The 576,716-nt window shown below is 39.6% G+C and overlaps 6 protein-coding genes, 2 long non-coding RNA genes, 2 other non-coding genes and 2 pseudogenes across 19 annotated transcripts in view; 8 read left to right on the top strand and 4 right to left on the bottom strand.

The window, feature by feature from the left end:
* Positions 1-1,963: 1,963 nt before the first annotated feature.
* NDUFB4 (NADH:ubiquinone oxidoreductase subunit B4) lies at positions 1,964-9,736 on the bottom strand. The gene is made up of 3 exons (XM_025913846.2): positions 9,415-9,736; positions 4,393-4,539; positions 1,964-2,085 (listed from the first exon to the last, which is right to left on the bottom strand). The coding sequence occupies exons 1-3, from the start codon at positions 9,592-9,594 to the stop codon at positions 2,023-2,025; spliced, it is 390 nt and encodes a 129-aa protein (XP_025769631.1). The 5' UTR covers positions 9,595-9,736; the 3' UTR covers positions 1,964-2,022.
* LOC147577427 (uncharacterized) lies at positions 9,582-83,146 on the top strand. Of its 3 annotated transcripts, none has more exons than XR_015240283.1 (5): positions 9,582-9,696; positions 11,123-11,223; positions 80,632-80,710; positions 81,214-81,250; positions 81,781-83,146. It is a non-coding gene; the product is annotated as an uncharacterized LOC147577427 (long non-coding RNA). The 3 variants fall into 3 exon arrangements; XR_015240282.1 differs by lacking the exon at positions 9,582-9,696 and adding an exon at positions 9,740-9,975; XR_015240284.1 differs by lacking the exon at positions 9,582-9,696 and adding an exon at positions 9,990-10,664.
* On the top strand, positions 40,036-40,724 carry LOC112849874 (small ribosomal subunit protein uS2B pseudogene; annotated as a pseudogene).
* Positions 83,147-116,382: 33,236 nt separating the features above from the next.
* On the top strand, positions 116,383-170,795 carry FSTL1 (follistatin like 1). Of its 2 annotated transcripts, XM_086675326.1 has the most exons (11): positions 116,384-116,535; positions 116,693-116,749; positions 151,066-151,170; positions 153,411-153,540; positions 154,385-154,417; positions 155,739-155,869; positions 160,502-160,620; positions 161,977-162,089; positions 162,427-162,537; positions 164,903-164,979; positions 168,113-170,795. In XM_086675326.1, the coding sequence occupies exons 1-11, from the start codon at positions 116,533-116,535 to the stop codon at positions 168,155-168,157; spliced, it is 924 nt and encodes a 307-aa protein (XP_086531452.1). In that variant the 5' UTR covers positions 116,384-116,532; the 3' UTR covers positions 168,158-170,795. The 2 variants fall into 2 exon arrangements, with proteins under 2 accessions (XP_086531451.1, XP_086531452.1); XM_086675325.1 differs by lacking the exon at positions 168,113-170,795 and having other exon boundaries at positions 116,383-116,535; positions 164,903-165,830.
* A 2,769-nt stretch (positions 170,796-173,564) lies between these two features.
* LOC147577428 (uncharacterized) lies at positions 173,565-179,686 on the top strand. Of its 2 annotated transcripts, none has more exons than XR_015240286.1 (2): positions 173,565-175,815; positions 176,319-179,686. It is a non-coding gene; the product is annotated as an uncharacterized LOC147577428 (long non-coding RNA). The 2 variants fall into 2 exon arrangements; XR_015240285.1 differs by having other exon boundaries at positions 177,382-179,686.
* Positions 179,687-192,126: 12,440 nt separating this feature from the next.
* Positions 192,127-198,186, bottom strand: LOC147577429 (V-set domain-containing T-cell activation inhibitor 1-like; annotated as a pseudogene).
* A 10,568-nt stretch (positions 198,187-208,754) lies between these two features.
* Positions 208,755-257,291, top strand: LRRC58 (leucine rich repeat containing 58). 2 transcript variants are annotated; one of them, XM_086675332.1, is made up of 4 exons: positions 208,755-209,393; positions 224,189-224,317; positions 224,968-225,245; positions 256,693-257,291. In XM_086675332.1, exons 1-4 carry the CDS (start codon positions 208,894-208,896, stop codon positions 256,749-256,751), a joined length of 966 nt encoding a protein of 321 aa, XP_086531458.1. In that variant the 5' UTR covers positions 208,755-208,893; the 3' UTR covers positions 256,752-257,291. The 2 variants fall into 2 exon arrangements, with proteins under 2 accessions (XP_086531458.1, XP_025769757.1); XM_025913972.2 differs by lacking the exon at positions 256,693-257,291 and adding an exon at positions 228,226-228,646 and having other exon boundaries at positions 208,764-209,393.
* On the bottom strand, positions 215,287-215,484 carry LOC112850640 (U2 spliceosomal RNA). Its single transcript, XR_003222730.1, has one exon. It is a non-coding gene; the product is annotated as a U2 spliceosomal RNA (small nuclear RNA).
* A 9,472-nt stretch (positions 257,292-266,763) lies between the features above and the next one.
* Positions 266,764-388,567, top strand: GPR156 (G protein-coupled receptor 156). Of its 3 annotated transcripts, XM_086675328.1 has the most exons (10): positions 266,765-267,014; positions 316,490-316,966; positions 317,247-317,383; positions 363,788-363,923; positions 364,173-364,283; positions 369,310-369,435; positions 370,408-370,503; positions 374,518-374,754; positions 380,998-381,156; positions 385,518-388,567. In XM_086675328.1, the coding sequence occupies exons 2-10, from the start codon at positions 316,874-316,876 to the stop codon at positions 386,850-386,852; spliced, it is 2,430 nt and encodes an 809-aa protein (XP_086531454.1). In that variant the 5' UTR covers positions 266,765-267,014; positions 316,490-316,873; the 3' UTR covers positions 386,853-388,567. The 3 variants fall into 3 exon arrangements, with proteins under 3 accessions (XP_086531455.1, XP_086531454.1, XP_086531456.1); XM_086675329.1 differs by lacking the exon at positions 374,518-374,754 and having other exon boundaries at positions 266,764-267,014; XM_086675330.1 differs by lacking the exons at positions 369,310-369,435; positions 370,408-370,503; positions 374,518-374,754.
* A 41,606-nt stretch (positions 388,568-430,173) lies between these two features.
* On the bottom strand, positions 430,174-451,872 carry LOC147577430 (uncharacterized). Its single transcript, XM_086675335.1, has 2 exons — positions 450,936-451,872; positions 430,174-430,895 (listed from the first exon to the last, which is right to left on the bottom strand). The coding sequence occupies exon 1, from the start codon at positions 451,870-451,872 to the stop codon at positions 451,138-451,140; it is 735 nt and encodes a 244-aa protein (XP_086531461.1). The 3' UTR covers positions 430,174-430,895; positions 450,936-451,137.
* GSK3B (glycogen synthase kinase 3 beta) overlaps positions 451,270-576,716 on the top strand; it is a 196,819-nt gene continuing 71,372 nt past the window's right edge. Inside the window, exons 1-6 of one of the 3 annotated variants that reach the window (XM_086675334.1) lie at positions 451,270-452,358; positions 517,927-518,120; positions 542,152-542,235; positions 560,580-560,690; positions 570,062-570,192; positions 573,573-573,679. In XM_086675334.1, the coding sequence (XP_086531460.1) occupies positions 452,271-452,358; positions 517,927-518,120; positions 542,152-542,235; positions 560,580-560,690; positions 570,062-570,192; positions 573,573-573,679 (715 nt within the window). In that variant the 5' untranslated portion in view covers positions 451,270-452,270. The remainder of the gene's footprint in view (positions 452,359-517,926; positions 518,121-542,151; positions 542,236-560,579; positions 560,691-570,061; positions 570,193-573,572; positions 573,680-576,716) is intronic. The other 2 variants (XM_025914130.2, XM_025914131.2) reach the window with 2 other exon arrangements.
* On the top strand, positions 496,702-496,808 carry LOC112850659 (U6 spliceosomal RNA). The gene has a single exon (XR_003222736.1). It is a non-coding gene; the product is annotated as a U6 spliceosomal RNA (small nuclear RNA).

Genomic DNA, 576,716 nt, shown 5'->3' on the forward strand with positions numbered 1-576,716 from the left:
TAATCAGAAACTGACTATCTCCTGGTAATTTGGGGCTTCTTGTGCCTGGGAAACAGTGGACAAAAGGAAAAAAAAAGGTTTCCATATTGGCAGCACTAAATGACTTTCATTACAAGGAGCTAGGGTAGCTGCTACACAATGGGGGCCTAAAGGGATACATCTGGAATGCAGATTTACTAGTGCTTCTTGATGCTTCCATGTCCAGGGATAAATGTAAATAGGCAATTGCTTCAACAAAGACCTGATGATACAGGAGTAACTAAGGTTCTGGCCTTGGCAGATAAAGGACCCAGTGACTCCTTCAAGCAAGCAATCTAGACGGTCTAAAGTGATAGCCAAGGAGGGAAAACCTAGAAAGTTTGGTGGAGAGAAATGTCGATTGTCAGTTATGGCTTCAGACATTTCCACAGTGCAGGACTGAAACTTGTTCCACTAACCCTCCTATGCTGAGATTGGACCTAGCCACCACCCTGAATGACATGTTACAGATTAAAGTGCACCCAGATCCAAGCAGTGCATGGAGTAGATAAGGAAATCGTCTACTTCTTGTGCCTACCTCATTTCCTCTTGGCCAGTCTTTTTACTCCAATTGCTGCTGCAGCTCCTAGCTCCTGCAGGTGTGCAACTGTCAACAAGACACCTCAGCTGTGCAGCACATCACTTGCTTCCTGCCCTAGGTTTTCTTCCCCCTCCTGTGAGAAGCCTGTAAGCACCCTCAGCCATTCTGAGGCACACCCATACCTGGAAGTGAAAGGGAATTAACTGCGTGAGACAACTCTCAACCAACTCGGGGACCAGCTCATGGATACTCATTTTTCCCTTGTACACATTCTGTGTACGTTCCACAGGGCTCCTCAAGGTCCCTGGTGGAATTAAGCCTGCTACTCTGAGGCAACAGGCCAATCACACACACCTGATGGGCTGTCCTTCTACCCCTGCTTCACTCTTACCAGTCTCCTACTTGTTCTTTCACATCACTCCCTAATATAACCTGCACATAAGCTTGTCTCTCAGGTTCTGTGTTTCTGAGTACCCCAGACTCATATAAGATTCAGATGAGAAGACTTGTGAATATGCTCTTAAGGTTAAAAACAATATACTAACGTAAATCAGCCCTAAAGAGCAAGCTCTTCCTGTAACACTTTCTTACTCTGCCTTCATAGGTCCAATTGTCACCCTACTGTTTCAAGACTGAACTATAAAGCATGTAGCTTTATTTTATTGAGCAATACTATGTTATCTCATTTCTATCTTCATGACCTTATGAGGAAGTAGGCATTAATATCTCCATGCTAGAGCTGGGGTAACAGGAGGCCTTGTATTCCAACTCAACTGTTCAGCTTGAGCTAGGGTTCTGACCCCAATCTAACCTTCAAAGCCCATGTGCTAAACCATTTTACTTCTTTTCCTCAGCGTGGCCTCTACTCTGTCTTCTTACCCTACAATGGCCCCCAATATAACCATACTCAACACACCTTGCCCTTTAATGCTTCCGTTTTGCCCTGTTAGCCCCTGTGATCTTCAGAGCCTTGATCAAATGCCATCTCCCTAGACAGAATTGTTTCTCCATGAGCTTCTATATCACTTTCCTGAATCCCTGTCATATCTTTTTTTACCACATTGATGTTACTGTTCTGTTGCATTTACCGCTGGGGCTGGAGCCAGACACGAGTTTAGATTATTAAGTAGTACTAGATATAATGAGCTCTCAAATAACAATAATGGAATAAAACAGATGTCAGAGTGTACTCCTTACGCACAGGGCCTAAACTTGTCTTATTGACTGTTGTCTTCTGGGACCAGAGCACAATGCCTGCCTGGCTCATAGTAGACACTCATTTGCTGAATGACTGAATGCATCAACGTGAATTTGTTTATTCATTAAACTGTGAACTCTTACAAAGTAGGGATAATACAATGTACAGCAAAGTTGAATTAAGGTAATAGGAAGAAAGAGAAACTATTTAATGATTAATAGGAGATTTATTTAAACAATAATACATAGAGTCATCATTGCCAGACTTAATATGAAATGCTAAATGTTCGATCCAATTTTCCTTCCTGGATCAGTTTTTCTTTCCTATCCTGCAGAGATAGAAAACAAACAAACAAACAAATAAAACAAAAAACAAACAAAAAAAACTGCATTAGAAACAACACATTCTGACCCCTGTTCATTGAAACACTATTTACAACAGCCAAGATACAGAAACAACCTCAGTGTCCATCAATGGATGAATAAAGACACGGTATATGTATACAATGGAATACTATTCAGCCATAATAAAAAAAAAAGAATGAAATCTTGCAATTTCATAAGTACAAGCATATAGATACAGAGAACACACAGGTAGGTGACAGAGGCAGGAGGTGGGCAGTGGGCAAAATGGGTAAAGGGGATCAAAAGGTACAAACTTCCAATCACAAACTAAATAAGTCATGGGAATATAATGTACAGCATGGTGACTACAGTCAATAATACTATATTGAATATTTGAAAGTTGCTAAGAGAATTATTCTTAAGTCCTCATTATAAGAAAAAAGATTGTTTTTTGTAACTATGTATGGTGACAGATGTTAACTAGACTTACTCTGGTGACCATTTTGCAAAATATATAAACAAACAAAAAAGTACTAGAAAATACAAAAACAAACAAAAAAACAAAGTATTCTGGCAGAACCCACCGTACAACTCTGAAACAACACTTAAATACTCCAAAGCTAATTCCCATCCCCCCCACATTGTATAAGGGAAGAAGTAGCAGTCTGAAGAAATAAAGGGACAATGAAAAAACATTCCTATTGAAAAACATCTTATGTAGGGCACCTGGGTGGCTCAGTTGGTTAAGCATTTGACTTTTGGTTTTTGCTCAGGTCATGATCTTGCAGTTTGTGAGACCAAGCCCTATGTCAGGCTCTGTACTGACAGCGCTGAGCCTGCTTGGGATTCTCTCTCCCTCTCTCTCAGTAAAGTAAAAATAAACATAAAAAAAAAAAAAAATAGAGGGGCGCCTGGGTGGCTCAGTCCATTAAGCGTCCGACTTCAGCTCAGGTCACGATCTCACAGCCCGTGAGTTCGAGCCCTGCGTCGGGCTCTGGGCTGATGGCTCAGAGCCTGGAGCCTGCTTCTGATTCTGTGTCTCCCTCTCTGTCTGCCCCTCCCCCGTTCATGCTCTCTCTCTCTGTCTCAAAAATAAATAAACGTTAAAAAAAGTTAAAAAAAAAAAAAATAGATGGGGCACCCGCGTGGCTCAGTTGGTTAAGTATCTGACTTTGGCTCAGGTCATGATCTCACAGTTTGTGAGTTTGAGCCCCACATTGGGCTCTCTGCTCTCAGCACAGAGCCTGCTTCAGATCCTCTCCCACTTACGTTCACACTCTCTCTCTCAAAAATAAATAAACATAAAAAAAAAAAAAAAGAAAAGAAAAACATCCTGTGCACATGTTGGAATCATTTTATTACCCCACTAAAAATCATATGTCAAAAGCAAAATGCAAACACCTTCTGGGTAAGTGTGGCCTACCTTTCTGTGAAGCAGTTAATTTATCAATCAAAAATATATATATAAGGTCTAACAGGAGAGTGGACTGGCCAGTTTAAGGCAGAGCTAGATGAGTGGGTTCCAGTCTATATGGCAACATGAGGCCTCCCGGGGATCTAGTACTAGCTGTCAAAGATAAGCTTGGCTTTCTCTGTGATCATATGGCCTCTGATGGCAGATTCCCACCACGGGTTGCTTTTGCTTTCCTCTTGTTAGGGTATTAGGAAGTTTTAACATTAATTCACAAAAATGTGACCAACATAACTAGAATTCATACAAATAGGGAACACACTAAATGACTTATGTATTCTGCTAATATTTAACCAAATAAACATCTCTTTTAAAAGCAGATGAACTAAGAAAACTAAATATAAAAATTCACAAAGATAATTTCTAAAGGTAATTCAAAATAGCAAAGTTTAACTTCTATATTAACTTTTTAAAGTTATCTCTGTATTCTCTCACTTAATATTCACAGCACAATTTCCTTACATCATCTAAAACATACCAGGAAAACTCTTTCATGAGCTCTAAGTTCAAGTCTTAGAAATTTAAACTGACCAACTTATTACTTGATATTCTAGAGCAGCCATTAAATTAAATTTGAAAGTCTCAGAGACTATCATGAATTTTAGTAAAGTATATTTCAGTAAGAGTTGAAATGATAAAGCAATAAAACCAAACATGTAATCGAAACTTTCTCTTTTAACTCTTGCTGGAAAGGAATAAAGATAAAAGAGTAGAGGGGTTAAGATGGGAGGAAGGCTGGTGGCAGTGGACAAGAGAAAGAGCTGCAGCCAGTCCGGGGAACTAATCACACAGAAAGTAAATATCAGGCCCCAATACTTACTCTGTTAGTTTTGAAAACATAAAACCAGAAGAAGAGGGGGCCAATTCCAAATAGAGCTCCTAAGAGTGAGGTCTTGGGAGTGGGTCTGAAATTGGGATAGATATTTGCTGATCTTGCATAGGTCCAACGAATCAAGGCAGGATCTTCCTGAAATTCATGAAAACAAAAAGTTACAGGAACTTAAGCAGGACCACACTGAAACAATCTCATCAAAACTTTTGTGGGGGAGAACAGGAGATGCCTTTTGTGCTCCACCACAGCTAAGGGTAAGCCCTGAATATTCCTAAATAGCTTTGGGGAAGACCTTTCATTTCTAGTATTTGTTGAATTAACTCTCTGATGATCTTGTTCAAATCCTTCAGAATTTATTTTTTTTTTAATTTTTTTTTTCAACATTTATTTATTTTTGGGACAGAGAGAGACAGAGCATGAACGGGGGAGGGGCAGAGAGAGAGGGAGACACAGAATCGGAAACAGGCTCCAGGTTCTGAGCCATCAGCCCAGAGCCTGACGCGGGGCTCGAACTCACGGACCGCGAGATTGTGACCTGGCTGAAGTCGGACGCTTAACCGACTGCGCCACCCAGGCGCCCCTAAATCCTTCAGAATTTAAAATATTCTTATATCACCCTTCAGCTTTCTATTTATTTGAGATTTAAGAAATATAATCTTTTATTTTTTTTAATTTATTTTTGAGGGAGAGAGAGAGAAAGAGCTTGAGCCGGGAAGGGACAAAGAGAAGGGAGACACAGAATCAAAGCAGGCTCCAGGTTCCAAGCTGCCAGCACAGAGCCTGACACAGGGCTCGAACTCACAAATGGTGAGATCATGACCTGAGCCGAAGTCAGATGCTTAACCAACTGAGTCACCCAATTGCCCCAAGAAACCTAATCTTTTTAAGCTGTCAGAGAAGCCATTTTTTCTCTTTGATCTTTTTTTTTTTTTTTCTTTTCTGGATTTTTTTTTTAGCTTCATTGTCGTTCTTAAAGTGTGACCAACTGAACCACAGTATTCCCGATGAGGACTGATTTCATATGCTCTGTCATGCTTTGTACTTTGTTTCCAGGACCCTTTCTAATGCTACCCCCCACCCTGCCCTGTCTTTCCAGGCTACATACAAATTGCAGGAAGGTGAAGGCTGAGGTAGGCTAACTCTGAACTTTAATTTCTTTAAGCTGACTTGGCAGATATTTTACAAGCAAAACTATTACATTTAACACTATTAAAATAATTTGTAGTGAGGACAAGGTTGTTAAAAAAAATAATCAGACTGTCTTGGTTTAAAAAAAGTAATTACCCATTTTAATATATTTATACTAGAACAACTATATAAGATAGCAAATCTGCCCCAAACACATAATTAAACTTAATTAGCTAAATCCCCAAATGATTTTATAAAAATTATTTGCTCCAATTAACTAATAGGCAGATTAAAAATAAGCAAATTAAATCAGCTTTAAAACTTTAATACTAAAGGAGAACATTCAAGGTCCTATACAATGCCAAGGAAGTCATGATTGGTAGAATTAAAATAGTTAAACTGGATCTTCCACAGATACATTTTTAAACCAAAATGTCTGCAGAAACAGTAAAGGTGAAGACACAAGATATACATAGGTTTAAGGGGATGTTTGAGGTCCTTACCTGAAAGGATAAATATATCTATTCTTATATCTATCCCTTCTACTATTAATGTATTTGAATGATTCTCCCATGACAGAATTCTCAATTTGCCAGTCGCGTCTCTACATATTTACCTGTCAGATCAGTCTTCCAGAAACAGATATTTTATTTCATAAAAACATCAACAGCCCCATGACCATAATTTATTGAGCCTGGTACTGTTAAGAGAAGTTCCAAAACAATTCCATGGGAGATAGTTTTCCTTCTTTGACACCACTCTATCTCCAAAGAACTATCAGCAGCATCTGACATGGTCAACAATCCTTCACATCATTTCTTTTGGCTTTCAGGACACACACCTGCCTGGTTTTCCTCCAAACCCTGTGGCCATTCCCTCTTGGTCTCTTTTGCTCTCTATGTCCTTATTTCTCTAAACGCTTAATACTGGACCTTAGACCTTACTGGTCTTTTGTTTATTTTTATTTTGGGAGAGATAGAGAGCAAGCAGGGGAGGGGCAGAGAGAGAGGGAGAGACAAAATCCCAAGCAGGCTCCACACTGTCAGTGCAGAGCCCCATTCGGGGGCCAAACTTAAGAACTGTGGGATCATGACCTGAGCCGTGAGATCATGACCTGAGGTGAAGTGAAGAGTCGGACACTTCACTGACTGAGCCACCCAAGCGCCCCTTTGCTCGTCTTTTCCATCTACATTCATTCCCTTGAGCTCCTCCTGTCACATGGTTTTAAATATCCATCTATAGGCTGATGACTCCCAAAATTTTACTTCCCCAGACCTCTACCCCGAACTCCAGACATAATATCCAACTACCTGCTCAACACTGTCATGTTGTCTCACAGGCATGTCAAATGTGATGTATCCCAAACTGATTTCCCAATGTTCCACTCCATCTCCATCCCTGCTCCTCTCACATTCTTCTCTATGTTGGTAAAAAGCAACTTCATTGTTCTGGTAACTTAGGTCAAAAACCTTGGAGTCATTCTTCACCCTTCTCTCTCTTACACCTCACATCCAATCTGCTAGCAAATCTGGTTGGCTTTACTTTCAATACATACTCATAATTCACCACTTCTTACCACCTACACTGCCAAAAAAACCCTGATAGATTACCTCAAAAGCCTCCTAACTAGACTCCTTGCTCTTGTCCTCCATAATGTATTTTTAAGTAAGCAACCAGAGAGAAGTCAAAGTATAAGGGCAGATTACTCACTCAGTAAAAGTCGTCCTTGGTGTGATCTAGTTCCAAGTACCTTTCTGACCTCATCTCTTCCTACTTTGCTTCCACCTTTCTCCACTTTAGTCACAATGATCTCTTCAGTATTTTTGAAACTAACCAGGCACACTCCTGTCTAAGGACCTCAACACCTGTCCCCTCTACCTAAAATGCTACTTTCCCTGAGAGCTGTGTGGCTATCTCCCTCACCTCACTTCCTTCATGTCACCTTCCACGGAAGGCCTTCCCTAGGGATATCTAACATTTCAGCTGCTGTCCCTCCCTACTATATACACACATTCCGAATTCCCTTCCTTGATTTTTCTTATCACTTATCACTAACATGCTAAATGATTTACTTTTTTAAGTTTATGTATTTATTTTGGGAGAGAGAGAGACAAAGAGCAAGCAGGAGAGGGGCAGTCGGAGGGAGAGACAGAATCCCAAGCAGGCTCCACGCTGTCAGCGCAGAACCTGATGCGGAGCTAGAACTCACAAACCATGAGATCATGACGTGAACCCAGGTCAAAAGTCGGACACTTAACTGACTGAGCTACCCAGGTGCCCCTAAATTATTTAGTTTTTAAATCTGTTTATTACTTGTCTGCCCCACTGGAAAGAAAGCTCTATGAGGACAGGAATCTACACTGTCACCTCAGCATCTAACACAGGGCCTAGCCTATTACAGCAATTATTTGTTCATTGAATCAATCATTCTTAAAGATTAGGCAAGGAATTTCCATGTATTGATCACTAAATGATTAAGTGCCAGGCACTCATTTATTTAATTAACAGAACAACCAATGAGGCAGGTATTACTGTCTCTTTTATATGACAAAATTGAAACTGTCCTAGGGCACAGAACTGGAAAAAAAAATCTGGGGTTTAAACTTCAGCTATCTGGCACATCAAACCCACCTGTGTATGTAAATAACAAATGTCTCTCTCCACACCTTCTCAAGTAAACACCTTCTTCTCCAGTTCTAACTAGAATTGGTACAGCCAACTGGTTAAGCAGATGTTTTGGGTTACAAAGATCAAGGTTTAAATTCTGCTCTCTCACTTGCTAAGGGAGTATCACTCTATGACCTACTTGTCCTTCCCATGTTGTCTTCCAATCTGTAAAATCGGGTTAATAATAGGGCCTAATTCTGAATACTTGTGACATTTGAATATTCGGAAAGGGTTTAGATAGTGCCTGCACAATTTAAATTTCCTTCAATTCTCATAACTTCCAAAAAGTCCTACAGAACACCAATGCAACTGTTGGGAAAAGTGGTTTTTTTTGTTTTGTTTTGTTTTGGGGTTTTTTTGTTTTGTTTTTAGTATATTTGACATCATATTTAAACAGCTCTTGGACAGAAAATTATCAAAAAGTGCACTCATTAAATAATAGCTATCAGTCTACTGGTTATATATTAAGTGCCTGGAATGTTATACAAACTATTTCATTTAACCTCACAATGGCTTTATAAAGAGTATACTACCATTCCCACATAAGATTAGAAAATTAACGTTTGGAGAGAGTAGGCAAATTGCCTAAGGTCACATAGTTTGCCAACTTGTGCTGCCTTGGCATATGAATCCAAAGACCACAGCTTCAATAGCTGCAGTTTTGGGGTCTTTAAAAGATATAAATTGAAAAATCACTATATTCCCATCAGGAGAGAGCAGTATTGATATGAATTGTGAACTGAATGGTGGAAAACTGCTTTAAAAAAAAAAAAATAACACACACAACACATTTTCTGAGCACTCATTACATTCATTACAGCCCGGTCACTGTGTTGGCTGGTGATGTGCCTGGTCTCATTTAATCCTCGTCACAGCCTCATAAAGTAGGAAGTGCTGTATTAATCCCATTTTCCAGACAGGAAAACCGAGGCTAAGCAGCAGAGTTGTGTCACTTTAGTGAGCAAGCCAGGATTCAAACCCAGCCCGGTGTGAACTGAGAACCGTCCTGTAGACCACCAAGCTCTCCGCCCAAGGTCAAAGGGCTAGGGGGTTGGCCTGCTCTCTGAGCCTGGAAAAGGGCCAATGTCTAAGATACGGATTGGAACGGTGGCCGCCCCGCTGCGGGGTCTCCCTTGGCCGGTCTGGGCTGCCCGGTCGGAGGGGACAGCCCGGACTCTAGGCCCTTGATTCCCGCCCGGCCGGCCCCCGACTCACGATGAGCCCTCGGCGGCTGGGGTCGTTGTACTGAAGCAGGTACTCCCGTTTAAGTCGGGATCTTATGGCCAACCGCTCGGCTTGCGCCTTCCGGGCTTCTGGAGATACGTCGTATTCGGCTGGGTCGAGGGTGGAGGGTAGAGTGGCCAGGCGCGAAGGCTGGTACTTGGGGAACGACATCTTGGCAGTCCGGGACAGAAGCGCGCCTGCGCGACTCCGAGGCCCTCCCCCACTTTATTCTGACCTTCATCCAGCGGGAGTGCGCTTGCGCGTCAGCTGAAGGTAGGCGAGAGAACGAGACAAAGAACTCAGCTTCTTTCCGCAACCTTCCTCGCGGTCCTGGGGCCCTAATAGCGATCTGCGCATGCACAGTGTGCTCTTTTCGCCCACCCCCGCTTCCTCCTTCTACCTACCCACAATCTGTTGTTCGTTGCCTGCTGTTTCCTAGCAGCCTTTCTCAAAGCAGAGCTTTTTATGAGAAGTTGAACTGTGTGAGACTGGCAGACACGGGGAACGGGACTGGCTCTAGTAGAGTCCTGTTTCACTGTGGGTCCCTCCAAGGTGTGTGACTTTGAACAAGTCACTTAACGTCTGTGAGTTTTCCTCCTGCTCATCCTGTGTAATGACCCCTATGCCGTTTACCTAACAAACCTTTTGTGAGGATTACATAAGATAATGGAGAGGTGCCAAAGTGCTTTGCAAAGCACAATGTCCTCTGCCAAAAAAGAGAATAAGCTTTTCTGTACGTTACCACATTAGATCCGTACAACGTAAGAAAAGGTGTGTTTTTCTTAGGCACGAAACAATGTTGAATAGGAGAATGATGTTAGAAATGTTGCCTGCCTGACTAGTAAGTCGTTAAAAAATGAAATATTGAATAAAGCGCGTGAAGAAACAGTATCTTGATTAAAATACCCCTTACCTAAAATCCTTAGCACTCTTCAGGTGCTAAGAATGAAAAATACCTTCAAGATACGAAAATATGCATAGAGGCATTGTGTCTTAATGTGAAAGATGATTCAGGGAGAAAAAAAAAGTAACCCAAGGGAAACCTCCATCCCTACTGTCTTTCCCCTTTCCCCCACTATCACCAAGGGGAAAACGCAACTTCAAGTTGCACAGCAGGGTCTTTGGGTACCATTCAGGTACTCCTCAGGGGAAAGCATGTAAACAGTATTTCCATAACTCAGACAAGGAAAGGTGGATCAAAAGAGAGCTTCACCTTGGATGAAATGTCTGAAGACATATAGGTATGTTGGGAAATGGTTGCTAGGCAGAGAAGGGACCTAGAAAGTGTTGGCATTTGAAGTGATGAGCAGCACTGCTGTCACATTTATTCAACATTTTAATATTGTTTTAAAACATTTATTAAGCACCCACTGCGTGAAGCATACTGCACACTAGTGAGTCTTAGTCAATCTTCCAGGCTCAGTGGGGGAAATGCAGAAGAAATGAAGGACGTGGTGTTGTCTTTGAGGAGCTGACAATCAGGCCGTACAGAAAGAGAAGACAGAATATGATAATATTTGCAAAGCAGTTTAATGTCCAAATGAATTTAGAGCAAAATGGGCTCATGAGAATGCAGGCTGAGGAAATGTAGAAAAAAGGAATTTGAAACAAATCGCTTACACTCAATTTTAAAGGAATGAGAATAAAAGGAGTTCTGAGGTTTTTTTTTTTCAAAGGTGTTTCAAAATTTTGTTTATAGATTAGACACTGATATGGGAAAAAGGCATGCAAAAGGATAAAAGAAAGAAGAAAGGAGTACAAAGACTACAGATGACAACATTTTAAAAAGACTTCATAAAGGTAAGAGAGAGGGAAAGAGAGAGAAAGAATAAACTTCATCATTTCCCTTTGGATTGGTTAAGGTGTTTGTTTCTACATTTGCTTGGTCATCAAAAAGATCCCTTTAGATGATTGTCAAAAAGATGAAGTCCTAAGTTCTCTTCTGCTCTTGAAGATTCGGAACTGATCTGGCAGGGGAACCCATGTGTCTGTACTTTGTATAGTTTCTTGAGGGGATTCTTACACCGTTTTGCGTTTGGAAAACAGAGATGAGTACAAGAGGTCTTCCTTTCCCTCTTCTTTTTCCAGGAAAGGTCCTCCCAAAGTGAATCTATTTAACGTGAAGACCTGGATTCTATAATGAAAAAAAAGACTTGATTGAGCCTTTATCTTGAAATAATGCAATCAAAAAATTATGAAAATGAATATATCTTATATTTAACATTTAAGGTCACAATTACAACTGTGTGCTAATTCTGATAAATCAAGTGTTAATTTGTGGGCACAGTTATTTTTATTTTATTTTATTTTATTATTTTTTTAAAAAAAATTTTAATGTTTATTTTTGAGAGAGACAGAGACAGAGCATGGACAGAGGAGGGGCAGAGAGAGAGGGAAACACAGAATATAAAGCAGGCTCCAGGCTCTGAGTCGTCAGCACAGAGCCCAATGTGGGGCTCGAACTCACAAGAGCCGTGAGATCCTGACCTAGGCCAAAGTCGGATGCTTAACCCGACTGAGCCACCCAGGCGCCCCCACAGTTATTTTTATATAGCTCATTATCCTTCACTTTGCATTTGATTTTTGCAGAGGCTCATATTTGTAGAAATGTTGGAGGCCTTTACCCAGTTTTCCCAAGGTGCTCTCTTAATTCTTTGAAACTAAATTACTTCCTTTTGAAGCATTGATGTCATCATTATTCTTACTGATTTTCTCTTTTTCCCCTCTGTTATCTAGTACAACGCTCTGAGATCCTCCTTTATTAGTGACTTTGCAGGCTGCTGCAAACATCGCTTTTATGAATTTTGTGAAAGTCCACATCTTTTGCAAGATTTGCAGTAGATTTCTATTATTTTTGAGGATTGGATATTTCCAAGTGGATGGCTAAGACTTTGATAGGAGTGGATGTAGGCACTAGGGTTAGCAGATGGAACAATGCAAGTGGGGAACAATTTCACAAGTAACCACTTCACCAATGAATATTTCATATTTTGAAGACTTTTACTTTTCCTAATAGAATTTATCAGAATTTATTGGGACATGGATTACAAGGACTAAGTATGTGAAACTGTATTTGGCTGGAAGAGGGGGGATGGAGTGGTAAAGTGGAGAAGGAGAGAAATACAAATATGCAGGGATAGTCAAGTATGACTGGGACAGGATTTCAGGGAACAGAAGATGGACAAGTGAATACAGAAACTGTAAGAAGCAGATAAGTTCCAGTTGCAGCAATATGAAGAGCATTCCTTCTCTTAATTGGCTAGGATCATAGGTAAATTTGTGAATAAATTCCCAACTTTGAGTCAGGAATAAACCCAATGCCCGGAGATTTAAGTAATCAGTGATTGTCAGCAGCTGACATTTAGTGAGCATTTTCCTTTATTATTGTTTTCAAAAATCTTGTCCTGACGTTGAATATCAGCAAGTGATGTACTGTCAAACTAGTACAGGGTCCCCTCCTTACATGATCTTCTCCAGAAGGGCCCTAGAAATGTGTTCACATGGCCATTCTGTTTCTGTAAAATTAGACGAAGTAAGATATTTAAATCTCAGTTGCCTAAGACTGCTGTGTCTCTCCTGACTTCTCTTCTATTACATTTTCCCTCCTGGTGGGTGGTATCGCAGTGATCTGAGGCATTTGGGGGATCTGACAAATGAAAATTTGAATTTAGTGGGACATATTTATTTGATTCACATCAATTTCAAGTGGAGTTTAATTATTGCTAGACATCCAAGCGTAGGAATGGCTTCCAGGGATATCATTAACACCCAGTGTGCCGGGGAGGTGCAGGATCAAAGTTTGTGTTGTGATATGAACTTGTCCTGTGAATCCTGGCCCTGGAAATATAGGGGTAGAGGAGGAGAAATAAGGTTTGAAATATACAGAGCCAGAAGCTAATCTGTGGGAAATTCTCCTAGTTATTATTGGCATTTTTCCTTTAAAAAGCACCCCCCTCCAAAATTATATAAGCTTCACATCCCATCAAATCCTGATCTTCCTGTTTATCCATCTTGTTAAGGCTGCAAGGAAGAGATACAAAGTGCTATGTGAATTAATTTAATTGCAAGGAGACCTAAGAATATGGGGTAGAAGGGAAAGTTATCTCTCATTTGGTTATGTAGCCATCCTAGGAATTTATCTTCCAAAATTGAAATGAACAACAGTTCAAAGAGAGAATAAGAACAATACTTTAGAGCTTCAGTGTCCCATCTTAGCTCAAGTAAACCACTTTCTCTTTGTTTAACTAGCATCTACTCTTCCTCCAAAAGAGGATATTATTGAATCAGTTTGACACTATTCAATCTAGATTGCCTCAAAGTACCACATGGGAGGTTGGCTCTCACTGTATCCAACTTATCTGCAGCTCTGTTGATTTGGGCACTGTCGAAGTCAGTCATGAATAAGATTACACTACTGGTTTTACTCAACAGATGCACTTAAGTCACAGAAGTTTATCTTGTTTAGAGAAGACCCACATAGAACTACTTGCTTCAGAAGTGGTGGTATATCCAGCAGACACTTTAAGACTACACAGCCTGTCCATTACAAACATACATTACTTTCTACTTGTTTCTACTATAGCTTTATAGTAAGTCTTGGTATGTCAGGAGGCAAATCTCTCCGTTTTATTATAGTTCGAAATTGTGTTAGCTACTTTTGTTCCTCTTCTTTTCCAGATGAATTTAGTATTAAGATGTTAAATTCCGTGAAAAAAAAAATCCATTGGGATTTTGATTGGAACTGCACTAAATGTATACCTTAATTTGAGGAGAACAGACATTCTTCTCATATTGCATCTTCTCATCTGTAATCTGTTAGTCAGGTCCTTTATTCCCTTCAATCATGTTTTGTAACTTTCTCCGTGAGGAATTGTTGCCTCCTCTAGTAGATTAATTCTGCTACATTATAGATTTCATTGCTATTGTTAATTGTTTCTTTTCCTATTACATTTTCTAAATGACTGTTGCTGGTGTATTATAATATTATTGATTTTTGTATACTGATTTTGGAACCAGTATCCTTGTTGAACTCTTTATCACTTCTGTTGGCTTTTCTATTCCTTCCTTTGGATTGTTCTATGTAGTTGGCCATACCTTGAGAAAAGCAGTCTTGCCTTTTCTCTTACAAGTCTCATACTTGGTTTTCTCTCTCTCTCGCTCTCTCTCTCTCTCTCTCTCTCTCTCTCTCATTGCATTAGCTAGGACCTACAGTACAATGTTTTATGATAGCAGAAACTGAGAGTCTCCTATATTGTTCCCAGCTTTAATAGGAAATCTGTTCACCATTAAATGTTTGCTGTAGGGTTTGGTAGAAGCCCTTTATCAGGTTGAGAAAATTCTGTTATATTCTTTCCCAAACGTTTTTTTAATCATGAATGAGTGATAATTGATCAAATATATTTCTACATTTTTGTTATATAGTCATATGGTTTGTCTGTTAATCTGTTAAAAACACAGAGAAATTTAGTAGGTTTTTTTATTTCAAGTTTTTATTTAAATTCTAGTTAGTTAACATATATAGCAAAATTGGTTTCATGTGTAGGATTTAGTGATTCATCACTGACATATAACACCCAGTGCTCATCACCAGTGCCCTCCTTAATACCCATCACCCATTTAGCCCACGCCCCACCCACCTCCCCTCCATCAACCCTCAGTTTGTTCTCTATAGTTAAGAGTCTTTATGGTTTGCTTTCCTCCCTTTTTTTCCCCTTCCCCTATGTTTATCTGCTTTGTTTCTTTTTTTTTAAGTTTATTTATTTATTTTGAGAGAGAGAAAGCATGAATGAGTGGTGGAGGGGCAAAGAGAGAGGGAGAGAGAGAATCCCAAGCAAGCTCCACATTGTCAGCACAGAGCCAGATAAGAGACTCAGTCTCATGAACCATGAGGTCATGACCTGAGCCAAAATCAAGAGTCAGATGCTTAACCATCTGAGCACTCCTCATCTGTTTTGTTTCTTAAATTCCACATATGAGTGAAATCATATGGTATCTTTCTCTGACTGACATATTTTGTTTAGCATAGTATACTCTAGCTCCATCCACATCATTGCAAAGGGCAAGATTTCATTCTTTTTGATTGCTGAGTGATATATCCACTCATCAGTTGATGGACATTTGGGCTCTTTTCACAATTTGGCTATTGTTGATAGTGTTGCTGTAAACATCAGGGTGTATGTGCCCCTTCAAATCAGCATTTTTGTATCCTTTGGATAAATACCTAGCAGTGCAGTTGCTGGATCTTAGGGTAGTTCCATTTTTAACTTTTTGAGGAACCTCCATACTGTTTTCCAGAGTGGGTGCATCAATTTGCATTCCCACGAACAGTGTAAGAGGGTTCCCCTTTCTCCGCATCCTTGCCAACATCTGTTGTTTCCTGTGTTAATTTTAGCCATTCTGACAGGTGTGAGGTGGTCTTGTCATGGTTTTGATTTGTATTTTCCTGATGATGAGTGATGTTAAGCATCTTTTCATGTGTCTGTTAGCCAGTAGGTTGTTCTGATGTGGAATATTTTGCATTCTGAAATTAACTATTTCATGGCCATGATATGTTTTTTAATGTAGTGATTAAATAATTAAACTGAATTAAATTTATTAGCATGTTATTTAGGATCTTACCATTTATGTTCATTGATGAATTGGCTGTATAATTTTCTTTTTCTTATTTTGTTCTTGTCCAGTTTTGGTAATTTATTTACATGAAAAGAAGTGGATAGATTAATACATTTCCTTTTTTTTTTTTTTTTTTTATTCTCCAAAATGGTTTGTTTAAGACAGGAACTGTATTCCTTGAAGACTTTGTAAATTATCTTTTTTTTTTTTTTTTAATTTTTTTTTTTCAACGTTTATTTATTTTTGGGACAGAGAGAGACAGAGCATGAACGGGGGAGGGGCAGAGAGAGAGGGAGACACAGAATCGGAAACAGGCTCCAGGCTCTGAGCCATCATCCCAGAGCCCGACGCGGGGCTCGAACTCACGGACCGCGAGATCGTGACCTGGCTGAAGTCGGACGCTTAACCGACTGCGCCACCCAGGCGCCCCAGTAAATTATCTTTTTAAAACTGTCAACTGCCTGGGTCTTCCCTTTTTATTTTCAGGAGAGACTTTTGGCTATCAATTCAATTTCTTTAATGATGGGGTTTTTTTCAGGTTTTCCATTTCCTTTGGAATGAAGTTTGGTAATTTAAATTTTCTCAAATGTCTGTTTATTGCTTTTAATGTTTTTTTTTATTTTGAGAGGGGAGAGAGAGAGGGCATGTGTGAGCCAGGGAGGGGCAGAGAGAGGGCGAGAGAAAGAATCCCAAGCAGGCTCCACATTGTCAGCACAGAGGGCTCTGTCTATCCCACGAACCGAACCATGAGTTCATGACCTGAGCTGAAATCAAGAATCAGATGCTTCACTGACTGAGCCACCCAGGTGCCCCTTAAATATTTTGTTTTAAACTTAATTGTTATAGAGTTTCTAATCTCATGATTTTTTCAGTCTCCACTGTTTTTATAATTATGATCCTCATTTTGCCATTAATATTGTTTGTTTTCGTGTCCTCGATAATCCCCATCCCCTATTTCTCCTATCCCTCCACCTGTCTCCCCTCTGGTAACTATCAGTTTGTTCTCTACAGTTAAGAGGGTTTTTCTTGGTTTGCCTTTCTCTCCCTTTTTCCTTTGCTCCTTTTGTTTCTTAAATTCCACATATGAATGAGATCATGTGGTATTTGTCTTTCTCTGACTGACTTATTTTGCTCAGCACTATTTATCCATTTCTTATTTATCTTATTTATCCATTCATCTTATGGATCTTATCCATCTTATTTATCCATTCATCTAAGGAAGGACACTTGGGCTGCGTCCATAGATTGGCTATTGTAGATAATGCTGCTATAAACATAAGGGTGCATGTATCCCTTTGAATTAATGTTTTTAATTTTGGGGGTAAGTACCCAGTAGTGCAATTCCTAGATCTTAGGGTAGTTCTAATCTTAATTTTTTGAGGAACCTCCATACAGTTTTCCACAATGGCTGCACCAATACTGTTTATTTATTGCTTCTTTTTTTTTCTTCATCCATCTTGCTAGAAGTTTGTCTTCTTTGTCTTTACAGAGACCCCATTAAAAAAATTTTTTTTAATGTTTATTTATTTTTGAGAGAGAGAGAGAGACATGCAGACAGACAGAGCACGTGAGCCGGAGAGGCAGAGAGAGAGGGAGACCTAGAATCTGAAGCAGGCTCCAGGCTCTGGATGTCAGCACAGAGCCCGACACGAGGCTTGAACCCATGAACTGTGATATCATGACCTGAGCCAAAATCGGTCACTTAACCGACTAAACTACCAAGGTGCCCCCAGAGAACCCATTTTTTATTTTGTCATTCCTAATCAATTTTTCCTCTTATACTTATTTCTTTTATTTTTCTTGAGATTACTGTAATATTCTATTTCTGGTTTCTTCAGCAGAATGCTTACCTCATTCATTTTTAATATTATGTTTTATAATTTTTATGCATATAATTCTATAAATTTAATTTTAGGTATATAGTCATATGTTTTTTTAGTATTTTCATTTTCATGTAATTCTGAGTATTTCATAATTTCTATTATGCATTTTCCTTAACTGATAAGTTATTTAGAAATACGTTTTTCAGTTTCTGAAGTTTTTTTTGTTTCGTCAATTTTTTTACTGTTAATTTCTTGTTTAATTGTATTATTGTATAATATTAGTCCTTTGAAATTTATTGAGACTTTCTTTGGGCTTCCTATATGGTCAGTTTTTGTTAGATTGTTTTTTTTAACAAACCATTTTTTGAAATTTAACATACATATGGAAATAAAAATGTACAAATCATACATATGCTGTTCAATGAGTTATTACAAAGTGAACAAAGCCTTCTAATCATACATAGTCATTTTTATTATGGTTCCATGTAAGCTTACAAAGAATGAATACTTTGTAAGTCATTGAGTGCAAGGTTAGATCAAGTTTTTTAATTAGGTGGTTTAGGTGTCTTATATCTTTCTTTATTCGCCTATGTCTCCTTGCTCTATTTCCAATATAGATGTGCATATAATTTCCCAGTGCTATTGTGGTTTGTCCATTTCTCCTTGAGCAAGATTAGAATACACAGGGTGAATTGAAGGTGATATGGAAACATTTTAATGCACATGCATCTCTGGATTATTTTTACCAAAAGACAAAGAAACTCATACATAATGGCTCGCTCATTCCATCCATTTAGTGTGCTGTATACAAACCAACCAGGAAAAGAAGATTTCTGCTTAAAATATACAGAACACTTAGAAACACATCTGTCATGTAGACATATCCAAAAGCTCATGAATATTACATTTTGCATTTCTCTCCTTCAGAGACAGTCTTTTCATCCTAGTCTTAGCATATATCTGTTCTTATTACTAAAGTCACTTACATAAGGACATATTTGTACTTGAAAGGAACAATAAGTTGCCTACAGAGTATAAGGTGACATTTTCTTACAGCTTGTCAATTTAACATAAAAGAGGGTTGATCTGCTTAGCTGAGGCTATGTCATGCTTTTTTCTATGGTATAAAATGCTGCCCTATCATCATCTTTTGCTTGGGGAGAGCAATAGCCTCCTAGTTGGCTTTCTTACCTACATCCACCCTTACCATACTCCTATCTCTTTTCCAAACAGCAGCTAGGGTGACCTTTTAAAATACACGTTATCCTAGCACCCCTGTTTAAACTCTTAAATGACTTCAAGACTCGCTAAAGTCTGCCTCCTGCCTCTTCAGCTGTGCTTGGCTGTATGCTCCCCATCACTGTCTGTGCTCCAGCCACACTGGCCTCTCCTCAGTTCCTTCCTTCCCCAGGGCCTTTGCACTTACTCTTCACTCTGCCTCAAATATTACACACCATACTCTGATTCATCCTGCAGAACCCACTCAGTTCTATCACCCCTTGGCTAACCAACAAGGTAAAATTGCTCTACAAGCTTTTGTAGCATTGTAGACCTCTCCTTTACAACACTAATTACAATCCCAATTTTACATTTTTTATTATTTAATTAATCCCTGCCTCACCTCCCATTAGAATGCAGGCTCTTTGAAGACCAGGCCACAGCAGGCTGGACTCACCCTGCATCCCAACACTAGCACAGTGTCTGGCCCATCACAGCAGTGGTAATGGGCTAAATGACCAGTTCCTTTCTTCGTTTCAAAGTGAATATATTAACCAAATATACCTTCACCCCTCTTGCTGCCTCTGTTTTCATCCCTTGCTTACTTCTAGTAATACTCCATACTCACCACTCCTCCCCTCTTCACTCCCCACCCCCACTGTGAATTAAAAATTCAATTCCAAAAGCATTATCAGTAATACAGCTTTTTACTGCAGATTTTGTGTAGTTACAGAGGAGGGAGTACATTACAAAGTAAAATGCCATAACAAAGCCCTTTAACATCTCTGCTTCCCCCCAGCCTTGTCTCTACAGCAGCTGGAGCTGTCTTATCCCTCTTCTTCCCCCTCCCCCCACTGCAGGTGTGCTCTCAGAACCCCTCCAGCCAAACTGCCTCCTCCTCCACCTGCTTCCAAATGTATATTCAGCAAAACAAAGTGCAGCCATCGGCCAAGCCATGACTCTTGGCTCCTTAGTTCATAGGGCCACTTGCATTTATAAAAGTTTGGAAGAAAAAGTGTTGACTTTTTGTTCATCTTTTCCTTTGCTTGCTGATAGTCTTTCCTCCATCAAGGCCATCCATGCCCTGCCTGCTTTCTATGGCTGACTGAAATCTTACATCCATCAAGGTCCAGTTCAAACGCCCCACCTTCTAGAAACCTTTCCATAAGACCCTTAAGTTGAGGTAATTTTTTCTCTTCCCTAAAAATGCACACCACTTCTTTTATTCTTATTGGTATTACAAGCTATGTTAGGATTGTCTTTTTCTCCCTCTCCTTTAAGAGCAAGTTCTGTTTCTTACTCTACAAGGTCTGAAGGGTCTGGCTCAGGACTCTCTGCACTGCAGGCTGCAGTGTTGGTAGAATTACAACAAAACATTCTGTATTTCTTTTCGTAGATTTTGGTAAAAGCCTGTTCAAGAAAGCTACTGATACCCAGTATTTCAATTTCAGAGTCAGCTACAGAAACTACTCCTTCCCCGAAGAAACTCTGTACCTATTGTGGGTGGGAATAGTATAGCTTCTGGCTTAACAAGTTTGGAGAGAAGGTCTCTATCCAGGTAAAAGATAGTGTTGACATCTTTGCCTGGATTGACTCTGGCTCTCTAAAATGCAGCAACAGTCTGGCCCCTGAAAGACAATCAGGGCTTCTGAGAGATTTAGAGTCTAACTCATGTGACTTTTTTAAAATGTCAAGGAGATGGCTAAGTAAAAATGTTGTCATATGAATTTAAGCTCTTGAGGTCTAGAGAGGGACTTACTGCTAGCAGTCTGTGTTCTGTTATCATAATTGTGATCTTCGGCTGAGCAGATCTCTCACTTGGTACCTTGACCAAGCAGAGAAGGTAGAGCCCAGCGATGAGGTTTGTTTCATGTATATGTGACTGACTGAGGACAGCTAAAATGCACCTTACCATCACTTGCTCAGATTTCCTATCAAATTATGTTACCTTCTCAACATGAAACTGTAAATATCTCTAAATTCTTTCATTCCTATAAGCATCTTCCTTACTCTGGAAGTGACATCATCCCATTTTTAAAATGTTGGGGTAGGTTTTGTTTCTTTTATTATGGAAATTTTCAATGTACACAAAGTAGAGGAAATGATACAATAAGCCTCTTAGACTTATCCTGAGCTTTTACATTTGGAAATATTTTGTCAATGTCATTTTATCTATCCCCCCTACATATACATTTCACTTTTCTTTTTGCTGGATTGTTTTAAAGAAACCCCTGACTCTTTCATTTTACCCATAAATACTTTAGGATGTATTTCTAACAATTAAGGAGGGTTTTTTTCCTACATAACCACAATGCTATTATCACACGTAACAAAATTATCAATAATCTCAGGAGCATTTTAAAAATAGGATTCTGGAAAAAGCAAGCCAAAGGAATGAGTAATATAGAATTTCAAGCACTATGGTAAGCAGTTTGGGAAGATGCTTTTAGCAAAGAGGGTACTTTCACTCTTGCAAATGACATCACAGAGCCAGATGCCACTTTCTCCTACATATCCATAATTGGATTTACTTTCTTACCCCCAAATATATTCCCTGGTTCAGTTCAAGGCATCAGCAACCACCCAGGAGCTCAAGCTCCAGAAACAGGGTCCTTGTAGAGTTTCCCCCTGCCCCCACCCCTTTAGCACTCCCTTTAACCAGTTTTGAAGAGCTAAAACTCAGGGTGAATATTGCTCATATCCATCCCCTCCTTTGCATTCCCACTGCCACTCCTTTTGTCTGGGCCCCTGCTATCTATCTCTACATTGAGGTTATTGAAAGATTTTGATTTGTGTTCCTCCCAGAAACAGAGCCTGAGACAAGGATTTGAGTATAAATAATTTATTGGAGAGGTGATCCCAGGAGACCTGGAAGCTGAGCTGGGGAATGAGACAGGGACGTGAAAGAAGCCAATACAGGATGTGTTAACAAGCACTGAAGGACACTGGAGCTCCATCCCACTGGACAAGTCTGGGAGACAGTACAGAATACCCCTCAGCATTATCCCAACCAACAGGCAAGGGAGCTGGGCTCTTATTTATCCATCAGGTCTCCACCTGTCATTGCCTTATGGCTGCTTTCAAGGGCAAGAAGTCCCCAGCACTTCTAGCCTGCACTGTGCATGGCCTAAGCCTACTACCAGCCAGAACACAGAGGGTCATGGGCCTTCAATGTATAACAGTAATGCTAAGGGGACAAGGGCAGGGCACTGAGAGCACTACATTGCCTCCCTTCTCACTCTCTCCTTCACAGAGGCAGGAATAACTTTCTAAAGTGCAAATCTGATTCAGGTACTTCCCTATTCAATAAAAAGGGTATGTGGATAATGCTGCAGACCAGTATTGCTTATTTCCCCTTACGGAGGTGACGGCCTTGAGTGGTGCTGAACCATATGATCCTGAGTGCCTTTGGCATACCTGTTGCAGGTGGCCAAAGTCTGGGTTGGACTTTGAGGAACTACTTGTGAGTTCAATGAATACATAGCTTTATTCATATGTTTATAGTTAAAACCTTGTTTACTTACAGAACAGGTTGGGAGGGGAAGTGACAAATGATTGCCCCTGGTTTGGATTCCACTGGTGCAGACCTTTACCTCTGAATAGTTATATATAACCCTTCCCAGACAGCAGAGTGCCTCTCTCTCCACTGGTGCACCAAAATTATTGTGGCAATACTTTGTTCTTTATGCAGTCACATTATCTGGGAATCTCAATGTGATTTACAAGCTTACATAACTTCCCAAATGAGTCAGCATGCTCATCAAGAAGGCAGCATGGTGCAGTGGAAAGAACATGGCATTTGGTGCCAGATAGAAAGTTCAATACCTGCATCTGTCACTTGCTAACTGTGTGTTAGACAAGTTATCCTACCTCTCCAAGCCTCAGTTTCTTCCGATAACGAATGCGGATGGGAATACCTACCTAAGAGGGTTATTATAAGGATTAAATGAGGTAAAGAACGCTCAGTGTGATACATAAGAGGCCCTGAGTCACAGTTCACCTTCCCCATCCTATATCCTGATTTTACTCATCTGGCAGAGTTCTTGAACCTTACTGACCTGCAGTGAGTAGAAAATGCTGATTTCCTACTAGACAAAGCAAGTAAAGCTTTATCTCCTTTTAGCACTAGTGGATTTTAGATGAAAATCTGAATCAGTTCTTTGTAAAGGAAAAATGCTCTTGCTCCACTCTGGGCAAAGCATCCACATCATGTATGAAATAAATCCGTACCAGAAAGGGCTGGGGTGCTCCAGGAAGGGCTGGGCTGCACAGTCTGGCTCGGCACCCACGGCAGTCAAAGATTGCTGGCGTTTAGAGGTGACTTAGTGAGCACACGGCAAGACATACAGCCGGAAAAATGAAATGTGCAGGAGAGGATTGAAACCCCATCTGCATAGCTGTTGAGCGCGGTGGGGAGCGGTGAGGAATGGCGTTGCAGAATGCCCTTCGAGAGACAAAGCGGCAGCATACAAATGAGGGCACTGCTGTGCCAGCCAGGGCTGAGGATGATTCTGGAACTGTCTTTTCGAAAGTGGTTGGAGCAAATGCCTGCAAGTTAAAATAATAATAATAAATAAAATCCCTGGTCAGCAAATTAACACTGCTGCAAATGTTCCTCCCTGCCGGTCGCAACGCTATTAGGGGAGGATTACCAGACAAGCTGATTTCCAGGATCTTTATAGCCCGCATAATACATAGTTAGCAGTCAGCTGGGGTCAGCAGAGAGAGTGTTTATAATTAAGGGGTGATTGGTGAGTATGTCCATAACAGCAAAGAAACCTCTAAAAAGAAAAATCAGGAGCCAATCTTTGAACTTAGAAACTAGAGAATGTTAGAACATGAAAGATTCCTTCTGATCATTGAGCTGTGCTGATGATTTTTAAATGCTAAAGAAACAGTAGGACCTTTCTTTCAAGTAAAATCGTATGCAGACTCTCCCCCTGGAAGGCAAACAAAAGGAATGCTGCTCCGAGTAGGGGAGGGAGGAGGAGAGGACAGTGTGGTTCTGGAGCCCCAGCCTCTCCCACTCCCAGCCTTCACTTTAGATCTGCCACTGTGGCCCCGAATATAATCTGCAAATCAAGCCCCACCGACCGTGGTGTGAAAACCTCTAGGCTAGTCCACCCCATACATTGTACAAGTGAGTTTTGGCTCAAAGAGGGGAAGCGATTAGTATAAGGTCACCCAGCAGAACTGGGACTAGAGCCCAAACCTCTTGAGTTTAAATTCCTTGCTCTCTCCTAAAAACTACCTCCCCTTATAAAAAAAAAAAAAAAAATGAAAAGTATCTTTAAAGATAAAGTTACCTCATGAAATAGCTTGTTAAAGTAAATGAGAAAGACAGAGGCATCCAAGTGTAAATACTGGCTTTGCAAAGAATCCAGTTCTATCTTCTTGACTGCTGGACCCAAGTGCAGCTTTTATTACATTTATTTTTAGGACTTTCAGCATGGCAGTCACAAAATCCAAGTAGATTTGCTAAACTAATGGCCTCTTATACCAGGGTAAATCTAACCAGTTTGTGCCTTCTAGAAAAAACAACCTAAAACTACAACAGCTTAGTATCTTTAAAAAATTATTTTTAATACACTGGCATAGTAAGAAAGGAATCTAAAATGCATGGTAGATGGAGATGGCCAAACCAAAGCTCTTATACAGCGGAGCACGAGGCATTTCAGATTCCTGACTCTACTTCCTATTGTGAGACCTTGAGCAAGTCACAACCTCTCTAGCCCTCAATCTTTTTTCAAAAATCTACAAAATGATGAAATCATTAGAGTCATTAAAAGTCAATTTTCAACAGAACCCTGACACAGAACTGTCCAGTGTGCTGGTCAGCCAGCACTGTGCGTGTTCACAACAACAGAGGCCTCTGTCTCTGAGTCAGAGGGTCTGGGAGCACAATTACTGTAGTAGAGGAGAGAGAAGCAGCAACATGGAGATGCTGTAGGTTGAAAGGAAAGAAGGAGGAGGGAAGCAGATGCAGAGAAGAGCAAAGGGCTCTCCTTTCATGCATCAGAGGATTGGATTTTGATCAGCAACCATCCTAGACATTTATGTCACACCTATTACCCTGAAGTCCTCTAAATGTTTCCTAATGGACTTGGCTTTGGGGATTCCATTCAAGGCCTTGAGCCATGTGGTCTCATTTTAAACTGGGAATGTTCAATTAAAATAGTAGCTATGTGGTAGCAAATGATAAAATGATACCAAGTTTTTATAAGGGGAAGAAAAGCAACATTTTTTAAAATACAATGTCCCACACGTTTTGTTTGTTATTCAGTTTAATGCTTACTATAACTTTTATTTTTTTTTTAATTTTTTTTTTCAACGTTTATTTATTTTTGGGACAGAGAGAGACAGAGCATGAACGGGGGAGGGGCAGAGAGAGAGGGAGACACAGAATCGGAAACAGGCTCCAGGCTCTGAGCCATCAGCCCAGAGCCTGACGCGGGGCTCGAACTCATGGACCGCGAGATCGTGACCTGGCTGAAGTCGGACGCTTAACCGACTGCGCCACCCGGGCACCCCTATAACTTTTAAATTAGATATCATTTCTCCCCATTTGACAGATCTAGATGCAGAGAGGCTTAGCATCTCCTTTAAGATAACAAGTATTTTATGTAGCTGTTGGGACTGTAAGCCCCCTCAGGAGAGAGACTTTCTTTCTTTCTTTCTTTTTTTAAATTTTTTTTTTAATGTTTATTTATTCTTGAGAGAGAGCATGAACAGGGGAAGGGCAGAGAGAGAGGGAGACACAGAATCAGAAGCAGGCTCCAGGCTCTGAGTTGTTAGCACAGAGCCTGACATAGGGCTGGAACTCACAAGCCATGAGATCATGACCTGAGCCGAAGTCGGACACCCAACCGACTGAGCCACCCAGGCGCCCCAGGAGAGAGACTTTCTTGTTCGTGCTTCTGTCATCAATGCCAAACACAGTGCCTGGTGCATAGGTGATCGGTGCACATCACTAAAGGAAACTGAAGGAAAAGGCCAAGCTTTAAATCCAGATCTGCTCAACTCCCAAATCTACTTCTTACTACCACCAAACTTATACAATTTATTAAAAACAACTGTTATTTGGCCAGTTGTTCTTAACCCCTTCTTTACTATGTAATTGGAAGTGTTATGAGCTCTGGTTTCTATGCCTGTTTGAAGCTCTAGCTACCTAATTGGTTACTGAGTTCCCATCTCTTGGCTGAATCTATAATTAAGCAGGTTTTTTTAAGACATAGTTAGCCATAGTCCCAGGTTCCCTAAAATGTATAACATTCACCCAGAGGACCACACTTGAAGAAAAACACAGAACTGGAAAATATTTTATCATACTCCAGTATCATTGCTCTCCTCAGTCACCTTAAGCAATTACAGAACAAAACGGTGCTGTTTTTTTTTTTTTTTTCTAATCAGTAAACACAAATTTTAAAACGCAACTTTCATAGAGTTTCTTCACAGTACATCTTAGAAATGAAGCAAATCCTGATTCAAGGATGCTAGTACACAAGGATGGTAACACATTGCAGTTTATGTCCAGGAACTGGATGAAGGTAAGAAATTAAAGACTTGTCAAGCATGTTGTATTACAAGGGCACACTCAGGTGTGCCTGGGATCTTGCTCTGATTAATGCTTCAGGACTCAGCAAGGCAGGCCCAGTGATCTGTGGGTGGGTGGTTCTGAGAGAGTGAGCGATCAAAGTCATGTCTTCTTGTCTTTCTCACTTAGGGCCACTTCCTCTCTGGTGTGTTGACCAAGGCTATACCTGGCATGGCTTCATTCATCCCAGGGTACTTCACTAGGCCTTTTCAGTTGTGTGCTCATCTATTTCTTCCTCCCTCCACTTTTCACAAGTATTGACCAAGGGCTCTCATGGGCTTAGCCTCTGCAAGGTGCTGTGGGAGCTACAGAAAGAACAAAGTATGAGCTTCTAGACTCTTGTGGGCATTACTGATTATATACCTGGAACTCAAGTGTGACCACGAGGCCCCCAGCGAGCTGAGCTGGTGACTTAATTATTATCACCTTCCTTCCTCATCAGCTCCTGAGGTCTTAGAAAGTCTGTCCTGTTATCGTAGCCTGAGGAGTGTAATTCTCCCTTATTTCACTCCACACAGGGGTGCACCATGACATCAACACAAATGCAGCCCTCTTGCCTTGAGTGAAATAGCACCCATGTTACCATGCCTGCACAATCAGAAAGGTGACAACCCTTTACAAATCAGTCAACTGGAGAAGATACAGGGTCAGTTCAGCTTTGTGGATAATTCTCCTTGCTTTCTATACCGGGTTTGGTTACCTCTATTTCCTGCCTGCACTGAACTACTATATGTATAATATATAGTATATATATATATATATATATATATATATATATATATATATATATTTGCTTGGTGGTAGGTCTGGGTCTCTCAGAAGTCAAATATTCTCTTTATTTTCTCCTTATTTCCTGCTCTGATTTTCCCTCTAGAACATCTGCCCTGGTCAAAATCTTTTTTTTTTTTTTTTAATGACAGTTTTATAGTGTACAGTTCAGTGCTTTTTAGTGTATTTTCAGAGTTATACATCACCACTATCTAATTTCAGAACATCTTCATCACCCCCAAAAGAAATCCCATAGTCATTAACAGTCACTTCCCGTCTCTCCCCCCGCCCCTTCCCCTTGACAACCACTAATCTATTTTCTATTTCTGTGACTTTGCCTATTCTGGACATTTCATAAAAATGGAATCATACAATATGTGGTCCTCTGTGACTGGCTTCTCTCAATCAGCATGAAGGTTTCAAGGTTAATCCATGTTATAACATGGATTAGTACTTCATCCCTTTTTGACTAAATAATATTCAGTTGTACAGACAGACTGCATTTTATTTATCTGTTTGTCAGCTAGTGGACACTTGGGTTGTTTCCATTTTTTGGCTATGAGGAATAATGCTGTTATGAACTTTCATGTACCGGTTTTTGTGTGGACATATGTTTTCACTTCTCTTGGGTATCTATCTAGAAGTGGAACTGATAGGCTGGCGAAAATCTTAAGGAACCATTTCTAATGGTCTTCATTCCTATCTGTTTCCCAGGGAATACAGTTTCTCTATATTCATTAAACAAAAGGGAACGATCAAAGCAGGAACTTCTTCACCAAATACTGGACACAGTCTTTGCTTTTCCAAATCAGTTACAAAGCCCAAACATCTCCACTCTAAACAACATGCAGCTTTGAGTAACTGTGGCAGGCCCAGCATGGGGACCAGTCACTGCAGTGATTCACATTAAACAGCAGCTTGTAGCACCCAGAGAGGGTACACAGAACCAGCCTCTTCTGACCAGGCTTTAATCTTACAAACAAAGGAACATTTATAGTCATGTCATTCTCTGCTTATAACTGATTCCTTGAAATCTAGTCTCTTGTATCCTGTCCATAATCTTGGACTATGATCTCAGGGTTATGCATGGCCTGGAATAAGCAAGGTACAACCTTGGAATCCTAAATTGCCCTTTCCCCACCAACTGCTCTGCAGGCTTCTGTTTATAACTGAAGTCTGCCCTCTGCTGGTCGTAGCCGGCCCTGACCTGCAACATGGAGCCGCTGAGCAGATTTCTTCCAAAATCATTTCTTCTCCAGGAGCATTTAGGAAATTGCTACCATTTACTCAGCTTATAGCAATACAGAGAAATGGCATCTTCTGCAGGGTATTCCTCTTTTATTTTTTTACTTTTTGATGTTTGTAGATTTTTCCCTTTTATTCAAAAGTAAGTTTCAGTTACTTATGAGCCACTTTCATTTGTGATAAATAACCATTATTTGTATTTATGCAGTGTCTGCCAAGACCCTTCTGTTCCTATTGACTCATGAGTCACTAAAATACTCTTCCATGGTAGAAGTGGGCAAAGGCTACTTGAGATAGAACATAATATGAGTTGTGGGCTATCATCTTGCCTAGTAGTTTTCCAGAGGTGGTTTGTAGACTGCCTTGAGTAAAGAAAGACCCAGGGACTGATTCTCCTCAAGTTTTGTGGGATATCCCACTTGCCCTGTTGGAAAGCTGCAGGGCATCAGACATTTGGGGAATCCATGCAGACATGGCAACCAAGTGGGCACTCTGGCCAGGGAAGCAGATCCAGGAGGGACATGAAAGATAAGTGGGGAAGGAAGTCAGAGCCTAAGGAGACCAGGAGACAATGTAAGCAAAAGGCTGAAGTGGTGACAGGAGGAAAGAAAATAAAGTAGAGGAGGGAAGGTGGTTTTACAAGGGCAGAACAGGGGACTAAAGAAGTGACTGCTTCCCTGAGGACCATTACTGCTTTCTGCAATGCAGTAAAAATCTGTTCAGTTTTTAGGTAACAAAGGAGAAGGAATCCTTTCGATGTTTTTATCCAGAGTCCTTGAGAATAACTCTATGCCTCTGAACTCATGTTTTAGGAACATTTTAACTTTCTTCCCTGAGAGAAATGCAGCACTTTCATGAAAGAAAACTTAATTTTTAGAGACACAGTTTGTGTTTCTAACATCTGAGTAGCTGGGAAGGAGGGGACTCACAATGATTCGTTATGATGAGCATACATTCTAGCCAGAGTTCTGGAAATCTGTCCCCCTTCCCGAAAGTACAGCCATAGTGGGGACTCCACTGCCAAGAGCCCCTACTGGTTCCACTGCTCATCCCAAGGCCACCCCCCATAAGTCTCACTGTCCTTGTCAGTCTCCTTGGAACCACAGAAACCAGGGCTCAGTGTGTAACAGAGATTCCTGTGTCCTGTTCGATCTCTTCCTTTCCATCTTCCTCTTGCCTCCACCTTTACCTCCTTCCCTAGTCCTCTGGATGCAAGTTCTCTCCTCCTACATCGCCCCTCTCTAGGCTTTGTGACTTGGAACTCAATCATTTTAGAAACGACAGGGCTTACTGTGTTCCCATGCTGGATGCTGCCCCTTTAAAATCAACCTTAAGTTGGAGGGAAGAGAGAACCAGGTCTTCTGCCTTTCCTCCCAGAGATAAAAGCTATTCTTAGCAGTCAAATCGGCTTGGCATTTGGGGAGACTTGTATTTTTCTCCTTCCCACCCCAGGGGTTTTGCCATTGCAATTCCTCTTCCTCATAAAGAAAAGATGAAGGGGATAAAGAGAAGGGGAAAAAAGGAAGGACGGGCACCATCGCTGCTGCCCCAGTAGTAGGCTTTTCTCAGGACTTATTGTGGAAGGTTGGTCCGGTTGGAGCACCCTCACCCCAACCCCATAAGACCGGTTTAATTCTAGCAGTCATTTTTCAGGCAAAAAAGACTAAAGGCCAAATGAGCTCCCTTCAGGCCTTTCCACAGCACTTTGTATGTGGCACGTGTTCATTAAATATGTTTGCTCAGCCAGCCTCCTGCCTGTACCCTCATTAGGGTGGGTCTCTCAGGACCGCCTTCACTGGGCATTTAGGGCCCAGCAATCTGTCAGGGCATTTAAAACCCAGCATTAAAGAGCAGGCTTCGGAGAAACCAGGAACTAGGGAAATAAAAATTTTTTTAATTTTAAAAAAGGAAAGGAAAAATATGGATGTGCAAAGCTCAAGAAGCTTACGTAATCCGATTCCGCTTGGACCCAGATGGTGAAATTCTGCAGAGCGGCCAGCAGGGGGAGCTCAGGCAGTGTGTCAGAACGCTGGCGCGGAGGTTGCCTGGAACCAAAACTCCGCACAAACAAAACAATGAACCTTTGTGGTTTCTCTTGGGTTCTTAATCCAGGCCGGCTGAGTCCAGGAAGGCCTGATCATCATTGCAGGGGACTCAGCTAGCATCTCGCAGAACACCGATTTCATAAGTCTGTCTGCCTGCCTCTGTCCCCCAAATTGTTTCCTCTGTGTTCTGTTCGACCTCTAATCCTTTTTCTCAAACTCTCTCAGTAACCCTTTGTACCTCTTTTTATAATTCTTGTTTTCTCTGAATCTGTGTTTCTGTCTGTGCTTCTTTCTTGTTATTTCTCCGTATCATCCTAGGTCTGCTAGTCACATAAATGAAAAATAAATGGAGATGAACCCACCCAAGAGCTGAGCTTTGAAAGATTTTGAGATCTTGCAAAAACTAATACTTTGATTAAAATGTACTCTGTGCCACAAAAGTGGTTAATTCTGCCACTACTTAGCTGTGCAGTCACGTCTTTCATGTCTATTCTCTAGTCTCTGTCCTCCAGGCCTGCTGCCCTTGCCACCCTGCAGTCTCTCCACTGCCATTGGTTACTGCTAAGCTGTTGCCCACCTCCCCCAACTACTGACCTCCAGTAGTTGTCTCCCTCCCTGACCAACAGGACAAGGTTTTCCAGGTCTTTTAGAGAAGATGCCCACACCTGAATAGCTGAACCTCTAGTGACACAGTGTTTCTTACATAAGACCCAGCCCCTCATTTCCAGAACATGAAACTCTTGTGGGATCAGGGGTTGAGGGGCTCCAGGGGAGAAATAGAGGGACTCAGCTTTGCATTCTACATGGAACCTCTTATTATCTAATATTCAGGTGCTGGACTGGATCTGGTCCACTCTGTCGCAGTATCTTCATTCATGGTGACTTTCTCTCAGGGATCTTCCTCATTGTATTTCTTTCCAGATTGACCCTCAGGGACCTTTAGTTTATCACACAATCTGTATATCTGAGTCTGTGGGGTAACAACCAAAAGATTGAATTCTTTTTTCTGGGCTTTTGAGCCCTGGAGATTCAAGAAATGCAACTGAGTGTATGTTTTAAGGTTCCAGAGCATCCTGGGACAGTCAAGCACCCCAAGCATTTGATCGAAGGCAGCTTTGCCTGGAGCCCAGAGAGGCCAAAAGAGGACCCTGAGCATGCACAGCATACAGATAGCTCCTGGGCAGTGATGCTCAGCAGGAGCTATTTCAGTTCCAGCCCTAAGTACTGTGACTATGGCAGTGGCAGTGATGTATCCTCATTTCTACACGCTATAGTCTCTACCTCCAAATCTATTCTGTTCTATGCAGGTTCTCATTATTTTTAAGATCCAGTCATATGTGTCCCTGAGAGGTGGATTCTAATATTAGATCTGGTAGGACATGATACTCCTCAGTACCTTAACTTTCAGTACCTTAACTCTTGTTATCTTAACTTTCTTTAAGCCTCCTGGATTCAAGGATGGTAGTGTGCTACGATCAGATCACAGTTATCTCTGCCCTGCTCAATTCTGGGTAACCATCATCACTTCCTAGTTCCAGAACCTGTTTGGAACCAAGTTTAAGACTAAAGTAGGGAGTAGGGGGACAGACAGGCAATGCAATTTAAAGGTATTTACCACTTTCTTGCCCTTTCTAGGCCCTGGCCATACAGAGAGTCTGAACAAGACATAGGCCCTGTCATCAGGGAGCAAATGCTTCTATTGGAGTGACCCACTGTCTCTCTGATGGGAATAAAAATGAAACTGCTGCAGAAAAACCCAGCACTGCAAAGTGCTAACATCATCAGGCAGGTTGCCTCTGCAGTGCAATCTATAATCTCTGTGACTTCCAGAACCAAAGAATTGCTATATGCGTTTCTAAATTAGGCTTTGCGTTACTTTGGAAATTAACAAAGCATTCCTTCCCACAGACTCTGTTCCCAAATTAAACATTTTGTGCTTGTACAGCTGTTCAAATGTTGGTGAACTGAAGATGAAAAGGTTCTTAGGAAGGGAAGAGAGGTGGGTGCCTAATAAGGGGAGGGGAGCACTGCGGGGGAGTTCTTGGAGGGGGAGCTGGAGGTCAGGTAGCAGAGATTACAGAACAGTTGGAGAAGTTTATAATCCAGTTAGTGAGCACATAAAATGTTTTTTAAATTATTAGGTCTAGATAAATGTAGGTTAAGGGGGCCCACTATGATCAAGTATTTAAAGGCATACTTTTAAGTGGAAAACTTGAGAAGTGGCTATTCCCCTCCTCTAATCAGTAGAAGCCAGAGGAAACAGGAAATAAACAAAAACTGCTAAGATGGCATCTTAAGGTCATTGTGAGGCCCACTTTTCAAGATCTGACAACTGTTAAACACTAAAATGGGTCACAGAGGATGGCTGTCACCATGGCTGTGACTCTCCTCCAGAGGTATTTATGGAAAGAACAGAGCCTTTGTGTTCCACAATGCTGCAGGTAACATCCAGGGTAGAGACAGAGGCATGTCCTGGATGAGCTAGCTCCCCAGGTTCTCTTCTAGACTGGGAAAGAAAAGAACTCTTATGGCATTAGAGGCCTTTAGCAGCAGCTAGAGAGAAATGGACAGACGAAAGGCCCACGGTCCCCACTGGCCCACCTCTCACCAACATGCCAGAGACCCTTCATTAAGCCGCCTCTGTGTCATTTGTTTCATGAACTTGTACCTTGATCTTTGCTTACAGGGGTGTGAGCCATCTTGGCAAATGTTTTTTTAGAAAGCCTTTGCTCACAAAAATTCTGTCCACAATATTTGGATTGGCTACCAGGCCTCTCATTTTCCACACAAGTTGTTCCCAACTTATCTCTGGGTCTCTTCCAGAAAGGCATGAATTATTTGGTGGTGATGTAACTTGAAACCCAGATTCCACTTGGAAACCATTTTCATAGAGGTTGGCTGGATGGTAAGGAATGGAAATGGGGACTGGAGAAGAAGAGAGTGAAGAGGTTTAAAAAAAAATCCAGGTTTAGCCAGATAGTATTTTCCATGCAGCTGAGGGAGCAAGAGGCCCTGCCTTCAGTAGACAAGGCCCCAGGGCTCACAGAGTCAGAGAGCTGTGCTGGGCACTGGCTGTCTGGCTCCCCTGCGGTTCCAGAGCATGGCCCTGGAGAGGCTGTCCTCTGGTCTTGGCTATGACACCTTTTACCTGTATGGTGCTTTATGGTTTCAAAAGCACTTTCACACACTTGTCTTATTTGATCCTCACAATTATGCTATGAGAGAGGTAGGACACAAATTATTACCCCCATTTTAGAGATTAAGAAACTGAGGATCAGGGCAGTCAGACAATGTGCTATCACACAGATAGCAGGTGGAAAGCCAGAACTCCAGCCCAGGTCTTCTAACTTGAGCTCATTTACTCATCCTTGTGAGCAGTCCAGTGTGCCTTTGAAATCAGAGAATTCTGGACCTTCTCTCCAGAAAGATAAACTTGGAATTTTTAGATGCTGAAACTCAACATAGACTCCAGGTAAAATTCCCAAACTTTCAGCCACCCTTATGAATTCTTGTGAATGTATGCATGCCTTGCTTCCCTGACCAGACTGCAAGCTCCTTGGAGGTTCAGGCTGTGTGTTTTCTCTTCCTTCCCATTCGCTCTCATAACTGTCACAGAGCCAAGCACCTAGCCAAAGCTGTTGCATTGCCAGGAAGAGGTAAGGCAAAGTAAAGAAAGCAAACTAAGTAAGTGGGATAGATGTCCATTTCCACATTTGACCACTTGTCCTACAAGAACTGGTATCCTTGTACATGTTCTGTCCAAGACAGTCATCTGCCAGCCACACTATTTCCCAAATCCTAGAATACAGCAGTTTCCCATGGTGGCAGCAGCATATCTTCCTCCTCGACATAGTTTTCCAGGCACAAGATGGGCTCACAAGCATGAAGAGGTAACCACCTCAGTGATCTCACACCCCAGGATCCTGATGTAAGTAAAGAAGACAGACTGGCTGGCTTAGCTGGGGAATAGAGGTGGGTCCATGGGAGGGGCTGTAATGAGCTTAAATTGAGAGGGAGGGGTGGTACTGAAGCAGGAGCAGCAAGAGCATCTGGCAGTGGGAGGGGTAAATGTGCCTGGGGGATGCCTCAGTAAGGCGGAGCCCAAGGCCAGTGACATTCTCTGACCACAGTGTTCACTTGGCACCAAACCTCAGGGCCATCTTGCTTCATCTCCCTAGAACTCATCAGCAACTGTGACTCCAGTTTTCTCACCAGAGCTACAGGGAGGAAACACTCAGTGATAATCCAAAGGCAAGGACAATTGACTAGTTAAACAGAGATGGCCCCAGTTTAAGACCTTTGCCCCATTGTTACCCTGCCACCTCCTCGTTACCCTGTATCGCAAGTCCTTACTTTCCCAGGTTTGGTGGAGAAGGAAAAGGATTCCAAGACTGTTGTAAGCAAGCGGGGCCACTCCCAATAAATGAGACCATCCTGTACCCTAGGGACTGACTCAGTTGAGTTTCACTGGTCAGAAGAATCTGAATTTCAGACAAAGGAGGTCTCTGTTTCTTACCTTGTAGATAACAATGACTCTACTATGAGAACAATTCTAGGGTGATACAATATTACAGAGAACCAGGACCCTAGAGATTATTACATATTCATCCAACAACCTCACTGACACATGCGGGGACTTAAGAAAATGGCAATGACATCAGTGTCCAAGCCAACCAGGAAGTTAGTGAAAGAATCTGCACTAGAACCCAGAAGTCTTGACCCAATACCACACTAGCCCTTCTCCTATGTTACCCACCCTGGCCCTCTTAGATGGCAAAGGTTTCCACCCAGGGGCAACTCTGAGCAACCAAGGAAGGAAGGTCTGAATTTGCAAAACTGCTTTGTGGAAACTACTGCTCTTTAGGAGACCTTCTTATGTTGCAGCCAGCCCTGGGACTGTGTCCTTGCCTCCCTGCATCCTGTAGGGAGAGAGAGAACCGAAATTTTTGTTCTAAACGCCCTTCTGGCCACCAAGCCTGCCCCCTCTGGCCAAACCCAGTACCTGATTTCATCCTAGTGGATCTCCACCCACCAGTCTTGGTGCCTCCTCCTGGAGCAAAGGGGCTGATACCTTGTCAGGTACAAGTTGGAAGTGGAACATGTTGCACAGACATCCCATAAATGCTCTACAAGTGAATAACTAAGGTTCCACATCTCCTACACTGCCTCCAGTTCACACTTCCAAAAGCATCCAGCAAACTTGCGTTCAACCTGTGGATCAGATTAGGTCAAATAAACAGATATTTATGGAGGTATTATTGGAAAGCCAATGTACAGGTGCTGAGCTCTACACAAAGACATGCCCAAGTCCCTGCCTTCAAAGGACTCAAAAGCTAACTGGGGGAGACCAGGTGATATTTCATTTTAAGTTAATATCACAAGGTAGCCATACAAGAAATGCCATGAAGCAACAAGTAACCATTTGCAAAATTACTGGAATAGAAAATCTGTGTGTTGGTACACAGGAAAAAACACTGTGAACTGAATGGTTCAGGGAAGCTTGTAGAAAAGGAAAAACCTCATCAGGGCTTTGAAGGATGGGTAGAATTCAAAGGAGTGGAGAGAAGGTTTGAAAGAGCATTACAGAAATTGGTAACTGAGAAAAGATACAAAAATAGGAAAATGCAAGTGTGTTGAGGGTAGTAAGTAAAGATAATTGCAATAGTAGATGATGCTTATCATGTATCAGACACTGTTCTCAGCTGTTGCATTGTCTCAGCTAACATTAATTCTTCTGATTCTCATGCAGTTCAAATTAGTACTATTATTATCGCATTTTTATAGTCAAAGACACTGAGGCATAGAGAGGCTTAAGTAATTTACCTGAGGACAGTGCTTATAAGTGACTGAGCTGGAATTTGAGCCCAAAGGCTACACATTTGGCCACTGCTTCTCTCATTGTGGCTGGAAGGGTTGATTTCTTGGAAAGGTGTGTTGGTGGCAGATCATAGAGGATCTGGAATACTACGTTACAAACTTGGACTTGACTTTGTGGTCAAAAGGAGAAACAATGAAAAGTTTCTGAGCAGGCTGGCACCTGGGTGGCTCAGCTGGTTAAGTGTCTGACTCTTAATTTTGGCTCAGGTCATGACCTCACAGTTCAATTCATACGATCAAGCCCCACTGTCAACACAGAGCCTGCTCTCTCTCTCTCTCTCTCTCTCTCTCTCTTAAAACAAATAAATAAACATTAAAAAAAAAACCCAAAAGTTTCTGAGCAGGGAAGTGGATCTCAATTTAGGGCATTAAATTGAGACACTGTACACAGGAAGGAAATCCTAAGGACACCTTCACATTTTAAAAAAGCACAGAGAAATATATTAGTACATAGGTACAGATGCCCTTCCTTTTCGTAGAGGGCCTTGTGCAGTTACTTCCATTGGCTTCTCAGATCTTAAGCTAAAAGGGGATAAATCCTTGGTTGGTGGCATGGAGGGAACAACCAAAATGTAGACTGACCTGAAATCTACCCAGGTACGTGATCAAAAGCCAGGGGCTGAGATAGGCTTAGAGGATAGTGTTTACAGGGAGATAGGAGACCTCGGATCAGGAGACAGTGGGGAAGAGTGGAGGGAAGAATATGTCAGACAGCAAGTGAGAGCTCAGCAAAATGAGTTGGAACCTTGGGTGTATAGTTCAGTGATATCTTAAGCATGATTGAATCAAAGTTTCTGGAAGAGGCAAAAATATTGTCAGCTATCTCCTTGATTATTTTGTAATAGCAGATAATCTCTTTAGTCCCTTCCCTCTTTTTACAGGCTAAAATGGAAAATCTTTTCTCATGCACAGAACGCTTTTATTTCTCTCTGTGTCTTTTAAGACTCGATTTTACTAATACATTCTATCCAGCACTATAAAGCCGAGCTTGTTCTCATGACCATCCACTCTAATGAATGTGGGACAGATGAAGTAATAAGAACTTTGAAAGGGTGGTGATGGAAATAAGAGCATCTTTTTGTATTTTCCAGGAACTGTATGCACAAAGAAGCCTGCTCAAGCCAATAGAGTAAAAGCATTGGATAATTTGATTTCTGAGCAGAGATTAGATAATTGTCATGGATGGGACTTTGGGAATGGTCACAGGAGATGAAGCATCATCCTGTTGAGATGGTCTTCAGGGAATATTGGGTGTATGTGAGTGTTATTTGGCTCCTGAGTCACAAAGCATGGGTTGTAGGGCTGGCCTTAGCCCAGGCTCCAGGAAAAATTATGTATTTATCCTTATAAATTGCGGTATTCAGTATAACAATTGCCTTGATTTATGGCCACGCCTTCATGACCCCACTTTTGGAAATGGACTCCAAATCTGAGTTCCAAGCAGCTGTTTTATGTCTACCCACAGGAAGCCAATAAATAAATGATGTGGGGGTGGGTGAAATGGTTTGTGAATGCCCAAATCTGTTCTCTTGAACATACATTTTTGTTTGAAGAAAGAGTTGATTAGTTTGTGTTTAAGTGAGGGCAAAAAACACTCTAATGTAAGAAAATCAAATGTTGTATAGATATCCCCTCTCCAATCACATGTGTGGCATTGATAAACTGTGGCTGTTGGTCTTTCCTTCCTTTGCTATCTTCTCATCTTCTCAGCTGCTATGATTTGAGAAGACTTAAGCCCAGGCCTAAGGCTGAATCATTTCTGGCTGGTGCTGTGCACAAGGGGTTTGGAAATAAGTCACATACCCAGACCCAAGTGCTAGGAACCAAGTGACTACATCCAGGCTCCCATGTTGACCACAAATTCTTCCCTTTAAGCCAGGTCTGGGATAACTACTACCCAGAAGTAACCTGGGTACATGGGTGGCCCTGCAGCCAAAGTTCTATGTTGGCCCTTCCCTGTATGTTGGCCCAAATCCCAGAGGTGAACTATTACCCTGGTTTCCTCTCCTAAGTTCTTACTTCTTTCCTGATTACTTCTTACTTACTTTCTGCTCCTTCTAGAACTAGATTCCATCCATCCTTGTCCCTTCTCCCCACAAGCTGGGGTTTTCTGATGCCAGGTTATGGAATGATTATGCCATGGGACAGGGCACATTTGTCTAATTGGACCCTCATATTGAGTCCTGTTGATTTAATTTAGTGTTTCTCAACAGGAGTGGAACCACCCCTGAGGGATGTATTGGAAACTCAAGGGGGCATTTTTGATTGCCACAATTATTGGGAGGGGCACTAGTGGCATTTAGTGAGAGGGAACCAAGGATGCTATTGTGCAATTGTGTGCAGCACAGGCACCTTAACCAAGAAATGTTGTGTGTCCCGTATAACCTTCAAAAGTCACACTGGACATTTTTGTGCAAAAATCTGTTTATAATTGTCTGGATGTGGAATTCAGTCCCATTTTACTTGGAAATACAAGTTACTTTTGCATAGTTTTAATATACATGGAATTTTCCATACATGCCCTCTAAGCATTTTTAAAGAAAGAGAAGACTGTACTGTGTTTGGTTCAGAACTTTACCAGCAATAGTCATAATTTCAGAAAATTATCTCACTGACAGTGACATCGTTCTTGGTATTTGAGTTGCCAACACACCTGTCTCTGTCTACATTTGTCTCTGCCACATTCACTGTGATCTCAAAGCAATGGACTAGTTTATTCTATCTTCTAGTCATCCCCAAGCATTAATATACTCTAATACATATTAAAATTTTATTACAAAATATTCCTCTTCTAACAGTATTTTTCTTTATTTTTATAGTTAGGATGTTATATTAAAAATATGTATATAGGTGGTTTATTATCTGTGAATTTCTTTTCATAGTAGTAAATGGGACTTAACAAAACATTCATTTAAAATTAGGTCATTGGCTTTCCGTGCTACCCAGGGAGGGGTCTATAATGGCGTTGTTTTATGTTCCCATTGTAACTTAAAGGGAAACTTTCACAGTGTCTGGAGCCCTTGACGTCCAGCAAATGAAGGAGTAGGATGCCCTCAAATTCCTTGCAGCAGGAACCCAGTTAGGTGGTACCAACCTTGTGTTGGTATTCCAAATGGAACAGTACATCTACAAAAGGAAAAGTGATGGTATCTACATCATGAATCTGAAGAGAACCTGGGAGAAGCTTCTCTTGGCAGCTTGAGCCATTGTTGCCATTGAAAACCTGACTCAGGGGTGCCTGGGTGGCTCAGTCGGTTAAGCGTCCGACTTCAGCTCAGTTCATGAACTCACGGTTTGTGAGTTCGAGCCCCATGTTAGTCTCTGTGCTGATAGCTTAGAGCCTGGATCTTGCTTCAGATTCTTTGTCTCCCTCTCTCTGCCCCTCCCCCACTCGCACTCTGTGTCTCAAAAATAAACAAACATTTAAAAAAAAGAAAACCTGGCTCATGTCAGTGTCATATCATCCAGGAATACTGAACAGCAAGCTGTGCTGAAGTTTGCTGCTGGAGCCACTCCTATTGCTGGCTGCTTCACTCCCAGAGCCTTCACTAACCAGATCCAGGCAGCCTTCTGGGAGCTGAGATTTCTCGTGGTTACTAACCCAAGGACTGACCACCAGCCTCTCAGAGAGGTGTCTTATGTTAACCTCCTACCATTGTTCTGTGTAACAGAGACTGTCCTCTGTGCTATGTGGACATTGCCATCCCTTGCAATAACAAGGGAGCTCACTCACTGGGTCTGTAAATTGATGCTGACCTGGGGAGTTCTGTGCATGTGTGACACCATTTCCCATGAACATCCATGGAAGGTCATGCCTGATGTCTACTTATACAGAGATCCTGAAGAGATTGGAAAGGAAAAGCAGGCTGCTGCTAAAAAAGCTGTGACCAAAGAGGAATTTCAGGGTGAATGGACTACTCCAGCTCCTGAGTTTATGTGATTCAACTTGAAGTCACAGACTGGTCTGAGGGCATGCAGGTTTCCTCTGTCCCTATTCAGCAGTTCCCTACTGAAGACTGGAGCACTCAGTCTACCACTGAAGACTGGTCTGCAGCTCCCACTCCTCAGGCCACTGAGTGGGTAAGAATAACCACTGAGTGGTCTTAAGCTGGTCTTCCACAAAGGCAAATAAAATGAAATAAGGTTGATGGAAAAGAAACAGTTTCTTTAAAAAAACAATTAGCTCATTGGCCTCATCAGATTAAGAATCCTTTGGGGCGCCTGGGTGGCTCAGTCGGTTGAGCGTCTGACTTCGGCTCAGGTCATGATCTCGCGGTCCTTGGGTTCAAGCCCCGCGTCAGGCTCTGTGCTGATGGCTCAGAGCCTGGAGCCTGTTTCAGATTCTGTGTCTCCCTCTTTCTCTGATCCTCCCCTGTTCATGCTCTCTCTCTGTCTCAAAAATAAATAAATGTTAAAAAAAAAAAAAAAGAATCCTTGACCTCAGCGGATATTGCGGCACTGTCTGTTGAAAGCAAGAAAAGACTGAAGATGAGGTTAGTGCCTTCCCAGGGGAAGACTGTGGCTGCCTATCAAGGGGTCTCATAGGTAGTATCCCCTTGACCACCTTCCAAATTTTATTGTTTATGCTCATCAGGATCTCAGAAGTTTCCAGAATTCAAGGTCACTTGAATCAGGCAAAACCATAAGTTTACTCAATAGTCAACTTACAAATTTACAGTGGGAGACATTTCTTCCCAGGGACTGAAGGTCTTATGTCCACTGTCCAAGGCAGCCAATCCTAGGAACAAAATGAATATGAATGCTGAACAAAGAGTGCAAAGGGTACTGAAGAGAGATCAGAAGAGACACTCCAATCCCCCAGCAGAGCATACTTCTCCAGCAGCCACGAAGGGCAGGGTCTCTCCTCTGCACAATGCTTGGGTTTTCACTTTCTGTAACCCAAGTTGATTACTTCCCCTTCTGGCCACACCGCCATCCACTTTTCACCCAGTCTTCCTCCAGGCAGTGTACAATTCAATTGATTAAATATCCTCTGCTAAATGACGTTCACATCCTGGACTTGGCTTCCTCTGATTACACCAAATCACCTATCTTGATTGGAGCTTTGTGAGGTCCACGCATTTTACAGTGTCTTGTTTTACTCCCACAGATGACTAATCATATCCCCATTGTCTGTGAATTTTACTAGTTCAACTCAGAAGGTGACCTTATGTCCCTAATCTCCAAATTCATGGAGAGGCAGACTTCCCACTGTTGCATCCATATCCTGGTGTCAGAAATGAGGGCTGAGGCTTTCTCAGACTCTTTTCCTGCTCTACATTAGTCCCTCTAGCTGGGACAGTTTTTCTGATTCTTACCTCAACTTGATAAAGAATAGTCCTGCCTCACTCCAGCTTCCCACTGATCCCTCTGCCCCCAGCCACCCTAGGTGGCAAACTTCTATAATAGATCAAGCTGGAGGCCACCCAAATTATGATAGTAACTGATTATGGGTCAGAATAAATAATACAGTCATCAGGGTATTTGTGGGATTTTTGGATTTGGGTTTATGGTTTGTTGCTTTTGAATATAGAGTGATTTCTACTTACACAAACTGGTCAGATGGAATGATAAGCTGATTAACTGAAGAGTTTAGTTAATTAAGAGATAGTATATATGAAATAGATGAACAATGATTCTCACAGAATTATTAATGAAATATGGTTAATTCAAAATCTAAATGAACTGTAGTTATTTTCTCATTTTTCAGAAGAGTTCAGGGAAGCATTCTTGCCCCTCTGCACCTTTCATGACTGTATTATGGACTGAAGTAATGTTTCCTCCAGCTTTTCATGTCAATCACCCAAACCCTCTCAAGTCCCTATTAGTGTTCTCTGTACTCTTTCACTTTCCACAGTTGAAACTTTAACTATTATATTTGCATCAGTAAGAACCTCACTTACTTACTTATTTATTTATATTAAAGTTAGTTAACATACAGTGTAGTATTATTGGTTTTAGGAGTAGAACCCAGTGATTCATCACTTACTTATAACACCCCATGCTCATTCCAGCAAGTGTCCTCCTTAATGCTCTGCTCCCCCCTCCATCTGCTCCCCCCTCTGGCAACCCTCAGTTTATTCTCTGTATTTAAAAATCTCTTACAGTTTGCCTTCCTCTGTGTTTTTACCTTATTTTTCTTTCCTTTACCCTATGTTGATCTGCAGTGTTTCTTAAATTCCACGTGTGAGTGAAATCATATGATATTTATCTTTCTCTGACTGATCTATGTCTCTTAGCATGATAATACTCTAGTTCCATCCACGTTGTTACAAATAAGATTTCATTTGTTTTGATCACTGAGTAATATTACATTATATATATATATATATATATATATATATATGCACACATACACACACACCATATCTTTATCCATTCATCAGTTGATGGACATTGGGCTCTTTCCATAATTTGGCTAGTGTCAGTAGTGCTGCTATAAACATTGGGGTGCATGTGCCCCTACAAATCAGCATTTTTGTATCCTTTGGAAAAACATCTAGTAGTGCAATTGCTGGGTCATAGGGTAGCTCTATTTTTAACTTTTTGAGGAAACTGTACTGTTTTTCCCCCCAGAGTGGCTATACCAATTTGCATTCCCACCAACAGTGCAAACGTGTTTCCTTTTCTCCACAGCCTCACCAACATCTGGTTTCCCGAGTTGTTTATTTTAGCCCTTCTGACAGATGTGAGGTCATATCTCATTGTGTTTTTGATTTGTATTTCTCTGATGATGAGTGATGTTGAGCCTCTTTTCATGTGTCTGTTAGCCACCTGGATGTCTTCTTTGGAAAAGTGTCTATTCATGTCTTCTGCCCATTTCTTCCCTGGATTTTTTTTTGGGGGGGGGTGTTGAATTTGATAAGTTCTTTATAGAGTTTGAATACTAACCCTTTATCTGATATGTCATTTTCAAATATCTTCTCCCATTCCATCAGTTGCCTTTTAGTTTTGTTGATTGTTTCCTTCACCTTTTTGTCTTGATGAGGTCCCAATAATTCATTTTTGCTTTTATTTCCATTGCCTCTGCAGACATAACTAGTAAGAAGTTGCTGCGGCCAAGGTCAAAGAGATTGCTGCCTGTTTTCTCCTGTAGGATTTTGATGGTTTCTTGTCTCACATTTAGGTCTTTCATCCATTTTGGATTTATTTTTGTGTATGGTGTAAGAGAGTGGTCCAGTTTCATTCTTTTGCACATTGCTGTTCAGTTCTCCCAGCACCATTTGCTAAAGAGACTGTCTTTTTTCCAATGGATACTTTCCCTGCTTTGTCAAAGATTAGTTGGCCATATATTCTGGGGTCCATTTCTGGGTTCTCTGATCTGTTCCATTGATCTATGTGTCTGTTTTTGCACCAGTACTGTCTTGATGATTACAGCTTTGTAATACAGCTTGAAGTCTGGAATTGTGATGCCTCCAGCTTTGATTTTCTTTTTCAACACTACTTTGGCTATTCAGGGTCTTTCCTGGTTCCATATGAATTTTACAATTGTTTGTTCTAGCTCTGTGAAGAATGCTGGTGTTATATTTATAGAGATTGCATTGAATGTATAGATTGCTTTGCATAGTATCAATATTTTAACAATATTTGTTCTTCCAATCCAGGAGCATGGAATATTTTCCCATTTTGGGGGGGTCTTCTTCAATTTCTTTCATAAGCTTTCTATAGTTTTCAGCATAGACATCTTCTACCTCTTTGGTTAGCTTTATTCCTAGGTATCTCGTGGTTTTTGGTGAAATTCTTAATGGGAGCAATTCCTTGATTTCTTTTTCTGCTGCTTCATTATTGGTGTATAGAAATGCAACTGATTTCTGTACATTGATTTTATATCCTGTGACTTTGCTGAATTCACATATCAGTTCTAGAAATTTTTTGGTGGAGTCTTGGGTTTTCCATACAGAGCATTATGTCATCTGCAAAGAGTGAAAGTTTGACTTCTTCTTTGTCAGTTTGTATGCCTTTTATTTCTTTTTGTTGTCTGATTGCTGAGACTAAGACTTCCAGTGCTATGTTGAATAATAGTGGTGAGAGTGGACACCCTTGTTATGTTCCTGACCTTAGGGGGAAAGCTCTCAGATTCTCCCCATTGAGAATGATATTCGCTGTGGGCCTTTCATATATGGCCTTTATGATGTTGAGGTATGTTCTTTCTACCCTTACTTTCTTCAGGGTTTTTATCAAGAAAGATGCTGTATTTTGTCAAATGCTTTTCCTGAATCTATTGACAGGATCGTGTAGTTCTTATCCTTTCTTTTATTAATGCGGTATATTATGTTGATTGATTTGCAAATATTGAACCAGACCTGCAGCCCAAGAATAAATCCCACTTGATCATGATGAGAAATTCTTTTAATGTGCTGTTGAATTCAATTTGCTAGTATCTTGTTGAGAATTTTGCATCCAGTTTCACCAGGGATATTGGCCTCTAGTTCTCCTTTTTAGTGTGATTTTGTCGGGTGTTGGAATCAAGGTAATGCTGGCTTCATAGAATGAGTTTGGAAGCTTTCCTTCCATCTCTATTTTTTGGAACAGTTTGAGAAGAATAGGCATTAATTCTTCTTTAACTGTATGGTAGAATTCCCCTGTGAAGCCATCTGGTCTAGAACTCTTGTTTGTTTGGAGATTTTTGATAACTGATTCAGTTTCTTTGCTGGTTAGAGGCCTGTTCAAATTTTCTGTTTCTTCTGTTTCAGTTTTGGTAGTGCGTGAGTCTCAATAATTTGTCCATTTCTTTCAGATTGTCCAGTTTGTTGGCATGTAATTTTTCATAGTATTCTCTTATAATCATATTTCTTTGGTGTTGGTTGTGATCTCTCCTCTTTCATTCATGATTTTATCTATTTGGGTCCTCTCCCTTTTCTTTTTGATAAGTCTGGCTAGGGGAAGAACCTCACTTTAACCTCTCTATAGCTTCAGCTCATTCTTTCATTAAGTTTGTTGATTTAATATAGAGAAGCCTCCCCCACCAAATCAAGAATTTATGTTAGTGTATTTCTGTAAGGCTTTAATTTAATGTCTTCCATTCTTCTCCATTAGAAGAAGATGACAGTAAATATAGCACAAGCTCATAATTTTCCTAAGAGTTTTTAAATATAGGATGAACATTAAACTGAAATTGAAGTGTAAGAAATATCTGAAATTGTACTGCATTTATTCATTCATTTAATTATTCATTACATGAACATTTAGTAAGCATCCATCATGTGGCAGACACTATATTAGGAAATAGAAATAGCAAGATAGCAAGTCATGGCTCCAATTTTCTCAAGGAGCTCCACAGTTTAAAAAAGGAGAGACACATATGTAAAAATAAAATTTCAACTCAGTGTAATGGGTATTACTATGGAAGTTTGATGAAAGCTCAGTGGTAGCACAAAAAAAACTAAAGGACCAACTCTACCTAAGGAAAACATTTTCCTAAGGAGGAAAGTAGCCTCCACAGAGGAAGATACTTATACTGAGTTTTGAAAGAGAGGTAGACATTTTCCCACTAGACACAGAAAAGAGGGATATTTCAGACAGAAGAGCATGTGCTAAAGTACAGAGGCAAGTAACAATAATGCAGCTTCTGGGGACCGGAAACAGTTTCATGGGTCTGGTGCCTAAGACAAGACCTCATAAAGATGAAGCTGGAAGGGCTAGGTCCTAAATGGTCTTGAATGCCCTAACAGAGGGTTTGGATTCATTTATTTGGTAGTGGGCAGTAATTGATGAGTGCTAAACAGGGAAGTGACACAATCATATCAGTGTTAGGTAAGATCACAATGGATTCTGTGTGGATGGATATGTGGTAAGACCGGAGGTAAGAAGTATAACTGAAATAGGTGGCTGGCCACTGAAGATTTATGATTCAGCGATTCAAGATTCTACAGTATTGAGTGGATTCTGGGAAGCCTTTGCTTCACCAGGGTCGACCTATCCCAGCTCTCTCCAAGTGGAGCCATGTGACCAGTTTTTGCTAAAAGAATGTGAGTTAAAGTGTGTAGGTCATTTTGAGCCAAGGGGGTTAAGTGAATCTATCCTATACAGTTTTCACTTCCACAGAAAACCTGAAGGCCTCATGTTGAAAATGGTTTTATCACAAGATGGAAGGAACCTGAATGCCTGAGTCAGAAAAGGGGTGCCCAGGAGAGTCACCCAGCCAATTACACTTATGTTGAACTTCACATGAGTAAAAAAAAAAGTTGTGTGTATTAAGCCTCAGAGATATAAATATCATTAAAAAAATACCTTTTGGAGGCAAGGGAATTAAAAGCAAAAATTAACTACTGGGACCTTATGAAGATAAAAAGCTTCTGCAGAGCAAAGGAAACAACCAACAAAACTAAAAGGCAACCAACGGAATGGGAAAAGATATTTGCAAATGACATATTGGACAAAGGGCTAGTATCCAAAATCTATAAAGAGCTCACCAAACTCCACACCCAAAAAACAAATAACCCAGTGAAGAAATGGGCAGAAAACATGAATAGACACTTCTCTAAAGAAGACATCCGGATGGCCAACAGGCACATGAAAAGATGCTCAACGTCGCTCCTCATCAGGGAAATACAAATCAAAACCACACTCAGATATCACCTCACGCCAGTCAGAGTGGCCAAAATGAACAAATCAGGAGACTATAGATGCTGGCGAGGATGTGGAGAAATGGGAACCCTCTTGCACTGTTGGTGGGAATGCAAACTGGTGCAGCCACTCTGGAAAACAGTGTGGAGGTTCCTCAGAAAATTAAAAATAGACCTACCCTATGACCCAGCAATAGCACTGCTAGGAATTTACCCAAGGGATACAGGAGTACTGATGCATAGGGGCACTTGTACCCCAATGTTTATAGCAGCACTCTCAACAATAGCCAAATTATGGAAAGAGCCTAAATGTCCAGCAACTGATGAATGGATAAAGAAATTGTGGTTTATATACACAATGGAGTACTACATGGCAATAAGAAAGAACGAACTATGGCCCTTTGTAGCAACGTGGATGGAACTGGAGAGTGTGATGCTAAGTGAAATAAGCCATACAGAGAAAGACAGATACCATATGGTTTCACTGTTATGTGGATCCTGAGAAACTTAACAGAAACCCATGGGGGAGGGGAAGGAAAAAAAAAAAAAGAGGTTAGAGTGGGAGAGAGCCAAAGCATAACAGATTGTTGAGAACTGAGAACAAACTAAGGGTTGATGGGGGGTGGGAGGGAGGAGAGGGTGGGTGATGGGTATTGAGGAGGGCACCTTTTGGGATGAGCACTGGGTGTTATATGGAAAATAATTTGACAATAAATTTCATATATTGAAAAAAAAATGTATATAGAAAAAAAATACCTTTTGGGTTACCCTGAACAATACAGGAAGAGTATTAGGAGATGTTTGTGATACTTGAGGTAAAATAGAGACTTTGCATGTTATATGCTGAAGTATAGGAGCCCTTGAAGAAGATTAAGTGGAAGATGGAAGAAAAAGGATAATAATTTATAGATAATGTTAGGAAAACAGAAGGAGACAGGATCCAGAGCGCAGGAAGCAATAGCTCCTTCAACAGGAGAAGGGAAGGAGCGATATCTATTTAAAACAAGAGGAAAACACTGCTATAGGTAAGCAGTAAGAAACTGCCTACTAGTGACATTTTCTCTGTGTAGTAGGAGGTAAAGACATCTGCTGAGAAAGTGAAAGTATGGCAGTAAGAGTTTTGAGGAGCAAGAGAGCTGTGCAGAGATATTTAACAAGTGAAAGACACCAGCCCACATGGTTGAATGAATTTTCTTCAGCCCAGCTCATCATTCTAGGAGTAGGGGTCAAAAAGGTGGATTTTAGGATTAATCCAAGATTAAAGGATTGCAGAGTAGGTGCAATGCAAAACAAAGGAATGATGGAAATGGCCCAGTAAGTCTGGATGGGTTTCAGTACTGTTACCAAGAACCCAACAATAATTCAGTGGCTCAAACAAGATAGAATCTTCCCATTCTGGGTACACTGGAGTAAACATAGTCCACACAGGATGCAGGGAATAAAAACCTGGATAGATGGGATATAGCAGCTTTTTCAAGGACTCTGAAAATTAAAGAGTAGCTGGTGGTTGGGGGAAAGGACTAGAATTTGAAGTACCATCAAACTGGTGGTGAGTTTATTATCCTTTCCTTCCAATATATCAGGGTGAACTGTAAGCAACACAAAACTTGGAGGTGGGCATCTGCACAGACAGAGCTCCAGGAGAAGCTATCTATTTCTGGCCCCCAAAGCATGGAAGTCTCCTAATTCTCAAATGGGGGAAACCCCTGCCCCTTATCTTTTCTTCATTCTTTCATACCCCACCCTCTAAGAAATCCCATAACAGCAGTGGCAGTGACAGCAACTGTAGTGACAACTGGCCTGCAGGATTCTAAAAGGCTGAGGGAGGGGAACCTTCCTCTCTGATTAGAGGAGCTGTGATTCTCAGAGGGTTAGACAAACCCCCATTACTTTTTATCTTCTCTGTGTTATCATACTGGTTAGCCCTGAACATCATTGTAATTACAAAAAGTGTGCAACATAGTGGATAAATATAACCCAAATTCTTGCTGGATAACTCCAGGTAACCAGAAAGTACTGAAGAAATTACCATAGGGAGGATATTGGAAAAGCCCTATAAAGTTGCTTATGAACTCATTTCCAAGTATACACACATGGATCTAAACCCTAAACAGCATGCCAGAGACTGTAAGAACTAATCTACAGAATTAACCACTGCCAGGGTCCCAAACTATCCACTGGGTGGTGCACATGCAAGACAGATCTGAATAGCACTGAGAAATCTTTGCAATTAGGCATTATATTGAAGCCACAGAAAGCTGGTTGGAACGTGTACCTGAACCCAACTGGATTGGTTGTCTGTTAAAACAAAACAAATACCCAGAATCCCATAATATAATATTCAAAATGTCCAAAACACAATCCAAAAATAATCAACACATAAAGAACTAGGAAAATCTCAACCCTGTGTGGTAAAAGATAATCAATATATGCCAATGCCAAGATGACACACATTATCTGATAATGAAAGCAACTATTATGAAAATAACTCCAAAAAGTAAAGGCAAACACTCCTAAATATAAAAAGCTAAAAAGTCTCAGCAAATAAATTAAAGATATAAAGAAGAAATAAAGGGCAATTTTAGAATTAAAAAACACAAAACTGTAAAACAAAAACTAAATGGGCCCAACATCAGTAGAGAGATGGCAGAGGAAAGTATTAGTGAACTTGAAGACAGATCAGTAGAATTTACCCAAAGTGAATGAGAGAGGAGACAGATTTTTTTTTAAGAATAGAGTTTCACACACCTGTGAAATAATAACAAATGATCTAGCATTGATGTCATCAGAGTCCCACAGGGAAGGATAGAAGTGGAGTGTAGAAAAAGTATTTGAAGAAATGATGGCTAAAAATTCCCAAATTTTGTCAAAGGCATAAATCTACAGACTCAAGGAGTTCAGAAAACCTCAACAGGATAAACCCAAAGAATTCTGTGCCCAGACATATTGTTAGCAAACTTATAAACTAACCACAAAGAAAAACACTTGAGGGTGCCCAGAGGAAAAGGACTTATTATTTAAAGGCAAACAATAATTTGAATAACTATAGAATTCTTACTAGAGACTATGGAGGACAGAAGGAAGTGGAACAACATTCATAAAATGCTAGGAAAAAAACACTGAAACCAGAATTCTATATCCAATAAAACAACCTTTAGGAAGGAAGATGAAATAAAGACATTTTCTCTCTTTTTTTATTTATTTTTACTTTTTTTATATTAAACATAATTTATTATTGAATTGGTTTCCATACAACATCCAGTGCTCATCCTAACAGGTGCCCTTCTCAGTGCCCATCACCCACTTTTACCTCTCTCCCACCACCCCCCCATCAACCCTCAGTTTGTTTCTCAGTATTTGTCTCTTATGGTTTGCCTCCCTCCCTCTCTGTAACTTTTTTTTCCCCTTCCCCTCCCCCATGGTCTTCTGTTAAGTTTCTCAGGATCCACATGGGAGTGAAAACACATGGTATCTGTGTTTCTCTGCCTGACTTATTTCACTTAGTGTAATACCCTCCAGTTCTATCCACATTGCTGCAAATGGCCAGATTTCATTCTTTCTCATTGCCAAGTAGTATTCCATTGTATATATAAACCACATCTTCTTTATCCATTCGTCAGTTGATGGACACTTAGGCTCTTTCCACGATTTGGCTGTTGTTGAAAGTGCTGCTATAAACATTGGGGTACAAGTGCCCCTATGCATCAGTACTCCTGTATCCCTTGGGTAAATTCCTAGCAGTGCGATTACAGGGTCATAGGGTAGATCTATTTTTAATTTTTTGAGGAACGTCCACACTGTTTTCCAGAGCAGCTGCACCAGTTTGCATTCCCACCAACAGTGCAAGAGGGTTCCCTTTTCTCCACATTCTCTTTAGCATCTATAGTCTCCTGATGTGTTCATTTTAGCCACTCTGACTGGTATAAGGTGGTATCTCAGTGTGGTTTTGATTTGTATTTCCCTGATGATGAGTGATGTTGAGCATCTTTTCATGTGTCTGTTGGCCATCTGGATGAAAGACATTCTCAATGAAGGAAAACTAAGAGCAAGCAGACCTACCCAAAAATAATTGCTAAAGAAAATCCTTCAGACTGAAGGAAAATTTACTAGAAGGAAACTTGGGACATCAGAAATGAAGAGAAAGCAAGGAAATAGCAAATATATAAGTAAATATGAGTATTCTCGTCTTGAGTTCTTTAAAATACTTTTCTAAAGCAAAAATTAGAAAATATCTAAAACTGAACAAAAATGAAAATGCAACATATCATAATATGTGGATGCAATTAAAGCATTGCTTAGAGAAATATTTATAGCATTACATGTTTTATTGGCAAAGATGAAAGTTCTCAAATCAATATTCTAAACTCCACCTTGAGAAACTGAAAAATGATGAGTAAAATAAAACTCAAATAAGCAGGATGGAAAAAATATAAGAGCAAAAAAATCAATGAAATTGAAAACAAGACCAACAAAAAAAAATCGGTGAGATCAAAAGCTCAATAAAATTGATCAATCTTTAGCCAGAGAGGAGAGAAATTGCCACTATCAGGAATGAAAGAGAGGATATGACTATAGACCCTGCAGACATTAAAAGAATAAGTTTGGGTGGCTCAGTTGGTTGAGTGTCTAACTTTGGCTCAGATCATGACCCCATGGTTCATGAGTTTTAGCCCCTCATCTGACTCACTGCTATCAGCACAGAGCCCGCTTCAGATCCTCTGTCCCCCTCTTTCTCTGCCCCTCCCCCACTTGCATACTCTCTCAAAAATAAACATTTTAGGGGCGCCTGGGTGGCGCAGTCGGTTAAGCGTCCGACTTCAGCCAGGTCACGATCTCGCGGTCCGTGAGTTCGAGCCCCGCGTCAGGCTCTGGGCTGATGGCTCAGAGCCTGGAGCCTGCTTCTGATTCTGTGTCTCCCTCTCTCTCTGCCCCTCCCCCGTTCATGCTCTGTCTCTCTCTGTCCCAAAAATAAATAAACGTTGAAAAAAAAAAATAAAAAAAATAAACATTTTAAATAAATAAATAAATAAATAAATAAATAAATAAGGGAATACAGTGAAGAACAACTCAACACACAAATTTTCAACGACTTAGGTGAGATGGGCTAACTTCTTTAACCTACATAGTACTATAGCTATTAAAGAGATAAATTCATAGTTTAAAATCTTCCAAAGAAGAAAGCTCCAAGCCCAGGCAGTTTCACTGGCGAATGTGCAAAATGTTTAAAGAAGAATTAATATTATTCTACACAATTTCTTGTGTAGAAAACAGAAGAGGGGTAACACTCCCCAGCTTACTTTATGAGGCTAGCATTATCTTGATATAAAAACCAAACAAAGTACTGGAAAAGAAAACTAGAGGTGAATATACTCCATTATCAGAGACATAAAAATCCCAACAATATATTAGCAAATTGAATCCAGTAATATATAAAAAGAATAATATACCAGAATCAAAGGAATTTATCCTGTTAATGTGATGTTGTTCAATATCTCAAAGTCATTCAATGTCATCTATCATATTAATATAAAAAAAGATGAAAAGGCAAACCACAGACAGAAGATCTTTGCAAAATAAAACATGTATCTGACAAAGGACTTATATTCAGAATATATTTTAAAAACTCTCAAGACTTGACAGAGACAAATTGAACAAAAGATTTGAGCAAATATTTTACCAGAAAAAGTATGTTGATGGCCCACAAGCTCATGAAGAGATGTACCAAATCATTAGCCATTAGGAAAATGCAAATTAACAGTTCACTTAGTATGGTGGCTGAAATTTAAATACTGACAATATTAAGCCTTGGTGAATGTAGAGCAACTGGAGTCCTCATATATCACAAGCAAGAATGTAAAACGTAGAACCACTTTGAAAGTCAGTTTAGCAATTTTTTAAAAAGTTAAGCATATACTTACCATATGGTTCAGCAATTTCCCAGATATCTACCCAAGAAAAATGCAAACACATCCTCACAAAACTGGTATATGAATATTTACAGCATAAGCATTTATAATAGTCATAAATGTAACCATATAAATGTCCAACATCTAGTGAATGGATAATCAAAATACAGCATATCCACACAATGGGCTATTACTCAGTAATTAAGAGGAATGAGCTACTGGTACACATAACAACATGGATGAATCTCAAAAACACCATGCTAAATAGAAGAAATTAGTCACAAAAAGCAACATACTATATGATTCCATGTATATGAAATTGTAGAAAAGGTAAAACTACAACGACCTGAAGCAGACCAGTGGTTCCCTGGGGCAAGCATAGACTGCAAAAGGGCAGAAGGAAACTTTTTGTGGGTAATAGAAGTATTCTAAACTGGATTTGGGACGGGGGGGGGGGTGTATGGATGCACATATATATGCGATTTACCAAAGTTCATCAAGCTATACACCTAAAATGAATGAATATTATATGTAAATCATGCCACAATGCAGATAGACAAATAAAAGTGAAGATTAAGTAAGGAAGTTTTCACACAAATAAAACTTCAGTGCCAGCAGCTGTGAACCAAAAGAAACACTAGAAAGTTCTTCAGGCTGAAAGAAAATGATCTCAGAAGGTAGCATGAAAGGGCACTGGAAAGGGTAAATACATGGTTAAATATAAAAGAATATTGACTGTTTACATCAGAACAATAATAGATGCATATGTAGAAGTAAGATACATGACAAGAATAGCACAAATTGTGGTGGGCACTAAATACAGTTAAACCGTTGCAAAGGTCCTTGCCTCATTTAGGGAGTGGTAAAATCAAGAGTACTCATTTAAGGTAGACTATAACACATCAAGGATGCTTATTGTAGTGTCTGTAACAACTAAGAGAACTATGTAAGATGTATAACAGAATGTGCAGAGAAAGTGAACAGAGAAAAATGGAATAATAAAAAATGTTTTCATAATGCAAGAGAAGGCAGGAAATGAGAAAAAAAGGAACAAAGCACAAGAGAACAAATAGCAAGGTGTTAGACTCAAACTCTACCATTAATTATTAATAATTTTAAATGTCAGTAGTCTATAATCCAATTAAAAGACAGTTTGTCAGACTGCATTTAAAAAACACAAAACCCAGCTATATGCTATTTATTCACCAGAGTCACACATTAAGTAAAAAGAGGATGTTTGAAAATAAAAGGATGAGAAAAGATCTACTACATAAACACTCATTAAAGTAAATCTGACAAAATTAAATATCAGCAAAGTGCACTTGGAGGTAAGAAGTATTACTAGAGACTAAAAGGGATATTTCGTAATTATGGGAAGACATTTTAAAATACTACCCATTTCTATCTTCCTTTCTTGTGTTAAGTGCCATAATTATCTAATAATAGAGTAACTACCTTCTGGTAAGATGATGATTCCAAAATATCTTGTCATTTCAAGCACAAAAATATCATGAAGCCGGTTTTTAAAAAAGTATTGCCCATCCATGCATCACATTAGACTTTTAAGAATGGCACCTTTGAAAATGTTGGGACTGTTACATTTGCTGATCACCAAGGGTTTTATTTGTACCTATAGCATTAACATGTGGTGAAATACTCACTGTATCTGTTCTATTTAATAGTCTATTTCCTCTTTATTCTTCTGAAGTCATGGGTAATAAATTCACTCAAAAAAACAGGAGTTAGTTAGCACTGTCCAAACAGACTAGTTTCATCAGCTTAATGAAAATAGTTTGGAAAAAGATGAGACCTTCAACAGCTGTTATGTGTCTTGATCAGAGTTCAGTCATTACCTATCTTCAAAAAAAACTTTAGGGGCGCCTGGGTGGCGCAGTCGGTTAAGCGTCCAACTTCAGCCAGGTCACGATCTCGCGGTCCGTGAGTTCGAGCCCCGCGTCTGGCTCTGGGCTGATGGCTCAGAGCCTGGAGCCTGTTTCCGATTCTGTGTCTCCCTCTCTCTCTGCCCCTCCCCCGTTCATGCTCTGTCTCTCTCTGTCCCAAAAAATAAATAAACGTTGAAAAAATAAAAATAAAAATAAATAAAAAAAACTTTAACTTCATGTTCAGCTATTTTCTTTTTCCGGGTCCACACCTAGCTTCTAATGTATCCTTAAATAGAAAGCAATGAATGTAAAGCTATAGAACTTTGTATTAATGTCAGGTTCTGTTACTATTTTTCACCAGACTCTGAATGTCATCATTCAGAAACCACATATGGCTCAGTGAGGTGCTTTTGTTCGTAAAACCCTTTGGTTTTTCTCAGTGAGCAGTAGCCAGAGGTAGAGACACTCTCTAAACATTGAACCAGGAGCTATTCAGGTAGGACACTGTGTAGGATAAGCAGAACATGTCCATCATTCAACAACTTCATTTGAATGAGGACCAGCAACAAAACAACAACAAAATGGAGAGGCAGTCATGTCTAAGCTTTGATGTGTTATAAGCTGGTCAAAGCAAAATTAACTGTATGGCACACTGAGATTGGAAGATTTGGGGAGATGTGGCCAAGGTGCAGGGCTCTCAGAGGAGGAGGAGCTAAGATTTCTGAATGATGGAGCAAGAAAGAGCTAGGGAGGGGAGCATAAAAACCTTGGCCTCACTTGCCTCCCTGTTTTTGCCTCTGGCCAATACTCCCTGTGGGTCAAACACAACTGGAAAGCAGAAGGCAAGTTGGGGCAGCCTCTCCAAGTGCAAAGCAAGATGGAGAAAGGTATAGATGGCATCTGGATGGGCATAGGAAGCTATCTAGCACAGGAGGCTGCTGCAAATGTCTAGATAACGACCACCTACTGAACTTGAATCTCCATTCTGCCATAAACTGTGTGCTCTGTGACATTGTGAAAACCATTTAACTGGTCTGAGCCACAGTGTCCTATTCTGTTAAAATGTGGGGGAATATAGCTACCTCTCAGAGTTATTGTGAGGATAAGGTTAATACTTGTAACATTTAGTGCAGTGCCTGGCACAGAGTAAGAGCTAGACAAATGATGTTACCTTCCCTTCTCCATTAAATATATTCTCTGCTTGTCTAGAGATCTTTCTTTTTAATGTTAGCATGCTTTAGAAAAATCCTCTTATTCCTAAAGACCCAGGGGAAGTGTCAGGATCATTCCTATGTCAGATACATTACAGTAATAATTGCCTTGGTCAGGGTACTATTTAAGCAGAAAAACATCTTTTATTCTTGAGAAATGTTGCATACACTACAAGGGACTAATTTGGCCCTTAGCAAATAATTCAATATAAGCTCCCACTTATTTACCAGAAGCAGCAGTTTATTTCCTAGGACTGCTAGACACTGGCATCAGCTGTACCCTATTTGTTTGTGTCAGGTAATGAGATGCTCTGCATGCAGAACACTTTCATTTGGGGAGGCTCAGAAGATTTGCCATAAGCCAATTGTTCATTCCAAGGATTAGAAGAGCATTTTTTATTGTAAATTGCACACCAATTTGCAATGTCATTTCCAAGTTCTGATGGAAAGTCTATAATGTATTCCTATAATCATCTAATGTTTTTATCTATGATCCCTCAAGCTGGAATATTTTCTGCCATTCCATTCACCCAGATTAATTCCAAAACAATGATGTTTGCCCTGCTGGCAAGGCCTCCAGAGGAGTATAGACCATGCCCAGGCTGCAGGCTTCCCCTGTGGGGTGCTCTGATGACAAGGGAAAAAAATGAAGGTATTGAATGCAGTATGGAGAAAGGCTCACAAAATGATACTAATGCTTTTGTGTATATCCACTTTCCACTTTACCCAGCAACCTCACAGCCACTATGTTGATTGATGATTGCCTCCTTGTTTTTTACAAATGAGAAAACTGACACTCCAAGATCTAAGCAGCTTGCTTCCACAAGTTGGGTTGACACAAGAATTAGAATACAGAACTTCCTATTCTAAAGTACTTGTCCGGGGGTGAAAACGTAAGCTTACATCCTAGAGTAACCTGCTGACTGCGTGCTGTCTGTAAAGCAATAAGACAAGACCACCAGAGCTTCACCAGTAAAAAAGAAAGCAGACTTTAGAGTTTATTTATTGGCTTGACAAAAACACACTCATCAGTTAAAAAAAAAAAATCATTGACTAGTTTGCTGAGGGGGAAAAGTCAGAATTTTGTAAGTGCTTTAGAAAAGTGGAAGAGATTCAAGATGTTTATGCTAATTAAGGATTGGAAACTAATACTCTGATAGAATGGAGCCAGTCCAAAGGTCTTATGTGATTGGTTAAAACAAGTGCCATTGCTCAGTTAGTTAAGCGTCCAACTTCAGCTCAGGTCATGATCTCACCATTTGTGAGTTCAAGCCCTGCATTGGGCTCTGTGCTGACAGCTCAGAGCCTGGAGCCTGCTTCGGGTTCTGTGTCTCCCTCTCTCTGTCTCCTCCCCTGTTCATGCTCTGTCTCTCTCTTTCTCTCAAAAATAAATAAACATTAAAAAAAATTTAAAACAAATGCCATTGTTCATTGGTCTGGAGAGCCTTCAGCTGGATCCAGTAAGGGTCTGGAAGGTGGGGGGGGGGGGGTGGTCACTAAAAGTTAATATTCCTTTTTCACCTTCAGCTGGTCACAGTAGTTAAGCACAGCATTCAGTTTTGACATCTCAAACTCCCAAACTCCTCAAACATTCATCAGAATCACACCAATGGCTTGCTGAAACATTGCTGGGCCCAACCCAAGTTTCTGATTCAGTAGGTTTGGCTTAAAGTCTTAGAACCTGTATTTCTAACAAGTTGCCAAATGAAGCTTTGCAGCTGGTCCAGGGTCCATGCTTTGAGAATGACTGTCCTACTAGATACATAATGCCGAAAGGGGGTAGTTTTAATTTTAAACCTCATTGACATCAACCTCCTCTTTAAGATCTAACTACCAGATGACTCTCTCACAGAGGTCTCTCCTGACAATGACTTTCATATTCTACTTATGGAAGACCTGCCTTTTCTTCCGACAGTAGTTCTCAAAGGAGGGAACTATTTTTATGGGGGAGGAGGGAATGAAGAAATTGTTCATGGAATCCAAAGTCAGCACAACTTTTACCACAACTTCACACCCTGTATCTTTTCATTTCCCTTCCTTGGGAAGAATCAGTACTGAATTGTTTGACTCGTCTTTTAAAAAAAAAAAAAAGATAGCATTACATGCATTGAATGTGTCTCATGGCATTTAGAGTTTGCTTTTTGTTACCCCACCTTCCCTGATCAATAATCACATTTTTCTATGCTCATAACTTTATCCTGTCTCATTTTTGGTCAGTGTATAATCTGATTTATTTCTGCTATGACTCAGCCAGATAGTTTTCCAAGCTTACAGTTCTTCTTGTAAAAATCCAATGTTCTCCAGTTATACCTTCTTTGTTCCTTTGTTGGGCATATGTTTCTCAGTGCCCCATGGAAGTTATTTGTGTACTGGTTTGTGTCTTCCAGTGGATTGGTGTCTGTGGAGAGAAGGGACTAATTATAAAGCTTTGTTTTTCTCATATCACCAATCCAGGCCCTGCTCATAATACATGCTCAACAAACATTAGTTTGGATTCATTGGCAGTTTTATTTTTATAAATTTTTTTTTCAACGTTTTTTTATTTATTTTTGTGACAGGGAGAGACAGAGCATGAACGGGGGAGGGGCAGAAAGAGAGAGGGAGACACAGAATCGGAAACAGGCTCCAGGCTCCGAGCCATCAGCCCAGAGCCCGATGCGGGGCTCGAACTCACGGACCGCGAGATCGTGACCTGGCTGAAGTTGGACGCTCAACCGACTGCGCCACCCAGGCACCCCCATTGGCAGTTTTAAATCAGATATGCCTTTACTGATTCTTTTTTATTCACGTAAGTAACATTTATATTTTTGGCATATTTCTGATTCATAGAGACAGATAACAACCACCACCATTAATATACAGAAGAGTTCCATAAACTTTTCACATATGCTTCCCCTTTGTATTCAGAACTCCCCTTTTGTGCCTGGGCTGCTCAGTCGGTTCAGTGTCCAACACTTGATTTCAGCTCAGGTCATGAGCCCAGGGTTGTGAGATCGAGCCCCATGTTGGGGTCCATGCTGAGTATGGAGCCTGCTTGGGATTCTCTCTCTCTCTCTCTCTCTCTCTCTCTCTCTCTCTCCCTCTCTCTCTCTCTCCCTCTGCACATCTCCCCCATTCATGCTCTTGCTTTCTCTCTAAAACAACAAAAACAAACTCCCCTTTCCTTTAGTCCTTGGCAACTACTGGTCAGCTCTTTGTCCCTATAGTTTTGCTCTTTTCTGAATGCCATATAAAGGTGATCATGCAGTATGTAGCCTTTGGATTTGGTTTGGTTTCACTTAGAAAAATGCATATGAAAGTCATCCATTTTGATGCATGTATCAGTAGTTCATTCTTTATTGCTGAGTTGTATTCCATTGTATAACTGCACAACGTTTGTTTATCCATTCACCAGCTGAAAGATACATGGGTTGTTTCCAATCTTTGGCAATTATGAATAAAGCCGTTGTGAATATTTGCATACAGGTTTTTATGTTAACATAAATTTTCATTTCATTTTGATGAATACCTAAGAGGGGATTTCTTCATGTTATGATAAATGTACATATAATTTATATAATATATAATAAAGGAACTGTACCACTTCATAGTATTCTTATCAGCAATATTTAAAAGTTTCAGTTACTCTATATCCTCATTAGCTCTTGGAATTGTTTGTTTTTAGACATTCTAATAGGAATTTAGTGTTATTTTGTTGCAGTACTAATTGGCATTTCCATAATAATTAATGATATTGAGCATCTTTCCATGTGTTTATTGCCATCCATGTATTTTCTTCTATGACAAAGTATGTGTTCAAATCCTTCACCTATTTTTTTTAATTGAGTTGTTTGTTTTCTTTCTGTTGAGTTTTGAGAGTTTTATATATTTTGGATAAAAGCCATTTGTCAGATATGTGATGTGTACATATTTCCCCGCAGTCTGTAACTTATCTTTCATTCTTTTAACAATGTCTGTGCAAAGCAAAGTTTTAAATTTTAATCAAGTCCCATTTTTCAATTTTTTTCTTTAGGGATGATGCTTGTGTCGTTCTAAGAACTCTGCCTAACTCAAGCTCACAAAGATTTCCTCCTATTGTTTCTTCTAAAACCTTTATAGTTTTACATTTTATATTTAGTTCTGTGACCCATTTTGAGTTAATTTTTATATAAGGTTTGGAGTATAATTTGAAGTTCACTTTTTATGCTTGCTGGCATCCAAGTGTTCGTGTACCTTTTGTTGAAAAGACTGTCCCTTCTCCATTGAATTTCATTTGCCCTTGTGTCAAAACTCAGTTGGCCAAATTTTGTGGGTCTATTTCTGGATTCTTTATTCTGTTCTACCAATCTATGTATCTGTCTTTTCATCAATACCACACAGTTGTGATTTCTGTACTTTTTTTTTTTTTACAACTTTATTGGAGATATAATTTATATACCATACAATTTACCCGTTTAAAGTTTGGGGTGGGTTTTTTTTTTGTACTTCTTATTATCTTTTTTTTAAATTGTTGAATTTAAAATTTTAAAATTTAAATCCAAGTTAGTTAACATATAGTGTAGTATTGGTTTCAAGAGTAGAATTTAATGATTCATCACTTACATATAACACCTGGTGCTCACCCTAACATGTGCCCTCATTAATACCCATCACCCATTCATGCCATCCCTCACTCAATACCCCTCTAGCAACCCTCAGTTTGTTCTCTGTATTTAGAAGTCTTTTATGGTTTGCCTCCCTCTCTGTTTTTACCATATTTTTACTCCCCTTCCTTTATGTTCATCTGTTTTGTTTCTTAAATTCCACATGAGTGAAGTCATATATTTATCTTTCTCTGAGTTATTTTGCTTAGCATAATATATTCTAGTTCCGTCCACATTGTTGCAAATGACAAGATTTGGTTCTTTTTGATCTCCAAGTAATATTCCACTGTGTGTGTGTGTGTGTGTGTGTGTGTGTGTGTGTGTGTGTGCGCGCGCATCTTCTTTATCCGTTCATTAGTCGATGGACATTGGAGCTCTTCCCATAATTTGGCTATTGTTGATAGTGCTGCTATAAACATTGGGGTGCATGTGCCCCTTCGAATCAGCATTTTTGTATCCTTCGGAAAAATACCTAATAGTGCAATTGCTGGGTCGTAGGGTAGCTCTATTTTTAATTTTTTGAGGAAATTCCATAATGTTTTCCAGGATTACTGTACCTTTTTTTTTTTTTTTTTCAACATTTATTTATTTTTCGGACAGACAGAGACAGAGCATGAACGGGGGAGGGGCAGAGAGAGAGGGAGACACAGAATCGGAAACAGGCTCCAGGCTCTGAGCCATCAGCCCAGAGCCCGACGCGGGGCTCGAACTCACGGACCGCGAGATCGTGACCTGGCTGAAGTCGGACGCTCAACCGACTGCGCCACCCAGGCGCCCCTACTGTACCTTTTTAGTAAGCTTTGAAGCCTCCAACCTTGTTCTTTTCCTGAATCATTTTGACTTTTCTAATTCCTTTGCCTTTCCAGATAAGTTTTAGAATCAGATTGTGAATGTCCACAAAAAGTTCTACGCTGGGTTGATTCTTAAACTGTTTACTTTGGCTAACCTGTGGTTCTCAAACTTCAGTGTGCTTAAGAATTATAAAAATGCATGTGCTTGGGCTTGATTCTGAATATTCTCATTCAGTTGTTCTGCCAGGGGCCTAGCCATTTGCATTTTTGACACTATCCATAAAATGATCTGATGTGCATGGTCATGGACCATGATTTGGGAAACATGGTCCTGGCTTCCCAGAACGTAGGAAATGTTCCACAGGCTTTGAAGAATCATATAAATATTATATCCATGAACTTGGTGAAAAGACATTGCATTGACTTCACAATTAATGATAACATACATTATACAATATTATGGCCAATCAGTATTGTCTAGCCTGTGCTGAAACACAAACCAGAACCTCAAAGATGTCTAACTGTCCTGCTTAAGGTGATGAAAACAATGATGTGTATTTCCATGTCCTATGAGTAGCTCTTCTGGATATTTATCCCATGGACCAATTCCATGAACATTTTCTTATACTCGGGACACAATTCTTAAACCATTTTCAAACAAGGAGAAACTAGATTGGAGAGATGTACAAGGTAAGTAAGAGAGTTACAAGGAAAAATATTAACCAAATGAATTGAGTCTCTAGAGAAAAATTAGATTAATGATCATAAATATTAACTTTGTTTTACGTTGAAATATGGATTGACCAGCTTGCTCCGGGAATTGGACATTCTTGTTAATTCAATTTTCTGGGTAATATGAGATGGAAGGTTAACTGGAAAAACTTTCCAGTAGAAAAATCTTTCTAAAATGAATTAGTGTACTTTCCATGTTAATTTATTACTAAGCATTCATTGCTTTGCTTGTTTCCTAAGGGTAGGAAGTAACAGTACATAAAAAAACCAAAGTGAATTTGAGGTGCTTCTCACAGGCCCCTAGACTAAGAGGCTCACTAAATGAAGAGTCCTGACAAACAAGTGGAAAGAAATTAATAAATTATTCTAGAATGCCACTGAGGAAATAAGCTCCTTTCCAGGTGTTAATTGCTTTGCCAGGAGGCCATGGCTACATATAATGGGGAGTGGAGAGTAACAATTTAAAGGGAGACCAAAGTTCAGACTGAAAAGAGCCATCTCAGAAGGACTAGAATTAGCAGCCTTCATGAGAAGGACTGACATATGGCATGATGGTTCCCATTGGGAGAAACAAAAGGGTGATCCCTCCCAGCAAAGGACCTTCCTTTGGCTTAAATTTTATCAAGTGACCATCTATTCTTGATTCTTCCTGTAAGATTTCTTGAGGCACCATAGGGAGGCTTGAGGAATCTTTAAATGGGCAGTGTAGTCTAGGAGTTCCTAGGGGGACTTGGAGCCAGGCTGCTTTGATCTACACCTTGACCTCACTGCCTGCTCTCCATATGACCTTGGAAAAGTCACTCCACTTCTCTAGACCTCAGTTTCACCATCTGCAAGATGGAAACAACAGTAAATGGATTAAACTCATTAATCAAAAGGCACAAAGTATCTGGCTGTATAAAAACCAATACCCACTATATGCTGCCAGGAGGAGAGTCATTTCATCTCTAGAGACACACATAAAGTGAAAAGATGTCAGATGACATTCCAAGCAAACAGAAACAAAAAGAAGGTTACATGTAGCCATACTTAGACCAGACAAAATAGTCTTCCAGCCAAAAAGGGCAACAAGAAACAAAGAAGGTCCTTATATAATGATAAAGAGGTCCATACATCAAGAAGACGTAACAGTAGTAAATACATACACTCCCAACACCTGAGCCCTGAAATATGTTAAGCAATTAATAACAGATATTAAGAGAGCAGTAGGCAATAGTACAATAATTGTAGAGGACTTCAGTACTTCACTATCAGCAATAGATAGGTTGTCTAGACAGAAAATCAACAAGAATTGATATGGAATTGAAACATACTTTAGAATAAATGGACTTAATAAACATATACAGGACCTTACACCCAACAGCAGCAGAATACACATTCTTTTCAAGTGCACATGGAGTATTCTCCCAGGTAGGTCATATGATAGGCGATGAAACAAATCTTAGCAAATTTAAGATTGAAATCATACCAACTATCTTTTCTGACCACAATGGTATGAAACTAGAAATCAACAACAAGAGGAATGTGAGAAGATCTACAAATATATTGAAACTAAACAACACTTTTCTAAACAACCACCGGGTCAAAGCAAGAATCAAAAGGGAAATAAAAAATGATCTCAAAACACACAAAAATGAAAACATGACAAATCAAATATTGGGGGATGCCACAAAAGCAGTTCTGAGAGGAAAGTTTAGAGGGATAAACACATACATTAAGACATTAGAGGGACACCTGGATGGCTCAGTTAAGCGTTCAACTCTCGGTTTTGCCTTAGGTCATGATCTCAAGGTTCATGAATTTGAGCCCTGCATTTGGCTCTGCACTGATAGTGTGGAGCCTGCTTGGAATTCTCTCTCTCTCTCCCCTTTCAGCTCTCTCTTTCTCTCTCTCTCTAAACTTAAAAAGAAAAGAAATTAGGAAGATCTCAGATAAACATTTAACTTTGCACCTCGAGGAACTAGAAAAAATAATAATAATGAATTAAGCCCAAAGCTAGCAGAAGGAAGGAAATAATAAGGCTTAGGAGAAGTGATTTAATAGAGACCAGAAAAACAATAGAAAGTTTCAACAAAACTAAGAGCCAGATCTTTGAAAAGATAAATAAAATTGACAAACCTTTAGCTAGACTTAACTAAGAAAAAAAGAGAGAAGACTCAAAATTAGAGATAAAAGAGGTGGGGTGCCTAGGTGACTCCACCAGTTAAACAGTTAAGCATCCAACTTCAGATCATGATCTTGTGGTTTGTGGGCATTGGGCTCTGCGCTGACAGCTCAGAGTCTGGAGCCTGCTTCAGATTCTGCCTCCCCCTCTCTCTCTACCCCTCCCCCACTCACACTCTGTCTCTCTCTAAAAAATAAACAGTAAAAAAAAAAAAAAAAAAAAATGAAAGAGGAGACCTTACAACTGATACCATAGAAATATGTAGAATTGGGGTACCTGGGTGACTTAGTTGGTTAAGCACCCAACTTTAGCTGGTCATGATCTCGCAGTTTGGGGGTTTGAGCCCCACATTGGGCTCTGTGCTGACAGCTCAGAGTCTAGAGTCTGCTTCAGATTCCGTGTCTCCCTCTCTCTCTGCCCCTCCCCTGCTTGCTCTCTCGAAAAAAACAATTAAAAAAATTTTTTAAGAAATATGTAGAATCATAAGAGACTACTATAAGCCAACAAATTACATAACTTAGACAAAATGGATATGGTTCTAGAAACACACAATCTACCAAGACTGAATCAGGAATAGAAAATCTGAACAGATTGACAAGTAAAGAGATTGAATCTGTAAAAAAAAAAAAAAAAAAACCTCCAACACAGAAAACTTGAGGATCAGATGGCTTCACTGGAGAATTCTATCAACATTTAAAGAATTAACGTCAATCTTCCTCAAACTCTTCTAAAATATAGAGGAGAAGGAAACACTTCCAAACTCATTCTGTGAGGCCAGCATTACTCTGAAATCAAAACCAGATAAGGATACCACAAGAAAAAAAGTATACAGACCAATATCCCTGATAAATACAGATGCAGAAATTCTCAGCAAAATATTAGTAAACAAAATTCAAGAACACATTGAAAGGATTACACACTATTATGACCAAGCAGAATTTATCCATGGGATGCAAGGATGATTTAACATAGGCAAATCAATACATGTAATACATCACGCCAATAAAATGAAAGACAAAAATCACATGATTATCTCAATAGATGCAGAAAAAGCATTTGACAAAACACAATATCTTTTCATGATAAAAACCTTAACAGGGGCACCTGAGTGGTTCAGCCAGTTGAGAGTCCAATTCTAAGTTTCAGCTCAGGTCACGGTCTCACAGTAGTGGGATCGAGTCCTGTATCAGGCTCTGCAATGGGCATGGAGCCTGCTTAAGATTCCCATTCTCTCTCCTCCCTCCCTCTCTGCTTCTCCCCTGCTTGTGGTGTCTCTCTTTCAAAAGAAAGGAAGGAAGGAAGGAAGGAAGGAAGGAAGGAAGGAAGGAAGGAAGGAAGGAAGGAAGACTGACTTGAAAAAAAACCCACCTTAACATACAGGTATAGAAGGAACATACCTCAACATAACAAAGGCCATATAAGACAGACACACGGCTAACATTATACTCAATGGAGAGAAATTGAAAACATTTCCCCTAAGATCAGGAACAAGGCACGGGTGTACACTCTCACCACTCCTATTCATTATAGTACTGGAAGTCCTAGTTTAGGCAAGACAAAGAAATAAAAAGCATCCAAGACAGAAAGGAAGAAGTAAAATTGTCATTACTTGCTGATGATATGATCTTGTATGTACAGAATTCCAAAGAATCAGCCAAGAAACTGTTAGAATTAATCAATGACTTCAGTAAAAATGCAGGATACAAAATCAACATGCAGAAATCAATTGCATTCCTTTACACTATTTATGAAACATCAGAAAAAAAATCATCCTATTCAAATAGCATAAAAAAACCCAAAATACTTAGGAATAAACTTAAGCAGGGATATGAAAGATCTGTACAATGAAAACCACAAAACTTTGCTGACAGAAATTGAGGAAGACACAAACAAACGGAAAGACATCCTGTGTTCATGGATCGGTAGAATTAATATTGTTAAAATGACCGTAATACCCAAAGCCATCTACAGATTCAACACAATCCCATTCAAAATAACAAAGGCATTCTTAACAGTAAATAAGTTATAGAGATCTAATGTACAGTATTGTGAATATAGGCAATAACATTGTACTATAATTAGATAATGTGATAAATATCGCTACACTGGCAATCATATTACAATATACAAATATACCAAAGTAAGCGCTGGACACCTTAAACTTATACAATGTTGAATGTCAAATTTATCACTTTTTTTAAAGAAAAAAAGCAACAGCAGGACATCCCACTCCACTAAAAACTGAGGAACACATATTCTCTTCACGTCCTAGGAAGATAGCTTCCTCATAAGACTGAATGCTTTATTTTACAGACAAGAGCTTCCTCCCTCCACCTCAAACTAGACTTTTAGGCCCCCTGATGATACATTACCTTGTAAAACCATGGTCAAGCAGGATGTGTGACCGTGCCATCAGAGGGGGGTGCGAGTTGGCTCCCCACTGCCTTGGGGCCTGCGTTAGCATGCTGGAGCAATGGCGGGGCGGGGGGGGGGGGGGGAGGGATGGCACAGAGGCCTTCGGCTCAGATTCCTGCTTCAAGAAAGAACTCGCCACTGCCTGCAGCTGCTGTACCAAGGCGGTGCTCCTGCCAGGCAGCCCCAGTCAAGGGCTGAGCATGGAGGGGCCAGAGCCTGGCCACTCCCACCACATGCAGGACTCCTGTAACAGATCATTTTTGATGCAGAGCTCCCACTGGGCTGGCCAAGACTGTCAGATCCACACCACAGCCTGATGGTCTTGCTCCTCAATCCTGCTTCCTTCCCTCTTTCCTTTCGCAGATGTCAGATCTGCATCATGGTTGAAAGGCTTGCTCTACCTTGTTCTTCCTCCTTCCCTTTATCTTTCTCAGGCATTGTTCCCCACCTCCCATAAATGTCTTACACTCCTGGCTGTGTCTCAACATCTGCTTCCTGGAGGACCCAGTTGCCATAAGCAATGTAGACAATGGTTCAAGAAAGCAGATGATAAGATGAGGTGCTGTGCCTCTATCCTCACTGTCTCACTGGCAATGAGAACCCCATTCTGGATGGTATTGTGCACCATGTAGGCTGCATTTCTTCCACTAGCCCCCCTCTTCTACATTTTCCCTCAGGAAGAGGGGTCCACTGGAACCATGGAGGGACTGCTCCCTGAATATGTGTAGAGAAGGAGACCCTAATGCCAGAGGGAGGACTATGGCAGCCATGGAGGTACACCACTTGGATCTCTCATCAAGAAACAAGTTACCAGTCAGATGCAAGGAGTGGTTCTCTGACGCCCTCCAGCTGTAGCACCTTTGGGATCTGCCTCAACATTGAAGCCCAGGCCATGCACTTCGCAGGCAGTCCCCAGTCAATGAGCACCCTGAGCAGGTGTGCTAGGGCCCAGCCACTTGTGCCCATTGCAGGACAACCCTAATAAGCAGTCTTTGCTGCAAATCTCCCCCATTGGACTGGCCGAGACTTTGCTAGATCTGCAGCACAATCTGGGGCTCTGCCCAATTCTGCATCTGCGCTACTTTCCTTTCACAGGTGTCAGAGTACTTCACAATCTGAAATCTTTCCCTGCCCCAGCCTGCTTCCTCCCTCTCTATCTTGACTCCTGACTCTGTCCCATCATGCTCCCCAGAGGACCCAAACTGACACACAGGGCTCATTGGCCCCCAAGAACCCCTCCAATGATGTGAGCCCACTGGACCCTTCCTTGACAGGGTGCCTCGTGCTGAATCCTCTCAGTGGAAGACCCTCAGACAGAGGACCCTGCTAGTTAGGGAGGGTGACAGGCAGAGTACCAACTGCACCAGCACTATCTTGGCTCTTCCGGCTGAAAGCTGTGCCTTTGGAGGATTAAGAAAGTGAAAATCAGGGTGCCTGAGTGGCTCAGTTGGTTAAGCAACCGGCTTCAGCTCAGGTCATGATCTCACAGTCCATAGGTTCAAGCCCCGCATTGGGCTCTGCTGACAGCTCAGAGCCTGGAGCCTGCTTCAGATTCGTTGTCTCCCTCTCACTCTCTGCCCCTTCCCCACTCATGCTCTGTCTCTCGAAAATAAATGAACATTAAAAAAAAAAGAAAAGAAAACCTGGCTCATGTCAGTGTCATATCATCCAGGAATACTGGATAACACTTTAAGGCTCCAATATTCATGTTTCAACATACAAGATAATACAATGTAACTGAAACTTTAAAACAAGCAGATAGTCCCAGGTTGGGTTTCTCAGGAAGCAAACTGAGCTGGAGATAAGCTTGCAGGGAGTTTATTAGAGACTGCTCTTGGTGTTAACACCTGCGGATGGGAAGGAAGAAGCAGAACTGAACAGAGGGGGAAGTGGTGCTCTGATGCCGTCTCCATGGAATGCCTCAGCCAAACCTGCTTGAGGAGTTCTGAGGATGTGATCACCCTCCAGAGCTGTCCTGAACTGGAGCAAGAGGGGCTGACCTTTCATCCCCACATTAATCAGTCATTGGATGCAGGCCACCCTGCAAGGGACTTGCCTTGGGAGATGAGGCAGCTGTCTTCAACTAAGGCAGTCCTAGAAGAGACCAACGGGCAAAGACCCGCTTCAGTGACATTCCCAGGAGCTGGAGTAATAATTTGTTAGTTTTTAAATATACGTTTTTATTTTAGAATAGTTTGAGATTTACAGAAAAGTTGCAAAATTAATACAGAATTCCTGTATATCCCACATCCAGGTGCCTCTGTGGTTAACATCTGTATCTCTATCATACATTTGTCACAACTAATGAAGGGATGTATAATACATTATTACTAAACTCCATACCTTATTTGGATTTCATTAGTTTTATTTTTTCTGTTCAAGGATCCTGTCTAAGATATCACATTAAGTTCCAATCATGTGTCCTTAAGGCCCTTCTGGCTGTGACAATTTCTCAGACTTTTCTTGTTTTTGATGAGCCTGACATTTTTGAGAAATTCTTCTCAGGTATACTGTAGAATGTCTCTCAATTTGAGTTCAGTTGACTGGGGAATAATTCCTGTATTCCTGAAGGGAAATGGGTAATACATCATGTGTGGATACACCACACATATAAATAGAATTTCCTAGATGTCCCTGAAACTTGGGGAAATAGAACTGGTTTAAGCAATGAAATGGTATATGGTTTTCAATATAAACAGATCTGATAAAAATGGATATATAGTACCACCATGTGTCAAAACTGCAAAGATATGGAATCCACAAGTACAGCATATGGAGAAGATTAAACACAAGTGAGAGATTTCTGCCATTTGTAGGAGCGTGCTAAGAAAGCCAGGCTAAGAAGAGGAGCTGGGGGATGCTTTCCTAAATCAAATGATAAAAATGTCACACAGGCAAGATGTAATATTGATGTGTTACTTCAAGTACTTAGACATCTGTTCAAAATCTCTGCAACAATCTTAGAATTTAATACATTCTTGACTTGCCTGCCTGATCATTTTATCTTTCAGAAAGTACAAGAAAGAAGGAAGGGAAGTGCTACCCTAGCCTCGATTCTGACCAGAAAAGAAGGCTTTGCTGGTGATGTTTATATGATGAAAATATTTCAACGAACATACGAAATAAAATGTAGTCCTTGCTTTCCTGGAGATGAAAGAAAGGAAGCAAGTCCTCCTAGAATCTGTAGTAGAAAAAAAAGAAGAACCTTTGGCTATAGTAGACATGTAATTGAGGCTTTAGGAAAACAAACTTCCAAAGGCTCATGGAAATATAAACATAACCCCAAGACCAGAGGCAATCAAAAGGAATATATTGGGTTTTTTAAATTGTGATATTCTGAAAAATTAAACTCTCTAGTATAATAATTACCTGCAGAAACTAATATGACCCACCATAGAGTTCTCTGATGAGTCTATATTTTGAAATGACACGTACAAACGATAAAAGAAGACACCAACCAAAGTGAATAAGAAAATTGTACAAACCCTGTAAGAAAGTGACAGAAGGCTGTGAAGAGTGCCAGATGATAAGAGCCACAGAGAAGTCTTTGAAAATACACACAGTTTGAAGCAAGAAGATGAAGAAAAGTATAAGCTAACTGCTTAGAGAAGATCCTGTTAAATGATAACAGACAAAAGGCAGAGTTACTCAATTGCTTCTTTCTTCTCCAACAAGGAACGTGATCTTCAAACTGAGGAGGGTATAACAGATACCACAGAGAATAAATTGGAGTCCTACCTAAATGAGGAGAATCAGAGAGAACCCAGTATACAGGCTTTGCAGACTCAATCAAAGATTATAGGTCTCAGAAACACTGCCTCGTGTCTCAGTGAAACAGAAAATGGGACAGGTGCCAGAAATCTAAGCCAGGCAAAAAACACAGATTTTTCTAAAAACAGAAAAAAAAAATGGATTATGGAATCCTTAGAGTGAGCAAGCTTGTATTACTTTCTGCAATACCCTGGGATGCATATTACATAAACATTGGTGAGCTAACGATTAAAACAGGTTAAATTGACTTCATATTATTTTTTGATAGAGATAAAAGATAAGAGTACCAAGCACAATTTTTTAATGACAATATTTTGCAAAGATGTTCATAGTATTTATTTGAGCAAGATGAAAGGGTGTTGCCCAGTTTGTAAACGGCCTGCCAGACAATTGCATTCAAAAATCTGTTAGTGGATCAATATCCAATCATATAGAAGGCCTCTAAGGCTAATTATATGTCCTTGCTCTGTACATATCCTTGTCTTATTCAACAATTTTTATGAGGTGTATATATAGACAATATAAGACATAGTTGATAAAGTATTATGAAAAGGATAAGAATAAACAACTGAGGGGATGCCTGGGTTGCTCAGTCAGTTAAGAGTCCAGCTTCAGCTCAGGTCATAATCTCATGGTTTGTGAGTTCAAGCCCCATATCAGGCTCTGTGCTGACAGCTCAGAGCCCAGAGCTTGCTTCACATTCTGTGTCTCCCTCCCTCTCTGTCCTCCCCCGCTGACACTCTGTCTCTCTCTCTCTCTCTTAAAAATAAAATAAACATTAAAAAAAAAAGATTGACTGGTCTTAGCTGGTTGACCAATTAGGAACAATGAAATATATCATACAGAAACATACCAGATTTCTCTGAACTTCTCTCCATTGAATGACAGCAATTAAGCATTTAATATTATGTCAATAATTTTCACTGCCATTTCCATTATATTGTAAGCTCTTTAAGAGTAAGCACTGCATAATATTTCTTCATTTCCCATAAAATGTGGAGAAGATCTAGGCATGCAAAAGGCATTAGTAATATTAAACATAATAAAACCATTTTTTGAGATCATAGATAATGTAGTTCCATCATCCATCATTCTGAAGACCCATGATCACATACATAACTCCAAGAGTAGATAAGGAAGGGGCGCAGTTGAACCTATACTAACAGTTGATTTTTTATTTGTTACCTTTATTTGACCTTGTTTCCTTGGAAATTTTTGTAAGCCAAGTGGAGTAGAATTTCAATTGACTCATTATTATATCATATTAGTAAAGGTTTCAGGTGTAGAGGATTCTATGTTACAGGTGGCAGAAATGGCTAAGACATCTGTTAAAATGTGAGAGGAAATTATCCATCAATCAGAAGCAACCGGGGAAAACAGCTATTTCAGCAAGGAAGTCCTTTGTAGAGTTTTATGAGAATTCAGACACACAATTTTTCTCTCTGTAAAAGAAAATCCACTCAGGGTATTAATTTTAGCCTCCTCATAGTTGTGGTACTTTGAAGGAGGCAATATGTCCATTGGAATATGTGGAAAGGCAGGAGCAGTATCTATCATTTTGTATTGTTTCTGTGACTCCTTCATCTTTAACATCTTTGTGTTTGCCTCAGGACTAGCCAAAACACTTTTTAAAAAAGATATATATGACCCAGTCTCCCTCTGGGTCTGAAATGGAAACCCAAATTCATGATTTGGTTGGGGGTACTTTTTATGATGCATGGCCAGGTTATAGCTATACAAAATAAATTTTGAAACCCTAATGACAGATTTTTCCTACTGTCATATTTTTAAAATATTATTTTCATAGAATTCAATTATCTGTGATTTGGGTTTGAGAAGAAAACAAAAGGAAATACATTCTAGCACTTTGGCGAGATGAGAAAATAAGATCCCCAGCATATGTCACATTGGGGATGGAGATATTATTCAGGATCCTGGCAAGGAACTGATAGAACATGCTAATAGGATAATTGAGGAGAGTTTAAGTGAAGCTATTTATAAGATGTGGAAAGGGGAAAGAGAAGCTACAAGGGTTGGATAAGTGCCCCAGGGCTAGCAATAGCAAGAACCTGAAGGGGCAGGAAAAAGGAGTGGTAGTCAGAACCACAGCTGTAAAAGAGGATCACCCCACAGAGACCTTTCAGGAGAGGAACAACCTGCAGTCCAGCCAGGAGGGAATTGGAGGACTAAATACCCAAACCCCGCCCTTCTGCTACCTTTCCATTTCCTGCCAGCCCCTCCCACTGACCAAACCCAACAGGAAGCAGAGGGCAAGGAAGCTGGTTGATGCAGTCCCTGTAGATCAGCCTCCAGATGGCACAGGGCAGGGTGGAGAAGAGTGGAGAGTGATGTCAGAGGAGTAAATAGAGAATATTTAGCGCTGGTCTTGCCCCATATGCATGCCCCATGAGCATTTCTTCTCCTTCATTTGTTTGGAAAGTGTATTTAATTAAATGTAGTACATGTTAGCAAACTTCCTAGCTGCCTGGTACCTGAACATGGTTGCTAAATTTGGAGACATTTCCATATTCAGAGCCAGGGCAGAAAGAAAACTTGCTTCCCAGGTCCCTCGTTTACAGCTAGCTTATTAGCATACAAGCCAGAGTACATCAATTAGACATATGCAAGCACAGCAGATTCCCACTTAAAAGAAGGAAGCTCTGCATAGAATCCATATTGCTGCAGAAAATGGTTAGAGGAGACTGGTTTTCAGGATCAGCAGGGTTACTGTTCAGCTCCCATGGCTGCACAATTCCAGAGGTATCATTCACAGGATGGTATGCTCTGCACACCAATGGCATTGACGCTGGGGACAACTGTAAAGCCCAGTTCCTATAAGCATCTGGTTCACTATACCAACTAGTGTTCAGTTCTTCAGCAGTAGTGATTGTCTCAGCAGGCTGGCTCTACAGTTTGGGGCCCCATTTCTGAAAGCTTATCCCATGGCCTGATTCTTTTTTTTTTTTTAAATGTTTATTTATTTTTGAAGGAGAGAGAGAGACAGAGACAGAGACAGACAGTGAGCTGGGGAGGGGCAGAGAGAGAGGGAGACACAGAATCCAAAGCGGGCTTCAGGCTCTGAGCTGTCAGCACAGAGCCCCATGAGAGGCTCAAACTCACGAGTCGTGAGATCATGACCTGAGCCTAAGTCTGACACTTAACCAATTGAGCCACCCAGGTGCCCCCATGGTCTGATTCTTTAGCCTTTCAACAATTTTATGAGCTACACAAAATCCTTGTAATAAGTTACTTTCTACCTAGAATCATCTTCTGATGCTTGTAACTGTAGACCCTGAAATATTTTCATATCTATTCTTATTTTTTATTCCCATATTGATCTAAAATACTTCATGGGATATACCCATGTGAAGGACAGAATAAGGAGTGTATTGGCTGACTCTTTTCTATTACCAAGAAATGCTGGTACACACATATTTTCATTTGAAAAACACACAGTAGATTGAAATCGAGACCTCTAGAAAGCTAGATGTGGTTTGTTCTGTAAAATGCCTCCACTTTGTAAATAATTAAGCATCGTAGTGGATGTCATTTATCAAGCAGCCTAGTTCTCTCACTTCTGATATATACTGCGGACAACTTTGTTGAAGAAATGCAAATCTAGGAGAACCCAATTATTCAAGTCCCAGCTTTGCTACCAGGTAACCTTGAGCAAGACCTTTAATTTCTCTGTCTCCTTTTCCAGGTCCAGAAATGAGGAGCTAATGATATATGATCTTTGATGTTCCTTTGAGCTGTAAAATCCTATGATTACATATCTTTTTAAGAATCTTAAGAGAATATCCTTAGCTTTTTCTGGATTTTAGGTCTTGGGGGACCACTGAATTTGCAAATTGACTCAGATATACAGTTCTTGATCCAGTAAGAACAGTTTAACCTTGATAAGGAAAATCATGCCTTATTATTTTTATAGCCAGCAAGTTGTTCTAATGCTAAATATAAAATTCTCATTTAATCCTTAACATTACAAACCATGGCCAGTGTATTAATTAAAAGTTACTCATCTGTTAGAGAAAAGTAAAATCATGGCAAGGTAAATGTTTAAAAAGAGCTGCTGGACTTTTTTTAAAATGTTTTACCTTACTTTTGAAAGAAAGGACATGAGCAGAGGAGCAGCAGAGAGAGAGGGAGACAGAGGATCTGAAGCAGGTTCTGAGCTGACAGCAGTGAGCCCGATGAGGGGCTCAAACTCATGAACTGTGAGATCATGACCCAAGCCGAAGTCGGACACTCAACCAACTGAGCCACCCAGGTGCCCCATGGACTTTTAATAAATGGGACACAAAGTTCACATTTTGGCATTGCTGTTCTTCCCCTAACATGTGGCAAATATAAACTATAAAAAAGGAAACAAAAATGACATTACAGAGTTCCGGGGGAAAGAAAGGATTGCTATCTCTGTGGACAAGGAAAAGCAACAGAATTCCAAAGACTGAGTTGGGCTGAAGCCATGGACCTGCTGGTCTCCAGGCCCAGAATTAGGAAGTGGTGACTGCTAGACAGGGAGCCTACTCCACTTGCAACAAGGGACCTAAATTGGGGTGACCAACTGAGAGAGACTGCCTGAGCTGTGTATGAGTTAGGAGAGTCTGTGTACCTGGGGCGATGAAAAGCGATCTAGTCATGAAACCAGGAAAAGAACCAAGCCATGTGTTGGCCCAGTGACTGGACCCAAGTTATCTCTGACATCACTTTGGCCAAGAGCCTTGACCTGCCTTTATAGCAGCTGGTTCTGAAATGGAATTCCAGGGGGCCAAGTAAAGAGACAACTATAAAACCAAATGGATTTAGAGAAATAGAAGAGAGGGGGGGAAAAAAGCAGATTAAAAACAAACAACAGTAAAAATATTCCAATTCAAAATAAGCTTGCAGATCAAAATTCTAAAATCCATGAAATCCTAACCTAAAAACATACAGTCAATAAAGCATTAAATCAGAACATGAATTCTCTGCAGAAAAAAATTAATTTTAATGGATAGCATAACAAATTGTTTAAAACAAGGAAGCTGAAAGAGATAAGAGACTAACAGTTATGAAAAGCCATACGGAACAAAATCAGGCATAAATGAAGCAAGAATAGATAGGTGTGCAAAATAACCAATAGAACTCTTGAAAATGAAAAGGTAGCCCTTGGAATTTTAAAAACGACTTAATAGGTGTAATGAACTTTAGACTCAGTAAAGGAAGCACCGGTGACTGGCAAGATCAAACCTAAGGTGCTCACCCCAAGTTCAACAGAGAGACAGAGAGTTTAAATATACAAAAGAGTGATTACATGCATACAACATGAGACCCCAAAAAAAGAGAATGGGAAGAATGACAGAGAAGCCATGTAAGTTGCTTTGCATAAAGCAATGGCTAAGAATTCCCCAGAGGGAAAGAAAGCCATAGGTCATCAGATTGAAAGTTTGCTCTTGGTGACAAAAGGATAAATAAAAATAAATTCCCACCTTGTAATGAGACTTAGACCATAAAGAATAAAAGGAAATCTTAACGTGCCAGAAAGAAAATACAGATTCTCTCCCTCTCTCTCTTTCTCTCTCCCTCCCTCTCTCCCTCTCTCTATCTCTCTCTCTCTCTCCTACACACACACACACACACACACACACACACAGAATACTACCAGATTTCTCAGAAGCAACATTAAATGCCACAAAATGATGGAAAAAGCAGCTTCAAGGTGAACAAAACTGGATGAACAAAACTCTCAACTTAGACTGATCTATCCAGCTAAACCACCATTTGAGTGATGGAGAAAAATAAACATATTTTTCAAACACACAAAACTAAAACTATAATCCACAGATCCCTGTCCAAAGAACCTCTACTTTACCCACCAAGCCTCCCACCTGACCGTCTAGCAGTTCTTCACCCCGCCCCCTGCCCCGGGGCCACCCACCCACTCTCCTCTCCACCTCTGCGCTGCTTGGTGCCCCGACCTTGCCCACGTTATTAACCCCCTCTCTAGTCACCCTCTGTTCTTCCTCACTTTACTCGTCCGCTCCTCTGACCTAGATCTCCTTATCCCCATGGTAGGGGCACCCGGCCACTGCATCCTCCTGTACCCCACCACTCCACGCCACCCTGCCATGCCTCTGTGGCCTGGAGTTTCTGCTGTCTCCTTCCCTAGAGCATGCAACCAGGGCAACCTACGGCTGGAAGCACAGAGAAATGCTGCTCCATCATCCTTTTTGCACGTTGGAGTGCAACGTGGAGGTAGGAAACATGAAACATGACGCACTGCCACAGGTCCTGGGCAGACAGCTGTGGTGGGAGGAGCACTAAGGACTAAGTATTGCTGAGTTGTGATTTTAGAATGCCCCTCTTTGTGCTGTTTGGGGGGGTGGGGGTGGGGATTGAGTAGTTTTTTTTGACACATGTGTCTCAAATCAAGAGCAGCTAATACAGTAACACTGTAGTTTCCCGACAATCTTGGATAATAGGGCTTAGTAGGATTTCCCATCTAACCAAGAGTCATTCACATTGTGCTGTGAAATTGTGCACAGGGATCCTCCCATACAAGAGTGGTTTAACCTAAGGCCTGATGTTCACCCAGATCGGTCTTATGGATTGAAGCCTCAATCCTGCATCTTCAAACAAGTGGTTTCATCTGTGCTCTGCATGCAGGAGCACTCTGGCTTAGCATATATGTCTTCTTTTGAGTTTCTGGGGTTTGTATGTTGCTTTGAGGGTGGAGTTTATCCATGGAGGTTTTTGCAGTGATAAAAAACCATTTTATTTCAGTGCTGGTGGCCTCTTGACCAATCTAACAGCCTATTCACACCACCTAACAACTTTTAAAGAGGTTTCACACAGAAACAAGATTAAGGCTTTTCTGATGACTTTGACAAGGTCAAATTTAATTTCCCCAGGGCATTGTGTAAATGGAGAGCAGAAAACTTCCAAATATGATAGGAAATGACAGATATTTTTAAACATTGATGAGAAATACAAAAGTAGATGAATCTCTAAAAAGCCACATAATTTGAGAGTTCTAGTTTAAAAATAAGAGATTAAAAGATTCACCATCTCTTGGCAGATTTTGCAAACAAAATATATTTTTGTGGCATTTATTTCTCTTTTCTTTGATTACAAAGGATTTATAGAAAAGGGCAGAGAGAAAAATTCAGCTTTTTTGGCATTGCCCTAGAGACAGCCACGATTAACTTTTGGAGTCTACTATTTTTTTAGCTTACTTTTTTTTTTTCTCTCCATATATAAAAAGTAGCTTAATATATCCATAAAATTTTCTAGGGCGCCTGGGTGGCTCAGTTGGTTGAGCCTCCAACTCTTCTTGATTTCAGCTCAGGTCATGATCTCAGTTGGTGAGTTTGAGCCCTGCATCGGGATTCTCTCTCTGCCCTCCCCTGCTCATACTGTCTCTCTCAAAATAAATAAATAAACTGAAAAAAAATATATTAATCATAAAATTTTCTTCTGAGTTTTAAAATTACAACATAACATTATTTTATGATTGTGTAGTATTCCATGGTGTAACTGTACCATAGTTTGTTTAACCAATCCCCTTTCTGGCTCTTTGGCTGTTTCCAGTTTCTCACTATGATAAATAATGTTGCAATAAACACCCTTCTACAAAAATTGTTTCTGTATATCTTGGATTATCTTTTAAGGTGACTTCTGAAACTTTTCTTCTTCCAGAAGGCTGGAGTAACTGACTAGAGAGAAAGAACTTATAACTGACAGTTTTTTCTAGCTCATACTCTCCCTGGAGTGTTAACCTGCTTCACAGTGGTGTCAAATTCTACAAGGCTTGATGTTCCTGGCTGAGATGGCTGCATCATTCTTAATAAATGGGCTCATGAATAGTAAACTCTTCATTTCCATCTCAAAACCCTAGAATTATTTTGCCATTCTATTCAAACCAATTAAAAAAAATCCTGGACTGACTTGCATGCCAGCTTTTTGATGCAGCTGAAATTAATTCTGATGTGTTTAATATGAGTTTGAGAACTGTTCTCTGAGAACTGTTATTTTTAGAGTTTTAGTAGTTGTTCCTGTGCCTTCCCAATGCCAATTTATTGTTAAGTTTATCAGATCTATAATGTACATTTTAATGAACTCCATGGTTGGGCCAAGTAGAATTCTGCAACACTTAATTGAAATGTTGGAGAAACTTGCTGTATCTTAACACACAGTTCAGTCCTATTTAACATGAGTCAGAAAAAAAAAGACATCTTTGGCTCACAAATCTGCCGCCTTTACATTAGCAGTCTCTCCGAAATCCCAGCAGGCAGAAAATGAAGTCACTTTGGACCAAAGCCCAAGAATACAATGACTTCAGAGCACAAATCTTCACTTAGGAAAGAATAGTCATCCTAACAAGAAGAATTTAAACTCCCCTGGACATTAATAAAACTGTTTATGTTCAAATAGCCAAAAAGGGGCATGGGGAGGAGAGGGGAATCGAGTTTTCTCCTATACGTTTCATTTCATTTCATTTCATTGTTTTTCTTCTGTTAGTGCACAATATCCAAATGCATAATCATGGGATATAATAGTTCTCATAATGTAATCACCACTAAAAAAGGGTGGGGGGATGAAGATTTATCCCAGCTGACCTAATTACTGGTAAAGTAAACCTGATTGATTACAATAAAAATTTTTCCTGAATATAAATAACAATGGTCTAAGTGTCTTAGGTTTCCAAGGTGCAGCAGCTAAAAATTAAGTTTATGGCCTATGGCAAAAGCAAGCAACTTAAGATATGTCAGATTTTCTGGCTGTAAACAAATAAACTGGGGAAAATGAACATAATGAAGTGTAGAGTTTTCAAGTCAGTTCCTAATATTTTTAGCAGTCCTTACCCAGAAAAATTCTAATCAGTTTTTAATAAAACCTGTTTCTAAAGCAGCAGTATGAGAACTTGATGTTCATGGTCTCTTTCACAACCAGGGCTTGCTTTCTTACAAACCTCTATCGTGGAGTTTATAAAAATCGGATAATGCTGCCTGGCTCATGAATAGTTTACATGAGTTCAGACTGAAAGGATGCCAGAGAAAGAAAGAGAAGCCTTCAGAAGGGCTGGGAAGGGGACTCAAAGGAGAAATAGAGGCTGTGTGGGAGAGCTGGGGGGCCTTGGGGCATGACTCCAACCACACCCTCCTCTCTGACACCTGAGCCAGAGCAATGTGTGGGGAGCAGGGAGGGACTGCGGGAATACATGCTCCCTCAAGTTCTCTCTTTATAATCAAACAGAAGAAAACGATGTGATCTCCCATCACCCATGTTTAACTGAAGGTGAATCCAGGTTGGAAAATGAGAGAAAGTGCCTGGGGTCAATGTGCATGGGCCTCGCTAGGACTTTGAGGAGGAAAAGCACAATCAGGACCTAATGAGCCTGGGCCTCCTGCCAAGGCTGGCCAGGCTACAAGAACAGGATTGGGCTTCTCCTCAGGGAATATGAGCATATAAGTCACCAGCTGACAGGGCCCTGTTCCCTGACTCAGCACACAGAATATAGGGACCACCAGGGGAGCGTCCATGGGGTTTATATAGCAACAACAAATAAACAGCACCAGCACTTTAGAGTTTACAAATAACTTTCATCTTCTTTTGTTTTCATTTTTATTCCATGGACTCTTCACATTTCCAACCATGGGTAAACTCTTAAGAGAAATAATGCCTGAAATACTGTTTAATTTCCAAGTTGCAAGGGAAAGATTCAGTAAGGTGTTCTACATATAATCACGTGAGACCTGGGTTCCGAGGAAGTAAGTGGTCAGCACACACTGGGGACTTGCTGCACTGGTGGGCTCACTCAATAGGCTCAGTTTTGTTCTATACCCTTGCGGCTATTCAGAGAGCTAGAATGTTCCACCACGTATAGAGAAGAGCATGTGCAGGCTAGTCCTACTCGAAGTATGGCAAAAACCTGCCAGATGGGACTGGGCAAACCTTGCTGTCTACAAGCCTTCCTTCCTCTCTCAGGTGGACACGTGACATTTCCAGAAGAAAAGAACACTGTTCATCCATTTTCCAATCTAGTAAGGCTGACATTCCCAAATAGGTGAGTCAATAACCAAGACTAAACTCTCTCCCACACTTTAGACTCCCAGTGCATGATTTTTCCCTAGGGAAGAAGTTTCCATGTTGATACAGTCCCCTTCATGAAATTTTACAAGCAGCCTACAACTTTCAATATCTACTCTTGCCTTCAATGTCATAGCTCTGTGTGTTGCTGACACAAATCTATTCCACCTATGCGAGGCATGAACTCCTGGAGAACCATCTCATCCAAAGCAGACAGCTCTTCAATGTTAGTACCTGCACCAAGGTGCTAGCATTTGCTTTGGCCTTGAAAAGCCTGTGACCCTAAATGGGCCCTGGACCATGAATGCAGCACCACCAGCTATGGGCCCAACAATGTGAGCTATTTCAGGCATTAATGCCTTCATGGAGGCATAGAGGGATCCTTAGCTTTAGAGGATGGAGAAGACATTTAATAGAGATACCTCACATCTCTCTCTCTCTCTCTCTCTCTCTCTCTCTCTCTCTCTCTCTCTGCTCTAGCTCAAGTAAACCCACATTTGGCCTCAAAGCCCTGGAGGTAAGTGAGGAAGCTCCTGGGTCTGCCAGAGGTGGGTTGGGAGTCCCCCCAGGCTTCAGGATTAAGCCTGAAAATTAGTCAATTGAATGCTAATTTGAGATTGGGTGATAAGGTAGCAATAACTGCTGGGGACCCTGTAAAGCCTGGCCTGTAATTTCTGTAAAGTGAGTGGCAAGCAGTGCTTCAGAAGCTCCCCCTCAGGTCATCCTACACAGCTGGGCAGAACCTCTCTGAGCTTTCCGCTGCTCTAGGTGCCACCTCTGTCATCAATTAGCAGTGATAAAGAGAAGATCCAAGAAGGTGATTCAGCAAGGGAGAAGAAATAAAAGCAAAGAAAAGCTGGAGGATAAGCAATTTAAGGGAATGTGGGGAAGAACAAGGAGGGATGGTTAAGAAAAGAGCAGTTACTGTAGCTGTACCCCCGCTGTGGTCCTCAGTGCCTGATACACACTATTTGCATCCCATCTTCTGACTAAACCTCTTAAAAATTTTTGCATTAATGGTTTGGTGTTCTTATTTGCATTTCATAGATGGAGACATGAAGGGTGGGGACTGAAGTGTCCTTACCCAACAACACACCATGAAACAGAGATCTCCCCAGCCCTTCATTTTTGTCCTTTGGCCTTTGAAGAGTAAAATACCTGTTGAGTAAGCCGTAACCATTTTATGTTCTTTGAACCCCCTCCCTGAATGGGTTCCAAGATGCAATTTGCCATTGCTGACCTGCACCCTTCTTAATTAGAAACTATCATATCATTGTATTTTCAGAATTGTACTGTAACATCAGAACAATGAAAACAATTACAGAACCTGAGATATGGAAGCAACTTTTGAGATCATTGAGCTCAATCTCCTCATTTTCTAGATTGAAACTGAGTGCAGTCCAGTGAGGTGAAGAGGTTTACTGAAGTCACAGGCTATGCAGAAAAAGCTGGGACTGTGATCTAGATATCTTGATTCCAAGAGTCATAACAGACAAATTTGTTTCTTTTTTTATACAAAATCCAAAGTATTTAGCATTCCCAGAGCATTCCAAATGGGTGAACAATAGCAGAGAACTCAGTGTGATCCAAAGCAAGGATCTTCAAGAGTATTTTTGGCTTTTAATCTGTTAGCCATAAGGAATATTGAATTTAGCAAAGTACATCGAAGTTTTCTAGGCAGCATGTTAAGAACAGCTGAAACCAATTAAATGCTAATCTGTCTGATGCAGAGTGGAAAAAATGTTCCAGAGGTCTCTCCACCCTGAGATGTTCTTGGCAATGAGTTTCTGTGCTGTGGGCCCCCTCCCATCTCTCTTAGTCATATACACTCAGGAAGAGAAGACCCGGCCAACTCCCTTTAAATCTAAGAAGAGAACAGAACCAGCCCAAACTTTCCTCTTGAAATAAAAGTGCATCCTAGGAAGAGAAGGTTGTAGACTCTGGGACAACCTACAGCTCAGTTGTGAGAATACAAGAGACTGAAAAATGCAGTGAAGTCCAGCCACATCAGTCAGTCCTCTGTGGTCACTTCATAGACTGATTAAGCATCTCTGTTTCCTTATCTCCTAACACTACTTTCCCCAGAATCCCACCTTCTTCCATGAGAGATAGGTAGCAAAGCAGATTTTCAAATCCAACAAACTGAATTTGGGCTTTGCAATTATTAGATGTGGTCTTAGGCAAGCTATTTAACTTCTCTAAACCTCAATTTACTTACTTGTTAAAAGGGAGTAATAATACCAACCTTTAAAAATTAAATGAGATGGGGGCACCTGGGTGGCTCAGTCAGTTGAGCATCTGATTTAGGCTCAGGTCATGATCTCATGATTTGTGAATTTGAGCCCCACATTGGGCTGTCTACTATCAGCATGGAGCCCACTTCAGATCCTCTGTCCCTCTCTCTCTGCCCCTCCCTGACTCATGCTCTCTCTTTCTCTCTCTCTTTGTCTCTCAAAATAAATTTTTAAAAATTAAATGAGATAATACTTATAGAGTATCCAATTCATAGTATAATATCAACAAATGCTGGTGTTCCACACCATGCTTCCTAATTTTTTTTCACGTTTATTTATTTTTGAGACAGAAAGAGAGCATGAATGGGGGAGGGTCAGAGAGAGAGGGAGACACAGAATCTGAAACAGGCTCCAGGCTCTGAGCTGTCGGCACAGAGCCTGACACGGGGCTCGAACTCACGGACTGCGAGATCATGACCTGAGCTGAAGTCGGACGCTTAACTGACTGAGCCACCCAGGCGCCCCACCATGCTTCCTAATTAATTGTTCACATACTCTTTTCTTATATTAAAACCATTTTTAGTCACTTTTCTCTTAGTCTAGTTCAAGTGTGTCACAGTGAGTATGTGTTTTATCTGTCTGTCTGACTACCCTGCTGTGTCTGTCCTAGAAGAGAGATGGATAAGAATATGTGTATTAGGAAACTAAAAGGCAAAGTGCCCTGATCTACTGCCTGCATGCAGAATAGGGAACATATTACTCTTGATTCTGCCCAGGACTTTTGGCCAGTATAACTATCAGCTTCTACCCCAAGGACTGAGAGCCTCTAGAAGATACCCACGGTTCACCAATTTGCAGCATCAGTGTATACATATTTTTGAATCTGCTAACTTTCATGTGATTACTTGTATAAAAATATCTATGTGGGTAGATAGACATGTATCTTAAATTATATCTTTATTTTATTTACTTTTTTCTTTAAACTGCCTTTTGATTAAATATATTTATATTATTAATTGATTAAAAATATATTACTAATTTGGTGCTTTTATTCTTTTGTCTTTGTGCGAAGGGTAGTAGAAAGGGAGGAAATGATAAACCCAAGTCAAATCACCAAGTGTTTATTAGCATTTAAAAGATACCTGTGACTTCTGCTTCCAGGAAGATGGAGGAGATATACTTTTCCCTATTGCTCCCAGTAAGCACAACTGAAAACCCTGGACATAAAATATAAAACAAACATAAGAGTACTCTGAAAGATGGAGAGAAGAAAGGACTTTGCGATCCAAGGAACAGCATGGTGGTGAACTCCCTGGGTTTTCTTTTTGTTTCATACAACTCAGAAATGGAGCTGAGGAAGCATGCAATGCTCAGAAATGCCAAACAGTTGCAGACAAAACAAAAACAAAAACAAAAAAACCCTCATCAAAAGCCTGTTCTCTTTAACCAAAGGACCAGGAAATGGGCCTTGTAGCAAAACAGTTTTTAGGCAAAACACCCTCTACCTCAAGGAAGCACCAAAGGAAAAAAACATGCTTCAACCCCTCTCAAACCAGCAAACTCCAAGTGGGGAACTTAGACTTGTACCTTTGGGAGGCTGTAATGAGACACCCAATCTCTCTGCTGGGGTGGTACAACAATGTCAGTGGAGACCATGTGGGGAGTCTGACTTCCATTCCCACCCAGCAGTAATGAGACATCCCTCAATCTCCTTGCTAGGATGCTATCTTAAGAGGCCTAGTGTAGAGTCAGGAATCTCACCATCACACTGCCTTGTGGTAAGCAAGACACCTCCAGCACAGTGATGGTGGAGAACTCATAGAGAATCAGAACTCCCATTTCTGTCCCACAGTAACAAAAGGCTCATTGCCTTGGGTATCATTGGAAACTGAGTGAGGAACCTGGATGTCTACATCCATCTGGCAGTAACAAGATGTCAGTCCCCTTCTCCTACCAGAGCAGTGTCCTAAAAAGCCAGACAAAACAGAAGGTTTGAATAAGATCGAGAGACTCATAACATAATATGAAAATGTCTGGATATCAATAAAAAATCATTCATCATACCAAAAGCCCAGAATATCTCAATCTGAATGAAAAAAAATCAATAAATGTCAACGCTAGGATAACAGAGATGTTAGAATTATCTGAAGAAGATTTTTAGGTAGCCATGACAAAAATGCTTCAATGAGCAATTAGAAATGTTTAAAACAAATGAAAACTAGAAAATCTCCAGCCAACAAGAGGTCTCAGCAAAGAAACAGATTACATAAAGAACCAAATGGAAATTTTAGAACTGAAAATACAAAAACCAAAATAGACATCTCAGTCAATGGCCTCAATAGCATAATGGGAGTGGGGGGGGGTGACATAGGAAAGAAACAATGGCATAAAATATAGAACAATAGAAATTACCCAATCTGAACAACAGAGGGAAAAAAACATTCACTGGAAAAACTGAACAGAACCTTGGACTTGTGGAATCATAAGAAAAGATCTAACATTTGGGTCATCAGAGTCCCAGGAGAGAATAAAAAGGATGGGGCTGAAAAATTGTTCAAAGAAATAGTAATTGGAAACATCCCAAATTTGGCAAGGGACATATACCTCCAGATTCAAGAAGCTTAGCAAATTTCCAACAGGATAAACTCAAAGAAACCCATGCCAAGGCATATCATCATTAACCTTTGGAAAACTTAAGACAAAGAAAGCTCTCAAAAGCAGAGAAAAATGACACCTTACCTATAACAGAAAAATAATTTGTATAGCAGTAGAATTCTCATCAGAAATCATGAAGGCCAAAAGGAAGTGGCACAATGTTTTTCAAGTTCTTTTTTTTTTTTTTTTAACGTTTTATTTATTTTTGAGACAGGGAGAGACACAGCATGAACAGGGGAGGGTCAGAGAGAGGGAGACACATAATCTGAAACAGGCTCCAGGTTCTGAGTGGTCAGCACAGAGCCCGACGCGGGGCTCGAACTCACGGACCGCGAGATCATGACCTGAGCGAAGTCGGCCGCTCAACCGACTGAGCCACCCAGGCGCCCCTTCAAGTTCTTAAAAGAAAAAACTTTCAGGGACCCCTGGGTGGTTCATTTGGTTGAGTGTCCGACTTTGGCTCAGGTCATGATCTCGCGGTTCGTGAGTTCGAGCCCCGCGTCGCGCTCTGTGCTGACAGCTCAGAGCCTGGAACCTGCTTTGGATTCTGTGTCTCCCTCTCTCTCTGCCCCTCCCCCACTCATGCTCTCTCTCTGTCAAAAATAAATAAACGTTAAAAAAAAAAATTAAAAGAAAGAACTTTCAGTTCCAGAGTCCCATACCGAGCAAAAATATCCTTCAGGAATGAAGGGGAAATCAAGATATTCTCCGGTGAAGGAAAACTAAGAAAATTAGTCATCAGAAGACCCACACTAAAAATGTCTAAACAAAGTTCTCTAAACAGAAATGAAACAGTGAAAGAAGAAACGTTGGAACATCAGCAAAGAGGAACACAGTAAGCAAAAATATGGGTAAATACAATAGACTTTTTCTTCTCTTGAGTTTTTGAAATTATGTTTGATAAGTACAGCAAAAGTTATGACACTGATGTCTCAAATATAAAATATTTAAGACAATTATATTATAAATAGGAAAGGGTAAAGAGACATAAAGGGAGTTATGGCTTCCCTAAGATTACTCAAACTGGTAAAATGATGACACCAACAGACTGACAAGTTAGGTGTATATAAGGTAATTGTTACAGCAACTACTAAAAAAGCTATGCAAAGAGATATACTCCAAATCACTACAGAAAAGTCAAAATGGAATTCTAAAAAATGTTCACATAGTCCATAGGAAGGCAAGTTAAAAAAAAAAAAAACAGGGGCGCCTGGGTGGCTTGGTCGGTTGAGCGTCCAACTTCGGCTCAGGTCATGATCTCACAGTCCGTGAGTTCGAGCCCCGCATCGGGCTCTGTGCTGACAGCTCAGAGCCTGGAGCCTGTTTCAGATTCTGTGTCTCCCTCTCTCTCTGCACCTCCCCTGTTCATGCTCTGTCTCTCTCTCTGTCTCAAAAATAAATAAACGTTAAAAAAATTTTTTTTAATTAAAAAAAAAAATAAACAAACCCAGAGAAATGAAAATCAGAGAGAGAAAACAGAAAATAGAAAACAAGAAGTGTTCAGGGTACACAGATGAATATACAAACCAGCACACAAATGCCAGGGCCACTAAGTCACCACTGCCACCTACCTGTTGGCCCAGTCTCACCACTGCCACACTCACAGGTTGGCCCCTGGCTTCGCCCAAGTGCTGTCTACCACTTGTGGGGGGAGGGGAGACATGTCTCACAAACTTTACTTGACTGCACAAATGACCATGGCTTCCTACAACAAGGCTAAAAGCATCCATTCACCTTTTACCTTCATGCCAATGTCCATACAGTACTGAATCACTAAAGGCCACCATCCCTGGGCTACACCCAGGAAACTGGGAATAGCCAGGTGCCCTAAAGCAATTATACTGAGTTGCTGGCCCTCATTGAAGAGTTGGGGAAAGTGATCAGACTCACCTCTGCTGAGGCATCATTCATGCTAGAGGACTCCTTTTGGCCTGGGCATTTCATGAAAATTTCTATCACTCCCTGTCGCAGGGCACTTAACTCAAGCATTTCTAGTCTAAGTGGTCATGGATGATTCCTTTCATAGCCCTCAGAAGCCAGCACTTCCCTCTAGTTTTTCTTGCTGGAGTTTCTCCTGGCCACTCAGTGGAAATACCCAAGATGATCTGACTACACTCCAGCTGTTTTTCTCCCAAGTGGCCTACATCTGGTCCACAGGAATAGGTCACACCTCCTTTGTCCCCCAAACTCTAGGAGTATGGCCCAATCCTAACCAGTCTTTCTAACTTCCACCCTTTCTTAGATAGAGTCAGTTGCCATTCATTGTTCTATGTCCCCTAATTGCAGGGAACACCTTCTATAGCTTTCTGTGTGTTTCCAGCAAAGCTTGTCACAGTAGCTTGGAGGGGAAGGCAGTACGCCTTCTCTTGGGTCTCTGGCACCAGACCCCTCCTAAGAGATCCTTCACAGATCTTCCTCTCCCTCCACCCTCCGACTATTTTAAATATCACTGATCTGACTAAGGGATGCAAAAACCATGGAACCAGTTATCCCCATTTTCCTTTGTAAACTTGCATGGGAGGAGTCCATCTATACTAACTCTGGTAATGTATCTATTGTATATTGCATTGGAGCCTCAGTCAAAATGGTGGTTAAAAGCCACATTCTAACATCCTGCTACATTTATTTGTATGATTAACTTCTATTTAAGGATAGAGATATTAGTTTTTCACTTATGGTAGAGACAGTTAATTTTTTAAATTAATGTATTTAATTATAGAGTGAGTTGATTTTTTCAAAATATTAAGTAATAAAATACAGGTGATACATAGATAAGGCTAAAAACACAGAAATTATATATGAGTAATAATCATTGTAGATTATACATCAAAGGTATTTCATAGAGACTAATTAGGTGAAAGTAAGAAGAATAAATGGGAGGAAGGAGAAACTAGTTTTACCATGAATCCTGAAAATACACACAAACACATCATCATGAAGAAGTGTTACTAGCTGGCATAGGGAGCATTTGGAAATAGAATGCCCTCTGAGAATTTAAGTACGACACAGACTGCAGGGGACAGTTATGTCCTTTGCCATACTACCCAACTTTCAATTTATCCTTCCCAAATGAGCATAAAATAAAAGCAGTATATTCAAAGGGGCTTCCTTCCCTAGACACAGTTGATTGTTCCACAGTAGGAAACAGACTTATTTATTTATTTAGTTTTTGTTTTAAATGTTTATTTATTTTTGAGAGAGGGAGAGATAGAGTGTGAGCAGGGGAGGGGCAGAGAGAAGGGAAGACACAGAATCAGAAGCAGACTCCAAGCTCTGACCTGTCAGCACAGAGACCGAAGCAGGGCTCAAACCCACGAACCGTGAGATCATGGTCTGAACCAAAGTCGGACTCTTCACCGACTGTGCCATCCAGGTGCCCCAGATATTGACTTAAAAAAATTTAACTTCTTTCTTGGGAATTTGAAATTAGGACCAAGCTACTACTCCTCAGTTTGACTGCCCCTTCAGGGATGAATTTACTATTAGTGTGCTGGCAAATTATATTCACATGCACAGTGAGAAATATAATGATCCACAAACTAGATACTTTGGTGTACAGATCAGCCCATTCTGTCACTGGTGGTTAATCTACATAAGCAGCCAAATTATTAGAAAGTTCCTTGAAATCAGAACAAGGGATGGTGGCTGGTGCCTGGACCAGGATAACATGATGTATCCATCTCCTCCAGGGGGCTATACCGACCTGGAGGGTCAGAACCTGTGTTCTTCATCCAATCTGGTGCTTTCACTGGCTCTGCCTTTCTTTACCATTCCACTGCCAGCTATCAGGGTTTTAAATTGGCATTTTGTTTTTTAACAAAATGCGGTAGGCTGAATGATGTTCCCACGAAAGATATCCACATCCGAATCTGTAGAATCTGTGAATGTTACTTTATATGGCAAAAGGGGTCTTTGCAGATGGGATTACATTAAATATCTTGAGATAGAGAATTATTCTGGATTATCTGACAAGGCCTTAAATGCAATCACAGGCTTCTTTACAAGAGGAGGGACATTCAGTGCACAGAGAGAAGACGACAGGCAGAGACTGAAGTGACCATAAGTCAAAGAATGGTAGCAACCGCTGGAGGCTGGAAGAGGCAAGAAACAGATTCTCTCCTAGAGAAGGAAAGATCTCCTCTGTGGAAGGAGCATGGTCTTGGAGTGAGCATGGCCCTGCTGGCACGTTGGTTTCAGCCCAGTGATCCTGATTTTGGACCTCTGACTCCAGGACTGTAAGAAAATACATTTTTGTTGTTTTAAGCCACAAAGACTCTGGTCATTTTTTTTACAGTGGCCACAAGAAACCAATACTTAATTTCAGCTAGAAATTCACCTTTTTCTCTTGCAGGTGACTTTACACACCTGAATCCTGATTCATTATGTGTGTGAGGTAGCACCTGTACATATAATCGATACTGACTTTAGCTACCATAAGGGAAAAGGGAATTTGTCATTAGGGTACAGGAGGGCCTCAAAGAGCCTGAAGGCAGGAAAGCAGCTGGACCTCAAGAATAGGTGGAACCAGACAAACGGCATTTTCTTTGACCATCTCTCATCTCTGCCCCTTTCTGAGTATTTCTCTGCCTCATGGCCTCTCTTGCTGCAGTCAGGCTTTCTCTGTTGCTCAGCTTGCATAGCAGATAATGGCTTCCTCCAACAGCTCTCAGCTGTAAATTGTGTTTCCTCAGCTGTTAAATGAAGAAGTTGGATACCTTCCTCTGCAAACTCCCTCTAGCTCTGAATTTTTTGTTGTTGTTGAAGCATAATTGACATACAATATCCTATTAGTTCCAGGTATATACCATACTGATTCAATATTTTTATACATTACAAAATGATCACCATGATAAGTGTAGTTACCACCTGTCACCATACAAAGTTATTACAATATTATTGACTATATTTTCTGTGCTGTACATTATATCTCCATGACTTATTTTATAACTGAAAATATGCCTCTTAAATTTGATGCAATTCTATTAGGAGTCCCGTGTGGTGGCTGATGAGAGGGATCCTGAGGCATGGAGGGCCAACCATGTAGGTGGGAGGGAACAGAAGTGCTACAGGCAAGGCGGCCGCAGGGTGAGGCTTAGAGTACTGAGTTGGGATTTCTTAAGGGGTCCAGTGAGATCACGGACTTGGCCAAACTGGAGAAGAGATTTTGACAGGTGGCATGGAGGAGGGCTCACCCTGACACTCTACCTTCAAGCTGGCACTATCCACTTATCCCTGATGGCCAACAGAAACTCCAGCTAAGTTGTCACTTACCTCTAATTAGCATCAATTATTTGTGAATTCCTTCCTCTTTTGAAATGAATCATATTGTTTTATTCTACATATGTATTCCCTCAGAGTACTTCCTACCAACACTGGAGCAAAGTTCGGTCTGGCCCTGGAACTACAGTGTCACTAGACATATCTGTGCCCGTGCAGAGCTCAAGAAATCCAACTCCACCACCACCTGCCAAGACCAAAACCCCACTCTGGGCCTGCTAGCTACTTACTGAGCCTGTGGGTTGGAGTCAGCAGGAAGCCCAAGGGGCTTTCTTGTTAAAGCCATACCAGGCTCCAATGTTGGAGATACCCGTTTCTCTAGATCTGGCTTCCAGCTGGCTCCTGCTGCTAACCAAAGAATTTCTTACATGGATTCCTCCAAGCACACCTCCCTCGCCTCCTCTGCTAGCCTCCCACACCCCCAACAGTTGACACTGTCTACACCAGCCAAACTAAATTGCTTCTAGTCTTCATTCTCTCTCTACCCCCTGGGCCTCTGAATTGCCCTAGGCTTGGAATCCTCACTCCCTGCCCATCCCAACAGCCACACCTTTACCTGGATAACTCCCACCTGCTTACATGATACCTCCTCTGGGACCCTTTCCCTGACCCCATCTCATCTACAGTACCCCTTACGTGTACCCAAAGCCCCCCCTTACTTCTCCTTGAGATTATCATCCTGGCTGGCAGTCAGCTATTTACCAACCTGTGGTTCCAAATTGTATCTTTTCTACCTGCATCTACTGCGCCTAGCACACAGAATGGAACATAATAGAAGCTCCATAAATGTTGAATGATACGAGGGTCAAGTGACCCATTTACCCACCTTCATTATGCTACTCTTTTGACAGAGACCACTGGCTCCTTCTATGCTTTTTACTTTCATATTATGATCCCTTTCATGTTGTAATGAATATTTCATTATGAGACATAGTAGAAAATAAGATGCTTAGTACCATAAACAGAGAAGAAGCAGTGTTTTCTTAGACGAGCTTGATTTTCTTTTTCCCAAAGAGATCTAAATGAAGTTTTTCCCAACATGGCAAATGTTCTGGGAGATATAGGAAGGGATATAGGGAGAAAAGCCAGCCCTTCCTGCTCCCAACTAGACCCCGAAGGAAAGCCCTCCAAACATCCTACCAATATTGCTGTGAGATGACATACATCCACCCTCTCTGAATTGCCCTGTGTCTTTATTTCTCACGTTCCTATCGTTTAAGAAACAAAGTGAATTCATTTTGAGACTTCAATGTATGTGCAGCATTCCAATGATTAAACCTATCTTGGGAAACATCACTCACTGGCCTGACTGAGGCTACTGTGTGGTTAGCTCAGCACATATTGCCAAGTATGAAAGGAAAGGGTTGGTGTGTGGAGCCTCAGAAGAAATATCTTATTTGGCACCTGCTCCAAACTACCTCAGAACCACCGCACCTCCAGGCAGACCTACATTCTATCAGAAGTCTCGGCTTGTATCCAAGGGCCCAAGAGTTCAAAGTTGCTGTGTAGCACCTCAGATGGGGATCTCAATCTGGAAGGGGGCATTCTTCTTGCATGAAATGAGGGAAAGAGCCCCAGTTTTACAGGACTGAGATTATGACTTTGTTTTTGTTTTGTCTTTTCTATGTAGCATGGTCATAATTACTGCTTCTGTTGATGTCACATTGCTACTTCCATTATCAAAGTGAGTGTCTGGGCTGAAGAAACAGGATAGAAGCATGGATGAGATCATGAGGCAATGAGGAAGTGCCCCTCATTTGGCTCTACACAGCCAAGTGTTTGGGGACATGCACACAAATAAGTGCTGCCCTCCCAATGCTTTTGTCATCCTGGACCAGGACCAATTTTACCCTCCAGGCAACATCTGAAAAAATCTGGGGACATTTTTGATTGTCACAAGTTGGGAGATGCTACTGGCATCCAGTGAGAAGAGTTTAAGCATGCTGCTAAACATTCTACAATGCATAGCACAGCCTTCCACAATGAAGAATTATCAAGCCCCAAATGTCAATAACGTCCTATTCTAGACACTTCGACTTAGTGCCCTCATTCCTATCCAGGGCATCAACCACCTTCTCTAACTCCAGCTCAGAACAACCTCCTGAGCTTCTGTCTTACATACCTGCTGCTTAGCAGGTATCTTCACCTCAAGGTCTCGTCTCAAAGGCTCCTCAAGCTCAACATGCCAAAAACTCATCCTCATTCTCAATCATTCAGCAAAGATAAATAAGAGCTTACTATGTGGTAGGCACTATACTCACAATGAAAATAAGAGAAGTAAAGAAGATAGAGTTCTCTGCCACCTTAAAAATTCTGGTTTGGTGGAGGGTTTAAACAGTTAAACAGGCAAGTATAATATTGAGTGAAAAGTGGTCACTAGTCCAATAGAAGACTGGGTTTTAGAATTGGTAAGAACGAACACTCAGATAGATTATATGCAAATTTTACTTGGCTGCTGTAGGCTTAACGGCTACAGCTGTCAGGAAAGGATACACTCTATCAACTAGAGATACTTGGTAGGCACAAATTTGGGATCTCCTCTAGGCCCTCCTGACACATGCTCTCTGGTGGTGGCGATGGCCAGCCTGGGGTGGGAGTTGGGAGGTGAGGTCCAATCAGGGTATAGAAAGGCCCTTAGGCACATTACCCTGAACATTTAGCTTAATTACCTACATTGGTTGTAGTTCCTGGTTTCTTTTTTTTTTTTTAACCTCAAGGTTCAATGCATGCTTTCCTACTCTGCCACAGATGCCATCTTTTTGCGCTATCCAGAGGCTATAGAATAATAATTAGACTCTACACAGGGGCCAATAGCATTGCCTTTACATAAATCACACTTAGCCTGAGGACGTAGAGGATCATTTAACCACCATACCAGACGGAAGGATTAAATGTGGCAGTCTAGGAAGTGCTTTAAAAAGGAGGCTCTTTACTTTGAAATGACCAAAAAATAAATAAATAAATAAATAAATAAATAAATAAATAAATAAACAAATAAATAAATATAAAAAAATAAAAGGGAGGCTTTAGGGGCACTTGGGTCACTCAGTTGGTTAAGCATCTGACTTCAGCTTAGGTCATGATCTCACGGTTTGTGGGTTCGAGCCCCACGCCGGGCTCTGTGCTGACAACTCAGAGCCTGGAGCCTGCTTCAGATTCTGTGTCTCCTTCTTTCTCTGCCCCTCTCCCACTCACACTCTGTTTCTCTCTGCCTCTCAAAAATAAATAAAAGTTAAAGAAATTAAAAATAAAAATAAAAGGGAGGCTCTAACTCGAACTTGGAGGTTAGGGGAGGATTCTGGAAGAAGTATCTCTCTAAGACATGCCCTGAAATACCAGGGAAAGTTATACTCATGAAGGCTCTGGTGGTTCATGGGTTCCTGGAGACTTTCCTTTGTTTTATTGATATTGACCTTGAGGCCAGCACAAGTTTATACTTACAAATTATACCTAATTTCTAAGGATGCCATGATTTGGATACCTACCCTCACTCTCAGTCCTGGCCCTCAATATTCCCAGCTTTCTTCTCCTCCGATGCCCTGGCCTGCTGGTGACGTGTCACCTACATAACACCTGCTTGCATCCGCATCCTTAGTCCACCACTTACTGGCTGTGGGACATCAGGTGGTACCATGTTTCTTATTCACATTATTCTCCCCAAGAACATAGCCAAACCAAAGTACCAAAGGACTGTTATTCCCCAAACCAATTAATTTAGACTTCAGTGTATTTATTGGTCTGTTGCTCATCTGTTCTTCTTCTAAGTGTGATGTCACATTGGAATCACATGAAGTCTTGAAAGCTACTTAAGTTCCCAGAGTTTTACTTAATTGGTATGAGATTCATACTGAACAGCAGGATTTTTTTAAGTCTTCCCAGGGATTCTAATGCGCAAAGTTTGAGGATGACAAAGCCCTATCCAAGCCCTCTGGGCCCATGACTCAGAAACAGTGAGCTGATGGTCTGTAGTCCCCCATACACAACACACCCAATGCACTCCACCCTAATCTGCCAGGCATATGCCTTGTCCATCTGTTCCCACTGGCCCTGCCTTGGTCCACATGGTATTGTCCAAAAATTACTCTTAACTTGGAACAATGTTATTAATTTCCTCCCAGTTCAGAGTCTGTTCAGCTTCCTCAGTCACCTTCCCATCCACTCCATTCCACCCAAGTGTGACGTTACAACAAAGGTTCTCCCACAACAAAGGACTGTTTACCTGTTTATCATGTTCCCCTGTGTATTAGTTTATTGCTGCTGTAGCATTGTACCACAAACTTGTTAGCCTAAAACAACACATATTCATTCTCTTAACACTTCTGAAGTTTCAAAATATGAAATGGGTTTCACTGGGCCATCATCAAGGTGTAGGCAAGGTTGCATTCCTTTTAGAGGCTCTAGGAGAGAATCTGTTCCCTCTGACACTCCACCTTCTAGAAGCTGTCTGCATTGTGGACCCTTCTTCCATCTTCAAAGCCAAAAGCATAGCATCTTCTAATCTCTCTCTCTCTCTCTCTCTAGCCCTTCTTTCATCATTGCTTCTCCTATTCCATTGGATCAACCTGGATAATCCAGAATTATTTCCTTATTTCAAGGTCTTTAACTTAACCATATCTGCACAGTCTCTTCTGCCATGTAAAGTAACATATGCACAAGTTTCAGGAACAGGACATGGACATCTTGGGAGGCAGGTATTATTCTACCTATGACAGTTCATTTGAGGGAGCTATCATCCTTGTGATCTGTCAGCTTTAAAATATCTAAAGATACTGAGATCCTTAGAAGATGGGGACCTTGTAACAGGACTGCAGTTTCTAATAAAATGAGGAAGTTGGTTTAGACAAACTTGGTAGGGGATAGTGGTAGCAGTGGTGATTTTGCCCCTCAGGAAAGATTTGACAATGTCCAGAGATACTTTCAGTTGTCACAACTGGTCCAGGGTAAGGGAGTGTGCTACTAGCATCTGGTAGAGGCCAGGGATGCTACTAAACATCTTTTACAACACACAGGATAGCCCCCCCAAAACAAAGAATTAGCTGGTCTAAAATGTCAATAATGCCAAGGTTGAGAAACCCTGAATTAGACCATTCCTACTCAAAATGTGGTTTGTGGACCAGCAGCCCTGAAGTGACATAGAAGTTTTTAGAAATGCAGAATCTCAGGCTCCAGGCTCAGAATCTGCATTTTAACAAGATTCCCAGGTGATTCCTATACATATTAAAGTTTTGAGAGGCCCTGAACGAGAGCAGTGACTTTCAAAAATGGCTACACATTAAAATCACCTGGGATCACCTGTCTTTTAAAGGAAGACACTGATGCTTGAGTCTAGCCACAGACCAGTTAAATCAGTTAAACCTCTTGGAGTTGAGATCCAGGCATGAATATTTGTTAAAAGCACTCCAGATAATTCTAATGTGCAGCTAGTTGATAACCTCTGCATTATGATCCCTAAAGCTTCAGTATTCAGTGTGGTCAGTGGACAAACAGTATCAGTATCACCTAGGAACTTTTTAGAAGTGCAGGGTCTTAGTCCCCACCTCAGACCTCCTGAATCAGAATCTGCATTTTAACAGGATGCCATGTGATTTGTATTCACACTGAAGTTTGAGAAGAACTGCTAAAGTTTTTTCTAGCCTGAACCAGTTTCTCCAGAAAAACAGAACCAGTAGGATGTAAATATATATAGAAAGATTTAGTATAAAGCATTGGTTTCACATGATTATGGAGACTGACAAGTTCCAAGGTCTGCAGGGTGAGTTGGCAAGCTACAGACCCAGGAGAGCCAATGGTATAGTTCTAGTAGGAGTCTGAAACCTGAAAAACAGCAGTTCCAATCTGAAGGTCAGCAGTCTCAAGGCCCAGAAAGAGCTGATGTTTCAGTTTGAGTGCAAAGACAGGAAAAAGTTGTAATCTCAGTTCAAAGATAGTCAGGCAGAAGGAATTCTCTTATTCAGGAAAAGGTCAGCCTTTTGGTTCTATGCAGGCCTTCAACTGATTGGATGAGGCCCACCCAAATTAGGAAGGGCAGTCTATCCTGTCTACTGATGTAAATGTTAATCCCATCCAAAAACACCTTCACAGAAACAACCAGAGTAGTGTTAGACCTGATATTTGGGCACCTTTTGGCCCAGTCATGTTGATACATAAAATTAACTGTCATACCACTCTAAAAATTCCATTTTTTTTTTTTTTTACAAAATGTCATATAATACAAACTCCACTGAGACCTCTCACTGTATCCCTACATGGTAGAAAACTATACATGATCTTGTTTAAACAATGCTCTTCTGTTTCAAAATATTACATTTTGCATGACTATATTTAGCTTTCCTGTTCATAGGTAATCATTACATTTTAAGAAACTCATAGCTTTTTAGCTTCCAGGAACAAGGATTTCTAAACAAAGTAGTGTGTGGAAAAGCACTCTCCCCTGAGACGTGGGGTATGATTTGCAACAAGATACTTGGCCAAGACTTGTTTGGGAAAGTAGGGTCTCTACAGGGACACACCCAGATCGTGTTAAAGGGAGCAGAGAAACAAGTTACGGGGGGCGGGGGGGGGCGCAAAAAGAAACCCTAGTAATAGCACTTGAGTTAGAAAAGTTGCAGAGAGCGGTTAGTGGAGGTGTGACTTTCCAATGCTCAGCACAACCCTTGCTCTATCTTTTCATCCAAACAGGATGAGAATAATAGAGTGAGCAGGGGAAGGTGAAGGAGCAACATGTTTATCTTCTCCTAGGAAAATACAAAAAAACAAAGGAAGAAGAAAAGAAGGAAGGAAAGGAGAAAAATAAAGAAGAAGGAAGAAAGGAGAAGGAAGAAAGAAAGGGAGAGAGAAGAGAATTGAAATTTTTAAAAATATTATCTCACTTAATTTTTGAAGGAGGAATTACTGTATCCATTTCCTAAAGGATAAAAATTGAGGTTTTGAGAGATTAAGCTACTTGCCCAAGGACATAAAGCTAGAAGTGGACTAACCAAAAGTTAAACACACAATTTTCTCTAATTGCTACTCGTTATGCTAAAGGCCACTGTTAGGGGGCTGAACTGTGGCCTCCTGCCACGTCCTGCAATATCTGTGTGGTGAAGTCTTAACCCCCTGTACCTCAGAATGTAACTTTGTTTGGACATAGGATTTTTACAAAGGTAATCAAGTTAAAGCAAGGTCATTAGGGTGAGCTCTAATCCGACATGACTGGTGTCTATAGAAGGGAGAAATTTGAAGACAGACACACACAGAGCGAAGACATAGCGACATAAGATGGCCATTTAGAAACTTCCCTCCCAGCTCTCAGAAGGAACGAACCCTGCCAACCTTGTTTCCAGACTTCTAGCCTCCAGAACTGTGAAACAATACATTTCTGTTGTTTAAGCCACCCAGTTTGGGGTAATTTGTTATAGAAACCCAGAAAATTAATGCAGTAAGTCTATAGTAAGGATTTAATCAAGAAAGCGAAAAACACAGTTGTGTTTTTTTTTTTAATAGAAAGAATTAACCTGAAGAAACTGGCTAAGCAGGTGTTGGGGACTGGAAGATAAAGGGGGAATACTGAGGGAACATAGAATTGCAGGAAGCAGCTACCATCCCTAGGGCTAAGGGGGAAAGGGAAACGTTCGGGGTTGTCAGAGTCTAGAAACTTAAAGGACAGGCCTGCTGACCTGGGGCTGAGACCTGGGGGTTGCCTGTCAGTGTTGGTGTCTCCTGAGCTCACTGGAGGAACACTCACATCTCTAAGCAGAGGAGGCCAGCTGGCTAGGGCTGGTGTCTCCAAGGTTGGCTTGGAATTGTAAGAAAAAATGGGAACTAGAACCAATTATCATTGACAGGGTGAAGAACCTTTCTTAGGTGACACTGACAGGAACAGAAAGCAGAACAGTCACACGAATCTCTTCCAGCCTGCCAGTCTCCCTTTAGCATCCTTCAATGTCACAGTGTCATAGGGAGCCAGCTGGCCAAGAAGAAATGACATCTCCCTTTTTATAAAGTTCTAGATGATCTTCCTTTAAAAGGACCCTGCTTACCACCCCTTCTTTCGTCCCATTACCAGTCACCCTAAAATTTGGCGAAGCTTACCTGCAACATCTAGCATACCAGCACTTTAAAAATGTCCTAAAATACACTTATTATCACACTCTTCTCCCCAAAAACCTTTAGTGACTCACAATTGTCTCTATAACCCTATTTTCTCTCAACCTTCATCTCAGCCCTCACTCGCAATGGTTTCACTCATCCCTATCAAATGCCCTTTCTCACTCTCCACATGCTCTCCATAAGCCCTTTCTCCAGCCCATCCCCCTCAATCTCAGCAGTTGAGATCATTTGTCACCAAGAAAATGAGCTATGAGGCAGTAACCACTCAACCTCTCCCTCCTCTACCTCTAAACTTACTACTACGTCCGTGACTTTCCTCTTTTCCACCTGTCCCAGAGGAAAAGCTTGCAGCACTCCTGCAGTCCCAGGCTAACTCATCACCTGTGTGAGCCTCAAACCCAATTCCTCTTCCTCCCCCAGTCCTTGCTCTCTTATCTATTTTTATCATCTCACCCTCTCTGGGAGCTACTTCCTTCCACCTATAAGTACATCCAAGTCTGCTCCCATGTGAGAGAAGGCTTCCCCCAATCTGGCTCCCTTGCCACAGTCATCCACGTGTGTCTGTCTGGCTTTTCTGTCACTCCTCCGCCCACGCACGCTGGCATCTGCCACTATCACTCACTTAAACGCCCTCCATCAAACTCATCAATGACCAAACAACCAAATTCATCGTGGACTCTTACTTAACCCCTTGGTAGATTTTATGATGTAATTCTTTCCTGGTTAAAAATTAATACCTAGGCATTATAGACATTTTGGAAAATTCCAGAAGAATAAAATAGAGTAAAAAGAAAGTTTTGAGAGGTTCTGAGAAGCTATGAGTCACATGTGAGAGAACCAGGGTTCTTGGAGTGGAGCACTGAAAAAATAGGAATTAAAAACAGTTCAGAGGACACAAAATATTTACACCAAAATCTTGACTCTTGACAGTCTTTGGAGAACAGTTGTGGATAATCCAGCACTCTGAACACCTAATGCTCATCTTTTCAACCACCCAGACATTTGAATGTTAGCACATAGGGCTAAAAATCTATTTTAAAAATGACATGCTTCCCCCTGCTCTTTTCCAGCAGAGAATACCAAGGTCATGATAAGGTCATGATAAAGTGAGCAGAAATAGTAATAGAACTATATTTGTTTGCTTTCTGCCTATTACATGCCAGGCCCATGCTGGGTATTTTATATATGCAGCCTGAATGTAACCTCATGTAATTTTCACAGCTCGTCTGTTTTATAGATAAGCAAACTGAGGCTCAGAAAAGTGACAATTTTAAACTGCAGCCCATCTTCTAGGTGGAAGAGCCTAGATTTACCAGAAGGCTTATGTTTTTTCTGCTATCCCAACCTGCCCGCCCAGAGAGAAGAGCACTGGGATCAAATCTGTGTCTTTCTGTGGACCTTGGAAAATCTGCTGGACTACTCTGTGACTAAATTCTAAAGCCTCAGGTGGGCTTTTTTTTTCAGTATAATGAAGATAACAGAGAAGATGACTTTTGGCATTTGGGTTTCAAAATAGTCTTTGTACTACTTTTCTAGGGCCACCATAACAGAATACCACAGACTGGGTGGCTTAAACCCCAGAAAGTTATGTTCTCATGCTTCTGGAGGCTGGAAATCCAAGGTCAAAGCATTGGCAGGTTGGGTTTCTTCTGAGGCCTCTCTCTTTGGCTCCCCAATGGCTCTCTTCTCACTGTCTGTCCGTGGCCTTCTCTGGATGTGTGCACACCCCTGGGTTTCCCTATGTGTCCTAATCTCCTCTTAAAGGAACATCAGTCAGATTGGACTAGAGCCCACCTTAATAGCCTCATTTTAACTTAATCACCTCTTCAGAGACTCTATCCCCAAATACAACTACATTCTGAGATTAGGGCTCTAACATATGAGTTTGGGGAGGGGGGATGCAATTCAGCTCATAACAGTCTTTGCAAAAAAAAGGAGTTTTGGGATCACAAAGCCTGACTTTTCCTTTTGTAAAGCTAATGACCCCAAAAGGCATAAAATCATGTCACACTATTATTATTAAGTCACATGAGTAAACTATGAATTCCATATTTCATACTTGGATCAGATTCCTCTGAACTCTCGCTGAGTGCTATGACACTTATCATTTACAGTACTGGTTACAGGAAGAAATGAGAAATTTAAGACACTTTATCTTTACACTAAAGTCCCCAGACGGCATTGATGTTTGAAATGTTTGTACCTGATTTTTGTTGTATTCTGACTCCTCTGTTGCTCTCACGCAACTGCAGTCTTTCCTCCTGTTTGCAATATACAACCAGATCCTTCTGTCACGTACTAACTCCAGCCCAGCCTATAAACTGGATAACAGAGGGTTTGAATATGTAAATAAAAGCAAATAGGCTTGCTTTGAGGGCTTGCGGGCTTGCCTATGAATGAACTCTTTGATGTGTGGCTTATGTGAAATCTGTTTTGGTAACTTAGAGGTTTTGCTTGCTGCCTCCTGTCTCCACTGGTGTTTAGATTGTTGAGGCTGCCCCATCCAACCCAAGTTTCGGGGAAGATGACACGTTACCATATAGTAGAATCTCAGCAAGGGGAAGTCTTTTACCTTTCCATAGAGGAAAACCTTGACATTGGCAAAGGAAACTCTGGGATCTACTTAAGTCCTCCAATTCACGAATACTACATTGGCATATAGAATAGGTAACATAACCTGATACGTTCTCCTCTTATCCACTCTCCACACTTTGTTATGTCCTTTAACCAGGCTCCATTTGACCTAGACCTGAAGTTGTCATTGCCTCAGGGTAGGTTTGTTTCAATAAAATGCAAATAACAAAGTCAGTTTTCAGCTTTTGTGTTTCACAACAGGCTTTGCAGGAAAAAAGCATTTTGAGATCCAAAAGCTTGGCCCTTAGATATCAAAAGCTAAAACCCAAAAAAGATTCAGGGCATAAAATCATGCCATATTATAAATTATTAAATTGTAAATTTCGTGTTTCTAAAAGAGCAATATAGAAAGTCTTTCTTTGTTCTGGTTATTTTGTAATTAAAGAAAATAAAATATGCTATTTCTGTGCAGGTACTCTAGTAAGAATAAAAGAATAAGTCTTTTTTATGATCTAGTCCCCCATCCCAGGGTCGCAGGACTCTAATCCTTTACAACCTGTAGCCTTAACCATCACTCTGTATGCAAAAGCATAACCATGCCCTGAATGTTTAAGAAAGCTATTCATTTTCCCCTCCCCCTACAGAGAAGGAAAGCCCATTCTTAATAACAAAGGCTGGAAATAGCCCCAATGCTAAAATTGGATAGTCTCAGACAACCCTTATCACTTTTACTCTAGGAAGATCACTAGGGAGCAATCATTCCAGGGTAAGTATTCTTGTGCCACTTAGCACTATCTCTGAACAGCCCCAAATACTTCAAGTACAACTAAAAGTCACATGCCAGATAAAGAGAGGTTATCCTTTCCTTAAGAAGGTGATGGTGTTGGAATGAAACCATCCTTTCTAATCACAGTCCTGCCTCAGCCAAGGACATGTGAATGGAAATCTCTGAAGTGTTTAGCCAGATGGCAGATGGTGTGTTCTCCCACCCTAACTCTGTGTTCTCAGGGGCAGCCACAAGAACATCCTAGACTAAGCCTTGTCCATGGAGTACACTTCTGATTATCCTCATCCTTGCAGAGTCCCAAAATGTTGACTCAGGATATATTTAATTTGTAGACAACCAGGACGCCTGGGTGATTCAGTCAGTTGGGTGTCCGACTTTGGCTCAGGTCACGATCTCACAGCTCATGAGTTCGAGCCCCACATTGGGCTCTGTGCTGACAGCTCAGAGCCTGGAACCTGCTTTGGATTCTGTGTCTCCCTCTCTCTCTGCCCCTCCCCCCCATCTCTCTCTCTCTCTCGAAAATAAACATTAAAAAATTTTAATCTACAGACAACCTGATAAATATACTATACTCCCACCTCTGAGCCTGATTTGGAAGCTGGGGTTGAATATTGCCTCCCACTGAATCCATGATGATGCTTCAGCCCACCTTTCAAGTCTGGTTTGGGCCTCCCAGAGCTCAGATTTTCAGGGTCTATTCTCAACTTCACAGCCCCTGCTGGCAGTCTTGTCAAGAGGAAACCTTGCTCCAGACCACCCTGGGTTCATCCTGCCTGGCATTGTATGTGCCAAGGACATGAGAGTTATGTCATAAGAGATTATCACTCTCTTTCTTGACATCCATCTCATAGGAGAGGAAATAGTCCCAACATATTGAATCTTTTCCGATAACACCTTGTGACTCAACCATGCCGATAGTTTTTGAAGTGTTTCTTAAGCTTACTTATGTTTTCTATTTTTGAGGGAGTGAGGTGTGTTCCGAAACTTCCTGTTTGCAATGTAAGGTACTACTTCCTGTTATTGACCTAAAATATACTCTTCCAAGTTTCCTTGGATGCCTGTAGTACAACTATTGTCATTTCAGTTGCCAAATCCCTGTATAAAGGAAATATTTACCCTTGTGTTAGCTAGGCTCATCCAGACTGCTAGGAAAAGACACACTCCTATTAGTGAAGGAAATGTGTTCATTGCAAGGATACAATAGAATGTGTACCATCATCCATCTTGACCATAGACCTCCAAGACTGAGGAGCACACCAGGCTTCAGAGAGACCTGGAACAGTCACTCAACATTGTTCTCACTCAGTCTGAACATTAGTCACCCACTTTTCCTTTGTCCATCTAGCATCTATTATTCTAAGAACAGTGGCTTGGATCATTTTGTCACTCTCTACTGTGGAGTTCCTGTTACTGGTCAGACTCTGTGATCTTGGTCTCTATTATGTCTAACTATACCTCTTCCTTTTGACTCAAGGAGAAATCCCTTATTCCATTATTTATGGTCAGGATAGTAGGATAAACACATGGCACATAAGTACCATTTGAAAGAAAGCTGGGGGCATCAAAGACATTTGAGTCTGCATGGTATATCTCCTAATTTTTATTAATACGTTCTGTTTTATAATGTCATGTTTTCCGTAATGCAGAAAATGCTATGGCCACTGGTAAATTGTGGAGATTAAAGAGTTACCATAGCAAGTCTGAGACTTCTATCCTCAGAAATCCTTGACCACAAGGTTGGTCCATGGCTGGCTTCAGAACACTTGGATTTCAGGAGGAACCTCATCATCCCCAGAAATAACGAGAGTGGTTCAAAGAGTTGGGCTATCCTGAACACTTGCTTTCCTTCTAAGAGTCTGGACTTCTAGTATGTACTAAGCAGAGAGTGCCTCCATGACTGCCCCAATAAAAACAGTAGGCACTGAGTCTCTAATGAGCTTTCCTGGTAGAAAACATGCCATACATATTGTCCTAAGGACCAACTGGAGGAATTAAGTGCATTCTGTGTGACTCCACTGGATGACTCCACTGGATGACTCCACAGGGACTCTTAGAAACTTGTACCTGGTTTCCTCTGGTTTCTTCCCCACATGTTCTTTACTTTTTACTGCTGTTGCTTTGTATTCTTTCCCTGTAACAAATCATAGCCATGAACACACGTGTATGTTCAGTCCTATGAGTTCTTCTAGTGAATCATGAAATCTGAGAGTGGTCTAGGGAATCCCCAACACACAGTCAATCAGGTCCAGAGATTGTCATTCATTTTGGAGTAGAACCATTTCCTCACATAAAAAAGCCCATGGCTGGTGCATAAAAAACATAGTCTCTTCTTTGCAGAGATATTGCATCCTTTTTCCCCATACATCCATTACAGCTATTTAAGTCAGTAAGTTGAAAGAGTCAGCTTTCTTTGGACATAGCCATAAGTGACTAAAAATTTAATGAAGGCAGAGAGGAGGCATTGAGGGGGCAGACCCAGCTGGAGGGCGTGTCCAAGTAACATCTCTGGTAGGCTCAATCTGAGTGGTATTCAGCAGGTTAATGGCAGCATTTCTATTTACTATGAAAAACCAGTAAAAGTAAGCATTTTCTGCCACGTTCACACATTCTTAATGAGCCAAATTATTCTACTGAATGACCTTCAGGTGCAGATCACTTCTTTTAAACAGCTGCATTTATTCACTTCCATTTTTAGCTTTTGCTGGTACATTAAAAATAATACCTAAGGGTCTGAAAGAAGCCCAGCCATTGCTTAAAAGTGCTCAATTTACTCCTGGGGAGTAGCCCAGGCCCTGGGAGAATCTCAGTAGTGAGGTTTTATGATAAATGTCAGTGATTATGCTGATAATAGAGTGTTCCACCAAAACTAGGCAGGGGAAGGCAGTTTCTTTTCCAAAGCATTAAAAAAAAATTAAAAAGCATAAACCGCTTTCTACAAAGCCCATGGCTAGTGCATAAGCATCCTGTTCCTTCTCTCAAGAGTGGGAGATGAAGTAGAAGAGAGAAAGAAGAGAGAGGGAGGGAGTTGGAGGAGGAGGAGACTAACATGGAGAAAGAGAGGGACATGAAATGGCCAGAGAATGAGGAATGACTCTCTTCAGTCTTGGGCTCTGGCCATGAAAAACCCTATCCCCAGGGATCTTCTCCAGAGAGCCCCAACCATTCCATAACCTGATGCTGCCAATTAACTTCACGGTGCTTCATAGTGCCAGTGAGGCCACCCTCTTGTCCAGCCTAGACTGGTTGCACTCTGACTGGAACCTATGGGGGAGGGCCCATCATTCTGATCAAACACACTGCTTTCCCATTCTCCACATAAATTCCAAAGGCAGTTGTTTACTTCTATATCTGGATTAGTGGAGGGAATATCCAATGCCCCACATCTCAGGGACAAGTCTGTTTTTCTGCCCACAGCCCTACATGTCCTCATAGTGTCCCAGGCTGGGAAAGACCCCAGGGATCTGGCCTTGCAGTAGGTATTTGTTGTTTTAGTCTTCCTGGTTCCCCTTCTTTGAAAAACTTCCCCCATACTATGTGGTTTGTGAAGTTACCAATCGGAGTGTGCTGCCTGCTATAGGGATGGTATCATGACTCAAATACAGCCAACCCTAGGACCTCCGCCTTGTCAATGTCCTTTGTCCCAGAGGGAGAGGGCACATGACACAAACAGGACCGATCAGAATCCTTCTCTGGGTTGGGTGTATGGACCTCGGGAAAATAAATGCTCTCTTCTTGCCAAGGTTCCCAAGCTGAGAGGATGCAATTTTGGGACTTGCACTAGCCATCTCCTCAGCCATATGGATAGACTAAAACTGCAGAATAAGCTGAGAGTCTAATGAGACAGAGAGAGAGAACTTACAGTATTGAGTCCTGTATTCATTTCCTGGGGCTGCTGTAAAATATTACCACAGCCTCAGTGGCTTACAACAACAGAAATGTATTCTCTCCCAGTTCTGGAGTCCAGAAAACTCAAATTCAGGTGTCAGCAGGGCAGCGCTCCCTCTGCGGACTCAGGGAGAATCTGTTCCTTGCCTCTTCCTGCTTCTGGTGGCTGCCAGCATTCTCTGGTGTTCCTTGGCTTGTAGCTGCACCATTGCAATCTCTGCCTCAGTCTTCATGCTGCCTTCTGAGTGTGTGTCTCCTAATCTCCTATAAGGATGCATGGAATTGCATTTAGGGCCCACCTGGACAATTTAGGATAAGCTCCTCCTTTCAAGATCCTTATAAGGTGTGCCATGTAAAACTCTCTCTCTCTCTCTCTCTCTTTTTTTTTTTTTTTTTTTTTTTTTTTTTTTGCATGTAAGGTAACATTTGCAGGTCCCAGAGATTAGGAAGTGAATATCTTGTTGAGGATGGAGGAGCATTTTTTTTCCTACCATAAATCCTATCCAAGTCCCTGAGACCTTAGTTCCCACACCACTTCCTGTAACCCCATGTATCTTCACCAGCCAAGAAGTTTCCTCTTGGCTTAGGCTCATGTGAATTGAGTTTAGTAATTGCATTAAAGATGTCTTAAATAACCTACACGCCCATGTCTGCAGCAGGCTGGGAATGGAGGAGACAGCCCATTGCTGCCAGGGATTGTTTTCAACTGTGACCAAAAACAAACAAACAACAAAAACACACAAAAACCCAGCTCAAGAGGCTTGAGCCAAAGCAAGCAGACAATAAAGCCAAAAGTTTGGGATTAAGGGTGCCTGGGTAGTTCAGTCAGTTAGTTAAGTGTCCAACTGTTGATTTCAGCTCAGGTTGTGATCTCATGGTTCGTGGGATGGAGCCCATGTCGGGCTCTGCACTGAGAATGCAGAGCCTGCTTGGGATTCTCTCTCTCCCTCTCTCTCTGCCCCTCCCCTGCTCTTCTCTCTCATTCACTCTCTCTCTCAAAAAAAAAAAAAAATATATATATATATATATATATTTTTTTTTTTTTTTTTAAATCTGGGACTAATCAGGTTTGGCTCAATTTGAGGCCCCAATGATATTATTGGGCCCCATCTCTAGGTTCTGCCAATTTCGGGTTGGCAGTATCTCAGGCTCCAGGAGGTGGCCTCCTGCAGCTTCAGACTCACATTGCCTTATGCTTGGGCCAGTGGAAGAGAGTGTTAGTAGAACAAAAATCTTGGAATTGGATCTCATTGGCCCATATGTCAATAAACACATAAATACTTAATAAACACTTTATTTCCCCAAGTTGCTAATGAAAACATCTTGTCACAGGTGTTCTCAATGATTAAACAAAACATCGCATGAATTTGATTAATGTCACAATAAATCTGAATTCCAATAATAACTACTGTACTCAATTCTAGAAGTTTCTTTTGGGACTAAGTATGAGATTTGGCATAACTTCTGTCAGATACCTACTCCTAAACTGTGATCAAGGGAATGAAATGCACTGACTGGTTTATTCTCCATCATTGCTTTACCTCTCAGGTGGAAGGTAAGTGGGAAGGTAAGAGGGGAAGAGAAGTGTTACTCTACAGAGACACTGTATGGGTACCTGACGTGGAGTGAAAACATGCTGGCTGCAAAAGGAATAGATGTGTGCTGAATATCATGACGATTTCACTATATAAAATTTTTGTGTTTAGCCAAATTAATAGGCCTGCCAAGATCATGACAAGTAGACTGATTATCATACATCATGGTTTTGTGAATAAAATATGAAATTTTATAGCATCAATTATGGAGTTTTCAGAAATTAACTTGAAGGAGATTGTGCAGATCTAGCACCTGTAGACAGGGTGGAATAGACACGCATTTAAATTACTCTTTGCTCTGTATATGTCAATAAACACATAAATATTTAATGAATACTTTATTTCCCTAAGTTGCCGATAAAAGCATCTTGTCACAGTTGTTCTCAATAAGTAAACAAAATGTCACAGTGAATTTGATTAGTGTCACAATGAATGTGACTAAAAATAATAAATATTGGACTCAATTTTAGAATTGTTCTTTTGGCCTAAGTGTGAGATTTGGTTTTCTGTAGCAATGTTATGCAAATTTATGGTCATATAACTCCACAATAACAAAAAACATACACAAAATATAAAATAACAAAATGAGTTCAAGATAAAATAATCAACATTGAAAGAACAGTTCATTTTGCTTATTAATGTTCAAAAACCCTTTTGCTCTCACTGGAAAAAAATATTTAGTGAGACTGATGTTTTCATTTCATTTAGAAATATTTGCTTAATATTAAGCAAATTAGAGACAGATCTAATTGAAGGTCTAAGTCAAGTTTATTTTGGTATTTGATTTTATGTCTGTCAGAGGTGGGGCACCTGTGTGGCTCAGTTGGTTGAGCATCTGACTCTTGATTTCAGCTCAGGTCATGATTTCAGGGTCGTGAGATCAAGCCCCACATTAGGCTCTGCTTGGAGCCTGCTTAAGATTCTCTCCACCTCTCTCTGCCCCTCCCCCATGAAATAAATAAATAAATACATAAATAAATAAACAAATAACTGTCAGAGGTGACAAAGTTAACACTCTCTAATAGATTAATTGCGTTTCCTCAAAAGTTGTATGTTGAAGCCGTAACCCCCAATATGGCTGTATTTGGAAATAGGGCCTTTAAGGAAGTAATTAAGGCTAAATGAGGTCAGACATTAGTCCTAATCCCATAGGACTGGTGTCCCTATGAGAAGAGGAAGAGGTACCAGAGAAGGATACACACAGAGAAAAGGCCATGTGACGACACCGTGAGGAGGTAGTCATCTGCAAGCCAAGGAGAGGGATTTCTCTAGAAGCCAACCTTGCCAGCACCTTGATCTTGGACTTCCAGCCTCCAGAGCTGCCTGAAAATAAATTGCTGTTGGTAGCCAAGCAGTCTGTGGTATTTGGTTGTAGCAGTCCTAGCTCACCAATACACTCCAAATATACATAGAAATGTTGTCAAAATTTAATATTAAATGTGTAAGACTTTCTTGTAAGTTTCTGACTTAATGGCAAAAGACATGCCTTTAGGGAAAACAATTATCTTCTCGTTCTAATCAGGAATAGTAGAAATGGTACATGGCGGGGCACTCGGGTGGCTCCGTCCATTGAGCATCTGACTATTGATTTCGGCTCAGGTCATGATCCTGAGGTTGTGGGATCAAGCCCCATTTCAGGCTCCATGATCAGTATGTGGAGTCTGCTTAGGATTCTCTCTCCTTCTCCGCCCCTCTCCCCCACTCATGATCTCTCTCTCTCAAGTTAAAAAAAAAAATAGTCCATAGAAAACAGTATGAGACAAATGCACTCTTTGGTCAGTGTACACCATTGGAATTAGCAAAAAATCCAATAAATAAATCCATATATATGTACAGATCAACAGGAAAAACAAGTATTCCAGCAAATTACTTCATGCAGATTTGCCAAAGAGAGAATAAAAATATAGATGTTTCAAATGTTTCTCATCGTCTCATATTGGCTACATTCTGCTTCAATAATGAAAGAAACCAAGAACTGATTTGTTGTGAGCAACTAAAGAAAGCGCTACTAGAAAAGATACATTCTAAATAATAAATGTCTTCTTGAGTGAAAGTATTTTCTGCAAGAACTGTGTGAGTGAAGGTGCAGAGGAATGGCTTCTTTGAATGCACAGAAGCATTCAGGTAAAGTTTCACTGCTATGCTCACACATGAAATCCTTTGCTGCACCATTCACAACTGAGCTACTGCAACACAGTCCTGGACCAGAGCTGTAAAGCATGCCACAGGAAGATCCTGATGTGGTTAATTTTATAAATTATATTTATATGTTATATGTTTATAACATATAGCAGATTATATGTAATACTTAGAAATGATATGGGAAGTGAAATGATATGGGATATGAAAAAAATATTTTGGACCACACTGAAGCTCACAGACTATCTTGGAACAGACACGGTAAATGTTGAACTTGAAAACAAATCTTTGACATAAAACAGCACTTCCAAATTTGTTGTCTTTTTGTGTGATAAGCAGAATGCTAGCTATTCGATTTTTTTTAATCCATACACAATCTACCACTTCAAGGAAATTTTGTGATGCTAATAATGAGTGAGAATGTAATTGCTTTTGTTTTAAGTGTCTATTTATTTTGAGAGAAAGAGAGAGACAGAGAGAGAGAGAGAGAACAAGCAGGGAAGGGATAGAGAGAAGGAGAAAGAGAATCCCAAGCAGGCTCTGCACTGTCAGCACAGAGCCCCACATGGGTCTCAATCTCATGAACCATGAGATCATGACCTGAGCTGAAATCAAGAGTCTGATGCTGAACTGACTGAGCCACCCAGGACCCCAGTAATTGTTTTTTAAAAATAAACTTGTGCTATGGAGAAAATATTCTGAAATTGGATATTCAGAAATGTTTTATCATTAGGTGAATTTGTTGTCTAAAACAGTAAAGATGCGCATCCATAAAAACTCTCATATATGCACAGTTTAACAACTTCAACAGGGGTGCCTGGGTAGCTCAGTCTGTGAAGTGTCCAACTCAGTTTGCGTTCAGGTCGTGATCTCATGGTTAGTGGGATGAAGATCCGCATCCGGCTCCACCTCTCTCAGGAGCCTCCTTGGAATCCTTTCTCTCCCTCTCTCTGCCCTCCCACCACGCTCATGAGTGCCCACGTTCTCTTTCCCTCAAAATAAATAAATATACATTAAAAAAAGAAATACATAAATTAAAAATTTCAACCAAGATTTCCAGTCTGTTCAAAAATCTTCCCACAAAGAGTTCCAGTGGTTTATTTACTTGTGAAAAATAGAGGGAAATTTTCTAAAGGACTGAATTGAGTATTGCATATCTTCAGATATCACCAGAAACAAAAAGGTACATATTTGTCTTTATATTCTGGATAGTTTCTGAAGTTCTTGTCAATCTTAAGTTTTTTTTAAAAATTTTTTTAATATTTATTTATTTTTGAGAGAAAGAGAGAGACAGAGTGTGAACGCGGGAGGGGCAGAGAGAGAGGGAGACACAGAATCCAAAGCAGGCTCCAGGCTGTCAGCACAGAGCCTGACATGGGGCTCGAACTCATGAACCATGAGACCATGATCTGAGCTGAAGTCAGATGCTTAACTGACTGAGCCACCAGGCATCTCCTAAGTATTTTTAACAGATATCTCAAAGCATACTTAGTATGAAGTTATTACCAGTAATAATGAATGTGAATCCATATTTCAAATAGCCTTATTTTTACTTCTGAGTTTGTTGACTGACTGATTGTCAGATTTGATCAGGTTATTGTTTTTACCTTGTTTATGTGGAAGACAGCTCTTCTCATATGTAGCAAACATGTCAGCTCTGCCCTTTCCTTATTAATAGGAAAAAGCTTTATCCTCAATTTGTGGTTGCAAAGCCAAAATGTTTTTAATCTAGTTTAATTAAAACTGAATAGTATAATATGTAAATCCATTTAAGTGGGCACACTGCAGTGTATTACAATATGTTAAAAGGAACTAGCTGCTGTCAGTCCCTTTGTGTAGGAGAACGCCCACTCTCCTCATGGCACTTGGCAGTGGAGTATAACTCATGACTGTCTGACATATGGATTAAATATGGGTGCCAGAGTCTATCTATTTGTTTGCAAAGTCAATTTCTATTTTTGGATTAGAAATAAGTAAAAATAGAAGTTCTAGTATTCTTTTCTCATGCCCTCTGGGGACCCTACACCCCACTTAGGAGAGTACTGGTTTCATAATGTGGGTTGGTGATTTGTTGCTGCGGTGGACATTATTTGGCTAGTTCCAGCATTCAATTCCTTCTTTTCCTGACATTAGCCTGATTTTCTTTTGGGTCAGTCCTCGTTGGCTTAAGCCTACCAGCCCAGCCCAGCCTCCCAGTCATAGTGATCAGCATGAGGATATCAAGAAACTGAACTACACTTTAAAAAGCATGGATTCTAGGACTTTTGTAGCAGCTCCCAAAAGAGGCTTTCTCCTTCATCCAGATGGTGAGATCCAAGGGTATGACGAGGCCAGCTCTATAGCCAGTTTACCACCCTCAGAGCATAGACAGGAACTCCAAGGAGCCACTCTGTGAAACCCAGGGATGGAATAAGATTGTTTTAAGGTAAAAGAGAGAAATGGCAAGATATTGGATCCTTAATGACCTTATTTAAGCTCCTGGATGAAATCCTTCCTGAAGCTTAACCTACCCCCTGGATCTCTCAGCTATATGGCCAATAAATTCCATGTAGTTGCATAAGTCTTTTATTTAAGTTAGCTTCTCTATTACAGGCAACCAAAAAAATTCCTCACTGATATAATTGTCAACTTCTTCATACAGTTTGTTTTGTTGTTACTATTTTGGTTTTTGTTTGTTTGTTTGTTTATTGTAGAGAGTTACATTAACCATGTATTGTAGCACAGAATTATCATCAGTACCTGCAAGGACCTTCTATTGAATTACTCCCTTAGTAGCACACAATACTTATACGCTTAGGTATGAGGCACAATTATAAGTAATTTAAAACATATTAACACATTTAATCTGTACAATTACCCTATGGAATCAGTACCATTATTATCCCCATTTTACAAATGGGGAAACTGAGATGCAGAGAGAGTACATAACTTGCCCGGGGTTACACAGTAAGTAGTAAAGCCAAGATTTACTACCAATGTACATTTGAACCAAGACAATGTGGCTTCGAAACCCATGCTCTTAATCACAACAATACACCAGAAAGACTGCACTACCCACATGCTAACATTTAGCATTGTTCCACTTTCTAATTTTTGCCTCTGTGATGATTGTAAAGTAACATCTATCACTTAATGTATAACTTAGACGAATTACTTAAACCGTCTTTGTCTCAATTTCCTTACCTGTGAAATGAGGTAATAAAATAATATTGATTTCATAGGATTGTTGTGCAGTTTAAATAATACCAGTGATTTTGAGCATCTTTTTTCTACTTGTTGGCTATTTGAGATTCCTGGTTTGGGAACTGCCTGTTCATAACCTCTGCCCATTTCAAACTGAGTTTCCAATCTTTTCCTTACTGATTTGCACGAGTGTGTATGTATGTGAATGTATATGTATATGTATATGTATATGTATATGTATATGTATATGTATATGTATATGTATTTGTATATGTATTTGTATATGTATTTGTGTATGTATATGAATATGAATATGTAATGTATATGTACATTTCAGTTATGAGTTCCATGTCAGTTTTAGATATTGAATATCTCTAATCTTTCATTTTTTCTATAGTGCTGTTGATTGAACAGGAATTTGTAATTTTGATACAATCAAATCCATCGATTGTGCCCCAAACGTGGAAAGAATAAAGATATGGAAAAAAAAAACTGTTTATGCGCTAAGCATCTTAAAATCTAGCTGGAGAATCAAGAACAATAACCACATGAACAAGTGTTAAACATCATATAACAGTATGCAATAAAATGCCAAGTTGTAAGGCTATATAACCAACTTTTAACCTTGGAAAAATAAACAAATGTTCCTGTGCTTCAGTTTCCTTACTTGGAAAATGGAAGCAATAAAAAATACCTTTCAGTTTGTTGTGATAATTAAATGAGACATGTTGAATGGCTCAGTGGTACCTAGTATACAGTACCAACCGCAGCTCAGATACAAAGCAGATCAATAAAATAATAATGGCTACCATCTGTAGAGGTCTACTACCTGCCAGGCACTTTCTATAACACACCGCATGTGCGTTGCTATCTGTCAGAGAAGGAAACCTCGATTCCTAGATTCCGAGAGCTTAAGTATTTGAGGTCACACAGCTAGTAAGTGGTAGTCACCGCATAGAAAGCCAGGTTTGTTAGACCTCAAACCTCATATGCTCTCCCCTATGCCAAATTATTGTACGAAATGGTGCTAAAGAAACAAAGAAACTTCACTTGGGTCCTGGGGAGAGAGAGACAGACTTTGACTTTGAAAAGACACAAGGAGAAGGAGAGGAAAGGAGATCATGCCAGATTCTGAGGGGATGCAGTGCCTGTGCAAGGATAAAAAGTATTGTGAGTTATTAGAGGGCCAAAACCTTTTATGCTGCAGTTCCCTTCAATCCTAGCACAGAGACCAGGACAGAGGGTGGGGAGACATCTATTCCCTACATCTCCTATTTCCATACCAAGGAAGCAGGAATGAGTTATCTGACTGGTGAGCTTCAAAGAGGAATGATATATGTGTCGCCGTGACCCCTCAAGTTGGGGGAGCTGGCCTGTCCTAGAAATCATGTGTTTTCTGCTTTTCCAGAAACTATAAAACTGCAGTCAATTTTACGAAAGCAGTTTTTCACAAGAGGGGACTCTCTGCATGTCTGGCCCTCCATCAATCATTAAGGGGGTGTGGGGGACAGGTCTGGCTTCCCAAGGTTACACAAGCAAATTGTCCAATTCTGCTTATGACTGCCAGGTACTAAGAGAGCCATTTAACAGATTTTATTTAATTCTGGGGTGAAGGACATGCAGGTCCATTGTCCTGGCAGATCGAAAGGCATGGCCACCATTCTAGTGCCTGCCCGGGACAAAGTTGGTATTTTCCTCCCTTCAGTCTGACTCCAGTGGCTACCTCAATGGATTGTGAACCTGTATGGGGAATATGGGTGTTATCTGAAACCCCCTAAAACCACAACAGTAGGCTCTCAACAAGCCATGGTAGAAGAAAGAATATGAAAAGTTCAGAGGACAATGAGAATACTGGCCTGATTCCAGCAAAGGGATTATAAGAAGCAGTTGAAGTAAGGTTACATAAATAGGTTGGTCCCACTAATGAAAGACCTACGTGGAAGGGAGAGAGCTTGGATGCGATGTGGGTGAAGAGCGCTGAGAGTTTCTGAGGAGGGGAAGAGCCTAAGGAGGACAGAGTTTAAATCAGGTAGTGAAAATATGGCAATGCATTGCAGTGGAGACTAGGGGAGGAGAGCCTGGAGCTGGAAAGCAACCAGAGGTGGTTTCCAGATTTCCCCAGAGAGGGAAGAGGAGGTCTGGCCTAGGGAAGTGGCAATGTGAGTGGCAGTAAAGAGATGCACGTGAGATCTCAAAGGGAAAACTGCCAGATCTCAGGGAAACCGGGGTCTGGGAAGAGGGGAAACGTTTGGATGGCGCTGCTCTGAAACAGATAGATGAGCAGGCCTGGGAGCTGACAGGAAGTGGGGCTCAGCCTTGGGCACGTTAAAGCTGAGGCGTCGAGTGGATTTGCTTCTCAGCACCAGGGACACCAGACACAAGGTAGGAAAGGGGCCGCAGCTAGGAGTTTGGGGAGTCAACACCTTCAAGGAGGCAGTGTACATTTGAAGGCCCTTCGGAAGAAGTTGGTGGAGATGGGAAGTATGAACAGGGAGGGGACTTGGGATGACAGGGCTGGGAACAAGGGCACAGGTGTGGGAGCAAGGGGAGGGGGGCGGAAAAGAGGAGGGGGACACCGCTCCTGGACCAGAGGGGAGGACGGGATGAGGCTGCTGGCAAACGCTGGATTAAGGATCTTTTTAGCAGAGCGGGGCGGCTGCCACCTCTCCCCCAGGAAATCCACCGTTGAACCCAAAGCAGCCTTCCCCAGGCTGACCGTGTTCTGGGCCCTGCGCCCACTTCCTCGCACTCTCTGCCTGCCGCGAGTCCCTGGTCCCCGGGCCCGTAAGGGTCCCTCCGCACCGCTGGCTCTCTCTCCATCAGTCGTGGGGCGGGGGGAGGGGGGCGGCTCCGGCTCCCCAGGCCGCAGGGCGCCTTTTCCTCCAGGTTCCCGCCCTGGAACCGGCCGTGAGCCTTCCGCAGCACCGCCCACCTGGCCACCGCCGCAGCCCGCGCCCACGGCCCGCCAGAGCTGCCGCAAGCCTACAGCCCCTCCCGGGGGTGGGGTTTCGGCCCCCCACCCCTCTCCGCCTTTGTTACAGCTTCCCCCCGGACGCCCCCTCTCTGCCTCTGCCCCCACGTCCTGGGGGCCAGAGGGAGAGGGGTTCGGGTGGCGCCGGGACGCACGCGGGCTCCCCAGAGCGAGGGGCGGGGAGGACGGAGCGGAGCCGGGAGCCGCGAGCCGCGGGGGCAGCTGCTGCAGAAGGGGAGGAGAATGGGGAGGAGCTGGGGGGCAGGCAGTCGGGGAAGGAGGGGTCTTAAGGGGCGGCGAGCGCAGGTCGGATTTCCTCCGAGGCTGCCGATCGGCGGAGCTCCCACCTTCCCTTAGAGCTCGCTGCAGCCGCCCTGCCCCGCGCCCTCCGGAGACCGGGACCAGACCATGGTGAGAGCTGGGCGCGCGGCGCGGGGCGCGGTGGCCCGACCCCTCCGGGCGCCCGAGGGTGGACGGGCGGAGGGGGGCGAGTCTGCGGGACCCGGAGAAGTTTCCGGGGTGGGCGCGGGGCCCGGCGCCTTCAGCCTCGCTCTTTTCTCTTCCGCAGATGTGGACACGCTGGCTCGCGCTCGCGCTGGTGGCGGTCGCCTGGGTCCACGCCGAGGTAGGTGAGCGGCCGAGGAGGTCCGAACTCGGGATCCGGGGCCACTTGGGTGTGCGCGCCTGGCAGGCGGGGAGTGCGTCCTGGGGATGTTCTCCCGGGGTGGGACTGGGAGTTTCCATGCGTGGGGTGAGGGGGGAGCTCCGAGCAGAAATGCTACTTAACGAAACTTAAACCTCCAAATCAGGAAAAGTAGTTTGGGCCGTAAGCGGGAGCCCCACCGCGGCTAATATGGAGGGAGAGTGGGGAGGGGGGAGAGAGGACGAGCTGGGTGGATTGGGACGGAGGCGGCGACAAGAGCAGCAAACGAGTTCAAAAAGGCGCCTTTGAGTTCTTTGCTTCACTTAAAAGGAAATTGAGAATAGTTGGGAGCTTTTTGCTTCCAAGGCTGACTCCTTGGGGAAAGGGGCGGGGGGAATCTCCAGAGATTTTTCTTTTAGGGCGGAGAGCCCCCCCCCTTTTTTTTTTTAATCTTTTTTATAAAGTAAGTTCATGATTACCAGCATTTTTTTTTTCTTTCTTTTTAAAGTCCTCTCGGATTTTGTGTTCATATCAGGGCTATATAACGGCCTTTAAAAGTCTCAATTTTCCTTTAATCCAGCGTTGCGCAAGTGTAAGAGATCCATTGCTCTGCTCTTTGGGGGCTCCGCGTTTCCAGTCAAAGTATTTCAGCACTTTTTTGGTAATGTTTTCCTTTCAACTCCAGTGACCTTCCTGAGACACTACAAACAAACCAACAAACCCTTCACTCACAAGCCCCTCCATTAACTCAAAGGTTTATGGACAGAAAATAAACAATTCCAAATTCCCTGGGCTCTAGTCTCTCAAACAGTGAGGTCAGAAACCAAACATTTGATAATTATGGCAGGAAATGTGGAAGGAATTAAAAAGCATGAGGGAGAAGAAATGGAATGTACATTACAAAAGAAATAGCTCCCTGGTGGGTGGTTATTCTCCCTCTTTGAATTTTTTTCTTCATATTACAGTTTAGCCCCACCCTTAGCATCATAACTTGAGTCTGCCCAGAAAAAAATCCTAAAAGTATGCAAGGTCTTCATGATTAAAAAAAAAATACACATACATTAAACTCTCACTTAATTCACTCTAGGTTGCAGTGGAAACCCAAGCTGTTTTTACTCACAATGAAATGACAAAAAAAAAAAAAAAAAAATAGCTCCTGTTTACTGGATATCTACTTTGTGTTATAATAAAACCCCATTTTAATGATGGGAAAACTGAGTCAGAGGTTACATAATTTATCCAGTGCCCTAAGTTGTTAGATGGTAGGGATAGGGATTTGAACCCAGATAGTCTGGCATCATACCCCAGGTTCTTAACCTCTATCCCACAAAAGGAGTTCACGTTTGGTGTGCCTCTTACACAGCACACATTGGGCTACATGCATCATTTCTTTTAAATCTTCCCCAACCTTAATAAGGTCAGCGTTGTTAACCCTATTTTATAGAGGAGGAAGCAGGTTTAGGAGATTAGGTAACCTACTCAAGGTCACATGGCTAGTTATTTCTGAAGAAGGATCTAAATCCAGTTCCCTCAATGTTTGGGGGCCCATCTTGAACACCAGATCTGCTTCTCCTGCATTTTGTCTTCCAGGGTTTGAATTTGAGGGAGGATCTGTCTTCACTGGCTGATTTAACCCTAGTTAAGGAACACCCTTCCATCCCTGCTGTGGCCCTCAAAAGGCAGCTGCAGCCCAATGATGGATGAAGTGAATCCCTGGTTGGTTTTATGGCCAGGCTTAGAATTGCCAGTTAGTGTGTGAAATCATTCAGTGAACTGGAATGCAGATGTGAGGTATGATGAGGCTCTTGGTTCCCAGACCACAAGACTGAAGGCTGAAGGCTGTGTGGCCCAAGGTCCAGGATCTATTCTAGGCAGCCTGTGCTACACCCCTCCCCCTCAGGAGCATTGCAAGGCAAAGCTTTGCTCTCATAGGAAGCTCCCCCAGCAGCAATTTCCTGCTTGAGGTGGAAGAGCAAAGAGTACTCCCACCAAATTCCCAGCTAAAATCAAGAAGTGCTGAGGCATGAAAACTGAGAGTTGGTGCAGAAAGCAGGCTGTGAACTCAGGGTACCTGAGCAGTGAGGAGTAAGTATGATCCAGTTTGCATTTCTTGGCTCCAGACTCTTAAGGATTATTTTTTATTTTTTTTTTAAATTTTTTTTTTTCAACGTTTATTTATTTTTGGGACAGAGAGAGACAGAGCATGAACGGGGGAGGGGCAGAGAGAGAGGGAGACACAGGATCGGAAACAGGCTCCAGGCTCTGAGCCATCAGCCCAGAGCCCGACGCGGGGCTCGAACTCACGGACCGCGAGATCGTGACCTGGCTGAAGTCGGACGCTTAACCGACTGCGCCACCCAGGCGCCCCAAAGGATTATTTTTTAATCAATCCAATCTCTTGATGTCTGGCCTGAGTAACACATGGCAAGTTTTTAACCTGTGTTTAATAATAATATACCTTTATTAATAAAAAGGTAAAATAAGCCTAGCAATTTATTTATTATTTTAAGCATTTTACTGTGTAATTCTGCTTGCAATAGAATTTTTTTCCTTGTTAGCTATAACAACATATAGCAAACATATAGCAGATTAATGATATTTACAGCCTTTGTTGACATGAATCCACTTTAGTAGACTTTAGGGCTAACATTGTACAAATATTGTTGAATTTTTAAAAAATGACATTTAGAAAATAAACTTAGTTTCTTGGTGCTTTTTGCTTTAATACAAGTATAATTATTCAACTCAACATATATTTTTTTTTAAATGTGATTACCTGACAAATCATGTTGATATTACAAAAAGCCAAGCCTTTGCAGTAGTAGACCTCCAGAACTAGAGGTGTCCCAGATTTGGGAAAAGGTGGTTGTCATCATTATTAATGCCAGTCTATAAATCCTGTTTGGCTAGATTCAAGAAACTATTAACAAATCTCATTAAGGAAAGTGTTATATTTTGAATGTCTTCCATGGTCTCTTACTTGGCACCACTTTTTTTTTTTTTTTATTGCTTCCTCTCATTCTTACTTTCTTCTTGTCTTAATACCCTCATTCCTTTTAGCAGCCTCCCACAAAATTCTGCCCCATCCACATGAGCTCACTTCTGTGCTCCTTTGTATTTCTGTTTGAGGGGATGGTGGGGAGTGTGGCACAAGTCTGTTGAAGACTATACATTAACATCTGTATGGATGAGGAATGGGAGGGATGGGTCGAAGCAGCTTGAGGGAGTGCTTCAACTGACAATTACACAGCTACCCCTTTTTTAGGTTCTGTTGAGAGGGGGCTGTGTGGGCTCATTCATTCTTGCTCACCCATCCCCCTCCCACTGAGAATTCTAGCAGTTCAGAGAGGTGTTGATGGAGACTGGGAAAGTTTGACAATCCAGGCATTAGGGCATGTGCCCTTGACTCTGAATAGGTGGATCTGAGTCTAACATGGCAGGCTGGAGGGAGTCCTGTGGCCCAACTGCCTGCTCCTGAAAGACAGCCTTGGTGAGCACCTAAGCACACTTCCACTCTCCCTTGGTGGTTGTCTCTGCTTGCACTCTGATTGCCAGCATTGCAGGTCTATAAATTCATCATGATAAGTCACATGTACGGGGGACTCATTCACAGATCAGAATGCTCATTTCAGTAAGGAAAAACTTGACCCATGAACTGTGAGTATATCACTTAAGATAATAGTAAAAATAATAACAATTACACAGATGAGTGAGAAGATTATTAGGTCATTGTCCCTCTGATGCCAGATTTCTCATTTACACCCTATTATCAAAATGCAAGTTAATCAACCACCAGGGGTTTTATTGGCTGATGTGGGATCTCCTCTGTATCCTTCAGAATTATCCTAATGGTGGATTTAGGGAGGCCTACAGTCTGGCCCACATCCCCTGACTGCTTCTTGGAGCTGCAGCAGAACTACGATTTTAATATCCATCTTGCACATTAAGCACTAAAATAATATCTTGTTTCCTTATTCACTGGCAAATAAACTACTTGCTGTGATTCTAAAGACCACTATTGGAAATTAGACTGTTAAAACATAGCAGAGACTCTGCTTGAATAGTCAAACAGATGGGCAAGCACCCTGCAAACTGAGGCCCTGGCCACCAAAAATGTCTTTAGAAGGAGGACATATTCATTTCCCATAGAGGTCCCTGGATTGGGTGATGGAAAGCGCGAGTCCCTTCCTAGGCTCAGAGGAGCTAACTGGGGAGGAACTGTGAGGTAGAGATCAGGGGGCATGGGCTGCAGTGGATGTAATGTCCCAGAGAAGAAAATAAAGTCTTCAAAGTCAGTGAGTTAGAATGATGTGTTTCTAGGAGAATAGAGAAAGTAAAGGATGAACTGTAAATACCAGTGGTCGCATATCATGAATTGAAAATGTCAGTATTTGTTTTCCTACTCTTCAAATAACCGGACATGGAGACAGCATTTCTAGCAGCCACAAATAGAATTAACATAATGACACCAGATATTGTAGGGTTGAAAAATACCTTACACTTAGATGGATTCATTTTGTAAAGCCAGGTTTTTAATGTCCTATAGGTTAAATGCATAATTTTCTGTAAGGTGCCATCTTCTGGTGCCTGTAACTTTGGCGTGGGGGGTGGGGTTCTCTAGGGTTGAGTCATCGGCAGCATGGGTCTTCTCTTCACAGGGCCCATCAGGCAGTATCCCCACAGGCCGAGCATGCCCTACACACAGGGCCGAGGCATGCATAAAGTGCAAGACATGGTCTCTGCCCTCATTACAGTCTAATGATGGGCCAGATGCCTTAAACTGTGGCAGTTGTAATATTATTATAACTATATGATGAACAAGTATCTGTACAATGATAATTATTGCTTTTTTATATTAACATAGGGCTTCCCTTGATTTTTAAATATTAACATAGGGCTTCCCTTGATTAGCACAATGCACAAATCTTTAACATAGAGTTTGATGAACTCTTACATCTGGATATACCCATATAGCCAGGACCCAATCAAGGCTGAGGAAATTGGTGCAGAGAGGAGGCTGTGAACTCCTGGTGTGTGGAAGCAGTTACAATGAAAAAAGTGAGGAGTAGATACGATCAGAGTTACATTTTATCACTCAGGGATCATCATTTAATTAGTGCATCATCTTCATGTCTGGCCCAGTAACATTTGGCAAGCTTTTAATTTATGTTTCAACAATAAACCTTTAATAAGTAATGAAAAAGTAAATTAACCGTCTCCATATGATGATTACAATTTGGATATTATTTTAAGCATTTTAGCTTATAGTTAGCAGTGTTTATAGCAGAAAATTGATTTTCTTGTTAACTATAAGGACGTATAGCAAACACAGTTAAATACAGTCTTTTTTGACATTAATCCATTTTAGCAGACTTTGGATCAGCTTTAGGGGAGGTGACTTGACTATTTTGCAGATGGATATTCCAGGGCTCAATATAATCTACACTGAGAAACTAAATCAAGGAAAGAAACTCAAATAGTTCTTTTTGATCACTTTGCCCTGGCCATTATTACTTTCAAAGGGACTACATAAGATGTCTATTACATTATTTATGATGGCTAATACTTAGAATTTACTACATATCCAACAGTAGGGGAAGAGTTAAGAGTTAACAACAATATGTGCCACTAAAATTTATGTTTACAAAAATTTTTAAAGCTCTGGCAAATGATTATGATTTAATTTAAAAAGCAGAATACCCTCCACTCTGTGCCTTATTCTCACAACTGTGTACAGATTTGTAGAGAAGTGTAACAAAATCTTAAAATCCATCTTGAGGATTCTTGTGATCCCTTTCCTTTTTTCAGGAGGAATTTACCATCCTAGTATATGCTCTTTTATTTAAATAAAAATGTTGAGCTATTTTCTGATAAAATATGAAAAGATAATATGCTCATAAAAAGCTTAGAGAATATGGAAAAGATGAGAGCAAACAATAAAATCAACCATAATTCCACCACCTAAAGATAAATCAGCCCTGCATCCCTTCTTTCAGAGAAACTATCAAAATCAATCAACAAATGTATGTGGTGAGCCTACTAAACACTGTAGGCAATAAAAATAAGTATGAGGTAACACTACAAGATAAACGGCATGCAGTAATGGGACAAGCATGGCAAACACATCACCACCACCCCCTCCTTTCCCCATGACAGACATTGCTAATCAATCATAGGATTCTGTCCTTCTGAGTCTGGAGGAGGTTTGAAAATCCTCAGCAATGTTCTGGGTAGCCACTAGCAATTAGTCTGCATGTGAGATAAAAGATATTTGCCACTACTTCTGGAAAAGTCTATCCAATCTGACAAACACTGGTATATCTTTAAACAAAATTAAGGTGATTAAAAGGCAGAGTTCAGGACTATGTGAAACAAAGACAACATGGGGTAATGGGTGGTATGACTAGGGTAGCGAATAGATGAAATCACACACACACACACACACACACACACACACACACACACACAGCACTTTATTCCTGGCCCAAGCTTTTAACTTCTTTAGACAAATTCCAACACCTTAAAGTGAGCCAAACCCTCTAATGTTGGCCATCAACAAGAATATGATAATGAGAATTTTCTTGGCTGTTCTGATGGAGTAAACAGTTGTTCTTGCTAAGGCTCTCTAAGAGCTGCTGCTGTCATAGATAACAGTTCCTGCATTAGCAGCCATCTGGCAGTAACTTGCTTAATAGAAAGCTCTTTGGGTAGTTGGAGTACAAAATATATCCTATAAATCTGCATTTTCTGCTGTGGTTGGAGGATTTCAGTGAAATCTTTCACAGACTTTTTATGTGCTCATTTGGAAGCCATCACCAATAAGCTATTCCCAGGATTAAGTCTGAAATTTATGACCCTTCCAATGTTCCCTGAATAATCCTGGACACTATTTTTGACCAGCTAAACTGTTGCCAAAACAAGTCGTGTGACACATGGCAAAAACCATGACATGTTGCAGGCTCAGATTTATACATATGTGTGTCATGGGATATTGGCTTGAATTGATAGAAGGAAAGTGGCTCTTTGTCTTTACTTTTTATGTCATTCAAGACTTAAAATTTTTGTGTCTGAGGCAAAATTTGTCTTTTCCACACAGTCTTTCATTCTGCCCTTCGGTGATAGTGAGTATAAATTATTGATCTACTGAAGTTCCAGACATTATCCCAATCCCTTTGCACATATGCTGCTATTGAGAATAGTGTGGAACTAAAAGGCAATACCATGGAGGTCCCTGTTCTTAAGGAGTCACTACCACCATAGCTCCTGTGCAGCTCAAAAGGACCTGGCCAACTTTAGGGCCCAGATTTATGGCTTTCACAGAAATTTTCACTCCCTTCCTCACCTCTTGCTGCTGGTTCAGAAAACCCTGAAATGCAGCATAGGGATGGATGCCTTCTCAGAACTTGAGAGGCTCCACTTGAGTCGCTGGTGCCATTTTCAGCCTGTCTACCTTGACCACTCAACCAACCTATCCAGAAGGTGGCAGCTTTTTGTGTGGAAATTGTGTCTGTTCACGGAGTGCCGATGCTTTTCTCTTGTTTCCCATATTCAGGTCACTCAAACCTTCCACTGAGTTCTTTCATTCTCTTCTCTTGTTTGCCATATCTGGGTGTTTCCAAGTTTTATCTTTTACACAGACCCTGTTACAAGCACCTTCTCATTATTAAGAAAGATGTTATAAAATAATGAGAGTCCTTGACTTCAAAGTCTTGCTCCACCCCTTTCTTGATGATGTTACCTTTTTTAAGCCACCTACTGTCTCTGACTTGCAGCTTCAGTTAAGAGCAAGGGCTTTGGGTAATGGGCTGGGTTTGAATTCTGCCCTTGTCTAGCTTTGAGGCTTTGTGCAAGTAACTTAACCTCCCTGAGCTTATTTTCCTCATCTGTAAAATGGGAATAATGGCCATCTCTCTATCTAACCAATGGAAACTGGAAAAGGTTTCCTCTACTCATGAAACATAGTCAACATGAAACACAATCAAGTGCCTCTTAGCAGCCACTAGTAGGCACTGAGAAAGAATGTTTTTGACTCTGTAATGACTTCAACAAGAGAATTCTCAACTTACATACTAACATCTACTAGGCATTGTGTGTATTTGTACAACCTGTGTGTTGGCTCAGGCTGTTACTATGTTTATCCTTGAGAGGAGGTGTAGCATAATGGTTAAGTGCTAAGACCTTGGAGCTAGATTACCCAAATTTAAATCCTAGCACTACCATTACTAGCCCTGTGATCTTGAGAAGCTTACTTAACCTCTTTGGGCCTGTATCCTTATCTATAAAATGGGCATACTACAGGGTATTTACTCCATAGGTTACTTGTGAGAATTGAATGACTTATTACATGTAAAGCAGTTAGAAGAGTGGCTCAGCACCTAAGAATACAGTGTTAGCTATTATTATCATCCTAGTGGCATCTATTTATTGGAAGAGCTCCAAAACCCATGGGGTGTGGGTGTAGGTGTGCACATGCACGTCCATGGCTTACAGAACTCTCCTTGCCTCTTTTACTCTACAGAGATTAAGGATCACCTTTTTAAATGACACCTGGATGGCTCAGTCAGTTGAGTGTCTGACTCTTGATTTCAGCTCAGGTCATGATCTCATTTTCTTGAGATCAAGCCTCATGTAGGATTCCACGCTGAATGTCCAGACTGCTTGGGATTCTTTTTCTCTCTTCCTCTCTGCTCTCTCTCTTTCTCAAAAAAAAAAAAAAAAGACAACTAGGCTATGGATATTTATTTCAGTGGAGGCTTTGACGCCGAGAATTTATACCAGAACTCTTGCTTCTACTGAGCCAATCTTGCTTTCAAACTTCTAGATACTGTCAGTTCTGTGAAGTCAGAACCCTATCATTCCTGCAGAAAGAGAATTAGGTCCTCGTTGAGCCCCTCCCGTTGCACAGGCAGTGGGCTGTGCAAACTAGCATAAGTTCTCCCTAAAGACAGTAAATGAGGGAGAGAACCAAAAAGGGGAAAAGAGGGAGAAAAAGCAAAGAAAAGAGGGTATAAAGTTCTTGGAGGAGCGCCTGAGTGGTTCAGTTGGTTAAGCCTCTGACCAGCTCAGGTCATGATCTCACAGTTCATGGGGTTGAGCCCTGCATTGGGCTCTGTGCTGACAGCTCAGAGCCTGGAGCCTGCTTCAGATTCTGTGTCTTCCTCTCTCTCAAAAATAAATAAACATTTAAATAAATAGCTAGCTAGCTAGCTCTTGGAATTTTTCCACATTCAGTTTTTCTCTCCCCTCTGTCTCTCCTTCTTAGATACGGAGGTGGCCACCGGATATCTTGGGTTTTTTGGGGGGGATGGTCATTTTTGTCTATTCTTGCTGTCGTCCCCATAGCATGCCTGTTACTGGGCCATAAATTCTAAATTTGGGGTTTGGAACATATGATCACGCAAAGGAATAGAACCCTTTGCTTTCACTGTTTGAAAAATAAATACTCTCAAAGACAGGGTAGGGAAGTATTCCTGGAGCAGGCTGGGATTTGTCCCTCTGGGAACCAAGGCAACGCTCTGGGTGTTTGGCACACAAACCTTGAGTCCTCCGCTGGGCACTGCTGTGTCTGGTGGCCAGCGCTGACTGCACCCTCACATGGCCACTGATCCCAGGCCCCAGAGCCAGGTCTTTGTTGCTCCCCGTGCTGCTCCTTGCTCTCCTCTGTGTCTTTGCCTTCTCCCTTCTTGTCTCTCTCAGCTTCCTCCTCCACCATTGAAGCGAGGTCATCCTGGAGTGTTGGCGCCACATTAGGAGCTGCCAATCCCCCCCCACACACACACACACAGACCACCAGTTTCACATCTATGCGGAGAAAAAGCTCCCCAAAGTTTTCACACAGTGTTTTGCTTCACCTATCTAGGATCAAGTAAAATTTCACAAAGTTAACTCAAGGAATGAAAGAACTATCACAAACCTGTTCTCTGTCAGGCACTAAGTTAGTGCTGGTGACTAAGACATAGACCCTGTTCCTAAGGGGCCTGCGGTCCAGTGAGGGAGGGAGACAGGAGCAGAGGCTCAGAGTGATCCAGTGTGGTAAGTGCCAGGACAGGCCTGAGAACCCACGCCAGCCCTGGGGGGTCTGGGAAGGCCTCCAAGAGGCCTCCACAATCTGCGCCCTGAAAAATGAGTAGTAGCCAGACAACAGCAGGAGAAGACAAGAGCCTTCTCGTATTTAATTCTCACAACCCAAGAATTTATTACAATCTTCATTTTAGCAATGAAGAAACCCAAGCTGAGAGGATACAGTTAGTTACTCAAAATCGGCCACCTAGTAAAGAGTAAAGCCAGGATACAAACCCAGACTTCAGCTCTCAAAGCAAAAGCTGTGTGTTCCAGGCCCATTGTGTCTTATTTCTGAAAGTGACTTTGAAAACAACCCCCCCAAAAAATGACCAGGCCTAGTCATTTTGGCCACATAGATAGGCATCTGATCTCAACTTGGTTCAGGTTCAGCTGCTTCTCTGACATTACAGCACTTGGAGCTTTGTGTTCAGTGACTCAGGGGATGTTTTAAGGCAATTTTTTTGTCCTTCGGATGCATTCAGATGTTCCGCATTGAGTAAGACCAGATTGAAAGGCAGCTCTAAAAAAACTCCAGCTGAGTTGCTGTGTATGGTTGTTCAGACTGTCTACTGTACCAGTGCAGCTGGCCAAGGGGACCACTGGGGCTGACTGCATCCTGCACTCAATGAGCCCTGGCATGGAGCTTGTCTGTCCACCCAGACGACGGGCGCCTTCTTTCCAACTGAGACACAGAGTTCCCCAAACCCAACAGTTTCTCTCAGATATGTGATGCTTATTGGACCACGGTGGCCATTTCTCCGTCTGTACTTTTATACATTGATATCATTCAGAGTCTTCTAAAATTTTCATAACAGGCCTCCATCAAAAGCCAGTTCTGTATTTTTGTGGGTTTTCCTCATGGATTTAGCTAATACAAATAGAAATGTAAAAAACCTGTTCTTTTGCACCCACAAATGTGCTACGTTGGGCTGTTGCCCAACTCCATCTAGTTTGGGAACTGTGATTCCCCAGGAATTAGGAAAAGCATTCCTAGCTTCTCCCTGATTGCTGGATTAGCACAGCCTCCCTCAGCCCACAGCTGAATTCCAGCCCTGAGGAAGAAATGTCTTATTAGACTGAGTGAACTCCCAGCCTGGAGCCTGTCAGAGGCGGTGTCATGTGTTTGCATTAGCTGAACAAAAAGCAAGCAGGCTTTCTGGCCTCACTCCCCCTCCTCCCGCACCCCCCTCTGGAGGGGCCGGTTAAAGTCTAGACAGTGTCTGCTTGGCACTATGCCTTTTTAGCACAATCTGCACGGTTCTGCAGCTCTCGCTTGGGTTGCCTTTCCTCACTCACTTCCCCAGTTTTCTTGGTCGGCCTCAAACTGTCTCGGGGAGACTGGCATGAGCCGCACACATAAGAAGCAAGTGAGTGAATTTATGAGACCATCAGGTTTCAGCTGTCTGGAGAGGTTCGCAGTTGAGGAAATACCAGCAGTGCTGGCTGAAGCTGCATCTGAGCTTACAGAGATCCCTGATGTAAGCTGGCTTCAAACAAGCCTCTGCTTCTTGGCCAGACATGGGCTGGAGTGAACAACCCACGACAGACAGTGGCACCCAGGTCTTGAGCCTCTTGCCTTCCGTGGGTAGTATGAACTTGGGCAAGTCACCGGCCGCCTCATCTTGAAAATACGGGGGTTAGAGCAGGTGAGCTCTGGAACCCAGCCCAGAAATCCTATCCATAGGAAAGGAGGCAGACATGTTAGGTTGGATTGTCAAAATACTCTTAATGGAGTTAGGATATTTGATTAGCTCTTGTCTTAATTGATGGTCCCGAGGAGGAGCGGTTTGAAAAGAGAAGCTGGCCCAGAAGTGGGAAAAGAGTGACTAAAAGCAGTTGGCATTTTGTGTGTCTTACTGTCTCCTGTGTATATGGAGTGCAATATAAATAGTACAGCATGTGGCACCCAAGCAGTCTGCATGCCCAGGAATCCCAAATGCTGTTTACTCTATAGAAAGGAACCACTTGATTTTCCACTTCAGAAACCAGCTGCTCAACAACACTGGGCAAGAAATGAAGGATGCTGGGTCTCTTTGGGGTTGAGCAAAGAATTTTTTAAAAAAGGAAGACGACCCAGAATTCTAAAGTGTGCAACTTGAGCTTTTATTGAACTGATTAAAAAAACAAAGACAAAACTTTCTTCTGACCTTTGTAAATATAAGTTAAAATAGAAATTAAATATAAATTAAAAATAACGATGCAGGGGTGCCTGGGTGGCCCAGTTGGTTTAGGCATGTGACTCTTGATTTCTGCTCAGGTCCGGATCTCAAAACCATGGGATCGAGCCCCACGTCAGGCTCTGCCACAGCGAGTGTGGAGCCTGCTTAAGATTCTCTCTCTCTCTCCCTCTGCCCCTCTCCCACTTGTGTGTATTCTCTGCCTCTAAAATTAAAATAATGATGATGTTGATGATGTTGATGATGATGATGATGATGATGATGTAGTATTGAAATGGCTTATAAAAATAACTGTTTGAAAATGCTGTGTGGACCCTAATATTGCTTTCTGGGTCACCAGTGCTACCTGGCCCATGACCAGGATCCTGGGTTTCCTGAACAGGTATTGATGAAGTTGCTGCCCTGGCCCCCATGCCTTTCTCCAAATCAGTTCAGGGCTGTTATAGCTGAGGGCACTGCTCTTTGGCCTTGACCTCAGCAGTTAAATCAAGTGACTTGCAAGGGTGAACTCAGTAAGGAAACAGAGGCCAACACTGATGTTTTAGTTCCACTTAAATGCTTAGTATCTTAACTGCACTCCAATTCCTAAATACCATTAGTGAAGCCCAGTATGCTACATTGTACCCACTGTCAGTCCTCCATGGGGCCGCCCAATGTTGCCTGTGGTTTTCCGCATAAATCTACTTGTACACAAGTGTCAGAATTGAATTAAAATTGTCTGTGCCCCAGAATAGCCTGTATACACAGACACACACATACATTTTGCTACTTAATTGACATTACTTGAGTTAGATTTCACTACTTGGAGAGTATGACTGTCTACCTTTAGCTCAAATACACTTCCCTCACAAAAAACCCCAAATTTCTATTGAAACGAATGAAGAGAAGCATGTATGTTATTAAATTTCCCCTAATGTGACTGTTTCGTTTAATTTAGTTCAGTATTTGATCTGTGTTATACTGTCTTGATTCCTTTCTGAGCCAAGGCATATAGAAAATAGTGATAAGGAGGGCTTATTTTTGTGGTTGTGAAGCTTCTTAATGAGCGTTAACTTTATCAGCGCATGTTATTCATTTATTCATTTGTTCATTCATTCATTTCCTACCTCATTCCAAAACTAAAAAGTATGTTTTTCCTTTCAAATCCCATAGCTAGCATGTCCTGCTGTCTTCTGTTAGTGCTAGGCTAACTATTTTCAGTGCTGGGGAAGGACCCAAGTTTGTGGCATATTTGCAACAGAGAAAAATAAAATAGATAAAGAACGCAAAGACAAAAATTTCTGGTGATTCTCACTAGGATACTTGGCTCATCTAAACTTCAGTAAGAAATTGATGATGTGTAGAGTTTCTGTTAGAGCAGCTAAAAGCTATTAAACTGGGCACAGACTCAGACATACTTGAGTTCCCTTTATGGACAAGGTCCCTATAAGGAGGACCCAGGTGGGGTTTCTGGGGTAGCCCGCCTCAGCTCACAAAAACCTGCTTTGGGATGCAGGCAGGTGTCACAAATGCTTGATATTCTTAGTTTCACTCCTCCAGGGACATCCTTATCCTTGGGTCTTTGTATGCCAAAATTATGATGCTACAATTAATTGGGGTCAGGCTGAGGTCTATGTCAGAAGCAGGAGAATTCAGCTGACTTCTTTTCTCTTAGACTCTTAAGAATCTTTCAGGAGTGAGTCCATTTGTGCTTTGTCCCCCACCCCTCCTCTAGTCTTCTATCCTTGGCATTTTCTATTTTCTTTCCTTTCTTATCCTGTGTGGCCTTGGCCTTGCCAACAGCCACATGCAGAGAAGCAGACTTCCTGGTTTAGCTATTTATTTTTAGGGTAAAGCTTTCCACTCCATGCATTAATTGGTGTCTGCATCATGTTCAACAGAAGAGTAATTTTCTGCATGGCACTAAGGGCTGGCTAATGATCAAAGAAAACTCCAGGACAAGGACACCTACTTCAGGTGTGAGTTCATAGTTCATTAGAGGTTTCTCAATTTCCTTTCTTGGGGGGATGGGACTAGAAGGGAGAATGGGGTTGGGAAGTATTTTGAGTAAAGAGGCCAGACATTGAAGTCTTCTTTGCTGAACATTGGGTATATTCAGTATTCAGTATTCACTGAAGTAGTTCTTCCTTTCTTTCTTTCTTTCTTTCTTTCTTTCTTTCTTTCTTTCTTTCAAGAATGAACAGCAATCCTTCTTTTTTTTTTTAATGTTTATATCTTTTGAGAGAGAAAGAGAAAGCATGAGCAGGGGTGGGGGGCAGAGAGGAGAGAGAACCTAAGCAGGTTCCACCCCGTCAGCACAGAGCCCCATGTGCGGGGCTGCATTTCACAAACCATGAGATCATGACCTGAGCTGAAATCAAGAGTCATATGCTTAACTGAGTCACCCAGGCGCCCCTAGATTTATTTCTTAATAAATTTCCTAAACTACTTGGGGGCCATATTGTTTAAAGGATAATTACTAAGTTAATAGCTTTATATCTGAGAGATACAACTGGACAACAGTCTGTGTTTTTCTTTGTTTTCTGCAAAAGAATATGTATAGGTAACTAGACTTATGGGGATTATTTTGTAATATATAAAAAATATCAAATCACTATGATGTACACCTAAAACTACTAGTATGTGAATTATACTTCAGTAAAAAAAATCAAAGAAAAAAAAACCATGTGCAATACAACCTGGAGGATAATAAGAAACTATAAAAGTTGTTTTTTTGTGTTTGTCACTTGCCCTATTTAGGCTCTCTGTTTGCTTAGACAAAACTAAGAAAACTATGAAGATAATAAATCCTCTAAGAACAACCCATGCTTAAAGATTGTTAAGCCCACTGTATTGGTCATTTTACACCTTAGGTCATTTCTCTCTAATTTTCTTTACATATTTGATCAAATAGAAGGCTCTTCATTTCTTGTTTAAGTTGCAACATTGAATTGCTGGTGGGTTAGAGAGAGAGAGCTGTGATCCTCCACAGTGGCTGTATTTCATTTGGTGATTGGGTTATTTTTCTACGTAATGCTACGATTATTTTGCCCAGTGTAAAATAAATCACATTGTCATTTAAGAGCCGTAATGACTCATGTTCCAGTAGCCTGGAATGTAAAGACCTCCTCATTCCCAGTGATCTATTGTTTCTCCAGGAGAAAATCTTCTCTCTGTTGAGGTTGGTGAAATGAGCCTGTGTGTGTGTGTGTGTGTGTGTGTGTGTGTGTGTGTGTGTGTGTGTGTCTCCAGACAGCTGAGAATAACGAGCTCTAGATTACCAATCCCTAGGTTTAGATGTGACAATAGCCATATTCTGAATATCATGATATTTTCTTTGAAAGGGAGACAGAAAGTAAGGAATTCTAAGCCCAAGAGTGTTCAAAGCATGTGAACTGCCCCCAAATAATTCTTGTTTTAGAAATAAGTGGAATAAGGGGCGCCTGGGTGGCGCAGTCGGTTGAGCGTCTGACTTCAGCCAGGTCACGATCTCGTGGTCCGTGAGTTCGAGCCCCGCGTCAGGCTCTGGGCTGATGGCTCAGAGCCTGGAGCCTGTTTCCGATTCTGTGTCTCCCTCTCTCTCTGCCCCTCCCCCGTTCATGCTCTGTCTCTCTCTGTCCCAAAAATAAATAAATGTTGAAAAAAAAAAAAAAAGAAAGAAGTGGAATAAATAGGAAGAAGGAAACTAGTAATGAGGAAGCCTGAAGGAAGAGGAGAGAGGCAGTGATGAGGGTAAGAAATTCTCACTGTTACTTGTAGTGGGGTAAGTAAATGAATATGAGGCGATAAAGTGGAGAATTTCTGGTCTTTATCTTATGTGCTGCATGAGGAAATACTATGAATGAACACTGCTGATCTATACAATCAGAGAAGATATGTCTGCTTTTGTGAAGTGAACATATGGTCTGTAGGCAAAACTCACAAGAACAAATGATAATGTAAAAGCTATAAATTAAAACGGCACCTGTATATAGAGCATATAGCAAGAGTGATAATGATATAAAGTACCTTATACAAGGTAAGTGCTCAGTAAATAGTAGCTGTTATTCTTGATGTTTTTGCTTGAATTCTAAGGCACAGGCAAACTGCAGGGAGAGACATACAGATTCTAGACCCATGTTTCTCAAACTGTATTGAGTGATGCTAATATATGTGCTAGGTTAAGTGGTTCTTTAGTTGCAGGATTTTTTAGAACCTTACAATGTTCATGTGCATTATTTATTTTCTTTTCTAGGAGGAAAGTATCATAAGCAGTGTTTCCCAGGCATTTTGCCATTGAACACCATTTCCAATATTCCATTAGTATTTCAGTGCTGTGTTCCATGGAACAGTTTGGAAACGTGGGTCAATTCTGAACAGATTTTCATAAGCAGAGTCCATTTACACCTGACTCCAGATCTTAGTGGGTTGTTGAACCCACTTCCTAAACTAATGCAATTTCACTGAGAAGGCATGGGGAAGGCATGGGACCTATCTGGACCCCAGGGCCAGTCCAAGGGAAGATCCTTCTGGGAGTGACTCCATACTGGACGCTGGTATGGCCATGTCCATATCTATCTAAATCTGGCTGGGGTATTTTTTGATTATCAACTCAAAGTACCCAGGAGTCTTCTTCTGGAGTTTTCACTTTTCCTATCCATTCTCAGTCCATCAGCAAGTCCTGCTGGCTCTACTGTCAGAATATATTACCTCTTCTTTGACTGTTATCAGTCTCCATTGCCACCATCCTACTCCAGGCCACCATCATTTTGTGCCCGGACTATTGCAGTAGCCTCTTAGCTGCTCACCCCTTTTTCCTTCACGCCTCACTCCATCTACTTCTTTATATAGCAACCTTTGTGAAACACGTATCTGATCACTGTGTAAAAATCCTCCAGTGTTCTCCATTTCATTAAGAATAAAATACAAAGTTGTTATCAGTGCGTACAAGGTCATACATGCACCATGCTTTGCCTGCTTTTCCCAGCTAATCTCTCACTGCTTTCCCTGCTAGACCCTATGTTGCAGCTACACTGGGCTTTTTCTGTTCCAGGAACATAACAAATTTCACCCTGCTTCACAACCTTTGCACTTTTTTTCCTGCTATCTGAACTGCTCCTTTCATTCTTAGGTCTCAGCTCAAGAGAGTGTTCCCTCACTCAGTCTAAGGGGTGCCCCCTCTCCTAGATGTCTGTCAAACATATCCTATGTTCCAAATAATCATCACAATCTGAAACGACCTTGTTCATTGTGTTTCTTTTCACTCTCCTCTCTCTAGAATATGTACTTCTTCAAGATACAGTCCTTCTCCATCTCATTTACCAATGAATCCCAAGCACCTAGAACTGAACTTAGCAGATACCAGGTGCTCAGTAAATATTTGTTGAATTGATCCACTGGTCAAATGGGTTAATTAATGAATCCAAATATCTCCTACGTAATATAAGGAGATGCATGATATCCTGCCTGTAATTTTTGATCTCCATGTCAGATTCTGTAAGTATTTGTGCAGCTGGGAAGATGGTTGATAGCATCTGCCCATCAACACTTTGCTTAACGTTGGACATGGTAGTAATGCTGGGCTTGCTTAGTCTGACACCTGGATTCTGATTCTCTCAGCTCCAGGTGAAGTTGGAATATAAGCAGAGGCTTACTGAATAGTAAGTATTTTTATTCTTTCCCTCCATGATCAGCAATTCTGATTTAACTGGGCATCGTTCCCAGAGTAAACTAATATCCCAAGGAATATAAAGTAAAGCATTAAATTAAATTCTGTTGCCGGTGGTTCTTTGCCCCAAAGCCTCTGGTCACTTGTTTTCTGACCTCAACATTTGCTGAGACATTTGCTGAGACCTTTATTTTTTGGGATCCTTTCTGCTCTTGCTCTGTCTCCTGTTCATTTGAATGGCAACTGTGCCCTGTTCATTTGAATGGGCAAAACAGTGTCATTGGATTTGCACATTAGATTTCAGAGGATCTTTTATCCTGGGGAAGGCTCCACCAAGGGCATAGTGATCAGCAGTAGGTCGGGTCTTAGGGAGTAGACACTCCTACTTACCTGCACCTTATCCTCTAATCCCTTGCTCTTGACCGTAGACCAGTTTCTTGACTTCCAGAGTATGTTGGCCACTTTTCAGTGCAGTCAGGGTAACCAAAAGCAGTTAAATATGTGGCATTTCTCTTGTGTTTAATCAGTTAAAAATGAAGAACAGAGCTTTGAGAACTAAACTGCTACATAATACTTAGTGTTTTTATTGCAAATGATAATCTGTAGCAACTAAGCTACTAGGTTTTTGTGTAGAGTTTCTAATGTAGTCCTTGGGGGAACACAAATTGAATAGAGAAGGAGGTCTTTGTACATTGTGGGTACGGTTTGAAAGTCTAGCAGGATTTTAATCTTTGCAAAAATAGGGAGCTTTGCTACAGTGGAGTCGAATACCTGGCAGTCTCTCATTGGTGGGCCCCCTGCTTCAGATACAGCCTGATTGGCCAGCACAAGTAGGTTTTACAGCTCCTTCCCCCAAGCTGTGACTTCCCTGCTCCAGGGAAAGAATGCAAGGCAGGAATGTCTCAAGAATAGAATGTGCATATTTTCGTTGACTTTAATCTCAAAGCACTAAAATTGTGTGTGTGTGTGTGTGTGTGTGTGTGTGTGTGTGTGTGTAAGTGTAATATTATTGAAAATTGACAGCAAGAACATGTAGCAGTTGAGCCAAAAAACTAAAAAAAAAAAAAGGTTTTGAGAAACATCCACTACATTGCCAAATTTATCCATGATCTCTTATGCAAAAAAAAAAAAAAAAAGAAGAAGAAAAGAAAAAAGAAGTATTAAGAGAAGTTTCAAAATACAAAGCCGTACAAAGTACAAAAGGAGGTGGCACATACTTTATTTTATAAAAGAGGCTAGAAGGGTCGAGTGACTCATCCATAGGCATTAAAAGCAGAGTCAGTTAAGCTTAAGTAGCCACGATGCCTGCCCGTTTTCAAAGGACTGGCTATTCACTACCTTACTGTCCTGGTCCCAGATGTAGCCCAGCATGCTATCTTACCCAGGTGTGCAGATATCCATTGACTTCAACTATATACACCACTTACAAGACATTCCTCGTTAAAGAGAGTCTTACTCTTCCTACCTAACTCTCCTCAATTCAGCCCTCAGTAATATGTCAGCACTCGGAACTTATTAGAGCCGGGTTGTTCAGTAGGAAAAGCCACCAGCCACAAGTGGATGTTGAGCTCTTGCAGTGTGGCTAGTCCCATTAAGATGTGCTATAAGTATAGGGGCGCCTGGGTGGTGCAGTCAGTTAAGCGTCCGACTTCAGCCAGGTCACGATCTCGCAGTCCGTGAGTTCGAGCCCCACGTCGGGCTCTGGGCTGATGGCTCAGAGCCTGGAGCGTGTTTCTGATTCTGTGTCTCCCTCTCTCTCTGCCCCTCCCCCGTTCATGCTCTGTCTCTCTCTGTCCCAAAAAAATAAATAAACGTTAAAAAAAAAAAAAAAAAAAAGATGTGCTATAAGTATAAAATGCATGCCAGGTATCGAACTGCATATGAAATAAAGCATGTAAAACGTCTCCCTAATTGGTTACACGCTGAAATGGTAATATTTTGGCTATATTGGCTTAAGTAAAACAAATTATTAAAATAATTAAAATTATTTCTTCTGACTTTCTAAAATTTTGCTCGAAATTTGCAAATCTTCTTTGAGACTGGTATTACATTTCTGTTGGACACTGGTGCTTTAGAGACTTGTCACTTAACTGTATATCACATGTAGTTCCACCAATGCCTGGAGTTGTTACTTATTAGATTGTGTTGTTATTAAAATTCCGTGTATTTGCACCCCATCTCCTCATCTAAACTGTCAGCAGCTTAGGGACATGGGCTGTGCTACCATGTGACTTTCTTAAGGACATGTGGCTTTCTTCCTTGAGACCCCAGCATCCAACCTGATGTTTGGTATTTTGTCGTTCAGTTACTTGCTTGGAAATAGGTTTTGTCCAATTCTACTTTGGACAATGCTAAGGAAGTGCAGATTAATTTGTGTTTGCAGTGTTGCTTTTTTTCAAAGGCACTGATTTTATGTAGTTCTTAATTTGTTCCAGAAAGGTTAATATTCTAAACTGGACTCTTAAAATCCAGGGGACCTGCAGTGGATGTCAAAACTTCCCGGCACACGTACCCAGCAGAGAGCAGTGCTGTTCATTGATGATTACAGGTAGTAAGGAGCTCCTTATTGCCTCCCAGAAATCTTGGGGAAGCTCCACATTAAGCTCAGAGATTTGCACCCTACTGTCTAGGACCTGTCTGCATTTAGGTCAGGCAAGTAAGACAAGATAGCCCCAGTGGCTCCCAGCCTTGAGCCAAGGTTGAGAGAAGAGGACCATTACTAGTCACGGTTGTCCTGTAACTGCCAGGAACTTTTATAAAATAGCTGTGATTCCCAAAGTCCCTGAGAAACTACTAGGGGATGCACCCTGGGTGGGCCTTACACTCTAAACATTCCACAGTTTTGTAACTGAGCTGTCACTGAACCACATTCTCATAATTTCTGGGCTGGTTATATTCTGCCTAAAATACAGTCATTTCTGCTGGTTCCCTGGGAGAGTTTAAACCTTCTCTGGGTTTTGTGACCACAGAATCCTGAGCCACTGTTTTTGATTCAGTTGTTAAGGAATGTGTAAGAATGCACACCTGGAAACCTCCCCTCTTCAGGCAGAGATTTATGAGGTCTCTCTGCTGTGGAGTGATCCCAGTCTATTGACTACACTATTGCCATAAATCCATAGAGAATCATCTCTCTTTGGCAATAATGCGTGAAATGAATGTTTTTCTCTTTAGAGAAGCAGTTGGAAGGATTTGTAATGACCAAGATTTTGAAGGAAAGTGGTCCTGTTTGCCCAGGTTCCCCAGCTTTGCAGAGCAGAACCCCACGAACATCCTCATGTGGCAGTTGAATCAAGGGAGATTAAGGTTGCAAGGGGGAAGCACATGCCCAAAGTAGTACTTTCTTTGAGTTTCTCATCTTTCCTAGGTTATGTCCTAGGAAAATCAAGTCCCCAAATCTGTAGCTGGGCTTCTGGGGGCTCATAGACACCAGGTTAGAATTTTCACTCTGGAAATAAAACTAGTAATTTTTCCCCTTAGGTAGCCTGTTAATTAAGGTGGCCAGATGTCACAGTTTATGCCTATTGTCCAAGTATGTCTGTTTTAAAGGTCCCATTTTGATTTCAAAAATATTCCAATTTGGCTGATAAATGTTTGGTTGCCCTACTAAGAGCAGACATTCTTCTGCTCAAGCTCACATACCCCTACTTGTCCTGTGGTACCCACCCAGCATCCGCCTCATGCAGGAACTAGACTCCTTAGTGATATGTAAAGTAAGCTTGCAGCTTACTAAGATCTAGAAAGCTCCTGGGACCAGAGACTGCCCAGAGAACAATATCACCTGCACACATCCTCCCAAGAATTGACTTCTCCTTAATTCCTTCCTTCAGATGCCATCTGAAGGGAGCGCTTCATCTGCATTTGGAGTGGCTCTGGGTGTGTATCTGGGGTGTAGGAAGTGGAGGTGAGGAGGAATTGGATGGGGAGGGTCCTCAAGAGTGTAGGATTGGGCAAGGGGGAGAAACAGACCCTGCCCGTGGATCCTGAGGATGATGAACACCACCTGCCTCTGGCATTTCCTTGGAAGACTGTATTCCTCGGACTCCAGGTTCTCCTGGCCGACAGTTGCCATGGCAACAGTGTCTTAAGAACTTCTAATTACATCTGTCTGCTTCTCCTAGAACCATACCAAGCCACACATATGGTGACTTCATTTAGCATGGAGTTTCTTGCTGGGTTTTAACCCCTTATGCATTCCACAGGCTGGAGAATAATTGCTGGGATGCTGGAAACTTGACAGCTGCTTTGCAGCCACACTGCCCCCAGAGTCCCAGGACTTTGTGTTTTTATTTATTTATTTTTTGTTTGTTTTTAAAAAAAATTTTTTTTAACATTTATTTATTTTTGAGACAGAGAGAGACAGAGCATGAACAGGGGAGGCGCAGAGAGAGAGGGAGACACAGATTCGGAAGCAGGCTCCGGGCTCTGAGCCATCAGCCCAGAGCCCGATGCAGGGCTTGAACTCACCGACCGCAAGATCGTGACCTGAGCTGAAGTCGGACGCTTAACCGACTGAGCCACCCAGGCGCCCCTCTCTGTGTTTTTAAAGTAGACTCCCACTGTTATGCTCTGCTGGGTCTCTGGGTCTCTCTGCTCCATTTTGTTCCCGTCAACCCTAACCTCCCTGCTATCTTCCCTCTTGCCCCCTCCGTCTGTCAAATGGTCTCAGCTCTTGGTTGGACATCACAGTTCTTTTTAAGATGCCCAGCACCCTGGGAACTAAAACAGTTGGGCACAGCAATAGCCTAGCCCTTGCAACTCACATTTCAGTGTATTCCAGCCTGCTGTAAGGTCAGCCTCGTAGATGAGCCAGAAGGGAGTGGTTGGAAACCTCCAGAACATGCTGGCACAAGGGGGAGGGGTAGAATAAGGCAATTTATTCTTTCTCATGTTTAGGGAGACTGACCATGTACCTTCTACCTCCCTTCTACTTCATACGACAATGTAGGAATAGGGTTCCTGAGGAGAGTGAGCATAAAACAGCTGCCTTGCCTCATTTCACAATTAGGCCTATTTTCACAATTTCTCTTGGCCTGTCATCCTTGCTTATTTTTGTCTCTACTTCTCCCTTGTGTAGGTCATCAAGGTGTGAGGCTGCTCTGTGATGACCCCCACCCTACACTCTGAAGTCCCACACAATTTTGCCTTCCCACGAGGTACCCTGCATTGCCACATTGCCTCCTCTTCCATTATTCTCCCCTAAGCACGTTGTCATTCCTTCAGCATATCTGCTGGATTATACATTAATTGTGAACAAAGGAAATGACTGAAAGCCATTTCAGTCCCCCATTGCTCTCCTGTCCACCTCACCATCACGCGCGCGTGCGCGCACACACACACACACACACACACCCCAGTGTCTTTCTGTGGGTCTAAGATAATCTCTCATTAGGGAATTCCAGGCTGAATATTTATTGCCAGGTGAAGAAGGGTGGTGTCTTTAGGCTATTTCCCCAAAAAAACCTGATCCTAAAAGGGGGCAGCCCCAGGAGAGGAATTGGCCCAGGGGGCTTTGTGACCCTGCTGTAGGGCCTTAGGGTTGTGTGTCTCAGTCACCCTTTGATACTTTCAACAAAGGTCGCTTGAGTGGCACAGGGCACTATGCCAGGACCAAGCCTTGTCCTCTAAGGGTTTAGCTGGGAAGCCAAACTCTGCATAATCAATTAAATTTTCTAAAAAGTGATCAAAATGAGTTCAGAGATGGATGGAGCAATTCATACCAGTCAAGAGGGAAAGGTCACCGAGGATGGAGTTGTGGAACTTGAGCTGAGCTTTGAAGGACAGGAAGAATTTGTGTAATTCAGACAATCAATCAGCCTTCCCAGATGGTGACATTATTTTTTTAGCTGGTCTTGTGGGACATTCTCTGCCCATTTGAAGGTTAAAGAAGCATCTGATAATCCCTCATGGTGCTGACATTTTCAAACGGTAATGAGTTTTCATTTCAAAATGTAGGACCTCAGGTGCCCTGTACCCTTCAGTTTGGCCTGCCGCTGCTACCTGCTGTACTCACAGATAACCTCCTAAAGCTTCCTGCAGCCAGAGGACTTTAGAAGTGAGGGTTACTGGAGGTGAGGAGGTCAAGGATCTTGAGCCCACATAAACAATGAAATCACCCAGGAGACAGGAAGAAGACTGAGTCACTGCCAAAGTTAATGTGGCAGTGTTAAATGCGGCCAAGTAGATTTCAGTAGCCATCTGAATCAATGCCAGGTCATGCGGACCACCTTGGGGAATAGTGGGTTAACTGTCAGTTTTAGGGGGAGCCACATGCAGATTGGGATAATGGAAAGGAGCTGCAGATGTGGGGACTGTTCTCCGGCTTGGGGAAGGAACCCACGTTCTCTGCACACTGGATTCCTTCTCTAGTATGTAGTATCGGGAACTACCCAGAGTCTACCTAAATTCAGTAGAGCCCAGGGAAAAAGGAATGGAGAGGAGAACTTGTAGCTCTTAGCCTATATCCATACCTCTTTTGCTTTCTACCAAAGCAGGAATAAATCCTACATTCCACTCAGAAGTTCAAAGAATGTGAATCCTGTTTGGTTCAGTGCTTGGGGAACCTTGGGGAGGTGGAGAGTTGGCTTGGGATGGAGCGTCGGGAATGCTTGGGGATGTGCAGGGATGTTGATCCAGATGTGGTTAGCACTGCAGGGGACACTTCCAAAACCAGTTCTCTCGGAGCTCTCCCATAGCTGCCCTGGAGCTCTCTCCCCTCTTAGTGGAGGGTATTGGGATTTAGGTGTGGGGGTGTTTTTTTTTAACTTTTAATCAACCATTTGCCTTGAACTACATGTGGAAATAATTAGAGCATGGATGCCGAGTAAATGTGAGCCCTGGCAGTCCCAGACATACTTCAGTGACAGGTTCTTGGCAGGAATGAAGAATTGTGAATCTCATGTGAATTTCCTTTAGCCATTCTCTCCCTTTTCTTCTTGCAAGGCAAACACAGATAGAATAAAAATGTCATTTAATGGCATTCAAAGGGAGAAGAGGGTTCCAAGCAGTTAACCAAGAGTGAAATCAGGCCACTCAATTGGGGTCCCATTACTACTCCTCTGATTTCCTCTGTCATGACCCAGGAGAGAATGAAAAGGCATTGCTTACAAAAATTCTTTAATTCCTCCACTCAGACCAACTTTAATTGGTCAACTTTAATTCCTCCACTCAGACCAAACAAAGACCTTGAAACACTCTCAGGAGACTATCCATAACCAGTCTCTAGTTTGGGTGTCTAGGTTAACTTCCTTGAGAGATTAAAGTTTGATACTCAGGAACATCTGAAATGGCAAATTTCTGTGATTTCTAGTTAAGAGAATCTTAACAGTTTAAGGGACATGGGCATCATCTACAATTCTTTCCTTTTATAGATGGGGAAACTGAGGCCCCTTTCTCGGGTGTCTTGCCCTAAGTCACACAGTGTTGGAAGCAGAGACACATGTGTCCAGGGCCTCTCTCCAGGTTCCTGTATCAGTTCTCGTTACATAGGACCTCACTGCCTCTGTCTGGTCTGGCCTCTGGTTCAGGTTTCCACAGAGGTTTAAAGGTTGTGTTGTGTTGTGTTTTTTGCTGTCTCATTCCAACATTTGCCAAATCATTTCTCATACAATGGCATTTCATCACCTGTTTCATCACCATCCGGCTCTCTAGATGTCCTGATTTTGCTTCCAGTTTTCTGAATGTGCTTGCTTTGCTTTCTTGGCTGCTTTGCCCTCAGAGCCCTCGTAACAGTTGTGCAGGCTGCTCACTGCATGGGGAGGTGAAGGGGGCTGAAGTCCAACCTGCACTGATTACTGAGCCCTGTAGCCTGGTCTGGGGTCGCATCTGCCCAGAGGGGAAGGCACCTTCTCTGGCTTGCAGAGAGCCCCCATGTGGGCTGCTAGCAACCTGTTCTTCCTGCTTCTTGGCCACCCTTAGCCCTCCATTTCCACCCTTTCTTCCTGAGGTCATGTGTTCTATTGGCCCTGTTTCTTACTCCTACATGGATCATGACCAGATGTGCTTCTCTAATCCTTTATTTTCAACTGTCAGTGGGATGTTTTACTGTTGCCTTAGACTTAAAGTCCATAACTGACTCATCATCACTGACCCCTTCCCCGCTCAGCCCCTGCCTGGTCTCCATCTCTGGCAGACACACTAGCAAACTTCCAGACCCTCAAAGCCAATGATCTTGGTTCCCTGGTTTCTCACCTTCCTCTCTCCTATCTGGTCTGTGGCCAGACCTCACTGTTCTTTAGGACTTTCTCCTGAATTCCCTCCTTTCTCTGTATCTATGCCACCACCATACACGAGACTTTCATCATCCCCGGCACTTGCTACCTTGTTTCCTTGTGCCCCCAAATTCTTCCTCACCCACTTCTCCCCATGTACCACTGCTGAACTGGTCCTAAGACCCTCCTGCTCAAAAACCTACAGTTTTCCTATCCAGATCCTACCACTTTCTAGGGCTCACTTGAGTCCCCCTCTCATCCATGAAGCTCCATCTCCTAGATCCAACCTCCTTTACTCAGGGCTGTGCTGATCTGCATTTCTGAGTTTCATCGCCCTGATGAGGTTAGAAATGCCTGTGAAGGTAGAGGCCATGTCCTGTCCTCCTTCAGGGTTTATTGCATGGAGCTTGCATCACCCTGGTCACAGGCTGTTATCCTTCTTGTGTTTTCACAGGCATTTATCAAATAGGCTCAGTCGGTTAAGCATCCAACTTTGGCTCAAGTTGTGATCTCACCATTCATGGGTTGGAGCCCCATGTTGTGCTCCGTGCTGACAGCTCAGAGCCTGGAGCCTGCTTCGGATTCTGTGTCTCCCTCTCTCTCTCTCTGCCCCTCCCCTGCTCATACTTCCATCTCTCAAAAATAAATAAACGTTAAACCAAAAAAAAAATAAAGTGGACAAATCTTAAAGGCAGATGGTTGGAGGATGGAAAATGAATACCATGATCAAACTTATCAGACTAATTCAGGGCAAAAAGTGGTTTGGCTTAAAAGGTCTCACCAAGGAATTCTAAAGACACTGAAGTGTTCAATTGTAGAACTAGGGGCCTTACAAAAAGACAGGATATCTTGGGAGCTCCCAGGGATCACTCAGAACTGTAGGCAGATGCTGGGGAGCCTGGTATACGCTGTCCGTCAGAGTGGAGTCCCTGGGTGTGCCTAAGTTGGAGAGACAGCATGGCGCTCCCCTGGGACACTCCAGCGCATCAGTGTGGCCCATGCTCTGAATGCATGAGACCAGAAGTGCCTTCCTGGCATGCTGGAGGCAAAGGCTCCTCACTGCCATCAGGGATGAATCCTCAGATCTGGTAGACCCATGTGAGATTTTTCTCAGTCCTGTGTGAACGGGCTTAACATATTTCTAACTCATGTTTATTAAATGCTGCTATTCTTCTACTATGACTAGACAAGGCCATTACAGCAGACTTAACTCACCCTTATGTAGAAACCATCACCTTGTTTGCCATGCTGGGGCTGGGCTGCCTCAAGAAAGGTCTATGTATAGGAGTGGGTGGCATTCCAGAGATAGTGAATATGCAGCTGGGAAAGTGACAGGGCTCCCCTAGGAAGATGGCAGTCTAGATCCTTCCCTTTGACAAGGCAAACACGTAGAGAGTGTGACAGCATCTGTAAGATAATAAAGACAGTGGTTAAGGTAAACAGCCTTGTCCCATTTGAAATTTGAAAGTAGTAATTTCCAGACACAAAATACATTATCACGTAATGAGAAGAAAATGTCAAGAACATGTTATCCCATAAGCTGTGATAGAAGCTAAACATAGGAATTAATACAAGGGAGAATTAGGTAATTTTTTTTTTAATGTTTATTTTTGAGAGACAGAGAGAGAATGGGGGAGGGGCAGAGAGGGGGGAGACAGAGGATCTGAAGCAGGCTCTGTGTTGACACCAGTGAGCCCCATGTGGGGCTCAAACTCACCAACTGTGAGACCATGACCTGAGCCGAAATCAGACAACTGACTGAGCCACCCAAGTGCCCCAGAATTAGGTAATTCTTAAATGACAGGTCCATAATAGTTTTGTTTTGTTTTGTTTTGTTTTGTTTTTATCTTAAAGCTAATACTCTTGGGGAGATGCATCCCTTATTTTGATGTCATAAAGACCAGCCACTCCTTCCCCCAGACATCCTGACATCCTGGCCACCGACATTGACACTAACTTGAGCAAATCGCCAGTAAAATTTAATGTAAAAAACATTTACTGTGGATTTTCTCAGGCAGGGCACTGTGGTGAGTGTGTCAGAAGCCAAAATGTGCAGACACTTGGAGTTCAATTGAGATAAGTTATACATGTATAAAATATTAAAGAGGGCTCCAGTAGACTAAAAGCCCCAAAGCCTTCTTGTTTATGAAGAACATAATAGGGTTGATGGAGAGTCAGATTTACCGTGAGCTAATCAAGCTTTAGTTTCAGACATTACACACAAGGCCCCTTCCCAAGGCCCTGTGCCCAATTTTACAGTCATAATCGTGTGTTCTTTTTCTCATGGGGGCTGTCTCAAATTGTTTGAGCTTACCAGGCTCCTCAGAACCTGGATCTGGCCGTGTTGCGTTAACCTTGAGGTGAGGGCCTGGTTGTGAGCACAAATACACGAGGCACACCGTTCCTGCAGATGCAGAGGCCTCTGCCATGTGCATCGGAACAGCTGCTAGAAATTGCTACTCCTTTCAGCTCTTTCCTTAGAATATGTGGGATGCAGCAACATGTTCCTTTTCAGAGAAAAAGAATTGGAGAGACTTGAACAGGGTCATGTGGTGCTCCAGCTAGATTTCAAGGTCCTGAAGAGGTTTGGCTTTCTCAAGCTCTCCAGCCTGTACTACTGGGTGCCATTCCAGAACACCGGCTAGGAGCAGCCAACGTCCCACCCCGCGCCCCACCCAGGCCTCCTCCTGCTCTCCCCAGTTCTGTGAATTCCTTTGTCCCAAGCTCCATGGTGCTCCGCGTATCTGAGGGGCCCTGGTGTTCCTGTGAAGTTTCCATGACTAATTCTGGCAAAGCAAGGAGAGCCTTTCTCACGTCAACAAAGCCGCTCTGTCACAAAATAGTGGCAAGTGGAGCCAAAATTCCACCTTGGCATAAGTAGGACTGTTTTTTTTTGTTTTTGTTTTTTTTTTTAAAGAAAGTTGGGAAGGAAGAAAAGGATTGGGGGTACACAGCTGACCCAGTTCACTTTAGTGAAATAATGATATATTAAGCTGACAGTTTTATGGTTTTGCTTACAAGCTTCCTCCCTTGCCAAAGCACAGTGTTCTTCCAGAAAATGATTTTTACTTTAGAAGACTTTTTTTCTTTAAACATTCAAAGTGTAGTTTATGTTCAGCCTTAATGCTAGTCGGCCCGGAGTCTCAGGCACACCATCACCTCTACTGGTGGTTTTGCAAATAACTTGCTTTGCTCTTTGTTTGCAAAGGATCTTTTCAAATTGCAAAACTAATTGATTTTTTTAGACCTTGGATCCATGACAATATCTTTTCTAGCTTTGATTTGTAATGAGGCAAAGTGGTTTGTGGAAAGAGGGCTGGAATTAGGGCCTGGACACCTAAGCCAGGACCCAGCTCTGCAACTGTGAGGTCTTGGACCAGTCACACGTAGCCCTGAGCCTCAGTTTCTTCTTCATCATTGGATGTTAAGTCTGGCAGTGTCTTAAGAGCTAACCCCTGCCTGCCTATCCTAAAGAGTTTTGAGAATCAAAAATGATAGTAAAAATTACAGATGAATGAAACTTGCTGTGCAAGTATCAAGTATCATTATTACCATGCAATGACTGACAGTTGCTCAGGGAGGAAGTTTTTCCCCAGTAAAAGTTAGCAATGTTCCCAGGCCATCTTTTACCAAGGGGAGTTTGCATTATGAACAAAGCATGACTGGCGACGCATAATGAAAATAGCACAGCAGCAGGTCAGGAAGATGAGGCAGAAAGTCAAAGCTAGAAACCCAATGTTTCTCCATTGGAAGCAAGTATACAGTTGACTTTTATCAACATGTCAGTGTTCACACCCTCAGAACATGCCCCCTGACCCCATTCAGTCAATCACGTTTTCATAAGTACACTCAGACCTAAAGATTCATACACTGTGACCTCACACTCCTAGAGCATATCCATATGACAGTGTGGTTGTCTATACATAGATGAAATTCTAATACAGCCTTGGGACCTCATTCTTAAAAGAACTGCATTGTGCTGTGCAGCCTCTACCTATGCTAGCCCTTGTAGCTGTCCCCTCTGCCCATACCTTATTCCCTTGACTGTTCCCTCCCTGCGAGGGAATATCGAGGCTTCTGATTCAGGCTGACCTGTCTTCCAGTCCTGACTCAGTCTCTCCCTCGTCATGTGGCCTCTGTATGTCACTTTTCTGAATCTGTTAGGAGTAAAACTATGGAAACTTGTACTGATGTTGTGAGGACAGAGATGTCTGTGAAGAGCCTCACTCAGTGGTAGGTGCTCTAATTAATATTAGCATTGGACCCTAGGTCCTTGTCACCCCCACTAGTTCACTGTGTTTCACCTGGCGGGTTCCCTTGCCTCCAGCCTCCATCCAGGCTGCCCTGCACTTTAGTTAAAATTTCTGAGTTGGAAGGGACCAGACACAAATTAATATTCCAAAGCACCACCTTCACCATGTCACCTGCTGCCCTGCTTCTTTTCTGCCTTACTCACCACACCCCTGCCCACCAGACAGCCATTGATTGCCCTGTTCCATGAGCGTGTTTACGCCGTGTGCATGTTCTTGCAAGATGTTCTCCACTCAGCAGAGGGGTAAGACCATCTACCATGCTCAGGAACTTTCTGGGAGCCCCAGGGTTGCTCCTGACCTCCCATTCCCCGAGAAAGGGCTTGGATAACTGCTTTCAATGCCACACAGAGGCCACCTCTAGGTAGAAAATTTTCATTGTTTTTTTCTGCATTATAGCACACCTGTGAATGGTAAGAACTGGGGAGGATTGGGAGCTTTGGGTAGGACACTCTTTCCCAAGTCGGCAAAAATTTGGTTTTCTGTACCGCTGCCTGTGCCTGTGGGGTGCTTGCCTCACCCCGCTGTCCCACCTCCTGCTCCACATCTCCTGGGCTGGGAGGGTAGAACTGCAAGGAGCCAAGGCTGCATCTCTGCATTGCGGCTTTGAGTTCTCCAAGACAAAGAGAGAGATTGCCACCTATTGACAGATGTGCCACCTGCAAAGAGGAATGCTTGTGTGACTGGCGCTGCCCCCTTTCTCTTTGGTCTCAAACGGGAAGGAATCTGGGTTTTTTCCATTCACTCAGTCCTTGTGCTCTCAGTAGTATCGTTTCTGGGTAACAGAGGCTGGGTGGGGACCTGACCACCAAGGTGGTATCGGGCGCTCCATGAGGAAATTGAGAATCAGTGACAACGGCAGCTTTCAGCTGTACAGCAGGCAGTTCATCTCCTTTAATGCTCACACACCCCTCACAGGGATTAGTGTTCCCATTTCACACATGAGGAAACTGAGGTTTAAAGAAAGTACGTTGCCCACGGCCATGGCAAATAAGGAGCAGAGGCGGGATGTGGGAGCTCAAATCCAGCTCTCTAGCTACTCTTAAGCACTTTCTCATATTTGCTAATTATGTAAATCACCTTCCTGTCCTAATCTCTTTAAACCTTTAATTTTCTGGATATGAAAGTAAATCAAATATAAAGGAGCTGCTTTCCCTTTGGTTGGGTAGAATCCTAGCACTATCATTTTCTAGTTATTTAACCTCAAAGGCTTAAGTTCCATCATTGGTAAAATGGGGAGAGTTATGATGTCTGACTTGTGGTATTATCATAGGGCTTACATAAGATAACATAGAATCAAAATCACTTAGAATGCCAGGTATTTATAAATGGGAACGTAATCACCTGTTGTCTAGATCCAGGTTGGAATACTGGCTCCTCTCATTTTTAGCATTAGGACCTTTGGGCAAGTTACTTGACCTTCCTGATCTTCAGTTTCCTCATCTATAAAATGAGACTAATAATATACATTTCCTTGCAATGTTGTTCGTACAGTAAGATGAAATTAAGTGTGAAACATTTTGCAAATCTAATAGATTTTACGTTTTAAATAAGAGTGTTTCTTCAAATGATTTTTGAGAACTATTGACTTGGTTTGAATTCAACCTGGAAGTCAAAGCTTTACTCTTTAATACTCACTAAAAACAACAACATAAGATAAAAGGAACTCTCTACATGCCACGGGCTACTGTGCAGGAAGCTCTCTGCTTGCTTTTCAGTTTATGATGCCCTTCCAAATATACTATTTCATCTTCACAAGGCAGGGCTGGTATTTACCCCTATTTTACAGATGAGGAAACTGAGGTTCAAAGAATTAAAGTGGCTATGGACAGACATATAGCTAAGTGGTAAAGGTCTGCTGGTGGAGCTGTATACTGGTGTGTTGTTTGAGTGTAGATGTATGTCTGAGCATGCCTTTTTAGGAATGTATTTGTTGTATCTCTTGGTTCGAGTGTTGTTTCATGAGGGGGAGAGGGCAAGGTAGTCTTATCTGAGATTTTGTTACACTGGTCAGCAGCAGCCTTTTCCTCTTCCTTTTTAGAGCTGCTTTCCCTTCCCAGGCACAGTTATGAGCGCCCTGATCAGAGAATATATGCTTGATTTTTATCTCCACACCCAGTTTAGGAAACAACAGCTATCCAGTCATCCCAGCCTTTGGGGGATTACTTCCTCTTTTTTTTTTCCCCTGCCTGCCAGCTTTATTGAATTTTCCTTAGCAACACCCCCAAAAAAGAATGGGTTTAGCAACAGCATATGAACCAATGAAATGTGAGCATGGCAAGAGTTTCTCGACCAATGGGATCCCTGCATGACAGGCAAGATGGCTCAGGAGAGAAAATAATACCCTGGAGTTTGCAAAGCAGCCTCCAGGTGGCAGCAGACTAGCTGTATTGGGTGCAGTCCTCAGCTTTCAGCATCTACTTTGTTTTTTGTTTTCTTTGACCTATTCTTAGATATGAAACATTTACGGACTACAAGAATTTTAGTATTACAGGCTTTGTGTGTGTGAGTTCTCTGCATGACATGGTAGACATGGTCTGAGGGGTGGGATCTGAGATTCCATCTCTGCCTTTACTGACCCCGCCACAGCTCTTGTCATTTTTGTTGGTTTTGTCACAGCTAGTGCTACCCCAGTGGGTGGGAGCCCGGAGGCCTTTCGTGACTGCCTGCTCAGCAGTCAGACAGAGGCTGGAAGATTCACATTCTCCTTTGTTCAACCACCACTGCTGCTGGCCTGTGTGACAAATGAGGTGGGGCTGCCTTTTAGCCACTAATTAACGTGAGGGAAGGAATGTGTCACTGACAGATTAGTGTCTACATACGCTCTCCTTTTCAGTGGCATAGACTGGGACTGTTCCCTGCCTGTAGGTTCTGCTGAGCAGGAATGACTGACCTTAAGTGGTTTGAGGATAATTCTACTGGCTTTCCAATGGTTTGGCCCTCTTGGTCTTGAAGCCAGAGGCAGACGTGGACAGGGTTTGAACAAGGCCATGCTGAATAATAGCAAAGGCATGTTTCTGATGGTTTAGTTATCCTTTTGCCTTTTGAAATGACATTACCTTTTTTTTTTTTTTTTTTTTTTTTTTTTTTTTTAAATTTTTTTTCAACGTTTATTTATTTTTGGGACAGAGAGAGACAGAGCATGAATGGGGGAGGAGCAGAGAGAGAGGGAGACACAGAATCGGAAACAGGCTCCAGGCTCTGAGCCATCAGCCCAGAGCCTGATGCGGGGCTCGAACTCACGGACCGCGAGATCGTGACCTGGCTGAAGTCGGACGCTTAACCGACTGCGCCACCCAGGCGCCCCTAAATGACATTACCTTTAATATCACTCACTACTCAGTGAGATTTTGGTCCTTCAGATATCCATATTTCTCTCCATGTTTCTATTTCTCCCTGGCTTACTCTTCTCATTCTTTAGGAATTAGTCAAGGCAGCCTATCTTCAGAAAGTCTCATTTGGGTCTTGCCCTCCTTTCCTTCTCTGGCTGCTGGTGTTCCTGTTGCTGCACTTCTCTGTTGCTTGCTAAATGTCTCTTGATTTGTGAGTTTCCTCAGAGAGTCATGGAGCTTCTTGAGGACAGAGTCTGTGCCTGTATAGCTATATACTGTAGTGTTGACGTTTAAGGACTGTTCGATGACCATTTTTAAAAGAAAGGAAACACATAAGAAAGAGTCTCTTGCTCTTTAAGAAACAATCTGAGGGACTCAGAGGTAGCTGGGCCTGAGCTGGAGCAGTGCCAGCAAGTCTGGTGCTGGCTGTTGGGGACAGTTTCTAGCCATTTCAGAACTCTTCAGTAACCATGAGCTGCAACTCCAGACCAAGACCTGAGACTGAAAGATAATCGCCACCAGTGGCTTATGCCATGAAGCCCTCATCTCAGTGACCTGATTTCCGTTATGATTTTGTGTTTTAGGAAGAACTAAGAAGCAAATCCAAGATCTGTGCCAATGTGTTTTGTGGAGCTGGCCGGGAATGTGCAGTCACAGAGAAGGGAGAGCCCACCTGCCTCTGCATTGAGGTAAGTTCTGAGGCCAGGAGCCAGAGGGCAATAGCCAAGGCCAATATAGCTACCTTGCTGGAGCTGCTAGTCAGCAGAGCAGTGCCAACCATGTCATCATCTTTATCAAAGCCTACCTTGGGGCGCCTGGGTGGCTCAGTCGGTTGAGCGTCTGACTTCAGCTCAGGTCACGATCTCGCGATCCGTGGGTTCGAGCCCTGCGTCGGGCTCTGGGCTGATGGCTCAGAGCCTGGAGCCTGCTTCCGATTCTGTGTCTCCCTCTCTCTCTGCCCCTCCCCCGTTCATGCTCTGTCTCTCTCTGTCTCAAAAATAAATAAAACGTTAAAAAAAAATTAAAAAAAAAAAAAAAGCCTACCTTGTCTATATGAAAGACAAGGGATTTTCATCCCAGACATTAAAAACAATCTGTAAATGCAGGGATATTTTTTCTTTTTTAAAAAAATGTTTAGTTTTATAAGATTTTTAAGTTACAAATTTAACAATTGCTTTATAGATGTCAAATAATACAGGTATTTGTATAAACATAAAATTAATAATCTTCCCCATAACCCTCAAATCCAATTAGTCTGAGATGACCAGTGTTAGTGGTTTGGTATAAGTTTCTCCACTTTTTTTTTTCTGTGCTACTATACACATACAGGGTTGCCCCCTATTTTATACAAAAATGGAGTCATAATAAATATTTTGTAATAGAATCATATTCATGTAATAATTTTCCCATAGATGGACATTTAGGTTGTTTCATGGATCATTTACACTGCAAAAAATAACATCCTTGTGAAAATATCCTTATGTACTGCTGCCTTTATTTCTAGAAGATTGATTCCCACTAGGGCTTGCCAAGTCAAAGGATATGCAAGTTTTTAGAAAAATACTAGATGAAATGAAGACTTTACAAGGTTGTGGGTTGTTTTTTTTTTTAATGAAGTTTAAACAGCAGTGTGAGCTTTCGAGGAATACTTCTTTTGTAACCAGGATTCTGACAAGTTCTCCCTCTTCAGCAAACATAAATACCCTGGATATGTGTCCTTCCTTCTCCTTTCTACCATGCCAACACAAGCCTAGGAATATATCTGTCTTTCTGCAAATAAATATACCCGCTTTAGTCCCCAGGTGAAGAATCCTGATTCATTGTCCCCGAAAGGAAGTCTCCCCAGCTCAGACACCTGAAAAACAGTTCCATTGGGAACCCTAGGTGGACCTCACTAGAGGAGTGCCTGGCCACTGTGTGGTAGCACGAGCCTGTACTTAGAGTTAGGAGACCTAGTATCTAGTCTTGCTTTGACCACATGTATTTCTGTGATTTTGAGCAAATTAGTTGCCACTGGATGCTGTGAAGGCAAGGGACCATGTTTGTCCAGCATGTAGGATACTTAGTAAGAACTCAGTAATAAATACTAGTTAAATGATGTTTGTCTTCCCGGGCTTTGGTATTCTCCTCTAAAGTTGGAGAGGTGGGGCTACCTTCCAGCTCCAGTGTTCTGTGTTTCTTCTCACTACATCTACTCTTTCTTGCTTTCGTGCCTTTATTAGGGCTGAGCTGAACTGGCTTCCTCCTTCCCCCCCCTTTCAAAAACCACACAAAAAACTAAAGACACTGAGCTTGCCTGTGACCATGGCCCTTTAAATAGCCAAAGTAAAACTGGGTTGCCAGGTGAACTTTACTCCATTTCCTTGTCCATAATGATTCTCTGTGGTACTTAACAAAGACCCAGGCATCCCCACCCCAGCCTCATAAGAGGCATTGTGAGATCGGGAGAAAAACAAAATGGCTCTGAAATACTATACAAAGCAAGAAAGCAAAGATCTTTCTAGTTAAACCCCAGAAGAACTGAAGAATTCGTGTGTGTGTGTGTGTGTGTGTGTGTGTGTGTGTGTGTTTGCCTGCCTTTCGATTTGCACATTCCCCACTCTCAGCTCTGGCTCTTTTGTGTCATAGAACGTTGGCATTTTAAGGGATCTTAGAGATCCAGAGACATTGAGTGACTTTCTCCAAAGTGACAGAGAATCCAAATTTCTGACTTCCAATAAAATGCCCTCCGTGCTAACTTGATAGGGTCAGGACGGTCTATTTCTTCACTGAATAGAAGAGATGACCCGAAGCCAGGATCAACACGGGGCCATGCAGGGCTACAAAGACCCTAGACCCTAGTAGGGAGGCTCCCCCCAGGATGCATGTGTGGATGCATGTGTGTGCTGGTGCCCCGACTGCACAGACCGCCTCCTCGGGTCTGTTTCAGCAATGCAAACCTCACAAGAGGCCTGTGTGCGGCAGCAATGGCAAGACCTACCTCAACCACTGTGAGTTACATCGAGACGCCTGCCTCACTGGATCCAAAATCCAGGTTGATTATGATGGACACTGCAAAGGTAAGAAGTGCCTCCCAACTCCAGCCAGAGGAGCCAGAGGACAGAGCAGTGTGGCCTGGTTGCCCAGATTCCTCTCCACTTGACCACAGCACCCGATGCCACAGGGACCACCCAGCTACTTGGAGAGGCAGCCTCTTGGCGCTCATGAGCCTACTGGGTTTGCACTGGATAGCCCAGGCCTCTGCCCAGGGTTTCCTGCATTAGCCTCCCAAGGGGGGTTCCAGTACTTTCTGCAGTAGATAGGGGGCCATGTCAATAGTCAATAATAATAAGGAAGTGTTTACATGAATTCTATACCTTTTTAAAAAGTAGGTGAATTTCACTTTTTAAATTTGGGCACCTCTCAGCCCTGCTATATATATTTTCTCTATTTTGCACTCAAACCACTGCCATTCAGATAAGATTGGAGGGGGTCTCAACCTCCTTGCTAATTAGATACCAGTTCCTTACCAAATAGCAGCCCTACTCAGCCCCTCTCAGCCTTGAACTGCCCTGGAGAAACAAGCTGTTTCCTATGTGTGGGTTTCCACTCCATTTCCCTCTCTATAATAATTCCATATGAATTCTCAAAGTCCCAGCAACGCAACCCTACCCCACAAACCTAATAGGAGGAGGTATGAGACTACAGGGCAACTCAGTGGCCTAAAAATGTGAAACAAAGCAGGGAAGAAAAGATCCCCATTCATAGGCCCTGGAAGAAGGAAAGGAGACAGGAACCCAGGACCAAATGATGAAAATGTTGCAAGTGGCCCCTGTAGTGTGGGATGATTTTAAACCTAGCAAAACACAGACATGTTCTTTTGTCTTCATTCTGCATTATGCATTTTCTCCTTTTGTCTTGCAGAGAAGAAATCTGTAAGTCCATCTGCCAGCCCAGGTGAGTGTCTATTTTTCCTACAGTGTGCATTTTAGGGAGGAAATTCTTTTCATGAAGGAATTTTGTGTTTCACATTCCCTGCTGAAGCCCATAAGATCTGTGTGTTAGAACTTGTGAGCCAGAACTGGTCATTCCTCAACACAGCTCAGAAAAGCTGCAAAACTGCATTTTTTTGTGCTTGACATTTGAAGCAGCTGGTTAGGTTGGAATGTTGGCTGTGTTGTCCATTTTTGCTAAGTAGTGATTGCATTAAAAGGACAGGAAAGCCACTGAGTCTTTCTTTCAATGATCTGTAAGACATGCTGATGTCACAGGACTAACAGAATCAGAAGGCACAACTTGTTTGAAAGGGGATCATTGGAAATGCAAGTGGGACTTTTTCTATGATTTTCTATGAATAAAAATTAAAATTTCACTGTTACAGTTACAGAAGATTTAGCATATACTTTTCTTCAGATCTTTGCAATAATCTTGTGAGGTAGACCTTATTGTAATGACCTCATAGGTGAGGAAATTGATGCTCAGAGAGGTTAAGTGAATTTCCTGAATTACACAGCTTAGAAGTGGCAGAGTGGGGAAAATTGCCCAGATTTACATTCCTCTGGCTCAGGGCCCTTTTCACATCCCAACATGTGTTGTCTTCCAGAAATTTCCTTTTGTCAAGGCTTTCGTTTCTCTTTTACCTCATCTACCCAACTCTCAGTCCCACCTGTTATTGCCATGTGTCTTAGAACAGCTGTCCAGAGCAGGGTTTTAGCATGGCCCTTTCTTGACCTTGTGTTCTGTGGTTTAGAACAAAGGATAATGCAGACAGTGTAAAATTTTAAGTGGGAGAAAGATTTGATAGACCCAGTTGGTAAAAGGAAAAAGCTATAGAGAGAGAATTTAAAATCTTGTGGCATAAAAAATTGTCATGTGCTCCTTCATTCACTTATTATTTCAGCTCATCTTTGAGCCAAGAGAGCTATTTATTGATTGATTGATTTTTTCCCCCTCAGCTTCCTTAGTTAATGAAAATAGTCCTTTATTTTTCCGCTCTGCGTTTTTCTCACCTAAGCAACGTAGTTTCTCTGTTTCAATATTCTCAATTCGTATAAATTTTTTAGAAACATAAGCTTGAATCCTTGCTTAGATACTTTCTAATTGTGTACCCTGGGTTGACTCCTGTAAAATGTGTGTGATAATCTCGTGTCCCTGGAGTACTGTAAAAATTCAATGAGATGCCACATGCAGAGCCCCAGGCACTGAACCTCCCATGCAGTGGATGCTGGGTGACATTGGGGTCTCACTGCTCAGCTGACCTCACTCCCTTTTCCTGCAGTTGTTTGCTATCAGTCCAACCGGGATGAGCTCCGGCGTCGCATCATCCAGTGGCTGGAAGCAGAGATCATTCCAGATGGCTGGTTCTCTAAAGGCAGCAACTACAGTGAAATCCTAGACAAGTACTTTAAGGTAATCCAGAATTGGGGTCAAAGACTCTTCAGCTCCAGGGGCACCTGGGTGGCTCAGTCGGTTAAGCATCTGACTCTTGATTTCAGCTCAGGTCATGACCTTGTGGTTTTATGAGTTTGAGCCTCATATTGGCTCTGCTCTGACAGAGTAGAGCCTGCTTGAGATTCTCCCTCTCTCTCTGCCCCTCCCCTGCTCGCAATCTCTGTCTCAAAAATAAATAATAAAATAAATAAATAAATAAATAAATAAATAAATAAAATAAAATAAAATAAAATAAAATAAAATAAAATAAAATAAAATAAAAAGACTCTTCAGCCCCAAAGAGATACTTCCTCTCCCATCACCAGATCACATCTCCCCATTGTTCCATGAAGCTGTGACAGTTGCTTTCTGGCCTGCTTGATCAGTGGGATTCTAGCAGTAGAGCCCTTGGGATCTAATGTACATGTATGTGGCCAGGTTCTATCCCCCTACCCTGTATGTATCCCCCTACCCTTTACCTTATAGAGCTGGCTGTTGATACAGTATACCTTTTGATCTCAACCTATACCTAAGCCACTTCAGCCTCTTTCCCACCTGGTCTGACATTTCTCTAAATCATTAACTTGACTGTCCCTGGCCTGTAGAGTGCTTCATCATCTAGGAAGAGTCAATGGACTGGCATTTCATGGTTCCAGGATTCTTCATTAACCTAGATATTGCTTGTCCCATTATTTAGTTTAAGAGACAGGTTGTTCCAATTGGAGATAGGAGAGATTCTGCTTTGAAAAAGATTGGAAATAGTATTTAGCAATGAGTGGAGCTCCCATGGCATGGATATTTCTCAGAGAGCTTGAGACAGTTGTTGGAAGAATCAGTGAAGGGTGCTCTTGCAGCTGATTGACAAGAACACAGATACACACATACATACATCACACCCAGAGATAAAAATACCACAAGCAGAAGCATGCGCACACACACACACACACACACACACACACACACATCCCACATACAGAGATGCACACCCCAGACAGAGACACAGCTACTCACAGACACACATTCAGATACCCACATTCCCACATAAGCAAAAAGCTCCCTTTACTTACAGACACACATCTCTGGGTGGATGCCCTCAGATGCTCATCTGCAGATGTACATGTTCCCAGGTGCCTCCAGGGCCTGCCATCTCAAGCCCTAACCTGCCTGCATTCAGGAGCAACCCCAGGCACATGAAGGATTTCTTGGCAGCTCTGTGTCAACACCAGCCTAGTCTGTGGATTCCTCTTTCTCACTAACATTAATGGACCCTACAGATAGAGAAATACTGAATGTTTGGTCATTTCAGACTTTGCTTGTGTTCCTGTCTTTAGAGAGCTCTCTCTCCTATGGCAGAAGGTATGTCTCTCTGGGTTCCAAGTGTTTGAAGAAACAAGCTCCCTTGGCTCTTGTTCATGTGGACAAGAAAGCACAGCCCTTCTCAGTCTATCCTCTATGTCAACCCCCCAACATTACAGGGCCCTTGGGGAAGGGTGGTTCCTCATCTACACAGAAAAGCGTTATAGTACTGAGCCAGGAGAGTCACACAGGAGCAGAAAGAAACTTGAAGAAATTGATTTTTCAGAAGCTGAGCGAGCAGCACCTGCCAGGTCATTGTATACAGTGACTCTGCCATGGCCATTAAGGCCCAGGAGGCCACTGGTTCCAAAGGGCCCCTTGGGACCTTGTAATCATTCTTAGTGGCCTCTTGGTGGCACCCTGCCTTAGGCATCAGTGACACCTGCTATTAGTTTGATTCTCAAGTGCTTGGGCCCCACACCCCCCTTGACGCCTGTCCACCTGTCCTGGCAGTAACTTCTCTAACAGGCCCCTATGTGAGACCCCTTGAGAAAGTGGCTTTCCTCTAGGGCATTCTCACTCCCAACCAATAAAGCTTCATCATGACTGACACAACGCTCGCTTCTCCCAGACACTCTGGGAGTGTCTTCTAAGAAAACAGGGATTTTACTATCTATTTTTTGATGATTATCGGAGTCCTGTGTGGTGCAGTCTTCAAAGAGAGACTCCTTCCCTCTAGGCAAACAGCTGTCTCTTGGTGAGAGATCTGATATCTCACAGAAACTGTTTCTGAACCAGTGAACTGCCCTCTAACCCAGGTGGCATTCCTTACATCAAAATTAGTTGAAAAGAAAATCTAATCAGAATTTGGGTAAGATGAAAACCAGACTCTTACTTCACCTAGTAATTCATTAATGATTTCTTAAGTGAAAGTGTAGCACAATGAAGAGGGCAGGCAGGTGGAGAGAGCCTTTCATGGCCATGTCATACACACACCCCCTCTCGGTGGTGGACTCCTGGTGGCCAGAGTCAGAATTGGAGCCAGACTTCTTATCTCCTTGACTCTGGTATCATGTTCCCCATGTCACCACAGATGTTGTGTGTGAGTGAGTGTCTGGCCTAGCTCATCCTCTGAACAGTCTCCAAACTTGCAGTAAGCCCCAAGCATGGGTTTCATATCACACATCTTCCCGCCTTTCTACAACCCTACAGTTACATAGAAGAAAAGGGTGCTACATCACATACAGAGCTGGGAATTGTAGGCATACAGAGGTACTATGCCTTTTGTAAGTGGTTAGCTGAATAGAGGCTGAGTGAATTAGGTTGGTTCATGGTCCAAGATCAAAACCCCCTAAGTATGCCCCCCCCCTCCCCAGGCAGTCCAGGCTGTTTCTGGGGTGGGTACCAGACCTCTTTTCCTATGGATTCCACATACAGCGCTGGCCTGGGGAGGCCTGGCTGGGCCCTTGTGAGATGAGCGTGCACACAGGCTGGCCCTCCCCTCGGCTTCAGGCCTGGATCGTGGCCTGAGTGAACTGTGTGCACTCAGCACTGCCTTTTGGGAGCTGGCTGGGCTATAGCCACCAGGTTCCTGGTGCCCCCAGGCACTGCCTGGAACTGGGTCTGCAGCCATGGCTGCATGGCTCCTCCTCAGACTCTCACTCTCAACAAGCTGTGATGGTGTTGGGGTATGTGAGGGCTGCTCCTGTCTGTCCAGCACTTGCAACGTTTGTATTCAAGAAAGTCCTGTACTGCTAAGAATGACTTCTGCCCAAACTTATTTCATTTCTCTCCATTAATTAATCAAGACTTCACAAGGTGAAGGGCAGTTTCCTCAGGGGGAACATCTGAGACCTGTTCCTAAAAAATTTGTCAAGAATGATAAAAAGGTACTAAGCAAGGGCTGACATAGTTGTTTTGTACATGCCTGTCATTATGTATATCATGGAAAGATTTACAACCTTATAGCAGAGTACATGTGACACATGACAGGCATGGAAGGAGAGTCCCTTCTACCGGGAAGCCTGGACAGACTTTTCTTCAGAATCCCTTATATCATCTGGTGAGCCACCTTCAACGTAACATGGGAATGCTGATAATTTCCCAGGGCAGCAGTCTGAGGCAGCCTATGGAAAGAATTTTTTCTAAAAACATTTTTCCTCCATTGGAACTATCTAGGAGGGCAGCAACATCCAACTTAGAATTTGATGGAAACTTGAAATCGACACCCTCTTCCAGCAGCTAGGGCCTGGGCATTTTGAATAGTCCCAAATGGCTATGGTCTAGGTTTAGCACCTTGCCAAGAGGGGATAATGCCTGAGCTCACTATACCCTCACCTTGTGCTCGTGGGATGTCAGGTAGGTCATGAGGACAGCCTGTGCTTGGTAAGCCGAGGACCCCTACACATGTCTGCGGTGGGGCCCAGAGCAGAGAGGTGGAGGGCTTTGTACCACCTCTGCCTGCAGGTTATCAATTCGGGGCCTTTGCTTGCGACTTCTCACTGCTGTGCTTGGTTAGGGGCACCAGTGTGAATGTGAAGCATGACAGCAAGCCAGGGAAATAAGCAGCAAGAAGTGGTCATGTGACTCCCAGAGTGAGCTCTGAGGGGTGCCTGCATTGTTGTCCCCAAGTAGCTTGTTAGAAATATATATCCAGGGGCACCTGGGTGGCTCAGTCAGTTAAGCATCCGATTCTTGATTTCGTCTCAGGTCATGATCTCATGGTTCATGAGATCAAGCCCCAAGTTGGGCTCTGTGTTGACAGCATAGAGCCTGCTTGGGATTCTCTCCCTGCCTCTCTGCCCCTTCCCTGCTCATGTGTGCATGTGCGCACACTCTCTCCCTGTCTCTCAAAATAAATAAATAAGCTTAAAAAAAAGAAAAAAGAAATAGACATCCTGGGCTCTGCCACAGAATCTGATTCATAATGTTCATCAAGGTTTGAGAACAGGGTATGGTGGCTGGCTTGAACCCAGATGTTAAAGAGGAGAATGTCTGCAAGACGGTGTCAGGGATGAGGCTGCAGGGGGTTCTCCAGCACCGCAGGTGCGTGGGTAACACAGGTCTGTGTTCCCACTGCCCTTCTGAGCAGGGTGTGGGTTTGAAAGGCCCCCAGTGGCCTCTGCCCACACACTTTCAGTCTCTCATCTTGGGGTGCTGGTACCTTCTCTGGGGGCCCCAAGTCTTCAAGCCTTTGTTGCAGTAGGTGTGAGGCCAAGGCAGGGTTGGAATGGGTCAAGAGCCAAAGATGGGTCAAGCTGAGAGGGAGACAGATCTACAAAATGTTCCTGAAAGTGCTCTTTATCCCCTTTCCAGAACGTTGATAATGGTGACTCTCGCTTGGACTCCAGTGAGTTACTGAAATTTGTGGAGCAGAATGAAACTGCCATCAACATCACTACCTATGCCGACCAGGAGAACAACAAGCTGCTTAGGTGAGTGCAGTTGAGGGGTCAGGGAGGGGCCCATGAGGGGAAGGCTGGATAGGATAGGGGAGTTGAACTCCTTCCTACCTGCAGAGGGGCCACCAGTGCCAGTGAGAAGTAAAAAGCAAAACAGGAATTCTGTCCTGGTCTATTTTGTGAACGTTATGAACTAATATATTGAGCACCACTGGTATCTGATCAAATAGTTGTTGTTTTGCCAGAACTTACAAGGAATAGAAGAATGTAATTTTAAAGTAAATTATCAAGGTCACATCAGAGCAAATGTGTTTCTGAGTGTCATGATAATGTTTTAATGGTTAATTTTTGGAAGGAATTATATCACCGTATTATTCAACTATAAGTCTAAAATAGCTTTAGTTCTGACTTTTAAGATAGTTGGTGCTATTTCATATAGAGAACCCTAACTGTCACAAATGTAAGCATGTCCCTGTCCTTTTCTGATATTATTCCAGAGCAAATATTAATAAAAATTAACCCCTAAGAAACTTCTGCTGTGGCTCCAGTACATCAGCAAGAATTAAAAATAGGAATAGCACCTCTTTTGTTCAGAAGAAATATAAAGCATGAAGCCCAGATTCTAGAATGATTCTCCCTTAGTAATATGCCATGGCCTTAGAATATAGTATCTGAAAATCCTTCATATTTTGATAACTTGAAATTAGATAATATTTTATTTTAAAGATCAATGTTTGACCTTCATAACATTCCAGTTAAGGAGGGCTCCCTGTCCTCATTTTACAGATGAGAAAACAGGCTCAGAAAAGTTGAAGAACTAGCTCAAGGCCATTTGGGTAGTCAGTGATTGAACCAAGGCTCACATCCAAGCCAAGGGGAGAGTGAGGGAACTAGGATTCCATTAAACTTTTCTAAACATTTCTCTTTCTAGATAGTGATAGTGATAATGCCTGCTTGAACTCCATAGTCTTTCAGATCCCATATTCCATTCCTATCATCTATTTGTCTCCCCTCTGTTTTGATTTTCCTACTTTGGTTGACTTGACCAGTACCATGGGGAAAGGGAATTGCTCACAGAAGGTGCACAGGTAGTGAAAACATATGCCAATCAAAGTGAACACAACCATTCAGGAAACTTTAGTCTTCTTGGAAGAACATTTGAACAATGTAAATGATCTGACATCAAGTATAACCAAGTAAAGTCTGGATGCTCACAGGAGTCAGGTTGGATGATAGTTGTGGGAAGGCGTGTAGAAAGTTCCTCAGTTAGCAGTTGTCTCCTTGGCCTCCTCTGGAGGCCCCACATGTATGTGATCCCAATGCTTAGGTCCTTTCTGCGGGAGTGAAATCAGGGTCTTACTGACACATTTCTCCTGTTTTTTGTTTCAGAGGACTCTGTGTTGATGCTCTCATTGAACTGTCTGACGAAAATGCTGACTGGAAACTCAGCTTCCAAGAGTTCCTCAAGTGCCTCAACCCGACCTTCAATCCTCCAGAGAGGAGTATGCTTAACCTAAGAAATATGTGGAGTTGAAGGGAATGAGGGCATTTGGCAGGGGACGGGGGGAGGGGCAAGATAGAATTGATGGAACTTTCCAGAGCTTGCTAAGAAAATTCCCTTTCACAATTCCAGACTGGGCCCCAGCCCATCAACTCTGTGCTGAGGTTAGGATCCAACAATCTTTGGATCAGTGGCATCATTTACTCAGATATGGTGCCTCTGAAGGTTAAGCAGAAGCAGGTCTTGTCTGGGAAAAGGGTAAGGTGCACAGACGATGGCCAAGATGTCTTGTTCCACTCTCACCCTAAACTATTGCCCCTTATTTTTGGTCCCAACAGAGTGTGCCCTGGAGGATGAGACATATGCAGATGGAGCAGAGACCGAGGTGGACTGTAACCGTTGTGTCTGTGCCTGTGGAAACTGGGTCTGCACAGCCATGACCTGTGATGGTGAGCTGTGCCCCAGGCAGAAAGAAGGGACGGCAGGGAGAGGGATTCCTTTGTGAACTCACCATGAGAGAAGTCAGGGTGGGGATGATGGAGAAGAGGGCAGTGGCCAGGAGCAAGGAAACTGGGGAGCAAGTGACAGACTCCAACCTGTAACGTTGGAGCACCCAGTGGGCAGCACTGGGCAACGCACTTAGGCCAGATGCATTACGTTTGCAAATCACTCCAGAGGCTTGGCATAAGAGAGGTTTAAGATGCAGGGCAAGATCAAATGTTGATGTGAGATTGGAATCATCATAATAATAATGAAAGCAAATACTTAGTGAGAACTATGTGCCAGGCACTCCACTAAGCACTCTACATATTAACCCACTTGATCCTTATGACAGCTTGGGAAATCTTATATGTAAAAGACTTAGGTGGTTTGAAAACAAAATGACTCCTGCTTGCCACCTATATCCAGCAGAGAAAGGAAAAATGTTCATAGACCCTCTTTGAATTAACAGAATTGGATAACGCCTAAAAAAAGAAAGCTGAGACATGGTTAGGGTGGATTAGAGACATAGAGGTGTCAGAGAGTTTGGGGGACCAGTGCAGAAACCAAATGGCCCCAAGTCTGGGGGCCATCTGAGCCAAAGATCAAAAGAAACTCTTGAATCAAAGCCAGGTTATAGGGAAAAAACAGGCATAATTCGGAGTAGAGGAAAGACAGAAAAGGGTGAGATCAGGTCTAGAATAGAGAGTTACATTGGGTTTGAGAAGAAAAGTCAGTAGGAACCAAGCCCCAATCTGGAACCACCAGATGGGATGAACTTAAAATTATACCTTAAAGAAACTGAGACAAGAAAGAATGGGATGATCTTAGGATCATGTTCAGGAAGGTCAGGTAAGATGGAAACTGGGAGACAGAGGTCAAGGACCCAGAAGATGTTTTTCTAGATAAGAAGCTTACAAATGGAACTCAATTGTACCAGGGGATCCCTAGTCTTTTACTGCCCAGGACCAAGTCTCTTCTCAAAGTGGGAAGGCAGGAAGCCAACACAATTCCAGAGACAAATGGAAGAGTAGGAAGAGGCTGTTTAGAGACAGAAATCCTAGAAATTTCTGGAAGTCAAAACTAAAGGTATCCAGACCAGGCACACAGCAGCTACTGAAGCCAAGAGAGAACATTTCAAAATACTACCCCAGCCTGCCTCCATCAGGAAGCATCTTACATTCATCTTCCCCAAACCCCCTGCAGTAGCTCCCCACATCTAACTGCTCCTGGCCTGGCTTTGTAAAGGTAGGCATCCATTTCTAAGACAGGCAATTGTTAAACATCTGCCTTATGGAATAAGCCTGATCACCTGGATAATAAGCCCCATCACATGCATCAGACAAAACCCAAATGATCACCTCCATGGGACAATGCCCACTTCCACAGCCACACTGGACAGCTTGTCCTCCCTCTCTGGATGGCCAGGTTTAGAGCCCTGTGGGTATAAAGAGCACCACAGATGGTGGTGCCCCAAGGTGAGCATGTCTTGGTGTGTGGGCCACGGAGCTGAGAGGACATTGTAGAGGCAGCACTCCAGAGTCAGTACCTGAATGTTAGTCTGGTCTTAGATCAGAAATCTCAATGGGGCAAAGAAAACGTGACATCAAGATACAAAGCCAGGTAGAGCCACAGCTGAGGGAAACTGCTGTGATTAATGCCAAACTCAAGAAGGCATGGCGGAGCAGTGTTTCCTGACGGCAAACACTATACTTGGTAAATGTACAGAGTCTATCCCAAACCTACTGAATCAAACCCACAAAAGAGCAGCTTGGGAACCTCCACTTTTAAGATATATTCTATGGTTTTTTTTTTTAATCACCACGTAAGTTTGGGAAACACTGCTAGATATAGTGGCTATCAACCCTGCCTGCACATTGCAATCACCTAGAAACTTTACAAAATCCTGGTGCCCAACAACAATTAAATCAGAGTCTAAAAGTGGAATTTAAACACGTGTATTTTGAAAAGTTCTCCATGTGAATGGTTGAGAATCCCTAGCCCAGAGGAACGTCCTGAGTCAAGACCCAGATATTCCCCATAGATTTTACGGCAGGGCCAGTGCCTGGCATGGATATACGTGCTGGAGCAGTCGGAGACACTAGGAACAGAGGCTGGGGTGGGGGGGTGGAAGAGATTGCTTGGTTCACAGTGTTACTTTGGAGGTGTCAGTTGAACTGGGACACTTCATATTCAGAGATATGCAGGCAGTTCCCCTCTCCTTCCATAGATTAAATGGGAGATGAAATTGAGAGCCTAAAAGGTAGATATTGGTAGGATCCCTAACTAGCTTCTATCAGTGAGCACTGCCCTGAGCTTTGGTTCTTCTTCCAGGAAAGAATCAGAAGGGGGCCCAGGCCCAGACAGAGGAGGAGATGACCAGATATGTCCAGGAGCTCCAGAAGCACCAGGTGAGTTGCAGACTCCATGCTGGCTCAGGTATTGCTGCTGCCACTAAGCCCTTCTGCCATTCAGATATCGCCTAATGCTCCAGATGTCCAAGGAGCCACTCTGTTCCATACAATAGGTCCTGAATGATAAACCTATGCTATCAAACCATGATACAGACAGTTCCCTAATGGAGTCCTGTGTGGCCCAGCAGGTCCCAACAGATGTAGGTTACAACTTGGTAAATTGCTTTAGAAGCAAGAATTAGCCAGGTGGTGATTTGCAAATATGTTGGAAGTGGTTTGCAAATGAGCATGGTCTATGGAAGTGTTACTGCTTCCTGTCACGACCAGTGCCCGGACCTGAAGACTGTGAGCTCCTTGAGGGCAACAAGCAGGAAATAAGTGAATGTGGACCACAATAAAAGATATTTCAGTTAAATGCCAAGCTGGTTAGAAAACAGCCTGGGATTTTCAAAACCGAGAGAACTTAGAGTTTCCTGGAGACTTGAGAAGATAATAAATAAGAATTCTGTTCAGGTTCTGTGTCTTCAAATTGAAGATCTTCTTGGGGAAAAGGCTCTTGGCAGAATAGCGATTCACTGACATAGATGGTAAAGGCCTGGAGAGAAAACATGGATGTGCTTGACTCTTGGGCCTGTCTTGCCCCTGATTTACCATGTAGTTAACAAAGGACATTGTGCCTCAGATCACCTGTCTGTATACTGGGTCTGTTATACAAGCCTTCTCTCTGACTTAAGTTTTGAGAGAATCTAACAGTCACAAGAGCTGCTAAACTATTGAGATGAAATATTTGATTTCAAAATAATTATTAATATTAATAATGCTCAAAAATAAAATTGCTCATATTTATTGATGGTTTTTATATGCATTTTGTCATTATTGTCACTCATAATATAGAAACCTCATGTCAGTTTTGTTTTGTTTTTTAATTTATTTATTTTGAGAGAGAGACAGAGAGCGTGAGTAGAGGAGGGGCAGAGACACAGAATCCAGAGCAGGCTCCAGGCTCTGAGCTGTCAGCACAGAGCCCAATGTGGGGCTCGAACCCACAAGCCACGAGATCATGACCTGAGTCGAAGTCGGATGCTTAACTGACTGAGCCACCCAGGCACCCCCCTCATGTCAGTTTTTTAAGCGGAAGCTCCCAGCCTTTTGTTTTTCCACATTTCATCAGTCTTGAATCTCCAGATGAGTGCAACCACATAAAAGAAGAAAAAAAAAAAACTTAATAGGAATTCCTTTCCTCTGGGGTGGGGAAATGATCAGAGTAGGCAGTGAGGAGTGGATTATAATAGCTAACATTTTTACATGTCTGTTTTATGTGAGTTCCCTCAGAAAGAAGACGCTAAGGCAAGGACTTGAGTACAAATAGTTTATTTGGGAAGCAATCCTAGGAGACACTAGACAGGGAGCTGGGAAGCCAGCCCAGGAAGGGAAGGAAGCAATAAAGAGCGTCTACCAAGGCATGTTACCACTGTGGGCGTGTGGAGCTTAGTCCTATTGTGGATCTCTGGGAACAGAGTTCCCATTCCTGAGGGGGAAGGGAGAAGGCACGTTCCTACACAAACTCTCATCAGCCATTGGCAAGGGCTGCCACCAGCGACATGAATTCCCTGGCATTTCTGGCCTGCCAACATGTGTGGGCAAAGCAGGCTCCAGCAGCCAGAGAAAGCCTCAGGCAGAGAGGTGCAGGTGCTGGCAGTAAGAAGCCGTACCCGTGTACTGAACTGCTAAAGGCAAGGGGCTATGGATGGAGAACCAACCGTGTCTGCTAGATGCCAGGCACTGTTGTTTTTTATTTCCTAATTAGTTTTTTTATTGAGATCTAATTTATATACCATAAAATTCACCCTTTTAAATATACAATCCAGTGGTTTTTATATATTCACAAGATCATCAACCATCACTACTACCTAATTCCAGAACATTTTCATTATCCCACAAAGACACCCTAGGCCCATTAGAAGTCATTCCCCATTCTGTCTTCTCCCAGCCCCTGGCGGCCACTCATCTACTTTCTAACTCTATTTCGATTTGCCTATTCTGGACATACACAAATGGAATCATACAGTATTTGCCATTTTCTGTTTGACTGCTTTCATCTAGCATTATGTTTTCAAGGTCTATCCTTGTTATAGCATAGGTTGGCACTTCATTCCTTTTTATGGCTACATAACATTCCATTGTATGGATATACCACATTTTGTGTATCCAGTCGTCAGCTGGTATTTAGGTTGTTTCCCCTGTTTTGCTATGATGAATGATGCTGCTAGGAATATTCTTGTTCCAGTTTTTGTGTGGACTTATGTTTTCAGGTCTCTTGGGTATATACCTAAGAGTGCACTTGCTGGATGCTATGGTAACTCTGTGATTAATCTTTTGAGGGCTGCCAGACTGTTTTCCGAAGTGGCTGTACCATTTCACATCCTTGCCAGCAGTGTTGCTCTTTTTTCACAAACTCACCACATTTGTCATTGTCCATTATGTTTTATTTTAGCCATTGTACTGGGTGTGAAGTAGCATCTTATTGTAGTTTTGACTTGTATTTCCCTAATGACTAATGACATTGAACATTTTCTCATGTGCCTACTGGCCGTAAGTAAGAAAGGCTTCTTTGGAGAAATGTGACACTGTTGTAAGAGGTGGCACTTTATTACCCTCATTTTGTAGTTGAGGACATTGAGGCACAGAAGTTTCTATAACATGGCTAAAGTCCCCCAGAAAATAGCATGTCCACGATTCAAGTTCAGACAGTCTGCCTCCAGAACCTTTCTTCTTAACACCTCTCTGGACTGGGATCCAGAATATCTTGTAGCACTTGCATCTAGTATCCTTTTCTTCATTTTTAAAATGAGGATAATCATGTTTGACCTGTTGTGTCACAGGCGTTCAAGTGGGGTCAGCTACTAATTCAGTGACAGCCCCTATGTGACCATGTCAAAAATAAGACCTGATCTTTGCCCTCAGGTTCTTCTCATCCACGGAGGAGACAGACAAGTAAACAGAATGAAAATTTAGCACAAGCATGTATCTGTCAATGCTATATAAAGTCTTGAGGACTAGATAGATACCAATGATTCTTTTTTTTTTTTTTTTTTAATTCACAATGCTTATTTTCTCCTGCATCTCAAAGGAAACAGCTGAAAAGACCAAAAAAGTGAGCACCAAAGAGATCTAAAGAGGAGGCATCTGGGAAGGGCGTCCAGAGCCTGGCACCTTCTTTCACTTCAGCGCTGAGTTCAGTATATCCAAGTGTCTGCTACAATTGCCGAATCACCAGTATTTGCTTGTATAGCAATGAGTTTTATTTTGTCTATTTGTTTTGCAAAAGGAAATGGGGGTGGCTGGCGAGGAGGGGAAGGGCCATAGCCTTCATTTCTAGGAGTGCTTTGAGAGAAACTATAAATGGTGCTCAGGGGCTGGAGACAAGTAAGGAAACTGCATCAGGGTTGGGAGAGGAGCAGATCTGAACCACGGTTGGCCACGGCTATAAACGTCCTGCAGGGAGTGCGAATGATGCCAGAGAGAACTTTGCAGGCTGCCCCAGAGGAGGGGTCTGGCAGAAGCCCAGTGGAGAGGAACACATTCTGCGTCCAGCCCTTCCTGTCGCCATCCGCATAATAGACGTCCAGCATCTGTGCTTCTCATGGTCCCAACCACTGCCTCTAGATACACAGCCACCCTTCTCGTTACCCAGTGGTCCCTTAGGCTTGGAGTTTCTGGGAGGGTGCACACAAATGATGCAGATACTTGTATAACTTTGAGCCCCTTAGAGACCTAACCAAATTTTTCAGATACTTTTTACCAAAGGTGCTATTTTTCTGTAAAACTTTTTTTGGCAAGTTGACTTCATTCTTCAATTATTATCATTATATTATTGTTGTGTTTTAATATTTTATTTTCTTGACTAGAAACTGAGCTTTTGTAATTATTTTTCAGTAGTCCTGCCATTTCAAAGGAGGGAGAGTTTGGGGTTCTTTTCTGGTGCAGGGACCGCTATAACCAAGACTCCTCCCGCCCTGCCACATACTAGATGCAGCCCAGAGTTGTGTCCCCCTGGCTTCCAGTGGATCAGCAGTCTGCCAGCAGGTGCCTCAAACAGAAGCCAGGGAATACAAAGCATCTCCATACAAAGCTTTTTTAAGATCTAAAAAGCTAATTTGTTTCCATTTATTATGATAAGTTCATGCAAATCAGTATTCCAAAGAATGGAGACAAGTGCAGCCAAGCAAGGCTTAGATATCTGTGCTTAGATGTCAATATGTTTGTTGGTTCACCACTAGGAGAGTGATTTGGCCCTATCTCTTCCTATTTCTGGGCCTCAGTCTCCTCAGTGAGCAAGTAGGAATGCATTAATCTCAATTTGATAAATTACAAATTCTCTGGTTCTGATCATTGGTCCAGAAGGATATAGGTTCCTATGGCTTTCCTTCTCCTTGGGATAAATGAAACCTTACTGTTGCAACAAAAGAGTCAGGTGGCCAAAATCCAGATGACCAAACCTGACCTCAGTCTGCACAGCTGCACCGGTTGTGCAGTGATGTAGTACCCTCTCGGGTAATGTCTGCCCAGGAAGAGAATGGGAAGGAGAACTACTCCACTTTGTTGAAACTTTTGCATTCCATCTTTAACCTTCTTGGAAACAGAAATAGCTTTCGCTTTCAAGATGAGGACAAAAGGTGGTTTCACCTTTTAAGAGGGAGGAGGGAATGGGAATTGAGTCTTAAAACTGTGATTGGGGAGAAGACCATTGTTCCTGTGTTTTGGACTCTGTGATGATTAACCCCACTATTTACCATGTATAAGATGCATTTGGAATAACGAAGATTAAAAACTTGACAAAAGCGCTCATCTTCAGAAAGCAGATGGGAAATTATATAGATTGCACTGCATGGGCAGTACTGAGAACGTTGTGCTGAATGTGGAATTGCCTCTAAACAAGTTTCCTTGTTCTCCTTTGAAAGGAGAGCATTCTGTTTTGTTTAGAATTCTGACCTTTTAGATACATCCCATTTGAAAGCTCTCTTCGAGCCCTACTTGTGCACTCTGAAATGCACCTCCCTGTCCAGTTGTCTTGGAGAGCTCCCACAGCACACTTTGATCAAGTTTTGCCAGCTCTTGGACACAGACAGAGGGCAGGCGTGCCAGTTTGTTTAAAGCTAGAATCCAGAGTGTCTCCTCACCAGTTACATTTAGGACAGTGGCTGCCATTTAAGATTACCCTACCCTGCACCACGGAATTCCCAAGAGCAAATCTGCATTCCTCCTGTAAATACGGATGCTATTGTCTGCACCACAGAATCACATGATCTGATGACCATTCATGGAAAGCTGCTAAATAGCCTAGTTTGGGGAGTCTTGCATGGAGCTTTGTATGGAGCAAATAGGATTAAATTGGGTTCAGTTCCTCCAGCTCTCTACAAGCACAGGGCTTAGACTGCAAGCTTCCTTGGGCTTTCTCAATGTGTATATGATTTTATTAATATATTACAGTGTCTGTTAAGATTCAGTGTTCATGGAAACCTTCTCACATGCCATGACTCTGGACTCCATCACTGTTTTGGGAAAGCAGGGCTTCTCCACCTGCTAATAAGCCCATGTGAACAAGTCTGAATGTCTTTCCCTTACACTTAAGTTTTTAATCAAACGTCAAGCAGCAATTTGAACAGGTTTCTGTTGCCTATGTGTTTGTGAAATGTATTTGTATTTAGTAGGCTTCCATATTGCATTTAAGTTGTTTTTGTAACTCCTGATTCTTTTTTTCTTCCCTTTTTTTTTTTGGATACTATTGATAAATAAAGAAATTAAAATAGTAATTGTGTTGTTTTCCTTCCCCTGAATTAAGACTAAATAAAGTTGTGAGAACATTAACCATTTACCTCATAAAAGTCGATTTGGCTTTCAGGAGCCTTAAAAGAGGTCTGAAGAGTGTCTCCTAATAAAATCTTGGGACTGCAGCTGGGAGGGCAAATTTACTCAGGGACTGATAGAACAAGTTTATTTAAAAGGATCCTGGGGGCGCCTGGGTGGCTCAGTCAGTTGAGCATCCAACTTTGGATTCAGGTCATGAATCCAGGTTCATGGATTCAAGCCCCACATTGGAGCTCGCATTCTGTCTCTCAAAAATAAACATTAAAAATTTTATATTAAAAAATAAAAGGATCTTGGACGGTGGGTCTGGAATAGGAAATGATGAGAAGTCAGAGAGCATTCCTTTTTTTTTTTTTAATTTTTTTAATGTTTATTTTTGAGAGAGAGACAGCATGAATGGGGAAGGGGAGAGAGAGAGGGAGATACAGAATCCAAAGCAGGCTCCAGTCTCTGAGCTGTCAGCATAGAGCCCAACGTGGGGCTTGAAGTCACGAACCCCAAGATCATGACCTGAGCCGAAGTCAGACGCTCAACCGACTGAGCCACCCAGATGCTCCCAGATAACATTCTTATATTGGGCAGGGGTTAAACTAAATGGCTCCTAAAGCCCCTGAAGGTCCTATGAGACTGGAATGAAACTAGGTAAGGCTGGCTGCAGGTGAACCTGCATGAGAAGCCAAGTCAACCTGGAGACGTGGCACAGGGTGCCAAGGTCTAACTGGACAGCCTTAATGGCTTTCACCTGATACATACCCCATATGGACAAACATTTCCAAGTAAAGTGAATGTTGGCTGGATAAAACCTATTCTGCTCCACCTTGGAGACACATGACCATTACTTGCTTTCTGCCTCCCTACCCGAGTCTTACAGATACCATGCACTCCACACCCCCAATAATTATGTCTTCCAAAAGTGCTCATTCCAGTTGATTGAGGTTTACGCTTTCTTAATTTTAATCTTCTGTGGAGAAGTCTTGCTTCTCTAAAATTATAGCCAAATCCCTTGATTGGATTTGGGGTATTACTCAAATGTTAATCAAATATTAAAAGGCAAACTCTGGTTATGTTATTGCAATAGACTACTGGTCTCATTAATCAGTTTGATTCTTCAAATCTTTATTCTCAGAAGGAATTTGAAACCAAATTTGAAGAGTACCTTGTCCACAGTCACTTTTAAATTCTGGCTAGCCTCCCCCAATCTTCCGTGCTCTGGGAACACTGCTATTACAATATTTATGTGTTAAGAAGTGAAAATGAATTAAAAATAGCCTGAAAGAAGCTTAATTCAGATAGTATGCTTCCTATAATCAAATGTGTTATTATGGATTGTGCAAATTAATACAAATTACTTTGATTAGCTTTAGTTTTAGAGTCCCTGTGTCAAATTCCCATCAGTCCTCTTGAATTATCTCTGAAATAAGGGGGAGGAGGGAGGAAGGAAAAAGAATGAATGGGTGGATAGCTCCAAGCAGATGCCATCAGAACCCTGGAGTAAATGTAGCATGGATGTGTGATGTGAAGAGGAAATCAGGACCACTGCTGGAGAAGGCTATTCCATGCTGGACCACAGGAGGCATCATGTTGCTGCCCTAATGAGACGGTCTTGCTGTCAACAGGAGGTAACTGAGTTCATTTTTAAAAATTATTTAACACATTTCTTATTGAAAAGTAATATATGCACATGGTAAAAAAAAAAAAACCCTGTCAAAATACAACTAAAAAATCCATCCTTTTGGGGCACCTGGGTGGCTTGCTTAGTGAAGTGTCCGACTTTGGCTCAGGTCATGATCTCAAGGTTCAGTTTGTGGGTTACAGCCCCGCATTGGGTTCTGTGCTGACAGCTCAGAGCCTAGAAACTGCTTTGAATTCTGTGTCTCCCTCTCTCTCCCCATCCCCTGCTGGCACGTGCTCTCTCTCGCTCAAAAATAAATAAACATTTAAAAAATGTTTTTTAAATCCATCCTCTTAGAGGGTGTGTATGTTGATAAAGTTGCTTATAATTACTGATTGTCCTTCAAAGAAATTATACCTATTTACATTCACACCAAAAATATACAACTTAGTGTCTATTTCCTACATTTTTGCAAGCACTGTGTCCTTAAACTTTTGGGCCTCTGATAGAGAAAAAATGGTAATTCATTTTACTTTATTTCAAACTTATTTTATTACTCCCTTTGTGAGATTGAGCATCTTTCTATAAATTATTGGTTCTTGCCCTTTTCTTTCTTTATTTCTTTTTCTATTGGTTCTTAGTCTTTTTCTAATTGGTTTGTAATGGTTCTTCATATATTGTCATTAGCCCTTTGTCTGTCATGACGGTGGCTAGACCTAGCAGTAGAAGCTTGGTTAGGAGGTGATTTCAGGAATGAGGTGAGAAATATGGTGATCTGAATTAAGATAATGGCAGTGAGGATTCACAGAAGTTTTAGGAGGTAGCAGGGACAGGAGTTGGCTATTGACTGTCTATGGGAGTTAACGAGGAGGTAACAGTCCAGAATGACTCCAAGCTTCCAGCTTGGATAACTTGGTAGATAGTCATGCCATTTCCTGTGATTGGTAAGAGAACAGAAGATACTGCTTGGCTGGGGAAGGAAGGAAGGGAGGGATGGTGGGAGAGAGTAATGAAGGAAGGAAGGAAGGAAGGAAGGAAGGAAGGAAGGAAGGAAGGAAGGAAGGAAGGAAGGAAGGAAGGAAGGGAAGGAAGGAGGAAAATGAATTACATTTTCCACAAATTGAATATGAGTTACTTTAAGACATCCAAATGGAGATACCTTGTGAGCAGTTGGATAGAGTTCTGGAAGAGTTTCTGGAAGAGCTCTTAGCTCTGGAGGTACAGATCTGGGAATACACGGTGTAGAGATAGTATTCCTTTGTGTAGACAAGATGGCTATGGAAAATGTATCAAGTGAGGAAAAAAAGAAAAATGTTGAGTTGAGAAGGTCCATCATAAAGAAAGAAAACTCTTTGGAAAAACTCTGGGCTTGTATATTTCTCCTGCTTCCTCATGGCATCATTAACAAAAAGTGCACACAGAAAAAAGGTATAATGGGTTGAGTTCATATATGAGATTCATATACACAGCACGTAGAGAATTCACATGGGAAATGATACTGTGGATTCTATAGAGAGGTCAAAACTTAGAGCATGTATGGAATGGAGTAATACAACTTGCTGGAAAACAGGCTAAATGAACGTGGGAGAAAACAGGAAATGCACCCTGATGGTTATCACTGGAATACAGAGGTCTTATCTGACCTACTGTGGTCAGATATGAAACACCCAGAAACTGGATAAAATGAGGGCCTATAAAAAGAATGTATTGCCGGGAAAATAAGAGACAAGATTGTTAATGGATAAGAATGCAATATTTAACTGGGAAACTTGTATAAAATTGTCAAAAGGATGAAACATGTTTGAAAGGAAATTTTTGCCTTTAAAAGAAAAGGGACTTTATCTTTCTAATTCCTAGCCTAGTTTTAAATTATACAAAGTTAGCAGAATTTGTCATTTTCCAAGGAGCAGGGACAACTCAAAACAAAATGATCCAAAATTCTTCCGCCAGACTCCACAGTAAAGCTGGTAGCCAGTCATATTTATATTCTCACATATTCTTTGTGTTTTGTAAATGCCAGTCATCCCTAGTCTCATGTTTCAACCTCTTTCTAATTGACCTGTATCGTAGTAACAACATTCTTGTGATTGATACCTTATGGAGAGACAACATTATGTTTAACAACCAGGCTTCCTAGGTTTAAATCCTGGCTCTGCCTGACCCTGCCCTTTATACTCCTGGAAGTTATTTAACCTTTCTGTGTCTGGTTCCTCTTTAAAGAGGCATAATAACAGTACTTAACTCATCCTTTTTCTTTTCTTTTTTTGAGGATTCAGTGAGCTAATGTATACAAATTTTTTTGAATAGTCTGTGGCACAAAAAGAGTCCTATGTGTCAAGTATCATTTATTATTATCAATTATTTTAACCTATTATATTTTCTTATAAGTCTCACAATGAGCCTATAAAAAAAATATTTTACAGATAAGGAACATACAGCTCATAAAATTTCGGGAACTTGTCTAAGACCATACAACTAGTGAGGAATAGAGTCAGGATTCACTGGGTGGGTCCCTCTCATACTCATTCTATCTTGCTGCAATGTTTCCCTTTATTTTATTTTATTTTTTTTAACCTTCAAGATTTTAATTTATAATTTAAATTGTATCACAGAAATCATACATAATGTGTTTCCCTTTATTTTAAAAATCATCACATCAATGTGAATCACTAATTCCTAATTAATGTTCTCTATTATGTAGTTGCTGAGCACATATAAGTAATTCGTAAGTTCCTTCATTTAGTTCTAATAACTATGTAAATCCTTTCACTTTTTTATTTTAAGTAGATATGTGAGTACAGTTCAGGCCAGGCCTCTAACGTTCCCTGAAATGTGATCCCTGGTCCAACTTGGTCTCCCCATAGAGGATACATCCAAGAATCATGCCAGCCATTGTGGGTCCCCCACAACTTCTAGCACACATCTCAAAGTTCTGTCCTGGTGAAAACTTACCTTCAGAATGCAGCTATCAATCTCCCTGGTGTGCCTTCTTCCTGTGACATTCTACATGGAGGTTTCAGAAGCAGATATACATCTTATCTCCACTGAAATTATTTCATCACCCGAATCCACTGATTCAAAAAATTCAGGTTGTCAACCAATTAACATCTCTGGTTCTTAGACAATTTTTTCTGTGTTGGCTTTTGTCTGACATGACTTTTCCTTGTCTCTCCCATAACCTAATCTTGATTCCTACAGGGCCCAGGACAGATGTCATCCTCCAACCCCCACCATTTCCAAAGGGAACAAAAGAGGAGAATCTGCGCAAAGAGCATTGAAAGGAGAGATTTGGAAGGTGACATTTAGGAATAATAAGGACTGAAATCAACTGGACAAATCAGAAGAGTTTAAGAGTTAGTCTCACTTTCTTTGACTTTCCAAGATTTCTGTAGTCCAATAATGCCCAGAGAAGGCTTTTACAAATATAATGATCCCATCTATAGTCAGTTTTAGGAAGGTGTCCCTTAGGTCTCCTTTTGTGTTGGCAAAGTGCCCATGTAATCTCAATACCAAAAGCAAAAAAGTGGCTTAGAGGAAACCTGATCTGCCCTGACTCTCCAACAAATCATCACTGAAGCACCACATCAATGAAACATACACAATGTAGATAGTACATCAGGCTTTCAATCTTCTTTCATTTTGCACTTAAGGTTGTTAAATTCTACTCAGAGCATTTAACATGAGAGAGGCATAAGGTCAAATGAAAGTAAATCTTATAAATGAAACAATTAAAGATGAAGAAATAAGACTTAAACATGCAGGCCTGAGAGAGACAAGATAGGGGAGCTCTATAGTTTCAGGCAGCATCCAACACACTGGACTTATTACCTCATTACTTTTTCTTGGTTTATGACAGATAAGTGCTGAGAACAAAAACGAATATCATCCACAGGAGAAAAACAGGAGCTCCACTGGCTAAAGGCAAGACAGTTTGCTCTTTGGGTAGATGTTATTCAAATCTCTTAATAGTAGACATACATGTGGGGATACTTTATCCCTGTAAAAAAAGAAAACATGGTAGGCTAGGGTTCTGTACCAGAGGCAAACCCTGCAATCAGCTACAATGCATCTCTGAAAGTCCCACAGGAAAGAACAGTTGAGAAAAATGAATCGTCTCTGTTCTCTGTTCCCTAAGAGCAGTAACACTCAAACAACCCTCACTCAGCACTAGCAGTTCTCCATCTGTGACGCAAAATTCTGATTTACTCACTCATCAATTCAACAATATTGTTAAGGGAACAATTAGAGAAGCAAAAAGAGAAAAAGGAAGTGAATGGATATTTCCTACCAACTTTCAGAGACAGAAGGGAAACAGAAGCCAAACAGGTCCATGGCCTTGAAATAGCACTACTGCGTCTATTAGGTTTGTAGGGCTGAGACACATGCAAGAGGAATTGATGTCACCAGTCAGCAAATCCCACCACATTTCAGTATTCTCTGAAAGGAAGTAATCCCAGGCCAAGGAACAACTGCAGAGTCTGTTTATTAGCTTGTGAGTCCACAGAGGGAGAAAGGAGGAGGGTGCTCCTGGTGTGACCTAAGAAAAGGAATAGAGAGGTCATGCATTTCCATATCAAGGTTCCAAGTTATTTTGCACCTCTGGAGCCGTGATGATAAGACTCAGGAATTAAGAGCTAACGAGGCCTATTCCAAAAGTCTACTATGTTTCAGAGGCCAGAAAAGAGAGATAGGGCAACGTGGTTTCTCTTTGTGAGGGATTCACACAGCCTTGTGACAAGATGAATAATAATGAATCTCAGCAATGTTAAAAGTTTACGAATATAATATATTTCAGGTGTTGTGGAGAGTGTGTTTTTCCAGGGTGGTTACATTAGAGTGTATGTAAATGAAACACCCTTGACTTGTAATATGCACAACCTGAGCTACTGTATGTGGCTGTCTTGCTTTTCTTTCTCCAGCTTCCATGCTGTCACCCACAAGAATCAAAAGGGAGTCCCAGATTTCCACATGATCCAGATAAGTCTGCTCCATCCTGGCTTCCACTCCTTCATCAGAGAGTAAAGAGAGGACCTGAAAATTCTGTGTGCTCCTGACAAAACCCTCACCCTCTTTCCCCTCAACAACATTCACAGCTTTGCCGTTATGTTCTGTCTTGAGATAACCGTATCTAATCTCACCGTGTCTTTTTTCTCTTTTCAAGCTTAACATGACAAGCACAAGACTCCCAGTATATCCTTAATCCCGTGGACTCTGATCTCCCTATGGCTCTTACCCTTCCTTTTCGGATCCTATTTACAACCCATTCCCAAATTCTGAAACCCTTCTACTGTGCCCTTTGGAACCTGTTATCAATCATCAGCAAACCCCTTCTATTCTCAATTTCTGTTAACATTTCCCTTACCTTCTTGCTCTAACTGAAATTTGACTTTCCTCTGAGGACACTTCTTCCCCTATAGCCCTTTCAAGTTTTCTTTCTAACATCCTCCATACATTTGACATAAGTGAATTCCTTACTTCTCATTATGGCTTCCAGATCATTCTCTCTCCCTCCTCTCTGCACACTTCAAGCTTAAAATCTCATCCCATTAGACTTTTCCATTCACTACCTTCCATGTTACATTCTTCTATTGCTCCCCACCACCATTCCTTGATTTTAGGTGCTGGTCCTGCCAAGCCATTCAACATTACTTCTGTCATAATTCTTGGTGTATGATCTAGCCATTGAGCTTCTTTGGACCTGGACCTTCTTTCCTTTAAGGATCTTGTTTCCCATTTTACCTTAGTCACCCGCTCCATGGTTGGAACTTAGATTTTGTCATTAGCATTAACCACAACCACTCCATTATCTCAATTCCAAGCATTGAAACTCTCCAACCACTACCTTCTACCCCTCCAGCTCACTATCTCTAGTACCTGACTCTAAGAACTCTTTGGCTGCCATTAGGACCTGGACACCAATGATCCTACTGCTTCCTCACTGTCCTTTCCCCTGCTTTACATCCCTTACCCTTTCTAACACAGCTTAGATCCCATGGGTGGTTACATCATCACTTTCTAGCACATATCTGTCTTCCTTTGTCACACCTATATGGCCAAACCCCAACATCTGGCTAACCCTACTCTCCTCCCATTCTGTGCCTATACACAAGCAATTGAATGTGGCTGGAGAAAAACACACAACCATACTAAGTATTCTCACTTTAGATTTACAACCATAAACCTCAAATATGCCTTCTGTGCTACCCAGGAAGACTGTCATGTTTATTTAGTTATTCTCCTCTCCTCTCCTCTCCTCTCCTAGATGACCGTTTCATTCTTTCTCCTCAAACCTCCAATACCATCATACCCAGCCTCACATTCAGCTGATAAACCTCCCATTTCACTAAGAAAATTAGAAGCAAGCAGAAGAGAATTTCTACAAGCTCCCCAAACCACACTATTCACTTTTGTCATCAGTGCCTACATACTCAGACTTACCTCTTTTGCATAATCTTACCTAGGCAAACCCTTCTACCTGTGCATTAGACCCCATCCTTTTGCCTACCAAGAGACATTACTCAGCAATTCTTCCCCCATTCTACTTCAACTTTACCCTCTCCATTTGTTCATTATCAACATACAAACAAGCTGTTATTCCTCTCATCTAAACAAAGACAAAGAAAAGTGAAACCCTAATTTTCTCAGCTAACACACATTTCTCTGCTGCTCCCCTTTGAAACAAACTGTCCTCTGTGTTACCTCTCCAGTGATCTATTCTTAGTCCCCCAAAACTGCCTGTGTTCTCTCAAATGATCTCATCTCAGTCCTCCTCTTATTGACTTGTGTGCAGCTTTTGGCACAAGTGATCACTCCTTCCTCCCTGAAACATTTCCTTCGTTTGGCTTCCAGGTCACAACACATTCCTCTTTTCCACTCTACTTTACTGTCCTTTCCTTCTCATTTCCCTTTGCTGGTTTCTCTTAATCTCTCTGACCTATAAATGTTGGAGGGTCCCAGGGTTCAGTTCCTGGACCTCTAATCTTTTCCATCTATGACTGCTCCCTTGTAAGCACATTTAGTCTTACAATTTGAAATACCATCTATAGATTGACAACTCTCAGTTGCATGTTTCAAGCCTGGACTTCTCTCCTCAACTCCAATTTCATATCCAACCATCAATTCAACATGGCCCCTCAAATGTCTGAAATGGGCCTCTCTAACTTAACACATCCAAACCAAATTTCAGACTTTTGGATCAGAATAAATGGTGACTCCACTCTCTCAGGTGACTCCACTCTCTCTTTTCTGCACACCCGTCATCTAATCTGTCAGTAAATCCTATCTGTCTGCCTCCATAACCCACTCTCCTCTCACCATTTCCACTACTACCATCTTAGACAAGTCATCATCTTTTTTTTACCTGAATTATTATAACAATCTCCCAACTGGCCACCCTGCTCTCATCTTCATCTCTCTTGGCTCTTTTCTCAAAAGTCACCAGAAAGATACTTTTAAAATATAAGTGAGGTAATTTTACTCCTCTGTTGAAAACCTTCTAATAGTTTTCCATCTTTTCTCAGAGTATGAGCAAAAGTCAAAACCCTTACAATGGCCTATAAAGCACAATGCATTCCAGTCTCTTGTTATCTTTCTGATACCATCTCTTACACTCTCCTCATATTCTCTTCATTCCAACCAGTGGTCTCCTTGCTGTTACTCAAATCCACCAGCCCTTGTCCATCCCAGCGCCTGGCATCCTCACCTCCTACAAATTCTTGTTAAAATTTAGCTTCTCAGTAAGGTTTTTCTCTGGACAGCCTATTTAAAATCACAACCTTCCTTCCCTTCCCCTCCACTCTTTTTCCAATCTGCCTTCCCTGCTTTATTTTTCTCTACAACTCTTGACCATTTGATACACTACCTATAAACTAAATATTTAGTTTACATTGAAATATAATATACACACAGAAAAGTACATGTAAGTGTTCAGCTCAGTTAATTTTCACAAACTGAATGCAATCATGTAACTAGCACCCAGACCAAGAAACAGAATATTACCAACACCTGCAGATTTTCCTCATGCTCCCTCCTAGCCACTGTGCCCTCTTCACACTCTAAGGGTAAGCACGACTCTAACTTCTGACAGCATAGATTAATTTTGCTTGTTCTTGTATTTCATATAAATGGACCCATACAGTGACATACTACATATTTTAATGATCTGTTTATTTACTGCCTATTTTACCCAACTACTAGCATGTAAGTTCCAAGACAGAAGGAATTCGTTTTGTTTATTTCTGTATACCCAATGCCTAAAAGAGTATCTGGCACAGAGTTGTAGCCCAACAAATAGTTGATGAATGAATGAAATATTGAACAAATAGAAATGAGAGTAGGAGATTTAGGAAAGGCTTAACGTCTGAGCCAAATCCTTCAGGATGATTAGGAGTCCATGAAGCAGTCCCAAAAAAGAAAGGCAACCTAAGCATAGGCAGGGCCTCTGTGGTGGCTTGGCAGAATGAAAAAATAAGCACAATCTAGAACCATGAGAAGTCAGTTAGCTGAAAGTAACGGCAATAGCCATGTGTTGAAAAACAGTGAGTTATGAGGGCGGAAAAATAGGCAGATGCCCGATCTCAAAGGGCTTTATATAAATAAGTCCATGCACAGAGTTAGAAAGGAAGAAAAGTAAAATATAGGGGATTCTAGGCACTTCCAGGACCCCAGGCATTTTTAGGCGTTGACCTTTTGGAGCATTTCAGAGGACATGAAACAGGAATTTCCTTGAAGTCAACTTATTAATAACTTTTTGTAGTGTCTCAGAAAAGAGTCTGTGGCCCCTATGGTAATGGTGAGAGACCTCTAACTACTTCTGAATATGTGAGAAAGGCTTCTGAATATGTGAGAATAATCTGAGGAATAAGTAACCTCCATTTTTTTTTTCCTTTAAAGGAATGGACAACGCAAAATAAATCTCTGAGTCTGTCTAATTATCCTTGTTTTACTGGAATGGGGCAAGGAGCCAGGAGCTCTGCTTTCCTCACCTGCTGCCCATGACTTTGAGGAGATGGCACACCATCTCATGGGGAGGGATAGGCCAGAGATGCTGTGAGTGTCTTCATTACCCCTGAGGGCTGATGCCCTACATCAGTGGTTCTTGAACTTGAGAGTGGGTCAGAATTACCTGAAGGCCTTGTTAAAACACAAATTGTTAGGCCTACCCCCAGAATTCTTGATTTAGTAGGTCTTGGGTGGGGCCTGAAAATCTTCATTTCCAACAAGCTCCCAGGTGGTGCCAATGTTGTCATCTGAGAGTGCTGCTTGAGAACCACCACCCTACCCAATGCTATCCTCCTAAACCAAGTGAGGAGGCCCTCTGCATGCTCCTTCTGGACCCAATTTCTCTCCATCATAACTCCCCTCACCCTGCAGAGTTCCCTCATTTAATCAGTGTCTTCCCCACTAACCTGTCCACTGCATGAGGACAGGAACTACTTCAATCTTGGTTATCTTTCATGGTGCAGTGCCAACGTCTGGCACCAACTAAACATTCTTCCAATGTTTGTTGAATTAATAGATGAATGACCCTAACTGGCTTACCAAAAACACAGAAAAATAAAAGAAAAAGAGGCCTCCAAAGAACATGGTTCCAGCCCCCTCTCCTCTACAGATAAGCATAGAAAGCATGAAAGAGTAATTGTTCTTTAGTTTCTTCTTTCTGTTCTTCCAGTGAAGTTTGAATGCTCCCTCCCAATTGTCTCTGAGCTTCAGTTTCCCCATCTATTAGATAGCGGTTTTCCAAATAAAATATAGGACACTCCATTAAATTAGAATTTTACATAAATAACAAATAATTTTTTGGCATACATATGTGGTAATGTTTGTTGTTTATCTGAAATTCAAATTTAACTGAGCACCCTCTATTTTTATTTACTAAATCTGATAAACATACTTATATGTGGATATTATTTTTCTCATCTGATTCCCACAATGATTAAATAAGTACCTATATATAAAGCCCTAGAACAGCAACAGAAGCCAAGTAAGAGTTCTATTTAAGTATTTACTATTATTTTTATTGTACCCATAGAACACACACACACACACACACACACACACACACACACCTGGCTAGAGATTCAACACCTTTTTTCCATTAACCTACTCCAGTTTTGTTTTTTTTTTTAGTTTAAATTCAAGTTAGCTAGCATATAGTGTAGTACTGGTTTTAGGAGTAGAATTTAGTGACTCATCACTTACATAAAACACCCAGTGCTTATGCCAACAAGTGCCCTCTTTAATGCCCATCACCCATTTAGCCCATCCCCCCAACCACCTCCCCTCCAGCAATCCTCAGTTCATTCTCTATATTTAAGAGTTTCTAAGGATTTGCCTCCCTCTCTGTTTTTATCTAATTTCATTTTTTCCTTCTCTTCTCTTATGTTCATCTGTATTATTTCTTAAATTCCACATATGAGTTAAATCATGTATTTGTCTTTGGTGAACTGACTTATTTCACTTAGCATAATATACTCTAGTTCCATCTCTCTCTCTCTCTCTCTCTATATATATATATATATATATATGTATGTATGTATGTATATATGAATGCCACATCTTCTTTATCCATTCATCAGTTGATGGACATTTAGGCTCTTTTCATAATTTGGCTATTGTTGATAACGCTGGTAAACATTGGGGTGCATGTGTCCCTTCAAATCAGCATTTTTGTATCCTATCGGTAAATACCTAGTAGTGTAATTGCTAGGTCATAACCCACTCCAGTTTTGAAAAAATTTTCAGGGATATTTTAAAATCTTGAGGTTTTAATTTATGACTATCTTATTTTATTATCTCCTTCACAAATCTCATGAACAACAAATCAGTATCTATTTTTATAAAGGTGCTTTAAATAGTTAAGGCCAAAATAAAGTAATCTCCTAATCTTTTCTTCTTAGGATAAGGTTCTAATTATTTGATCTTTTTTTACTATAAGAATCTGTTCTTCTTCTCTGAAGTCTGTCCAGTTCCTCCACATTATATTTTTTCTTTGGTTAGGAAAATATACATTTATTATTATAAACTCACAGGAAGGAAAAAATTATTCTTCCTTCTTGCATTATTGTCTGAATTTTCCATAATCAGTACATATGTAAAATAAAATAAGCATATGCTTTTTGGCGGGAGTTTTATTTTCTTGTTTTTGTCTTTTTATGCTCAGACAATTATGCCTTTCAGCTTATTTAAGCAGATTTTTATGATTTTTATTTTAAATTTTGCCCATTATTAGTCAGTGATTTTATGACTCTAGAGCCTACCCTCTTAAAAACAAACATTCTTAAGATGTTGAAGTAGGGGCGCCTGGGTGGCACAGTCGGTTAAGCGTCCGACTTCAGTCAGGTCACGATCTCGCGGTCCGTGAGTTCGAGCCCTGCGTCAGGCTCTGGGCTGATGGCTCGGAGCCTGGAGCCTGTTTTCCGATTCTGTGTCTCCCTCTCTCTCTGCCCCTCCCCCGTTCATGCTCTGTCTCTCTCTGTCCCAAATAAATAAATAAACGTTGAAAAAAAAAATTTAAAAAAAAAAAAAGATGTTGAAGTAATAAAAATAAAAACAAGAACATATTTAATGACAATACCACCTAACATTTATTGTTAGTGTACTATGTCCAGGAACTATGCTAGGAAATTTTAACTTTATTAAATCTTTTAATTCTCATAAGTAGTGTCATGAAAAAGATACAATTATTATCAATTCTCAGTCTTTTCGGCTCTGGTTGCTGGAAAATTGCTCCACTGAACATTTCTTGGTAAGGTCATGAAAAGATGATCTGCAAGACACTAAATGGGATAAACATTTTCTGTCTTTATGTAACCTGCCAATACATATTGCACGCTCTACCTCCATGCCTCTGTCCCTTTCTCTTGTCTTCCCCTTCTTTCCTCTCTTTCTCGTCCTCATTTTCCCCCTTCTCTTTCTTCCTTGTAGTAGGGTTTGAGCCATTACACCCTTCAACAAGAAAACAGCAGCAAAATTATTCTAAAGTGGGCTTCATTTCTCTAGTGTGTCATGTACTGGTCTTTTTTCCCTCCAAATTCATTTAACCTCAGGGCCTCTAAAATTTATTTTACATTTTTTATTTTTTTAATTTTTGTTTATGTTTTGAGAAAGAGAGTGAGCGGGCAGGGAAGGGACAGAGAGAGAAGGAAAGAGAAAGAATCCCAAGCAGGCTCCATGCTGCCAGCACAGAGCCTGATGCAGGGCTCGAACCCACAAATGATGGGATCATGACCTATGCCAAAACCAAAAGTTGGGTACTTAACTGACTGAGCCACTCAGGTGCCCCTTTTACATTAAAAAAAAATCATATCTTTAAACAAATGGAAAAGTATCAATGTTCATGGGTCAAAATCTTAATATGGCAATGCTATCCAAATTGACCTATAGATTCATAGCTATCCCTATCAAAATCCCACCTTGCTTTTGATCAGAAGTTGACAAGCTGATCATAACATTCATATGGAAATGCAAGGGGTACAGAATAGCCAAAACAATTTTGAAAACAAAGAACAAAGTTACAAACAAACAAAGGAAAAAAAGAGACAAAAATATGGAGAACAAACTGGTGATTTCCAGAGGAGAGGTAAGTCAGAAAGTGGGTAAAAAAAAAAAAAAAAAAAAAAAAAAGAAAGAACAAAGTTGGAGAACTCACACTTCACATTTCAAAGCTTGTTAAAATATGATGAAATTAGAACTCAATAACAATGCAATTTAGGAAATAAAAAGAATGTGGAAATTAAACAACACAATCCTAAATAACCAAGGTCAAAGAAGACATCTCAAGGGAAATTAGAAAATACTCTAAGATGAATGAAAATGAAAGCATAACATACCAAAATATCTGAGATGCAGCTAAATCAGTGCATTTACTACTCTAAATGCCCATATTAAAAAAAGAAGAAAGATCTTTCTCAATTCTAAATATTTTCTGGCACAAAAACACACACTCAGATCAATGGAACAGAATAGAGAACCCAGAAATGGACCCACAAATCCACTAATCTTTGACAAAGCAGGAAAAACTATCCAATGGAAAAAGACAGTGCTGGGAAAACTGGACAGCACCATGCAGAAAAATGAACCTGGGCCACTTTCTTATGCCAGACACAAAAATAAACTCGAGGGATGAAAGACCTAAACATAAGACAGGAAGCCATCAAAATCCTAGAGGAAAAAGCAGGCAAAAACCTCTTTGACCTCAGCCGCAGCAACTTCTTACTCAACACATCTCTGGAGGCAAGGGAAACAAAAGCGAAAATGAACTATTGGGGTCTCATCAAAATAAAAAGTTTCTGCATAGTGAAAGAAACAATCAACAAAACTAAAAGCCAACCAACAGAATGGGAGAAGATATTTGCACATGACATATCAGATAAAGGGGTAGTATCCAAAATCTATAAAGAACTTATCAAACTCAACACCCAAAAAACAAATAATCCACTGAAGAAATGGGCAAAAGACATGAATAAATGGGCAAAAGACATGAATAGAACTTCTCCAAAGAAGACATCCAGATGGCCAATAGGCACATGAAAAAATTCTCAACATCACTTATCATCAGGGAAATACAAATCAAAACCACAATGAGATACCACCTCACACCTCTCAGAATGGCTAACATTAACAACACAGGCAACAACAGATGTTGGCAAGGATGCGGAGAAAGAGGATCTCTTTTGCACTGTTGCTGGGAATGCAAACTGGTGCAGCCCCTCTGGAAAACAGTATGGAGGTTCCTCAAAAAATTAAAAATAGAACTACCCTACAACCCAGCAGTTGCACTACTAGGTATTTACCAAGGGATAGAGGTGTGCTGTTCCAAAGGGGCACATGCACCCCAATGTTTTTAGCAGCGCCATCAACAATAGCCAAAGTATGGAAAGAGCCCAAATGTCCATCAACAGATGAATGGATAAAGAAGATGTGGTATATATATACAATAGAGTATTACTCAGCAATCAAAAAGAATGAAATCTTGCTATTTGCAGCTACATGGATGGAACTAGGGTATTATGCTAAGCGAAATTAGGGAAAGACAAATATCGTAAGACTTCACTCATATGAGGAATTTAAGATACAAAACAGATGAACATAAGGAAAGGGAAGCAAAAATAATATAAAAACAAAGAGGGGGACAAAACATAAGAGACTCTTACTACAGAGAACAAACTGAGGGTTGCTGGAGGGGTTGTGGGTGGGGGGATGGGTTAAATGGGTATGGGGCATCAGGGAGGAAACTTGTTGGGATGGGCACTAGGTGTTATACATAGAGGATGAATCACTGGAATCTACTCCTGAAATCCTTATAGAACTATATGCTAACAAATTTGGATACAAATTAAAAAATTGTAAATAAATAAATATTTTCTAATTTTGTATTATATGTTTTACTCATTAATTTTGAATCTTTTTTCTACTGTAAGTATTTAAACCTATGTTTCCTTCTAAAAATGCTTTAGCTGTATCCCTCAAGTTTTGATATGTAGTTTTTCTGAAATATTATATAATAATCTGATTTCCATTATGATTTCCTTCTGGTTATGAACTTTTTTTTTTTTTAATTTTTTTTTTTTCAACGTTTATTTATTTTTGGGACAGAGAGAGACAGAGCATGAACGGGGGAGGGGCAGAGAGAGAGGGAGACACAGAATCGGAAACAGGCTCCAGGCTCTGAGCCATCAGCCCAGAGCCTGACGCGGGGCTCGAACTCACGGACCGCGAGATCGTGACCTGGCTGAAGTCGGACGCTTAACCGACTGCGCCACCCAGGCGCCCCTGGTTATGAACTTTTTAAAATGTATTTTTAAATTTATAATGGATAGATTTTTATTTTGTTATTTTTGAAAAAGTTGTATTTATTACTTGTTACTTGCTGAGGTGGTCTATAGAGAGTCTTTGAAATTTATTAGATTTGTTCTATAGCTTAATCCATGGTTAATTTTTGTAAATAGCCCTGTGTGTTCAGCAAGTAGTTGGATGCAGTGTTCTATAATATGTCCTTTAGATTAGGCTTGTTATTTGTGTTCAAATCTATATCCTCGTTGTTCTTAGTTTGCCTGATCTATCAATTACAGAAAAAAGTATGTTAAAGTTTTTGAACATACACATTTTTCTTAAAGATATCTCAATTTTGTATTCATATATTTTGAAGCTATAACATATACCTAAGAGTTTAACATTGTTATATGTTCCTGCTGAATTGAAGTTTTATTATTATGTAGTGACCATTCTGATTTCTAAAATGCTTTTTACCTTAAAGTCAATTTTGTTTTGTCCCCCTCCCTGTTTTTATATTGATTAAAAAAAAAAAAAAAGATGAAAGATCCTAGATCAACCTTAAGTTACTAGGAAAAGAAAACCAGGGGTGCCTGGGTGGCACAGTCGGTTAAGCGTCCGACTTCAGCCAGGTCACGATCTCGCGGTCCGTGAGTTCGAGCCCCGCGTCAGGCTCTGGGCTGATGGCTCAGAGCCTGGAGCCTGTTTCCGATTCTGTGTCTCCCTCTCTCTCTGCCCCTCCCCCGTTCATGCTCTGTGTCTCTCTGTCCCAAAAATAAATAAACGTTGAAAAAAAAAAAAACAAATTAACCCAAAGCCAACAGAAGGAAGGAAATAATAAAGACCAGAGTGAAATAAATGAACAGAGAACAGGAAAGCAATAGAGAAAATAAAGAAACCTAAAAGCTGAAGAATTAAAGAATTAACACCAATCTTTCACCAACTCTCCACAGAGAGAAAATTTCCCTTTCCTTCTCAACACAGAAGAAAAGGGAATACATTTCAACTTATTCCCTGTGGCCAGTATTATCCTGATAACCAAAACCAGACAAAGACATCACAAGAAAACTATAGATCAATATCTCTTATAAATATGGATGCAAAAATTTTCAGCAAAATACCTACAAACACAACCCGATAACACATTAAAAGGATTATGTACTATGGTCAAATGTGATATATTCCAGGAATACAACGTTAGTTCAATATACAAAAATCAGTGTAGGGGCGCCTGGGTGGCGCAGTCGGTTAAGCGTCTGACTTCAGCCAGGTCACGATCTCGCGGTCCGTGGGTTCGAGCCCCGCCTCAGGCTCTGGGCTGATGGCTCAGAGCCTGGAGCCTGTTTCCGATTCTGTGTCTCCCTCTCTCTCTGCCCCTCCCCCATTCATGCTCTGTCTCTCTCTGTCCCAAAAATAAATAAAAGTTGAAAAAAAAATTAAAAAAAAAAATCAGTGTAATATACTGTTATCAACAGAATAAAGGACAAAGATAACATGATCATCTGAATACATACAAGAAAAGCATTTGGCAAAATCATAAATTCATTCATGATAAAAACACTTAGTAAACTGGTAATAGAAGACAAGATTCTCAATCTGCTAAATTCCATCTACAATAAGTCCACATCTACCGCCATACTTAATAATTAAAGAATGAATGCTTTGTCATTGAGATCAGGAATAAAATAAGAATGTTTACTCTCACTTCTGTTTAACATTGTACTGGAGGTTCTAGTCAGGCCACTTAAATAAGAAAATGAAATATAAGTAATCAAGATTGGAAAGGAAAAAATAAAAATTATATTCACAGATAACATGATTTGTACACAGAAAATACTAAGGAATCCACAGAAAATACTATTACAATTAGTAAATGAATTTAACAAGGTTGCAAGAATCAAAATCAATATGCAAAAATCAACTGTATTTTTTTAATGTTTTTATTTATTTTTGAGAGAGAGAGAGAGAGAGAGAGAGAGAGAGAGAGAGAGACAGAGCACAAGTGGGGAAGGGGCAGAGAACGAGAAGGAGAGGCAGAATCTGAAACAGGCTCCAGGCTCTGAGCTGTCAGCACAGAGCCCAACATGGGGCTTGAACTTGTGAACCGTGAGATCATGGCCTGAGCTGAAGTCAGACGCTAACCGACTGAGCCACCCACGTGCCCCCAACTGTATTTTTTTTATTAGTAAAGAACATTCCAAAAGCATCAAAAGAATAAAATACTTATGACTAAATTTAACAAAATAAGTATGGAATTTATAAATTGAAAACTATGAAACATCATTGAAAGAAATTAAGGAAGACCTAAATAAATGGAAAGACATTCATGTTCATAGATTAGAAGACAATATTGTTAGATGGCAGTACTCCAAAAACTGATATATAGATTCAACACATTCCCTGTCAAAATCCCAGATGCCCTTTTTTTCGTAGAAATTAAGAAATAGTCCTAAAGTTCATATGGAAATGTCAAAACAAGGATAGCCAAAACAATCTTGAAAAAGAAGTTGGAGGACTGACAATTTCCTGTGTTAAAACTGACTAAAAAGCTATACCAAGCTTTTCATCCTATGTGGCTCTAGGATATGGACAGATACATAGTTCAATGGAACAGAATTGAGAGACAAGAAATACACCCTATATTTATGGACATGTGATTTTTGACAAGGAAGTCAAGACAATTCAATGGAGAAAGAATAGCCTTTTCAAGAAGTGGTCCTGGGAAGACTGAATATCTCTACATAAAAAATGATGTTGGACCCCTATCTCATATCATACACAAAAATTAACTTAAAATAGATCATATACCTGAATGTAAGAGCTAAAAAATCATAAGACCTTTAGGGTGCCTGGGTGGCTTATCAGTTGAGCATCAGACTCCTGATTTCAGCTCAAGTCATGATCTTGCAGCTTATGGGATTGAGCCCCATGCTGGGCTCTGCAGTGGCAGCACCAAGCCTGCTTGGGATCTCTCTCTCCTTCTCTCTCTCTCTGCCCCTCCACTGCTCGCACACGCGTGCTTGCTGTCTCTCTCTCAAAATAAATAAACTTAAAAAAAAATCATAAGATCCTTAGAAGAAAACATAGGAGTAAATTTTTGTGATCTTGGAATAGGCAATTACTTCTTAAATATGACACCAAAAGCACAAGTGACAATAAAAATAGATAGATGGGGGTGCCTGGGGGGCTCAGTCAGTTGAGCATCTGACTCCTGATTTAAGCTCAGGTCATGATGTCAGAGTTGTGAGATAAAGCCCCGCACTGGGCTCTGTGCTGAGCATGGAACCTGCTTAGAGTTCTCTCTCTCTCTCTCTCTCTCTCTCATATTCTACCCTTCTCCTCTGCTTGCTCTCTCTAAAAAAAAAAAAAAAAATAGATAAATTGTACTTCATAAAAATTAGAAACCTTACTGCTCCAAAAGACATCATCAAGAAGTAAAAAGAGAACCACAGAAGGGGAGGAAGTATTTGCAAATATACTTTGGATAAGGGACTGGTATCCAAAATATATAGTTTTACAACTTAATAATTAAAAAATAATTCACTTTTGAGTTATTGAAATAACTCGTAATAATGGAAAATGACTCATTTTTTAATGGGCAAAGGATTTGAATGGATATTTCTTCAAAGAAGATATACAAGGGGCGCCTGGGTGGTTCAGTTGGTTGAGCTCCCGACTTCGGCACAGGTCATAATCTCATGGTCTGTGGGTTCGAGCTCCATGTTGGGCTCTGTGCTGACAGCTCAGAGCCTGGATCCTGCTTTGGATTCTGTGTCTCCCTCTTTCTCTATTCTTCCCCTGCTCACACTGTCTCTCTCTGTTTCTCAAAAAAAAATGAGTAGATGTTAAAATTTTTTTTAAATTAAAAATTAAAAAAAAAATAAGATATACAAATCACCAACAAACACATGGAAAGATCTTCAACATCATTATCCATCAGGTAAATGCAAATCAAAATGACAATGAGATACTATCATATTCACTAGAATGACTAAAATTTTAAAAACAGATAATAATGAGTGCTGACAAGGATATTGAGAAATCGGAACCTTCATAGCCTGCTGGTGGGAGTGTAATAGGGTGCACCCACTTTGGAAAGCAGCCTGGAAATTCCTCAAAAGGTTAAAAATAGCTACCAAGTGACCCAGCAATTCCACTCCTAGGTATATACCAAGATAAATTAAAACATATATTAGCACAAAAATTTGCACACCAATGTTCATAGCAGCATCATTCATTGTAGCCAATAGATGGAAACGACACAAATTTCCATTAACTGATTAATGGATAAATAAAATATGGTATATCCATACAATGGAATACTATCCAGCAATAAAAATAAATGAAGTGCCAGTACATGCTACAAAATGATGAACCCTGAAAACCTTATGCTAAGTGAAAGATACCAGTTACCACATATCATATGATTCCATTTATATGAAAGGTCCAAATAGGCAAACTTGCACAATCAGAAAGTAGATTAGTGTTTGCCTAGGACTAAGGGACATGATGGTAGGAATGGAGAGTGGCTGGTAATGGATATGGGGTTTCTTTTTAGGGTATGAAAATGTTCTAAAATTAGATAGTGGTGATGGATGATCATTTCTCTGAATATACTAAAACAATGAATTGTGCATTTCAAATGGGTAAATTTTATGGCATGTAAATTATATTTCATAAAGATGCTTAAAAATATTTTTTAAAGTATAGTTTTTTTGGAGTAAAAACATAATATATGTTCATTATAGAATGTTGCATAAGACAGGTACAAAGAAGAAAATAATATGTATTTTTATATGTCTATAATCCCATCATCCAGAAATAATTGTTAATAATAATCATAGTCATAATCATACTTCCTTTTTTTGTGATGAAATACACCCTGCTTTCACTCACTCACTTGGGTACTTGTGGATGATTCTGAAGGGCTGGTTGTTCACATCTGTCTCTGTTACGCAGCAGACATATTTCTCATTTAACTTGACAGGGTATTTCAGGACAGGGAACACCCTGTAGAAGCCATTCATCTGCTCCTCTGGGACCTATGGTACTGTGATTGCTCAGGTCCCTCTCTGCTGGGTCAAGCCAGGTCACGTTGGGCATGAGGTACCAGCCCTTAGAGATGCACATTGTCATGTCCTCATCATCAATCCTATCAAACTGCACCTGGGGCATTTCAAAGTCTGGCTGGAAAAAATAACAAAACAATTAGTTTCTTTTTTATTTTGGCCTCAGGAAGCTCAAGCTAGCAGAAATCTTGCCCTTAGTGTTTACATTAAGCCTTATGGAGGTAACATATCTTAAGATTCACTGTGGTTAAACTTTTGATGTAGGCACTGAGAGAAAATCACGCTATACATATGCTCCTACCCTGCAGGTCTCACCTACCACTGCTGTATTTACTTTTGGAATCTTCCCCTCTCCAGGGGCTCATTGCAGACCCTCTGCTGACCTCAGACACCCTGCTGGAGTCACAGAAGATAACAAATGATTTTCACCACCACCTTCTTATCTCTACCAGCACTTGCCCTGGAGGGATTCTACTATGCCTCCCTCCACCCACAGGAGATCTCTGGTGAGAAGAAGACCACTCTCCTATAATCCTGAGAAGGGTGAGCACCCCTGGGGCATTACAAAGATCATCTGGTCCAATCCCATATTTTAACAGTGAGAAAATGAAGCCTAGAAAAGCTAAACAAGTTATCCAGAGTCATCCAGAATTAGAACTTAGGCCTCCTAATACCCAGTGCAGGACTGGTCTCGCTAAACCACAGGACATAGGTCAGGGTTTTCATGTAGGAGAATTATATTATATAATATTTTGGGCTTTCAGTGTTACAATTTGTTTGGTGAATCTGGGATAATGTCTGTGGTTTTGGTTTTGTATATATATTTTGTTTGCTGGTTTGAAAAGAATGGGTAAAATAGGTGCAGATACAGCAATTTTGGTTCAGAGCAGTATTTTCAGCTAAGATGAATTACACGATGGGTATGAGAGGAGCCTATAAAAATTTGAGTAGAAGAGGAAAACTGACAACACCAGAAGAGGAAGCTTACAATTTATCCCTATAAACAGAGATAGAACTTAAAACCAAGTTCATTCAATAAATGCCCTTGCCTTCTACTATCAGCTTAATTGTACTTTCACCTCTTCCATTTGGTGTGATGGCTGAGCACTTGTAGCTTATCCATGAAATACACATATCTTAGTAAAAGTGATAGATCCCCTCAGAAATTTCAGCCCAATCCACAGAGACTCTTCCCTCATACAAGAAGTTTTGATCCTCTAGTTGCTCTGTGTTATTGTGAAACTTATAGACCAACTTTGAGAAAACTTCAAAAAAAATCATAATACCTGAGAAAGTGGTAATATTCTTTATCATCCTCTACTTCATATTCCCCCTTTGATGTCTTCTCTTTCCCAAGAAAACTCAATATTTTCTGTGCCCTCCACGAAGGAGAAGTGGCAGGAGAGGAGAAACTCAGTGAACGGGTGGACCCGTAACTCTTCTATAGACACTGAGAATGTCAAAGAAGAAATGAAGTTAGCAAAGTATTTATAAAGGCTAGTGAATGCTGCATCAGGTCGGGTTTAATAACAGATAAAATGAATAATTCTAGCTTTTTCGAGCAGAAAGGAATTTAGTATAGACAATTAGATGTTTACAGAATTACTGGAAGGTTGGAGGAATAAGCCCAAAGTAGGGCATAGAAGGTAAGACCTGCAGTGCATGTGTTCTGTCCTTCCTCACATTATGCTAGGCTCAGAACAACACTTCAGAGCTGGTCTGCCAGTGGAACTGCTGCCTCTGCCATATCAGGAAGCTGGTAAATCAGGAAGTCATCACTGCAAGTACTGACTCCAGAACCAAACCGCACCTGCTAGATTCACACGGGCAAAAGAAAGGATGCCTCGTGCAATATCACCTCTCTCCCATTCAAATCAATTGGTGATTCAATCTGTGAGCAAATGTATCTGATTAGCAGAGTTTATGTCATTCCCAGAACCCAAACTGTAAAGCAATCTTAGAAATGTAGTTTTTTGTTTGTTTGTTTGTTTGTTTGTTTGTTTGTTTTACTCTCTAGTCTCAGCAAGGTACGAAGGCAAATTAGAAAGGCAGAAACAGATTTTTAGTAAGTCAGTCTATTCTACTTGTCACAAATACCTACTGGTCTGGGCAGAATTAACAACAGGAGGAGCTGAGGGCTGGGAAGAATACAGCCATGCACTCTGTACTATTCATTGAATCATGACATGGAAATGATTCCTGATCTGTTAGAGCTGGAAGAAGGCTTAGAGATCATCTGATTCAATCTTTGAAACCATTTTTTCCAGAGCCCATCCCAGAAGTTGTCACTGACAGCCAAGAGAAGATCAAATCAGTGAGACCTCCTTTCTTTTACCAACTCAATCAAAACAATCCCTCTCTAATTTACTTTATAAATTGGGCTTCCAAGTTGGAATTCTTCTGTCAATTATTTTGGCTACTGAAAGACAAAATTGAAACTCAGGAAGCAGAGTTGCTCGGGGTCACAAAGTAAGATACTGGTAGCAATGCAGAAAGAAACAAGACATTTCAGAGTTTAAAAAGAAAGTTTCAGGTCACAGTTACCACACTTTTGAGCCTATAAAACTAAGCTCCCAATTTGAGTAAGACAGAATAATGAAACTTAAGCATTATGAAAGTAGGGACTCTGCTAAGAAGGCAATCTTTTTTTCTCCTAGGGACACTGTGCAGGTAACAGGCATCAGAAAGGAGGAAGAACCAGTCAGTGTGATATAATAAAGTGAGACTAAATAGAAGGGAAACATAGGGTCACCTGGGTGACTTAGTCGGTTGAGCATCCGACTCAGTTTTGGCTCAGGTCATGATCTCACCACTCATGAGATCGAGCCCCACGTTGGGCTCTGTGCTGACAGTGTGAAGCCTGCTTGGAATTCTCTCTCTCCCTCTCTCTCTGCCCCTCCTCCGTTCACTCTATCAAAATGAAGAAATAAACTTAAAAAAAGAAAGAAGAAAAACATAGGTGAAACACCAAGGGGAAATCCAAATTTTAAATGTTCATAGGCAAGGAAGCTTCTGAGCCATCATCCCAGCAAAGAGCAGCCAGAGAGATATCCAGTAGGGTACATTCCAGCTAAACAATAGTTGCAATCTGCTCATTCATCAGTGGCAATCATGTGGCTATTGGTGGGGTTGGGCATAAACTGTCCACAGAGTACAGAGACCATATCTTAACCATCCTGTTTCACCAGTGCCTAGCACAGGACTTGATGCAGTTAAAAACTATCCAGTGTGATTTTATGTGTCAACTTGACTGGGTCACAGGGTGCCTACGTATTTGGTCAAACATTATTTTTGGCACGTCTTGGAAGGTGTTTTGGATGATATCAACATTTGAGTTGGTAAACTAAGCTGACTGCCCTGTATAATGTGGGTGGCCCTCCTCCAATCAGTTGAAGGCCTGAATAGAACAAAAAGGCTGACCCTGTCTTGAGTAACAGGGAACTTCTGTTTGACTGTTTGAGCTGAGACTTCAAACTGAAAAAAAAGGTTCTTTTTGGGTCTTAAGCCTTCAGACTTGGCAATCACTTTGCTGGGTTTCCAGTTTGCGCACTGCAGTTCTTGGGACTTCTTACCTCCATAATCACATGAACTCTTTATATAGACTTTGTTTGTTCTGTTTCTCTGGAGAATTCTGATTAATACATCTGGTGACATGTATCAAGTGTTTATATTGTGTTAGACATATTCTAATAGATTTTCATAAATTTAATTCATTTAATCTGTACACTAACATGGAGGTAGTTACTGTTATTATCCCCAATTTACTACTGAGGAAACCAAGGCACAAGTGAGGTGAAGTTGCTCAGGGACACATAGCTAGTAAGTAGTAGAACTATGACTCAAACCCAGGTAGTCTGGCTCCACAGACCTCCATCTGAACTGTGTTCTTCCATCTACCAGTAAACACTCATCTTAAAACTGATGAATGAATCAACAACTAATTAAATAAATGAATGAATATAAAGGAAGACAGATGAGGATGGAAAGAAGGAGGCAAGGAGAAATAATCTGTAAAACCTTTAGAAGGATAGATACACATATAAAAACTGAAATGTTTTCTTCTTCAAATTGTTATTTGTCTAATGTGGTCACAATCAAGAAGCAGTGGATTGTGGTTATAAGAAAAATCCTAATCTGAAGAGGTGTAAATCTAAGTTCTAGTTCTAAGCCCCCCTTACTAGTCATTTGGCAATGGGCAAGTCACTTATTCTCTCTGGGTTATAGTTGTCTAATGTATAATTATGATAAAAATACCTGCCCTGGGCTTGTTACAAAATACCTCGGGATCTTAGGGCTGTTTTTATATGACATGGCTCAGTCATTTTTTCAGAGAGACAGAAAGAGTGGACCAGATGGGTGGATGCCTTAGTAAGCTGCCCTTCTTGCTAATTTCTTATAAAAACATATAGCTTACTCACGAGAGGGCCTTAATTCTAGCTTCTCAGGTTACACCCAGGAAGTCTTGCTACCGCTGTACCCCTTCTGGTCCCAAGGGAAAAGGTCTCAGACTCAGGAATCCAAAGCCTCTAGCCAAAGAATGACGAAAACACAATCTACTGATGAGTAATTGGTGATGTGTCTGATGTGTCTACAGATGATCCTACTTGAATCTGAATAACTCTTTTGTCTATTTCAACCTGTGCTATATTTCTAGCCCATTGTGTCTTTAGCTTCCCAAGGCTTAAGAAACTGAGCAAAAGCTCAGCAAACAGCTAATAATGTGAGAAAACACTTTAAAAGCTGTAGAAAGATACTATGTCTGAAGCACTTACTATATACCTAGCACACAGTATGAGGCTATCAATATTGCTATATTATTAGAACTAATGCACCTTTCTCTTTCTCACCTATATACATATTCTTTCCTTTATCTGGTTGGGTTATTCTTGACTGTGAGTGGACTGCCTCCCTACACACACACACACACACACACACACACACACACACACACACAGTAACCAAGCATCAAAAGAAAAGAGGTAGTAAATGCAATCTGGATGAACCAGGCCTTACACTAACTCCTGAGTGGATCTCTGGAACCTAAGGATGCCTTCAAGCTTCTGCCATCTTTGAGACTGGCAGAACAGCTGCAGGTCCCTGAGAGATGGCCTGTGTCTGACAACTATAAAAATGTCTGATCATTTTGTGTAGTAATTATATTGGAGGTTTTGGACACGTGTGTTTCTATAAAGTCTTTTTGCATATATACTTTTGGTTAGTTGGGTTACATTAACATTTTCAACATATGTATACTGTTCATCCCAACATTTTTGAAGAATTGAGAAAAAAGAATTATAAAAACCCTGCATTGACTACCTATCCAGATTTTTCAGGACAGGTCTGGTTTCAAATATTCTGTGATACTATACCCAAAATCAACACTTGTCAGAGTTATTTGAAGTGGGGAAGAATGTCTAGATATTTTTGTTTCAGTTAGAGAAGTTCAAAGCATAGGTGTGAATAAGTGTAATTATCTAATATAGACTCGAATGGACAAGCCAAATTGGGGGTGGGTGCAGGGCTTCTCATTTAAAAAGTAAACAATTCTTTACAATTTGTGTCTGTTAGATTTTCCCATCTGTTCTTCAACATTACCTGTGAAACAAATACAACATTGTTATTCCCATCCAACAAATGAAAAGACTGAGGTTCAGGGAGATTAAATCATTTGCTTGTTTTTCCTCAAATCTCCAAATCACTATTTTCCTCACTGTTCCCAACGCTGTTTCAGAAATACCCACAAAGTTTTTTTGAAAAGTGACTCACCTGCATCATGAACGAGCAGCAATATGTTCACGATCACCAAAAAGCAAGACATTCTGTAAGGAACAAAAAGAAAGGCAGAAATTTTGTCTCAGCCAAGAAAGAGTGTGGGCCAGCATAGCCTAGCCACACCCTCCTGGGTCTGAAGATGGCCTCATAAATACCCACTCCAGGCTGCACCCCCACTACATGTACTTTGAGCAGACAGGTTTCCAACACCTCAGCATTCTGTGTGGGATGCCCATTGAATTAAGTTCACTCAGGCTGACCCTGTACCTATTTGTTGGATTTGCTATATGAACCTGGAACTCTATTCCTATAATGTGAAAATCTGTCTCTCTAGATGAGTCACATTTGAATACATTTGGATCAAAGTCAGTCCTGGATGATATTTGAGGGTCAGTGACAGCTTCCAAAACAACTGCTGCTGAGCTTCTGGATGTGGCTGGGAGAGAGTTAGCAGTAGAGGAGGTATAACAGCAGATATGCAGGCATGTCTGGGAAGTTATGAAGCAATGCTTCCCAAACAGAGAAAAATAACCAAAAGGTAGTACTGTGTAGCCAGGGCTGCACTTTATGGAATTAACAAGCCTGGGACACCTCTGAAACAGGTAGGAGAAAGGGGGGCTCAGGGCATGCTCAGTCCCTTTGAGAAGCCCTTACACATACAGGTGAAGTCAATCTTATTGTCTGGATCCACTCTCTCTCTCTGGTCTCATCTCTCAAGACTCCCCCACACTCCAAGGTCTACCAGGAGTACCATGCCTAAGTTATGGTGCTGTCCAGACCCTCCTCACCTGGCATGTCCCCCCTCACCACCACCCTCACCTGCCCCCCTCTACTCACTTATCATTCAAAACTCTGCCCTAGAAGCACTTCTTCTCAAAGCCCTCCCAGATCCCAGTCCAGTTCAACATTTCCCCTTTTGTATTTTGAATATACTTTTGTCATTGCATTAGATCACATTGTATAACAATTATTTCTTTACATGTTCTTTTGTTCCTTACTATTTCAGAGAAGGAAAGAAAGGTAAGGTTATGATATCCTCTCAGCATATTTTCCTGCTTCCTCTTCTTCCTGTAATCTATTCAGGAGAAAAAAAATCTGCCACAATCCTCCAGGCTATGATACACCATACGAATAGCAACTATATATCAAATGCCTATGAATGACAATCTTAATCTTAAAAATAAGCCTACGAAGTAAATATTGTTTCCATTAAAAAATTCTTTTTAGGGCCGCCTGGATGGCTCAGTCGGTTAAGCGTCCGACTTCGGCTCAGGTCATGATCTCGCGGTCCGTGGGTTCGTGCCCCACGTCGGGCTCTGTGCTGACAGCTCAGAGCCTGGAGCCTGTTTCAGATTCTGTGTCTCCCTCTTTCTGTGACCCTCCCCTGGTCATGCTCTCTCTCTCTCTGTCTCAAAAATAAATAAACGTTAAAAAAATTCTTTTTAATGTTTATTTATTTTTGAGAGAGAGAAAGACAGAGTGCGTGTGTGGCGGAAGGGCAGAGAGAGAAGGAGACACAGAATCCGAAGCAGGCTCCAGGCTCTGAGCCGTCAGCACAGAGCCCGATGTGGGGCTTGAACTCACGGACAGCGAGACCATGACCTGAGCCTAAGTCTTAACCGACTAAGCCTAAGCTTAACCGACTGAGCCATCCAAGTACCCTGATATTGTGCCCATTTTACAAGTGAGGAAACTAAAGCATACAGAGGGTAAATAATTCACCCAAGGCCATCCAGAATCAAGACTCACCTTTCAAGTTAGCTGAAGCCTATGCATGTCACCTAAATTCTGTCCTGACAAACCTCTACAACTTCACCACACGCTGTGGGAAGTCCCATCACCCAGGGCATCCGGCAACAGAACAGGAAGCTCATCAGCTGATGAAGCAGCATAGGTGACTTGTGGAATATTACAAGAAGTCTCTTTCCTAGAGGTCTATTAGACCCTGAAGAGTATGCACTCTATGGGTTGACTATTTACAGATACAGAGGTCTACAGAAGAACAGGAGCATAAAAGAGCAGACTCTGCCAGCCAATAACCAAATAAAACATTTCTGTGGTCAGTGGGACAAGTGGAAAGACTCTTTGCCAAGCTTGTATATTCTAACTAGGAATATGACTAGTGAATGACAATAACCATTGACTCAGAAAATATCTCCCTGTGGTAAATGTAGTAAAGAATTTGAAAGATATATCTCAAATAATATAAAATTTAAAAGGCAATATGCCAGCTAGTGGCTACTAGAGCTATAGGCAAAAGAGAGGTGTGTGGGGGGTGTGTAGAAACGAGAGAAAGAGAGACTGTAGTCAAATGTCATAGAGAAAAAAAAGTTGTAGGAATGCAATATGCCTTTTCAACTGGATAAAATTTCATTATCTATTTCTAAGATATTTATTTCCAAGGAAAGTTTTTCATCATTAGGAAAGATATACATCTTAAAGCCTTCCCAATTCCCCAACCCTAGGAGATACAATCTTTGCTCCTCCCTACTTCTACCATACTTTGTACTTTTATATAGTACTCACTCAATTAACAAAGCATATTTTTAGTGCTTCTAATAGTAATACAGATTCATTGTAAAAACAAGTTTGAAAAAATAGAAAAGAATAAAGAAGAACATTACAATCTCTTTTAAGTCCATCACCCAGACAACCACCATTAACATTTTGGAATTTTCTCCTTCAGCCTTTTATATGTGTACTTTTTAAGGAGAACTCAGTTTGCATATACAGTTTAGTGCCCAGTTTAATTTTCTCATGGCATTGTTTTGTGAGCATTTCTACATCACTAAAAATATTCTTACAATCTGGTCTACTTTGTTTTATAGTTATTTGTATGTATATCTTATCACCCCCACTGGACTATAAGCTCCCTAGGGGCAAGCCTAAGTCCTCTTTGTCTTCCGTATGTCCATCATGGTGTTCCATATGTTGTAGGCATCCATAAGTCTTTTTAACAAATTAACAAAATTAAGTCGGATGCAGTGTTACAAAGTTTTACTATATAACAGGAAAGAGAAAAAAAGGAAAAAAGAAATTTATACACTACTAAAGATGAGTATTAACTAAATCAAAACAGACAACTCCAGCAATGTACCCAGGTATTGCCTCTAGGGCTTGTACCATTTTCACCTCACATTTATAGAAAAACTATGAGAAGTCTATGAGCAAGCTCTATGCAGACACTAAATGTAAGGGGACCAGATACAGTTGAGGTGGATACCTAAATGTTTCAGTCACATTACCTTTCATTTGGCTCTCCAGTTCACCATCACAGCCAACAATTTCTCTAAACAGTCTCTTTTTTTTTTTATTTTTTTTTAATGTTTATTTATTTCTAATACAGAGAGAGACAGAGCATGAACGGGGGAGGGTCAGAGAGGGAGACACAGAATCGGAAGCAGGCTCCAGGCTCTGAGCTGTCAGCACAGAGCCCAACGCGGGGTGTGAACCCACAGACCGTGAGATCATGATCTGAGCCGGAGTCGGAAGCTCAACCAACTGAGCCACCCAGGCGCCCCTCTAAACAGTCTCTTTATTGAAAGAGCTTACCTGTGTGGCAGCTGGTGCCTCTTATCAACCTGGTGAGAAGAAAAGTGAGGAGGTAGCATGTCTTTGAAGGGACAGTTGTGTGGCAGTCCCCAGCGAGAAGGCTCGGTGATACTGTTATTACCAAGCTGTTGCAGCAAAAGCTCAGTAAAGAACTCCATGAGACTTAATATTTCTAATAGCTGCATTTGTTGGCTAAAAAAGGAAGTGTTTGCAAGGCATTATGGTTGAAGAGCAAAACCAAAAGAATACCATAATGTCCAATATCGGGGAATCATACTGTGCTATTTTTTTAATCATACTTTTGAAAAATAATTAAATGGCACAGAAAGTGCTCATTGTACGATTTTTAATGAAAAATAAAAATACAAATCAATGTTTACACATATGCATGATTTCAACCTTGTGGAAAAAAAATATGTGCATATAGAAAAGGAAGGAAATATGCCAGAATGTTAGAAGTGGTTACGTCTGGATGGTGAGACTATGTGTGACTTTAGTTGTTTACATTATATATTTCTGAGTTTTCTATAGTGATATTTTATATTTACATTATGATAAATACATTATAACTCAAAAAATAAGGAAATGGACAGACAGAACTTAAACACATAATGTGGTACAGAGAGAGAAGGTTCAGGAGGTATCCCTTTTCTCTTAGGGGTAAGTATGATTTGGGCCCCCCGTTCAAAGCCTTTCCCATTAACCCCAAGTTCTATAGGGTCAGCTCTTTATTAGGGTGCCTTTCTCCCATAGCACATGAATTACTGAGTCTGGGTCTGAACCGGGTTGCCATAGTCCTTACACTCATTACACAGCCCAGATAGACTATAATCCAGAGTTTGAAGGAACACTTCGTTGTAAGCAGACTTGTTAGAACAAGGCCAAGAAGGTAAAGACAGGAGCAGGAGGCCGCCTGCTGGGGATGGGTGCCGGAAGCAGCTTCACCCTAGATCTATCACCCCACCTGACTATGAATGAAGCACTTAGTTTCTTGCTTTGAATCTCCAGTACCTCTCAGTTCTTCCAATCACTTTTAGTGGCCAAGTGAAGGAAACACTTATGAAGTTTCAAAATAAACTTACAACTACATCCATTAACATGAACTGTTGAGTGGTGTCTTTTTTTGTTTGTTTAAGCTCTTATAACACCTAGCATAGACTTTTATTTACATAATATGCTCAATAAAATAACTGTGAAATGGAACATAATGGAGTGAAATAATTGTGATCAGTTCATATCCCTTCTCTAACTCATGCTACAGGGATTGAGGCTTGACATACACTTGACTTCCACTCCGATGCAGTGGAGGAACACCCTGATGCTACCACAGTACTGAGAAACCATGAAGAATACTTTGTACTCAGATATAAGCTTCTTTCTGCAGGTGCTACTTCCCACAGACTGCCCCAAGCCTGGAAGTCTTTCCATGAGCCAGTAAGGAAATGGGATATAGAGCTTCCAGAAAGAAAAGAATCAGAGATGGTCTCCTCACCTGGTATTCATACCTCTCCCACCATGATCTAGACCAATTAATCATTTCAAGTTTTATTCTTCCTTTATACTGTATCATAACAGCACACCTTAGATTTGGGGGGCAAAGCCACAATTTTAAATATCTTCTCCCATTATTCTCCAAAGTGTGGCAATACTTGGCTATTGTAACCATCAGCACAAAGCACATCAGCCAAACCAGACTCTCCACCATTTTCCAGACATAGGCTGTAATTCACTTCTTGTTTTCATCATTCTTTCTCAAGAAATACCTTCTTCTTTCCCTTTCATCCAATTCCATATGCTGCATCCCATCTCTACCAAAATGCCATCATCCAATGAAAGCTTTCTTAATTACAGCAGCCTGGAAAGGTGTCTTTATTCTGAATTTTCACAGTATTTGGTTATGCTTCTGTATGTCAGCTACCAACTGATCCTTCCTATTTTAGTAACTTTAGGTTTATAATAGTTTTATTGAGATAAAGTCCATTCACCATACAATTCATTTACTTAAAGTATATATAATTCAATGGTTTTTAGTACATTCACAAGTTGTGCAACCATCGTCTTACTCAATTTTAGAACATTTTCATTACCCCCAAAAGAAACTCTGTGCCAAGCAGTCACTCCTCATTCCTTCCATCCTCAGTCCCTGACAACCACTAATCTATTTTCTGTTTCTATAGATTTGCCTATTTTGGACATTTCATGTAAATGGGATGACATGTTGTAAGGTCTTTTGTGACTGGTTTCTTTCACTTATGTGTTCTCATGTTTTCAAAATTTATCCATGTTGTAACATGTATCAGTACTTCATTTATTTGTATTGCCAAATAAAATTCCATTGTATGGATAACCACATTTTATTTGTCAATTTATCAGTTGATAGAACTTTGAGTTGTTTCCACTTTTTAGCTCTGATGAATAATTCTGCTATGACCATTTGTGTACAAATTTTTGTGTGAACATGTTTTTAGTTCTCTTCTATACCTAAGAGTGGAATTGCTGGGTTGTATATGGTAATTCTTTTTTTTTTTTTTTTTTTTTAACTTTTGAGGAACTAACTACCAGACTGGTTTCCAAAGTAACTGTACCATATTAGATCTCCACCAGCAGGGTAGGAGGGTTCCAATTTCTCTACATCCTCACCAACACTCATTATTTTTTGGTTTTAGCCATCCTCGTGGGTATGAATAGTATCTCTTTGTAGTTTTTATTTGCTTTTGTTAATGATATTGAGCATCTTTTCATATATTTATTAGTTATTTGTATATCTTCTTTGAAGAAATGTCTATCGGATCCTTTGTCCATTTTTAAACTGAATTATTTGTTTTATTATAGGTTCATGTTTAATCTCTGTTACTATAAGTATCTTGAAGGCAGTGATTGTATTTGGATAAAATCATAAACTTTGGAGTCATATTCCACTATTTGTTTATCCAGCCCCATCATAGCTGTGTGAGTTGGCAAGTTACTTAATTTTACCACATCTCAGTTTTCTTGTTTGTAAATAGGGATAATAATATCTACCTTATAGAATGAGTATGGGGATTAAATAAAATAGTGACTACAAAGCCCCTAGGACAGTGCCTGGCACTTGAAAACAACCAATAAATGTTAGCCATTGTTTTTAGTTATCTCTATACATTTCCAATGTATCATTCACTTTTTTACACAAAAAAGGTGCTCCATGAGTATTTGAGAATGAATAAATCGGGGACTAGAAGTATTTTAACTTGCTTATAGTTGTTGCTATGGCTAGCTATCCATAAAAAGGTAAAACAACCCAATTATGAAACATAGGCTAAGCAAGTGCATAAAATTAAAAAGGTATATAGCGGGGCGCCTGGGTGGCGCAGTCGGTTGAGCGTCCGACTTCAGCCAGGTCACGATCTCGCGGTCCGTGAGTTCGAGCCCCGCGTCGGGCTCTGGGCTGATGGCTCAGAGCCTGGAGCCTGTTTCCGATTCTGTGTCTCCCTCTCTCTCTGCCCCTCCCCCGTTCATGCTCTGTCTCTCTCTGTCCCAAAAATAAATAAACATTGAAAAAAAAAATTTGAAAAAAAAAAAAAAAAAGGTATATAGCCACCCAGATTCCCAAAACAGTTGCCAAGGTAAATATCTCACTATGTAAGAGAAAACCCCCTAAATGGAGTGATTTCAGTGGGAATAGTCATCAGGATGCTTTTATAGCTCTAATAAATGCTTAGCCAAAGACTTCCAGATCCAAAAAAATGTCACGTCGTTAAAAAAATTTCAATAAAGAAGACTGGTTTGGGGAAAGATATTCAGGAAAACCTCTTAATCTATCAACTCTACAGTGAGAATATACTAAGGAAAAGAAATAAACTGCTAATAATAACTGAACTGTAGACCCTAAATGACCAAACTGGCTGCAGACTCACTCTGGGCCCCTGTAAATATAGAAGCCATTGTCTCTTCACGATGGATCTCCCTCTGCCTTCAATGCTGCCTTAAACTGGCTTTTTGAGATTTGGACTACAGTTGGTAGGAATTTGGCAGAACTTTAAACCATCCCAGGCCAAAGTAGATAAGCCAAACTGAGAGGGATTCAGCAATGGAGACAATTCAAAACCTTGCATGCCAGGCTAAGCAACTGACCTTCATCTGGTAACTAAAGAGGAGACATGGGGTCAGAGGAGGAGGGAGAGGGATGGGTTGAAATAATGAAAGCAGTGCTTCAGAACTCCTATCTGAATCCAGAGGTAGCTGCAATGAAGGTAGAAATCCAGTTTACGAGGCATGATGTCTTGATATAACTAGGGGACAGGACAATAAGCATAAATTTTGGGAGTCAAGACTCAGGGATGAGGAAAGTTTAGACCAACCTCTCAATTTTAATCCCAGAAACATGGCATGGCCCTGGCAGAAAACCACAGTTTATGCAGTAAATTATGCCATCACGAGTAAAGATTGTTCTCAACTTTCTCCTTACCTCGATCATGATAAAATAAGTGTGAGAAAGTAATGATTGTAACAATAAATACTATTACTATTAATGCTAATAATATTAATAATTGCCACTACTCATGGAATATTTACCTTGAACTAGTTACTATGGTAAGCACTTTAGATTTAGCCTTATAATGACCCTATGAAACAATGTTCTTCATAATTAGATGAAATTAAAGCTTAAAGGTATTAAGTAACAAAATCAGGATTAAATGAAAAATCTGATTTCCAGAGGGGGGAGATCTGAAACCTATATCTCATAATAGCCAAAGCCCATGCTTTAACTGCATCAGTATGTTGCCTCCCAGCTAGTATGGTTTATGGAAGGATCCTCCATTCAGCTTATTTCCAGGCTTTTCTGCAGTTATTTGGGCAATAGGGCCATCTTAATCAGGTATGCCAAAACCTATTCATGCTTTATTTCATTTACTATTTTTTTTAATGTTTTAATTTATTTTTGAGACACAGAGAGACAGAGCATGAGCAGGGGAGGGGCAGAGAGAGAGAGAGAGAAGAGAGACAGAATCCAAAGCAGGATCCAGGCTGTCAGCACAGAGCCCAACACGGGGCTCGAACTCTGGACTGTGAGATTTGACCTGAGCCGAAGTTGGACGCTCAACCGACTGAGCCACCAAGGTGCCCCAATTTTATTCACTATTTATTAGGCACATACTATGTCTCAGTGTGGGGTAGACAGAGTTCCTGCCCTCAGGAAACCTAGAAAGAGTGGCCAAAGGAGTAAATGCCCTTCATTTGGTTTCCCTTCTTTTTTTCAATAAAAATCCTAATCAGGAGACCTATCCTGAAATATACTCAATTTTACCCAAGAGTAGCCTGATGGTCAAGTTTTAATAAGTGGACAAATATGCCATGTACTCTCGCAATTCCTTGAAATCCATATCCCTTTCCCTAGATAATGCATTGTGCTGTGCTGTCTCCTCTTCCCTTCACACTCTCCAGTGCCCCCCACTGCGTCTCTGGCATCTCCTTCAGCTAGCCACAAGACACAGCCCATCACTGTGAATGACAACAAGCCACCAATGCTCCTTTACCTTCCACGGGGTTTTTAGAACTCTCCAGGCTGCCTGGATAGTTTTAAGGCCCACCATAGTGTTGGGGGATGCTGCTTAGACTTATCTGGCCTCAAGGAAAAGAGATGCAACCATGGTTGTTGAGATAGGGCTCATTATGAGCAAGAAGGGGATTCTCACATGAAACATTTCTTCAAAACTTTCTGTCAGGCAGCTTCGTTCTCTATTATTGAGGTTATCTCCATCTTTCCCCCTTCATTTTACTGGTTTGTAATCTTAACTATTTCTGAATCACATTCAAATAGTTTTTTTCTCATTTTATATGACATTCCTGTCACTTAATTTTTATCACAGACATATAAACATTTTTAGAAGCATAAAACTGTATTAAGTAATTGCAATTTCCACATATAAGGGCCCTGCCAGTATGTGATCTTGATCCAAAGCAAGGTCTAATTTTCTAAGAGGACCTTTTAGAAACAGGTTTCAAAAGCAGGGACACTATAGGTTTTAAAAACATTCGATCTCTGGTTTAAACTGTCCAAGTGTATCCTCCCACTATAACTCAACCAGGGTTACTATAACTCAACCAGAAATTAAAATTTGGCAGCCAGTAAGAGGCATAAAGTTTCTCACACAAATAAGTGTCAAGAAAAAAGTTACTTTATTCCTTTAGGAGGAAAGCAAATTAATGTCATTGATTATATACTAATTTTATACAATTAGTAAAAAAAATTGCTTGATATTTTTCTCATTTCCACTCACGACTTTTCAAAATCATAAAAAGTAATTTCAGAGGAGACTGAGTTTAGGGCAAATATGTTAATTATAAGTACTAAATTAAAGCCAGCGTCAGGATTTTGCCAGTTAATTGCAGTTTTAACCTGCAGTAAAGTCTCAATGCTTGGTTCTTAAACTAATCAGTTAATTTTAGCTATCTGAAATTAACAACCCCCCTTGGCTCCCAGATTCATTTCTAGCCACTACAACTTAAAAACCACGGAAAAGCTTCTGTAGCTAAAAAATAGAAACACCATTACTTGATATACCTTATTTTTATCATGCTTAAAAAAGAAATGAATCCTGTAGGGTAAACAGAGCAAGTATTATCAATACTTTATGGATGGAGAGACGGAAATGAAATCCCTTGTCCAAGGACACATAGCTTATTTAATAAGAGAACCGGAGGAAGGATCCAGGGGTTCTGATTTTCTAGTCCAGCTGTCTTTGCATTTTGAAGTCAGCTTGGTTAATCCCCAGCCTCTAAATTCCTGGGATTGCTGTACTGAAGATGACTCATCACTAAATTCCTGTGTTCTCACTGAATCCTGCAGCGTAGAGGGCCCACTCCTAACCTGGGAACCAAGGGGGCGGTGCACCATGACGCGCGAACCCTCGAGGCCAGATAAGCAAACAGTCCTAGGGCTGTTTACCGAGGCAGTCCCTCACTCTGGGGACAGGTCATTGGGACCTCAGGGACTATAAACCCTCCGAGGTTCAAGGCTCTACCTGGCAGCCACCCGGCCCCTGCCCCCACGCCCGCGCTCTATCTCCGCGCTGCGCGCCGCGTGAAAAGCAGCCCAGCCCCCGAACGGCGCGCGCACCCCGCCGCCTAGCGTCGCGTGACCCGGCGGGGGCGCGCGGGGTTAGAGCCAGCTCGCGCCACTTCCGACGCAGCCCTCGGTTCAGGTTCCGGGGCGCGGCGGAGCTCCCGGCCTGTGGGTCGCGCGCGGCGCCCTTCGGTTCCGGGGCCACGCGCCCCGCGGCGGCCGCGATGGAGGAGGCCGGAGCGGCCGTGGTCGCTGCGGGGGAGGCTGAGCTGAACATGTCCCGCCTCAACGTGTCCCCCGAGACGCTGGAGTTGGAGCTGGAGGCGCGGGGCGAGGAGCGGCGCGGCGCCAGGGAGGCGCTGCTCCGGCTGCTGCTGCCTCATAACCGTCTGGTGTCGCTGCCGCGGGCGCTGGGCAGCGGCTTTCCACACCTCCAGCTGTTGGACGTGAGCGGCAACGCGTTGACCGCGCTCGGGCCTGAGCTGCTGGCGCTGAGCAGCCTGCGCACGCTGCTGGCCAAAAACAACAGGCTCGGAGGGCCCGGCGCGCTGCCCAAGGGCCTGGCCCAGTCGCCGCTCTGCCGCAGCCTCCAGATGCTCAACCTCAGCGGGAACTGCTTCCAGGAGGTGCCCGCCTCGTTGCTGGAGCTGCGCGCGCTGCAGACCCTCAGCCTGGGCGGCAACCAGCTGCAGAGCATCCCGGCCGAGATCGAGAACTTGCAGAGGTGAGCTGGGCCGTGCCCCCAAAAGTCGGGGAGCCTGGGGCGGTGTCCGGGAGCCCCGGAGCGCTAGGCCTGGTCTTGGCGTCGTACACTTGTCACGTAACCGCCTTCTTCCAGGCCCGCTCCTTAATTCTTTGGCAGTGAGCACTGCCCGGCCATCTCAGCGAGTTTGTACGTGAATAAATAAGATCGTTGTGTGTGACAGCGTTTGGGAATTGTGTTTGCCCCAAGCTGATTTTGGAAGCAGTTTTTCTTTTTGCTTGGTTCCGGGGGAGTGATCCGAACTGAGTAGGTACTCACACAAATGTAAATCTGAGGTTGTCATTTCCGTGCTCTGTCTGGTGGTTTTCCATACCTACAGATCAAAGTTTATGCCGTTTAGCATGACAAACAAGATATTCTGACCAAACCCTTGCTTTCCACTGCTCTGTATCGTTTCTCTGTAGCAACACTAGCACTCCTATCCTTTCTCTACTTTCCTTTCTCTGTCGCAATACTAGCACTACTACTTGTGAAAATAAGTGAGCCGTGCAGTTTACCAGCACCTTATGGACACTTACTAAATATGTGTTGAATGGATGCAGTGCCTCTGTACATGTGCAGTTCCCTTTGCCTGGAATGTTGCCTGCACCTGCCAAGCTCCTATTCATCCTTCAGAACCTATCTCCAGGGTTATCTATTTTCTTCCTCTACTGCTTCCTGAACAACAATTAGTTATTGACTAAACTGTCCTTTTGTACCTCATTCATCCTGTCATTGCATTTACCTTATTGATTGTAATTCTTTGTTCACAGGTCCGCCTCATGCACTACATTATTCAGTAAATAAATGTTGAATTAAATGGAAGGAGGAAGCAGAGGAAATAGGATAGCAAAAGTCTCCTAAAAGTGCTCTGCAAGGGTGTGAGAAAAAGAGCAAAAGGAAGTGTATTGTCCAAAGTGGAAAAAAAGTATCCGTCATCTGTAGAATATTTTCACACCTTGTTTTGAGTTTTCTAAGATAACAGAATATTAGAGCCAGAAAGAGTTAAATAGTGAAAAGAACATTAGCCTGAGAATAAGAACTCTTGGTGTCCCAGCCTTAGGCAGGTCACTTAACATATCCTGACCACAGCTTCCGAATCTGCAAAATAAGGCATTTGGACAAGATGTCCCTTCTTGACTCATCAACAGATATTTATGAAGTACTTGCCATGTAATATGCACTGTCCTAGGTACTGGGGATACAAAGGTGAACATGATCCTATTCTCATGGAGCTAACACACTAACAGGAGACATTAAACAACTAACTTGTAAACCTCATTATTTAATTACAGTTGTTATAAGTTCTATGAAGACAAATGGACTGTGTTGAAATAACAGAGGGACATGACTTAGTTTGGTTCTTGAAGAAGTAATCTGAATTGAGCTTTTGAAGGAAGAATAAGAATTAACTAGGAGAGGGTGGGGTGGGATCAGTCCAGGTAAAAGGAACAGTGCATGTAAAAGCCTGAAGGCAAGAGGGACTGAAGGCCAACATTTTGAAAGGAGGACATTGTACTAGAGCATAGTGAGAAAGTGGCCAAAAGGGAAAGTGGCATATGTGAACTTGGACCATTCCCAGGCCATGTTGGATCTTCAGGCCATGGTAAAGTTTGGATTTTATTCTAAGTACACAGGAGAGAGGTTTTTTGCTTTTGGTTTTTGGTTTTGGTTTGTTTGTTTTTTAGTTTATTTATTTATTTTGAGAGACAGCAAATGCAAGCAAGGGAGGAGCAGAGAGAGGGAGAGACAGAATAGAGAATCCCAAGCAGGCTCTATGCTGTCAGTGCAGAGCCCAATATAGGGCTCATTCCCACATCCCTGAGATCATGACCTGAGCCGAAATCAAGAGTCGGATGCCCAACTGACTGAGCCACCCAGGTGCCCCCACATGAGAGAGTTTTAAGCACATCTGTCTTGATGCTGCACAGCAATGGAGTGGGGAGAGGGTGGATAAGATAAGAGACTTTGAGGGCTGGTTAGAAGGAGGTCATTCTAGGAGAATGAGAGATGATGATAGCTTACATGTAGATGATGCTAGGAGAGCTAGTAAGAAGTAGAAGTGTTGGAAAGAGATTTATACATAAAATTGACAGTTCTTGGTTTCCTCATAATTTTGAAGTTCCATAATTCCAACCATCTCACTTAAGTCTTCTTGATATACTAAGAAAACAGTTATTACTTCTATCACATTGGGGGAAAGGTAGGCAAAAATCATATTTATTGAGTACTTATAATGCTGTAGGCTCTGTAGTAGGGGCTCTAAATATGCTTTTTAATTCTCACAATACCTCTATGAGATGAGAGGAAGAAACTGAGGCTCTGAGAGGTTAAGTTATAAGAACCCAAAGCTAATCAGTGGTGGAATTGGATTTGATCTGAGGGATCTCTGACTCCAACCCCAAGAATTTTCCACAGTGACAGAGTAGGGCCAACACCTAATCCTTCTGACTTCTATTGCATATGTAATCAGGAGGATGGGTCAAAACTCTTTGCCTGGTTGACCTGGTTTTCTGAGCTAATAAACTGTGCTTTATGGTCATTGTACCTTTGGCTCAGTTGTGTGTAGGATCTTTTTTGTCTGTGTTATCATTTTTCAGTTGTGTGCTCTATTTCTCTTTACTAATCAGAATCAGTAAAGGTTTAGGCCATGCTCCAAATTTAAATTCTAGTTGAGTGTAGGCTAAAAGGGTCATGTAGAAATACAGTCTTAGAAGTAGAAACAACCTGGGCAATGTCCTGATTCACCCCTTTTTGTTATTATTTTTTAATTTTTTTAAATGTTTTTATTTATTTTTGAGAGAGATCAATCAGGGTAGGGGCAGAGAGAGAGAGGGGGACACAGAATCTGAAGCAGGATCCAGGCTTCGAGCTGTCAGCACAGAGTCTGACACTGGGCTCAAACCCACAAACCATGGGATCATGACCTGACCCGAAGTCGGATGCCCAACTGCCTGAGCCACCCAGGCACCTGTTTATTTTTATTTTTTAAAGTTTATTTATTTATTTTGAGAGAGAGAGAGAGAGAGCGCGCACAAGTAGGGGAGGGGCAGAGAGAGAGAAAGAGATCACAAGCAGGCTCCATGCTGCCAGTGTAGAGCCCCATCCAGGGCTTTAACCCATGAAACCACAATATCATGACCTGAGCCGAAACCAAGAGTCAGACGCTCAACCAACTGAGCCACCCAAGCACCCTACCCCTTTTTATTTGATCAGATGAGGACAATGAGATTTAGTATCAGTCACTTAGTTGAAACCAGCTAGTGACGATGAGATTTATGTGGTTCATGTACTTTAAAATAAAGCCTGTCGTGAGTGATAGTATTTGAAAATGATTCAGTATGAGGATGCCACCTCAAGAAATCTACTTTCTTTATCCACAAGTGTATGGTTCTTATCTTTCTTTTTTTTTAATTTTTTAAAAATTTTTTTAACGTTTATTTATTTTTTTTTTTTTTTGAGACAGAGAGAGACAGCATGAACAGGAGAGGGTCAGAGAGAGAGGGAGACACAGAATCTGAAACAGGCTCCAGGCTCTGAGCTGTCAGCACAGAGCCCAATGCGGGGCTCGAACTCACAGACTGTGAGATCATGACCTGAGCCAAAGTCGGATGCTTAACCAACTGAGCCACCCAGGCACCCCGACTTTTTTTTTTAATTTTTAAAAAATGTTTATTTTTGAGAGAGAGAGAGAGACAGCGTGAGTGGGGGGAGGGATGGAGAGAGGGGGGAGACACAGAATCCAAAGCAACCTCCAGGCCCTGAGCTGTCAGCTCAGAGCCTGACATGGGGCTCGAACTCAAGAGCCATGAGATCATGACCTGAGCTGAAGTTGGATGCTTAACCGACTGAGCCACCCAGGCGCCCCTGGTTCTTAATCTGTCTGTGTTTCTCTTCCGGTTTTCTGCCTTTTTGTTCAGAACTGTCTCACTATAATTCCATCTCCCTGTAACCAACCATAATGTAGAACTAATTTATATTTTTGTTATTTTTTTTTCTTTTTAACATTTGTTCATTTTTGAGAGACAGAGAGACACACAGCATGAGTGGGGGGAGGGGCAGAGAGAGAGGGAGACACAGAATCCAAAGCAGGCTCCAGGTCTGATCTGTCAGCACAGAGCTTGACATAGGGCTTGAACTCGCAGACTGCAAGATCATGACCTGAGCTGAAGTCGGACACTCAACCGACTGAGCCACCCAGGTGCCCCAATATATTTTTGATATTCTTAATGTCATTTTTATTTGGGTGGAGAAGCAAAACGTTTTCTACTTGTACCTGTGGTTAAAGTTACTGGCACTAAGGGACTCTCATGTATTTTTTCAGTAGGTCATGGGCCCTTGCTAGAGAAAAGACACCCATTTCAGTATCCCTAATGATTGGAAAAGCAAAATACTTTCCAAGAAACAAATTTAAGGTTGGTCTGTTAATGCAAAACAGAAAGGAAAGGAAGAATTCTATAAATTCTGTGAATGAGTTTTCTGTTTTCAATATTCATCAAATACTAAAAAATAAAATTGTTCCAAGCCTGGTGAACAGAAATGCAATGTTGACAAATACACACCACAGGAACTCGTAAACACTATAGTTTTGATTTAAATTCAGCAATAGTTTCTTTTCTCCTTTCAGAAGCATGTTTGGAAACAGTGTGTTTTAGAAATTCCCACAAATCATGAAAGGCTACAAGTCTCTAGACCTTTGGAAATTGAGCTTCAAAGTGAGAAAATAAGCCTGAGAGTGTAAATTTAATATGCTGGCTGTGTACTCTGATTAATGGTACCCATCAGTTGCAAAAGAGAATTTATATGATTTTGAAATAGTGGGCTTTTTATATTTTAGAAGATGGAGATACTTTCTGCCAATGTCAAGTAACTACTAAGGTTTGGTATCCTTTCTGTCTGTGTACCTCCCCACTCACTCCAAAGCATTGATTAAAGGAGACATGGAGTCATAACTGACAACCAGATACTAATTTCTCTTAGTTCTTGACTTAAACAAATAGGAAGGAATATTTAAGTTTGCTCTCAGATTCACTCTTCCCTTTCTTCACCTTCTTTTCTTTTCTTCATCATTAAATTATATTGCAAATTGTTATTTAACTATTGAATTCTTCATGAAAGGACTCCCAGGATTGCTAAATTTTTTCCCAGGTAGTCTTCTAATTAAAACAGTCCCTTTTCCAGGATAATTTCAGTGATTTGGGCCCCAAATGTTCTATTCTATTCTACTCTATTTTATTCTATTCTAGTAGCTCCCCTCACTGAAAAAGAGATTTCTGAGTAACTAAGCATTAACTTATACCATATTTAGTAGGATCAAAAATCCTGCCCAGAAACCTTTTTTACCAGTACCTAAACACTTATGTGCAGGAGAATTCAGTCTTCTATGCAAACAGTTGCTTGCTGCTACAAGATGATCTTTGAAAGAGAAAAAATAACATCAAAATTAAAGTTGTCTGCTACTTTTACTAAGCATTATAAATCAAAAGGGAGAAATACAATCTTGGAAAAATTTGCATAGTCAAAAATAGGAAAAAAGTATCAATGTATGTTTTGTTTTTTTTTTAATTTTTTTTTTCAACGTTTATTTATTTTTGGGACAGAGAGAGACAGAGCATGAACGGGGGAGGGGCAGAGAGAGAGGGAGACACAGAATCGGAAACAGGCTCCAGGCTCCGAGCCATCAGCCCAGAGCCTGACGCGGGGCTCGAACTCACGGACCGCGAGATCGTGACCTGGCTGAAGTTGGACGCTTAACCGACTGCGCCACCCAGGTGCCCCTCAATGTATGTTTAAAATGACAAAACTTCAGGGGCGCCTGGGAGGCTCAGTGGTTGAGCGACCGACTTCGGCTCAGGTCATGATCTCATGGTTTGTGAGTTCGAGCCCCGCGTCGGGCTCTGTGCTGCCAGCTCAGAGCCTGGAGCCTGGAGCCTGCTTCTGAATCTGTGTCTCCCTCTTTCTCTGCCCCTCCCCCATTCATGCTCTGTCTCTCTCTGCCTCAGAAATAAACATTAAAAAAAATTTTTTTTTTAAATAAATACACTTGATCTTAGCCAAAAGGCCGAGAAGCGATTTTTTTTAAATAAATAAATAAAATGAAAAAACTTCAGATTCAGGCTGGCTTTTTAAATCACCATATTATCAAGGATGGCTGAGACTATGGACTAGATAAGAAATTCACAAATGAAAGAAATTATACCTGGGAAAATACATATAATAAGGTACTCACTAAAGGACTTTAAAATAAGTATGTTTTCTAACTTCAGAGAGGTAAAGGCAGGAACTTCAACAATGAAACAAGAATAAGAAGATTAAAAAACCGACAATTATGAAAACCCCAGTTAGAATCCCTAGAAATGAAAAAATGTAATTGTGAACTAAGTGTGCTGAAAGGTGGACTGAAGTCAGCTGATGAATGAATCGGTAAGCTAAAAGATCTTACTGAGGCATTCTCCTGGAATGCAGCACAAAAAGATAAAGAAATGGAAAGTATGAAAAAAATGTTTCTTTCATGGAAAATTGATTCCCACATTCAAACTGCTGTTTAGTAGAAATTCTAGAAAGAGAATATAGGAAAGGCAGTGTTTAAAGCAATAGTAGCTGAAATTTTCCACAATTAAAGAAAGAGTGCTCTAAACTGCTATCTTGAAACACCATAGTAAAACTTTAGAACAATGAGAATACAGAAAAAAGACACAGCTCCTAATGAGAAAAAAACTGATTACCTACAAAGAAACAATAGTAGTAATACTGGGTGTAATAAGATAATGAAATAATAGCTTCCTAGTGCTAAGGAAAAGTAACTGTCAACCTAGAGTTTTATGCTCAGCCAAGCTGTTATTCAACAGTGAAGGAAAGAGATAAAAACAGAGACAAAGGACTCGAAAATTAAGACCATGGGTCCTTGCTGAAAGGACTCGTAAAATATATACTCCAAGAAAAATGGACTTTAAAAGAAATAGCAAGCTGTTTACTAGCAAAGGCTTATACCTCACAGGTTGAAAACAAGCTTATCTGGGCCCAACCTATTTTTAGGTATAAGTGGGAACTAATTTTAATAAAATTCAGAATTATAAGAAGAGGGTTAAAACGGCAGAGGAGTAGGGTAACCCTAAGCTTGCCTCCTCCCCCAAACAGCTACATAAATATCGAAATAATCAAATAATTCTGAATACCCAAGAAATCAGAAGTCTTAGAGAACAAAGCTGCATGTCTGCAAACAAACAAACAAAATCCCTGTGGAAGGTAGGAACTGCAGAAGTTGATTTGTGGGAAAAAAGAGCCATGGGTGCTGCTGTGGAGAGGAATCCATGATCCCAGTGAGCAGAGTACAGAGTCTAACGTTTTGGAGGTTAACACCTGGTGGTGCTTCTGCAAGGAAGCAGGCAGCATGATCTGAGAATCCCCTGGGTTACATGGGGAGAAGCAGGTGACTACCCTGCTTGGAGTGCATTTGGTAGAAGTGATACAGCCTCTCCGGGGGCAAAAGACCTGGCAGGCACTGTAGAGCTGCTCCATTCACCAGTGTAGGAACAAAGACACTGGCTGAGGACAGCAAACCTCTGACAGTGTGTTACGATATCATAAACTCTGAGCCACTGCTTCTGCACGAGTCAAGTGACCATTTCCTGGGACAAGACAGCACCGGCCACAATACAGTGAAACCCTCCCCCAGAGGATCACAGCAGGCTGTGGGGGCCTCTGAAGTGTGGGGTTCAAACACAGCCATGCCTGAGAGAAAACCAAGGAGAGCTGCACCACCTGGCAGGTGGACAGCTCATACACAGCCGGGTGGAGGTGGGGATCTGACAGAAGCTAAGGACACAGGAGGGGTGATTGCACATCTGCAAGGGTGCAAACTTCCCACTCCAGAGACTAGAGAGCAGGGTGAAGCCATTTTCACTCCTAGCCCACCAGCACTGATGGACCACAGTGAGCTAAACAGCACCACCAAGTGGAGAAAGAATCTTTTAATTTTAATTTTATTTTATTATTTTTTTCTTTTTTATTTTTCTCCCCTCCAAAATGACAAGACAGAGGAATTCATCCCCAAAAAAGAACAGGAAGAAATGATGACCACAGATAAGATGTCTGAACTAGAATTTAAAACAATTATAAGGGTTCTAGCTGGGCTTGAAAAGAGCATAGAAGACTAGAGAATCCCTTACTACAGAGATAAAAGAAAAATCTAGTCAGGCCAAAATTAAAAATGCTATAACCAAGTTGCAAACCCAAATGGAGGCCATAACAATGAGGATGGACAAAGCAGAGGAGTGAATTAGTGATACAAGAGATAAAATTAATGGGAAATAGTGAAGCTGAAAAGAAGAGGGAAACAAAGGTAATGGAGCATGAAGGTAGACTTAAGGAACTTAGCAACTTATTAAAATGAAATAGCATTTGTACCTTAGCAGTCCCAGAAGCTGAAGGGAGAGGAAAAAGGTCAGAAATTTTATTTGAGCAAATTACAGTTGAAAACTACCCTAATCTCGGGAAAGAATCAGACATCCAAATCCAGGAGGCACAGAGAACTCTCATCAAAATCAACAAAATCCAGCCAACACTAAGACATATCATGGTAAAATTTGCAAGATACAGAGATTAAGGAAAGAATCCTGCAAGCAGCAAGGGAAAAAGCAGTTCCTAACCTACAAAGGAAGACAAATCAAGTTAGCAGATCTCTCCACAGAAACCTGGCAGGCCAGAAGGGAGTGGCATAATATATTTAAAAGCTGAATGGGGAAAATATGCAGCCAAGAATACTTTATCCAGCAAGGCAGTCATTCAGAATAGAAGGAGAGATAAAGATTTTCCCACACAAACAAAAACAAAAGGAGTTTGTGACCACTAAACCAGCCCTGCAAGAAATATTAAAGGGAACTCTTTGAGTGGGAAAGAAAGACCAAAAGCAACAAAGACTAGAAAGGAACAGAGAACATCTCCAGAAACACCAACTCTATAGGTAACACAATGGCACTAAATTCATATCTTTCAATAATCAATATGAATGTAAATGGACTAAATTCTCCAATCAAAAGACACAGGGTATCAGAATAGATTAAACCCACAAGACTGATCTACATATTGCCTACAAAAGATTCATTTTAGACATAAAGACACCTCCAGATTGAAAGTGAGGGGATGGAGAACCATCTATCCTGCTAATGGACATGAAAAGGAAGCCGGAGTAGCCATACTTAGATGAACTAGATTTTAGAACAAAGACTGTAACAAGAGAGGAAGAAGGGCATTATATCATAATTAAAAGGTCTATCCAACAAGAAGATCAAACAATTGTAAATATTTATGCCCCAAATTGAAAACACCCAAATACATAAATCAGTTACTAACAACCATAAAGAAACTCACTGATAGTAATACAATAATAGGAGACTTTAATACAGCACTTACAGGAATGGACAGATCATCTAAGCAGAAAAATTGATAAGGAAACAATAGTTTTGAATTACATACTGGACCAGATGGCCTTAACAGGTATATTCAGGACATTCCATCCTAAAGCAGCAGAATGCACATTCTTTTCAAGTGCACACAAAATTTTCTACAGAATAGCTCCATACTGAGTCACAAATCATGCCTCAACAAATTCAAAAAGATCGACATCATACCACGCACATTTTTAGACCACAACACCATGAAACTTGAAGTCAGCCATAAGGAAAAATTTGGAAAGACCACAAATACATGGAGGTTAAAAAAACATCCTATTAAAGAATAGGGCTAACCTATTTCCTGGGCTAACTAGGAAATTAAAGAAGAAGTTAAAAAGTATATGGAGGCAAATGAAAATGAAAACACAGTAGTCCAAAACGTTTGGGATAAAGTGATGGTGATCCTAAGAGGGAAGTATATTGCAATTCAGGTTTATCTCAAGAAGCAAGAAAGGTCTCAAATATACAACCTAACCATACACCTAATGGAGCTCCAAAAGGAACAGCAAATAAAGCCTAAAGGCAACAGAAGAAGGGAAATAATAAATACTAGAATGGAAATAAATGATACAAAACAAACAAAAATAAAAAAAATGGGTGACTCGGTTGAGCATCCAGCTCTTGATCTCAGTTCAGGTCTTGATCTCAGGGTCCTGAGTTTGAGCCCACATGGGGCTCCACACTGGGCATGGAGCCTACTTAAAAAAATAATAATGATAGAAGAAACCAAAAAACCCAGTAGAACAGATTACCAAAACTAAGTGCTGATTCTTTGAAAGAATTCATAAAATTGATAAACCCCTAGCCAGACTTATCAAATAGAAAAGAGAAAGGACCCAAATAAATAAAGTCACAAGTGAAAGGTGAGAGATCACAACCAACAACTCAGAAATACAGACAATTGTGATAGAATATTATGAAAAATTATTTGCCAACAAACTGGATAATCTGGAAGAAATGGATAAATTCCAAGAAACGTGCAAACTACCAAAACTGAAACAGGAAGAAATAGAAAATATGAATAGACCCATAACCAGCAAAGAAATTAAAACAGTAATCAAAAATCTCCCAACAAACATGAGTCAAGGGCCAAATTGGCTTCCCAGGAGAATTCTACTAGACATTGAAAGAAGAGTTAATACTTACTCTTCTCAAACCGTTCCAAAAAATAGAAATGGAAGGAAAACTTCCAGACTCATTCTACGAGGCCAGCATTACCTTGATTCCAAAACAAGCAAAGACCCTACTAAAAAGGGGAATTACAAGCCAGTATCCCTGATGAACATGGATGCAAAAATTTTCAACAAGATACTGGCAAATTGAATCCAACAGTACATTAAAATACTTATTCACCACAATCAAGTGGGATTTATTTCTGGGCTGCTGGGGTGGTTCAGTGTTCTCAAATCAATCAGTGATACACCACATTTATAAAAGAAAGAGTAAGAACCATATGATCCTCTTGATAGATGCAGAAAAAGCATTTGACAAAATACAGCATCCATTCTTGATAAAAACCCTCAACTAGTAGGGTTTGATGGAACATACCTCAAGATCATAAAGGCCACATGCGAAAAACCCACAGCTAATATCCTCAGTGGGGAAAAACTGAGAGCCTTTCAGCTATGGTAGGAACAAGGCAAGGATGTCCACTATTTAACATAGTACTGAAAATTTTAGTCTCAGCAATCAGACAACAAAAAGAAATAAAAGGCATCCATAGGAAGAAGTCAAACTTCCACTATTTGTAGATGACGTGATACGCTATGTAGAAAACCTTAAAGACACCAAAAAATTGCTAGAACTAATATATGAATTCAGGAAAGTTGTAGGATATAAAATCAACATACAGAAATGTGTTGCATTTCTATACACCAATAATGAAGCAACAGAAAAAGATCAAGGAATTGATCCCATTTGCAGTTTAACCAAAAACCATGAGATACCTAGGAATAAACCTAACCAAAGAGGTAAAATATCTGTTCTCTGGAAACTATAGAACACTTATGAAAGAAATTGAAGAAAACACAAGGAAATAGAAAAGCATTCCATGCTCATGGATTGAAAGAACAAGCATTGTTAAAATGTCTATACTACCCACAGCAATCTACACATTTAAGGCAATCCCCATCAAAATACCACCTGCATTTTTCACAGAGCTAGAACAATCCTAAAGTTTGTATGGAACCACAAAAGACCCTGAATAGCCAAAGCAATACTGAAAAAGAAAAACAAAAATGAAGGCATCCTGATTTCAAATTATAAAACTATTGTCATTAAGGCAGTATGGTACTGGCACAAAAACAGGTACATAGATCAATGGAACAGATAGAAAACCCAGAAATGGGCCCACAACTATATGGTCAACTAATCTTCGACGAAGCAGGAAAGAATATCCAGTGGAAAAAAGTCTCTTTAACAAATGCTGTTGGGAAAACTGGACAGCAACATGCAGAAAAATGAAACTGGACTACTTTCTCACACTATACACAAAACTAAATTCAAAATAGATGAAAGACCTAAATGTGAGCCAGGAAACCATAAAAATCCTAGAGGAGAATGCAGGCAGCAACCTCTCTGACATCAGTCATAGCAACTTCTTGCTAGACCTGTCTCTGGACATGATTAAAACACAACAAATGAACAAAAGATATTAGATATACTGTGGTATTAGAAAACACAAGTCTAAATATATCAACAATCAAGTTGTGTACGTTTGTAAAGAGTTCACTTGAAATAACCCAATGAGTTAAAAGTAACAAGATAGAAAAAGATGTATCAAGTAAATCTCTACCATTTTGCATCTGTGCTACTGCATTAGGCTCCAGACTGTTCATCCTGCTTCCTCTCCTCCCATCATACTCCCCTCTCCCCACCACTTACCATGCTACTTTTCACACAGTAGCCAAGTGGTCTTTCTAAAGTGTAAGTTAAGTTAGACAATTAGCCTTTGTTCAAAACCCTTCCTACATAGGATAAAATCCTTACTAAGGCCCAAAGGTCCCTCTGATCTGGCCTTCCCAGGCTATCTGTCTGACCTCTGACCACCACTCTCCCACTTTTACTACACTGATGTACCCGCACTGGCAACACACCAAGCATTTTTCAGCCTCAGGGATTTGTACTCATTTATTCTATTCAGATCTCCATTCACATGTCATCTAAGAGAAACTTTCCTGAGCACCCTGTCTAGAATTTCACTTTAATCACCATCTGATTACCTCCCTTTTTCTTTATAACACGTAAACATATCTGTCATAATCTATATGTGTTCTCTGATTTATTTTCTATCACTAGATTGTAAGGTCAAGAACTTGGTCTTATTTGTACCATATTCCTTGGAATAGTGCCTGGCACATGGTAGGTGCCCAGTTCATATGTGTTAACTAGGTACTTTATATTATATATTACTCTATTTTGAAGAAGAAGAAACGGAGGCATAACGAGAATAAGTAATTGGTCTGTCTAACTTCTTATTCTGGTGAATGGTGGATTAAGTGAAATAAATACTAACAAATAAAAGAAGACAGTATTGATAATGAAAAGAAATAAATTTTAAGGCAAAATGGATTAAAAGGGAAAAAGAGAAATGCTTCATGTGAGTTAAGGAACAGTTTAACAAGGATTTATCTGTATTATAGCTCCTGTATTTTCAGAGGGAAAGAACAAAACTTGGTAATTATAAACGGAAGAAGGAAAACTATGGTTCTGGTAGAAGACTAAGCAGCAGAACAAGAAGGCCAAATAATGAGAGATAACTGTAAAAATTTGAATTGCAGTTAATAAGCTCAATCCTAGTAGCTACACATTCATTGTACATGTGTAAAATATGAACAAAAATAGACCATGCTCTAGGCCACAGAGAAACAAGGTTATGCAGAACATATATTTAACAACAAAGCTCCCAACAAATTAATAAGAGAAAGCCATATAACCTATGAGAAAAATGGGTAAAGGATATGAACAGGCAGTTCTCTAAAGATACACAAATGGCCAAAACATACAAAATTCACTAGTAACTAGAGAACTGCAAATTTAAAGAACAGAATTGTGTCATTTTTCATACAAATAATAACAAAAAACTGAAGGAGATGATGATAATAAGTGTTGGCAGGTTTACGTGGTAAGAAGTGCCCTTAAATGCTAATTGTGGATTTGTAATTAGCTGTACCTCTGCAGAGTAACTTGGCTTTACCTTTTAACATTTCCCTTTTAACCTGATTTCCTAAAATCTTCCCCTGGAACTCTGATTAAATTTGGATGGGGCTTCGATTTTGTAGCTTTAAAAGTACCCCAGGGAATTCTTACCCTGGAAGTTTGGGTATAGTAGGTATTTTCTCTTTAAGACACACTTAAAGGTGTCTTAAAGAATGCTAGTGTCTACTGAGTTAGCAGATTTAACAGGAAGACAAAACAGTCATGAAAAAGATCTGTATGTATACATTTTAATTATATTTATATACATTGTAAGAAGTGATTCTGCCACTCCCTGCCGAAATCTTTTGGAGAGAGCCTTTCTACAATCATTACCACAAAAAGTGGCAGTACGTTTTGGTGCAATATATTTTATGTCTGAAATATTGTTAACTTGATGGAAAATAAGGTGACTATCTAGAACTTTAATTTCATGATAGTGGTCAGTTTTACATAATTTATTTAGATAGTTCCTGAAGAATGCATTTGCAATAGTAAGAACAAAGAAGAAATGTAGAGTTCAGCCATGTTTTTCCACTGTCTTCAGGAAAAGGTTAGTAGTTTTCCCATTGCCTCACAGTGCATCAAATCCAAGCCTACCATCACAGAATTTGGGCTTCATGTAATCTGGCTTTCATTCAGCCTTCTCTCTGGGTTCTTCAATATGAATTCTCTTCTTCTGTGTTAAAAGATGTGTTTGTTGTCCCAAAAAAGCTCTCCCCTCCAACCTATTTTCTTTCCTGCATTTGCACGGGCTAAAGTCCAGCCAAAGTCATAACACTTTTGCAAAACCTGTCTCAGTCCCTACTACTGTGTCCTTTTCTTCTCTACTTTTTAAACTTCTCTATTATTTATGGACTGTTCTGCTTACTTTGGTATTTTAATCATGTTATTCTTATTTATGTCTTTGTTTTGTGTTTAATTATAATATTGTCTAACGATGGCATGTCTTACCTGTCATATAAGCTCCCTGAAGGTTGCTTTATTTCTCTAGAGACCATATAGCACTTAGCACATCCCTAAGCAAAACATTTGCTGAATTAATAAATAAATATGTTTGTTGTAATAAAGACATTGGAATTTCTTGTCCAGTTTTTGTTTGTTTACATTTGTTTTTATTTGTTTTTACAGTTTAGAGTGTTTATATCTCGGAGGAAACTTCATCAAAGAAATCCCACCAGAATTAGCAAATCTGCCTTCTCTAAGTTACTTGGTATTATGTGACAACAAAATTCAAAGTGTGCCTCCTCAGCTTTCACAGTGAGTAGTTTCAGGCAATCTAAGTACACACAGAGATCCAGGCTTAGGAATTTTTGTCCTAAGTATTCATCCCACGTATTTTATATGTAAAAGAGAATTAGACATTCTCAAAGTAAATGATACATGAGAATTATAATTTTGAGGTTTGCTGTGAGTTGAGTTGCTTATTTTTAATACTACTTTTAAATGCCCTGGTTTATTCCTCAAAATATTTGGTTAGCCAGTTTTCTCTAATCAAAAATAGAGTAATTTGGCATAGATTTCTCCAGGGTTTATGGAATTTTAATTGATTTTATATTTGATATGAAGCATTCCTGTCCTGATGAAATAATGTGAAAGAACTTGCTTTCTGTTGCATGTTAAATCTTTGTAGGTGTCTGAATGATAAGGCATACTAAAAAAAAAAAATCTTTAAATCTAGCATTTGTATCAGCCTGGCACATCAGAATACTAATTCTACACTCTCTTAAGATTCCATGGGCAAATGTCATTTCATGATATTTACAAGTCTGCACTCTAGTTTCAGTTCCTTTTTATTTTACTTCATTGACCTTAATTGCTCATTCTCTTGGGGAAATCAAGCTCTTCGCTTAACTCTCTCGTAGTTAGCTTGCTCCCTGCCATTTATTTTTATACTACCTTCATTGTAGGTTGCATTCACTTCGTTCCCTCAGTCTTCACAATAACTTGCTGACATACCTGCCTCGAGAGATCCTCAATCTTATTCATTTGGAAGAATTGAGTTTGCGAGGAAATCCATTGGTTGTTCGTTTTGTTAGAGATTTAACCTATGACCCTCCAACTCTCCTGGAATTAGCTGCACGGACCATTAAAATTCGAAATATTTCCTACACTCCCTTCGATCTTCCTGGGAATCTTCTTAGATACTTGAGTTTAGCCAGCAATTGCCCAAACCCAAAGTGTGGAGGTAAGTTCATTCAGTATATATGTTTCCTGTTCCTTGAGCTTTTTTTTTTATATTGATAATCGAAATGTTTTTAATTACTTGTCTTCTTTCAGAGAAAGGCATTTAATCTGTTTCTGTTTCCCTCATCCTTTCACCCTTTTACCAAAAAGAAGACATTTCTCCCATCTCCCCCTTCCTTCCTTCCATTTTGTTTTTCATTGGTTTTGCTTTTTTGCTTGTTTGTTTGTTTGTTTTTACAATTCATACAGAAGGAAAATACCCAGAAAGTCTCAGCATGTCTTTGAACTGTCATAGGATAGTAGAGTAAGACAGTAAAATGAGAGGAAACACAAAAGAAGCATTAAACAGTCCTGACAGTTTAAGTTTGTGTGAAAATCAAGTGAGATCATTAGTGAAACTGCTTTGAAACCTGTAGATTAAGAACCTGTGGAAATGTAAGATTATTTAAGGTTTATTTCTTTATTTTGAGAGAGAGAGTGAACAGGGGAGAGGCAGAGAGAGAAGGAGAATGAGAATCCCAGGCAGGCTCTGCACAGTCAGCACGGAGCCTGATGTGGGACTCAAATTCACAAACCGTGAGATCATGACCTGAGCTGAAACCCAAGAGTTAGACACTTAACTCACTGAGCCACCCAGGTGCCCCAATAGTCCTAACAGTTTAAAAAGAGTCTCCAAAATGTGTAGCCACCTTTCATATTTATTTGAAGGACATTTTCATAGACCCACTGTTCTGAGTATCAGGTACCTTCATAGAACATGATTCAGGATGTAGGAGAATGGGCTGAATGTGCCAGTTTTGGAATGTACCCTGGATTTATATATTCTTATAAATCCCTGGCTCAAAATTTCTTGAGTTTAGAGTATTTGGAGAGAATAAAAGAAATGGTAGACTGTAAGGCAGAGTAAAATAGGAAATCAGAGTACTATTGGAAATCAGTGGAGGGAGAGAGTATATTTAATTAGGTCTGGAAAACAGATGATTCTTGAAGTATGAGTTGAATTTTGATATGGTAAAATTGAGGATACGAAACTTTTCAGTTGGAGAGAGCAAAATTGGAGACAAAACAGTATGGGGCACACTATGGTTTGAGTAATAATTGCTCAAATGTGCAGTTAGGGAAGTAATGAGAGAGGAGTAAAAGATACATTGAGGCCTAGCTATGAAGAGCCTCAAGTGCCAGGGTGTGTGGGTGGGAGCTGGTGACTGATAGCAGGTCATTTTATTTTGGCTGTCTCCTAAAAGACTTCTTTTTAAAAATCCAATATATGAGGCTACAGAAAGGTTTTTCCTATTGTAGGAGAAATGTAGGTGCTAAGGAAATGGTGCATAATGATGATCAGAGCCAAGTGAGATTATCCCTGAAAGTCCCATTGTGTCTTGAACTGTTTGAAGGTTAAAAGAGAAAATGATTTAGGTTCCTCAGAGAATATTAAAAAATAAAAACGACACTGTTGGTTTAAAAAGGAAAAAAAAAAAAGATAATACCCTGGGCCGTTTCTGGCCACTCACTCTTAGAAATAGAAGGTGTTGTGCTGTGCCAGATTAGATGTGTTTACGCTCTTCTCTGTGGTTCTCCTTTCCCAAGTTGGCTTTGACAGTGGTAAGGGACAGTATCCTTTTAAATGCTTTTTTTAAATGACTTCTTTAGTATGTTGGCGTGTCCTTTATCTCAGAAACAAAAATACTTTAAAAATTATTAGTTTAAAAGTTAAGATTATTAATTATAAATTGAGCCTTTGATATTTTCCCCTCAGACTCATTAACTCTTGAACCCTAAGTTAAACAAAAATAAATTTATATTTTGTGAGGATTTTTTGTCTTTGTGGAGTCTGAGATCTCAGAAATGACAAGGTAGTATTGTACTGTTTTAGCGCATGGTAACTCTATAATGCTTTATTTTATTACTTCATCTGTTTTTAGGATGTTAACACATTTTAGGGAATTTATTATCAATATTAACTGACCACTTTATTGCATGTATTTATTTTCCTAAATTGTTCAAAGTAACATACCATGAAATACCCTTTTTAAACTATAAATTATTCTTACAGTATCAGAAAACTTTAAAGTTAATGGGGAAAGTATTAGGAAAAAGTTAAATAGAAATCATTGTTTCTCCTTTCCTTGAACCACATCTTTTTACTTTAGTCCTTTGTGTGATATACACAGAGTAGTTGGTGCCAGAGGAATGTTAGAAAAAAGAGGTTGAGATCCGCTGCAGAAAGGTGATGGGACCCAGAGTTGTAGATGTTCCAGTTAATACTGAACCCTGAGCCACAGCAACCTCTGCTTTCCTCTCAGCTCTAGCTGTATTTTTACTTAGCTGAAAGACCCCAGATTCAGGAGCACTAAAGTAGGAATCAAAAAAGGGGAATACTAGTTTCAGTCTACCTAACAATATATAATTGCGTGAAAATCAAGTGAGATCATTAGTGAAACCGCTTTGAAACCTGTAGATTCAGAACCTGTGGAAATGTAAGATGGCATTTTGCTTTCCCAGTGTATATGAACAGGAATACCAGAAGTCATCTCCTTCCTGCACATTTTATAAATGACAACTTAATCTTTTAAGATCATTATTAAAGCAGTTTTATGGGCTTTTTTAAAGCTTCTTGACTGAAGGGTAGTACCAAGGAGTAACTTGGGGAACAGAGGAAGAACACAACGGTGGGTATCCTGTAATCTCTCCATCAGCCCCTGTCCACCAAGTCACCCAGAGAAAACAAGCTAAGTAAACAGTATCCCTTTAATGCCAGCTCCCTTTAAGTTAAATCTTATCTGGCCTTCTCTTTGCAGCCAAATTGCCATCCCTAAGACCTTCTGGTATTTCTGTAAATACCTATAGAAGCAACTACTGCTTCTGCTTAAAAGAGAAGACTGTATATGACTTTTCTTCAGAATGCTGGAGAAGGGGTTGAAAAAGAAATGGCTCTTTGCTTTGTAATGATTATTTTGTACTTAATTCCTTCTTCTTTCCAGGAGTCTACTTTGACTGCTGTGTCAGACAAATTAAATTTGTGGACTTCTGTGGGAAGTACCGCCTCCCACTGATGCACTACTTATGTTCCCCAGAGTGCTCTTCCCCTTGCAGTTCCGCCTCTCACAGCTCCACATCCCAGAGCGAATCTGACTCAGAGGATGAAGCTAGCGTTGCTGCACACAGAATGCAGAAAGTTCTTCTTGGTTGAAAAGAATGCAGGGTGGTGTGAAACACTAAAAGAACTGAGCAAACGTGGTTAGAAAAGAAAATTGAAGTTCACTGGAAACCAGATCTTCATCTCGAATGTCTGTGAAAGAGTCGGAGATGACGGAAAAGATTTTGTATTTCATCTTCTTATTCAGCAGGAATGAGTCCAGTTCCATGTTTGGATTCTTTGAATATAATTCACTCTGAATGGCAGTTTCAAATTTAGCTGATTCCTTGCAGTTTTCACTTAAGTTTTTCATGAATCATACAGCATATTGGAGCATTCTGAAGAGCAGTGTTATAATAAACCATGGTGGTGTGACTTGTGACAGTTGAGATGAAGAAAGAAGTGATCAGAGCTGTAATTATTACCAGAATTGTCCTTGGGTTTAGGCTGAACACTATCCCATAACAGGATCTGCCCTCCCTTCTTGTATCGCCCGTGTGTCTAGATTACAGAGCCATTCAGATAAGTTCACAGATGGTTACATAGGACCTAACCCTTTCTGACCTACTAACTGGTAAAGTAAGGAATATAACTTTTATGTGGGATTTTAAAACTCTTCAGTACTGCTCTTTTGTTCTATATGATTGTGGTTTCCCTTCTATAATCCAGCAATGGCTGTTATAGTGCCTTAATCCTAGCAAGGTTTTAGAAATTTATTCAAGGAATGATGCCAGAGTAGCCTGTATAATCTGACATACTATGCAGAACCCTTTAAAATATACTTTAACAGAACTAGGTAAACAACTATATATCTGACATCAGAGCTCATGGCCACCTTAACTTGAATTTTTTGTTTAAACATGAAGTGATCCCTTGTAAGCAATCACTTTTGCATTTAATGGGAGGCAACAGTCTTGATTAATCTTTTCATTAAGACAGATAATAGCTTTTGATTTAAAAATCTGTCCGATTTCTTTTGACAGAAAAGAGATGTAAGCTCAGAAAACTTCTTTGTATCTTGCATTAAAGGAGTGGGAAGATGATTTAAAAATTTTTAGCTCACCTCTGACTCCTTTGCCTGTGTGTACTGAACTGTAACTTGCTGTACATTTTTTTTTCTCAACGTTTTTATTTATTTTTGGGACAGAGAGAGACAGAGCATGAATGGGGGAGGGGTAGAGAGAGAGGGAGACACAGAATCGGAAACAGGCTCCAGGCTCTGAGCCATCAGCCCAGAGCCTGACGCGGGGCTCGAACTCACGGACCACGAGATCGTGACCTGGCTGAAGTCGGACGCTCAACCGACTGCGCCACCCAAGCGCCCCTTCTTTCTTTTCTTTTTTTTTTTTTTTTTTTTACTTTCTGTACATTTTATTTTATTTCTTTTTTAATTTTTTTTTAATGTTTATTTATTTTTGAGACAGAGAGAGACAGAGCATGAACAGGGGAGGGTCAGAGAGAGAGGGAGACACAGAATCTGAAACAGGCTCCGGGCTCCGAGCTGTCAGCACAGAGCCGGATGCGGGGCTCGAACCCACGGACCGTGAGACCATGACCTGGGCTGAAGTCGGACGCTCAACCGACTGAGCCACCCAGGCGCCCCCTTTCTGTACATTTTAAAGAAAAACTACAAAACTACTACAACAAGCCAAATAAAATTGTTGTCAGCACTCATTTATGTAAAGACTTTAAAGCAGTCTCGAAATCGTGTGAAATAGAGCAATTTCTAAAACTAGTTTAACCATAGAATACTTTATGAAAGTAATGTATTGATAACAAGAAATTTATTGAAGACATCTAAAGTATAGCAGAAAAATGTGTCACAAATTAATTGCTATTAGAAATGACCAAATTTTTATTAACTAGTTTAATATGCAATAAAAATTCAATGACAGTACAATTATAAGTTGATATTATAAAATGCACAACACATACTAGCAGTCATTAGATAACTGACCAATAATAATAACATGATGTTTTGTTGGTAAATGTTACCTATACAGTCGTACGCAGGTCAGAAACACATTGGAACATCAGAGGATCTCCTTTCTGACTTCTTGGCTTTAATGACTGGGGCACACCATTTCTTAAAACCAGATTGTTGTATAATAATAATAATATGTACATATGTTAGGGTTTTGTCTCATATGTTATTTTTTATTTTAGAAGAAAATATACTGTAGGATAGTTCAGACTTTATTATTTTATTCATGAAACATCATGAGAGTTTCATGACTGCAGTTGTGAAACGCTGCTATAGGATGAATCCCTTCACCTCGTTATAACGTAGTAAGATTCTTTTTTTCCTTTTGATTCAGAAATTGTCTATGTCTGTAGAAGTAATCTAGTATGTTTCTGCTGCCTAGCAATGTAGTACATGGGTGATTATATTGTAATATGGAAGTAATGGAAAGCCTTTGTTTACTTTTCCACTTGAGCCACAGCAAGCTGCATACTACAAAATTAGGAAAGGTAAAGATGACTTAGGCAGTGCCTATGTGGCAAACCCAAAATGTTTGTAACTGACTTAGTTAATACCAATACATAAAATATTTTCATAGAAAATAATGTATTCATAGTAATATATCCAAATTGATAGGACCAAATTTTTCTGGCTTAAATGCCTCAGTTTACTAATTTATTACCAGCTTGACCTAAGTAACAGCTTGGGTAATCTTCTGAGAGTTAGTCTTCGTAAAATAAATGGGTAGGTATGTAGGTATAGTATTTAACCATACTTACCTCTTTCCAGCTTCCCAGAAAGAAGTTATACTGATTGGTCTTTACAGATGTAAATAGGTCCAACCAGAAACAGTTTCTGGCCTTTGCTTTATATGTAGATGTATACCATAATATACAACAAAATGTTTGTTGTACGTGGACATTTGAAAATCTAAGATCAGTGTGTAGCTGTCTTTAGTGACTTTTACAAAACTCTACATTTCAGTTGTTAGTTTTATCTTTTTTGGTTTTTTGTTGTTGTTGTTTTGTTTTTAGGAGTTAAGGTGCCAGTGTTGCAGGGGGACCTTGGGCTAGTCTTGTCCCTTGAACACAGATCAATATATTTTTTCTTTTAAACCTTTGACCTAACCTTTTATAAGAGCTGCTAATAATTTCTAAGATTTTTTGTTTCTCTCCTCTACCTTACCTTTTTTCATAAATGGTGATTGGTAGAAATTAGCCAGAAGATGAGATGCAAGGGACTTGATAATTTAACAACCAGATAATCAATTCCCGAATCATATAGCTATGTATTTTAAATGTAGTCTCTCTCTTTAGTTGCTAAGTCATCTGTTTGTATTTAAACTAGTTAATAAACTTTATTTTTTGAGATTTACAAAACCTGCGCTAATTTTCATAGTGAAATAAGTTTTTGATACTGCTCTAATTTTAGTGACCAGAACTTCTGTGTATCAAATTACTTCACCACAGCATTAATGTGTCTAGAATGGAATTCTTCAGTGTTAATATTTGAAATGGAAATGGGTACATTGAACATTCTTAGTAATCTTTATTCTTAGAATTCAATTCTCAGCATCACCAACTCAGTTTGAATAGTCCTAGGATTTTAGGAAATAGGAAGATTAGCTGATAGAACATTTTGCTTCCATGGTGCCAGGGGTTGGCTGACCTAACGACAAGCTAGTCGAGGTTCTTAGTATTCCTTATATTTGAGTACCAGAGGTAGATCTGAGGGTTTACTGTTCATATTTTACTTCTATATGTATGTCAGAGGAGTCTCTTATTCTGAAATTTCTATTCTTTGGAATTTTAAGTAACCAAATTTAAAAATAAAGATGCATTGTAAACTGTACCTCAAATTTGAGAAATTTTTATGTTGATGTAGATAAAAGTTAAAGGCAGTCCACGCTAGTGCAGTGTAATACTGCAGACCAATTCTGCCAAACATTGTAAATATCAATTTAAGCAAAGAGTAGGAAAAGGCTGTTTGCTGGAGTGTTAAATGAAAGAAATCTTTATAACAAAGGGCAGGAAAAGAGAAGTCACCAGACACCCCAGGATAGCCCTGAGCCAAGAAAGTTCTTTAAAGTAATAGTGAATTGTTTTAAAATCATGTGGCCCATTGACAACCATCTGAAAGTCTTTATCACTAAGTTTCTTTGGTTTCTGCTATTGGGAGATTATCCACATCCCTCTATGATGACAAGCCAGCGAGTAAATAGGATTTTCTTAGAGCCAACTTTGCTCTTTCCAAAGGGAGAAAGTAATACCTCATTAACCTGAAATTTATGGTACAGCCTTAGTTAGTGTTTACCTTTTCAGTATGTAAAAAAAGAAAAAAATACTAAGCAAATAATTGGTGCAAATAAAGTTTGATCTTTTAAAGCATTTTAGCAGTATTTATTTATATAAAATGTTATTCTAAGTAATAAAACCCTTTGTAGGCAAAACATCAGTTATAATATGTGTATGTAATTAGTTAAGCTGCATTTATTTAGAAATACCTAATTTTTACTTAAATGACCCTCTTCTTATCCAAAGTAGAGATTGTATTATGTTAGTATAAATATTCTGCATTTAGTCCAAAATAGCTTTTAAAAGTTCTGCTGGGTGTTAACAATAAAGGCTGATACGTACGTTTTTAGGCAACATGATCTGTGATACATATTTCTGATTCTGTCTGTGTAGAAAAGAAGTACCTGACTGTCACTATTTCTGTATTAAGCACCATACTCTGTATAACATTAATGTGATGAATTTAATAGAATCCCTTTTGTATTTTCATTACGGCCATGATCTTTTTAAAGGCAACAGTGTCTTCATGTATGCTCAGAAAGTGTGTGCCTTAAATCCTTCATTGTAGACCCAAAGTTTGGGGCACTGTCATTTAGTAAGTGGTTTATGACAGCCTAATGACCTTTTGCATTTGACTTGAGGGAGGTAGACTGTGAGTGACCTGAGGAATTCCTTCCCCTAAAACAGGGCCTAATGTCTATGAGTCTAGAGCTTCTGGAGAAAGAATCCTAATCATGCATACTATGGGAGAAGGTCAAGCCATAAGGATCAGGGTCCTCTGAAATAAAATCAGTGAAAGGTATATTCTTTTTTATATTATTTTGTAAAGAAAATTTATCTGCTACCACTAAGGGTGACAGCATATAAAGGCTGTCATGTTAATAGCATGATGCAAAGATTTTACTGCTGTGAGGCCTAGGATATTTTGAGTGGTTTCTTTGTAACACTAGGTTGCAAGGGGCTATGTTTTAACATTTTTCATGTAAATATCTCCATTTTTCTGTCTCTCCGTGGTCCATATTTGTTGCGAATTGATGTATAAAATAACAGTTCACTAACAACAAACATTATTGAATTATTACTCACAGGGTAATACTGATTTAGGTGCTACTAGACTTTTACCTGGGATTTGTTAGTCTCAGTTTGTCCTAAGGTACAGTATTCAATCTAGTAAATATTAAAACTTACTAGTTTAATGAAGGTTATGTATATACCATTGTACCAGAAAGCCATGGTTGGACTGACTATATGCATTCACCAGAACTTACTTTCTGTGGTTGTGAATAAATGGGATAAAACTTTTATTCTAAATTGTAGTTAGAAGAAACTGGGATAAGATTGAAAATGCTGTTGCTGGTACTATAAAACATTACTAAATTGGTTAGTTCTTCTGTCTACAACTGATGTTTTAAGAGAATCCTTTTAAACTCAAATGGTTGACATTGATGTGGTCATTGATGTGATGTATGTTATTTAGAAGGAATATTAATTTCAACAATCACTTTACAACAGTTTAATCATGGAGAGACCTGTGTGCCTATAATTGGTGTTTGTTGCATTTCTGAGCCCACTTTGTATTCATGAGAAACGAAAGTATAATGGGAGAAATATTTTAAATTACCAGTATTTTAACTTTAACTTTTTATAAAGTTTGGGACTTTAAAGTATCAACAAAGGATATTGAAAATATATGTACTTTTGCTTTAGTCAGATTACTTTTTATTGTCTGATTTCTTAATTTTATCTACTTGAAATCTTGTGAATTACAAATATCTATAAATATATAGATATTTAAAACTTAATGATAATAAATGTAATTCAGCAACATGATTCAACAATTATATTTCCTTTTCAGAATAAGATACAGTTAAGTGCGTCAAATTTATATATTACTTAGTAATGGCAAATGCTCTAAAAATATATTTAAGCTACTTCAATTCTATACCTCCTTTTTCCCCCCACAGGACTCACGAGAGAATGTGATTTTATATTAACCCTCTGTGTGAATTTTGCCTTATTAAACATTGTGCCTTATTTTATTAAAAGTGCTTTCTTGGAATTTGTATTCTGGAAAAGTGGCAGTATTTTAATTTAATTGAACTTTTAGAAAATCTAAAATCCTTATAATGTTGGTATTTGCCTGATTACTTGCTGTACCACTGCTCATCTATTTGTTGAACTTTTTCAGTACATGAATACATACATTAAATTAAGCATGTATTAGCATTCACTCTCTGTGCTGGATGCAAAGGATAAAAGATGAATTAGACCAGGTACCTTTCTACCACAGTTCCTTCTGCTTCCACAGTCTTATCAGACTTATGGATGCGTGTTCTAATAAGAAGTTGGTGAGGTCATTTTGCTGATGAAGGTCAGGTACTCCATTTCATTTAGTCCAGAATCAAACAATCTTAACACGAAGTAGTATAGTACTAATAGCACACTAATATTACGGTACTTAGTATTGTTCTTTAATGCCATTATTTTGGTGGCCCTATAACACCTGACATTTTTCTAGATTCCAAAATTGGAAAGAATATTGTGGTTGGTTATGAATTGAGGTAAGCAGAGTGGGTAGAAAAGACACATTCTTTGCAAAACAAAACAGGTAAATGTTTCAAATTTGCTGAGATGGAAAAAGCTTACCACTTCCCTGGTTAGTATATAGGAGGGCTTCTTGGTTAAGATAGGCTCAGAAATTGAAGGGCAGAAGAGAAAAAAACATTGGGTGTGTTAGGGTCAGGCGTAAGGCAGGGTAAAGATAGGAGCCAGAGGCTAAAAAATTTTAGCGGTCAAAGGCTTTATTTGGGGAACTAAGGTCTTGGGCGAGGTTCCGTGACTCAGGAAGAGAGAGAGAGAGAGGAGTCAGGGAAGTCGCCCCCAGGTGTGGTAGGTGAGGTTTTTAAGCTGCAGCGGTTCCAGGTTTAGGTCCAGGTGGGCCTTTTTCGCATCAGGTCATGCTGTCGGTCAGTGATTGGTTGACCTCCAATTCGTTCTGGCACGCTAGTAGGGGCTTTTCATTGGGTTGCGCTGGCAAGATGGCCGTCCCCTCTACTGTGGTTCCAAAGACATCCTAACATTCCAACCTCTTACTGGTGATAATGGGTGACAGATCTGATCTGGCTGCTTCCTGCGGGTGTAAGGGCGAGGTCATGGTATGTGGGGTCTGAGGTTGGAATGCGGGAATATGGCCGGACCACCATCTGGTGAAATGCAACCTGGGAAACTTCATGAATTCGTTTTCGTACGAAACGGAGAAAACAAGGTAAGAGCATAAGTATTATACAGATACCAACTAGTGGGGTGACTATACTGAGGAGCCAAGTTAGGAGGGATGATTGCCACCAGGAGGTTAGGGGGTCTGAGGATCCTGGGCGGGCGGATAGAGTTTTTTAGATTTCCTTTAGGTGTTCTATATTGGTTTCAACTAAGCCTGATTCATTGAGGTAGTAGCAATATTCCTCCCTCAGGAACAGGCATGTTCCCCCTTCTGCTGTCAGGAGATCTAGGGCTCGTCGGTTTTGTAGAGTGACCTGTGCTAGAGAGTTGATCTGCCTTTGTAAGGCGGATAGGGAGGTTGCTGAGGCTTCTAATTTATTGAGGATGTCTCGGCCCAACAGGGGGACGGGGCAGGAGGGGATGACTAGGAAGAAGTGGAAGCCATCCAGGCAGCAGGTGAGTACCGGTGTGCATGGGGGAATGGAGGGGGTGCCATTTATGCCCATGACCGAAACAGAGGACGGCGTGGTGGGGCCGGACTAGCTCGGCAGGACGGAATAGGTAGCCCCCGTGTCCAACAGAAAGGAGATGGACTTACCCGCTACCTGGAGTTTTACCCTGGGCTCAGCGTGGGTCACCGGAGTTACTGAGTCTGGGCCTCGTCAGTCGTCATCCTCCATCTCCAGCAGTTGGAAGGCAGAGTCCAATCGGGGTGAAGCCTCGCCACGTGGGGGCGTTGCTAGTCTGTCATCCCCTGGGTTAGGACAATCGGATTCCCAATGGCCCATTTGCTGGCACAATGGGCATGGACTGGTAGGCTTTTTGGGATGGGGACACTGACGAGACCAATCGCCTTCTTGGCCACATTTAAAGCTTGGCCCCGGAGGGGGCTGTGGTCCAGAGGGCTTTATTGTGGCTGGCCTCAGGGCAGCTACCAAGGCTTGGGTCTGTAATTGTACCTTTTGTTGGAGACGGGCCTATCGCCTTTGTTCTTGAGCTTCCTCTCGGCCATTAAAAACTTTAAAAGCCATCTTTACCAGGTCGGCCATAGGGGTTTGAGGACCATCTTCGGCCTTTTTAGGGTTTTTTTTGAATATCAGGGGCTGATTGGGAAATAAAGTAGGTGGCCAATACTGTGGCCCCGGCGGGGGTGGTAGGGTCTAGTCTGGTATACTGGGTAAGTGCCTCTGTGAGCCGGCTAAGGAAGGCTGCGGGGTTTTCATTGGGGTCCTGTATTATTTCTTGAAGTTTGTTAAAATTTACTGATTTGCTTGAGGTTGCCCTCATGCCTGCTAGTAGGCACGGGATCATCTGGTCCCGGCGCTGGTGACCATTGCCTGCATGTTGGTAGTTCCAATTGGGGTCGGCCGCAGGGACAGCATCAGCCCCTACAGGCATAGTGGGGTCGGTCATGTGGGTTTGGTCTGCATGTTCCCTGGCTGCGGCCTGGATGTGCTCCCTCTCCTCAGGGGTGAGGGTAGAGGTGAGGATTACATGGATTTCATACCATGTGAGACTGTAGGCTTGGGCAAGGTATTGGAATTCCTTAATGTATTGGGTGGGGTCAGCCGAGAATGACCCTAGCCACTTTTCAATGGCGGATGAGTCTTGGAGGGAGAAGGGGACATGAACGCCAACCAGGCCTTCAGGTCTTGCCACCTCACAGAGAGGTAAGATGGCCGCTGGGGTCTGTTCGCTGGGAGGAGTCTGAGGAAGAGTTGGGGATGATATGGGAGGCGAGGGCGGGACGGCTGGAGGTTGGGAGTACGGAAGGGGGCGAGGGCTGGTGCGCGGCGTGGCTAGATCCTCTAACTGGTCGGAGATCGGGGAAGTTGGTGAGGTGGGGTCATCAGGGGGTTGTGGGCGGGCAAGGAGCATGCATGCAGAGGGGCAGGAGGAACATAGGTTGGGGCGAGACCTGAGGTCCCAAGAGGCCATGATGTAGGGTATTTCTCTCCATTTTCCCAGCCGATGGCAGAAATTGTCCACATCGGTTAAGATTTGGTATTGTAAAGACCCCTCGGGTGGCCATTGAGAATCATCTAATTTGTAGAGGCCAGACTACAGTGCAAAGGCGGATGAGTCGGTTACGACGAAGTTCACCTTGTAAGCCCAGGAACCGTAAGTTTTTTAACAGACATTGGGGGGTAGGTAAGAGATCAAGGAGGTTTAGACTCGTTACTCGCCATTGGCGTGGCAGGGCGAGGCGTCCCTCGCGCCGCAATAAGGGGCCTATTGGCGTGCGGGCCTTGCGGCGTGCGGAGGAAAGGAGACTGACTTGCGAGACGTCTCTCGTGGGTGTCAGCTGTAGTTGGAGGAGGGAAGGAGGGGTCTGTCCTACTTACTGCCTCCTGTAGGCGCTTGAGAGTAGGGTGGTTGGCCTCTGGCTTGGCAAAGAGGGAGCTCAACCAAGGGAGGCGAGCTACTACCTCCCCCCGGCTTTCGGCACCAAATGTTAGGGTCAGGTGTAAGGCAGGGTAAAGATAGGAGTCAGAGGCTAAAAACTTTTAGCAGTCAAAGGCTTTATTTGGGAACTAAGGTCTCGGGTGAGGTTCTGTGACTCAGAGAGAGAGAGAGAGAGAATGGAGTCAGGGAAGTCACCCCCAGGTGTGGTGGGGTGGAGTTTTTAAGCTGCAGCAGTTCCGGGTTTAGATCCAGGTGGGCCTTTTTCGCATCAGGTTGTGCTGTCGCTCGGTGATTGGTTGACCTCTAATTCGTTCTGGCATGTTACTAGGGGCTTTTCGTTGGGTTGCGCTGGCTGGCGAGATGGCCGTCCCCTCTACTGTGGTTCCAAGGACATCCTAACAGGGTGTAACTGACCTCTTTCCTTTCTTGAGGATAAAACTGCTCCCTAAGCAGCCCCGTTGGGATGTTCTCCTTAGAACAGGTGTCTGAAGAAAAATTTTCTTTAATGGCTTATAAACTGTAGATACTAAATAGGAAGGCAGAACATTTCTGGGGATAGTAACACTTGGACATGTCCTATCCACATCAGTCACTGCCAACTTCATGAGCAATTCAATTCCATCAACATTCTCTAGAATGTTAGAGCTAGAAGAAACTTCAAAGGTATGAAATGGACTCATTTGAGAGATGAAAAAAATTTAAGCAAAGAGAGACTTGTCCAGGAATCAAAATGTCTGAATCTTGAATCCAAGCCTCTGGATTCCCACTTCACTGCTACTCACTATAACATTCTCCTTTATCTAATACTGTATTCTATGACAGGATATCATAACACTATTGGTACTGAATTGTTACTTGCCAGCCACATTCAATGTGATGCTGCTGCACTACATCTCAGAGTATTCACAATTTTAGATCTGGTAGTAAACTGTAGATAATAGTAAATACCTGGGAGCTTGTTACTGTTTACAAAGCACATTCAAGAACCTACCTTAATTAGTCCTCATGACACTTGGGGTAGGGTTAGATTTGGTGAAGTTTGTTGGTGTAGTTTCCCTTCTCTGAGTTTAAAATAAATAAATTGACATGGACTTGAGAAAGGAATCTAAATGTCAGCTTTACCATACCGGAATTGAGCTTCTTACATTCTCCCTGAATCGAATGTAACCAACCAGAATCACAGACTTCCCCTGCAAGGGGCTGTCTACCCCCGGATGGCATTCCACAAGGCTGAGCAGAACATGATCCAAAGGAGGTCAGGTCAAACATAAACCCTATAGTGCTGCCCAATAGAGAAAGCTGGAAAAATTATCATCAGACTTGGGCCATCTAAGCAGATGAATTAGTCTTTCTCCCACAAGGAGGAAAAAGATGCTAGAAAGCTTTCTTCTGGGTAGCTGCTCTCAATTCTCATTGCACATTAGAACCACAATGGAACCTTTCAAAATATGTAAATGCATGGGCCCCATCTCCAGACCAGTTGAAACTTGATCACTAGAGGTGGAGTCTAGGCATCAATAGTTGTGGAGGCTCCCAAGTTGTAGGTGACTTAATTGCCCAGCAAGGGTGATAATTCTTTTTTTTTTTTAATTTTTTTTTTTTAACGCTTATTTTTGAGACAGAGAGAGACAGAGCATGAATGGGGGAGGGGCAGAGAGAGAGGGAGACACAGAATCAGAAGCAGGCTCCAGGCTCTGAGCCATCAGCCCAGAGCCTGACGCGGGGCTCGAACTCACGGACCGTGAGATGGTGACCTGAGCTGAAGTCAGACGCTTAACCGACTGAGCCACCCAGGCGCCCAAGGGTGATAATTCTTAAGTGAAAGTCCCCTCATGATGACTTGAGTTCAGTGGACTGGGGTTTTGATAGATGAAGAAATGGGCCCAAATTGAGATGTGCCCAAGTTCTCTTAGATAAATAGTGACAGAGCTGGGGCTAGAATCCATTTATTTTTTTAATATGTGTGTTTCTTTTAATTGAACACTACTTTAGACCAGGCACTGACTGCTACTCTAATGGGTTTTTTTGTTTGTTTGTTTTTTGGGTTTTTTTTTGCTTCTCCCTGTCAGCCACTCTCTTTTCTGAACTGAAAGTGTTTTGAGGGTGTTTAAGATGGTATATTCAAGTGGATTGGCCATATTGAAGCCAACATCAACTACATCAGAGTGTCTGCTGAATCATGGAAAACAAAAGCAGCAAACAGATCAACTTCACAAGAAACATTCATGAAAGGATGACTTGGTCAAATATTTCAGGTTATAGCCACAAGGCAAGAGATAGCCTTCCCTTTCGGTGAGGAAAACCTTATCAAGTTGTGCTCTGGTTCTTTTGACCATTGATAAAGATATGGCTAACATCTTAAGCAGCAGTGAGGAGCAGACTGACATTACCAAGAAAGATAAGAAAATGTAGGCATCTGCCTATGGTCAATCCATAAACATAGATTCCATGATAGGAAAGCAAGTTCAACTAAACTACACATTTTTATAAGCACTACACATAATTTCTACAATAGTTTGTTTTCGATCTAGCTATGAGGCTGTATGATTATTTTACTACTTAAATCTGAATAATCATGCACTCTTAATACCTTTGTAAATAGAGAAGATTTAAATGGAAAAGCAAACCTGTTCATGATGCCATGGAAACTCATGGAAAAGAAAATATTCCATGATGCCATGGAAACTCCTGGAAAAGAAAATAAAAATATGTGAAATAAGTTTAACTTTGAAATTAAGCTTAGGTTACAGCCAAAAAGCTACAATTTTAGAATTTTGTGCTTATTGTTCATTTTAACCTCTTTCAAACTTGACAGTGGTCTCCAAGTTTCTTCCTTATTTTAAATCTAATTTTGTCTGTGCTCAGAATTCTTTCTATTTTTGTAGCTCTCAAATATTTGTAAGTTCTTGCATTATTCCTTTTACCCTGTTTATTCATCTCTAGTTAGGTCTTTTAATCCTTCCTTCTAGACTGGTGCACATACAGCCAGGGGCAGAGTTAATAATAAGAACTTTACCCCTGAATCTGCAGTTAAAATTCTACCCTTTATAAAGCCTACAAGGGTCTGTTGTAGTGAATAACATGTCAATGAGTCTCTCTGAAACAATCTTTTTCATTTCTGCTGAGGGCAGCATGTCATATAAAAAAAGACGTGTGTAATTGACTAATGGATAAGAAGGAATTAGATGAATACCAGGTGTCTATGACTTAAACTGCAGCGTAATTATAATTAATTCTTAATTCTGGCTCGCTAGAGAAATTTCTCTCTAGTTCTAAGTGATCACAGAATCAGTGAGAGTTTGAGAAGTCATCATCACACCACTTTATACAAGAGGACAATTCAACTATCCGGGTGAGAACCTATCTTATTTTTAAGTACCTCAGAGAAGATTTTACTTCTTTAGCAATTGTGAAGCTTAACAATTGTCACTGGAGGAAGTATTTCCTAAGGTTCTTGTGATTTGTGCTAGCCAGATTAGATATGGCCACAAGTTTTAAATTATTTATATCAGCAGAGAGGTGCAACGACATTAGTAATACAAAGTGTATGCAAGAGTATGTGCGCGCACATATGTGCGCATGCATGCACACATGTACATGCATGCTACTCATTATATTCCTTGTGTACCTTTGGCTCCAAAATGTTGCTTCTCCCTTCCTCTCATTACATCCTCTCTGTCCTTTCTCCCAATCCAAAATTCCTCCCATCACTCTAAAAACCAATGTACACAGGAGTCACACTTCTAATAAGTGTGCAAAACCTCTTAGGAAGAGGAAAATGAGAACACAACAGGATCACAGCTCTATGCAATGGAGACCTAAATCCAATAATATAAGAACTGGACATCAACCTGGTAAGTTGAGAAAAGAGAATTCTTCACAGTGAAGCCTTCAACCTTGACACTAAGCAGCAGCCAGGCTAGTGTAGCTACAGGAGCTGAGGTATCTAGGAGGAGGAAAGAAGGACAAGATGCTTCCCAGCCACTCTTGGCTGATTATTTAATGGATGCCCCAGTAAGGAAGGATGGTGATTGATACGTGAACCACAGTGAAGTTATATATGCATATTATTTGTAAGTTTGCATATTAATCATTGTAAACTTATCCCAAAGAGAAGATTCACTCTTTTACATATTTTTGTATATCCTTATGAACTCTCAAGTAATATAATCTCTTCAAGGTGCTGTTAAGGAGAGGAACTTAAGGGGTGCCTGGGTGGCTCAGTCTGACTGGCTCAGGTCACGATCTCACAGTTCGTGAGTTCGAGCGCCGCACTGGACTCTGTGCTGACAGCTCAGAACCTGGAGCCTGCTTCAGATTCTGTGTCCCCTTCTCTCTCTCTCTTTCCCTCTCTGTCTCTCTCTCTCTCTCAAAAATAAATAAACATTAAAAATTGTTTTTTAAAAAGGAGAGGAACTTAAGTTGGGTCAATAATTATTAACATTGAGATAAGCCCAAATCCTTGTAAATCCCTCATATTCCCACATACACATACACACACAGGTACACACATATATATATATATGCATATATACATATCTGCCCAGCCAAAGATTGAAGTTTGATCACTGGGCACAGAGAGCAAATTGTGCCTGTCACTTTCACCTGACCATGTGGCCCAGAGAGGAATAAATGAGCTGCTAGGTGATCCTGCAGGCAATACTGGGCTTATTGTGTGATAGGATTGATTTTTTTTTTCTCCTTTCAAAGATGCAGTGCCAAAGCCATCTTACAGTAAAGACCAAGAAGTGGATCTGACATAAAGCAGGTGTTTCTTTTTCTCAAATCAGAATTTGAAGGGATCTGTTTATCATTAATAATCCTATTACCCTGATGAGGGTGATTTTCCTTTGCATGCCCTTTAGCCCCAAATAGCTAACATTTCATCTCTTTTCTTTATGCAACCATGAGCACCAGGGCAAGATTAGGCAATCATTCAGATATGAACAGATCCAGAAATACAGACCCATGGGTGCACTCCTCATAAAATTAGACAGTTAGGAAGGTGGGAAGGTCATATTAGATGCAGACATTGATTTAAGGAAATCTCTTTGTACTAAAAACCAGTCTTCAAAAGATAGCTGCATCACTAAAGAGTTTGGGCACTGGTGTCTTGCTTTTCTTCCTTTTCTTCCTCTTCATTCTCTTATTCTCCTCCCCCTCCTTTTCTTTCTCTTCTTTGTCCTTCTCCACCTTCATTATAATGATGATGTGTAGGTCACAGAATTAGACATGGAGGTCAAAGAGGTATTCATACCTTCTAAGGACTTACTAAGTACCTAAGGACTAGAACACCAAGAAGATGGCAGTTTGAGTACAGTTGCCTTCTCTCCAACTAGCAACTACAATCTTTTGTCAAATGGCAGCTAAGACCTATGGGTGTATGAATAAATGTGAGGCTATGGGCACTGTATGAGTCCTGGAGAGGGAAAGGTGCCAGGATTCCCCTCCCAAGACTATAAGACAGACCATCACTGGAAGTGCTCAGGACAAAAACAAACCAATGTATCCAGGGAAAACTTGGCTTTCCAAGATCTTGTGGATCCTAAGGGTAAAGGTTGATTTCAGCCCCACATGGATGTATGGCTTTTTCCGGGTCCCCAAAAGACAAGAAGGAACTGAATGGTGAGCTGTGTCTTCCCTGCCTCTGAGGCTGAGAGAATCAGACCAGGGAGAAAAGGGTATCTTCCTCCCTGCTTCAATAAAAGTCTTATGAATAGTTTATCTCTACACAATGAGCTCAAAGAGAGGAAACCACTTTGCTTTCCACCATATCTATGACTGCTGCCTGTTAAGACACCACAAATAGCCCTGAGCCCCACTGATTCAACAAAGGAAATAACAACATATCCAAAAAGACTCAGTAGCAGACAGGAAGATCAACCGGAAGAGACAGAACAAATACCAAGAAGATACAAGTGCAAGAAAAAAGAAAGACCTTTAGCACTAAGAAGAGAAAGGGGTGGGGGAGGGAGAGAAAGAGAGAAGAAAGGTGGGAACCAGAGTGGGGAGGAAAGGAATGGGGGAGGCAATGGGAAATGGAAGAAAAAAAGAAAAGATTTTTAAAATAATACTGCATAAATGAAAGGAGAGAATGATCACTGTTGAGACCTAAATTAGTGGGCTAGAAGATCAAATGGAGAAAATATCTCGAAGCACAAAGCAAAAATAAAAAGTGACTGAAATCATCAGAAAGAAGACGGACGACTTAAGGATAGATCCAAGAGACTTAGCATACAGTATACGAAATGTGATTGGAGAAAAAGTACATATGAAGGAAAGACAATAATCAAACATATAAAAGGCCAAAATTTTCTTGGACCAAGAAATACCTAAGTCTACAGACTGAATGAGATCTGCAAGTTCCAAGCTGAACTGATGAACACACACACACACACACACACACACACACACAGGAATATACTGGTAAAATTTTTGAACTCTAAGGGGAAAAATTTTTTTACAAACTTCCACATAGAAAGTTGCCTTATTATAGAGAAAACAGAATCAGATCTCTTATCTGCATCACCAGCAGTCAGAAGTTAGCGGAATACTAACGTCTACAGATGTCTGACAGAAAAGGACTGCACCTCAAGAGCTCCATGACCAGCCAAGACATAATTCAGTCTCCACAGTGAAAGAAGATTGCAGATATGTAAGAAGACAGAGTAACACCTATGTTTTCCCACTAAATACTTTAGAAGGGGCTCTAGTCAAATAATAGAGCCCAAGATGATAAGGAAGGAAATGGTAGTGAATAACAAAACTTAGAATAAATAGGTCAATATAAAGACAGATATAGATACATAGATAAAATACATATGTAGATAACCACAGGCTGAGCAATGTGTAAGTTGTTAAAAAACAAAGACCAACCTTGAAAATTCCCTGTGCAGATAAAACCAGGTCAGTCATACAAACAAAGTTTAACTTAGCTTATTTTGCAATGCTAATGTGACCTGGGTCATTTCTTGCTTGTGCCTCCAGAAATCATGAGCAATAGTTAAACTGTTTCCCAAGGTTGATCTGAGGTAACCACTGATCAATTCCCTATCATATGGGAAGATTCTAATATTATAGCCAATTTCTGTGAAGAATAAACAGTCACTGCTTTCTTATTACATAAGCTGCTTCAGAACAACATACCTCTGAGTCTGAGTTCATATTTTGGCAAACTGTCTCTTTGGTGTATGTGCAATAAACTTCTACTAACTATTATTTCAATGATTCATTGGTTTTACTTCTGTTATTTCTCAACTTTTGATAGGTATATAATCCAAACAAAACAGCCAAATATATAAGGCAAAAAATTAGAAGAAATACAAGAAGAATTTGATAAAATGCATTTATAGTGATAGAGTTTAATACTTTATTTCAGAATTGGGAAAATCTGGTATATAACAAACATGGGATGACATACGAGTTGAATAATACAATCAATAAACTTGATGTAATAGTTCTGTAGAGAGTCTAATATCCCTCAAACAAACAACAAAACATTTTGGAGTACCCATAGAAAATTTACAAAAATCACTCATATTTGACCACAAAGAAAGACTTAACAGATTCTAAAAACCACATTCTCTCATCTTAATTCAATAAAGTTGACAATAAATAATGTAAGGAAGACTAAAAACCATATACAGAGGAAATCAAAACAAAATTATAAATACAGTATTTATAAAGCAATGAAAAAGAGAACACTTTTTACCAAAACCCAAACATCACAGTGGAAACTGTACTCTGAAGAAAATATATACCTTAAGTGATTTCATTATTAAAGAGAACATAAAAAATAAAGTTCATTTTTATCTTAAGAAATTAGAAAAAAGAGCAACAAAGAAAATTGGGAAGAGCGAATTAATCAAGATTAGAGTTAAAATGAAAGTAATAGAAAAGAGGTAGAAAGCACAAATAAATATAAAAGCCCTCCTTTGCAAAAGATCTGACCTAATTAAGAAGAACTGTGCAAAAGTAGATAAAATTATGAATTCTGTAAAAGATGACAAGTACAGGAGAAATTAAAAGTATAATAAGAAAAACGTATGGCAACAAACTGGAATCCTAAGGAAAATGGGTGATTTCCTAGTAAAAATACAGATTGCCAAAATGGATCCTGAAATAAGGAAAATATAAATAGACCATTTAGCATAGAAACGATAGAAATGTTTAAAATGGTACTTAAAAACCTTGCATTGGAAAAGCCCACAGGATTACATGAGTTCATAGTTGAGTGTTAGTTGACCTTTAGAAATTTATGATGTTATTTAAATAGTCAAAGCCTAGAGAAAAAAAAATGGGACTCATCATTAAAAGAGAAAAAAATGAGACTCTATTCTTTAAAGCTTGATGTTGTTGACATAGTTCATCTAATCTAAGGTGTGATTATAAAATTCACATTATTTTATGTACCATTAAAAAGTACTTTCTTAGCTAGCACTTACAGTTTATATTTTAAGTGTATGGAAAACACTGCTTTAGTCCTATTTTAAAAGACTATCTTCTATCAGTCTTGTGCATTCATAAAAAAAAAAAAGGTCTTCATGCTCATACGCAAGCTCTTCTGAATCATTTTCAATTCAAAACTGTTGATCTTTGTTTTTTTCCACACAATATTGTCCTCCATACCATCAAAAATACTGGCAATACTGCCTTTCCCAAAAGGAGGTCTATGAGTGTCTCCGGGTTTGTTTTTTATTTTTATTTTTTCCCAAATGCTGGTGTTCACATTCACAAGTTTAATGCCATGGCTTTTTAAAAAAATTTTTTTTAATGTTTATTTATTTTTGAGACAGAGAGAGTGTTAGTGGGGGTGGGCAGCAAAGAGAGGGAGACACAGAATGTGAAGCAGGCTCCAGGCTCTGAGCTGTCAGCACAGAGCCCGATGTAGGGCTTGAACTCACAAGCAGTGAGATCATGACCTGAGCTGAAGTCAGACACCCAACTGACTGAGCCATCCAGGCACCCCAGTGCCATAGCTTTCTTACGCCTGCTGCAGATGTCAGTGGAAGGTCTCAGACAAGTTCACACAGGCACAAGCGCAGAAAATGACAGCTATGTCATGACTTAGGCCTTGCCAACAGCAACTGTCAGTCACATCCTTATTTCTAAGATACTAAAATATGAAAAAACATACATCCCCAAATTGGTGAAAAAGAGTAGTACAAAACCAGAAAACTATACACTAAGCTCACATATGGAATGTAGGTGAAAACATTATAGATAAGGTATTAGCAACTGGAATCCTTCAGTGTTTCAAAAGAATAATGATCAAACTCCAGACCCTCAATTCTGAGGAGATGTTGGGTAATTAACAGGAAGAGGAACTGAGTGAAGATAGTCAAGCCATGAGTAGCACAGTGCTGGTGTCACTTTTTGAGAAAAACAGTACTTGACCAGGGCTGGAAGTACAATCCTAGTTCAGTCATTTAGCATCCATGCAATTTGGATCAGTTCATGTCATTCTCTGGGTCTCAGTGTCCTCAAGTAAAGGTGGACATACCTAGGGTCCTTTCAGGCTCTGATGTTCTCAGCATCCATGGGTCTAGGACAGTGTCTCATCCACCAAGAATCCAGCCCGGGTTTTGCATGGGACTCTGTGCAAGTCAAACCCTTGGTTACTCAGGTAGAAAACTGGTCACACTGCCCAATAAATCCTCCTGCTCTTTAATTTCACACAACAGTGCAGAGTCTAATCACAACTCGGATGGAAATAAAAAATTACCAGGCTGCCCTCCTCAACTTATTCCAGACAAACATGCATGTCCTGGCTCCTTTCTGAACCCCCCATAAAAGACTCAGTAGTCAGTAGGCCTCATGTGCTTCAATGAGAGTCACAAGACATTGAATTTGTTTTTACTGCCTCCTCAGAGCTCTCCCACACACTCTCTCTTCCTGCAGCTCTTTATTTTCCTCTTGATACTTCTTATATTTAAAATGAATTTACATGTATTTGTTTACTTTTTTATTGTGGAAAAATATACATAACATAAAACTTGCCATGTTGACCATTTTCAAGTGTACAGTTCAGTAACATTAAGTACATTCACCTTGTTGTACAACCTATTTACTTAATTCTTCATTTAAAAAAATTACCATATGCCTTTAGAAACAAACTCAAATAGCACCTAAAGTTATCAAGTGAAATATAAGTCTCCCAGTCATTCATTTCAAAAGAAATAACTCTTAAGTTTCTTTTGGATCCTTCCAGAAACATTTTTAATTTGTATACCAGCACATTGTGCTGCCCCTTGCTTTTTTCATTTAACAAAATATCTTGGAGCTGTTTTATGTCAATTCATACAGATCTTGTTTTAAATATGAGATTATGAGACAATTGATTTAATCAGTATCCTATTGATAGCATTGTGTTGTTTCTAGTTTTTGTTGCTGTTGTTTCTCTCACAACTGTTGGTTTTGCTATTACAAATAATGCTGCAATAACCATCCTTATATATATAACTTGTCATTTATTACCTACTACACCTGTCATCTCAACTCCTAACTGTGGAATTGCAGGATCAAAGGGAATGTGCATGTAATTGGTTTATTTTTTTAAAGACTCTCTTCTTGGTAGAGTATAAACATGAAGTAGTTTTGTTTTACCAATTGTCGCTTTTTTTTATGTTTATTTATTTTGAGAGAGAGCAAGAACATGTGCAAGCAGGGGAGGGGCAGAGAGAGAGGAGGGAGAGAGAATGCCAAGCAGGCTCCATGCTGTCAGCACAAAGCCTGATGTGGGGCTTTATCCCACGAACCGTGAGGGGAAACCAAGAGTTGGATGCTTAACCAACTGAGCCACCCAGGTGCCCCTGACAATCATCACTTTTAATGATGTTATATTGAATACACTTCAGGATCTTAAGGGTGTCTTGAGAAAATTCCATACATTTCCAGTCCATTTAAAACTTCAAAGCTGATTCAAAGCTCTACCTTCCCTTGAGAGACCTAGGAGCTCCTTCAATGATAGAAATGGAATGGAGGCAAGGTAAAAGGCAAACACCTCTTGACTTTAAATATCTTGGCTGTGCTCCTTCTCTGGCTAAGCCAGGCAGATAGTTGATGTTATTTGTGTGGCAGGCATCAAAATGTTGAGTTCTTTGAAGGGGTCTGGTGAAGCCTCCCTCTCTGCTGCATAGCTCCCCTGACAAAGATGATCTGGCTCCAGCTCAACCTTCTATTCATTCCCCACCTTAGCTTCTAATACAGGACCACTGGGGTCCTTCACTCCACGGCTATTGCTCTCCAAATAGGTAACCTTCTTGGATGGAGTACTGGCTAGATAATTCAAGCACAGATACTTTCTGTAGGATCCTCTCAATACGTAGGACAAACAAGTGTCCTTGCCACACTACATCATGGAAAGCCAGCTGCTATACACTTTCTCCAATTCTTTTTCCCATATTAGGCAGGCACAGGGGAAAATAGACCTGTATATGCCTAAGCAGACCTCATTTGGAAATGAAATGTTTATCTCCCTTTCTTTCTGGTGTCCCTAATTTCTATTAATGATTCTCTTGGCTTCCCCACTCACTTGGATTCGGGGAAGGGAAAGCACTCATCCTTCTGTCACCCAAGGAAAGGAAAACCTCTCACCATGATCACTGTAGTCTATTATCAGAAGACCACTATTGACCATTTCTCCCATTCCTCCTGTCTTCTTAAATAGACTCAGAATGCTGTTGAGGTGGTTGTGGTGGTGGTGGTGCCACTTTTCCTTCCTTCCAGAAGCTCTACGGAGGTGTTTGACCCCATCTCAAAGTGATCAGTTGATGGTTCTCTGGAAAATGTATACATATCTAGTTTTTCTTACCTAGTGTCTTGTGGTGTCAACTTTCAGTTTTAAATGCAATTTATGAACAGAAGTCCCTCTCAGTTTATTGTTACATTCATTTAGCTACTTACAAATTACTCTCTAAAAAAAAAAAACAATTACAACTCTTGTTGTAATGCCATCAACAGCATATGGGAATGTCTGGTTTGCCCAAGCTCTCCCTAACATTCCCTTAACATTTCTGAAGACAAAACTTTTTAGCAAAACCAAACCTCACAACTTTCTTTGTCTTCCACAAAAGGAGGAAGAAAAAGAAGCCAGATTGGAAATGCAGAATACTGATCCCCCTGCTATCATATGAGTATTTCCTGTGTAGATGTTGGACTATTTTGTGTGGATATGCTTGACCTCTAATAATTAGCCACAGAGTAATGTCTTAGTTCTGCCAGCCTAAGAGCAGGTACTACCAGAAGGCAGTGCACCTGTTGTGAACATAGGGCTTGCAGGGTAGAGGAAAAACCATGACTCCTTGAGGCCAATGTTGAGGTGCTTAGGGAGAGACTTCAAGGGGACTGTGTAATAAAAAATTTGGCTGGCCTTTGCCGCTGGGTTCTGGGAGGTAATCTCTAAATCCCTGGAATTTTTGGAGTAATAGGAGAGACTTTCTTATTCATGGTCAGTCCCTCAGACCATACGTGATAGTTTTTGTTAGCAAGGTGACTCATGATGGACCCCTAGATCATTTATGCTAATGAGATGGCTCAGGATGGAGGCTAGCTATGCCAGATGGTTGGGGTTTTAAGTGATGTGATATCAATTCAACTTCTAGAAAAGGGAGAGGTCTGGAGATTGAGTTCAGCTACATAGTAATGATTCAATCACGGCTATATAATGAAATACCAGTTAAAACTCTGGACACCAAAGCTCAAGTAAGCTTTCCTCTGCTGTGTGTATTATCACACATAGACGTGTTGTCCAGGAAGGCAATATGTCCTTGAGGATGATGGGAGCTTGAGATCTTCCCAACCTGCCCTACATGTCTCTTCTTTTGGCTGATTTTGCTTTGTATCCTTTTACTATAATAAAAACTATAAGTATAGCACTTTCTTGAATTCTCTAAGTCATCCTAAAATATTATCAAACCTGAGAGGATAGTGGGAACGCCAAAATTTGTAGCCATCAGGTTAAAAGTTGGCCTGAGCACCCCTGAACTTACAGCTGGTATCTAAAGTGAAGGCAGTCTTGTGGAGGACTATGCCATTAACCTGTAAAGTTTAGCCTAATTCTGGGTAGTTGGTGTCAGAACTCATTATAGGGAGGTAGAATCTAGGCAAAAGCTGGAAACATGAGGTTTACTCACCCTTATTCTTGTGGAGAATCTATTTCCATGACACAAAGAATTAAAGAAATTAACTTCCATCAGTTCTTCTCTTCATTACTGAAGAGTCAGACATCCCTGTGGCTTAGCGAATAGATTGTCCACCTGCAATGTCCTGTCCTATCTCCACTCCAAAGACTTGGCCCAATGGGCTAATTCTGTAGGCCAAGGTAAGAGAATAGTAGGTTCATAAGGAACCATAAGTTATTCAACTTTGTGTCCCTCTCTGAGAACCTACAACAGTTCTTCCCTATGATAGTTACTCAAAATAATAATAGTAGTAATAATAATAATGTAATGAAACTCAGGAAGGACCACATAGAGTGGCCAAAGGGCTTGAGAATAATCCATCTTACGGGTTAAAAAAAGAATAGACCAGGCCAAAACAATTATGACTAAAAGGAGATGCGATAAAAGTTTATGAAATAATGAGGGTTTGGATGAGCTAACCAGAGAGTGCTTATTCTCTGTTAAATTTCACAGTATTTAAATCTTGAAGCAGGAATATTTAATACAAGCACTATATACAGTGGGTAATGGACTAAGAAAACCCATTACTCAGAGAAATAGTGCAAGTTGAAAATAATCAAAAGGGCTTAGAGGAAACTCAAGAGGAATCAACCAAAATAGATTATTTCCTAAGAAAAAAATTAAAATTTTGAATATTTGGGGCACCTGGGTAGCTCAGTCAGTTAAGTGTCCGACTCTTGATCTTGACTCAGGTCATGATCTCACAGTTCGTGAGTTCAAGCCCCATGTTGGGCTCTGCTCTGACAGAGTGAAGTGTGCTTGGGATTCTCTCTCTCTCTGTCTCTCTCTCCCTCTCTCTCTCTCTCTCTGTCTCCCCTCTCTATCTTTCTCTCTGTCCCTCTCTCACTTGTGCTCTCTCTCTGTCCTCTCTCAAAATAAATAAATAAACTTTAAACAAAATTTAGAAAATTTATCATAACTTTCTGAGGTCATGGAGCAGAGCCAAGCATTCACACGATATGTGCTTAGGATTCACTCTAAAAGTAGAGCCCTCAGTCTAGTGGATATGGAGATGACTCAGTCACATCTCCCAAAAGGAGGGGACCCATTACATCAGATCCTGGCTTAGCCTATTTAGGATTCTCTGGGGCTCATTCAGTTGCCCAGTCATGCTGAACTCTGTGTCTTGCCTCAGATGTCAGTTTATATATCCCAGAAGAAATCCTTTCAGTCCTCCCTACTGAGTCCCTGACAAACTTCCATTTCAACTGTCACTCTCACATACTCTGGTGGGAAGGGATATGGAACAAATTTTGGCAATTTGTCATCATGTACTGAGGAATCCAGCCCCAGGTCAAAATCCTATGTGTGATATTTCAGACCCGATCATAAGAAATTATAAGGCTTTGCCTGTCTGGCTACATAGGTAGAAGCTGCCTTCCCCACACCAGACTTGATCCATTGCCAAAGCATGGCAATTTTCTGGCAGAAGTCACAGTCAAGGACTCAGCCCTCTTTCTCCCCACCCAAACCAGCCATGCTCATGTACATATCTATATTCCTAAACAAAAAGCCTCCAGATAGAGCCCTCTTTATTGGGCTTGGTTGAGACACTTTACTCCACTTTGACTCCATACCTCTCCATTACTATCCCTTCCCTCCCTCTCCCTCCCCCTGTCCCACAGGTCCATAAAAAGGCGGGAGCCTTTTGTTCAGGTATTCTTGACAGTAAGATGATTCCCCTCATATGTACTGCATTCACCTGAAAAGCTTTTTAAATATGTTCATTAACAAGCTAAATGCCAAGCAATAAGAATTATGAAACTAAATTTTGGTGCATCTATAAGATATAACACTATGAAGGTATTAAAATTGATATTGGAAATAAATGAAAAGATGCTTATTGTAAGTATTCAAAGTAGAATATACTCTGTATTTGTATTCATGTAAAAAAAATATGTGGTCAGACTAGTTACCAATGTTCACCTCCACAGCATTACCAATGGTTACTTCTGGGTGGTGAGGTTATACATATCTGATTTCCTTGCCTATCTGTATTTTCTAATGCAGGATAACCATATATTATTTCTTTAATAAGAAAAAACAATAAACATAATTATTTTTTATGTGTGTATACTCCGTGAATGAACAATTCTAAATCTAAGAATTCATCTTAAGAGTATAATTTTAGGGGTACCTGGGTGGCTCAGTTGGTTGAGTGTCTGACTTGGGCTCAGGTCATGATCTCATGGTCCATGGGTTTGAGCCTTGCGTCAGGCTCTGTGTTGACAGCTCAGAGCCTGGAGCCTGCTTCGGATTCTGTGTCTCCCTCTCTCTGTTTCCCCTACCCCACCTCTCAAAAATAAATAAAACATTTTTTTAAAAGTATAATTTTAAATGTGCATGTGAAGATTTAGCTAAGTGATATTTATTGCAAAGTTATTTATAATGGTGAAAATGTAGAAACAACTCAATGTCTAGTGCTAGGAGCTTGGAAAAATAAATTATTACATTTGTAGATTACAATAACAGGCAGCTAAGTTAAATACTTAATGAAAAGAGGTTCATAATATACAATAGGTTTAAAAAAAAAAAACAGTTTACAGAACAGTGTATTTCCATATCTTTTGATCCAGAAATTCCACTTCTAGGAAATACTAGCACAAAAAAACAAGTATAAATATCTAGATTATGTCATTTCAGTGAGAAATTAGAAGCTACACACGTTTTATCAATGGATAATGCTAAAACACAATGGCACATTCATATAATGGGCTATTAAGGCAACTGTTGACAAATATGAAATAAATTCCTGTGAATTAACATGAAAAATATCATGACGTATTCTTAAGTCAAAACATATCTATATGGAGAGATTACCAAGTACATTCTAAATCTATATTTGTGTACTGTTTCAATAGCTTTACAATAAACATCTCTAAATTTTATAATCAGAAAAATATGTAAAAACATTTTAATACAATAAATTATATGTATATGTGAGAGTATTATATGCATAGCAAAAAGTCTGAAAGAATATTAAAACACTGACTGTTAGTGGTGCCTGGGTGATTCAGTCGGTTGTCTGACTCTTGATTCTGGCTGAGGTCATGATTTCATGGTTTGTGGGATCAAGTTCTGCATGGGGCTCTGTGCTGACAGTGTAGAGCCTGGTTGGGATTCTCTCTCTCTCCCTCTCTCTCTGCCCCTCCCCTGCTCACGTTCTCTTTCTCGCTCCCAAAATAAATAAATAAACTTTTTAAAAAATTGTTGATGGTTATTTCTGGGTGTTGTGAGTAGAGCTGATTTTTATTTTGCTATTTTTTCTATTCAATATTCTTTGAGATTTTTACAATAAATATATGATTTTATAATAAGAAAAACTTTTAAAACTGCTTTAATTTTAGGACTTTCAGTTTCATTCTTAACAATCCCAAATGCCCTGCCCAGGGCTTGCCTACAGCTCCAGGCTTCCCACCATGGAAATGCAGTGTTTCACAATCAGAGGCAGCTTAGTTAAAGGCAAAAAAGACAAAAAATCCCATTCACAAAAGACCACACATTTTATGATTCCATTCATAAGGAATCCCAGAATAGGGAAATCTATAGAGAGAGAAAGTATATTAATGGTTTCTTAAGGTGAAGGGTTGGTGGGGAGGGGAAATGAGGACTAGGGGGTGATAGACAGCTAAAGAGTATGGGATTTCTTCCATTGTTTTTACTTATATATTTTCTTTTATGTTTTATACCATTTATGTTGGTGAGTATATACTATAGTGGTCTAAAGGAATTTTACATTTCAAGAAAGTTCAATAACTATTAGAGCCATGCTGCTTCATTATTCCCATTTCCCAGATAAGGAAACATGCTAGGGAGCAAGTAGTGTGTTGGTTGCACGGCTCACAAGTAGAGGCAAGAAGCCTCTCTGTCGCTGCAGCTCACCCTCTCTCTGCACGTGAACTTTAGTTGTGCTGGAGATGGGCTAGAAACGCTTTTTCTCTCAAGGGCCCCTTCATGATGGCCCCATCTTTAAAAAAAATTGTGGTAAAATGTACACAACAAAATTGACCACTTTAGCCATTTTTAAGTTATACAATTCTGTAGCATTAAGCACACTCACACTTTTGTGCATCCATCACCATCATCCCTCTCCAGAACTTTTTCATCTTCCCCAATTGAAACTCAATACCCATTAAATAATAACTCCTTATTCTTCTCTCCCTTTCCCCACAACCCCTGGTAACCACCATTCTACTTCTGTCTCTGTGAGTTTGACTACTCTAGGTCGCTCACATGAGTGGAATCACACAATATTTGTCATTTCATGACTAGCTTCTTTCACTTAGCATGATATCTTCAAGGTTCATCCATGTTGTACCATGAGTCCGTTTTTCATCCCTTTATAAGGCTGATTAATATTCCATTGTATGTATACACCATGTTTGTTTATATCTGGTGATGGACTCTTGAATTGCTTCTACCTTTTGCCTGCTGTGAATAATGCTGCTATGAACATGAGGATACAAATAATGGGTTCAGGTCCCTAAGTTCAATTCTTTGGGGCATATACACAGAATTGGAATTGCTGGATCAGATGGTAAGTCTACATTTCATTCTCACCAGATGTGTTTTTTTTCCCCCTGAGGTAATAAAATTACCCTAAAATTGGTGATGCTGCACATATCTGTGAATATATTAAAAATTACTGAATTATAAAGTTTAAGTGGGTGAATTGTATGTTATTGAATAAATAAATAAATCTGTTTTTTTTCCTTTTTTTTACATTTATTTATTTTTGAGAGACAGAGAGACAGAGCACAAGTGGGGGAGAGGCTGAGAGAGAGAAGGAGACAGAATCTGAAGCAGGCTTCAGACTCTGAGCTATCAGCACGGAGCCCGATGCCAGGCTCAAAGTCACGAACCGCAAGATCATGACCTGAGCCGAAGTCAGATGCTTAACTGACTGAGCCACCCAGGCGCCCCAAACCTGTTTTTCTTAAGGCAAAAAAAAAAAAAAAAAACCCAACACATTTGCTTAAGAATACCAATGTTGACCTCTTCTCAACTTTCATCCCCCAAAAAAGGCTGCACAAGCAGCAGTCTTCCCAACCTCAAAGGACTGGCACTTTACATCGACTGTGTTGGATTCAGGACATCTAGTTTCGGGGAGTCTGGTGCTTATTAAAACTCTCCCTCTGGCTGCGTGGGGCCACGGTGCATTAAACATTTGGTGACTAAGGTGGGTTGGAGAATGTCTATTTTATTAATTTAATTATTCTTAATACAATGTTTACTTTTGTTTCCCACAGGTGTTCCCCTCTACATCTTGTTCCTGCCTGTCCCATGGAACTCACTGTCTGACAAGTAAGGCCTAGGAGACAGATTCCCTGCTAAGACTCATAATGGCAATGCTTTCCATTGGTCTCCCATCATTCCAGCAAGCACCAACAAAAGACGTCTCTTACCTTTTAAAGGCTAGTTGGGGGTTGAAAATTTAACCTAAAAGTCATTTAAGTGCATGACTGTAACATGAAAAAAAAAAAAACACCAAAACCCTTTACAATAATCTAGTAATTACTGTGACTCAGTCCCCCTGGTTCATACAAGACCAGTATCCATACATGTAAAGACCAGAAACTTCCCACTCACTTTATAGGAAATTATTTAATTTGGGTTCCTGAAACTGTTCTTACTCATTGTGTTATTGGAATTCTGGAGAGACTCTGCCTTTCTTGGTCAAAGATGATCCTGTTGCTGCTTTTATTTCTTAGGATGATTTCTCACTCTGTCATCATCTTTAAGTATTTTTTAGGTATGCTTCCAGTGTTCATACAAATATTCATTTCATCTCTCTGAACTTCTTTCTTCATTTTTAAAATAAAGAATTTGAACTAGAGTTTCTCTAAAAGCTTTGCCAGTTTTGATATTCTGTGCTTACATACCAAGTAAATTATAGAGGAAAGTATTTATTTGGTGGACATTTTTTTTTCTCTTAAGGAGTTTAGCGTCCATTGGGACACTTTTTTTCCTACCCAGGGTCATAGACACTTACCCATAGGCTCTATTACCTCTGATTAGCCAGCAATCAGGAAACCACACAATTGGTTCCAGTATACCTGTCCAGTTATCTCCCAGTGTTCTCCTTAAAGATCTCCCCAGTTCTCTCAAACTGGACTTGAGAGAGTGGGCTTATCTTCATTCCTGCCTCCAAGTTCATGATCATGTTGTTCCCTCTACTTGGACTATCTTCTCCTATCTCTGCCTTTTAAGATTCTACCCTTCTTAGACTAGGTCAGTTTCCCTTTCTCTGTGAAAATTTCTTTTTATGGTCCTTGAGAGCAGAAACCATGAAGATATATCTTTGTATCTTCAGCATCTGTCACCTTAAGCCAGAAAAAAAATTCAAAATATTGGATGATAGTATCTCTTTTGAATTGTTGTTATTTGTGTGAATGTCTTACACTACAAAACTACAAATTTCTTGAGGGCAGGGACCATGTACATAATCCTCTGACCTCTTCATAGCTCTTAGCAGGATATTGTCCAGAATGAACACCAATAAATAGAGTCTGAGAATGAGAATAATATGAGAATTATTCCCTCTTACTTCCGAGTTCTGAACAACAAAAATATCACTCCAGGAATCATATAATAATCCAAATATCAGTTTTTATGGTAATGCTAGATTAAAGAACACAGCCTGGATTAGAAGCCAAAATGAGTTTCATACTCCTCCTTCCCAAATTGAACTTAACCATATTGAACCAAGCATAGGCAGAACTTGTACAACCACAGGCTATCTACAGAAGGAGGGTCTTCCCGAGTTAGTCTACCATACAAAGAAAAGAAGAATGCATATATCCTATGGGAAACATCATTAAAAAAAAAAAAAAGCCAAGCAGGGATTTGGCCATGTGAATGCAGTGATCCTTTTTCTAAAACAATCATACAAACCAATCTACCTCCCATGAGAGACAACAGGTGGGAAGTGAAAATAAGAAGGATTGTAGCCTTCTCCCTAACACTTCCAAGAAATTAGAAGGACTATGTAAGAAAACATGGAAAGGGAGAGGTTGGTATCTCTTACACTTGATAAATATTTATTGAAAAAACAACAAAAGAATAAATGCCATTCTGACAGGAGTCCATTCTTAGAATGTAGCATTCACAAACTATCCACAGCCTTCTAAGTACCAGTGCAAGCTGGAGACAGCCTTTGGAGGTCAGTTTGAGGCCAGGCAGGGAGCATCTCAAGAACTTGAGCTGGGTGCTGAGTCTCAATGCCTGTTGCTACTAATTGGCTAAAAAGGATGAGGCCTGGGGATTCTATGACTTTCAGGTGAATTTCAAGGTAAAAATTCTGGAGACTTATTTTAATTTTCAAATGAAACAAAATGAAAAGGGAGTTAAGATGAGGAATCAGGAAGGTGAAAAATAGAAGTTACCTTTTTCATGAGAAGGGTTAGCATGGGGTACAGGAAGAGGGGATCTTTAGGGCTTAACCTAGTCAGAGTTGCACTGCTAATTCCAGTTCATTGATTCAGTGTTCTGGGTTTCAAGTAATACCAGGAGAGTCTACAGCAAGAACAATGACTCTGCCTATCCCAAACACATCTGCCAGTCTGATGCAGGGATGTCTTTCTTTCTGATCTACCTTGAATCCCCCCATTCCAATTAAGTAGAATCCTTAATGTCACAAATCATTCTGACAGAAATTTTATCTTCCGAAAGTTTCCATTAAAACATGCATGGGTGTGTTCTCTAGCCTCTTCAAGGTCTCTGTAGTAATATCTCAATTTATAATTCAGCTGGGTGCCCAAGTAATTCCAGGTTATGAGACAGATATTTCACAAGTTACTTTTAAGCAATAGCCCAGAGTAACATTAAGACTTAAATTTAGGGGCGCCTGGGTGGCTCAGTTGGTTAAGTGTCCAACTTCAGCTCAGGTCATGATCTCACAGTTTGCGAGTTGGAGCTCCACGTCAGGCTCTGTGCTGGCAGCTCAGAAGCTGGAGCCTGCTTCAGATTCTGTGTCTCCCTCTCTCTCTGCCCCTTCCCCCGCTCACGCTCTGTCTCACTCTCTCTCTCAAAAATAAGTAAACATTTTTTAAAAGTTTAAATTTCCCCAAAACCTTGTGAAATTCAAGTTCAATTCAACATTCATTGTTGGAAGAAGAGAAGTATTAAATATGATAGAAACATTCAATAAAAAGTAATATCAATTACTCTAAACATGGAAACTATTAAGCCATTTCTGTTAAAATTGGTACTGAAACAGGAAATTTCCCATCATTGCTGTTCACTATTGTTTTGTAGAGTTGGAAAATGCAAAAAAATGAGAAAAAATGTTAAATTATTGTAAATACTGGGAAAATACTAAATTATTTGGTTTTTATTATTTATCTAGAATTTTTGGAAGGCTCTATTAAAAAACATAATGGAGTTAAAATAAAGTTGGATAAGATGGCTAGATATCAAATAACTTTTTAAACCTAATTTTTCCTATATAAGCCAACTATGTAAATGGGAAAAATACTACCCTCAAAATAGTGACAAAACTATAAAATACTTAGCGATAAGTTAACTAGAATGGGAGAAGCATTCCAGAATAGTGGAAAAGGGCCTCCAAAAATCCACATCTTCATAAAAGCAACAAGAACACTTACAAAAAATTACCAAAATCAATGTTTTCAGAACTGTGGAAATTAATTTTAAAAACCTGAAACAATCTGAAGAATATTTATTCAAATAGAGTGGCTGAATCTCAATAAGAACAATAAGCTTTCTAGCATCTTAATTTGTCCTATTCCCAGTTGCCTCACCACAGTCCTGTAGTAGATTGAAAGACCAACAGCCTTACAACTATGATAGCTGTGGAAAGCAGCAGTCTAGCAGCCAATGGAGGGTGCATAATGGAGTTGGAGCTCTCCCCAAAGCCCCATCCAAACAGCCCATAATCACAGAACTGTCATTATGTGACCATCTGATACCTCCCAGAAAAAGTCCCATTCATAGGGCTTATCTTTATCTGACCTGGCTCAGACCTTAGTCACTGAGAGAAGCTCTATCCCCGGAGTGTTCGTCAAAAATGATCAGTGACAATTTTTTAATATCACAGCCTCTTGACATAGCAGAATGAGTTGAGGAGAATAAGAGACTGGCCTAAAAAAAAAACTTAAAAGAAAAATCTGGAGAATGAAACGTTTTTTAGGGGGATTTGAAGAGTTCTCACATGTTTCTGGAGATGTAGAAGGCCAAATATATATGCAGAGCTGTGTGCATACCCAGAAAAGACCCGAGAAGACCCTTTCACTTTCACTTCTGGGTGACCTGGAGACTCTGAAATGCAGGAGGTGAAGGCTAAATCAGAGTTGTAAACTGCTAGAGCATTAAAGTCTTGCCCCAACACACACACACACACACACACACGCACACACACACACCTCTTCAGCAAAGGATGGAAAACTTATTGTTTCAAAGCATTGAAGGACATCTCTATTTAATCAGCTGACTACTGAGCTAACTGAGCAGAAACCTCAGTGACATCACAGGACAAAAAACACAGACTTCACAAAATAAGCCAAGGAAGTCACTAAACAAGCAAACAAACAACAGCAATAGTTACAGCAACAACAACAACAAAAATAATAAACAAAAACAACCCTTGAAGTTGGTGAAGGAAATCAGATTTACAGAGTTGTTACAATATATAATTTAATGTGCCCAATTTTTCAACAAAAAAATTATGAGACACACAAAGAAATAGGAAAGTATGGCCCATACACAGGGAGAGAAAAAGCAGTCAAAAGAAACTATTCCTGAGGAAGTCCAGATTTTGAACTTACTAGACAAAGTTGTCAAGTCAGCTTTACACATACAGTCAAAGAATAAAAGGAAATTGTATGTAAAGAATTAAAAGAATGAGAATAATGTCTCACAAAATAGAGAATATGAATAAAGAGACAGAAATTATTAAAAAGAACCAAGTAGAAATTCTGGAGTTGAAAATTACAATAATTGAAACGACAAATTCACAAGAGAAGCTTAACAGGTTTAACAGGTAGAAGAAGGAATCTGCAAACTTGAAGATAAATCAATTGAGATAATCCAGTCTCAAAGACTTTGTGTGACACAATCAAGTGTACCAACATAAGCATCTTGGGAATCTCAGAAGAATAGAGGAAAGGAAGGGCAAAAACAATATTTGAGGAAACAATGGCTTAAAACTTCCCAAATTTGAAAAGAAGCTCAACACACTGTAAGTACAATAAGTACAAAATAATCCATACCTGAACACATCATAGTCAAACTGTAGAAAAGCAGACAGATTCTTTAAAGCATAAAGAGAAAAATGGTTCTTCAAATACAAGGAAGCCTCAACAAGATTAACAGATGACTTTTCACCAGAAACTATGGAGGTTAGAAGGCAGTGGGATGATATATCAAAGTGCAGAAAGAAAAAACCATCAACCAAGAATTCTGCATCTAGCAATCATGTCCTTCAAAAATGAAGGAGAAAGTCAATCATTCCAAGAAAACAAAACCAGACAGTTTGTGGTTTGCAGACCTGAACCACAACAAATGCTAAAAGGAGTCCTTAGGTTAAAATAAAAGGTTACTTACTAGACAGTAACTAGAATCCACATGAAGAAAATTATAAAACTGTGTTGATGGGCTTATAATGTATAAAATAACACAAATAATATTGTGTAAAAATAATAGTACAAAAGAGAGAGGAGGGAATGGAGCTTTGTTGGAGCAAGATTTTGTATGCTATGAAAATTAATTTGGTATTACTCCAAATTAAGTTCACATGTTAATTACAATACCCAGAGCAACCACTAAGAAAATAATTAAATATATAAAATTAAAAGCAACAGGGTATATCTGAGGATTTTAGTGCCGGAATTAAGGACAATCATTTTAAGATAATGCCAACCTAAAATTCAGTATTCAAATTCCTGCAACAGGGAGACCATTTGTTCTAGTATGGGTTATTACCACTATTGTGGTCAAAAAAGAGTGGAGTTCCAAGATTGGCAGACCTCTAGAATTTCATGGGAGGGACAGCAGGAGGCCTTTTCCCAAAGGAGTGAATTTGGGGCAGAAAAAATAAACAATAACCACTAAATGTGTTAACACTTCGCTAAACACAATTTTGATGATCAAAATAGTCTATTTAATGTGACTCTGACAGATAACAATATATAGAAAATTTGTGCTATAATATAAACACAAATACATTTGTGAATGGGGCAAAGTGGATTAATACTGACTGAGTATGGCATTAAGAAGTAGGACGATATAACAATTCTGGAATAAATTATGAAATACTGAAATAGAAGATTGGTTTCCCAAGGAAGTTGCAAAATCCATTTGGTTTCCTAAGTAATGTATTGTCTCTAATCCTAAGGCATGTGAAATTAATTTGATGTCAACTTGAATAAGTTGTAGTTGATTTTTAAAATTCCAAATAAAGTTAAAAGATAAACAAGAGATTGGGGAAAGTACATGCAACACATACAACATATTAAAGAGTTACCATCTGTAATGTATAAGCAATTCTTACACTTTGAAAAGACAAAGACCAGGAACTCAAGAAGAAAAATGAATTAAGGTATATGAAAAAGCAATTACAGAACAGAAAATCCAAAGCGGGAGAAAATAGCTTCACTAGTAATCAGTGAAATACAAATAATGGAACACCAAACTACCTCTATTCACTTATCAGGATGGCTAAAGCTATACAGAGCAAATTGTTACAGCCTTTTAGAAGGCAACCTATTTAACATTTTAAATAGACAGATCTCATATTTAGGAATTAATCCCTCAGAAATTAAAGTATCAAGCCATTTGGATATACATATACAGACGTTTATTGAAACATTCATGGCAGTGGCAATTTTTTTTAAAGAATTTGAATGCCATGAATAGAGGAACTTGTAAACAAATTTTGGTATATCTGAAACACTATGCAGCCTTTAAAATAAAAGAGTGAATTCAAGTAATACTAGTTGAATTGGAGGGATTTTAAGACTCATTATTTATGAGAAAAGCAAGAAGCACAGAAGTCTATGACACCTCATTCTTTAAAATAAATAAAAAGAACAACAAAAAACAACTCTCTATATAGGAAGGAAGTTATGTTGGCATGCTTAACTTTTTAAATAATTTGAGAGTGAGGGAGAGTAGTAAGGGGGAGAGTCAGGTAAGAAAAAATTAGAAAGGAGTGTGTATGAAAGAAAATATAGCACACACAAAATGATTCCATGTGGGCCTATATAGATGGACATGTGCATAAAGAGATGCATGAATATATGATCACTGAAATATTAACAGTGGTTCTTCCAGGGTGTGGGGTTTTATTTCCTTTCTTATACTTTTATGTACTTGAATTTTTATAATAAGCACACAGTTTATATACAACCAAAGAATAGTTATTTATTTTAAAATGTGTGTGTGGCCAATTGCCATGGGGGATGAAGATGAGTCAGAAACACACCCTGCCTTGCAGGCCCTGACAGTGAGGAGACAGGAGGACACAACCAGCTATAACATACAGCTGAACTTAGTGTTGTAACAGAAACACAGGGTGCTGGGAAAGAGACATTCATTGATCTCACAGATCTGACTGGGAAGATCTGGAAGAACTTCATTAAAGTAGAAGGCATTTGAGTTGGATCTTGAAGGTCTGGGAGCAATTCAACAGGCAAAGATGGGGATAAAGGGAAATCCAGGATAAGGGGAGAGTGAGCAAAATAAACAGTGGCATTAAAAATCCAGGGGGAATTCACAGAGGAGCTATTGACAATGAGAAAGAATGAAATCCTGGGGCACCTGGGTGGCTCAGTCGGTTAAGCGTCCGACTTTGGCTCAGGTCATGATCTCATGGTTTGTGAGTTAGAGCCCCACGTAGGGCTCTGTGCTGACAGCTGAGAGCCTGGAGCCTGCTTCAGATTCTGTGTCTCTCCATCTCTCGGCCCCTCCTCTGCTCATGGTTTGTGTCTTTCTGTCTCTCAATAATAAATAAATGTTAAAAAAAAAAAAAAGAATGAAATCCTGCCATTTGCAACACTGTAAATCGAATTGGAGGGTATTATGCTAAGTGAAACAAGCCAGTCAGAGAAAGACAGATATCATATGTTTTCACTCATATGTGGAACTTGAGAAACTTAACAGAAGACCATGGGGGAAGGGAAGGGGAAAAATAGTTTCAAACAGAGAGGGAGGCAAACCATAAAAGACTCTTAAATACAGAGCACAAACTGAGGGTTGATGGGGGGTGGAGGGGGGAAATGGGTGATGGGCATTGAGGAGGGCACTTCTTGGGATGAGTGGGTATTGTATGTAAGCGATGAATCACAGGAATCTACCCCCAAAACCAAAACCAAGAGCGCACTGTATACACTGCATGTTAGTTAACTTGACAAATATATATATATACACACACACACACACACACACACACACACACACACACATACATACAAAGAGGAGCAATTGACTCAGCTTCATATAACTGGAACACAGGTGTTAAGTGAACAGAAGGTAGGAAGCTCGTTCACAGTTGTGAAAGTAGTTTAGTTTAGACTATACTCCAATTGCAGAGGGGAGTTACTGCAAGTTTGGCAACAGTGGGATGGGGTGGGTGGTAGGTAGGAGGAGTGTTTTGTTTGTTTTATTAGGAGAGTGACATTCTTAGGTCTGTGTCGGGGGTGAGGAGAGACATTAGGCAAGAAAACCAGTTAGGAAACTATTAAAGTGATTCAGCCCAAGGTAATAAAAGTCTAACAAGAGCAGCAACATGGGTATGTGGAGGAGGGGAAAGATTCCAGAATCATTTCTGAGGTAAGTAGTGCAGGCCTTGGTGAAAGACGGGAAACCTTCTGTGTCTGGCAAGTGAGGAGTTGGGAATACTCCCATCCAAGAAAGAGAACGCTGGAACTCCAGGTGGGAACCACATTCAAAGAAAGATTCCAGTATCTTGCAGAATGTAGAGGGGATAGTGAGAATAATGAGCTACAAGCATAGAGAAGTTCTGAGGTAAAATAAAAGCTCCACAGAGACCAAAAAGACAAATCCTCAATGTAGAACCACGGAACCAAAGATGTGGTTCTGCTCTCTGCAGTCAACTGTCCTAAGGAAAAGAGGAACCCCAAAACCTTCTTAACTATAGCAACACCAAGGAGGAGGATCAGATGGGTCCCCCTCAGTTTCATGTTCCAAATGAAAGTATCTGGGGGCATAGAATGAGAGCTCTGGAAAGAGTCCCGAATACAACTTCAGACCTAATTCTTGCTCTTGGGCAAGAGATAACTCTTGGCATTCCCCTTTTCCTCTTATTTCCCCCCTTAGTAAAACCCTTCCTGTGAAAAGAATTCTTCTGGTTAAGTAACACTGTGTATGAGACATCTAGGAATGTCACCGCGGACTTGTTGGGGTGGGAGTGGCCCCAGCTGGCTTTCCTCCCTGACTCCGTGGCCAGCCAAGGGTTTCCTCAAGGCAATGGTAAAAGTGTGGCATTTCCCAACCAGCATAAATACGTCTGAGATTTTAAAATAAAACGAAAATATGAAAAGTCTAAACAGTTTCCAGAGACCCTTTCCAGATCTCTCACCCTATGACTTCTTCAGGGTATTTTAGACACAAAGGCTCACACACCTTTGAATGGAGGGACATCTCATTTGTGGCTTCCTTTTAACATTTCTGGAAAAGGTAATGTTCTGGTCTTTTTTTTTTTATGTTTATTTATTTATTTTGAGAGAGAGTCAGAGAGCGCAAATGGGGGAAGGAAAGAGAGAGGGAGGGAGGGAGGAGAGAGAGAGAGAGAGAGAGAGAGAGAGAGAGAGAGAGAGAATCCAAAGCAGGCTCCAGGCTCTGAGCTGTCCGCACAGAGCCTGACACGGGGTTCAAACCCACAAACCGTGAAATCACCATATGAGCCAAAGTCTGCTGCTTAACCGACTGAGCCACCCAGGTGCCCCAACTTCGTCTTTCTGACTATGATATGACTACAAACTCAACGTAAAGACTTTGGAAAACCTAGAGAGCATAAAATAAGAACACTACTTGGTGACTCCATCCCAGAAATAAAAAAGGAAACTTTTGGATGGAATCCTTCCAGCCTTGTTCCTGTCGAGTTTGGGCCAGAGGGCCGGGCCGAGGCGGCTAGGGTAATACTCCCGCCGCCCGAGGGTCGGAGCCGGACGGCAGGAGGAGGGCGGCGGAGCGGGCGGCAGACCGCGAGGCCCGCCGGGAGCGCGGCGCGCCCGGTTCGCGAATCCGTGCGTCCTCGCCGTGCGGGCCTCCTGGGCCGAGCGCGGGGTCCGGCGCGCCACGCGGGGCGGCGCCAGGGGAGGGGCGGGAGGCGCGGCCCCGCCAGCGCCCGGGCCGGAGGCGGCCGGGGAGGGCAGCGCGCGCCCCGCGCAGACCGCAGAGGCGGGCGCCGCCGTCCAGCCGCCCCCACGCCCGGCCCTCGGCGCGGCGATGGGCGCGGCTGCCTGCCCTTGCCCTGCCCCCCGTCCCTCCCGGTCCTTTCCAGCCCCGCGAACCCGCGAGAGACCCGCGGACCGCGGGCGTCCCGCTGCCAGACGCGGGTTTGGAGCTTTTCGGCGGTCGGAGACCTGGTGAGGTGAGCAGCGCGCTCTTGAGGATCCCAAATTCGGGATTTTGTAGGACCTCTCTGTGGACACTATATAGCCACAAAACATCAAACACTTACCTTCGAAAAGTGGAAAGGGGGCAGGGCTTTCTTTCCTTTCCAGAATCTGGGCAGTTTCTTTGGAAGCGGATAGGAAAGTATCTTCGGAACTACAGGCGAGCCCTGCCAGGGTCGCTCATCAGGAATGCCAGTGGCAGTTTCCTGAGAGGAGAGGGGAGGGTACCGGTATTTGGTGGGCAGGGGCGCTGTGGCTGTTCGGTTTTGTTGAATGAGCGACAGACTGCTGAAATTGAGAGATCTGGGACCAGTTTTCCACAGCCTCCTCGCCGAACTTGTCCCCAAATCTGCCTTGCAGGGGCACGTTCACCCGGGATGCATGGTGGTTGGCGGGTAGGATGGACTCCCTCACCGGGAGTGTGAAGTCCCGAACAGAGAAAGTTTTATTGCCTGTCATACTGCCTTGTTCGGGGCAGAGGAGCGTCGCCCTGGAACTGGAGCATCCTTGTACCCTGGCGGGCACCTGTTTCCAAAGTAGCTCTATCAGAAGCTAGAGGCCACTTGTTAGAACTCGATATTTGAATAGTGCATCTCTAAGTATACTCGTGCTACTGCAGAAGATGAACCTTGTTTTTCTTGAAATTTGAGTTTTGTTAACATTTCAGAACAGAAATCTGTGGGGAGAGGTGTGCGCTTTCTCTTCCTTTTGTTGGTTTTCTAGGTACAAGCATGCATGAATAGTAGACAAATTATGTCCTAGCCTGTAATGAAATGTCTTTCTTGGTGTGGTCCTTTAAGCCAGGATATAGAGGATAGCATTAAATTATTGCATCCCTAGGTCCAAGTGAGAGATATTCAGGTGGGGGGTTAATAGCTGGAAAAACTGTTGTATTAGGCAGCGAGGCCTGCAAAGGAAAATTAATTTTTCGCCATCAATGGCGATATTCAACACAGAAAGCCTCCCTGCAGGCTGAGTAGCAGCCAAGCTTGCAAAACAGTAGCTTCTTCCTTTGTTGCAGTTGGAGCAAATGCGTGTGGAGGTAAATGGCGGAGGAAGTGATTGTATATAGTGTAAGGCAGTTTGATTCTGGAGAATAAAATGCCTTGGCAGGCTTTCTTGAGTTACGGATCCGGAAATGTGGGGATAGAAGGCTCTCTGGTCTCTGTTTTGGCAGCTTCATTCCACTTCTGGGCCACCACTGTCTCTGGAGTGCTCCCTGTATTTTCCCTTCTCTTCTACCGCCAGCTTTTAGCTTCTCCCTCTTCCCCAATAAAGTCTAGAGTTGAGCCTTGTCAGAGGCAGAGTTATGGTAGCCTGGGGATAGAGAACATCAAGTCCTAGTGAAAGCAGAATTGTGGCCTAGGAGGATCTAAAGGGCCAATGGGATGAAGCCATCTAGGGTCTCAAGAGTGGGAGAATAATGATTGAGGGAAGGAGATTCTCTGGGGAGAACAATAGGTGCTTACAATTTGTTTCCTGCTGAGGATTTTAATATTTCCATTTTGTTGTTTGAACATAAGGACATTTCCAGATGGGGTTGGGGGAGTCAGAGGACTTTTCTGCCCTCCCACGCCACTAATTAACATTGCACCCCCTTGTAGGTTTTCAGAGAATAATCGGGGCAGGGGGAGAGATTAGAAAGAAGTACTGAGGCTCTGACTTACCTAAGAGACAGTGGAACAAGGACTAACTTGGGCAGAGAAGTTGGATTTGAAAATTGGAAGGAATGTTCCACGTTTAGTTAAAAAACAGAACCTTTATTTTGTGGAGAGGTGTTGAGAATTATAACATTCATATTTAGTTGCTGGTGAATTTTGCCTGATAAAGGATGCAAATCCCTACCTCTCTCTCTCTCTCCTTCTTTTTCTTTTTCTTTCCAACAATTTATTATGAAAATTTTTCCTACATACAGAAAAGTTACCTACCTCACTTTTTATAAACATATGACTATCTTGGGATATAAACTTGTTAATGAAAATCAGAGTTTGAAATCCAGAAATATGTGATCTGGCCCCAGACTGAGCTTGAATCAGAAGGTGTGTGTGAAGGATATTAATATTGTGAAGGGAAAAAAATGTGGGTCTTATTCTGACTCTTCCCTAAGAGTCGGACATATCTCTTCATTTCTTCCTTTTTCCCATTCTTAAAACATCAGTTAGATTATATCACTCCCCTGGTTAACACTCTCTAATGGTACCCTTAATACTTTGTATAAAATCCACCTCTCTTGAAAGGTTTACCAAAGCCCTATGTGATCTGACCTGTTTGACCTCATACTCTATCACTCTCCCCTTTCTCACTCTTCCTTCTGCCTGAACACTCTTCCTTCAGATACTTGCACTGCTTCTGTCCTCAATTCATTCAGGTCTCTTTTCAGATGTGACCTCTTTGATCAGGACTTCTCTAACCACGTGATCCAAAACAGCCCTTTGTCAGTCTCTGTCCTCTGACCCTGCTTTTTTCTTCGTTGTTTTATCATTACCTGGCATTATATAGTACTTCTGTTTCTTTGTCAGTTGTCCAATATCTCCCACTCAAATGTCAGCTCCATAACGAGAAATTTTTTGTTGTGTTCATGGTTATGTTCCTGTTTGGCAAATTATAAGAAATTAATAAATAATTTTTGAATTAATTAGGTAATTAAATGACACAAACAAGGCATTAACTCCCATAAAGGTTGCAGAACCCTTGGTAAAATACTAGAAGTCCTTTTAGGTAATTTGGGTCAATCAATATTTTATTGGTAAGCGATGATCTTGGAGATCAGTGGCCTCTATTATCCTCACAGTGCTTCTAAACTGAAGCCTGTGCTGGAAGCTTGGCCAATTTTGACAAACCCACATTCTAAACAAGATACAAAAAACTTCAATCCCAGAAATTTCCTTCATGCCCTTTTTGGGTCATTCCTACCATCCAGAAGCAAACTTTGTTATGATTTGTATTATCATAGATTAAATTTTTTTTAACATTTACTTATTTTTGGGAGACAGAGAGACAGAGCATGAGTGGGAGAGGGGCAGAGAGAGAGGGGGAGATACAGAATCCAAAGCAGGCTCCAGGCTCTGAACTGTCAGCACAGACCCCGATGCGGGGCTCAAACTCACAAACCGTGAGATCATGACCTGAGCCGAAGTTGGACACTTAACCGACTGAGCCACCCAGGTGCCCTTGTATTATCATAGATTAGTTTTGCATTCTTGACCATCCATATAAATGCATTCACACTGTATATACTTTTGCATTTGGCTTCTCTTTGCTCAACATGGTGTCTTAGATTCCTCCATGTTGTTAAGTATATCAGTTTTTAATTTCTTTTTGTTCTAATATTCCATTACATGAATGTCTACCATGTGCTTATTTATCCATTCTCCTACTGATGGGCACTTGGGTTGTTTCCAGTTTGGAGCTATTCTAAATAAAACTGCTATTCTTACAGGGTCTGCCTCATCTTGAATCCTGTGTACTTTATTTGAAAATCTCTATGTCACCAGTGCTGAGAGAAATATGGCAAGGTTATTGGGGCTGTGACTGATGTAGCAGCCTGCCTGCAGCATAGTGAGTGTCTTCTCTAGGCAGCTCCACAGGGCACTGACCTACCTCCTATTCCAGAGGAAGAGCACTTGGAAAATGAATGTCCATGCAAACTGGAGAGACCTCAGGAGCATTTTCAGTGTTTTTAGATCCTTAAAAGAGACTCTGTAGAACACCTGCTGCCATTACTGCTCTATTCCCTTCCTCCTCTCAGCTCCCCACCCCAGTACAAGTTGACTCTAATCAGCCACTGAACATTATGCTATCAAGGAGTTTAAATATTTATGAGCAAGAGTCTTGTTCAGAGCCTGATAAAATATTTATGTGTTTCCATGGGGCATTGGTTTCCATCTAGACTTCTCAAGGTGTTTTTCTGAGGCACTTGTCATAATCACGAGGTACTCAGAGATAGATGATATGGCCAGAGAATATCTTGTGTTCTTGAACCCCAGCTTGCAGTGTACCCTGCTTTGGTAGAGCTGGGGAAGGATGAGCAAACAGAAAAATGTGCATTAATAGTGCCTGGATCAGGAGAAAGATTGTGTGTGTTGATGAAAATGGATTGAATACTGAATGGCTTATGAATATAGCACTGCTAAAGGTGGGATTGTGGGAAAGAACCTGTTAGAGCGAGGAGGGATTAATGAAGGTCAGACGCATTCATTTCAGAGAGAAGCACAAAGGAACCAGCCTGTAAAAGACAGAGTCCCTTTGACACTGATGTAGACAAGGCCTATATACAGAAACTATACTGAGTGCTATAATTATCACGCCTGTTATGAAACTATGGAGGAAAGGGTGTAGGCTAGTCAGGGTTTCCAGGTGGAAAGCAGAGAGCTAGCTATTCCACGGGGGATTCTTATTTTCCTCCAAGGAAGAAGTGTCTTTTGAGTAGAGTTCTAGAGGAGGTGTGGGACTTTGGCAACTGTGATGTGGAGGAACATTCCCTGAAAGAGTAACTTCAGTGTGTATGTGAGTTAGGGCCAAAGTGCTGGTGTGGCTTGAGTAAGGTGAAGAGGCGGGGAGGGTCAGGTCAGGGCAGTTTGCAGTAAGAGATAAAGCAGGAGAACTATAGGCCAGCTTGTCAAGAACACAGGAGTGTGGACTTTAGTCTGTTTGTTGTAGAGAACCATGTAACTTTTGACCAGAGACTCATCAGAATTTGAGCAATTCCTGAGAGGTGCAACCAGCCCAAGCAAGGCCTTGAGGTCTGTTTATGCCCAAGGAGCTTCCAGAATATTTTGCTGTGTCCAGTCCAGTCTACAGACTGTGAGGTCTATTCTAAAGGAGGTAAATGAGAGGGAGGACAGATTCATTCAGTTTATTCCTAGGATTGACTAGAAACAGGTCTCACCAACCACCTTCTTGCCCTGCATAGCATAAGCTGAAAATGTGCCAAGTCAGATTGAATTCACAGGCTGTGTGCTACATCCTTGGCTCTTCTCCATGGCCACTTTGCCTCAGTAGGGGGAGTTGAGAGGGTCTAAGTACCCCTTTATTACCTCAACCCAAATCTGGGTCAGTATATTTCAGTTGTGGGTTGCCAAGCAACAGAGAACTAAGCAGTGAGGCTGGCACACCATCAATGCAGAACTCAGGCCTGCTTTGACCAGACTACTGGGCAGTGACTAGAAAGAGGCAACTGCCAGTAGAAGGTTAAGGTGATGCAGCTTGATAACCTATAGACAGGACTGCCTGGCCCCCTTCCACACGTGTTCTCTCTTCATATTGCAAGTTCCTTCTCAAAAGTGCCCCAGTTTACTTTTTAGCTCATGTTTACTTTTTAGCTCATGATGAAAATAGGGAGGGAAATAGGGAGAGGTGTTAAGCCTATTGGCATCTGTACTTTATGGTGTTTGTGATAAGGAAGAGATCATTGTGGAAGAAATGGCTCAGGTGAATTCAGTTTTCAGTGCTGCAGTGAGGAGATTTGCATAGACATAGATTAGCAGAAAGCTTAGGAGTTCTGATGGAGAGAAGTGATTTCTTGGTATGAGGACCAGGAATAGCATGGGAGGGCCTCTTAGAGAAATTTCATGATTCTGTCCAGGGCTTTGTTGGTTGAAATTACTCTCTTGCTGCCATGGGTGCCTGTTCCAGAGTGACAGTGGGAACACCAGGAAAGAGTGCCCTGGGCACTGCCACCTATCCATCCTGATTCTCCAAGGGTAACTGGGGAGACCTTGAGAGAGAAGACAGAAACAAATATCTTAATTAGGAAAATGGTAAGGGCCTGAAGATGTGGGCTGCACTGACAGTGTGGTAAGGGTCTAAAGTACAGTCTAGCAAGATTCCAGACCAAGGATCCTTCTTGCCTCTAATCTGAGATATTCCTGGTTTTCTGCATGAAATGGAGTCTCCCAAAGGCCACATTAGCTGCAGTAGGTACTCTGAACACACGAACAGAATGCATGCTTTATTGAGTATCTTTTCCAAATGGACATTTTGATGATTCTCTGATTGTGCCCTGGCTCATGTTATAGCTGCCTGCTTTTGGATGCTGGTAGAATAAACCCAGAAGATGGAGTAAAGAGGGACCAGGGAAGATAATATCAAGAGACAAGGAAGGGAAAAGAATAGTGATGATGTGATCCTAGGTACCCACTTATCTACAAGTGAATACTGGGATGAAAGGAGTTCAAATAACTACCCATGGGGATCTCAACATGCAAATATTGCTGACTTCCAAGGCAGCTGTAAGGAGAAAAGAAGGGCTGAGACATGAAGGCTGCTATCACAATCAGTCTGTGGAATATTAATACTGGCTTGATGCACCAAAACCCATAGCCACACCACAGCTGTGCGATGACAACAGTAACATGCTGTCCAAACCCCTTCTCCACTTCCACATATTCTTTACTTTGTAATATTAGGTATGTATATGTGAGACATTCATCTATACTTACAAAGCTACACAAACACAGACCTGCTTTAAAAAGTTAAATATAAAGACAAAAAGAAATGATTCCAAAATATTATCAGTAGTAGGATTATAAATGATTACTTTTTTGAAAAAAAACTTAATCAGGGGCACCTGGATGGCTCAGTCGGGTAAGCATCTGACTTCGGCTCAGGTCATGATCTCACAGTTTGTGGGTTCGAGCCCCATGTTGGGTTTGGCTCAGTGCTGACAGCTCAGAGCTGGAGCCTGCTTTGGGTTCTGTGTCTCCGTCTCTCTCTGCCTCTTCCCTGCTCACGTTCTCTCTCTCTCTCAGTCTTTGTCTCTCTCTCTCTCTCTCTCTCTCAAAAAATGAATAAACATTTTAAAAACTTAATCATATTTTCCATGAACACTGTAGCCTTTCTCTGATAATCAGAAAAACACTGAATAAAAGATCTATTAAAGAGATTAAGTAGGGTGATAGAAGAAGAGTCATGGAGAGAGGACAGTAGGATTGTACAAGAAGAGAAAAAAGATGTTGAAAGATGAATGAGTGATCATAAAAGTTAATTCTTCACAGGCTGCTAGCTCCTGCATATTATTTTGTTTATTATTGAATATTACGTATCTGTTGCCCCCAGAAGATCTGCAAGCTTCTTTTTTTTTTTTTTTTAATTTTTTTTTTTCAACGTTTATTTATTTTTGGGACAGAGAGAGACAGAGCATGAACGGGGGAGGGGCAGAGAGAGAGGGAGACACAGAATGGGAAACAGGCTCCAGGCTCTGAGCCATCAGCCCAGAGCCCGACGCGGGGCTCGAACTCACGGACCGCGAGATCGTGACCTGGCTGAAGTCGGACGCTTAACCAACTGCGCCACCCAGGCGCCCCGGATCTGCAAGCTTCTATTATCATGAAACCAAATTCCAAATACTGAGCCAAGAAGTGTCACTTCTCCAGGGCCTTAATGCTATCCTGTGGGTAACAATTAGAAGGCCTACAACTGTATTCCAGTGGTCTTCAAAGAATCTTCCACCAAAGTGCTAACACAGAACACTTCAAAACTGGGCAGCGGCATCTTTCCCACAGAGTTTAATTTATTTAATTTAATATTTATCCCTGCAGAGGCTGCAGGCCAGCCTTATGTATCTCCTCTCTGAAGCAGGGAACAGGAGCTAACAAAGGCTGTCAGTAGTTGGAGTAGTGGGATTTTTCCAGACAAAAGCTTGTTCTATTCTCATCCATGCCTCTGCCGGCTGCTCACTGGCTCAGGCAGCCCCTTGGGAAGCTCTGTGGCTGAAGCTTCGGAGAGATACATGTAGTTTTCATTTCACAACCACTGGCTTCCTCCAGAGGCACTGTCAAGTTTGTGCTTTAATTGGCTGTTGTTGAGAGACACAGGTGAGGCTTCTCTACTACAGCAGAAGTTACTATTTACCCCTCCCCACCAGGATCAATTTAAAGCAAATGCCAAAGAACAACACACCCCACTGAACTTTGGGGTCTGGCATTACTTGTAATTATAAGGTCAATAAATCCTTTTCATGTTTTAAATTTACTACATTTTTAAATTGTATAAGCAATACACACTCATTATAACAAATCTAGTAAGACAGTCATCTATAAAGAAAATGTTATTAATCTCCACCTCCTTTTTCCTCCATCTTCCTGACAAAACCACTCTTAAAAGTTAAGTGTGATTCTTTCATGCCTTTTCTATGTTCAAAAAAATATGTAGAGTTATTTTCTATTTCTTTATATAAATGAGATCATATCATACCAGTTATGCTGTTATTTGTTTCATTTTATTTGTCATATTATGTACATTATTCTAAGCAAATAAATTTAATTGATCCAATTTCTTTTTTTAAATGTTTATTTATTTTGAGAGAGAGAGAGAGAGAGAATGAGCGGAGGAGGGGCAGAGAGAGAGGGAAAGAGAGAATCCCAAGCAGGCTCTGCACCATCAGCACAGAGCCCCATGTGGGGCTTGATCTCACAAATCATCAGATCGTGACCTGAGCTAAAATCAGGAGCCACTTAACCGACTGAGCCCCCAGGTACCCCCCAATTTCTTAACAAAATTTTTTTTAATGTTTATTTTCAAGAGACAGAGACAGAGCATGCACAGGGGAGGGGCAGAGAAAGAGGGTGACACAGAATCTGAAGCCAGGCTCTAGGCTGTCAGCACAGAGCCCGATATGGGGCTCATACTCATGAACTGTGAGATAATGACCTGAGCCGAAGTCAGACGCTCAATTGGCTGAGCCACCCAGGCGCACCCCCAATTTCTTATTTTTAATAGCTACTTAATATTCCTTTGTAGATGTTCCATAATTTTTCCCATTATTTCTGTATTGATAGATATTCCAGTTTTTCCTCTGGTTGTTGTTGGGTTTTTTTTAATGTATATACAACAAATTACGCCACAGTAAACATTTTACATTTATCCTTACACTTTGGTTTCCATTTCCAGAGGAAGATTCCCCAAACTGGCATTTCTGGGTCAAAGGGAATACACACAATTTTACTTCTCATTGTGGGGCTCCCCTACAGCAATTGTTTGCCTCTCTTCTTTTGTCTTTCTTTCCCCTCTCCCACTGCCTTTCACCAGGGAAGCCTGTGTATTTAGGCAAGAGAGCCCTGCAGTGAGAACTCCTCCTTGCCAAGTGTGGATTATATTAGCTCAGTGGGAAATGGGGTCTGTAATGTCTTGGCTGCATTGTGTCTCTATTGCTTCTGGTTGGCCAGAGTGTTCACAGTTCCCCTTGCTCATTTATTCCATGCTGTGGAATTATACATGGTCTTCATATGTTGTAGGAACAGCGTGATCAGTTGCAGGGTGGGGGTAGGGGATGGCTTTCAGAGAAAATAGGCTGTTACAATGCTTTTTCACAACACCTTATCTGCCATGTTCTTTTTTTATGCCTTTTCTTTAACAGTGGAATTGAGAAAAGTTCTTCGATTCTATCGCAGTTGTCTCCCTCTATTTTGAGGGATTTGGGATTTGGGGAGTTTTATGAGTATATAGTCAATCAACTACAACTGATTACTTGACATGAGGCTAATTAGTTAAGAAGGTAGGGGGCTTGGAGCTTAAGGATCAGTGCCAAGCAACAGATGTGAACATTTTTAAACAAATGGTTTTTAACAAACCTGGTATTAGGAGCGAACTTCCCAGCACTACTTGGCTTTCATTTTTAGTTTTGTTCTTGTTTGCATGTAAAACTTTAATCTGGTCCACCAGACCAGAGAGGAGTGGGATTCCCACCACACCAAGGCTGGAGAAAATACCAGAGAAGCACTAAGGGAAGCTGGTGAGTACACACAAGTAAAATATAAAATGTGAACTAACAAAATAGTAAGAAGTAAATGAGATTTTAAAACCCTCAGCTAAAGGCTGCTGTGTGACCAGAGACCTAGGAGCTCATACATACTTTATAGAAATTTGTGATCTCTAATTCTTATTAGAAACCCAGTTGTGAGTCTATGTTCAGAATGCAAACGTTAGCAAAAGAGGGAAAGAAATTAAGTTCTGTAGCAAACATTTTGCTATTGGCACCTATAACACATGTTGCAACTTTTACTCAGTAGCTTTGAAATGGATTTCTGTGCCCAAGACTGAAAACTAAAGGAAGAAAAGAAAACCAGAATAGAAGTTGTTGCAATTAATTTCTAAGGAGAAATTTTAACTTTAGCTTGAGCATGTATGAACCTGTAGAATAAACATTAGCCTTTGTGTTAATACATACTTTTATAGAAACTTTTAATTTTCAAATACACACTGACCAGTAATAATGATAGTAAAACCAGTCCCCATAATAGGTTTGTCTTTTATAACTTAGGAATTCTGTAATGTCTCTTAATTGGTCTCATAGTTAATAGTAAGGATAGTTATATCTTATACTGTTTGCACTGTCATTTGTGTCTGTAAAGATTATCTTTAAACAGTTTGGTCTTGTCAGTAAAAATATTTTCAGGTTAAATATATTACAAGACATTAAGCATCTGCATCTGGCTACTGCTCCCATAGAGGACATCTAGAAAAACTAGATTTTATTTTTAAAAAATTTTTTTAAATATTTATTTATTTATTTGTTTATTTATTTTTAATTTTTTAATGTTTATTTTTGAAGGAAAGAGAGACAGAGAGTGGGTGGGGGAGGGGCAGAGAAAGAGGGAGACACAGAATCTGAAGCAGACTCCAGGCCCTGAACTGTCAGCACAGAGCCCGATGTGGGGCTCAAACCCATGAACCACAAGTTTATGACCTGAGCCGAAGCCGAGTGACTGAGCCACCCAGGAGCCCCTAAAAAAACTAGATTTTAAAAATTTATTTGAGGACAGGGGGCACCTGGATGAATCAGTTGGTTAAGCATCCAACTGATTTGGGCTCAGGTCATGGTTCATAAGTTGGAGTTCTGTGTCAGGATCTGCACTGTCAGCACAGAGGTCGCTTGGGATCCTCCCTCGCCCTCTTTCTGCCCCTCCCCTGCTAATGCTCTCTCTGTCGCTCAAAATAAGTAAATAAACAACAAAAAAAAATTATTTGAGGGTATAAGAGACCCACTAAGGAAGCCAGAACTTGAGAGCTAAGACCTCATAAAGAGAAACTCAGTGAGTGTCCTGCATAGTAGTTTGCTTTTCCCTTGAGACATTTTCCTAAGTAGCAGGTGAGGAGAAGCTAAGAACCCAAGCAAAAAGCAGCTGCTAAGAGTCAGAAAAGCTGAGCAGAACATTCTACAGTTTGAAAGGGCCAGGGAAGGGTGGGGGGGAAGGAGTTCTAGGACACTAAACGAGCAAGGATATGAGATGCCTGATTATGAAAAGAAAAGAGGCAGAGAGGCCCAATGATCTAGACAATTTTCCTTTCAAGTTGCTTTCCATTTATAAGTAGCATAGACCAAAAGGTAAAAAAGCCAAACAGAAAGCAGATGCTAAAAAAGCCAAGAAACTAACCAGAGCTACTTGCAGTCTTACTGTGCTGGGGAGATAAAAGTTGGAGTGTGGTCCACCAAGGTGGAAGGGCCTGAAAAGCAGTGTGATGGTGACTTTCATATCTGTTTCAATGAGTCACAGGATACGCAGATTTCTGGCTAAACATTATTTTGAGGTATATCTGTGAGAGTGTTTCCAGAAGAGATTAGCATTTGCATTGGTGAACTGAGTAAAGCAGTAGGCCCTCCCCAGTGTGGGTGAGGATCATCCAATCCATTGAGGGTCTGAATGGAACAAAAGGGTAGAGGAAGGGTGAAATTTCTCTGCCTGACAGTTTGACCTAGGACATTGATTTTCTCCTGTCCTTGGCGCTCTTGGTTCTCAGGCCTTCACACTTGGACTGGCATGTATACTATCAGCTTTCTGGCTTGTAGGACTTCAAACTATACTACTAGCTTTCCTGGGTCTCCAGCCTGCAGATAGCTGATCACAGAATTTCTCAGCCTCCTTAATTGCATGACCCAGAACCTTATAATAAATCTCTTTTACTTATATATAAAATATTGGTTCTGTTTCTCTGGAGGACCCTGACTAATACAAACGTCCTAAGTTTTCAGTTGGGACTCCTAAAGGACTATATCTGAGAAGAAGAAGTTAGTGGAGAAATAGACCTGGTCTTATTGAAATTGAAATCTAATTCCCAATCAGATCAGTTAGTGATTGGATTAAAGTAATATGTTTATATTATAGTACCCTAGCAGAAGCTAAAGAACATATTCATTGGAGAAAAGAAAATGACCCAGAACTACTGTATTTTTATTATATGGTTTCTGATATTCAGTGAAACAAAATAAAAGCAGGCATACCAAGATACATTTTCCAGAATATGGTGCAGAAAGAGAGAATGCAGACTCCTTGAGTTGAGAAGACAGTTTCAACTCCAGGGTGACCAATGCAGCTGGAGTTTAGGGGAAGAGTATCAACGTGGAGAGTAAACAGAGAGAATTCCAGAAATCATCACAGAGTACACAAAGTATTAAGCTGAGTACTGGTCAGCACATGCCTACAAGGAAGCTACCTAGGGATAGAAAAAGAACCACTCAAAAGGATTAGGGGGAACAGTACTTGCTGCTCACACAGGGCTATGAATAGTGCCTATTCCCACTGGTCATACTAAAAAAGCTAGTAACTCAGAGGGTATTGGGTAGTGGGCTCTGAGAGATAATGCTTTAGCAGTGGGGAATAATTAGCCCTACAATGAGCACTACTCTGATTCTGCCTAACACCTTAAAAGAAGACCCTATAGGGCCAAACTATTCCCAATTAACTATGTCTTAGAACAAAGCTCAAGAATATTTAGAGGAATAAGAAATTAATATTATGTGTAATTGGAAGCTGTGAGGGCACAGTAAAACATTTGAAGAGATGGTGAGTGAGATATTTTCAACAAAGATAAGGATGGCAGTGATTTCTCTATCAGAAACAATGCAAGCAAAAAGGCAGTGGAAAAATATCTTTAAAGTACTGGAAAAAAACCCCAAACATTTCCAACCTAGAATTCTATACCCAGTGAAAGTATCTTTCAAAACAAAGGCAAAATGAAGACTTTTGCAGATATATAAAAGCTGAAAGAATTAATCACTGACAGACGTGCAGTACCAGAATGTTAAAGGAAGTTCTTTCAATAAAAGGAAAATGGTATCAGTAGGATATATAAATCTATACCAAAAAAAAAAAAAAAAAAAGCACCAGACATCCAGACATGGTACCTATGTAATGATTTGTCTTAAGATTTAAACCTCTCTTAAATATAACTGTCAGTTTAAATAAAAATAAAGAATAATGCGGGATTTATAACATATGTAAAAGGAAATATATGATGATGAGCACAAAGACTGAGTGGCGATATGGAAGTATATTGTTACACTACATGTGAAGTGATATGGTATCATCTGAAGATAGATTGTGACAAATTAAGATATCTCTGTAAACACAAAAACAGTCACAAAGAAAATAAAACAAAGAAGCATACTAATAATCAGCCAACAAAGAGATAAAGTATAATCATAAAAATACTGAATTTGCCTATGAGAATTCAGAAAAGGAGGGAAAAGGGAATAAGGAAGAGATGAGACAAATAAAAGACAATAGCCACATAATAAATATATTTAAACTTAAATATACCAATAACTACTTTAGATGTAAATGATCTTAACACCTCAACTAACAGACAGAAAGTGCCATATTGGATTTTAAAAAAACAAAGCCAACAATGTACTATGTACAAGAAACACATTTCATATATTATGACACAAATGGATTAGAGAAAAGGATGGGAAAGATTTACTATGCTAACACACTGATAATCAAAATATATCTGAGGTTTGCCTGGGTGGCTTAGTTGGTTAAGCATCCAACTCTTGATATTGGCTCAGGTCATAATTTCATGGTTCATGGGATCGAGCCCCTCATTGTGCTCGAGCCCCTCATCTGTGCTGTCAGCACAGAGCCTGCTTGGGATTCTCTCTCTCCCTCTTTCTCTCTCTGCTCTTCCTCTTCTCTCTCTCTCTCTCTCTCAAAATAAATAAATAAACTGTAAAAAAAAAAATCAAAGTATAGCTGAAAAGCAATATTAGATTGCAGAGCAAAGGATATTACTAAAGATAACAAAAATAATTTCATAATGACAGTCGATTTGTCAAGGAGACATAACAATATTAAATATACATTTAACAACAGAACTTCAAAATACATGAAGTAGAAACGATACAACTTCAAGGAGCAATTGACAAATCCACAATTGTAGTCCAAAATTTCATTAGCTTTTTCTCAGTAATGGATATAACATCAAGACAGAAAATAATTAAAGATATGGAAGAAGGAGCCAACAGAATCAGTTTGACCTCATTGATCTTCATAGAGCACTATACCTATCAATAGCAAAATATCTATTGTTTTCAAGTGCATGTGGAACATTTACATAGACCATATTCTGGGCCCCAGAATAATTCTCAGTACATTTAAAAGGATTCAAGTCATACAAAGTATATTCTTAACCACAATACAATTAGTTAAGAAATCAATGATAGGTGTGCCTGAGTGGCTCAGTTGGTTCAACATCTGACTCTTGATCTCGGCTCAGGTTATGATCTCGGCTTAGGTTATGATCTTGGCTCAGGTTATGATCTCATGGTTCGTGAGATCAAGCCCTGTGTCAGGCTCTGTGTGGACAGCACAAAACCTGCTTGGGATTTTCTCTCTTCCTCTCTCTCTGCCCTTCCCCAATGTGCTCTCTCTCTCTCAAAATAAATAAGTAGACACTTTAAAAAAAGAATTCAATAACAGAAATATTCAAATGTTTGGAAAATAAGCAATGCACTTCAAAATAGCTCACAAGTCAGGCAGGGCACCTGGGTAGCTCAGTCAGTTAAGCATCCCACTCTTGGTTTTGGCTCAGGTCATGATTTCACAGTTTGTGAGTTCAAGCCCTGCATCCATCTCTGTGCTGACAGCACAAGACCTGCTTGAGATTCTTTCTCTCTCTCTCTCTCTCTCAGAATAGATAAATAAACTTGAAAAAAGTAGCTCATGAGTCAAAGAAGAAATCAAAAGGGAAATCAAATTATTTTGGACTGAATGAAAGTGAAAAGTATCAAAAACAGTACTTAGGTGAAAGTTTATAGTGGTTAAGGGTTTGTAAAGAGACAAGTCTCAAATCAATATTGTCAGCTTCCATGCTAAGAAACTAGAATAAAAAAGAGCAAATGAGACCTAAAGGAAGCAGAAGAAAATAATAAATATCAGAGCAGAAATCAATAAAATGGATAACAAACAGACAAAAAAAAAAAAGTAGAGATCAATGAAAGCAAATGTTGATTAATTGTGACTATCAATAAAAGCAGTAAACCTCTAGCCAGATTGATAGGATAAAAAAAGAGCAGATACAGTTTGCTAGTGTTATAAATTAAAGAGGTGACATCATTACACATTCTGCAGATATTATAAAAACTTTATTCTAATAATTCTATCCACTTAGATAAAATGAACAAATTCCTTGAAAGAGACAAACTACAAAAGTTCATTCAAGAAATATTAGACAATGGGAAAGCCCAGATCTATTGAAGAAAGTCTCAGCAAACTAGGAATAGAGAACTTCCTTACAGACAGTCTCTTCCTTTGCTGTCCTAACCGCTGTTCTCTCATAGTGTTTTCGATAAACTTCTGTCTCCTTTGTGAATTGTTGAATTCTTTCACCACCTGCACTGCTGGCCTACACGCAATTGGTTTCCCTTACATTTGGTGGAGCCCATACTGGTCGCTCTGCTAGCCTAGGACTTTCCTTGGATTCTCTGGGAATTTCTCAGGACTTTCCTTCAGTGGACGACTCTGGTGTTCCTTGGGAACTGACAACATCAGGCTGAGGTTACTTCTCAGTGAGGATCAGAAGTCCTGGGGGAACCAACTGGACTGTCCTTGCCTGAAAGAGTGAAGGATTTCCCCTCTTGCCCTTTGGGGAGGGATCCTTCCCTCCCTCTCCTTTCTCTTTTCCACCCTTCAGAGGTCTAACCCTGGTACTTCTCAGACAACTGAATATTTCTGGCCAGGATGGCTCGGCTCCCCAGTGTGGCCTGAAGGTCTGACTACCTGAGGTCAGACTACCTGGCAAAGGACTCATCTCCTCTCCTCTCCCCCCCTCCCTCTCCCCTCCCCTCCCCTCCCACCTCACTCCCCTGAGGTCTCCATTCCCAGTATGTCACGCAGTTGGCAGTGAAAGCTTGTCCAGGGAAAATCTGCATATATTGTGCACTCAGTTGGGATCCTTTCCTGACACTGGTTGACTCTCAGCCATCTTGGTTCTTTTGCACCCTTGCCCCGCTGCCCTGCCTCTGCTTTTTTCCTTTGTTCTTGCAGATCCAGCCACTGTCTTGATCTACAAGTAAAATATGTTCCTACGTGTCTGAATGAATCCAACAATTCCATATATGAATGATAATTCAACAAGGATTCCAGCCCATACCATCAGAGGGTCCCCTCTCCCTAAATCCCATGGACCTGGCCACCAGGGAATTTCATTCACATTGCCTATAGGCATGTTAATATAATACCATGCTCTGGTCTCAAACTGCACAAAACCCCTGATGGACCCACAAGTTTAGGTGGGGACAGCACATCCTCCCTTGTCCAGCATGAAGCAGCTACTAAAGATGAGACCTTTGCCCAAATGCCAAATATTTGTCATTGTCAGTCTGTCAGGGAGGAATGTGGAGGAATGTTGCTTTTAGGCAAAACAGGCTTGAGCAGTGGAAACCTGAGTAAGGTAAAAGAGCACACAGTGACTACTGAACTGAATGCAAACAGGCTCATTAGGTGACCCACCTTGAAATATTCATAAGCCCTAGCTGACCAATGGGCTGCTTACAACCAGGCACAAGTACCAAAAAAGGAAAATTCTATATATTCCCATACTTTCTCAGTTTCCCCCCTTAACTCTGGTCCCCTGCCACTGCCTGGTGGCAGACAATCTTTCCTTTGCTGTTCTGCCACTACTCACTTGCAGTGTATTCAATAAACTTATATCTTCTTTAAAAAAAAGTGGGGGGTTGGCACCTGGGTGGCTCAGTCGGTTGGGCGTCCACTTCGGCTGAGGTCATGAACTCATGGTCTGTGAGTTCGAGCCCCGCATCGGGCTCTGTGCTGACAGCTCAGAGCCTGGAGCCTGCTTCAGATTCTGTTTCCCCCTTTCTCTGCCCTTCCCCCGCTCATGCTCTGTCTCTCTGTCAAAAATAAATAAAACATCAAAAAAAAAAAAAAAAAACTTCCTTAATCTGATAAAGGGAATCTATGGAAAATCTGCATCTAACATATTTAATGATAAAAGACCAAATACTTTCTCCCTAAGATCGAGAACAAGACAATGATGACTACTTCACTAATTCTATTCAACATGGTCTTGGAAGCCCTAGCCACTATAATGAGGTAGAAAAATAATAATAAATGAAAAGCATCCAGTTTAGAAAGGAAGAAGTAAGACCATCTTTATTTTCATGTGACCTGATCATCTATTTAGAAAATTCAGTGGAATCTGCAAAAGAGCTACTCTAGTAGCTATTAAAAGAGTTTAACATGGTTACAAAATACAATATCAATATATAAACATCAATTGTGTATATATATAGATATTTGTATCTATATATATCTCTATAGTGTTAAACAATAAAAATTGAAAGTAAAACTTATATTAGTGGGGCGCCTGGGTGGCTCAGTCAGTTGAGCGTCCGACTTCAGCTCAGGTCATGATCTCACAGTTCGTGAGTTTGAGCCCCGCGTCAGGTTCTGTGCTGACAGCTCGGAGCCTGGAGCCTGCTTTGGATTCTGTGTCTCCCTCTCTCTCTTCCCCTAACCCACTTGCATCCTGTCTCTGTCTCTCTCAAAAATATTAAATATTTAAAAAATTTTTAAAAATTATATTAGCATCAAAAATATTAAATACTTAGGGTTAAATCTGATGAAAATTATTCAAGAGCTATACACTGAAAACTACAAAACCTTTCTTAGAGCAAGAAGACCTAAATAAATGGAGAGATATACCTTGTTCATGGATGGTATGAAGTGAATGTTTGTGTCCCCCTCAAATTCATATGTTAAAAATCTAGTCCTTAATGTGATGGTATTTGGAGGCAGAGCCTTTGGGAACTAATTAGGTCATGAGGATGGAGCCCTGTACATGGGATTAGCAAGGGCATTTGGGTGGCTTAGTCAGTTAAGCATCTGACTTCAGCTCAGGTCATGATCTCACAGTTTGTGAGTTCAAGCCCCGTGTTGGGCTCAGTGCTGACAGCTCAGAGCCTGGAGCCTGCTTTGGATTCTGTGTCTCCCTCTTTCTCTGCCCCTTCCCTGCTCACACTCTGTCTCTCCCTCTCTCTCAAAAATAAATAAACATTAACAATAATAATAAAAATAAATGGGATTAGTGCCCTTTTAAGAAGAGGCCAGAGAACTAAGTAACTCTCTTTCCATCATGTAAGGATGCAGCAATAAGTCAGCTATCTGCAAACTGGAAGAGGGCTCTCACCAGAATTCCACCATTTTGGACCATGATCTTGGACTTCCAGCCTCCAGAACTGTGAGAAATAAATTTCTGTTGTTTATAAGCCACCTAGTCTATGGTATTTTGTTGTACCAGTTAAGCCAAGACCATGGAATAGAGACTTAATATTGGTAAGATTTTGTTTTTTCCCCGAATTCATCTATAGATAAAATGCAGTCCTAATCAAAATCCCAGATATTCTTGTAGAAATTGATAACCTCATTCTAAAATTCATGTCAAAATGTGCAGTATTTAGAATAGCCAAAACACCTTTCTTTTTTTTTCTTTTTTTTCCAACATTATTTTTTATTTTTTAAAATTTACATCCAAATTAGTTAGCATATAGTGAAGCAATGATTTCAGGAATAGATTCCTTAATGCCCCTTACCCATTTAGCCTATCCCCCCTCCCACAACCCCTCTAGCAAACCTCAGTTTGTTCTCCATATTTAAAAGTCTCTTATGTTTTGTCTCGCTCCCTGTTTTTATTTATTTTTGTTTCCCTTCCCTTATGTCCATCTGTTTTGTGTCCTCATATGAGTGAAGTCATATGATTTTTATATTTCTCTGACTGACCAATTTCACTTAGCATAATACCCTCCAGTTCCATCCACGTAGTTGCAAATGGCCAGATTTCATTCTTTTTGATTGCCAAGTAATACTCCATTGTGTGTGTGTGTGTGTGTGTGTATGTATGTGTGTGTGTGTGTGTGTGTGTGTATATATATATATATATATATATATATATATATATATATATACACACCACATCTTCTTTATCCATTCATCCATCGATGGACATTTGGGCTCTTTCCATACTTTGGCTATTGTTGATAGTGCTGCCATAAACATGGGGGTGCATGTGTCCCTTCAAAACAGCACACCTGTATCCTGTGGATAAACGCCTAGTAGTGCAATTGCTGGGTCATAAGGTAGTTCTACTTTTAGTTTTTTGAGGAACCTCCATACTGTTTTCCAGAGTGGCTGCACCAGCTTGCATTGCCACCAACAATGCAAAAGAGATCCTCTCTCTCCGCATCCTCACCAACATCTGTTGTTGCCTGAGTTGTTAATGTTAGCCATTCTGACAGGTATAAGGTGGTATCTCATTGTGGTTTTGATTTGTATTTCCCTGATGATGAGTGATTTTGAGCATTTTTTCATGTGTCGGTTGGCCATCTGGATGTCTTCTTTGGAGAAGTGTCTATTCATGTCTTTTGCCCATTTCTTCACTGGATTACTTGTTTTTTGGGTGTTGAGTTTGATAAGTTCTTCATAGATTTTGGATACTAACCCTTTATCTGATATGTCATTTGCAAATATCTTCTCCCATTCTGTCGGTCGCCTTTTAGTTTTGCTGATTGTTTCCTTTGCTGTGCAGAAGCTTTTTATTTTGATGAGGTCCCAGTAGTTCATTTTTGCTTTTGTTTCCCTTGCCTCTGGAGATGTGTTGAGTAAGAAGTTGCTGCGGGCAAGATCAGAGAGGTTTTTGCCTGCTTTCTCCTCGAGGATTTTGATGGCTTCCTGTCTAACATTAAGGTCTTTCATCCATTTTGAGTTTATTTTTGTGTATGGTGTAAGAAAGTGGTCCAGGTTCATTCTTCTGCATGTCGCTGTCCAATTTTCCCAGTACCACTTGCTGAAGAGACTGTCTTTATTCCACTGGATATTCTGCTTTCCTGCTTTGTCAAAGATTAGTTGGCCATACGTTTGTGGGTCCATTCTGGGTTCTCTGTTCTATTCCATGGATCTGAGTGTCTGTTCTTGTGCCAGTACCATACTGTCTTGATGATTATAGCTTTGTAATATAGCTTGAAGTCTGGGATTGTAATGCCTCCTGTTCTTTTTCAAGATTGCTTTGGCTATTCGGGGTCTTTTCTGGTTCCATACAAATTTTAGGATTATTTGTTCTAGCTCTGTGAAGAATGCTGGTGTTACTTTGATAGGGATTGCATTGAATATGTAGATTGCTTTGGGTAGTATTGACATTTTAACAGTATTTTTTCTTCCTATCCAGGAGCATGGAGTCTTTTTCCATTTCTTTGTGTCTTCTTCAGTTTCTTTCATAACCTTTCTATAGTTTTCAGTGTATAGATTTTTCACCCCTTTGGTTAGATTTATTCCTAGGTATTTTGTGGTTTTTGGTGCAACTGTAAATGGGATCGGTTCCTTGATTTTCTGTTGCTTCATTGTTGGTGAATAGGAAAGCAATCGATATCTGTGCATTGATTTTATATCCTGCAACTTTTCTGAATTCATGTATCAGTTCTGGCAGTGTTTTGGTGGAATCTTTTGGACTTTCCATACGGAGTATCATGTCATCTGAGAAGAGTGAAAATTTGACCTCCTCCTGGCTGATTTGGATGCCTTTTATTTCTTTGTGTTGTCTGATTGCAGAGGCTAAGACTTCCAATACTGTGTTGAATAACAGTGACGAGAGTGGACATCCCTGTCTTGTTCCTGACCTTAGGGGGAAAGCTCTCAGTTTTTCTCTACTGAGAATGATATTAGTGTTGGGTCGTTCATATATGGCTTTTATGATCTTGAGGTATGATCCTTCTATCCCTACTTTCTTGAGGGTTTTTATCAAGAAAGCATGCTGTATTTTGTCAAATGCTTTCTCTGCATCTATTGTAAGGATCATATGGTCAACAAAAGAAAGCTGGAGTAGCCATACTTATATCAGACAATCTAGACTTTAAAATAAAGACTGTATCAAGAGATGCAGAAGGGCATTATATCATAATCAAGGGGTCTATGGACCAAGAAGACCTAACAATTATAAACATGTATGCACCAAATGTGAAAGCACCCAAATATATAAATCAATTAATCACAAACATAAAGAAACTCATTGATAGTAATACCATAATAGTAGGAGACTTCAACACCCCACTCACAACAATGGACAGATCATCTAATCAAAAAATCAACAAGGAAACAGTGGCTTTGAATGACACACTGGACCAGATGAACTTAACAGATATATTCAGAACATTTCATCCTAAAGCAGCAGAATGTACATTTTTCTCCAGTGCACATGGAGGGTTCTCCTGAATAGACCATATACTGGGACACAAATCAGCCCTAAGTAAGTACATAAAGATCGAGATCATACCGTGCATATTTTCAGACCACAACATTATGTAACTTGAAATCAACCAGAAGAAAATATTTGGAAAGGTAACAAATACTTGGAGACGGAAGAACATCCTACTAAAGAATGAATGGGCTAACCAAGCAGTTAAAGAGGAAATTAAAAAGTATATGGAAGTCAGTGAAAATGATAGCACCACAACCCAAAACCTCTGGGACGCAGCAAAGGCAGTCATAAGAGGAAAGTATATAGCAATCCAGGCCTTCCTAAAGAAGGAAGAAAGATCTCAGATACACAACCTAACCTTACACCTTAAGGAGCTGGAAAAAGAACAGCAAATAAAACCCCAAACCAGCAGAAGACAGGAAATAATAAAGATTAGAGCAGAAATTAATGCTATCGAAACCAAACAAACAGTAGAACAGATCAATGAAACCAGAAGCTGGTTCTTTGAAAGAATTAACAAAATTCATAAACCACTAGCCAGTCTGATCAAGAAGAAAAAGGAAAGGACCCAAATAAGTAAAATCAAGAATGAAAGAGGAGAGATCACAACCAACACAACAGAAATAAAAACAAGAGAATATTACGAGCAATTATATGCCAATAAAATGGGCAATCTGGAAGAAATGGACAAATTCCTAGAAACATACACCCTACCAAAACTGAAATAGGAAGAAATAAAAAATTTGAACAGACCCATAACCAGTAAGGAAATCGAATTAGTAATCAAAAACCTGCCAAAATACAAGAGTCCAGGGCCAGATGGCTTTCCAGGGGAATTCTACCAAACATTTAAGGAAGAGTTAACACCTATTCTCTTGAAACTGTTCCAAAAAATAGAAATGGAAGTAAAACTTCCAAATTCTTTCTATGAAGCCAGCATTACCTTGATTCCAAAACCAGACAGAGACCCCACTAAAAAGGAGAACTATAGACCAATTTCCCTGATGAACATGGATGGAAAAGTCCTCAACAAAGGTATTGCTAACTGGATCCAACAATACATTAAAAAAATTATTCACCACGACAAAGTGGGATTTATACCTGGGATACAGGGCTGGTTGAATATCTGCAAAAACAATTAACGTGATTCATCACATCAATACAAGAAAAAACAACTCTTTTTTTTTTTTCCCAACTTTTTTTTTGGGGGGGGGGGGACAGAGAGAGACAGAGCATGAACGGGGGAGGGGCAGAGAGAGAGGGAGACACAGAATCGGAAACAGGCTCCAGGCTCCGAGCCATCAGCCCAGAGCCTGACGCGGGGCTCGAACTCACGGACTGCGAGATCGTGACCTGGCTGAAGTCGGACGCTTAACCGACTGCGCCACCCAGGCGCCCCAAAACAACTATCTTTTAAGGAACAAAGTTGAGACTATTACTACCTGTTCATTATTTTGAATACAAGAATGGTTTTACAGGTGTATGTATATGTATATGTATATGTATATGTATATGTATATGTATATGTATATGTATATGTATGTATATATATATCAAAATTTATTAAATTGACACTTTTAATTTTTTTTTTAACGTTTATTTATTTTTGAGACAGGGAGAGACAGCATGAACGGGGGAGGGTCAGAGAGAGAGGGAGACACAAAATCGAAACAGGCTCCGGGCTCTGAGCTGTCAGCACAGAGCCCGACGCGGGGCTCGAACTCACAGACCGCGAGATCATGACCTGAGCCAAAGTCGGATGCCCAACCGACTGGGCCACCCAGGCGCCCCAAATTGACACTTTTAAATATCAGCAGTTTATTACATGGAATTTGTACCTCAATAGAGTTGTTTTTGAAAAGCCAATGTATAGGAAAATGAGAGAGCAAAAGAGCAAAAAAAAAATACAATAAAAGGAACATAGAACAAGTTGGAAAAATAAAACAAATAGTAACATAATAGATATTTAACTCATTTATGTCAGTAATTATCTTAAGAATAAAAATACAATTCTAATAAATGGCAAAGCTTATTGTATTAAAGAATAAACATATTAGAAGTTTTTATTAAAATATTTTAATTAGTGACAAAGTTTGTCTTAGCTCTTATTATCTTAGTGTACCTTGCTTTATTTTTGGGTAGCCACAATGAAATATTTTATTTATGAGAACAATATAAAGAAAAAATATTAAAAACTTTTTTCTCAACACCAAAAAAACAATTCAATTAAAAAATGGGCAGAGGACCTGATTAAACATTTTTCTGAAGAAGACATATAGATAGCTAACAGACACATGAAAAGATGATCAACATCAGGGAAATACAAATCAAAACTACAACAAAATATCACCTCACAGCAGTCAAAATGGCTAATATCAAAAGGACAAAAAATAAGTATCGGTGAAGACATGGAGAGAAAGGAACCCATGTGCACTGTTGGTGGGAATATAAATAAATTGATGCAGCCACTCTGGAAACAGTATGGAGGTTCCTAAAAAAATTAAAAATAGAAGTGCCATATGATCCAGTAATTCCACTACTGGGTACTTAGCTAAAAAAAATGAAAACACTCATTCTAAGAGATAAATGCACCCCCATGTTAGTGCAGCATTATTTACAATAGCCAAGATGTGGAAGCAGCCTAAGTGTCCATTGATAGATAAATGTATTAAAAAGATGTAATACACACACACACACACACACACATACACACACAAATGGAATATTAGCCATGAAAAGAATGAAATCTTGCCATTTGCAACAATATGGTTGGAGCTAGAGGTTATTATGCTAAGTGAAATAAATCAGACAGAGAAAGACAAATACCATATTATTTCACTTATATGTGGAATCTAAGAAACAAAACAAATGAATAAAAAAGCAGAAAAAGACCTACAAAGACAGAGAACAAGCTGGTGTTTGCCAGAGGGGAGGTGGGTAGGAAGATGGGCAAAATGGGCGAAGGGGAGTGGGAAGTACAGGTTTTCAGCTATGGAAATCATGGGATGAAAGGTACTGCAAAGAGAATATGTAGTCAATGGTACTGTAATAAAGTTGTATGGTAGCTATACTTGTGAGCATAGAGCATAGAGTTGTTGTATACCTGAAACTAATGTAACATTGTGTGTTAACTATATTTCAGTAAAAACAAACAAACAAACAAACAAACAAACAACTTTCTTTTATCCCTGGCTTCAACTAAGTTGTAGTTTGAAATGAGCCTCTTCACTTGGGATGATTGAGGTTGTGGTTTGGCATGTAAAATACTCTATATTTGCACGTTTCTCAGGAGAGGGTCTATAGCTTTCACCAGTATCTCATGTCCAAAAAAATACTTAAGAATCTTGGTTTAAAGAATGAAAGAACTGAGTGCTGTTCTAAGGGTCTAATTTCTTAACAGTACTTCTCTGAAATTAATTTCTAGTGAACAGTCAAATGACTCGAAATGTGTACATGAGCCTTATCACAGCAGCTTGGAGTAATAACTTCCAGATTATTCCAAGGGTTTGTGTGGTTTAAACTTTGATGAAAGCTCTGTTTCCTTTAGTTGGACTGGGATTCTCATGGTATGATACCCAGATCAACAGCTACAGCGTCACTTGGGAATTTACTAGAAATGCACATTCTCAGGCCCTACTGATTCAGAAACTCTGGAAGTGGGGGCAAGCAATCAGTGTTTTTGAAGGAGCTCTCTAAATGATTCTGATGTACAAGTTTGATAACCACTGAGTCAAAATATACCTAGAAGAGCCCATTCTCTACCCCCTGCTTCTAGGCCACATTTAGGACAGTTTGTTAATTAAGGAAGTGGCTACAGAAGGAGCAGTCTAATTTGATGGCTTATATTTTCCATCTCTTTATCCTCACAGGCCGAATTGCTCTCACACAAGTATACTGGGTTGCGCAGCAACGCGGAGCAACAGTTTAGAGAAAATCAGTGTCCAGCTGAAACTGGAGTTTAGAGACACAGCATGAAAGTTCACTCATAAAAATTCTGACCAGGAGGCTTTTCAGGGATGAGCCCCAGTAATTCCAAAGGCCTTGGAGCTCCACTTTTTTTATTTTTACATTTTTTATTTATTTTTGAGAGAGAGAGAGAGACAGCAGAGAGAGAGGGAGACACAGAATCCAAAGCAGGCTCCAGGCTCCGAGCTGTCAGCACAGAGCCCAATGTGGGGTTCGAACTCACGAGCTGTGAGATCATGACACAAGTCAGACGCTCAACCGACTGACCCACCCAGGCACCCCTCCACTTCTTTTGAGGAGGAGAACATTCAGTCTCCCCAACCAACTGAACCTCAGGAACAAAGTTTTATTTACCTTTTTCCAGCTGTGTGGCACCCTCACAAACATCCTTTAAAGGAGTACTTAGTGTCACCAAGGCTCTATTTGTAAGGTAGGTTAATGAGTTCACTAAGCCTATGTTCTGAGTACCCAAAAGGAGAAGTCTTAGCTGTAGCAGCATAGAATTGAGCTGTTTAAAACTAGCCTCTGGGGGAGGCTGTGTGGCTCAGTCAGTTGAGCATCCAGCTTCAGCTCAGGTCATGATCTCACGATTTGTGGATATTTCGAGCCCCACGTAGGGCTCTGTGCTGACAGCTCAGAGCCTGGAGCCTGCTTTAGATTTGGTATCTCCCTCTCTCTTTCTGCACCTCCCCAGTTTGTGAGCTCGCTTGTGCACACTCTCTCTTATAAATAAATAAATAAATAAATAAATAAATAAATAAATAAATAAATCTTTAAAAATAAAACTAGCCTCTGAAGTGTCAAATGATCATTTTCTCAAGTCCTCCTGTAGCCTTCTGAAGCTTGCTTTGTTGTGACACCTTACTGTTTGTTGATGAGTAATAGCATAGAGCACTTCACAGCAGTTCTCATTAAAGGAGGGCAGCCAAGTGGAATTCATTCTTGGCTCTTAATAGTTTTCAAATGAGAATTTTATTGCATATTAATGAGCACCATTTGACATTTGTGACTGTTTTTTATGGAAATCATGCACTTATAATTTGCATAATAGTACCTAAGTGCTTTTAGGTAACAATGCAACTCTGAGAAGTTGGTGAGGGTTTTAGTATGTTGTTTTTAGGGGGTAGTATGCCTTTTTTTAGGGGGAGTGGTGGTGGTTCTTTAATCCCCAGCTCCAGTCCCTGGCAGTAGTGTGGAATATTAACAGGTCTCCAGGATCCATCTATAAGGGGTCTCTAGGATCTGTCTATAAGGCAGTTGGGACTCACTGCCTAGTTTGTGTGTGGTTGTCCCAGCTTATAACTGAGAGCACAGAGAGAGTCAGCAAAACACATCAGGGCAGGGTTCTAAAAGCAGGAGATGCTCCCACTGTAGTCAGAGGGGGATGTTCTAGCTCTCTGCGAATCAAACCTCCTGCCTCTCCTGACTTATAGAAGTCTCTAGATGATCCTGAGGGTTGTTCCTAGACATCTAGGACTCCTGTGCTCCGTGATGTCTTGAAAATGTCTCTGGGTCTACCTCAACAAATATGTATTGATTGCCTAGTATGTACCAGGCACCATGCTAGGTGCTAGAGCAAGACCATGTTGGCGTGTTCCCTGCCACATCCTTAGCTCTTAGCACAGTGACTATTGCATAATAGTTGATCAATATTTATTGAATTAATGAACATGGTCTTTGCCATTGAGGATCTATATCCATTGAGGATATATAATTCATTATTCTTACAAAATCTAATTGTAAGTATAGTATAAAGATCATTATAGTATAAAGATTGTGATGTTGGAAGATATTAATGATTCAGAACTTGGAATTCTGTTAGAGTATTTAGAAAAACAAGATGGATAACCTCAGTTATGCACCCTCAAGTCTTCTGTACAAATGACCCTTCTGTATAAATCAATATTTATTGATGATCTAGTGTATATCAGTTATGTTTCCATACATCCCATACATCCCATTTGATTTAATCATTAGCAAAACCTATGAGGTATAGATAGTATTATCCTCATTTCATAGAGGAGGTGGCTAAGAATTGGAGAAGTGACTAACCGAAGTCACCACATATGGAAAATGATGTATCTGAGACTTAAATTCAGCCTCAGTATTATCCATTCCAGTGCCACTTATTACTGACAATGATCCGAGGATATATAAAGCGAAGCCAAACTCCAAGTACTGGCATTGAGGGTTGAATTGGCCCAGGGGCCTTGGGATGTGCCCTGTATTCAGTTGACCTACTGTTTGTAGTAAACTTACTACTTACAACACTGTTTCCTATATTCTATAGTGGACCGAATCTAGTAGCTAGTCTGATTCACTGTAATTCTGTCAAGTAGCCAGAAACGTTTAAACACTATATAGCAAAGGGAGAAATCAGGTTTAGTAGAAGAAAATTACAAGTAATATGAAACTAAAAGCTCAGGATAGCCCGCTATAATGTTGAGCAAAAATGTTCTCCAGATTTTTGAAAGATCACAGGGCTAGGAAGCACAGGAAGAGAGAGGCTTTGGGATACAGGGATTATTAGGAAAGAATGGTGATATAGTTCGAGAATTCATACAAATCCCAAGGATCCCAAAGCTCTGCTTTCTCTGAGATCCACACCAGACTAAGGGAGTGAATCAAGTCCACTCCCCTTCCTCACTCCCCACCCACACCCCATCCCTGCCAAGGGAGACCCAGTGATTTCATTCTGCTTTTAAAATCCCCTAAGAAGGATGTGTTGGCAGCAGCCATTTCTCCCAGCCCCCCTCCCCCCAACCTTTCCTCCAGTAAATCAAGATTCCTTACATGGGCCCTGCCCCAGGGTCTTTGGGATAATCACTCAGAAACCATGAAACTTAATTGGAGGCCCCTCGAAGTCTTCAAAAAGAAACTTAACCATTTCTTCCTCTTTTATATGGCAAATCAGAGACTCCAAGAAGCAGATTAATTCAAATCTTATTTACATTGTTGGAGAGAAAATGTACAAGTTCTTCCAAAACGTATTATCTCCTGAGAGAATATTCTTTCTCCTTCCACTGTGTTCCTTTTCTCTCTTGGACCTCCTCCACAATCTGCTAACAGCAGCCCTAGAGCTCTTACCCCTACAACCCTGCCTACTTCCCCAAGTTCAGGCCTTGCTCAACTGTCCCAAATGTGTGAAAGGCCAACCACAACTTCCTTGTTGTTGTTTTGGCATTTTTTTTTTGTTTTTATTTTGAGAGAAAGAGAGAGTGATTGGAAGAGGAGGAGAGGCAGAGAGAGAGGGAGAGAGAAAATCCCAAGCAGGCTCCGTGCTGAAGCCCAATGCAGGGCTTGATCTCATGAACCACCAGATCATGACCTGAGCTGAAATCAAGAGTTAGACGCTTAACCAGCTGAGCCACCCAGGCACCCCTAAAGGCTTTTAAAGTAGTATAGAAAAAGTACTGAACTTGGGAGACCTAGATTCTCTTCCTACACTAGGTGATTCTGAGCCTCTCAACCTCTGAGGGCTGTTTCCTCAACCCATAAAATGAAGAGGTTAGTCTTTATGATATTTGTGGTTGCTTCTTGCTCCACCATTCTGTGACTTAACCCTGACCAAACATCTGTTCCTATATATGCAATATTTTCCCACCCTAATCTCATACTTATGCTCTCTTAGAAAGTATCTACAGCTCTGAGCCATCTCCTGTGTGTAGATCTATGTGGCAGGTAGTTCTTGAGGGAGGTTGAATCCTCTCTGCCTTTGTTTGCACCTGCCTGGTACCCCCAGGAAGAGCAGTACATGCTCAGGGAGTGGAAGTGAATTTTACTATTAGTATAAGTGCCCCATACTCAGGATGTTTATAAACCTGCTACCAGAACATAACGCAGTGCATTCAAAGGCAATTAAAAATGCATTTTACATTCCCTGCTGTTTATAGTTATCTGTGTATCTGCTGCCTATATTCACATAGCTAATGGAGAACTAATACCTCAGGCAACATTGGGGCCAGAAGGATTCTTAGTGACTATCTAGTACAATGCTGTTGGTGGTGGTGGTGGTTTGAATAGATACATTTTTTATGCATTTGCCTGTGGTTCTGTCTTATCTCTTTTAGTGGGTAACCTGAGGCCAAAGTACTTTGTTGTTTTTTTTTTAAGTTTATTTATTTATTTATTTATTTATTTCTCAATAAATGAAATTTATTGTCAAATTGGTTTCCATACAACACCCTGTGCTCATCCCAAAAGGTGCCCTCCTCAATACCCATCACCCACCCCCCCTCCCTTCCACCCCCCATCAACCCTCAGTTTGTTCTCAGTTTTTAAGAGTCTCTTATGCTTTGACTCTCTCCCACTTTAACCTCTTTTTTTTTTTTCCTTCCCCTCCCCCATGGGTTCCTATTAAGTTTCTCAGGATCCACCTAAGAGTGAAAACATACGGTATCTGTCTTTCTCTGTATGGCTTATTTCACTCAGCATAACACTCTCCAGTTCCATCCACGTTGCTACAAAAGGCCATATTTCATTCTTTCTCATTGCCACGTAGTACTGCATTGTGTATATAAACCACAATTTCTTTATCCATTCATCAGTTGATGGACATTTAGGCTCTTTCCATAATTTGGCTATTGTTGAGAGTGCTGCTATAAACATTGGGCTACAAGTGCCCCTATGCATCAGTACTCCTGTATCTCTTGGGTAAATTCCTAGCAGTGCTATTGCTGGGTCATAGGGTAGGTCTATTTTTAATTTTTTGAGGAACCTCCACACTGTTTTCCAGAGTGGCTGCACCAGTTTGCATTCCCACCAACAGTGCAAGAGGGTTCCCGTTTCTCCACATCCTCTCCAGCATCTATAGTCTCCTGATTTGTTCATTTTGGCCACTCTGACTGGCATGAGGTGATATCTGAGTGTGGTTTTGATTTGTATTTCCCTGATGAGGAGCGACGTTGAGCATCTTTTCATGTGCCTGTTGGCCATCCGGATGTCTTCTTTAGAGAAGTGTCTACTCATGTTTTCTGCCCATTTCTTCACCGGATTATTTGTTTTTCGGGTGTGGAGTTTGGTGAGCTCTTTATGGATTTTGGATACTAGCCCTTTGTCCGATGTGTCATTTGCAAATATCTTTTCCCATTCCGTTGGTTGCCTTTTAGTTTAGTTGCTTGTTTCCTTTGCTGTGCAGAAGCTTTTTTATCTTCATGAGGTCCCAGTAGTTCATTTTTGCTTTTAATTCCCTTGCCTTTGGGGATGTGTCAAGTAAGAAATTGCTACGGCTGAGGTCAGAGAGGTCTTTTCCTGCTTTCTCCTCTAGTGTTTTGATGGTTTCCTGTCTCACATTCAGGTCCTTTATCCATTTTGAGTTTATTTTTGTGAATGGTGTGAGAAAGTGGTCTAGTTTCATTCTTCTGCATGTTGCTGTCCAGTTCTCCCAGCACCATTTGTTAAAGAGACTGTCTTTTTTCCATTGGATGTTCTTTCCTGCTTTGTCAAAGATGAGTTGGCCATACATTTGTGGATCTAGTTCTGGGGTTTCTATTCTATTCCATTGGTCTATGTGTCTGTTTTTGTGCCAATACCATGCTGTCTTGAAGATTACAGCTTTGTAGTAGAGGCTAAAGTCTGGGATTGTGATGCCTCCCGTTTTGGTCTTCTTCAAAATTACTTTGGCTATTCGGGGTCTTTTGTGGTTCCATAAAAATTTTAGGATTGGTTACTCTAGCTTCAAGAGGAATGCTGGTGCAATTTTGATTGGGATTGCATTGAATGTGTAGATAGCTTTGGGTAGTATTGACATTTTGACAATATTTATTCTTCCAATCCATGAGCATGGAATGTTTTTCCATTTCTTTATGTCTTCTTCAATTTCCTTCATAAGCTTTCTATAGTTTTCAGCATACAGATCTTTTACATCTTTGGTTAGATTTATTCCTAGGTATTTGATGCTTCTTGGTGCAATTGTGAATGGGATCAGTTTCTTTATTTGTCTCTCTGTTGCTTCATTATTAGTGTATAAGAATGCAACTGATTTCTGTACATTGATTTTGTATCCTGTGACTGTGCTAAATTCATGTATCAGTTCTAGCAGACTTTTGGTGGAGTCTGTCGGATTTTCCATGTATATCATGTCATCTGCAAAAAGTGAAAGCTTAACTTCATCTATGCCAATTTTGATGCCTTTGATTTCCTTTTGTTGTCTGATTGCTGATGCTAGCACTTCCAACACTATGTTAAACAACAGCAGTGAGAGTGGACATCCCTGTCGTGTTCCTGATCTCAGGGAAAAAGCTCTCAGTTTTTCCCCATTGAGGATGATGTTAGCTGTGGGTTTTTCATAAATGGCTTTATGATGTTTAAGTATGTTCCTTCTACCGCGACTTTCTTGAGGGTTTTTATTAAGAAAGGATGCTGAATTTTGTCAAATGCTTTTTCTGCATCGATTGAAGGATCATATGGTTCTTACCTTTTCTTTTATTAATGTGATGTATCACATTGATTGATTTGCGAATGTTGAACCAGCCCTGCATCCCAGGAATGAATCCCACTTGATCATGGTGAACAATTCTTTTTATATGCTGTTGAATTCGATTTGCTAGTATCTTATTGAGAATTTTTGCATCCATATTCATCAGGGATATTGGCCTGTAGTTCTCTTTTTTTACTGGGTCTCTGTCTGGTTTAGGAATCAAAGTAATACTGGCTTCATAGAATGAGTCTGGTAGTTTTCCTTCCCTTTCTATTTTTTGGAATAGCTTGAGAAGGATAGGTATTATCTCTGCTTTAAACGTCTGGTAGAACTCCCCTGGGAAGCCATCTGGTCCTGGACTCTTATTTGTTGGGAGATTTTTGATAACTGATTCAATTTCCTGGCTGGTTATGGGTCTGTTCAAGCTTTCTATTTCCTCCTGATTGAGTTTTGGAAGTGTGTGGGTGTTTAGGAATTTGTCCATTTCTTCCAGGTTGTCCAGTTTGTTGGCATATAATTTTTCATAGTATTCCCTGATAATTGCTTGTATTTCTGAGGGATTGGTTGTAATAATTCCATTTTCATTCATGATTTTTGTCTATTTGGGTCATCTCCCTTTTCTTTTTGAGAAGCCTGGCTAGAGGTTTATCAACTTTGTTTATTTGTTCAAAAAACCAACTCTTGGTTTCATTTATCTGCTCTACAGTTTTTTTAGATTCTATATTGTTTATTTCTGCTCTGATCTTTATTATTTCTCTTCTTCTACTGGGTTTAGGCTGTCTTTGCTGTTCTGCTTCTATTTCCTTTAGGTGTGCTGTTAGATTTTGTATTTGGGGTTTTTCTTGTTTCTTGAGATAGGCCTGGATTGCAATGTATTTTCCTCTCAGGACTGCCTTTGCTGCATCCCAAAGCGTTTGGATTGTTGTCTTTTCATTTTTGTTTGTTTCCAGTTTCTTCTCTAATTGCCTGGGTGACCTATTCATTCTTTAGTAGGGTGTTCTTTAACCTCCATGCTTTTGGAGGTTTTCCAGACTTTTTCCTGTGGTTGATTTCAAGCTTCATAGCATTGTGGTCTGAAAGTATGCATGGTATGATCTCAATTCTTGTATACTTATGAAGGGCTATTTTATGACCCAGTATGTGATCTATCTTGGAGAATGTTCCATGTGCACTCGAGAAGAAAGTATATTCTTTCTGTTGCTTTGGGATGTAGAGTTCTCAGTATATCTGTCAAGTCCATCTGATCCAATGTATCATTCAGGGCCCTAGTTTCTTTATTGACCATGTGTCTAGATGACCTATCCATTTCTGTAAGTGGAGTGTTAAAGTCCCCTGCAATTACCACATTCTTATCAATAAGGTTGCTTGTGTTTGTGAGTGATTGTTTTATATATTTGGGGGCTCCGGTATTCGGCGCATAGACATTTATAATTGTTAGCTCTTCCTGATGGATAGACCCTGTGATTATTATATAATGCCCTTCTCCATCTCTTGTTACAGCCTTTAATTTAAAGTCTAGTTTGTCTGATATAAGTATGGCTACTCCAGCTTTCTTTTGACTTCCAGTAGCATGATAAATAGTTCTCCATCCCCTCACTTTCAATCTGAAGGTGTCCTCAGGTCTAAAATGAGTCTCTTGTAGACAGCAAATAGATGGGTCTTGTTTTTTTATCCATTCTGATACCCTATGTCTTTTGGTTGGCGCATTTAGTCCATTTATGTTCAGTGTTATTATAGAAAGATATGGGTTTAGAGTCATTGTGATGTCTGTAGGTTTCATGCTTGTAGCAATGTCTCTGGTACTTTGTCTCACAGGATCCCCCTTAGGATCTCTTGTAGGGCTGGTTTAGTGGTGACGAATTCCTTCAGTTTTTTGTTTGTTTGGGAAGACCTTTATCTCTCCTTCTATTCTAAATGACAGATTTGCTGGATAGAGGATTCTTGGCTGCATATTTTTTTCTGTTCATCACATTGAAGATTTCCTGCCATTCCTTTCTGGCCTGCCAAGTTTCAGTAGAGAGATCCGTCACGAGTCTTATCGGTCTCCCTTTATATGTTAGAGCACATTTATCCCTAGCTGCTTTCAGAATTTTCTCTTTATCCTTGTATTCTGCCAGTTTCACTATGATATGTCATGCAGAAGATCGATTCAAGTTATGTCTGAAGGGAGTTCTCTGTGCCTCTTGGATTTCAATGCCTTTTTCCTTCCCCAGATCAGGGAAGTTCTCAGCTATTATTTCTTCAAGTACACCTTCAGCACCTTTCCCTCTCTCTTCTTCCTCTGGAATCCCAATTATGCGTAGATTATTTCTCTTCAGTGCATCACTTAGTTCTCTAATTTTCCCCTCATACTCCTGTATTTTTTTATCTCTCTTTTTCTCAGCTTCCTCTTTTTCCATAATTTTATCTTCTGGTTCCCCTATTCTCTCCTCTGCCTCTTCAATCCGAGCCATGATTGTCTCCATTTTACTTTGCAGCTCATTGATAGCATTTTTTAGCTACTCCTGGCTGTTCCTTAGTCCCTTGATCTCTGTAGCAATAGATTCTCTGCTGTCCTCTATACTGTTTTCTAGCCCAGAGATTAATTTTATGACTATTATTCTAAATTCACTTTCTGCTGTATTGTTTAAATCCTTTTTGATCAGTTCGTTAGCTGTCGTTATTTCCTGGATTTTTTTTTTTTGAGGGGAATTCTTCCGTTTCATCATTTTGGATAGTCCCTGGAGTGGTGCGGGACTGCGGGTCACTTCCCCTGTGCTGTCTTGAATAACTTGCGTTGGTGGGCTGGGCCGCAGTCAGACCTGATGTCTGCCCCCAGCCCACTGCTGGGGTCACAGTCAGACTGATGTGTGCCTTTTCTTCCCCTCTCCTAGGGGCGGGATTCACTGTGGGGTGGCGTGGCCTGTCTGGGCTACTTGCACACTGCCAGGCTTGTGGTGCTGGGGATCTGGCGTATTAGCTGGGGTGGATCGGCAAGGTGCACAGGGTGGGAGGGGCAGGCTCAGCTCCCTTTTCCTTCCGAGATCTGCTTCGGGAGGAGCCCTGAGGCACTGGGAGGGAGTCAGACCCGCCAGAGGGATGGATCCTCAGAAGCGCAGCGTTGGGTGTTTGCACGGTGCAGGCAAGTTCCCTGACAGGAACTGGTTCCCTTTCAGATTTTGGCTGGGGGATGGGCAAGGGAGATGGCGCTGTCGAGCGCCTTTGTTCCCCGCCAAGCTGAGCTCTGTCGTCCGGGGCTCAACAACTCTCCCTCCCTTTGTTCTCCAGCCTTCCCGCTCTCCATGCAGAGCTGTTAACTTATAACCTCCCAGATGTTAAGTCCCGCTTGCTGTCAGAACACACTCCGACCGGCCTCTCCGCTTTTGCAAGCCAGACTCGGGGCCTCTGCTTGGCCAGCGGGCCGCCCCTCCACCCCAGCTCCCTCCCGCCAGTCCGTGGAGTGCGCACCGCCTCTCCGCCCCTCCTACCCTCTTCCGTGGGCCTCTCGTCTGCGCTTGGCTCCAGAGAATCCGTTCTTCTAGTCTTCTGGCAGCTTTGTGGGTTATTTAGGTAGTTGTAGTGGAATCTAAGTGATCAGCAGGACGTGGAGAGCCCAGCGTCCTCCTACGCCACCATCTTCTCCCCAAAGTACTTTGAATAATGTATCTCTTTGCTCACATTGTGTAGAAACATCCCTATTACTCCAACTGCCTCTTCCCCTGCTTTTTATTTTATTTTTATTTTTTTTAATGTTTTTTTATGAGAGAGAGAGAGAGAGAGAGAGACAGAGAGACCGAGCATGAGTGGGGAAAGGACAGAGAGAGAGGAAGACACAGAACCAGAAACAGGCTCCAGGCTCTGAGCTGTCAGTACAGAGCTCCGTATAGGGTTTGAACTCATGAAGCATGAGATCATGACCTGAGCTGAAGGGGCACACTTAACCAACTGAGTCGCCAGGTGCCCCTCTTCCTCTGCTTTTAATATACAACATGTAGTGGGATGAAAAATAAGAGGCAAGGAAACAGGACAAAGGGAAAATAGATAAAGGGTAATAAAATAAGCCAGAGATACCTAACATTGAATAGTCATTATAAGTTAGCCACACATTTGGTTCCATGCTTCACAGAGGCCAAAAGAGAGAGATACATACTATGCATGACATAAAAATGTTCCAGAAAAGGGTTAACTTTTCCTAGTATTTGAGAGGAAGATAAATTTACACTATATGTCCTTATGGAAGAGCCACTAAGTCAATGTTGTAGACTACACCATCAACAATATCTTATTAATACTTACAATGCTAAGTGAATTCATTCATTAAATAAGCATTTACTGAGTACCTACTATGTGCCATATATGTTTCAGTGCATTACAGTTGCTATTCTTTCTAGTGCTCAAATTATCCTGTCATTGGTCAGGGGGAACCAGCTGACTCCTGTGTCCTTTTGACATGATGCTATAGTCTCTAATACTTTTTTATTTTCTAGTATGACAAGATGTCCCAGAGTGATCTTGTATATTTCCATCTCCATAACTTAAATTGGCTATTTCACTAAAGAAATCTGATTCTTTTTTAGTGAGTGGTTTTAGAGACCACAGTCTGGGCACTCAGAGTATATTATTGTTGGGTTGTAATTACTCCCAAGCCTCCATTAACAGACTAAAAAATATGACTATTTTAAAAAGAGGAGAATCAATTCTAAGTTCATATTGGTATTTCTAATTTAAATTTAAGGTAAAAAGGTATTTACTTAACTTATTTTTTATGTGAATCTCTTTTCTCTCACTTTGAAAATTTTGGTTCCCAATAACATAGCCATAATTAATTATTTCCTTTACCTAATAGATACTTATATGTATGTATGTGTATATATGTGTGTGTACCCATCCAAATAAGAGGAATATTACCCATTTGATGCATTTTAATATTTCTTTGTGGGTGTTTTTTGTCCTTTGGAAGAATAATCAAATTAGTTACTTAAATTCTTTCTGTGGTTATACCATCAACTTGATATAGGTAGATTAATTTATTTCAATTTGTATTTAATTTTTAGAGATTGATTTTATTTATGATTTAATTTTGTTTTGAAATTAAGTAAAATATTTACATCGTTTCAGAGCCCAAACTATAAACAATGAGAGGTCTATTTTACCTCACTGTCATCTCCCCCTTGGTCTTTTCCTCCCCTTATAGGTAAAGCTTTTGGTCTTTCATTGTTTTTTTGAAAATAATCCAATGACCTATGTGGATTTCATCTTTCTTACATAAAAGGCAGCACACTATATAAGTTTTGCTGCATCTTGCTTTTTTTTTTTTTTTTTAACATTCTGTCCAGGAAATCATAGCAGTATATAGATACTTTCTCATTCTTTTTAAAAAATTTAGATATTCCTTATTTTTAAAAACTAAGTATTATTATACAAAAGCAATAGATTGATTTTTCTCAGGAGGTGAGGGTGCTGCTGGGTGGAAGAAGGGGTCTGGAAAGAATATGCCAAGGTGTTAGTACTTAATTCTGGGTGTTTAACATTTTCTTTCTTGTACATTTCTGAGTTTTAAAAATATCTATGAATTTAAAAACAATTTTAAATACAACTGCACACCAAAGCAGCAAAAGAAAACTCTCAGGAATCACTAAAATATGAACATCTAATGGAATTAGATCAAAGAGGGAAAGTTCATGGGGCACCTGGGTAGCTCAGTAGGTTAAGCACTGGACTTCAGCTCAGGTCATGATCTCACGGTTTGTGGGTTTGAGCCCTTTGTTGGCCTCTGTGTGGACAGCTCAGAGCCTAGAGCCTGCTTCTGTCTCCCTCTCTCTCTTCCCTCCCCCACTTGTGCTCTGTCTCTCTCTGTCTCAAAAATAAAAGTAAACATTAAAAATTAAAAATTAAAAAAAAACAAAGAGGGAAGGTTCAGGAGAGGATGTACATGAGAAGGTTCTATAGATGGTGGAGCTGGGCCTGAACAGAGAGCTCTAAATACTCTAGAAGGGTTATCTGACATGTGAGAAATTGCTGATGAAAAGAGAAGAACCAAATCCTCCCCAAATTTTGTTTGCTTAACTGACCATTGTTAGATGACACTGAATATTTCCTGTAAGAACAGGAGAGAGATTAATGTAGAGAGCTGTCATAATTTTCAATATGGAATTAACCTTTCATATTTTATATTTACATGGCCAAACTTGGCAACCTCATTTACAATTGCTTCATTCCTGGGGGGGAGGAGTTCATATAGTGGATATACTTATCCACTATCCAAAGCATATTCAGATTTGCTTGCCTTGTCCCTCAAAAATAGCTAGATGATTATCAAATCATTCTGAACACCCAGAAAATTGATCTGAGGACTGAGAGAACAACGTGCACAACTAGAGGGAGAAAAGAGGCCGCATCATGGAAGGTAGGAGGTAATGTGATTTGGGGAAGAAAAGAATTGCAGGTGCTGTGGAGGGGAGGAAACCCTGATCACGGAGAGAGGAGAGAGAGAGTGAGAGTGTGTGTGAGAGAGAGAGAAAGAGAGAGAGAGAGGGAGAGAAAGCAGCATGCAGAGGATTGCACAAGGAAAACACTTCCCCAAGACCCTTGACTGGGAAAATGGGAGGAGCTGATTATCAAAAGTTTACAAGCAGCTGAACTGAAAGTCTGAAGTTTTAGAAGTTGGCACCATTACCAGGGTCAAGCCTGGCAGGCATAACTGTGCTCCTGTAGAAAAGGAGGGCTGAGGTCTTGGAGTGGACAGCATGGTCTGAGGATCCCCTGGGTTTCACTGGAAGAGAAAGTTTCCCTTCCTGAAATGCATTTTGGAGAGTCAGCACTGCTTCTAAAGGTACAAAAGAGACTGTGGGTGCCATTGAGCTGCCCTGTTCATTAGCATACCTGCTGAGGGCAGCTAACCTGGATGCCAGCTTTTTGCTACAGTTTTCCATAAAATCTAAGCCCCTGCATGGTTGTGTGACTGCTTTTCTGGGACAAACTAGTACCAGCCACAGCACAACAAGACCCTGCCCCAGAGGATCAGTGCAGGTCCACATTGGCTGGATCTCTAAAAATCGGAGTTTTGAAACCCAGTTACATGTAGCCTGAGATAAAACATAGGAACACTGCACCACTGATAGCATGGACAAGACATGGTGAAGGCAGGGACCTGATAGAAGCCTGGAACACAAGAGGATAGATTGTTTGCTCTTCTGTGAGGGCTTTCTGGGCAGCAAAGGGCACAGACTCCCCTCTCCGGGGTAGAGACTGGGTCAACACCATTTTTCACTCCTCCCATTAGCACGAAGGACTTCAGCAAAGTGGCACAGCACACAGAGTGGAGGCTTGAGCTGCTTAATCCAAAGCCTACCCCCTTGCATTCTGCAGGTGCCTTTTTGGGCAGGGTGGGGGGCAATAGCACAAGCAGGGCAGGGGCAGAGAGAGGGGGACAGAGAATCCAAAGTGGGCTCTGTGCTGACAACAGCAAGCTGATGTGGGGCTTGAACTCGCAAACTGCAAGATCATGACCTGAGCTGAAGTTGGATGCTCAACCGACTGAGCCACCCAGGTGCCCCTGCAGGTGCCTTTTTTTAATAGGGCAAGTGTGGTTAGAGCTAGAGCAGCAGTAAGCCCCTCCCGTAGAAGACCAGCACAAACAGCTCTCTCCACGCACCAGGTCTACTGGTCATAGAGTGCTGCAGAGCTTCAGCCCTAGTGATGAAAATAGGACCAGCCCCAGGCTTTCCTAACACATAAAAGGTAGAGACCTAGACAAAATGCCAAGATGGAGGAATTAAACCCAAAAGAAAGAACAAGAAGAGGTCACAGCCAGGGAGCTAATCAAAACAGATATAAGTAAAATGCCTGAACCAAAATTTAAAACAACTATCATAAGGGTACTAGCTGGGCTTGAGAAAATAGAAGAAACCAGAGAGACCCTTACCACAAAGATAAAAGACCTACAAATTAGTCAGGCCCAAATAAAAAATGCTGTTACTGAGATGCAAAACTGACTGGATGTAATAACCACAGGATGAAAGAAGCAGAGGAATGAATAAATGGTATAGAAGATAAAATTGTGGAAAATAATGAAGCTGAAAGGGGAGGGAAAGAAAAATACCAAATCACAAATATATATTTAGGGAACTCAGTGACTCCATAGAGCATAATAACATTCATATCATAGGAGCCCCAGAAGAGAAGAGAGGGAAAAGGGGCAGAAGGTTTATTTGAGCAGATTATAGCTGAAAACTACCCTAATCTGGGGAAAGAATCAGACATCCAAATCCAGGAGACACAGAGAACTCTCATCAAAATCAATGAGAGCCAGCCAACACTAAGACATATTATGGTAAAATTTGAAAATACAGAAATTAGGGAAAGAATACTGCAAACTGCAAGGGAAAAGCAGTCCCTAATCTACAAAGGAGTACAAATCAAGTTAAGAGCAGATCTCTCCACAGAAACCTGGCAGACCAGAAGGGAGTGGCATAATACATTCAACAAGCTGAATGGGGAAAATATGCAGCCAAGAATACTTTGTCCAGTAAGGCAGTCATTCAGAATAGAAGGAGCAATAAAGAGTTTCTCAGACAAACAAAAATGAAAGGAGTTTATGACCACTAAACCAGCTCTGCTGGTTAGAAATATTAAAGGGAACTCTTTGAGTGGAAAAGAAAGACCAAAAGCAACAAAAACTAGAGAGGAACAGAGACCATCTCCAAAACACCAACTCTATAGGTAACACAATGGCACTAAATTCATATCTTTCAATAATCAATATGAATGTAAATGGACTAAATTCTCCAATCAAAAGACATAGTGTATCAGAATGGATCAAAAAAAAAAAAAAAAAAAAAACCACAAGACCCATCTACATGTTGCCTACAAGAGATTCATTTTAGACATAAAGATACCTCCAAAGTGAAAGTGAGGGAATGGAGAACCATCTAATGGTTGCCAAAAGAAAGCCAGAGTAGCCATACTTCTGTCAGACAAACTAGAAATCTAAAACAAAGACTGTAACAAGAGATGAAGAAGGGCATTATATCAGGGTGCCAGGATGGCTCAGTATGTTAAGCTTCCAACTTAATTTCAGCTCAGGTCATGATCTCACGGGTTCGTGAGTTAAGCGCCACACTAGGTTCCACACTGATGGTGTGGAGCCTGCTTAGGATTCTGTCTCCATTTCTCTCTGCTCCTCCCCTGCTCATTCTCTCTCTCTCTCTCAAAAATAAATAAATAAACTTAAAACAAAAGAAGGGCATTATATCATAATTAAGGGGTCTATCCAACAAGATCAAAAAATTGTAAATATTTATGCCCCCAACTTAAAACACCCAAATATATAAATCAATTACTAACAAACATAAAGAAACTCACTGATAGTAATACAATAATACTAGGAGACTTTAACACACCACTTGCAGGAATGGACAGATCATCTAAGCAGAAAATCAATAATGAAACAATAGTTTTGAACAACATACTGGACCAGATGGCCTTAACAAGTATATTCAGGACATTCATCCTAAAGCAGCAGAATGCATATTCTTTTCAAGTGCACCGGAACATTCTACAGAATAGATCCATACTGGGTCACAAATTAGGCCTCAGCAAATACAAAAAGATTGAGATCATACCACGCATATTTTCAGACCACAACACCATGAACTTGAAGTCAGCTATAAGGAAAAATTTGGAAAGACCACATACACATGGAGGTTAAAGAATATTCTATTAAAGAATGAAGGGACTAACCAGGAAATTAAAGAAGAAATTAAAAAGTACATGTAGGCAAATGAAAATGAAAACACAGTAGCCCAAAACCTTTGGAATGCAGTGACGGCAGTCCTAAGACAGAAGCATATTGCAATACAGGCCTACCTCAAGAAGCAAGAAAGGTCTCAAATATACAACCTAACCTTACACCTAAATGGAGCTCCAAAAGGAACAACAAATAAAGCCTAAAGCCAGCAGAAGAAGGGAAATAATAAAGACTAAAATGGAAATAACTGATACAGAAACAAACAAACAAAAAATGGGTGCCTGTGTGGCTCAGTTGGTTGAGCATCCAACTCTTGATCTCAGTTCAGGTCTTGATCTCAGCATTGTAAGTTTGAGCCCCACATGGGGCTCCACACTGGGCATGGGACCTACTTAAAAAATAAAATTAATATAATAATAATAATTAACAATGGAAAAAAAACACAGTAGAACAGATCACTGAAACTAAGTGCTGGTTCTTTGAAAGAATTAATAAAATTGGTAACACCCTATCCAAACCTATCAATAGAAAAGAGAAAGGACCCAAATAAATAAAATCACCAATGAAAAGTGATAACAATCACAACCAACAACTCAGAAATACAAACAATTATAAAAGAATATTATGAACAATTATCTGCCAACAAACTGGGCAATCTAGAAGAAATGGATAAATTCCTAGAAACATGCAAACTACCAAAACTGAAACAGGAAGAAATAGGAAATTTGAATAGACCCATAACCAGCAAAGAAACTAAAACAGTAATCAAAAATCTCCCAGCAAACAGGGCCAAATGGCTTCCCAGGAGAATTCTACCAGACATTGAAATAAGAGTTAATACCTATTGTTCTCAAACCGTTCCAAAAAATAGAAATGGAAAGAAACTTCCATACTCATTCTATAAGGCCAACAATACCTTGATTCCAAAACCAGCAAAGACTCCACTAAAAAGGAAAATTACAAGCCAATATCCCTGATGAACATGGATGATAAAATTCTCAACAAGATACTGGCAGATCGAATCCAACAATACATTAAAATAATTATTCACCACAATCAAGTGGGATTTATTTCTGGGTTGCTGGGGTGGTTCAGTATTCTCAAAGTGATACACCACATTAATAAAAGAAAGGATCAGAACCATATGATAATCTTGATACAGAAAAATCATTTGACAAAATACAGCATCCATTCTTGATAAAAGCCTTCAACAAAGTAGGGATAGAGGGAACATACCTCCACATCATAAAAGTCATATACAAAAGACCCACAGCTAATATCTTCCTCAATGGGGAAAAACTGAGAGCTTTTCTTCTATGGTCAAAAACAAGATAGGGATGTCCACTCTCACCATTGTTATTTAACATAGTACTGGAATCCTAGCCTCAGCAATCAGACAACAAAAAGAAATAAAAGGTATCCAAATCAGCAAGGAAGAAGCAAAACTTCCACTATTTGCAGATGACGTGATACTCTATGTAGAAAACCCAAAAGACTCCACAAAAAAAAATCGCTAGAACTGATACACAAATTCATCAAAGTTGCAGGGTGTAAAATCAATGTGCAGAAATGCATTGCATTGCTATACACCAATATATACCAATAATGAAGCAGCAGAAAGAGAAATCAAATCATTGATCTCCTTTACAACTGCACCCCCAAAAAAAGACACTAAATAGCCAAAGCAGTCTTGAAAAAAACAAAACAAAGCTGGAGGCTTCACAATTCTGGACTTCAAGCTATATTACAAAGCTATAGTCATGAAGGCAGTGTGGTACTGGTACAAAAAACACATAGACCAATGGAACAGAATAGAAAACCTGGAAATGGATCCACAACTATATGGTCAACTAATCTTTGACAAAGCAAGAAAGAATATCCGATGAAAAAGACAATCTCTTTAACAAATGGTGCTGAGAAAACTGGACAGCAACATGCAGAAGAATGAAACTAGACCACTGTCTTATACCATACACAAAACCAAATTCAAAATGAATGAAAAACCTAAATGTGAGACAAGAAACCATCAAAATCCTAGAGGAGACCAGAGCCAGGAACCTCTTTGACCTCGGCCATAGCAACTTCTCAGTAGACACTTCTCCTGAGGCAAGGGAAACAAAAGCAAAAATGAACTATTGGCACTTCATCAAGATAAAAGCTTCTGCAGAGTGAAGGAAACAATCAACAAAACTAAAAGGTAGCCTATGGAATGGGATAAGATATTTGTAAATGACATATTGGATAAAGGGTTAATATCCAAAATCTATAAAGAACTTATGAAATTCAACACCCAAAAAACATATAATTTGGTTAAGAAATGGGCAGAAGACATGAATAGACACTTTTCCAAAGAAGACATCCAGATGGCCAGCAGACACATGAAAAGATGCTCAATATCACTCATCACCAAGGAAATACAAATCAAAACCACAATGAGATTCACCTCACTCCCGTCAGATGGGTAAAATAACAACACAGGAAACAACAGATGTTGGTGAGGATGTGGAGAAAAGGGAACCCTCTTACATTGTTTGTGGGAATGCAAACTGGGGCAGCCACTGTGGAAAATAGTATGGAGGTTCCTCAAAAAGTTAAAAATAGAGCTACCCTATGACCCAGCAATTGCACTACTAGATGGCTACCCAAGGGATACAAAAACACTGAATTGGGGGCTCCTGGATGGCTCAGTTACTTAAGCGTCTGACTTTAGCTCAGGTCACGATCTCACAGCTCATGGGTTTGAGCCCCGCTTTGGGCTCTGTGCTGATAGCTCAGAGCCTGGAGCCTGCTTCGGATTCTGTGTCTCCCTCTCTTTCTGCCCCTATGCCGCTCACGCTCTGTCTCTCTCTCTCTCTCAAAAATAAATAAACTTAAAAAAAATTTTTTTAATTATGATAAGGCTTATAAAAAAATACTGAAGTGGCAAGTACACCCTGATGTCTATACCAACATTATCAACAATAGCTAAATTATGGAAAGAGCCCACATGTCCACTGGACGAATGGATAAAGAAGAGGTGGTATATATACACAATGGAATATTACCCAGCCATCAAAAGGACAGAAATCTGGAGGTACCTGGGTGGCTCAGTTGGTTGAGCATTCAACTTTGGCTCAGGTCATGGTCTCACGATTCTTGGGTTCAAGCCCTGCCTCCGGCTCTGTGCTGACAGCGCATAGTCTGCTTGGGATTCTCTCTGTCTCCTTCTTTCTCTATCCTTACCTGATTTGTGCTTTCTCTGCCTCAAAATAAATAAATAAACTTAAAAAAAATAAAATCTTGCCATTTTCAATGACATGGATGGAACTAGAATGTATTATGCTAAGCAATTTTCTTTATCTCACAAATAAATGTCTTTATTTTACCTTTTCAGTGAAACACCTTTTCACTGGGTATTGTATTCTGGGTTCACTTTATTTTTCTTTTATTACTTTAAGATGTCCTTCAGTTCTCTTCTGATTTACATAATTTCATATGAGAAATCTGTTTTAAGTCTTACTGTTATTCCTCTGTACATCATCTGGCTGCATATTAGATTTTATCTTTATTGCCAGTTTTCAGTAATTTCATTATAAGGTGCATTAGTATGTGTATGTGTGTTTTAATGTTTATTCTGCTTTATTTTGGTTGAGTTTCTTGGATCTCTAGGTATATACTTATCATCAAATGTGGAAAAATTTTGATTATTATTTCTTTCAAATATTTTTTTTTTCTGTTCTCCTTCCTTTATCCCCTGGAATCCAATTACATGTATATTAGACCACTTCCTATCGTTCCATATGTCACTGAGGCTGTGTCCATTTGTATTAATTGCTTTTCACTCTGTGCTTCATTTTGGATAATTTGTATTGCTTTGCTTTTAGGTTAAGCAACGTTTTGTTTTTTAGTGTCTAATCTATTTTATTTTTAATTTCGGAATTATATTTTTATTTCTATAATTCTATTTGGGCCTTTCCTATATTGTTGATTTCTCTCCTCATTTTGTTTATGTTATGTTTTGCATCTTTGATGATATAATAGTTGTTTTAAAGGTCCTTGTGTGCTAATAATATCATTTCTGTATTTGTTTTTATTGATTTTTTTTAAATGTATGGTTACAGGTCATATTTTTTTTGCTTCTTTGCATGTATGGTGATTTAGTATTGGATGATGGACATTTGAATTTTATGTTTTTGAGTGATGGATCTTGTATTCCTTTAAAGGGAATTGGGCTGTGTTCTGGAATGCAGTTCACTTTTTTGTGCATCAATTTGATCCTTTTGAAGCTTTCTTTTAAGCATTATTAGGGCAGGTCCTCCCAAAAGACCAGACTAGAGCTCAGTAGTACCTAGAGTAGAGTAGCTTCTAGTAGTAGTCACTTCTAGTAGTGGTAGACTAGTTCCACTACTAAGATATGACCTTACTGAGGATTCTATTGAATGTCATATATTATGAGGTTTCTCCATTCTGGTTGGTGGGAACACAAAGTATTCCCAACTCTGTGTGAGCTCCTAGAGTTGTTAAGCTACTGCCTACCAGTGGTTATGTCTTCCATTTGAAGTGGTTTCCTCTCATTCATGCCTAGTTCAGTACTCAGAAAAAGACTGAGGACATACCCTGTAGATTTCCAAAGCCCTCTCTCTCTTTGTATCTCCATCTTCGTTCCTCTGCCTTAACAAATTCTATCTGCCTTGACCTCCCCAAACTCCAATCTATTCTCCTTACATAAGCAAGACCTAGGCTCTATTTGGGTTTCCTTCCTTGGGATGTGGCCTGGAAACTGCCTCCAGGCAGTAACTTAGGGCCAATTATAATCATTGAAATAATATTTTTTATATTCCGTTTTATATATGTCAGTCAATTGTAGGGTTCACCTCATTTGTTATCCATAGTTCTATGATATCTGCTATCCAGTGTCTAAAAAGAACAGTTTCATATATTTTGTCTAGTTTTAAAATTGTTTACAGTAGGAAGGCAATTCCTGTAGCAGTTAATTCTTCATGAACAGAAGCAGAAGTCCTACCAACTGCAAAACAACTTTTTAAAAGACAGTAGTTGTAGAACTAGTTTTTCAATAGCCAGAAATAATGTGTAGAAGAATAGGAGAGATTTTATGAAAAGATATGGTACCATTCAGTGTAATGAACCTATAAAAGACTTATACTTGGTAACAGTGTAGCTAATGCAATGTCTGTTTTTCTGATCCTAATCATTGGGCAGGACTCTGTAATCTGTCAAATAAACTGTAAGCCCCACCATGCATGGTCTTGGATTTGCTACTGTCTGTGACCTAGACAATTTACCTGTAAAGACTTTGTGTGGGGGGTGGTGCTCTTGGAGGAGCCTGGCAGATCTTTCTCTTTGTGCCTTAGATCCTGTATCTGTCTTGTCAAATCACTCACCATTACCCTGTTTGACACACTATTCCCCACCCAGTTTCCCACTCAACTGTTTTTGAAATCATTCAACTCTCCTCTCAGTGACTAAGCCATTCACTGTTTCACCAGCTCCTCATGTGTGAATCTCTGAATGTGTGCTAACATTGGAGTTCAATGCTTGCCCCGTGACAGAGCCCAGTATCATGGTATATAAAGTTCTTACACTGGATATCCATGGATTGAATGGGGGCCTAGCATTCAAAGTTCCATGCCAGTGAGTTCAGTCTGTCCAAGGGAACCAAAGGGGAATTTATCCCCTAGGAAATTTATATTAGATGGACTACCCCGTCATGTTCACAGAATCTCCCAAAGATGATATAAGCTTAACATTGTTAGCACTTCTAGGATCCACAATGTTGACCAGGGTTTCTTAACTTTAGCGTTATTGGCATTTGGAGAAGGATAATTTTTTGTCGTTTGGACTGTATTATGAATTGTGGGATGTGTAGCAGAAACCCTGGCCTCTACCTACTAGATGTCAGTAGTTCCGTCTTCTCAGTTTGGACAACCATAATGTCTCCAGACATTGTCAGATATCCTTTGGAAGTGCAAAATTGCTTCAGTTGAGAACTACTGGCATAGAGACACTATTGTGTGCCATACTCCAGGGAGCTTCTGGAAGTGAAGCTCAGGGAACTAAACATGAAGAAACTCACCAGGCCATTTGGTGTCTTCTTGGGAGAGGCCTGTTTAGAGAGTTTGCCCCATGCAGGGTATACACTAGGTAGACATTGACCTTGGAATGTAAACTCCTGTGTTCAAGTGCTGCCTCTGCAGGTTCTTTACTCTTCAATTTCCTTATTTAAAAATGAGGTATGGTGTGTTTACCTCACATGGCACTGTTGTGGTAAGAACAAATGAGGTTATACACACACACACACACACACACACGCTGATGTGTACTTCTATAGGCGTAGGATACACAAACATAGACTTAATAATGGTTCAAATATAAATGTGTTTATTTGCCAGTATTGTTAAAAGGGCAATATGTGAAAAATAAATCTTTCAGTCCATCAGATATATAGTCCTCCCTCTGACTTACAATATTGCTCTATGCTAGAAGACACAATAGGGTATGTCTAACTTTAAAAAGAGGAAAAGGAAATAAATAGTTTTTTCAGCAATAAAATTTTAACCAAATTATGATGCAAATAGCCATGTTTTTATATTTAGTTCTTAATTTTGCATTCAGTAAACTGACAGTCTGTACAAGAATTTAAATGTCTTGATAGGAGAAGTAGCTTTTAGTTCTCTTGGGATTTCATTGTGATGAACCTGGTAAATAATTCAGGAACATATGAGAGGCCAATGAATGGGCGGCACCTGGTGCTATATTGTTCATGCCTAAGCATGCAGAATCCAAAGATGGCATTCTACACCTGTCACATTGTTCTGGCTTAAATACAAATCCTATACTCAGTGGCTACTGAAATAATAATTGATTTTTTTTCCTGTTCCAATTTTCCTCCACAATAAAAGAAAACTGTACTAAGCTATTTCAGAAACACAAAGCAAAAGTGGCACCCTTTTTTAAATTCCCACTGGTAAAATTTCTAATCTGTTTTCGCTATCAAGGGGTAGATTGCTTTAAAGAATTAGGGACTTGTCTACCTTTTCTTCTGAGGCTAATTTGAGCCTTCCTGCATTTCTGCTTTTGTTCTGTAAATTGAGCTTCTTTTCAGATCACAGTATTCATATTGCGGGCATCTTCTAAGAGAAATAACACCATCCTCTGGCCACTGATTCACTCTGTGGGAATTCCTACAACTCCTCAGTTTCTCTCCCTATTACCTGAATAGACTCTCCCACTTCTAATAGTCTAATAGTTTGAAAACAAACAAACAAAAAAAACTCTTGGCAAAAGGCTTGTGTATTGTTCTGAGACCCCAGCTGCCTGGATATAGAATGTTCCTCCACTCACTAAGTGAACAAGAACTCCAGCGACTGAAAGACATTTCATGCAGACAGCATGGGGCACCTGAGTCCACTGCCACTCAGGATCAGACACAGCTTAAGCCATCAGCTGCGTGGAAAAATCTTGGAAGGGCAGGGGATTTCCTAGTAGGGAAAAAAAGGAAGATGAGCCTCACATGTTTAAATTAAAGTTATTATAGTGCTGAGCCAAATAAAGGATCTGAAAAGAGACTGTAGAATTTTATATCTATAAATTGTTAGATGACCTTTGTCTTTGTTTTTGAAGTGTTTTTATTATAGAAGCTTAAAAATATATTTATTTAAATATATGCTAAACCTTTGTTATACATGATAAAATACCTATATAAAATAAAAATGTAACTATAATTAAAATGTATAAAATAATATTCTTAAACTTCTATAATAAACCATTTATATATTATATACTAACATATAATATATTTATAATTTGTATTATATATTTGTTTTTATATATGTAATACATAAATATTTGTTTGTTAACAGGTTTAATTGGCTTCCTTTCCTTCTGGACCTGTGTGAGAGTACTTGGAGCAGTGACTGCCATCTGGTGGCAAGCCAGAATCATCACTTTGTGTAATCTAACGGTTACCAGGATGCCCACTCTTGCCTCACATGGTATGCACTGGCATCAGGGCACAAAGAGAGCCTGGAAGGTGTCTGATGAACGAGCCTAGTGAAATAGCCTTTTACTTCCACCTGAATGGGTTGTTTTCATCCCGGATTCTGAGCCAAGAGCCAGCTCCAAAATGGTGCCTCTGAAGAAAAGATTTGAATTGTTTTTGTGTTTTAGTCTAAGATCTGCTGGTTACCCACCAGCAGATAACCAAGACTGTGAATAAGCACACACCAAAAGGGGCATGTGATGTCATGGAGCCTGAAATAAACTGCTCCGAATTGTGTGACAGTTTTCCTGGCCAGGAGCTGGATCGGAGTCCTCTTCATAATCTCTGCAGGACAATTGTAAGTGAGCAGCCATGAGGTATCAGGGCTGTTCGATATACATGTTGTTGTTGTTGTTGTTGTTGTTGTTGTTGTTGTTGTTGTTAGTGGTGGTGGTGCAGTGGTAGTGGTGATGAGGAGGAGGAGGAGGAGGAGGGGGAGGAGGAGGGGGAGGTGGAAGAGAAGGAGGAAATGCTTATGCAGGACATGTATTTCCTGGCTTTGGGGATGATGGGACAGTTTGTGTTTGGTCTGTAAAAGAGCCTTCATTCCTAACACCTTGTCTTTATTCTGTTCTCAGACCTCTTCCCATTATAGCAGTAAGACCATTTCCTCATTATCTCCTGTTCTCTTGGGTGTTGTTTGGACCTTTCTCAGCTGTGGACTTCTTTTGATAGTCTTCTTTCTTGGCTTCACAATTCGCTGCAGGAATAACAGGTAAGCAGCCCCATACCTAGTTTCTCATCCCCCATAGCCTGAATCGTGAAACCCAGAGGGTCGGTATCATTTTGGCATTGTGAGCTGCTAGGTGGTATCAGCAAAGTTTACCTCCTACTGTGGCATTAAGCTATCTGAAAAGTTCCCCTGAAATCGTCCTGGCCTTGCAGTATAATTTCCTCTTGAAGAGAAAGATCTAGTCCAATATTGTGGCAACTATGACAAGGGTATCCAAAGAGGAGAATGAAGAGTCTCTCCTCATAAAGGAAATTATGATCCTTCTGATAAAATTAGTTATTTTGTATATGGCAAACTAAAGTTGAAAACAGCCTAAGTGGGATAAGGTTTCTGAAAAAATAGTGAAGCCCTACTACCTGGCTGTTCTGTTAGATAGTTTCGGCTGGTTAGAAAGTCACTGGCTCATCAGAGTAAGTGTCCCGGACTCCCAAGGCTGGCAAAAGAAAACCAAATGAAGACTGTTTTTGAAGGGACTTGCAAAATTCTGCCTTCACTGCTATTCAATCCTTCCCTCGGGGCCCACTCCATCTCTCCCACATCTTTACTCTTTATTCTCATCCTGCCCCCACTGTCTCAGGCTGCCACCTGAGAAGCCCTTTCCAGCTCTCTCTCCGTGGCCCACAGCTGAATTCTGGATGGAGCCCACATCAGATTTCAACAGCTCTCTCCGAGAGGTCAGACTTGTTTGGCACCACTCCAGTGTGACACTTTGTGGTGATCAAATGCGCTCCATTGCTTGGGTTTGGCTCTCAGCTGAGGGTCAGTCAGTTGGATTTGTCTAGCAGGCATTTTGGGGCACCATTGGCCATTTGAGGCATGGAGGACATGGAATTGTTAAACAACAGTGACTTGACCTGCTGTGTCAACCAGAGTATGGCAGTGACTAGTGGTACTCTGACCTGAGTATGCCCCTAATGCTGCCCTAGACACTTTTCATTCTGTTCCTCAAATACACTAAACTTACTCCCTTCTCAAGGCCTTTCACTTACTGTTTCTTTATATCCCGCTGCCTGACAGTTTTCTCCAGATCTTCCTGTGACTAGTTCCTCATCTTATAGTCCTTGGCTCAAATGACACCTCTCTCTATATTTTTTAGAAAATTTTTAGTGTTTATTCATTTTTGAAAGAGAGAGAGAGTGCAAGCAGGGAAGGGGCAGAGAGAGAGGGAGACTCAAAGACTGAAACAGGCTCCAGTCTGTCAGCACAGAGCCCAATGTGGGGCTCAAACCCATGAACCATGATTTCATGACCCGAGCCAAAGTCAGATGCTTAAATGACTGAGCCACCCAGGCGATCAAATACCACCTCTTCCCTGATCATTCTATTCAAAGTGGTCTGTCTACAGAATGGCCATCCAGCCACAATGTCTCATTCCATATATTATCACCCTGTTTTATTTTCTTCATAGCAAGTATAACTCTCTGATATTACTGTATTTATTGAGTTGCCTGTTTATTGTCTGTATCCCCCACCAGAATATACAATCTATGAATACAGGGACTTTGTCATGCTCACCACTGTGTCCATCATTCAGAGCAGACTCTGAACATTGTAGGTGCTCAGAAAATATATTTTCAGTGATCCTGGGAAGACAGATATTTAAATCCCAATAGTAGCTGCTGCCAGGAGAATGTCTGGGAAAATCATGCATTTCAAAGTTAGAGAATTACAGAGTACAGTCTTTTCAGCTGCAACATATTTCTACAGTGCAAATTAGTAACCAATTGGCAAACTAGAAAATAATATCATTGGTTCATATGTCATTTTCCCCCAACACATTAATGCTTTAAAGCATATAGGGGCAAGCCTTCCTACAATTAAAGAAGGAAGACTTAAGCGAAGAAACTAGTTTAATGGCTTCAAGAACTGGTGTACTTCCTATGTTATGAAGCTATCTGATAAAATTGGAGGAGTAGATGGAGAAGTAGAGAGATATTTCCTATGTGTTTAAAAATAATTGATTGTTAAAGAAAGCAAAGATCCAGAACAGATTTTTAATTTAGATGACAATGTTACCTATTGGAGGTGAATGCCCTCAAGTACCTACATCTTGTAGATTTCAGGTTGCAAAAATCAACTGTGATCCTGGTACAAATGGTAATGGACATTTGCTGAGTAACTAGTATTTTAATTGTATAATTATTATTTTTATTAGTATTTTGGTTGCAAAGTTAAATATGTTTCAACTGCCATGACCCCATACAATTTTTCCCATAATCCATTATTTTTATGCACAGTTTTGTAGAATGCAAGGTTTTTGAAGCATTTATATATCCTGTTAAAATAGGAACACCTGTAAACAGTGTTATAGTAGAAACACATATATTTCTTTCATTCCATTAAAGATTTTGCTGCTGTCTTGTTTGCAGTGGGAGCATGACTGGGCATAAAGAATAAAATATTAAGAGGCACTGTGAATAAAAACACATTTTGCAATTAAGTAGCTTACAAGTTCAGACAAGGAAAGATAAAATAACCCAGTTTCAAAGTGCTTTCTTCAATAATAAAATTTGTTCAAAGGTACAGCATCACAGTTAGATGCTTCATTTCATTTCAGTTTTGTGGCCTCTAAATTTGTGATTGTGTATATGTGTGTAGTGCCAGAGGAAGAAAAATATTTTTAAAATATCTTAATAAATATAATGGTAATGGTCAAGTTCAGTTGCAGATATTACATTTTTGGTAAAATTTTAAAATGTAGTCTACAAGAGAAAATCAGTAAAGATATAGAAGACTTGGACAACACTATCAACCAACTTGACCTAATTGACATTTATATAATCCTACATCCAACAGCAGCAGAATACACATTCTTTTCAAGTACGCATGGTACATTTACCAAGATAGATCATATTCTAGGCCATAGAAAAAGTCTTATTAAATTTAAAAGGATTCAGTTCATACAGAGTATGTTCTCTGACTACAATAGAATTGAATTAGAAATCCATAACAGAAAGAACTCTAGAAAATTTTGAAATATTTGGGAACTAAATAGAGCACTTTAAAGTAACTCATGGTCAAAGAAGAAATCAAAAGAGAAACTAGAAAGTATTTTCAACTGAGTGAAAATGTGAATACCAACATATCAACATTTGTTGGATGCCATTAAAGCAGTACTTATGGGAAAATTATAGCACTAAACTCCATATTGGAAAAGAAGAAAGATCTACTTTATGAAACAACAAAAAAGAGAAAATGAAACCTATTATAAGTAGAAGAAAGGAAATAATAAAAATGAAAGTAGAAATTGATGAAATAGAAAACAAAACAAATCAGAAAACAACATGAAACCAAAACTCTTTGTGGAAATCAATAAAATTGACCAAACCGCTAATTCAAATGATCAGAGGGGAAAAAAGAAGATATAATTACCCAAATAAGGAAGGTAGAGGTGACATCACCTAAGATTAGGAAGATAATGTAATGGTGAGAACAACTATTGTAGGGAGTCTCTAACATGTTCTGCAATGATTTCTGCTTCCTGATAGTCACACTCTTATGAAATCCCCTCTCACTGATAATGGGCTGGACTTACTGATGCGCTTATTAATGTGATATCACTTTTAGGATAAGGCTACCAAAAGACGGTGGCTTCCTTCTTGGATCTCTCTCACTCTTTCACTTGCTCACTCTGAGGGAGGCCACCTGCCTTGTGTGAGCTGCCCTATGGAGAGGCCCACATGGCAAGGCACTGATATTTCTAGTCTGAAGCCAGCAATGACTGAGGCTCACTAACAGCCATGTTAATAAACTTGAAAACAAATCTTCTGAAGCCTGCTAATAGCAATAAGCTTGTAAGCTTATTTTACCCAACTTGAACCTTGGAGGACTGCAGCAATGGCTGGCCCAGTGACTGCATCCTTGTGAGAGATCCTGAGCCAGAGGCACCCAGCTAATCTGTGCGTGTATTGTTGAAGAAATGTTATCAGCTTTACAGAAAATCTTCTGAAATACTGAAAATAATGAACCATTCCCAACTCATTCTATGAGGACAGCATTACCCTGATATCAAAACCTAATAAAGACATTAGAGGAAAAACGCCCTATAAGTTAATACTCCTCATGACCATAGATCCAAAATTCTAAACAAAATTTTGGCAAATTGAGTCCAATAAAATATCAAAAGGATAATACATCATGACAAAGTGAGATTTATCTCAGGAATACAAGGTTGATTTAACATCCAAAGATCAATCAATAAAATTCACCGTATTGACCAACATAAAACAATGATCATCTTTCTAGACAGAGAAAAGGCATTTTGAAAAAGATTTAACATACTTTCCTGATAAAGTCTCAACAAACCAGGAATAAAAGAGAACTTCAACCTAACAAAGTACATCTATGAAAAACCTGTAGCTAACACCATTTTTTAATGGTAAAAGACTGATTGTTTTCCCATTAAGATCAGAAACAAAGTGAGATGTCCACTCTCACAACTTTTGTTCAACAATGGAGATTTTAGCCAGTGCAATTAAGATAAGAAAAATAAATAGAAGTTACCTGGTTGTGTATGTAAAAAATTCAATAGAATCTATTCTTTTTTTTTTTTTAATTTTTTTTTCAACGTTTATTTATTTTTTTGGGACAGAGAGAGACAGAGCATGAACGGGGGAGGGGCAGAGAGAGAGGGAGACACAGAATCGGAAACAGGCTCCAGGCTCCGAGCCATCAGCCCAGAGCCTGACGCGGGGCTCGAACTCACGGACCGCGAGATCGTGACCTGGCTGAAGTCGGACGCTCAACCGACTGCGCCACCCAGGCGCCCCAATAGAATCTATTCTTTAAAGAACTACTATAGAACTAATACATGAGTTTAGCAAAGTTGCAGTTTACAAGATCAAGGTATAAAAATCAACTGTATTTCTAAATACTAAAAGCAAACAATTGAAAAGTGAAAATAAATGCAATGCTGTTTATAATAGCACCAAAAATAAGAAATATTTAGGGATAAATCTAACAATGTGTAATACCTGTATACTGAAAACTACAAAACATTGCTAACCTAACAAATAATGTGAAATACTTACATGCTGAAAACTATAAAACTGCTGAGAGAAATTAAATCCTAAATAAATGGAGAAATACCATGTTCATGGGTTGAAAGATTCAATATTGTTAATTCTCTCTTAATTGATCTATAGACTAAGCCCAATTACAGTCACAACCCTAGCTGGCATTTTTTTGTATAAATTGACAAGCTAGTTCTAAAATTAATGCAGAAATATGGAGGACATAGAATAGCCAAAACAACTTTATAAAATAGAATAAATTCTACTCCTGAAACCAATATTACAGTATATGTTAACTAATTTAAATTTAAATAAAATCTTGGAAAGAATAAAAAAAAGAATAAAGTTGGAGGACACCTGATTTTAAGACTTTATTATAGAGACTTTTGGGAAGATGGCGGTGTAGGAGGACGCTGGGCTCACCGCGCGTCCTGCTGATCACTTAGATTCCACCTACACCTGCCTAAATAACCCAGAAAACAGCCAGAGGATTAGCAGAATGGAGTCGCCGGAGCCAAGCGCAGACCAGAGGCCCACGGAAGAGGGTAGGAAGGGCGGCGAGGCGGTGCGCGCTCCACGGACTGGCGGGAGGGAGCCGGGGCGGAGGGGCGGCTCGCCGGCCAAGCAGAGCCCCCGAGTCTGGCTTGCAAAAAGCGGAGGGGCCTGACGGACTGTGTTCTGACAGCAAACGCGACTTAGCGTCTGGGAGGTCATAAGTTAACAGCTCTGCTCAGAAAGCGGGAAGGCTGGAGGACAAAGGGAAGGAGAGCTGCTGAGCCCCCGGACGACAGAGTTCAGTTTGGTGGGGAACAATGGCGCTCGCCAGCGCCATCTCCCCCGCCCATCCCCCAGCCAAAATCCCAAAGAGAACCAGTTCCTGCCAAGGAACTTGCTCGCTCCGCGCAAACACCCAACTCTGCGCTTCTGCGGAGCCAAACCTCCGGCAGCGGATCTGACTCCCTCCTGCTGCCACAGGGCCCCTCCTGAAGTGGATCACCTAAGGAGAAGCAAGCTAAGCCTGCCCCTCCTGCCCCTGTGCACCTTGCCTACCCACCCCAGCTAAGACGCCAGATCCCCAGCATCACAAGCCTGGCAGTGTGCAAGTAGCCCAGACAGGCCACCCCACCCCACAGTGAATCCCGCCCCTAGGAGAGGGGAAGAGAAGGCACACGCCAGTCTGACTGTGGCCCCAGCGGTGGGCTGGGGGCAGACATCAGGTCTGACTGCGGCTCCGCCCACCAACTCCAGCTATACACCACAGCACTGGGGAAGTGCCCTGCAGGTCCTCACCACGCCAGGGACTATCCAAAATGACCAAGCGGAAGAATTCCCCTCAGAAGAATCTCCAGGAAATAACAACAGCTAATGAGCTGATCAAAAAGGATTTAAATAATATAACAGAAAGTGAATTTAGAATAATAGTCATAAAATTAATCGCTGGGCTTGAAAACAGTATAGCTGACAGCAGAGAATCTCTTGCTACAGAGATCAAGGGACTAAGGAACAGTCACGAGGAGCTGAAAAACGCTTTAAACGAAATGCATAACAAAATGGAAACCACCACGGCTCAGATTGAAGAGGCAGAGGAGAGAATAGGTGAACTAGAAGATAAAGTTATGGAAAAAGAGGAAGCTGAGAAAAAGAGAGATAAAAAAATCCAGGAGTATGAGGGGAAAATTAGAGAACTAAGTGATACACTAAAAAGAAATAATATACGCATAATTGGTATCCCAGAGGAGGAAGAGAGAGGGAAAGGTGCTGAAGGGGTACTTGAAGAAATAATAGCTGAGAACTTCCCTGAACTGGGGAAGGAAAAAGGCATTGAAATCCAAGAGGCACAGAGAACTCCCTTCAGACGTAACTTGAATCGATCTTCTGCACGACATATCATAGTGAAACTGGCAAAATACAAGGATAAAGAGAAAATTCTGAAAGCAGCAAGGGGTAAACATGCCCTCACATATAAAGGGAGACCTATAAGACTCGTGACTGATCTCTCTTTTGAAACTTGGCAGGCCAGAAAGAATTGGCACGAGATTTTCAGTGTGCTAGACAGAAAAAATATGCAGTCGAGAATCCTTTATCCAGCAAGTCTGTCATTTAGAATAGAAGGAGAGATAAAGGTCTTCCCAAACAAACAAAAACTGAAGGAATGTGTCACCACTAAACCAGCCCTCCAAGAGATCCTAAGGGGGACCCTGTGAGACAAAGTACCAGAGACATCACTAGAAGCATAAAACATACAGACATCACAATGACTCTAAACCCATATCTTTCTATAATAACACTGAATGTAAATGGATTAAATGCGCCAACCAAAAGACATAGGGTATCAGAATGGATAAAAAAACAAGACCCATCTATTTGCTGTCTACAAGAGACTCATTTGAGACCTGAGGACACCTTTAGATTGAGAGTGAGGGGATGGAGAACTATTTATCATGCTACTGGAAGCCAAAAGAAAGCTGGAGTAGCCATACTTATATCAGACAAACTAGACTTTAAATTAAAGGCTGTAACAAGAGATGAAGAAGGACATTATATAATAGTGACAAGGTCTATCCATCAGGAAGAGCTAACAATTATAAATGTCTATGCGCCGAATACCGGAGCGCCCAAATATATAAAACAATTACTCATAAACATAAGCAACCTTATTGAGAAGAATGTGGTCATTGCAGGGGACTTTAACACCCCACTTACAGAAATGGATAGATCATCTAGACACACGGTCAATAAAGAAACAAGGGCCCTGAATGAGACATTGGATCAGATGGACTTGACAGATATATTTAGAACTCTGCATCCCAAAGCAACAGAATATACTTTCTTCTCGAGTGCACATGGAACATTCTCCAAGATAGTTCATATACTGGGTCACAAAACAGCCCTTCATAAGTTTACAAGAATTGAAATCATACCATGCATACTTTCAGACCACAATGCTATGAAGCTTGAAATCAACCACAGAAAAAGTCTGGAAAACCCCCAAAAGCATGGAGGTGAAAGAACACCCTACTAACGAATGAGTGGGTCAACCAGGCAATTAGAGAAGAAATTAAAAAATATATGGAAACAAACGAAAATGAAAATACAACAATCCAAACACTTTGGGACGCAGCAAAGGCAGTCCTGAGAGGAAAATACATTGCAATCCAGGCCTATCTCAAGAAACAAGAAAAATCCCAAATACAAAATCTAGCAGCACACCTAAAGGAAATAGAAGCAGAACAGCAAAGGCAGCCTAAACCCAGCAGAAGAAGAGAAATAATAAAGATCAGAGCAGAAATAAACAATATAGAATCTAAAAAAACTGTAGAGCAGATCAACGAAACCAAGAGTTGGTTTTTTGAAAAAATAAACAAAATTGACAAACCTCTAGCCAGGCTTCTCAAAAAGAAAAGGGAGATGACCCAAATAGATAAAATCATGAATGAAAATGGAATTATTACAACCAATCCCTCAGAGATACAAACAATTATCAGGGAATACTATGAAAAATTATATGCCAACAAATTGGACAACCTGGAAGAAATGGACAAATTCCTGAACACCCACACTCTTCCAAAACTCAATCAGGAGGAAATAGAAAGCTTGAACAGACCCATCACCAGCGAAGAAATTGAATCGGTTATCAAAAATCTCCCAACAAATAAGAGTCCAGGACCAGATGGCTTCCCAGGGGAGTTCTACCAGACGTTTAAAGCAGAGATAATACCTATCCTTCTCAAGCTATTCCAAGAAATAGAAAGGGAAGGAAAACTTCCAGACTCATTCTATGAAGCCAGTATTACTTTGATTCCTAAACCAGACAGAGACCCAGTAAAAAAAGAGAACTACTAGGCCAATATCCCTGATGAATATGGATGCAAAAATTCTCAATAAGATACTAGCAAATCGAATTCAACGGCATATAAAAAGAATTATTCACCATGATCAAGTGGGATTCATTCCTGGGATGCAGGGCTGGTTCAACATTCGCAAATCAATCAACGTGATACATCACATTAACAAAAAAAAAGAGAAGAACCATATGATCCTGTCAATCGATGCAGAAAAGGCCTTTGACAAAATCCAGCACCCTTTCTTAATAAAAACCCTTGAGAAAGTCGGGATAGAAGGAACATACTTAAAGATCATAAAAGCCATTTATGAAAAGCCCACAGCTAACATCATCCTCAACGGGGAAAAACTGAGAGCTTTTTCCCTGAGATCAGGAACACGACAGGGATGCCCACTCTCACCGCTGTTGTTTAACATAGTGCTGGAAGTTCTAGCATCAGCAATCATACAACAAAAGGAAATCAAAGGCATCAAAATTGGCAAAGATGAAGTCAAGCTTTCGCTTTTTGCAGATGACATGATATTATACATGGAAAATCCGATAGACTCCACCAAAAGTCTGCTAGAACTGATACATGAATTCAGCAAAGTTGCAGGATACAAAATTAATGTACAGAAATCAGTTGCATTCTTATACACTAACAATGAAGCAACAGAAAGACAAATAAAGAAACTGATCCCATTCACAATTGCACCAAGAAGCATAAAATACCTAGGAATAAATCTAACCAAAGATGTAAAGGATCTGTATGCTGAAAACTATAGAAAGCTTATGAAGGTAATTGAAGAAGATTTAAAGAAATGGAAAGACATTCCCTGCTCATGGATTGGAAGAATAAATATTGTCAAAATGTCAATACTACCCAAAGCTATCTACACATTCAATGCAATCCCAATCAAAATTGCACCAGCATTCTTCTCGAAACTAGAACAAGCAATTCTAAAATTCATATGGAACCACAAAAGGCCCCGAATAGCCAAAGTAATTTTGAAGAAGAAGACCAAAGCAGGAGGCATCACAATCCCAGACTTTAGCCTCTACTACAAAGCTGTCATCATCAAGACAGCATGGTATTGGCACAAAAACAGACACATAGACCAATGGAATAGAATAGAAACCCCAGAACTAGACCCACAAACGTATGGCCAACTCATCTTTGACAAAGCAGGAAAGAACATCCAATGGAAAAAAGACAGTCTCTTTAACAAATGGTGCTGGGAGAACTGGACAGCAACATGCAGAAGGTTGAAACTAGACCACTTTCTCACACCATTCACAAAAATAAACTCAAAATGGATAAAGGACCTGAATGTGAGACAGGAAACCATCAAAACCTTAGAGGAGAAAGCAGGAAAAGACCTCTCTGACCTCAGCCGTAGCAATCTCTTACTCGACACATCCCCAAAGGCAAGGGAATTAAAAGCAAAAGTGAATTACTGGGACCTTATGAAGATAAAAAGCTTCTGCACAGCAAAGGAAACAACCAACAAAACTAAAAGGCAACCAACGGAATGGGAAAAGATATTTGCAAATGACATATCGGACAAAGGGCTAGTATCCAAAATCTATAAAGAGCTCACCAAACTCCACACCCGAAAAGCAAATAACCCAGTGAAGAAATGGGCAGAAAACATGAATAGACACTTCTCTAAAGAAGACATCCAGATGGCCAACAGGCACATGAAAAGATGTTCAGCGTCGCTCCTTATCAGGGAAATACAAATCAAAACCACACTCAGGTATCACCTCACGCCAGTCAGAGTGGCCAAAATGAACAAATCAGGAGACTATAGATGCTGGAGAGGATGTGGAGAAACGCCCTCTTGCACTGTTGGTGGGAATGCAAATTGGTGCAGCCGCTCTGGAAAACATTGTGGAGATTCCTCAGAAAATTAAAAATAGACCTACCCTATGACCCAGCAATAGCACTGCTAGGAATTTATCCAAGGGACACAGGAGTACTGATGCATAGGGGCACTTGTACCCCAATGTTCATAGCAGCACTCTCAACAATAGCCAAATTATGGAAAGAGCCTAAATGTCCATCAACTGATGAATGGATAAAGAAATTGTGGTTTATATACACAATGGAATACTACGTGGCAATGAGAAAAAATGAAATATGGCCTTTTGTAGCAACGTGGATGGAACTGGAGAGTGTGATGCTAAGTGAAATAAGCCATACAGAGAAAGACAGATACCATATGGTTTCACTCTTATGTGGATCCTGAGAAACTTAACAGGAACCCATGGGGGAGGGGAAGGAAAAAAAAAAAAAAGAGGTTAGAGTGGGAGAGAGCCAAAGCATAACAGACTGTTGAGAACTGAGAACAAACTAAGGGTTGATGGGGGGTGGGAGGGAGGAGAGGGTGGGTGATGGGTATTGAGGAGGGCACCTTTTGGGATGAGCACTGGGTGTTGTATGGAAACCAATTTGACAATAAATTTCATATATAAATAAAAAAAAGACTTATTATAAATCTATGGTAATGAAGGTAGTTTGGTACTAGATAGAAATAGACATATATATCAGTAAAACAGAATAGCATTCAGAAATAACCTACATATATAAGGGAAACAGTTTTTCAACAAAGGTACAAAAGCAAGTCAGTAGAGAAGGGACAATCTTTTCAAAAAATGGCCCTGGCACAATTGGATATCCACATGCAAAAATGAACTTTGATCTATATCTTGCACCACATTCAGAAATTAACTCAAAATGGATCATAAATCTATCAAACCTAAAACTGTAAAACTTGTCTAAGAAAATGTAAGAAAAATGTTGTGACTTTGGAATAAGCAAAGCTTTTATAGATATAACACTAAGAGCATAAACCATAAAAGAAAACATTGATAAATTGGACAATAAAAATTTAAAACCTCTTCTAAAGAAAATCTTAAGAAAATGAAAGAAAGAGACAGACTGGAAGAAAATATTTGCAAATCATGTATCTAATAAAGAACTTATATCCAGGTTACTGAGAACTCAATAGTAAGAAAACAATAATCCAGTTTTTCAAATGAGTGAAAAATTTGAAGAGACACTTCAAAAAAGAGTACACATGAATGGCAAATAAGCATATGAAAAGAGATTGTCAATACCATTTAGTCATTAGGGAAAAGCAAATTTAAACCACAATTAAATGCCACTGCACACTTATTACAATGGCTACAATTTTTAAAAACTGACTAGGTCAAGTAATTGCTCAGTTCATAAAATGGTTTTATCCAGTAAAAAAAAAAAAAAAAAGAACGAATTATTGATATTTGGGACAGCATGGATGAATCTCAAAATAATTATGCTGAGGAAAAGAAGCCAGGCAAAAAAAAAAAAAGTTGCATATCATATAATTGAATTATAAAAAATTCTAGAAAATTAAACCTACCTGTTGTTAATTAATCTGTGGTGACAGAAATCAGATGAGTGGTTACCTGCAGATGGGTGGGAGGTGGCACCGAAGAGCAGGAAGGAGGAACTACAAAGGGACATGTAGAAACTTTGGGGGATGATGGATATGTTCATTACCTGGATTGTGGTAAGTATTTCACTGATATATGCATATATCAAAACTTACCAAATCCTGTACCTTAATTATGTACAGTTTATTACATGGCAGTTGTATTTGATACAGCTATTTCAAAATGTAGTCTACAAACATTCTTATTTTTTCTGAGAAGGTTCTCATGAAGGAAAAAAGTACACCATATCTGGTGTCCTTCAAAGGGCTCTGCTAGGTGACCTAAAACCCATATGATAACTGTGCTAGATATGAATGACTATTATGAGAGAATACATTCTTTTTTTTCTAGATTCCTCTTGTAGTTCAATAAGGACCAGAATCACTTAACTTGGAGCAAAGTAGATATTTCAGGTCCAGAGGATCTCCTCATGCCTCTTATGTAATGCAGAAAATAAGGACAATGTCAGAAATTCTGTGTGAAGCTAAACTTGTTCAATTAAAGGACTTTTATTCCAAGAGCTTATCTCATTGTCACTTGTGATAAGAAGTATAGATACTAGTTGTTATTTACCTATTGTTATTTCTCAGAATTGAAAGTGTCATTTGCCCAATAATCCTGAATATCTTGCATTTTATTTCCTGGGAAATCAAGAAATGTGAAGAATAAGAATTGTGTAGGGATGAGCTTTTGCTCTACTTAGAGGTTAACAAGTTAACCTGTTACTATCTTATAGATGCTAGCAAAAGACATAAGAGGCTCAGAGACAGAGTACTTCATTATTCATGGCAAAAGCACTAGTCAGAGCTTCATGTTGCATTTGTGCTGGTTCCCATGCCCCCAACTCCTGTGAGGATGATGCAGAGCCCATTTGGAAGCTTGAACACATAGGAGGCTGCCATGAAAGGAGAGGAATCTGAATCTGGGGGATTCCCCACTTTTATAGTGAGTCATAACAGTCCTGGTCTTTGTCTAGGTGGAGATGTTACTTCAGTAAATATTTGCTGAGCTGAACACCTACTGTGCTCAGGATTCTGTGTAAGATGTAATTTAAGTGTTCCTGGGAGCTTCAAATGTATTACCTAGGTGGAAAAACATGAACAAGTCCAAAAAATACATCCTGGGACTTTTTTTAAAATAGCTTTTCAAAAAAAGAATGCCTTGCTGCAGGCATAGCTATGCTCTTTTCATATTGATTGTTTCAAGTCTGCCCTCTTTGTGGCTTGAGTAATTGGAGCTGAAGGGAAGGTGACAGGGAAGAAAGGAAAACAATACTGATCTTGTTGGCTATAAGAAAATTTGCACTGATACTGTGCCCTACAAAGATTTCTGGTATCTTCTCTACAATCCTTAGTTTGATGGTTACTGGCCAAGAAGGAAGAGCCAGTCAGGCCTAGAATAAATGCCACCCGTATAGCTGATTTGGGGAGAGGTTTGCAGGGCCAAGGAGTGAAGTGAGGCAGAGACAGGAGTAGATATTGCAAGAACTTATCCAAAAAGAAAGCTAAGGTTCACGGTTGGGGGGAAAAAAGGTATCTGCCATCACTTCCAAAAAATTGAGCATAGAGCCAAAAGTAAATGGTATATCATGAAATCAAAAGCCACTGGCATGCAGGAATGGTGCTGAAAAAGAGGTGAGGAACAGAAAAGTGGCAAGATCTAGGATTATAAACAGAGATGCGATTTTATTAGGTACAGGCTGGAAGATGAAATAGGGGTGATTCAGCATAAGTTAATGAGGATCAGGGTTAATGGGTAAGATTATTTTCTACACAGCCCTCTGACGCTGTTTGTCCATCCTGTAGTCGGTCCTAAATCACTATGACCCCTAGATGAAGTTGACACACTCCTGCTTTGTGTACCCATTGTGGAGTTAAACACATTACTGACCCATCACAGCTTCCTGGATTGGAAGAAGAGCACTATCTTTCTTAGCAGATAATGAGCTCCTTGAGTTTAAGACAACATCTTATTCATCTCTGTATCTCCATTGTGCCTGGACTACACTCCATGTTTCCTGAATGATCAAATTAAATGGGCTAGAATATAGACTATGACAATAAAGGTAAGTTCTTAGAAGATGGATATTTCCATCCTTTAACTTTAATACAGTAGCAATTCTACATAAAATTATGTCACAAGTAAGCAATTGCTTTCCATCGTCCTTTTCTCTTTCATGGTGGTTGTTTCCCACAGAAGCCCAAGGAATTACATCCAGAGCCTCAGTTTCCCATTGCTTCTTGTTGTGGGGTTTCATTCTAAACTATCCTTTTTGTCTTCTCATACCATTAAAATCTGTCTGCTTTTGATGCCCTATTGGCAACAGAGTGCTGTATTTTTAGAAAGCCTTCTCGAGTAGCCAAAAAATCCCTTCCCTTGTAGACCTTGCTTTGCTACAAAAGTGAGCAGGCAATAAACAAAATAGTAAAGTGAACTGTCAAATATATGGAATGTTCATGACAAGTGCAGGAAAGAAAAGTAAAACAGGGAAAGTGAATGGGGAATATCAGGGTGGTAGCTGCTCTTTTAGAGTTTGGTCAGGGAAGGACTCACTGAGAAGGTAACATTTGAGTATGAATTTGAAAGGCATAAGAGGCAAGGCATGAGGTGAAGACCATTCCATGCAGAGGGAAAAGAATATGCAAAGGTCATGAGGATGGAGCATACCTAGTGTTCAGGGAAAAGCAAGGAGGCCATTGTGGCTGGAGCTGAGTAAATGAAGCAAAGAGTAGGAAAAGATGAGGTCTAAGAGGTAACAGGGGCCAACTCATGTAAGGTTTTGTAGGTCAATGTAATGACTTGGGCATTACTCCAAGTGTTATAGGGAGCCATTGTGAGATTTGGAACTGAGGAATGACATGATATGACCTGACTTACTTTTAACAGGAAAACTGGCTGTTTTATTGAGAATAGACCTTTTATTGAGAATAGACATTTGAAAAGGTGCCTGTAGCACTCCCTTAAATAAAGTTATGTTCCTTGGGTACTTTAATTCAAGAACAGAAATAGCTAGAAGTGGAGTTTAAGACAGCTTAAGTAGCCCTCAAAATGGCATAAGCCAATTGCTTGTGACATATCACCTACTGATTCTATTCTCTGATTGAACTCTATTAACACACTAGGAAAAGATATGCAGTATCTCTACATATAAAGTAATAATACATTTTTGAGAGAAGTTAAAGAAGTTCTAAATAAATAAAAGATATATAATGCTTATAGAATAGAAGACTCAATATTGTGTAGATATAATTTCTCCCCAGATTGATATATGGATTCATTATAATTGCAATAAATATCCAACTTTTTCCTTTTCTGGTGAAACTCAATAAGCTGATTCTCAAATATACATGGAGATTCAAAGGGCCAAAAATAGTCTGGAAAAAAAAATGGACAAGGTGAGAGGATTTCCACTTTGGGATATTAAGATTTATTAAAAAGCTAGTGATTAATACATGCTAAGTATGCTTTTGGGGTAAGACAGACCCAACGGAGCAGAATAGAGAGAATCCAGAAAGGGCCAAGTGTGTATGGAAACGTTTTAATAAATGGTGCTGAGTCAGTTGGCTGTCCATATGGGGGGGGGAAAATGCAATTTGAATCTCACCTCAGTAAAATCATCTGCTGGTGGACTATAGATCAAAATGCAAAAGTCAAACAATGAACTTCAGAAAAATAATATAGGAGAATATCTTCATAAACTTAGGACGGAAAAATGTCTTAAATAGAATACAAAAGCACTATTCATAAAAGGAAAGATTGTTGAATTGTTCTATGTAAATGTTAAGAATATCTTCTGTTCACTAAAAAACATCACCAAGAGAGGAAAAACCAAGCCGTAGAGTGGAGAATATATTTACAATGCATATGTTATCAAAGGATTTTTATCCAGAATAAAGGACTACAAACAGATAGGAAAGGCACAGAGAACACAATTGTTTTTAATGAGCAAAAGGTATGAACAGCCACTTTATTAAAAAATATATCCAGATAGCCAATAAACAAGTGAACAAGTGTTCAACTTCATTGGTCATCAGGGAAATGCAAAGTACAGCCACAGTGAGATAATACGGCATAGTCACTAGAATGTCTACAATTAAAAAAAAAAAAAGACAAAACCAAGTGTTGGGAAGGATGGGGAACATCTGGAATTCTCATGCATTGTTGTGGGAGTATACAATGTAATAATCATTTCAAAAAACAGAATCTACTAAACAACATATTCATACCCTAAGTCACAGCAATTCTAGCAAAAATTGCATACATATATTCACTGAAATACATGTTCTAGAATTTTCTGGACAGAACTATTTCTGATAGGCCCAAACTAGAAACTCCTCAACTGCCCATCAATAGTTTAGTGTCTAAACACATCATGGTATATTTAATGATTGCCCACTATCCAACCATAAGAATAAACAATCTATAACTACATGCAACAATACAGATGACTCAGAGAAATAATGTCAAGCAAAAGAAACCAGGCACAAAGATTAGACTCTTCATGGTTCTACTTATATAAAGTACAAAATGATACAAATTTAATCTATGATATTAGAAGTCCAGATCATAGTTACCCTGGAGGTTGAGGGAGATGATGAGAAGGGAGCAAGAGGAAGCCTTCTGGAACACTGGTAGTGCTCATTTCTTAACCTGATGCTGGTTACACAGGTGTGTCCTTTTTCAAAAATACACTGAATTTTATACTTATATACACTTTATGTTTATTTTTCTTCAATAAAAGTTTTAAAAATTATCTTTGAGTTTCCTAAAAAAATGAAACATCTGAAAGGAAGATACATGCCAGTTTATCAACAGAGACAGCACTATTTTTTAATAGTTTCTAGAAAAAATTCTCACTTTAATATCATGGACATTGTGGTGAGAATGGATAGGTTTACTGTAAATGCAAAGGTCAGTTGCTTAAGATTTTTTTATGGCACCGGGGCACCCGGGTGGGTCAGTTGATTAAGCATCTGACTTTGGCTCAGGTCATGATCTCATGGTTCATGAGTTCGAGCCCTGCATTGGGCTCTGTGCTGACAGCTCAGAGCCTGGAGCCAGCTTCAGATTCTGTGTCTCCCTGTCTCCCTCTGTCCCTCCCCTACTCCTGCATGCTCTCTCTCTTTCTCTCAAAAATAAATAAACATTAAAAAATTTAAAAAAAAAAAAGACCTTATGGCACTATTGCTAATAGTCAAAATATAAAATAAAAATTTCTTTTTATCAAGAAGACATCAGTAAATGGTGCCAAAAACACAAGCAGCAAAAGAAAAATACATTCAATGTCATCCAAATTAAAAATTATGTGCTTCAAAACACAATTAAGAAAATGAAAATAACTCACAGAATGGGAGAAAATATTTTCAAATCATAGTTCTTATAAGGGACTTGTATCTAGAATATATAAAGAATGCTTAGAAGTCAATAATACAAAGACAAATAACCAGTTTTAAAATAAGCAAAGAATTTCAATAGTGTTTTCTCCAAAGAAGATCTATAAATGGTGAATAGGCACATAAAAAGATGTTTGACATCATTAGCCGTGAGAGAAATGCAAATCAAAACCACAATGAGATATCACTTAATGCCCCCCTAACATGGCTAGAACTTTAAAAGGCAGAGGAAAAACAACTGTTTGCAAGGAAGTGGAGAAATTGGAACCTCATATACTGCTGGTGGGAATGTAAAATGGTGCAACTGATACAGAAAATAATTTGGCAGTTCCTCCAAATGTTAAATGCAGAATTACAATATGAGCAAGGAATTAGATGCTTAAGTACATACTCAAGAAAATGAAAACATATGTTCACACAAAAACTTGTACATGGATGTTCACAGCAGCATTCATAATAGGCCAAAAGCAGAAACAATCCAAATGTCCCTCAACTGATGAATGGATTAATGAAATGTTATATCCATGTAATGAAATGTTATTCAACAATAAAAAAAAAAAAGGAAACCCTGATTCATACTACAACATGGACCAACCTTGAAACCATTATGTTAAGTGAAAGAAGACAATCACAAAAGACTATAAATTGTATAGTTCCAAATATGAAATGTCCCTAATAGATAAATCTATAGAGACAGAAAGTAGATGCTTAGGGCTGAGAAAAAGCAAATTTAAACTATGAGATTTACGGGGCGCCTGGGTGGCTCAGTCGGTTAAGCATCCGACTTCGGCTCAGGTCATGATCTCGTGGTCCGTGAGTTCGAGCCCCGCGTCGGGCTCTGTGCTGACAGCTCAGAGCCTGGAGCCTGTTTCGGATTCTGTGTCTCCCTCTCTCTCTGACCCTCCCCCATTCATGCTGTCTCTCCCGGTCTCAAAAATAAATAAACATTAAAAAAAAATTAAAAAAAAAAAAACTACGAGGTTTACAATAAATGGCTTAAAATTTTAAATTTAAAATGTTAAGGATATGAAGCTATGAAATTCTCATTGGTACAAATTTGTACAACCACTCTGGAAAATAATTTGACTTATCTTTTAAAATTAACAACACATATATCTTATGAGCCAACAAATCCACTTCTAAATTATACCCAGGAGAATTGTAAGCACATTTGTACCAAGAGTTGTATAATGAATATTCACAGTAATATTATTTGTAATCACCCCAAAAGTCTTTCAGTAGTAGAAACAATAAATAAATCTTGGTATATTCTTGCAATGGAATACTATACAGCAATGAAAATGACAAGTTCCAGAAGAATCTCACAAACATCAAATTTAAAAGCCATCCACAGGGGTGCCTGGGTGGCGCAGTCGGTTAAGCGTCCGACTTCAGCCAGGTCACGATCTCGCGGTCCGTGAGTTCGAGCCCCGCATCAGGCTCTGGGCTGATGGCTCGGAGCCTGGAGCCTGTTTCTGATTCCGTGTCTCCCTCTCTCTAACCCTCCCCCATTCATGCTCTGTCTCTCTCTGTCCCAAAAATAAATAAAAAACGTTGAAAAAAAAAATTAAAAGCCATCCACAAAGGAGCATGTGCTATATGGATCATCTATAAAATTCAAAACCAAGCATAACTAAAGTATAGTGTTGAAAGTCAAGATAGTGGTTTGCCTTTAGGGAAAAAGAATAATAATTGTGAGTGGAGATTTTGAGATGGTGTAATGTTTTCTTTCTTTCTTTTTAATTTAATTTTTTATGTTTTAAAATTTACATCCAAATTAGTTAGCATATAGTGAAACAATTATTTCAGGAGTAGATTCCTTAATTCCCCTTACCCTTTTAGCCCATCCCCCCTCCCACAACCCCTCCAGTAACCCTCAATTTGTTTTCCATATTTATGAGTGTCTTCTGTTTTGTCCCCCTCCCTGTTTTTATATTATTTTTATTTCCCTTTCCTTATGTTCATCTGTTTTGTCTCTTAAAGTCCTCATATGAGTGAAGTCATATGATTTTTGTCTTTCTCTGACTAATTTCACTTACCATAATACCCTCCAGTTCCATCCATGTAGTTGCAAATGGCCAGATTTCATTCTTTTTGTTTGCTGAGTAATACTCCATTGTGTGTGTGTGTGTGTGTGTGTGTGTGTGTATATACATATATATATATGTATATATGTGTATATATATATACATATATATACACATATACATATATACATATACACATATATATATACATATATATATACACATATACATATATACATATACACATATATATGTGTGTATATATATATATATATACACATGTATATATACATGTGTATATATATATATATATATATATATATATATATATATATACATATACACCACATCTTCTTTATCCATTCATCCATCGATGGACATTTGGGCTCTTTCCATACTTTAGCTATTGTTGATAGTGCTGCTGTAAACATGGGGTGCATGTATCCCTTCAAAACAGCACACCTGTATCCTGTGGATAAATGCCTAGTAGTGCAATTGCTGGGTCATAAGGTAGTTCTATTTTTAGTTTTTTGAGGAACCTCCATACTGTTTTCCAGAGTGGCTGCACCAGCTTGCATTGCCACCAACAATGCAAAAGAGATCCTCTCTCTCCGCATCCTCGCCAACATCTGTTGTTGCCTGAGTTGTTAATGTTAGCCATTCTGACAGGTGTAAGGTGGTATCTCATTGTGGTTTTGATTTGTATTTCCCTGATGATGAGTGATGTTGAGCATTTTTTCATGTTTCGGTTGGCCATCTGGATGTCTTCTTTGGAAAAGTGCCTATTCATGTATTTTGCCCATTTCTTCACTGGATTATTTGTTTTTTGGGTGTTGAGTTTGATAATTTCTTTATAGATTTTGGATACTAACCCTTTATTTGATATGTCATTTGCAAATATCTTCTCCCATTCTGTTGGTCACCTTTTAATTTTGCTGATTGTTTCCTTCACTGTGCAGAAGCTTTTTATTTTGATGAGGTCCCAGTAGTTCATTTTTGCTTTTGTTTCCCTTGCCTCTGGAGACGTGTTGAGTAAGAAGTTGCTGCGGGCAAGATCAGAGAGGTTTTTGCCTGCTTTCTCCTTGAGGATTTTGATGGCTCCCTGTCTTACATTGAGGTCTTTCATCCATTTTGAGTTTATTTTTGTGTATGGTGTAAGAAAGTGGTCCAGGTTCATTCTTCTGCATGTCACTGTCCAGTTTTCCCAGCACCACTTGCTGAAGAGACTGTCTTTATTCCATTGGATATTCTTTCCTGCTTTGTCAAAGATTAGTTGGCCATACGTTTGTGGGTCCATTTCTGGGTTCTCTGTTATATTCCATTGATCTGAGTGTCTGTTCTTGTGCCAGTACCATACTGTCTTGATAATTACAGCTTTGTAGTATAGCTGCTTGAAGTCTGGGATTGTAATGCCTCCTGCTTTGGTTTTCTTTTTCAAGATTGCTTTGGCTATTCGGGGTCTTTTCTGGTTCCATACAAATTTTAGGATTATTTGTTCTAGCTCTGTGAAGAATGCTGGTGTTACTTTGATAGGGATTGCATTGAATATGTAGATTGCTTTGGGTAGTATTGACATTTTAACAATATTTTTTCTTCCTATCCAGGAGCATGGAATCTTTTTCCATTTCTTTGTGTCTTCTTAGGTTTCTTTCATAACCTTTCTATAGTTTTCAGTGTATAGATTTTTCACCTCTTTGGTTAGATTTATTCCTAGGTATTTTGTGGTTTTTGGTGCAACTGTAAATGGGATTGGTTCCTTGATTTTCTGTTGCTTCATTGTTGGTGTATACGAAAGCAATTGATATCTGTGCATTGATTTTATATCCTGCAACTTTTCTAAATTCATGTATCAGTTCTGGCAGCTTTTTGGCGGAATCTTTTGGGTTTTCCATATGGAGTATCATGTCATCTGTGAAGAGTGAAAATTTGACCTCCTCCTGGCCGATTTGGATGCCTTTTATTTCTTTGTGTTGTCTGATTGCAGAGGCTAAGACTTCCAATACTGTGTTGAATAACAGTGGCGGGAGTGCACATCCCTGTCTTGTTCCTGACCTTAGGGGGAAAGCTCTCAGTTTTTCCCCATTGAGGATGATATTAGTGTTGGGTCGTTCATATATGGCTTTTATGATGTCGAGGTATGCTCCTTCTGTCCCTACTTTCTTGAGGGTTTTTATGATGCTGTATTTTGTCAAATGCTTTCTCTGCCTCTATTGAGAGGGTCATATGGTTCTTGTCCTTTCTTTTATTGATGTGATGAATCACGTTAATTGTTTTGCAGATATTCAACCAGCCCTGCATCCCAGGTATAAATCCCACTTGGTTATGGTGAATAATTTTTTTAATGTATTGTTGGATCCAGTTGGCTAGTATCTTGTTGAGGATTTTTGCATCCATGTTCATCAGGGAAATTGGTCTATAGTTCTCCTTTTTAGTGGGGTCTCTGTCTGGTTTTGGAATCAAGGTAATGCTGGCTTCATAGAAAGAATTTGGAAGTTTTACTTCCATTTCTATTTTTTGGAACAGTTTCAAGAGAATAGGTGTTAACTCTTCCTTAAATGTTTGGTAGAATTCCCCTGGAAAGCCATCTGGCCCTGGACTCTTGTATTTTGGCAAGTTTTTGATTACTAATTCGATTTCCTTACTGGTTATGGGTCTGTTCAGATTTTTTATTTCTTCCTGTTTCAGTTTTGGTAGTGTATATGTTTCTAGGAATTTGTCCATTTCTTCCAGATTGCCCATTTTATTGGCATATAATTGCTCGTAATATTCTCTTATTATTGTTTTTATTTCTGTTGTGTTGGTTGTAATCTCTCCTCTTTCATTCTTGATTTTACTTATTTGGGTCCTTTCCTTTTTCTTCTTGATCAGACTGGCTAGTGGTTTATGAATTTTGTTAATTCTTTCAAAGAACCAGCTTCTGGTTTCATTGATCTGTTTTACTGGTTGGTTTTTTTTGTTTTGTTTTGTTTTTTTTGGTTTCAATAGCATTAATTTCTGCTCTTATCTTTATTATTTCCTGTCTTCTGCTGGTTTGGGGTTTTATTTGCTGTTCTTTTTCCAGCTCCTTAAGGTGTAAGGTTAGGTTGTGTATCTGAGATCTTTCTTCCTTCTTTAGGAAGGCCTGGATTGCTATATACTTTCCTCTTATGACTGCCTTTGCTGAGTCCCAGAGGTTTTGGGTTGTGGTGCTATCATTTTTATTGACTTCCATATACTTTTTAATTTCCTCTTTAACTGCTTGGTAGCCCATTCATTCCTTAGTAGGGTGTTCTTCCATCTCCAAGTATTTGTTACCTTTCCAATTTTTTTCTTGTGGTTGATTTCAAGTTTCATAATGTTGTGGTCTGAAAATATGCACGGTATGATCTCGATCTTTATGTAATTACTTAGGGCTGATTTCTGTTCCAATATATGGTCTATTCTGGAGAACATTCCATGTGCATTGGAGAAGAATGTATGTTCTGCTGCTTTAGGATGAAATGTTCTGAATGGTCCAGTGTGTCATTCAAAGCCATTGTTTCCTTGTTGATTTTTTGATTAGATGATCTGTCCATTGTTGTGAGTGGGGTGTTGAAGTCTCCTACTATTATGGTATTACTATCGATGAGTTTCTTTATGTTTGTGATTAATTGATTTATATATATGGGTGCTTTCACATTTGGCACATAAATGTTTACAATTGTTAGGTCTTCTTGGTCTATAGACCCCTTGATTATGATATAATGCCCTTCTGCATCCCTCGATGTGATGTTTTCTTTCTTAATGCTGGTGATAGTTACATAGATATATCCTTTGTGATAATTGAGCTAAATATTTATAATTTGTACACTTAAAAATACCTTTCCTAGCCCAAGATTATTAAACAAAAACAAAAATGTTCAACCTGTCAGGGATCTACAATTATAAGAATCATGAATAGGTAGTAGTCATATATTCAGAGGATTGTTGAACATGAGGATGGTGTCAGCTCCCAAATATCTTCTTTACATAATATCAAATGTCCACCTGTGTTCAACTGCTTCACCATAATAGCCTTTCTTACTTTGCCCAAATTACTGCACGAAGATTTATTAAGTTTTCTGGTTTCTTTTGCTTTCATAAATGTAGCTGAGCATCAAAATTTCACATAATTTGGGTGCTAACAAGATTAGAAAGTATCATGATATTAATCAGTTTTTAATCCTATTCTATGCCTTATTCCATCTCCATCCCACTAAAAAGCTTGCTTTTTGGGAAGGGGGGGTGTCAGATGGTAAACGTTTTTCAGGCATTTTGAATTCTACCATTTCAGTGGTGAAAGATGCTATTCTTTCGTGTGTGTGTGTGTGTGTGCGTGTCGTGTGTGTGTGTTGGGAGGAGGTGAGGCTCAGGACGCTAATCTATGCACACTGACCTTTGTTTCTATCTGACTGAGCAGATGTAGGAATTAATCATTGTCACTCCTGGATGCTGTGGCTGCAGCTGTCCCCCACTGCCTTTCTGCCCTGTTAGATTTATTAGTGTATTTTGTTTGCTAGAAAACATGTCTCAGCACACAAGAACTGGCAAATTAGAGAAGCTTATCTGTGAATATAATTTTATAGAAACATGTTGTTTTTTCCTACACATCTGTACCTAGACTGTACATGAACAGTGTCAAGAAAATAACAGAGAAGAGGAAGGCTGGCAAGCTGGACCGAGATGCAGCTTCAAGATTTGTGAAAAATGTCCTTTGGTGTTTATTTATTTCTGACAGACAGAGCAAGAGAGAGAGTGTGAGAAAGCGAGTGCAGGCAAGAGGGGGAGGGGCAGAGAGAGGTGGGGACAGAGGATCCGAAGCAGGCTCTGTGTTGACAGTAAAGAGCCTGATGCAGGGCTTAGTCTCACAAATCATGAGATCTTGACCCGAGACAAAGTTGGACGCTTAACCAACTGAGCCACCCAGGTGCCCTGACAAATGCCCTTTGGAAACCAAAACCTAAAAATGCATCCAAAGTTGTCAATAAAGGAAGAAGTAAAACTTAACCTTTTGGTTTTAATGGACACGTATTGGAAAAGTGTATCATTTTTATTGTTTTCCACAAAATAGATGATTATGTGGCAATGCAAGGTTTAAATGTATTCCTTATTGAATTCATATATAAAATTTACATTTTAAACTTGTAATGCTAAATATTTTGCCCCAGAAAGATTGTTGTCTTCATTGATTTTCCTCTGAACTCTTTTTTTTAAATTTTTTTTTAACGTTTATTTATTTATTTATTTATTTATTTATTTATTTATTTATTTTTAATTTTTTTTTTTTCCCAACGTTTATTTATTTTTGGGACAGAGAGAGACAGAGCATGAACGGGGGAGGGGCAGAGAGAGAGGGAGACACAGAATTGGAAACAGGCTCCAGGCTCTGAGCCATCAGCCCAGAGCCTGACGCGGGGCTCGAACCCACGGAGCGCGAGATCGTGACCTGGCTGAAGTCGGACGCTTAACCGACTGCGCCACCCAGGCGCCCCATGTTTATTTTTGAGACAGAAAGAGACAGAGCATGAACAGGGGAGGGGCAGAGAGAGAGAGAGACACAGAATCTGAAATGGGCACCAGGCTCTGAGCTGTCAGCACAGAGCCCGACGCGGGGCTCGAACTCACAGACCGTGAGATCATGACCTGAGCCAAAGTTGGATGCTTAACCGACTGAGCCACCCAGGCGCCCTTCCTCTGAACTCTTTAAAAGAAGAAAAATAGAAAAGAAAAACAGACTGGTAATATTGTTTATGTAACTCCTTGAGAAATTATTTCCCATCTTGAGAAATTTCATATTAGATCAATGTCCTGCAATTGCAAAGAACTGTCTTCTAAACTCTAAACTCTTCTTTTTGCAACCAGCCCCCCTTAACTCCCAACTATCAGTTTAGTGCCACTCCCAGAATCTGGGCATACTTTGGCCCTAGGCACATGAAAATAAGTGTTCTAAATTAGTACTAAATTCATTTTATAGCAGGCCCCACTACAACCTTCAGAACATAATTAACACTCTCTAGACCCCAAGAATCCCTGCTACATAGATATCCGTGCAGCCTCACCAAATCTAACCCCTAAAGATGGATGGATATCAAAGTAGCCACGCCCTTTTGGATATTGGGAGTTACCTCTAAATTTAGTATAAATTTCTAGGGCCTGGTCTATCTATTTCTATTCTCCCCCTTCTCTTTATCAGGTCAGCATGCTCTGGCGCAGAGGGTTGCGGGGTGGGGGGTGAGCAGCCAGTGACTATTCAGAGTCTATTCCTTTCTGGTGGCCCACTGCCTGCCAGAATCCTAGACCTCAGTCTTAGACATGTACATTAGCCTGCATCTCTCTGATACCAATCCCTCACTCACTGGGATTTCTGCTTATTTTGTGCACTCTCTGACCTTGCTTGATTGTCTCTCTCAATTTATTTCTTTATTGACTCTTCCTCAGAATGATCTGGTTTTAGACATCCTTGTATGTTCAATCCCTAAATTACCACTACGGCCTTTACTTTGATGCTCTCAGTATCTGGCTTATGTGTCTTAATCTTATGGCCTGGACTCCTGAATTCAAACTCCTCTGGCATAACTTCTTCAGCCACAATTTGAGTCCCAATTCTGACAGTGTTTCTGTCTCTGATAGTAATACCAAGCACCTTATTAAGAGAAGATAGATATTTTAAAAAAGGGGAGGGTGCCTGTGTGGCTCAGTAGTTTAAGTGTCTGACTCTTGACTTCAGCTCGGGTCATTATCTCACAGCTCATGAGATTGAGCCCCGTGTCAGGCTCTGTGCTGACAGCATGGAGCTTGCTTGGGGTTCTTTCTCTGTGCCCCTCCCCAACTCATGTGGATGCACACACGGTAATTCTCTCTCTCTCTCTCTCTCTCTCTCTCTCTCTCTCTCTCTCTCTCTGTCTCTCTCACTCTCACTCTCTGTCTCTCTCAGAATAAATAAACCTAAAAAGAAAAGAAGATAGGTTAATCCTCTAGATGTCAATCTTAGTGATTGGGTCCACCTCTCAGGTAAAGAGAAACAAGTAAACCAAATGTCCATCAACAGATAAATAGATAAACACAATGTACTATATACATATAATGGAATATTATTCAGGCTTAAAATGGAAGGAAGTTCTGACACATGCTACATCATGGATGAAACTTGAGGACTTTATATTAAGTGAAATAAGCCAATCACAAAAGATAAATACTGTATGAATTCACTTATATGTGGTATCTAGCATAATCAGACTCAAAGAAATGGAAAATAGAATGGTGGTTGCCATGTACTGGGGAGAGGGAGAAATGGGGAATTATTGTTTAATGGGTACAGAGTTTCAGTTAATGTTCAGTTAATTGTTGTTTAATGGGTATAGAGTTTCTGTTTTGCAAAATGAAAAAGTTCTGGAGATTCGTTGCACAACAATGTGCATATGCTTAATACTAATGAACTGTACCCTTAAAAATGGTTAGGATCATAATTTTTATGGTTATTTTATTGTATGTAATTTTACTGTATTTTGCCACAATTAATTTTTTTTTAATTTTAAAGACAAAGAAAGAAAAACTCCTATTAGTAATAACTCATTTTGATCATATAATCTATTACAGGACCATTTCTTATTTTTTATTGCCCATACCATCTCTTAGGAGATAATGATCGTTCTTAAATCACTGCCTGTTTTGTGACCTTGTTACTTTATTTTTCATGTCCCAATCTGCATATCTGAATCTTTGATATCTTCTCTTTCAAGTATTCCAGGATTTCATTTTGCCTTACTCAAGATCTCTTTTTTTTTTTTTAATTTTTTTTTTAACGTTTTTATTTATTTTTGAGACAGAGAGAGACAGAGCATGAACGGGGGAGGGACAGAGAGAGAGGGAGACACAGAATCAGAAGCAGGCTCCAGGCTCTGAGCCATCAGCCCAGAGCCCGACGCGGGGCTCGAACTCATGGACCTTGAGATCGTGACCTGAGCTGAAGTTGGACGCTCAACCAACTGAGCCACCCAGGCGCCCCAAGATCTCTTAATGATTTTGTAGGTTTTTTCACATCCCCATTGGCCTTCCCCTTTCCAGGCTGCAGAATGATCTATCCTCATTCAGTAAAGACCCTGCCATTCCACTTTTCCTTCTCTAGAATTTATTTATATTCCTTACATGACCAAAGTCAGATGTTTTATTCTGGTACATTATGAGACTTTACTCTGGACTTTAGATTCTCAGAAGAAAAGGGAGGAGGTGACCTAGTTTTGTGTGAGACTTACAACAAACAGTAGGACAATAGAAATGTTATTGGCAAAGGGAGTCTTACTCAAATCTCTATGGGTAAGCATTTCTTAGATATATAAGATAATAATGGGAATATACTTATTCTCTTTTTCTTTTGCTATATAATTCACATACCATGAAACTCACATTTTAAAGTATATAATTCAGTAGTTTTTATTTCATTCACAAGATTGGGCAATCATCACCACTGTCCAATTCCAGATCATTCATTACCCCAAAAAAGAAACCTCATACCCATTAGCAGTCTCTCCCCATTCCTTCCTCCTTGCAAGCCTCTAGCAACTCCTGGTCTCTTTTCTGCCTATATAGATTTGCCTAATCTGGGCCATACATACAACTGGAATAATATAACATGAGGCCCTATTTTCTGCCTCTATAGATTTGCCTAATCTGGACCATACATATAATTGGAATTACACAACATGTGGCCCTTGGTGTCTGGCCTATTTTACTTAGCATTATCTTAGCATAATGATTACAAAGTGCATCCATGTTGTAGTAGGAGATAATACTTCATTCATTTTTATGGCTGTATAATGTTCCATTAAATGGGTATTCCATATTTTGTTTTTTCATTCATCAGTTGGCAGGTATTTGATTGTTTCCACTTTTTTAGCCATTATGAATAATATGCTACTATGAAAATTCATGTACAAGTTTTTGTGTGGACATGTGTTGTCCTTTATCTTAGGTATGTACACCTGGAGGTGGAATTGTTAGGTTATAATGTATTTATATAAGTGCTGAACTGTTTTACAAAGTGGCTCTATCTTTTTACAATCTCACCTGCAGTGTATGAGGGTTTCAATTTCTCCACATCATTGTCAACACTTATTATTATGTCTTTTTTATTGTTACCATCCTAATGGATGTAATGTGGTTTTGTGGTTTTGATTTTACTCAATTCATTGTGGTTTCAGTTTGCATTTCCCTGATAGCTAATAATGTTGGACATTTTTTCATGTATGTTTTGGTCATTTGTATATTTTCTTTGGAAAAAATATTTATTCAAATCCTTTGACATTTTTTTAAGTGTATTTATTCTGAGAGACAGAGAAAGCATGATTGGGGGAGGGGCAGAGAGAGAGGGAGAAAGAGAATACCAAGCGGGCTCTGCACTGCCAGTGCTGATCCTGATGCAGGGCTCAAACTCACGAACCATGAAATCATGACCTGAGCCGAAGTGGATGCTTAACCAACTGAGCCACCCAGCACCCCTAAATCCTTTTACAATGTTTAAACTTACTATTTTAATTAGGAATATACTTAAACCAGCGATTTCTCAAAGTTGGTTCACGTTAGAATCTCTCAGGAGCTTTTAAAAATACCCATGCTTCACCCTAGACCAGCTAAATCAAAATATCTAGGGGTAGAACACCAACAGCATTTAAAAAAAAAATTCTGCAGGGAATTCTAATGTTTGAGAATCAGTGTAATAGACTAGATGACCAAGCTGATGATACCAATATAGAAATGCTGAACACTTAGAAACTTAGAAATTAGGCCAAGTATTAGAAATTGAACTAGGGGCTCCTGGGTGGCTCAGTTGGCTAAGCATCCAACTCTTGATTTGGTTCAGGTCATGATCTCATGATTCATGAGACTGAGCCCGCATGGGTTTCCGTGCTGATGGCTCACAGCCTGCTTGGGATTCTCTCTCTCCCTCTCTTTCTTCCCCTCCCCCCATATACATGTGCACACATGTGCTCTCCCTCTCTCTCTCTCTTTCTCTCTAAACAAACAAACAAACAAACTTAAAACAGAAATTTAACTAAATATGAATTATAAAAAGCCTAATCAGGTCAAAAGGTAGAGGTGAGCTTTTTAATGACTTTTTTTAAATCAGATTTTTCCTATCACAGGAAGTTTTAAGCCAGCAACATTTAGAGAAAATGTCCTGGCTTGGTTCTTGCCTAGTGACTAGGAGTAGATCTTAGGAGGTAACCACACGTGAGCCAATAAATGTGACTAATCATGACACAATTAAATCCATAATCCCAGAAAATGCATCTCAACTATTCAATGTTCAAAAAGAAACTATGACAAAATGTATTAACTAGCAGAAAATTGAAATTTAGGCTTTTGAAAGTCAGAAGGATATTGGAGACTATTTTAAGAGACTTTATTGGAAGTATAGGGAAAGAGTAACTGAGAATAAAAAAGAAAAATCCAAGCACTTAAAAATGTGACAGTCACAGTGGAGGGAAAATGACATCTTTCAAAGAATGTAAAAAGCTCCCCAGAGGAAAGCAGGGAGCCCACAGAGTTTGTCGGGTTAGGTATGAAATAGGAAAAAAGACTTTGAGAAGCACCTTTGAAGAGAGTCCAAAATACATAAAGGGATTGTCTAAATCCATTAAAAGGGAGAAGCTAGAATAACAGTGGAATCTCTTGCTGCTAATAGTAGGGCACAGGGAGTGGTCAGAAACCAAAAGACAATGAGACTAAACTAATCATGCACCTCTAAATTTATTGAGGAAGAAACCAGAGTGATTACAACACCGGAATTCATCCCCTATGAATTCATTAGAAGTTGATCAAATAGTTTTCTGTGTTTTGCATATTTCAAGTCAGGTAGACAAATGAATACTGAGTAATTGCTGGAAACTGTTGGTGTTACTCTTGAGACTTTAGAAGTCCTCCAGAACAGATTATTGGTATTGGCCATATCTCACCATCCTCTTACCACCAACCATCTTAAAAATTGGTCTTGGGGCACCTGGGTGGCTCAGTCAATTAGGCGTTTGACTTCGGCTCAGGTCATGATCTCACGGTTCACGAGTTCAGGCCCAGAGTCAGGCTCTGTGCTGACAGCTCAGAGCCTGGAGCCTGCTTCAGATTCCATATCTCCCTCTCTCTCTGCCCCTTACCTGCTCACACTCTGTCTCTCTGTCTCTCAAAAATAAATAAACATTAAAAAAAAAAAAGTGGTCTTCACTAGCCACCTCCACTTTCTCATCTCCAATTCATTCTTCAAGCCATGCCCTGATTCCACTGAAATGACCCTTACTCAGGTCATTAAATTAATTGATCTCTTTTTAGACTTCATCCTATTTAGCCTCCTCCATATAACACTTAACCATCTCCTCTGTTGCTCCTTTCTGAAATCTTCTCTTTTATTAGCTTTACCATACATAAATGTTTCTGCTTCCTATCAGCTGCTTCCATTGGCTCCTGCACTCCACCTACCCATTTAATGTTGATATCACCCTGAGTTCCAGTCTTCATTCACTTTTTATGCTATACCCCTGACCTAGTCTTAATCCCTCTTACAACATATCCCCAAGCCCCGCCTCTTTCAAATCCCTTTTTCTGACTTCACAGTTGATACTGTGAGATTGACATTCTTTAGTCAATTCAGATTCCATGACCAAAAACCAGACTCAAACCTTACCATTAATACTGTTCTACCTCTGTGTAGTTTCTATCTTAGTTAATAGCACTACCCTCCATCCATTCCTCATTCTGCTTTCCTTTGTCTCCCTACACATCCAGTTAGTCACCAAATCTCAGATATTTAACTTCTCGGATGTCTCTTAATCTGTCCTCTGTTGCCCATCTCCATTGCCCAAGTGTAGCCCTGATCTACTTTTCATCTGGGTTACTGCAGTAGCCCCCTAGTTAGTCTAGCCCATTTCCAATGTAGCTACTACTCTCTTTCCAGCATTTTTTTTTTTTTTTTTTTTTTTACAAACGCAGACCTGGTTTTGAAACATAGACTTCTATTGCTTATACAACTCCTTAGATAACCATTTAAGATCTTTTGTAGTTTGGCTCTAATCTACAATTTCTGCTTATCCCTTTTTTTTAAAATATGAAATTTATTTTCAAATTGGTTTCCATACAACACCCAGTACTCATTCCAACAGGTGCCCTCCTCAATACCCATCACCCCTCCTCTCCTCCCTCCCACCCCCCATCAACCCTCAGTTTGTTCTCAGTTTTTAAGAGTCTCTTATGTGTTGGCTCCCTCCCTCTCTAACCTTTTTTTTCCCCTTGGTTATTCCTTTTAAAGTAACTTGTGCTTTCATTCTATAAGGTAATAGCTGTTTCTCAAGCATACCACATACTTTTATCACCATATCTTTGTTCATGTTCTTCCTTGTTTCATGACTCTTCTCATTTTGCACCTCACAAACTCCTATTCATACTTTAAGACAAATTCTTCTCCATCAAAATGTGGGCCCTGGGCCAGCAGCATCAGTATCATCTGGGAACTTGTTAGAAATAGAAATTCTTGGGGTCCTACCCTAGACCTTACTGAATCTGAAACTCTAGGGGATCATGACCATATCTGTATTTTAACAAGCTCTTCAGGTGATTCTTACCAATGCTAAAACCTCAGAACCACCTTTCTAAGGAACAGTTCCTTTAGCAATGCCCATAGCACTTTACATATACCTATATAACTTACCACATGGTTTCATAATTATACTTACCTATACACTTATCCATCTCCTCTACTATAAATTGGGTCCTCAAGTCAAATACAATATTTCCTATCACCTGCCAAGGGGCCTGGCACATAGGAGGTGCTTGATAAGAATTCGGAGCCTAAAACATACTCCATCCCCTACAGGATTTGGTCCAGTTAGAGTGCATACAAATACACAGGACTGAATAATCAAATGATGTTTTTACTCTTAAAGGCTTACATGTGGGGGCGCCTGGGTGGCGCAGTCAGTTGAGCATCTGACTTCAGCCAGGTCACGATCTCGCGGTCCGTGAGTTCGAGCCCCGCGTCAGGCTCTGGGCTGATGGCTCAGAGCCTGGAGCCTGTTTCCAATTCTGTGTCTCCCTCTTTCTCTGCCCCTCCCCCGTTCATGCTCTGTCTCTCTCTGTCCCAAAAATAAATAAAAAACGTTGAAAAAAAATTTTTTTAAAAAAAGGCTTACATGTGTCACACAAGCCAAAAGCACATATACTGACAATACCAAGTGTCAGCAAGGATGCAGAGAAACTGGATGTATCATACATTGCTGATGGGTATGTAAAATGGTGGTTACTTTGGAAAAAAGTTTGGCAGATTTGTATAAAATCAAACATATGCTCACTGTGCAATTCAGGAATAGTACTCCTGGGTATTTTATCCTACAGAAATGAAAACACAAAAACAAATGTTTACAGCAGCTTTATTTGTAATAATCAGAAAATAGAAACAACCCAAACATCCTTCAACAGGTGAATGGATAAACAAACTGTGGTGCATCCATATAATGGAAAACTACCCAACAATAAAAAGGAACAAACTATTATTACTTTGCAACAACTTGGCTGAATCTCAAGGGCATTATGCTGAATAAAAGAAGCCAAGCTCAAGAGGTTACACACTGTGTGATTCTATTTATATTGTATTCTCAAGAGACAAATTTATAGTGATAAATAACAGATGAGAGGTTGCCAGAGGTTATAGTGGGTGAAGGGTGTGACTATAAAGGGATAATTTGATACCAGTTTTGTTTTGTTTGCACGTTGAAACAGTTTAGCATCCTAATTATGGTGGTAGTTGCATTCATCTCTATGTATTATAAATTTAATAGAACTATACACATGTGCACACACACACAGAGCACATGTAAAAACTGGTGAAACTCAAATAGAGTCTATAGTTAATAGCATTGCACCACTGTCAATTTCCTGGTTTTGGTAATGTAATCTAGTTATGTAAGAGGTTGTCTTTGGAGAAAGCTGGGTGAAGGTTGAAACTGTTTTGCAACTTCTTATGAGTCTCAGATAATGTCAAAATAAAAAGGTTTTTTGCGGAAAGGATTTGGGGTGAAAGCCAAATTAGAAAGCGTTACTTGACATGATGCTAAAATGGGGACCAGGGAGTGGTTCAGAGAGAGCTCTTGTAGAGCTCTACCTCTGGTAGAGGTGAGGAAGGAGAAGAGAGGAGTGGAGATTCCTACCTTGGAGACCTTTTGGTAGAACTTGGTCCAGGCCTGTTAGCCTCTCTCTAGTCTGAGTGCTCACCCCTGTTACCTGGGAGGTTGGAGGGGGGCGGGTACTGGGGTGGAGAGGGAGGTGAAAACTTTGTCCTCAGCAGTTTCCCACATGGGGAGAGAGGTAGGAAAAACCTTTCTTCAATAGACCTTGGTGAGAAAGCAGAGAGAGGGGGATAAGGGTTACTCCTTAACAATGTTCACAAGAGGTGAAGTGTGTCAGCAGTGAAAGATTAAATGGCATAAGAACCCAGGCTCTGGAATCAAACTCCACTTCAGATCTCAGCCCCATCACTCACTAGGCATGTGACTAGATCGCTTTATTGAACTTTGCTGAATCTCATTTCCCTATTTAAAAATAGGAGTTATGATACTATATATCTCAGAATTCTGTGATTGCGTTCAATGGTGTATGTAGAGCCCTTAGCAACTGCCTAGCAAATATTAAGTATAGTCAATGTTGGCCACTCTTATAAATTATTCCATATCATTGTCAATATTCTAAGGAATAGAAAACACATGCATTCAGATGATTCTGACTACAATGTAATTTTTGATAAGCAGATGTATTTCAGGATCCTTCAGTACTTCAAACTCATCTTAAAAATCAGCATTTAGTCCCTATATGTGTAAATTCAGACAATTTAACTTAAAATTCATGGTTGTTAGTTTCTATTACAGGCCTCTTATGTGCTTTTTGTTTTAGATACGTTATCTCTGACCTTTATAGAACTCATGAGGATAAATATTATTTTCCCCATTTTCAGATAAAGAAACCACCTGAGCATGGTTAAGCAAATCACCCACCATACATAGCTAGTTGGTCTAGTCTGTCTACTTGGAAAAGCCCATGCTTTTCCCACTGCATCATGTTAGCCTCAGTGTTAATCCATGAAAGCTGCTTAAACACACACAGATTATCTAATAGTTGTTCCTTTCATGACAGATTACAGGATAGAATACACAACTCTTGTCACAGCCTAGGGCAGACACCTCCAGGCCATTCTGGGGCTAAGACTTGAAGACTTTTGGCAGTGTTGGAAACCAAAAGCCCAAAGCCAGTTGTGGCAAGAATGCAGTCTGGGATTCCAGCCAGTAGGTAAAGCCAGGAGCCATGAAGGGAGCCCTGCCAACGTCCAAGGTCCAGGCCAGCACTCAGAATTGAAAAAGGGCAGGCAGAGCCCAGCAGAAGGCACTGCAGAGAACTCAGGATTTCCTCTTTGTCCTCTTGATGATAAATGCTAGCAAATGACACCTTTGAGGAGCCTCAGTTGAGGAGGCAGGTGAAAATGCTTGGCCCCCAGTGCTGCTGGACATTAGAAACCAGGATCAAAAAGGCCCCTAGCAGAAGTTCATTATCAGTAGATTGGACACAGGGTCCCAGGTGGCCAGGGTAATCCAGGGGGGAAGTGAAGGAACATAGGAGGGAACCAGGAATCAGGACATCTGCATTAGCTGTCCCATTGTGGTCCCCATCTGGCTGTAAAACTGCATGCAGATCCTGTCATTGTAAAATGAGAAAGTCAGGGGCAATCACTGGTTTAAGTGGTGTTTCTCATGACCCTTAGACGCCAATCCTGTCCTAGGCAATTTGTGGGGACAGAGTGGTGGGGAGCAAGCAGATCGCACCTTGCTAGCAGTCTCCCTTTTATCTCTTTTAAGTACAGGACTTCTGGGGCGCCTGGGTGGCGCAGTCGGTTAAGCGTCCGACTTCAGCCAGGTCACGATCTCGCGCTCCGTGAGTTCGAGCCCCGCGTCGGGCTCTGGGCTGATGGCTCAGAGCCTGGAGCCTGTTTCCAATTCTGTGTCTCCCTCTCTCTCTGCCCCTCCCCCATTCATGCTCTGTCTCTCTCTGTCCCAAAAATAAATAAATGTTGAAAAAAAAATTAAAAAAAAAAAAAAAAAGTACAGGACTTCTAAGAGCCTTTTAAGTCTAATGATTTATCCAGGATAACAAACAGTAAGTTTCCACTAGGTTCAGGGCCCTGTAGAAGGTGCCGATAGGTAAAGCTAGGTAAAACCCAGTCCCAGCATCATGAATTCTTCCCAGATTCTGGCCCAGTGGGGAATGATTCCAGCAGCCGAGTTGGTCAGGATTCCTCTCAGACTCACTCAGGCCCAAAGTTCTCCTGCCACAATCCTGAGGACCAGAAAGGAGGGGAAAAGGGAAAGGAAACCTTCCCAGCATGGCAGGCAAATGTTTTATGCCTCAAAGACATCAATGTACATGTTACCTGGTAGATGATAGATAGTGTTCTGGTTTATAGTCTCTCTCCCATGATTGGGTGTTTTATGGGGCCAATTGTGCTTGTGCTTTATGCTCTACTTAAAATCAGGGCATCTGCTGTGCCCTTTGGGAAGTGCTGCAAGTCTCCTGCTAGGGATTGGCCCAGGCAAGGCCTTCTCCCAAAGCTGAGGGGAGAAAGGAAGCTGAAATCACTGCTTTATAAATTACAACACATGCCTACACTGTAGGGTGGGTCTGAGGTTATATGAGTAAGAGGATTTTTGTGTTTCTAGTGGTTTTTCCCCCACCCCCTGGCATTTAAAAAATGCATTTAAAGGGCACCTGGGTGGCTCAGTCAGTTAAGAATCAGACTCTCAATTTCGGCTCAGGTCACGATTCCTGGTTCATGAATTCGAACCCTGCATGGAGCCCAACATGGAGCCCTGTGCTGACAGTGCAGAGCCTGCTTGAGATTCGCTCTCACTTTCTCTGCCTCTCCCCCATGCCCTCTCTCCCTCTCTCTTTCTTTTTTTTTTTTAATTTTTTTTTTAACATTTATTTATTTTTGAGACAGAGAGATACAGAGCATGAACAGGGGAGGGGCAGAGAGAGAGGGAGACACAGAATCTGAAACGGGCTCCAGGCTCTGAGCTGTCAGCACAGAGCCCGACGCAGGGCTCGAACTCACGGACCGTGAGATCATGACCTGAGCCAAAGTCAGACGCCCAACCGACTGAGCCACCCAGGTGCCCCATCTCCCTCTCTCTTTTTTAAAAATAAATAAGTGAACATTAAAAAATAAAATAAAAACACATTTAAAATATGTTACAATTGCATGAGTCATGGCAAAAATATATTTAGAAACTAATTTTTTAAAAAATTGATGTGGAATGTGGCCATATTACTCCTCATTAAAGCCATTCAAGCTCTTTTCTTTTTTTTTAATGGTGATTTATGTTTTAGAGAGAGAGAGAGCGAGCATGAGCGAGGGAAGGGCAGAGAGAGGCAGGGACAGAGGATCCCAAGTGGGCTCTACACCGACAGCAGAGAGCCCAATATGGAGCTTGAACTCACAAACCATGATATCATAACCTGAGCCAAAGTCAGATGCTCAACTGACTGAGCCACCCGAGTGCCCCTACAAGCTCCTTTCTAGTAAGGGTACCCTTGAGGGCTCTTTTCCCCCTCTTATCACCAGCTTATCTTGAATTTATCTATATGCTTTTTCACTACTGTCCTAAATGTGTGCTGATAAAATGAAATAATGGGCATTTGGTCTTCTATCTAAATTTCTGCATTTTAGCTTTAAAAATATTTGCAAGGATGTATTTTTAAAAATTGATCCTTAGGCCTATTTATATAGACTAGGAGAGCTATATATTCTGAAATTTGTTCACTAGAAATCTATATGCATATTCACATATAAATATCTATCATGAACATACATTCATATACATAGATTTTGTTAAATGACCCAGTGGATACTGAGAAAACAACTGCTAATATTAAAATTTTATTCTATTTTAAAAGAGAAAAGGCAGAACAAAAAGAAATTGTCATTGTAGTGAAAAATATGGAAACCAGGGAGATGGTGTCCAAGTGAGCTGAGGACAGAAATTATATCATATTTGCCTTCCTATCTTCAGTTCTTCTTAATACTTTAACAAATAGATATTTAGAAATTGTTGAATTAATGTTTGACACAGGAAGATCACTAAGTGTTTGTTTGGACTCACAAAACATCCAAACACTGAGGTAATCTGCTAAAGGGTAACTTGGGGGCAGGATCATTAGCAAGTTTTCTTTTGCATTTAATAGTTAAATATTTCGATGATTGATTGATTGATTGATTGATTGACTGGGGGACTGATTGATTGGGATGTAAATTCTAAAGCCTCTCTGATAACCAGGTCAGCCTGTTGTTCCTGCTTAAGGTAGAGAGGCAGAAATACAAAGTGTAACTGGCTTATTAATAAGCCAGTAGTAGGGAAAAGAAACTCGTCTCTGCAATAAGCTGAGAAGGGAAGAGCGGGAAGGGAATGTAGATTTCAGCAAGTGCAACCACCACTAATCATGCAGCTGTCCTGCAGGCAGAATGTCTTTGTTCTTCCAGTTCATCTCCAGCTTCAGCAGCTGTAGGCCTGAGCTGACAAAATAGGAGATAGGAGTTCACTCTCCCCATGTAAAACAAAATGATGCAGACACTAGAGGAAAGCAGGCAAATTTAGAGAGGCAAGGCCCATCCTGAACAAGAAGCAGGGCTGAGAGTTTTAGCTTGCTACAAAACATAATTTAGTGGCTGCAAGCATGTAAAGAGAAGGCATGCATCCTAGCCTAGCTGCAAGCAGCAAATCAGTCCAAGATCAGCAGATTTTCTGAAGCCAGGAAATGGGATGCATGTTGTTAACCTCTGAGCAGATGTCAGCTGAGACTGTAATCTGTGTGGTCGTGAAGATGAGGTCTCATTCGTCAACTGCTTGACAAGGGCTGTCATCAAATCACTGGGCCTACATAGCCCTCGACACATGATGTAAGAGACATATCGGACAAAAGCATTTCCTGGGGGAATTCTCCAGGAAGAATTCAGCCAATGGAAAGAAATCTTTCAAGTGGCCTGATTTCATTGGAGACAAGTAAACACATGTGTGTGTGCATATATGAATATATACATCCCCAAGACGCTGCACTTTCCTAGAAACAAAGAGAATGGGAACACAAAAAGCTTCACAAGCATCCTGTTAGGATTCTTTCTCTCATTTATGTTTAGACTTCCTCAGCACCATGCTGAGTGGGGAAGCAGAGGAGTAGATCACCCAAATGACAAGGCTTTTCAGTGATGGTTTGTGATGTGTAGATTTGTCAAAAACCAGTGTCTGTGGATGTCCACAGCAACCAAAATATCTTGGCCCTTTTGTATTTGGTAATGCCGTGAAGTTCTTAGCCATTCCAGGAGGGGCTTTCTAAAACTCCTACCATAACCCAGAATGTACCCTCTTGTCTTAACACACAGACATTGAACCAAATCTTGACTCTCCCTCTGTCAGAGATCTCTGCTGCTTTAGAGCCACTTGGCATACTTTTGGGAGGATGAGAACCTCATCCTTCTGCCTAACAGAGGAGAGCATTGCCAAGGAAAAATGAGATTAGGGAAGAGAACAAAGAAAGGAAGAAGTGATGGGCCTTTCATATCTATTAATGAATTCATTCATTAATTCAACAAAAGGTTATGGATTACTTGCCATTTTGCAAAGACTATGCTAGGAGCTGAGATACAGATGAGTAAGAAACAGCCCAGCTTTTGAGGGGTAGAAACTGTCTAGTGAGACAAACATAAAAAGCTAGTAATATAACATGACAATTGTACTGATGCATATATACCCTGGGGTATTATAAAGCTATAGAGGAGGGCAACAAACCTAGACTGAGAAATCATCCAGACAGATGTGTGCTCTTATTTCTTTAAAACTAATGAGGTGGGTCACTCACAAAACGTTAAAGAGTACCTCATAGAACAAATAAAAACGTTAGCTGGTAGTACAGTAAGCCCTGCTGATTGGTGTTGGAGGCTATTGGTTTTGGTGGCAACAGTCTACAAGGTTACATAATTTTCTCCCCCAACACCCAGCTGCTTGGATATAAAGGAAAACAATCGATTGAAATTTTGATGGGAGCTCTGTCAGGCAGATGCAGCAAAGGAGCTTGTTTGGAAAAGGAAGTGGGTGTTGCTCAGAGAACAGTTCAGATGACCAACCAGAGGTTTCACATTGGGCAGAGAAAGGAGACTGTGAGGAAGCTGAAGAGACAGGGAAATGGAGGTCTGTAGGCTGTCAACAAGCAAGTGCATTAGAAGTCAGCATATGAAAGGGCTAGAGGATAGGGGACTTATTCATTCATTCATGAAGTATTTACTGAGTGTTTTCAATATGCTAGGTACTGTTCTAGTACTGGGAGTACATCATGACCCATTCCAGTGGGGAGGAGAAGATGATAAACAACTACATACATACATACATGTATATGTGTGTATATATATATATACATATATATATACATATATATATACACACATATACATGTATGTATGTATATATATGTATATGTATATATAAAATGAATATTACTCAGCAATCAAAAAGAATGAAATCTTGCCATTTGCAGCAATGTGGATGGGAACTAGCATGTATTATGCTAAGTGAAATAAGTCAAGAGAAAGACAAATATCATCTGATTTCACTTATATGTGGAATTTAACATATAAAACAGACGAACATAGGGGAAGGGAGGAAAAATAAGATAAAAACAGAGAGGGAGGCAAACCATAAGAGACTCTTAAATACAAAGAACAAACTAAGGGTTGCTGGAGGGGAGGTGTGTGGTAGGGGGATGGGCTAAATGGGTGATGGGCATTAAGGAGGACACTTGTTGGGATGAGCACTGAGTGTTATATGTAAGTGATGAATCACTAAATTCTATTCCTGAAACCATTATTACACTATGTATTAACTAACTTGAATTTAAATAAATTTTTAAATAAATAAAAATAAAATTGTGTAATACCTTAGAAAGTAAAAACTACTATGGTGGGATGGAGATAGACTAGAACAGGATAAGATTTGGAATTCTGAGAAAGAGTGCGATTTTAAAATCTTTTTTTTTTTATTTTTTTTTAATGTTTATTTTTGAGACAGACAGAGACAGTATGCAAGTGGGTTAGGGGCAGAGAGAGAGGGAGACAGAATTGGAAACAGTCTCCAGGCTCCACGCTGTCAGCACAGAGCCCAACGCGGGGCTTGAACTCATGAACTGTGAGATCATGACCTGAGTTGAAGTCAGACGCTCAACCAACTGAGCCACCCAAGCAAAAGAGTGCGATTTTAAATGGGGTTGTAGCCCTGATTGAGAGGGTAACACTTGAACAAAGACATAAAAGGAAAGAGGGAATGAGTCATGGAAATATATGAATTAGAATATTCTATAGCGGGAGAACACCCACTTCAAAACCTTGAAGTTTTGAGTGCCTGGTGTTTTCAAGGAATAGCAAGGAGGCCTGTGTGGGGTGGAGTGGGCAAAGGGAAGAAGCAGGAAATGAGATAGATAATGAGGGCCAAAAATATAACTTGTACACTCTGGTAAAGACTTTGACTTTTCCTCTGAGTCAGATGACTTCTGAACAGAGAAGTGACATGGTCTGCTTTACCTTTAATGGATTGTTGTGACTGCTGTGTTGAAAATAGACTTAGGAAGGGTCCAGAGTTGAAGCAGCAAGACCAGTTAGGAGGCTATTGTAATAATCCAAATGAGAAATGCAAAGTCAGACTTTGATCAGGGTGGTGATAGCAGAGGTGGTAAGAAGTTGGATTTTGGATGTATTTCAAGGATAGAGCCAATAGGATTTCATGACAGATTGGATGTGGGTGGTGAGCAAGAATCAAAGATGACTTCAAGATTTTGGGTCCAACCAAATAGAAAGATGGAATTGCCATTATCTGAACTGGGGAAGAATGTGGGAAGAACAGGTCAAGGGAGAAGACTAAGAGTTTGGTTTTGGATACATTGAGATCAAAGAGGGGGATGTCGGTTTTCAAAATTTCTGAAGTGGAATCATTCTTAATGATCATAACACTCAGGGTGTGACCCTGGGGGTGGGTATCTAAAAGTGGAATAAAGGGAAGTCATTATGATCAAAGAATTTAGAACTCTGGAGGTTGAAAGGCCAATGAAAGCTCTAGGATGGTCACCTAGAATGGTAGCCCAGACAGGAGAGGAGGGGACAGGGCCAGTCTTCTCTCACCATTATGATGCTGAGTTAGAATATAAGTGGTTAGAAGTCACACAGATATTGCTTTGAGATGTGCAGAATTTGAATTGGGTTTAGATTTTGAACCTAAAACATTAGAAATAAGCAAGGTAGCAAAATGATTGTGTTTGCTAAATCAAACCAGAAAACATAATGATAAAGCTGTTTGGAACATATCCAGATGAGATTGATTTATAACCCCACTGTAACATGGATCCAAAATAGTGAATCGAAAAAGAAATTCAACGAATTCTCATGATTTAATCTTAATTATTTTATTAAAAATTGTTTTTGGAAAGACATTTATACTTGGTTTGTTTAAAGCTTACTGACATCATTTATATCAATTCATATAGCATTTTAGAAACCATGGCCCTGTCACATTTTAGGAAAATTTTCTAATAGCCACAAGAAGTACGCTCAGTCCCATTTGCAAGCCATGTTTCCAAACTCAGTTCTTTAACCATAATTAAGAAGAGAGAGTAGGATGACCAGTCAGTCCTCCATAGCAGTTATAATAAACCTCTAAATTCAGAAACGAATATTTGATAAAGACTTTTAAAATATCATACCTGTGGGGTGCCTGGATGGCTCAGTCGGTTAAGCGTCTGACTCTTGGTTTCGGCTCAGGTCATCATCTCATGGATCGTGGGTTTGAGCCCTGCATCAGGCTGCATGTTGTCAGTGTGGAGCCTGTTTGAGATTCTCTCTCCCTCTCTCTCTGGCCCTCCCCTACTTGTTCTGTCTGTCTGTCTCTCTCTCAAAATAAATAAATAAACTTAAAAAAATATATCATACCTATGATTCATGAGTTCAAGCCCTGCACTAGGCTCTCTGCTATCAGCACAGAACTTGCTTTGGATCCTCTGTCTCCCTCTCTCTCTGCTCCTCCCCCCACTCACACTCTGTCTCTCTCTCTCTCTCTCCTTCAAAACTAGATAAACATTAAAAATTCATATATCAAACCTGTGAGCTGGTGGATGTCACTTAAGCATCAGAATTCATTAAAGAGTATTAAAATTATAATCCAGGTTTATACAAATACAGATGGATATTTATCTTTGTATTGAGACTTACTCGAGAATAGAAACATCAAGAAAGTTCTTGTCTTTACCAATTAATAAATGAAGAGAAAAGATAATGAGATAGCTATACAATCCTTTTAAAAAAAAAAAAAACCCACCTTGTTTCTGAGTGCTAGTAACACAGTCTAAGCTTTTATCTCTTCATAAACGCAACATAGGTAATCTCAAAGGGACTAGATATTTATAATTAAGTATATAATATTTAAATTGTCTTGTTTTGTGGAAAGTATGTGTTTGTGGGTGATTAAAAGATTCAGCATGTGTGGGTTTCATATTTTAGTTCAACAGTAAAATATAAGTGACATTGGTGCTTGAATTCTTATTCAAGTAGCAAAGACATTCCTCAGACATACATAATTCATCTGCTGAATAGATGATTTCACCTTTCAGTAACTTCACAGGTGTTAACTTTGCCAAACAAAATAGGTAAACCATCTTCCATTCATTTTTTTTCTGATTCAAGTTTTAAGTAAAAATTTTTTACAAAAAATATAAAAATATACATATGTAAGTCCATAACGTCCATTTAGAAAATGAATTTGCATCAACTTCTGAGATGTGAGGATTATGTAATGTATATTTTGTCAAAAAATAACTAAATTGAGCTCCTCCTAACTAAATCAGGAGGGAGGGGATTCTAAATCAGGGTTTCATGCAGTACTGAATTACACAAAGAAGATCTGATTGTAGAGCGGTGTTCAAATAAAATGGTCCCAGAAAAGAATGAAGAAAGAAACCTCCCCAAACCCATCCGTGATCTGAACAATACAGACATGTGTGACTATGAAACTTGGGCAGCTGCTTGGTAAGGACGTCAGCATCATATATTCATGGCCCATGCTTATGTGTAGCCATGGGGAAGAATAGCCTCAGTTATTGGACTTCAAAGAGTCTACCAGTGGTTGTACCACTGCCTAGGCGTTTGACTGAACCAAATAGCTAGTCCCAGGTCAGCGGTGGCCCCTTTTCTAAAGCAGTGCCAGCACTGGTCTCCTTATTAATTAATAAATGCATCATGAAGCTGATGGTTAACACTGTTCTTACTTTTGCAGTCAATATTCACCCCATAATTCCCCTTCTTCTGGGAAGAGCCAAAGAAACTAATGAAGATTACTGTCCATAAGTCTATAATTTGAAAACATGATGACATGAGTGGATAGATAGGATAGGGGCTAGATTTTAAATCTGTATACAGGAGGCTTAAGGTAAACAAAATTGATGTGTATATGTGTAGCTCTCTTCCTAAGTGATGAAAGTAGTATTTTAAGAAATAGGTCTGAAAGTAATATGCAGAATGTATTAGGACAGGAAAAAATTGGTGATACAGAGAGCTAAATGTTACACCAAAAATCTAAAAATTAATACTTTTGCATCACCTTAGAATTTTCAAGAGAGTTTGGCACATACCTCATTTGCTCTTTGCAGTAATTTGTGGGGTGGCTATGAAGGATAATATTATCTACACAGATGAGGAAACAGGAAGCTAGAGTAAATGACTTGCCCAAAGTCATGCAGCTGTGATTGGCACAGCCAGGATTCCCATCTGTCACACCACCTGTCTCCATTTCCATCGCTCCTAACATGATTGTATCCTGGGTGCATGTAGTAGCAGGAATGGAGAGGGAGGGACCACGCATAAGGATTTTGAAATCCCAAGTGAAAGAAATTGGCAATTGATTGGGTATAGGTGATAAATAGAGGAAAAGGTGATTTGTAGGTTTCTAAAGCATGAAGACAGTGAGACTAATATCATCAGCTAATGTTAGCAACAAGCTTACTCTGTGCCAGGTCCTGTGCCACACTTTGCTTTATTACCTCAATGAATTCTCACCACTCTTTCGTGGGGGGAGAGGCATGTATTATTCTTGTCCCCATTTTATAAGGGGAATACATGAAACTTGTTCCCATTTTTAGAGGAAGAAAAACAATCAAGGTTTTTTCTACAAGACAGGGTAAAGCTCAACTGGACTTATTGGCCTATGATGTCTGTACTTGGGACCTGAGATTCAGGGCGATGGTTTGGTGTTTTTGTGTGTGTGGATGTAATTATGCCACTAGTCACGAAATAATCAAGCCGGGCCATTGTTAGTTACGATGTTTGCAAGTCTAGCACTGCCAAACTGTCTAATGCCTCTGAGTACTTTGCCTGTCGTTAAAGTAGGCTGCACTAAGTAGCTGGTTTTGCCTTGACTCTGGACTTTAGAGTGGCCAGCCAGGTAATCCAGGTACAAAGATAAGAATGCTTTGGGGCGCCTGGGTGGCTCGGTCGGTTAAGTGTCCGACTTCGGCTCAGGTCATGATCTCACGGTCTGTGAGTTCGAGCCCCACGTCGGGCTCTGGGCTGATGGCTCAGAGCCTGGAGCCTGCTTCCGATTCTGTGTCTCCCTCTCTCTCTGCCCCTCTCCCATTCATGCTCTGTCTCTCTCTGTCCCCAAAATAAATAAACATTTAAAAAAAATTTAAAAAAAAAAACAAAGATAAGAATGCTTTCCTCCTCAGTTATTATTTTAAAATTAAAATATAACTAAGTATAATTATCAAGTGACTATTAATAGAAATATTGAATTTATGTAGAATACATTATTTAGACTAAAAGTCTTAAGTACAGTTACCTTACTTCTTAATTGTTATCAGTCACTGTCCAGAGTAAGCCTGGTTTTCCCCTTAGGTTAACCACTTCACACATTTTTACCTTGTCGTGAGCCTCTGTTGGTGCCCAGGGTATGTCTGAGACCCTGATTGGCCATACCTCCCTCTAATCTTTGAATTGTTCTGTAAACTCATTTAAAACTATTTGACAAAAGAGCCTTCTCAAAGTTCCTGCTTTCAGTCCTTGCTTCCTTTTTCTCTTTCAGTCAGTCAGAGAAAGGAAAAGCAATTGTATATATCAAATAAATAGTGTATGAAAAAAATCCCAAACCTTTTCCAAACGGTGGTTTACCAGCTCACTTCTAAAGGCTCCAAACTGTATCTCTTTAGGTATCTACCTGTTAGTTATTCATTCACTTGCCTGAATGTAGCAGTATCTTAGCAACCAGAAATTTCATGGAGAAATCTTAACTCTTCCCTAATACCACCTGTTTTTTAGAAGTTGGCCTTCTTTTAAAAGACTTGGAGTTATATAAGCAAGAAATGCCAGGATTTAGTTCCTTTAGAAAATAAATTTAAATAAATCATAACAATTTTTTACAGGGCTATAAAGAAGTGTCTTCCCAGTGGTCCTTCACTCTGAGGTTGCATTGGAGATTATACTGGTGGAGAAACTCTGTTCACTCCCAGAGCAAAGGGTCATGGCTGTAAGTGTCTTTCTTCCTGATTCGCTCTAGGATTGTGAAGATGTCCAGTCCCAACCTGAACATCGTGACCTTACTTGGCAGTTGTCTGACTTACAGTAGCATTTACCTCTTCGGGATTCAAGATCGAGATGCTTTTGCGGGAGGCTCAATGGAAACTCTGATTCAGGTGGGTTAAATCTTAAGTTTTTGTTTTGAGAAAAATGTTCAACTTTTGATATCTTTTTAAATCAGCGTCTCCTGTAGGTGGTGGTTACCTTTATCCTCTGAATGGGTACTCTCAGAGGTGATCATTGTATTGCTTAGTGAGGTCCACATCTGTCCCGTGCCCTGTGTGGACTGAAGCTTTGCAGAGTAGAATGTGGAGAACAATTAAGATCCCTCTCATGCCTCTTGCTTGTGTCCCTTTTCCCTGTAGATAAGACTATCCATGCTGTGCATTGGGACCTCCCTTGTGTTTGGCCCCATTCTGGGGAAGAGCTGGCGACTCTACAAGGTGTTTACCCAGAGGGTCCCGGACAAGAGAGTGGTGAGTAAGCAGCAAGTAGACACTACTTGATTACAAACAGCAACTTTATTATTGATTATTAGCTAGAGAAGTTTGTGTCAGATTAATGGGTCTGGCTCTTATATGACAATCTGTAGTTCCTGCTTCTCATTTCAAACCCTGGAGTGGTGTGGCCTCCTAAGTCCCCAAGCCTGGAAGGCCATGTGTCAGTGCTCTTGGGAGATAGGTCTTTGAACATAGTTCTGCTTCATATGCACCCCAAGCCATGGTACTGCTGGTACTGTGTGAGCTGGCCAACATCTGGCACCAGTGAGAGGGAGAACAAGATGCCCAGAGAGACTGTTGTTTGGCACAAGTGTGAGCTGAAAATGGAGTGAGGGAGAGTGATTACAGGGAAGCTGTAGCGAGTAAGGAGAGCTTTTTCCTTCACTGGAACCCAGGTCTTCTCCATGCCAAATGCCATTCTCTGCACTAAGAAGGATGGGCTTGGAGCAGTGAGCAAGAAAGAGGACACCCATTCAGCAGATAGAATCAACCCTAGAAGCTATGTGCGAGCCAAATGACCTAGATGTCCCTGACATCAGATGTCATCCTGACATTTCCCCATTTTGTCAGCTTCCCTGCCCAAACCTCAAAGCCTGATCATCAAACCCTTGGGCTATAGGCCCTACCCAGACCCAGTATATCACTCAGTTGGAGTTTACTTCTCTGCAATGATTTCTTTTTTTTGCAAACATTATTGAATCATGGTAAATACTTACGAAAAGCTCAGCTGTGAGTAACCATAATATGAAAAAAATTGCCTAAAGGACAAGAAATTCACCTGTCCCTCTAAAACACAGATTCCTTTTTATTTAAAAAATAGTTTTATTGAGGCATAATTGACATGCAATGAACTGCATATATTTAAACTATATGATTTGATAAGTTTTGACGTATGTATGCACTCATGAAATATTGCGTAAAATCTGCAGAAGTTTCCTCATGAATCTTTGATATCTCCCTCTCCTGTCCAATCCTTATATCCATTCCTATTCCTGGGCAACTATTGATTTGCTTTTTGTCACTATAGATTAGTTTGCATTTTTCCAAAATTTTATATAAATGGAATAATACAGTATGTACTCTTTTTTTTTTACCTGTTATAATTATTTTACTTTTACTTGGCATAATTGTTTTAAGATTCATACATATTATTGCATGCACCAGTGGTTCTATTTGTGTTATTGCTGAGTAATAGTCCAATGTGTAGACATACAGTTTGTTTATCCATTCATCTGTTGATAGATGTTTGGGGTTTTTTCCAGTTTTGGGCTATTAAAAGTAAATCTGCTATGAACATTGTTGTATAAGTCTTTGTGTAGGCATATGTTTTCATTTTTCTTGCTTAAAAACCTAAGAGTAGAATGGGTGGGTCATATGGTAAGTGTATTTTTAACTTTTCAAAAAATTGACTATTTCCCCAAATGGTTGTACCTATTACATTCCCACCAGCAGTGTATAAGAGTCCTTCATTTCTACATCCTTGCCAACATGTGACTTGGTTGTTCTTTGTAGTCATTCTAATACATGTGAATAGTAGTATCTCATTGTATTTTTAATTTGCATTTCCTTAATGCAATGTTGAGCATCTTTTCACATGGTTATTTGCTATCCATATGTCTTCTTTGGTGAAATATCTGTTCAAATCTTTTACCCATTTTTTAAAAACTTTAGTTGTTTGTTTTCTTATTATTGAGGGTTTTTTTTAATGTTTATTTTCAAGAGAGAGAACGCGGGCGCGTGCAAACTGGGGAGGGGCAGGGAGAGAGGGGGACAGAGGATGCGAAGCAGGCTCTGTGCTGACAGTAGAGAGCCCAATGCCGAGGGCTCAAACCCACATACTGAACCAAGAGATCTATACATAAGCTGAAGTCAGGTATAAACCGACTGAGCTACCCAGGCATCCTTTTATTATTGAGTTTTGAGAGTTCTTTTTATATTCTGGATACAATTCTGTCAGCAAATACATATGCTTTGCAAAGATTTTCTTCCAATTTTTTGTGTCCTTTTTTTCATTCACTTAAGAGTATCTTTCAAAGAAAAGACATTTCTAATTTTGATGATATCCAATTTACCAATTTGTTCTTTTATGGATCACGTTTTGGTATCAGATCTAAGAAATGTTTGCCTAACCTAAGGCCTCAAAAAGTTTCTCCTGTGTTTACTTCTAGAAGTTTTAGAGTTTTAGTTTTTACATTTAGGTATATGATCCATTTTGAGTTAATTTTGGAATATGGTGTGAATATGAATCAAAGTTAATTTTTTTGCATATTAATATGTTTATTCAAATCTAGGTCCTTTGAATTTCCATATGAATTTTTCACTTGGTTTGCCAGTTTCTGCCAATTTCTGCTGGGATTTTGATTGAGATGTATTGAATCTATAGAACAAATTGTGGAGAACTAACTTCTTAACAATGTTGTGTTTTTTAACCCATGAACACAGTATATTTCTTCATTTATTAAGGTCTTTTCTAATTTTTATCAATAATTTTTTATAGTTTTCAGTGAAGGTCTTTCACACCTTCTATAGGATTTACTCCTAAGTATTTTTTATGCTATTATATGTTATTGTTTTTTATTTCACTTCCTGATTTTTGTTGCTAATATATAGAAATACAACTGATTTTCATATGCTGATCTTCTTTGCTCCAACCTTCCTAAGCTATGTATTGCTCCCATTAGCTTTTTTGTAGATCTTTCAGATTTTCAACATAGATGATCATATCATCTATGAATAAAGACAGTTTCTTTCCAATCTTCTGTATGATGGCACTGTCTAGAAATACCAGTACAATGTTCAATAGAAGTGCTGAGTGCTAGGGTGCCTGGGTGGCTCAGTCAATTAAGTGTCTGACTCTTGATTTTGGCCCACCTCGGGCTCTGCACTGACAACCTGGAGCCTGCTTGGGATTCTCTGTCTCCCTCTCTCTCTGCCCCTTCCCCACTCATGCTCTTCCTCTCCCTCTCTCTCAAAATAAATAAACATTAAAAAAAAAAGAAAGAAAGAAATGCAGAGCACAGACAACCTTGAATTTTTCTTGACCTTATGGGGAAAGCATTCAGTATTTCAAAACTAAGTATGTTAGCTATAGATGTATTGTAGATTTCCTTTATCTAGTTGGGGAAGTTCCCTTCTATTCACATTTTTCTGGGTTTTAATAAAGGGTTTTAATAAAGAATTGATGTTGGGTTCTGTCAAATGCTTTTTCTGTGTCTATTGATCATATTTTTTTCAAATTGTTTTAGTTAATATGGTGAATTACATGAAATGATTTTAGGATCTCAAACCAATCCTGTATTCCTGAGACAAACTCCATTTGGTCATGATACATAATCCTCTTCTTATATTGTTGTCCTCCTCTTCATAAAATTTTGTTTATAATGTGTGTACTCATGTTCTTTTTTTTCTTTTTAAAATTTTTTGAAAGTTTATTTATTTTGAGAGAGAGAGAGAGAGTAGGAGAGGGCCAGAGAGAAAGAGAGAGAGAATTCCAAGCAGGCTCCAGCCCAATACAGGGCTTGAACTCTCAAACTGTGAAACCATGACTGGAGTTTAAACCAAGAGTCCAACACTTAACCGACTGAGCCACCCAGGTGCCCCTATACTCATGTTCTTAACGGGTGTTGTTCTGTAGCTTTATTTTTCTTATAAAATATTTTTCTGGCTTTGGTGTAGGGTAATACCAGCCTTATAGTATGAATTAGGAAGTTTACCCTCCTCTTCAGTTTTGGAAGAGTTTGTGCAAAATGCTATAATTGGCATTCACATATAGTATAAGTGTCTCTCAATAACATGCTTCCATTTCTCCCTCTCCTGATCTTTGTGTTGTTTTTACTTCTACATATGTTATAAGCCCCACACAATTGTTACTAATTTTGGTTTGAACAGTTATATTTTAAAGATATTTAAATAATTAAAATTAACACATACTTTTCCATGAAGGTGATATTTCCTTATATAGATCCATATTTTCATCTGGTATCATCTTCCTTTTGCTGTAAGAATATTAACATTCTCGTGCAGGTGTGCTAATGCTGAATTCTTTCAACTTCTGTTTGTCTGAAAAAGTCTTTATTTCCCCCTTTGTTTCAGAAGGCTGCTTTTGCTGGATATAGAATTATAGGTTGAGGCTTTCTTTTCTTCTTTCAGTATTTTGAAGTTTCACTCCACCGTCTTCTCACTTGGCCTTGTATCTGATAGGAAATCTGATGCCATCCTTATCTTTGTTCCTCTACACATACTGTGTCTTTTTTGCTGGTTGATTTGAAGATTTTTTTATTATCACTGGTTTTGAGCAGTTTGATGAAGCAACTGGTTTTTATCTTACAAACACCATGAATCATGTAACTGGTTGTACTTCCCTCTTTTCATTGGCTGTCAAAAACTCAGATCCATATTTCTGCCCCAATTCATGAAGGCTGTGTACTCTCCTCACCTGGCCTTTCATCCTAAGTCTCCATATTTTCTCTTTTCCCTGATATTTTTTCAATTTTTCATCTTGTTACAGTATATATACTTTATTAATTTTATTTCTCTAGTTACAAAAGTAACACATCCTCTTTGTAGTAAGTCAAATGATTCATATACATATAAAGAAAATGATAGTAATCTCTCTTCCACCACCCTTATCTTTTAATCGTATCCTCCAGGTTAGTGGTTGTTTACAGTTTTATGTGAAAACTTCCATATCTCTCTATATGCTCATATCAACATATATAGAAATAATAGTATGTTCATTTTATAAGTAAGACCCCTTAATCCATTGTGGGAAAGGCAGGATATGGAAAAAATAAACAAATGAAGATGTTTAATGGTGAAGGTGGTGATATGGACATAATACCATAGCGCATCTTTAGTGTGTGTTTCATCTTTAATGGCTGGATAGGAAGCCCCCTGGGAGGGCTGACCCTGGAGCCTTTAGCTCAGAGCACATAGGGTACTCCAGTCCCTGTGTCGTATAGCCAGCAAGCAAAGGAAAATTATGACCTTGACTCTTTTGCAGATAATCAAAGACCTGCAGCTACTGGGGTTGGTGGCAGCCCTGGTGATAGCAGACGTGATCCTGCTTGTGACGTGGGTGCTGACTGATCCCATCCAGTGCCTCCAGATTCTCGGTGTCAGTATGACGGTGAGGGGCCCAATCGCTGGAGAATCTAGTTCCTGAGCTGGGAGGACTGGCTTCTGTGGGTACACTGGGGTCATCCTCCCAAGCAGTTAACATTAACAAGCAGTTAAATGACCCAAAAGGAGGGAGAATTAGGATCCGTGGCTGCTGTGAATGCCCTGCCCCTCGTCTGTAGTGTGTGCTGCCTCCCACTGCTCCTGCTCCACGTGTCTTCCAATGGCATCTACTGAGATGTTGGCACACTGGAACTGCCTGGCAGTTATCTCTGCTTTCACGTCCACATTATCAGTAGTGAGACTTTCAGCTACAGGAAGTTACCTTCCCCTAATTGTTGAGAAGTAAAGGTAGTATTTTGAGATGGTCTGTGGAGTCAGTGAGCCCTCATTCAAATCCCACCTACCAGCCATGTGACCTTGGGAAAGTCATTTAACCTCGCTAAGGCTCTATTTCCTCATAGGCAAAATGGTGATGATATTACTTCCTATTTCATAGGGCTGTGGTGAAGATTAAGTGAAACAATGCAGGTAAAGGGCTCAACTGTGCCTAGTACAGAGTGTTCAGTCAACAGGAAGTATTATATGTCTCCAGCCTCACAAGGGGTGAAGAATACAGTGGACTCTTGACATTGTAGATTTAATATTTACAGTTTCAACTGTTAACAAATAGCAGAAACATGATGTGAAATCCTTTGTAATTTTGCTGATACACCAGTTTGAGTCACTGTGGTAGCAAAGCATTAACTGGGGAGTAAACCCCACCACTACCAAGTATCCACATGTCAGCCAGACTTTATCGTCTTCTCCTTTAACCCATAGTCAACTTGCATTTGGATTCTAATGGAGTCACCTATATGTTAGAGTTTTTACATATTAAGGGGGAAATCATAGAAGTCACACTCCAGGATGTTCACAAAGATCTCCTGTGTGTTCCTGGTAATTGTGGGTTCCCTCAGTCCTGACTCTGTGTCCTTCCTAGGTGACAGGGAGAGACGTGTCCTGCTCTCTGACCAGCACACACTTCTGTGCTTCCCGGTACTCTGATGTCTGGATTGCTCTTGTTTTGGTATGCAAGGTTGGTAACCACATGTCCTTGGGATACACCCTGTCACAAACAAAATAGATGTGAAAAGGGAATCACAGGAATTAACAAGGTGATTTCTGCAAAGAATCTTGAACTCCAAGGAGACCTCTGTTGATATAAAATCATGACCCTTATCATTTCTCTACTTTTTATTTGTCTTGGGGTCACTTTTCCAACTCTATTTAGTCTCCCTCATTCAGTTTTCCCCAGATCATATGGAATACAACCACTGTTTCTCCCATTTCTTGGTCTGATTTTTTAATTGATTTAGCAATACCAGTTTTCTCCCCAACTCTCTGCAAGGGAAATTATGAGGAGACATTTTATCCAGCTTTATTTTTTCTCTTGAGTGCCCTCTTGAGTTGTTTTCAAGATTTGAGTCAAGGCATCCTGCTGCCTTCCACTGACCTTTCTCACTCTGACTGGAAGCAGAGCTGGCCCCTAAGACAGATGGCAACATCCGCGGTGTCCTTTAAGTGGTTCCAGCTGCCTGGAAGTGTCCCCAGACTGCCCTCGATTTCCCACATTAGCCTCATTTGTCTCTGTTAGATGGCAAAAGTAGGACGTTACTTCCACAGGTACAGAATACCTACACAGGACACTAAAGGAGGTTCTTAGAACCAACTATCCTAGTAACTGGTTTTCAGCCTGGAGAAACAGAGAATCTGGCTATGAGGGGTGTGGGCAGGCCTATTTCAAAGAACAGGGCAAGCCCTGAGTGGCAAGAGACTGCCTGTTGATTCTCAGGACAGAGAGGCCTGGTTGACCGATTGCTGGCAGAGGAGAAGAAACTTTTAAAGAAATATGTGGTCTTTAAAGGTAAACTCTACTCATTTTACCACTAGGAAAGCATTCAAGTGGTTGCTTCTGAGAAATGGGTCCGGGAATGGGCAGAGTTGGATAGGGAAATGTTGCTTTTTGATTATATGCACATATTACATTGATAGAAATGAGTTTTTTTATTTTTGGTTTTGTTTTGTTTTTGAGAGAGAGAGTGGGGGGGGAGGGGAAGGGTAGAGAGGAGAGAGAGAATCCCAAACAGGTTCCACCCACACTACCATCTTGGAGTTCTATGAGGGGCTCCATCCCACCAACTGTGGGATCATGACCTGAGCTGAAATCAAGAGTCATCTCTCAGACTGAGCCACCCAGGTGCCCCTGGTAGAAATATTTTTAAAAGAGAACACTGGAGGGTGCCTTGGTGGCTCAGTTGGTTGGGCTTCCAACTTAGGCTCAGGTCATGTTTTCACCGTTTGTGGTTTGAGCCCCACATGGGGCTCTGTGCTGACAGCTCAGAGCCTGGATCCTGCTTCTGATTCTGTGTCTCCCTCTCGCTGGCCCTCCCCTACTCATGCTCTGTCTCACTCTCTCAAAAATAAATAAACATTAAAAAATAAATAAAAGAGAACACTGAGACATAAACAGTTCTTGATCTCTAGTTTCTTGCTAATAGTTAAGAAAATGAACTTCAGAATACGACTGAACAGGGTTTGAATTCTGACTCAATCCCTTCCTAGCTGACCCTGAACCTCATTTAACCTTTCCAAGTCTGGGTCCCCTCATACATAAAGTGGGGATGATGATAATATCCTCTCAGAACTGTTCAGAGTTTCAAAAGAGTTAGTGCATGATGAGAATGTTCAGCCGGGGCTGAACAGTGGTTTGAGGGTCTGACTTCAGCTCAGGTCATGATCTCACAAGTTTGTGGGTTCAAACCCCTCATCTGGCTCTCTGCTATCAGCACAGAGCCTGTTTCGGGTCCTCTGTCCCCCTCTCTCTCCGCCCCTCCCCTGCTTGCGCACACGTGCACACACACACACTCTCTCTCTCAAAAATAAATAAAAAACATTTTTAAAAAAGAGTTTTCAACCACTCCTGGCCCATGGGAACAGCTCAATAAATGATAGATACTATTATTATTAATCTTTCACTGCCCCCTGGACAGTTCTGAAAACACAGTGCCTCTCTCGATTCCTTGAGCCCCATAGAAGAACATGTCCTCCCCACAACAGAAACTCAGCACTTCCCCCACAGCAGCTCACTTTGTGACTCAACTTGATTTATTTTCTCCATTGCCTTTTATATAATCCCATTTCCATTTTATTTCACTGTAATATCTTTCTGAAGGACAAAGAAAGAAAAGGGGGAAATAGTGCTGAGCGTCAGGAAACTGACTGAGCCAGCCCTCCATGGGCTCCCTGGCCAATGAGCAGTTCCTGAGGATGACTTAAATCTTCACATCAAGTTTCAGGACCCCCTACCTGAGCCTGGCAACTACCCCCACCCCACTTCTCAGCAGTGAATGCCAATGACATCCAAGTTTTGGGTATGATTCACTCAAACACAAGTCATGGATGTAGAGAGGCTTTATTCATACCTCATTCCCTTATGGCAAGAGTTTTAATGGAATTAAAACATGTTAATAGATGAGATTTGAACATTTCAAAATCATAGAATTAATTTCATTTAATTTTGATTAAATTACTAATGATCCAATCTGCTAGATGCCACCTGATGGTATCCGTTACACAAAACCCAGGTCCCACTGGCCTGACTTATGTGTCCTCTGGTCATTGAAGATCTCAGGGTGACCATCTTTGGCCCTCAGGCCCCTTTTGAAACACAGGGCATTAGGGGCACCCAGAAGGCATCCCTGCCATTTTGAATCCTTCACTGTGGGCATAGCCAGTCCTCCAAAAAATTATCCTTAGGGCTGTCCTTGAAGATGGAGTTGGTCAGGTCGTGCGATTGCAGTCACTGGCAGGTACCTTGCTGATACCTGACCTTGCTTTCATTATTAGTTCTCCCTCTGAATATCGATACTTCCCACCCCCATCTCATTCCCCATGCCATCTTCACATTCTGTGTGACAAAACACGGACATTTAAATCTTTCTATCAGACTGCGCTTCTTGAAAGCCAAGACCATGATTTATTCCTCTTTGTAACACCTTTGGCTACCCTGCACCTAACATGATATTTTGCACATAGTCAGGAGAACATATGTTGAATCTATACATTATGTATTGCTGATTAAAGCTTTGATTTCTGTTTAAAATACAGCTCATTCTAGGAGAAACAACCCTTTAACGTGCTGTGAGTAATTTTCTGTGTAGTACAAATGAGAGATCTGAGAGCAGTTTTATATTCATGGGAAAGAGGAAAGAATAGGGCACTGGGTTCCTGGAGGGGGGAGGGGGCAGGGAATGTCACACAGAGGATGAAGGGTATAGATGAAACCTTTAGTGCCTGTGCCTGCTCCACAGTCTTGCTTAGGTCCCAGCCTGCCTTTGTTCTCTTCTTCCATCTCCCACAAACACCCACTGGCACAGAGCCGCTGCTAGCCTATAGAGATCCTTTGTGTAAATTAGAAAAAGGCATCCCTTCTAGACAGATGCAATCTTGCAGGTGCAGGGCTTGGCAAGCAGATGGTGCCTTTGGGAAAATTAGAAAAAAAAAAACAGTCCTCAGGGCACTGCCCCTGCCGTGGCACATGGCTTGACAAGCAGACCACAGGGCTATTTCAGCTGATACATGTCCCTCAGTTCCCTGTAGCACAGAACCACACAATTGATGTGGTAATCATCACCACCAACAGCACCATGTGCCCAGGGCCCTCCTAGTGCCCAGCAGCCTGTCCTGTGGGCTTCCTGTCGTGTGCCTTGTCCCAGCAGAGTCCTGTCCGATAGCTGACTTGCTGACCTCCAATAAACCAATTCTCACTGAAGAGGAGGAAAATAACATTTAGCACCTGCTAGTTGTGTAAGGGCTGCCTTAAAGGTCTTCCCATGTGCTATCCTACCTAGTATGTCTTCATAGCAACCCTTTGAAGTAGGTTTTATTATCCCTATTTTAGTAAAAGGTGAAAGATTTATGCGATCTGAAGAGAAACCAGAGCATTATCCCTATTTTAAAGGTGAGGAAGTTGGGCCCAACCCTACTGCTCTTTGACACCAAGCCTGTTATTCCACTCCTCTCAGCCCCTGGTTCTCTTCTCCATCTCCAGGGCCTGCTGCTGCTATATGGTGCCTACCTGGCTGGCCTGACTGACCACGTCAGCTCTCCTCCTGTGAATCAGTCTTTAACCATCATGGTTGGGGTCAACCTCGTAGTAGTGGCCGCTGGGCTTCTGTTTGTGGTCACCAGATACTTGCACTCCTGGCCCAACCTGGTCTTTGGACTCACATCTGGAGGTATCTTTGTTTGCACAACCACAATCAACTGCTTCATCTTCATTCCCCAGGTATGCTCTAAGGAGAATGTGGCAGGCCAGTCCTTGTTGTCATTCCAGAGGCTTCACTGGGCATGATAAACTGCTCACTTTGTTTTCTACTGACACTTTTGGGTACCATTTCTTGGAGAGTCAGAGGAGGGCAGATTCCCAGTGAGAGCTGGCTCTCTCTGTCTTTCCTTCCTTGCTCCCCTAAAGGGGACAGCTCTGCTGCCAGTCAGCAAGGAGGGCAGGCCCTAGGGGCTGGCAGCCACGGCAGCATGTGTCCACCCCTGACAGGCTGCCTCACGGACCTGCCTTTCCACTTAGCCTCCAGTCAACCTCACACTCATCTCCAGTCCCCTCTTCACCTTGGTAACGTCATTTCTTTCACTAGCCTGGAATGAGGAACCTTTCTTTCCTATCTGAGATTGCAGAATCACAGAGGAAAAACTCATTTGGGAATTTATGCAATTTAAAGTGCCTTTTCTTTCTTTTTATTAGAAGAAAATATGGATCATTTCTTTTTACAATAAGGAGAGATAAAAACTGAATAAAAATGTGTTTCATAGTATGGGGGCTAAGAAAAAATATTAAATGAGGGAGGAAGGTAGAAGCAGAAATATCCAGACAGCAAAGAGAAAGAAAAGGAGTCAGAGGGAAAGGAGAAGGAATTCATAGACTCTGAAAGCGATGTTAAATTATTCATGTTATGCCCTAGGGTACCACTGAGCCACATATATCTGAGTTAATGAACTTGGCATTAGGCACCTGTCCTGTTTCACTCTATATCTCCTTTTCTTCCCCCGGGGCCTATCTCATCCCTCTACTCCCTTTAGACCCTATCTTGATTCCCTTTGCAGCTTGAAGTTGACTATGAATGACTTCATGAGGGAGCTAACTGATAATTAAAGTGTTGGCTGAGGTAGAGTTACGACTGCACTTTGGGGCACGATGGTCCGACACAGGCATAGTCTTCTTCCCTTTCGTCAATTCTCATTAAAATATTCTGCAGAATAAACAAATACGGAAAATCTGTAGCAGCAGCACTAAAAACCAAGGATGGGTACTGCATCTGTACTAGAAACCAGGGGGATTTTTGCTGAATCTCTATGTTATAAGAACTAGATTGAAGGAAACCATGAGAGCTCCAGCTTATTTGTCTGGGATTTGGCAGAAAAGGGCTATGAAAAACAAGGGCTGTTCCCTTCTGGGAGATGGGGAAAGGAGAGTGGGCAGGCATCTTTTGTGTAGCCCACCCCTTAGGCTCTGCGGCCAGTGTTGTTGATTGGTAACCCATCCATCCATTGCTAACCCCTTTCTTCCTTGCTCACCTCCACTGTATAGGCTGAAAGAGCTCAACACTTGCTTTGCCAACCTCCCTTATAACTAGTGGTACACATGTAATACCATTTTGAACAGTAAAGGTTTTCTGGAAGGCTTTTGAGAATGCTTTTGCTTTCCTAAAAAAGCCAGAGGCATGGCTGGCATCACCTATTCTACTTTCTTCCTACCTTGAATGTTTGTGATGTCTGGAGCTATGGCAGCCATCTTGTGACCATGAGTGAAAAGCAAAGAGAATATATATACTGTACTAGGAAACTATAGCTCTTCTCATGTAAGACTATAAATTTAGGAGGAAAGGACCTATGAAGAGATTCTGCGGTTCACAAGAACGGGACTACAAACTTCTGAAGACTTGGAGAAGCTGTCATCCTCTGAAGTAAAATAGTTTTTAGAAGAGCTCTGATCTGTCTCAGCAACAGGATTCAAAGGATACTGCCTCTTTTCAACTAAAGTGAACCATCATGAAAAGGACATAATCTTAGATCATGAAATACTGAATAAGGATGAAAAATATTCTGTTAAACTTAACATCCCAATAAAAGCATTGAATAGACAGTTGGATATGGCAAAATATTGAATTAGTGAATTAATTTAAGGAAGCAGAAAACAAGGAGATGTTTAAAAAAATGAGAGGCCAGTTAAGAAAATATGGAGAACAGACCTGGGATACAATTTAGAGCTAATAAGAATCTCTGAAAGACAACAAGATTAATTAGGGACAGAAGTAATCACCAAGAACTATTAGAGGACAGCCTTTCTGATCTAAACAAGACCTCTATCTGAAAATTCAGTGAATCTGCAACCTCCATGATATGGCCCTACTTGTATCTTCCCTCTCCACACTCACCTCTGTCCCTTTTGAAGCCTAAGTCTCAGATGCAAGACTTCCACTCTCTTTGGTGTTTGAAGCCTCAGTGGTAATCTTTAGGTACACTCCCATCACAGACATAAACATGCAGGACAAGGTTCGGTTTGGAATCTAACTTCCAGGTTTGATCTAAGCAACAAGCACTTGGTTTGTTGAAGTGGGAGTGGAAATTGAGTTATTGGGGGGTCAGGAACTGGGTGGACAGGCAGCGTCTGCCTTTCTCTTTCTGTCTCTCTGTCTCACTCCCCCTTTTCTTCCTAACTGTCTTGAGTTTCCATTCTCTTACTCTGTCTTTCCTCTTCTATTTTCTGTGTCATGCTTTATCTCCTCTTGAGCTGACCATGACTAAAAAAATGTATTTTATAGTTTACTGTATTTTAGGTTTAGGAGGTAGATTCTTTTTGAAAATATAAAAGTAACTGAGGCTTGTCAGCTTTTTGTGTGCCTCTGAATTGATTTTCCCCTCTGGCCTTTGGTAGAAGAAAGATTCTCCCTGTGAGACCAGCACCGTGTATTCCCGGGAAAATAGGACAGCTGAACAAATCTGGAAAAGGTTTGTGAGGAGAGCTATATGCGGAGGGGAGGCAGCAAGGAGGTAAACTGCTGCTTGCAGCTAAACCTTCAGACTGGACTGATGGGAGGGGCTTATGGAAGGAAAGGCACAGATACCTCACGGGCGGCTAGGTGGCGCTAGAGAGCTGAGTGAAATGGCTGACGTTACTGAAGAGGCAAGTGGACCAAAGAGCACTCTACACAGGCCCTCAGGAAATGCCTAAGTGTTTATGCCAAACACTGAAGTCATCACCAGCAATGAGCTAGCCTGTACTTATGTGACCTGAACGTGACCCATCCTTACACACATCTCCCCCCTCCATCCCTCTGGCTCTGAGAGGCAGGTGAGTCCTGAGATAGGACATTGTTTTTTCATCTGAATCCCTGAAGTGTTTCATCTGCTCCTGAATGAAGGTATTTAGGAATTTCTACACTGCCTTATCATTATTTGTATACATCCCAGCGCCCCTACTAAATGGATGAACTTTGTAAAAGAAAACTTCCTTCATTTACTCATGTATCTGTCCATCCACTTATTAGCTGCAGGAAACATGTAGCTAAACACATGGGGCCCGACCTCTGAGTCTAGTAGGAGCAGATGTGAAAGGATTTATAATACATGTGTTAGGTGTTTGAGGAAGGCATGTTACATAATGCTGAGTAAGGGGTGCCTCAGTCTGGGAACTCAGTGATACCTTCTCAGAATTGGGGGGTGTTTGGGCCCAGTCTTAAAGGAGGTGTAACAGTTCACTGAGCAGACTGGGGAAGGACAGCGGGTGGCATTTTAGAGGGGGGACATCATGCCCAGGGGCAGAGGTACATGAGAGAGAAAAGGGTATGTTTGGAGCACCATAACACTTCTGCACTTTGCACTTAAAAAAAAAAGTGTTTATTCATTTTTGAGAAAGAGAGCACGAGTAGGAGAGGGGCAGAGAGAGAGGGGGACAGAGGATCCAAAGCAGGCTCTGTGCTGACGGTAGGGTGCCCGATGCAGGGCTCAAACTCATGAGCCATGAGATCATGTCCTGAGCTGAAGTCAGACACTTAGCCGACGGAGCCACCCAGGTGCCCCTGTACCTTGCACTTTTTGAAGCACAAACTGAAACAAGGGGAGAGTAGAGGAGGTGAGAGAGGCACATGGGGTGAGCTTCTGAAGGCCCTGGTTTGCCTATTAGAAATTGAGAGTTAATCCCAATTCCTAATGTTTTAGTTTCCTATTGCTGCTGTAACAAATTACTACAAATCTAGTAGCTTAAAGCAATATAAAGTTATTATCTTAATAACCCTGGAGGTTAGAAATCTGAAACGGGTCATATTTGACTAAAATCAAGATGTCAATAGGTGTGTGTTCCTTCTGGAAGGTCTAGGGGAGAATCTGTTTCCATGCCTTTTCCAGCTTCTAGAGGCTGCCTTCATTCTTTGACTCGTGGCTTCTTCTTCCATCTTTAGAGCCAGCAGTGTGGTGTCTTCAAATCTCTCTCTTTCTGACCTCTGCTTCTATGGTCACATCTCTTATTCATACTCTCCTACCTTCCTCTTAGAGGGTCTCTGGTGATTACGTTGGCCTTGCCCAGATAATCCAGAATAATCTTCCCTTTTCAAAAACCTTAACTCAATCACATTTACCAAATCCCTTTTGCTGTGTACAGTAACATATTCACACGTTCCATAGATTAGGAGGGGAACATCTTTGGGGAAGCATTATTCAGCCTACCATACCCACATAGCCCAGAGGCTGAGAAAACAAGAAAATGCTTGTCCTACTAGAGGAAGTGCCATGGAGAGGTCCTGAAATTGTGACCTGAGGGCCATTTGTAGCCATATTCCAGAAAGCCAGAAGGGTCAAGTCCTAACGACCAGGATCTCTACAGAAGAGAGGAGGATTTAGTCAAGGGGCACCCTGGCCCCACCCAGCCAGCTTAGTGTGAGACAGACCAGAAGCCCTGGAGGTGCCCTTACACCAATGTTGAGCAATTCTTCCAGCAGCCCTGCAGAGAGGAGGTGGTACGGGACAGAAAGGAAAAGCTATACTTAGCTATACTGCTAAGAAAACAAGGGGGGCCCGAGAAGGAACAGAGATACTTGCAGCACTGCTAGGGTGAGTGCTGGGAGAATAACACTGGAGGTCGGCTCTATCCACTCAAGACCATAGAGTCACCCTGTGGTGCCAGGCTCCAATAACTCCTGAGTATCAAGGTTAACTGACAGAACCCTGGGGAAGGGGACTTTGAGAGGGCATATAAGGGGAGGGTCCTAGCCTGACCCAGCACATATCACACAGACCCCTGATACCGTGAAGGACTCATGCTGAATCAACAGAGAATCCAAGACTTGGGTGAGAATGTATTGTAGTTGATGGCAGAATTTTAAATCCTTTCAGCTTTACCACATTTGGGTTACACTCCATAGGCAGAGCTTAATAAATGTCTGGTGAGGTAGCAAATAAATTCCAGGATCCCTGCGAGGCTACCCACAGACCCCTCAGCATCATTTCTAGAGCTAGGGTACCAAAGTGCCCAGTGTACATCACCAGGACTCTCCATTAGGAGAATTCCTTAAGGGAGAAAGAGAAGCGTTGAGCACTGTGGTCTCCCCTGGCCTTCCTGTTACCGGCATTTGCCACATGGCAACAGTATCCCAAAGGCCCTAGACAGTGCCCCTGTTTGTGAATGTTCTCTACTCCCTTCCATCCCTATTAAATTAGACCAGCCCAGGCTTCCAGATCGTTTCTCAAAACCAGTTTCTTCTGAAAAACTTTCCCTAGAAGCCCCACGTTAACAGTCTCTGTCTTCATCAGCTGTGCTTGAGGACATGCGGTGTGGCACGGTGCCCTGCTTACAGCTGTGGCTGGGCTGCTAACTAGCTGGAGGGCCTTGAGAGGTCATACTCCTTCTGAGTCTTTCCTCATGTGTCAAGTAAAAAGGACAGTCAGATCTCAGACCTAATGTTCTATCATTTCTATGGATTTTTATTGACATTTGTGGTTTTCTATCTGGATGAGACTTGATTATTGACTTGGGTTAGAAGTCTTCCGGCAGGAGCAGTAAGTACACCATTATTACTCCAAAAATGAGAATAATTAAGAACAGTACTTAGCACCAAAAGCAGTTTCATTTGAAACATATAATGTTTAGACTGCTTAACCCTATTAGAGCTCCTAAATTCTGGCTTGAGAATATGGCTCTAGAAGTATATTTCAACTCTGGTTTGCCTTGACCAATCCACTAACAGGCAGGTAGATGGGGCAAGCTGAGATTATTCAATTTTATCTACTTGTCAGCTTCTTTCTTTGGCATTTTTTAAACCAATAATGACCTCAACATTCTCTATACTTTCTGTCATTACCGTTTATGAACTTGCCAGAGTAAAGTACATTTTGAGGAGAGAATAGTTTACACATATGTACATATCTGTGACACTGTAATTCCTTGATATTTTTTAAAAAGAGTGAGAGAATGTGTTTCTGGGAGTGTAACTAAATAAATAACATGTGTTCTTTTATTTAACAGCTGAAACAGTGGAAGGCATTTGAAGAGGAAAACCAAACAATCAGACGCATGGCCAAATATTTCAGCACTCCCAGCAAAAGCTTCCATATGCAGTATGGTGAGGAGCAGAATTGCCACACTAGAGGAGAGAAGAACTCCATGGACAGACTCCTCACAGAAGTAAGCTAGACCTCTGCCTGGTGGATTCTCTGTCAGGAAGAACTCCAGTCATGCAGTGGTGGGCCCCAGAGGTCTCATTGCTAACATTCTTTCTTAGCCCTCCGTTCCCCCACTTCCTAGCCACGTCCACTTCCCTCAGCCCCAGGCAAAAAAAAAAACCAGAAAACAAAAAACAGCATTTCCCCAGGGACCCACCCATTGCAGACACTCAGCTTACCCACTACATTCATTCATCGGCCTAGTGTGTGCCAGGCATTGTGCAAAGTGCCGATGAACTAAACAAATATAGTCCCTACCCTCATGGATCTCAGTCTATTGGAGGAAGTCAATGTTGATCAAGTAAATGTATAATTATAAATTGTGATAAGAATTATGAAGGAAGAAATAAGAGTGGTAAGACAGAATAATGGGTAGTGAGGGTAAGGGAACCTAATTAAAATGTTCAGAAAAGACGCTCTTAGCGGAGAGCTGAAGGTTAAGTACAGGTGCAGGGAAAAACATTCCAAGCAGGGGAACAGTGTTGTAAAGGCCATGAGTCGTAGTGGATCCTACCTTTTTCTGTATGACACATTCTCTCTTAGAGTAGTGCCCTCATTTCCAAGATCTTATGAGGCCCATTACTGTCCTTTCCAGGTTTGAACTAGAGATTGCAATCATTTTACCAACCCAGAAAGTCAATCAGTGTCTAAAAATGGGGTAGAGGGCTTATTTGTTTATTTATTTATTTGCTCAAGATTTTATTTTTAAGTAATCTCTACACCCAGTGTGAGGCTTGAACTCACAACCCTGAGATCAAGAGTTGCAGGGACAGAGAACTTAATGGGGCCTCTAAATATCATAGTAGCACCAAGGGAGGACTGGGCAAACCCAAGCCCTTTTTCCTTCTGTTCTTGAGCCAGGCTTGGCACCTCTCCCAGAATCGGGCAGTGTAATGTGTGCTTGAAGAAAGCACCTGGAAAAGCTTGAGGCTGCACTGCCCCGGAAAGGAGACACAGGACCCAGAGGAATTAGTTTTTTGCTCTAACAAAATTATATTTCATATTATTTTCAGTACAGAACATACCTGAGTAGGTGCTGTGTGGGAAACCACACTTGTTTGTAACTGGACTGACACCTGGGTCTCAGCTGTCCATGCATGAGAGGATGATGTGATGGGGACCCAAGAAACACAACCAGGGAAGGGATTAATGTCCGCCAGCACCTGCTGCCTGTGCTTCTCTGTTCCCTCCCTCCACACTCTTGGTTTGGAGCTTTTCAATCCATCAGAGTAATACCTCTCCATATTTTTACTATTTATGAGGTATTCAGGACTTTATTTCAAAGCCAGATTTCTTCCTACCTGGCAAGGGAGTAGCATTGCCTTTGATACTCTGCGAGGTCTTCAAAGAAGCATTTTTTGTCCAGCTAAACAGAAGGCTAGAAACTTGGCGAGAACATCCAGGATGGTTTTTATTCACAATCAGCTAATGTTGGAACAGCCAAGTGGCCTGACTCTTTAGCCTTATGGTAATTTGTGACGTGCTTTTTGTATTTCTGCCACACTACCCTGTTTCCCACGCAGTAACTGAATCTGCTCTTTCCAAAAAGATGTCTTGAGTCTGCGGAGGGAGGGCCCTAATAGAAAGCAGATGCAGAGGCAGTAAAAATCCTGGCCTCCCCCCCTCAGTGCACTACACCTGGAACATCTTTCCCAGAACAGGCCTGAGAACAAGCATCCTGTCCCCAGGCCTCTTCACAAGCCCAGAGAGCTTCCAGTATCTGAATCTCCAGTTCCAGCACTGCCTGGTCGATAAACACAAGTATCCCTCCCGCCTCCATATGTGCACAGACGCCTACTCCATGCTCCTTGGTTGCAGGTCCCTCTTACGCAGCCCCATCTGTCGCCTTGTGTCCTCCTCTTACTTTCCTACAATCTTCTCACTCTTGCCCCCCTTGACTGTATGGCTAGAGGTCCCCCAGAGGCTGTTTGAGCAGCATGCATCACTGACTTGCCAGGCTGTGGAAAGACCAGCAGACAGAACCTTCTCGGAGGCTGAAGGACCTCCCTTCTACACACTACAGCAGAGGAAATTCACCTACTAGTTTACTTCCTTGAACCATAGAAACAAGAGTGTGACTCCATTTCTCCTTACGGCCTGCACCCTATGGAACACACCTGTGGATGTTTTGCTTCCCCAGATATGCCAAAAGCAATAATTAATAAGTTCATTTAAATGTAGCTGCCATGGTAGGTCAGATTTTGGTCTCACAGTGGCAGTGCCTCACACCATGCCTTTAATTAGTATGCAGCCGTGGAGAAGACAGAGCCCCACTTCCTTTTCTGGAACAAGGGAAATTTACTGTTTAGGCTGACGTTTCTAAATCTGTCACCAGCCAGCTTCAGATGTTTGGTTTGCTGGGAGAAAAGTATTCCTCCCAACTCAATGTTTACCCTGTTTTTCTACACTCAAAGAAATTTATGGATAAGGCACAAAAAGTCAGCATTCAGAGTTTACTTGCTGGGGTAGCTGTCATCAGCTGGTGGCTTCCCCCTACCTGTGGGGGAGTAGAGACCTCCTGAAGGTAGTATGAGAATGTGCCTGGTGGGCTTCAGGGGGAGGGGATGGTGAGGAGGAAGAGGGTTGGGGTCCCTTCTGTGCAGCCAGCTTAGTCACACCTGTGAGATCCTCAGAGAGATTTCTGGCACCACCCAGATATCATGAAGAGCCTGAATGAATGTCGCCTCGTTACTCATCTACTCCACTCCTGGTGAGTCCTTGAGTCATCTACTTGCCCAGCTACACCCCTGCCTTACCACTCTGCAGGTGAGCACAGGGAGGATGGGAAGGCAGGCACTCAGCTGCGAATCCTTTCTGCTTATTCACCAGTTACTCACTGATCCTGGACTCTCTCCGGATGATAAAAGAAGTAGACTAACCCAGGATGAAACTGGAGTACGAATATTCGGCAAATCACCCTCCTGCTTATAAGTAGGGAACAGGAGGTCTGCTCGGAGTTGCTGCCAGAGGGCTGTTGCTGGACTCGTTTACTTAAGTTGCTTCTCCCTTAAAGGGTCACTTCTGGGCAACTCTCCCATATCAACTTGAGGAAAAAACCACCAGTTCAGTCCATAGGCAACTTGTTTCAGGGAGCCTAAAGAAAATAAGTATTCTTCTATTTGTAGGGCGTAGTATATGGACGTCCAGATGCTCACCCTCAGCTTTTAAAGAAGATAGCAATAAAGAGGCAGTATTTTGGTATTTGGACAAACACTTCCTAGAATTCAGTGTTTGTGTTATTACCCCCCAAACCCTTGACCATCATCTGCCCCATCAGCTCTCTTTTGTGCTCTGCTACCTTTGAACGTCAGAAATTTCATCAGGTGGACATAGGTCTGAGCTAGACGATCACCTGCTGTACCACCAGAGGATGCTCGGGGCACACCCTCCACCACCCCTCCCTCCCACTTCACGGCCCCTGATCTTGCCGCTAGAACGGGCACGCCTCTGCAGCTCTCAACTGCCAGCTCTCCTGGGAATAGCCTGTTGACCAACTAACAGCCATGCAGCAGGTAGGCAGCTCAGCAGTGGAACCGCCCCAGTCTGATTCATCTTCTGGGCTCCATTCTAGATCTACTAAATCAAGCTGTCAGGGATCTGGTCCCAACTATTCTCTTTAAACAACACATAACAAAATAAAAAGCTTCTTTAATAATTCTGGTGCCTGCACTTCTTTAGCAGATACAGACAGCTGATGGTGCCACATGGTAGCTTTGGCTCCCACCCCCAAGGTCCAGCCAAAGGAGGTGATAACACCATCCTGAGATTCTTGTAGCACACCCCCCTCCAACTCTAGTCTTCTCTCTTTGGTTCAGGATTCTCCACGCTTCTCTCTGTTCTTCCAGTTTTCTAGTCTGTTTAGCAAGAGGCAAAATACTTATTTCCTCATTCATTCATCCCCTTGAGATACGCCTGAAATTTGTCTGTGTTATATGAAAGTGTGACAAACCTAGAGTTGGGCCATCTCAAACATTATTCAGACTGGTGTTTTGCAGGTTGACCTGACCCCCTGAGCTCTGAGGAAAGGGGAGAGGGTGCTGCAGCAGCCAACAAAAAGCTAATGCTATGCCTCCTCCGACCTCTTCCCACAGACGATGCCACATTTATTGAGCACCATTTGTCAGTTATTGTGCTAAGCACTTCACTCACATCAACTCATTTCACCTCATGGAGCTACCTCCTCAGAGCCTAAGATCACAAGCCAATACACAGAGGAACTGGGATTTAAAGCAAGGTTCTGATACCACTCTTTTGCCGCCGTGGAAAACAGTGTAAAAACCCTCAGAGGCATCCTTTATTGATGGTTTTGCTTTTATTTTACAGAAAAATGCTATGATTGAAAGCCTGCAGGAACAAGTAAACAACGCCAAAGAGAAGCTAGTGAGGCTGATGTCGGCTGAGTGTACCTTCGACCCCCCAGAGTGGGCCGTCCCTCCCACCTCTTCCCACAGCAAGAACAGCCTGACTGCAGCCTCTGCCCACAGCCTGGTAGCTCAAGGGCCTTTGGAATGCCTCTCTGACTCTCAGAATGATACCAGTATAGTTGCCCAGGACTCCCAGAGCACCTCAGTGCCCTCTTCAAGTGTACAAAGCCTGGAGGGGGCTGTGAAAGACACCAGCTCCTCCTCAGGGCAGAAGGAAAAAATTTCTAACTTCAAAGACTTTTCTGGTCATTTAAATTTGGGCTGCAGCCAGAAGCCACAGCCTGAACAAAGCCGAGGTGCAGAAAGAAGAGACCAAGTACCCATGAACCCCCACCAGAGTGTCATACCAGGTGGAGAAGGCCCTGTTCCCCAGAGACAAGGGCAGCTGGAGAACTCAGAGGAGCCCCAAAAGCGGCTGTCAAGGGTCAATTCAGTGATCAGGGAGAAGCTTCGGGAAGTCCTGCAAGATCTGGGCCTGGGCCCTGAGGCTCCTCTCCCCTCTTCCCCATCTTATACACAGCAGCCCTGGAAGAACCCCCAGAAGATTCCCCTCTCCAAGGAGCTGGGCTTCAGCCCGTACATGGTGAGGAGAAGGCGGGCAGCACTGCGGGCTCGCTCACACTTTCCAGGCTCTATACCCTCATATGTGGGGCATCGGGCAAATAGGACTGTATCTGGGGCACGTGGTGGGCTAAATGTGCAGAATAGGGACAGTCTCTGCCTGGATCCCCAAACTGCTGGTTCCAGGGCACCAAAACCCTCTTCCAGGAAGCTTTCACTATTCCCAGATCCACAAGGCAAGCCGGGCACCCTGGAGGGCAGCAAACAAAGCCAGACAGAGCCCCAGGGTACCAGAGGGAGCCAGGCAGCCTTTGCTCACCAGCCTTCTGGCTCTGACCAAGCACAGCGTCCTGCCGCCCCACACCTATCCAGAGCTTCACCAGACGTGCCTGAGCAGCGGCAGATGCTGTCCCTGGGATTCCCAGACCGTCCATCCATGTCTTCTCCGTGCAACTACCTTGACACTGAGTCCAGCAGTTCAGATGAGTTCTTCTGCCACTGCCACCGGCCCTACTGTGAAATCTGCTTCCAGAGCTCCTCTGATTCCAGTGACAGTGGCTCATCAGACAGTGACCCTGACCCTGCTGGGGGGCTGGCTTCCTGGGAAAAGCTGTGGGCCCACTCAAAGCCTATCGTGAACTTCAAAGAGGACTTGAAACCCACACTGGTGTGAAAAGCAGCGGAGTGGGTGTGGATATAGAGGTTGGTCCAGGACAAGCCATACCAACGCCTGTAGGAGGAAGGCCAGTTCTGGCCTTTAGGGAACAGACCAGTGCCCTGAACTGATCAAGCTTTTACCATGTTTCAGCTATGCTCACTTGAGTACTGTGTTACCTTCAGCACTTCTTGATCTATAAAATGAGGGGGGTTGCCTATCTTGTTACTACCTCACAGCATTCCTATAAAAGACTCCAGTGACCGTAAAAGATAACTTCTCGATAAAAGGTGCTAAGTGAGAACAGAGGGTTTTCTGTCCTGGTCAGCCTGTATTCTACAAAACTCTTAATGTATACTAGGTGGGTCACTATATGGACTATACAGATGGAAACATGGAAGGAAAATTTCTGCAGAACCAGCGTTGTAGACAGCGACCAATCAAACTGGCCTTCTGATGGACAGGCCTGCTAAGAAGATAGGTCTCTTACATTCTTGGGTGCCCCACTCTTGGCAGGGGATGGTTTTACTTCTGCTGAAGCTTGTGAACACCACCACCCTAATTTCCAGCTTCTGGCCAGCCTCGGCTCAGAGCCACCTTTACACCACTATTTAGTGTACATGTGTTTCCACCATTATGGCATCTCACCATCATCCCTGAGACTGTCAGGTCTCCATGTGCCCATAGGCTACCCAGATCTCACTCCTGACCTCGGATAACACCAGAGGCCCAGACTGTCTCCTGGTCCCTGTGGCCCTTCCCTTTGACTCTACCAGGGGTACAGTTTTGTACTGGGGGTGTAGGATCACACAATGATGGTTTCTGATGGGGTAGGAGAGGTCCTATTTGTCAAGAGGTATTTTGGGGGCCATTGGAATTACATGACCACCAACAGCTACATAAACCTGGAAATAGAAGATGGGAAAATACAAAGGAAGAAATGGGGGAGAGGCAGGAATGAAAATAGGCTTTGAATATTTAACTTGAGTCTGGCATGGTCCTCAGCAATATAAAATTTCAGTAATTCCTTATGATATCCCTGTGCAGTAGGTGCTCTCGTTCCCATTTTACAGATGGGGAATTTGCAGCTTAGAGAGCTGAGGTCACTTCCCCAGACATCACAGTGCTAGAGAGTGGCTCGTGCGTGACTTGCCCTCAGTTCATGGGACTCCAGGTTGGTAGATTTCCCTGAGGACACATCTCTTCACTCATTCTCCTGAGAGAGTCTGGCAGCGCTTGGCAGGCCAGACAATAAAGCAAGGGTAGTGTAGGGAAGCTGAGAGATGCTCACCCTGCAGTTCCAGATCACAAAACTGGGTTCCTGGCCTCAGGTAGCAGCCCTCCACTTCTCACTGCCCCAGGGGCCCATCCGCATCTCCCAAGGGAGCCAGGGAGTTGGTGAAGAGTGAGTGCCAGGAACTTAACCACCACCAGTGCCACAGGGAAAGCACTGGTGGGTCCACTTTGCTTTAAGCGATTGTTGTTTACAGGCCGTCCCCTGCCCCCACCCACTGTGTGTCCGTCTTTGTGTATACACATTTGTGTGCAGGAGTTTGGGCCTCATTAGAAAAGCTTGGAGCAGGGGCACTTGGTTCCAAATCTCTCCCAGAAGATTTATCCTGAACGCTCAGGGCTGGCAACACCTCGGGAATCTCCAGACACTGGACTGGGAAGCCCTCCTGGTAGCACAGATTCCTCTATCGTTTACTTTTAAATACAAATGTCATAACTTATTCTGTGTGTGGGTTTGTAGCTTCCACCTGTGCTGTTTGTATGCTGTCCAAACAACCCCTTAATAAATAAGAAATGTCTCCCCAAACAAGTCTCTAGAAATTATAGTCCCGTGCTGCAGAGGAGAGGAACAGAGAAGCCTCTGTGAACCACCAAGGGAGTGGACACGAAGCAGCCACCAGAGTTGCCACTGGCTCAGCCCAGGTTCCAAGTAGATCTTCTGCCAAACTCACATTTGTAACAGATTCTTCTGTGGTCTCCCTGTGCAGCTTTCTATCCCAGAAACACCTGCCCCAGTGGAGAGAGAAAACTCTGGAGACCCTTGACTCTTCCCCCCCCATGGTGGCGGGTCCTGTGGTTGGGCTTTAGCTTCTTTCATTCTAGTATGTCACCTCTAGAAGTCTATCACTCACTTACGTGGACTATGCATGCTCTAAACCTGGCAATCCCTCTAGCCTTCTCACTCCCTCTGCGACTATACCGTCAGTCCCATCACTTGGCACTTCCACACCTCCATCCCTCTTCTATCTAGAATTTCTTTCTCCACTTTGTGCACCTTGTGAATTATTCATCTTTCAAGACTCAGGTAGAGTCTTGAGCACCCCCAAATGGAATGAACTGATCCCCTAGTTAAAGGATATTTTGGGGTCCATATTTTGAACTCCACTATATAGAAACTTCTATTATCCATTTTACCTAGAATGATTTTGTACCCTTTGATAGACTTGATTGAAGAGATGGAGAATCTACCCTGAATTTTCCTTTTTTGTCATTTGGTTTAAAAACTATGTGCCAAATATCATGACAGCCCCCAGATACTGTCTCCAAATCTATTGTTTACTCTGTGTACCCACCCCCACTCTTCACCAGCTCCTTTCCTAAATCTTTTACCCCAAACCAGATAATCCAGTGACAAAATTCTTAAAAGGATGAGTGTGTCATGACTTTTGGATGCTCTTGACTGTTAGGCTCTTGAGGAAAGGGCAGTAACTTGTGCAAAGGAATCCTGGAGAAGGAAATGTTGCTTCTGCTACTATGCTCTGGATTAGGTATATCTATTGGTTTTAAGGTCTGGCATGGAGCCAGACCTGATTCTGACCCAGGCATATGTTGTTCTGCTGGTTGAAATCTTGGGGTTGGAGGTGTCCATCCTGATTCCAAAGTCTATTCCTGTCTCTTGGCCTGTGACAAACTCTTTCCTTAAAGGATCAACTTGGCCTTCCTGGAGCTCATAGCAGAGAAAAAAGCATCAGAATGTAGGAGGCTTGTTTTTAAAGAACCATATCATTTCTAAAATGGTAAAGAGAAAAGTCAATGTAAGTTCCACAAAATCTCTTCTGTGTCTGTATTTATTTTATTATGTTTAAATGTGTCTCCTCCACAGATTGTAAGTTCCTGAAAGCACTGAGTGTGCCTTCTGCATCTTTGTGTCCTCCAGAGTAGCCATCTGAGAGCTTTGCATAAAGTATAAGCACAATAAATGTTTGATGGATGGATTTCTGGACAGATAAGCAGATGAAACAAAGGAAGGCAAGGAAACAAAGGAAGGCAAAGAACCAGTTCTGCAAAGCAGCAGAAAGGGAGGCAGAGCCATCTGGTTTCACTGCCTTCCAATGAATTGAAAGCAAGAAGCAAAATCACTAAAAGACCCAGAAATAACTGAACTCTGAAAATGACAGTACTTTAAGTCTCTTAGGGAGAAGGGGGATAGAATGATAGTTAATGAAAGAGAAGCAAGAAAGTTATTGTGATTAAGGTCTTCTCTTTAAAGATGCTTTCTTTACAGGCGTGTAACTGGGTAACAACCAGCATTAAGTAGGAGGACAGTCTGTTCATCTTTCTCACCATCAGCTTCCTTAGTCCCCTTTCTCAGAGCCCCAAACAAAGCACTTTCTCTGTACCCTCTGGCTGCTACACTTTTCCCAGTAACACCATCTGGGCTTTGTCAAGGGAGTAGGGTTCTAGTGCAGGGAGGGCATTTTGGGGCCAAAGGCAGGAGGCAGGTTGCCCAGACTCTGCTCTTCCTCACCTCTGGTACCTACTCTGATCTTTTTCTCCCTGAAATGCTCCTCATGTTAGCAATGCCAGCCACAATGAATTGGAACCAGGGAGCATCTTGGGATGTTCATTTCACTATCGAGGTCACAAGGAGGCAGGAAATTCTGGTGTAACGAGGCAAAATAACCTGTTATGAATTTGACAAGATCTGGGTCAGTGTTTCCCAACCCATTCTTTGACTTACCTTTGGATGTCTAAAAATACTAACAAGACAGGTAGGCTCAGAGAAAAAGTGCTTGGGATAGGCCCTGGAAAAAGGTCTGCATATAACTAAGAGAAAAGCAAAACGATAGGAAAAAAGAAGGGAAGAAGGACAAGAAGTTAAAAGAAGAGGGAGAGACCAGGGAGATGTGGTGAAGGAGGGAGAAAGACAAAGAACAAATGGTACCCTGCTTAGCTTTGTCAGTGGACAGATTGTGGCACTTGCCTCGCTTGTAATTCAGTGTGCTGGCTCCAGTTCTGAGTTAGAGAAAGTGAGGCTCACTTCTGTGAAGAAAGGCAGGGACACCCATGCAGATACCTTTCTTTTGGATGTATGTGACCATTGGTTCACTTCTCCACTTTCCCCCCTAGACTGTGAACCTCTCGAGCCTACAACTTGTTTATAATTATCTTGGTGTCCCCAGCACCTAGCACTATGCCTGGTGACCTAGCACTGTGCCTGGTGCATGGTTGATGCTCAGCAGATCTTTGTCAAAAGAAAGGAAGCAAGAAAAGAAGAGCAGCTTAACAGGAGCTGCCTCGAGGAGGACCCCAGTGAGGCTGCTCACAAGATCTGAGGTCACCTGGGAAGTGAGGCTTAGGTGTCTCATCATGGATGACAGTGTTGTCACCTAAGTTTAAAGTCCTTATTATAATACCCAAAACCTTTGTCAAAAGAAGGCATTTTAGATGGGCTCTCTTCACTAATTTTTGTAGAATAGTTTTTCCCCACTGCAATGCCAGGGCTTAAAGTCATCCATGTGCCTGTGTGACTTTCTCGGCAAGTTGCATAACCTCTTTGTGGCTCAGTTCCCCCAACTGTAAACTGGGAAAATAACACCTACCTCATACAGTTGTTACGAGGGTTCAATGAATTAATACTTGTAAAGCAGCTGAACTATTCCTGGCACATAGTAAAACATTATATAAGCATGTGTCTTATAAGGCTGTTTGGGAAACACAGACTTACATTTAGAAATCCTATTTTCTTGCTTTATACCAAAATCCCCCTTCTTTGTGTTCCTGAGGGAAGGGTCTTCTACATAGATCTGGCAAAGTAAGGATGACATTTTGGCTCAGCACCCTTATTGGGCAACTAAAGTTTCTGCTTGAAACCCTTCTAGGTCAGGCTCACTTTGGGGAGCACAGCCACCCGCAGGACTCAAATATTAGGGCAGGCTTAGAAAGAAAGCTGTAGTTGGAAAGTCAGGAAATCTGATTTTATTCAGGAGTCAAAAGACACAGCTAATTTCCTTTATAGAAATATTATGTACCTTGTAATAGAAAAAAACATATAGTATACCTACTGTGTGTCACTTAATACTTGCCTCATTGAAGACTTATAACCACCCTGCAAAGTAGTTGTTGTTTCCGTTTTACAGATGAGGAAACTGCAACTAGGAGAGGCCAGGTAACTTGCCCAAGGTAACACAACTGGTTAGAGGCTGAGCCAGAGTTTGAAGGGAAATCTGACTTGATTCCAAAGTTGTTTTTGGACTCCCTGACACTAATTCCAGAGCATGTGCTACAGGCGTGCTACCAGAAGACAGAAGGAATTTCAACCCAGCAGGGCAGGGACCCAGGCTGAGGTTTTCTTAGGACACTAAGGTTTCCTTAAGGAAAAGCAAGCTGGTCTAGTTCTGTAAGCCTATTGCAAAACCTCCATTGCTGAGTCACTGAACAGTGTCCTAGAGGCCGGAAGGGTACTTTCTAAAGCTACCTGGTTACTCCCGCCCCCTTAAGGAAGTTCAATGCCAAATACACTGCATACTGAAAACCAGTAACTCTGTTGTTTCAAAAAGCTATGGCATTGAGGGCACTTGTTAGGATGAGCACTGGGTGTTGTATATAAGCGATGAATCACAGGAATCTACCCCCAAAACCTAGATTACACTGTACACACTGTGTGTTAGCCAATTTGACAATAAATCATAACAAAAAAAAAAAAAAAAAAAAGCTACGGCCAGTCCTCCCAGCTGGAAGTTCTTTCTCAAGCACAATGCTGTTTAAATGGCACAAAAAGATGATGCTGGACAAGGGTTCCAGAAGACCCTATGATGACTAGAAACAGTGCAGACGACACATCTTATGCTGAGTCTCAGCAGGGCTTATGGAATCTCTTCAACTCAATTCCACTTTGCTGAAAAACTGATTGCTCCCACTTCCTCAAGGTGGAATCTCACCTTGGTTTGGGGTTCAAGGCCCTTCCTTATGGAGCTCTGCCTTCTCTCATTCTCAGCTTGCCTGAAACTCTCTTCCTTGCTTCTGCCAAATGGGTTTCTGTCTGTTACCAGAGCATGCCTGCACCTACCTCAGGTTCTAACTGTTGTTCACACCAACCCATCTCTCCCTCATTGTAACTGCCCCTGCCTGAAGTGAACTCACTTTCTTCTGGCCAGTTCCAACTGGCCTCAGAATTCATTTGGTGATAAATTAGATACTCCCATAATGCTCGCCGACAACAATTCTATTGTTTGGAGCTGTTATATAAACCCTTTATTGTTAATTTTTCGTTCCTTTCTTATTCCTCCAACTAGATTATCAGAGACTGGAAGGCAATAGCAACATCTAATTTATCATTTCATATCCACAATATCTTTCACAGTGCCTGATGCCTCATAGATCTCAAACATTTTTAGGTTTTTAAAGGCCGACCAGCTCTCTTTCTGCTCCTACCTTTCTATTTGGTCAAGATACTCTTGAGCAAATAAAAAGAAATTTGGCAGTACTTTTCCTTCAGACTATACCTGAAGTTTAGCATTTCAGAGGATCTCTGCTGTCTCATTAGTGAAAGTCCACTATATGCCATGCATTATGCTAGGGCCTTACAGATGATGCTGGATGAAGTTAAACCGACAGGACCCAAGTTATGAAATCCCTAAAACTCTGGACCCCTTTTCCCTAACATCCGCAAAACAAACAAACATAAGAACCAGCAACAACAAAAACCACTTCTCTAGATAGTTCCAATGAACACCTTCAGGAAGTATAAAGGTCCTAAAAAGAGGGAGTCCCGGTTATTTCTGCTGCTATTGCTACTGCTCCCACTGTAAAATACAGCACAGAATCGGAAACAGGATACAGATCTGTCAACATATCCTATTGTCACAAGCAGGCACTTTTACACCTAGGAAAAGAAGGCCACAGCAGTGGAATGCCGCCCGATGTCTTACTTCCAGCAGTTATCCCTATTACTCCAGAACTACAAGAGTTTCATGACTGGGCAGAGTGACTTGGGTCTTGCAGCTAAAAGCCATTGCTGTCAATCCACCTTCTAAACAGATTTCTTCTTTCTGAAGCCCTGCCTGCAGTTTCCAGGACATCCCAGAGCAAGGTAGGGTCTTTACATTAACATTTAACATGGTATCTTAAGTTCACAAGGTGATTTTCATGTGCAGCCAGAGTTAAGAGCCATTGGGCTTTGGCTCTGACCTACTGGGATGCCAGAATGAAACTCCAGCTTCTATCCATCATCTGCAGCCCTGTGCCTCATCAAGCCCCAACCCTGGAGCAATCCCGCTCTTCCCTAAACACAGCTCCCAGGTGTTAGGGAAGGCAGATGGACTATGAACGTTCCGTACTGTCTCCTGGGCTCTTCTTTTATCTCAAGCATGGGATCCTCCTCCTCCATGAGCCTTTTGCTGCACACTTCAACCACTGCACCTTCCCTCTGCAACAGTTATGATCCAACGCCTGTCTAGCACATACTTACCCACTGTCTGGCTCCGGAATGCAGCTCCTCTTGTGGGCATTCTTCGTCTGTCTCCTGAAATCACAAGCTCCCTGGAGATAACAGCCACTCTTTGAACTTCTTTTTGCTCTGACAGGGATGAACATGGAATGGACATAAAAGGTGCTTGAATATTGAATGGAGAGGGAGAGAGTGAAGGGAATGAGGAAGGATAAATTCTTATTCAACAAATATATATTACACATCTATCATGAAGCAGGTGGAAAAATAGTAAGCAACACAAGATAAAATAATTTCGCAGATAGAGGTAAGTGTAATAAAAAATAAACCAGAGTAAAGAGATGGAGAATGAATAAATGAATTGAATGTATCAAATGTCTAGTAAACTCAAATTCTACAAATATTTCATTTATATCCATCCAGGGTTTTCCCCACCAGGTCATACAACAGTGGAAAGGGGCCACTGAGTGTTTGTACCATTTTGCCCGGGCTGGCTGTCATAACATAGTACTAGAGACTGAGTGACTTAAACAACAGAACTTTTTTGTCTCACAATCTGCATGTCCAAACTCAAGACGTCAGCAGGATTGATTCCTTCTACGGGTCATGAAGGGTCTGTTTCAAGCCTCTCTTCCGAGTGTGCATCCTAATGACCTTTATAACTTAATTCCCTCTGTAAAAAACCCCATCTCCAAATAAAGTCACACTGAGGTACTGGGAGTTAGGGCTTGAACATATGAGGAACACAATTCAGCTCATAACAGTGTCCAAAACAGTTTTCACCTTTCTGTCGGGATGCACATACCATTCAGGTTTACCACTTAAAGATTATTTTACTCAATTGTAACCTCCTGGAGTTCAGGAACTCTGTTGTTCATACCTATTTCTCAAGTCACTAGGGCCACACCTGGCACATAGAAGGTAATTCACAAATGTTAGACTGAATTCACTTTTGTTCAAGAAAACTCAGGGTAAAGGGTAAAGTCATTTAACCCAGGAAATCAAAATCGCTGATGGCCTGCAGCAATTCCTGAAACTCTCTGAGTCAAAGGAAATTATGTTTCCATGACACAGAATCTGTTTCTGGATTTCTTAATTAGGGGTATTTGCAGGATGAGAGGAGACTTGTTTCTGAATAGTCGTTGCTTTCCTCCTCTCAAATCAATGGCCTCTGCTTCTGACATCAGAATTATCTCTACAGCAAATACATGAATCACAGAGAGAAGGTCTGGCTCTCAGTGGGGGAATGAACATCAGGAAAGAGGGAATGTATCTTAAGATAGAGACTCCTTACCAGAATTTGCAGAAGAAAAGGAGGGCCCACAGCTCAGCATCTCAGTAACAAATGAAATTGAAACAGCAAAATAGCTTTAACCAAAGCTATTTTAACCAATGCCCACCTTGGGCATATGCTGCTACTTCCCTTTTACCTGTTCAGTAAAGGTTTCCAAAGCCCCATACCAACTGAGCCCTTGCTGTCTCTCCCTGAACTAACTGTGAAAAGCTCAACATCCAACAACCCAGAAAGAAGACATGGTGAGTGTCAAAGGTTTGAGATACTAGCAGCATCCTGCCTCCCAGTCATTGACTCACTGAGGCCTGTTGTGTCATTGTTCCCTGCAGATCAGATAGGTAGTTCGATCTGTCCACCACACATTCTCTGAATGCAGGCATTCCATACCTGAAGACATGCTTCCCATGTCTTCTTCCATCACTAAAAGGGTTGAATGAAGGTTTCAGCAAGGCTTTATCAGAGTGGACAGCATTCTTAAGCAATGCTTAAGCATTTGAGAATGCTGAAGCATTCTTATTCAGCAAATAAAGAAGGAGAAATCAGATGGTTAAGCAGGAAAGTGTTCCCATGCTTTCTCTTCTATCAACTGGCAGCCTGCATCAGGTATCCAGTCCTCCAGGTTGGACACCAAGCAAAACCCTAAGAAAGATTTCTGGAAGATGATCCACAAAGCTAAGACCGGTCAACCAGAATTCCAAATACTGAAGAAAGAAGAGAATCTTTTCCTCACACTGCTATGAAGAGGCTGCAGACGAGTCACAGTGCAGCTGAAAATAGTTAAAAATCATTAAATTATGGGCTGTCAGCAGTACCTCTGAGGGAAAGACACAGATGGCCAAGACCAAATCCTTGAACTACAACTTCCCAAGGGAGCTCTGGGGAGAGGACTCTTGCAGCAAATGCACACAGCTTATGATTACAGGACTTTCAGCCTTCACTCCAGGGAGTTGGAATAGACCTTGTAAAAGCTGGGAGGAATTTGTCTTCCACTCTAGCCAAAGGCTTCCATTAGTGTTTCTCAAATGAAGAAAATATTTTCAGAGAATTGCAAGGTCTCTCTGCGATTTTTTTTTAATTTGGCTTTTTATTTTAACGATAATCTAAAAATAATTCTTAGCTTGTTCTGAATTATCTGGATGTCTGCTTTAGAATGCTTCGTGAACTTTCAGTACCTAAGGTTGTGCTTTGTGAATGTTTTCACAAGTGAAACTTAAGTGGCGTCAAGGCCTGCTGTATAAGTGAGGATTTTGAAATGGTTTGAATGTAAAAAAGTAGCGGGAAAACATGGGGCACCTGGGTGGCTCAGTTTGTTGGGCGTCTGACTCGGCTCAGGTCATGATCTCACGGCTTGTGAGTTTGAACCCCACATCGGGCTCTGTGTTGACAGCTCGGAGACTGAAGCCTGCTTCAGATTCTGTGTCTCCCTCTGTCTCTACCCTTACCCGCTCGCGCTCTGTTTCTCTCTCTCTGTCTCAAAAATAAACATTAAAAAAAAATTTTTTTTTAAGTAATGGGAGAACAAATCATCACATGGAAAATGGTAAATGTGGAAGACTGTATTGTCCCCAAATGGGCTCAGCAATATTCCTAGTCCTACATGCTTCTTCAGAACCTTGGCACTATCTCATCAAGAGGTAGAGTCTGTATTTCCTCCCTTTCAACCTCAGTGGGCTTTTGTGACTGCTACAACAAACAGAATGTGGCAGAAATGATGCTGCATGACTTCCCAGGCTAACTTATAAAAAAAGATAGAACTTCCTTCTGGCTCTTTCTATCTGAACACTTGCCCTTGGAACATAGCGCTATATTGTGAGGAAGCGCAGGACCCATGAGGAGACCATATCTAGGTACTAGGTATTCTGACTGGAAAATCCAGACAAGGTCCTCATGAGCAGCCAGCATCAATTGCCAGACATGTCAGTGAGCAAGCTTTGTGATCAAGGGTTGGCAGGTTTTGAACTGGCCAAATATGACCTATTGTCTGTTTTTATAAATAGTTTTATTGGAACACTGCCATGCCCACTTATTTGTCTATGACTTCTTTTGTGCTACAGTGAAGAGTTCAGTAGTTACAACAAACCATATAGTCCACAAGGGTGAAAATAATTTACTATCTGGTTTTTTACAGAAAAAACTTACCAGCCTCTGCATTAGATGATTCTAGCTCCCCGTCTTCAAGCCACTTCAGGTAAGTCCTGGTGGAGCAGAGCCAAGCCATCCCTACCAAGCTCTGCCCAAATCAAATTTGTGAGCAAAGTAAGTATTGTTTCAAGCCACAAATTTGGGGATGACTTATTTCATAGCCATAGAAAACTGGAGCAGTTTTATAAGCACGCTATATTCAAGAGGACCTGCCCAAAGAAGCTAATTCTACTGCTTGGAGCTTAACTTTGTGTTTACCAACTTGCAGCAGTTCATTAGCAGCAAGAAGTAGATAATTGCAATAAAGAATTTTTCCATTCCCAGCTCTAATAAGAATTAGATTACATGCCCCCTATAATTCAGATTTTAATAACATCACAATGCTAATCTTACCTCCAAGAAAAGATAATTTTATACTATTATTCAGTAACACTGTTAAAATTGGTCTTCAAGAATTGCTTGCTGGTATCTTATGGTTAAGTGTGTGGTCTGCTTAGCTTGCACTATCAAACCAAGCTTTGATGTTTCTAGTGACATTTTCTATAACACACTTATGCAAACAGTTATTCTCTGCATTAAAACAATTGAAGTCAAAATGCAGACAAAAATTAAAGAGCCAGAACCAAAACTCTTTCAATTATTAACCAGTTTGGGGGGTTTGTTTTAGTGAAACATCGTCTCTCACATTAAATTTAATCATGTAGGGTTTTGTGGGTTTTCTGGCTTTAGTTTGAGAATTTGGTTTTCTACTTACCTAAGCTACAAACAGAGCTGTAAGCATAGGATTCATACCTACTTTTACATGGGTGTATGTGTGCATGTGCATGTGCATGTACCATCAGAATAGGTGGTAGAGTAAATTTGCAATATGTAAATTTTTCTCTTTACAAGAATCCAGTACAGGGATGCCTGGGTGGCTTAGTCAGTTGAGCATCTGACTCTTGATTTAGGCTTAGGTCGTGATCCCAGGGTCATGTGATGGAGCCCTGTATTGAGGCTCCACATTGAGTGTGGAGTCTATTTATGATTCTCTGTATTCATCTCCCTCTTTCCCTCTTCCCCACTCATGCTTGCTTGATCTATCTCTTAAAAAAATAAAATAAAATAAAATAAAATAAAATAGGCATATACAGACACAAAAGGACGAATATTGTATGATTCTACTGACATGAGGTACCTAGAATAGTCAAATTCAGAGACAGAAAGTAGAATAGTGCTGCTAGGGGCTGAAGGGAAAGGGAAATGGGGAGTTATTATTTGATGGATATGGAATATCAGTATAAGATGATAAGAAAATTCTGGAAATGGATGGTGGTGATGGTTGCACAACAATAGGAATGCACTTACTGCCACTGAATGTTACACTTAAAAATCGTTAAGATGGTAGATTTTATGTTATTTATATTTTACCAAATTAAAAAAAAGAAAGAGGCCGGTAACCTTATCCAAATCCCAATCCAAGCTAAAGCAGCAGAGGGTCTCCCTAGCATATTTCCCCCTCAGGCCTAGATGCTTAGGTGAATAGAGCCCTTTTGTAGAGGGGCACCAAAGAATTAATGCCCAGGGGAAGAGCATCTCTCAGTCAAACTCAGAGCAGCACTCGAAGAGCTTGAGCCACTCAGCCCCAGACTTTTGGTAAGGGGCTCCTTACAGCCCCTGAAGGAAGTAATTCCCAAGAGAAGGAGGAAGTAATTCCCAAGAGAAGCCCAGGCATTCTGAAAGAAGGCCATCCACCTGCAGGCATGCAAAAGCTTTATCCTTAACATATCCTCATTGTGGTTTTGTCCCACAGCAGATGACAACTCATCCCCTAGAAGAGGGGATCTTTGAGCAACACTGGAGACTGAGGCACCCTTCCAAGGGAGGTGATGAGGCCCAGCAAAGGAAATGGGGTGATTAGAAGGTATATTTGAGAATAGGCACAGAAACGAAATGACTGGCACCTAATAGATGCCTGACTTTGTGCTTTACATTTTTTTTTATAAACTTGTGCTTTACATTTTTTTTTTACAAAACTTTACAAACTTTTTAAATGTTTGTTTATTTTTGAGAGAGAGCGTGTGCAAAGGAGGGGCAGAGAGAGGGGGAGCCAGAGGCTCTGAAGCAGGATCTGTGCTGACAGCAGACAGCCTGATGTGGGGCTCAAGCTCACAAACTGTGTACATTCTTTATCTCCTTTAAAAATCTCCACAATAACATTTTATAGAAAAAGAAACTGAGGCCAGAGCTAACTTGCCTAAATTATCACACAGCTTATAAGAAGCCAGGATGAGAACAGGGTCTGTCTGATTACAAAATTCCAGTTCCTGCCCCTTCTTCCTCCCAGTGGTGTCCACCGTGGACTTGTTCTGATCCTCCCTCTCATCTGCTCTCTGATGGCTCTGCCTCGCTACGCATCAGCCTCCTCTACTGAAAACACCTCTTCACAGCTTTAAAGGAGCTCTTGGGCTCTCTCTGAGTAAAGTAAGGATCCCTGGAAAAATGGAGTCCAGCGGAAAAACTGGCACCAGAAGAAAGCCATGCCAGACCCCCTCATAGTGTCAGAGAGCCACCCACATCATTCAAGGGGAACTGACATGGGATTTCTTTCTTGAGAGCATTTAATTTAACATGCTGGTGCACCTAGGAACAAAGCCCTTCTATAAGAAAGTGAGGCATGCTACACATTCTCTATAGCCAAACAGCACCACAGCCCTTTTCTAGCCACACTGTTTGAAAATAGCTCTAAAAATAATATCATGAGCAGTTTCTATTTGCTCCTTCCAGGAGAAAGTAAACAAGTAAACTCAAAGGCAGCTGCTGCCTGGCCACCTCTTCCTGTATTTGTTTCTTCTCTCGCGGGAACAACCGGCTCCCCGAGCACCACCCCTGCTCTTCCTGCTCTCCATGGTTCCTCCATCAATTCCTATCCTCTAAGAAATTAGACACAGGAGCAGCATTAGTCACTGACATTTTCTGAGTAATTCTTTACACTTCAGTATGAATTAATTTTGTATGTAATACTGTCCATTTGACATTTTCTTAGTTGGGGAAATGTTCTCCAGGAAGCAAACTAAGGGGCCAGGATCTGGAAGGGGGCAGAGGAGGTTATACTAAATGGCTTGTAGAGGCCATGATAGTTGCGTACCTGAAGAGACTATACTGAAACTACAAACTCCTAGAAGAAAACATAGGCGGTAAGCTCCTTGACATCGGTTGTAGCAATGTTTTTGGGATCTGATTCCAAAGACAAGGGAAACAAAAACAAAAATAAGCAAATGGGGCTACATCAGACTAAAAAGCTGCACAGTGAAGGAAACCATCAACAAAACCAGAAAACAACCCTCTGAACAGAAAAAGATATTTTCAAATCATATATCTGATAAGGTTTTTATATCCAAAATATACAGAGAACTCATACAACTCAATAACATAACTAAAACCAAACCAAAACAAAACAAAACCCCAATAACCCAATTTTAAAAAGGACAGAGGATCTCAACAGACATTTTCCTGAAGAAAATATATAAATGGTTTATAAGCACATGAAAAGATGCTCAACGTCATTAATCATCAGGGAAATGCAAATCAGAACCACAATGAGATATCACCTCACACCTGTCAGAATGGCTGGCATTAAAAAAAAAAACACAATAACAAGTGTTGGCAAGGTTGTGGAGAAGAGGGAATCCTCGTGCACTGTCAGTGGGAATGCAAGCTGGTACAGCTACTATGGAAGACAGCATGGAGTTTCCTCAGATTTTAAACATGCAGCTACTATATGATCCAGCAATCCCACTACTGGGTATCTATCTGAAGAAATTGAAAACACTAATTTAAAAAGATGTGTGCAACCCTATGTTCATTGCAGCATTATTTACAATAGCCACAATATGGAAACAACAAGCGTCCATCGATGGATGAATGGATAAAGAAGTGTTTATCCATTCATCCATTGATGGATGGATGAATATACATATTATTATATACACACACACACACACACACACACACACACACACACACTGGAATACCACTCAGCCATAAAAAAGAATGACATCTTACCATTTGCAACAACATGTATGGACCTTGAGGTTATTATGGTAAGTAAAACAAATCAGAGAAAGACAAATATTGCGTGATTTCACTTATATGTGGAATCTAAAAAAGCAAAACAAACAAAACAAAACCCAGACTCCTACATACATAGAACAGATTGGTAGTTGCCAGAGGGGAGAGGGGTTGGGGGGAGGCAAAACAGGTGAAGGAGATTGAGAAGTATATAAACTTCCAGTTATAAAATAAATCAGTCATGGGATGCAATGCACAGCATAAGGAATATAGTCAATCATATTATATTAACTTTGTAAAGTGACAGATGGTAACTAAACTTGTTGTGACTATTTTGCGATGTATACGAAGGTCAATCACCATGTTGTACACCTGAAACTAATATTATATTGCATGTCAACTATACCTCAATAAATTTTTCCAAAAGTGCAGAAAAAGAAACTATTCATGTCTAAAAGGCAGCTCCACTTGTGGTTTTGGGCCACTAGATGGCAATTATGCCCCTTTGCACTGTTGCAGCTGACCCTGGGCAATAGGCCTGTCCCTTGAGCCCTTTGATGTCTTTTTGGTGCAAAGATCTTTGAGAAGCTCCTAAATACCTGCCTTTCATCACAGCAACAACTCTTTCTTATCCACCATTAACTTCACTAGGAATACGGGTTTTTTTGGTTTTTTTTTTAATTTTTTTTTAACGTTTATTTATTTTTGAGACAGAGAGAGACAGAGCATGAACGGGGGAGGGTCAGAGAGAGGGAGACACAGAATCCGAAACAGGCTCCAGGCTCTGACCTGTCAGCACAGAGCCCGACGCGGGGCTCGAACTCACGGACCGCGAGATCATGACCTGAGCCGAAGTCGGCCGCTTAACCGACTGAGCCACCCAGGTGCCCCAGGAATACGTATTTTAAAAACTCAGAGAAACATTAGAAGTGAAAAGGGAAAATCCTCATACCTCAGTAGGTGATCATCTGACCAAATATTTATCTAATATTAAGCAAGAGCCTTTGCTCCACTTTCAGTCACCTTTCTTGTGTCCTTTGGAAAATCTTGGCCCCTGGAACTCCTCTTTGGAGTTCCTCTTTCTTCCCAGCCTTTCCCTCAAGGGAGCCTGCCAGGATAATCTGGTTAAACTAGCCATGCCTCCCTCAGCTAGAAAAGTCCTGGCTGCCAGGTCACTCTTCCGTGGAGCCTTTCCTATGTCTCTTCCCAAACCTTAGCCCCAGCCTCTTGTACATATGTTCAAAACACATTTGTTGTACAACTACTAAAGAGTTAATATATCATTCTGTTGTTATTTGCCCAGGTGTGTCTTCCTAACTAGATGGCAAGTGTATAGAGAGCAGGGATAAAGTTTTGTGTGTTTATTTCTGATGCCCACAGTGCCCAGCCTAGCAAGCCACCAACCACCACCTGGGCAGCAGGTAGAATAGGAAAGAACCCTGTTACCTTCTCTGAAAGTCTGAGCTGTCCAGAACTAACCATTATCCAGTCACTGAGCAATTTCACATCATCTCTTCTGCCCTGTCCTAGGACCTGAAGAGCTGAATCACAGTTGCATTCACTAGGTGGGTGGGTGAGGAATGAGTGTGGTTAGGTGAGTATTTGAGGGAGTATATGTGTAGTGGGGTACAAACACTGACATATACCTAGATTCCTCTTGGACACTAACCAGTTCCCTTATCTCTGCTTGCTCACAAAGAAATGTCATCTGTCTGGGATGAGATTACAAAGACCAAGTGGATTAAGGCCATTTTCATTTGTCTTAAAGGCAACTTCCTTCCCACCTGCAGGAAACATCCACAGAAGGACGTAATTTGGAATTATGTCCTGAAATGTTTTCCATTTGATCTGCTTCCTTCAGAGTCATGCAACTAAAGTGTGGTCCTGGGACCAGCAGTACGAACTTACCTGGGAAATTGCTAGAAATGCAGAATTTCAGACCTCACCCAGATCTGCTGAATCAGAGTCTACATTTTTACAAAATCCCCAGGTGATTCACATGCACATTAAAGTGTGAGAAGACTGATCTATAAGCATAGCTTGAGGCCACAGTAATTCATAGGGCATGTGGTATCTTTGTAAACTCTGGAGTGCTCTGTCTAGTCCCAAAAAGTCAGGGTCACCGTGGGATCAAATTTTGCACACTTTAAGTATTTAACAGAAAGTCATTATTTGGCAGTGCTCAGGCATTAAACAACCCTGCCACTTCTTCACGGTATTGGGAGTTAAACATAAAACCTCAACTGATGGAAACCTGGGCCCCAAACCAGTATCTCTATCAGGCTGTCAGAAGATTCCCCAACATTATGTAGGTCATGATACCTGTGGTCACCTGGGGCACTATACAGACACGCTAAAGACAAAATGAAGGGTTTCTCATAGTCTCTGTACAGTCCAGGTGAGGTTTTCTTAGTAACTGCGTCAGGCAAGTTTGAGAATTAGCAAGCCACTTGGAGTGGGAGTGAGGGAGTCATGTGATACTGGGCTTGCTTCATGTTCTTGAGGTCTGAAGACCTGACTAAATCATGGTAAACCCCAGAAATCCTCCACAGTGCAGTAAGCCCAACAACAATGGCCTGGGGCTGACTCCAATCACACCCTGCCTTCTGTATTTGGAGCAGGACACGTTCCCAGGCCTTTCAAAGGTTAGATGAGTTATGGGTCAGAGTAGAGCATGTTCTCAGGGATGATAGGAATTGAATCCATCTGGGAAAAGAGACCATGCCATTCATGAAATTGTACATTGCCAGAGTTTGTACCAAAGCTTATGCCTGATAGTTGAACACTATAGGTCAAGACAGCAGGTGCCAGCCTGGGGCGTATGCAGCCAGTGTGTTCATAGCCAGTTTAATGTGGAGACATCTTCTGAGGGCCTACAGGGCATTGTGTGGGGTCCAGGATCTCCCAGTTAGCACCTGATAATAAAGCCAGAACTGGCACTCAGGAAATAGGCAGAAAACAAGCTATGCTAAGAAAGTTCCAAGAAACAGAACTAAGTAAGGCAAAAAAATGAAGCATACTTTCATAAACTTCAAAAAGATAAAAAGTAGAAATGGAAGAAAATGAGGTCAAAGGAGGAAAAAATGGGATGGGATTGGAACTGATAGACCTATTCTATCAAAATTCAATCTTACCATGCATTGACCTTGGTCTCTAGAGAGCTTGGATCACTTAGTTTCTTCTTTTATCTTCTCCTTGGTGTGTAGGCAGTGACTCCTTGCCTCTCTTCTCCCTACTCAGGTCCTAACAGAACCCTGTCTTCCTCTGTCTCCAACCACATTGACTTTTCCTTGCAGAATCTGAAGGGGGGCTAACAGTCCCTAGTGTGGAAGCTGTCATTGACCCATGAAGTGACCAAACCAATGTGAACAACATGCACATACACACACACACACACACACACACACACACACACACATATACATACTATACCTTAAAAAATTTATGGTAACAGTTTAATAATGTTTTCACAATTTTAATGTTTCTTAATTTTGTGGTAACAGTTTAATAATATTTGTTATTTAACTATTACCACAAAACTACCCATAACCCCTTTACCTAAATACAACTATTTTTATCTATCATTCTTGTGGACCTTAAAATGACAAACACATCTGAATATAACCCATGTTGTCCCAGGCCACACCTGTCTGAAATAAAATAGAGTCAGTAATGGTAAAAATGGCATTTCTTTGGCTCTGCTGTCACCTTCAATACTGGGAAATCTGACCACTCTTAAATTCCACAGAACTATTTCTGGGAGTCCCTAATTAAGGCAAGAGTGGAGATGGGGATGATCTCTTGTATTTTCCCAAACAAAGTTTTTTTTCAGTTACAAAGTGATCTCCACCATCCCTCCACCCCTCTATGCTCTGGAAGCTTTCATGTCTCTACACCCAAACTGTAATTCATTCCCCAACATCTCCACCCCATAGGTAACTACTAGGCCCATTATAGATTTAGAGTCATTTTAAGGGTCTTCCCCTCCCCCTTATCCCTGCATGAGGGTCTCAATGTCTTACAAGACTCTGGTTCTCCAACATGATCCATAAGTACTGGGCCAAAGGAACCCCTGAATGATGAGGTTCTGCACTTAAAATCATAGAAGGGGACAGATTCCAGGGCAGACCGTTGGTTGTATGTAATCACCAGTGCTATAGAAGTAGCTCCCCATCCAGAAAGCCCATCAAGACTCAGGTGATGGAGGGTAGTGTTAATGTGGGAGAGAATCTTTAATTTGCTTCCTCTAATTAGTCATTTTTAAATTTCCAATCTCCTGCTTTTTAAAAATTTTTTTCAATGTTTATTCATTTTTGAGAGAGTGAGAGAGAGAGAGAGAGAGAGAACACAAGCCACGAGCAGAGGAAGGGCAGAGAGGGAGACACAGAATCCGAAGCAGGCTCCAGGCTCTGAGCTGTCAGCACAGAGCCCAACACGGAGCTCGAACCCACAAACCATGAGATCATGACCTGAGCTGAAGTTGGATGCTCAGCCGACTGAGCCATCCAGGTACCCCATACAATCTCCTGCTTTAATGATTAGTGATAACAAATGATGACACCCCTCACAACCTGACATCTCCATTAAGAACTGGAAAGTTGGATAGCTTTTGCTATAGGAATTCAAGGGACTGACTCAACTGGGCTGTGAAAGCAGTCTTCACACAGAATATGAGTCTGGTTAGTAGAGATAAGAAAAACTAATATGGGTAAGAAGAGCTAGTGAAAGTTTTTTTATGAGGAGAAGACAGTATAAATATAAGCACAGAGGCAAGAAAGTGCAAGGCTTGTTCAGTGACCCATTTGGTTTTAACTACAGGTTCATGTGGGGAAATAATGGTACATGCATCTGTAAGATAGATTTGGAGCTGCCACATTGAAGAGAAATCTTAATGCCAGCTCAGGAGTCTGGATTTCTTTTGAAGGCACAGAGGAATACTGAAATATTTTGTGCACGTAAATAGCATGATGAAATTGACATTTTAAAGAAAAGTGTTCTCATGCCTGTATTCAGAAAATATAGGAGAGAAAATGTGAAGAAGATTAAAGACAAATATACTTAATTGTACCTAAGTCTTTGGATTTCTTGAATCTTGCTCCAAATTCCTTGTTTAAATATAGTTATTGCTAATGCTAGTAAATGTATCATTGGGTACATATTATTCTTGACAATCTCAAAAATTCTATATTTGGTAACAAAAAACATATAATTGAGTGAAGAAGCAGTCTTTGTTAAGCCACTAACCATGCTTATAGGAGGCTCGGCTGCTTAAAACATCAGGCTATCTAATTTACCAGACTATTAGGCTATATCTAATTTACCTGTTGGTACATTAGAATAAATAGCTTCTAGTAACAAACTCATCAAAGGGATTGAAAAAAATGGCAGGTATTCTGAATTGCACTTTTGGCTAGAAAACCAGTAAATACATGATAAATGTGTTTCGAATATGAAAGGTACATAAATTCGGATGACTTCACACACTTTTTTTCCTCAGATGTGTCTAATATGTGTGCACTCATTTTTCCTATTTAAAAATTTGTGATCCTTCTTAAAGAACTTCTATTTAAAAATTTGTGATCTTTCTTAAAGAACTTCTATTTATATTAGGCTTTTATTTTGGTTTGGTTTGTTTTGATTTGGTTTGGTATGCACTGGGTTCTTGTGTTTTGCTTTATTACTTTTGTAAAAATATTACAAAGTCAAGGAAATTTTTAATTCTTATTTTGCCTTTCTATATTTGGAAAACTCCCTACCTATGAGTCTTGGCAGGAGCATAATTTGCCTTCCACCATAGAAGCTGGAAATCATGATTCTCACTTTCTAGTTCCTTTGTCCTTGGACATGGGAAAGTATCTTAAGCTTGGTCAAACAGATGTGAACTCCCTGCACTCTGAGGCAAGGGCTATTGTCAAAAAGAGTTGGGTATCCATTTTGGAGACAGGTGAAGCCAGAAGAGCCTCCAGGTCAGCAGCAGTGGTATCCAGCAGTGAAAACTAGACAGCACTGTGAGCTATGGTGGATAGGGGTTAGTGGCAGTGGTGGCCAGGAGTTATGGCCTCAGCAGTTTCCTTACCTGAATGGTTCTAGGTGCAGTTTGGGGCTCCCTGGTAACTGCCTTCCTGCCAAACTTGGTTCTGCAGATTGCCAAGTTGTTTTGTAGTTCCAAATATCTTCTCAGTAAGTTCCTCCCAAATCAGCCTTGGTCAGCTTCAAGCTTGCAAGAACTTTGGCTGATATGACAAGTTCATTGTTTAAATTAAAAAAGAAAATATAGATAAGGCAAAAGATAAAATCACTCATAATCTCTGTTATGATAACAACACTATGTTTCCATAGCCATTCAGAATTTGTTTTATAGATCTAGGTACATCAACACACACACACACATACATACACACACACACACACACACATGCACATAATTAGTTAGGGTGCTTTGGATGCAAGTAACAGAAAACTCAACTCGGATTGTTTATAACACAGCTGCTATTTTTGACATTCTGGCCTTTAACCTTACCTAGGCCTCAGAGACTGAAGAATACAGACTAACCTCCTAGCCATCTTTAATAATCCTGGCTTGCCTATTATTATTATTTTTTAATGCTCATTTATTTGAGAGAGAGAAAGAGAGCACACACAGCGGGGGAGGGGCAGAGAGATGGGGGTGGGGAGAGAGAATCCCAAGCAGGCTCCACACTCAAGCCCAACACAGGGCTTGACCTCACAACTGAGATCATAACCTGAGCCAAAATCAAGAGTTGGACACTTAACTGACTGAGCCACCCAGGCACCCCCTGGCTTGCTTATTATGAATCTACAAACATCAATTCACAGAGTCAGGGTGTCCTGGACTCCACTAACCACAGTGACCACCACTTGATTGAATGTGTACCAGCAGCTGTCTGCAAAGTCCCAGGCTTTGTGAACCAGCAGATGTCCACCCTCAGGAGGATGAACTCTGCCACGGCAAATGCCTCTTGGATCATGTCCTCTTGTACTATGACACCCACATAGTACAAGAGGGAGTTCTCCTCCCTCTCTCTTCCTGCTGAGACCTAAGAGTTTCCGTTGGATCTTGATTCCCATGGCTTGTCCTTTCTTGGGCCTGACATCTTCTATGATTGTCTTAAATTCTGGCCCTGGACCACCTTTAATTCCACCCTTTTTTTCACAGAATGTCTACCTTTAATTGTCCCATTGCCTTACTTAGCCAGCTCCTGATTTGTGATTTGCTGTTTTGGGTCCCACTGCTGGATCCAGCTCAGGATCCGTGGTCCCGGAGCCTGGTGCCAAGAATTGGGTCAAGGTACCATTTCTCCTTGTGCCAATTAATACCATATAATTCTGACAAGACTGGAAAAGGAAAGTAGCAGAAGAAAATCATCAAAATCTGAGTAGTATATCGGTAGAGGCCATCTGGGAAAATTATGAGCCAATATTTCGTTTCTTCTTTGCAGTTGTCTACACTAAAATTTTATATTTTAAGTATAATAACTACAACCATATGTAATCCACTGACAGCTAAATAGGGTTTATTCATAATAGCATGATTTGTAAAATATATCTTAAACCCAACTGACCATTTTCCCCCCTTTTACAGGGTGGCATGAATTCTTCCAATTGATAAAGGAAGGATAGAAAGAAAGATCCAAAGGTCAAAATGTCTATCAGTTATTGCACTGCTAGTTGCAGAAAGGGATCCTTTGTTTTAGCTTTTAGGCAGCTTTAATGAGCCTAAATAAGCACCAACATCTCCCTACCCCCAGGGTGAGGTTCCTTGAGTTTGGGTAGGGAAGCTAAAGGCAGAGGAAAAAGGAAGTAGGATAAGCAATATCTAGTGTCTTTTTAAGCCTCCATTTCACCCCAAATCTTCAGTGGACTCTACTGCATACTCAAATGTCTCGTGTGAGATTTGGGAGATGGGGAAGAGAAGGAAGATATCACAAAACAGAGAGAGACAGAGAGAACTGAGCTCCATATTGGGTCAGACAGAACACAGGGTAGGAGAAACTGCCAAAGGGCAGATGAAAATCAGACACTGGAAATCAGACTGGAGCCAGATCACCATGACAATATGAGTTTCTTGCCCCTGCTACCCCAGGATGGTGGAGGGCAGTGCAGTTTCCTCAGAATATAGCCAGGAAGTGGGGTGAAGGATTAGATAGTTCTTAAATCTTGAAGGACAAGGTCATCTTTGCTGACGTCTGGGTTTAGGTATTGAATATTTTCATCACCTCCTACAATCGACTTTACTTTTACAGGAGTTTGTCATTATTTCTGTCTGTATTTTGCTGCCATATAGGGAGTCACCTACCCAGCAGAGAAAGACATAATTAACAAACTTCTTGTGTAGAACAGACTTAAAAAAATTTTTTTTTAATGTTTATTTATTTTTGAGAGAGAGAGAGAGCACAAGCAGGGGAAGGGCAGAGAGAGAGGGAGACACAGAATCAGAAGCAGGCTCCAGGCTCTGAGCTGTCAGCACAGAGCCCGACACGGAGCTCGAACCCACGAACCTCGAGATCATGACCTGAGCCAAAGTCAGACGCTCAACTAACTGAGCCACCCAGGCACCCCTAGAACTGACTTTTTTTTTTAATGTTTATTTGTTTCTGAGAGAGAGAGTGTGAGCAGGGGGAGCACAGAGAGAGAAGGGGGCAGAACATCTGAAGTGGGCTCCGCACTGACAGCAGAGAGCAAACCATGAGATCATGACCTGAGCCAAAGTCAGCCACTTAACTGACTGAGCCACCCAAGCACCCCTAGAACTGACTTCTTCAATTCCATTGGTTATCAGGGCCCCATTGACATTGGAGTCAAACAACGTTGCCTAAGAAGTCGTATATTTAAGTTGTACAAGTACCTTAAGCTTGCTCTTTTGCCTGTGATATCAGAAGAGACAGAAAATAGGGGAACGTGCACATCTGACAATGCAGGAGTAAATGAAAACAGGCGTCCATGAGTAAGCATGATCTACATAATAAACAAACGAATAATTGGGTAAGGGAGTGAATGAATAAACCTGCCTTTCAGAAAACCCTTTCCAAGAATAGAACATGTTTCTTTTTAAGTTTTTCCTTCTTTTCCTAATTGAGAATAATCTGCTTGCCTGATCTGATCTGCTCAAGTCCTGGTCATCTCAATTTGCATTTAAATTATTTACTCAATACGATGTCTCACAGGTCCTGAGTCAAATGCCAAGGAGAGGAATTGTGCTCTCAGCTGGATTTAATGTAGGAGTGAAGGAGTCTTTCTTCTTGATTACTTCCTAGGAGTCCCTGCATGCCCTAGCACTCTTAGCTTTAGACATGGATGCCCCTAATCTACATGCTTAGAGTCACCCTGTTCTTGAACTGAGGCAGGAGACTAGCCCTACCAACTGGTGGGGCCTGAACAGTCTCATCATTTGTTGTGAGTCTCAGGGGTTTATTAGCAACCCAAGTGTCCACTATGCTACTGCATACTCCAGTGTACCGTGTTTATCCATCTGCACTTGACCTCATCCTGCTTGCCCAGAGTTCTGCCTTGAATTCTAGTCCATTTGGCCAGAGCCCCAACTCTTTATTTAGATCCTAGCAGCACTTTTCCATTTTTCCTCTGTATGTCCAAACTCAGGCTGGGCAGGGATTTGAATAAACAGAACTTTAAAAGTTATGATTCTGTCCCTTCCTGACTTTAAGTGGTAGCAATACCTGGAAACAGTTCCCATCCTACAGAGTGACCTCCCTTAAGTATCAACATGGAAGTGAGCCAACAGTCTTAAAATGATATCCCTGTTTATCAAGGCAGATAGGGTAGAGTGGAGCTAATATCAGTCTGGTGGACAGGGCATGGCAGCAGACAGTGACATTCAAAGTCAGGTAGTTGCCATCAGTAGCAGTGGTTTAGTTTGAGACCATGGTGGCTGAGTCTCAACTCTTGGGAAAAGTAAGGTAGCCCTTACCCAATTGGACTAGGGTTCAAGGGAGGTCTCCAGTTCCCATAGGCTACCAGCTTGCCAAACAGGGAAACCCAAATAGGTGCCTGCTTCCACAGACTAGTTCAACACAGAGTAGGGGAGAAGAGGGCAGAGCTTTTCAGACTGTGGGTCTCAATGAACTAATGATTTAAAATAAACTTAAAGCATTTTTGTGATGAAATGAAATTAATAGAACAGAAAGTATCAAGGTATACTGAATGTAGTAAAGAGAAATATGTTTTATGAAACTTTTGCTTCAGTCACATAGCTTGTTATGTGCACTGTCTCTGAGATATGTGAAAAACAAGGGGGGTGGGGAATAGAGAAGGAGATTTATTTTCATTCTCAGTTTGAAGTTTTTTTAACCATATGGGAAACATAACATGTAAGCAATAGAAAAAATATGTGCAATAAATATAATGGACAAAACTCAATACTCAAGTCCTACAAGAAAACCACAACTGCATAAAGATAGATATGTTACTTATTATAGCAGTGTTTGTGATAGCACTGAATTGTAAATGATTTAAATGTCTACTAATAAAAAGCTAAAAATAAACTATGGTTCATACTCCTTTGGACAATTATACAGTTGTTAAAAAGAATGAGGAAGATCTATCAATACCAACATGAAAAGATACCTAAGATATATCACTCAATGAGAACATAAGTTCCAGAATGATACATGTGTTATGATATTAATGTCATTTGTATAAATGACATTTATCTACTCAAATATCTATTGAGCACCTACTAAGTGCTGGATGCTATTTTAAATAGTGGGCAAATCTCCTAACTGTGAATGGTGGAGACTGAAAATAAAGTAAATTTTCTAGTATAGAAGTGAACGTACAAAGGATAAAAATATATCAGGGGAGAACAGAGTCTTGAGAGATGAAGTTTTCAATTTTAAGTAGAATAATAGGGAAGACCTGCCACAGAAGGTGGCATTTGAGTAGATTTGAGAGAGGAGAGGGAGCATACCATGTGGATACTAGGAGAAGAGCTTTCCAGGCAGAGAGAACAGTGAATCAATGTCTCCATGCCTGGGTTGTTCAAGGAACAGCAGAGGCCAGTGTGTCTGGAACAGAATAAGTATTGTTTTTATAAGTTGAAAAATATATACACATCAGTAATAAATACTTAGACTCCATGGGCAGGTGGACTATGACTAGTTCACATGAGAAAAAATATAACCTCAAAGCAACATTTCAGAATATTTATGTAGCTTCTCTAATGCAAAAATCAAGTATTCAAATTAGAAGAATTTCCCATGTTTCCTTGTCACACACCTGTCAAACAGTATTGGAATTGCATGTGTCTCCAACTAATCTGTGAGCTTTGTGAGTGTAGAAACTGTCTGTGTCTGGGGCATTAGTTTTATCTCTGGAGTCTAGCACTGTTCCTGACATTCTTGAATACTCATAATGGCCTGCTGTTAAATGGTGCTTACCAAACACCAGAAATGGTTCTAAGGATTTAACTTATTTAATCTTCACAAATGGTTTTGAGGTAGGTGCCATCATTGTTGCCATTTTAAACACAGAGTACTAAGGCACAAAGAATGAGAGTAACTTTCTGAAAGTCCTATGTCAGAGCAAGAATTTGAACCCAGGCAGCCTGGTGTCAAAGTCGAGTTAAACCATTATAATAAGTAAGTAAGTAAGTAAGTAAATGAAATAAAGTTATAATAAATAAATAAAACCATTTTGATAAATACACTCAATAAATTCCTTAGGTATGAAATAAAACAATACTTATTAGATTGAGATGAAAGGAATAAAACCCCTTGCTGGAGAGGCTTATGGGAAAACAGGTATATACTGGTCCATTCTGCAGAACACAATGACTTAGAATCTTTCTGTGCAGCAGTCTATACAGGCAAAAGTATTAAAACTCTGTCCCTTTCATGTGCAACTGCTTCTTTTAGTAACGCATAAAGAAATAATTTAAAACAAAAAATGTTTGTGAATAATGAGTGATATTTATATCTGCACCATTTATACTAGGGAAACTGGGCATAACCCAAATACCCTGACTCAAGGGCTCGTTTTGCAAAATATAAGGTAAAAACAATGTAAGCATAGAACTATTACAATACTAACTTTGTGATCTATTTTTATACCTAAATGTGCATCTGGAATAAAGCTAAGTGGAAAAAGAACCAAGCTAATGTGTACATAAGTATTGAAACTATATACTTTACTTTTGCAAAGATAATTAACAATCGAGATTTATGTAAATAGCTGTGTTAATAAAATAAACTCTTTGTTTTTTTTTCCATAAAATTTTTTCTTAATGTGTAATAAAAGAAGAGTGAAATATGTCATCCCTTAATAAGGCTGAATTCATGAGGCAAGGTCTATAAAAGGCCATTTTTTTCTAAGAACTAATTTTGTAATATTGGTAGCTACCAATATGTGCACATCCGAGCCTGGGATTAGGATGGTTGAGTGGCTCTTTCAACCCTGCTTCTAGGTATAGAGAAGTTAATTCAATCTTTAAATCAGAATTTCTAAGGAAATAACCCAAGCATCTGTGTTTTGAGAGGAAACTAAAGAAATTCTGATGAATGGCAATGCTTGAGAATAATTGCAATGATACTTCAACAAATATGTATATATTCTTAGAACTAATGTGCCTGTTCTTCCATGGCTCCTTTAATAAAGTATTTTAACCTATTTTAGCTAATTTGATAAGTAGGAAGTATTATTCCCAGTTGATATATTTTATTGAGCATATTCATTAAAAGGCATTATTAAGGTGCATACTTTTTAAAACAGAAAAATGCTAGCAACAGACTAGAAACCATCTAAATATCCATCATTTTCAGACTGGTCAATAAATAATTGTATTTCCACACAATGGAAAACTATGCTGCTGTTTAAAAAAAAAAAATGCAGCAGAACTCTATGTACAAATAGGAAATTTCTCAGAGATACATTGTTAAAGATAAATGTGACCTTACAGAACAGTGTGTTCATTGTGTTGCAATTATGTCCCCACCCCACCCCCCACCTCCCCAATCTTGTATATTCATAGATTATCCCTGGAAGGAGACCTCAGAAACTGGTAACAATAGTTGCCTCTGGCTCCCAGACTTGGTTGATTAAGGTTACAGTGATTAGGTAAAAGGGTAGATTGACTTTTAATTATACACTCTTGCATGTATTAATTCTTAAATAATAAAACATGAACAATTAGGTACAAATGGAATCCCAATCTACCTAGATTTCATCCATTATTAATTATTACCAAATTATCTGGGATGTCAACCCAGATTTAAGTTTGACATTCACTACAAATCTTTTGCAGGCCTCATTCACTTTACTGCTTTGGTTTCCAGGGCTGTTGGTCTTTCCTCCAGTGTTCAGCTCTTAATTGGTTGTTTGTCCTATTTTCTCTATGGGAATGTATCTATTCCTGTATCTTGAAGCATTCTCATTTCAGCTACCTGGGGCTTCCTGGTGTTGTAATCAGGAAGAGAAAGAGGCCTTTGTTCTTTTCCCACTGACCTAAAGAGGTCAGAGAGACACTCACCAAAGCAAATAAACACACCCCAGAGTCCCAGAGCACTCAGCACCATCTTTTCTTATGGGAATTTGTTCAGAATTCTTAGAGATTTGTTTTAGCAACCAGGATTTCTTCTAGCAAGCTTCATGAATCCTAGCAGGTACCACACTTGGGTGCAATGGAACTTCTTTATTGAGCAGTGAAGCATTGAGAATTTGCAATGAATTTGCTGTTAAAGACTCCCTGAGAAAGATTTTAAGAGGGCATTTAAAACACAATTTGAACATAACGTATTTATAAAAAATAGTGGTATATCCAAATGCATAGATTACAACAACCAGAATGAACCCTAATGTAAACTATAGACTCTGGGTGATTATCATGGGTCAATGTGGTTTCCCCAATTATAACAAATGCACTGCTCTGATGTGGGATGTTGATAAAGGCAGGACTATGCATGTGTGGAGGTAGGGAGTGTATGGAAAATTTCTAGATCTTCCTCTCAGTTTTGGTGTGAACCTAAACTGCTTTATAAAAAATAAAATCTTTTAAAAAGAAAGATGGAATCTAGTTAATAAGTTGAGGAACAAAGCTACAGAATTTTTGGTTTTAATACACTATAGAAAAGCTTGAAAAAATAGTGGTATATTGGATTGCCTATATGTAACTCTGTACATAAGTACATAATGTACATAAGCATTTAAATGCATAGTTTGTTTATAATTTCCCTTCTTTGAGACAACATCTCACAGCCTCAGATCATCATGGGATCATCACAACCATAAGGAAACTGTTTTCTTTTCCCATGTAGGATGAAAATCGCTACCACACTATTCATAGCATGTGGTTCTCTGCAACTTCTAGAAAGGTACTTTCTCCCAAGGCAACACTTTCCATTTCTTAATGGTCCTCATGTTAGAAATTATCTTTTTGTTTTTGTTTTATTTTTTAATGTTAAGTAATGTTCTGTCTTCTGCAATTTCTGTCCTCAGATTCTTATTTCCCTTCTATATAGGGAAAAAATGGTATGATCTTTACAGGAAACAGTACATTCAAAATGCGTAACTAAAGAAAGTCTGATAAAATGACTATTTACAAAGATCAAGAACAAGACAAGGATGTCTGTTCTGTATTCAGCATTGTACTGGAGTTCCTACCCAGTGCAATAAAACAAGAAAAAGAAGTAAAAGGCTTTTGGATTGGAAAGGTGGAAATAGAAATCTTATTTCTTTTTTTAATGTTATTTATTTATTTTTAAGGAGGGGGACAGAGAGAGAGAGAGAAGGGAGAGAATCCCAATCAGGCTCCACACTATCAATGCAGAGCCTGATGTGGGGCTCAAACCCACACACCATGAGATTGTGGACTGAGCCAAAATCAAGAGTCAGACACTTAACCAACTGAGCCACCCAGGTGCCCCTAGAAATCTTATTTTATAGTGAGGGCGTGCAGGGGTGCCTGGGTGGCTCAGTCAGTTAGACATCTGACTTTGGCTCAGGTCACATGATCTTATGATTTGCGGGTTTAAGCCCCATGTCGGGCTCTGTACTGACAGCTCAGGGCCTGAAGCCTGCTCCAGATTCTGTGTCTCCTCTCTCTCTCTGCCCCTTCCCAATTCGTGCTCTCTCTCTCTCTCTCTCTCTCTCTCAAAAATAAACATTAAATTAAATATTATAGTGAGGGTGTGCCAATGATGAAATCTTCCAACTTACAGCTTTTGGATGTCTGAAAAGTTCTTTATTCCACTTCTACTTTTGTTTTCAAACAGCAACCCTCAGTTTGTTCTCTACAGTTAAGAGTCTGTTTTATGGTTTCTCTCCTTCTTTTTTCCTCCATATGTTCATTTGCTTTGTTTCTTAAATTCCGCATATGAGTGAAATCATATGGTACCTGTCTTTCTCTGACTTATTTTGCTTAGTGTAATAACTCTCTGGTTCCATCCATGTTGTTGCAAATGGCAAGATTGCTTTATTTTTTATGGCTAATATTCCAGTGTACATACATACCAAATCTTCTTTATCCATTTCTCAGTCCATAGCCATTTGGGCTCTTTCCATAATTTGGCTATTGTTGATAGTGCTGCTATAAACATCCGGGGCGGGGGGGGGGGGGGGGGGGTGTGTGCCTGACCCCTTTGAATCAGTGGCTGCAGTGGTTTGCATTCCCACCAACAGTGTTAAGTCCACCTTTGTTTTTAAAAGATACTTTCTCTTATATAGAATTCTAGGTTGACAGTTATTTTTTTCCCTTTCAGTACCTTAAAGATGTTATTACACTTGTATCGTTTTCAACAAGAAATGTGGAATCTTCATCTTTGTTTCTGTATGACATGTCTGATGTCTTTTCAGTTTTTCTCTTTATCACTGGTTTTGAACAATTTACTATGTGTCTTCACGTGTCTGGTATTTAGGACTTGCCAAGCTTTTTGGACCAGTGGGTTCACAGTTTTCATCAAATTTGAGACAATTTTGGCCATTATTTCTTCAAATATTTTTCTGTCTGCCCCACTTCTCTCTGTCAGGATGTCCAATTAGTATTAAATCGTCTCACAGCTCACTGATACTCCATCATTTTTTTTTTAGTTCTCTTTTCTCTCTTTGTTCAATTTTGGGTAGCTGCTATTGCTATGTCTTCAAATTCATTAATCTTTTCTTCTGTAATATCTAATCAGCTGTTAATCATATCCATTGTATTTTTCATTTCACATATTATACTTTTGATCTTTAAAAGTTTGATTTGATCTTTTTTAAATATACAACTTCCATATCTGTACTTAAATTTTTGAACCTATGGAATACCATTTTAATACCTCTATACAATAATTATAAAATCCATGTACTGGGTTGGTTTTGATTTATTTATCTTTTGACAATGGGTTATGATATCCTGCCTTTTTGCATGCCTGGTAATTTTTATTTTATTTTATTTTTAATTTTATTTTTTTAATTTATATCCAAATTAGTTAGCCTATAGTGCAACAATGATTTCAGGAGTAGATTCCTTAATGCCCCTTACCCATTTAGCCCTCCCACAACCCCTCCAGTAACCCTCTGTTCTCCATATTTAAGAGTCTCTTATGTTTTGTCCCCCTCCCTGTTTTTATATTATTTTTGCTTTCCTTCTCTTGTGTTCATCTGTTCTGTGTCTTAAAGTCCTCATATGAGTGAAGTCAGATGATATTTGTCTTTCTCTGACTGACTAATTTCACTCAGCATAATACCCTCTAGTTCCATCTACACAGTTGCAAATGACAAGATTTCATTCTTTTTGATTGCCGAGTAATACTCCATTGTATATATATATATACCACATCTTCTTTGTCCATTCATCCATCGGTGGACATCTTGGCTCTTTCCATACTTTGGCTATTGTTGATAGTGCTGCTATAATATGGGGGTGCATGTGTCCCTTTGAAACAGCACACCTGTATCCCTTGGATAGATGCCTAGTAGTGCAATTGCTGGGTTGTAGAGTAGTTCCATTTTTAGTTTTTTGAGGAACCTCCATACTGTTTTCCAGAGTGGCTGCACCAGTTTGCATTCCCACCAGCAGTGCAAAAGAGATCCTCTCTCCGCATCCTCGCCAACATCTGTTGATACCTGTGTTGTTATGCCTGGTAATTTTTATTGGATTCCAGAAATGGAGAATAATAATGATATGAGAACATACTACACACACACACACACACACAGACACACACACACCTATGCAAATTCTCAATGCAATGGGAAACATTCTCTAATTATTAGTCTTTATCAGCCCATTCTCTAGGATACTAGAACATTCTATAATTTAATACTCTTTTCTGCTTTATATATGTTGAGTTTTTAAACAATACAGTATTACTGATGGTTTCTTTTTTCCAATTGTGTTGAAAGAACTGAGTTATGGTTGATGGAATCCAATGCTGCTTTTTTTTTTTTTATGCCTCTTTTTTAAATCAATAAAGGGTAGTGGGTGGAATGGGATTCCAGATTCTCTTCTGTTTGTTGACTGATGAATGACCTGGGTAAGACCAAATGTTTATCCTTTAATAAAATCTGCCTGTTCTTTTTATTGACTCTTAAATGATTTCACATAATTTTTAAATGCTATTTTTTAAGTTTATTTATTTTGTGAGAGAGAGAGAAAGCACAAGTCGGGGAGGGGCACAGAGAGAGGGAGAGAGAAAGAATCCCAAGCAGGCTCCACATTGTCAGTGTGGAGCCTTATGTGGGACTGGAACCCACAAACCATGAGATCATGACTTGAGCTGAAGTCAGACACTTGACTGACCAAGCCACCCAGGCACCCCACACACATGTCTTGAAATATTTACTTTCTTATAGAAGCAGGTTGACAACTGATGTTTTCGTTCTTCCGTATGGTCACCTGAAATTAGTGAATAACTTAAAGGACAGTTTCCAATGGATTTAACCTTTCAGCTCTTCAGTTCCTTATGGGTAAAGAGAATAAATAATGAATATTATTTATATATAACACATAGTATATAAATAATATAATAATTAATAAATAATAATGAATAAAACTCATCACAAAAATGATGTGAGGATTAAATGAGATAATGCGTGAGAATCTGCCTAGAAAATGCTTGGCATATAGAAAGTCCACCATGAATGCAAGTTCCTATGAAAGTTTGTCAATGTTTTCTTATTTGTGGTATTTTTGCTATGAATTCTGCTCTAAATAAATCCAATCCAGAAGAATTTTTAGATTGTATGAGAAATATGCCTGAGAAACCTCATATATTTCTGCCTGGTATATCTTTTTTGGTATCACTCTTAGCTTTAGATATGACAGTACCTGCCATTTAGGCCACATGATCTCTGGTGAGCTGACCAGATACTAGCATAGAGCAGTGTTTCTCAAAGTGAAGTCCCCAAACGAGCACCATCAGCAACACTTGGCAATTTGTTTAAAATGAAAAATGTCAGGGGCGCCTGGGTGGCTCAGTCGGTTAAGCGTCGGACTTCAGCCAGGTCACGATCTCGCGGTCCGTGAGTTCGAGCCCCGCGTCAGGCTCTGGGCTGATGGCTCGGAGCCTGGAGCCTGTTTCCGATTCTGTGTCTCCCTCTCTCTTTGCCCCTCCCCCGTTCATGCTCTGTCTCTCTCTGTCCCCCCAAAAATAAATAAACGTTGAAAAAAAAATTAAAAAAAAAATGCAAAATGTCAGAGCTCATTCCCAAAATACTGGATCTGAAACTCTAGATACTGAAACTCTAGAGGTGGGACCCAGTAATTTGTGTTTTAACAAGCCCTCTGGGTGATGCTGAAGTTTCAGAATTATTGTTGAAGCAAAAAATGAAGGAAGAAGCCAATGGTTTCCTAATGGCTGCAGCAACTTTAGCAATGTTGCAGTAATTAGAAAGTTTAGGGGTGCCTTGGTGGCTCAGTCAGTTAAGCGTGTGACTTAGGCTCAGGTCATGATCTCACCGCTTGTGAGTTCTAGCCCCGCGTCGGATTCTGTGCTGACAGCTCAGAGCCTTGAGCCTGTTTCAGATTCTGTGTCTCCCTCTTTCTCTCTCTACCCTCCCTCCCTTGCTCACGCTCTGTCTCTGTCTCTGTCTCTCTCTCAAAAATAAATAAACATTAGAATAAATTTTTAAAAAAAGTTCAGAAGAAAATGGGCAAGTGTGTGTGTATATGGAGCTGGGCGGGAGGGGGAGCATCAGGGCTGAAAAGGGTAAGATGTAAACTTACAGGGCTGGGAGCCAAAGATATGTCCCTAAAGGGCAAAGGAGAGGATGTGGAATCAAAGGAACAAGACCTAAAGCCCGGGGGAAATGTTGTTTGTGTGCGTGCACATGTATCTTTTTGAACATCAAAAAAAAGGGAAGCTCTCCCTTAGTCAGGGATTAGAATAAGGATAAAACTCTGAAATGGCTGTGGACCTTTTTAGGGTAGTCTAGGCAGTACCCCCTAAAAGAATTTTGAAAAATTATGTTCTTCCTAATTCATTTTTAAGTTGACATTTAAATTCTTTTCAGAAAAATGGAAGAGTTGAAAAAGATAATCTCCAGCATATTATAAATAAATCTATCTCATCATTCTCTTAAATTTTACTAATGATATTTAGATATGAGGGTATCTTGTTACCTCATCCACTTTAAAAGTGTGTAGCAACCTCTTTTTTGACTGTTGAACATTTTATAAGGTCTTTTTCTCCTTGAACTCCTATTTCCATCCCACTTCCTCCACAGATTTTAATCTAACGGAATGTATTTCTATATTCAAAAGTCTTTTATCCACCAGCCTATCATTCTGCAACAAAAATATATACATGTGTGAACTAAAAGTTAAAAAAATTCTTTAAAAATTAATAAATCTCTAAGTGTTGAAAAGTTTCTTTTGCATTGAGCACTGAAACAATTATTGGAAGTGCACAACTGAACAGCCTACATTACCACAGGTTTTAATAATCTTATTAAACCTAAAAAGTAAAAATTTATTGGAATCACACCTCTGAATGAGATTGAGATTCAGTTTATTTTTTTTCATGTTTATGTATGTATTATTTATGTATGTATGTTATGCATGTATGTATTTATTTATTTAGAGCAGAATTCATAGCAAAAATTCCACAAATAGAAACACATTGACAAACTTTGAGGGGAGGGGGGAGGGGCAGAGAGAGAAGGATACAGAGAATTCAAAGTAGGCTCTGTGCTGTCAGCAGAGAGCCCAATGAGGGGCTTGAAGTCACAAACTGGGAGATTATGACCTGAGCTGAACTTGGACACTTAACCGACTGAACCACACAGGAACTCCAACTGAGATGCAGTTTATAAAATACTGACTAAAGAAATTGTCCCAAAGTCCCTTTGTTTTTTGCTTTGGAGATTCAACACTTCGTGGGGGGGTGGGGGTGGGGGGGATGTTCTACTTAGGTTTGGAATGTATCTTCTTACTAAGTGGAAAAATTATTGTGAAATAGGAGGAAAATGAAACTCAGCTGCAGACGGATACTAAGATCAATTTTAGGGAAAAGTTCATATAGAACTTGAGCATTGGGAAATCAATTGTCTTGAAGCTGTCCATGCCCCCATATCTCTCAGAAGATCTTCACATACCTCCAGGGGCATCTCAATTTGAAGACCCCTACGTATGAAAAAGGTGCTGGTGTGGAAGACCTGGGTTTGCTTGAGTTTTGTTTCTGTCACATTAGGTATGGAACCTTGCATAAAGGAGAGGGAATCAACATTTTGTGGGTTTCTACCATGTGCTAAGTACTGACTAGATGCTTCACGTGTTATTCAATCATATAGAAATTGTATGAAGCAGGTGTGACCATCATTAGCCCATTTTCAAATGGGAAAACTGAGGCTCAGGAAGTGAAGAGCTTAGCCTAATGTCATTAAATTAGGTAATAATGAATCCAGGATTCCATCCTAGCTCTCACTCTAAAGATCATGCGGCAGTCATTCTGTAACAATGCTTCCTTGAACAAGTCATTTTCCCACTGTGAGCCTATGAAATAGAAGGAGAATGAACTAGGAAAACTGTAAAGCCACTTCCAGAGTTGACACCCTGTGAGTTTATGTGCTGTGGAGGCCAGGGCAGGAGGTGATAGGGTCTTCCCAGAGGTTCACAGCCCATGGCATTAGAAGACAATATAGAAGGGATCCAGAAATTCATTAGACCTAGTGGTAATTCCAACAAAATCTATGGTAGGTTAAAGTCTAATGAGCTTGACCTGGTGTCCAGCCTGGGCAGAATTAGGTGAGAACTGAATTCAAAGAAAATTATTGGACATCTAATAATTAGACACCAAAGAGGGAACCGAGGGAAAAACAAACAAGAAAATACATGTAACCCTATTTAAATTCAATGAAATCTATCCATAAAAATATATTTCCATTTTTCTTTTTAATATAGTGAGATCTATTGACTACCTATAGGCTTATAAAGTGCCTAATTCTAAAGCCAGTTGGAAATCGCAGTGAAATGGTAGTTAACTTCCTATTATATTTTAGAATATGTGGGTTGTATGAATCTCATATGGATTTGTTTCTTTTTTATTTTACATGTATTGTATAACAGCTTCTCAAAACAGCAGTCTACATTTACTGCTTTGACTTCATTGTTAAAATTTACTCAACTTATTTCTTAACAACTTGCACCCTGGCTCCAATTTCACTGGAATTATTCTCCTCAAGGTTATCAGACTACCTCTTCATTGACAAACTCAGTAACATCTTAAGAATTTCTGTTCTCCAGGAGCTTTCTGCTGGGTTTAATGTGACTGGTTTTACCTTCTTTCTGTAATAATGTCCAGCTTTGGCCAACCCAATGTTAAACTCATCAAGTTTTCCTTATGCCCTCTCAGCACACCTCTCTCTTTTTCTGGGAGATTCCTCCTCCAGATACCCATTATAGGAGGACGTGTTAAAGGTTTTGTTCTTAGCCATGTCTTTTTTCAATCCAGATGATCTTCAGCATTCTTGTCTGGGAAAGCTTCAAGTATCTTCATTGATGACACACAAATCTATATTTCAGCTTTGTGCTCCAAATCTAAAGTACTAAAACAAATTGTTTAACTGCTTTCAGATATCCTCAGGCTTTCAAATTCAACATGTCCCAAAACAAATGCTTCATTATTACCTTTTATTTTTTTTAAGTTTATTTATTTATTTTGAGAGAGAGAGAGAGAGAGAGGCAGAAAGAAAGGGAGAAAAAGAATCCCAAGCAGGCTCCACACTGTCAGTGCAGAGCCCAATGCGGGGCTCAAACTCATGAACCTTGAGATCGTGACCTGAGCGGAAATCAGGAGTTGGCCGCTCAACCAACTGAGCCACCCAGGTGCCCCAAATTCTTCGTTATCATCTTAAAGTCTATTCCTGTATTCCCTAACTCTGATAATGGAACCACAATTCTCTCAAGCATCCAGGCTAGAAATCTTACTATCTTTCAGTTTTCCCAGTAAGTTTTTTATATTGTAACTAGGAAAAAAATATATAACAGACTAAAAAGACTATGTTGTATGCTTACTTCAGAGACAGTGAGGTGGGGAGAAGCTGGGAATTGACTCCTAATTCACAAGCAGTCAGGAGGGAGAGGCATTCATTGAGAAAGTGACCTAGCAGTTACTAAATGAGTGGATTGCAAGTTCTGTTGATCAGGCCTCAAGTGTGTTTCTCTTTTTGTTTCTTCTTTTTTGGCCACACTGTGCTAGTTCTGTACCTTGTGTCTTTTGTCCTAGATTATTATTGTAACAGCCTCCTAAATGTGAGGCCTTGGGCTTGGTTTTCAAACTCTATCTGTACAAGTCAAGACAGGAGAGATTTTATTTATTTATTTTTTTTTTTAATTTTTTTTTTAACGTTTATTTATTTTTGAGACAGAGAGAGACAGAGCATGAACGGGGGAGGGTCAGAGAGAGGGAGACACAGAATCCGAAACAGGCTCCAGGCTCCAAGCTGTCAGCACAGAGCCTGACGCGGGGCTCGAACTCACAAATTGCGAGATCATGACCTGAGCCGAAGTCGGCCACTTAACCGACTGAGCCACCCAGGCGCCCCAAGACAGGAGAGATTTTAGCAAGTGGTAGAACATAGCAGGGGGTAGTAGGAGTGGGAAGGAGGGTAGTTATCTGACAAATAGAAATACAAGAGGCAACAATGTGAAGTAGGCCTCAACCAAGTGCCAAATGTGGTCACACTATAAGACCTAAAACAAGAGAGATGATCAGACCTCTCTAGTTGGAGGATGACACAAAGTTGGGATATAGCCTTCTGTTATTATAGAAGAACATTAAAAGAAACAGAGACAAAAGGGAATTTGAGAGAGTAATCAGGATAGTGAAGAGTCCCATAGTTATAGCTCATGAGGAATTGTTAACCAACTGGAGATATTTAACTTGGAGAAAATACAAAGGGGATTTTATAAATGTCTTCATGTATGTAAAAGACTATTTTGTGGAAATAACCTAACAATTTTATAAATGTAACTATCTGGAGATGGAATGCATTCATTTCAATGAATATTTATTTTATGCCTACTCTGTGCTAGGCACTGAGGATACCTAATAGGCAAGATAGTCCCTACTCTCTTGAAACTTCAGTTCTAATCTGATAAAGACAATAATTGAATAAACAAATAAATAAGCAAATAATATAATTTCAGAAAGTGATGAGATCAGCTACCCTAGGAGATAATAACATATCTATTGCTAGGAATATGTGAGCCTAGCTTTGATGACTACTTGGCAGGAAGGTTTTTTTTTTTAATTTTTTTTTTTAATGTTTATTTTTGAGACAGAGAGAGACAGAGCATGAATGGGGGAGGGTCAGAGAGGGAGACACAGAATCTGAAACAGGTTCCAGGCTCTGAGCTGTCAGCACAGAGCCTGACGCGGGGCTCGAAGTCACGGACCGCGAGATCATGACCTGAGCTGAAGTTGGCCGCTTAACCGACTGAGCCACCCAGGCGCCCCAACTTGGCAGGAAGGTGTTTAAGATTATTTTTGTTAATGTTTATTTACTTTTGAGAGAGAGGCAGAGCATGAGCAGGGGAGGGGCAGAGAGAGACAGAGACACAGAATCTGAAGCAGGCTCCAGGCTCTGACCTGTCAGCACAGGGCCCGACACGGGGCTCGAACTCACAAACCATGAGATCATGACCTGAGCGAAAGTTGGACGCTCTACCGACTGAGCCACCCAGATGCCCCTTTGGCAGGAAGGTTTTAGAAGAGATTTAGCTATTTGATGGGTTATTGGATTAGATGACCTTAAGGGACCCTTCAACCCCAAGATTTTATGATTCTGCCTTTCTACTATCACCTACCAAATTAGGACTTCCTTGTAAATACCGTAGAGCTTAGAAACCCCAAGCTCCTTGCTATTCCAGGAACAAGCCCTACACTGAGGTTAGTGAGTCAATAGTGACTCAGTGTGAGTATTTACCCATGTGGTTTCTGTGCCTGGAATGTCTTTCTCTCACTTCTCTGCCTCTCAAAACCTCCTTGTTCATTAAGGCTCAATTCAAAGATAAACTTTGAAATCAAGCTTTCTGGAAAGGATTGAAATATGTTGTTCCCTCTCTGGGACCAGTGGCACTTAGCGTGTAGCACTATTAAAGCACTTACTGTATTTTACTTATATTGGAGTTCATAATTGCTCAGGCTGCTTCCCTATTAGCTTTTGATTTTCTTGAGGGCAGAGACTGTTATCTTCCTCCTCCTTTTATAATGCCTCAAGGTGCAAATCTCCTAGTCATTGCTTTGCACCCAGAAGATATTCAACAAGTTAATGACTACAGCACCAGGCAATAAATGTACTCATTATTATCAGGAGCATGTTAGACATGACCATTGCTTGAAGTAGGAAAAAGAATAACCTATTGGTTTATCTAGGAACTCTTTCTCTCCCAGTCTCCACTCTATCCCTCTCTACTTACTAGCTATGTGGCCCTTGGCATGCTGCCTAACATCTTCATGCCTTGGTTTCTTCATCTGTACAATGACAATAACAATAGTATCTACTTCATAAGATTGTTGCAAGGATTAAGCGCGACAATCCATGTCAAGCACCTAGGTCAGTACTCACTATAAATTAACACTCACTATAAATTAACACTCACTATAAATTAGCAATTATTATGATTATGATAAGCATTCCTCCCCTGCAATAGATTTTTGATTTAAATGTATCATTTAAAGGTATGAGAAAACAGAAATCACAAAAGAAGTCTGATGACTGATTTTATATTTGGTCAAGATTCTAACACCCTATCAGGCAAAATTAATTTGAAATATATATATAATTTGAAATATACAATTTGAAATACTCTGTTTGTATTGAATTGGAAACTAGTGTAATAGAAAGACTAAATAAGCTACCAGCAAGAATCCCTGTAGGGGATGGGCATTAGAGACAACCTCCCCTTTACAGGTAAAGAAACAGATGATTCAGAAAACTTCAGTGACTTGCCCAAGGTCATACAGCTAAGGTCAGAATGGGGAGACTAACTTGAACCTTCCAAGCCTGCCTGGCTCCTTTGCTGTTCTCCTTTTCCACTGCACCCTGCTGCCTCCCAGTTGTATGTATGGCTGAGGCCAACACAGATTGGAGATGCTGTTACTCCAAAGCCTTACAGGCCCCAGCTGTTCATTGCTAGCGCTCTATGGGCAGCAAGCCCAATTTCAGGCTGATGGGGCTGAGGCTGCTGATACTCTTCTGGCTTTAGGGAGAACTGACTCACAGTCCCAGACAGGCTGGGGCCTGCAGATGGAGGTTATGCAGGGCTCCATCTGTGAAAGGCTACATGATAAAGACAGAGGATCTGAGGCCTATCTGATGTGCATTTAACCCACCAGAAGTAAGAGAATACTACATAGGTCTAAATCTAGTATGTCCAGGAAGACAAACCCAAGAATGTATCAAGTCACACCCAAAATATCAAGACAAAAGAAACGATTTTCAATCTGTTTGGAGGAAGAAGCAAAAGTCAGGAAGGGATAGCTCTCTTTGAGAGACGAGTGCTCTTTGAGAATTGGTGTAATGTTAATAAAGAATTGAAAGGAGGCAGAGTTACTTTGATCTTGAGCAAAAGAATGGTATTCTCTGTAGAAGTTAGAGAAAACAGAAGAAATTGAAGACCACCTGAGAGGGAGAGGAGGCAGGAGTAAAGCACATTTTGCTGTTTTTTGTGAGTCTTGGGCTTAAAAGAATTATATACCAAATGGATTGAATGCCTAATATTATTAGTACATTATATTTGTATAGACCTTTGCAGTTACAGAGAATTATTATTTCAGTAGTCAACAAATTCAATATTACAAACATTTATTGAGCTTTTGCTTGTGCAAAGTACAACTGCTTTTTCCCAAATTGGATGACGATGACCTCTCAAGTCTTTCCTAAATATAGATCAAGCACACCCTGCTGGAGGGTGCTTTTATATTTTCTCTAGTATTTAAATAATCACCATGGAGTTAAAAAAATAAAATCTCTCTCCATATTTTTACAAATACATAGACTATAGTACTTATTCAGGTTATTAACAATTTCAAATGTAGCCTGAATTAATGAAGTTAATGAACTCTGGGTTATAGAGAGCTCTTGGTGCACCTCTGCCATGTGCCAGGAAAAATGGGAGCCACAGTGGCTCCTGGGTGGCTTAGTTGGTTAAGTGTCTGACTTCAGCTCAGGTCATGATCTCATGGTTCAGTTTGTGAATTCAAGCCCCGCGTCGGGCTCTGTGCTGACAGCTCAGAGCCTGGAACCTGCTTCAGATTCTGTGTCTCCATCTCTCTCTGCCCTTCCCCCACTCATGTTTTGTGTGTGTGTGTGTGTGTGTGTGTGTGTGTGTGTGTGTGTCTCTCTGTGTCTCTCTCTCCCAAAAATAAATAAACATTTAAAAAGATGGGAGCCACAGATGAAATGATGCATCTTCCTGAATATTGGAGGATTTATGTGTGTGCATGTATGTGTGTGTGAGGGGGGAGGGTTTAAAGTGCATATTTGTATCAAAACAAACAACCATTTTTTATTTTGTGGTATAGAGGACAAAGTCTGCTCCTTTGAGCTTTGTTATAGTCACATCCTAGAGATATGTTTTAGGTGCTAAAGTCTGAAAAGTACTAAATCTTAATCTGGACATTTAGACTAATATACTTACTTATAGGCATATTAAAACTTCATTAATTCAGGCTCTGTTTTTTGAAATTAAAAAAAAAAATTTTTAACGTTTATTTATTTTTGAGACAGAGAGAGACAGAGCATGAACGGGGGAGGGTCAGAGAGAGAGGGAGACACAGAATCTGAAACAGGCTCCAGGCTCTGAGCTGGCAGCACAGAGCCCGACGCGGGGCTCGAACTCACGGACCGCGAGATCCTGACCTGGCTGAAGTCGGACGCTTAACCGACTGAGCCACCCAGGCGCCCCTGACATTTTTAATAATCTGAATAAGTACTACCTACCGTCTGTGTATATGTACAAATGAGGATATTTATTTTTCTTAAGTTCCATGTGATGATTTAAATACTAAAGAAAATTTATAAAAAACCACCCTCAATTTATAAGGAGTAATTTATATTCAAATACTTAATACACAAATTATAGGTATTCTTATCTACTCATCAAAGCAGATGTGGAAAGTTGATCAGTCTCATTTTAAATTGCATTATGTATTTGAACTTTTGCAAAACTTCCTCTCATTTTCTTTAACAATATTTCTTATAATCAAGCCTTTTCCTTCACTTTTTTTGTCTTCCTGCCATTTGTGACAATCAGTAAGGTTTTAAATCACAAACCACCTCCCATTTTCTACTGCATAAACCTTCTAAAGAAGGTGTGGTTTCCTAGCTTCTAGTTGGGCAGGCTGTAACAGAGTCATTGTACTGAGGTTCCCCAATACAGTTACCCTTGGAATGACCTTGTTAGTTTCAATTCAGAGGAAGAACTTGGCAAACAATAATAACCCAATGGGCCATTCCCCAGGGAAACCCTGACATACCTAAAAATGATATTAACCATTTAGTCTGTTTACATAGAAGACAATTGTCACAAATTTCCCTTCCAAAGCCAGTAGAACAAAAATTTACAGATTAACTCCAAACTTTAATGAATTCCTTATTAAGAGGATAGCAAATTCTACATAAAGGTCATTTGCTACAAACACAGTCTGTTGCAAGAGCATTGAGTTTTTAATTCTCATTATTGTTTTATGCATCATTTATCCCATACCACATTTTTCCCCAGGTGCCAGTCCTACTCATCCTGTCCCAGTGCTTAGGACCAAAGGACCAAGTTGTGTGGAGGAATGGAAAGCATGTTATCTTGGCCACAGTGGAAGGCCACTGTGTGTGGCCTTGAAATATCACCCACCCTTTCAGGCCCTTAGGTTCCCGAAGTATGAAATGGAAGGATTGGATGAGCATCATCTTTTTGATGACTGTCAGTTCCAACAGTACTTGCTTCTACAATGTGAAGCAGGAAGAGGTGAGATTTAAGAGGTGGTGGCGACTGGTGGGTAAGTGGCTGGGGTAGGTAGTTGAATGAGGACTTTGAATGCAAGACAGAAGAGCTTGAATTTTCTACAACAGACAGGAGGACCAAGTTAGGTTCCTGAGCAGCTGGGTGAAGTGCTGAAAGTGGTGTGGGAGTTAGGTCAGTCTGACTTGTGTGTAGAATGCAGTGGAGTGGATCTGGGGATGTCATGCATACACAATGATAGCAAAGTCAAGACAAATATCTCATTATTTTTGCCTCCCAGAAGGGAAAAGAGTCCACTCTAGTCTTAATGAAAAGAGATAATTAAATAAAAAATAGTCAACCTGGGGAAAAATGCAGGGCTTACCTTCTTGCTATCTCCCAGTAATCATCTTCACCCATGCTCCTACATGAGTGCAGGCCTTCAAAATATCCAAACCGTTTTCACAGGTGCTGTCTGATTTCATCCCCTCAAAACCCGAGTATTTTCTAAAAACAAAAACAATCCAAAGTCAAGGCCAAGAAATAACTAACCACAGACTCTGTTAGGCATCTTGGCTGCATTAGAATTTCATTATGGGGGCACCCGGGTGGCTCAGTCAGTTGAGCATCCGACTTTGGCTCAGGTCATGATCTCACAGCTTGTGAGTTCGAGCACCATGTCAGGCTCTGTGCTGACAGCTCAGAGCCTGGAGCCTGCTTCGGATTCTGTGTCTCCCTCTCTCTCTGCCCCATCCCCACTCATGCCCTGTCTCTCTCTGTCTTAAAAAAAATAAAATTAAAAAAAAAATTTATTTTTTTAATTTTTTTATTAAAAAAAATTTTTTTTCAACGTTTATTTATTTTTGGGACAGAGAGAGACAGAGCATGAACGGGGGAGGGGCAGAGAGAGAGGGAGACACAGAATCGGAAACAGGCTCTAGGCTCTGATCCATCAGCCCAGAGCCTGACGCGGGGCTGGAACTCCCGGACCGCGAGATCGTGACCTGGCTGAAGTCGGACGCTTAACCGACTGCGCCACCCAGGCGTCCCCCCAAAAAAATTTAATTAAAAAAAAAAGAATTTCATTATGGAAAGGTTCTCTCAGCTGATGGCTACTCAGAACAGTTATTCATGGAGTGGTCCATGAGTAATGAAGTGTGGAAGTCCACCTCCTGGGGTCAGCAGGATGGTAGATGGGATCCCTGACTTCCTAGACAACTTCCTGAGTGTATATTGATTCAGTTATGTCCTCCAACCTCTTGTGAAATGAGAGCCCCTTCCACAGCCAAGTGTTTTTCAGGACTGTTACCTTCTCATTCAAAGATGGAGTGAACATCTATCACACGGGAGCAATCCATAGGCAAGGAAATGGGTTTTAAATGACGACAATTCCCATTGATAAGTGTGACTACTTAATGTGCTATGTAGGTTGAGAAGGACCTTGAGACTAAATTATCTATTTTATCCATGTTAGCCAGGGTACAGAAATGGAATAAATCATGCCACAGGTACTCACTCATTTTTCGGTGAAGCCTATCCTTAGGCTTTACCACTTGGGGCTTAAAACCCCCACCCAAGGATTCACCTTTACCAAGGTGGTTTCTAATTTGCCAGGTCATTAAGTTAGTGCAATGCCCAGTTACTACTATTTTGCCTTCAGAACAGCCTTCAGCATGTTCCCCATTCACTGTCTAGAAGGCCATCTCTACTACCCTCTGCCTTCAGGGTTATGTGAGGCTCCTTGGTGCCTCAAATATCACAATGGAGTGATATTTCTGGCAAATCATCATTTGGCTGTCAGTAGAGTATGCATCCTCTTCCTAAAGCAAGGTAATCCTAATTTTGGCAGAGAACAAGTTGTTTCTTTAGGGAGCATGATGAGGCCTCTTTCATAAGTTGTCATTTGGATGCCAATAAGTTATAGTTTCAAAAATAAAGTTCAAGGCAAGGGACCAGTCTTCTAAATGGCTACCTGGCAAGAGCACTTAAGTTTGTCCCCAAAGTCACTGGGTTCTGGGTCATTTTCCAAAAGAAAAAAGAAAATCCATTTGATTGCTTGATGAGGCTTCAGCCAGTCTCTAAAATTTGCAAGTTTTGGGGTGCCTGGGTGGCTCAGTCAGTTGAGCGTCTGAGTTCGGCTCAGGTCATGATCTCATGGTTCATGAGTTTAGGTCCCGCGTCAGGCTCTGTGCTGGCAGCTCAGCGCCTGGAGCCTGCTTCTGATTCTGTGTCTTCCTCCCCTCAGCTTCTCCCCTGCTCACACTCTGTCTTCTCTCAAAAATAAATAAAGATTAAAAAAAATTAAAAAAAAATAATAAAATTTGCAAGTTTTGACTCATTCACTTTGGAGATAAATTTCAGTATATCTTTGCCCAAATCCTATAGATTACCACTGTCCCTGCAAATGTACAACATCTCAATATGAATTATCTCAATTTAATTTGTTTTTTCTTTATGAGGGAAATTCCAAACTGCCACTCCATTTCCCACTGTATTAGCAAGTAATGTGAATCTAACCTTAGATAGAGGAATACTTACTTCTGTGCCAATTCTTGGCTTCTTGAGTGAGCATCATACTTCAGGTTGCTCCAATAATGTCATGAGTTGTGTCTAAGGTAAACATTAGTATCCCATATCTTCTTACTGTACTCTTACCTCTAACCTCTGATTTCCTTAGCTTAATTATTTTTTTTTTATCTATTCAAAATTCCTTTGCAACCTTACCTCACCTTCATAATTCTGACTCTACATATAGAGGACTTCTTAATGATAAATATATCATTTTGCAGTCTTTTTAAAAATTTTTTTTAACGTTTATTTATTTTTGAGAGACAGAGAGACAGTGTGAGCAGGGGAGGGGCAGAAAGAGAGGGAGACACAGAGTCTGAAGCAGGCTCCAGGCTCTGAGCTGTCTGCACAGAGCCCGATGCAGGACTCAAACTCATGAACCACGAGATCATGACCTGGGCTGACATCAGCTGCTTAACTGACTAAGCCACCCAGGTGCCCTGCAGTCTTTTTTTTAAATACATACATGCATACACATATTTCCTCATTTTCTTGGTATATGTCACATGCTACCTTGGACCAATAATAATCTCTTATAGTCATCCATTCAACCATGCATTAAATAAATATTTGTTGAGGACCTTCGATATACCGAATCTATATCTTATCCCTTCTAGCCAAATTAAAAATTATTAAGGGTACTGATCATGTCTTGTATTCTTTTTTTGATTCACTTCCATTAAGAATAATACTTTGTAAGGGTGCCTGAGTGGCTCAGTTGATTAAGTGTCCGACTTCAGCTCAGGTCAGGATCTCGCAGTCAGTAAGTTCGACGCGCATCGGGCTCTGTGCTGACAGCTCAGAGCCTGGAGCCTGCTTCAGATTCTGTATCTCCCTCTCTCTCTGCCCCTCCCCAACTCACGCTCTCTCTTTATCTCTCAAAAATAATTAAATGTTTAAAAAAAAAAGAATAATACTTTGTGTATAATAGATACTCAGTGTTCACTAATTAAATTCCAATTGTAACCATACTTCAAATCTGGTGGGACCCTATGTATACATCTTTCCTTTTAAAAAATCTCCAGTTCATCTATCAGATACCATAAACACTGTCTTGTACTTCAAGTGTATTGGTTTCCAAGGCATCTATTTATTTTTATGTAATTATTAAACACTGGTCACTACAAAACATAAAGGAATAGGCCATTGAGAAAAAAGAAGGCCCATGAAATTCTTTTTTAAAGGAGGTCACCTTATAAACTGCCTGCAGTTCATGAGTTCTCTAGCCTGCTCAGAGCATAACTTCATGTCTTTAGAAAAATATTTTTCTGGGGCACCTGGGTGGCTCAGTTGGTTGAGCACCGATTTCAACTCAGGTCATGATCTCACGGTGTGTGGGTTCGAGCCCTGCGTCGGTGTCTGTGCTGACAGCTCAGAGCCTGGATCCTGCTTCGGATTCTGTGTCTCCCTCCCTCTCTGCCCCTCTCCTGCTTGTGCTCTATCTCTCTCTTTCTCAAAAATAAAATAAACATTAAAAAATTAAAAAAAAAGAAAAATATTCTGAGAACATAGTGGATGTCATAGATCTATGGCTGCTCAGTGAACAATTATTGATCAATGTGTTAAAGTTGAGCCCAAAAAGCTAGTTACAGTTCTCTTTGCCACTATTTTTTTAATCTGTAAAATGGGAATAATATTAGCTGTCTTATCTACCTTATAGGTTTCATTACACACCCAATACTATAATGTTCATTATAAACTATTAAGCACTATGCATAAAAGGTGAAATCCTGGAATTGCCTCTTTGGCAAGGTTTAGGTGCTAAGAATAGCATTTTAGGTGCGAATCACAAATATCTAAAATTACCCTTTAAAAGACCTTAAATATCAATAAATTCAGTCCAGCTATTTTTCTTCCAGTATTGGAACATATCACTATTTCTTTGGTTGAACACCAGATGAAGAATTGTATTTAATTTCCATTTATGGAAATGTTATACAAAAAATATGTCCCGTTATTATTATTATTATTTTTTTTTGAGAGAGAGAGAGGCCATGCAAGTGGGGGAGATGGGAAGAGGGTGAGAGAAAGAGGGAGAGAGAGAGAATCTTAAGCAAGCTCCAGGCTCCATGCTCAGCACAGAGCCCCACATGGGGCTCGATCCCATGACTCTGGGATCATGACTTGAGCTGAAATCAAGAGTCAGACACTCAACCAACTGAGCTACCCAGGTGCCCCAATATGCCCTGTATTTTTAAAAACTATCAGTACATTCAGTTCCCTATATTCACACAAATAATAAGCATGTGGGAAGTGGGAATGAGGACCACTGAGTGAAAGAATAGCAGATTCACTTCTCACATCTCATATTCCTTATAAACTAAAACCTATGATTATGAATGTATTACTAATGGTGTTATAAGCCTTATTTCATTGGCTCCTGCCTTTGCTTGCTGGTGCAGGACCTCCTGCTCCTTGCAAAATACTCTGCTCATAATTTTTGAGAGCCCTGAGACAGTGTTTTATGTGGTTTCAAGAACAAGACTTATCTGTGGCCACACGGATGTCTGTTGCTAAAGTTTCTGTTGTCATTGAACCCTTGTGATATTAATCATTGAACCAGCCCCATTAGACCAGGTCACCACCACCTTCTACTGGACATTTTCATGATCTCCATTGTAGCCTTCAAGAAATTAAAATACTTTTGTGTTTTCTGGAGACTCCAATACTGCAAAATTATGTTGTATTTCCCCCAAGAAGTGGGGAAAAAAGCCCTAATTACTCATTTATGGATTATAAGTGATGTAATAAAGATTTTAATGCACTGCTATTTCTGCTTATGGTGTTTTCCAAGAGGAGTCAATGAAGCTGCATTAGAGAATGAATCTTCCAGATACGTAAGCATATACCCTCAATCCAAGAGTGATATCTAAGATATAGCATGATATCCAGGATATCCATGACATGGGCATTGACCAATTGGGACACTGGCCTAGTGCGTTGTAGCAGTGCAAATGGACTGAAAAATAGCCTGGATAAACCCCCTTGTCGATGGTGTCCACACTTCTTGACAGTCTTTCTGCCAAAACCCATATGTAAATCATTTCTTGGTTGCCTAAACCCACCAATTTTCTGGATATGCCAAGACACGTTTGAACCCCAGTGGTGGACAGAACTTTGTCCTAACAGAGAAGTTATATTTGAATGCATTTAATTTAATAAAACTGATACTCAAATTATATGTAGCAACAATAATGGAAACATTTTAAACGTAAGAAAAAACATTCAGAAAACCAAGAAATGAATGAATCAAGCAACTTTTTATTCTTGGACATTTTCTCTGGGTCCTTGCCCATATGCAAATATTTTATTTTTTATTTCTCTAATGTTTATTTTTGAGAGGGAGAGAGAGACAGAGCATGAGCCAAGGAGGGGCACAGAAGGAGGGAGACACAGAATCTGAAGTAGGCTCCAGGGTCTGAGCTGTCAACACAGACCCTGAACCAGGGCTCGAACTCATTAACCACGAAGATCATGACCTGAGCCGAAGTCTGATGCTCAACTGACTGAGCCACCCAGGCGCCCCCATATGCAAATATTTTATAAAACTGTAATTTTAATCATTACAATTATGTTTCACTTTTCAAGTGCAATCATATTGCTCATTTTGCCAACTCTTTTTGAGTTACTACTATGTGTACAACATCAACTGAGATCAAGAGAGATGCTTTATATCTCCATGTAATTTCATTTAAGTTGGAGAGAAAGTTAGATATAAAGGCAAACTACATGTATGTCCTCTTTGGGTCACTCAATGGCTTTTTTATCACTCAATGGCTTCTCTTATGCTTAGAAGTACTTCACTTTAACTCCTCTCATGCCAGATTAAAAGCTTAACCTCCACAGAATAGTTTACTTACTGAGAGTTCCAGCTGACTTGGCTCTGTAAGGGATTTAGTTTTAATTCTAAAAGGGCTCATACCCTGTTGACATTGAAAATATTTAAAAAATGCAGATGAACAGACCATAGCCAGGTTTTGAAACATATACAGCAGTTTTCTCAATTTGCTGTGAGCAAATGTATTTCCCACCACCTCTGGCATAGTTGTGGGCACACAGAGAATGTACAATAGGCACTTCCTAGTGGTGTCAGGATATTCAGTAGTGGCTCTTTTCCTCTTTTCCAGTGCAGACTACCAAAACTTATAAAATGTATAGAATCACAGCCAAAGAGTTTAATGATAAAAATTAGGATAATTGGATCACTTTTGATAAGAAGACTAAGTGGGAAAACTGTACTCAAATTCTCAGGTAATGGTTGCAGAAAGTAGAGTGCTGACAGGGTCGGGTGGGGGGAGTGGCGGGTGTGTGTTCAGCTGTCTCACGCTGATAGATTCCTCAAAAAGAAAAAAAAAAAAACCCAAACCTGAATTTCTTACTGACCACATAATATGGACAGAATATAATTTACCTAACCACACCTCTATTACTGATCCTGTTTTCCTTTATTTTCTCTAGGTCTGTATCTTACATGCTAATCTTACACACGTAGATTCAAACTACCTCCAGCTCTCTAAATACCTCTTTACATACATGTCTGGCATTACATAACCTCTTCTCTCTGTCTGGAATGTTCTTTCTTTTACCCATCTGGAAAACTGAACTTTGTTTAAAGTAGTGGTCTACAAACTGGCTGAATTAGTACTTTCCTGAGACTCCTGAATGCTCCTAAAACAGTAGTAAGAGTTATTTAGGGAAATATTAGTTATTTTTCCTAAGTTATTACTTTCATCTTCAAGCACTGGAACACTGCTAATGAATACACAATGTAAATTGTAAAAATAAGGAATAACAGACGTGCTGAAATATTAATGGGTTTACAAAACTGAATTATAAACCCTCTCCCACAAAAACCCTTTCTGGTCTGATATCTGGCATTTTCTACTACTGTCTGATTGGGAAGTTACATAGGAACACACATTCCTTGGGGCTTTGTGTGTTCTCTCCCATTCCCTTGTAGAATTCCATCCTACAGGTATAGGAATGAAGTTGAGCAATGATGCATCTTAGTGGCCACAATCCAGTGATTGGCCCTCTCTGCATTCTGGAATTTCTTCTTGATAATCCATGGGACTTCAATATTTTTTTTTCAAGTTTTCGCTCCGAGTAAAAGGTATTCAATAGCCAAGAAACAGAATGCCAGTTTTCTCATAGGTTCCACATTTACCATCAACATTATATAAAGACCTAAAGATTTTTGTTCTATTCTGAAATAGTCCTATTCCATGTAAAGAAGAAAAATTTGACCATTTCTGATTTGGTGCCAGCTAATGAGTTCCAAAACTTTTGTTCTGACTGAGAACTTCTCAGGCCTGTATCTATTACATTATAATGCACATAAAACAAGGCTGAACTACCTAGAATTTGTTGTAGAGAAGTATGCTTAAGTCAAAGTATTCAATCAACACAAAGTACTTACAGTTGTCTAAAAAAGTTCTTCTGAAAAAATGTGAATAGAAATGGAATAATATTGAAATAGCCCCAAATAATCTAATTAGTAATAATATATTAACAACACAATATGCCCTCTTAGGAGCAGAAATGTGACAAGCATAAAAAACTAAAAGGATTCATCAAAGGTTTGTTCTCCTTTTATCTTACATAGTACAGTCCTTTGGATAGTAAAATTAGAGTGTTTATATATGACCTATCAAAGGCTTGATATGAAACTTTTAATATAACCAGAGTCTACTTCACAGTGGCAATATTTCAGACACTGTCCTTTTTGGGTAGTCACCTATTACTTTCCCATTTGGGCCCACTTCATTGATTGGAACAAGCATGACCAAGTAGGATATGTCTTGTTATCCTGGGCACATATTCAGCAACCACACAAGTGAGTTACCTCAGAGGCTTTCCTGCAGTGACATCTTATATCTGCTAAAATGCCTCCCATAATTCTCCAATGTCTACAAGACAAAGCCCAGATTTCTTGGTGTAACATTCAAATCTGGCCCCAAACTACCTTTTAAACCTTATCTTCCATTAGTCTCTTCTATCAGCTTTCTGTTCTAACCAGACTGGTTTTTCTAAAGTCAGATAAATAGACTCACATTGCCCTCAGTTGCTCTGACAGCTCCACCCACCTCAGAATTTACTAAGGGGGTTTGTCTGATGGGTTGGAAATGCAGTAGTGGAAAATAATTTACTTCCTCTCTCCTTTCTTCATCTCCAAATCCTAGTACTTATCCTTTAAGATCCACTTTAGACTGAAGTGTTTTCCACTCACTTATTATAAATAGGACAGCATGAAAATTCATTTGAGCAAATTGTGTTCTGGCTTGTAAGTTTTTTATGGGTTCAAATTGTGATTTTAAATAATTATTTAACTTACCATGTGTTTGTTTCCCTATAAGATAAGCTCCCCAAGGGCACAGAGCCACTCATGTAGCTAATATACCTCTTTATATCAGGTATCTAACAAATGTCTTGCATATAGTATGTACTCAGTAGATACTGGCTAGACTTATTAATTTAAGTCACATTACAAAGGATTATCAATAAAAATGTTAGTGGTGGATACTGTTGCTGAGGAATTCCATGTAATCAGAGGCTTAAAAAATTTTTTTTTTAATGTTTTTTATTTATTTTGAGAGTGAGACAAGAGTGTGAGGGGGAGAGGGGCACAGAGAGGGGGACACAGAATCCGAAGCAGGCTCCAGGCCCTGAGCTGTCAGCACAGAGCCTGAGGTGGGCCTTGAACTCACCCGCTGTGAGATCATGACCTGAGCTGAAGCTTGGAAGGAAGCTCAACCAACTGAGCCACCCAGGCGCAACCCACTCCTTTTTTTTTTAAGAGAAAGAGAGAGAGAGAGAGAGAGAGAGAGAGATTGGGCACGAGTTGGGGAGAGGAGCAGAGGGAGAGAAAGAATCTCAAGCAGGCTCCGTGCTCAGCACAGAACCCCAATCAGTGCTTGAGCCCATGACCCTGGGATCATGGCCTGAACCAAAATCAAGAGTCGGAGGCTCAATGCACTGAGCCACCCAGGCACCCTAGAGAGGCTTTCTGAGGAATATGTGAATCACAGTGAAGAAATTAGTCTGGAGGCAAATTTCCTTTAATATCAGATTTATTGTATAAATATTAAATGAAAACATTTAAAGCTAATATTTTCATCTATAATTAAATATGCTGATATGTTAACAGAATCATTGTAATTTCTGTCTTCCTTTTCAGTCTTGATCTGAATGTATATATATTTTGCAGAATTGGAAATATGGTAACATATAATGTGAAGTCCTATATTTTTCAATTAGTATTGTTTCTGAGTTGCTTTTAGTCTTTACATTTTTACTGGCTGCATAATATGGACATAATATAGTTTACCTAACTACACTTCTATTATCTGATTATTGTTTTCCCATATTTTCTCTAAGTCTGTATCTTATATGGTAATATTCTTAAAAATTTTTATTAATTTTTTAAGTTTACTTATTTATTTTGAGAGAGAAAGAGACGTAGGAGGGGCTGAGAAAGAGGCAGAGAGAAAAAATCCCAAGCAGGCTCTGCACTGTCAACGCAGAGCCCAATGTGGGGCTCAAACTCAGGAACGGTAAGATCATGACCTGAGCCAAAACAGGTTGCTTAACCAACTGGACCACCCAGGTGCTCCAATTTTTTTTTTTTTTTTTTTTTTTTTTAAGTTGGCTTCATACCCAGTGCAGAGCCCAATGCAGGGCTTGAACTCACTACCCTAAGATCAAGACCTGAGCTGAAATCAAGATGCAGATGTTTAACTGACTGAGCTATCCAGGCACCCCTTATATGCTAATCCTATATGCATAATTTCAAACTACCTCCAGCTCTCTGAATACCTCATTACATACATTTCTGGCATTGAATAACCTCTTCTCTTTGCCTGGAATGTTCTTCCCTTTACCCATCTGGAAACCTGACCTTTGTTTAAAATAGTGGTCTAGAAACTTTTATGATCCTATATCCTACTAGTAAAAAAAATGTTAATATCAGCTCCAATATAATCTGCATATTTACAAAACATATATTCTTGACCTAATGTGATATGCACATATAAGACACATACAAGAATAAAAAAGGATAAGGTATAATAAACAATATTTAAACATATAATTTTTTAAATATTTATTTTTGAGAGATAGAGACAGAGCATGAATGGGAGAGGGGTAGAAAGAGAGGGAGACACAGAATCTGAAGCAGGCTCCAGGCTCTGAGATGTCAGCACAGAGCCTGACATGGGGCTCGAACTCGTGAACCACAAGATTGTGACCTCAGCTGAAGTCTGAAGCTTAATTGACTGAGCCACCCAGGTGCCCCTCAATCATATTTAAACTTAGGGTAAGCGTTGACTTTACCAATAGTGGATGGTAACTTGGTATTTGCAAAATTTTTCTCAAGAATTTCAAAATTTCAGGCCAATTTCTTGTCGAATTTGATTAGCTCATTATTTTCACCTAACAATGTTAATGAGGAAGCATTTCTACCAAGAGTAGGAGAATGTCAACTTTGCTATTTTGTTCATTCACTTACTCTTGCACTGTTAGTAAAATCTGTCATCTATATATATCTGTAGGAATCACTTCAACCTGTGAGGGTCAATATAGTTAAAAGTCAAATATGACTGAAAAGTCACTTAATCTCTTGTTCCTCAGTTTTCTCATCAGTAAATAGAGAAAAATTTCAACTACTATATAAAGGCTTATGTGCTCCAAACACCTACCATGGTGTCTCAGATGATTTAAATTTATTGTTGATCAAAGGGTAAAATCTTCATTAAAGGGGATTCTTTGAGTGGAAAGGAGAGACCAAAAGTGACAAAGAAAAGAGTGGATCAGAAAATAACCAGAAACCATGACAAAATAAGTAATAAAATGGCAATAAATACATATCTGTCAATAATTACTTTGACTGTAAAGGGACTAAACATGCCAGTCAAAAGACGTAGGGTGTTAGAATGGATAAAAACAAACAAACAAACAAACAAACAAACAAACAAAGACCCATCTATGTGCTGCCTACAGGAGACTTACTTTTACAGCTAAGGATACCTACGGATGGGAAGTAAAGGAATGGAGAAACATTTATCATGCAAATGGATGTCAAAAGAAACCTGGAGTAGCAATATTTATATTGGACAAACTAGACTTTTAAAACAAAGACTCTAACAAAAGATAAAGAGGGCACTATATAATCATAAAGGGGAACAATTCAATTGTAAATATTTATGCACCCAACATGAAAGCACCCAAATATAAAAACAATCAATAACAAACCTAAAGGAATGAATTGATAATACTAGAGGACTTTAACACCCCACTTACATCAATGGACAGATCATGTAAACAGAAAAAAACAAGGAAAAAATGGCTTTGAATGACACACTGGACCAGATGGACTTCACAGATATATTCAGAACATTCCATCCCTAAAACAGCAGAATACACATTCTTTTCAAGTGCACATTGAACATTCTCCAGAATGGATCACATATTGGGTCACAAAACAGGCCTCAACAACAACAACAAAAAATACTGAAATCATACCATGCAACTTTTCTGACCACAATGCTATGAAACTAGAAGTCAACCACAAGAAAAAATCTGGAAAGACCACAAATACATGGAGGTTAAAGAACATGCTACTAAACAATTAATGAGTCAACCAGGAAATCAAAGAAGAAATTTTAAAAAGTACATGGAAAGAAATGAAAATGAAGACACAACAGTTCAAAACCTTTGGGATGCAGCAAAAGTGGTCTTAAGAGGGAAATATATAGCAATATAGGTCTACCTCAAGAAGCAAGAAAAATCTCAAATAGACAACCTAACCTTACATCTAAAGAAGTTAGGGAGAAAAAATGAAGTCTAAAGTCATCAGAAGGAAGGAAATAATAAAGATTAGGGCAGAAATAAATGATATAGAAACTAAAAAATCAATAGATCAAAGAAACCAGGAGCTGGTTCTTTGACAAAAAATAATCAAATTGATAAACCTCTAGCCAGACTTGTCAAAAAGAAAAGAGAAAGGAGCCAAATAAATAAAATCACAAATGAGAAGGAGGAATAACAACCAACACCACAGAAATGCAAACAATTATAAGAGACTATTATGAAAAACTATATGCCAACAAATTGGACAACCTGGAAGAAATGCATAAATTTCTAGAGATATATAAACCACCAAAACTGAAACAGGAGGAAATAGAAAACTTGAACAGACCAATAACCAGCAGAGAAATTGAATCAGTAATCAAAACAGGACCAGGTGGCTTCAGAGGTGAATTCTACCAAACATTTAAAGAAGAGTTAATACTAATTCTTCTCAAACTTTTACAAAAAATAGAAAAGGAAGGAAAAGTTCCAAATTCATTCTATGAGGCCAGCATTACCCTGATACCAAAACCAGATAAAGACTCCAATAAAAACCAAGAACTACAGGCCAATATCCCTGATGAACATGGATGTAAAAATTCTCAATAAAATACTAGCAAACCAAATCCAATAATACATTAAAAAAAAAATCACTCGCCATGATCAAATGGGATTTATTCCTGTGTTGCAAGTGTGGTTCAACACTCACAAATCAATCAATATGATACATCACATTAGTAAAACAAAGGATAAGAACCGTATCATTTCAACAGATGAGGAAAAAGCATTTGACAAAGTACAACCTCCATTCATGATAAAAACTCTCAATAACGTAGGTTGAAAGGGAACATACCTCAACACAATAAAGACCATATATGAAAAACCCAGTTAATGTCCTAAATGGGGAAAAACTGAGCTTTTCTTCTATAGTCAGGAACAGGGCAGGATGTCCACTCTTTCCACTTTTATTTAACATAGTACTGGAAGTCCTAGCCTTAGCAATCAGACAACAAAAAGAAATAAAAGGCATTCAAATTGGCAAGGAAGAAATCAAACTTTCGGTATTTGTAGATGACATGATACTATCTATAGAAAACCTGAAAGTTTCCACTAAAAAACTGCTAGAATTGATAAATTCAGTAAAGTTACAGGGTATAAAATCAATGTACAGAAATTCATTGTATTTCTGTATACCAATAATGAAATAGCAGAAAGAGAAATTTAGTAATCAATCCTTTACAACTGCACCAAAAACAGTAAGATACCTATGTATAAACCTAACCGAAGAGGTGAAAGACCTGTACTCTGAAAACTATAAATCACTGAAGAAAAAAACTGAAGATGACACAAAGAAATGGAAAAACATTCCCCACTCATAGATTGAAAGAACAAATATTCTTGAAATGTCTATACTACCCAAAGCAATTTACACATTTAATGCAATCTCTATCAAAATACTACCAGCATTTTTCACAGAGCTAGAATAAACAATCCGAATATATGTATGGAACCACAGAAGACCTCGAACAGCCAAAGCAATCTTGAAAAAGAAAAGCAAGCTGGGGGCATCACAATTCTGGACCTCAATTCATAATTCCTAACTTGAAGTCTGGCTCTTGATTTCTCAGGTCATCATCTCATGGTTCCATGAGATCAAGCTTCACATTGGGCTCTGTTGCTGATAGTGCAGAGCCTATTTGGGATTCTCTTGCCCTCTGTCTCTGCCCCCCCCCCCCCCCCATGAATTCCCTCTCTCTCTTTCAAAATAAATACATAAACATTTAAAAAAAAAAGCTGTAGTGATCAAAACATTATGGTACTGGCACAAAAATAGACCCATAGGTCAGAGGAACAGAATAGAAAACCCAGAAATGAACCTACAACTATATGATCAATTAATCTTTGACAAATCAAGAAAAAATATCCAATGGGAAAAAGACAGTCTTTTCAACAAATGGTGTTGGGAAAACTGGACAGCAACATGTTGTCTTATACATACATAAATTCAAAATGGATTAAAGGCCTAAATGTGAGACCTGAAACCATAAAAATCCTAGAAGAGAACATTGGCAGTAACCTCTTTGACACTGGCTGTAGCATCTTCTTTCTAGCTATGTCTCCTGAGGCAAAGGGAAACAAAAGCAAAAATGAACTATTGGGACTTCATCAAAATAAAAAGCTTTTGCACAGCAAAGGAAACAATCAACAAAACTAAAAGGCAACCTACAGAATGGGAGAAGATATTTGCAAATGACATATCTGATTAAGGATTAGTATCCAAAATCTATAAAGAACTTATCAAATTCAATACACAAAAAATGAATAATACAATTTAAAAATGGGCAGAAGACATAAATAGACACTTTTCCAAAGAAGACATACAGATAGCCAACAGACACATGAAAAGATGCTCAACATCACTCATCATCAGGGAAGGGTAAATCAAAACTGTAATATCACTTCACACCTCTTAGAATAGCTAAAATCCGGGCGCCTGGGTGGCGCAGTCGGTTAAGCGTCCGACTTCAGCCAGGTGACGATCTCGCGGTGCGTGAGTTCGAGCCCCGCGTCGGGCTCTGGGCTGATGGCTCAGAGCCTGGAGCCTGTTTCTGATTCTGTGTCTCCCTCTCTCTCTGCCCCTCCCCCGTTCATGCTCTGTCTCTCTGTGTCCCAAAAATAAATAAACTTTGAAAAAAAAAAAAAAGAATAGCTAAAATCAACAACACAGGAAACAAGTGCTGGCAAAGATGTGGAGATAGGGGAACACTCTTGCATTGCTGGTGGGAATGCAAACTGGTGCAGCCATTCTGGAAAACAGTATGGAGTTTCCTCAAAAAGTTAAAAATAGAACTACCCTACAATCCAATCCAGTAATTGCTCTACTAGGTATTTACCCAAAGAATGCAAAAATACTAATTCAAAGGGATACATGCACCCTGATGATATAGCAACATTATCTTTAATAGCCAAACTACAAAAACAGCCCAAATGTCCATTGACTGATGAATGGATAAAGATGTATATATACAATGGAATATTATTCAGCCATAAAAAAGAATGAAATCTTGTCAATTACAGTTATGGATGGAGCTACAGAGTATTATGCTAAGCAAAATAAGTCAGAGAAAGATAAATATTGTATGATTTTGCTTATATGTGGAATCAAGAAAGCAAGCAAATGAGCAAAGGGGAAAAAGAGAGAGAAAGAGGTATACCAAGAAACAGACTCTTATTACAGAGAATAAAGTGATGATTACCAGAGGGGAGGTGGGTGGGGGGATGGGTTAAATAGGTGATGGGGATTAAGGTGTGCACTTGTGATTAGCGCTGGGGTATTGTATGGAAGTGTTGAATCACTATATTGTACACCTGAAACTAATATTATAAACTGTATGTTAAATAACTGGTATAAAATAAAAACTTTAAAAAAGGGTATAATTTTCAAAATGGCTCAATACTGCTGCCAAATTAAATTCCTCTGATGATTCCTATTTAGTCAATAGTCCACTTCATCTCCCTTAGACATAAAATTGACCCATTTACATGGTAGTGTCAGTAATGACCAATCTCTTTTTGGTGTCAAAGCCTACTACCGAGGGAGGAGCACATTTCTTCTATTGCTTCAGACTCTCTAAAGATGCTCTATTTTTCTAGGTCTCGTTTCTACTCAGCCCTGAAATTGTCTCCTTGAATCCCTCTAAAACTGCCTGTCTAGCAACTGCTACTTACCTTTCCTGTTAGATTACTTTCCTGTGGAACATTATCAAAAGTTATTGACTAAGGTACCTCTGTACTTTTCAATGTGTTAATTCCCAAATTGAGCTATTTTATTTTTTATTATTTTATTTTATTTTATTTTATTATTTTATTTTATTTATTATTTTATTTTATTTTATTTTTTGGTTCTTCTGCATTCCTACCTTTGTTTTTTCTTCTTAAGTGTTTTCTTCCACATTGTAAAAGTGGAAAATGAAGATAATACTGGAAAGCATGGAAACAATAAAGGTCATCCAAAATGCCATCAGAATTAATATTTGTGAACATCACACACACACATATAACTTTATAAATCATGTTACTTTTTTGATGGAAGGCAGGGTGAGCTAGTAGAAAGAGACTAAGGTGTAGATCCCATCCCAGCTTTGCCATTTACTGATCATGTGACCTTGAGTGATGTCCTTATTTTTTCCTTCACCTATTAAAAGAAGAGCTAATAACACCTATCTCTTGGGGTTTTTTGGTAAAGTTAAATAGTCACTCAATAAATGTAAATATATTTTTCCCTTTCTTTTAATCATTGACCTTAATATTGGAGGGCTTTCCTAGAGTTCATTAACCAACTCTTGTTCATCTCATAGTATTTGACTGCAAGTATCCGGAGCACAGAGACCATCTCTTATTAAAATTTGAAGACCAGCACCCAACATTTAAGTTGGCTATATTCTGGCTAAATAAATTAGGTTCTATGATGAAGAGTTTGCCTGTGGGCTTCTATTTGGAATGGTTGACTCTGGGTTCATTTAAACTGCATCTCACATTCTATTTGCTATCTTCATTCTTAAACCTGCCTATATTTTCTTCTAGTTTCAATTAAAAATGCAGCTAAGTGATTTTAAGCAAGTCATTTACTCTATAGTTTCCTCGTTTGTAAAAACAGTAATTTCATAATAGTACTTCCTAAACTTTATAAACATGATAGTACTTCCTAACTGCAAACTGCTATACAAATATTTGTTACTACTATAGAAGCTAGTTCATTGTGCATTTTATTTTAAAATTTATTTTTTATTTATTTTGAGAGAGAGAGATCAGGGGAGGGGCAGAGAGAGAGGAAGAGAGAGAATCTCAAGCAGGCTCCACACTGTCAGTGCAGACTTACAGCATAGTGTTATAAGTTTGAGATAACATGTGTGAAGCACTTTATAACACTGTCTGGGACATTGTAAACACTCAGTAAATATCAACTATTAAAATTATGATAGCCCCCCCTCCCTCCCTCCCCCCCCCCCCCCCCCATGGCTCAGTTAATTGTCTGACTCTGGATTTTGGCTCAAGTCATGATCTCAGTTTGTGAGTCTGAGCCCTGAATCAGGCTCCGCACTGGCAGTGTGGAGCCTGCTTGTGATTCTCTCTGTCCCTCCCCTGCTTGCTCTTTCCCTCTCTCAAAATAAATAAACTTAAAGAAAGAAATTACTATAAACTGATAAGTGGTTGACAACAGGTGAGAAGGTAAAGCAAGAGTTTGAAAGTTCAGAGAATCACTGAATGTTAATTTCAGTACTGTATTTTCTCATAAACTTCTCCCTTCTTACGCCCTAATTCTAGACTGAAATACTTTTTTTTTTTCCCTATAAAATTTCCTTCTGTTGGTCAGATTTTTTTTTGAGAGAGAGACTCCCAAGCAGCTGATGGCAGACAGCCCAACTTGGGGCTCGATTTCACTAACTGAGACCATGACCTGAGCCGAGATCAAGAGTCAGACATTTAACCGAGCTACCCAGGCACCCTGGTCAGACTTTTTTTTTAACAGCATCAGTTCAAAATATTTGGAGGCAGTAAGTTTGACTATTTTTGTGCTTTGTTGTATATGCAAGAATAGCCATGTTTCCAATTTGTATAACCTGAACTTTTGTCATCCAGTTTCCTGCCGGTATAATTGGAAGCAGGGATAGGGAGTAAAGAGGAAGGCAGGATTTAAAGCTTTGCTTCACAGCATTTTAGATACTAGAGGCAAAGGTCTTTTTTCTCTCTCTCTCTTTAATAAATGTTCATTTTTGAGAGAGAGAGCGAGAGAGAGAGAGAAGGAGAGAGAGTCAGAGAGAGAAAATCCCAGGTAGGCTCTGCGCTGTCAGCAGAGTCCAGTGCAGGGCTGGAACTCAAGACCTGAGCTGAAGTCCTATGCTTAACTGACTGAGCCACCCAGGCTCAAGCAACGGTCTTTCATAATGGCATGCAGAGACAACATTCACCTGACAAAGTTGCCATATACTGAGTTTGCTTTTAACATTCTTTATCCTCTTCCGTGACATCCAGAGACCTCATGATTTCTCTAATTGCAAAAACCAAGAGTCTCTATGGGCTATAAAACCTATGTTCAGATTCGATATTGCAAATGTACTGCACATTGGCCATGTCTACTTCTGAATGTTTTAAGTTTGGCCTGAATATTGGATTCTGAATATTGGTTCTGAATATTGGTTGCCAGATTTCTGAATATTGGTTGCCAACATTTAAAAACCCAGAGATTTCAAGGGGTGCCTGGGTGGCTCAGTCGGTTAAACATACGACTTTGGTTCAGGTCATGATCTCATGGTTTGTGAGTTCGAGCCCCGCATCGGGTGCTGTGTTGACAGCTCAGAGCCTGGAACCTGCTTCGGATTCTGTGTCTCCCTCCCTCTCCCGCTGTCTCTCATAAATAAATAAAAGTTAAAAAAAAAAAACCAACAACCAGAGATTTCACACAAAAACCCAGTTTTAGGGTTTCTCTTGGGAAAAAACCATCTATCTCAGAACACTGGACCCACATGCCTATAGGCAACAATCTGCTAGAGCTGAACAGCTGCTCCTGTAACTGAAAGTTACACCACGGACAATAATTTGCCACATTTCTTATTATTCTCCGTTGTCTTATATATACAAGGCCAATTTCACTCATTTGCTTTACTTTTCTGGCCTTCGTAGACATGTGAGTCTGCAAGCCGTATCTAGACTTTCCTGTCTCCCATCAAAGCTTACTTTGTTCCAAGTCCCTCACAAGTATTTCAAAGCAATAGCTAGGTAAGCTGATCAACTGTATTTTTACATGTGCTTTCTGGAGATAGTATCTTCACAAAAAGGATGACTGTGCACATGGAAATTACAGGCACCACGGGATTAGTCAGGATGGCAGCTGTTCATTCTACTTTTTCTGCTATCCTGGCGTAACTATACCTCACAGTCTTAAAGCAAACCAAAGGAATTGGTTCTCTGTAGAACAATGAATACCGGCCTATGTGTGAAACCTACTTAACTAGTACTTTTATAGATCACCCTGGTTCCAAACGACCAAAAGCTATGGGCTGTTCTGACTCCCCGTTTCCTCGGAGGCTTCAGGATATCCGGCCTGACGGCATTTCCCCATACCTGCTTTCGGGGCTCGCTTTGCGCTGGGCAGGCGCGCCCAAGAAGCGCGCGCATCCAGCATGAGCTCATTTCTCAGGGGCGTTTCCAGGAGGCCCGGCCTGGCTGCGCACACCAGGCGCGGTCGGCCTATCAACGGCCCCCGCAGCTGAGCAGGGCGCGAGCGCCCAGAAGCGCTGCCTCTCTGAAAGCTTTGTTACTATTTTAGCGACTAAGAGTTCGCACCCGGCCGGGTAGGCGTCCTAGTTCCGTCTGGCCCTTTCGGGGAAGACGCTGATTCTCGGCACGCGCTATCCCGGGCGGAGGGGAGGCTCGGGCGCGCAGATTTAGCCGCGCCGGGGAGAGAACCTCTTCGTGGGTGGGGAGAGCCCCTAAATTCCCTGTTCGCTTGAGCGCTCCGAGCCCAGCGCCGCTGACCGCAGCAGTTTCGGACTGGCTGCGCAGTGCCTGCGCTCCTGATCTGCGGTTTCCACAACGGCTGAGAGCGGCCGCAGGCAAGCCCGTCACAAGGTCCGCCACGACCCTAGTCGAGCTTCTCTCCGCTCCTGGGACCGCCGCCGGAGGCGGAAGGCCAATCACACTGCATCTAGGTCTTGCGATTGGACGGCAGTGAGTGCCGATTGGCTGCCGCTACGGGTTTCGGCCTCCCTCCTTTTCCCTTTTGCCCCCACTCCAGCTACAAGGGTTCAGGCCAATGAGAAGGCGCTTTATACATGCCCTCCCTTTTCTTTCTTCTTCTCTCCACCCTGGAGAGGGAGGAGACATTCTGACTGGCCAGACTGTCCTCGGAAGCCCCCCTCGCTTCGCCAATCACCGAGGGAGGTACACTCCCAGCGGAGTTTTCGGCCAATTACAAAGCGGCCGCGGCGCCCGACCGTGCTGTTTCACCAGTGACTCCGGGTTTCACCGTCCTTAACTCTTCAAGCTTTTTTGTGAGGGCCGGCGATTTTGATTGGCCACTGGTGCCATTGTCGAATTTCTGTTCTAGCCAGCCACTGAACGAGGAGAACCCACCTTTTCGTTCGGCTATTTTCGGCATTTTCCGCTTTTTGGGCGTGGATTTCCAGCGACACTTCCTAATTGGTTTCTCAGGTCGATCGGCTTTTTCCGGGAGGAGCCACAAACAATCGACGTCCGTGATTGGCTCCGCTCGGGCTTCGGCACCGTAGCCTAAGTGGGCGGGAGCGGGGCTCGGCCGGCGATTCCCAGACGCCTGTTACGCGGGTGGCGGGGCGCTGGGCGGTGTAAGGCTGGGTGGGGGAGGAAGGAGGCGGAGGACGAGTAGGAGGGGGGAGGGGGAGTGGGGAAGAGCTAGGCGGCTGCGCAGACGGCGCTCCTCACACAGAACAGCCCCCGACCCGGGCGAATGCAGGATTGTGCTGCTGCTGCCGCTGCCGCCGCCGCCACCCGGGCCGAGTGACAAAGGAAGGAAGGAAGCGAGGAGGAGCCGGCCCCGCAGCCGCTGACAGGGCTCCGGGCTGGGGGCAAAGCGCGGACACTTCCTGAGCCGGCACCGAGCAGAGGCGAGGGGCGGGAGGGCGGCCGCACTGGTGCCGCGGACGGGGGAGGGGGCCCCGAGGGACGGAAGCGGTTGCCGGGTTCCCATGTCCCCGGCGTATGGGGAGCAGTCGAGGATCCGCTGCCTGGGGTCTGAAGGGAGCTGCCTCCGCCACCGCCGCCGCCATGGCCGCTGGATCCAGCCGCCGCCTGCAGCTGCTCCTGGCGCAATGAGAAGAGGAGCCTCCGCCACCGCCCGCCTCTGACTGACTCGAGACTCCGCCGCCCTCCAGTTCGCCGGGCCCCCGCCGTCAGCCCGCCGGATCCCGCCGCTGCCGGAGCCGCAGCGTTTCCCGTCGCATCTCCGAGCCACCCCCCTCCCTCTCCCTCCTTCCCATCCCCCCTTCTTTTCAAGCGTGAGACTCGTGATCCTTCCGCCGCTTCCCTTCTTCATTGACTCGGAAAAAAAATCCCCGAGGAAATTATAATATTCAAAGTACTTATTTTCAATCAAGTATTTGCCCCCGTTTCACGTGATATATATTTTTTAAGAATCTCCCCTCCCTTTTTCCCCTCCAAGGAAAGGGAGGGGAAAGAACTGCATTTTTTTCCCAGTCCCAAATCATCTATATGTTAAATATCCATACTGATTTGTCTTGAAGGAGAAACATCGCTTGTTTTTTTATAGCTGTACAAAAGGAGTGAAAAGCCAAGAGGAAGAAGTCTATTTTTTTTTCCTTCTTGTGGAAGAACTTAATGCTGCATTTATCATTAACCTAACACCCCAACATAAAACAAAAGGAAGAAAAGGAGGAAGGAAGGAAAAGAGGGTGATTCGGGAAGAGAGTGATCATGTCAGGGCGGCCCAGAACCACCTCCTTTGCGGAGAGCTGCAAGCCAGTGCAGCAGCCTTCAGCTTTTGGCAGCATGAAAGTTAGCAGTGAGTATTGATTTTATTTTACACCCCTTCTTCACCTCATCCTTAAGATAAGAAACCTTTAATAACCAGGATCTTAAAATATCAGACCTCCTGATATAATAATCAGAGGTAATGGAAAAGGGCAAAAACCTATCTTCAGTCAAGGATAAGGCTGCTCCCTCTTTTCTCCTCCCTTACCCCCTCCCCTGGTCTCATTAACCTTGAATTGAGAGAATATGCTTTTTATTTGGATGATTTAGTTTGAAACATGTTTTCTTTTCTTATACTTTTTGTGCTGCTGGTAGTCCGCTTTATCAAGTGCTTGAGTATTTCCATGTTAAAGTAGTGATGAGTGTTTACTTGCTCATCTTTTTGAATAAAGAGAAGGACAAGACTTGATTCCATTCATTTTGTACATTTGCGGAGTATATGTCTTTTGGAAAGAGGCATATATGTTAGTTAGCTCAGGTCTTAGGTGTTACCATAGTTTTGTATACTTCCTAGAAACACTAAATGTCACAGTCTCCTAACAATTGTTTCTTGCCTGTGTGACTACAAAGTGTTCTTAATCCAGAGATGAACTTAATTCAGTTACCATTCAGGTTTGTAGGCGAGCATGGAGTTCTCCCTTTAGAAAAGGTCCGTAGGAGCTGGTAGAGACTTAGTAGCAGTAGTATCTCTTCAGGCATTGTTTTAAATTGAATACGTGATTTAATGTTTTTTTAACCTTCTCGTTTTGATATTACCAGTTTACCACTATGTAATTTACATTTAATCAAAAGGTAACTTGGAAGTAGGTCCAGGTTTTGATTGAGGTTTATATTGTCATGTTGCCAAATACTACGTTGAATGTTAATTGTCACTGACTCATCAAGTTCAGTTTTGGGGTGTCATTGCATTCAGCCCTTGTTAAATGAGCTAGAAGTCAGGGGTCCCTTCCTCGGACGATTTAAAATACTCTTGCATTGGTTTCCTGTCACATTTAGGTAAAACTATGGGTTTAGTTATGAGAATATGGATTTAGACCTTTCTGTCATGGGTTTTGCTGAAGGCTGTGGTCCTGGATAGAATAGAGATATTTGAGCTTGTGTTCAGGGTTGTTTCCGAACTGTACTTTTGTCCTAGATTTGTGCTGAAAAGTCTATGTTCTTGAGGTTTTTGGTACAGTTTTGAGCTTGTGTTCAGGGTTGTTTCCGGACTGTACTTTTGTCCTAGATTTGTGCTAAAAAGTCTATGTTCTTGAGGTGTTTGGTGTAGTAAGTTCCAGTGTTCCAGGATGTGGAACCATATTTAGTGATAGCTTATTTAAACCATACTTCCAGAATTTGACAAAAATATCTACATTGTTTCCTTATTCCTCAAGAAGGGGACAAGATGAGGGCAAAGAAAACCCATTTTGTTGCCTAGAAGGAGAGAACTGAAGAACTGAGATTTTTAAAAAATCTGTAAATGCTCCTATGTGAAATTTATTATATCCTTAAGGAACATAAAATTATCACTTTTAATTGAACTCAGGGTTTCAATTCATGTTGGCTTTTGGACTTGCCTGAACCAGGGTAGTCTAAGGTAGTAACTGAATGGCAGATTATTTTTAAAAGTTATTTATTATTTATTTACTTTTGTGACTAGTGCAGAATGCAGGGTGTGTGAGGAGGGGAGCTGATGATGCATTTTTCAGGGAAGAATCAAGCTTTCTAAGCACTTCATGGGGTCATTTGAAAGGAATATTTTAAAATTCTGGGGTAATTTTCAGCTATGATGAGGCAGATCTTATAATAGCTACTTAAGAGCCTCTTGTGATACTGGAGTGTTTGTATGTTTTTCATCTTGGTAGTGTAGTTTAAAATCCACTAAAAATCAGTTTTAGGTAATTATTTTATTAGATCAATTTCAGAGCTCAAAATAGAATAGCTTATAATGTTAAATTTTTGGACTTTTCATTTTGTTTTCGGGATTTTCTTCGAAAATGACTCCTTATATCTTGGTAGCGTGGATGTTGATGGAGGATGGAGTAACTCTTGTAAAGTGTGTAGGTTAAAGTGTTTAGTTTTCTATTACCATATAGTTTAACTTAACATTTAAAAACTTGGAGTTCAATGTGTTTTTGACCACTTGACTTTAAGGACAGTTTAGAAGAAAGGGGAATCATTAAACATTTGTTAGTGCTACTGTTCTAAGGAACCCCTGTTCAAAAGAGAGATGCATAAAGAAATTGAAGTCCTTGGATTCAAAAGCTTATCGTTTAGTTGTAGAGGCAGTTTATGGGAAAAAGTAGGAAAACAGTAGCATGGTGACTGCAAGATTATGAATACAAATAGAAATGCTTTGTTCAGAGGGATGAAGACTACAGGGGTGAGGCATCTTGGTTGGAGAGGAAAGACTTCCTGCAGAGATGGGTTTTAAACAGGTGTTAAAGGAGGCAGTCACTTGAATTTATAGAGAAGCATAAAGGATTCTAGGTGGAAGGAATGGGCAGAGGCGCAGAGATGGTATTTTTTTGTATGGTAGGTAGATAATTTTTGTACTTAAAAAGCAAGTTGGTAAATCTGAATTAAAGGGTCTTAAATGGGAAAATAAGAACAGATAGAATTTGGGAAATGTGTTTTTGATAGCTGATGGAGGACAGAGGGGGCCTGTAAGAGTTTGGTTGAGGTTCAAGAGAGTTTAGGATTGTTAGAGTTAGGTTGTTGAACAAGATATTTGAAGATGATTTGGGCAGCTGAATTAATGGCTTACAGTAGTCATTGGAGCCCTTTTAGGGAGATAGTAGGGGATGTTGTGAATCATGAGAAAATATAAAATAAAATGTGAAAATGGTATGAAAATAACACGTTTGAGAGGTGGTGTGAATGAGGAACTGGCAGGACTTTGGATTGGATCGAAGGGGAATATTTGGGAAGGAGTCAGGAGTTAAAAATAAATTCTGATGTTGTTGGTCTGGAAGACTTGACCTGCTGAGTTATATTGCCGATTGTAATGGGAAAGTTGAGAAAGTGCCTTGATGAGAGGGTAGATGAGTTCACTTTTTAATAATTTAATGTACAGTAGGTTCCCTTGAAGTTCAGACAGCATTTGGTTACTGGCAATGATATTTAACTTTACAGCCTATTAATTGCACAGTTTTTAACTTTTCTTCCCTAAAAATGTTGGATTTATTTTTTAGAGCAATAAACTAAGGGTTTTAATTTAAATGCTTTCCATTGAAGTCTTAAAAAAGAAAGTAATTTTTTATGTAGATTCAAAAGCCTCACACTTGACCCTAGTTATAATAGTTCCATGGTAATTTGTTGGAAAACAATGGAAATATTTTTTGGACTAAACTGTGACGTAAAAATAGGTATTTTAACTAGCCTTTAATTTAGTCTTTGGAACATGCTTAAAACCTGTTTTTCATAAATAATGATTATTCTTAGGTAAACCTTGCATTTAAAATAATGATAATAATAATAGTAATAATAGCAGCCTTTACTTGGTTTGTGAAGGCTTCAGTAGAAATTAAAAGTTGACTTTACAACAAAATGCTTTTTGCCTTTTTGGTTGAGTTAAGCCTGCATCCTAAGTTTGAATCATGTATTTAAATTGTGTATTTGAAATATTGCTTTTTACTTACTATGGTGAAACCAGTGTTTCTTTTTTGTTCACATACAGACTCAAGTGTTACTAAATAAACGTTAATAGCTATACAATTCCTTCTGTAGAATTACGTGATATTTTATTCAAAAAAGAGAAGGAAAGGGACTATCTGTGGTGGTTTTGTTTAAAGTATTAGTAACAAATGCTTTTGGTATACTCTTGGCACAAATTTAACTAATTGGGTAGGCTTAATGCTTAAGTATAACATTTGGAAAGAGGAAAATATGTGAGTATCTCTTAATTAGGTCAGGTTTTTTTTTTTTTTAGTCAAAGAATAATTAATAGAAGTTGTATATTGTGCAGTATTTAGTCGTATAGTATTAAAACCAAAGATTACATGGCATCCTAGAGTTACTGTATTCCCAAGGGAGTGTAATCTTGTGACATTTAAAAATTAGGTTATCAGAATTAGGCAATTTCTAAATCAGCCATGTTTACGTGGAAGAGAGCTTGTGTATGAGACTGAAAGCTAGAACGTTACTTTCATTAAATTTTCATTCCTTTCCCAACCAGATCATTCCAGAGTTTTTCAAACACTAAGACTTTCATCTAAGAATTGCATGCTCTCTTGATGCATGCATCTGTAGAATGCTATTGTGAAATGACTATAAGGCACAGATACTAGGACCAAACTTCAAGGGAACCAAGAGATTCACACATCAATTAATGGCTGATTGTGAATGACATTGAGAAAATGAGGTGACATTCATATCACAGGTATAGTTCATAGAAAATCAGTTCTTGCACCCTGTGCTGTCTGCTCCTTGTTTTGGACTTAAGTTGCAGATGTGAGATACTGTTTTGGAGAAACAGCAAGGCTGGGGAAGCTTGGTGTCAGCAGCAGATTCTGAGACTGCACGTGCTGTGTTTTTGTGTGTAAAGAGAATGCTGTGAAACAGGCATATGCTGACCCTGATGCTACTATTTCATACTTTATAATAAGACTCATGGGATTGTGAGATAGGGATGGGGTCAGGCAGGCTATAAGTCTGCTGTCTCTTTTGATACTCCACCCTACAATGGAGAATGGACAGACAGAGCACGCGTGTGTGCTGGAGTACATGCTGGTATTAACAGGACCAACCTGATTTCCCAGATCCTCTTCTACTAAGAGCATAATCACCATAAGTAAATGAATTTGTTGAAACGTTTAGCCTCCTTTTCTAGCATATTTTTGGATGGTGGAATGTGGTTCAAAGGGAATTTTGAATGATTTCAGGGATTGTATTTTTATGGTTTACTGGGTTTAAAGTAGAGGTTACAGTCTTTGCTCCTATTTTGGATTGTACAAATCTTCCTTGGTTATAAGAATTGCCTTTGAAATTGGTTGAATGTAATATAGAAATGTATATTCATATAAAGACCTGCGTGAATAGTACAAAGAAAAACTGACAGTAGAGTTAAAGGAGCAGTTTGCTTTCCAAAAGTTTCTTACCATTAAATTGATTTTAAGAAGGGACATTTGTTGTTTTAAAAAATGAGTTAATACACAGTACATAATAGGCATTCTGTAAATTATTTCAATATATATTTTTGTCTGTAATGTACTTCTTCTGGTATAAAAAAATATAAAGATAAAACTTTGTAGATTTGGGTTTTTAGTTTACAGTCCCCCTTCCCACTCTTGTTTATGTTTTGGTGAGAAAGGTCTACTTTCAAAGGGTGTGCAAGTTAAAACTTTGTAAATAGTTGAGTCTTACATTTTCTTATCGAATAGTTTTCTTAGAAGCGTTTTGGTTTGATCAGATTGAGGTAATGATGTATTTTGTTGTTTTGTAGTTAATTCTGCCAAATCAACTTTTCCTTTTGTCTCCAGGGTACCATAGCCAACAGTGGCACAAAAGATGAACCCTTTAATATGTTCTCTTGTCAACATATTCTGGGGTTGTTAATTTCTTGATTATCCTTTGAATTAATAATAAAAAGTAAACATTTCTGATTGAAAAGGAACTGTTTTTCTAGAAACTTGTATTTTAGATGGTGATGAAATTTAAATGCACTTATAGGCCCTAAAGTCAGAGAGGTAGGTAGGCAGGCAGGCAAAAATATTAGTAACACTGGTATAGAGCACTAATATTAGTGTTTTATCATTAATTATGTCATGTGAAATCCTTGGCTTTTAAAACTAAAAATAAATAGGTTGCTTTAATAGAAAGTGGCCATGAATAATAATGTGATTGACATGTGATGTGCCTATTGAATGTTTACTATGTTCTAAATAAGCATTCTGCCAAATTCTTTATATGCAATATTTTCATCTTTTTAAACATTTTTATTCATTTTTGAGAGACAGAGAGAGACAGGGCGTGAGCAGGGGAGGGGCAGAGAGAGAGGGAGACACAGAATTTGAAGCAGGCTCCAGGCCCTGAGCTGTCAGCACAGAGCCTTATGTGGGGCTCAAACTCACGAACCATGAGATCATGGCCTGAGCTGAAGTCAGATGCTTATCTGACTGAGCCACCAATGTGCTCCTATGCAGTATTTCATTGTAATCATTACAGCAACTCTACAAAGTAACTAATACTATTATCCCTACTTAATAGGTTAGGTAAATGAAATTTAGAGAAGTGAAGCAATTTACCCAAGATGACTTGGGCAAAAAGTTGCTTTGCTATAATTTAAACCCAGGCATCCTGATTCTAGAGCTGTTGCTCTCTATTGTATATGTTTCAGAGAATTGTATTGCTGTTGCCTGTTACTCAGATTCCAGAGATAAGCTAGAGTACCTTTTGCTTGTAGGATAGTCTTTCATTGATAGTTTAGCAGTGTATGTATAAGACTTTCATGATTAGTACTGCTTTTGAATTAGTTTCAGGGCGTGCCTGGTAGCAAATACAGTACTTAAATATTTATAGTTATATTCAAAAAATGCTTAAAAAATGCTTTTAAGATTTCAGGAAAACTTTTTAAGACAAACATGAAAATGGAGATATTCGGGCTAATGCCAGCCAAAAAAGAAAAATAAGTAGTAGTGATTTTTTTTTTTTTTAATGTTCAGAGAACTGTTTTTTATTGAGAAGTACTGATTGTTCGTAGGTAAATCTGGTGTATTTATATTCCCAGGTAATATTGGAATGTGATTCTCAATTATCCATTCTTAAGGATTATTTCTTTCTCTCTTTCTATAGGGTGTGAAGTGTTGTGTTTTCTTCCTCCTTTTAATAGTTGGCAGCAAACTTCATGAAAATGTGTGTGTGTGTATATATGTATTTGATTTTATGTGTATACAACCAGTTAAGTGTTTATTGGACATTAGTTACGTTATAACTGTGAAGCTATCTTCTAGTTAAGGCACTGCATACAGTTACTTAAGCTTTCTTATGAATTATGATTAGCTGTTAGAGAGTAACTTTACTAACAGTTAAGACCTATTAATGAGAATTGAAAAGGTCACTATCTTAATTGTGGATCTGAAGAAAAAGGACAATCATGGCAAAGTACTTTTTTCTCTTTTGGAAGTCTAAGAAATTCTTACAGGCTTAATTGGCTAACATAACTAAAAAGGTTGGGTGTTTTAGATTTCTTTCCAAGGAAGGTTAACCTATCTCTTAAAATGTGACTCCTTCTACTTCCCCTTATTCCATAAAGTCAGTTAATTCTTTTTAATTGATTAACCACTTTCTTCATGACTTGTGTTGAAGTTACTGAGCTGAGTCAAATTGCTGCTTTCTAGATTTTTAAGTCTATAGAGTCAGCATCTGAAGAATTTGAGATGCTGGAGTTATGCCTGGCTTCAGACTGCCAGTGTTGCAGGTGCATTAGCTGTCCGATCGGAATTTCAGTTTTCACATTCTGTTCATTAAACTCTGAAGGGAAGGGGGAAGCTTTGAGTTGGTAGGGTTTCAATAATAGTTTGTAATTATATGTATATATATGTGTGTGTCATATTTATATAATAAATAGTAATAACCACTTAATTGCATGCCATATGATGGACAATTACGTGCTTGTCTTATTTACATATTTTGCTTTAAAAGTTAGAATTTACTCATATAATTCAAAATTTTCAAGATTTTCGGTGATGTCTTTGCCTTACTCCTGCTTTTTAACTACCAGTTCCCTTTCCTGGGGACTGTCAACATTCCAGTTTCTTAAGTATCCTTCTGTAGATATTTTGATTCTTTACTGGTTATTTCTATTATGGAATTATACTTTGTGTATATACACCTAAATGAACACAGGCTTTACCATAAGAATGTTAGAATTAAAATAAAATTTAAATCAATGTTTCTAGAAAATTGCTGTTGTTTTCCATCCTAGTAGGTTACTAAACCCTTATTTTTTCCAAACGTGAGTTAGATGGGGAGTAAGTGGAAAGATGAGAGAGTGCTTCTCTTGGCAATAAGAGGTAAAATGCTGATAGTCATAACCAGTGAACACTATCACATTTAAAATATTTCCTACTCTTGTTGTATTTGAGAAATGATCTGTAGTGTCAAGTAGGTATTATCTTTTTTGCTGGAAGTAGTTTTTCATGGTAAAGAAAAACACAAAGGAACATTTACTTTTTCCTTTAACTTTCCATTTTTCTAACATCGTAGGTGAGAAAAACCTGTTCTCTTGAGAGATCAGAGGCGCAGAGTGCGTCAGTGTCAATGAAGCCTGTGCCTTTTACCTCTTTAAGAGCGCACGGTTTCATTCTGCTTCTAAACCAAGCACTCCTTAGTCTGTTTTTAAAAATTTTTAATTTTTATAAAATAATATATTCATATGATCCAAAGAAATCAAATCATGCAGAAAGTCTTATTATGGAAGTCAGTCTTCTCTTTCTCATTTCTGTTTCTCACAGGCAACCTTAAAACTGTGATGGCTGTTTTCCCGTATAAGTTTCTGTCGTATTTTTAATTAGCATACTTTTGGCTATTAAAATTACTTTTTGATATTGTTATTTTCTCATTATTTGGATATTATTTATTCTCATCCTAACCGCCCTTTTGCTATCATGGTAATATAGTTATACCATTATTTTCAGTTAAATAATTATTTAAATTATTACTCAAATGGTTAATACTCAGTATCTAGACACTAAGCAGTATTCTTAGCAGGAACAGGTAGTGTACAATGATCACATAAGCCTTTTAAAAATGATTTCATTGAGACATAATTCACATACCATAAAATTCATTCATTTAAAATGCACAGTGGTTTTTAGTATGTCCATAGAGTTGTGAAACTATCACCACAATTTAATTTTAGCACGCTTTTGTCACCCCAAAAAGAAACCCAGTACCCATTAGTAATCATTGCCCACATTCTCCTTCCTCCCATCTCTTACCTACTTTCTGTCTCTATGGATTTGCCTATTCTCATTTCATATGAATGGTATATAGTATGTGACTTTTTGTGACTGGCTTCTTTTACTTCATATAATGTCTTCTAGGTTCATCTGTGCTCTAGCATTTATCAGTACTTCATTCCTTTTTATTTTTGAATAATATTCCATTGTATGGAAATGCCATCATTTGTTTATCCATTCATCAACTGATGGGCATTTGGATTGTTAACCTACTTTTTGGCTAGTATAATACTTCTGTGAACATTTGTGAACAAGTTTTTGTGTGGATATATATTTTTGTATCTTTTGGGTATATACCTACGAGTGGAATTGCTAGGTTGTATGGTAACTGGTAACTAATATTTTAAGGAACTATCAAATTGTTTCCAAAGTGGCAATCACATTCCATTCACTTTTATTTTTTTTCTTTTACAGTTCATTGTTGCCATATTATTTTTCTTGCCCTGTTTGCAATGATCATAATTTTGCTTCTGTCCCCCAACCCCCCCTTCAAACTTTATCAGGCATTCTCTAGATTCTGCCCCACGTCTGTTATTTTCCTGGAATGTCCTTTCCTAGAGTCCTCATCTTATTGCTGACATCAAGCTTGGTTCTCCGGGTCCTGCTATGCAGCTGTCATTCTGACGTCATTACTCTTCAGGGTCCACTCTTGTATTTCCCTGCATTCCATTTCTTTGTATTGCTGAATACTCCTTTAACAGTCTCTGACATCAGCCAGCAGTGCCTCCAAAATTAACTGCTTGGTAAATGTATCCAGAAAAGTTGTTAGTTGGTTGTTTTTTTACACATTTGCTCCAAAACAGTAGTTAGGCCGACATACTTTTCTGGTATGTGTCTCATCTTTTCAGTATCTAGACACTGAGGCATAGATGTTGGGCGGTTACCTTCTATCATTATGATCAAGTGATTGCCATGCCTACATGAAGCAATAACCTAAAGCCAAGTACAGACTAATTCAAGAACTAATGTTAAGCAATTGTTTAAACCAGAGCTTTTCAATAGAAATATAATGCAAGCCACAAATGTGAGTCACATATGTAATATAAAATTTTCTAGGAGCCACATTAAAAAGAGTAAATAGATATAGGTGAATTTAATTTTAATATTGTTAAATAACCCAGTATATCAAAAATATTATTTCAATATGTAATCAATATAAAATTTACTAATAAGATACATTACATTCTTTTTCTTTTTTTTTTTTTCCTTGGTGCTGAATCTTCACAGCCTAGTGGGTATTTTATACTTATAGCACATCCTAATTTGAAGTAACCATATTTTGTGCTCAGTAGCCACATGTTGCTACTGGTTATTGTATTGGACAATGTAGCTTTAGAGTTTTGTCCAAGAATTATGTTATTGTGTAACACTGTTGTCAATCTGTTTATTTTCAAGGAACAGATAAGATGTATGTGGTTTAAAAACACTTCATTGATTTGTCTTATTGCTTTGTTTTGTTTTTAGTCATGTCTTCAGTTAATTTTGAAATTTTATACCACATTAAAAGAGGTTGAGACATTTATGTTCTTCAGAAAGGAGCTTGCTATCGGAGGCAATGAGTTTTTACCCGTAATATTTTAGCACAACTGTTAAATTGTATATGGAAATTCTTACTGGTATGTTTGTTAAATATTTTCATTGCCATGATTGTCCCTGGTCCCAATGGAATCTTATTAGTGTAAATCTTCTTTGTCATACATTCTCTCTCCTTGCTGTTTCAGAGACCTACTCAGCTTTCAGGGTTTCAGATGCCACCCCAACCACTTACTCTTCCATGCCTTACCCCCCACAAGGCATGAAATTCGCTTGCATGTAACTCCTGTAACACTCTCTGTCACCCTTCTTACATTCTGCCTTGCGTTCTGGGTAACTTGTTTTGTCTCACCCTAGGGGATTTTAAGTTCCGGTACAGTAAAAGGAGCATTTTATTTACCTTCGTATTTACTGTAATGTGGAGCACAGTGCCTTTTAAATTGGGTCACTTAATATATGTTTGAGTTGAAGGCAATTTATCATGGTAGTTACGTGTATACCATATATGGTAGTTATATGGTATAGAGTTTCCAGGTCACCAAACTATCACTGATATTTATAGAAACATTAAAGTTTTGATATAAGAAATTAATTTATAAAGTCAAATAGGAATTTTTGTTTAAAAATGAAGGCGTAATACCAGGGAAAGGAAAAAGACACAGACGTAGACACTTTATACTATGTGCTTAGCAACTGAGTGGCTCTGAACTTTTTGGATGGGTAGCTGAATGAATGAAAGAACTTGAATGCTAGGTCACACTGGTTGGTGAGCATAGTACCTTTAAACCCTTGAACCTGTCCAGCTCCTACAGTACCCTCAAACCTTCTGGGAATTTATTTGGAGTGGGTGGGGATAGAAGAGAAGATGTAGATCAATGAAATCTGACAAATTAATTTTAAAATTTTCACCAAGTAGCTTATTCTGCAGGAGATAAAGTAAATATTAACAGGCCCTTTCGTCATGGATTGTAATTGTATTGTGGGGATTTATGAAAACTTTAATTTTTACAGGACTTCTTTTTCTTCTCTAAGATCATATTTGTTTGGTCTAATAGTATATATTGTTATATCAGTTCAAGAGCTTTCCCAGAGAGTTGAGAAATTTTAATAAACAATATGGGCTATCTTGCTAAATGATCCAACCTCTTAAATAGCTGTGAAGTTTGGCTGTTTGTATTTGGTTTTGAGAAATCATATTGTCACAATAATAATTTGGATTCTACTGATCAACATGGTATCTGCCTCTGTGACTCACTGTGTTAATTGTGAAATGCTTGCCTCGCTTGGGGCATGATTTTTAGACATGGAAGAGATTTATTTTCTCTGTAAGTAACAATTATTTGGTATGCCGTTCTTGAAGTCCAGGAGGAGTTACTAAAGAACAGAGCATAGTTCTTTTTTTTTTTTGGAGTCACACAGGGACCCACAAAGATCTTTTTTTTTTTTTTTTTTTTTGAACAGAGCATAGTTCTATTTCAATTCAGTTGAATATCAGGGATAACCTTTGTTTAGAGACATTTGAGACCTTCATGTTATATATATTTACCTCTTGTGAGTTTTTAGAAAAATTTAAGAGTGTCTATGTACTTTCAAAGGATAGAAGAAATATTCTAGTATTATATTTCTGCTGTAGTGGAAAGTGAGTACCAAGTAAAAAATAAAGGGTGTGTGTCATGGCTTCTAAAATTGGAGCAGGTGGACCCGTTCCTGGGGACCTTAGAAAAGGAAGATCCCAAGAAGCAGAGGATTCTATGACTCCACTGCCTTGCACGTAGCATCAGTGTAAATTGTACAGCTTGTCAGTTAACAGCATTAATTTAGGAGTAAGATATTGTTTAAAAATGTAGTGTCCTGATTAAAAAAAATCTTTTTATTTCTCGCATATACCTGAGAAAGCCTGTGTACTTTCTAAAGTTTTGGAAAGAGATGAGCAGAGCTACGGGTTGAGAAGTGAGGAGTGAGGGTTGAGAAAGAAGTTAGAGAAATGTTAGTGAAATATATATATATATATGTGTGTATATGTATAAGAATTAGAACAATGTTTATAGTAATGATGAGTATTGAGTTTCCATGGATGCTGTATTGATGGTAGCCCAGATCTTAGAACTGGAGTAATTTAGATTCGGGTACCCGTTAAGTATTTTTACTGTATGCCAAGCACTATCCTTTCCTTTAACTTTCATAGTTCTTTGAGGCAATATTATCTCCATATAATGGCTGAAAAAGCTAAGTTATAAATATTATGATTGATTTATTAAGGATCTTACAGGTAGTAGAGAATAGGTCCAGTATGTTGAACTCAGGACGCTAGACTTCAAGTAAAAGAAAAAAATTTTTGAGTACTTACTGTGTCATTGCATTGTACTTAGCAATTTATCTGTATCTCATTCAGTCTTTACCACAACCTGGTAAGGCAAATGTAGTTTATAAATGAATAAATTTGAGGCTTAGAGAGCCTTACATAGCCAGCAGATTTTGTCACCATACTTTGAATTTGTTCTCTTAACTGCTACACTATATGGCCTTTATGATTTGGAAAGAGAATAGGAACATTGTGTGAAATTGATTGAACTAAGGTTTCTATGGGTAACCTAGGAACTTTTACTTTTTATAATGTTTCTTACCAAGAAGAACATAATTGTCAATCACATGCAAGTAAACTAAGTATTTTAAATCCTTTTTTGTAATAAAACTTTAATAGCAAATACTTTGCTTTCAAAATTAATACAGGCTATCTATAAAACAGTGGCTATAAGAAATGGGTAAAAACTATAGTTGAAATCCATATTGCAGAATCAGTTTTGAGCCAGAACTCATTATCTTTAAGGAAATTCAGGATTAGGTTAAGTAACTTTTGCCAAAGTTTTAGAAGCAGCAGATGGCAGAGCCTATATTCCAGTCCAGGTAATTTAGGGTAGAGCTCTAATTCTTAACTGCTTTACTGGCCTAAGAGAATGTGAATGATTGTGCAGAAATGGAGCCTTCTTAACCTCTGATAACTTAAAGACACTAATTTTGAGCCCAGATAACACATCATTGTTTGACTCTAAGGGAAGTGTTAGACTTTATCTGCTTCTGTCCTTATTGTTTCCTTGCTCACTTGTCTCAGTATTTTTTGTTGTTGCTTAATATTATTCTTGAACATGAAAATTCTCTTTATCAAGTTGGCACTTAATAAATGTTGAATGTTGAAAAACAAAAAAATTAAAAGTCTTAAGTATAGAGATGAAATTTTAACATATTCATTGATAATCTTTTTTTTAATTAAAGTTTATTTATTTATTTTGAGAGAGAGAGAGAGAGAGAGAGAGAGGCAGAGAGTAGGAGAGATAGAATCCCAAGCAGGCTCCATACTCTCAGTGCAGAACCCACAAACCATGAGATCATGACCTGAGCCTAAATCAAGAGGTGGACGTTTAACTGACTGAGCCACCCAGGCGACCCATCATCTTTTTGTTTGTTTGTTTGTTTGTTTGTTTCTAATAGTTTTGTTTTGTATTGTTTTTAAAGAAGAATTTCTGTAGCTTTGGGGACTAAAATGTTAATTTAAAAGGTTGATTTAAGATTCTCATGACTTGGAGAAAATTTTCTGTGCTTCTGAGGAACTTTTCTTAGTTAACGAGTGTTTTAAGTGTCAGATTACGATGAAATCCTGTGGTGATACAAAATTCAGGTAGAGTATAGTTGGCTCCCACCCTCTGCCCTGCCTTAGTGCCTGCCAGTGAGGCCAGGTACCTGTTTTGTTTGTAATAATTGGCTTTCGCACAATTCTGGTAAATTAAAATTGATATATGTACTTTTCCTTCCTTGTTACCTCTATTCTGTAACTGGAAGACTATTGGAAAAATAATTGTTTTCTGTTAACTTTGAAATATTAAGTCCTATTTTTCATGTAGTTAGATTTTTTGGACCATACTTATAAGAGGATATCTGGGTTTTAATGCACAGTACTTAATAAATGGAGTATTCATATGTCCAGAAGGCACTTCTTTGCCAGCTTGATTGTATAGAATGAAGGCAGGAACTAGATAGTTGATAAAGATCCAAAAGAGCTATCATAGAATGTGAAGCAATTTTTTTTTTTTTTTTTAGCCTATATGAAATTCCTTTGGTCAGTGTTTCCTACAGTAGTTACTCTAATAGGTGTTATACTATAACAAGTATTCTATAGCCAGACAAGTTGAGGAAGTGTAACTTACAGGATCCCTTGAAGGACTGGTATTCCTTGGATCACACTTTGGAAGCTCTGCCTTAGGTATTTGGATCTTGCATTTATTTTAGAAGAGAAGGGAAAGGAGCCAGCATTTAAAACGCATTACTTCACAGGCCCTAGGTGATGTCTCCATTTTACCGACAAGGAACCCAAGGCACTTCTGGAGGGTAGAGGATACTAACAGGGCAGAACTGGAATGGATCCCAATCTCTCTGATTCCTAAATCTTTGCTCTTTTGTCTTTGCTATGCTACCATGTGATTGTATTGAATTTCTGGTTTTACTTACAAATGGCGACTTAGCAGTAGTACTAGGAAAGAGTATATACTTCCCTATTTAGAGAAGAAGAAAAAAAGAATTTGACTAGTTGACCATGTCCTGCATCCTTTGTTTTGCATAGATGAACTCCATGTTCTGGGGGGGAAGATTTTAGAGAATACTCTACAAATTAGGCTCCTGTTTGAGTGAGATTGGATACTGTCTTTAGGTATGTATAGTTTTATATCTATATTCGACATCATAAGGCCAGAGCCTCTCTTTGATCAGGTATAGTGAACTTAGACGTTACTAATTTCAGTTACCTACCTTTCTGGAGATTGTAAAGCTTAACGAAGATAATTATGCATGTAAGATGCTTGGCACAGTGTCTGACCCATAATAATCTTAGCTGCTATTAATAGTAATAATAATTAAGGCTTAGGTGTAGGTTGTTACCTCTTTGTATCTGTTGTATATTTTTTTTAAGTGTATTTATTTTGAGAGAGTGTGTGTGCACTCGGACAAGAGGGAAAGGGACAGAGAGAGAGGGAGAGAGAATCTTAAGCTGGCTCAACGCTTAGCACGGAGCCCAACACTGGGCTCGATCTCACGACCCTGAGATCATGACCTGAGCTGAAATCAAGAGTCAGATGCTTAACTGACTCAGCCACCCAGGCACTCCTGTTTATTTTATTTTTTTTAACAGGCATGTGTATTTAGGGTGGTCATAAGGAGGCCTCCAAATCTTTTTTTTTCTTTTTTAAATTTTAAGAAAAAATCATCACCAGATAACCTTTTTATTTTTAATTTATTTATTTTTTTCAGATAACCTTTTTAAAGTAATGGAAATTATATCTTGGATGCAGTTTATAAGACAGTTACAGTTCCCATTAGGGATCTGGCAAATTTTTAGTGACTACTAGTTGTAATTTTTTTTTTTTAACATGTATTTATTATTGAGAGACACACACAGAGCATGAGCAGGCCAGGGGCAGAGAGAGGGGGAGACACACAGCAGGCTCCAGGCCCTGAGTTGTCAGCACAAAGCCTGACATGGGGCTGGAACTCACAAACCACAGATCATGACCTGAGCCAGAGTTGTACACCAAACCAACTGAGCCACGTAGGCAGGCGCCCCATCAGTGAATACTAGTTGTAATAAGCAGATGTTGGCCTAGTGTCCATAAAGGTTTTTTGTTTTTTAATGTGAGATTTGTATTTTAAGTCAGTCTGATGTCTGTGTTGTCAGTCTTTTAAAGGCTGCCTATTTTTCTTCTGAAAGCTATTTCTATCTAGTTTGTATTCATTGGCAGTTTGGTTTACATTGGCCATTAGGTTATTAAATGTTTAACTGTGATGGGCACACCAGAGTACTATGTAATGTGAAGATTTTTTCTCTCCTTCCCGCCCCCCCGCCCCCCCCGCCCCCCCGCCCCCCCCCCCCCCCCCCCCGCCCAAATCAGGTTGTCAGCAGTCTCATTCGGTAGAGTTAAAGTGGTCTGAGTGCTCTCTGAACATTTGGATAACTATTTAGAACCATTCAAAACCACTGAGGCTATTAACTGTGAATGGAGTTAAGCAGAATACTGTGTTCTTTTCCTTCAGTTTTTTTTTTTTAATGTTTATTTTTTGAGGGGGGAGAGAGAGAGAGAGACAAACAGACAGACCATGAGCGGTGGAAGGGCAGAATGGGAAGCAGGCTCCAGGCTCTGAGCTGTCAGTGCAGAGCCCAACGCGGGGCTCAAACTCACGGAGTACGAGATCATGACCTGAGCCGAAGTAGGACACTTAACTGACTGAGCCACCCAAGCGCCCCCGTTTTCCTTCAGTTTTGATTCCTTCTTCTCTAATTTGAGGAAGCTGGGGAGAGAAACTATCCACTCCCCATCCCATGAAAAGTTTCTTCTCCCTTCTTCACTTTTTATTTACTGCTTTGAAACAGCCAAAATCTTTGGGGGCTTAAAGAACATCAGACACTTTTCACAGTTTAAGGCAGAGTGATTTTCATGGGAAACCTTTTCTTATAAGTAAAATACTCTTTGTCCTTGCCAGGGCATTCTTAAAAGGGCAGCCAGCAGCACCTCACTGCTTTGTCACTAACCAGAATAGAGAGGAGAGAATGAGTCACAAGGTTCCTTCTTTCACATTTTTCCTTTTCTCTTTTCCCTTTCCACTTAGCTTTTCATGGGGACTGAACCTGGCTTCTGGTGGAATGGGGGTAATTTTACTTCAGTGCGGAGCCTTCTTGGTCTCTCTCTCTTTCTGAGCGTCCCCTGCTTGTTCTTGCTCTCTCTCTAAAATAAATAAATAAACCTAAAAAAAGAGCTTTATTTCAGTAGGTTACATGATTATTCTGAGGAACAGCAGATTCTTTTCTTACTATTTGATAGGGGTAGCCAATGACCAGTGAGATTGCTTACTTTTTTTGTGTCTATATGAACCTCAGTTTTGAATATGTTTGTTTTAATCCATTGTAGTTTTTCTTTTTAGTTTTCAAATTGTCTCATTTTAGTCAGTGGGAGCCCCTTCATATTGGTTCCTGTATCTGTAGATATAACCTCAGTAATCTTTGGTAATTCTGTTTTCTAGTATACAAGATGTTTCAGGCTCATCTTATCCATAACCTGCCTTAGATCCAGAACCAGAATTTAGATTTGTCTGAGGGATTCTGATTCCTATTAGTATTAGTATTTAAAGACCATAATTTGGATATTTGTCACTATGTGTTGATTGTTGTTTCTAGGCTCATTTAGTGGACAGAGCTAGGGTGTATATCTGTGGATGTGTGTGTGTTGGATTTTTCTTATTGTGGTGAAATACACATAAAATTGACCATTTGAACCATTTTAAAGTGTACAGTTCAACAGTATTAAGTACATTCCCATTGTTGTGTGTTCATTACCACTATCTTGTTCCAGAAATTTTCCACACCCTGAAAGGAACCCTTGTATTCATTAAGCAGTCACTCTGCATTCTTCCCTCCCTCCAGACCCTGGCACTAATCTGCTTTTGACTGTATGGATTTGCTTGTTCTGGACAGTTCATATAAATGGACTCATACAATATCTGGCCTTTTGTACACTGGCTTTCACTTAATAATGTTTTCAACGTTCATCCATGTTGCAGTATGTATCAGTACTTCATTCCTTTTTATGGCTTAAAAATATTTCATTGTATGATAAATTACATTTTGTTTATCTGTTTAGTTGATTGACATTTGAGTTTTGGCTATTATGAATAGTGTTGCTGTGAACATTTGTGTGTAAGTTTTTGTTTGAATGCTTGTCAGTTTTTTGGAGGTATTTACTAGGAGTGGAATTGCTGGGTCATATGGTAATTCTGTGTTTAATTTATTGAGGAACTGCCAACCAGTTTCCCAGGGTGGTTGCACCATTTTATATTCCCACCAGCAGTGTATGAATGAGAGTTCCAGTTTTTCCTATAACCTCTCCAACACTTTTGTTTTCCATTTTTTGATAATGGCCATTCTGGTTGATGTGAAATGGTGCTTCATTGTGATTTTGATTTGCATTCTCTTAATAACTAATGATGTTGAGCATCTTTTCATGGGCTTGTTGGCCATTTGTATAGCTTCTTATAGGAGTATACACTCAAGTCCTTTGGCCATTTTTAAATTGGGTTGTTTGCCTTTTTGTTGTTGAGTTGTAAGGATTCTTTATATTTATTCTGTATTAATTTATACTTATTCTGTATACTAGACCCTATCAGATACATGATTTGAAAATACAGTCTCCCATTTTAGGAGTTGTCTTCCCCCCCCCCCCTCTCTTGATAGTGTACTTTCATGCACAAAAGTTTTAAATTTTGAAGTCAAATGTATCCATTTCTTTCTTTTTTGTGCTTTTCATGTTATACCAGGAAAAGCACTCCTGAATCCAGTTATGAAAATTACCCATGTTTCCTTCTAAGGATTTTATAGTGTCATTACTTACATTTAGGTCCCTGACCCATTTTGAGTTAATTTTGATTTATGATGTGAGGTAAGGGTCTAGTTTTCCAAGTTATATTTGTTGAAGAGGCTATTCTTTTCCCATTGAATGGTCTTGGCACCCTTGTTGATAATCAGTTACCCATAGATACCTGGGTTTATTCATGGACTCTCAGTTCTCTTCTATCGAGATATATGTATGTATGTGTGTATATATGTATGTGTGTGTGTACACACATTTACTGGCATAAATACTATATATATGTATGTGTGTGTGTACATATATATAGTATTTATGCCAGTACTACACTGTCCTGATTACTGTAGTTTTGTAATATATTTTGGAATGGGGAAGTTTAAGTGTCCAACTTTTAAGGATTATTTTGTCTATTCAGAATTCTTCATGATTCCATATGTATTTTAGGATCCTCTTCTCCATTTTTGCAAGAAAGCCTTTTGGGGTTTGGATAGGGGTTGTGTTGAATCTGTAGATTGGTTTGGGTTGTATTGATATATTAATAATAATGTCTTCTAATCCATGAGCTTTTCTAGTTTTTCTAGTTTTTCTAGTTACTCTTCTTTAATTTCTTTCAGTAATGTTTTGTAGTTTTCAAGTCTTGTACCTCCCTGGTTAAATTTATTCCTGTTGTACACTGAATTGTTTGAAAATATCCTTTTCTGATTATTTATTGCTAGTATATAAAAATACAACTGATTTTTGTGTTGATGTTATATTCTGCAACTTTGCTGAACTTGTTGTATGATTCAGAAAATACACCATGAGTTCATACCAATATTTCCAAATCTGATGTCATTTCAAGGGTAAGGGGTTGCTATTATAAGATTTTGCCTTTGACTTTTTAAATCTTTGTATCTATAGCTCTTTTATGCCAAAAATCTTGTGAGTAGTGCATTACTTTATTTATATTTATATATACATATTAGTGTTGTTATTTCGAGATTATTGTAGAAAATGGTTGCTGCAAATAATTTAAGAATTCTTGTGTTTAATATAGATTTTATTAGGGATTTACAGTCAAATTACCTGTCTAAAATCATTTGAAATAACTTCTCTCTGACATTAAGCCACTTGTTTGATACATAATTTCTTTGGTCATTTTATTGTCAATTTTTGGCAGTAACTTATTTTCATTTTGATTAAATTTTGGTTTATAATTATGTAAAATATTTATGTTCCAAAAGTACAGTATAAAGTATGATCAGAAAGTCAGCTTTTATCCTTTCCCTCCCCTATAGGTAACCATTTATATTCGTTTTTGGCTATTAAAAAAATAAATGTATGTGTACTTATTCATCTTTCTCTCTTAGATACATCTTCCACTTTATTTTATACTTTGTATTTTTTTTTTTAATTTTTTTTTCAACGTTTATTTATTTTTGGGACAGAGAGAGACAGAGCATGAACGGGGGAGGGGCAGAGAGAGAGGGAGACACAGAATCGGAAACAGGCTCCAGGCTCCGAGCCATCAGCCCAGAGCCTGACGCGGGGCTCGAACTCACGGACCGCGAGATCGTGACCTGGCTGAAGTCGGACGCTTAACCGACTGCGCCACCCAGGCGCCCCTATACTTTGTATTTTTTTACTTAACAGAAATCCTAGAAATTACTCATAGTATATGAAGCTCTTCTTATTGCTTTGTGTATCTGCATAGCATTCAGGTTTTTTATTCAAGCAGTTCTATATAGGTAGAGATTAAGGTGTTACATAGGGAAATTTTCAGTGAGACCAATTCTCTTGTTCTTCTGGCACAGAAACTTTAAAAGGTATTTTATTTTTCATTTTTATAAAGATAACTGTTTTACCACAAATACTCCCAACAGTATACAACTATGTATGGTAAAAAGTGTAAAGTTGTCTTTGATTCTTTTCTGCCCACTTTCCCTCTACTCACATCTCCAGAAATTACTACTAAGTTAGTTCAAGACATTTGTCTGTTACGAGTGTACAACATTTCTATGTACCACAAATGGTTTTTTAAGAAAATTGGGATCATATCTGAATGTTCTGCAACTTAATTTTTTAATATAATATTATCAATTGAGCTTTAAATTTGGATAATGAAAAGAGATTCCTGAGTGTAAATAAGACTTAAAAAACAGTTTTGAGATCTTTTTTCCTTCTCTTTCATTAACACTGGATAGCATATTTTGTGTGTGTGTAACTTCCTAAATTTTCTGTATTTTACTTACTGCCCTAAAATACAGAAAGTAGTGAGGTGCCTGGGTGGCTTAGTGGGTTGTGTCAGAATCTTGATTTCGGGTCGGGTCATGATCTCATGGGTTCCTGAGTTCGAGCTCCCCATTGGGCTCTGCACTGACAGAATCCATTTGGGATTCTTTCTCTCCCCCTCTCTTTCTGCCCCTCCTCTGCTTGTGCTCTTTCTCTCTCAAAATAAACTTTAAAAACAATGGTTAAATCCAGAAAGTAGTGTGTGTTAGATTTTATTGTTGTAATCCATTGTGGCTTAATGTTAAAAGTGAATCTAAATAAAGTCAAGATACTTAGTAATAACCAGGTTGAATGTAAGCTTTGTAAAGGCAGGAAAAAAATTTGCCTTTCTTGTTCAGTACCGGGTCCCTAGCACCTAGGACAGCAACTGGTTCCCTGTTCTTCCCACTCTACTTATTTTATTTTCATAATATAAATTATAAATGGATCATGCTATACAAACTATTCTGTTTTTTCACTTGTTAATGTATTATGGACATTTTCCATGTCAGTACTTAAGTGTCTATTCTTTTAAATTAATGGGTTAATGGAGATATCATATGTTACATATTTAGGTAGTTTAAAGACTTTAATTTGAACCATTTTTCTCCCTTAGCCTTGGGCACTAGTGTTTTGTTTTTAAAATATTAGTGGAGGGGCGCCTGGGTGGCGCAGTCGGTTAAGCGTCCGACTTCAGCCAGGTCACGATCTCGCGGTCCGTGAGTTCGAGCCCCGCGTCGGGCTCTGGGCTGATGGCTCAGAGCCTGGAGCCTGTTTCCGATTCTGTGTCTCCCTCTCTCTCTGCCCCTCCCCTGTTCATGCTCTGTCTCTCTCTGTCCCAAAAATAAATAAACGTTGAAAAAAAAATTAAAAAAAAAAATTAAAAAAAAAAATATTAGTGGAAGATACTAAGTTGAGGGATATGATGGAGTTAAAGTGTGTAACTCCCCTTTTTGAGTGTATAACATCAATGTGTTTATGTAGAGTGGTGGTGTATGTAACATGCTTTAGATAATGATATGACTATTCTGACCATGAATGTTGGAGTAATTCATTTTAAAATATATGGACAAACAATTCAGATAAGGAGAAATTATAGTTAACCTGTGAAAGTATTCATTTTAGTGTAATTGACAAAACAAAAATAAAATGAGAAAAAATTGTACCCCTAATCCCCATTTAAATTGACAAAGATTAGATACATAATAGTTGGTGACAAGGGTTTTGAAAGATGTGTTGCTGAAGAAAAATAGGTTTGTATATTCTTTCTGGAGGGCAGTTTGACAGAATTTCAGAAGTTCTACTTCTGGGACGTTAGGGAAATAAATTGAGATAGACTCACAAATTTAGATACATATAAATCGTTATGGAAATTTTAATCCTGGGACTAATAACAATAATATTACTTAAATAGTGCTTCCCCATGCCATACATTACATTTATTTAATCCTCTCAATTATCTTATGATATTCATGCAAGAGGATTAAAAATGATGATATAGAAGAATATTTAACATGGATGTAAATATTTTTTTAAGTACACATTTAAGTTTTTTTAAGTACACATTTTTTTAAAGTTTATTTTGTGAGAGAGAGCACCCGTGAGAGCAGGGGAGGGACAGAAAGAGAGAGAGAGAGAAGAGGGAGAGAATCCCAAGTGCTAAAAGCACTGAGCCAGATGCGGGGCTCAAGCCTACTAACCGTGAGGTTATGATCTGAGCCGAAATCAAGAGTTGGACACTTAACCCACTTAGTCACCCAGGCACCCCAGTATGGATATAAACTCGTAATAACAATGAGTGAAAATAGTACATTGCAAAAGAGTATGTGCACTGATTGCATTGACTGTGACCAAACTGAGAATATTCTCCAAAATATTTATACTTACACTCCTGTATTATACTTACAATCTAGTTAAACTTACAATGTGTTATTCAGATATGTTAATTTTATTCTTTTTGCCGTTTTATAGTTTCTCTTCAGTGAGCATATATTATCTAACAAGAAACCTAATTTTTTTTTTTAAAAGGTACTTTGATTTTACAGGATTTACTTCCAAGATTCCTGAACAGTGCATTCCCTAAACACCTTTAAAAAAGAATTCTATTGGTTATACTTTAAATCTATAAGTAACTTTAATCCTTGTGAAGGAGCTAGACTAAGGTTTAAGACCTTTCTGGTTCTCTATGACTTTATGATTCATCTCAGGATTTTGTGTTATTAGGTATATTTCTTTGGAAATATGTTGCAAGGAAGGAGCTGGATGAAACTTGCTGCATGATTGCTTTTTTGAAATCAAAATTGTTGTTGAATATTAATTAGCACCACAGTTTTGTGTGAAGGCTTTAAGACTGTGTGATAATGAGACTCATTATTGGAGAGACAGTGTTAGGTGTTCCAAGGTGTCCACATTTATTCATTCAGTGTTCAAAACCAGCTATATGCTAGGCACTCTTCTAGTCAAAGTGCCTAGCAATAGTCAAGTAGGACAGATTTATTAAAGAAGAGACAGTAAAAATGTTTGTTTCATACTGTTTCTCCTAGGCTTGGGGTTTCCCAAAAGGCAGGAGGATTTATTTTCTTGGGTATTTGGGAGTTTGATTTAATTTAAGTTGAAAGTGAGAAGGAGCCATGAACTATGGAGAAGATAAATAATTATAGTATAATTTTCATATCAACTTACTATTGAGTTAGAGTTTTTATGTCTGTATGTCTTTCTTAAGGAATTGGCATTTATTTAATATTTATGTATCTTTTACTTCTACTTTTAACATAGTCTTTATGACAATCCCGAGAGAGAAGAATTATTATCAGTATTTAACAAATAATAAAATGGAGTTTTTAGAAAAGTTAAGTAATTTGCTTAAGGGTCGTTGCTTAATGAAATTTAAACTAGGTCTGTTGATGCTGAAGTCCATTAGCTTTTTGTGATATCTTCCAAAGGAAGTTGGTATTAATTGTGTGGGGGTGAGGGTTTATTTTCTCCGTAGATAATACTGAATAACAAGATGTACTAAATTTGAAAGCTGTGCCGCAAATGGTTTTTTTTTCCCCCAAATTGGGGAAAAGCCCAGCATATTTCAAAATAAAAAATATTCTTTTTTGTATTAAAAAAGTAAAATATGTTCATCATAGAAAAAATATAAGATTAGGGGGATGAAAAAGAAAAAAAGAAAAGAAGAAAGGGAGCTGGGATAGTAAAAGAGTTTTATTGATCCAGTGTTAAATTTTTGGTGTACAGGTAGTACTTAACATAATAATATAGTTTGGGTTCCAGAGTCTGTGTGACCTGGAATTAAATCTGAACTCTTACCATCTAATGGTTTTGTTATTTGAGACCATGAAGGTTTTGGGGCAAATTACTTATTTCAGTTTTGCGTATGAAAGAAGTGAGGTTTAGAGAAGGCCTGTATTATAGAGCATCTTAGAGTTTTGATGATTAAATGTGGTAAAAGGCATATGAAATGCTTGTCATATACCTAAAATTCCAGGCACATCCTAGTTCTTTGCACATAGATATATTATTTTTTACTGAAATTAATTATCAAAAATTACAACTGCCTTTTTTAAACCTCTGTATCAAAAATATCTTTTGATATAAATCACAGCATTTAAAATTTTCAGATAATAACTTATGTGTACCATGTGATGCTGTAATCAGTCATCCTCTTCTTGGTAGACATTTCATTGTTTCTGATTCTCTCTTTTGCAGTTATAAATAATATTTCAATGAATATTTTTGTAGCAGACCTTTAAACATGTTTTCATCCCATTAGAATGAAGCTAGCAGTCAAAGAATACATACACTTTTAAGATTTTTTTTTTTTAATTTTTTTTTCAACATTTATTTATTTTTTGGGACAGAGAGAGACAGAGCATGAACAGGGGAGGGGCAGAGAGAGAGGGAGACACAGAATCGGAAACAGGCTCCAGGCTCTGAGCCGTCAGCCCAGAGCCCGACGCGGGGCTCGAACTCACGGACCGCGAGATCGTGACCTGGCTGAAGTCGGACGCTTAACCGACTGGGCCACCCAGGCGCCCCCACTTTTAAGATTTTTGATTCAAGTTGCTGGATTGACTTCCGAAGATATTGTAACTATGTTCCTAACAGTAATTCATATGGTCACCTGTTCCCCTGTGTTCTTATTGTGTTGCATATTATAATTTTAAATCATCATTGTTGATTTGATCCATTTTAATTTACATTGCTTTGATTACTAATAAGGTTGAGGGTTATTTTTCTACATGCACATTGGCCCCTTGTGTATTATCTATCTGTTTTCCCATTAGTTTTCAAGTCCTCATTTACGTTTTGAAGGTTATTTATCTTTTCCTAGTGATGGAAAGAGCTCTTTGTATATGAATACTCTGAACTCATTGTTGTATGTTGCAAGTACTTCCCCCCTAAATTATCTTGTAATTTTGCTTATGTTTATGTATTTATTTATGTTTATGTTTATTATTATTTTTTTGCTTATGTTTATTTTTGGATGCATAGAAGTTTAAAAAGTTTATGCGAACGTATGTGTTGATCTTCTAGCTTTAGGGTATTGCTCGACGAACGGTACAGATTGGCAGTTCTCAGACTTTGGTCTTAGCACCTCTTTGTACTCTTAAATACTATTGAGAACCCTGAAGAGCTCTTGTTAGTGTGGGTTACACTTGTAGATACTTGCCACGTTAGAAATTAAAACTGAGAATTTTATAAAATATTAATTTGTTAGAAGCAATAAGTTTTTTACATGTTAACATAAATACCATTTTTAATGAAAAATAATTATATTTTCCCAAATAAAAAAATTGAGTAATTTTTATTTTTGCAGAGCTCTTTGAATGTAGCTGGATTCTCATATATCTGTCTCTGCATTTAATCTCTGGAGATATCTATCATGGGACATATTGCCTCTGGAAAACTGTTTTGTATACTCCAAAGAATGAGTGTGAAAAAGCAGATGTTATATTATTATTGTTATGAACATAGTTTTGGTTTCATAGGCCCCCTGAAAAGGTCCAGAGATCTGAACTGTACTTTAAGAACTGCTGATACAAATGTTCACTTATATATTACTCTTGGAATTTTATGGCTGCATTTAATTTTTTTAATTATTATTTTTTAGCATTTATTTATTTTGAGAGAGAGAGAGAGAGAGAGAATGAATGAATCCCAAGTAGGCTCTGGCTGTCAGTGCAGAGCCCAACAGGTTCAACCTCATGACCATGAGATCATGACCTCAGCTGAAATCAAGAGTCAGATGCTCAACTGACTGGGTCACCCAGACACCCCTTTTATGACTGAATTTAAATGAATGAATTTGAGTATAAGTTTATAATCCTCCCTCTTCCCAGTTAAGCATCCTTTTGTTGAAAGATCCATTTCTACGTAAATCATTGACTGATGAAACTCTAAACCTACCCACTTTTTCTCAGTTACTGAGTTTAACTGCAATGAAAGCAGTAGTCTTAGCAATCTTTGCTTAATGTTCTATTTTGGTGTATTAGATTGCTGATGAATCCTCCAAACCCTGACTTCAGTTTCACAACCTGTTGCCCTAAAAACTTAAAGATGTTTTATTCATGTTGATTATGGCGTTTTACTCTAACAAATATTGTTTCCTTACCAGTTATGAAAGGGATACATGATCATTATAGGACATTTGAAATGTACACAGAAGCATAAACAAAAGAGTATTTTGTTACATTGAATAGGCAGAGTGCTATAGTCTCTTACTATACTTTAATGGGAGTTATTTCAATATCGAAAAATGCTAGCAAGTTGAACAATTCATAAATTCCTACTCCACAGTTGATGAATTGTATGACTTTTCATGTGTTGTTTAGCTTCTTGGGATTCCTAACTCACCAGACTTATGTTTACTATTCAGTGTGTGTTTCTAGGTGCTTTGGATACAAAGAGCAAGACATGATTTCCCCTGCCAGGGGAAACCAACTTGCAGGTTAATGAAGAAATATGCATGTTCTGTAATAAGTATTACTATGGCCACAAACAATTATTAATATTATGGAAGAGCCTAAGCAAGCTAATGTTGAGAAATGATGGGGGAGTGAAGAGAAGGAAGTGGATTTGCAAAGATTCAGGTTGTACAGTCTTCCTTTAGTATTTGATGATTTATTGGCTGTCTGGTCAAGAATGACTCCCAGCTCTACCACTGAGTGGATAATGATGTATACTAAAATAGGGAATATGCCCCACTCCCAACAAAATAAATCTCCCAGCACATCTATATTTTCCAAGGCTCTATTCTTTTGCTTTCCAAGATGAGTTCAATTGTGGCCATGTTGGATTTGAGGGGCCTGGAAATATTCAGGTGGAGATGTGTGGGAGGCATAAAGCTACCAGGAAAGTTGTGTGGACTAGAGTTCGTGGTGTAGCATATGTGATTGAGTGGAGATTAAGATCATCTTTTGAGAATTCTTAATAGGAGAGAAGAAGGCCAGTGATTCTCCAGCATTTGATGGAGAGTTAGAGGAAAATGAATCTAGCAAAAAGTTGTCAGAAGAGGGAAGATAGAAGAGTGGTGGTATAAAAGGCAACTGACCAGAATTTAAAGGAGGAGGAAGGGAGAAGGGGATCTGAAATGCTAAATCCTCCTTACAAGCTCAAATAAGACCTGAAAATTGTTCATTTGATTTAGGAATAAGGAGGCATTGATGACTTAAAAACAGCTTAACTGGGAAGCTGGGTGTGGAAGCTGTTAGCAAAGAGAATAGAGGTGACTGGGCGCCTAGGCGGCTCAGTCGGTTACGTGTCTGGCTCTTGGTTTTTTTGGCTCAGGTCATGATGTCACGGTTTGTGAGTTTGAGCCCCACATTGGGCTCTATGTGCACAGTGCGGAACCTGCTTGGGATTCTCTCTCTCCCTCTCTTTCTGACCCTTCCCCGCTCACTTTCTCTGTCTCTCAAAAACAAATAAATAAACTTAAAAAATAGAGTAGAAGTGAGGAAATGGAATACAATGAGTTTTGGCTACTTTTTTGAGAAGCTTGCAAATGGACATAGGGATTTGAGAATGTTATGTTGAGAGGAAGAGACTCAGAGATTGAACTGAGAGATGAGGACATAATGTCATTTTAAACTTTCTAGAAAAACTTTTTGTTTGCCCTTTTTGTTTTTTAAACTATTTTATTTATTTTAGAGAGAGAGAAAGAGAGCCCGTGTGAGCAGGGCAGAGGGAGAGAATCTTAAACAGGCTCCATGCCCAGTGCATAGCTGGACATAAGGCTCAGTTCCACGACCCTGAGATTATGACTTCAGCTGAAATCAAGAGTTGAACCCTCAACTGACTGGGCCACCCAGATGCCTCAATTGTTTGCCCTTTCTGTAAAAATTGTTTTAAAATATACAGTACATTTTAGATAATGCTAAATATGATTTTTATTTTTTATTAAAAAATATTTTTTTAATGTTTGTTTATTTTGAGAGAGAGAGAGAGTGTGAGCAGAGGAAAGATGGGGGGTGAGAGGCAACAGAGGATCCAAAGCAGTCTTTGTACTGACAGCAGAGAGCCTGATGTGAGGTTCAGACTCACAAACCAAGAGATCATGACCTGAGCCAAGGTCAGATGTTTACCGACTGAGCCACCAAGGTATCCCTGTGATCTTTGATACTTTCTTATGCTGCTTCAGTTGCCATGAATATCTGTTACTTTACTGTTCTACTGAGGATATAGAGATAGCCTCATTTAAAATACAACAGCTAAAATAAAAAAAATAAAATATAACATCTTAGGGCTATTTTGTCATGTTGTAGCTTTTTAATAGTCAGCTTCATCTTTTCTTTGTGCATATCTGCTCCCCCCCGCCCGCCCCCCCCAACTCATTAGTGTGGTTGATCCTAGCAATAACACGACTTGTTCCTACAAGCATGTACTGTACCTAAGTAATTGTGAACTGGGAAATCCATATTACCAGTTGTTAGAATTGTGCTCTGAATGAAATTAGTAATTTTAATCAGTAGATTGTAGGATTTGGGGGGGGGGGTTGCTTCTGTAAAGCTTAGTCTGTGATATATATGGTTTCCTACTGCTGTTTCACTTACAAAATTTAGAGCTCTATAGTTAGGTTGCTTTAGAATCCTAACTCCAACACTTACTATGAACTTGAACAAATGACTTACTACCAGAATTTGGCTTTCTTCATCTTTAAAATGATAATAGTAGTATTTACCTCACAGAGCAATTGTGGAGGTTAAATGGTGTAATCCTAGAAGAACATAGCTTCGGACAGAATAGGTAGATTCAATAAACCTTTGCTGTTAATTATTTTCTGTCTCCAGGGTTTTGATTTTCTAAGCTTGATGTTCCTGGTAGTCTTCTTGATGAGAGAGGTGTTACTGTGTTTGAAAAATGAACAGATCAAGTAGAGTCATACTGTAGATTTTATGTATCTAGGTGGGAGGTGAGCATTTGTAGCATATAACAAGGGGATTTACTTCCTAAGGTAGGTTGGTTTGTTAGGGAAGGGTTTTTTTTTTAGAGGCATTTGGAAACACTCTATTTCTTGAGGTGGTCCTGTAAGCACTTAATTTTTTTATTGAATACTAAAAACTATTTTATATTTAGTATTTAAAAATTAGGGGGGTGAAAGATCACCTAGAATTATGGTATGGAATATCTGTGTGTGTGTGTGTGTGTGTGTGTGTGTGTGTGTGTGTGTGTGTGTAGGAAGTTAGGGGTTGTTGTAGACTAGATATTTTAGGACAGGAAATTAATGTAACCTGGTGAGGCTCATGAGTATTGCAGGCTGAGTAACAAAACTACTGGGTAACCTGTAATTTAACCCAGAACATTACTTGAAAGACAGGAAGTTAGGTTTGTGCCATGGTCTGAGAAAACCCTTAAAACCCTTATTCTCCTTTTTATATGAGACTTGCACTCTTGAGAGACAAGAGTGAAATTATATAGGATATTTGATAACCATCAATTTAGTCATTCTTTTCTTCTTTCTATCAAATAAATTGTACTATTCTTTTAGACATCTTAGAGTCCAGTTGAGAGTCAGTACCTTTTTGGTATAGTAAAACGTTAATGGGTAGAAAATCCTGTTTTCTAGATTTGTGAATGTAGGAGTACATTTGTTAAGGTAGTCCTAGCCATTAAATTTCTCTAACACCCACAGACCCCCTTTATAAAGGAGAGAAGCATTTAGTTTGTTTAAAAATAGTAAACTAGGGGTGCCTGGGTGGCTCAGTCAGTTAAGCATCTGACTTTGGCTCAGGTCATGATCTCACAGTTCGTGGGTTCGAGCCCCGCATCGGGCTCTGTGCTGACAGCTCAGAGCCTGGAGCCTGCTTCGGATTCTGTGTCTCCCTCTCTCTCTGACCCTCCCCAGCTCACACTCTGTCGTCTCTCCCTCTCTCAAAAATAAATAAACATTAAAAAAAATTAAAAAAAATAAAAATAGTAAACTAAATTGTTTCCTTCTGATAATTGGCCCAGGTGTGTTAATGGTATTTAAAGTTTAACGCTGCTAAACTCACATAGGAATTTTGACTTGTTTTAAGTGCCGTAAAAACAGATTTTACTTTTGTTGATAACTCATTTAGTGAAAAGACCATGTTAAATTCAGGAATGATTTTAAAAACTATTAAAGTTTTCGTCTTCCTATTTGTAAGTCTCTCCATGTCTGCAGTCATACTAAATGACTCATGAATGCTTTATTTCTTGTCTTGCTGACAGAATTATCCTCTCGGCAATAGAGCGGGCATTGGCAGTGATAGGTCAGTGATTTGACAAAGCACTGCTAGTTTTTTGTTGAAGGGAAAAAAGATGAAGTCTCTGTCATTTGTTGAAGTATGTTTAGATGCCTGCCAGTTGAGAAAATGATTGTACTGTTTGTGGAAGGTGTTGAATTAATATGGCTTAGTATTTTTGCCTTGTTGAAGTAAGATTTGATTGCCTTTTGTTTTAAAAGTTGCTCTTGGGATGCCTGGGTGGCTCAGTCAGTTAAGTGTCCAACTTTGGCTCAGGTCATGATCTCCTGGTTTGTGGGTTTGAGCCCTGTACCCGGCTCTGCGCTGACAGCTCAGAACCTGGAGTCTGCTTCAGATTCTCTCTCTCTCTCTCTTTCTCTCTCTCTCTCTCTCTCTCTCTGCCCCTCCCCTGCTTGTGCTCTGTCTTCTCTTTCAAAAAGAATAAATAAATAAACATTAAAATAAAATAAAAGTTGCTCTTCTGGGACATCTGTGTGGCTCAGTCGGTTAAGCCTCTGACTCAATGTCTTGTGATTGTGGGATGGAGCCCTGTTTCAGGCTCAGTGCAGAGTATGGAGCCTGCTTGGAATTCTCTCTCTCACTGTCTCTCTGCCCTTCTTCTGCTTGTGCTCTTTCTCTCTTTCTCTCAAAATAAATAAATAAACTTAAAAAAAAGTTGCTCTTAAGGTATAGTGCTTCTGAAAATTAAAAGTCACCAAAGTAGCACTTGAAAAATTTAGAAACTTGTATTAGAGAATTCCCTCACTTAACAACAAAACCCTCTAAAAACTCCAATTTTAATTAGCTGTGAAAGTACCTCCCCTCAGTTGCTATCATGTAGTTATTTTCCAAAGACACATCATGTTATCAGAAATTGCATTTATGTTTTTAATGGCTTTAAGCTGCTGTAGTTTTAGGGGAAAAGGTGGTGGTAGCTTAGATCAGTTTTCAGATTCCCAATCACAAGTAATCGTAAGAATTTAATAGTTAGGTTTTCCTTTTCTCTTTAAGTTATAGGAGTATATCTGTAAAACCCAAACCACACTGAAGAAATTAGTATTAGATGACATAAATCTAGCTTTTATGCCAAATTAACGGTCTTTTCCTGTCATCACTACTATCATTAGTGTATGTTAGCTATTGATATATAACAAACCATTCCAAAACTTGGTTTAAAATAACCACCCATTTTTTATTGCTCATGAATCTTTGGATCAACTGGGTAGTTCTGCAGATTTGGGCTAGGCTTAAGTGATTTTATATGGGTTTGCTTGTATTTCTTGTGGCTTAGCTGGTAGATTGGGTAAGACTAGCTTGGCTAGGGTCGTGGTTGGTAGCTGAGGTAACAGGGTGACTGAGCAATGCATCTCTAGGTATCCAGCACACTGGCTTGGGCTTGTTTCATGGTAGCAGAACATACTTCCAAGAGAGAGGTTATGGAAGCGTGCAGGAGTTCCTGAGGGCCATGCTCAAAACTGGCAAACTATCATTTTCACGGGTTTCTATTGGCCAAAGCATGTCATGAGTCCAGTTCAGATTCAAGAGGTGGGAGAAGACTACAAAGTTATGCAAAGGGTGTAAATATAGAGAGGCCTGCAGAATTGGCAGAACTTTTGCAATCAATCTCCCACAAAATTTCTGTAGTGCTTTTTTCGATTACCCAATCATATACTTTTTAAAAAACTTTTATTAGTGATAAAGCATCTATCCACTCCACTGTGTAGCTGTGCTATATCTACAACAGTTTTTATCTTCTTTCTTTTTTTTTTTTTTTAATTTTTTTTTTCAACATTTATTTATTTTTGGGACAGAGAGAGACAGAGCATGAATGGGGGAGGGGCAGAGAGAGAGGGAGACACAGAATCGGAAACAGGCTCCAGGCTCTGAGCCATCAGCCCAGAGCCTGACGCGGGGCTCGAACTCAGGGACCGCGAGATGGTGACCTGGTTGAAGTTGGACGCTTAACCGACTGCGCCACCCAGGCGCCCCTATCTTATTTCTTTTACAGTTACAGCTTCCCCACATAATGCATATGGGTTCCCTAATTAAACAGTTGAGCTGTGTCCCCTTCTAGTTAAGAAAACTGGAAGAGATGCCTAAAATGGTCTTCTGTTTTAATCTGATTAAGTCTTCCTCTTTCCTTGAAGCCTTTTAATCTTGTTTTCTTCTCAGTCTGTTAATTTTTATTTCCCAGTATTCTGTTCTTTGGCTTGCTTACTGGTTTTCTCCCTGTCATTTTTTTTCTTAGTAGAGATGAAATTGTTGTAACAACAACAACAAAAAACCAGAACCACTTCAAAGTCTACAATTCAGTGGCATTTAACATTTGCCATGTGCAAAGCAACACCTTTATCAAGTTCCAAAACATTTTCATTACCTCAAAAGAAAAATCTGTATTCATTAGCAGCCATTTCCCTATTCCCTCCTCCCATAAGCCCCTGGCAACCACCAAGCTGCTTTCTGTCACTGTGGATTTACCTATTCTGGGCAATCGTTTGTTTTTTACCTTGTGTATCTGTTTATGTTCTTTCTACCTAGAGTATCCTAAATCCTATTAGACTTCCTCAGCGTTAGGTCCACTAATTTCTTCCCCCTCACAAAGATTGTATTCTAGAGTTAAATTAGGCTACAGTGACCCTTAGCATTCTGACTTCACTGAAACTGCTGTTGTGTCTCTCAGGTTGTTTCTTCTCATTCTTTCCTGCAGGGTGTGGGGATGGGGAGGACCCTCCCCCAGTGTTAATATTTGGTCTTCATCCCTTTGTTCTTAGTCTTCCCACCTTTTTTCCTCCTGATCTTAACTACTTCTGTAATGAACCTAGACCTTTAGACCAGTTCTCTTCAGAATTCCAGACCTGCTGGAATTTCTACCCAGATGTTTCCTATCTACTTTAAACTGAACATGTTAAAATTGAAATAATTTTCTCTCCTCATCCTGTCTTCTTCCTTAAACAAAATGAAATCTCAGTATTGCTCTTCTTCCCATTTTCTTTCGTGGTAAATGGGACCATGATTGTCCATAGAGATCCCTGGGTTTGTTCCTAGGAGTTAGAGTTTGTTCCTCCTTATACCTAATTCTCTACCCCTAGTCATTCTTCAGGTCTACCCCACTCTTAAATATCTCAGGAATATCTATTCCTTTCCATTTCTGTAGCCCTCGCTTTAATTTTTTTAATGTTTGTTTATTTTTGAAAGGGAAAGAGACAGAGTGTGAGTGGGGGGGTGGGGTGGGGGGTGGGTCAGAGAGAGAGGGAGACAGAATCCGAAGCAGGCTCCAGGCTCTGAGCTGTCAGCACAGAGCCTGACGTGGAACTCGAACTCACTACCGGGAGATCATGACCTGAGCCAAAGTCGGACGCTTAACCGCCTAAGCCACCCAGGCGCCCACCCTGTCTGTAGCCCTCACCTTAGTTTAGGATCTTATCACTCTTCTTAGACAAAGGTTCACAAACTATAGCCCACAGGCTAAATATAGCCAGCTGCCAGTTTTTGTAGATCAAGTTTTATTCGGAATACAGCCTTGCTCATTAGTTTAGGTGTTCGTTGTTTATGGCTGCTTTTATGCTACAAAGACAGAGTTGTGTACTTGCAGCAGAGCCCACATGGCCTGCAAAGCCTAAAATATTTACTGTCTATGGGCACCTGGGTGGCTCAGTCAGTTAAACATCCAACTCTTGATCTCAGCTCAGATCTTGATCTCAGTGTTGTGAGTTCAAGCCCCACACTGGGCTTTGCACTAGGCATGAAGTCTACTTAAAAATTACTGTTTGGCCCTTTATGGAAAAGCTTTGCCTACCCTTGGGCTATACCTGATTTTCTGTCTCTAATATTGTCTACCCTTCTCTCCCACCCCAGTTGAATATCAGAAGTTTGACATACATCCTCTTGCACAAATCTTTTGCTACTCATTCCTCACAGAATAAAATTTAAGACCCTTTCTTATCATAGCATAAAGCCCCTCCCTATTTGAAGTCTTTGACACTTCTGATTATTCTCTTCTTTGCTTCCTTCATACCTTCTACAACTTTTGCTGTACTTAACATAACTGTTGGGCTGTTTTATCCATTTAAGAGTATTCTCTAGTAGACTTTATTTTTCTTATTTTTTTATTTAAAAAAAAAAAATTTTTTTTTTCAACGTTTATTTATTTTGGGGACAGAGAGAGACAGAGCATGAACGGGCGAGGGGCAGAGAGAGAGGGAGACACAGAATCGGAAACAGGCTCCAGGCTCTGAGCCATCAGCCCAGAGCCCGACGCAGGGCTCGAACTCCCGGACCGCGAGATCGTGACCTGGCTGAAGTCGGACGCTTAACCGACTGCGCCACCCAGGCGCCCCTCTAGTAGACTTTAAAACCAGCCTTGGAACGGGCCTGGAACCAGGCACTTAATACTCTTCAAGAAGTGTTTGTTGGCTGAATGGGTTGATTGCTTTTGTGTTTGTTAGACTCTTCCTAACTAGTCTGTCAAGGTAGGAATTAGGTCTCACTCTACTTTTACATCCTTTGATTATATCTGAGGAAATGTTCGGCCCATAGTAGGTATCTATAGTTGTTAAAATTGATTTTGAATTATTACCTAGACAGTGAAGAGGTACAAAGATTCCTTTTGGGGAGAGTGGGCATTCATCAAAGTGAAACTATCTAGCTAACCCTGTTGAAAAGAACTTGATTGACTTAATTACCAACTTTCCCCCTTGTCACATATAGGCATTTTTTCCCTCTGTACTTGGGAATTTGATTTTAATTGAATACTTTGTGCCATCCATTAGGCATCATATGATCTTTTCTATATAATACATCTATAAGGAATGATTTAGGTAGAATGTGCTAAGAAGTTGAGAGGACAGAGTTATTCTAAAAGTACTGATTTAGTCTGGGTGTAAATGGGAACAGGAATAGATTGTTATTCTTGCCATTAGCTGTTAGTTAGCTGTATTTTTTCTTTACTGGATTAGTTTGCCTATTTGGTGTGCATAGGTGCCAGTCCTGGTAGGATTCCTAGCCGCAGAAGTAGAAGTAGTAGAAGTAGAAGTAGTAGTAGTAGTAATCACTTGTCTAGTGTTTTTCTGTGTGATAGCTGCTGTTTTAACCACAATATATAAATTAACTCGTTTATAATCTATGAGATAGATATTATCCCAATTTTTTAAATGTATTTTTAAATGTTTATTTTTAAGAGAGAGAGAGACAGAGAGCAAGTTGGGGAGGGGCAGAGAGAGGGAGACACAGAATCTGAAGCAGGCTCCAGGCTCTGAGCTGTCAGCACAGATCCCAACTTGGGGCTCGAACTCATGAACCGCTAGATTATGACCTGCGCCAAAGTCAGATACTGAACTGACTGAGCCACCCAGGGGCTCCATTATCCTTATTTTATGGATGAGCAGCCTGAGGCATAGGGAAGTGAAATAAATAAACTTGGCTAAGATAATATAGGTAGTAAGTGGTGGAACCAGGATTTAATCCAAGCTGTCTGGCTCCACACTACACGTTCTTGGTCACTGTGCTGGATTTTCTCTTTACGGATCATGGAATGATTTAAGTGCTTGGTTCTTGCATTCATTGCATTTCTCTCTAAAACAGAAACTCTGACTAGGATTTTGGGTCAGTGGGGAAAGGAGGAAGTACCAAATGGTTAAAGATCGATTTTTTTTTTTTTTAAGACACATAAACAGCACTTTATATTTATCATTAGTTGTGGACTTCTTTTTAGCTCTATTCCATTTTTATCTTTTGAAGGCAAGAGTGTGGTTTTCTTTTGCCTTAACTTATATGAATACAGTATATACGTACTAAATGATCTTCCTAAATGATCTGGCTTATGCAAAGAACTAAGCAGTAGAAGCAGCACATTATAATTGGAAAGTTAAATGCATATAGTGAAACATAAAATCATGCATGTGGTTCTAGAAGATATAATTTTGTTTAGCTGTGAGGATATATAGTCCCTTGGCTTGGAATTATATTGTGGTAATCAAGGAAATCATCACTGGAGCTGGGTGGGGTTGGTCTTTTAGATGTTTCTTTTTTTTTTTCTTAATTTTTTTTTTTCAACGTTTTTTATTTATTTTTGGGACAGAGAGAGACAGAGCATGGACGGGGGAGGGGCAGAGAGAGAGGGAGACACAGAATCGGAAACAGGCTCCAGGCTCCGAGCCATCAGCCCAGAGCCTGACGCGGGGCTCGAACTCACGGACCGTGAGATCGTGACCTGGCTGAAGTTGGACGCTTAACCGACTGCGCCACCCAGGCGCCCCTTAGATGTTTCTTTTAGCAAACTTAAAAGAACACTTGGAGGTATAACTTACATACAGCAGATGGCATAAAGCCTGAGTGTGCAACTCAATGAATAATTACCCCTCATATCAAATGAAGTATAAACAGTTTCATCATTGTTCAGAAGGCTGTCTTATGGCCCCTCTCAGTCAATAAATACCCCACCCCTTACTTACCTTGTTTTATTTTATTTTATTTTTAATTTTTTTATGTTCATTTTTGAGAGAGAGAGAGAGCGAGGGAGCACAAACAGGGGAGGGGCAGAGAGAGAGGGAGACACAGAATCTGAAGCAGGCTCCAGACTCTGAGCTGTCAGCACAGAGCCCGACACGGGGCTCGAACTCAACACACTGTGAGATCATGACCTGAGCCGAAGTCGGACGCTCAACCAACTGAACCACCCAGGCCCCCCTGTTTCATTTTTTTAAATTGCATTTATTGCCACTTGGCACGTATTAGTTTGTCTTTCCTACTAGAGCATAAAGTTTATGAGGACAGGGACTTGGTTTTGTTCACTCTTTGCCCAGCATAGTACCTGACATACAGTAAGTGTTCGACTACTATTAGATTGCTACAAATTGATGAAAAATACAGAATTGTCCACTACATACCGTGTTATGTGGTATACAGGTGCTGGTTCATGCTGAGGATAGGTAATAAATTTTAGTTTTCTAAGAAGAGACTTTTGACATTCAGTATGATACTCAGACCAATTTTAAGAGGGAAATTGAGCCATGCTGACATTAGGTGTGCTACTAGTCTTTGCTCATGTGAATGTTAGGAAATATGGAAATTTGCTACCAGTGAGATCGATTGGATTGCCCTCTTGAGAGTATCTAATTTCTTACAGTTATCTGAGATTCTTAACTCACACTCTTGACAATCTTTTTGAATACCTCAAAGAGTTGCAAAGGACTAAATGCTGTTCTTCTGAGGAGAGAATTGTGATGGAAAAAGCATTGGTTTATTTGATCAGGTAAGACAGTTTAATTGTAGTTTAAAGGTCTTTTGTAGCACCTTAGTTAAAACAATGAAAATTCTGTGTTTTGATTAGATTTAAGATAATTAAAGGAGTATGTAGTTTAGAAATCATTTCTAGTTACACTTATGTAGAGCAGAAAGTAATTTTGAGCTGAAAGTGACCTTAATATTCTGGTTCATGCTCTTGTCTGTCAAGTTACCCTCTTGTTTTACATTTGAGGAAACTGGGGTACAAAGAAGTTACGCTGTGTTCAAGCTTAGTACAAAGCAGCAGTCAAACCAGTCTGTTTAACTCAGAAGTTAAAAGACTCTTTTGCATCATGTTGACAGTAGAATCATTTGGGAATTTTTGGAATCCTACATGAGTTAGGGTCCTACTCCCAAAGGTTTTTGTTTTTATTAGATTTGGGATCTGGGCCAGACATGTGTAATGAGATAATAAAAACAAAGTAAAATTAAAACTCAAACCATGCTATCCCCTTAGGTTTTTAATAATGAATTATTTTTCCAAGTGGTACATAGTGTAGTGGTTTAGGACCATTGTGCTGTAATGCCTCCTTTCCTCTTCTCCCCTCTCTGTCTCTCCTTCCCCTCTCCCCTTTCCCTTCTTTGTAACTACTAGATTTTATTTCTTAGAGCAATTTCAGGTTTACAGAAAAAACTGAACAGAAACTACAGAGAATTCTCCTATACTCTCTCCCCCTACCCAGTTTTCCTTACTATTAACATCATGTATTGTGTGGTAGTATTTGTTAAAATTGATGAACCAGTATTGATAGATTGTTATTAACTAAAGTCCATAGTTTATTATTCGTAACTGCCATTAGGCCCACTCTTTTTGTTGGCTAGTTCTGTGGCTTTTGACAAACGCATAATGTTATGTATCCACTATTGCAATAGCATACAGAATAGTTTCACTGCCCAAAAAATCCTCTATGCTTCCCCTATTATTTGTATTCCCCCATCCCTGGCAACCACTAGTCTTTTAAATATCTCTATAGTTTTATCTTTTCTAAAATGTCACGTAGTTGCATCATACAGTTTGCAGCTTCTTTGACTTAGCAATAGGCATTTAAGGTTCCTCCATGTGTTTTTGTGCCTTGATAGCTCATTTCTTTTTATTGCTGAATAATATTCCACTGTATAACTATACCAAGATTTGTTTTTCTTACACTTATTGAAGGATATCTTGAGTCCTTCCATGTTTTGGCAAATCTGAATAAAGCTACTATAAACATTTTTGTGCAGGTTTTTGAGTGGACAGGTTTTCAATTCACATGCATAAATATCCATGAGTGCAATTGTTGGATTGTATGGTTAAGAGTATGTTTGGTTTTGTAGGAAACTGCCAAACTGTCTTTCAAAGTGGCTGTACAATTTTGCATTCCTATCAGCAGTTTGTGAGCGCTCCTCTTGTTCTGCATCCTTTGGTGGTGCCAGTGTTTTGGATTTTAGTTGTCCTAATAGGTTTGCAGTAATATTTCATTGTTTTAATTTGCAATTCCCTAGTGAGATGTTGAATATCTTTTCATATGCTTATTTACCATCTGTATATCTTCTTTGGTGTCAAGTGTCTGTTCATGACTTTTGCCTATTTTTAATCATGTTATTGTTGAATTTTAAGTTCTTTGTGTATTTGGGACACAAGTCCTTTATTAGTTATGTGTTTGACAAATATCTTTCCCCAGTTTGTGGCTTGTCTTTCCATTCTTAATAGTATCTTTTGCAAAGCATAAGTTTTTATTTTTGATGAAGTCCAGCTTATCAGTTTTTCTTTCGTGAGTCGTGATTTTGGTGTTGTACCTAAACAGTCATCACCAAACCCAAGGTCACCTAGATTTTCTCCTGTTATCTTTTAGAAGCTCTATAGTTTTGCATTTTACTTTATGTCTATGATCCATTTTGAGTTAATTTTTGTGGAAGGTATAAGCTCAGTTTCTATTCTCTCTCCCTCCCTCTCTGTTTTTTTTTGCATGTAGATGTCCAGTTGATGTAACACAATTTTTAGAGAAGATTGCCATGCCGTTTGATGTCCTTTTTCAATGGAGTATGCTCAAATGTGCATACACAAAATTGAGTTCTTATTATTAAAATAAGAAACTTGAGATTATCATCATTATTTTGACTTACAAAGCTTAAAAATACTGAGAAGTTAGTAGCTAGCATATTAAGTAAGAGCTTGGGCTCTGGAACAAGTCATTTCTTTTATTCAGATTCTGAATATGCCATTTACTAGTTGTGACCTTGGACAAATTATTTAACTGCCCCAACCTCCTCATCTATAAAAAGTGTTTTTATACTAAATAAATTCTGTGTACTTTAAAGCATAAAGCATTTAGTATAGTGCTTTACCTATATTATAGTTATGGAAAATTAATAATAATAATAAAAAAGAGCCTCATATTTTGGATACTTTTAATTCACTAATCTCTGTTGTTCCTTGTGGTGTGTTGTAAGGGAATAATAAACAGGAATAAACAATATACTTGGGCCTTTTCTATCATTACTGATGACTTTCTGGCAGAAGCAGATTTACATAAGGGAGCTTAATGAATGACCTTGAATAACCATCATTTAAAGAGTATAAAATGTATGGGGCGTCTGAGTGGCTCAGTTGGGTTAAGCGTCCGACTTCCGCTCAGGTCATGATCTCACAGTTCGTGAGTTCGAGCCCCGTGTCGGGCTTTGTGCTGACAGCTCAGAGCCTGGAGCCATCTTCAGATTCTGTGTCTCCTTCTATCTCTCTGCCCCTCCCCTGCTCATGCTCTGTCTCTCTCTGTCTCAAAAATAAATAAAAACATTAAAAAAAATTTTTTTTAAAGTATAAACTGTAAAAACAACGGTGCTTCATTCTTATATGCTCTGTTTTTTCTAAAAATCAATAAATACCATCAAATCGCTTAAGACTAAAGGTTATAGGTATAAGAAGATGGTGAAAGAAGAGTTGTAGCACTTTATAAAATGTATTTAATTGCTTTGCATATGATGTATTATACACTGTCTGCTTCGTTATATATTTAGAATCATTTCTTACTTTAGATTGTGTTTTAGTTCTTTAAGGTAATGTGTCTTCAGTTCTTCAGAATCTGTCACAGAATTTCTGGGCAGAGAAGCATGTGTTTCTTAATTGCTGTGGATAAGCTATTTCTTTAAAAGTGTTCTTTTCTAGTATCTTACTACTTGATTTTTTTTTTCCCCCTTAAGAGTAGATGAGGAACCGTTAGCAGTATAATTAAGAAATGCCTGTCTGTTTTTAAAGTTCAGGCTGGGTAAGACAAAGGGATAAACAAGGGTCCTTTAGGGCAACACCTTGAATAAAAGCTAAGCAGTTCCTTATTTGCTTCAAGTAATTGCTTATGAATTGAATTATGGATATTTCCACACTTATATATTCAGCATTTCTGTGTATTTAGTATATAAGGTACTGGGGTGATAATTGTTTAATGCACTGATAAGAATTGCTGTCCTGCTGAGTTATCATAAAGTTTGAGTTTTTCAAAGCAAATTTGAGTTTTAGGTTAAATTTATTTCTGTGGTACAGAATTTGTAAATGTGTCTTAACAGTGATTCTAAAATGCTTATTGATGCATGCTATTATTTTGATCTCTGTGTAAACAGTTCTTGTTTTAAAAGCTGCTATGTGGCATAGATTTGTTTTTTAATTTTTTTTTTTCAACGTTTATTTTTATTTTTGGGACAGAGAGCATGAATGGGGGAGGGGCAGAGAGAGAGAGAGACACAGAATCGGAAACATGCTCCAGGCTCTGAGCCATCAGCCCAGAGCCCGACGCGGGGCTCGAACTCACGGACCGCGAGATCGTGACCTGGCTGAAGTCTGATGCTTAACCGACTGCGCCACCCAGGCGCCCCAGATTTGTTTTTTAAATTAACTCTATTCTCAGTCATTTGGCACCTATGTGAGTCATGGTAACCCTTCTCTTTGATATTTAAATTGGTGATACCCTGAGGATGTTCAAAACAAAACAAAATAAAACAACAGAAGCTAGTGACCAGAATTAATTTGACAACATATTCTTAATGAGGATATCTTCTGAATTGCCAGAATAAACTAATAATTTATATTTTCCTGCTATATATTAAAAAAAAAAAAAACAACCAAGACTTTTTTTTTTTTGGGGGGGGGGGCAAATTGTACCTGATACTGGTTTTAGTCATTGAATCCACCATAGAGCACCAGCAGGCTACATACTATATAAAGTACAGAGACTTTTTAAGGTACATTCCATTTAAGGGGCACCTCGGTGGCTCAGTCAGTTGAGCATCTGAATTCGGCTTGGGTCATGATCTCGTGATTTGTGGGTTCGAGCCCCGCATTGGGTTCTGTGCTGACAGCTCAGAGCCTGGAGCCTGCTTTGGGTTCTGTGTCTCCCTCTCTCTGCCCCTCCCCCGCCTGCACTCTGTCTCTCTCTCAAAAATAAATAAGTATTTTTTAAAAGTACATTCCATTTATGATAAAGATATTCAACAAATGAGGAATAGGAGGGAAGTTTGTCTACCTGATAAAGAGCATCTATGAAAAAACCATGAGTGTACATCACACTTAATGATGAAAGACTGACTACTTTCCCTTAAGATCAGAAGCAAGATAAACAACCTTCAACATTGAGGTTCTTGACAGGGCCTTTGACAAGAAAAAGAAAAGGCATCCAGATGGGTAAGAAAGAAGTTAAAAGTATCTCTGTTGCAGACGTGTATAGAAAGTTCAAGAAATCCACTATTTAAAAAAAACTTTTTTGGGGCGCCTGGGTGGCTTGGTCGGTTAAGCGTCTGACTTCAGCTCAGGTCATGATCTCACAGTCTGTGAGTTCGAGCCCCGAGTCAGGCTCTGTGCTGACGGCTCGGGGCCTGGAGCCTGTTTCGGATTCTGTGTCTCCCTCTCTCTCTGCCCCTCCCCTGTTCATGCTCTGTCTCTCTCTGTCTCAAAAATAAATAAACGTTAAAAAAAATAAAAAAAATATTAAAAAAAATAAAAAAATAAAAAAAACTTTTTTAATGTTTATGTTTGGGAGGGAGGGAGGGACACAGAGAGAGGGAGATACAGAATCTGAAACAGGCTCCAGGCTCTGAACTGTCAGCACACAGCCTGATGCGGGGCTTGAACTCGGAAACGGGAATGGCGAGATCATGACGTAGGCCAAAGTCAGATGCTTAACCCGCTGAGCCACCCAGGTATTCCCAAGAAACCCACTATTAATTCACTGTTATAGCTGATAAACGAGCTCAGCAAGATAGAGAATCAATGTAAAAAATCAGTTGTATTTTTATACAGTAGAAATGAGCAAATTATTGGAAAACCATTCCATTTATGGTAGCATCAAACGAAATAAAATACTTAACAAAATTAACAATAAATTATTTAATAAATTTAATGAAAGAATGACAAAACTTGTACTATGGAAATTATAAAACATTGTTGAAAGAAATTAAGAAGACCAAAATAAATGGGAAGACATCCCATGTTTATGGACTGGAAGGCTTAATATTGTTAAGGTGGCAATATGCCTCTAATTCCCAGATTCAGTACGATCCCTATCACAATTTCAAGTGCCTTTTTGCAGAAATTGATAAGCTGATCCTAAAATTCATATGGAAATATAAGGGATCCTGTATTAGTTTTCTAGGGCTGACATAAAGTACCCAAAAGTAGGTGGCTGAAAACAAAAGAGGTTTGTTGTTTCATAGTTCCAGAAGCTAGAAGTCCAAAATCAAGGTGTTGAACAGGTGATGCACTCTCTGACAGCTGTAGGGAAGAATCCTCCCTTGCCTCTTCTAGTTTCTGGTGTTTGCCAATAGTCCTTGGCATTCCTTTGCTTGTGTATGCATGACTCCATTTACCTGGATATCTTCTCCCTGTGTGTGTCTTCACATTGTCTTCCCTTTGTGTGTTGTGTGTTTGTGTCCCAAAGCCCCCTTTTTATAATGAAAGGATACCAGTAATATTGGATTAGAGACACTTGAATAATCTCATTTTAACTTGATTATTTCTATAAAGCCTTTCTTTCCAAAATCACATTCTGAGGTACTCAGGTTTAGAACTTCTATGTAACTGTTTCTGGGGGTTGGTGGTGGGCGGGGGGTGAGGGGGACCCAATTCAACCCATAACAGAACCTGAATAGCTCAAAAAATCTTGACAAAAAAAAAGTTGGAAGACTTTTACTTCCCAATTTCAAGACTTATTACAAAGCTACAATAATCAAGACTGTGCGCAGCTGGCATAAGGATAGACAGATCAATGAAATAGATCTGAGTGTTTAAAAATAAACCCTTACAGTGCTTGTTTCGGCAGCACATATACTAAAATTGGAATGATACAGAGAAGATTAGCATGGCCCCTGCGCAAGGATGACATGCAAATTCGTGAAGCTTCCGTATTTTTTTTGTATCGAAACCAATTTGACAACAATTTCATATAAAAAAAATAAACCCTTACATTTATGGTCAGTGGTTTTGAAAAGGATACCAAGACAAGTTGGAAAAGAATAGTCTTTTCCACAAACAGTCTGGGACAACTGGATATCCACATGCAAAAGCAATGAAGTTGAGGGTGTCTGGGTGGCTCAGTCAGTTAAGTGTCTGACTCTTGATTTCTGCCCAGGTCACAATGTCATGGTTGATGGGGTTGGGCTCTGCATTGTCATTCTCCCAAGAGAATACCACTTGGGATTCTCTCTCCCTTTCTGCCCCTCCCCTGCTCCTGTTCTGTCTCTCTTAAAATAAACAAACAAACTTACAAAAAAAAAGCGGTGAGGTTGAATTCCTACTTTATACTGCATACAAAAATTATCTCAAAACAAATACCTGTGTGCAAGAGCTAAAACTAAAACTCTTAGAAAATAGGAGTAAATCTTTGTGACCTTGGATTAGACAATGGCTTCTTAGCTATGACATCAAGAACACAAGCAACAAAAGAACAAATAAATTGAACATTATTAAAAAGAAAAACATTTATGCTTCAAAACACCACTAGGAAAGAGAAAAGACAATCTACAGAAAGGGAAAAAATATTTGCAAATCATTCATCTGATAAAGGACTTGTAGCCAGAAAATATAAGTAAATCTTACAACTCAGTGAGAAAGACAAGTAACCCAATTAAAAATTGGCACAGGCATTTCTACAAAGAAAATATACGAATGGTCCATAAATACATGAAAAGACATTTAACACCATTAGCCATCAGGAAAATTTAAATCAATACTACAGTGAAATACAACTTCACATCCGCTAGAATGGCTAGAATCAGAAAGTCAATATCAAATGTTTGTGAGGATATGGATAAATTGGAACCCTCATAAACTGGGAATCCCACCTGGGAATGTAAAGTGGTGCAGCTGCTTTGGAGAGCAACCTGTCAGCACCTCACAGTTACAGATAGAGGTATCATATGATCAGGATTCCACTCCTAGATATATACCTGTATGTCCATGTACATGAATGTTCATAGCTTTATTATTTATAATAGCCAGAGAGTAGAAACACCCCGGTGTTCATCAGCTGATGAATGGAGAGACAAATGTGGTATATCCATACAATGGAATATTACTGAGTAATCAAAAGAAATCATGTAAAAAAAAATCAAGACATACTACAACATGGATGAAACTAGAAAATGTTAGTCTAAGTGAAAGAAGCCAGTCACTAAAGATGTATGATTCCATTTATATGTTGTGTCCACAATAAGCAAAACTATAGAGCTAGAAAGTAGATTAATGTTTCCCTGGGGCTAGTAGAATGGAAGGGTTGGGGAATGATGGCTAAGGGGTGCAGATTCTTTTTTGAGTAAGGAAAATGTTCTGAAATTGATTGTGATGATAGATGCACAATCCTGTGAATATGATAAAAGTCATTGAATTATACACTTTAAGTGGGTATATTATATGTTATGTGAATTATAACAATACAGCTGTTTTATATGGTAATTTTATAAGGCTAGGGACACTTCATTTTAGGGAAACATGAATATTTAAATAACATAAGAGATGCTATAAAATGGTAATACATAAGCTGATATATATGGATTGATGGTTTAGATCAGTGCTGTTGAGTAAAAATATATTGCGAGGTACATATATAATTAAAATTTTCTAATAGCCACATTAAAAATTAAGTAGAAATAATTTGGGTAATGTATTTGATTTAACCTAATATGTAAAAAATTAACATTTCAACGTGTAATACATATAAAAGTTATTGAAGTATTTTACATTCTATTTTTTATACTAACTCACCATCTCTTATGTATTATAGCACATGTCAATTCAGACTAACCACATTCAAGTGCTTAATAGCTCAATTTAGTTTAGTGACTGTTGTGTTGAAAAGCACAAGTAGAGTGAGTCAGTGTGACTCCACAGGAAGTATAATCATGGTAGTTGAGAATGATTAGGAAAACATAGAGAAGATGATACTTGAATTTATTTTGGTCATTCATTCATTTACTGATTCAGTCATCCATTAACCCAAGAGATTTTGAGCTCTTTGTATGAAAACTGGTGGAAAAATGCAGACATGTCTTATCTCCTAGTGGAAAGTACATTGAACAGTTAATTATACAATTATTTAATTAGAGGAGGTTGCTTAAGAAATCTTTAGTGGAAAGAGTATAGGCTTAGAGTTAAATATTCCCTGGGAAACAAAAGATGATGATAACTGTGTTGTGGGATTGGTGGGAGTAAGTGAAATACAATATGCCCAACACTGTACTTGTTGTAAAGTGTTCAATAAATACTACTTTTTTCCTTCTCTCCTCCCACTTCATACTGTGCTCCTTGTTGACTGCATAAGTCTGGGCGTGGGACAAAGAGGCTTAGAACGTGGCAGAGTCCAAAAACAAGCTGGTTATCCAGGGACTCAAATGAGTTCCTTTTTTTTTTTTTTTTTTTTTTTTTTTTTAATTCCTCCACTCTGTTTCACCACAGAGTCCACAGAGTCCTGCTCCTTGAACTCAGAGCTCAGGTTTGTGCTGTTAGTACTAAGGCCTACTTAACCATTGTTAAATAGGTTTTTGTGGGCTGCTTTAAGAATATAAATTACTGCTGGGGCACCTGGGTGGCTCAGTTAGTTGAGCATCTGACTTCTGCTCAGGTCACGATCTCACAGTTGTAAGTTCGAGCCCCACTTTGGGCTCTGGCTGACAGCTCAGAGCCTGGAGCCTGCTTCGGATTCTGTGTCTCAATCTCTCTCTGCCCCTCCCTTGCTCGTGCTTTCTCTCTCTCTCTCTCAAAAGCAAATAAACATTAAAAAATTAAAAAAAATATATAAATTACTGCCTTTTCTGGAAATTTTTTATCTGTGTATTTCATTCCAAAAAATTGTATTAGTTAAAATGTGGAACTCTGCTAAATTAGTTAATTGTCTGTCTCTTGTTTATTCACATATGTAAGCGTTTTAGAAATATTTTGAGAAGTGTTGAAATGATAACTTTTTGAAAATCCAGACCCTCCTGTTACATTTCTTAGCATTCTGGTCCTTAAATTTTTACATTTTAAGATCTCTTAAAACTTTACCATATCCTTTTATAGTAAGGATAATTAAATATAAATATTAAATGTAGTTACATTATGCTTGAGATGAGGAATTGTAGGGACATTATTATTGTGTATTAAGAATTTAGATTGGGCAGCTTTTAGTTTTTTGTGTGTTAGCTGTATGGTTGTGAGTAAGCCCATTCATTTACTGATTGGGCTAATGATGTAGTTAGTAGTATGCTTAATATGGTCAGGATATTGTTTGTGTATTTACTTATTTACAGACTATGATAAGTGTTTTTTAAAGGAAAATAACTAGTTACTGTGAGAGGATAATAACAGAGGAAAATTACCTTAGATTTGGATAGTTCTAGACAAGGTATCTGAAGAAGTGACATGTAAGCTGAAGCCTAAAGGATAAAAAAGGAATGGGCTAGTGGGCTAGAGAAAGAACATTCTGGACAAAGTGAAACATCATATAAAAAAAGTCCTGAAGAGGCAAAGAGCTTTGTGTATTCAGTAAATCAAAAGAAGCCTTGTATAACTGATGAATGATAGTGAGCAAGGGGAAGAATGGCATGAGATAAGAATCAAACCAAATCTTGCAGAGTCTTGTAGAACATTTTGAAGCTTTTAAGTGTTTAAATCAGTGAAACAAGATAGACAAGTGTAATTCTGAAGAAGTGGGAAGTGGAATATAGAGGTCTCTAAAGGTTGAAAGAGTAGTCTGGGCTACAGAAATAAATTGGAGGGGTGCCTTGGTGACTTAGTCTGTTAAGCATCCAACTTTGGCTCAGATCATGATCTCGCAATTCGTAAGTTTGAGTCCCGCATCAGGTTCGTGCTGACAGCTCAGATCCTGGAACCTGCTTCGGATTCTGTGTCTCCCTCTCTCTCTCTGCCCCTCCCCTGCTCGTGTTCTGTTTCTCTGTCTCTCAAAAATAAATAAACATTAAAAGGCAAAGTAAATTGGAGAACCAACAGTTCTCAAATGATAGTATTTTAAATACCATGTATTTAAAGTTCTGGAAATGCCTAAGATAATTTGGGGAGAGTATAGAGACAGAAGAGAAAGGGGATCTAGGATCAAAGGGGATCTAGGAGTTCTAGAACTCCAACATTTAGAAGTTGGTAGAAGAGGAACCAACATAGGAGGGCCTTAAGTAATCAGGAATGTTTGTTGTTGTGGATGACCAAAGGTCCTGAAATGGCAATAGTGAGCAAGGAGGACATTATTTTGAGATGTGTGAGGGAAATGAATAACCTCAGCCTTTGTGAGATTTATGAGGTAGTTACATTTTCCTTAAGGCAAGAAGGTGGTGTTTGGTAGGCACAGAATGTAATTCAGAGAACATTCTAGAAGGGGTAGGGTTGAGGAGTCAACTCAGAAAAAGATATATAGAGTAGATGGAGGAATATATAATTACAAATGGGAAAGGCTTGCATTTCTGGTGAAGATTTAGGTAAACAAGGGTATGACGTGATAGATTTAGTCCTTGAAGTCTTTGGTCAGCTGAAGGGATCTATGGCATTAGTGGTGGGGTCTGGACAGTTTTAAATAGTTTGTGGGAGGAGGAACCAGTTTTTGGTGAGTTAAGCTGGTGTTAGCAGGTTCCATTTGTGATATGGTAAGGCTCTGGGCTGGCTTCTTTAGTACTTTCATTTGTTAAATAGTAATATCTCATTGATTGTTGTAGGATTTAAATGAATAGTCACAAAGTGGTTCATAGAAGTTGAGTCTGAGTACAGATATAGCCCTTCAGGAAATCTTTTAAACATACATCATTAAATGATGCATGATTTCCAAGCTTATTTTCTTGTATTCTTTTCTGTATTGAGTACAAGAATTAGTGCTTACTTGAAGAATAAACGTTGACTATGAATGAGGCACTCAATCCATTTCTTCATAATGTTTTTATACTCAAGGATAAATCATTCAAGTAGTAGACATTTGCTCATTTTTACTTTAAACAGTTCCTTAAGCATGCTTGGACTTTTTAGAACCAGTGAAGAAATGTTAGATTATAACAATAATACTTTTATGAAAAGAGTTATCTTTTTAGAACTTGAAGCAGATTCATCTTAAAAAATTTTACATGCTTAATTGTAGAGAATTTGAAAATTATAAAGAGGTAGAAAAAAAATAAAGATTTACCTGTATTCTTACTATGCAGAGCAAACTGTTTACTTTTTGGTCTTCTTGTCTGTCTAACATTTGTGTTCCAAATTGGGATCACATAGTACATAGCAGTTTTGTAACCTGCTCTTTTGTATAATCTTACATCATGAATATATTTTTTATAGCTTCCTTCAGTATTCTTTGAAAATGTAATTGTAATGGGTGTTAAATATTCTGTTCAGTGTGAACATACATTTATCTAATGATTTACTATTGGGCATCTAGATTGGTTCCAATTCAGTGATATTATATACAGTGCTTCAGTGAATATCTATATATAAGTCAATCATTTTTTTCTCAGTTTTTTATTACTTCTTTTCCTCCACCATATTCCTAGAAAGGGAAATACTGGATGAAAGGCTTTGTTGTTGGTGCTGCTGCATTTAAAGAAAATTACACTTAATCAAAACAGGATCTCATATAAAATAAGACCTCATATTTAACAATATATATGTATATATTTAGGTATGACATTATTGCTCTATTCCAACAGTGGTTGATTTTTTTTAATGTTTTTATTTATTATTGAGAGAGAGAGAGAGAGACAGAGCAAGTGGGGGAGAGGCAGAGAGGGAGAGGGAGATACAGAATCCGAAGCAGGCTCCAGGCTCTGAACCGGCAGCACAGAGCCTGATGCGGGGCTTGAACTCACAAGCTGTGAGATCATGACCTAGTGAAGTTGGACACTTGACTGAGCCACCCAGGTGCTCCTACATACCATAAAGTTTAAAATTTTGATTTAAAGTGTACAATTCAGTTACTTCTAGTATGTATACAAGGTTGTGCAACTGTCGCCATAATCTAATTTTATAACATTTTCATCATCCCCACAAGAAAGCTCTTAACCCATTTGCAGTCACTCCCCTTTTCCTCCCCACCTCCCTCCCCAGCCCTAGGCAACCACTATTACCTTTTGTCTCTGTAGATTTGCTTATTCTGGACCTTATACAAACAGGATCATGTAATTAATATATGGTCTTTTGTGCTTGACTACCCTTCTTTTATTACCATATTTTGCTAAACTCCATCAGTGTCTTTCTTTTTCTGTGCTTTATTTTCCCACCTCATTGTTCCCAACCCCCTTCACACCTTTGAAATTTCAACTGAAATACCACTTGCTCAAGGCAACCCAACCATGATTAGATGCTAGATCCTTCATTATAGGCTCCATTGCATTCTGTAATTCTCTTTTATATAGTCGTACCTCCACTAATATATAACTGGGCAAGTATTTGTATGAATAATATTTGCTATTCTTACTAGGTGGTAGGTCCATGGGAGAAGGGAGTTTGTAATTTATTGTTGCGTTTTCACAGTCTAGGGAGAAATAAATACTTCAGTGAATATATTCAGGTGCTCAACCCACTAGAAGGGAAAAAAAGTTTTCAGAGGAGAGGGAGGGGGTGTATGTGTATTATTAACTATTAATGTAGCAATACTATTCATAGTTGAAAATGGAAGCTGAAAAGTTAGAAAATTAGTGGTTAATTTGGCTTTGTGTATGTGTATCAGAAACTATAAGAATTGTCTGTTTACACTCTCCCAGAAATATGAATCTGGGAAATTTCTTGTAGGAAAATTTAAGACTCTCAGTGCCTAGTTAATTTTTGGAGTCCATTTATGTTGTTGGCTAGGTTATCTGGAATTTTTACTCCACCCAAGAAGTCAAATAACACAACTAAAATATTCTCTTTTTTATTTGGAATCCATTTCTTCTCTGTCATGGTGCGTTGATTGTTAGGTACATTTGTTCTCTTGCTTAATGTTTACTTTGCCCCCTTTTGAGTAATGTAGGTACTTGGACAGAGGAATGAACTATGCGGGTTGTGTGTGTGAGGTCTCAGTATAGGGTAAATAGTCTTTTTCTTCTCGATGAAATTTAAAGTAAGACTTTAAGGGTAATGGGTTAGATGGCTTTCTGTTGACCTTGTTGATCTGTGGGACTATTTATTAAATCTCTGAAGCCTTAAACTCTACCTACTGTGGAACTCTTCTATGAGTATGTAGTTTCAGTTTTTATAATGGAAATGGGTGAGAAAATAGGATGGCTCTACAGATACTTATTTTATAGCTAACTTTTATTAACAATACATTTCATCTATGAAGCGCAAATGTTCTACAGAATGGAAGGCTGTATTGGATGGAATCTCAGAAGCTCAACTTGAAAAAATTTTCGGTGGAATCTTGGTCCTGTTATTTGCATATGTTCATACCAGAATGTTTTTTTGTTTTTTTTGGTTTTTTTTTTTTTTGGTGTTTGTTTTGTTTGTTTTTTTGAGAGAGGGAGAGAGAATCTCAAGCAGGCTCCACGCTCATAGCGTGGAGCCTGATGCATCAGCGTGGAGCCTGCTGCAGAGCTCAAACCCACAAACCATGAGATCATGACCTGAGCCAAAACCAGGAGTCGGATGCTTAACCGACTGAGCCACCCAGGCACTCCCACACCAGAATGTTTTTAAATATTTTTATAATTTTACATGAGTAAAAAGTTAATTTAGTAATCTGGGCATTCAATAGTATCTTTTCCCCTTTGGCCTTTTCTTTAGAAGCAGGTTGATACATTAGTAATAGAGTCAACACTTAGAATTAAAACAGCTGTTTTAATGTGGCCTTTCTTTATTTAGTTTGTGATCTCTAATAAGTCTCTTAACTTCTTAGAGCTTCAATTTCCTCATCTGAGATGGAGGTAATTTCATGCACCTCACGGGATTAAGATGAGGTGCATTAAAGAGAGGTTTTTAGAAAAAGAAAAGATTAAGAAAGGTTTTAGTGAAAATAATTGGTAAGGCATCTGGCTCTTTTGTGTAGTAAGAAATACTGAATCCAAATTTTGAATAAATACTGAATCTGGTTTTCTCAATAAATAAATTTTCTTTGAACAGAAAGCTTCATAAAGGAAGGGGCTTTGTTTGTCTTTATTTATTTTTTTGTCTTACTCATTTTTGTGACCCTAGTTCCTAGCACATTCTGGTACACAGAATAGTGCTTATTAAGCATGTGATGGCTTAATCAATAATGACAATGTATTTGAACCAAAAATTCTATCATATCATCATTACTTTTCTGTTCTTAAGATTTTTGAAACTTTTTGTCAGCCTAATCACCATTAATATGAGAGAATACTTAACAAAATAGAAAGGATATGCATGCCATGAGCATATATGTGAGAATTAATAATATACAAAGCCACCTAAGGAGTGATTTATTGAAGTACAAGTATTGGAATTATAGGCTTGCATCCCTTTCTCTTGCTTTCATTTTAAATAGTACTCACATGGGGGCGCCTGGGTGGCGCAGTCGGTTGAGCGTCCGACTTCAGCCAGGTCACGATCTCGCGGTCCGTGAGTTCGAGCCCCACGTCAGGCTCTGGGCTGATGGCTCAGAGCCTGGAGCCTGTTTCCGATTCTGTGTCTCCCTCTCTCTCTGCCCCTCCCCCATTCATGCTCTGTCTCTCTCTGTCCCAAAAATAAATAAATGTTGAAAAAAAAAAAAAATTTAAATAGTACTCACTTTTCCACTGATTTTCTTTTAAAAATGAGGTTATGTTCCAGTGCTTCTGCAGAAGCATTGTGGAGGTATAAATAAAAAAAAGAAATTTAGCCAGTGGTGTTAGCAAACTGGTGTGGGTCCTGCCCTGGTTTATTATTAGGTCAAATAAGTAACAGTAGGAGATGATAAAGACCATCTGAAAAGGGCAAGGTTAGGAATGTAGTTGTTTCCCAAGGACAAAAGTTCTTTTTCAAGAGAAAGTGTTTCCTATCTTTAAGTCCTCTTGACTTCTGTCACTTTAAGTAATGAGTCAGCAGTGTGAGAAGTACTCTGCCCTGGCATGGGGAGTATCCAGCATATGCTTCTCTGATCCCCTGGCAAAAGGATTAGCCATACATCTTAGGCAGTGACAGAACCAAAACTTACTATAGTCCCACTGTGAGTGTAGGACTGTGTCATTCCAATGGTACAGTTAGCATCTCTTCTAGCAGAGCCTTGTAGTGAGAAATGCTAAATGGACTCTGCTTTGTGAATTTACCCGGTGGATCTGTCAATACTCTTCTGTGGAGACATGGGCCTAGGATTTGTCCTTTGTCCTACTTGAATGGTATTGCTAGGTTCTCTAAAGTCCATTTTTTTTATGGGGAGAGTATTAGGGGATGTTAAACTAGTTTTAGAAAGAGGAAGAGGGGCACATATAAAAACCCAATATGGATTTGATTCCAACTAATTAGAATCAGGTGGGACAATGTTACTTAATTTATTTTTCTTTTAAGCATATTCCTTATTAACTATAAATGTAGCATCATTACTCATATAGTTGTAAATGTAAACTAAAATTAATTTGAAAATGTGTGGTGCCTCTTGTAGAAATGGAATTAATATAGGATTTATACCTGGTTATTTTATTTTTCATATTAGTGAGATTCTTGTAAAACTCTTAAGGGGGTACCCTACCTTATTTCTACTTTAACAGTTTATTAAGTTATAATGTAATATCTTAGGTGTATTTTCCACCAAGATTATACAGAAAAGTCTTAACCTGTAAATAAATTGTATTCTAAAAGTTCATCACTTGTTTTGGGGGAAATTAGAACATATTTTTCCTTTGAAAGTTTTGTTAAGTATGTAAAATAAAAATGGCTAGGTGCTAGGCAGGCTATTCTACAAAAGCCTAAGCCATAATTAGCTCAGAGAGCTACATATTTATAGTGAAAAATAATAGTAAACAATAATATTGCAGGGGTATTAATTTAACAAAACTATTAAAAAACCCTAAAACTAGTTTTGAAAAATTCTCTTGAATACTGGTAGTTGATAGATAAAAAGATTTAATTTGAGGGGGATAAGGAATAGATAGAGACTTGTGTGATGCTGACAGATCTTTCTGGTTACTTTCAGGAGCTTTATAGGTTGATGGCATTGGCTTTTCAACTCATGGCTTTTAACTTTCTCTTGACTGGTATAGAGCAGAAGTGCTATCCTTTTGCTTACCAGCTGTGGTTAAGGGGTCCTGTCCTTCCCCCCCCCCCCCCCCGCCACTGCACCCCAGCTCTTGAGTGGAATGAAGAGAGTAGGGAAGAGAGAAAAATTTTCCTCTAAGATTTGAGAGGGGAAAAAAAAAAAAAAAAAGACGATGGAAAACCCTAGGATGTTGCCTGAGGTGGATTTAATTGACAGAAGAATAATGCAGGCTTAAGGGGAGGGGACAGTGTTAACAATATGAGGATTCCTGTTGGGGGAGAGAGAAGATGGTAAGTGTGCTGGGTTAGACATCCTTGTATTGGTCAGTAGGTGCTCCTGAGTATCTTTGGAAGCTGTTTAGAACTAGGTATGAGGAATAGTGAGCTATTTTGGTGTTTATATATGCATATATTTCAGAGTTTTTCATGATGTGGAACAGCAACCACCACCCAAATAATTGTATACATTGGAGTATTTTTAAAAAATTTTTAAATGTTTATTTATTTTTGAAAGAGAGCACAAGCCGGGAAGGGGCAGAGAGAGAGAGAGGACAGAATTCAAAGCGGCTGCAGGCTCGGAGCTGTCAGCACAGAGCTGGACCCGGGGCTCAGACCCACAAACCATGAGATCATGACTTGAGCTGAATCAGATGCTTAACCGACTGAGCCACTCAGGCGCGCCAGTGGGGTATTTTTAAAATAATAAATTGAATTCTTCTTTTTCTTCTTGTTCTTCATCTTCTATTATCTTTAAACTTCTGAAAAGTAGAATAATGTAGGCGGGAGATTGTGATGTAGAGAGATTTAGTCTTCACATTCCTTTTTCTGTTTATTGATTAGAAAAATCATGCTTTCCTGCTTTTTCAGATCCCAGTATTTCTTATTTAGAATAAACCAGTCTAAAAAAAAAGCAGGAAATGCTCTTTGTATGCCAGCAAAATGTTAGCAGCTGTTAACCAGTGGATTATTACTTTGTATTCTGATACATCTGCTCAGGTGCTTAAATGTTTGTTGTCAGTTCATTGATTTGATTTTCCTCAGAATTCCAACTCTTCTTGTACTCAATTTAGATGATTTGTCTCTCAGGTAACCTTATATCTCAGACAAAATGAAGCAGTTTTATAGTAAAAGATATTTTTGCAGTACATATTAAAAAATGTGAGGACATTTACTTAAAATGTATGGTTATACTGGACAGCTATTTTTGTGACTATTTTGGAATAGAAGTAGATGGCTTGATTTGTTTCCTTCTATTTTTGGTATTGGAAAATGTACTAAACTCGGGAGTTGGAGGAACTGGGTTGTAATTTTCAATATTACTGTATAAGCTAGAGCAGTTTTACTTATCTTTTGAACTTCAGTTCTCTTTTCTCCATTTAGTATTGGTTCTACCTCCCTCATAGGACTATTGCCTGGCTAAAGTGAGGTAATGGGTGTAAACATGCTTATAAACTGTAAAGTGATTCATAATTTGTTACTATGTAATGATGATGAGTGATGGTCATGTGTGGTGATTGTCAAATCTCTGAATTTTGTGTTTGCATTTTCTTCTCTATTGAATGACCCAACCATTTTGAGAAGTGTTGATAAGAGTCCTGTGTCATCTTAGAAGAGTAGTTAGAGGTTCTTTCTTTAGTGACTTTTAGACATTTAGTGGTTTCCAAAGTAGAGTGGAATCTTGGATGAATTCATTCACCTATAAATAAGTTAATATTTTACAGCCTATGTGCATAAAGCATAACATGGGGCTACAGCAATAAACATGTGATAAACATGATTGTTGCCCTCATAGATTGGATAATATCTAAAGCATATTGGACCAGTTGAGAATAAGCAAGTCTTCTGGGGAAAAGAAATCCCATCCTGCCTTCTTTCCTGCACCAGTGTTTGAAATTTAACAGAAAATTTTAGTTTTATAACCTCCACTTTAAAATGTGTGTAAAAATGTGTGTAAATTTGTATACTGTGCTGTAGGAAAAGCAATTTGAATTTACAGGTGGGGATAACTTCGGTGCATAGTTCAGGGGAAAGCAAGGCAGTGCGCTGTTACATTGCAGGGATCTGCGTTGTCGGAAGGCAGTATTGAGGATAATGGGGGTATCTGGCAGGCTGAGAAAAGACCTAGTTCATTTAAAAAAATGTAGAGTGTTGATATGAATTTTACACTCACTTAAAGGCTAAAATAAAATATATCAGCTTTGTTAGGGCTTGTTTTCTGGCTTTCTTGTGGACTTGTTGCTGCTCAAGACTCAAGTTGTCAGAAGTGTGACCACTGGATCAGTGAGTGTGTTTTGTAAAGTAATTATTTATTTCTTTTGTCTAAGTGTTTTCCATTTACTCTTTCTACTCATGTACCATATACATATTCATTTTTGTCATATGATAAACTTCCTCATTAAGAAAAATTTAAATATACCCCTTATTCCAATCTCCCTCCCCCAAATTTGGGCAGTTTGTAAATCAAACAGACAAATATATTTAAAACTTAAATATTCTAATGTAAATTCCTAAAAGTTGAAGTTCTTATACACATCCTGCAAGCCTTTTAGACTTTCATGGAAAATAAACCTGTCTCTAAAATGCATCTTGATATTGTTTCAAGTGAGGGTTTAAGACCAAGTGAAATATTTATTCATTTGGGGTTTGGTTTAATTTTACTCCAATTCACTGGAGTCAGAGGAAAAATATGCTTGATTCCAGGTCATGGTTCAAAAGTAAAATAATATTTAAGTTCAGGCTGTTGAAAATTGGCAGGATTCATTCTGGTTTTTGGTTTGTTTGGTTTAAAGTAAAATTAGGTTTTTGAGAGAAGAGAAACATTTTGAGTCAATTAAAATTAGTTCAAAAGGACTATGGATATTTTGAGTTAAAACTTTTGAGATATATACTTTTGCGATAGATACCTCAGAACCTTTTGTAAAGTATTTCAAATTTTCAGTTCTGCTGAAAATAGAAAGTTGATTTTGGGACCTCAACGCCTGTGTTGTTTTTTAGCATGGATTTAAAGCAAAGTAACATTGTAGGGTGCAGGTTTTAGTTCTGAATCCTGTGGGTGCAACCAAGGGAGTTACTTCGGGTAAGTTATGAAACCTTTTCAGTTACCTTAGTTTCTTCCAATATTTTTTTTTTTTAACATTTATTCATTTTTGAGGGACAGAGCATTAGAGGGGGAGGGGCAGAGAGAGAGGGAGACACAGAATCCCATGCAGGTTACAGGCTCTGAGCTGTCAGAACAGAGCCTGACCCTGGGCTGGAACTCACAAACTATGAGATCATGACCTGAGCTGGGGTCGGACTGAGCCACCCAGGTACTCCAGTTTCTTCCAGTTGTTAAATGATTATCGTGGGTATGTCACAAGGTTGTTGTAGGGTTTCAATAGTATTATGGTTCTTTCTCAAAGTACGGTCATTGGAACTGCATTAAGAATTAGAAGGAGTACTTATTAAAAATGCAATTTTCTGAGCTGCATTGCAGACCTACTGAGTCTCTTTAGGGGTGACATTCTATTTTCAGTAAACTGTCCCAGGTAATTCTTCTGTCTTCTGTGAGAGGTTCTTACAAACTGTAAAATGGTACTCAAAGAATATACTTACATATAGACTGATACAAATTGAACTTAAGACCTCAAGAGGTGTCCCCTGCCCAGTTCTTATCCATTGCTGCATATTAATGCCTCAAAAAACCAGAATTATTTGGAAAAGAGATATGAAACAGACTAATTCTCCTACCTATAAATAAATACAAATGTGGCACATTGGGTCATTTGTTTGGCTGCATGTTATCACCATATTTGCAGTAAACCCTTCATTCTGTTTTACTACTGGTAAGACCATTTGTACCTAGGGAGTTGTATCTGATCAATGGTAAGCATAAGAAGAAGCAAAAGCACTGCTTAAAGTTTAACACAAAGTAGTCAGTTCCCAAATCCTGACAATTGTGCTGGAGTAATTGTACAGAAATTCAACAGCAGACCTTTGCTGAGCACCTGCCTTGTGCCAAACCCTGTGTTAATAAGTGCTAGAGAAAGGTGTATGATTCAGATAATGTCTGGCTTTCCTAAGAACTCCTTAGTCAAGTGAGGGGCTCAGACTCTTAATAATTATAGAACATTGTGATAAGCACTGTAGAAGAGCATATACCACATGTTAAAAGAGCATAGCAGGGCAAAAGAATTTTTTTTTTTTTTCATTTCCACTGCCAATAATTCAAAGGTCAGAGAAACTATAATTTGTTGAGCACCCTCTGTGGGGCATGCACTTAAAAAAATGCTTAACCTATTAATCATCATAGCAGACTTACAAAGTAGCTGCTATCTCCATTTTATAGATACTAAGTGGTAGAATATGTACTTCAGACCTTGATATGACTTCTGAGTCCATATAATACAATATATCTCTAGCAAAAAACTTGACCAAATTTTTTTTCTTAAGGGGAGTTTTACGGTTTTTCAGAATTGATGCTTGTTAATCCCATTTACGTGGTATATTCCTTTGATTAAAAATGTATTACTGTGCTGCCAGGGACTTTGGAGTCTTCTGTCTCATCTTTATCCTCCGCCACTCTGTTTTTCCTTTCTATTTCTAGAAGTGATATATAGGGAAACGTGTCCAAAGCCAGCCCATGTGTAACATCTGTCCGTTTTGTTTTCCCTGCCTCTCCATTTGTTTACTCTGTCTTCAAAAGAAATGATAGCAATTCTTTTGTTTTATTTTTCTCAGTCCTCTAGATAGAATCATGTGGAAATGAATGATGTCTCAGGGAAATGTCTCTGCTGGAAAGATTTTTAGCATATCAAGGTTTCATAGAAATTGCCTTTAAATTTATATCATGCTCTTGGCCATTGGGGTTGATCTAGCTGATTGAAGTGCTTGATTGAAGTGCTTGATTGGCGTTCCTTTCTTCATAGTTTTGCTCTGGGGTTGTGAGCAGATGCACTCTGGCTAGAGCTTCCACATCATAGAGTCGAGTCCCTATTTCACGACAAGTTTATTTTTGAATTTGCTCACCTCTGATTCTGTGGACCTCAGTTCCTTACTTTCTATTTCTTTTGCTTATTTTTATGCTTTTTTCATGTTTTTAAACAAGTTTTCATGTTTTGTGAAGATCTTGCCTTAATAGATGTTCCTTAGCGAGTTACTTAGGACAAAAAGTATTTGAACTTTGAGATCAAAACTTGAAAGTTTGACAGTAGTCAGTGTTTCCACTTCAGACTATCTTAATCATGCCTGAAATTGATGTTCGTTTTGATTCTTTTGAGTAATTTATATAATATTTTTTGATAGAGTTTTGCCGTGTTATTGTTAAACATATGTAAAAATAGCTGTTACTTCTCTTTGGGATGGAGAAGCATAGGCAGTGTGTTTACCCTACTAGTACTGTTGTTAAATAAAACTAAATAAAACAAAATAAATTCTTTTTAAAAAAAATTTTTTTTAATGTTTATTTTTGAGACAGAGAGACAGAGCATGAACGTGGGAGGGGCAGAGAGAGAGGGAGACACAGAATTGGAAGCAGGCTGTAGGCTCTGAGCCATCAGCCCAGAGCCCGACGCGGGGCTCGAACTCACGGACCGTGAGTTCGTGACCTGAGCTGAAGTCGGACGCTTAACCCACTGAGCCACCCAGGCGCCCCAAAACAAAGTAAATTCTTAACAATACTTCATACCTTCCTTGTCACAAGTAGTATGCTGGTTTCTCTGGGTTTTTGTTCCAGACTTTTAACTTTGTTATTTCTGTAGAGAGAGGTTATTTTTGAGTTAAAGGAAATTGTTAGACAGTCATTGACTTTGTTCAGTATGACTTGTTAACATCTCTATAAGCCTCACAGAAAGTGTAGTTGTTGCTTTTCCTCAGCTCTAAATCTTATGAAACATCATGGGGCGTCTGGATGGCTCAATCGCCCGACTTTACCTCAGGTCTTGATCTCATGGTTCATGGGGTTTGGGCTCCCAGTGGGAGCCTGGAGCCAGGTTCAGATTCTGTGTCTCCCTCTCTGTCTCTCTGCCCTTCCCTTGCACCTCCCCTCTCAAAAATAAATAAACATTGGGGCGCCTGGGTGGCGCAGTCGGTTAAGCGTCCGACTTCAACCAGGTCACGATCTCGCGGTCCGTGAGTTCAAGCCCCGCGTCAGGCTCTGGGCTGATGGCTCAGAGCCTGGAGCCTGTTTCCGATTCTGTGTCTCCCTCTCTCTCTGCCCCTCCCCCGTTCATGCTCTGTCTCTCTCTGTCCCAAAAATAAATAAACGTTGAAAAAAAAAATTTTTTTTTAAAAAAATAAATAAACATTAAAAAAAATTAAATCTTAAACATCAAATCAAATGGCTAAAATATGAATGAGATTTATCATTCATAGAAAATTAGGATGTCAGTGTCAGATACCTCCTAAATATTTAAACATGCTTGAAGTGGCCTTTCGGTTTGGGGATGCTCACTCCACACTTGGATGCTTAAAAAAATGTAACCATGAGCTGTTGCTTACAAGGTACAAACCTATGTTTGAGAGGTTGGATACTAGGTCACACATATTATTTTAGGATATGCCTAAGGCTTTTAAAAAATTGTATTCTATATATATAACAGCCTTCAATAGAAAGTGGTTATTCTCTTGTATATCATCTTTCCGTTGCTTTATAAGGAGTCTATTGTGGTTTATATATTTAAGATTTATTTATTGTGGTAAAGAGTAGGGGATTTAATTCTATTTTCTAATTATAATAGGAAGTTTATACCTCCTGAGTGAATTTTAATTGTAATAGAGGATCCCAGGAGTCCTCTGGCAGGAGACAAAGCCTCCTGGAGCTAAGCTGTTCCCAACTGTTCTGTTGTTGTACTGCATTTTTGGAGACTAGTTTTGTTGTAATTGGTATGAGACTCACTATGCCATGCATTCTGAGAAATATAGCATTGGGCAGAGTGGTGACTTTTTTTTTTTTTTAAATGAGGGAGATTTATTGCTTTCCAGTTTTTCATCAGGATTTCGGCCTCTTGGTAGCAGTGCTTTATAATGCTCTGTTGCTAAGATGGAAAATTATACAATTTCTGGTAGCAAATGTTAAATTGTTTGAACATCACTGAATCGATTATTTTACATTTTTGTTTTCCATGTGCTTTTGCTTTGGGATAAGTTTTGAAATCGAAGGTTACCAAAGTATTTTGGAAAATAGCTCTTTAGCTATTAATAAGTGAATGATTGAGGCCTGAAATCTGTAACAGATTATCATTTATTCTTTTATTTCTTACTACTTTGGAGCTGATCTTTTTATATTTTCGGAAACATCTGCTTCTTGCGGGGGGGGGGGCAATAGTATATGAAGTTAAAGTCTTTCAGCTGTAGTAGGAAGGTTGTAAAATATAGCAGAGGATGAGGCAAGGGAAGAATTCTTGCTACTCAGAGCTTTCATCTCTTAGTTTTACTTTCCTCATTTGCATAGTAAACATTATTATAATGTATCCCTACATTTATTGTAAGTATTAGAGTAGATAAAACAATGAACTGGATGGATATACAGTGAAATTTTATACAGCTATTTTATTGCTAAGTCGGCAAATTACAATGCCAAATGGTGGCATGCTTTTCCTTGGCACATTAGCTGCTGACTGCCCCATGTGCTCCTAATACTCATGCCAAGTCATCCCCAGTATTATCTTGCCATTTTTTACAGCTCTGCTATTTCGGATCTCCGATGAAGCATTCTGAATAGAAATTCCAGAATGCTTGAGGTAGAAAGCCTGAGAACCATCGTTCGTGTTATACTTAGAGATTTCATATTAGTAGAGAATGTAGCCCATAAGAGTTCTCAGCATTTTCTGTAACTGCTCGAAAGAGAATAGAGTGAATCTTCAATTTCTGCTGAGATAGTAAGTCGTTTTTTTTTTTTTTTAACTAGATATATAAGAAGGTGAAAGGATTGGTCCTTGTCCATATCCAATCATAATTTAACACTAAGAGGCCTTAAGACTTAAAAGTCTCTTCCAGTGATAGCATCTGTAGTACCTATCTATTTATCTTTCTACCCTGCTTTAATATTTTTGCAGAATTACTTCATTTATGCATTATAATTTGCATATGAGAAAAAGCACGATTAGATGTTAGGCATTACCCAGGCCTAATAGTTGATTTGAAGAGATTTTAAATCCCAGGGTTCTGGGGCGCGTGGGTGGCTCAGTAGGTTGGGCATCTGACTTCAGTTCTGGTCATGATCTCATAATTTATGAGTTTGAGCCCCACTTTGGGCTCTGTGCTGACAGCTCAGAGCCTGGAGGAGCCTGCTTTGGATTCTGTGTCTACCTGTCTCTCTGCTCCTCCCCCACTCACGCGCGTGCGCACTCTCACACTATCTCTCCATCTCTAAAATGAAGCTAAAAAAAAAAAAATCTCAGGGTTCTGATGGATATCTTTCATAGCTGATTCTTGAAACCCTGAAACAAACCATTTTTCTGAAATGTGGAGAAATGCAACCTAAAGAGGCAAGTAAGGAAAGTCATTACACATGCTTATATTGTTTTAAGTTCTCTACTGAAAGCAAGTACAAAGCTGTGGCTACTGTTTTCTTTATTGAAATATGGTTATACAGTAGAAAAGCATAATTTTTGTTTATGCCTCAGACAGCTTTTGTTTTCAGTTAAAGTTGTGGAATGCAACAGCCATTCTTAAAATCTGTTAATTTATTTTAAAAATAATGATGCTTTGTTTTGTGGATTAGACGTGTGAGATTTTGCAAGCAACCTGTTCAGTGAAATTATTCATAGTCCTTGAAATATATAGTTTTTGGTGATACGGTTTTGACTTGGATGATCTAGGGAAGAGTTGGTTGGACTGTTTGAAATCAATTCTGTTTTTTATTTTCTTTGGACAATTGGATTGTAAGAAAATGTGTTCAGTACCTTGAATTTTAATCTTTCCTGAATCTAACCTTCTAGATCTCTTCATTTTGAGTTTAAGGTCAGAAGACTGTGATTCTGTCTTTAGAGGAATGTTACAAGTAAAGATAGGTTTATTTTACAAATGAAGAAGAAAATAACTTACATTAAGGTTTATAGTCAACCTGAAAAGTTGTAGTTAACATTAACATGCTCAAAAGTGAAAGTGATATGGAATATTTGGGGGAATTGAGCATGATGATTTAGAATTGAGATTTGATTAAACTAGGTTTTGCAAATATATTAGATTTATTTTACTAGGAAGTGAAATGTGAAGGGATCATTTGAAAGCATTGAGAACTACTGTATATGTATTGACTTGTGCTGGGATTTGCATGTATTTAAAGTACATATAATACTGTTGTGAATAAAAATGTTGGTGTTGACAAGATTTGAGTTACCTTTCTACAAGTGGTGTTAGATTTGTGCTGTCATATCTGTTGGGCGTTATACCTTAGAACCAAAACCCTACATATTTAAGGTAGTTAGCCATGATATAATATATAATGTAGACTGCCTGTAATTTACCTTGCTATCTTATGTAGGAATCCTTCATTGCTTTTGTGTCTGTCAGGAAGGCTGCCTTATAAACAGGAGCATTAATTAGTCACAGATACCACTTAGTGTGTGTGTGTGTTTTTTTTTTTTTTTTTTAATATTAGTACCTTTGTGAACTAAAATGGCTATACATATTGGTTAAATGTGCTACTAACATTTGGATATTCATTTACCTGGTAATTTTATTTTGGGAAAAAACACTCAAACCATTGGAAAATGAGATTAATATATATTTTTTTATATGTGAGGTTCAAGTGAATACTTCAAAATCTTGGCTTGGTATCTAGAGTTAAAAACTACATTTTTTTCTTTTATTAGGTTAGTATGAATTCAGTTAGCATCATACAAATAAAATTGATATAATGGAAGAGTAGAAGAAGAAACAAACGGAAAAAGTGCAGTTTAGTCAGTGAGCCTAAGGACTTGGATGTACTGAGATTTGGTTTCAGATTTGTCAGGGAAGAGAGAAGCACAAGTCATACTTGCTACTTACCAATGATTGTACTCAGTAGAATCTCTGTGTATTCTGAAATCACTAAAAGAACAATTTAAAACTCTTTAGAATCAGGTTCTAGGTAGCATAGTATGGTTTAGAATAGTTTAAGAGTTCAGAGACCCAAGATGATTGTGAACTCTGCCTAGGCAATAAGAGGTGGCTCTTGAGCTTGAATTGAAGAGTCTTTAGATTGTTACTGGGAAGGGTGGGAAGGCACAGAAGATAAGGCAAGAGCTATTGAGTGGGCAGAGACCACAGAACCAGTGAGCTACTTATGAATGAGGCTCACTCAGTTCAGAATAGGTTTGGTTTTTCTTTTCTTACTCCAAATTAATACTCTTTCCCATGTTCCTTTTCCCCATTTGACCTTTCTCTAAGAGATAGTTGATTTTCTTAAAAAGAAGTAAGATGCAGAGAAAGAAAAACTCAAAGCCTTACCTTCCTAAAGGCAGAATGGTCTGAATAGAGTCAACATATTTAGATGTTTTCAGTAGTATTTATTTTCAAGTAAAATAAGGAAGCCTTGAGAAAAGAACTAGGGCCTTCTTTAGAAAGAACAGATGGGATTCAAACCCAGGGTCCACCATTTGACTTTTGACCTTCAGCAAATTTAACATTATTTCCATTAGTTTTGTATGGAAACAGTATTATATACTTCATGGGGTGATTGTTTTCATTAAATAAATCCCCATATGTAAACTAAGCATGATGTCTAGTCTACAGAATGACTAAATAAATGGTGGTTAAAAAGTTACTTACAAATTGAAACAAATAGTTGAAGTAATTCTATACAATAAACTAAGATGAGCATTTAAAAATGATTTGTAGTAAAAAACATAGTTTACTATGTAAACTATTGTGTACTTCAGCAATTTTGTCTGTTTAATTCTTTACAGTTCTCATTTTTCTGTCTCTTGTTTCTTTTAGGAGACAAAGATGGCAGCAAGGTAACCACAGTGGTGGCAACTCCTGGGCAGGGTCCCGATAGGCCACAAGAAGTCAGCTATACAGACACTAAAGTGATTGGAAATGGGTCATTTGGTGTGGTATATCAAGCCAAACTTTGTGATTCAGGAGAACTGGTTGCCATCAAGAAAGTATTGCAAGACAAGAGATTTAAGGTAAGACCTTTGGTATTTCATGCATTTTGTTGCTATCAGTTGATGTGAATGAGTATTTTTTCTAATCATTTCTTTTTGCTTCAAATTTCATTTACTGTGCAGATTTATTGTAGACACTGTATTTTCTCTTGTGTATTTTGTAGAGATAAGTTACTAAAGATTGCAATATTATTTTTGAACCACTGCCTTAAGTGATATATGATTTTAAAATGCTGTGAAAGGTAGATTAAAATTCTTAATTTATACTTTTAAAAAGTGACCTCTCGGGGCGCCTGGGTGGCGCAGTCGGTTAAGCATCCGACTTCAGCCAGGTCACGATCTCGCGGTCCGTGAGTTCGAGCCCCGCGTCAGGCTCTGGGCTGATGGCTCAGAGCCTGGAGCCTGTTTCCGATTCTGTGTCTCCCTCTCTCTCTGCCCCTCCCCCGTTCATGCTCTGTCTCTCTCTGTCCCAAAAATAAATAAACGTTGAAAAAAAAAAATTAAAAAAAAAAAATTAATTAAAAAAAAAAAAAAAAAAAGTGACCTCTCCTTGCCTAGGGTCTCATTGGTGTAGGAGACCAGAGAAATAGTACCTGTAGTGTTTGGTCATTTGACTATTGACTATGCCTCCTTTCTTAAAATTTCCTTTGAATCTGTAATGCAACACTATCATTTTTTTCCCCAGTAACTGACTTTTCTTTGCTATTTTCTTATGTCTTTCTTCAGTCTACTCTGAGAAACAGTTTATTTTCATTTCTTACACCAGCTCTTTAGGGGATCCTATGCATGAATGTTGAAAGGTCATCTCTATGTTATGGTATAGTGTAGAGAGTCAAAAGATCTGGGCTCTAACGTATGTTCTGCCATTAACAAGCCATGCAGCTCTGTTCTCTTCTCTACTTCTGCCACCTCTGCAACATCTTACTGAGAGTCTCCCCTGTACTAATAAGTATGCCAAACATGAAGGGCTATAAAAATAAATAAGAGATGATCACTGCTCTGAAATAGCACAGAGTCTACTATCTTTATTGCTCTAGAGTGTCTCAAACATTCTAAAGAGGTTTTTTAGGAAAAAAAATTGTTACACCTTTTGTCTTCAGTACTCACTCTCTCTCCTAAGTACTAGTCCCATGTTGCCAAATGCCCACTGGATATTGATATCTGGTATCTCACATTGCAAGGGCTTCTTGCTTAATTCTGATCTGACTTTTGAGACCTGGTGGAAATCCTTTCTGTTGCTTCCCATTCCTTTTTGCTTTTTCCTTCTAATGTCATTCGCTTTGTCATTCAGACTTTTCTGGTCTCTCATATCTCATATCCACTTGTCACCCTGCATTGATTTTTTTTCTTTACTGCCTTGATGATTTGTGCCTTCTTTCCTTTTTTCATCACTAGTAGTCTAGTCAGGCCCTTGCCATTATTTGGCTTACCTACTAGTAAGACTCTACCTCTGATCTTCTGCATACCACCACAAGAATAATCCCACACTTAAGGTTGATCATTATTTCTCCTACACACAATTCTTCTGTGGTTCCTCAGAGTCTAGAAAATAAAGCCTGCCTAGTTCAGTAGTGTGTTCAGGGACTTCTGTAGTCTTATCTCCAAATACTCAGCTTTCCAAACCTTTTATGCTACTGTCCGTGAAATATATATTGGTTTTTATTTAGCTTCCTTTCTGTCACTCCCGTTCTCTTGCTAATCTAAATCCTGTCCTTTATGAAATTTCTCAGATGATTCCGGCCAGCCGTATGGATTTTGTTCTAAATTCCTTGAACACTTATTGTCCCTAAACTAGGAAATTCCAAATTTTTTCATGACAAGGACTCCATTTTTATTATATGTATCTCCTGGAAACCCACAAAATCAGTGGGTTGGTTTTTTGTTTTTTGTTTTGGATTAGTATTGATGATAGCAAATACTTAACAAATTCTTGTTATATACCCAGTGATCTCCTAAGCTTTTTACATAATTAGTTTTATTTGAGCCTTATCATTAGTACTGTGAGATTGGTACTGTTGTTATTTGGCTAAGAAAACTTACGCACAGAGATTATAAATTAACTTGTCCAGGGTCACACAGTTAGCAAGTAGAAAATTGGGCAAGTATTTGAATCAAGCATTCTGACTCCAGAGTGCTTTGTTAAACATTTTATCATCACTGCATCAGAACCATATATTCTGTTTAGAAAGTATTTGTGTTTGTATTCTTGCTTTTTTTTTTTTAATTAAAAATTTTCCCTTTAGCGTGGTTTATTTATTCATTTGAAATAGTTTGGTTCATTTGTTTCTGAATGTATCCCTTCTTAGAACTTTAACCCTGTTGTTTGTTTTTTGTTTTTTGTTTTTTTTTTTTTTACTTTTTAAAAAATTATATTTTCTATCTGTGAAACACACTAACATGGTTCCAAAGATCAGAAATATACAAGTGCCATTTCTTCTCTATTCCCTGTATTTTGTTTCTACTCGCTTCCTGTAGCTAGCCAGTCTCATTATGTTTTGGTTCATTTTTTCTGGGTTTCTTTTGCACAAGTGAGCAATTAAGTGTAATTTTCTTGGCTTCTTTTTTACATAAAAGGTAATTTATTAAGGGAGCTCTTTTGCACTTTGCCTTTTCTCTTGATATAGTTCTTAGAAATCATTGCATATCATTTCAGAGATTTTTCTCATCTAGCTGCATAGTATGCCAGAGTTGATTCAACCATTCTTGTATGTATGGATATTTCATTTCTTTTCAGTATTTTTTTTATCTCCAAGAGTGCTGCTATGAAAAACCTTCTCTCATATATTTTTTTAATTAGATGTGTATCTTCAGAGTAAATTAAGAGAGGTAGACTGCTGAGTCAAAGCATAAACACTTAGGTAATTTTGTTTGATATTGTTAAATTCCCCTCCATAATGGTTGAATCAGTTTGCATCCTCTTTGGTCATTTGAGTGCCTATTTCCCCTTAGCGTGGACAACTTGCCTGGCCTAAGTTTTTCAATTTTTGCCAATCTGATATGTGAGAAATGGCAGCTCATTGTAGTTTTAATTTATAATCTCATTATTATGAATGTAGTTCAACATCTTTCCATCTGTTTAAGGTCCGTTTTGTTTTTGTATGTGTAAATTGTTCTTTTTTCTTTTTGTCCATTTTTTAAACGAGTTTTTGGTCTTTTCCTCTCAACTCTGAAGAGTTCTTTATTACAGATTTATTCTTTATCTGTGATGTATTGAGTATTTTTACCTTGTATATTCTGTTTTTATACCATATGAAAGTCTCCCACTACCCCATACAGTCGAATTTATTGTTCTTTTCTTTTATCATATGTGGATTTAAAAAAAAAAAAATTTTTTTTAACGTTTATTTATTTTTGAGACAGAGAGAGACACACAGCATGAACAGGGGAGGGGCAGAGAGAGAGGGAGACACAGAATCTGAAACGGGTTCCAGGCTCTGAGCTGTCGGCACAGAGCCCGACGTGGGGCTCGAACTCACTGACCGTGAGATCATGACCTGAGCCGAAGTCAGATGCTTAACCGACTGAGCCACCCAGGCGCCCCATATGTGGATTTTAATTTATGATTAGAAAGCCTTTTCCTTATAAAGCCTTTCCTTGTAAAAAGCCTTTTCCCCAGGTTAAAGAGAAATTCAACCATATTTTCTTTTGGTAGTTACAAGGTTTCACTTTTTACATTTAAATTCCCTGATCTGTTTGAAGTTTATTCTTGTTTATGGTGTTTATGCCTCTGTATGGTATGAGTTACTGATATAATTTTATCCTTTCTTTAAAAAAACTTTTTTTATTACGTTTATTTATTTTGTGAGAGAGAGAGAGGAGGAGAGAGGCAGAGAGAGAGGGAGACACAGAATCCAAAGCAGGCTCCAGGCTCTGAGCTGTCAGCACAGAACCCAACATGGGGCTCACACCTACAAGCTGTTAGATCATGGCCTGAGCCAAAGTTGGATGCCTAACCGACTGAGCCACCCAGGCACCCCGTAATTTTATCCTTTCTCAATCATTAACCGGTTAGTTGTTCAGTACAGTTTATTAAAAGGCCGATCTTTTCTCCAGTGATTTGAGATGCTATGGTTATTACATGCTAAATTTCCACATGTACTTGGTCTGTTTCTGGACTTTCTGTTCTGTTCCACTAGGTCATTTGCATACATGTTCCTGTGTCAGTACCACATTATAGTATGTTTTAATATCTGGTTGAGGTAATCCACTCTTGAGGCTTTTTTTTTTCTCCTAGCTTTTCTTGAATGTTTATTTTTCCATATGAACTTTGACATAAATTTGGCTAACTCGATTTAAAATAGGTTGCTGATACTCTTAATTGAAATTTCATTAACTCATTAACTTAGGGAGAACTAACCTTTTTGTGATGTTGAATTATCTTATCGAGGAATAAGAGATATCTGTTTGTTCAAATTTACGTTTGTGTCTTTCAGTTTTATTTATATAGACTTTTGACATTTCTTATTAAGTTTGTTCCTAAGTACTTATTGCTTTTATTGCTATTGTATGGTTTTGTTTTTGTTTTTATTTTAATTTTTTCTCTTACATGCTAAAAAGTGGTAAGTTCATTTCATTCCACTGTATCACCTTTCCTTTGTGAAACTTAAGTATTTGTTCTTCTTGCTAAATGTTAACTGTTTTAAAAAAAATAATAAAATTTGATACATTGACCAATTCATTTCTCTTGATTATTATATATACTACGAATTTTTCTGACAACTTAAAATTCTGTAGTTTCACATCTGTGGTTTACGTAGCTGCTACCTAGGATTATATTAAATAATTAGATATTTCCAGAAAAAGTTTGAAGTCTTCTCCTTGCCCAATCAAATAAACCAACCTGTTGACACTGCTAGTATCAGTGAGAGGCAGTTTGTTTTGGTGAAAAAACAAGGAGAGAGAAAACGGTCAGAGACAAAAAGAAAATCAAGAGGAATTACCCTGCATCAGCAATCATGTAAACTATATCTAAGACACTGAGCTTTTCTATTAGGAATTTCTGGAATAATCTTCATTTCAGTAATGTTTTACCTGCAGTTTGAATGCTTCCCCCTCCCCCCCCGCCCCGTGACCATTCTGTGACAAATTACTTAAACAGAAATTAAATTACTTCACTTAGCCAGTTTAGAAGTACTTGTTATAGAAAATGCTCTTGTGATTTTGTAGAGGTAAAGTCCAGCTAGGTACCTTATGTAGGAGACCTTTGATATTAGAGCAGAGAGAAGATTAATCAATCCCAAAAGCTACTGACACTTGTTGAGGCCAGCTTTTCTAATTTGAAAATTGGTTAGTTGCATTTTTAATTAATTAATGATCTTAGCTTCATAAACTATTAATTTCATTTCTCCCTTTGAACTAAGTCATAGGTTTCAGGTCTCCTGCTTGGTTTCACTTGTTCTGTGGTTAGATATGGGAGTGGAGGTGTGAAGTGTCACTGTTGTTCTATTGTGAATAGAGAGTGAATAGAGCCCTACTTGTAATATATACCATTTTCAAGAGTGAGGAGAAATAATGCCTGGTTTGATCCTTGAAGGTATGATTATTCTCTGCATGATGTTGTGGAGACACCATAGAAGAAAGAAGACCTTGTTGTTTACATTAGTAGTTTTGTAAACTAGAGTATATTTATTAACTTTTTGAGTCTCAGTTTCATCATCTATGAAATGAGAATGCTACTACTACAGCAATGCCCCAGCTTACTGTTTGGCACAGAAAAGGAGTCATTATTGTGTTCCTTTTTTCCCCCTTCAATGTTGTATAAATCAAATGAAACAATGTATTATGAGAACATTTTCTGAATTTTATTTATTTTTAAAGTTTATTTATTTATTTTGAGAGAGGGAGAGAGAGTGCAGGCTTGGAAGGGGCAGAGAGAGGGAGAGACAGAATCCGAAGCAGGATCCATGCTCCATGCAGAGCCCAATGCAGGACTCACAAACTCATGAACCAAACCATGAGATTATGAACTGAGCCAAGATGAGGAGTTGTATGCTTAATTGACTGAGCCACCCAGGTGCCCCACATTTTCTGAATTCTAAAACTCCTTATAACTAAGTTGTTTTTATTTTTAGGCATTTGAATTACTACAAATGGCTATTCACTTTGGATTTTTACCTGTTTGTATTATTTTCTATTGAATTGGGTAGTCTTATTTTGAGGCACCTAATTGTATTTATGTAACTCTTTTAAGCCATTTGTGGAAAATCTATTTCCTGATAAAACTGACAGGCAAATTGAAAAGAAGTATACTTGAAAACAGGCAACTTGAAAAGAAGTTTACTTATGCCATATGAAGCTATGTTCTTTGGGTCATAGAAACTTGTTATCAAGGGAAGCTAGAAATCAGGTCTTAACCTCTGGGGAGCAGGAAAGACAGCAGGTAGGAAAAATCTTACACTGCCATGCAGCTTTAAGGAAATTCTAGCAAAACCGGTGGGGGGGAAGTCTCAGCCCAAGGTTGACTATCAGAGGAATCCATTGTCTCCTGGGAAAAGATCTCCATTAAATACATCTGCCATGCTCAGTCAGTTTCTGGAAACAGCACATGGGTAGCTTGGTATGGCCTGAACAAGGGAATGGCTTTGAAAGCTCAGCAGCTGGGCCGTTGATCAATGATGCTCCCTATAGTGGGAGATCTAAGAGACACATTTTTATAATTACCATACCAGTCCTTATAAGGATAGTGCTACTTTCCTAAGTGTGTAGGTATGCTTAATGCTACTTTCCTAAGTGTGTAGGTATGACTAGTAAAATTTTTTAATGGAATTGAATTTTTAGAGACTACAAAGTTTCGTGTGGAACAGTCCTGTTGATTTTGCTTTTAAAATTATGTATAGAGGGGCTCCTGAGTGGCTCAATTGGTTAAGTGTTCGACTTTGGCTCAGGTCATGATCTCATGGTTCCTGAGTTCAAGCCCTGCGTTGGGCTCTGTGCTGACAGCTCAGAGCCTGGAGCCTGTTTCAGATTCTGTGTCTCCCTCTCTGTCTCTACCCTTCCCTCCTGGATCTCTCTCTCTCTAGCTCTCTCAAGAATAAATAAAAAACATTAAAAAAAAAGATTCCATCGAGAAAACTTTTGGAACAAATGAATTCAGTAAAGTTGCAGGATATGCAAATCAATACACAAAAATCAATTGCATTTCTGTATGTCAATAATGAACTATCAGAAAGAGAAATAAAGAAAGCAGTCTCATTTACAATTGCATTAGAAAGGACAAAATCCTAGGAATAAATTTAACCACAAGGTGAAAGACTCTATATTGAAAATTGCAAGACAATAATGAAAGAAGTTGAAGATGACACAAATGGAATGATACTCTTTCTGTGCTCATGGATTGGAAGAAATCAATATTGTTTAAATGTCCATACTACCCAAAGTAACCTACAAATTTAGTATAATCCCTCTAAAAGTTTCATTGGTATTTTTTAAAGAAATAGAAAATAATCCTAAAATTTGTATGGAACCATGAAAAACTGAATAGCCAAAGCAATCTTGAAAAAGAACAATTGGGGCGCCTGGGTGGCGCAGTCGGTTAAGCGTCCGACTTCAGCCAGGTCACGATCTCACGGTCCGTGAGTTCGAGCCCCACGTTGGGCTCTGGACTGATGGCTCGGAGCCTGGAGCCTGTTTCCGATTCTGTGTCTCCCTCTCTCTCTGCCCCTCTCCTGTTCATGCTCTGTCTCTCTGCCCCCAAAATAAATAAACGTTGGGAAAAAAAATTTTTTTAAAAAAAAGAAAAAGAAGAACAAAGCTAAAAGCTTCACATTCTCAGGTTTCAAATTCTATTACAAACTATAGTAATCAAAACAGTATGGTATTGGCATTAAAAAAAGATACATAGATCAATGGAACAGAATATAGAGAGCTCAGAAATAAACCTACACATACGTAGTTAATCTTTGACAAATTAGTTGAAAGTATGTTTCTTGGTTTGTGCTTCTCGCTTACACTTGCTTGCTTTTTTTTTCCTTTGCTCATTTTTTTTTAAATTCCACATATGAGTGAAATCATATGGGATTTGTCTTTCTGTGACTGATTTTGCTTAGCATTATACTCTAGCTCTATACATGTCATCACAAATGGCAAGATTCCATTTTTTTATGGCTGAATAATATTCCATTGTGTGTACATATCACATCTTCTTTATCCATTCATCTATAAATGGACACTTGGGTTGCTTCAATAGTTTGGCTATTGTAAATAAAGCTGCTTATAAACATAGGGGTCCATGTATCCCTTTGAATTAATGTTTTTATATATTTTGGGTAACTATCCAGTAATGCGATTACTGGACCATAAAATAGTTCTTTTTTTTAACTTTTTGAGGACCCTTCATACTGTTTTCCAGAGTAACTGTATGAATGCAGTTTGCATTCTCACCAACAGTGCAAGAGGGTTCCTTTTTCTTCACACTTTCACCAACACCTGTTGTTTCTTGTGTTTTTGATTTTAGCCATGCTGATAGGTGTGAAGTGGTAACTCATTGTAGTTTTGATTTGTATTTCCCTGGTGATGAGTGATGTTGAGCATCTTCTCATGTGTAATAGACTTTATTTTGCAGTTTTAGTTGTGTAGAAAAATCAGTGGAAAGTACAGTGTTCTCATACATACTCCCCTCCTCCTCAGTTTTCCCTGTTATTAACATTTTGCATTTATGTAGACTTGTTACAATCAAACCAATATTGATACATTATTAGCAATTAAAAGACTGTAGTTTGCATTATAGTTCAATCTTTGTATTGTGTCTGTGAGTTTGACAAACGTATAATGACATATGTCCACTATTACAGGGTCTTACAGAATAGTTTCACTACCCTAAAAGTTCCCTGAGCTCTCTACCTTTTCATTCCTCTCTCTTCCCTCTTTCCCCAACCCTATTGATTTTTTTTTCTTACTGTTTCCATAGTTTTGCCTTTTCTAGAATGTTATGTAGTTGAAATCATACAGCATATAACCTTTTCAGCTTGGCTTTTTTCACTTAACAGTAGATATTTAACGTGCTTGCAAAGTTTTTTTGTGGCATGATAGCTTGTTTCTTTTTAGCACTGAATAAGTATGCCAGTGTGTTCATGTACTGCAGTTTGTTTATCCATGTTTATGCATTCACCTATTGAAGGATATCTTGGTCACTTCCAAGTTCAACAGTTATGACTAAAGCAGCTGTAAACATTAATGTGCAGGTTTTTGTGTGGATATAAGTTTTCAGTTCATTTGGTTAAATACCAAGTACCACAGTTGCTAGATTGTGTGATAAGAGTTTGTTTAGTTTCTCAATAAATTGCCAAATATCCTCCAAAGCAACTGTAAAGAATAATTTTGCATTCCCACCAACAGTGAATGAGATTTTTCTATTGTTCCACATCCTCACGAGGCTTTGGTGTTGTCAGTGTTTTAAATTTTAACCATCCTAATAGTAGAGCAGTAGTATCTAATTGACGTTTTAATTTGCAATTCTCAGATGACATATGGTGTTGAGCATCTTTTCATATGCTTATTTGCTGTCTGTATATCTTCTTTGATGAGGTGTCTGTTCATATAAGTACTTATTAATGATTGTTTTCTTATTGTTGAGTTTTAAGAGTTTTTTTTTTTTTTAATACTTAGGATAACAGTGCTTTCCCAGATGCATGTTTTGCAGAGATTTCTTCCAGGCTGTAACTTATTTTTTCATTAGAAGTTTTAAGTTTTAATAAAAATTCAATTTCTCAATTTTTTCTTTGATAGATTATGCTTTTGGTGTTGCATCTGAAAAGTCACTGCCAGGGGTATGTGGATGGCTCAGTTGAGTGTGCGACTCTTGATTTCAGCTGAGGTCAAGATCCCACGGTCGTGGGATTGAGCCCCATGTTGGGCTGTGTACTGAGCATGGGACCTGCTTAAGATTCTCCCTCCCTCTCTCTCTCTCCCCCCCCCCCCGTTATCTCTTTTCTCCCTCCCTCTGTCTCCCCCTTCCCCCCCTTGCACTTGCTGTCTCTTAAAATAAATAAAATAAAATAAATAAAAAGTCACTGCCAAACCCAAGGACACCTAGGTTGTCTACTATGTTGTATTCTAGATGTTTTGTAGTTTTGCCTTTTACAGATAGGTCTATGATATATTTTAAGTTAATTTTTGTGAAAGCTATAAAATCTGTGATTACATTCATTTATTTGCCTGTGACTGTCAGTTATTCCAGTACTGTTTGTTGAAAAGAATATCCTTTCTTCATTGAAATGCCTTTGACCCTTTGTCAAAGTTCAATTGAGTGTATTTTGCGGCTTTTCTGGGCTCTGTGTTTTTTCTAGTGACCTATTTGTTTATCACTTTTTTTTAAACATTTTTTTAAGTTTATTTATTTTGAGAGGGGGGGTGGGATGAGTGGGGGAAGGACAGAACAGGAGAGAATCCCAAGCAGGCTCCACATTATCAGTGCAAAGCTCAATGCAGGGTTCGAACCTACGAACTGTGAGATTATGACCTGAGCATAAACCAAGAGTTGGACGCTTAACCAGCTGAGCTACCCAGGTGCCCCTCACTTTTTTTTTTTAACTGTAGCTTTATATAGTAAGTCTTGAAGTCATTCAGTGACAGTATTTTGGTTGTTCTTCAATATTGTGTTCACTACTGGGTGTCCATAAAATAACTTGCTGGGTTTTTTGTTTGGCATTGCATTGAGTATAGATCATGTTAGAAAGGACTGGCATCATGACAGTATTAAGTTCTCCTATCCATGCACATGCAATATGTTTCTGTTTATTTAGATCTTTGATTTCTTTCTTTATGGGTGTCCTCATGTAAATTTTACACATATTTTATTTGATTTATACTTAAGCATTTCATTTGTGGGGGGTGCTAACATAAATTGTATTGTTTTTAATTCCAAATTCCAAATTTTTTATTACTGGTATATAAGAAAGCATTTGACTTTTGTACCTTAAACTTGTACCTGCAATCTTGCTATAATCACTTAATAGTTCCAGGAGGTTTTATTGTTGATTTTTTGAGATTTTTACAAGCAGATTTTTACAATCTTTGTAAACAAAGATAATTTCATTTCTTCTCTTCCAATTTCCGTTTTTTTTTTCCTTATTGTATTCTGTACGGTGTTGAATGGGAGTGAAGTCTTTTTTTCTCTTGTTCCTGATCTTAGTAGGAAAACACCCAGTTTCTTCTCATTAAGTATGTTAGCTATAGAGTTTTGCAGATGTTCTTTATCAAATTGAGGATGTATTCTGCTGTTGTTGGATACATTTTTCTATAAATGTTTATTAGATCCAGTTGCTCAATAGTGTCATTCCGTTCAACTATGTCCTTATTGATTTTCTGCTTGCTGGATCTGTCAATAACTGATAAAGGGGTGTTTAAGTCTCTATAATAATGGATTTGTCTATTTCTCCTCATGATTCTATTCGTTTTTGCCTCAAGTGTTTTGATAGTCTTTTGTTAGGTGCATTCACATTAAGAATTGTTGTCTTCTTCAAGAATTGATCACTTTTTCATTATGTAATGCCCCCCTTTATCCCTGAAAATTATCCTTACTCTGAAGTCTGCTTTGCCTGAAATTAATATAACTACTCCAGTTTTTTTGATTACTCTTAGTACAGTGTACATTCTCCATCCCTTTACTTAAAAAATATATATATAACATTAAATTTACCATTGTAACTATTTCTTCTAAGTTTGTATTTTGCTGAACTCTTCCCCCCCCCCCCCCCCCCCAGTTTTAGTGAGGTCTAATTGACATAAAATTGCATATATTTAAAGTGTACACCATGATGATCTGTGTATGCATTGTGAAATAATTGCCTCAGTCGGGTTAATCAGCATATTCCTCATCTCACATAGTTACCTGTTTTTGCATATGTGCATGTGGTGACAACATTTAAAATCTCTCTTAGCAAATTTCACCTATACAATAACTATCCTTACCATGTTGTATATTAGTTTCCCTGAATTTCTTCATTTTATAACTGAAGACTCCATCTTCCCCACTCCCCCAGCCCCTTATAATCACCATTCTACTCTGTTTCTTTGAGTTTGACCTTTTTGTTCGTTTTTTAAGGAGTCCACATAAGGGAGTTTGTGCTTTTATTGTTCCCATTGACAGTCTGAAGTTTTTAAGTTTGTCATAGTCCCATTTGTCTTATTTTTGCTTTAGTTGTTTGCACTTTTTGGTGTCCCCTATCACTTGCAACAACAAGGAATGAACCTTAAGGATATTATTGCTAAGTGAAATAAAACAGTCACCAAAAATCAAGTACATTGCCATCTCCAGTGTTCTGAAGCTCTTCCCCTATATTTGCTTATAGGATTTTTATAGTTTTAGGTATCATGTCTAGGTCTTCAATCCCTTTTGAGTTAATTTTTGTGTGTGGTGTAAGGTAAAGTTTTATCTTCATTCTTTTGCTTCTTAGTCCAGTTTTTCCAACACCCATAAGGGTAAGAAACTGTCTTTTTCCCATTGTGTAGTCTTGACACTATCGTTGAAAATTATTTGGCCATACATGAGGGTTTATATCTGGTTTTTCTTTTCTGTTCCAGTTGTCTATGTATTTGTCTCTCTGCTAATTCCATACTGTCTTGATTACTATTGGTTTGTAGTTTGTTTTCAAATTAAGAAGTATTAGACTTCCAACTTTGTTCTTCCTTTTCAAGATTGTTTTGGTTATTTGGGGTCTCTTCAAATTCTGTATAAATTTTGGGATTTGGTTTTTCTATTCCTGCAAAAAATGCCATTGGCATTATGATAGGGATTGCACTGAATCTCTGTATGGGTTTGGGTAGTATTGACATTTTAATGTTACTAAGTGTTCTAAGCTACAAGCATGGAATGTCTTTCCATTTATTCCTATCTTCTTTGATTTCTTTTGGCAGTGTCTCAACAATTTTCAGTGTATAAATCTACCTCCTTGGTTGGGTTTTTTTCTTTAAAAAAAAAATTTTTTTTTTAACATTTATTTATTTTTGAGACAGAGAAAGACAGAGCATGAACAGGGGAGGGGCAGAGAGAGAGGGAGACACAGAATCTGAAACACGCTCCAGGCTCTGAGCTGTCAGCACAGAGCCTGACGCGGGGCTCAAACTCACGGACCGTGAGATCATGACCTGAGCTGAAGTCGGACGCTTAACCGACCGAGCCACCCAGGCGCCCCGATTGGGTTTTTTTTCTTAAGCATTTTATCCTTTTTGATGCTATAGTAAATGAGATTGCTTTCTTTTTTGATTGTTCAAATGAGCAATCAATAGAACCAATTTTTAAGTGTTCAGTTTGTATCTAAAACTTTGCTGAAATCATTTCTTAGTTGTAATAGCCTTTTCTTTTTTAATTCTTTAGAGTTTTCTACACATAAGATCATCCCTCTGTGAACAGAGATGATTTTGCTTCTTTTCCAATTTGGATACCTTTTGTTATTTATTTTTCTTGTCTAATTGCTCTGGCTATGATTTTAAGTACTTTGTTGAATAGTAGTGGCAAAATGGGCATCCTTGCCTTGGTCCTGATCTTAGAGGGAAAGCTGTCAATTTTTTTCGGCTTTGAATACGTTAACAGTGGGCTTTTCATCATGTATAACATATTGAGGCAGTTTCCTTCTATTCCTAGTTTGACGAACATGCTTATCATGAAACAGTGTTGAATTTTGTTAAATGCTTTTTCTGTACCAATTGAGATGGTCGTTTGGCTTTTGTCCTTCATGTTGCTAACGTGGTATGTTTTCATTGATTGATTTTTGTATGTAGAACCATTCTTGAGTTCCAAGTATAAATCTTTGCATTATAGGTATAAAACTTGGTTGTGGCTTATAATCCTTTCAGTGTGCTATTGAGTTTGGTTTGCTAGTATTTTTTCGAAGGTTTTTGTATTAGTATTCATCAGGAATATTGGTCTGTAGTTTTCTCATTGTGTCCATCCCTTTTTTTAAATGTATTTGTGTCCTTTAAGGTGGGTTTCTTGTAGATTATATATAGTTGAGTCTTTTTAAAATTAATTTTTTTTATCAAGTTTTATTTTAAAACTTGAGATATAATTGATATGACATTGTGTAAGTTTATTTTTTAAATGCACTGACAGTCTCTGTCTTTCATGTCAGTATATTTAGGCTTTTGATGTTTAAGGAAATTATTGATACAGTTGGATCATAGTTTTGCCATATTTGTTGCTGTTTCTATTCAGTGCTCTTGTTTCTTCTTTTGTCTTCCTTTCTTTTTCTGTTTTATCTGTTTTTAACTGAGCATTTTATTTGATTCCACTTTTTCCTCCTCTCTCTGAAATGTATTAATCAAAATGTATTTGGTTTCTAGCATTTATTTTTTAATATATATTTTTAACTTTTTATTATGGAAAATTTCAAGCACACAAAAGTAGAAGTTCCAGTTATAAAAAAAAATGTCAAATATTTGTTACTCTTCTTTCATGCTTTCCTCTCAACATTTTTTTAAAATTTCAGGAATAGAATTTAGTGAATTTATTCATTTATATATAACATCTGGTGCTTATCCCAACAAGTGACCTCCTTAATGCTCCTTGCCCCTTTAGCCTTTACCCCCACTCAGCACCTCACCAGCAACCCTCAGTTTGTTCTTTGTAGTTAAGAGTCTCCTATGGTTTGGTTTATCTCCCTCTTCTTTTTTATCTTATTTTTTGCTTCCCTTCCCCTATCATATGATATCTGTCTTTCTCCAACTAACTTATTTCGCTTAGTGTAACGCTTAGTGTAATATACTCTAGTTTCATCCATGTTGTGCAAATGGCAAGATTTCTTTTTTTTTTTAATCGCCAAATAATATTCCATTGTATATCTATATACCACATCTTCTTTATGCATTCATCAGTCAGTGGACATTTGGGCTCTTTCCATACTTTGGCTGTTGTTGACAGTACTGCTGTAAACATTGGGGTGCATGTGCCCCTTCAAATCAACACTCCTGTATCCTTTGGATAAATACCTAGTTGTGCAATTGCTGGGTTGTAGTGTAGCTCTATTTTTAATTTTTTGAAGAACCTCCATACTGTTTTCCAGAGTGGCTGCACCAGTTTGCATTCCCATTAGCAGTGCAAAAGGGTTCCTCTTTCTCCACATCCTTGCCAACATCTGTTGTTGCCTGAGTTGTTAATTTTAATCATTCTGACAGGTGTGAGGTGTATATCATTGTGGTTTTGATTTGTATTTCCCTGATGAGGAGTGATGTTGAGCATTTTTCATGTGTCTGTTAGACAGTTGGATGTCTTCTTTGGAAAAGTGTCTATTCATGTCTTTTGCCCATTTTTTCGGTGGATTATTTGGGTTTTTGGGGGTGTTGGGTTTGATAAGTTCTTTATAGATTTTGGATACTAACCCTTTATCTGATATGTCATTTGCCAGTATCTTTTCCCATTGAGTCTACAGTGTACATTTACAACTTTTCGAAGTGTACTTTTAAGGAGACTGTACTAATCAGGGATAGTGCAGTTACCTTATGACAGAGTATTCCCAATTTCTCCTTCTCATTCCATATAATATTACTGTCATTAGTTTCACTAATCCATAAGGTATAATCACTGAATACATTATTGCTGCTGTTAATTTTGAACAAACTGTTGCAGCTAGATCAATTAAGAATAAGAAAAGTAAAATATATTCTACTTTCATTATTCTTTAATACTTTCTTTCTTTACATAGATACAGATTTCTTACCTATGTCATTTTCCGTTCTTCTGGTAAATATTTTACTTTAACATTTCTTGGATGGCAGGTCTACTGTTGACAAATTCTGTTAATTTTTGTTTTCTGAGAAAGTCTGTATTTCTCTACATTTGAATAATAATTTAACTGGATGCAGAATTCTAGATTTTTTTCTTTCCACATTTAAAATATTTTACTTCACTCTTCTTGTTTGCATGACTTTTGAAAAGAAGCTCAATGCAGTTCTTATCTTTGCTTGTCTATGGGTGAGGTCGCCCCCCTCCCCATCTTCTTTCAAGATTTCTTCTTTCTCTTTGATCTTTTGCATTTTGAAAATGATATGCCTAGCTGTAGATTTTTTGGTATTAATCCTTCTTTATGTTCTCTGAGCTTCCTGCATGTGTGGTTTGGTATCTGACATTTTTATTAATTTTGAGAAATTCTCAATTGTTGCTTCAAATGTTTTTTCTGTTCCTTTGTCTCTTTGTCTTGTGGTATTCTCATTATGCATACATTACAGGTTTTGTAATTGCCTCATAGTTCTTGGATAGTCAGTTATTTTTTATTTTTTATTTTTCTCTGCATTTCAGTTTTGAAAATTTCTATCGACGTTTCTTTAGGCTTACTGGTTCTCTCCTTGGCCATGTCCAGTGTATTCATGAGCCCATCAAAGGCATTGTTAGTTTCTGTTACAGTGATTTTGATTTCTGGCATTTACTTTTGACTCTTTTTAAAGTTTCCATCTCTCTCTGCTTATATTACCCATCTGTTTTTGTGTTACCTACTTTTTCCATTAGAGCCTTTACTATATTAATCAATTGTTTTAAATTCCTGGTCTGATAATTTGAACATCTCCACTAAATTTCAGTGATTCTGATGCCTGTTATGTGTAGTCACACTTTAATTTTAGTCTTTTAGTATTTTTTTGTAAATTTTTTGTTGAAAGCTGGTTATGATATATTCACTAAAAGTTATTTAGGTAATAGGTCTTTTTTAGGGCTTGACCTTTACAAATGCTTTTTCAGTTTTTTAATCCTCCTCCCCTCTCATAGGTGAGATAAGAAGACTAGAAGGGGCTGGAGTTTTATATCTCTCTTCTCACACATAGGAAGAGGTTAGAATTGGGTATTTCTTTTTCCCCACATCTAAGTCTAGAGAAGGCTAGAATTGGGTATTTCTTTTCCTCCAGTTCAGTTGCTCTGGTAGAATAGTTTTCTTTGAGGGCAGGTCTTAACAGAATACTCTGGGGTGCCTGGGTGGCTCAGTCGGTTAAGCTCCAGCTTCATCTGAGGTCATGATCTCACGGTTTGTGGGTTTGAGCCCCGCATTGGGCTCTGTGCTGACAGCTCAGAGCCTGGAGCCTGCTTTGGGTTCTGTGTCTCTCTATCTCTTTCTGCCTCTCCCCACTCACACTCTATCTCTCTCAAAAATAAATAAACATAAAAAAAAAAAACAAAACAAGCAAAACAGAATACTCTTGGGCCTGTTTATAAATGTTTCATCTCATCTCCAGATATTTCCTAGATTTTCACTGTAAGGACCTGGTAGGGCTCCTAGAAATAAAACTGAGAAACATGTGGAGGCCCCCTCTGGAGTTTTTAACTCCCAGACTTGTTCATACTGCTCCTCTGTCCATTACAGTTTAGGTTTTCCTCTACTGGTACTGACTCCAGAGGCAGTTTCTGCTCCTGGGTTTCTGCTCCAGTAAGCTGTGATTCTGTATATGTACCTGTTTCCAGTTTTTAGGGCAGTGGTTTGCCACGTGAGCCCTCAATTCTTTAATGGATTTAAGAAGAGTTGTTGACTTTTTTCAGTTTGTTCAGCTCTGTGAAGATGGGAAGGATGACTTCCAAGCTCCTTACATACTGGGCTGGAGACCAGAAGTCCTTCCTTTGCTCATTTTGGCTTTTTATTGTTGACTAGAATTCTTTATTCTGGATACAGATTCCTTATCAGATATATGATTTACAAATGTTTTCTCCAATGGGTAGGGCAGTTGGGAGAAGCCTTGTTGGCTATAGTAAGGATTTTGGCTTTAACTCTCTTCAAGGTAGGGAGCCACTGGAGGTTTTAAGCAGAGAAATCTCATAGTCTGTCTTATATTTTAAAACGTGAAGATCACTCTGCCTGCTTTGTTGAACATAGATGGAAGGTGAACAGAGGGAAGCTGAAAGACTTGCACTAGAGAGGTAGTGAGAAATGATTACACCCTGGAGATACACACACACACCATGTATTTTTATTGTTTTTTGTAGTGAGATAATTGTAAATATACCTGCAATTGTAGAAGTAATACAGAGAGATACCATGTACCCTTTACCCAGTTTCCCTCAGTGGTAACATCTTACAAAATATAGCACAGCATCACAGTCAGGATCTTGACATTAATACAATCCACCAGTCTTGTTGAGATTTCCCCAGATTTACTTGTGTGTGTGTGTGTGTGTGTGTGTGTGTGTGTGTGTGTGTGTGTACTTCTATACAGTTTTATTATATGTGTAGTTTTGTGTATTCACTAGAACAGTTCCATCATCACAAGGATCCTCTTATAACCATACTTATTTTTCTCCCTGCCATTCCTCCACTCTTAACCCCTAATTTAAAACCCTTGCAACAACCAGCAATCTGTTTCCCATATCTATAACTTTGTTATTTCAAGAATGTTTATCAATGGAATAAATAGTGTACGTAACCTTTTGGGATTGGCTTTATTTGCTCAGCATAATTCTCTGGAGATTCATTAAAGTTGTTGCATATGTCAATAATTAGTTTTTTTCTATTGCTGAGTAGTATTTCATAGTATAGTATACTATGGTTTGTTTATCCATTCACCCTTTGAAAGACATCTGGTAGCTATTCTGAATAATATGGCTATGAACATTCATCCATAGGTTTTTGTGTGAACATAAATTTCTGTTTCTGTGGGGTAAGTGCCCAAGAGTGCAATTTCTAAAAGCTTGGAGAATTATATAATTTTTTTTTTTAGATTTTAGAGATTGTGGGGCTCCAGCTCATAACCCCAAGATCAAGAGTCTCATGCTCTACTGACTAAGACAGCCAGGTGCCCCTTGGATATATTTTGAACGTAGAACCCAGCAGGATTTTTTGACAGATTGAATGTGAGGTCAGAGAGAAAGAGGATTCAAAATTGAAATTTCTTTGTAGAAGATTTTAAGCCTACCTGAGCAGTATGTATTTTATATCTAATTCACAATTTAGATTATTTATTTATATATGTCTAATTATAGTAATGTAAAAGAAAAATGTTACAGTAAACTTCCAGAACATTAGTTGATATTAGAAAGTCCACTATATATACGATGTGTGTGTGTGTGTGTGTGTGTGTGTGTGTATGCATGCACGCGTGCGTGCTAAGTTGTGAAAGAGATTGAATATATAAAGAATTTTCTTTCCTTGGCTTCTAGAACAAAAGATGGCAAACTGTGTGCCTGTTGCCTCTTTTTGTAAATAAAGTTTTATTGGGATATACATAGCCACCCATTCCTTTGCATATTGTTGACTGCTTTTCTTCTCTGACTGTAGAGTTGAATAATTGCAACAGAGACTGTGGGCTGCAAGCCTAAAGTATTTATAATCTGGCCCTTTATAGAAAATGTTGACTGACCCTTATTCTAATGTATTATTTTGGTGATTCATCTTTTACAGCTTTGCTCATTCTCAGTTTCTTGTATGATTCCTTTTCATCTGTCTGCCTAAATGTTCATATTCTCCAGGATCTTCTTCAGAATATCTTACCTGTCTTGGGGCTTATGTGACACCATTGTCTAGGTTTTTACTACCTAACCAGTTTCTTTTTTAGTGTTCTTTATAGGCTTTTCTGCTCCTGGAGACTTTGGCTACCTCCTTCTTATTTTACAGGCAATTTTATCTATTCCTGTAGCTTCAAGAACCATCTAGACCTCTTGCTAGAGGATAAGATGAACATATCAGATTGCTTTCTGGACCTTTCCATATCTGTGTCCTTCAGGCATTTAAAGCTAAACGTGTCCCAAACTGAACTCATTCCTTCCTTCTTCCAAAACAGCTTCCTAGGCCAGTGAATTCTATTGCCATGTTAATAGTCACATGAGTCAGAAGTTTGATAGTTATCACTCCCCTCCTTCCATTTACCAAAGCAGTAACAGTATGTGATCAAATAACTGTTGATCTGCCTCTCAGAGCCATTCTCTTCCTTCTGTCTTGACTCTTTCTACCTCCGTACAGGTCTTAGTTTAATTTATCTTCTCCTTAAAAACAAAAAACTTTTTTTGATAACCAGTGATCTTCCCAAAACAAATCTCTTGCTTAGAACATATCAGTGGTTCTTCATGGCTTGTAGTATTCAAACTTTTTAGCATTATATTTAAAACTTTCCACCAGGTCTCTTTCCCGAATTTTTCAAGGTACTAATAAGCAAAATTTTTATAGGTCCAAATCCCCATTTACCGTATCGCACTATCTGAGTGACCTACAGTTTCCACATTGTATTGTAATTGTTTGGTTTGCTTACCCATTGAAAACTGTGAGGACTATGAATTTTTATACGCTCAGAGCCCTGGCTCTGACACATAATTAGCTTCAAAATATTTGTTGTACACAGGGAATTATTTTGAGGTGACATTCTAGCCAATTGTAGGGTCTTTGGGGGTATCTGAATTTACTCTGGAATCAAAGATTTAGAAATGGATTGAAATAAACACTTTTTCAGTCCTAGTGTGATTTCAGAAGAAGGATGATGGAACTTTAGGTAATTCCTTTTTGAAGAAGAAGGTATGTTTTGGAAAAAATAGCCTTTGAAGCAAAACTTTTTTTTTTTTTTTTAAGTTTATCGATTTTGAGAGAGAGAGAGAGAGTAAGCAAGGGAGAGTCAGAGATAAAGAGAGAGAATCCCAAGCAGGGTCCACACTGTTGTCAGTGCAGAGCCCAATGCAGGGCTCAAACTCACCACCTGAGAGATCATGACTTGAGTGGAAAACAAGAGTTGGACGCTTAACCGACTGAGCCACCCAGCACCCCTGAAGCAAAACTTTTGAAGTCAGTCCTATTTTACTAGATTTTATGAAAATGGAACTTTCTATGGTAGGAAAGATCCAGTGGAATGAAATTTGGTGAAGAAGAGAAGATGATAGCCATATGCTGCCTACCTGACATCTACAGTATTATTAAGCTTTCTGGTTGTTACTTCACCTAAAAGTTAGCTTTTCCTTTATTGAATTTTACATAGGGTACATAAAGTACCCTTTAGGGATTCCCTTGACACAGTGCTTTTAGCTTTGGAAGTACCCCTCCCCCCCCACTTTTTTTAAAGTGTGAGATGTCAAATGATGTAAAAATGAACAATAGCCCCTGTCTACTTTAGAGGAGGATATATGTTAATGGCTATTGGTTAAACCAAAAGGATAATTTTTCCTTTAAATGTACCTTTCAGGTTTTCTTATACTTGTGTGTTATTTATTCCATCTTGAGCAGTCTTTTTGTTTTCTCTTATTTTGTTTTAGGTGGGAATGATAAAAATAGTTTACATGTAAGTTTTTATCGTTTCTGTATTGGAAAAAATTTGCCTTTATAGACAGGTTGTTTTTCTACAATGGATTTAAAATTTTTAACTATGATCTTGTAGTAAGAAGTAGATTTTACATTGCAACCCAGTGCACAGAAAAATAACTGAAGTAAGTTTGATGAAAAAGTCCTTAGTCTTACTGTATTAAACTTCTTAATTCTTTTCTCCTTATCCACCCCCTTCTCATTTCCTGATTGGCTGATCCCGCAGTTTGAGAATACTGGTCTACAGCAAGTTGTAAGGCAGAAGAAATTATAAAAACAGGGAATTTACTCTGAAAGACAAAGTAACCAGCTTTGAGAGCTCCGTCTCTGATACAGAAAGATACAAAATTCAGCTTTTCTTAAGGCACATGTATAGTAAGTTAGTTGGACAAGTTGTGTTAGTGTGTGTTGTGTTTCCCTACAGTGACTACAATGTAGTATCTGATTTCTATAAGGTACTTTTTGAAACGCATTCTTTTATATGACACTATTGAACTACAGTTTACAAAAATAAAAACCAAGAAAGTATATACTCAATTCTAAAATATTGGTAGGTGCTGCAGGAATTTAGAGATTAGAGAAGATTAGTGTGAGTTGGAACAGCTGGGGATAGCCTTGTGAAAGAGGTAGGAGTTGAATAGGAACTTCAAGGATGGATAGAATGTGTGTAGGTGGAAGGGAGGGATCAAGACATTCCAGTGATGATGTGATCAGTGGTTTAGAATTGGGAATGAGATAATATGGTCAGAAAGAGTGAGAAGTGGGATCTAGTTATGATCATGTTGGTTATGAGTGGAAGATAACATGAAGCTGATAATAAGGAACCAGAATATGAAGTGCTTTAGACTTTATCTGGTAGGAAATGGGGAAATTGCTGTCTCTCAGAATTTACTTTGTCTGCTAATAACATTGCTGCTCCAGATCTCTTGGTGCTGTTTACTTGCTGTATCTTTTTCCATCCTTTTACTTTCAAGCTGTTGGTGTCTTTGAATCTGAAGTGTGTGTATCAGAGAGAGAATATAGTTGGAACTTGCTTTCTTATCGAATCTGACATTCTCTGCCTTTGATTGTGTGCTTAGTTAATTACATTTTATGTGGTTTTTGTTATGGTTGGAATTACCTGTACCATGTTGCTTTTTGTTTGCTTACCTCTCATGGTTTTGCTTCTCTGTTCTCATGTATGGCCTTCGTTTTTTAAGGTGCCATTTGTAGGTCCAGGTTTGATTTTTTTTTTTTTTTTGTTAGTATTACATAAATTATTTTCTTTAAAAAAAATTTTGTTTACATTTATTTATTTTTGAGAGAGCGCACAAGTGGGGGAGGAGCAGAGAGAGAGGGAGACACAGAATCCAAAGCAGGCGCCAGGATCTGAGCTGTCAGCACAGAGCCCGACGCGGGGCTCAAACTCACAAACGGCGAGTTCATGACCTGAGCTGAAGTTAGATGTGCAACTGACTAAGCCACCCAGGAGCCCCTTCTATCATCTAAGAACTGGAGACCACTCTGTTCTAGGATAGTTCTGCTGATTAGGCTCCTCATCTGCTGTGCAACCCCCAGCCCCTCTTTTTTTGGCTTTTTTTTTTCTAACCATAAAGCATTTTTTCCATCCAGATTCCCAGGTATATTAACTTTTATGTTTTGTAGCTCTTCTAATTCACTATTTTACCTGAAATTTTATATTTCCTGATCATATAGCTGGTACTTTTTAATATTTTTTCTGTTATGTAATTTGCCTTTATTAACTGGACTTTTGACAGCCAAGTATATTGTTGGAATGTATCTTCTTTGTTAATATATACTCTTTGAATTTATTACTGCAAAAACTTATGTTGTTAGGAAGCCATCATATTATTTGATGGTTTCTTTTCATGAAGAATGAACATAACTTTGAAACTCCCCAAAGGAAAAATTATTTGTGTGGTTTATAAATTTATCAGGACTGTACAGTTTCTGGGATGTCCTATTATAACTCTGTAAAACTTAGCAACTGAACCTTTCTTATGGGGCTCTCAAAAAAAAATTTTTTTTTTGACCATGTCTTGGAAGATAGTGGGGCTTGTAAGAGCTCTTTGCACCCAAATTTATGTGTTTAGTGAGAAGCTTGGTTTTTATTATAGTTGTGAAAGATTCCAGTAATAATAGCTCATTCCAGGTATCTCTGTCATAATATAGATCACTGCTTCTCAAGCTATTAGTTGTGAAGTATTAGTTAAAAAAATTTCCAGTTCATCAGACTGATATTTTTGTAACATAAAATACAAATCAATTACTAGAAAAGTGAAATTAAAAAATACAAAATACAGGCCCCACTCTTAAGATTCATAAATATGAAATTATTCTGTCAAATTGCTGTGAAAGATTCTAAGCACTTATTCTCAATTTCTGTGTTTATCTTATCGCAAGGCAGTAGTAAATAGTTCATAGACTAATAACAAATAGTTTGCAGGTCAGTACAGACCATACTTTTTATCTTGTTTAGAAAATTTTTGTTACTGTTTTAGTTTTTAAATTTTTAATTGAAGTATAATTGACATAATATTATATTAATTTCAAGTGTACAACATAGTGATTTGACAGTTATATACATTATGAAATTCTTACCACGATAAGTGTATTACGGTATTATTGACTATATTCCCTGTGCTGTACTTTTCATCCCTATGATTTATTTATTCTACAGTGGGCACTTTGTACCTCTTAATCCCCCTCACCTATATTGCCCAGCCTCCCAACCCCTAGACCATACTTTTTAGTAACATATCCATGGCCTGTTCTTTGTAGTGTTTATTGTTATGAAATTTTAGTATCGTAGTCAATATGGTGAATAGCATTTATCCTTTAAAAAATATTTTCATGTGTTTCCTTTTCAGAACCGAGAGCTCCAAATCATGAGAAAGCTAGATCACTGTAACATAGTCCGATTGCGTTATTTCTTCTACTCAAGTGGTGAGAAGGTAGGTCTTGAAGAAAGTGTGCACTGAATATTGTGATAGACTTGTTATTCTAAAAATAGTTCTTGTTCTGCACCCGATCCCCCACCTGGCCCAGTGAGTGAAACAGTTTTGCTAATATTAAATGGAAGAATTCTAAAGCATAAGCCCTAGTAATCCTGAGCTCAAGACATAATCATTGACTATCAGTAGTTATATCAGAAAATGTTATGAGATGATAAAGGGAAATGAATTTTGAAGAATTTTCTTTTTTGGAACATTTGCCTTTAGTTCTTTACACACACACACAAACATACACACTCATACACACACATATATTTATTTATTTTTTAAACTTCTGTGTTCCTTATGCGTTTCTGGAGCCACATGATAGTTCTAGTTGTTTATTAGAGGGTGGAAAATGATGTCATTTTGTTAAGTGGAAGTATTGGAGGGAAAGGGGAACAGGAGGACTTTAGTAGGACCAGAATGAGACTTCAACATTGGGAGGCAAATTTAACCTATCCTTGGTGAGGGAGAAAGTTAGAAAGGTACAGTATTATAGAGCTTGTTATACATGGTCATTATTTATGATTGCATTTAATTTTGTGAAAGCAAAGGATAATTTAAGAAGACCATGTACTGTGAATCCCTGACCCTTTTGGTTTTTCTCTTCAAATAATAATAATTAATGTCATTGTGCTCCCTGGAGATGGAAGCACAGAAAGTCTGTTTCTTCTGTTTTACCTTCTTCTTTCTGCCTGTTCACTGTCCCTTCTTCCCAGATTCAGTATTTTCCTTAAATTTCTACTTTACTGGTTTCTGGTGAGGGGGCAGGGCAAATAACAAACCACTTAATCTTTTTGGCTAAATAAATATGACTTTGGATAGGTTCATTTGATATTTTTGATGTCAAGTTGCACATACTATCTTAAGTTCCTAGATCTATAATCCCTCTTGATTACTAAGCCCAGTGTTCTTTTTACTTCATGTAACTACTTCCCAGTATATCAGAGTTTAATCATTTTCCATTAAATTTTAGTTAGGTTATTTCCTTAGAAGTTATTTTTTTCATGACAGAGCCTGTAATATGGGAAGATGCCTATGTATTAAGCCAAGACTGTGATATACATTCTGTAGATACATAAATGTTATTTATATATTTGTGTGTGTGTGTGTGTGTGTGTGTGTGTGTGTGTGTGTGTGTGTGTGAGTGTGAGTCACAGCTAATGTTTTAGCAATGATAATTAGCAAATTGGTTCCTTTGTGACTCTTGTTTCTCAGGTGCTTGTATTAGGGACTGTAAGCCTTTATAAGTATTTGAGCTCTTTTGTTTCTAAAGCCAGTTGTGAGGTTCATGCCACTTTTTTTTTTTTCTTAAAAACCTAGCAAACAGCGTGTTATGTCTTTAATCTTATTTGTTTTGACATGTCTTTACTTTTTCCTGGCCCTTCCCAAATAAAATTATGGAACATCTGTTACGTTCACAGCACTCTTACAATGGAATTTCGCATCCTCATGACTTTTTGTTGTTAGATGCTAGACATAATAATACCTCAGGGAGGAAAGTAGAGGTCAGAATTATCAAAGCCCCTAAACATTTTCTCCTGATTACTTTATTAGCTCTCCCTATATGGCAGATACTGTTTTTAGTACTTTACAAATATTAACTCATTTAATGCTTACAAAGATAAAGAGCAGAAAAAGAAGAATATCAAACTTTTGAATATAAGGCTGTGTTTGTGGTGGCATCAAAAGGCTTACCTATCTGGTTTTGGTCTGGTGGAAGCCGTGATCACAGTCTGCCCTCACCCTCACTTAATTCTGCCTTGGTAGTGACAGTGGACTATTATTTGTGTATCCCAATGGATGATTTTCCTCCCTGTTGCTGTTTAGAGCTGCTTATTATTAAAAATGGTCTTATAGATAAAGAGTAATTGAGAAGTTATTAAAGGAGGTTAACCAGAAGGACAGTGAACCTCTATTATAAAAAAGAAACTACTTTATAATGTTTTATTTATCTCAGAACTTTCTCTTGAGCATTGTAAATTTTTCATAGTGAAAAAAAGATTCCTCTTAATTTTGGATAGCTTCATTAACAAAACAGAAAGGGGGAAAAAGTTGTGATATATTGCTGAAGATAATGATCCTTCCTTAACAAAAAGAGGTTTTCTGAAGATATGCAGAAATACACAGGTGCAGGACCTCCCATGATCTTCTAGCCACCGAAAAGATGATTTCTTCTTGCTTTCCTCACCATCTCTACTTCCATTCTTCTGAATTGTTCTGGCAGGGCTAACATTACTCAAGAGACCAGGTAATAAACTAGTATGTCCCATATGAAAAGACGGGTTCTGCTCTAGGGTTGAGAGTTCAGGTTTGTTCTGTTGTTGTTGTTTTTAAATATTTATTTATTTTGAGCAAGAGAGGAGAGAACGCTAGTTGGGGAGGGGCAGAGAGAGAAGGGGAGAGAGAACTGAAGCAGCCTCCACGCTCAGCATGGAGCCTGAGGCAGGGCTTGATCCCATAATCTATGAGATCGTGACTGAGGCGAAATCAAAACTCAGACATTAACCAACTGAGCCACCCAGGTACCCCAGGAGCTTAGGTTTGTTATTATCAGTTCTGACTCTCCAAGAGTAGATTACTGAGAGTGAACTTAGAACTACAGTTGTAGAAAGGGATCTAAATGTCTTAGGAAATTCTTACAAACCTTTAAAGATGATTTCTGTCTGAAGAGAAGCTTGGTGTACTGCCTGTGTGTGCGCGCGCGCGCGCGTGTGTGTGTGTGTTTATGTTTATATATATATAAATTTGGGGGGGAGGAAGTAACAAGTTAATAGTTTTGAGATGTCTCTGGGACAAGCAAATAGAAATACCCATTAGATACATGTATGATTTCACATGTAGTGGTGGTGGTGGTGTCAGGAAGTGGGGTGCTAAGTGGAGAAATGATATTGACAAAGTTGGGTTGATAGAGTTGTGTAGCCATGTGAAAGAGCTCTTAGGAGTTCTGGGAGAGGGGCTGTTTGAAACCAGCACAGCAAAGAGCCAGCAGTTTGCCAAGTATTGTCTGCTGGTCCTAGAATGTGTTGAGGGTGAGAAGAGTCCTCATTTGAGAGAGCTGTAGGGAAACCATTGCCTTTGGGTGGGATCCAGGTGGATCTGGGGAAAAGCAGTGTAAGGGCAAAGCAGTATAAAAAGCCTCCATGAAGAGACTGGGATTCAAAAGAGTTCCTTTTTGGGGTTTCAGAGAGCTTAGGGGACCATCTGGACAGGAGATCAGTGGTCAGAACAGGAGCCCAAAGGAGATGTGAGGAGGCAGTTAGGGGGATGATTTTAGAAATTTTGAGGTTGAGAAAGAGCAGAATTCAGTGTTTCAAGATTATAAGGATGAAAGACTTAGTCGATGTATGAGTTCAGATATGAAATATTTTGTAACCTTTTCATCGTCATCATTATCTCTCTACCGTTTTCTGTCTCTTCTGTGCCTGTTGTCTCACTTCTGTTTAGTCTCCTCCATCTACTTTCTGGGTTTTTGCTCCTTTTACTCTGGGTTCTGGGTCTCTCTATGTTTTGGTCTGGGTTTCTGTCCCTCTTTCTTGGTCTATGTGACCCCCTCATTTGTTTTCCCTCTTTAACTCTGGTGTCTGTCTGTTGCTCTCTCTCTTGGTTACTCTCTCTATGGATTTCAGCCTCATTTCTGGGTTTGTGTACTCTTCTTTCATTGGGTTTCTTCCCATCTTTCGTTGAATGCCTGATCCTTCCAAATCTTTATATAGATTCTCATCTGTCCTGAGCCTTCTTCATTCTCTTTCTATCCTGACTTTTAACTTCTACATCTCTACATATCTTATTCTATTTGTACATGTTTTACAAAATTGTATGAATAATTATTTATAATCTTATTAAATATTGGAGATCTCATAATATTTCTGGTTATTGGTTATATAGTATGTATTTCACTGAGTTGTTGAACTGCATAATACCCCCTAACTACTCCCACATTGTTATTTTTAATTTTAAAATTATAGCTAAGCTATCCCAAAGCTTCATCATAATTTTTGTCCATAAGCACTCTTTAGTTGTGGATGAAGTTAGAGTAGGATTGCTGTAATACTTGGCAGATATTTCCACTGATCACAGTTTGAAAGGTTATATCTGTTTTGGTGAAGTTGTCTTTATTTTGCTCCACTCTGCCATTTTAAACAGTATTTTTATTTAGGGATTATGAATAATCAGCTTTTAGCATATAACTGAGGAAAGGAGTAACCAGGATGACTAAAAGAAGGAGGAATTAAGTCAGAACAGAGACCAGAGGTGTTACTTAGTCTTAGTTGTAGTCTTCTGATTGGAATTACTAGTGTTTGCTATAGTAACTAGAGCATCATGTAGTCAATTAGTATACTTTAGATTACCCAGTAGGTTTTAGTAACTGATTTAGTTCAGAAAAAATAGCACTCTTTCTCCTTGACCAGAGGAAAAATGGGATTTTTGAATGTTTTGAAAGTCTGGGCTTAATATACTTTTGTGAATTCTGAGTACCCTAGAGAATGGTGTTTTTTTCAGTATCAGTATTTGGCAGTAGAAATTCCTTTCCCCCTAAATAAAATTTTATGAAGAACCCCTATTCTATAAATGGAACAGATAAAAAGGAAAATTGCTTTGGTTCAAACCTGGGGTATGGGGCCAGCTGACTTTGCTTTTCCTGAGTTGCAGCTCACCTCTGTAGAACCCTAGGACTCTGAAGGACATAGTTTGTAAACCACATTGTGTCTTTACAGGAGCCTTAAATTTTATTTAAATTAATTTTTTAAGAAAAATTTTTATAAGTAAACTTACGTGTGAAAATATCTTACCTTTGTTCATCATAGATTGATTACTTGGATAATAAAGAAATTGCCTTCCTTAAAATAAAACTCTCCCTCTACTTGCATGAGAGGCAGTTTAAATAGCAAGGATGACAAATTGATTTCATTCCTCATATTAACTTTGTTCTATTGATAGTAACTGTGTAGAGGGCTGTATGCAGAGGAAGATTCTACCACTGCTTTTGGGATCAGAGAGAAGAATGCTGTGCTTGATTATGCCTGTTTGTCACTAGCCCTGGAGAGGAAAGGGTAGGAGTGAATCTGTTCTGAAAATTAAAGAGCACCAGCTGGATTTGCATCCCAATTCTGCCACTTGATAGCAGTATGACTGGGCAAGATACTTACTGTAGTAAGCCTTTTCCCCTTCTCATCTATACAGTAAGGGTTTTGTAAGAAAAAAGTGTAATAAGTTTAAGTGCTTATCATAGCACTTGGCATATAATTAACAATAAACATTAACTATTTTACAATTTATTGTTTAATAATAGCAAATATATATTACACTTGCTCTGCATCAGGTATTGCTGTAAGCACTTTACATGTACTTTATAACTCACTTAAACTTTACAGTGACCCCGTAAAGAATGAGTACTGTTACTGTCCCCCATTTTATGGAAGAAGAAACTGAGGCAATTGCAGTTAAGTAAGTTACCTGAGAGTCCTACAGCTATTGAGTGGCAAAGTTAGGAGTCAACTCTAGAAAGTCTGTCTCCAGGGTCTGTATAGTATGCTATATATACTATTTAGCATAGAATGTAAATTTCTCCAGGAGTAGTGTATTAGAAATATAACATTTAAAAATATCTCAGTATAGGTAGCAGGTTTACTAAACAAGGGGAAAAAAAAAAATATCTCAGTAATTATTGCTAAACAAGGAGAAGTTGTATAGTGTCTACTTTGGAGAATTTTTAGAAAAGAGTAAATAGCCTTTTGTTCTATGACAAAAATTATAGCATCAGTGATAATAATATCCAAAATTTATGTGGTGCTTACTGCCACATAGTTGTAGACTCTTCAGCTATTAAGTCTGTGTTCTTTCCAAATACCCACTCTCTGAAATCTTCCAAGTTCGTTTTAATTTCAGCCTGTTGGCACTATATAGTGTTTTAGGTACAAAGACAAAGTATAAGGTCTGTCTAAATGAATTTGAGAAAGACAAGAAAAGAAATATACTGTAAAATGACAAATGGAGTAACAATTACTTGCACTATGAACAGAAATACTGTAGAGAAAAGTAATAAATTATCCAGAGTGGTCAGCGAAGGAATTACATAGGAAAAATGATACTTAGGGTTTTGAGGAGGAGCTCTTTAGATAAATATGACAGTATAAGTGTGCCAGGTTAGAAGTACAGGATGTTTGAAATGCTTGGTGAGGTTAAACAACATAGTCTGTGTAGAAGAGATACAAGTATTTTGAAAGTTCTGGTATATAAAGTATGGGAGTGTGGGTCTAGTAGTGGGAGGTGAGGCTAGGGAGTTCATAAGTGATTGATTTCCTCTAGAAAGGAGTTCATAAGTGATTGATTGGATCAAGGTCAGCCTCCCTTTGTGAAAAGTGTCTTTTGTTACTTTTTAATTAAATGAAATCTTAAGTTCTAGAAATGGTGTACGTATAGAAATGCTGTACAAAGTTATAACTGTGTACACCTGGTCTGCTTTACAAAATACAACTCTCCTCCATTCCTTTATCTTCTCTCTTTCACCTTCCTTATTTTGTGAAAATCACTGGTAGCAGAGAATTTTATTTACTGAAATAAAGACGTTGTGTAAATAACTCCACAATTTTGTTACTTAAAATTTCATGTTGAATTCTATTAAAGTGGTATACATATTATCTGTATGAAAATTTTTCCTGATGATCAATGCAGGCTTTTCAATAGGAGTGTGAACTAGAGAATGAATGTATAGATAATGCAAAATTCTTGAGGTAGATGAATTGTCAAGGCTCTTCATAAATTATAAATGATAGCAAGTGAGATGATAACTGTCATTTGTTTGAAGATGTGAATCTATAGGTTTCTTTTGAATATCAGTTACCACCTTGTTTTTATGTTATTTTAATATATTTTAATGAAACTATAAAATATTACAGTTCATATTAGAAAAAAATTGAAATAACACAGGACAGTAGATAAAAGTAAAATCTTTAACCTGATATCTAAATCCTCAAATCCCTCTCTGTAGAAGTAAATTTCCTGTATTCATATATGAGCATGTATATCACATGTTAATGTAATAATACTCATATTATTTTGAAACATGTTGCCCTCATTCCCCAAAATATAACAATATGGTGTTTTATGTCTATATGCATAGACACTGCACCTAATTTCCCCCATTGTTAACATCTTACATTAGTATGGTTACATTTGTTAGCATTAATGAATCAAATTGATACATTATTATTAACTAAATTCCATAGTTTATTTAGATTTCCTTAGTTTTTCCTAATGCTTTTTTCTCTTCTATGATCCCATTTAGGCTACTACATTACATTTAGTTATTTTGTCTGTTAGGCACCTCTTGACTGTGGCAGACTTTTCCTTGCTCTTGGTGACTGACAGTTTTGAGGAGTACTGGTTGCTTGCCTCACTATTGGGGTTTGTGTGATACGTATCTCATAATAAATTGGTTATTTGTAAAAGTCCACAATGCTGTGTTCATCACATCATATCAATGGCATATACCATTAGCACAACTTGTGGATGTTATTAACCTTGATCACCTGGCTGACCTAATACTTTTCAGTTTTCTCCACTGTGAAGTTATACCCCTTCCTTCCCACCCCTGCAGCTTTCCATGCTCTGTCCTTTGTAAGGAAGTTACTTTGGAAGGAAACCTACAGCTCAGAAGGGAGGACTTATGTTCCTTCTCCTTAAGAGCAGATCGGCTACATAATTTGGATTTCTTCTGCATGAGACATGGTCTTTTCTCCCCCATTTATTAATCTTTTTAGTCATTTTATTGATCGGACTATTCCAGCTTTGGCCTTTGGGAGCTCTTTCCAGTTAGCTTCTGTCTACTTTTGACATACCGTATTCATGTGGGCTTTTGTTTAGTTTTGCTTTTGATCATGTCTCTACTTTCTGGCATGCAGATTATTTTTCATTTCTTGCTCTACGCAGATTTCCAACTGTCTTTTAAAGTTTGTTTTCATGTTTATTTATTTTTGAGAGAGAGACTGAGAGACTGAGCACTAATGGGGGAGGGGCAGAGAGCAAGGGAGACACAGAATCTGAAGCAGCCTCCAGGTTCTGATGGTCATCACAGAGTCCAATGCGGGGCTTGAACTCATGAACCACAGATCATGACCTGAGCCCAAGTTGGGCGCTTAACCAACTAAGCTACCCAAGCACCCCTCCAACTGTCTTTTTGTGTGCACATGCAAAGACATATTTTCATACATATGATTCCTAGAAATGGCATTGCTGAGTTGAATTGGATCTCTGTACATCTCTTTGGGATGTATTATATTAGTGCATTGATTTCCCAAAAGGTTGCAAGAGTTTGGGGTTTTCAGCACAAGTGTATAATAGTTCATATTGAACAATGACCCTGTCCCAATACATACTTTTCTCAGATTGAATTTTCTTTTCTGGTTTGTTAGGTGAACAATGATAGCTCATTGTTATTTTTATTATAGTTCTTTAATTATGAATGAGGTTAAGCATCTTTATTTTTATTGGCCATTGGTAGGACTTATCAGCCATTTGTTTATGTCCCTTTTAATTTTTTTTTTTTCATCGGTATGTTAGTATTTTCTTACTGACTTCGGTCATAATTAATGAGTTATTTGTATTTTAAACAAAACAAATTAGGGGCAGCTAGGTGGCTAAGTGAGTTAAGCATCTGACTTCAGCACAGGTCATGATCTCGCAGTTTGTGAGTTCGAGTCCTACATCGCGCTCTGTGCTGATAGGGCAGAACCTGCTTTGGATTCTGTTTCTCTCCCTCTCTCTCCCACCTCTACTCGCATGCACACACTGTGTCTCTAAAAAAATGAAATTTAAAAACATTAGTCATTTGTCCTATATGAGCAGAAATTTTTTTGCCAAGTTGTCAATTTTTAAAAAATTATAGTTGATATACAGTGTGTGATAGTATTTTTCAGTGTACCATAGTGATTTGACAACTACGTACATTACAAAATGCTCACCATGATCAGTGTGTTTACACCTGTCACCATACAGAATTATTAATGATATTATTGGCTACATTCCCCATGCTGTATTTTTCATCCTTGTAACTTACTTATTTTATAGTTGAAGTTTGTACCTCTTAATCCCCTTCACCTATCCCCCCATTCCCCTCCCCTCTGGCAACCATCAGTTTGTTTTCTGAATTTAGAAGTCTCTTTCTGTTTTGTTTGTTTTTTCTTTAGATTCCACATTTATGTGAAAGCATATGATATTTGTCTTTCTTAGTCTGGCTTATTTCACTAGCATAAACTCTCTAGGTCCATCCATGTTGTCACAAATGGCAAGTTTCATTCTTTTTTATTGCTGAGTAATATTCCGTTGTGTATATATGCCACATCTTTTTTACCCATTCATCTATTGATGGACACTTATTTTGCTTCCATGTCCTGGCTGTGGTAAATACTGTTGCAGTAAACATAGGGATGCATATATCTTTTCAAATTAGTGTTTCTGTTTTTTTCAAGTAAATACCCAGATAGTGGAACTAGATTGTATGGCAGTTCTAGTTTTAATTTTGGGGGGAATCTTCATACTGTTCCACAGTGGTTGCACCAGTTTACATTCCTACCCAGCAGTGCATGAGGATTCCCTTTTCTCCACATCTCGCCAACACTTGTGCTGTTTCTTGTCTTTTTGATACTAGCCATTCTGACTGGTATGAGGGTGGTATCTTACTGTGGTTTTGATTTGCATTTCCCTGATGATTAGTGAGATTGAGCATGTTTTCATGCGCCTATAGGCCATCTCTATGACTTCTTTGGGAAAATATCTATTCAGGTCTTTTGCTCATTTTTAATTGGATTATTTGGGGTGGTTTTGGTGTTGAATTGTATGACTTCTTTATATATTTGGGATATTAACCCCTTTTCAGATCTATCATTTACAAAGATCTTCTGTCACTCAGTAGATTGCCTTTTTGTTGTGTTGATGGTTCCCTTCACTGTATAAAAGCTTCTTAGTTTAATGTAGTCCCAATTGTTTACTTTTGTTATTGTTGCCCTTGCCTGAGGAGATGGAACCAGAAAAATATTGCTAAGGCAGGTATCCAAGAATGTACTGCCTATATTTTCTTCTAGGAGTTTTATGGTTTATGTTAGAAAGTGGTCTGGTTTCATTCTTTTACATGTAGCTCTCCGTTTTTCCTAACACCATTTATTGAAGAGATTGTCTTTTCCCCCATTTTATATTCTCACCTCCTTCATTGTAGATTAATTGACCAAGGTAGGTTTAATTCTGAGTTCCCTGGTTTTTCCATTGATCAATGTGTTTGTTTTTGTGTCAGTACCATACTTTTTTATTATGGCTCTGTAGTGTAATTTGAAGTTTGGGATTGTAATACCTCCAGCCTTGCTCTTCTTTATCAAGATTGATTTGGGTATTTGGGATATTTTGTAGTTCCATACAGATGTTAGGATTATCTCTTCTAGTTCTATGAAAAAATACTCTTGGTATTTTGATAGACATTACATTGAATCTGTAGATTGCTTTGGGTAGCATGGACATTTTAACAATGTTAATTCTTCTAGTCCGTGAGCATGGTACATTTTTGTTTGTGTTGTCTTCAATGTCTTTAATCATTGTTTTATAGTTTTTAGAGTATAGGTCTTTTACCACCTTGGATAAATTTATTCCTAGGTATTTTCTTCTTTTTGATGCAGGTATAAATGGGATTGTTTTCTTAATTTCTCTTTCTGCTACTTTGTTATTAGTGTGTAGAAATACAGCAGATTTCTGTATATTATTTTTGTACCCTGCAATGTTACTGAATTCATTAATTAGTTCTAATAGTTTTTGGTGGACAAAAATATTGTCCTTTTTTAAAATTTGGCTCTTTTTTTTTCTTCCGGAAAGTTGTATAAAAGTTTTATGTTTTTATATAATCTTAATGGCATCATTTTCCTTAATAGCTTATAGATATTTTGCCTCCAGGATTGCAAACACACTCATGTTTTCCTCTGGTAGATTAATAGTTGGTATTTTTTTAACTTTTGTAGTTTTGGTATTTATTTTGTGTTATATATAGTGTGAGATGAGGATGAAGCTTGCCATTATCTTGTATGCCAGGTACTTGTCTCCCTTTCCCCATTCCCACCCCTCGCAAGGAAAAGAGTATTTCCCTTTCCCTAATCGACCCACTTTACTGTTAGTGTTATTCCCATCTCTGGCCTACACTGGCACACCCATTGGAGAAAAGGCATTCATTTTTAAGTTTTTTGTTTTTTGGGTTTTTTGGGGAGGAGGTTTGCTAGTCAAGTTCCCAAACCCAGTTCTGAGGAGAATCCTGGGCTGTCTACTTTGTTGAATGTCTTCTACTGGGGTTCTATGATAAGCCGCTTTGCATTCCATCAAATTTTTAGAATTATAGCATGATTTTGCTTAAAGCTGCAGCCTCAAGTAATTTTGTTTCCTTGACCTCCTTGACCTCAAAAATCATCTGTCTATTTTCCAAATGTTGGATAGAGTTGTCTCAGCTCTTGTTTAGTTGTTAGGTATGATCAAAGTTTTATCACTTAAATTTATTCCTGACTGAATGGTTTTAGAGTAGAGTTCACAGAGGAGTGATTACCAGCAATTAGAGAGTAGTTTGTTAATTAAAGTGACGACTAGAAAAACTGAACCACTGAGAGAAATACTCCCTAAATTGTACATCATGTAATATTTTAGAGATTTCTGAATCAGATCCATTTTGTATATTAGCAGAATTCTTTTTAAAAGATATATAGCATGGGGCACCTGGGTGACTCCGTCGATTGCGCATCCGACTTCGGCTCAGGTCATGATCTCACGGTTTGTGGGATTGAGCCCCGCATCAGGTTCTGTGCTGACAGCTCAGATCCTGGAGCCTGCTTCGGATTCTGTGTCTCCCTTTTTCTCTACCCCTCCCCCGCTTGTGCTCTGTCTCTCTCTCAAAAATAAAATGTAAAGAAAAAAAAAAGAAGCAAAATTAAAAAAAATTTAAAAGGTATATAACAGTGACTCCTTAGTAAATTTGGGGGAAACCTAGTAATTGTCCTTTGAAATTAGTACTTTCTCATTATGTGAGAGACTGTTTTCAGGCATATCCATTCAAATGATAGTTTTTACATGTTGTATTTTTATATCTGGCTTTTAAATCTTATAGCTAAGCTGTGAGTATTCAAATATTGTCTAGTAACCTAAAAGAGACTACATTGAGAAAATGGCAGACCTAGGATATTTTAGAAAATTACAAGTGATAGAAAAGCTGAGTCGTGGTCCTTTCTTCTCAAAATATTAGCATACCCTGTCCTATGAATTATATTTTTCATGAACCTCCCAATAAAACTACTTTAGGAATGTGAAAATATTAGTCTTTTCTGTACTTGATGTTTCCTACAGATGGGCTTTCCTCAGGGATTATTCCTATGACTATTACATTTAGCAGAATATCTGTCTGTAAGTTTAATAAGAGTATTTAAAGAACATGATATTGTTGAGCCCATTTATTTCAAATCAAGAGCAGTGATAGTGTTATTAGTTGGCTGCTTTGGTTTCCAGCCTTAGGATCCAGTTAGATTAAAAAAAAAAAAGTGGATGTGATTTTAATACAAGCACAGAACAATGAAATAAAAGGTATTTACAGTGCCTTTAAGTATAACGAGACACCTTCAATGTTTCAGAAAATGAAGACATTCAAAATGACAGTTTTAAATGTATATGGACATTTATACTTCACTTACAAAATGGACAGATGTCCTGTATGGTTCTAAAGAAGTTGCAAGTTTTTGAGAATTAATGGAGTGAATAAACAAAATATATTTGAGCAAAGAGACAGGTTTATGTTAATCTGCAAAGCAGTAGTCTAAATATAATTTAAATCCTATATTTCTCATAGCGTAGTGAATTAGAACATTTAACCTATAGCAGACATGGTTTCTTTAATCTTTCTTTGGTGTATTCTGCTTTTTTAATATTAGGAATAAAATACATTGCCTAAAAATGGATACTTATCTGTATGTCAAATGAAGCCTGAACTGTGCCAAGTAGAGTGGAATTATCTTTACTGATCTGAACATAATAGTTCAACTGTAATCTAATACTGCATTAAGTTTCTCATTAACTGCACCTCAATGTAGATTGCCTTTTGAGTTCTCTTCATTACACCTATCATTTATTTTCCAACTGAATTGCTGTCAAGTCTTATCTGTCATTCTACATAATAAATTGATACTTTGAGTTTAATCATAGGGTTTTGTATTTATCTTTGTTAAATATTATATTGTAGGTTTCCTGGATATTAGAGTTCTTTAAACACTTATTTGTTCTTCCATTTTAAGCCATTCTTCTTGGGTTTGTGTCAGTCTTTGGTGATTGTGTTAAAGTCAGAAATTGTAAATTGCCACATTCATCCCCTGATGTGTTTTATTTGGCTAGTGCATTCTGTTAATTTTTTGTGAATTAGGATGCTTACAGCTAAGTTTTGTACTATCTATCTGATTTATTAACCACTACCCCTTACTACAGTACCCATTTTGGCCTCACACATTTACATTTGTTGCTTAGCCATTGAAGGCATTTGCTTTTGCGACCCCTAATATACGAAATCATTTTTGAAAATATTGATTGGGACAGGGGAAGGACAGAGCTTATACAACTAGAAACTAGAAACTCTTCTCGAATTTGACATTAATGTTTTCATTTTTTATTCTTCATTTTTGGTATACTGTTTAGCAAATTAGTTAAATTGTAATACAGTGCTATACATATCTTCAGGTCATTCATAAATCATAAATATATCATAATTAACTCTGTCAAATGATTTATTAAAATTAAGAAACCCTGTAATTAGCTAATCAGGTTTTTTTTAAAGGATAGTTTTAACACCTGTGTTAGTGACCTTTCTGAAACCCAAAGCTTACCGTCACTTGAATTCTATGTACACATCCCTTTGACACCAGCTGGATGTTCTCTTTATGTGTTCCTTTTATTGGACCTCAACTTCACTTGAAGCTTCTTGTCTAAACTTCATCTCTGAAATTAAAAAAAACTTTAATGTTTTTAAATTTACTTTTGAGAGACAGAGCGTTAGTCAGGGAGGGACAGACACAAAGGGAGACACAGAATCTGAAGCAGGCTCCAGGCTCTGAACTGTCTCAGCCTGACACGGGGCATGAACCCACGAACCACAAGATCATGACCTGAGCCAAAGTTGTACACTTAACCGACTGAGCCTCCCAGGCGCCCTGTGAAATTTTCTTCTCTTAGCCTGCAGTATTACTTTCACTACCTTTAGTTCTGCAAATGACCTTATTTCTTATTTTACAAGAAAGAGCGTCCTTAAACATATACTTATTTTACTTACAGTTCTCACTAACTTAATTTATTTTAGGTGTACAGGAAACAAAATGTGGTGTCATTTTTTTCTAACAATGATAGTAGTGAAAATTTAGAGACTGTTTAATTAATTTCAACTTATTTGTTTCTCTGGTTCTCTGTTACTCTCATGTTTAGCTAGCCAATATACTTGCCCCTCCCAACCTCCCTTTTCTTTCAGTCCTTATTGCCTAAGCCCTGATGTAGGCCTTGGATTCTTACAGGTTTCTAGAGGCTGACACTGCTTTCACTCTTAACCTTCCTAACTCCTCCTTGCCCCCTTACCATATCCCACTTTGCACAGTGCTGTTTGAGTTAAAGCCGACTTGTAAGACTGTCATCCTAATTCTTAAATAATATTCATTGCCTCTGAGTTTAGTTTATTCACCAAATATTTATTGAGTACCTACTATGTGGTAGGCAATATTCTAGGTGGAAAAGAGCAGTGAACAAAAGACAGTCTTATTTCTCATTGAGCTTAGTTGGGGGGAAGCAGACAATGTAAACTATGTGGTTAGAAAGCAATAAATATCTTGGGGAAAAAATAATATGGGGAAGGTAGGTAGGATTGTGGGGTAGAGGAATTGGGGAGAGTCCAATTAAGGAAAGCCACTCTAAAACAGTAACACTTTAGCACAGATTTGAAGGAGGTGAGGCAAGTGAGGTGTGTGTTTATGTCTCGGGGGAGAATATTCTAGGCTGAAGGAGTAATCAGTATAGAGGCCCTGAATGTGAAAGCCTGCCAAATGTGGTCAAGAAGTAGCAGGAAGCTGCTGTTGTCACTAGAGATGAGTGAGCAATGGGAACAGCAGTAAAGTAGAGGACAGGAAAATAAGGAAGTATGTGTGGAGGCCTTTGCAGACCACTAAGAATAAATCTTAGTGAGATAGAGTGGAAGAGCTACAATCTAACTTCTGTTTTGTTGATATTAGATTAAAGGGTAAAGATGGAAGCAAGGAGACCATTTAGGAGGATATTGGCAATAATCTAGGTGAGAAGTGGTAGTGGTGGAGACTAGGGTTGTAGCAGTGAAGATGGTAAGAATTGATTAGATCCTGAATAAATTTTAAAGGTGGAAACATTAATATTTTTTTGGTGTATGTATATGTGTGAGAGAAAGATGGGGGTGGGAAATTAATGATGATTCTAAGGTTTTCAGCCTGAGCAATGTTAAGTGCACAATTTGACATAGTAGCCTGGAGTTAAAAGCAGAGGCCCAGCATATATATGAATTTGGGAGTCATCAGTGAGGAGTAGTATTGAACCTTCGGACTGGATGAAATCATCACGAGAGTGAGCTTACATTAAGAACAGTGATTGGAGGACTGAGCCCTGGGATCCTCCATTCCTTAAGTGAATGAGCCAGAAATGGAGAGCAAGAAGAGTAGTCTTTGAGGTAAGGTGAAAACCAGAAGAGTATAGTGTTTTAGAACCCAAGTAAAGCAGGCATTCGGAAGAAGGGAACATGATCCAACTATGTTAAATAGTGGTGCTAAGTCACGTAGAAAGGGAGGGATAAAATGATGACTGAAAATTGGCATTGGATTCAGCAACAAGGAGATTACTGATCTTGAAGAACAATTCTGCTCGAGCAGTGGTGATGAAATCCTACTGGAGTAAGTTTCAGAGAAAATGAGAAGAGACTGGTATTGGAGAATGTCAGTTTAGACGCCTCTTTGGAGGAATTTTACTGTTATAGGAGGCCAGAAAATATGGTGGTAATTAGTGCAGTTAGAAGGAGTTTTCTTTTTAACAATGGGAGAAATAACAGCAAGTTTGTGTACAGATTGAAATGCTCCCAAAGAGAGAGAAAAATTAATGGAGAGAGATAGGAAAATTGCTGAAGCACTGATTGTGATTAGGAAAAGCAGAATAGTATGTGTGTGTGTATGTGTGTATATATAATTATTATTTTATGTTTAGTAGGGTTTACCTTAAAAAGGAGCTTAGTTTAGTTGGAGAAGGGAAGGAAGAGCATATGGAATTAGATGATGTAGATGGGTGCATGTAGTGGTGCAAGCAAGGACATCAGCTGAGGGTGAAATGGAAGAGGGGTTTCAGAAATCAAAGAGAAGGACAGAAAAAATCAAGTATGGTACTTTGGAAAAGTGAATGGACTAGGCAAATATATTATTGCTGGGCCAATTGAATTTCTTGATGATGAATTTAATGTGAGAAACAAACACCACAGTTTTAGCCACATTCAGCAGTTTGGGTGCAGGCATGGAATGGATGGAAAGCTGGATTTAACCACGGTTGTGGCTTATTGAACAGATATGACTTGACACACTTTTTCATAAAGGGCCAGATAATAAATATTTTTGGTTTTGCAGGCTAAAGTCTCAGTTATAACTATTCAGCTCTGCCAGTGTAGCCCCAAAGCAGCCATAGACAATACGTACATGTATGAGCATTGCTTTGCTCCTTAAAACTTTATTTATAAAAACAGGCATCAGGCTTTTGCTGTTGTTTACTGACCCCTGTGTTAGAGAGTGAGGATAATGGTACACTGGAATTTAAGCTGGATATGGAGAGAAGAGAGGAGAAAACGGGAGTGAGCAATAACGCAAAGGTAATAGAGTCAGTGGCATACTCTCTCACTAAACTGTTTCCTGTGCTCCACTGTATTCATTGATCTCATCTTGTATACAGTTTTCTCTGTGCCTTAAGTGCTCCTCTCATACTCATTTTAGATGTCATCTCTTTTATACCTACACCCTTATTACTTCCTTTGCAGTGGCTACTGACATGGAAAATGTCAGTATTAACATGAAAAATTTTCAGTAACTGCTGAAAATGGAAAATTTTCACTTCATTTTGGTAGATAACATGATTTCAAATTGGGAAGATTGTGAAAGTTTCTTTACTTACAGATTTTCCCATTCAGTAGCCAGTTGTGGATTTGCATGTGATTCTCAACTTTGTTTTCTGCTTCATTTTATCTATCTGCTATTGTTCACATGAAGAGAGGAAGGGTAGCACTCTGTCCCTCTTTCCTACTTTGTACTTAGTTGGAATTGCCTTCTTTCTCTCCACTGATCTTGGATTTGTGTCTTTAGGCTGCTGAGAAAGGATGTTTAAACATATGACCTGCAATAAACTTGTGACTATGGTAACTCGCCTCCTTATAAGTTATTCTTTTTCTTTCAGTTACTTGTAGAAAACAGTGGTTATTCTACTAATTACAGACTATTAGACAACCATAGAACCTTGTAGAGGTTAGAGAAATTTTGAAGACCATCTAGCCCAATTTTTCATATTATAGTTAAGGAACAAAGCCTAGAGAGATTGACTTGCATACATTAGCACAGAGCGAGGGCTGGAAATCTTAGCTCCCAGTTCAGTACTCACTCTACTACGGTGACAGCTTTCCTTATAGGATATGAGGGTACTGGTTCTCAAACTAGAAAATATGAAATTTTGTGGGGCACTGGGGTGGTTCAGTCGGTTAAGCTTCCGACTCCTGATTTCGGCTCAGGTCACGATCTCTTGGTTCCTGAATTCAAGCCCCATGTTGGGCTCTGAGCTGACAGTGCATGGCCTGCTTAGGATTCTCTATCTCCCTCTCTCTCTCTGCCCCTCCCCTGCTCTCTTTCTCTGTCTCTCTGAAAAATAAATAAATAGACTTATTAAAAAAAAGATGAAATTTTGTGACAGGTGATATCCTCTTATAACTAAAATAATAGTTTAAATATAGTTAGGAATCTTAACAGTATTGAAATGGCTATGTTTTTTCCATGAAATTATTAGTAAAAAGGTAGACTTGCTTTTACTATTATAGTTACATTCTGAATTATTTTTGTATAATTAAAATTGAACGCATGAATCTTTTCTTAAAAATCCGAATAAGTAGGAAAAAATCTGAATAAGTGACTATATAGAGATTTTACTCTAATTTGAATACTTAAAAAACTAGTTTCTAAGTTTGTTTTTTCTGTTTGTTTGTTTTTAATAAACTCTTTCAGAAAGATGAAGTCTATCTTAATCTGGTGCTGGACTATGTTCCGGAAACAGTATACAGAGTTGCCAGACACTATAGTCGAGCCAAACAGACGCTCCCTGTGATCTATGTCAAGGTATGTAAGAATGGAACAACTTTCCACTTTAAAAAGTACTTACTATGAAGCAAGAAAAGTGCTGGATGTGTTTTAACTATATTATTGCATCTAATGCCAAGGGGGGAAGCTGCAAAGTAGGTATTGCTAGAGTTTTGTTAAATTCTTGTATACTTTTTAAAGTGTGAAACCTTCACCTTTTAAACTTTCATGACTCAGATATTAGAGATAACTTGTCATCTTTCTGACAAGGGAATTTTTCATAGACATTTATGCATTTTAATTTCGTTAGCCATAGCACCTTTTTATTTAATTTCTGATACCTTTATTATGCCATAGACCAAAATAGGAGCAAGCATATCATATAAAATTATAAAACATCTATATGTGATCAAATTAAATATTATATCACCATTTATAGATATGTTGTAACTGTAGCTAAAGTTTAAACTTTCTATAATTTTAAATACACACAGATATGCATATTAGGGTGTTACTTAAATTTTAGTACCTAATGTCATCTCATGGAGACACAGAGTGTCACAGACTGGCTAGGAATTTACCCAGCATAATTCTGATTAAAGTTGTGATCGCTAATTAGAAACATTTTTATTGTTATTATCATTATTATTATTAGGTTCAGATCTTTATTTATTTATTTTTAATAATAATTATAATAATTTTCTTTTCTTTTCTTTTCTTTTCTTTTCTTTTTTTTCAATATATGAAATTTATTGTCAAATTGGTTTCCATACAACACCCAGTGCTCATCCCAAAAGGTGCCCTCCTCAATACCTATCACCCACCCTCCCCTCCCTCCCTCCCCCCATCAACCCTCAGTTTGTTCTCAGTTTTTAAGAGTCTCTTATGCTTTGGCTCTCTTCCACTCTAACCTCTTTTTTTTTTTTTTTTTTCCCCTTCCCCTTCCCCATGGGTTTCTGTTAAGTTTCTCAGGATCCACCTAAAACAAAAACATATGGTATCTGTCTTTCCCTGTATGGCTTATTTCACTTAGCCTCACACTCTCCAGTTCCATCCACGTTGCTACAGAGGGCCATATTTCATTCTTTCTCATTGCCATGTAGTATATATGGCAATGTCCATATACACAATATCCATTGTGTATATAAACCACAATTTCTTTATCCATTCATCAGTTGATGGACATTTAGGCTCTTTCCATAATTTGGCTATTGTTGAGAGTGCTGCTATAAACATTGGGGTACAAGTGCCCCTATGCATCAGTACTCCTGTATCCCTTGGGTAAATTCCTAGCAGTGCTATTGCTGGGTCATAGGGTAGGTCTATTTTTAATTTTCTGAGGAACCTCCACACTGTTTTCCAGAGTGGCTGCACCAGTTTGCATTCCCACCAACAGTGCAAGAGGGTTCCCGTTTCTCCACATCCTCTCCAGCATCTATAGTTCCTGATTTGTTCATTTTGGCCACTCTGACTGGCGTGAGGTGATATCTGAGTGTAGTTTTGATTTGTATTTCCCTGATAAGGAGCGACGCTGAACATCTTTTCATGTGCCTGTTGGCCATCCGGATGTCTTCTTTAGAGAAGTGTCTATTCATGTTTTCTGCCCATTTCTTCACTGGGTTATTTGTTTTTCGGGTGTGGAGTTTGGTGAGTTCTTTATAGATTTTGGATACTAGCCCTTTGTCCGATATGTCATTTGCAAATATCTTTTCCCATTCCGTTGGTTGCCTTTTAGTTTTGTTGGTTGTTTCCTTTGCTGTGCAGAAGCTTTTTATCTTCATAAGGTCCCAGTAATTCACTTTTGCTTTTACTTCCCTTGCCTTTGGGGATGTGTCGAGTAAGAGATTGCTACGGCTGAGGTCAGAGAGGTCTTTTCCTGCTTTCTCCTCTAAGGTTTTGATGGTTTCCTGTCTCACATTCAGGTCCTTTATCCATTTTGAGTTTATTTTTGTGAATGGTGTGAGAAAGTGGTCTAGTTTCAACCTTCTGCATGTTGCTGTCCAGTTCTCCCAGCACCATTTGTTAAAGAGACTGTCTTTTTTCCATTGGATGTTCTTTCCTGCTTTGTCAAAGATGAGTTGGCCATACGTTTGTGGGTTTAGTTCTGGGGTTTCTATTCTATTCCATTGGTCTATGTGTCTGTTTATGTGCCATCAGATCTTTAAAAAAATTTATTGAAGTATGATTTTTTTTACCTATGACATTGTGAAAATTAGGAGTTAAGTTTCAAAGTCTAGATATCTAAATATAATTTTTTACATTTTATCCTTTATAGTGATGACTCTAGAAAACAAAATGGCAGTGACTCTAAATATTTTAAGATTGAGTATTGAATTTTACTTAATAATTACAATTTTAAACTTTATAGTAATAAAATGGGTACCAAAGCAGGAGTTTGCTAGCTAATTTTGACAAGGAGCCAGGATTCCTGTTGAATTCAGTGCTAGGAATTTAAAACTTAGTTGAGTTTGTGGTTCAGTTGATCATAGTAAGAACTAAAAAGACACAGTTTTTGTACTACAAATTTACTTTAGTATTTTATTCTGGTTTTAAAATAGCAAGGCCCTATTCAAGATAACCAGCATAATAGAATATCCCTTTGAAATCCCTAAATCTAGAGTAATCTTTGAACTTCTCAGTTTAGAATGGTGATGGTTTCATTCTACCTGCTCATAGCTCATATTATTAAATGTGGAGCACTGGCAAATTTATGAAGCAGAACAAAACCCTAGATTTAGTTCTTGAAGTTAAGATCCAACTGCTTTTGGGCAGTTACCACTCCATTCTCTCCTTAACTTCCATGTTGGTAGCTTCCATATTGGTAAAATTGTACTCCTTTCTTTCCTGCTCACTATATAGCATTATGGGTCTATAAGATGAATTTACCATATGAGAAAACATTTTTGGAACTATAGAATAAAAGTAACAGAAGACCATAAAACTAGATTTAAAAAGTGACACATTGAGAACATTTAATAAGAAGTGCACAGTGGTTCTACCAGTTTTTTTGTTCTAACTCTAATTCAGCAAATAAATGGTAAATGATTGCAGCATAATGTGAAGGTTAATAAAATATTTTATTCCTCCTCTGGTAAGGAGAAAAAAGATTACACAAATAACTATAAAACAGGAAAAAAAAAGTGTTACAAAAGTGGTTAGATATGTCCTATTCTTTTAAAATGGTAAAATTTCCAAGAGAAGGTTATAGTAATACCTCTGTTGAATCTGTCCTCCAAATTTACTTACCTCCTAGCAGATCTCTATTGCTCCATAGCTGAGCCAGTACCTATTTTCCCACCAACATAAAATGTGCCAAATGGTTTTCTTATCCTATATCTGTCTACAAAAATTTTACTTACTTCAGGATCTTTTAGCTCCTCTAAACATTTTTTTATTGAAGGTTTCAAATAGAAATAAAAAAGAAAATGAAATAATGAACCTCCATGTCCCCATTACACAGCTTCAACAATGACTAGTTCATCGCTATTCTTTTCATCAACACCACCGTTTATTCCCTACTTGCTTTATTTTGAAGCAAATCACGGATGTTATTTTCATCTGTAACTATTTCAGTATATATGTGTACATGATAGGGACTTTCTTTTTAAAAACTTAGCTACAATATCATTGTCTTTACCTATACAATAAATAGTAAATCATCAATATTATTAAATATCTAGTTACTATTTTTATTCCCAAAATGTTATATTACATATGTTTTTAATTGGGATCTACATATTTTAGAATTGGGATCTAAGTAAGGTCCATATAATTGATTTATGTTTAATGTTTCTTTTTTATAGACTCACTCTCTCTTAAACTTCGTTGTTAAAGAAACTTGGGTCAGTTGACCTGCAGTTTGTTGGTCTGGATTTTGCTGATTGGATTACTGTAGTGTTAATATGTTTCCTGAAAATTGGTGATTAGATATATTTTTGTAAAATTTAAGACTACTTCATATATATTGTTGAGAGCTTTCCTAAGGAAGCACGTAATGTCTGTTTTTTTGTGATGTTGTGGGCATTGATCATTGCCTAAATTCATTAATTTATAAAGGCTTACAAAATGTTGGTATTCTAATATTAGTTCTTTTTAAATTTATAAGCTGGAGTAGTTCTGTAAATAGAAACTTTCCATGTCAGCTCTTTGGTTACCCTCAGATACTATAGTTAATATAAAAAATACAGGATATATATTTGATTATATCCCTTTATGTACCAAAATTTATAATAATTAGTTGGTTCCATAGAATTGGTTCCATAGCATCCCCCAGAGGTGACCAATGAGATATTTTTGGTTGTTTTATGTTTGTTTTAAAATTTCTTGCATGAGTCTTAATTATCTTTGCTAGCTTCTTCACTTTCTGTCATGATAGTGTTCTAGATTCATCTTAAACATTTCTTCCCCAGACTTGGACTCAGCCTTTCCTTCAAGGAGACCTGATTCTTTTAGTGAGAAATGGTGTTTGAGACCATTGTCTGGATGTTAGGAGTGCTAATTGCTACAGGGTTGGTTACTCTTTCTAGGGTTTTTAGTGGATAGAGCTAGAAAATATGTGGGTAATTTTTTCAAAGATAGCATGGGGTATCTTTTTTTTTTAGCCTCAAAATGAATATATATTGACATTTCTAACTAAATATTGGGGGATGCAACAATCTACATTTGTATTTCCTTTCTCTTACATTAAAAATTCCAGTTTCAGTGATAGTATAATTACTTGTTCTGTCCTATACTCTACATACAATATTCTTGTAATAATAATACTGACACTACCATCACCAACTGAAAATAATTTAAGATCTCTTTGCAGTTCTTTTTATTCCCATGGTATATTTCATTAGGTATAAACAGTTAAATTTCTTTTTTAAAGAAACATTGAATAATTCCTCTCTATGTGATTATATCTCACTAAGCTTTATTTCATTTTAGTTTTATTATAGATGGCATTTAAAAAATTTTAAATTAATGTTACTTTAAATTTTATGTCAAAATTGATATAAAATATTTACATAGTTACAAAGTAAAATCTACAAAACAAGATATATATAGTCAAATAAGTTTAGCTTTTATCCCTGTTTCTTCTACCCTGTTCTTTCTTTCCCCCAGAGTTAAATATTTAAAATTTTTATGGTCCTACCATAGGTTAATAAATAAGCAAATGTATATAATTATTTTATTCCCCCACCTCCTTTTTATGTAAATGATTATATAATATGTACATTTTCTTCTGTCATACTTTTTAAATTAAAAATATATTCTGGGTTGGGGCGCCAGGATGGCTTAGTCAGTTAAGTGACTGACTTCGGCTCAGGTCATGATCTCATGGCTTGTGAGTTCGAGCCCCGTGTTGGGCTCTGTGCTGACAGCTCAGAGCCTGGAGTCTGCTTCAGATTCTGTGTCTGCCCCTCCCATGCTCATGCTCTGTCTCTCTCTGTTTCTCGATAATAAATAAACATTAATATATATATACACACACGTATATATATATAGAGAGAGAGAGAGATTCTGGAAATCGCTCTGTATTAATATGGGTATTTCACCTTCCTTTTTTATAGCTGCACATTAGTGTATTATATGGCTATGTTCTGATTTATTAAGCTGGTAACCTACTAGTGATGTATTGTTTTCAGTTGTTTGTTTTTGTTTTTGCTATTAAGAAATAATGTAGTGAAGAGCCTTGTGCTTTCTATGTTTTTGACAGCATGTATTTGGATGAGGTCTCTGGCATTCTATATTTTAAAAAAGAAAATAATATTATTATGCATATTGAAGTTGGCAAACAAAGAAAGATATAACATTCCCCCTTACCCCTTGTTGAAAAAAGGATGGTTCTTTTATAAACCACGGACCTTCCAGAGTCTGATTTATTGGCCCTGGACATTGTTCTTTGAGGACACAAATCTATTCTTACATTTCAGAGTCTAAAAAAGATAAAAACGTCTTCTGAAATTGATAATTTGATCTCCTTCACTTATTCCTTCTACCTAGTTTTATAAAAAACTATTTCCGTGAAAAATATTGGATTGGAAGATGGAAGTAAAAGTGATAAACACCTATAACTCTTGTCTTCATAGACCTCACCATCTAATAAGGGGTTGTTTAGCATATATGTCACCAAAATGGCAACTACAGTCCTTTGTAATTTTATGACTTCCACTTTTTTCACTTTTTCTGGGGAAGTTGAGTATATTATATTGTATTATTACGTCAGTCCTTTCTTCAGTCTTATACTACGGGTTGCTTTGTAGTTGACAGTGGTTAATATACAAGTTAAGAACTTTTTGAGTACCTTTCCTTTCTGATGAGCATCATTTATAACTAAGTCGGTTTTAAAATCCAAGTCTGAAACAGATGCTGGGAAAATCATCATTGTGAACTTGAATTTTTTTTTTAATGGGAAAGACATGTTTAAGGATATGGTGTGAGTACACAAGAAAGCTGAGGGCATTTTTGTGAATTATAAAATTGTTATTCTATTATTTGTTTTAAACAGGTTTAATAACACAGAGGAAAGAACATTGGACTGGAGTTAGATTTGATAACATTGTAACTGTTCAAACTGTTCATTGGGCTTCAGTTACCACTTCTGTAAAAATGAGGATAAATGAGCATCTCACAGAGTGATTGCAAGAATTAAATAAACAAAAGGGTGAAACCTCTTGGTTTGACAGTACCTATTAAATAAATCTTGAATTTAAAAATGTGTTGAATACCTCCTGAGTTTCTAAGTTTGTCATTCTAGTTTTTACTTAGTGATCAAGCTATTTAATGGTTACATTTTCCACTTTTATTTAATAGAATAAAAATATAACAAAATATGGAAATCATTATTAAAGAAGTGTACTTAGCCCAAGCCAGTATAGAATATTTAGTAATTGATTTGGATTAATTGCTTAACCTCTGTGCCTCAGTTATTTTAGATGTAAAATACAAATAGCAGTACCTATTTAGATAAAGGTTAAATGAAAACACAGGCAAAGCATTTAGAATAGTGCCTGGCACATGATAAGTTATTTTTCTTGTTATTGCTGTCTTAATAGGCGTCTAGATTTTCTTTTTTTTTAATAAATCTAGAGAAGGCCTCTCCATTTTTTTTATAAATAAACTTTTACAGAGTCAAAAAAACAAAAGATATGAAATTGCATATTTCATTCTTTATCTTTTCAAAAGATAAAGTGAGGAGAATGAATATAATGAGTAGATCTTTCAGATCAATGAATATAGTAAAAAGACCCCTCAACCTCATTTAAGCTCTAAGCATTTTTGACAAGAAAACCTTTTTTCCCACTGATTATTGCTGACCTAGACATTAGTGCCCTGACACAGAGTTTGTAAGTTCTCTCCTTTAGTAAATGAATGCCTATGAACTCAGTTTCTTCTTGGAGCTCATTTTCTTAATGGTAGTAAATAAACTTTTAGGGGTGCCTGGGTGGCTCAGTTGGTTTAGTGTCCGACTTTGGCTCAGGTCATGATCTGCCAGTTCATGGGTTTGGGCCCCACATCGGGCTCTGTGCTGACAGCTCAGAGCCTGGAGCCTGCTTCAGATTCTGTTTCTCCTTTTCTCTGCCCCTCCCTTGCTTGCATTCATATTCTCTCCCTCCCTCTTCCCTCCCTCCCTCTCTCCCTCTCTCCCTCTCTCTCTCTTTCTCTCTCTCTCTGTCAAAAAATAAATATATAAACATTAAAATTTTTTTTTTTTAAATAAACCTTTAGAATCCTGAGAGCTTTAGGACTTGAAGATGGATTCTGTGAACAATAATACTGTGGTAGAATTAGGAAGCTTTTAAAGAGTTATATGGATACCTGAGTTCCTTAATTCTAACTTTGGGGACAAAATGCAGACCTTACCTATACATTTTGCAGCATGCTTCATTAAAAAAAAATTTTAATTTTTATTTATTTTTGAAAGAGAATATGTATGAGTGGGAAAGGGGCAGAGAGGGAGGCACAGAATCTAAAAAGTAGGCTCCAGGCTCTGAGCTGTCAGCCCAGAGCTTGATGTGAGGCTCAAACTCATGAACCACAAGATCATGACCTGAGCTGAAGTTGGACCCTAGACCGACTGACCCCCTAGGCGCCCCAACAACATGCTTCATTTTAAAGATGGCTTAAACTTTTCCAGCTTTAGTTCAGTATTAACATTAATGATGTACTGAAAGTCAGTTGTAGTTTTCATCAATGCCTTTGAAGGAAAGTAGGTCTCATGTTAACTTCAAGAAACTGAGTCATACCAGTAGCCTCCTTAGGTGATGCCTTATATCAGTGCTTTATCTGACCTTTGACTGTCTTTGTTGATGTTGTTGTTTTAACCAAGATACTGGTGTCCTTGATTTGAATCATTTCAAAAATTCTTTCCATGATGTAGAGGTAACTTTGAGGTAGAGGTCAGAAGGTAAGTAGTCAGAAAAATTTAAACACCAGCCTTGGGATAAACAGAAGTTTAAGAACTCATTTTCTTCATAAGGTACCTCTTTTCCCCAGCCAAGAGTCTGAGTCTTTTCGTCCATGCAGACTCAGTTCCTCAGTGTATTTTTTTGTAATAGAATTGAAATAAATATTCTTTAATTTGATGTCATTAGTCAGCTAGGATCTGTTCTAAATGGTATTTTTTTTTTCTAATTTTATTTTTGAGAGAGGGAGAGAGTGTGAGTGGGGGAGGGGCAGAGAGAGAGGGAAACACCAAATCCAAAGATGCTCGAGGCTTTGAGCTGTCAGCACAGAGCCCAACGAGGGACTTGAACCTACAAACCATGAGATCATGACCTGAGCCAAAGTCAGACACTTAACTAACTGAGCCACCCAGGCATCCCATTAAATGGCATTTTAAAGTCTACTTATTTCTGAAGGATATTACAGGAAGAGTGCTATGCTGTTATAACGGAGTTACTGATGTCTTGATAGGACATCAACTATAAAGTTTCTCAGTTGACATGTGAGTTTTCTCAGGCCCCTGTATCAATAACCTGTATGGCTGACGTCTCAGAAAAATGTTATTCTGAAGATGAAATTGTACATACTTGTAAAGAATGATGGACTTAAAAAAAACAGAAGACTTGGCTTCTGGTCTAATCATTGTTGTCATCATTGATTTGGAATACCTCTCTGGCTTTTCTGTTTTGTTTTTTGTTTTTTTTAAAGAAGCCCATCTTAGCGGGCTTAAGGCAAGATGTCAATAAAATAAAAAATTATAAAGCACATTGTAGCATTTCCTTTTTTAAATTATTAAAGGATAGTGCAAATATGGCATGGTTAATGCAACTGCAGTTAGCTAATATAGAAATGACATGAAACTCTTAAAAGATTGAATGCTGTTCTCTTTTGAAAATCTGTTGCTTTATTTATTTACTGCTTAAGGATTCTGATTTGTTTGGGGCAGAAAGTCTTCAATTAATTTTTACTGTTTATTCCAGTTGTATATGTATCAGCTGTTCCGAAGTTTAGCCTATATCCATTCCTTTGGAATATGCCATCGGGATATTAAACCACAGAACCTCTTGTTGGATCCTGATACAGCTGTCTTAAAACTCTGTGACTTTGGAAGGTAAGCTAGCTCTCATTTCTTCTTTCTTTCACTCCTCCCCTACCTCACCCTTCCGCCCTATATGCTCTTTTAAAAATATATGCCTTTTACAGTGTCAGTCTAAAAATACCATAGTCCTTATTCAGGGAGTATAAACTAGTACAGGTTCTTGTGAGAATAGCTTTGGTAAATTCTGTTATAGTTATAAATGTGTATAGTCTTTCATCCAGCCATTTAATTCCTAGGAATTATTCCCTTAGAAATACTTTAAAATAGTGTATATACAGGGATTTTTATTATAGCATTGTTTATAAATGTCAGTAGGAAAATGACCAGATAAATTCAAGTATATACACATAAAATGTAATACATACAACTGTAAAAGATAATGAGGTAGCTGTCTGAATTTAAAAGGAATGATGTCTAAGAAATATTAAATTGAAAAGGCAAGGTCAAGACTATATACAGTATGTTCCTTTTTGTGTTTTAATTTTTTTTTTTTCAACGTTTATTTATTTTTGGGACAGAGAGAGACAGAGCATGAACGGGGAGGGGCAGAGAGAGAGGGAGACACAGAATCGGAAACAGGCTCCAGGCTCTGAGCCATCAGCCCAGAGCCTGACGCGGGGCTCGAACTCACGGACCGCGAGATCCTTTTTGTGTTTTAAAAACACACATAGTATAGCCACGTGTATACAGATACATGATTATTTCTGGAATGATACATAATAAAACCACAACATTGGTTGCCCCTCAAGAAGGGAAACTGGGAGTATAGTATAGTTGCTTTTTCATTGATGGTACTTCTGTATTGTTTGAATTTTTTATTGTGTTTATATTCCTTTCTCAATAATAATAAATTTTTTTAAATATTATCATTCATTACTGCATTTTTTTCCACTTCAGTGTTAACCTTAGTAGCAGCGGTTTCTTCCTTTTCCTCTTTAAATGAGTCTCTTATTCTCCTTTTCTGCAAATTCTAGTGCACTTTGTTTTCTTAAACTAATCCCTTGGTAATAATATATTATGTAATAAAACTTCATCCTTTTTATTTTCATAGTGTTCCACATCTTGTACCTCTTTGATCTACCTCTCAACATGAAACCAAGCTTACATATTCATATAACTTAGTTAACCTTCTTCCCCCTCGATTAGTTTCTCTCCTCTCAGTCCCTAAGACATTGCAACATAACTTGAATTCTCTCCAATTTTTTTCATCCTGACAAATTCTTACTTTTCAGCTTTTCATAGATAGTGACCTACACCTCCTAATATCTCTGTTCCCACCTCTTTGTAACAGTTTTGTATTAACTTACAGTTTAAGTTTTAGGTTTAATAGAAGATATATTTTCCACAGTCTGTCTCTTAAGAGTGTCTTTAAAAAACAAGCACATCTGCTCTGTCAGGAATTCATTCTTAGTCTCACAAGGGTGTGCTCCTTCATACCATCCCCCTTTTACAGTTCACTGATTTCAGACACCTATTGTGGGATTCAGCTCATTTTGCAGGCTAGAATTCTTCCCTAAACTATCAGAAAGGCTGAAGGATATTAAATCAAAACTGTTATCTGATGATGGAAACAAAGCACTACTGCTTAATATCTATCTGTAGGACAAACTGGAGATCAGTTGAGTATTACTGTCACAGGGTGTCTTCTGCACTGACAGTGACTGATTAGTATGAACTGTGAAGAGACTGTGAGACATCAAGCTCAGTGAAGTTTCTGTTCTCGCTATAGTGTCAGAACACTGTTGCTATGGACCTTTTTATTGGGATATAGAAGTTGTTTTGTTCTAATCTATTTGGAATAGGGATTTCACTTGTATGTAATAGGTCATTTTTAATAGCTCTGATAAGTAACGAAACTGCCTGTTTTGTTTTTATTAGTTGGTTTGGGCAACTAGAGTTTTCCATACACTTTAGATTCTTAGTGCCAGGTTGATGGTGACTTGAACAAAGCAGTATTACTCTCTTTCAGTAATTCCTTACTGGATGAAATAAGGCCTTGGAAATAAGTTGAAGAGTTGGACTTTCTCAAAACTATTTGTAGTCACTGCATTGGATCCTCTTATCCTTCAAAGGGCAGGAAGTAACAAACAGCCTCACCTGAAGGAGAGAGGTAGCTTCATCAAGTATTGAGGAAACCTACAGGGTTTCCGATATTACCTTCTTATAGTGAATTTTCTGACTGTATAATAGGTATCTATCTTGTTAATAAAAAGAATCCTTTTTTTTTTTTTTAATTTAGAAAAGTTTTATCAGTTGAGCTGAAAAGGTGTCTTAATTTTCACGCAGCCTAAAAACAAGGATTGATACTATTAATTTATGAAATTGTTGCTCTGTGTCAGTACTGGGGGAGAATATTAAAAAATATACTGCCTCCCACCTTCAAAAGTTGTAATGAAGAAAGAACAGGTTAAGGTAAGAGTTACCATTGACCAGAAATAAATGGAAGAAAAGAAAAATCCAAACTTTGAAACCTTTATGACTATTTTCATTTGTCTCTTCTCTGTTTTCCTACACCATTACCTCAAAGTTTTCCCTTTCTTTGTTACTTACATTCTTAGTATTTTGATTTTGTTGTGTTTGTATTTATTGCCTCTATCTTTGCTGTCATCATATGCCAAAGTAGTCAGCTTCTACAGGTGTTTATTTCAGTGTATCTTCAAATGATCTTGAGAGACATCTCAAAAGAAACTAATTTTAATTTACTTTAATATTTAAAATACATGCCACAAAGTATTTTGGGAGGAAGGTTGGAGTAGAGAACATGTAACTAAACTTCAGACAGCAGAGTTAGAATTCAGAGACCGTGAATCATCTGTGTCCAAAAGTGGAGGGCCTATATTCTTTATTGGGTAATGTATGTTTAGACAATTAATAAAGGGACCTACATAGTGGAAAAAGAAAGTAGATTGGGGTCTGTAAGCCTTGGGATAGTCACTCCGAGGCAGAAGCCAAAGTAAAAGAGAGTGATCAATTTCTGTTAAAGATATATTAGAGAAGTATTCATTCTTATAATCCATTATTATGCTTTTAGTGGGTGGAGGTACTTCTTTTTCTGCCCTTCCTTTGTATTTTAGAGGTAGTATTCAAGGAAAAGAGGATCACAAGAAATTCAGCATTTATCCTTTTATGACTTTGTCTCTTTTTCCTTAGGTAACAGTTGACAAATGCATTCTTTAAAAGCTACTGTTACTTTTCTTTTTTAAATACTGTTATGTTAAAACTTTGTTTCTTTTGTCAGATAGTTACGTTTTATATTTTCCTTTTTGTATGTTGTGTGAATGGATTGTGTGAATCTTAGATAAATGGTCAGTGTTGTGAATGATAGCATTTAGCTTCTCTTAAGGTTTAGACTTAGTTTAAAGAATTTCTGCTTTTTATTTTTTTTTCATTAGTGCAAAGCAGCTGGTCCGAGGAGAACCCAATGTTTCGTATATCTGTTCTCGGTACTATAGGGCACCAGAGTTGATCTTTGGAGCCACTGATTATACCTCTAGTATAGGTAAGTACTGACTATGAATATAATGGCTTGTAATTGTTACTTGTATCTTGTTTTTAGTAATTTAGTATTACTAATCTATACTTTAACTTAAATATAAAAATAAGAATGACCTAAAGTCTGTTTCTTCTTAAAGACAGATGTACAAAAATGTGTAAAATATTTTAAATTTCAACTTTTAGAATTTAAGATACCTTTACTATTTTATTTTACAGTTTCTATGATTTTTAGAAAAATAAAGCTATTCTTTATGAGTGTGTGGTTCCATTATGATTACATTTGTTTTTAACCTAAAATTTCAAATCATTCCTAAGTATATCTTTTCTTTTTAAAAATTGCAATTCCCCTGAAATACTAACTTCTGAGCTTGATCACTGGTGGAGAATTTACATCCATTATGTTTATGGTGAAAATGATAGGATGGCCATATTGTTGACATTCCTACTAGGCTGTCCCAGTGGGTTATTTAATTTTAAGTCAGGTCACAAAAAATAATTTTGACTTTTTCATTAGTTTGGCTAATGATTCTGATTCTGATTCTGTAGAAGTCTTCACAAAATATCTTTAGTGATAGCACGAATTGAATAGGGACAGTTTGCTTCAGTCTTCAGTGACCTCTTCTACCCCATTTTAGCCCACTAATAGAGAACATAGAGTACCATCAGCTGGACATGAATAGTGAAGCTAAGAAAGGAGAGCAACTTTAGGCTAGGTGTGTAGGTAGAGGTCAAAATTATTTTATTGTTGTATACTATTTCTGAAGAGAATTCCTTAGTCCAAAAACAGAAACAAGAGCATGCAGATTCCAAACAAACCAACCAAAAAAACCAACCATGGTTACAGAAAACTAAGAAAAACCACAATGTGAACAGTTTTTGTCTTTTAATTCAAGTGGAGGGGCGCCCGAGTGGCTCATTTGGTTGAGCATCAAACTCTTGATTTCAGCTCAGGTCATGATCCCAGGGTCATTGGATAGAGCCCTGCTTCAGGCTCCAGGTTGAGCATGGAGCCTGCTTTAGATCCCCCCCCCCTCCCTTCCCCTCCCTCTCTCCTTTGCCCCCCTTCCCCCTTCCTCTCCCTCTGTACCTCTCCCCTGCTTACATGTACACTCTCTCTAAAATTAAAAAAAAAAAAAAGTTTTTTAAGTAGTAATAATAAAAAAATAATACAAGTGGAAATTCTCTGTTGAGCACAGACCTCTGGACAGAAACACATTACCATTTAAAAAAAATGTTTTTTGATGTTTATTTATTTTTGACAGAGAGAGAGAGAGAGAGAGAGAGAGACAGAGCATGAGCGGGGGAGGGGCAGAGAGAGAGGGAGACCCAAAATCTGAAGCAAGCTCCAGGCTCTGTGTTGTCAGCACAGAGCCCGACACGGGGCTCGAACTCACAGACCACGAGATCATGACCTGAGCCAAAGTCGGATGCTCAACCAACTGAGCCACCCAGGCACCCCCACATTACCATTTTTATTTTGCCAAAGGACAAAATGCCAAAGAGCAATTTGATTTGTGCCAAGGGGCCCACTGGTTTTACCCACCAATTCTTATGGAAAATAGCTTTGCCCTTTAGGAGCTCTGAAAAGGTCTAGGAAGCCCAGGACCCTTCAGACCATACTTTAAGACTTGTTGCACTGGAGGATAGAGAATACACTGGGTGTGTGTGTGTGTGTGTGTGTGTGTGTGTGTGTGTGTGTGTGTGTGTGTAGTGCTGAAAGTTTCATCATGGCTGTGTATGTTAAGGGACAAATGAGAAATAGCAAAAAGGGTGTTTTGATTGGAGTAGAACTAGATTTGAGTTCCAGGTTTGTTATGACTTAGTTAAGCTATGAAGTGGAGATTGCTAACAGTTCTGCCTACCTTTCCGAGTGGCTGTGGTGATTAAATACAATGTTAGTGAAAGTACTGTAGAAATGTAAGATGGTATTCACTTGTGGTATTTGTTAACTAGATTCTCCTTGAGAGCAAATTTAAGTCTAAGCCCTTTATCTTTGGAAATATCATTGAATTTTCCAGCTGCTTTATATTTTATTCAAATATATGATACTGATCATCTGCATACCAGATATTGGGATGAGTTGTGCCAGGGTCACTGAAAGTAAACGTAGTTTGCTTCTTTTTAGAAAGTCATGACCGTATCATCTGACTCAATAAGGCATGTTTATTATGAACTTGTGACCTGCTTAAGAGTGCCTAGCACTCTTCTATAAAGGTCCATGTGCCTATTCTTTGAAATTGTCTCACAAAAGAGGAGCCTTTTAGTCCATTTTCTCTCTTAGGAACCACTTCTCTGGATATTATGATTACCTGCTTTTCAGTAACCTCCTTTGTGTGGCTAAAGCCAGAATCTGACTTTCTAGGCTTAGGACTCACCTCAGCTGAGGTCTTTTGAACCATAATAAACCTAGATTTGACCCCCTCCCCTTTTTTTAAGTTTATTTATTCTGTGTGAGAGAGAGAGAGCATGAGCTGGGGAGGGGCAGAGAGAGAGGATCCCACACAGGCTCCGCTGACACAGGGCTTGAACTCATGAACCGTAAGATCATGACTTGAGCCAAAATCAAGAAACAGATACTTAACTGACTGAGCCAGCCAGGAGCCCTGACCTCCCTTTTTAGACTTGGATATTTCCTCTCATGACTCTGGGAGATTTGTAGACAGACAAAAACAAAAATACTTAATAGTGTACTAATGCAGGTACATTTTAGGAATATTTTTAACAGTGTTATTTGAAATGAAAGAGTAGCTGTTTCTAGTTAGAGTATTGTCATATTTAGATATAACCAGAACTAAGGCTGATGGCTCTGATTATATTGTCTTGCTGAGAAATGGCAGAGAACAAATGGCTTCTTTAGGACCAGGAATTGAATTTACAGGCCCTTGAAGAGACAAGTAGCTATTCTTCGATAGTGAGGCAGTTATTCAAGACAGTAATGTCTAGGGGCGCCTGGGTGGCTCAGTCTGTTAAGCACCTGACTTCGACTCAGGTCATGATCCTGCGGTTCCATGACTTTGAACCCCACATTGGTCTCTCTGCTG

Source organism: Puma concolor, chromosome C2, assembly GCF_028749965.1.
Source record: "Puma concolor isolate L17-30 chromosome C2, mPumCon1.1.hap2, whole genome shotgun sequence".
Taxonomy (NCBI): Eukaryota; Metazoa; Chordata; class Mammalia; order Carnivora; family Felidae; genus Puma; species Puma concolor.

Bases quoted from the DNA above. Each gene is read 5' to 3' on its own strand.
- NDUFB4 (XM_025913846.2), bottom strand. From the start codon at position 9,594: ATGTCGTTCCCCAAGTACCAGCCTTCGCGCCTGGCCACTCTACCCTCC. The intron at 4,540-9,414 runs GTGAGTCGGGGG...CATGAATTTCAG, and splicing joins CCAGCCGCCGAGGGCTCATC to GAAGATCCTGCCTTGATTCG. The intron at 2,086-4,392 runs GTAAGTATTGGG...CTATCTCTGCAG, and splicing joins ATGTTTTCAAAACTAACAGA to GATAGGAAAGAAAAACTGAT.
- FSTL1 (XM_086675325.1), top strand. The intron at 116,750-151,065 runs GTAGGTGAGCGG...TTTGTGTTTTAG, and splicing joins TCGCCTGGGTCCACGCCGAG to GAAGAACTAAGAAGCAAATC. The intron at 151,171-153,410 runs GTAAGTTCTGAG...GGTCTGTTTCAG, and splicing joins CCACCTGCCTCTGCATTGAG to CAATGCAAACCTCACAAGAG.
- LRRC58 (XM_025913972.2), top strand. From the start codon at position 208,894: ATGGAGGAGGCCGGAGCGGCCGTGGTCGCTGCGGGGGAGGCTGAGCTG. The intron at 224,318-224,967 runs GTGAGTAGTTTC...CCTTCATTGTAG, and splicing joins GTGCCTCCTCAGCTTTCACA to GTTGCATTCACTTCGTTCCC. The intron at 225,246-228,225 runs GTAAGTTCATTC...TCTTCTTTCCAG, and splicing joins CCCAAACCCAAAGTGTGGAG to GAGTCTACTTTGACTGCTGT.
- GPR156 (XM_086675328.1), top strand. From the start codon at position 316,874: ATGGAGCCTGAAATAAACTGCTCCGAATTGTGTGACAGTTTTCCTGGC. The intron at 317,384-363,787 runs GTAAGCAGCCCC...GATTCGCTCTAG, and splicing joins ATTCGCTGCAGGAATAACAG to GATTGTGAAGATGTCCAGTC. The intron at 363,924-364,172 runs GTGGGTTAAATC...TTTTCCCTGTAG, and splicing joins CAATGGAAACTCTGATTCAG to ATAAGACTATCCATGCTGTG.
- LOC147577430 (XM_086675335.1), bottom strand. From the start codon at position 451,872: ATGAAGAAGGGAAGCGGCGGAAGGATCACGAGTCTCACGCTTGAAAAG.